The sequence below is a fragment of the Pleurodeles waltl genome, chromosome 2_1 (genome assembly GCF_031143425.1).
Source record: "Pleurodeles waltl isolate 20211129_DDA chromosome 2_1, aPleWal1.hap1.20221129, whole genome shotgun sequence".
Classification (NCBI taxonomy): Eukaryota; Metazoa; Chordata; class Amphibia; order Caudata; family Salamandridae; genus Pleurodeles; species Pleurodeles waltl.
In genome coordinates this window covers 551538631-552115346 of record NC_090438.1, presented here as the reverse complement: position 1 = coordinate 552115346, position 576716 = coordinate 551538631, and positions in this window count along the sequence as shown.

Genomic DNA, 576716 nt, shown 5'->3' with positions numbered 1-576716 from the left:
ACTGTTACGAGAGATGTTTATATTACTTCTGAGTGACACTGTTACTACTTGGAAAAAGTAGTTTAGGAAAAAAAAATATATATTTTGCGGCTGTTTTGACTACAGACACTGTTGTGTTGTTAATATCATATCTTTAAGTTTTCTCTAAGAATGTATTTATGCTTCTTTCAAAATTAGTCTAAATGTAGGTTCTAGGTTCATTTCACACAATGTAGTGTGTGTGTTATTTTTTACTTATATGCTCGCATGTTATTCAGTTTGTTTTACACTATTTTTTTTCACTGTATTTTAATATTTAAATATCATTAAGTATTGGTGTACTGCAGTATATCTTACATACTAAAAATGCAGAATGTTTCCTCCCCACCTTTCTTTCTTTCCACTCCTGGTGAACCCCCAATCAAATGGGCAAAGTGGAAAAAGGTTTTCGAGAGATACTCCAGAGTGTGTGGTACCTCGTTGAGCAATGAAGGAAGAACTGCTCTACTTCTTCATTGTTTGGGGACAGAAGGTCAAGAAGTTTTTGACCATGTTCCTGATCTTCCGGACAATGAAGCAATTAATTTAAGTGAATATGAGGTATGCATTAGGAAACTGGATTTACATTATCTTCCTAAAGTTAGCACAATTTTAGAGAGGTACTATTTTGGAAAACGTCAACAAGTGGAAGGGGAAACTGTTGAAAATTATGTCACAGAGTTAAGGCGTTTGTCCTCATCTTGTAAGTTTGGGTCAACGTTGGAAGAGAGAATCCGTGATCAATTCATGCTAGGGTGCAATATCGATAAAGTAAGAGATGAATTATGGCTTTTAGATGATCCTCATATTGATCAAGTTTTATCATTAGCCAAGAGAATTGAGCACTCTCTTAAGTGTGTAGAGGTGGTGAAACGCTGTGACCCAAAGGAAGTGAATGTGGTTGGGAGTAATAATAAGTTCAAAGTGTCTCAGCCTTCTAGTAAAGGAATGTTCTCCAATAATAATGGAAAGAAATGTTTTAGATGTGGGAGAGGAGGCCATCTTGCAAATAGTAAACTTTGTCCAGCTGTTAACAGCTTTTGTTTGTATTGCAAAAAGAAAGGTCACTTTTCGGTTGCGTGTAATCTTAAAAAGACAAAGCAGTCGGTGAGTGTGATTGATGATAATTCTCATGTCAACAATGATGAGTCTGACTTTGCTTGTGGTCAAATTGTACTTCAAGTTTCTAATGACAGCTTGTGTGGCCCTCTGGATTATATCACTGTAGAGGGAAAAAGAACCAAAGTGCTTTTTGATTCTGGCGCAAAGATTTCCATAGTTTCTAATATGTTTTATCAAGATGAGTTAAAGGGAAAGGTTAAGCTTTTAAAACCTGATATTAAGCCTTGTGGATATGGTGGTGAGCCCATTGACTTACATGGTTATTTTGTTGGGTTGATTGAATATGACAATCGTTTCACTTCAGGGAAAGTCTATGTTTCAAAGAGAGGTGATAGCATCATAAGTTGGTGGCATCAGAAAGATCTTGGGGTGATGCTTGACCCTAATAATTCACCTCCCATTATAGTAAAACCAATACAGGATTTAGATGGTGAGAGTTTATTAACCATCAGTGATCTCACTGAGAATTTACGTAAAGAATTTCCCAATGTTTTCTGTGGGAATATAGGATGCATGAAAGGATACTCACATAAAATTAAATTGCTTCCAGGTGCTGTACCGTTCTGTAGCAAAGTGCGGAATGTTCCCTTTGCGGTGAGGGATGAGTTACGATCGGAACTTAAAAAATTAGAAGATCAAGGTATAATTGAAGAAGTGGAGGGTACAGAATGGTTGTCTCCCATAGTCATAGCTAAGAAGGCTAATGGCAATATCAGACTTTGTGTTGATCTGCGCAAACTTAATCAATGTGTAATGGTAGACAGAACATATCTGAATTATTAACTATGGTGTCAGGTGCTAAAGTTTTCTCTACTGTAGATTTAACCTCGGCATATCATCAGATAATATTGGATGAATCGTCTAGGAATTTAACGGCCTTTGTTACACCTTTTGGCACCTTCAGGTTTATTCGTCTACCTTTTGGTCTAATCTCTGCTGCATCAGTGTTTCAGAGGGCTATGGAACGAATTTTGCGAGGGATTAATGGTGTGTGTGTCTATCAAGATGACATTCTGATCTATGGCAAAGACAATGTTGATCATAATGACACTCTTAGAAAAGTTTTATCGAAGATTCCGGAAAATGGTTTACCTATTAAAGCAGAGAAATGTAAGTTTACAGTTAAGCATATTGACTATCTAGGGCACACTATTACTGGAGGTGGTTTATTTCCTAAGAAAGATCTTGTTGACACAATTTCGAGCTTGGCTTCTCCAACTTCCAAAGAAGAGTTGATGAGATTTCTGGGTATGGCGGAATATTATAACAAATTCATTAAGGATTTTGCTAGTTCTTGTTATAATATGAGACTTCTGTTGAAAAAAGGGAAAGAGTTCATATGGAGTGAAGAGTGTGAGAAGGAGTTCTTGGAGTTAAAGAATTGCTTATGCAATGCCCCCAAACTAAAGAATTTTGATCCTGATTTACAATCGATTCTCACAACGGATGCCAGTGGGAAGGGGTTAGGTGCGGTTCTACATCAGGGTATTTGTAGTTCAGAGAACACAATTGCTTTCATCTCCAGGAGTTTGAAAGAAACTGAGAATAAGTACTCTGTAATAGAGAGAGAGGCTCTTGCGGTTTACTGGGCAGTTAAGAAACTTAAAAAGTTTTTGTGGGGGAGATCTTTTGTGGTTAAAACTGACCATAAACCTTTGTGTGAGGTTTTTAAATCTAAAGGTATTGATACTGTCTCGAGCAGGATTACTAAATGGATTGTAGCTTTGCAGGAATATGATTATGTTGTGGAGTATGTTCCTGGATCTGACAATTACTCAGCGGATGTATTATCCAGACTAGTATCACCGAACTTGTTAAATTTTGATGAAATAGAAGATTGTGAACAATTTGATAGAGTATGTGAGGTGAGTTTTGAAATTATATCTGAGGAAAAGTGGCGTGAGGATACTAAGGGGGTCATTCTGACCCTGGCGGCCGGTGGCCGCCAGGGCCACCGACCACGGGAGCACCGCCAACAGGCTGGCGGTGCTCCCACGAGCATTCTGACGGCGGCGGTTCAGCCGCGGTCAGAAGCGGCAAGTCGGCGGGCTCCCGCCGACTTACCGCTGCTCGGGGGAATCCTTCATGGCGGCGGAGCGTGCTCCGCCGCCATGAGGATTCTGACAGCCCCTACCGCCATCCTGTCCATGGCGGGAAACCTGCCATGAACAGGATGGCGGTAGGGGGTGCCGCGGGGCCCCTGGGGGCCCCTGCCGTGCCCATGCCAATGGCATGGGCATGGCAGGGGCCCCCGTAAGAGGGCCCCGCAAAGTATTTCAGTGTCTGCCTTGCAGACACTGAAATACGCGACGGGTGCAACTGCACCCATCGCACCCCTGCAACTACGCCGGCTCAATTCTGAGCCGGCGTCCTCGTTGCAGGGGCATTTCCTCTGGGCCGGCGGGCGCTCTTTCGGAGAGCGCCCGCCGGCCCAGAGGAAATGTTTAAATGGCCGCCGCGGTCTTTTGACCGCGGTGCGGTCATTTCACGGCGGTACCTTGGCGGACGGCCTCCGCCGTCCGCCAAGGTTAAAATCACCCCCTAAGTCTGACAGAGTGTTACAAGAATTGGTAAATTTGCTGCGGTCTGGATGGAATAGTAAAAGTCAATGTAGTACAGAGTACAGAGAGTTCTGGAGTGTGAGAGATCAACTAGCTGTTGATCGGGATTTGTTACTTAGAGGGATGAGGTTGATACCACCCTCTAGTGTGAGAGGGCTACTGATAGATCATGCACATAAAAGTCACATGGGGATATCCAAAACAAAGGAGAGATTACGTTCATCGTATTGGTGGCCTGGTATGGATACTCATGTTGAGAGGGTGGTTCGTGAGTGTGTTCAGTGCGCTCTTAGTGAAAAGGCTATGAAGCCTAAGGTTCAACCTATGATTATAAGGGACAAAGTGATAGGACCATGGGAAGATATAGCTTTGGATATTTTAGGTCCTATATACAGCGAAGGGTCAGCTGAATATGTCATAGTGATCATGGACATGTATTCTAGATGGCCTGAAGTTTGTTTTACCAGGGGAATAGAAACTCGGAAAGTGATAGAATTTCTCACAAACCTCATTAATAGAGAGGGTATTCCTTCCACTCTTCTTACTGATAATGGTGTACAATTGATTTCAAGAGAGATGGAGAGATTTCTTAAAGGGTGTGGAATAAGACATAAATTGTGTGCGCTATATCACCCTGAGTGTAATGGTTTAATTGAGAGATTCAATCGAGTTTTAAAGGAAACTATTACATTAGCCAAAGACAATCATCTAAATTGGAAACAGGAAGTAATGAAAAAGGTAGCTGTATATAGACATACTCCCCATTCAACCACAGGTCAAACTCCTTTTGTCTTATTTCGTGGGAGACGAGGGAACACTATTCTTGAACCGAATTGGGTTAATGAGTTGTTGGGGGTAAAAGGAAAGAAGTTTTTTGATGAAGGGTGGAAAGTCAGGGAACGGGAGAAATCTTTGATGAGTAAATGTAACTTTGATAAAAAGAACTCGGTGAAGAAAACTGTTGTAAATGTTGGTGATTGGGTTATGGTCAAGAATCCAGTTTTGAGAGGTTGTGGAAAGAAACTTTCCTCTCCAATGGAGGTTGTGAAACTTTTCACTAATGCTGTAAAACTTGGTGACGGTCGAATTTGGAATTTGAATAGAATTGTTAAGCTTCACAGTAACACTGCGAATTTGGAAACTCTGGAGGGACCGCAAGATGAAATCTCTCGTTCTGCTGATGAGATGAGACTAAGAAGATCTGAGAGGAACATCAAGATACCTCCACATTTAAAAGACTATGTTTTAAAAAGACCAAAAGAGTGGAATTCAAACACTATGGATGTGAGGAAGTGAATGAGACCGAGGAGAAATATCAGGACTCCTTCCCACTTAAGAAACTATGTGAGGATGTAAAAAAAAAAAAAATAATAATAATAATATATATGCTAGCTTTTTGTTTCTCTTATATTTTTTTGAAATGTTTCAGTATATATGTAGTGATAGTTATCTTAAAGTTTTTTGTATCTTTTCTTTACTCATACTGTTATTTGGTCATCAATGAAAGGGGAGAGATGTGTTATATCCTAATAGCCGTGAGTTAGAACCTGGAGAGGTTCTTAGAATGGTGGGGCAGAGCTGTGAGCGCGAGCTGTGAGCGCGAGCAGAGGATGTTGTGGAGATGAAAGGGGAGGCTGGGACGTTATCTGAAGAGGAATCTTTTTATGGAATAAAGCTCGTTAAATATCTTCCTGGTCTGTGGATTATCTTCGATTTAACAAATAGTCTCTTCAAAATCTTCAATCTACACAAAGACTACAGCCCCACCACCTCAGACCAATAAAGTCCTATGCTAGAGACTTAGCGACTTTTTTGATAATATGATCTCCAAAATCCAGGCAAACCTGATGGGTCTAAAAAATTTGGATCATGTTCCAGGACCTTGAGATATAGCAAGGCATGCAGAAGAAATAAATCTGATGATTGTCCTACCACCCATGACAGAGGAGCCGAATGAGCAGTTTCCACCTCGTATCCTGAGGGCCATTGCAGAAAATATTGCCCCATCTTACCATGATCTATTCCCTGTCTCTATCCACTGTGATATTGTACCAGACTCCTAGAAGATGACAAACATGATCCCCCTTCTGCAGAAGACAAATGCAGACCCTGAAGTCCTACCGAACTTCAGACCGGTTTCCCTGCTTTCAGTGGCTGTGAAGAATCTGGAAAAGATGGTAAGCCATCAGGTCACTACGTTTTTGGCAGAAACAAGCTAATAAACCTGTCACAATCCTGCTTCAGAACAGAACACAGCACTGAGACAGAGCTACTAGAGGTCTCTGAATCCATCAAGTTCAACCTTGATTTAGTACTCAATGTTGCTCTGGTGCTGTTGTAACTGTCAGCAGCATTTCACATGGTGAATCACAACATTTTGCTATACAGGCTGGAACACCTGGGGGTGACTGGATCAGCTTTAGGTTGGCTGAGTTCCTTTCAGGAGGAAGTAGAGCAGGTAGTCAGGATTAAGCTCTTTTCCCCCAGAGCTTAACCTTTGAAATGGGGGTCCATCGGGGCTCCTCCCTGAGCCCCACTATTTTGAATCAATTCCTTTGAGATTAAGGTCATATCGTACATGGCCGATGTGCAGCTCCTGCTCACTTACAATGGTGCCTCAGAGAACACAAAAGAAACATTTGCACTCTGAATGGAGGGCCTACTTGACTGGCTCGGGGTAATAAAGTTACAATGCAGTCCAGACAAAAGAGAGATCTTATTGTTTGGGTTGAACCCTCTCCCAGGATGGATAGGAGCCTGGCCTACAAGTGTCCCCACTTAACTCCCCTCAGCAGTGGTAGCAAGAAATCTGGGGGCTCTGTTTTACTCACAAATTTCCTTTAGAGCCCAAATATCGTCAGTAGTCAAATCATGCTTCTCGATTCTTTGCATGCTCAGGAAGCTCCTGAACTTCCTGCCTTATGAATCACAGGTCACGATGATCGGAGCACTGATTTTATCTAGTCTTGACTACGTCAATGTTCTCCACCTGGGTATTCCATATTACTTAGTTCAGCATATGCAAGTGGTCCAGGACATGGTGGTTCGCTTACTTTATATGTCACCCAAACACTGCTTAGTATCTCATTTTTTAGAGAAACTGCACTGGCTACGAGTTTGCAAGCGCATCATGTTTAAAACACTGACCCACTAAGCCCTCCACAACAGTTGCCCCTTCTTCTTAAATGAGAGGATCAAGGAGTACAAACCAGGAAACTGGCTGTTTTTAAGCAATGCTGGCTTGTTGTTAGCCCCCTGTTTTAAAAAAAAAACAAAAAAAATCAGAAAGGGGTTTCTCCTTCAAAGTCATGGCAGCAAGCATGTGAAATAAGATGCCTAGTCATCTGAGATCAGTTACTGACGATGTAACTTTCACAAAAACCACTGAAAACTTACCTATTTACACTTTGGAGACTGTCGGACACCTGTTGGAATCTGCCTCTCTTTCACCTCTTCTTGATTCGAAGCGCTGGAACACTCACCAAGTAGCCAAGCACTATACGAGAGCCATTCATTCATTCATTTATTCATTTAAAATCTTCAATTTACGAAAGCACATATTAGCAAATTTTGCGGGCCTGAGTCTCCAGAGATACCCTTTAACAACTTTTGAGAGATGATTTGTGAGATAGTTTTGTGTTAAAGTAAATGTCAACGTTTTATACAAAGGGGGCTAGTTACAGGTGCGGGAGGAAAAGGACTACTAATCTGTGGCCACCCACCATAATGATAAATGATTGTCAAGAATATAGATCCTGAGTTTCTTCAGCTAAATGGCATATTTCACCAAGCCAAAAATCAGCAGGGTTTTATTAATATAAATATAAAACTTGGCCCCTGCCAAATGGAGAATGTTGGCCAGTGCGTTCATGTATTGGGTGAAAGGAAACGTTACCCCTTCAAAAATACCAGAGCTATGTTTCTGGGGCAAAGAAGCAAAAAAAAACATTGTGACCATTTGAGAGGTTTTCCTCCAAAAGAAACTTCAGGTAGTCAAATACTGTCAATGTGATACCCAAGTTTGTTAACATATTGGACAGGATAGTGTGATCCATGTTCTAGAAAGCCACTGAAAGATTTAACAATGTTCTAAGAAAACTGTTGTCTGCCAATATACTTAAATTGTCCAGTAGTAACAGAGCCACTCACTTGGTGGCGCTTTGACCTGTTTTAAATCTTGCCTTGTGTGGTTTCCATGGGGCATCTCATTATTATTATAATTGAGCCCAGACCAACTTCTCCAGTAATATTCCGAAATATGTTAGCGGTGATTTTGGATGTAAGTTTCATTATTTTTTATTGTTTAGCAGGGACTTTATCATGGTGAATTTAAGAGGCTTAGATGTCATTCCTCTGTTCAAAGACCTGTTAATTAGCAAGAACATCTTGTTGCCTGGAAAGAGATTGGACAAATTCATAATGTTCCACAGTCAGACTTCTTTAAGGGGGTGTGGCTTTTGAGAATTATATCCCTGAGCTTGGTGGCTTGTAAGAGGTCTAGAATGTTACTTGGCAGATCTGGTATCAACACACGTTTAACATTGGAGAGTCAGGAAATTATATTACACATACGTTCCATACAAATGTTTAATATATTTTTAACAATGAAACAAGAAATGTTCTCACACAGCTGTATGGAAGGCACTGCAGCAGATTGACTTGCCTTGGTAGATTGCATTTCAGCTAAAATGTGAAGCGGATCTTTGACCAAACTGGGTCTTGGATTCCCTCATTTGATATTTGTAGTGAACATTTAAGTTGAACATGTTTTGCCTTTGGGACATACAGCTTTCTCTAATTTATTTCAGGTTGGTAAACCAGAAACATCTAAGTTCTATAGTTTTTGCCCATGAGACATACAGCCTCCTCTATTTTCTTTCTGTTTGATGGACCTCTGACCTATGATTAAAGACTTCGGCCCTTATTATGACATAGGCGGTGAGTTATAAAGTGGCAGTAATACCGCCAACAGGTTGGTGGTAATTATCATCAAATTCTGACCATGGAGATGAGAACTCCCATAGACAGCCAATGTACCACACCAACCACCAGGGTGTTAACACCACTGACCACAGTGGTAGCCAACAACAGCCAGGCGGAAAACAAAGTACCACCCACCATAATATGACCTTGCAATCCACCAGGATTTCTGGGGTGGTATCACCGCCATCAAAAGCCTGGCAGAAACAGAACACAGAAGAGCAAGGACTCACCATCGGAGACACAGGGAAGAACAACGCCGCCGTGGAACCGGAACTGCAAGTCTTCCCAATGATCCTCTGCGTCATGCTCCACCTGTAACACCAACAATGACGGTAGGTACAGCCACCTAGCACACAAGGGAGGAAGCGAGGAAAACGAGAGTGACACACACTCACAAAACACACACCCAACACATGCACACCATACACACAACCAGTTGCAGACGAAAAACAACGGCACATGATACACAGTAGAATAATACAAGGACTACAAGAATGCAGTAATGAGAATGTATTGATTGTAAGGACCTACCAAAAGAACCAATTGTACAAAAAACAGATATGTACAAATGTACACAAAGGGCCAATGCCCAGTTCAAAGTACTAAGGGCCCACATGGCCACAGGGCCCAGTCCAAGGCCCAACTCAAATCCTGACTTCATCTGGATAGAACTCGGCAGGTGCATCAGTTTGCAAGTAAGCAGGCACCTCAGGGGGATGGGGTTGGGGGTGGGGGGGCACCACAGCCAAATACGGGAACAAGCCCACTGGTTCTGGAGAGGGCTCCATGCCCATTTCTCTGTGCTTGGGAGTGTAAGGCCACAGTCTCAAAGGTGGGTGACTTTCCTACTAGTTCTGGAGGGGGCTCAATGCCCATTTCTCTCTGCTGGGGAGTGCAAGGCCACAGTCTCTAAGGTGGGTGAATTTCCCACTGGTTTCTAAAGGGGGCTCCGTGCCCATTTCTCTGTGCTGGGGAGTGAAAGGCCACAGTCTATCAGGTGGGTGACTTTCCCAGTGGTTCTGGAGGGGGCTCAATGTCCATTTCTCTGTGCTGGGGAGTGCAAGGTAACAGTCTCTCAGGTGGGGAACATTCCCACTGCTTCTGGAGGGAGACCCTTGTACAGCAGTCCCTGGAGGGTGGCCTACATGGCTTCCACTGGTGGTGATGGCTGCACTGTGTCATCTGGAGGTGAGGGCTGCACTGTGTCAGCAGGTGAAGGTGCCTCATGGGCAGACTCTGCTGGAGGTGAGGGCTCCACTGTCTCAGCGGGTGAAGGTGCTTCCTGGGTAGCCCCTGCAGGAGGAGTAGGCTGCACTTCCTCAGCTGGTGGTGAGGGCCCAGTGACCACTGGTGGTGGTGGTAGTGGTGTCACCCTGACAGCCTCTGCTGGAGTTGAGGGCTTCTTCCCCTTGATGGCAGGAGGTGTTGGATCCTTACCATTCCTGGCTGGGGTTCAGGGCATCTTCCCCTTCATGGCAGGATGTGGGGGCTCCTTAGTCTTCCTGGCAGGAGGCGAGGGCTTCTTCCCCTCTACGGCAGGAAGTGTGGCTCCTTCCCCTTTATGGGAGGAGGTGTGGGATCCTTACCCTTCCTGTCTGGTGAAGTGGGATCCTTCACTGACTTGCCACCACGACTAGGTGGTGCCACCACCGTCCATGTGGACTGTTTTGTTGAGGTGCTGGGCCGGGTCTTTGGGACCCTGCTCTTACAGGCAGGACGGGGGTGAGAGGGAGGGAAGAGGTCAAGTTAGGCAAGGAAAAGCTTCTTAGGGACGGTGGGGTGGGATGAGGGAGGAGGGGCGGGAGTGGAGGTTGAGGGAGTGGTTGTTGGAGGTGTATGTCTGCTGGGCTTGATTGCAGGTGCATGAGCAGTGTGATGATGTGAGGTGGATGGCTGTTGGGAGTGTGAGTGCTTGAGTTCATGTCCTTTGGGAAGACAGACAGGGTGGGAGAGGACACAGGCGACGTGTGCATAGATATTGTGGAGGTGTCTGCTAGTGAGGTGTGTGTGCTGCTTGGTGTGGTGATGCTGGTGGTGGATGTTGATGCAGTGCATGCAGGTGTGAGTGTGAACGTGACTGTGAGGGAGGTGGAGACAGTGGAGGCAGTGGATGTGGTTGTGTCTGCAACTGTCTGGTGTTTGCGTGAGTGCTTGTGGGATGAAGTATGGTGCCTGTATTTGACTGTGCCACTCTTGTGTGTTGTCTTGTGTGCATGCTTCTCTGTATGTGTGCATGGGATGGGTTGGGGTTGAGGAGAATGGGACTGGGAAGTGGTAGTTGGAGGGGGGAACGGTAGGAACAGGGACAATGGCTGCTATCAGAGAGGAGGCCAGAGTCTGAATCGATCTCTGTTGGGCCCCCAATCCACCATGGATGCCCTCCAGGAACGCATTGCATTGCTGCATCTGGGGTGCAAGCACCTGGATGGCATTCACAATGGTTGACTGCCCTACAGAGATGGATCTCAGAAGGTCAATAGCCTCCTCACTCAGGGCAGCAGGGCTGACTGGGGCAGGGCCTGAGGTGCCTGGGGTGAAGGAGATGCCCACCTTCCTGGGTGAGCGGGCATGAGACACTCGCTGAGGGGCTACTGGAAGGGCAGTGCTGGTACGGGGCGGCTGTACCTGCAGCTGGGGTGGTCACAGAGGTGTCTGCAACCACTAGGTAGCTTCCATCGGAAGAGGTATCTGAGTTTGTGTTGTCACCTCCTATCTCCACTGTGGTGCTCCCCTTCCCCTCCGTCCCACTGGTTCCCTTGGCATCAGTGGACTCTGCCTTTTGGGTCACACATATGGCCCACCAATCCAGTTTCCGTCTTCACTGGCACACCATGTACACCACCATATTAATTCCCCCCCGATGAGACCATGCTTGCACACACAACTCCATGCATCCTTCCCACATTCATCATGCCCAAGGTTTACTCACCTGATGGTCTGGAGGCCCATACAGCAGTCCGTACTGGGGTAGGACCCCATCCACCAAACGCTCCAACTTCTCCGAATTGAAGGCACGGGCCCTTTCCCCAGTCACACGGGCCATGGTAGGTTCCAGACACAGGTCACAGCAGCACACGCAGTGTAGGTGTTCTCCTGTTGAAGGTCAGGAATCAAGTGAGGAATCATAAAGAAAATGGCGGTCACGTCCGCGGTGGTGTACAGCGTCACCCCCGGCACTGATCACCATTGGCCACTGTACTCCATAGAGTCCCATATTATCCAATGAGGGATTGCACAATGGTGCAAGACCGCCTTCCGCCACAATGCACAATGTTGGCAGAGTTACCTCACTTCCAGCTGTCCCTACATACAGGACAGGCAGTCACCATTTCATGGCGGCGTGCAACGATCATATCAACCTTAACTGCGTCACAGCCTAGATTAGCACATACCTCGCCATTCCCACTGTCCAATCACATAAATGCACTATGTAGACTGTGGTTGGGGTTCCATTGTTCAAATTGTGACAGCCTACTTACTCTTGTATTCCTTAGATACCTACCGCTGCGGATAAATAGGGGGAGGAGACAAACCCCGTGTAGAGACCGCTTGTGGACTTGGCTACACTGGAGGACAGGCACATTATGCTCACCTATAGACTGGACAGGGCCACAATCACAGAGCTGTGTGCCCAATTGGAGCCTGACCTGATATCTGCTATCCGTCATCCGACTGGGATCCCCCTCTTGTGCAAGTGCTATCAGTGCTCCATTTGCTGGCAACTGGTTCTTTCCAAGTGACAGTGGGCTTGGCAGCAGGAATGTCACAGCTAATGTTCTCAATCGTGCTGTCTAGAGTTTTGTCTGTCCTGGTGAAACACATGTTCAGCTAAATAGCATTACCCCTGGTGGAAGATCTGGCCACTGTGAAGGCCAGTTTGTATGCAATGAGACATATATCAAATATTGTTGGGGCCATTGATGAGACACATATTGCGTTAGTTCCCCCTGCCAGAATGAACAGGTGTTCAGGAATCAGAAGAGTTTCCACTCACTGAATGTGCAAATGGTGTGCCTGGTGGACTATACATATCCCACATCAATGCTAAGTATCCTGGATCGGTGCATGTTACCTTTGTTCTGAGGAATAGCAGCATCCCAAATGTGATGGCCCAACTACAGAGGCACAGGATGTGGCTAATAGGTGAGCCATGATCCCCACCCACTGTATGCTAGTGTATGCCTTCAGGTGTCATCCCCATATCATTGTGTGAGGCTACATGTTGTCCCTCAATACTTGTAGGTGACTCTGGCTACCCAAAACTATTGTGGCTGCTCACCCCTGTGAGGAATGCCAGGACAGGGGCTGAGGAATGTTATCATGAGACACATGGGTGAACCAGAAGGATCATCGAGAGGATCTTCAGCCTCCTGAAGGCCACGTTCAGGTTCCTCCATTTGACAGGTGGATCCTGTGCTACTCACCCAGGAAGGTCTGCCAGATAGTATTGGCATGATGCATGTTGCACAACCTGGCCCTCAGACGGCATGAATTTTTTCTGCTGGAGGAGGAGACATGAGATGCCCCTTTGGCAGCAGTGGACCCTGAGGACAGTGAGGATGAGGAGGCAAAGGATGAGGACAACTGAACATCAGTTATACGTCAATACTTCCAATGACACACAGGGGAGAGTACAACTGACCATTCCTCTGACTATTGATTGATCTGTGACTGAAGCATGATGGCATTAATTTCTATTGCATCTAAACTTACGATTACCTATGGCTCGTCATTTTACAGATGTTGGTGAGATAACAACTGTGTACTGATGAGATGAGTACAGGCAGCTACAGGTCATTATTTCTATGCTCTCACAGTGTTCAGATCATTTGCACTAGATGTGACTGTTTACATATATGCAAATTTTCAACACATAAAATACTAGAAGTCAAGTTGTGTTCAAGGGTGTTTATTGTAGTACTATGACGTTGAGGGAAAGGTGCAATGGAACGGGGTGATGATGGAGGAAAGTCCAGGGTATTGTTCCAGTCTGTTTGTAGCACAGGTGGAGTGTCCAAGGTGCCATAGGAAGGAGAGCAAAGACAGTTCAAAGTGGACAAGGTGACAAATGGGACACAAGGGGGACAATCGGGTGAGTCTCATTTCCTGGCGGTTATCTTGGCAAGTGTCTGGCTTCTGCCTGGGTCGCGGAGAACGTTTGCGGAGTGGTTCACCTTCTGCAGGGGGAGGAGTGCTGGTGGCCTGTGGGTCCTGTGGTGGGTCGCTCTGCACACTAGCTGTAGTGGAAGTGGAGGGCTCGCCAATGGACTTGCTAGTGGTAGGGGCCCGCTGGTGTTCTGTTGCTTTCCTCATGATGTTGGCCATGTCTGCCAGCACCCCTGCTATGGAGATCAAGGTGATGTTGATGGCCTGCAAGTCCTCCCTGATCCCCTGATACTGTTCCTCCTGCAGCCGCCTGTTCCCATGCATGTTGTCAAGGATCTGGCCCATCGTGTCCTGGGAATGTTGGTAGGCTCCCAGGATCTCAGTGAGTGCCTCCTGGAGAGTCAGTTCCCTGTGCCTCTCCTCCCCGGCGCACAGCGGTCCTCCCAGTGTCCCTGTTGGCCTGTGAACCTGTCCCCTGAACTGTGTGCTTACTGCCACTGACCCCAGGTCTCTGATTGTCTTGGGGGTGGGATGTGGCCTGGGGTCCCTGTACAGGTGGGTACACTGCTGATTGACGTGTCCTGAGGACAGAGGTGTGGGTACGCTGGGTGAGTGCTGTGGTGTTGGATACTGATGGGGGAGGCTCTGTGGTCGACTGGGAGTGGGCTGGGGTGACCGACTGTCCAGTGGTCTCTGATGGGGCAGGTTGTTGGTCCAGATCCTGAAATCTACAGTTACTGTCATCACTGGGGGCATCTTCTGTTGGGGTACTGGATAGTCATGGCACCTCCTCTCCGCTGGGATTGGCTGGGGCACCTGTAGGGATGTAAGTGATGTATTACACTTCATGTCTGTGACATATTGTACATCCCTGGCTTCCCCTCTATCGTTGGTGTTTGTGTATGGTGATGTATTGTGTGATTGTTGGTTTACTTATGCTGTGCATGCTTTAGTGATTTGTGTCATGAAGGGCTGTCCATGGATTGGTATGGCATGCAGGACTTGGCATTGTGGTTAGTCATATGTGTAGGTGCAGGGTGTGAGATGGAGTGGAGTGATGGGAGTGAGCGTGAGGGTTGTGATGGCATGCAGGTATGGGGGTGATAAGTAGTAAATATTGACTCACCAGTGTCCAGTCCTCTGGCAACTCCAGTGAGTCCCTCAGGATGCAGTAATGCCAATACTTGCTCCTCCCATCCTGTGAGCTGTGGGGAAGGAGATAGGGGTCCACCGCCAGTCCTCTGCATGGCGAGCTAGAGTCTTGCTGCCATGGAACGTACCTTCCCCGTAGGTCATTCCACCTCTTCCTGATGTTGTCCTTTGTTCTTGGGTGCTGTCCCACGGCATTCACACTGTCAACGATTCTCCACCATAGCTCCATCTTCCTGGCAATGGATATTTGCTGTACCTGTGCTCCAAACTGCTGTGGCTCTACCCTGACATTTTCCTCCACCTTGACCCTTAACTCCTCATCAGTGAAACGGGGATGCCTTTGTGGGGACATGGGTGTCGTGTGGTGTGTGTTGGTGAGAGTGTGTTGAGTAATGTGATGGGGTGTGTGATATGGGGTGAGTGAGGGATGTATGGGTGTATGTGGTGTGTGTGTCTAGTTGTCTCTGTGCTGTTTGTATCAATCTCCTCACAGTAATTGTTGTTCTTAAAGGGTTGTGGGTAATGTGGGTGTGTGTTTTATAGTGCTGTGGGTGGGGGTGTGTGGTGTGTGTATGGGTGTCAGGTGTGTATTTTTAGTACTGGCCAATGTAGTGTTGTTTTGTATGTGGGTGTCCATTCTGAGCGCGGTGGTATGTACCGCCATTGAATGTCTGCCGTGGTGATTCGTGGGTCATAATGTGGTGGGCGTTGTTTTGTTGTCGTAACGGTGTGGTTGTTGGTTCTGCCACTTTAGCACTGACCTTTGGACTGGCGGATTTGTGTATGTAGCTGTATTCTGTCAGATTGTTGTGTGTGTGTCATAATATGGCAAACGTATATTCACCACCGTGGCGGTATGTTGGTGGCCGTCACCGTGGCCGTAAGCATGATTTACCAATAATCTCTTAATGAGGGCCTTTATTTCTCAGATCTGCATTAAGTGTACAAAATATTATCATGATTTACAAGATCATAACATCCTCTCAAATTACTATATTTAGCATCTTGTAAGAGTGCGATTTCCCCTAGAATTCACTGTTTTATTTTGCTCTAAACTTAGGGCCAGGGGCTATAAGACTGACTACCTTTCAGAATCTGCATGGTAAAGGTCCAGGAGAAAGGCTAATGGTGTTGCATGATGATCTGTATATTTGAAGACAATGTAACTTCTCAAAGATGAACTGCCCCATGTTTATGTTTGCTACTGAGCAATTTTAATTAAGCTATGCAAGTTCTGAGCTGCAGTGTGGACCAGTGAATGAGGAGGAGGTATAGCCTGTAACCTCACATGAAAAGACTAAAATGTCATCTTTTGCTGAAATCTGTGTCTGTTCCATTTCCACACTTAATAATAGAATGAATATGCTGTCCACTTCCATTTGCACATTGAATAACATTGTATCATCTGCAATTGGCATTATATAGAATGACATGTCTTTTTTTACAACATGAACAAAGTCAGCTTAGATTATTATACAGTTGGGTACTGGTCATTACAGGTTTTGAAATCAAAGGGTGTGCCCTGGAAGCACCTCAATGCAATGGAATTGTTTTTGCCATTTAATTTAACATGCAAACAACAATTAGTGGCAACGAAAGATGCTACTCATACATTGCTGAATATTGAAAGATTAGAAAAATTGCCTTTCACAGTAACTGAAACAGCATAAGCAATATGGATCATTCATGGTGTTATCTATCTGCCAATGTCAATGTTTCAGTTCACATCATGCTTGAAAAAATGTTCAGTAGGCAAATATGATGCTTTGGGGAGAGTTTCATTTCTTGGAATTGGAGAGGCAGTTGCTGATGGTGTAGATAGCCTCAGTCCTCCCGTCCTGAAGCTCTGCCGCCCAAATGCGCAGTCCTACCTTTTAGTGGGAACAGCATAACGATCTCAGGGGTGGACTGACTATGTTTCATGCGATATGTGAGATGCAATCTGTGGATCCCCAGATAACTTTCTTACCTCTCACTTCAATTCTATGATAGGCCATATTCACAAAAGTAAAATGTTCCTTCATTTGCAAGGGGCCACAACCCAGTGCAAATGAGAAAATGACCCCTGGCTATCACTCAGGCACACATTTTTCATTGGCGTGATCTGTTTTACAGAAGGAGCCACACAGGCATCACTGACATTTTTTGGAATACAGAGAGCTTTGAGGTACAAAAAGTGGGTGTAAACAATGGTTATGCCTAGTGGCACTTCATACAATATTTCCTGATGTGCCACTAATCCACTGCACAGCTGATGTGTTGTCGAAATGTACTCCTGTGAAGTTTGTCAACCCAAGTATGTTGTGCATTGTTCCAATTATGTCACTATGGGTTACCGTATCTAAAGGTGTTCGAGTTTGCACAGTACAATGGGATGTCTACGTTTACAACAATGATCTTGTGAGCTATAGCAGAGTTGTTTTGGCTTCTTTGAGCAATTAATCTTTATTGAATTAAATGCAGTTATGGCATTTTTTACTCTCTGTTTATGGCATGTCTGAGAGTGCTTTTACTAAATAAGATGAAGAATCGCTAACCTAACCATATATTTTGTAGGCCTAAATCAATGATTGCACATAAAAGTGGCTTTGAATTTAAAGATTGCGCAGAGGCATGAATTTACCTTAAAATGTTGACTGTGGCATCGTCCCCGGCCAGGGTACCCGCCATAGACTACGCCACCCAGAGAGCTGAAAATTGCACATCTTTATTCTTCGATTTGTTACTATGAACTCAACATTCTAAACAAAGCTTTCATTGCATTGTGCTCAATTAACTACATCACACTTCTGCGGAGTCTGTTCGGAGCCAAAGAATTCCGGCATAAAACTCAGAAGACACTATGGGGGTCATTCCAACCCTGGCGGTCAATGACCGCCGGGTTGGAGGACCGCGGGAGCACCGCCGACAGGCCGGCGGTGCTCCCAAGGGCATTCCGACCGCGGCGGTAAAGCCGCGGTCGGACCGGCAACACTGGCGGTCTCCCGCCAGTGTACCGCCGCCCTTTGGAATCCTCCAAGGCGGCGCAGCTAGCTGCGTCGCCGAGGGGATTCCGACCCCCCCTACCGCCATCCAGTTCCCGGCGGTCCGCCCGCCGGGAACCGGATGGTGGTAGGGGGGGTCACGGGGCCCCTGGGGGCCCCTGCAGTGCCCATGCCACTGGCATGGGCACTGCAGGGGCCCCCGTAAGAGGGCCCCTACAAGTATTTCACTGTCTGCTTGGCAGACAGTGAAATACGTGACAGGTGCAACAGCACCCGTCGCACCTTCCCACTCCGCCGGCTCGATTACGAGCCGGCATCCTCGTGGGAAGGGAGTTTTTCCCTGGGCTGGCGGGCGGTCTTTTGGCGACCGCCCGCCAGCCCAGGGAAAAACTTAGAATACCCTCTGCGGTCTTTCGACCGCGGAGCGGTATTTCGGAGGGGGGAACTCTGGCGGGCGGCCTCCGCCGCCCATCAGGGTCAGAATGACCCCCTATATCTCCCCCTCTACTAAATAAAAAATTTAATATTTTTTACAAAATCTGAATTCAGATATACATAAGCATGTACAATTAAATATCTTCAATCAACCTTCTTGGCTCTTGGATCAGTTGACCTGATCTGATTAATGGAATCTGGCATCTGTCTTCTCCAGTGTCACAGATTTTTGAAGTCAGTGAAGAAGTATCAGCAGTTACTGAGGTCTCAGGTTCAGTCTTTGCTTCATCATCTCAATTTGAAGACCAGTGAATCAAATACCTTAAGTGAGAAGATTCTGTGGTCATAGACTTCCCAGGATGCTGGACAGTCACCATATGTCCGTTGGTAGACACTACATAGAAAGGTTCAGCATCATATGAAGCATCAGCTTTCTTTCTTTGTATCTGCTGGGTGATCACCAAATCTCCTGTCCTATGCTTTGCTTGTCGCTTCTTGTCCACATAGGCTCTCATTTTCTGCTTGTTGACCAAGTACCTAGCATGAATCGGCGTCTCAATTTTTCCTGTCTTGTTGGCCCATTGAGTTAACTTGGGTGTCATTGCTCTCCCGACCATCAAAGTTGCAGGACTTTCACCTGTGGTCAAGTGAGGTGTTGAACGACAAGCTCAAAGGGAAGAATTTAATAGTTTTCAAACTGGGCGTCTCAAGACTTGCACACTGTACTGCTTTCTTTAGTTCCCTCATACAAAGCTCAATGAGGTTGTTGACCTGCAGCCACAAAGGTATATTCTTTTGATGCTTTATAGAGAGTAATTATCAGACTTCAAAATGACTTGAATGTTGCAAAGATGACATCTCATCTCTCAATGACTCCTTGGTGAGTTGTGGATGAAAGATCTTCGACTAAAGGAAAATGTGAGTCCTCCACAACTACCACCAGGTGAAGTCCATTATCGAGTGGAGTGAAAAAGTCGATGGCTATTCTCTCTCATGCATGCTTTGGGAGTTCTGACATATATGCAGAGTATGTTGAGTGTCTTCTGTAGAAAGCCAATTGCATAGATGACAGGCCTTGAGTTCGTTTTCAACCTGCTCATCTAAACACGGAAACCAAACTCAGCCTTGGAGACCTCTTTTTGTAGCAGTGATACCACAATGTCTTTTGTGAGCCACTTCAATTATTTTCTGTCACAGACTTTCCGAATTCAGGATTTTTACGATCACTGCAATGAAACATTTTTCTTTGTCAACTCTTGCAATGGAGCACTTACAATGACAAAGTCTTGTAGGTATCTTGAACAGTAGCTGGCCATGCCGAGAAATGAACATATCATGGCAACATCTTGTGGGGGATCAGCATTTGACAGTGCTTGTATTTTCTCAGGATCGGGTTTCATCTCCCCAATCTCCAGTTCAAGGAGGTTGATGCGATCATTCTCATGTGCCACCACGTCAGCCCATTACTGCTTTATCTGAACGCTAACCCAAACTGTTTTCTGGTTATGCCACGGCACACGCTCCCCCTGATCCTTTCTATCCTTAGCTGGGTAGTCGTGGCATCTACCTACCACCAGCATCCTGGCCAGGTCATAGATGACTAACCATATAAATCCACCCAACTCGGCCACTGAAAAATACTTACCCAACCCTGATATGTCCCCATGCCTCCCAAACACATACTAAACCCAAAATAATGCTCCTTAACAACTATAACTACCCCTAACAGACTAAACTGACAAACTCCCAACAATACAGTGACAAATATGTTGACAAAATAGTGAAACAGGACAAAAAGATATTACAAAGACACAAGACAGGGACAGAGCACACACTGCCAAGAACAAAAATTCACCAACTCCCTTTGGAGTCTGCCTGAATGTCTGAAGGTGAACCCACTCCTGCAGCACAAACACTCTCAGCATGTACACACTGTCCCACATTGCAACCTTTCATTTATGTATTTCTTGCACAGGCACATTTTCTGCACAGCAACAAACCTTTGGAATATTTGAGGGAGCCATTAGGCCTCAGTGCAGTGAAACCGGGTCACATGGTTGCAGGAGGCTGGCCTGGTGTGTTGTGGGTACCTATGGTACTTACACCTTATACCAGGTCCATTTATCCCTTATTAGTGTAGTGTAGGCAGTGTCTAGAAGCCAGGCTATCTAGAGGTAGCTGTGGATGAGCAGGCAAGGCTTATCTAGGAAACATGCAAAGCTCATGCACTACCACTGTAGTCACACACTACTCACACACATGAAAGAAAATACTGAGTGTTACAAAAATAAAGGTACTTTATTTTGGTGACACAAATACCAAAAATACCATAGAGACTATACTCCCTTAGGAGGTAAGTAATACACAAAGTATATACACTAGTATACAGAAATAGTCATGAAAACAGTTAGAAAACAGTCCAATTAGTGAAAATCACAGTAGTTAGAAATGGGCCTAGGTGGAGCACAAACCATACACAAAGAAAGTGGAATGCGAAAGTTGGTCCCCCACCTATGCAAGTGTAGTGTGTAGAGGGGAGCTGGGAGTACTAGGAAATCCCAAATGTAATTACCGCAAGCCACCGCAACAACCAGGAAAAGAGGAGTAAATCACACTAAGTTTACCAGATCACACACAGAAACGAGGGAAATTATGCAAAACCCAGAAGAGACTGTAAGACACCAACAGTGAATACCTGGACAAGAAGACCTGTGGAAGAAGGGGGCCAAGTCCAAGAAGCACAGAAGAGTCCATGAAGAACAGGAGCCCCTGCTAACCCGGATGAAGGTGCAAAAGAACCACTGGTGGAGAAGAAAAGTCAGTACTGCACCCAAGAAAACAAAGTCGGGTTCCTGGAGGGTGCAAGTGATGTCCCACACCAGATGGAGGAACTGCAGTCAGGTATGTGTTGTCAGAATCCGCCAACAAGCCTTGGTAAATGCAACGCTCAAGATTAATGGAAAATGGTGCTGCCGGGGACCAGGAAGGACCAGGTGGACTATACCCAGGAGGGGAAGTCAGAGGGGGCCCTCAGAAACACAGAGAGCCCACAGAATACCAGGCACCACACACAAGAGTACCACAGGACAGGGACAAGAAAGATGCAGAAGAGGCCCATGCAGCACTACTACAAAGGCTCCCACGCTGCTAGAGAACCACTCAGGAAGCTGTGCATCACAAGATAGAGTGCTAGGGGCTGGAGCTTTAAGATGCACGAAGATCTTGGAAGAAGGATTCCAACAAGCCTTGGCAGCTGCAAAAGACTCAGGGGGTCATTTTGACCTTGGCAGTCTTTTGACAAAACCGCCGAGGGACCACCGTGCTGAAGACCACCAGTGGGGGCGGTTTTCGGCTCGGCGTATTATGACTGCTGGCAGCCCTCTGTCCTTTTTCGGACGGAGAGCTGCCAGCAGCCATACTGGCGGGCGGCGAGGAAGTGGAGGTTGCTCCACTGCCACGTCAACAGAACACCGCCCACCGAATCACGTCCTGTGATTCGGCGTGGCGGTGTTCTGTTGACGGTGTGGTGGCGGAGGAGCAGCCCCCATGGATCCCGTCCCCTCCCAGAGGATCAACGGACCCATAATGTCCTTTATACTGAAGCAAGGGACCCTAAACCTGGTGCCACCAGGAGACTGGTCATCCCCCTTCAGTACAGGGAATTCCCCCTAACTGTGGCTCATGACAACCCTTTAGCTGGGCATTTAGGCCAGAGTAAAACATGGGACAGGCTGGTTCCACATTTTCACTGGCCTCATATGTCAGAAGACACAAAGGAGTTTTGTTTCTCCTGTGTCACCTGCCAAGCCAGTGGAATAACTGGTGTCACCCCACCCCCTTAATGCCACTAACAGTGGTTGGGTGCCCTTTGAAACTGTAGGGGTTGATATTGTTGGCCCCCTTTACCCTCCAATAGCTTCTGGCAATAGATTTATCCTTGAGGTGGTGGACCATGCCACAAAGTACCCAGAAGCTATCCCCTTAAGGACCCCTACAGCTCCTGCAGGGGCAAAGGCCCTTCTGGGAATCTTTTCCAGGGTGGGTTTCCCTAAGGAAGTTGTGTCAGACAGAGGTAGTAACTTTATGTCTGCATACCTAAAAGCAATGTGGAAGGAGTGTGGTGTTGTATATAAGTTTACCACCCCTTATCATCCACAGACTAATGGACTGGGTGAGAGGTTTAATAAAACTCTCAAAGGTATGATTATGGGACTCTCTGAAAAACTCAGAAGGAGATGGAATGTCCTGTTACCATGCCTCCTTTTCGTCTACAGGAAGGTACCCCAAAAAGGAGTGGGCTATAGCCCCTTTGAACTCCTCTTTGGTCACCCTGTTAGGGGTCCCCTTGCCCTTGTTGAGAAAGGTTGGGAACAATCTTTAAAAGCTCCAAAACAGGACATAGTGGACTATGTACTTGGCCTGAGAAGTAGAATGGCAGAGTACATGAAAAAGGCCAGCAAAAATCTTCCGGCCAGCCAAGAGCTCCAAAAGCAATTGTTTGACAAGAAGGCTGTCCTGACAGAGTATCACCCAGGACAGAAGGTGTGGGTATTGGAGCTTGTGGCCCCAAGAACACTCCAGGACCAATGGAGTGGACCCCATCTAATTGTAGAGAAAAAAGGTTAGGTCACCTATCTTGTAGACCTGGGCACTGCCAGAAGTGCCCTTAGGGTGCTTCATGTCAATCGCCTAAAACCTTACTATGACAGGGCTGACTTAACCCTACTCATGGCGACAGAAGAGGGACAGGAAGAAGAGAGTGACCCTCTCTCTGATCTCTTCTCCACCACTGAAACTGATAGTTTAGTGGAGGGAGTGGTTCTGGCAGACTGCCTTACTGCTGAGCAGAAGGAAGACAGTAAAAATCTCCTTGATCGGTTTTCTGAAGTCTTCTCACTCACACCTGGTACAACTACTTGGTGTGAACATACAATTGACACTGTAGCCAGTTTACCTGTCAAAAGGAAAATTTACAGGCAACCTGTCCATGTAAGAGATTGCATAAAAGCTGAAGTTCAGAAAATGTTAGACCTTGGTGTTATTGAGCCTTCTGATAGCAACTGGGCTAGCGTAGTGGTGCTTGTCCCCAAACCTCATAACAAAGAAGGAAAGAGAAAAATGCGGTTTTGTGTGGACTATAGGGGTCACGAAACAGTAACCAAAACAGATGCTCACCCTATACCCAGGGCAGATGAGCTAATAGATACACTGGCATCTGCCAAGTATTTAAGAACTTTTGACTTGACTGCGGGGTATTGGCAGATCAAAATGTCAGAAGATGCTAAAGCAAAAACTGCATGTTCTACCATAGGAGGGCATTGTCACTTTACAGTGATGCCCTTCGGTTTGAAAAATGTACCTATCACTTTTTAGAGACTGATGAATACAGTTCTCCAAGGCTTGGAAGCTTTTAGTGCAGCATATTTGGATGATATTGCTGTCTTTAGCCCCACCTGGGAGGATCACCTGGTCCATCTCTGAAAAGTTTTGGAGGCCCTGCAAAATGCAGGCCTAACTATCAAGGCTTCAAAGTGCCAGATAGGGCAGGGAAAGTGGTTTATCTGGGCCACCTAGTAGGTGGAGAACAGATTGCACCACTTCAGGGGAAGATTCAGACCATTATGGACTGGACTCCCCCTACTACACAGACCCAGGTCAGAGCCTTCTTAGGTCATTAAGGTTCATTAAGAACTATGGCTCCATTGCAGCACCTCTTAATGACCTCACCAGTATTGTGGACAGCTAGCTGTCAGAAAGCTTTTGAGGAGCTTAAGCAGGCAATGTGCTCTGCACCTGTCTTGAAGAGCCCAAACTCCTCCCAAAAAATCATTGTCCAAACAGATGCTTCTGAATTAGGGGGAGGGGCTGTACTATCACAACTTAACTCAGAGGGCCATATCAACCTGTTGCTTTTATTAGCAGGAGGGTGACCCCTAGAGAAAAGCGTTGGTCTGCCTTAGAGAGGACGGCCTTTGCTGTGGTCTGGGCACAGAAAAAGCTGAGACCCTATTTGTTTGAGACTCACTTCTGTTCAGACAGACCACAAACCTCTATTATGGCTTAAACAAATGAAAGGTGAAAACCCTAAATTGTTGAGGTGGTCTATTTCCCTGCAGGGGATGGACTATACAGTGGAACATAGACCTGGCAGTACCCACTCCAGTGCAGATGGACTCTCCAGATATTTTCACTTAGACAATAAAGACTCATTTGGACAAGGTTAGCCTTATTGTCCCTCGTTTGGGGGGTGTAGGAAAGTACCATCTTCCTTGGCATGTTACCCACCTGTTTCACTGGGATCCTGCTGGTCAGGACGCCAGTGCTCATAGTGTGTGGCCTACTGTGTATGCCTGTGTAGTGCCTAACTGCTAACCAGAACCTCAGTGCTTATGCTCTGTCTGCCTTTAAATTTGTCACTGTAGGCCAGTGACTTCATTTACCAATTTCAATTAGTATACTGGACCCCCCTTATAAGTCCCTAGTATATGGTACCTAGGCACCCAGGGCATTGGGGTTCCAAGAGAACCATATGGGCTGCAGCATTTCTTTCGCCACCCATAAGGAGCTCAGACAAAACCTTACACAGGACTGCCATTGCAGCCTGTGTGAAATAACGTGCATGTTATTTCACAGCCATTTTTCACTGCACTTAATTAACTTATAAGTCACCTATATGTCTAACCTTGACTTGCTGAAGGTTAGGTGCAAAGGTGCCCCCACATAGTTCAGGGCCATTTGCCAGGACTTTGTCAGTGTGGGACGCCACTACACCCGTGCACTGCATATAGGTCAATACCTATATGTAGCTTCACAATGGTAACTCTGAATATGGCCATGTAACATGTCTAAGATCATGGAATTATCCCCCCATTCCAAATCTGGTATTGGGGAGCCAATTCCATGCATCCTGGGGGCTCAACCATGGACCCTAGTACTGCCAAACCATCTCTCTAAGGCTTGCACTGCAGCTACAGTTGCTGCCACCTCACAGACAGGGTTCTGCCCCCCTGGCCCTACAGTTTTTCTAAACTTCCTGTTCACAGACAAGCCCTTTTATACAAATCAGTTCAATACTTTATTTCACATGATTAACAATAACTTGGAAGTTACAGAATAAAATGGAAAAGTCTCAAAAACATGTGACCCCATAACCCCGAATCCATAGGTTAAGACATTACACGCTCTTTATTATTCATTCAACAAAGATATATCGCCAAGCATTCTTTGACATATGAATGCGTCCATGCTCTTTTGTAAATCTGATTCGTTTCAAGTGTGTGCTGACAGCATTGTATGTCCTAGACTCCAGGATGCTCAGAACTTGGTTTCTTCCCTACACCCATTGTAAGTCATGTACCTGTGTGCATTAGGCTAAATCAATTATGTGCCCAGTGTCTAATCAGTCTGCAATCTGTTTGCGGGTTCAGAGAGTGTGCCGGGGACTCGTGTGCTAATGTCGTTAATACCTGCAGGTTGGTCAGACATGAGTTGGCCCTTAAAAGATAAACCTTTTGTGTTCCTTATTCCGCTACATCCTTGCATGAACCTTTCACCTTGCTCGTGCCATTGTTGGCGTTTAGCCTAAACTGGTTTTTGATTGTGAACAGAGGTGTGGCCTATGCTGGTGCTTCTTTTGATATTGCACGATGTTTTCACATTTTATATTCACAGTAGTGTGCTTATGATTTAAATTTCCTACCACATTCCCCCATCTAGTTGATATTTCAACTACATTATCTAAATCTTGCCCTGCTTTTGGTGCCAGGTAAAACATATTGCCTTGAGAATCCACTGCTTGTGTTGGTGTCTTAACTGAAAGCATCCCTCCCACCTTGGTGCCTATTGTCTGAACACATGCAAATATTGCTTGTATTACACAATAAATCAGTAGCAAGATCACAGTCATTGGTAAAAGAGCGCCCAACGGTCCAGACATCGAGACTGGCAGTGCTGAAAACCAAACACTAAACCAACTATCTGGGGCACCTCCATCATCTATCATTGTAGTTTGTAAATTATGCAGTGTCTGTATAGCTTCTGACAAAATTCTGTTCTCTGTGTAATAAACGTGGTACTTATCTTTTTTACAGACACCCCCTTGCATGGTCGTCATAAGGTCCACAGTAAGTACATAACGGTGTTGTAGCACCATTATCCTCAAGGTACGCAGTTCTTCCTTTATTGCATTGAAGCCCTCATTTGTGGTGTTAATGACCTTTAAGTGTTCCCACCTTGTTATCTGAAGATAAAGAGCAGTTGCCTTAGCTTGGACAAATGGCAAGATGCTTCCAAAGAAAAGCTCAGAATAATTGAACAAGAGGCATTCTTAAGGGATATTATTCCAGGTGCTTGTGCCATAGTATTCTCTTCTTCCGGTTGTGATGTAGCAAGGATGTTGGATGGCTCATGGGGTGCTTATGAAAAGCATATATATTTATTCTGGGTAGCACCAAAACTGGAGGGTGCCAAGTTACCATGGAACAAACTCCTCCCCAGTTAGGTGGTAACAGGGTAATCAGTACTTCTGCACACTACCAGAGGATGTCCATAAGGCTGAAGGCGCCCCCTGCATGTCATCGTGGAAGACTGTGACCTTGCAACCAATATTCTGACCTACGCTGACGGTCCTATTTCCCCTGAAACATAAGGAGTAGAGGTTAGTTTCACAACAGTCTGGGGATTTTCAATGCTGTTTACTCATGTATAGCGTGGACAGCTTTCATATTAGATGGGTGTACATTTCCGAATGGCATCCTAGCCAACGTCAGTGCCCCTGCATAAAGACATGGACCCACAGAAATTTTTTATGTTGGTATACCACTGATTATTAGCAAAGACTGACCATCTGACTCTTAGCCCTTGTCTGCGGACACAATCTGGTGGCAAGAGGTTTTCAAAACAGCTATTACATTTGGTTGGTGGGTGTGTTACCCCTAGGAAACCTAGATCTAGGACCACCCGTGTCCAATCTACAGTGGTAGGACATCCTGATTTTCTCATGCACGTTATTTCCTCTCTTATCTGTCTTTGAGAATGTATAATACTTCTGGTAATGTGTTGTATTCTGCGGCATTGACTAGGAAGCGTACTACTCTGACATGCTTCAATTACATTTGGCCCTTCATTTGCACAAGTACAGGTGTAATAGACAGCGAGCTATGCCTAGTGATACTTCGTTTGTGGAGTGTAGTTTATCTGAACTAGTAGCATAGGGAACTAAGGAGCACACAAAGCACAACTCATTTGTGCCTTCTGCACCTATTTCTGGCATGTGATGAACCCACATTTTATCTGACAATTTAGCATGAGTATCAGAGGTCATATTGTTACTAGAGAGCTCTCGTCGAACAAGATCGATATTAGATTTTGGGGGTACTTTGTTAGCAGAGAGGAAAATTATAAATTTAGGAGATAAAAGAAGCAAAAGTACATATCTTTGGTAATGTCCTTTCAGAAGATTGTTCAAATATAAAGTTGGAGGGGGTCCTTTTTAGGGTGATAATCTTTTTACCCCCTCTTGTTTCATTTGAACGGTCCATTATTTTTGGTGAGCAGCTGGGTCGAGACACACCTGGCTACGATGGCTCCAAGGTGTCCTGCGTCATTTTGAGAGCTGTTGGTGTAACTATGGTGACGGTGTATGGACCCTCGAAATGCTTCTCATTCCATCAGTGAACAAAATTCCTAATGAACACTTGATGTCCTACTTTTACTTCTGGGAGGTCAACCTCGCCATTGGCATCCTTCGCTTTTCCTTTGGTTATCTGTTTGGAAATGAACTTTGCACATTTTGTTAATATGGACAAATAAATATTCATTTCATCACTCAGTTTGATGGATCTCCCTGTCACTATTTGGTAAGGAGTTGAGTGATGGTATGAGCATGGGGTATTCCTCAGGGAAAATAGTGCTATTGGCAAGCAGTGTATCCACTTCTTATTCAGGGTGGTGCACAACTTGCTGATCTTATTTTTCAAGAGGCCATTCAGATGCTCTACAATTCCATTACTATGTGGGTGGTATGCGGAGGCAATTCATGCTTTATCCCTAATAGTACTGCCAGTTATTCAAAAATTAAATCAGAAAAACGAGTGCCATTGTTGGATGTTTTGGCTTTTGTAGGTAGCTGTCTATACACAAGTTCGCTCCCAGACTGTAAGCTCCCTCTATTTTCCTGTCTGCTTATTGTGTGATAACTCAGCTTCCTGTAGTTCTCTCAGGTGTAACCTTGCTGATTCAGTGTGGTGGGGTTTGCCCGTATCTAAAGTAGTCTTTGCTTTGGCCTCCGAGGTGAGGCAGTCTGAGTCACCAGGACAAGGGCAGGTTGGGGGTCTGATGATACCTTTGGGAGTATACGTATGGCAGCATCGATAGCTGCTTGATTCGCCAGCATGTTACCCTGGGACACAAAATCCTGTTGTTTGTGTGCACTGCACACTTCACAACTCATTGCCTGCTGTAGTGTCAGGGCCTCTAAAAGTTCTCCAGGCATCACAGGACTACCATCTGATTTAAGTTTAAGGAACCCTTGCCTAATTCATCTCATGATACTGGAGTGCAAGGTGGTTGTTACATATCCTGAATCTGAGTATATTGTAACTATTATCCCTGCTTCCGACTTAAGTGCCTCTATTAATGCTGTCAGCTCTGCTGTCTACGCCGAATAGTGTGCAGGCACGGGCAGTTGTTTTATGACCTGGAGTGTATCTAAGGAGCTGTATCGCTGAGTCCTGACTACCGCTGCCTCTGTGTGCCTAATTCCTGTTTCTTGGTAAGTCGTGGAGGAACTATCCTCAAAATAGACAATGCTATTTGGTATTGGGGCCTCTATGGCTTAACTACATTCTTCAAGACTATGGGGGTCATTATGAACCCCAGCGGTTCAGACCGCCATGCCAGCGGCGGGGGCAAAGACCACCACCGGCATGGCGGTCTGAACCGCCATATTATGGACACAGTGAGGGCCGCCTATAGCAGCCCTCCTCTACAGCCAGGCTGCTGCCGACAGGCAGCCTGGCGGTGGAGGGAATCATTTTCCGACAGGGCAGCGCTGCAAGCAGCGATGCCCCTCGGATAATGATCCCTTCTGCTACCAGCCTTTCCCTGGCGTGTTCCCCCTCCGTGGAAAGGCTGGCGGAAGGGGTGCTCCGGGGTCCCCCTGGAGACCCCTGCACTGCCCATGCACTTGGCATGGGCAGTACAGGGGCCCCGTGCAGTGTCCCATCGCGCAGATCACTGCCCAATTTACGGGCAGTGATCTGTGCGACGGGTTCAGCTGCACCCACCGCACACTAACATTGGCGGCGGCACCATTTGGAGCCGCTCTCAATGTTACGGCCCTTTTGCCCACTGGGCCGATGGGCGGAAACACAGCTTCTGCCCACTGGCCCAGCGGGGAAAACATTATACAGCCGGTGGGGGGGTAGTCGCGCTGGCGGTCTTCTATGGACCTCCAGCGCGGATCTCAGCAGTTTTAACCGCCAAGATCGTAATGAGGGCCTATACGTCACATAGTCGTGCTTGTCCTCCTCAGGGTTCAATACTGGGTGGGTGAAGAACACTGCAGGGTTAACCACATGACATTTCACAACCTTCAAGGATGGTAGTGACAGCATCACCTAATATCCTGACATTCTCTGAGTGGTCAGAGTGGTCTAGGTCTTTGGATGATAGCGAACACTGCTTTTTCTGCTTAGAGCATCAATGTTGTCCCCATAACTCTGGGGTGCTCTTTTGGTCTGCAAATGATGCAGTGACCAGGGCTTGTTCACAGGGACGGTGTCCTTCCATGACTGAGTCCTGCAGCCCAATGAAGTATTTGATTGGTTTGTAGCCTAGCTGATACTTCATTGTGAGTATGGCTGTCATCACCTGACCATTACAGTGGCAGAATAGGTAGAACTTCTTGGTGTAATCTGGAGTTCCCAGGACAGAAGCATTTTTTATCTCATCCTACAGTTTCTGGAAGGTTTCCCTCATTTCTGATGTCAAAATGATCTTATTCCCCCATCTCTTGCCTGCTTGATAACTGTTAACAATGGGGCTATTAGAGGGCTATGGTTAAATACCCATTGTCTCATGTAGTTAAAGAGGCCCAGAAACGTCTGCGTTCCTCTGACTGTTTCTGGCTCTGACACTTGCAGAATGGAGGCTGCCCTTTCAGGTGTTACATGTCTCCCAGATGCTGACTGTAATTGTCCTAAATATTGGACCTCTTCCTTGCAGAACTGAAGTTTCCTTTCTACACTGTGTATCCTCTCTGGGCAAGAATGGTTAGCAGCGATATAGTATCCCTTCTACACTGTTGCTCTGTAGGACTACAAAGCAATATGTCATCAACATATGTAACAGAGTGTTGTCACAATAAAAATTTTACAGATCATTTTTTATTGCTCTGTTGCTCTGCTGGGGGATTCTCAATATCCTTGGGGCAAACAAGAGCACAAATATTGGGTCCTGCGATATGAGAATGCTGTCAGAAGTGACTATCTGGATGAAGAGGAATGCTGAAAAAGGCATTCTTGAGATTGATATCTGAAAAGTACCTGGCATCCTGCTGGATGTTTGTCAGGATGATTGACGGGTCCTGAACAATTGGGAATTCGGATAATATAATATTGTTCCATGGACGCAGGCCTTGAACCATGCACCAAGTATTGCCCTTAGCTTTCTCAACCAGGTATACAGGGGTGTTACAGGGTGACACTCCAGGGTAAATCACTCCCTGTGGTATTAACACCTGCATAGTGGGGGTGATGCCCTGTTCTGTCTCCTTGGGCAAGGGGTATTGTTTTACTATGGATAAAATGGCGCCTTCCTTCAATGTGATCTGGAATGGTGTGGCAGCGCGGATGAAGCCAACATCATGAGGACCCTTAGTCCACAGGACAACTGAAAGGTCTGCTTCTTCTACTGAGTCCAAAGCTCTGCTGAGTGTCGATGTTCTGACTTCTAGCACATTCCTTACTGGTATGGCATCCTGGAAAAGTATAATCCTCTTCTTGGAGCAATCATCAAATACCTTGTCATCCAGTATCTCCCTAATCATCTTTCTTGGCTCAAGGAAGATGACACATGGCCAAAAAGCACCATTATGGTCGCTGACTGTCAAGGTACCATAGGTAGGTGTTGGTTCCAAAGCATCTCTCTGCAATATTACATCTGCTGCTGGAGTCTGGGGTCCTGTCTTTGGTGCCTAAAAAGGAATTCTTTGGGCAATTGAACCTCCCTCCCAATAGCTCTGGTGTCTCTGCTATGATGATGTATACTGCTGCAGTAAATGTCTCCACACAGTGGTTCATGCTCTAGTCTGGTCTCTGCTGGAGGAGTTCACCGTTAGTACCATGACTCTGGAGGGTGGAACTCCAGATGTAGAGCAAACCATGCTACCGTCTGGCTTAAAATGAATGGCCAAATTTAATTTTGCCATCAAGTCTCTGCCTAACAAATTCACTGGGCAGGTGGTGAGAAGAGTAAGCAGCCCTCAATTTGTCTCCCGCCTACTTCCTTTTTAAAAAAAAATATTTGTTATTGGATGCCTGAGACACAGTTCATTACACTTATTACATTAAAGGAGGAGAAGATCTCCAATACAATGATATAACAATTTTTCGAATTAATAATAAAAAAAGTGTTGCTTGCCTTAATATATACAATCTAGTGCACACATCAATATCTTAGAGCGAGAGTAGGGATTTTATCATACAAAAAAATGCAAAATACAAAGAGAAATACATAAAGTGCTGAGTGCTGTTATATCTCCAAATCATAAGCTACCCTGTGTTTGAGAATAAAGTGCATCTTGCTGTAGTACTCTCTACCTCAGTTTTATTCCGTACTTCCAACTGCTTGGATCTTACCCAGTCTCGAAACAGCCCCCATAGTACCTGTCCCTTCCATCTAGCTTCCTTCCCCTTCCGTTGATACAGTGCACACTCTAGCTTATATATAGAAAGGAGGCATTCCAAAACTGCATATTATCCCTTTTCAGTGTATCTGGTCTCATACATGTAGCGAACATGTCTATAAGGTCTCCCCTGAGTGTCTGATATCTCAGGCAGTGCGTCCCCTCCATGCTCCCACACTTGACCATTTTTCCTGGGTGAAATATAAATTATATTTTGTTTTATAATGTTGTGTCTGAAGTGCTACAACCTAGTTCAAGGGATTCATAGAATTTACCTTCTCCAATATTTAAGCAAGCTTCCCACTTCTTGCAATGTTTCTCTAGAACATCAGGCTGTTCTGCAGTCAGTATTGCATACAGTGTGCTTATGGTCACCCGTGCTCCAGTTGTCAGAATCTCCATAAGAGGACACTTTGCGAACCCAACCGGCCAGCCGGTTTTCCTATATAAAAAATATATTACTTGAAGGTATTTAAAAAATGTCTTTTGTTCCAGGCCATACCAGTCCTCAGGTACTCAAATGTTCTCATCCCAGATCTTTTAAGAAGATCTCATAGCTCTTAAACTCTCTGCAAGTTCCATTTTGCTATATACCTATCCCTGAATATCTCCGGGAAATATAGATTATTTTGTATCAATGTGTACTGGTTGAATCATCTAATCCCACTTTCTTCCGCCAGGGGTTCCAGCATTTAAAAGTGGCATCTACCACCTTAAACCACACTTTCTTATAGTAGCTGGGCTCTGTTAATGTCAGCAATCCCCCATTAGACATTGGACCTATTAGCAATTCATAGATATTTGGCAAATGTCCTACCCCTCCCATGCTTCCTCTGCCTGTCTTCAACGGGCGCATAAATTGATATGCGGCTGCCAACAGATATAGATTTAAATTTGGTAGAGACCATCCCCCCTTCTCTGTCCGTAGAGTCAGATATTTACTAGCTTGTCTGATCGTACCGCAAGACCAAATAAATCTCATCATTAGCTGATTCATTGCTTGGAACCATGATTTTTCAAACTGCAGTGGGATTGTCTGGAATAAATACAAAACCTTGGAAATGAATAGCATTTTAACCATATTGCATCGCCCCATTATAGACATATGCAGATTATTCCATCTACTGAAATCGTGTTTGGCTTTCATTAAAATAGTAGTCAAGTTTCAATGCACTATCTGTTCCACATTAGATCTAATATCTATCCCTATATTCACTGCGTGATCAACTCTTCGAGCATCACTTGTCTTTATATGCTTATTCATCACTATCTGGGTTTATATTTATTAAATAAATACCCGGATACCTCTTCAAAGTTGCATGCTACCTTTTCTATTTCTCGTAAAGCCTCAACTGGGTTGGCTGTTACAACAGCTACATCGTCCACATATGCTAACATTTTAGTATCCCAGCCATAGCAACTCACTGGCATAATAACTGGATTATTTTCTAATTGCCAAAGAAGAGGGTCAAAATAAAGTACGAACAATAAAGAGGAGCAAAAACACCTCTGTTTAGTGCCTCATTCAATTTGTACAAGGTTCGATTGGCTTCCCAACATTTTTATCCGGGGATTCGGGTATCTATATATAGCATTTGATTGCCATAATGAAACTACTTCCAAGACCATATACCCCCAATATTTCCCACAGATAATCTGAATTGACCCTCTCAAATGCCTTTTCTGCATCCAGCAGGACCATTGACATGGGTTCTCTAGTGAAGTCGGTTGCATCAAACAGTGTAATAATTCTTGTAATGTGGTCAGTAGTATCCCTCCCTGGAACGAACCTTTGATGATTGTGTGTGACTAAATTATGAATCACAGTGGATAAGTGAGATGCAAACATTTTAGAATAAATCTTAACATCACTATTTATTAGTGTAATGGTCCTATATTAACTAAGGCTGTGCAGATTTTTCCCCTTCTTCAGAAATACTATTATATTGGTGGATGCCCAGGAAGGAGGGGTTTTACTTGAGTAAAAAGTTCTAACATTACTGGCATTAATAGAGTCTTAAAGTACTTGTATAGTTCTAAAGGGATTGCATCAGGCCCTACAGCGTTTCCATTAGGTAGCCCTCAGGTCGCCTCCTCTAATTCCTCTATTATAGTCTTGTCTCCTAATCTCTTCTGTTCATCCTGAGTGATCCTGCCGGCCTCTACTGTACTTAAAAAAACTATTCATTCACTACAGGGGTTGCTTGATATAGTTTCGCATAATATGTGCGAAAGGCTTCTCTGATTATCTCAGGGCCTGAGATCAGCCTGCCCTGCCAATCTTTCATTTCCCAAATTGTACCAGCGTCTGCCTTCTGTCGAGCTTACTGCCAGTAGACCCTCCACTTTTTCACTATACTCATAACATTCCTTGGTCTCACTAGGTATTTTTCCACCAGCCTTTATGTTGATTTTTTTATTAACTGCTGTTTTAACAATCATGATCTTCTGTAGAGCATCAGTAACATCCATGCCTCTCTCAATAGCAATGGTGAGTTGGTTTTCTACCCCTCGAAGCTTTGCAAATGCTTCTTGGGTCTGTTCTGAGGCGTGTTTCTGTCTCCCTAGACTAAAACGTAAAGTTTACCCTCTTAGCCCTGCCTTTATAGTACCCAAGACAATTTCTACTGGGGCAGGCCCCCTCTTCATTTCAAGAAACTCTCTCAGCCATACATACTATGATGCAAATATCCTGGGTCATTAAAGAGTCCTCTCTCAAATGTCCAGCCCTTCCTGCTACCTTTAATACCCTCCCTTTTAATTTCTAATATTAATGGATTATGGTCTGAAATGATCTGTGGGTATAGTTCCATACTTGCCCCTACTAACAGTTCGGGAGAGACAAAAACATTGTCCAATTGGGCCAGTTTCTTGTGTGGAACTTAATAATACGTGTACCTGGGATCTGGTCCCCTCAGTTTTGGCCAAACATCCACCAATCATACTTCCTTTTGTAAGCTGTGAAGGGCTTTAAAGGCTCTGGGTTTGCACCCAAAGTAACTTTTTAGATCAATGTCTATTATTTATTTTAGCCCGTCCCAAGAGCCATTAAAATTCAGGTCACCACATATAATACAGGGGGCCAGCCACTCTGCTAATTCAATTAAGAGGAAATCTAACACTGCCGAGTCATCCAACACTGGGCCATACAAAGAGCATAAAGTAAAACACCCTTTACCCTGTTGGTACTCTACCACAACCCATCTTCCATATTGATCAGCCTTATGCTGGGCAAACTCACACCGCCTGCTACCAGCTAATATAGCCACCCCTTTAGTTTTAACATTTTGTTCAGTACATACCACTACCTTCCTTCCAAGGGTGTCTAGTATGGATTTATTACAATACTCAACATGTGTTTTTTGTAGGCAATATATGTCCACTCTTAGCGTTTTTAAATCCTCTGCTATTTTCCCTCTCTTCCGGGGGCTATTTAAAAAACATATATTTATAGATGCGATCCATTTATCTGGTAGTGCTCAAAGAACTTCCAGAGACACCCACAATCATACATGATCACTTTATATCTCCTGCAGCTATACTTTGCACATGTTTCAGCTGCCTTCTTGTTGTCTCAATCTTTTGTTATTCCCTCCATCTCTTTATTATTCATCATCATCTGTACTACCCAGTTCTCAAGCATCCTTTTTTCGGCCAACCCAGCATCCCCCATCTGCCTTCCCTCCTAGTCTACCCCCTTTCCTGCCCTTACCGTTCTACCACCCTCTCCCCCCTCCACAAGAGACAATCAGACCCCCTCCGGTCTGAATGATGGCTTTCTAGATATTGCCCTCAAGCCCCTCCCCCCGGACTACCATACTTGAACCACAGGGAGAGGGGGAGAGGTAGAGGGGAAATACTTCTGAAAAAACTTGTCCAAACCATCCAAGCTTACCTCCCAATCTATCCCCGACCTAAAAAATGTTCTTGTTATTTTATCTAGTCCTTCTTTCGCCTTTGCTCGGGGTCCTGCGAGTTCTGCAAGTTCTGTGAGCTCAGTTCATTTAGGTGCTCTTTTGCCTGAATCTCAGAGGTAAATACTTTGGTCCGTCCCTTGATTATAGTTTTCAACTGTGCTGGGGGTAGCACAAAGGCCTCCCTGCCAGCATCCTGGTAGGGCTTGATCAACTGTTGTAATCTCTGCGTTCTACACTAACATGACAGTAGTCTGGTTGAGTAAAAAAAGTTATGTTATCCACCTATTTTAGAACATGAGGGTGAGCTTTTTCAAAAACCACTTGCCTTAGCAGGAAATTACAAAAAAAAACAAAATAGCCCTCGGGTGCTTACATTCGGTGGTATACTTTCTTGTTTGCCTAACTAGAGGAAACCTTTTGCACTTCCATCTCCCAGTCCCACTTTGTTAAATCTGGAAAGGCTTTTTGTAGTAGATCAATCATAAAGTTCCTAACATTGTTGCCCTCAGCCCCTTCATCTATGTCTAGAAAATGCAAATTATTCCTCCTCTGTCAGTTCTCATAATCTTCCATCTTCCACATGATATCAGTTAACTGCTCTCCTTGTGTTCCTGCCTGATCTTTCGGTACCTCAGTGTCTGTCTCTATTGTGGAAGCTCTGTTCTCCCTTGCATTTGGTTCATCTTCAATTTCCCCACAAGTCTGAGCTACCTTCCGCATCGTGACCTGTAGTTGTTAGGTTGCCAACCTGGCTCTGCGGCTCTCTGTTCGAGTTTCAGTTTGCAGTTTCTTTATCGTACTGTATATCAGTTGCAACATCGTTTTCTCTGTGTCGCCTGTAGAATCATCCCCTCTTCACTCTTCTCCAATATCTTTGAGAGGCGTGAGAGTGTCATTGCCCTTCTCCTGACTACAGAGACCGATTCCTGAGTAATCCCATTTGAGGGTTGCTGCACTGTGTCCTACTGCTGATGCCCCAGATAATGATTCAGATCTCGCCTTTATGCGTCTGCACTGCCGCTGCTACTGTTTTACAGTGGGGCCAATGGGCGATGACAGGCTGGTCTCAAGATCAGATGAAAATGATCTTCTCCTCACTTTGTGTACAGCCACTGCTATTGGCTTCTGAGACTTCGGTAAGTGACTAAAACTTATCCCCTCCTTCCTTAGACCAGCCCATATTTTTACCATTCTCTTCAATCTTTCCTATTTCTTAATCTTGTTCCTGTACGGTTTGGCCTTTCTCTATAGCTGGCTCCCTACTCCTTCTAGCATTAGTTCCATTAGGCTCTGTCAGACTATCAGCAGATTTCTGAAAACCCTCTTTGTCACTTTCGCAACCCAATTGTGTTTTAACTGTACTGATGGCTAATCCAGCCAGATCTATTAAGCTTGAAGGTTCAACTGGCTGGCTTCCCAACTGTTAGTGTGCTTACACCCTATGCAGGGGGACAATTACCGGACATACTCCAGTCTCCTGGGCCATATTAGTTGAGTCTAAATTCTCCACTACGTCTGTTTTCCTACTTTCCTGCTGGGAGAGTGGCCCTGCGATTTCATTATCCTGCTCCACCCTGGTGAGAAAGTTAGTGATTGCTGGTTGTGGCTTGCATTTCAACCTGCTACTAGCAGTCTGAGCCACAGTCTGAGCCCCGCTGCCACAGCCAATTATATCCTTAAAATTCCCACCATCAGTTTTACTGCTCAGTTTACTCGGTCCTTTTAGAGACCGCCTACCTGCAGGGCCACTGCTGCCTATGTCCTTTGCTGCCCGCTTCTGTTGTGCTCCGCTCACTACACAGCTATTAACACTTACATCATCTCCTTTCTTTGATTTTCCTCCTGAAGTCTGCACATTTTTGGGTGCCATGTCCGGTTTGTTGAGGCCAAGCAAAACTTCTGGCCACCCCTTGATCCACCGTTCCCCCTCTGTTGTTATCCACTTGACCGTCAACAGCAGTATGATGAAACAGCTGCCTAGGGAGCCACCCCTGTGCCCCCCACAGCACGTCATTATAGCCGCTCGACTACAGCCGCATTTGCTCCTCATTGAGCGGGCTCCAGGAGGCTCGCACAGTATCATTAAGCCTCCTGGAGCCTAATTGCCTTCTCCTTTCCCGGACCGCTGATCGCAGGCCACGTCTCTCAGTGCTCCGCTATGCATTCATGTCCACTACGACAGATGTTGGCTCGTACGGCGTCGGGGGTGGGGCCCATAGCTGACAACATTACGCGATCACCATCTTGCCTCCGTCTCCTCCCTACTTCCATCGCTACTGGTTTGGTAAAAGGAACCCTTATAATTTCCCCAGAGAATCCCTGTGTCCTTGGATCTGTTGGATATCGGGAGTCCCCCCTCTTTAATACAGGATTTTGTTGCTCCTGTATTTAAGAGGAATGCATACCTCTTGTCATTGATGGACACCGTCACAGTGGGTTTCTTATCTGGCCTATGAGTCACTGAGAAGACTGAACACATAGAAATACTCTGCAGGTACCCTTATTGTGTGTATCCTCCTGCAGGGTTCACCTGGAATGGATTTCCCTACCTCACAGCCACTCGTCCTTGTCCATTTTGGGGTGGGATTTCTGTGGAGAATAGTTGGTAGTTCTGCTGTGGCAGTCGTTGCTGGGCTTGGGGCATTCCTGGTGACTGCACATTTGGTGAGGGTGTCAGGGATATATGTGTGATCTGTGGATTCTGCTGTGGCTACACTGCCATAGTTCAGGATGGACCATAAATTCTCATTCTGCCATTTTGCTCATTCCATCTCTTCATGCTACAGTCTCTGAAAAGGTGCCCAAACCTCTGACAATAATAACATGCTTGATCCCTTCTTGAAAGGCCCATCCTACCTCTTCTTATTCCTCCCCCTCTACTATTTCCTTATGTCGTTACATCATCCTATTGCTGCCGGTACTGTCATTGGGTGACCCGTGGGACCGTTCCAGCAGATATTGTAGTCACCTTCCATAGCTCCCTTCTTTCCTAACTTTTACTGCACCAACTTGGCTGCCACTTTCTCTGCTACTTCCTATTTACTTATCTTCTTTTCCTACTTCTTTGTGCAAAAATGGATGATGTATGCTTCAATTTCCGTCCAAAGTTTGGCTTCCACTGCCACTATGTTATCTAAGCTGGCCTGTAAGTCACAAAGAAATCTTTTCTCAACTACATTATAGAATAACACAGCATTACCTTCAGTCACTTCCCAGCCATGACCCACTTCCTTGGTCTACTTTTCTTTCATTTTATTGATGCACTGAGTCATGAGCGATCTAATTTCTGGTCCATTGGGGTGCATTTCCCTCAGCTGATCCCACACCACAGATCCGACCAGGTTAAAGAGTGATCCATCACACCTGGTCTCAGTGAGGATCATATTTCTGACTCTAGCCTTTTGAATTACTGCATCTGTTTCGTCCCCTATGAGAGAATTAGGCAGGCTTTTTACATCTCCTACTGCCAGGGTGATGCTCTGATCCATTTCCCTGCTCCCTCTGTAAACAGTGGCAACTGTTTTCTGAGGTTGTCCTTGTCCATTTGTGGCCAAGGAACATAATGTGGTGCCCCAGGGACCTACGCATCAGGGGCATCTGATGTAAATGGTCGGTAGCACGCTGGGGATGATGCTGGCTCATGTACTTCTGCAATGTACGCAGACATTTCTGCATCTAGGGGAAGTCCCAATCTGGATTACTCTCCCCATACAGAATGCAGTCTGAAGCATATGCCATGTTGTGTGGGTCAAATGACCCCTGTACTGGCCAGGGATTCTTTTGTGGAGCTAAAAGCGTAGTCCAGTCTGCTAGGTTTTCTACAAATGGTACAATGAAATGCCATTTATTCTCTCCTTCAGCGACGGTCTCACTGGGGATGAGGCCTGTGCTACATGACTGGCTTGCAAACAGAAATGATGGACAGAATGCAAAACCAATCAAACATTCACCCCAGTCACAGATTTGGGTTTAATTAATCAATTATTTCACTCACCACACCACCCCAGTTTGGACCCATTCATATGCGAATCAGTCTTGACCCTGCTCCCCATGGGAACAGTCCAGCCCGAACTGCCAGGCCAGGTCCTCCCTGGTCTAGAACCAACCATCATTCGGACCAATTTCAGGGTATCACCCTTCATCAACCAGGCTAGTTTGAATCTAGTGGCATAGGTGAAGAGAGAGATGCAGAGGAACTCGGATGAGCTCTTGCATTCGTTATCTAAGGAATCCCCAAAGACAGAGACCCTAAATAGCCAGAAAAGAGGGTTTGGCTACTTAGGAGAGAAGATAGGCTAGCAACACTTGAAAGAGCCTATCAGAAGGAGTCTCTGACGTCACCTGCTGGCACTGGCCACTCAGAGCAGTCCAGTGTGCCAGCAGCACCTCTGTTTCCAAGATGGCAGAGGTCTGGAGCACACTGGAGGAGCTCTGGGCACCTCCCAGGGGAGGTGCAGGTCAGGGGAGTGGTCACTCCCCTTTCCTTTGTCCAGTTTCGCGCCAGAGCAGGGCTGAGGGGTCCCTGAACCAGTGTAGACTGGCTTATGCAGAAATGGGCACCATGTGTGCCCATGAAAGCATTTCCAGGGGCTGGGGGAGGCTACTCCTACCCTGCCTTCACACCATTTTCCAAAGGGAGAGGGTGTAACACCCTCTCTCAGAGGAAGTCCTTTGTTCTGCCATCCTGGGCCAGGCCTGGCTGGACCCCAGGAGGGCAGAAGCCTGTCTGAGGGGTTGGCAGCAGCAGCAGCTGCAGTGAAACCCCGGGAAAGGCAGTTTGGCAGTACCAGGGTCTGTGATACAGACCACTGGGATCATGGGATTGTGCCAACTATGCCAGGATGGTATAGAGGGGGCAATTCTATGATCATAGACATGTTACATGGCCATATTCGGAGTTACCATTGTGAAGCTACATATAGGTAGTGACCTATATGTAGTGCACGCGTGTAATGGTGTCCCCGCACTCACAAAGTCCGGGGAATTGGCCCTGAACAATGTGGGGGCACCTTGGCTAGTGCCAGGGTGCCCTCACACTAAGTAACTTTGCACCTAACCTTTACCAGGTGAAAGGTTAGACATATAGGTGACTTATAAGTTACTTAAGTGCAGTGTAAAATGGCTGTGAAATAACGTGGACGTTATTTCACTCAGGCTGCAGTGGCAGGCCTGTGTAAGAATTGTCAGAGCTCCCTATGGGTGGCAAAAGAAATGCTGCAGCCCATAGGGATCTCCTGGAACCCCAATACACTGGGTACCTCAGTACCATATACTAGGGAATTATAAGGGTGTTCCAGTAAGCCAATGTAAATTGGTAAAATTGGTCACTAGCCTGTTAGTGACAATTTGAAAGAAATGAGAGAGCATAACCACTGAGGTTCTGATTAGCAGAGCCTCAGTGAGACAGTTAGGCATCACACAGGGAACACATACCTATAGGTCACAAACTTATGAGCACTGGGGTCCTGACTAGCAGGGTCCCAGTGACACATAACAAACATACTGAAAACATAGGGTTTTCACTATGAGCACTGGGCCCTGGCTAGCAGGATACAAGTGAGACAGTGAAAACACCCTGACATACACTCACAAACAGGCCAAAAGTGGGGGTAACAAGGCTAGAAAGAGGCTACCTTCTCACACCCATGACCCCAAATTAACAGGTTAAGACTTCACCCACTCTTTATTATACATTCAAAAAAGATTTATGACCAAGCATTCTTTGACCTATGAATGGATATGTGCTCTTTTGTAAATCTAATTAATTTGAAGTGTATGCTGACTGTATTGTGTGTCCAAGACTCCCAGGTGTTCGGAATTTGGTTTGTTCCCTGCACCTATTGTAAATCGAGCACCTGTGTGCTTTGGGATAATTCAATTATGTTCCCAGTGTATAATCAGTCTGCGACCTGTTTGTAGAAACGGACAGTGTGCTGGAGACTCATGCACTAATGTTGTACATACCTGTAGGTTGGTCAGACATGAGTTGGCCTTTAACAGATGTACCTTTTTCATGTTCCTTATTCTGCTACATCCTTGCATGAACCTATCACCTTCCTTGAGTTAGTGTGAGGGTTTGTCCTAAACTGGTTTTTGATTGTGAACAGTGGTGTGTCCTCTGTTGGTGCTTGACGTTGAGTGATGTTCTCTTATTTCATATTCACAGTAGTGCGCTTATTATTTGCATTTCCTACAACAAGATGATAAAAGATTTGGTATCCCCTTATATGTGCACTTGTACACTCAGGTCAAAGCTAAACTACTCTTGCCATGCACAGGTAAGTTCTTATCCAAATTCCTCCATAACACCATGTTCTGTGTGTTAGTGTGTGTACACACACTGTTTTGTCTGGTTTTTGACATGAATAAATCACACTCTTGACATCTTTGTATTCTTCAGGTGTTGTGATATTTGCAAAAACATCTCCATTGTTAGACTTGTCTGAGTAATTACTCATATTGCAAAGTCAACTGCTCATATTGTTGTGTTACACAACTTTGAGTCTCATCGCATTGCTGTGACCTGTGAAATGTGTATTTTGACAACTGTGGCCTGAAGTGGTATATATGACAATGTGGCCAGGAATTGACTTGTATGTGTAATAGTTTAAGGATTCCCAGAAATGCATGTACACATTCTGTACAAACAGAATATGATCTTGACCATTTCATACTTGGCCTTTATCCATTGCAGCTATCACGCATGATCTGTAAAAGTATGTGCTACAACCTTTGCTTCTGCAAGCTGCTGCCATTTCGCATGTCACCACATTGATGAGCCACTCAACACTGAGTGGTTTGTCTCAAGTGTGGACATATTGGGTGATTTGTGATGCAACACTCAATGAGTACCATAGGCAATACACTTTGCTACTGCAGAACACAGCAAGAGTGCTATCTGTGCAGCAATACTCTACTCAATAGAACAAGCACAGAAATTTACTATTTATATGTGGATATGTAACAATCCTGGCCAGTCCCTTACATGCAGTACACTTCATCACATTCGTTGGTTAACTAAATATTTGGATCCATGGCCCCATGTTGCTCAACGGGTCTGACAACATAACTGTTACCTGTTTAGGCATACTTCCAGCTGAGAAGACTTGACTGAAAATGTTTTCATTGACAGTGACATATACACAACTCAATGAATGTGTTCAACCATTGATTTTCATGTTGAGCATTGATTAATTTTTCTGGCGTTTTGTCTAATGTGGATGTTGGACCTGGCCCTTGTGGCAGGTTCCTCCCCTGACTTTTTGCCTCCTTCCTCCAATTTTTTCTGACCTCTTGCTGTTGGCTCTAGGACTCTGAGCACTTTATCACTGCTGATCAGTGCTAAAGTGCAGGTGCTCTCCCATCTAATGTTGGTATGATTGGCTTATACCTAAATTTGTAAAGGCTGTGCCCTGGCCTCACACAATAGGGTTGTTTACCCCCAACTGATGTTTGGAGCCTGTGCTGGAGTAGAGAGGGGGTACTCCCAGAACCAGTTGTAACTGGGTGGAACCTCCTCTCCCTTTCCTTTGTAACACAATGTGAAAACTGAGTACAGGGGAGTTTTCCCCACAATTGGAGACACTTTGGAACTTACCTTGAACTGGACACAGAATGCTGGAGGAACTCACCATGGCCTGCTGCTATTGTGCTGACCTGTGACCTGCTTGGTCAACTGGAGGAACTGACACTTACCTACATACCCCTTGTGCTGGCCTGCTGCTGGGCCCTGCCACCTGTGCTCCTTTTTTTTCTTTTGTTGTTGTCCCCCAGGGGCACGGTGCCATGTCCCTAGACCCCTACAACAATTCCATAGCGCCTGGAGACCACTTTGCCAGCTTTTCCTGAAGAACTGTGAAAGCGCCTTCCATGTGGTGCATTTTGTGAGCTGGAAAGCGCTTACTGTGTCGTTGCGCGCTTCGAGTAACGCAGTCTTTGTAGTCAAGGATTCACCGCCGCAACCCGGGATCTCTGCGAATGTCTCCCGTGCTCGTAAGTGCTGTGTCGATGTCCGGAATGACCGGCGTAGCCCGGGCGGGCTACTTCCAAAAGTGCGAGTGACATGCTGCTGCTCTGCCCCCGGGGCACAAAGAAAACCAGACTAAAGAAAACCAGAGCAAGTGTGCCCCTATCTGTGCCCCCCTGGGGCACCAGAAGGCCCTATCTTGGGGCCAATCACTATCGTAGTCCCGGGCGGGCTGTGCTGTGTGTCCCAGAGGACAGGCGGGGAAGGAAGCCTCATCGGAGGCTCCCCCTGCCCCAACGGAAGCCCCAAGCATCGACTAAGACCGCGGGTGGGGTGGAAGCCTCGCCAGAGGCCCCTCGGACGCTGGTCTCCCTTTGTGCCCCCCACCGTGTGGAAGGGTCAGTGGAGGCCTGGGGGCCCCTAGCGATCGTGGGCCCCAGAAGGGGCCTGTTGCAAACTGGAGGGAGTGCGTGGCGCTCCCTCATTAACCTGAGACTTTGCCCCCCTTGTGAGGTCTGGTTGAGGCCCGGGGGGCCCCACAGATTGCAGGCCCCAGAAGGGGCCTGTCATAAATCCAGAGGGGGTGCGTGTCACCCTCCTCTTACCCCAAATCACCAGAGGGCCCCCGTTTTGTGCAGTGGAGTGCTAGGGTCCCTGTTTGAGCTTTTCATGGCACTGGAGGTGCCTTCTTCATAAACAGGTACTTTTTAAAGACATACAGGCCCTCATTACAACCCTGGCGGTCGGTGGTAAAGCGACGGTAAGACCGCCAACAGGCTGTCGGGAAAAAAAATGGATTCACGACCGTGGCGGAAACCGCCAACATAGACAGCCACTTTAACACTCCGACCACCACAGCGGTACAAACAAACAGCATGGCGGTCACCGCCAACAGACAGGCAGAGGACAATGTACCGCCTGTAGGAAAGTACCATCTTGCCTGGCATGTTACCCCCATTTTTCACTGTATATATGTTGTTTTAGTTGTATGTGTCACTGGGACCCTGGTAACCCAGGGCCCCAGTGCTCATAAGTGTGCCTGAATGTGTTACCTGTGTAGTGACTAACTGTCTCACTGAGGCTCTGCTAATCAGAACCTCAGTGGTTATGCTCTCTCATTTCTTTCCAAATTGTCACTGACAGGCTAGTGACCATTTTTACCAATTTACATTGGCTTACTGGAACACCCTTATAATTCCCTAGTATATGGTACTGAGGTACCCAGGGTATTGGGGTTCCAGGAGATCCCTATGGGCTGCAGCATTTCTTTTGCCACCCATAGGGAGCTCTGACAATTCTTACACAGGCCTGCCACTGCAGCCTGAGTGAAATAACGTCCACGTTATTTCACAGCCATTTTACACTGCACTTAAGTAACTTATAAGTCACCTATATGTCTAACCTTTACCTGGTAAAGGTTAGGTGCAAAGTTACTTAGTGTGAGGGCACCCTGGCACTAGCCAAGGTGCCCCCACATTGTTCAGAGCCAATTCACTGAACTTTGTGAGTGCGGGGACACCATTACACGCGTGCACTACATATAGGTCACTACCTATATGTAGCTTCACCATGGTAACTCCGAATATGGCCATGTAACATGTCTATGATCATGGAATTGCCCCCTCTATGCCATCCTGGCATTGTTGGTACAATTCCATGATCCCAGTGGTCTGTAGCACAGACCCTGGTACTGCCAGACTGCCCTTCCTGGGGTTTCTCTGCAGCTGCTGCTGCTGCCAACCCCTCAGACAGGCAGCTGCCCTCCTGGGGTCCAGCCAGGCCTGGCCCAGGATGGCAGAACAAAGAACTTCCTCTGAGAGAGGGTGTGACACCCTCTCCCTTTGGAAAATGGTGTGAAGGCAGGGGAGGAGTAGCCTCCCCCAGCCTCTGGAAATGCTTTGTTGGGCACAGATGTGCCCAATTCTGCATAAGCCAGTCTACACCGGTTCAGGGACCCCTTAGCCCCTGCTCTGGCGCGAAACTGGACAAAGGAAAGGGGAGTGACCACTCCCCTGACCTGCACCTCCCCTGGGAGGTGTCCAGAGCTCCTCCAGTGTGCTCCAGACCTCTGCCATCTTGGAAACAGAGGTGCTGCTGGCACACTGGACTGCTCTGAGTGGCCAGTGCCACCAGGTGATGTCAGAGACTCCTTGTGATAGGCTCCTTCAGGTGTTAGTAGCCTTTCCTCTCTCCTAGGTAGCCAAACCCTCTTTTCTGGCTATTTAGGGTCTCTGTCTCTGGGGAAACTTTAGATAACGAATGCATGAGCTCAGCCGAGTTCCTCTGCATCTCCCTCTTCACCTTCTGATAAGGAAACGACCGCTGACCGCGCTGGAAGCCTGCAAACCTGCAACATAGTAGCAAAGACGACTACTGCAACTCTGTAACGCTGATCCTGCCGCCTTCTCGACTGTTTTCCTGCTTGTGCATGCTGTGGGGGTAGCCTGCCTCCTCTCTGCACCAGAAGCTCCGAAGAAATCTCCCGTGGGTCGACGGAATCTTCCCCCTGCAACCGCAGGCACCAAAAAGCTGCATTACCGGTCCCTTGGGTCTCCTCTCAGCACGACGAGCGAGGTCCCTCGAATCCAGCGACACCGTCCAAGTGACCCCCACAGTCCAGTGACTCTTCAGCCCAAGTTTGGTGGAGGTAAGTCCTTGCCTCACCTCGCTGGGCTGCATTGCTGGGAACCGCGACTTTGCAAGCTACTCCGGCCCCTGTGCACTTCCGGCGGAAATCCTTTGTGCACACCCAAGCCTGGGTCCACGGCACTCTAACCTGCATTGCACGACTTTCTAAGTTGGTCTCCGGCGACGTGGGACTCCTTTGTGCAACTTCGGCGAGCACCGTTTCACGCATCCTCGTAGTGCCTGTTTCTGGCACTTCTCCGGGTGCTACCTGCTTCAGCGAGGGCTCTTTGTCTTGCTCGACGTCCCCTCTCTCTGCAGGTCCAATTTGCGACCTCCTGGTCCCTCCTGGGCCCCAGCAGCGTCCAAAAACGCCAAACGCACGATTTGCGTGTAGCAAGGCTTGTTGGCGTCCATCCGGCGGGAAAACACTTCTGCACGACTCTCCAAGGCGTGGGGGATCCATCCTCCAAAGGGGAAGTCTCTAGCCCTTGTCGTTCCTGCAGTATTCACAGTTCTTCAGCCTAGTAAGAGCTTCTTTGCACCAACCGCTGGCATTTCTTGGGCATCTGCCCATCTCCGAGTTGCTTGTGACTTTTGGACTTGGTCCCCTTGTTCCACAGGTACCCTCAGTCAGGAATCCATCGTTGTTGCATTGCTGATTTGTGTTTTCCTTGCATTTTCCCTCTAACACGACTATTTTGTCCTTAGGGGAACTTTAGTGCACTTTGCACTCACTTTTCAGGGTCTTGGGGAGGGTTATTTTTCTAACTCTCACTATTTTCTAATAGTCCCAGCGACCCTCTACAAGGTCACATAGGTTTGGGGTCCATTCGTGGTTCGCATTCCACTTCTGGAGTATATGGTTTGTGTTGCCCCTATCCCTATGTTTCCCCATTGCATCCTATTGTAACTATACACTGTTTGCACTGTTTTCTAAGACTATACTGCATATTTTTGCTATTGTGTATATATATCTTGTGTATATTTCCTATCCTCTCACTGAGGGTACACTCTAAGATACTCTGGCATATTGTCATAAAAATAAAGTACCTTTATTTTTAGTATAACTGTGTATTGTGTTTTCTTATGATATTGTGCATATGACACTAAGTGGTACTGTAGTAGCTTCACACGTCTCCTAGTTCAGCCTGAGCTGCTTTGCTAAGCTACCATTATCTATCAGCCTAAGCTGCTAGACACCCTATACACTAATAAGGGATAACTGGGCCTGGTGCAAGGTGCAAGTACCCCTTGGTACTCACTACAAGCCAGTCCAGCCTCCTACATTGGTTGTGCAGCGGTGGGATAAGTGCTTGAGACTACTTACCACTCTTGTCATTGTACTTTTCATAAGAGAAAAATATACAAAACAAGGTCAGTGTATATACACATAGCCAAAAAGTTTTGCATTTCCTCTTTTCACTCTTTTCTAAGTGCTGAAAAGTACTTCTAAACTTTCAAAAAGTTCTTAAAAGTTTAAAAAGTTTTTTTTCTGTCTTTCCAAAAAGTTCTGAAAACTTTTTTCTCTTTGTCTATCACTTTAACTCTCTCTAAAAATGTCTGGCACAGGCCAAAAAGTTTAACTGTCCAAACTTGCATATGATCTCCTTAGCTGGAAAGGAGCAAGGAGTCTCTGCATAGAGAGAGGTTTGAGTGTAGGGAAGAATCCTTCCTTAGAACTGTTAATTAATATGCTTAGAGTACAGGATAAGGCCATAAGTGCCCAATCTGTAGAAAAAGTAGCTAATGGTTCTCAATCTGATCCAGGGACTCCCCCAGGAAAAGGTTCAGGAAAGAAACTTCTCAGCCTGCCCATTACTAGACAGTCTAGCATAGTTGGTACAGAGGTTGAATCACATCATACTGATGATGTGCTCTCACATTATGCTGGTAGCCAAGCTGTTAGGGTGCCCCTTGTAAGGGACAGGTCTCCTTCTGTTCATTCCCATCATACCTCTGTATCTAGAAATGTCCCTCCCACCCACCCTGATGACAGATTGTTAGAAAGGGAGCTCAATAGATTGAGAGTGGAGCAAACCAGACTGAAGCTCAAGAAGCAACAGCTGGATTTGGATAGACAGTCTTTAGAAATAGAGAGGGAAAGACAGAAAATGGGTTTAGATACCCATGGTGGCAGCAGCAGTATTCCCCATAGTCATCCTGCAAAAGAGCATGATTCCAGGAATCTGCATAAGATAGTTCCCCCTTACAAGGAGGGGGATGACATTAACAAGTGGTTTGCTGCACTTGAGAGGGCCTGTGCTGTACAGGATGTCCCTCAAAAGCAGTGGGCTGCTATCCTATGGCTATCATTTACTGGAAAAGGTAGGGATAGGCTCCTTACTGTAAAAGAAAATGATGCTAACAATTTCCAAGTTCTTAAGAATGCACTCCTGGATGGTTATGGCTTAACCACTGAACAGTACAGGATAAAGTTCAGAGATACCAAAAAGGAGTCTTCACAAGACTGGGTTGATTTCATTGACCAGGCAGTGAAGGCCTTGGAGGGGTGGTTACATGGCAGTAAAGTTACTGATTATGACAGCCTGTATAACTTAATCCTGAGAGAGCATATTCTTAATAATTGTGTGTCTGATTTGTTGCACCAGTACTTGGTGGACTCTGATCTGACCTCTCCCCAAGAATTGGGAAAGAAGGCAGACAAATGGGTCAGAACAAGAGTGAACAGAAAAGTTCATACAGGGGGTGACAAAGATGGCAACAAAAAGAAGGATGGTAAGTCTTCTGACAAGGGTGGGGACAAATCTAAAAATGAGTCTTCATCAGGCCCACAAAAACACTCTGGTGGGGGTGGTGGGCCCAAATCCTCCTTTAATCAGAACAAGGAAAAGAAACCATGGTGCTATTTATGTAAAATAAAAGGCCATTGGACAACAGATCGCAGTTGTCCAAAGAAAGGCAGCACAGCTCCTACCACTACAACCCCTACTGCTACACCTAGTGTCCCTACTAATAGCAGTGGTGGTGGGAGCAAACCTACTAATAGCCAATCCAAGGGAGTAGCTGGGCTCACTTTTGGTAATTTAGTTGGGGTTGGTCTGATTAGGGAGACCACAGAGGCTACTTTAGTCTCTGAAGGGGCTATTGACTTAGCCACTTTGGTTGCTTGCCCCCATAACTTGGAGAAGTACAAGCAACTAACCCTAATAAATGGTGTTGAGGTCCAGGCCTACAGGGACACAGGTGCCAGTGTCACAATGGTGATTGAGAAACTGGTGCACCCTGAACAACACATACTTGGACACCAGTACCAAGTAACCGATGCTCACAACATAACACAAAGCCACCCCATGGCTGTTGTAAATCTCAACTGGGGGGGGGTATCTGGTCCAAAGAAAGTTGTGGTAGCTTCAGATTTACCTGTAGACTGTCTATTAGGGAATGATTTGGAGACATCAGCTTGGTCAGATGTGGAGTTGGAGGCCCATGCAGCAATGCTGGGCATCCCAGGGCATATTTTTGCTTTGACAAGGGCTCAGGCCAAAAAGCAAAAAGGACAGGGAAGCTTGGATCCTGGAACAATGGACCAAGTGCTCCCTAAAGCTAGGGTTAGTAGAAGCAAACCACTTCCTACTATCCCTCCCTCTACAGTGGATTCAACTTCTGAGGAAGAAGAATTCCCTCCCTGTGCAGAACCTACACCAGAGGAGCTGGAAGCAGACACTGCTGAGCTTTTGGGTGAAGGGGGGCCTGCCAGAGAGGAGCTGAGTGTGGCACAGCAAACCTGTCCCACATTAGAGGGTCTCAGACAGCAAGCTGTCAAACAGGCTAATGGGGATGTCAGTGACTCTCACAGAGTTTACTGGGAGGACAACCTCTTGTACACTGAGCATAGGGATCCTAAACCTGGAGCTGCCAGGAGATTAGTGATTCCTCAGGAGTACAGAAAGTTCCTCCTAACACTGGCACATGACATTCCCCTAGCTGGGCACCTGGGTCAAATGAAAACTTGGGACAGATTGGTACCATTGTTTCATTGGCCTAGGATGTCTGAGGACACAAAAGAATTTTGTAAGTCCTGTGAAACCTGTCAAGCCAGTGGCAAGACAGGTGGCACTCCAAAGGCACCCCTTATCCCACTGCCTGTGGTTGGGGTTCCCTTTGAAAGGGTAGGGGTTGACATAGTTGGCCCCCTTGACCCTCCTACTGCTTCAGGCAATAGGTTTATCTTGGTGGTAGTGGACCATGCCACAAGATATCCTGAAGCTATTCCTTTAAGGACCACTACAGCTCCTGCAGTGGCAAAGGCCCTCCTGGGAATATTTTCCAGGGTGGGCTTCCCAAAGGAAGTAGTATCAGACAGAGGAAGCAATTTCATGTCTGCATACTTAAAGGCCATGTGGAAGGAGTGTGGTGTAACTTACAAGTTCACAACACCCTATCATCCACAAACAAATGGACTGGTGGAGAGATTTAATAAAACTCTCAAAGGCATGATTATGGGACTCCCTGAAAAACTCCGCAGGAGATGGGATATCCTTCTACCATGCCTCATTTTTGCCTACAGGGAGGTACCCCAGAAAGGAGTGGGCTTCAGCCCCTTTGAACTTCTTTTTGGACACCCTGTTAGGGGTCCACTCACACTTGTAAAGGAGGGTTGGGAACAACCTTTAAAAGCTCCTAAGCAGGATATTGTGGATTATGTACTTGGCCTCAGATCAAGGATGGCTGAGTACATGAAAAAGGCCAGTAAAAACCTTCAGGCCAGCCAAGAGCTCCAGAAGCAATGGCATGATCAGAAGGCTGTTTTGGTTCAGTACCAACCAGGGCAGAAAGTGTGGGTCTTGCAGCCTGTGGCCCCAAGAGCACTCCAAGATAAATGGAGTGGACCCCACACAATTGTTGAAAAGAAGGGTGAAGTCACCTACTTGGTTGACTTAGGCACTGCCAGGAGTCCCCTTAGGGTGCTCCATGTCAACCGCCTGAAACCCTACTATGACAGGGCTGATCTCACCCTGCTCATGGCAACAGATGAGGGACAGGAAGAAGACAGTGATCCTCTACCTGATCTCTTCTCTTCCACAGAACAAGATGCTCTTGTGGAAGGTGTAGTTTTGGCTGATTGTCTTACTGCTGAGCAGAAAGATAATTGCATAAATCTCCTAGGACAATTTTCAGAACTCTTCTCCATTGTGCCAGGCACCACTTCTTGGTGTGAGCACACTATAGATACTGGAGACAGTTTACCTGTCAAAAGTAAGATCTATAGGCAGCCTGACCATGTCAGGGACTGCATAAAGCAAGAAGTTCAGAAGATGTTGGAACTAGGAGTGGTTGAGCACTCTGACAGTCCATGGGCTTCTCCTGTGGTACTGGTACCAAAACCCAATTCTAAAGATGGAAAGAAGGAAATGAGGTTTTGTGTAGACTATAGAGGTCTCAACTTGGTAACCAAAACTGATGCTCACCCTATACCCAGGGCAGATGAGCTAATAGATACACTGGCATCAGCCAAGTATCTAAGCACTTTTGATTTGACTGCAGGGTATTGGCAGATCAAAATGTCAGAAGATGCTAAACCTAAGACTGCATTTTCTACCATTGGAGGACATTACCAGTTTACTGTAATGCCTTTTGGTTTGAAAAATGCACCTGCCACTTTTCAGAGGTTGGTGAACACAGTCCTGCAAGGGCTGGAAGCTTTCAGTGCAGCATATTTGGATGATATAGCTGTCTTTAGCTCCAGCTGGGATGATCACCTGGTCCACCTTTGGAAAGTTTTGGAGGCCCTGCAAAAGGCAGGCCTCACTATCAAGGCTTCAAAGTGCCAGATAGGGCAGGGTAAGGTGGTTTATCTGGGACACCTTGTTGGTGGGGAACAGATTGCACCACTTCAGGGGAAAATCCAAACTATTATTGATTGGGTTCCCCCTACCACTCAGACTCAGGTGAGAGCCTTCCTAGACCTCACTGGGTATTACAGGAGGTTCATTAAGAACTATGGCTCCATTGCAGCCCCTCTTAATGACCTCACATCCAAGAAAATGCCTAAAAAGGTATTATGGACAGCAAACTGTCAGAAAGCTTTTGAGGAGCTGAAGCAGGCCATGTGCTCTGCACCTGTCCTGAAAAGCCCTTGTTACTCTAAAAAATTCTATGTCCAAACTGATGCATCTGAATTAGGAGTAGGGGCAGTCCTATCACAACTTAATTCTGAGGGCCAGGATCAACCTGTTGCTTTTATTAGTAGAAGGTTGACCCCTAGAGAAAAGCGTTGGTCTGCCATTGAGAGGGAGGCCTTTGCTGTGGTCTGGGCTCTGAAGAAGTTGAGGCCATACCTGTTTGGCACTCACTTCATTGTTCAGACAGACCACAAACCTCTACTTTGGCTAAAACAAATGAAAGGTGAAAATCCTAAATTGTTGAGGTGGTCCATATCCCTACAGGGAATGGACTATACAGTGGAACATAGACCTGGGAGTAGCCACTCCAATGCAGATGGACTCTCCAGATATTTCCACTTAGACAATGAAGACTCATCAGGTAATGGCTAGTCTTATTGTCCTTCGTTTGGGGGGGGGTTGTGTAGGAAAGTACCATCTTGCCTGGCATGTTACCCCCATTTTTCACTGTATATATGTTGTTTTAGTTGTATGTGTCACTGGGACCCTGGTAACCCAGGGCCCCAGTGCTCATAAGTGTGCCTGAATGTGTTACCTGTGTAGTGACTAACTGTCTCACTGAGGCTCTGCTAATCAGAACCTCAGTGGTTATGCTCTCTCATTTCTTTCCAAATTGTCACTGACAGGCTAGTGACCATTTTTACCAATTTACATTGGCTTACTGGAACACCCTTATAATTCCCTAGTATATGGTACTGAGGTACCCAGGGTATTGGGGTTCCAGGAGATCCCTATGGGCTGCAGCATTTCTTTTGCCACCCATAGGGAGCTCTGACAATTCTTACACAGGCCTGCCACTGCAGCCTGAGTGAAATAACGTCCACGTTATTTCACAGCCATTTTACACTGCACTTAAGTAACTTATAAGTCACCTACATGTCTAACCTTTACCTGGTAAAGGTTAGGTGCAAAGTTACTTAGTGTGAGGGCACCCTGGCACTAGCCAAGGTGCCCCCACATTGTTCAGAGCCAATTCACTGAACTTTGTGAGTGCGGGGACACCATTACACGCGTGCACTACATATAGGTCACTACCTATATGTAGCTTCACCATGGTAACTCCGAATATGGCCATGTAACATGTCTATGATCATGGAATTGCCCCCTCTATGCCATCCTGGCATTGTTGGTACAATTCCATGATCCCAGTGGTCTGTAGCACAGACCCTGGTACTGCCAGACTGCCCTTCCTGGGGTTTCTCTGCAGCTGCTGCTGCTGCCAACCCCTCAGACAGGCAGCTGCCCTCCTGGGGTCCAGCCAGGCCTGGCCCAGGATGGCAGAACAAAGAACTTCCTCTGAGAGAGGGTGTGACACCCTCTCCCTTTGGAAAATGGTGTGAAGGCAGGGGAGGAGTAGCCTCCCCCAGCCTCTGGAAATGCTTTGTTGGGCACAGATGTGCCCAATTCTGCATAAGCCAGTCTACACCGGTTCAGGGACCCCTTAGCCCCTGCTCTGGCGCGAAACTGGACAAAGGAAAGGGGAGTGACCACTCCCCTGACCTGCACCTCCCCTGGGAGGTGTCCAGAGCTCCTCCAGTGTGCTCCAGACCTCTGCCATCTTGGAAACAGAGGTGCTGCTGGCACACTGGACTGCTCTGAGTGGCCAGTGCCACCAGGTGACGTCAGAGACTCCTTGTGATAGGCTCCTTCAGGTGTTAGTAGCCTTTCCTCTCTCCTAGGTAGCCAAACCCTCTTTTCTGGCTATTTAGGGTCTCTGTCTCTGGGGAAACTTTAGATAACGAATGCATGAGCTCAGCCGAGTTCCTCTGCATCTCCCTCTTCACCTTCTGATAAGGAAACGACCGCTGACCGCGCTGGAAGCCTGCAAACCTGCAACATAGTAGCAAAGACGACTACTGCAACTCTGTAACGCTGATCCTGCCGCCTTCTCGACTGTTTTCCTGCTTGTGCATGCTGTGGGGGTAGCCTGCCTCCTCTCTGCACCAGAAGCTCCGAAGAAATCTCCCGTGGGTCGACGGAATCTTCCCCCTGCAACCGCAGGCACCAAAAAGCTGCATTACCGGTCCCTTGGGTCTCCTCTCAGCACGACGAGCGAGGTCCCTCGAATCCAGCGACACCGTCCAAGTGACCCCCACAGTCCAGTGACTCTTCAGCCCAAGTTTGGTGGAGGTAAGTCCTTGCCTCACCTCGCTGGGCTGCATTGCTGGGAACCACGACTTTGCAAGCTACTCCGGCCCCTGTGCACTTCCGGTGGAAATCCTTCGTGCACAGCCAAGCCTGGGTCCACGGCACTCTAACTTGCATTGCACGACTTTCTAAGTTGGTCTCCGGCGACGTGGGACTCCTTTGTGCAACTTCGGCGAGCACCGTTTCACGCATCCTCGTAGTGCCTGTTTCTGGCACTTCTCCGGGTGCTACCTGCTTCAGCAAGGGCTCTTTGTCTTGCTCGACGTCCCCTCTCTCTGCAGGTCCAATTTGCGACCTCCTGGTCCCTCCTAGGCCCCAGCAGCGTCCAAAACGCCAAACGCACGATTTGCGTGTAGCAAGGCTTGTTGGTGTCCATCCGGCGAGAAAACACTTCTGCACGACTCTCCAAGGCGTGGGGGATCCATCCTCCAAAGGGGAACTCTCTAGCCCTTGTCGTTCCTGCAGTATTCACAGTTCTTCAGCCTAGTAAGAGCTTCTTTGCACCAACCGCTGGCATTTCTTGGGCATCTGCCCATCTCCGAGTTGCTTGTGACTTTTGGACTTGGTCCCCTTGTTCCACAGGTACCCTCAGTCAGGAATCCATCGTTGTTGCATTGCTGATTTGTGTTTTCCTTGCATTTTCCCTCTAACACGACTATTTTGTCCTTAGGGGAACTTTAGTGCACTTTGCACTCACTTTTCAGGGTCTTGGGGAGGGTTATTTTTCTAACTCTCACTATTTTCTAATAGTCCCAGCGACCCTCTACAAGGTCACATAGGTTTGGGGTCCATTCGTGGTTCGCATTCCACTTCTGGAGTATATGGTTTGTGTTGCCCCTATCCCTATGTTTCCCCATTGCATCCTATTGTAACTATACACTGTTTGCACTGTTTTCTAAGACTATACTGCATATTTTTGCTATTGTGTATATATATCTTGTGTATATTTCCTATCCTCTCACTGAGGGTACACTCTAAGATACTCTGGCATATTGTCATAAAAATAAAGTACCTTTATTTTTAGTATAACTGTGTATTGTGTTTTCTTATGATATTGTGCATATGACACTAAGTGGTACTGTAGTAGCTTCACACGTCTCCTAGTTCAGCCTGAGCTGCTTTGCTAAGCTACCATTATCTATCAGCCTAAGCTGCTAGACACCCTATACACTAATAAGGGATAACTGGGCCTGGTGCAAGGTGCAAGTACCCCTTGGTACTCACTACAAGCCAGTCCAGCCTCCTACACCGCCCACAGTATCACAACCTACCAATCCGCCACCTTTTCCGGGGCGGATTCACCGTGAACAAAAACACAGCGGAAACAGGACTTCAAAGGGAAAACGCTCACCTCTACACACCCCACGAGGAATCCGGACGCCATGGAACCCGAGCTCCAGATCCTGCCAGCCCTTATCTTCTTGCTCCTCTACCAGGAGCACGAACGCAGGCGGCGAAGACCACGGTGAGTACTGCACCTACGACACAGGGGAGGGGGGAGGGAAAAAACAGGGACACACGCATGCAACACCTCCACCCTCACCCACTACAACACACACACTAATACAGCATGATACATTACAGTTACATCCCCCAGAAGAATGCAAAGACAAAAGGAAATGAGTGTAACCATTGTACTATATTAAAATCCAGTATGCAAAAATATATATACACTATTAACAAATATATCCACCAAGAATAGTAGTCCACGTAGTGCTCCATTGAAGTCCGTGGAACACTGGGCCCACATGGCATGGGTGAGGCCCACACTCAATCCCCGAACATGACGGAGAGAACACTGCAGGGGCATCAGATAGCAATAAAACAGGCACCTCAGGGGGAAGGGAAAGTGGCGCACCTCAGCCGGTTGAGTGCATAACGCCAAATCCACGAGGGGGCCACATGCCCACTGTTCAATCCTGGGGAGTGCAAAGCCACAGTCTCTCAAGTCTCTACAGTGGGTGGGTTGCCCACTGTTCCATCCTAGGGAGTGCAAAGCCACAGTCTCTCAAGTCTCTACAGTGGGTGGGTTGCCCACTGTTCCATCCTGCGGAGTGCAAAGCCACAGTCTCTCAAGTCTCTACAGTGGGTGGGTTGCCCACTGTTCAATCCTGGGGAGTGCAACGCAACAGTCTCTCAAGTGGATAACAGTCTCCACTGGTTCTGGAGGGGGCCTTGTGCCCAGAGTGCTTCATCCTGCCAAGGACTGAGGTAGTGGATGTATCTCTCCACTGGTTCTCGGGCGGGCCTTGTGCCCAGAGTGCTTCATCCTGCTCGCGACGGACTCAGTAGCGTCAGTGCCCTTGGCGCTCATAGGCCAGCGGTGCTTGTTGTGGCGGTGTCCTTGGCAGCGGTGCTTGTCGCGGCAATGTCCTGTTCAGCGGTGCTTGAGGCGGCAGTGTCCTGTTCAGTGGTGCTTGTGGCTGCGGTGTCCTGTTCAGCGGTGCTTGTGGCTGCGGTGTCCTGTTCAGCGGTGCTTGTGGCGGCAGTGTCCTGTTCAGCTGTGCTTGTGGCGGCGGGGTCCTTGGCAGTGACTCAGCTGCTGGCGGTCCTGTCTGGCCCAGCGGGGCTGGTGCTGGCGGTCCTTTATGGCCCAGCGGGGCTGGTGCTGGCGGTCCTGTCCTGGGCAGCTGGACTGGTGCTGGCGGTCCTGTCTTGGGCAGCTGGGCTGGTGCTGGCGGTCCTGTCCTGGGCAACTGGGCTGGTGCTGGCGGTGGCCTCCTGGGCAGCTGGGCTAGTGCTGGCGGTGGCCTCCTGGGCAGCAGGGCTGGTGCTGGCGGTGGCCTCCTGGGCAGGGGGGATGATGGCGGTGGCCTCCTGGGCAGCGTGGATGATGGCGGTGGCCTCCTGGGCAGCTGGGAAGATGGTGGTGGCCTCCTGGGCAGCGGGGATGATGCGGTCTTCTCCGCTGTGCTGCTCTTCCCAGACTTGTTGAGTTTCTTGTGCCCCTTCCCCACCTTGGAAGGTTTCCCAGCTGACTCCACACTCCCACCTGTACCCCTGGGAACGGCTTTGGTGGCTGGAGTCTTCCCCCTCTCCCGCCGGGCACTGGCCAACTTTTGATGTTTGACAGGTGGGGGACTGTCCGTGCTGTGGCTCCGTGCCACACTGGCTGCCCTGCTGCCCGGTGCACTCCAGATTCCGGTGACTACAGGCACCACTGGTCCCAGAGATGTTGTGGCTGAGGTGCTAGGTTGGGACCTGGAGAGTCGGGCCCTAGGAGACTGACGGGGTGGGGGAGGTGAGGGAAAGAGGTCAAGGGTGGACAGGAAAAGTTTCTTGGGAACACTGGGATGGGTAGCTGGAGGGGGTTTGGGAGTGGAGGAAGAGGTTGTGGTTGTAGGAGGTGTTCGTTTCGTGACTTTGGGTGAAGGTGCATGCGCTGTAGGCTGTCATGAGGTGGATGGCTGTTGGGTTGGTGTGTGGCTGCGTTTGTGTATCTTGGGGGTGGCGTCACAGACACACTGGGAGAGGACACAGGGGACGTGTGAATGGTAGTGGGGGTGGTGAGTGCACATGAGCGGGGTGTGGTGGTGTGTGTGCTGGTGATGGAAGTAGTGGCTGTAGATGTAGTGCATGCAGGTGTGAGTGTAGACGACACTGGGAGGGAGGAGGGAGACGAGGAGGAGGGGGAAACAGTGGAGGCAGTGGATGTTGGTATGTCTGCATGTGTGTGATGCTTGCGTGAGTGCCTGTGGGATGTGTGGTGCTTATGTTTGCCTGAGCTTCCCTTGTGTGTTGAAGTGTGTGTATGCTGGGCTGAAGGTGTGCTTGGGATAGGCTGAGGTAGAGGGGATTGGGTCTGGGTGGAGGAAGTTGGAGGGGGAGGCTAGAGACAGGGACAATAGCTGCCATCAGTGCTGAGGCCAGAGTCTGAAAAGCTCGCTGAAGGGCTGCATGACCAGAATGAATGCCCTCAAGGAATGCATTTGTTTGTTGCAACTGCCTCTCTAAACCCTGGATGACATTCAAAATGGTAGACTGCCCAACAGTGAGGGACCTGAGGAGGTCAACGGCTTCCTCACTGAGGGCAGCAGGGGTGACTTGGGCAGGGCCTGAGGTGCCTGGGGCGAAGGTGATGCCCACCCTCCTGGGTGAGCGGGCACGGGGCAAAGGCTGAGGGGCTGCTGGGAGGGCGGTGCTGGTAGGGGGGGGTGGCGGCTGTACCTGTAGATGCAGGAGGCACAGATGTGGCCACCACCACAAGGGAGCTCCCATCAGAGGTGTCAGCTCCTGTCCCCGCCGTGGAGCTTCCCTCGCCCTCCGTCACACTGGTGAATTCCGAGTCTGTAGTGTCGCCCTCCAGGGCCATGTGGGATGCAGCTCCCTCCTGCTCTGGTGCCACTGCTCCTCCGCCTGATGATGCTAATGCACACAAGAACAGGGAGACCACAAAAAGGGGGGGAACGACATAAGAAAGACATGTTGAGTGCATGCATTACCGCTACCATTGGCGGACACGACAGACACAGAAGCCCCCTGCACTACGCCGCGCACTTGGGGTCCACTGTTCAATCCCTGGGACATGGCCTACAAGGCTATGGCTGACATCTGCACACAATGATGTCACAGGAGCCTGACTAAGGTGGGGAGACACAGAACTCTGGATGTGGGGTCCAGGGATGGGGAAGCTCGCCCCGGACCCTGGTGCAAATCAAGGGTATCGTCCCTAGGTTGGGTGGTCAGTCGCCAGTTAGTGATCCTGGTCTGGCGATAGAGTTGTGCAGGACTGCTGTACCCAGCACCCTGGCAGTTATGGATTCTGGTGACACACCTCCTAGGAAAGGAGGGAGGGATCCTAGAAGGAGGTTCGAGGGAGGAGAGCCTCACCTCTATCCCCTGTAGAACCTATGGGTGCGGACCCTAGGTTGGTGGATCAGTGGCAGGGTAGACTCCTGAACTGATGGGAAGTGGATGTGAGACAGGTTGCAATGCACCTGGGGCTAACGCCCCCCACTTGTTATGATTTCAGAGACCAGAGGCTCCAAGATGGCCTGGGGCCTGATTCTGGCCATTGACAGCTAGAGAGCCCACGTTGGTTAGTCTAGGTTGCCTGGGAAGCATTGACAGAGAGACTCAACTGAGATCAGGTTTGCGTAGAACTGGAGCGTGTCCCTGCAGTGGCGGGCCAGGCTCCATATTCTATCACCCCAATCAGGGAAGCCCATCAAGGTATGGATTGTTCTCCCCTGGCTTTAGGCTGGTGGGGGGTTGTGTTGGAACTGGCCATTGTGGCAGGTTCATCACCTGACTTTTTGCCTCCTTCCTCCTATTTTTCTGACCTCTCGCTGTTGGCTCTAGGACTCTGAGCACTTTATCACTGCTGATCAGTGCTAAAGTGCAGGTGCTCTCCCATCTAAAGTTGGTATGATTGGCTTTTACGTAATTGGAATATTTAATTTACCTATAAGTCCCTTGTACAGTGGTATCTCTATACCCAGGCATGTAAATTAAATGCTACTAGTGGGCCTGCAGTGCTGCTTGAGCCACCCACTGAAGTAGCCTTTCAAACCTGTCTCAGCCCTACTAGCGCAGGGCCTGTGTGCACAGTTTTCTGCCACAGGGACCTGGCATCTCAATTTACTTGCCAGACCCAGAACGCCCCTTTTACTACATGTAAGTCACCCCTAAGGTAGGCCCTAGCTAGCCCTAAGGGCATGGTGCTATGTATGTAGCAGGCAGGACATGTGCCAGGTTGCGTGACCTGTTCTGGTTGCGACAAACAGCCGAACTTGGTGTCTCACTGCTGTGAGTGCTGCCTTCTCATAGGATTGCATTAGAAATGCCCTGCTTTATATGTAGGGGGTATTGCCTGATTTATGAAGGGTAGAATAGGCATGTTTGGTATGGTTATAATGGTGGTAAGAAATGCTGCTTACTGGTGTAGGTGTATTTTTTATTACTATTACAGAAATGCCACTTCTAGAAAGTGAGCATTTCTCTGTGCTTATGACTTTGTTGTTTTGCAGCTTGACTCCAATCCACATCTGGGCAGAGTGACAGTTGGGTTTTGCGCATACTTTTCAGACAGCATGTACACAGGGAGGGTGGAGGTGTCACAGAGGTGCATCTGCATGCTGAATAGTCTTCCTGGGCTGAGAGAAGGGAGAGGCGGGGCCAACCTGCATTTTGTAAAGGCTATTCCCCGGCCTCACACAATAGGGTCATTTACCCGAAACAATGTTTGGAGCCTGTGCTGGAGGAGGGAGGGGGCACTCTCAGAACCAGTTATAACTGGCTGAAACCTTCTCTTTTTGGAACTTACCTTGAACTGGACACAGAATGCTGGAGGAACTCACCAGGAACCGCCATGGCCTGCTGCTGTTGTGCTGACCTGTGACTTGCTTGGTCACCTGGAGGAACTGCCACTTGCCTGCATCCCCCTTGCCTGCTGGGCCCTCCTGCCTGTGCTCCTTTTTTTCTTTTTATTGTTTTCCCCTCAGGGGGCTGGGTGCTGTGGCCTTACACACCTGCAACAGGTCCATAGCGCATGGTGAGCGCTTTTCTAGCTTTTCCTGCAGGCTTCACCGCTGCAACCCGGGCTCTCTGCGAATGTCCCCCGCGCTCATAAGCGCTGTGAAAATGTCTGGAATAACCGCCGCAGCCTGGGTGGGATGCTTCCAAAAGCGCGAGTGACGTGCTGCTGCTGTGCCCCCGGGGCACAAAGAAAACCTGAACAAAGAGAACCGGAGCAAGTGTGCTCCTAACGGTGCCCCCGGGTCGAGGATCGCTCCGTGGAGCGCCCCCGGGGCACGAGAAGGCCCTAACTTGGGGTCAATCACCGCCACAGGCCCGGGTGGGCTCTGCTGTGTGATGACGGGCAGGGAAGAAAGCTTAATCAGAGGCTCCCCGCCCCACCAGAGGCCCTACTTGTCTGGCGAACAGGCGGGGGAGAAGGAAGCCTCATGGGAGGCTCCCCCTGCCCCAACGGAGGACCCAAGCATCGACCAAGACCACCGGTGGGGTGGAAGCCTTGCCGGAGGCCCCCTGTGCCGCCGGTCTCCATTTGTGCCCCCGGTGTGGAAGGGCAAGTGGATGCCTGGGGGGACCCATTACAAACCGGAGGGGTGCGTGGCGCCCCCCTCCTTCCCTATTGTTTTGCTGGACTTTGAGGGCCGGTTGAGGCCCAGGAGGTCCCCCAGAGATCGTGGGTCCCAGGAGGGTCCCGTCATAAATCCAGAGGGGGTGTGTGTGGCCCACCTCTTTCCCCAAATTGACAGAGGTCCCCCGTTTTGCTCAGTGGAGCTCTGTGGGCCCCGTTTGAGCTTTTCAAGTCACTGGAGGTGCCTTTTTCATAAACAGGTACTTTTGAAAGACATACAGGCCCTCACTATGACATTGGCGGTAAATTCCATTTACCACCATGCCGACTGCCGCCAACAAACCACTGCCGCGACAGATATCCGTTCACCATATTATGACACACACACACTAATCCGACAGTATTCAGCCACAGACACAATTACGCCACACCAAAGGTCTGTGATAAATGGGCGGTACACAAATCCACACCGTTACACCAGCAGAACAACTTCCCACCACATTATGACCCATGAATCACCACGACGGATATTCAATGACGGTAAACCATTGACGGTACATACCGTCACGCTCAAAATGCATACACACTTACAAAACAACATTACATTGGTCAATTCAAATGACACACACCTGACACCCATACACATACCACACCCACCCACTCACACCACTATAAAACATACACGCACATTACCCACAACCCTTTACCATTACAAAAAATTGCCACCAGAGAGAGACAGCAAGACCACTGACACAACCAGAGCCACACACTACTCACACCTATTCACCACTCATGCACCCCACATCACACACCCCAACACATTACCCAACACACCCACACCTACACACCTCACACAACATCCACAGCACCACAAAGACACCCCCGCTTCACAGGAGGAGCTAAGGGTCATGGTGAAGGAAATCATCAGGGTAGAGCCACAGCTATTTGGAGCACAGGTGCAGCAGATATCGATAGCTAGGAAGATGGTGCTATGGTGGAGGATCGTGGACAGGGTCAACGCCGTGGGACAGCACCCAAGAACTAGGAATGACATCAGGAAGAGGTGGAACGACCTACGGGGAAAGGTTTGTTACATTGCAGCAAGACACAAACTCGCTGTACAGAGGACTGGTGGTGGACCCCCACCTTCTCCCCCACAACTAACAGCATGGGAGGAGCAAGTCTTGGCAATCATGCATTCTGAGGGCCTGGCCGGAGTAGCAGGAGGACTGGACTCTGGTAAGTCAACTCTTTACTACTATCACCCCCCTACCTGCATGCCATCACATACCCTCACCCTCAATCTCACTCCCATCACTGTACCACCTCCCACACACCCCACCATCATATCTCACTCATTCCAATGCCAAGCCCTGCATGCTCTACCAATGCTTGGACACCACTCACAGCCCTACATGGACACCTATCACCAAAGCATGAACACCACATACCAACTTACACAAGTTAAAGCTGCAAGGGCAAATACAACTAAAGAGGGCAATCCACTGATGCATAATATGTCACATATAGAAACAATAACACAGCATTTACATCCTCACAGGTATATTAGCCAATGTCACTGAAGAGGAGGTGCCAGCAATATCTAGTCCCCCAACTGAAGAGGCCCACAGTGATGACAGCAACTCTGGTCGCCTGGACCTGGATGACCAACCTGGCCCATCAGGGATCTCTGGACAGTCAGTTACCTAAGCCCAGTCACACACCACCACAGAGCCTCCCCCATCTGGAAACACCACCACAGCACCCATGCAGCGTACCCATACCTCTTTCCCCAGAACACATCAATCAGTGTGTCCACCTCTACAGGGACCCCAGGGCACACCTCATACCCAAGACAATCAGGGACCTGGGGTCAGTGGCAGTGGGCACACAGTTCAGTGGACAGAGGCACAGATGGCACACACAGATACAATGACAATGCATTTACACCCCAACAGGACCCCTACCCAACGTCACCGGACAGGAGGTGCCATCCATACCAAGTCCCCCCCACAGAAGAGGCCCACAGTGACGACAGCAGCTCTGCACACCTGGATCAAGATGACCAGCCCGGCCCATCAGGGACCTCTGGACAGTCGGTTTCCCTGCCACAGTCACAAACCACCAATGAACCTCCCCCCTCAGAAAACACCACCACCGCACCCACCCAGTGGGCCCGTGCCACTGTCCCCAGGACACGTCAACCAGCAGTGTGTACACCACTACAGGGACCCCAGGCAAACCCACTAACCCAAGACAATCAGGGACCTGGGGTCAGTGGCAGTGGGCACACGGTTCAGGGGACAGAGGCACAGGACAACAAGGAAACTGGGAGGACTGCTGTGTGACAAGGGGAGAACAGGCCCAGGGAACCCACTCTCCACGAGGCACTCTCCAACATCATGGGAGCATACCACCATTCCCAGAAGACCATGGGCACGGTACTGGCCAAGTTTCAGGAACCCAGCGGCTGCAGGAGGTACAGTACCTGGGGATCAGGGAGGACTTGAAGTCCATTAACACCACCCTGTTCACCATTGCAGGGGTGCTGGCAGACATGGCCAACACCATGAGGGAGACAGTGGCACACCAATGGGCCCCTGACACTAGCCTGAGTGATGAACAGCCCTCCACGTCTGCTGGTGCTAATGGACAGGAGGTCCCGTCACAGGACCAACAAGCCACCAGCACCCCACCCCCTGCTGATGGAGAACCACCCGCAAACGTTCCCTGTGATCCAGGCACAAAGAACATTGCCAAGACCCCCGCCAGGAAATAAGACTCTCCTGATTGTCACCCTTCTGTCCCACTATGTCACCCTGACCACCTTGAACTTCCAGTACTCCACTTCCTAAACCCCCTTGGACAATGCACCTGTGATAGAAAGAGACTGGACTCCACCATGGACATTCCTCCACCATCACCCCAGCCCATTGCACATGCCCCTCTACTGAATAGCACTTAAATAAACACCCTTGAATCACAAAACGATCTGGAGTCAGTCTGTACTTTCACAAGTGTGTTATTACAACCTCTCCGACAAATATCAATGTCAATGTTCATTTTCACATACCAATGTTTGACAGTTGTTGGCCAGCAGTAAACATAGCAGAAGGCAGAATGTGGTACCCAGATCTCTGAAAAGTAAAGGCAAAGTGAACTGTCAGGGTCTATACACAGAGGTAAAAAGGCAGAATCATGCAATGTCCTACAGTAGTCTGATATGAGTGTCAGCCTCTTACCTGTGTCTCACTGGAAGTATTGCATGATGATGTTTTTTCGGTTGCTTATATCTTCTTCTTCTGCCTCCTCTTCTTCACTGTCTACAGGCTCCACAGCTGCCACAAGACCAACATCAGGCCCATCCTTCTGCAGAAAAGGCACCTGGCGTCGCAAAGCCAGGTTGTGCAACATACATCATGCCACGATAATATGGCACACCTTCTTCGGTGAGTAGTATAGGGAGCCACCTGTCAGATGGAGGAACCGGAACTTGGCCTTCAGGAGGCCGAAAGTCCGCTCTATTATCCTCCTAGTTCGCCCATGTTCCTCATTGTAGCGTTCCTCTGCCCTTGTCCTGGGATTCTTCACTGGGGTCAGTAGCAATGACAGGTTGGGTTAACCAGAGTCACCTACAAATAGCGAGGGGTATCTGTTAGACACACACCAACCCTTAGGGACTCTCCCATACCCAAACACCTATTCAAACTGTGTGGGGATCTTGGACTCACCCATTAGCCGCACACAGTACCTCTGGAGTTGGCCCATCACATAAGGGATGCTGCTATTCCTCAAAATTTAAGCGTCATGCACTGAGCCAGGATACTTGGCATTCACATTGGAGATGTATTGGTCTGCCAAATACACTATCTGCACATTCATGGAATGGTAGCTTTTGCGGTTTCTGTACACCTGTTCATCCCTGTGGAGTGGGACAAATGCCACATGTGTTCTATCAATGGCACCAATGATGTTGGGGATATGTCCTAGGGCATAGAAGTCATCTTTCACTGTGGGCAAATCCTCCACCTGGGGGAAAATGATGTAGCTGTGCATGTGTTTCAGCAGGCCAGATAACATTCTGGACAACACGTTAGAGAACATTGGCTGTGACATTCCTGATGCCATGGCCACTGTTGTTTGAAAGGAACCACTGGCCAGGAAATGGAGTACTGACAGGACCTGCACTAGAGGGGGGATTCCTGTGGGATGGCGGATAGCTGACATCAGGACCGGCTCCAACTGGGCACACAGTTCATGCATTGTGGCACGATCAAGTCTGTAGGTGATAATGATGTGTCTGTCTTCCATTGTTGACAGGTCCACCAGGGGTCTGTATACTGGAGGATGACGCCATCTCATCATCTGCCCCAGCGGATGTGCCCTACGGAGGAGAAGGGTGAGCAGAGGGTCATACACCACATAGCTTGCACAAGGGTGTTTTGCACTATTGTGATGTAATCGGTGTGTGGTGCTGTCTGTCCGTATTCCTGCCCAAAAGTGCTGTGAAGCAGTTAGTTGCCCTGCCATGTGGCCCCCTGAAATGGTGGCTGCCTGACCTGTAAGGAGGGACAAGGGGAAATGAAGTATCTGAGCTGGCGTTGTGCAGCGTCGCGGTAGGCGGATGAAGACTGCTGCGCAATTCAGCGTTGGTTATCATTGGGCCCTATGGGTTCCAGGAGCCAATGACGATGTACGCCGGTGGTGACGGTACGCACCACCGTGGACGTAACTGCCATTTTCTATATGTTCACTCACTTGATACCTGACTTTCAACAGGAGAGGACCTACACTGCAAGTGCTGATGTGACCTGAGTCTGGAAGCAACAATGTCACCCTGTCCTTGTGTGCATTAGCATCATCTGGCGGAGGAGCATTGGCACCGGAGTAGGAGGGAGCTGCAACCCACATGGCCCAGGAGGGTGAATGTACGGAGTCTGAAGGCACCAGTGGGACAGAGGGCGAGGGAAGCTCCATGACGGGGACAGGAGACACCAGCGATAGTGACTCCTCCTCTAATGGGAGCTCCCTTGTGGTGGCTCGGCACCTCTGTGCCCACCGCAACAACAGGTACAGCCGCCACCCCCCCAAGCACCGCCCTCCCAGCAGCCCCTCAGCATGTTTCCCGTGCCCGCTCACCCAGGAGGGTGGGCATCTCCTTCGCCCCAGGCACCTCAGGCCCTGCCCCAGTCAGCCCTGCTGCTCTCAGTGAGGAGGCTATTGACCTCCTGAGATCCATCACTGTTGGGCAGTCAACCATCCTGAATGCCATCCAGGGTGTGGAAGGCATTTGCAACAAACAAATGCATACCTGGAGGGCATTCATACTGGCATGGCGGCCCAACAGAGAGTATTTCAGGCTCTGGCCTCAGCACTGATGGTAGCCATTGTCCCTGTATCCAGCCTCCCCCCTCCAACTTCCACTACCCAGACCCAATCCCCTCTACCTCAGCCTATCCCAAACACACCATCAGACCAGCATGCATACTCATCAACTCACAAAAGTGGCTCAGGCAAACATAAGCACCACACATCCCACAGGCACTCACACAAGCACCATACCCATGCAGACACACCAACATCCACTGCCTCCACTGTGTCCCCCTCCTCCACATCCTCCACCTCCCTCCCAGTCTCGTCTCCACTCACACCTGCATGCACTACATCCTCAGCCACTACCTCCATCACCAGCACGCCCATCACTACACACGGCTCACGTGCAATCACCACCCTCACCACCATGCACACGTCCCCTGTGTCCTCTCCCAGTGTGTCTGTGAGGCCCCCTCCCAAAGTTCACAAATGCAGGCACACACCCACTCAACAGCCATCCACCTCACAACAGCCTCCAGCCCATGCACCTTCACCCAAACTCAGCAGACGTACACCTCCTACAACCACTACCTCTTCCTCCACTCCCAAACCCCCTCCATCTTCCCGTCCCAGTGTGTCTAAAAAACCTTTCCTAGCTAACATTGACCTCTTCCCTACACCTCCCCCCGTCCTTCCCCTAGGGCCAGGATGTCCAGATCCCAGCCCAGCACCTCAGCCACAAAATGCTCGAGCACTGTTGTCCCTGCAAGTCCAGGAACATCGAAGGTGGCACCCATAAGGGCTGCCAGTGTGCCACCTAGTGAGGCCAAGGATCACCCTATTCCGCCACCTGCCAAGGGGAAGAAGGGACCCACATGCCGAAGGGAAAAGCCGCACCAACCACCCAGCAAGGCCTCTTCCAGAACCAAAGAGGACAGTGCCAAGGTCCCAGCAGCGACTTCCAAGGTGGGGAAGGGACACAAGGTCAAAAGGAAGTCAGCTCAGGCACGGAGCCTCCGGGTGAGGGACTGGTGTCACCCGTTCTGCAAGAGAGAACAACAACCTGTACCAGGCCACTGCCGCAACCACCGCCACCTGCACAGCCACCTGCACAGCCACCTGCACGTCTGCTGCCTCTGATATAGTCCCCAGCATCATCCCCAGTCGGCAGCCATTCGAGACTGCAGGAAATGTCCTGGTGTCTCCCTTCACAGGTGCTGACACCTTCACCACTGGCAGCATCTCCACCGCAGAGACCCCCGCAGCTACCGCTACCTGTCCTGCAACATGCCCAGCCAGTGCCACCACAGCAGACATCAGCAGCATCCCCAGTGGGCAGCCGCCTGAGGCTGCAGGAGACGTCCTGGACCCTGCACACACTACATGAGGCAACACAACCAGCACTGGCAGTACCAGCAGTTGGCAGGCTAAGTTGCCACAGGGTGGAGTGTGTCTCTGTCTCCATGGAGTGTCATGCTACCTGTTCCCTGAAAATCTTGTGGCTCAGAGACCCAGGTGAGGGAATGGGAAATGCCATACCCCAGGTGCAGCACTCTGGGCACAAAGCCCCCTCCAGAACCAGTGGAGAACTGCATCCACTCACCCTATCCTTGGCAGGATGAAACACTCTGGGCACAAGGCCCCCTCCAGAACCAGTGAAGAACTGCACCCACTACCCCAGTCCTTGGCAGGATGAAGCACCCTGGGCACAAAGCCCCCTCCAGAACCAGTGGAGAACTGCATCCACTCACCCTATCCTTGGTAGGATGAAGCACTCTGGGCACAAAGCCCCGTCCAGAACCAGTGAAGAACAGCATCCGCTAGAGAGACTGTGGCTTTGCACTCCCCAGGAGCAAGCAGTGGGCAAACCACCCACTTGAGAGACTGTGGCTTTGTACTCCCCAGGACCATGCAGTGGGCAAACCACCCACTTGAGAGACTATGGCTTTGTACTCCCCAGGACCAAGCATTGGCAAACCACCCACTTGAGATACTTGAGAGACTGTGGCTTTGCACTCCCCAGGAGCAAGCAGTGGGCATGGAGACCCCTCGTGGAGCAGTGGTGTCGTCCTGTCATTCGGCTAAGGTGCCCCCCTCCCCTTCCCCCTGAGTTGCCTGTGTTTTTTTCGACCTGATGACCCTGCAGTGTTCTCTCCATTTTGAGGCAGGTGTCATGTGTGGGCTTTGCCCATGCTTTTTGGGACCAGTGGTCCACAGTCATGTAAAGGAACACTATACAGACTTGTGTACTTGCTGTAAATATTTGTATATACTGATCTTTTAAAGTTATGTTGGCCTATCTGGATTTGCGATGATTACACTTGTTACAATCATTTCATTTGGTCCTTGCGTTCTTCCAGAAGGTAACAGGTGTATCTGTGATGTATTTGGATGTGTTTGTGTGTCTGTTGTTGTGGGTCAGGGGTGGGGGTGTTGCGTGTTGCAGTGTGTGTCACTCTCTTTTTCTTCCCCCCCTCCCCTGTGTGCTAGGTGAAGTACTCACTGTGGTCGGCGTCCCCGTCTTTGATGTTCCTGGTAGAAGAGAAGGTAAACCAACATTGGTAACACCTGTAACTCGGGCTCCATGGAGTCCTGGTTCCTCGTTGGGTGTCGAGAGGTGAGTGGTTTCCATTCCAAGTACTGTTTCCGCAGTGCTCTTGATGGCGTTGGTACCGCCCCGGAAAAGCTGGCGGATTGGTGACTTGTAATAGTGGGGCAGTACCTTGTCTTCCGCCTGTCTGTTGGCGGTGACCACCGCGGTGTTTGTTGCTACCGCCGTGGTGGTCAGACTGTTAAAGTGGCTGTCTGTGCTGGTGGTTTCTGCCATGGTCGTGATTCAATTTTTTTTACCTCCGGCCTGTTGGCAGAATTACCGCCGCTTTATCACCGACCGCCAGGGTTGTAATGAGGGCGATAATATATTCTTATGTTAACCTGTGTGTTTATGATGTTTCATATATATATGCTAATGTTCCTTTTATGGGCATTGTTGGACCTGGCCCTTTTTGCAGGGTCATCCCCAAACTTTTTGCCTTCTTCCTCCTATTTTTCCTGACCTGTTTTTGTTGGCTTTTGAACTCTGAGCACTTTACCACTGCTAACCAGTGCTAAAGTGCACATGCTCTCTGTGTAAATTGTAATGTTAATTGGTTTATCCATGATTGGCATATTTAATTTACTAGTACGTCCCTGGTAAAGTGCATTAGAGGTGCCCAGGGCCTGTAACTCAAATGCTACTAGTGGGCCTGCAGCACTGATTGTGTCACCCACATAAATAACACTGTAATCGTGTCTCAGACCTGCCACTGCAGTGTCTGTGTGTGCAGTTTTAAACTGTAAATTTGACTTGGCAAGTGTACCCACTTGCCAGGCCTAACCCTTACCTTTTCCTACCCCTAAGGTAGGACCTAGGTAGCCCCATGGGCAGGGTGCAGTGTATGGTTAAGGTACGACATATACTAATATGTTTTATACGTCCTGACAGTGAAATACTGCCAAATCTGCTTTTCACTGTTGCAAAGCCTATCTCTCTCATAGGTTAACCTGGGGGCTGCCTTTAAGCACGATTAAAGCGTAGCTTTCCTTTGGGAGCAGATAGAGATGAGGAGTTTGGGACCTCTGAACTCACAATTTAAAAATACATCTTTTAGTAAAGTTGGTTTTGAGATTGTGTGTTTGAAAATGCCACTTTTAGAAAGTGTGCATTTTCTTGCTTGAACCATTCTGTGACTCTGCCTGTTTGTAGATTCCCTGCCTGGTTTAGTTTGACAGTTGGGCTGTTTGCACCTCTGTCCAGACAGTGACACAAAGGGGGCTGGGGTGTAGCCTTCATATTCCAATGAGCCATCTGTGCTAGAAGGGAAGGGAGGAGTGGTCACTCGCACCTGAAAGGGCTGTGCCTGCCCTCACACAATGCAGAATTCAACCTCCTGGTGTGTGTCTGAGGCCTTGCCTGGGCAAGGCAGTATTTCACAAACAAGTGAGACTTTTTCTTTGAAGTAAGCCTACTTTAAAGGCCAAAATGGGTATAAGAAGAGGACCCAAAACCACAGACTTTAGACACTTCTTGGGGTAGACACTCTACCTCACAGACACTCCTGGACAACAAACCGGCTGGTAAAGAATCCCTGAACCAGACCTGCCAAGACGAACTGCCTGGCTGCCCAAAGGACTCACTGGGACTGCTTTTTTGACAAGGACTGCTGCCTTACTGTTGCCCTGCTGCCTTGCTGCTCTCTGGCTGTGCTGAGAAGTGGTCTCCGAGGGCTTGGATAGAGCTTGCATCCTGTTCCCTGACATCTTAGGACCAAAAAGACTTCACTCCAGCAAGTGGACTCCTTGTGCAGCAAAAATTTGATGCAAACTCTGCTAAAAAACAACGCACAGCCTGCCCTGCGATGAGAATTTCACAGCACGCCGAACCGGAATGACGCAGCACGACTTCGCAAGGAGAAGATCGATGCGGTACCTGCATTGCCACCAGAACCTCGACGCACAGCCAACCTGATCGACGCACAGCCGACCTGGGACGACACAGGCCAACTTCCAGAGAGGAATTGACGCAGCGCCTGCCATGCGGGAGAAATTTCCACGCAACACCCAATGGATTGACGCAGCGCTTGTGACTTCGCTCAGCAAGCCCAGGATTCCACGCACAGTCCCCGGGCACCAGAAACCCCGGCAACCCGGGAGAAACCAAGTCAGTGCGCCGGAAACCAATGCAAAGCCTTCCCCTGCGTGGAAAATAATGATGCAGGTCAGTGTGCGAGGGGGCCAAACCGATGCACACATCCCTGCTTTCCACGCATCGCCTCCTCTGCGGTCCCTTGCGGAGATTTTGCACTCGAACCAGGTACATTGTGCTTGCAAGAGAGCTTTATTGTTTTTTAAAGACATTTGCTTGTTTCTCAAAGACTTAAGACACTTGATATCACTTTTCAGTGATATCTCTACATGTATCTATTGCATCTTTGATCGTTTTGACCTGCATTTATCCAGATAAATATGATATATTTTTTTTAACACTGTATGGTGTATTTTTGTGGTGCTATATGGTGGTATTGTATGATTTATTGCACAAATACCTTACACTCTGCCTTCTAAGTTAAGCATGACTGCTCAGTGCCAAGCTACCAGAGGGTGGGCACAGGATAATTTGGATTGTGTGTAACTTACCCTGACTAGAGTGAGGGTCTTTGGTTGGACAGGGGGTGATCCCATTTCTAACAGGCATGACATGCTAATATGTTTTCCTGACTTGCCATAAGTTTTATAACGTTCTTGATATGGGCATTTATGATATTTCTATGACAAGTGCTTTTATTTAGTAATGTGATTCCTGAATACTGCTTATATTGCGGAATACTAGGTAACCTGTGTGTTATATGTGACTACTGCTAGTTTTGCAAAGTAACTAATGTATAACGTTCTGACAACTGCTAAGGTAGAGGGATATTACTGAAATGTGTGTTTGGTCCATTAATCGTGTTGTGTACAATAGAGTATATTTTCATATAATTTGTTGTGTTTTCTTTGTGGTGGGGATAGTGTGTCACGTGTGTTGTGTTTGTAGTGCAAACACTTAACACATTGCCTCAGGGATAGGCCTGACTGCTCGTGCCAAACTACTAAGGGGGTGAACAGGAGTTATCTTAAATATGTAACTCAATTGCCCTGACTAGAGTGGGTGGGTTCTGCCTGGCTTAGGTGCATACCCTAGCCAACCAGAAACCCAATTTCTAACAGTGGAAAATAATTATGAAAAGTAATTAGCCACAATGGTATTGCGGCACCAACGTCCTGCAATCGTGTGTTGGAATTCTCCAACATTGCCCTCCTCTTCCAATTGCTCTCTCTCCTCTGGCTCTAAGCCCAGTGCCACATTTGTCCAGACAAAAATGTTGTATAAAATGGTACATACCAAGATGATCTTGCACACCATTTGGGGTGAGTGAAGCGATCTTCCCCCATAAATTTCTAGGAACCAAAACCTGGACTTTAAAACGTCAAACATCCATTCTACAACATTCCAAGTCCTGATCAGCGCTAGCTTTATCTTTTTTTGCCCTCCATCTGGGAATGGGGGAATGGGGTCATGACCCACGAATGCAGACCATAATCTTAGTCAGCTGAAAGTAGAAAGAAAATATATATTAGCTATCATGCACACTGTCCATGTGAGTTTTGCATGCTGACTAACACATATAAATGTCTCACAGTATCTACCTTTATGGGTTAATAATAGAGTTGACCATGGTTTGGCACATATTTCTTCAAGTTATTTGTGTCAATGCTAATTTTGTCCGTGTTCTGATACTTTGGAAACTTCACATGCTGACCTTCATGTTCAGGCAGTAGATTACAGTGATAGGTATTTCTGAATGTTGTGGAAAACTCAATATTCTGTGAACGTATTACATGTGCACAGAGGCAAAGTAGTGATTCTATTTTGTATCATATATTCAGCACCACGTGGGTTTGGACAGTGGCAACCTGTATGACATGCACACATACATATGACCTCTTCTTAATGTTGTTGCTTGACTACATGGCTTTTACCTAGCCTCTGATTTGTTCACTTACTTTAATATTAACAATTGCTGCCTACATGTATTAAATTTGCTAACTGTGACATGGTTAGTTATACATTTTGTTGTCATTCTTTAGCTAATGCTCGTTGTTAGATAAGCAATGCTGAACTTAGATGGACACATAGGTCTGTCAATGTGGGACATTAGTATGTGGGACACACTGCTGTATATACAAGTAGATTTCGAATATAGACGGGGACAGAATACTTTATTGTATACCATGTATTTTTATGATTCTACCTTGTAGGAGATTCTGTACTTTTCTGCCTTGATTCTGTGATCATTGATGTGGCTTGAGACTGTTGAGATTGGAATGCCGGTTATATTGGGATACCTTGCTCGTATTGCATTCCTTTCTATGTTAGTTACTTGTGTATGACATGTTTGTCATCATTGTGTTTGAGTTTGCAAGTTGAACATAGAAGGTTTCACATGCTGGGAATTTGGCCTAGTTACAGAAAACACTGTTGATGTATCACACTGGTTACATATGTAATTGGGGCTTGAGACATATATCTGTGTGTGTTCCTATGGCTGAGACAAATGTGTGTATTGTAATATTGACTCTCACATTGGTACACAAAATTTAATTTTACACATGACTGTGGACTACACTTTCCTTGCATGACACAAATGGAATTTACAACTATTTCTTTCAGAGTTGCTTCAGGAACAATGGTCAACATACAAGTCTTCAGCCATGTGTGACACATTTACTTATGAACACAGGATTAGTTCACACATCATTAATGTTTTTGAAGTTGAACGGATTCCATGACAATGTACACCAATGAAGAAGCACTCAGCCCACACTTAGACATCATGTGTAGTTAGTACTTATATTACGTTATCTTCTGTACCACATGATTATTTCCTTGATGTCTTAACCAGTGCAGCTGGTGTGGTTCAGTCCATCCAGACAGTGTGAGATGAGACAATACTACCTGCAGATGTTTTGTTGCTACTGCCACTAGAGGATTAGTGGGTGGGTATGACAGAATGAGAAATCATTGCCTGTAAAGTGTTCACACTATGTGGACATGACACTAAGGGCCAGATATTTCACAAAGTGACACAGTGTAGCACAGTAAGAGACCTTGGTGTTCTGCACTGCATCACTGTGAAGAGGCTGGAATGCACAACATTTAAGCCGTAAAGTACATTACTGTACTTTCACCATGCAGTGGCACAGCATGGACTGCCTAGCATAAACACAGACACCTTTATACCAAGGTGCAAGTGTGCTTGTGTTGTTTTGCATAATTTTGTTAGTGTAGGAAGGGCCACTTTTGGCACATAAACAATCCTTAGAGGCATATTCTTCGATCAATGTGTGCAATAGGATGCAGCACACATAGGAAGCTAAAGTGACCTGGACAACTTAGGTCATTTATCCTTGTTACACATCACCTGGGAAGGCATATTTATTTTACACATTCCCAGGTTTACCATGTTTGGTATACATGACATGCATTTTCACTATATTGCATGACTCCATATTTTGTACAACATTTCCAACCACACAAAATGGCTTGGAACGTCCTCAAATATCTGACTTAGAAGTTTGCATCAGACATATACCACAATGCACGGTGCACGTATGAGGCACACAACTCTTGCATATGCCCCGATTTCCATCAACAGGCACTGAGATGGCCATTATGTCATATGTTTCTGCAAATTTGTTGGTATGTTGCATACTTCAGATTTACTTACCAATGAGTAGGCCATTCCCATATCGACCATTCTGGAAGTACTCATTGATATTACTGAGCTGAAGGTTGTAGGTATTGTGAGCCCTTCCAGTGTATTTGACTAGGACATTGGTGAACATCCCCAGATGGTCCACAATGTCCTGGACATTGATTGAGTAGGTATGTTTGCGATTCCAGAATAGATGTGTTATTTCTGCATAGGAAACCAATTGCACATATTTGCAATCCACAGCACCTAAGACATGGGGAATGGCATTAAATCCTAGCTTGGTCTCCAGCTGTTGTCGGTGGGTCTTGGGTTAAAGGAGGTGTTGGGGTGTGAGGCGGATGATGGCATCCAGGACAGTGGGGAAGAAGGCATAAAATGATGCCTGGATTATTTCTGCCACCCTTGTGAAATGGAAGGAGCCAGAGGCCAGCATGTGGAGCTCGGCCATCTATTTCACCTGGGGAGGAATGTTGGTGGGCCTGACAGTTGATGGCAGCAGACTTGGTCCAATCTTCTGGAGGAGTTTTACTATGGACTCCCTAAGGAGCATTATAACATTTTATAACTTTCTCCTCCCTGAGGTTGTGAGGAAGATGTGCTGCCAGAACACACATTCCTTCCTCCTTTGCTGCCTATGTAGTAGTAGTGGTAGGCTCCTTGCAATACCAAGCTGCATGATCACAACCTCCATAGCCACTGCATCATTTCCTATGCCTGGGTTACCAATGCTCAGATTTTTTGGTGCATTTCAGGCTTTGCGTGACGTATCCAAATGATGCGTCACACATTGCCAAAGCCATGAATATCACTGTGTTAGTTTTGCATGATGTTTTATGAGGGAATGCCTACCTTACATATTTTAATTTGTGTGTGGTGCAGCTGATTTAGGCACAGCTCTTGCCCTACTCAAGCTAAGATGCACTTGGGCAAATGCAATGTTTTATAGATCTGGAGTAGTGCTTGAACCACCATTGCGAAAACATTTTGGTGCAACGGAAGCACAGCCTCTCATAAATATGCCCCTGTGTTTTTAAATAAAGTTATCAATGAAACTAGAAGTTCCCATTAGTCCCAGGCATATGTTGACACACATTCCTATGTCATATTCTCCTACAAAATGTGCCTTTCGCCTTTACTCATTTAAGTGACACTCTCCCAAAGTTGATATATATTGTTGGGAATTGTTCCTGGATGATAACTGCTTACAATGATGCTTCTTACTGGCAAAGGTTCTTGCTTTACAAGCACTCTGGATTGAGGTGAGTTGATTGCACTGACCTCTTCATATTTCCACTTTCAACATTTGTCTCCTCATATCACTAAAAGACAGCTGCACCAGGAACCTTTTACAGGGTGCTGCTGCAGCAATGTGCCGGAAGAATTAGAGGTGTTTCACACTTTCTAATTTCCAGAGCACTCTGACACTGCTACATCCATCTTCGTCCCTCTGGTGGCATTCCTCATTGAAAGACCTTTAGAGCTAAATCTAGGTATGTGATTACTTCTGTGTCCTTTATGAACAACCATCTCTTCCCTCTGCCTTCTAGCAATGGAAAATCATTACTGCCTGTTTGTCATTAATATTATCTATGAATATTTATAAGTTACAAGGTGACCCAGTGCCCCATGAGGAACCAGGTATACAGGTAACATCCTGTTTTGTTATAGACATCAATGTCCTTTAGGTTAGTCTTTATCATGTTTAGGACACTGAGGGGGTGATTCTGATATTGGCGGGCAGCGGGAGCCGCCAGAAGACCGTACCGGGGTCGAAAGACCGCGGCGGTCATTCTGGGTTTCCCACTGGGCTGGCGGGCGACCGCCACAAGGCCGCCCGCCAGCCCAGTGGGAAACAGCCTTCCCACGAGGACACCGGCTCAGAATTGAGCCGGCGGAGTGGGAAGGTACGACGGGTGCAGTGGCACCCGTCGCGTATTTCAGTGTCTGCATAGCAGACACTGAAATACTTTGTGGGGCCCTCTTACGGGGGCCCCTGCAGTGCCCATGCCATTGGCATGGGCACTGCAGGAGCCCCCAGGGGCCCCGCAGCACCCCCTACCGCCATCCTGTTCCTGGCGGGAGACCCACCAGGAACAGGATGGCGGTAGGGGGTGTCAGCCATGGAGGATTCTCAAGGGCAGCGGAAAGTCGGCGGTACACCGCCGACTTTCCGTTTCTGGCCGCGGCTGAACCGCCGCGGTCAGAATGCCCAGCGGTGCACCGCCAGCCTGTTGGCGGTGCTACCGCCAACCTCTGCCATGGCGGTAATTACCGCCAGGGTCAGAATGACCCCCTGAATCTACTTGGGCAAGTGTGTGATATTTATATATTTAAAAACAACAATGATGCCAAACACAATTTTCCTAAAAATGTGTGTAGGTGTTGCATTAAACCCTACATACAAAAGAGGGATAGGGGGATTAACCAGTCCAGTGTACAGCATCCCAATTCAAATAGCCAATACATCAAAGTACACTGTTTCGTTTTAGAGGGACTCGGTCACTCCCTTCTTTTGATCACAGATCAACGGGGAACTTCTATCTTAGGAAGATAGAGCCCTCACACACCCAGATGGGTGTCATGCTTCACCATAGGGCCTGCTCCACATTGGTCTGGTGCTGCAATGCCCAATGGGCCCCTTCAGGGGACTCTTCACCGGAGATATTTTAATCAGTACCATTGAAAAATGCAGGAAAAACCTTATCCCACAGAAAAAGGAAGTGGCAGACTGAAACAAATGTATTAAAATTGACTTTAGGTCCTACACTTATGTGTTTAATAATTAAAAAATGGTCTATGATCAAGGTTAAAACAAAGGCAAGGAGTGATGCAGTAATAAATGTTCCAACACTCACTAAAGAAAAAGAAAGATGGGGAAAATAAAAGGATATTATCCCTTAATCCAGTGTGCTGGTTGATATGTTTCATTCATGTCGTTGTCTCTATCCGATCAGTGGTGTTTCTTCCGGACCAAAATATGAAAGCCTAGTCCTCATTACAGAATCCTAAATATATCTGTAATGTAAAATAGGAAAAAAACTTACAAGCGTGTAGAGATGCCCTATATTTTAGTTGAACTTCTTATATTATGGAAAGGGCCCCTTAGGAAAGTGCCCTGGACTGCTGCAAAATATTGATGATCAAGTCTGTGCTGGAAGTTCCGGGTTGGCGGCCACCGGGTAGGTAGAGCAGGCCCTATGATGAAGCATGACACCCACCTGGGTGTGTGAGGACTCCTGCTTCTTAACATAGAAGTGTCCCGTTGATCTGTGATCAAAATAAGGGACTGGCTGATTCCCTCTAAAACGGAACAGTGTACAATGTTGTATTGACTAGTTTCAGTGAATCACTCAGAAAGTTGTCAGTGGAATATTAAAATATGTAAAGAATTGGCATATTAGTTTTAACAGACAATTATTTAAAAATATATATGGCCTAATATAAGAAATTTCCATTTGCAAAAAAGTGGCTGCAAATAGTGCATCAACTTTTTGTAAATGGAAATGTTTTTCAAAATAGGTCGTTTTACTACATTTTGAGATGTAGTGGGCATAAATCTGTTTGCCTCATCAATATGCGTTTTTAAATTGCTGCTTATCATGATTGAAATCATCAAGGTGATAGTGGCCTGGCTGGGTCAGCAGAGCACTATGTCTGTGATCACGTATAAATAAAGTTTTTTTTTTTCAAATGCAGCTTGTTTTCTTTAAAGCAAACACAACTGCTTTTAAGAACAAAATTTAATTGGAAAACAATCTTTGAGAGCAAAATATTTGTATCTATTCATAAAGAGGACCCCTAGGGCTCTTTTCCATGTTGCTAATGTTTTGCCATCCCATCTCACTAGTTGGAAATCTTTTAATTCTTTGGGATCAGATCTGCGTTGTAAAATATTGATACGTACATGATGAATTGCTATTTAGAAGGATGCCCAAACATGCCACTTCCAAATAGGGATTTATTATCCTTTTCTAAATGCATTTTGCAATTCAGTAATCTGTAATCAAATCACAAAACAGGTCTAGCACACTAAAAATAGCTCTTTTGCAGTTGTACACTGGGTGATTTTAGGAATCATAGACTTTGAGATGACAAAATGGCTTTCAAGAGCTGGCCCATTATTTTAATTGAGTTCCCAATGCTGAACACAGTTTTTAAGGTTGTCAATGACTGCAAGAAGGGTTGAACGTGCTGATACACATTATTTATGAGCCACAAGGCCTAATCAAAGCAGCAGCATAGGGAAAAGAACATAAAGGGGGTCATTATGAAGTTGGTGGTCCTGCCACGTCACGCTGGTGGCCAGACCACCGACAGCGTGGCGGTGCAGGACTGTCAAATTATGACAACGAAAGTGAACTAGCTGCACTGCAGCCAGTTCACCACCTGTACCGCCAGGGGTGTAGGACTGCCTGGCCGAAGGTTGACCACCTTCGGCCCGGCGGTCCACATAAAACCGCCCACGGTTTTTCGAGCAGTCTTACTGCCAGGGATTCCATGGCAGCAGCCCTGCTACAGAATCCCTGGCGGTAACGATACTTGTGACAAGAATACTCATTCCTGTTGCCACTGCAGGACTCCCTAACCCCCCTCCATGTAGGACCCACCCCATCAGAAGCCCCCCACCCCCTAAGTTGTGACACTCCCCTCCCCCGATCCCCACTCCGTACCCACCACCCCTGATCCTCATTTCAAACCCCCCAACCCCTGTACATCCATGCAGGCACACATACATACATACATGCACACATACACACACACTCATTCACACACACATACACACACAGCCACGACTCCACCCCACCCCCGCATACACTCATTCACACAAGCACACATACACTTGCATACACAAGCACACAAACACACACAACACCCTCCACCTCCTCCATTCACACAAACACCCCCCATTCACTCACACAACACTCAACACCCCCCCTTCCCTGTCGGTCGATCACCTTACCTGGTGGTCGCGGTGGTTGTCTGGGAGGGAAAGGGGTCCATGATGCTTGTTCCGCCGTCAGTGCCCCGTCACCACAACACAGCCACGCCATTTACAGTGATGTAATACGGAAGGCGGTGTTGTGGTGCTGTGGCGGTGGAGTAACCTACACTAGACCACCAACCGCCAGTATGGCTGCTGGCTGCTTCCCCACCTAATAGTGGCAGAGAGCAGCCAGCCGCCATAATATGGCGGTCTGAAGACCACCAGCACGCAGTCATTTGGCAGGCGCAACATTGGCGGTCTGTGTAAAAGACCGCCAAAGTCAAGATAACCACCAAAGGGTGCCCTAAGAGCAATGATTACTTTCTGCATTTTCAGGGCCTTTCTTTTCACCGAGGAATCTGATCTGATGGGACAGCAGTGTGAAAATCCTTTTTCCAATAACTGTTACATAAGCTTCTAATTAAACAGATGAGTTTTTCCTCTTTTCTTCTGAACTTTTTTCCCATTAAGGTAAAGGAGATATTTGTGGCCCTCTATTTTATTAGGGCCTTGGTTATGTGGCACTCTTAACCCTGCTTGCATTGGTTTCAAATCATCAGTGCATCAGAGTTTCTGACCTTTTGGCGATTTCCACAGGTAAATATCAGCAGGTTAAACATGCTGATACTTAAAGCACTTAGCGGAATATTTGTGAGCCCCTTGTGCCTCCATCTGCCAGATTAGCATCATTTGTCTACACTAATGTAGCATTAAGTTGCCAAAAATGCTGTGCCATATTTACAAAGCAGCACAGTGCACGCATTGTGCCAGTTTGTAAACCATTGTCCCACATTATTCCTGCGCCAGGCATAATGTATGCAAGAGGGTATTCCGGTGGTGGAGACCCAGAAAAATGGCGTAGTCGAATCTATGAGATTCCACTGGGCCATTTTTAGTGTCAATTTTAATGCTTGCCTAATGCAGGCATTGAAATTACGCTCCCATTGTTTTCAATGGGCCCTCTTTCACTATGCAGGATTAGCATCAGTATTTGTGGCGCTAATCCTGCAAAGCACCTAACTAACTCTAACATTCTTGACACTAGTTCTCTAATGTGCATCTTGTCGCTCTATATCTTTAATACGGCGCACGCATGGTGGCATTAGGGGGCAAAAGAAAAGTGGTGCATCATGACATGATGCACCACTTTTCATAAATATGCACATTAAATTGTAAAGGAGTAGGTGCTGGTGCCCAAAGTTTTGTTCAGAAGGTGAAGGACATTGCTATTGAACATTGGGTGTGCCGAATACCACAGTTATTCAGTCTTGATTCCACTTGATGCTTTTTTATCCAATCCATACTAGGCACTTCATGTCCCTTTGTCACTCTTTAGCATGTTCCTGCTTTCTCCCTTAGTGTGGTTTTCTTGTCTTTCTCTTCTTCCTTCTTTCTGCCTTGTGTGTTTTAAATGATAATGTCTCTGTGCCAAAGCTGTGATGAAGGAATTTACTGGTCCACAAAAATGAGTGCCGGTGGCCCGCACTGGCATCCACCGCCTCAAATGAAGCACTGAATATTTTGCAGTGAAAAAAGGGCTGGAAAATACTGGGCATCCGGATTTTGGTGGTGTGACCATTAAAATCCACACTTTCTATTGCCTATTATCATGGGAAAATCCATAACAGTTGCAAGTTATTGCAAGGTATTGCACCCTATAGGTAACTATCCCAAGTGGACCATTACTGCTTCAAATGTTTGCTTACAACAAGGTGCATGCTGATAGTGGTCTGCACAGACTGAACGTGTGGACCAGGCACTTTCAGTCTATTATCTCATGCATTGAAGGAAAAAGGGGCATACTGCTGAAGTAGATCAGGGAGTGGCAATCTGTGATCAGGTATTTTAAGGAATTAAGAACAGGACTCGTAGACTTGTAGAGCTAATAAATGTGAAATTCACCAAGATTTAATGAAAACCACAATGTATACATGTGGGCAAATTAAATATATTGCATTTCAGTACAGAGTACAGGCCTGATTATGATCTTGGTGGATGGGATACTCCGTCACAAACATGACGGATATTCCGTCCACCGTTTTACAAGTTCCATTATATCCTCTGGAACCTGTAAAACAACAGGTGGGATATCCGTCACGTTTGTGATGGAGTATCCCACCGGCAAAGGTTGTAATCAGGCCCAACATGTCCATCATTCTGAAAAGCAGAATGTTAAAAAAATTCTAGGGCTGGATGGACTAGGTTGCAAAAGGAATATTGCAAATTACAGTGTCCTTATAACCAGTTTGACTTTAATGTATTGTTTCTCTAGTAGATCACATAAAATCACAGCGATTTCCAGTTTTACAGCAAAGCAAAGCTGTATATACTTTGGGGCGGATTTAAGAGCCCCTTGTGCCATATATCACCACGTTAGCATCATTTTGTTGATGTTTATGTGGTGATCTTATGGCAAAAAGCTTGTGACATATTTACAAAGTGGCTCAACGCATGCATTTCACCACTTTTTAACCATTCGTGCCACATTATGCATGCACCATGCATAATGTATGCAAAGGGGGCATTCCCTTGTTAGGGGGACCGCAAAAATGGCATAGTGCAATCTAAGAGATTCCAATGCATCATTTTTGCAACTACTTTTAATGCCTGCTCAGAGCAGGCATTAAAAGGGGTCCTGCCATTGGTTACAATGGGCCCCTTTGTACTGTTCAGGGTTGGCGCCAACCCAGAACAGTACATCAATAGCATAAAAAATGTTGACACTATTGCCCCCTACCCTGCGCCATGGTGCTCCGGATTTTAAATACAGCACACACATGGTGGAGGTAGTGGGCGATAAGGGGTGCCAGAAAAGTGGTGCTGCACTGGGTGCAGCGTCGCTTTTCTTGACTCTGCTCATGAAAAATAACTGCGGTATTGGGTAAGATTTAAACTAATCCTGCGATCGCGCCAGCCAAGGCAATCACTAATAGTCCTTTCCATTCAGGTTTTTGTGATAATCCTAACAAATAACTAGGATGTCATATTACAAATAATGCCCTTCAGTAGACATTATTTGCTTATTGTTTTATCATTCTGCAGACTTGACAAGCTTTTACTATTAAGTGCGTTGACATCCTCAACTTTACCCTCTACTTACTACTGCAGGTTTCGTTGACTTTATCCTCGGGTTCAGCCTTTCATCCTTCTTTTTCCTCTTGAGATGCCAGAACTCGTCAGTGACTTCCAATATTAGGTAATGTGTGATAGAATATTGGCTGACCCATTAATAAGGTGCTAATTAATGGGTCATTTGTGGACGAACATCTTTCTACAATCCAGTTAAATACCCTACGCCTAATTTTCAACATCTGAAACAAAATAAGGTAATCCGATAATGAATACGTGAACTTTGAGGTGAAAATGGAGTTAAAAATACAAATTAATACTGCAAAATAAAGACCCTTACACGGAAAATAGCCCATTATGGGAACTGAGCCTAGAACTGAAACAAATCATGTCTTGTGCATATTTTTATGAACAAACTACAATTATCACTATTAGGGCATTCTACATTAAACATCATCTAAATTGCAAACTAGTGGAAAAATCAGTTTATGCTCTGTGAAAATGTATGCTGCACCTGAGGCAATTCATAGGCATCAGGAAACTATGTAACCCAAGAAAGGTACAGTGAAGAAGCACCTGATGCCAATTAGAAGACCACGATCGTGAATTAATTCTTACCTGTACATAGTACTGACATTTCCATTCACGGACAGCTGAGTAAGTTTAAGATCCTCAGTGTTACCGCCACAACATCACAGGTGGTATCACATGTGACTCCATCAATGACATCACTGACGACCTCTCTTATGACTCCCTCCAAAGTCAGAATTTAGTAAAGACCAGTTATAGAAAGAAGAACATTTGCTGACTAATGAATGTTTGTGATTTGCTAGCCAGGAAAAGCAATGTCCGAGATACAAAAAGAAACACGAACAGTGTAGTGGATCAAAAAGCTACAAGGCACAAGAGTGGGGACTCTCTATTAGTAAATAGCAAACATTTACTGTCTGCCTGCTTGCATGCTTCTAAAACAGGCATTTGTAAATAGATATGATCGAGTCCACGTGTTAGCATAGAGTCATTAACTCAAAAGACATTGTAAAGGCAAAAAAACACATTGCTTGAAACATTAATTTACAAGGGCCATCACACATATGACAGTATCGGTATCAACGGCGTGAAAAAGGGACAGGATGCATTTTCTCTAAATTGTCCAAACAGTAAAGTTATTGCAGAAAAATGTAAGTGAGCATTTATTAACATTGCAAATTGCTCACATTTTAAGAATAAAATCCAAATTCTGAGGATCTTTAGATGTCGGGGCTTTGAGCATCCCAAATATGTTTTTTTCCATTAAACGTATGTATGGCCCTCCTGTAGGATTCTCATACTAACTGTACATCTGCCCCGTGTTGTCCTCATAAAGACCATGGGCCTGATTGAATGTTATTTATTATACCTGATCAATAGCAATACCACTGGTTATGTTATTTATCGGCTGGGATAAATAACACCTATTACGACTTTGTAGGAAAAAACATGCTGATTTTGGTGTTTAACGCACCAAAATCACATGGTATGGTAAATACTGTATGATTTTCCCCATTAAATTTGAGCTGGCTTGACCTGTCGAAATTTAACAGCAGTTAAGGTATTTAACACATCCAATTATTATCGGATGCATTAAATACCTTCAAACTTATAATTCTGACTCAGGCGTTTATGGGTTTACACATGGGTCGGAATGTAACTAGCCACTCATAAACAGGCCCTCTTAGGTTATATATTCATTGAACTAACACACTCATAAATATTATGGAAATTCTAGCTTGCTGTCCCTCTGTGATCCGCCAAATGTCTATATTGAGATCTGATATTTAAGATTGATATTCTTCAGTAACAGATATTCTCCCAGACATTAAGGGCCAGATTTATCATTCTTTCATGCAGTGCAATGCAACAAGACTTGCTGCCTTGTGCCATGTGAAAGGGAAAAGGCAGGAAGTCTGCAAAATGTAGCACACTTGGAAAGGTGAAACAATGAGAAACAATAAAGATATTTCTCCCCGTTCGGCCTCCCTTGGGAAAGCATTGGATTTCATGCATTTCCGGGTTTACGAGTATTAGTAAATCTGTGAATGTGCAGAAATTCATGGGTGGATGAGTTGAAACACCTACGCTCCACCCATGGAATGCAACTTGCGTTTCCTTGCGTTACTCCCGATTTACCAAGCAACCAAGGACTACGTAAGATGGCCTTGTATTACTAACGTAGATATTTTGTTGCAACACCATGCGTGATGCAAGGGTAACGCAATACCATGATAAATCTGCCTCTAAATGTAAATATGAGTCTACAGTACCACTGACTGAAATGCAATGTCTCAACAGAGATCATATCAGAGAAGGAAGGCTAGTGCTGCCATATTCTTAAATATTCCACATCCTAACATGTATTAAATGAAGATGTAGGTCTTTAGTACCAGTGACAGAAACTAGGGGTCAAATGTATGAAAAAAGTGGTTTGCAATTTTCTAATTGCAAATGTTTGTGATTTGCTATTAGGAAATCACAAACTGCAAAGTCCTAGAGATTTTCAGACATTGTTTGTGAATCTCAAATGGGTTGCTGGGGACCTGCCTCATTAATATTCATGAGGCAGGTTGCAATTTGAGACTCATTTGGGAATGGCCACAATCACAGGGATGGTGGCCTGCTGTGGTCAGCAGACCGCAATGTCAGTGATTACTTTTTTAAATAAAGCATTTTTTTCGGTAATGCAGCCAGTTTATGGAAAACTGGATGCCTTACAAAAATAAAAATAAAAAGTTTTCTTTTCATTTTTTTAACAGTAGGCAGTGGCCCGTGGGACCACTGTTTGCTCTTAAAAAATGTTTGCACCCACATTCACAAACGGGAAGGAATCCTTTGAGGACCCTTTCCCATTTGCGAATGGGTTAACACCTCCTCTACGGAGTCAGCAAAATATGAATGTTTGGCTACCGATTTTGGTTGCTAAACATTCATACATACTAGTACTATTCCGTATTAGGAAGGGATGCCCTAAACGAGCTCTTTCCTAACACCAAATCATCACAAGCAAATGAGATTTGGTAGCAAGTTACTAAGACACATTTTGCATTTTGAGCATGAAAAAATGCATTTTACTGGTCGTGATGGGCTAAATGCTTTGTACACCTGGCCCTAGATTTCTTGACAGAAAGTGCACACAAAAGAAAGGCTGCTGCAGTAATGCTCATTTATAGTATAATTTTTACAGCTATTAAATGCAGGTGAGAGGTTGTAATATCACGACCATCTAGATGATAGAGTAGTGTCAATTGCAGAAAACATAAAAAAAAAAGGAAGAAGTGTGTACCACTTCCTTGTTATCATTTGCAATGTCACTGGAAATGCTGAACGCGATGTCAACGATAAAATAATTGTCCATTACAAATGCAATGTCATGCTTGAGATCATGAAGAATATTATGATTGCACAGATATACCTGCTGAAATTGCACTCACTCCCAATACATACTCCTATAGACATTAACTGCAGTGGAAAGGCTTCGGTATCACGTAAAGGGCACATATAGAAAAAAGCAAACTTTTGCACAGTCATCAAGAAGATGTGGGGAATCAAGTATTAGTGGTGGCAATTTGGTATTTCTTTAACCACTGATGCAATTGTGGATGTAATTGGAATATGTACACAACATAAAGACTGCTGCAATTAAACTCACCAGTGATTCATAGGCCCAGATTTAAGAAGCTCTAGCGCCACATTAGCAACATTTGTTTGACGCTAATGTGGGGTTAGGCTTCAAAAATCACAGCACCAGATTTACAAAGTGGTGCAATGCATGCATTGCACCACTTTGTAACCCCTAGCGCCACATTATGCCTTCACAGGCATAATGTATGCAAGGGGGGTGTTCCCCCCCTTAGGGGGACTGAAAAAATGGCGCAAAGAAATCTGTTAGATTTCTTTGCACCAGTTTTTTTGCCATTTTTAATGCATGCACAGAGCAGGTGTTAGAAGTGGGCACTCCATTATCTATAATGGGCCTCAATGTGCTTCACAGGATTAGCGTCAAAATCTTTGACACTGATCCTGCAAAGCGCTATACTAGCATCATAAATTTTGACATTAGTTCCTAACTACCTCCATTTTGCGCCATATCGTTACATATACATGGTGGCATTAGGGGGGTGATGGGGCGCTATGAAGGTGGCGCTGCATTGGATGCAGCCTCAATTTTCTTAAATCTTTCTCATAGTCCCCAAACTTGACTTTTGCTGTTAAGCTCTGTTATGGCTTCAAGCTACGCCCGTCACTGAATGAGTGTTTATTTTCCTGGTAACTTTGGAGGGCCTTTTCCATTTTGCCATGTATTTATTTCGGTAATTGTTTTCATCATGTGGTTTACGTTGCACAACTTTTATAATGCTTGCTAGATTTTGGTATCAGTGACTTGAGTTTCATATCATTCTGTAAGCTCTCCTTTCCCAGCAGTTTCCTGGAAGGGAAGCCCCAGTGCAACACAAGCATCTGGGAACCTGTAGCAGTCTATCCATCTCCCTTTCCCATCATATTTCTTTTTTCTTTTCAACCTCTGACTTCATCAGGAACTGCGACTGCTGGGCAACTATTCGAGCTTGATGGGGGAGCAGCCGCGCTATAAGTGCAACAAAGGCGAACCGAAGACAAGCCTGTCTGTATCCGTCCACACCTCACATTAAGCTGCAGTTTTGCCCTCTGTTTAGCCTCAGCACCAACAAACCTCTTTTGACACTTATACACCTGAAAACTTCTTAGGTTAGCACTGGATGCGTTAGTTGGCAAATTGGTATGCCAAAAACTGAAAGCTGTTGTTAGTGTTTCTTCTTCTTTACGATTCACATCTAGGCTGCCCCTTCTTCTTTGAAGGCAGTACTAATCAAATGAAGATTCTTTCCCAAACATTGCGATTATGAGCTATCTATGATTAAAGATCGCCACAAAGATTGTAAGGTAAAGGTAAATCATGGGACAGTTCCACAGTTCTCGACTGCAACTGTTATAGCATCACAGAAGTCCCCATGATGGAACTCGAGGAAGCTGAGTGCCTCATCTTTTAGTCCAAACACTAATACTGCCTATATGTTAAGGATCACTCACCTATCGCCTTCCTGGCCCAGCTACTTTGGTATGAACAAGGTGCTGCAAAAGTATTTAACCCATTTTCTCTAAAAAATCTAAATTGTTTATACTCTGTGACTTTATCTTGTGGGATGGGGGGCCCTAATCATCTGGCTGTAAAAAAACTGGTAGGGGCCCATTATTGTTTAACTTAGGCAAAATACGCTTAACTTCCTTTACAGATATTACACAAAACATTATGCGAAATTACATATTATAAGGTGAAATGCTGATCTGTATTGGGTGCTTATAATGTTAGCATGAAATGGACCTTGCATCCCTTTTAGAAGGAAGGGCACATTTTGCTCTAAAAACTAGTACTAAACTTTATGTGACGCAAAAACCATCTGCTTGCATTCTGTTTGTAATGCACTTTGCTCTCCAAGATTTAAGGGATGATAATCGCCCCAAGGCACCACTAACTCAGTTGATTCCACAGGGACATCTAGCCATGACCAGTGGTATTGCACCTTCTGCTAATGCACAAACACCACTATCTAACGCCATCCGGGCACCATATTTAAGAAATGAAGCACGATGGTGCTAAGGAGTGGCTATCATCTCAGAAAAAGACACAAGCTGGTGAGGGTTGGCGTTAGGGGAAATGGTGCTATTGGGTCAAAAATGACATTATGGTGATTAGTGGCAAGAATTCTGCCACTAGTCAGCCTAACATCTGTGTTTGATGCACAAGCAGCAAAAAAATGACTCCTATCTAAGTATAGACAGGAGTCATTACCACTATCCCAATGCCCACCACTGGAGAGCAGTGTCCCTAGAGCAAGCCCAACATACCCAGTGCCAGGCTGGGGACCCATGTAAGGGGCCCTCAGTGGCACACCACACACATAGTCATAAACTTACCTGCAACTTACCTGGGATGGGCTCCTGCCTCCTGTAGTGTCCCTGTAGTGTGGTTGGTGATGATGCTGGGGGTTGAGGTGGGCATTCCATGGTGTTTTCCCATGGAAATGGGCCTATCCTGCACTTAATGCCTGGTCTGACCTGGCGTTAAATAATGACGCTAACCATTAATTAGGCCCGCTTCTTAGTTGAGCATTGTTTCTGTGTTGTGTGTTAAATATGGCGCTGGGTGGGTGCGTCATTTTTATGAAGGGAACGCCTACCTTGCATCTCATTGATGCAAGATGGGTTGGAACTTCCTAGAAATGGTGCTAACTCTAATATGTTGATGATAGACGGTCTAGAGTAAAAAATATAAATATAGAGTTAAGTTAGCGCCCCTTTAGCATCAAAATAAATGACGCTAAGGTGATGCTAACTTTCCATAAATATGGGCCACATTTAAAGTATGCACCAGCACAGTTTGTTCTGATAAAAGGTTTAATGTACAGCCGGGCTAACTATTTTAGCCATTTCACTGAGGACCTGGTACTTCTTCAACCGTTTCCAGGTTTGGGGAACATTCTGAGCTTCTTACGTCAGAAGAAGTTCTGGCAGTGTTCTGTGACACTGTACTCTGAGTGCCTCTGGCTCCACAGGGACATCTAGCCTCAACCAGTGGTATTGAACCTTCTAGTGTTGCCTCTACAGGTACATCTACCACAGCCAGTGGTACTTCACCTTCTGCTGTTGACTCTACAAGGGCATCTAGCCATGACCATTGGTACTGCATGATCTGTTATTGATTCTACAGGAACATCCAGTAGCGACCTGCAGCACTGCACCCTTGTGTCGCTGACTCCACAGTTAAATAATTAAAAGGCCTGCTAGGCCTGAAAATGTGCAATTCACTATGCCCTCGAGGGGCTGATTATATCGCTACTCAGCAATGTTTTTTGTCATTCTTTTTCATGTGATTATGCCCTCTAGGAGCTGACTATATGGTTACATGACCATGTTTCTTCCAAATGCTATTTTTAACGTGGTGCTCTGTAGGGGCTTTTCTGATCATGACAGTCTAATGATAAGTGTATGAAGGAATGCACAAACACAGTTTATTTCTGATAAAGGTTTAATCTGCGGTAGGCTAAATATTTCAGCTATTTCACTGAGAACCTGGTACATCTCCAGATGCTTCTGGGTTTGGGGGACATTATGAGCTTCTAACATCAGATGAAGACCTGACAGCGTTCTGTGACATGGTTCTCTGAGTGCTTTTGGCTCCACATGGACATTTAGCCACAGGCAGTGGTACTGCATCTGCTGTTGACTCTCTGGGGACATCTAACCATAACCAGTGGTACTGCACCTTCTGCTGTTGCCTCTACAGGGACATCTAGCCATGACCAGTGATAGTGCATCTTCTTCTGTTGACTCTACAGCGACAGCTAGTAACGAACTGTGACACTGCACGCTTGTGCAGCTGACTCCACAGTTGAATGATTTTTAAAAGACCTGCTAGGCCTGATGATGTGTAATACATTATGCCCTCAAGGGGGCGATTATATTGTTACACTGCAATGTTCTTTACCATTCTTTTTTATGTGACTATGCCCTCTAGGGGCTGAATATATAGTTACATGACCATATTTCTTTCAAATGCTATTTTTAATGTGGTGCTTTGTAGGGGCTGTTCAGACCATTACAATCTAATGCCTAGTGTGTGTAGGAATGCACAAACACAGTTTATTTCTGATAAAGATTTAGGGGGTTATTACAACTTTGGAGGAGGTGTTAATCCGTCCCAAATGTGACGGATATACCACCAGCCGTATTACGAGTTCCATAGGATATAATGGACTCGTAATATGGCTGGTGGTATATCCGTCACTTTACCGTCACTTTTGGGACGGATTAACACCTCCTCCAAAGTTGTAATAACCCCCTTAATGTGCTGCATGGCTAAATATTTAGAAGGTCCCAAATGCGAAGTTGTCATTATCATTTACAATGCCAACAGATCTAACTCTCGCTAATGCAAGACCTATTGCATTGCAAATGCTTGTTGAACCATGCATGGGATGTACATTTCTCAGGGAGGCATTGCTGTTTTTTTCTTGTTAGGACTTTTCTCAGCATTTAACACAATGTCCCATAGTGATCTCATTTCTAGACTGCTTGGGGCAGGTATCTGAAGTAAAGATCTGGATTAGATGTCTTCCTTTACGAACAATTGTTTCAGATGGTCATCCTGCCATCCATTCATTCATCTTCTAAAGTGAAGTACCTCAGAGGTCATCTGTTTGCTCCTCACTATTTAATATTTATGTGACCCCCCACTACCTATGCTGAGCATATCTTTGGGCTCACCTTCATGAACTATGCTGATGATATAAATGAGAATATATGCTTTGCTTCTTCTAAATCAGAGGATGCCAAGTCCTCTTTTCGATACTGCCTTGGGGCAGTATCATAAAGAATGTACTCAGAAAAACACCAACATGTTACTTATTAATGTTTATTCTGGAATTTGAACCAAATAATGGTAGACTACATATTTTGGTGCTTATCCCAAGCCTGAAACTACATTGTACAATTGGTGTGTGACTTTTTTAATAGATATTTCTGGTAATCCCCATATTTCATTTGATTGTTTTCATAACTTAATCATTGTGAAAAAAAAATCATTTTCTTCCAGATTATAATAATTACCATGTCACCCAAGCCACTATTTTTCTTTCCTAGATTATTTTAAATCTGTCCTTATTGGACTTTTACACTATTTAATGCATCAACTGCAACTAGTACCTAACAGGTCTCCTTCTCTTTCCATTTCTCAGATCTGCACTGGCTACTGATTAACAAATTAGCTTTTTTTTTAAAACAAATATCTGTGTATCTGTCATAAATCTTTTCACAACATAAACCCTCCTTGATGCAATAACTATACTCATTCAACAGACCTTCCAAAGTTCTTCATTCCACAATTGCTTACCTAAAATATATCCAAAAAGGGTGCTCTTCGTCTTAACAGACAGTTAAGGTCTTTGAACCCTATGCCCCACACTCTTCATTCTACTGCAAATGCTACATTCACAAACCTTTTAAAGACCTGGATTTCCAACTTAAGATTTTCTCCTTCATATATGGTATTCAATACTTGTATCCACTGCCAGGACATGCTTACTTATAATCAAGTTCTTAATAATGTTTAAAAAATAAGAAAGCAGGGGTAGCACTTTTAATAGCCAGATATTCTGAACCTGGTAACAAGATTATATTTTCAAGATCAGTGTTGGTGTGGGAATAACTCTGCATACCTTTTAAAGCATGCATCACTACCATACACTACCCAACTTTGAGTTTTCATGTTAGTCCTATGATTTTGTCACCCACAACAATCATGGGAGAATTTTGAGTCTGGGAATGAGTGAAGGTACCAAGACCCAGAGAGGGACTCTGTGGTCTAGAGTGGTGAACAAAGCAGGCCCTTGTTATTATATGTAGGGGTGGGCCGAATTTCACTCTTTGGAAATCTGCGGACTTACATGAAAACTCTACAAGATTCCACAGAATTCTGCCAACGTGTGGAAATATGCATGTTGGCCTGAGGTTTGGTGCCATAAGCGCATTCTGTGCTGTGCAAAATCAGTGCAAATGGCACCATACTTTGTGCATGAGCTTGCAGTTATTCAAGATGGATTTGCTGCCGCTTGCATAGAAAATCTACTTGAGAAACATCCATCTGACCATAACTGGGCCTTGGACCACTCCCAACTGCCACTTTGGTCCAGACATTACCATAAGTGTTCACTCACCATCCTCGTAAAAATAGGTTTCATAAATTGACTACTGTGCTTTAATGGTTTTTATCATACTGCCCTAGATCGCTCAAATGAGCACTGGTCTTAATGGCTGCATTGCACTTTGCATTCTACTTAATTTTGACCTAATTTAAGTATTCACAATTTTACATGGATTTAACTAGTTGTACTTTTATAAAACAGGATGTTGGTTTAATTGTCTGTGCTTTGCATGGGTTTTTTAATATGTACTATATTGCAAATTATTTTATTAGTCAAGCAATAAAGAAGGAAAACACTGGTTGAAGGAGCCAGTGTGACCAGTTTTTGTCAAGCACATTACATTTCTCTTGTGTGACAACCAACTGCATGCTCATTGTGTATGGTGCCCACTTCATAGATTGCAACCCTCAGAGGTGGGAATGCATCTACAGCAGTGTAGCAGTCTATCAATTCAATTCAATTCAATTTTATTATCATGATTTGGAACTCCAAAGAGGACCACATGTGTAATGATACAAAACAATACAATATAATAGGTTAATGCAATTCCTAAAAGAAAAAAAGGTAAAACTTTAAACCACCAATTCTTTTCAATATACTTCACACATTGCAAGAACTATCTATAAATGGCGATATTCAGTCCTGGGATGACATAAATTTACCCTCATAAAACAAACTGAAATACTAAAAATCCCCAATCAGCAAAACTAATAATCGCAGCCCTCCCTCCTGTCTTCCGGTGAATCTCCCTTTGTAAACAGGACAACATAGAGGCCCTCATTACACCGCCAGGGCTGTTTTGACGATTGCACCGGCAACAGGCTGGCGGTGCAATCTTGCTAATTATGACCACAGTGGAAGCGCCGCGGTCGCACCGCCGGGACCGGCAGTTTAACGCCACGTTGGTCCTCCAGCAGGGGATTACGAGTCCCCCTCCTGCCATCCTTTTTATGGCGGTAGGAACCACCATGAAAAGGCTGGGGGAAAGGGGAGTCGTGGGGCCCCTGGTGGCCCCTGCACTGCCCATGCCTTTGGCCCACTGCCACAGCCCCATGAAGCTTTTCACTGTCTGCATAGCAGACAGTGAAAAGTGCGATGGGTGCAACAGCACCCATCGCACTGCTGCAACACCGCCGGCTCCATCTGGAGCCGGCTCCCGTGTTGCGGCCGACATCCCTGCTGGGCCGGCAGTCGGAAACTCGGTTTCCGCCCGCCGGCCAAGCGGGGATCTCGTAATGGCTACAGCGCGGTTACATGTTGTAATGAGGGCCAAAGTCTCTTAGGCAGTCGAGAGGCCCCTCCTCCCTCAAAGCCCCAGAAGATACTTTCAAAAGCCCCTGCAATCCCTACAGTATTTGATTTCCACACCGAGGCCCAAAGGGCAATATAATCACAAGAAAACAATATAGCTGTAGGAAAGTTTGAAAAAATGTAAAAGTCCTAAAGCAAAATCTTTCATTGGGGGGGTTATAAAATGAGTCTAAGGCTTCCCTAAAGGATCTAATATTTAACCGCAAGTAGAGGGGTTTCAACAATAATTTTCTCTGAGCGGCTAAAACTGGGCAAACAAATAAAATATGATTAAGATGCTGTACCCCACCTTGGCACAAGTCACAAGAGTTAGTAGCACCATCCCATTTGGAGGTTAAATCCCTAAGAGGCACCAGATCAAGTCTGATCAGTATGAAAAGACACCTCACTCCGTGTGGGAGATTCCAAGACAGGTACGTTGAGCCACTTTAGGAGACACTGACTTGATTAAATTATCAAGGCCTCTTTTAGGGAGGCACAACTTGAGATCCGTTGTGAAGTCTTTGGACCAAGACACTTCCTTCAAGATGTGTTTTAGAATCATAAGAGGAGTCGAAGTAATGAAGTCCGGGTCTAGCTCAAGGAGCTGGACAGCAAGGGTATAATTTCTAAAGAACCTGGATTTTCCTCTCAGACTATTCAAGATTTCTTTAAAAGCCAGGTTTCTCAATGTAGATTCCTTACTGTGAATAAGGCAATGTACCCTCCGGATTTCCGCCGCAAGGCTCTGCACAAATATACTCTTAATGCCAAATTCAAGCCTTAGAGCTGCCCCAAAGGCTACATTATTACAAGAGGCCAAGCGTCTTAGAATCCAGCCTTCTGTTTTATCAAGAAAGTCCCAATTATATATATCTGTGCATTCTATCGCATACAGAAGGGTAGCTGCGATCTTAACTTGATAGGCAGTCACTAAATGTGAGAAATGGTGTTTACCATTTGCATTAAAAAAGCCACTAAGCCTTGTGCATGTGAAAGAGGCTTACTGATATTATTGCGAATGTGTTCTTGATCACTTAGCGTAGCTGAATTCTTTTTACCTAAAAACCGATATGCGTCTACCCACCCAGAATTTGCTATGATTTCTTGTTGCAGTTGCTTCCCTCGATGCGATCCACCTATAATCCACCTCTTCCCTTCATATTGCCAATTTCACCCGCGCTCTTCTTCTCTTAAGGAGTGATATTTTCCTACTCCTTTCCATAGACTTACAATCAAGCTGTCGCCTTACCAATTTATTAATTTCTCTATTCAGATTCACAAAGGAGAACTGAACTTTTTTTTGGAAAGGATTACTACACTCAGGCTGGTTACTCGCAATAATGTGACTCATTAATTTAGGAAAAAATTGTAAGGAGTCCTTCCCCCAAACCTCCATATTTTCCACTATGTTTTCCAGAAGTGGTTTCAACAATGTTATTTTAGCTGTAGACCAATATTTTCTTCTATTTTTTTCCCATTGTGCTAAGGGTTTCGCCTTTTATGGAGCCGAGGATCTACCGTGGCTAGCTGAATTTTTAAGGTGAGTTTAAGAATCATATGGTCACTGAGCAAGGTATCAATAATTACCATATCCTCCACTATTTAAGCGTTAATATACGAAGTGCAAATAGAGACTAAAATAGAACTACTCATAGGGGACTTATGAGTATAGGATGTGGGTGAATCTGAGCAGAAACGCCCATTTAGTACAATACCACTAAGGGCCCTCAGGCCCTTCAATAAAATGTGTCCCCTTTCATCTGTCCTGATTTTAGGAGGGAATAAAATGGGTGGGATATTCAATGCCTTGTCCCTTTCTGGGTCACAATAGATATGGAGCGAGGGATTCGGAATTTTACAATTTAAATCCCCGTTATAATTAACTCAGAGATATTTCCTAGGGCATACATTTGGTTAAACATCTGTTGAAGAAAAATGTTGAATTCCTTTTCGGGTGGAATATATGCATTTACGATAACCAAGGGAGATTTCCTACCCTTCTCCCCGCTTAAGTGAACTCGCACTAATTGAAAGAAGTTTGTTGTAGCGGGAAGACTAACAAATTCCCAGTTGTGTCTATCACTTAAAAGTATAGCTATGCCCCCTTTTGTATGCCATTTTTTTGAGGGCTGTGCTTTTTTTACTAAGGACCGTGTAACCAGGGCAGGAAAAATCATTTGAACACTAGGCCTCTTGAATGCATATCAAATCAGCCTTCAATAAACAAATTGCATTTCATTTTCCTAAGTGTTTCCCAAATCCTGCGGCATTCCAAGAGACCAAAGAGAGGTCAGGGTTAGTGATTCGATTGAATCAACTTGCCCTTCACCTGAGAACTGTTCAAAGCCCCTGCCAACCAATCCCAATTTTCGTGTTTGGGACTGGTAACCTATTGGCCGGAACCTTCCATAACCTTTAACACCCTTGCACCCTGGAATAGAAAAACGTGCACAATTGCCCCACCAATTCGAATTGCCGCTTGAGGGATTTAGGGAGAATTCCCTTTTCTGAGTCTTGGCCCACTGAGAGAATATTACTCACTGAACTTGGGCTGGGAAAACGTTTGTCTAGAGAATACACCCTCCTCTCTTGGAAAGCAGGATTCAATTGCGTTGGAACTGCTTTATCCAGCTGTGATTTTCCCACCTGTGTTCCTTTAATGGAATGGGTGGGCATGTCACCTATGTTAATCGAATCCCCAACAATCGAGGAATGCAGACTAGTATCATTTATGTTTAGTCCCAATATTTGACATTCACCATTTACAGAGTCGTCTTAGCCAACTTGTCAGAAGAATGGCTCATGTTTTGTTTTACTAGTAAAACCTTCAATATAGATACTACGATGTCTTGGGTGTGATCAGAGTTTTTTATTGATTTTTCGAGGAGTTCCAATATCGATGAAAGGATTCTTTCAAGGCACTTGACGGATTCAGAAAGGACTATATGTTGGTCCGGCGGACAATTAGTGAAGTTCCTGTGCAAACAAGATCTGGAGTTTCTGAAGTCCTTAAATCTGTAAGGAAGTGGTCAGATGGAGTGCTACTTAAATATTTTAACATGGGTGAGCAAGAATTAGATTGAACTTCTGCGGGCGTCGATGGAAATGGGGAAGGAAAAATTCTTGAGCCGGGCACCTCATCTGGGTCAATGTCGGGTAGGGCAAATTCCCGAATTTCAACTTGGTTGGCCTCACTGACGAGAAGGGAGGTGGAGGTGTCCACTAATCCCACCCCGTCAGCAGCATCCTGATCCATCAAGGGAATTAGTCCCTTACCCTCATCAGAACCTTGGGAGATATTATTATTGGTGCCGAGGTGATTTCCTCCCTCATCAACCAATGTCTCACGTGGTTTCTTTTGGACAAATGGGAGGATAGAATTCAAACTTTTTACATTCAAGTGATGAATACCCTGATTTCTTAAGGGATTCGATTTGCTGATCCTTTTCTCCCTTTTATACTGCTTTGCTCCTCACTCCACACTCCAAGCAGACCAATAAATGTTTAAAAAAATAAACATTTGGAGTTCCACGACTTCTAATGCAGAGCTCAATGCAGCTTTTTCCTGCTGTGCCCTGCTGATGCACACTAGAGTACGATGGTCTCCTGGACCTCCAAGAGTCATGGTCCTCAGGCCTTGAGTCTTCAGCTCTACAGCAATGCAAACAGACTGAGGCACAGAGCAAAGCAAGGCCAGGAGGAGAGGAGTGGAGAGAAATAGGTAATAAGCCAGGGAACAGGACCAAAAACAGCTGCAAACCACAGTGGCTCAGTAGCTTTGATGCAGTCTCCCCTCCACACACAGCTCACCCGGCTCTCTGCGGCCCACTGCATGTCACGTCCTGCTGACCTTTAACCTCTGCACGAGCGGGCTCTTTACTCCATCCGGAGTGCTGCTCGAATGCTTGTCCCGTAGATGCTCAATGGGTATCTCTGCCGCTTTCCCCCGCTGCCTCTGACTGTCTATCTGCCTCAGGTATAGACGGCAGACTTGTCCGTGGGGAGAGGAGCGCGAGATTCTGCCTCCCGTTTATCGCGGTCCGGCCCGGCTTCTTTCTCTATCCAGAGCGCCGCTGCACCACTGGCCCCGCCTCCCCTGCTGCTGCTAGCTTCCACAGGCTGGCTGCCTCGAGCTACCTGATTCGTCCCCGCGGGCCCAAGCTGTTGGGAGATTAGCGTACTCAGCCGCACTGCCTCGCTCGATTGCCAGACTCCGCCTCTGCCTCTCCACGTCTTCCATCACACGTCCACTACCAATGACTCGTCCACCTGCATCTGAGCGCCACCGCTGAACTTGCATGTGTGTGTGTGACACGATTATCTGGTGCTACTCAAGTCATTCTGCTTCAGGTGTTGCGCCTCATTCCAGGGAGATTCGGAACTGGAGTTCTTTGTGTGATTGTTTGGAATTGTCAGATGTGACTCAAGTCATCCTGCACCCAACTAGTGCCTCATTTTGGGGAGGTACTGCATTGGAACCCTTGTTGTGTGTGTTTGAACTGTCTAGGCCAACTCCAGTCATTGTGCACCAGACATTGTGCCTCTTTCCAGGGAGGTACGGCACTGAGCACTTTGCTTGTGGGATCAGAACTGTCTGGGGCAACTCAAGTCACCATGCACTAGATGGTGTGCCTCCTTCCCCAGAAGTACGGACCTGGTATCTCTTTGTGAACTACCAGAGTTGCTGCGGCACCCCAAGTCATCATGCCCCAGAGCTGTGCCTCCTTCCTGGTAGGAGCAGATGCTGTAATTATTTAGGTATTGGAGTGCCTGTCTGGGCTGGGCACTGCTGTCACTAACATGTGGACCCAGTGACCCAGGGGGAGCCCTGTGCTTTACAGAACTCTGAGTGAGCCTCCTGATTGGTGCCCAAATCTCTATCTGTTATCTGTTGCCTCATCAGCTATTATCTCTGTCTTCTCTCCCCCTTGTCCCTGGGACCCTGAGAAGTGTGACTTCGGCCACAAGCAGCCTAGTATCCAGGGAAAGGTTGCTTAATCTCCAGCATGTGGGGCGGGGGCAAGTTAGCAGGAACTGGTTGGCAGGAGGAGGGCAGTTTGGGGCCCTGGGTTTCTGCGAACACAATGACATTAACCGACCGGATATCAGTGCAACACTTTAGAGAGCTTGAAGCGAGTACATGCCGGTGTGTGTGAACAAGTCACCTGATATCCATGGCACTGTCTAGGCATGTGGAGTGAATGTAAAGGAGTGAGTGTGGGTGATTGATAGAACAACACAGTGGTGTTGCTGTATACATTATTTCTTGCAAGAGGCTTCTCACGGTTGACATTGAGTTTTACTTGTGCAGCCCAGACCGCCAAGCTAATTAAAAGTGCTACAAGTCTTAGGGGGTCATTCTCACCCTGGCGGTCCGAGACCGCCAGGGCAAAAATGACCAAAGCACCGCCAACAGGCTGGCGGTGCTTTTTTCCCTATTCTGACCGCGGCAGTACCACCGCGGTCACACCGCCGGGGCCGGCGGTTTCCCGCCGTTTATGCCCCGGCGGGGATAATCCGCCAGGACAGCGCTGTAAGCAGCGCTGCCCTGGGGATTATGACCCCCTTACCGCTAGCCTGTTTCTGGCGGTTTGCACCGCCAGGAAGAGGCTGGCGGTAAGGGGTGTCCTGGGGCCCCTGGGGGCCCCTGCACTGCCCATGCCACTGGCATGGGCAGTGCAGGGGCCCCCTAACAGGGCCCCGGCCAGCTTTTCACTGTCTGCATAGCAGACAGTGAAAAGCGCGACGGGTGCAACTGCACCCGTCGCACGGCCGCAACACCGCCGGCTCCATTAGGAGCCGGCTCCTGGGTTGCGGCCTCATTCCCCAAACTTGGTTTGCGCCCGCCGGCCCAGCGGGAGTGTCGGAATGGGGGCCGCGTGAGTGCGGCCGCATGGCGGTTTCCGCCTGGCGGGCGGCGGTAGGGGGGAATGACCCCCTTAGTATCTACACACTGCTGCTAATGTTATAAACTGGGGTGCACCCTGCAAATGTGTGTTATTGAATTAGGGGACTCTCTAGGGTTGGTCTCATGCTGACAGCTTTTGGCACCACATGAGGGGGCTGGGAGGAAAATCATTCTTTTTCTCATGGGTGGATGCTGTTTATGGTGTTTAACACAGTTGGGCCTACTACTGCAATTAATAATTCTAAATGTGATTTATGTCCAGATTTACATATTAGTCATGCTGTGTTAATAATGTGTGTATTAAAAACAAATCTTATTTTCATATACCTTGTGTGAAGACTCTTTTGTGATGCTCAGTGTAATTTTTGTCGTGTGTGGAATTGCTGTGTCATTACACATTGCCCCTATGATAAGCCTGACTGCTCTGTGACAATCTACCCAAGGTTGAGCACAAGTTATTCAGTGAGTGTAATCACCGATCCCTGATGAGAGTGGTAGCTTCTGCCCGGCTAGGGCCTCACCTCAGCCAACCAGAATGTGCCACTGCCATCATTTGGCACTCAAGCAGTGGGGTAGGACTTTCAATTGAACAGCATCACACAGTAGCCAACTGTGCACCATGACTTCACATAGGCAAAAGCATTCCTTTGTTCCTAAGGTGTCCCTAAAAAGGACAGTGAGGTAGCCAGGGAGGGGGGACCTACTTTTCCTCAGAGATTTTGATTTTTGTTTATTTCCCTAGTCTGATAACATGTTTGAGGGACTACTTGAAGTAGAATTTGAGCTGGCAGACCTGCATACCTACACAGTGATGCAGCTCAAGGATGTCTTCCAAGCAAACGGGGTTGCCTGCAAGGGACGAGCCAGGAAGGCTGAGCTGCAGAAAGCCTTGACGGCCAGGGCAGAGGCCCACCCCAAGGGAGAAGTGGTTAATCAGGAAAAACTGGAGCGTGGGGAAGAGTCATAACAGGGCCAGGGGAGCCCCGACAGACAACCCATAGAGGGGAAAGCTCCTCTTTTCCCAGACCTGAAGGGCCCCTCTAGAACTGGCAACAGGGAATCCTCCAGGAGCCTGACTCCAGAAGAGCTGGAGGGCAGGAGAGAAGAAAGGAAGATAAAGTTGAAGCTTGCCAGGACTGCCCAAGAGCAGGCCCTAGCCCCAGCTAAATTAGAAAGAGAGCATGTCCTGGCAACATTGGGGAGACAGCTCTAGCTGAAAAGAGGCCAGCCATGGGGGAGAAAAAGATGCCCCATGAGCTTAGCCTCAGAGAGTTAGACATGAGATCCTTACAAATAGGGACCAACAACGGGAATGGTGGCAGTGCCTCTGCAGTGTCTAACAGCAAGACTAGAGTTTGAATTCCAAAGAATATGGTAAAGGATTACCAGGTGGGGGATGACATCGACAAATGGTTGGCTGCCTACGAGTTGGACTTGAAGGTGCACCGGATCCCTGAAGAAAGGGAGTTTATGGCGGTACATGCCCCCTGTAGGGAGGGACACCCTCCATATCCTGGACATGGGGGACCAGACTAACTATCCTGACATGAAAATTGTGTTGGTCAGTAAGTTTGGACTGACCCTCGAAAAGTACCATTAGAGGTTCAGGGCCAGCCACAAACTGGCTGCACAATATTGTGTTGACTTCATAGACAACACAAGTAAGGCAAATAAGTGTTGGGTGGTAGGCAGTTAGGTAAATGATTATGAAGGATTGTACAACTTAATCCCAAGGGAGTACTTCCTCTACACCTGTTTTACCGATCTGTGCCAACACCTGGTACACAGCATGCTGATCGATTGCCAGAAGCTTGCTGAGGAAGCAAAACTCTGGGCCAGCACCGAGTGTCCAAAATGATTACTGGGCGACTCCCAAAAGGGGGGACAGAGCCCCAGAAGAAGAAAAGGTGGTGACAAAAAAGGAGCCTTCTAGCAGTTCCCAGAAGCCCCCCACACCCCTCCCGGGGAAAGGGCCAGGCCTGAAACCCCAGGCCGGGTCCCCAAAGAAAACATCCCCAGACAAAAGTCTGACCTCAAGGACCCCTAGGTGCTCCGAGCAATACGGGTACGGACACTACAAAGGTGATCCTAGGTGTCTAAAGCAAGTGTCCTCAACCACTGGAGGATAAGCTCCCAGAGTGGCTAGCATAGTCGGAGGGGAGGAGGGAGTTCCCGGTAATGGGGGGAAGGTTAGTGGCATTACCCTAGTGTTCCTGGGTAACAGTGAGATAAGGGCCTGCTACCACAGTGAAATATAGGCATCGGGTCACCATCAATGGGCAGAGGTAGAGGCTCTGAGGGATGCAGGGGTCAGCATGACTATGGTAAGGAGTCAGCTAGTTTCCCAAGGGCAGGTCATGAACCAAGCCACCCACCAAGTGGATGTGGCAGACATCAGAGATGGTTGTTTCCTAGGGGCACAGGTGCCTTTTCATTGTGGGGGGCTCAGGCTTGTTGAGGTTTGCTGTGAGCCCCACTATACCTTGGCTTGTCTGTTTGGAAATGACTTGGAGCACACTATCTGGAAAGAAGTGGAACTCCAGGATCATGTGGAGATATTAGGATTACCTGACTAGATCTATGCCACCACACAGGCCATGGCTGCCCAAGGAGGGACCCAGAAGTTGCTGGAGCATAGAATAATGGACAAGCCCCCTGCTAAGAGGAGGCAAGGAGGAGGACAGGGGGAAACCTGCCGTGGATCAAACCTACGTTGAGGTGAATGGGGAACTGGCCAAGGCCACCCTGGCATCTATTGAAATGGGCATTACTCCTCCTGGTGGCTGGCCTGAGAATACAGAGTGGAAAGTAAGAGGGGGTCCCACCAGGAAGGAGTTTTATAGGGCACAGAGAGTGTGCCCCACCTTCTGGGACCTGAGGTGACAAGCTGAAGCCCAAGAATCCGGTGATGATTCCTGGACTCATTACCTTTACTGTGAGGACAATATTCTGTACAGCAAGCCTAAGATTCTTGGCCAGGGGGCCTGAAGGGCAGACCCAGGACCTGCTGACCTTGATGAAACACGACAAGACCTGGCTGTTCGAGCAGTAGCTCCTCCCCAACCTCCTCAGTGCCTTGAGACCCTAGCGGGTGAGTAGCACGCTCTACAAATGACTGATTGATTGATTGATTGGTGGTCCCCCAGTGTTATCAGGACTTGTTAAGAGATTCAGCAAGACCCTGAAAGGCATGACCAGAGGCCTACCAGAGGCCCTGTTTTATGTAATGAAAATGTGCAATTATGTGCACAGTTACATCTTGTGCAAATGACCTGAACTTTGTGATAGCATACAAATAATCACCTGTTGCCGTTTGTAGTCATCACATCAGAACACAATTGTAATAACATCTGTTGCATCTTTATCCGGCTTAGCAGGGGTTCCTGTTTTCCCTGGACTCTTCTGTGCTTCTTGGACTTGGTCTCCTTCTTCCTCAGGTCTTCAGGTCCAGGAATCCACTGTTGGTGTCTTGCAGTCTCTTCTGGTTCTTGCACAATCTTCTTTCTCGTGTTCCTGTGTGGTCTAGAAAAGTTACTTTGTTTTACTCCTGCTTTCCTAGGCTCTGGGGTAGGTTCTATTACTTACATTTGGTGTTTTCAAATACTCCCAGTGCCCCTCTACACACTCTACGCATTCCACTTTCTTAGTATATGGTTTGTGTTCCCCCTAAGCCCATTTCTAACTATTGTGATTTCTACTAATTGCACTTTTTTCGAACTATTTTTATGCACATTTCTGCATACTAGTGTATATAATTCTGGTATTACTTACCTCCTAAGGGAGTATAGTCTGTATCACCTAAGAGAAAGTACCTTTATTCTTATAAAACTCAGTATTTTCTTTCATGGTTGTGAGTACTGTGTGACTACAGTGGTATTGCATGAGCTTTGAAAGTATCCTACGTAATCCTTGGCTGCTCAGCTACAGCTACCCCTAGAGAGCCTGGCTTCTAGAAACTGACTACATTTCAGTAATAAGGGATAACTGGATCTGGTATAAGGTGTAAGTACCTTAGGTACCCACTACAAACCAGACCAGCCCCCTACACCCCCATCACTTCAATCATTGCCATACAATGCACTGAGTGGCTAGGGCCAGGAGGCTCTCCCTCAAGTGGCCAAATGAGTTGTATGACTGTAGATGCAGTGCACAGGACTCTACCCTAGTCAGGAGAATCACAGTGTGACTAAGGCATTACTGCACCACGCCTTGGAGCTACTGCATGAGCCCTTGCAGAGGGAGAAACCTGGGGCCTGTGATAGTTTCCTCTTGGGAACTATGCTGAGTCTCTGATAGGGATCTGTAGCACTTCACTGCATGGCTTCGCTAGGGAGTTTGTGAACCTATGTGCAACCCCTGGCTCCAAACACTGTTTGCATTTCCTACTGAAGGAATTCTCAGAAAGAGTGCTTTACTTTGCCGTAATGAGAGGCATTAACTCTGACTAAGTGGGACGATAAGCCTGTTGATGTTGCCTTTGTAGCTCCCTTGTAAAGCCCCCCTTTTTGGCACTTCGGGGAGGCCCCTGCTTCTGGGAAGGCCAAAATACCCAGAAGCAGTCTGGACTTCTTTTGCCGCTCTTGGGTGGAGGATTCTGACACTCAAGGGGTGAGGTAGGTCCGGCCTTACTCCCGCAGTGAATCTACAGCCTGGCTATGACTCCGGTGTTGCCATGATTTGTGCCCTGGCTTGGACCATTCTACACACAACAGATCATCTACAGAGGGCCACAAAATATCTTGGAATTCTTACAACTAATACAGCATGTGCCACTCTATTCCTGGTGAGGAAACTGGGGGACAGACGAGTCTGAGTGAAACTGTTGCCAGACATTTCTTGATCAAACCTCCTTCCTGGGTCCAGTGTCACTGCCGCTAGTAAGACCTTACCCACATCATAAGTACTCTTCCATGGGGGGAGCAGGCCTCCAGCCTGTGGACTGCCGGACCCAGGAGCCCACAGGTTGTACGAAACAGGACCAGACTGTTACTGCCATGGTTTCTGCCCTCACAGACACAAAGCTTGATAAAATACTGGAGGACATTGCGAACACCAAACAGGATTTGCACAATTTAGAGTTGATGCAGTAGCACTCTCACTTGGCCTACTTCAAGATGATCAGAGGAAACTATCAGCCTGAGTCACACACATGGAAAATGCAATCAACAAAAGTTACACTTCACTAACAGACCGAGAGGGAAAGGTCTGCTCTCTCAATGCACAGGTTCAGAAATTGGAACACAGGGCAGAGAATTCTGAAGGCCATTCCAGCAGTAACAACCTCCACATAGTGGTATTCCCGGAGGAAGTACTGAAACTTATAGTCCTTCTGGGCTGGGGAGAGGAAAGGCCAATCACACCTTACATGTGAATAGGCTGTGTCCTGCCCTCACCCAATTGGCTGATAACCCCCTACTGATTTCTGGAGACAGAGCTGAGTCGAAAGGGAGCTGTGCTTCACTCAAAAGGGCTCTTTTGAATTTGCCCCCAAACAAAGGCACTTTTTGAGTATAAGTACAAGAGCTCTGGTCTCATGATTTTTAGAGCACTTTTGGGACAAGGACACACTCTCAGGGAGGAGGACCGCTGTGCTGCCAGGAGGGACTGCCACTCTGCTCTGCATTGCTGTGTTGGCCTAATTCTGCGGTGTGCTGGACTGTACGAGGGGCTGCGGCTCTCTTGTGTTGGCCTGCTGCGCCCTGATTCTTACTACCTCGGTAATTCAAGGACTGCCAGGAGGAAATGGCATTCTAACCCCTTGCTTGGGGTGTGCTGACTTGCCTGCCCCTGTTGTGCCCTTTCAAAGTGCCTTCCAAGGAGCCCAGCACAGTGGGAGCGCCATTTCCTGCTCCTTGGTTTGTTCCACCTAATGCGTGAAGAGTGCTTTCGTTTTAGTTTCTGAGTGCATGTGGAGTGTTTTATTCTTTTGCCCTTAAAACCTGAATTTTTTTGGGGGTCACCGTCACATGATGAGCGCCTTGTTTTTTCCCTGCCTGGGCTGAGGGGAAGCCTCTCGCTCTCAGCCCACACTTCTGCCAGGAGCTTGATGGTCACCTAAGGGCGTGAGGGGCACTCCTCAACTGTCCTCTTCGGCCCGTGTGGCGTGCTGGGAATAGCTCCTGAGATACTGCAGAGTACGTGACTGCCATGCTACGAGGAACCCCCTCAGAGAGGCCCTGCCAGTAAACTAGCATACCTGGACAAGTGTGACATTGCGAGGATGCCCCCAGCGTGGTACCCTTCCCCCAACTACAAGGGAGATCAACATTGGGGGCACCTAAGACTGGCTTCAGTACAAGAGGCCTGACCTCACCGCTGATGGCCCAGGAGCACCATTGTCCACATTTCCCCAGCAATGCTCTGAAACAGTGTAGGAGGATGGCCTGGCTTATAGTGGGTACCTGATGGTGCTTACACCTTGTGCCAGGTCCAGTTGTCCCATATTAGTAGATTAGTAGTGTTCTAGCAGCTTAGGCTGATAGAGGTAGCTATAGCAGAGCAGTTTAGGCTGAACTAGGAGACATGCAAAGCTCCTACCACACCACTTATATCATATAGGTACTATATCATAAGAAACACAATATTCAGAGTTACTAAAAATAAAGGTACTTTATTTTAGTGACAATATGCCAAAAATATCTCAAAGGATATATTCCCTTAGGAGGTAAGTAAAATACACAAAATGTACACACAAACCAAAATCATGTAAGTAAAACAGTAAGAAAGTAGTGCAAACACTGAAGAATACAATAGGATGCAATAGGCCTAGGGACAACACAAACCATATACTAAGAAAGTGGAATGAGAAACACGAATGGACCCCTAGGCTAGGGTGGTGTGTAGAGGGTCACTGGGAGTGTAAGAAAACACTAAGGGTGTCCAAGATACCCCACCCCAAGACCCTGAAAAGTAGGAGTAAAGTGCTACTACTTCCCCAGAAACACACTAAACTTGTGATAGAGGATTCTGCAAAGACCACAACAGACTGCAAAGCACTGAAGACAGATTCCTGGACCTGAGGACCTACAGAGGAAGGGGACCAAGTCCAAGAGTCACGAAAGTGTCCGGGGGGCAGGAGCCCATGAAACCCCAGATGAAGGTGCAAAATGGCTGCCTCTGGGTGGAAGAAGCTGAAGATTCTGCAACAATGAAAGGTGCTAGGAACTTCTCCTTCAAGCAGAAGATGTCCCACGGAGTGCTGGAGGATGCAGAGTTGTTTCCTTGGAAAAAGACCACAAACAAGCCTTGCTAGCTGCAAAGGTTGTGGTTGAAGAAAAATGGTGCTGCCTGGGCCCAGGAAGGATCAGGATGTCGCCACTTGGGAGAGGGGACAGAGGGAGCCCTCAGCAATACAGGGAACCCATGCACAAGAAGGCAGCACCCGCAGAAATCCTTGAACACGAGTTCAAGAAGACTGAGCATGACGGTCATCTCAACACTACAAAAGATGGTCCCACGAAGTCGGAGGTCAACTCAGCCAGTTGAGCAATGCAGGACAGAGTGCTGGGGACCTGGGCTAGGCTGTGCACAGAGGATTCCTTGCAAAAGTGCACAGAAGTGCAGTTCACGTGGTGCACAGGATTACTGTCTGGAGAGGGGAGGCAAGGACTTACCTCCTCCAAATTTGGACAGTTGGACCACTGGACAGTCTGGGTCACTTGGGTCCACCACCTGTGTTCCAGGGGCCACGCTCGTCAGGATGAGAGGGGTCTCAGAGTACCGGTGATGCTGAAGTTTGGTGCCTGCTGGAGCAGGGGGAAGATTCCGTCAACCCACAGGAGATTTCTTTGTGGCTTCCAGTGCAGGGTGAAGGCAGACAGCCATCAGAGCTTGCATCACCCGGAAACAGTCGAGAAAGCTGGCAGGATTAGACACTACAAGGTCGCTGGTAGTCTTCTTGCTACTTTGTTGCAGTTTAGCAGGGGTCCGGCAGCAGTCGGCGGTCGATCGTTGGCAGAAGTCAAAGTAAGAGGTGCAGAGGAACTCTGGTGAATTCTTGCAACTCGTTATCAGAGGAAAAGCCCATAGGAGAGACTGTAAATAGCCCTCAGAGGAGGATTGGCCACCTAGTGAGGTAAGCACCTATCAGGAGAGGTCTCTGACATCACCTGCTGGCTCTAGCCGCTCAGAGGCCTCCATTGTGCCCTCACACCTCTGGATTCAAGATGGCAGAGGTCTGGGACACACTGGAGGAGCTCTGGGCACCACCCCTGGGGTGGTGATGGACAGGGGAGTTGTCACTCCCCTTTTTTTTGTCCAGTTTCGTGCCAGAGTAGGGACTGGGGATTCCCTGAACCGGTGTAGACTGGCTTATGCAAGGAGGGCACCATCTGTGCCCTTCAAAGCATTTCCAGAGGCTGGGAAAGGCTACTCCTCCCCAGCCCTTAACACCTATTTCCAAAGGGAGAGGGTGTAACACCTTCTCTCAGAGGAAATCCTTTGTTCTGCCTTTCTGGGACTGGGCTGCCCAATCCCCAGGAGGGCAGAACCCTGTCTTTGGGGTGTCAGCAGCGGTAGCTGCAGAGAAAACCCCAGAGAGCTCGTTTGGCAGTGCCCAGGGTTCATAGTGGAGCCCTGGGAATGCATGGGATTGGCTCCCCAATACCAGAATTGGCATGGGGGACAATTCCATGATCTTAGACATGTTACATGGCCATATTCAGAGTTACCATTGTGAAGCTACATATAGGTATTGGCCAGTATGTAGTGCACGCGTGTAATGGTGTCCCCGCACTCACAAAGTCCGGGGAAATTGCCCTGAACTATGTTGTAAGGGTGCCTTTGCTAGTGTTAGGGTGCCCTCACGCTTAGTAACTTTGCACCTAACCTTCCCTAACCTTCCCTAAGTGAGTGACTTATAAGTTACTGAGGTGCAGAGTAAAATGGCTGTGAAATAACATGTGCGTTATTTCACTCAGGCTGCAGTTGCAGTCCTGTGAAAGATTTGTCTGAGCTCGCTATGGGTGGCAAAAAAAATGCTGCAGCCCATAGGAATCTCCTGGAACCCCAATATCCTGGGTACCTAGGTACCACATACTTGGGTATTATAAGGGTGTTCCAGTGTGCCAATTAGAATTGGTGAAAATGGTCACTAGCCTATAGTAACAATTTTAAAGGCAGAGAGAGCATAAGCACTGAGTTTCTGGTTAGCAGAGCCTTAGTCACTTCACAGGTACCCACATTCAGGCAACAAACTATGAGCACTGGGGTCCTGGCTAGCAGGATCCCAGTGACACAGGCAAAAACAAACTAACATACAGGTAAAAATGGGGGTAATATGCCAGGCAAGATGGTACTTTCCTGCCAACAGTGAGTGACCCGGGGCAGCCTTACAACTGTCCGCGCTCCTGCCAGGTACTGTACACCAAAGCCAGTGTGGCCCCGGAGGGAAACCTTGGAATTTGCCCACTGTTGTAAATCCCTACCATTCATGGTGGCATGGGCCTGGGGGTCGTTTTGATTCCTGGTAAGGAATACTCATTCAGAATCTGCATAGTATGCACATGGTTTACAAATATTGATGTTTGCTCTATGTTGTTTGCACAATATATACTACATATTTTTATATAACCCAGTGTGGAGTTTCTTTTGTAGTGTATTTATTGTGTCGCTGATGTGATTGTGTTATGCAAACGCTTTACACATGACCTCTGGGGATAAGCCTGACTGCTCTGTGCCAAGCTACCAGGGATGAGCACAGGTTATATTTGGTGTGTAACTTACTTGTCCTAACTAGAGTGGTGGGTTCTGCCGGCTTAGGTGCATGCCCTAGCCAACCAGAACCCCCATTTCTAACGACGCACACTCAGAACCTGATTTAAGTGACTCAGCAAGTAGTGCTTTGTTGGTACTCCTGCCGCACATGACCCCACAGATGGCAGAAACACTTGTATGACAGGCTTCTGGAGCAGACACCATCACTTAATGCCCCTGGCACCATTAACAACTGATGACAGTGAGACTTCAGTAACATGTATCCTACTGTTCCATATCTGGTAGGCCACATTTGCAGAACTTAGAAATGGGCTGTCCGACCTTAATTAGTTGGGTTACGGTTATGTCTCCCCCACCTCTACTGCTTTGACCACTCCCCAGCTCTTTCCTGGATGACCTCGGCGCCTGTGGAGGTGCGATCTGAAGAAGCCCATCAATGGGATTTCTTGCTATCTGTTTGGGTGTTCATGAGTTCTGAGAATGCCCGTGGTTGGGAGTTCGAGTTCTGTTGTTTTTGTTTACAAAGGCACACAGAACACTTCAGTCTTCCAACACGGCACAATACCTGCCCAAACAGTTCCACGTAGGGCTTGCAGTGGAGTCTGCCCCCATCTCCTCCTTTGCCAAAACACCTGTCATGATTAAGGTGAACATCTTGACATGGATTGCCTGCGGCATGGGCCCAGCACACAAGAGACATGCAGTGCAGCAATATATTGGAAGTAGAGGTACACAGATTGCATGCTTACAAAAAACATACATAGCGAGGCGCAAAGATACCAGGTTATAGAGATGTTCTTGTGGCCACTGCTACAGCACCACCTACCCCGGCTTTGCCAGAGGGGCTCTTGCTTGGGTCTGACTGGGAGTTCTGTTTGACTGTATGGCCACAGATATAAGGGGTGATATGTTTTATAGATGGGCAATTGGATGGCAGGCAGGTTGCTTGGGTAGTGTCTATGCACCTACGTGGCACAATCTGCATTTTATACCTGCCTTTCCCTTCTGACGTGATGGGCACAACTCCAATTGATCATTGGGGCAACTTTCATTGCATACTAGGCCCACAATTAGATAGATCACATCCCTCCTTCCTTTCTGACACTCACTTTTCCCAGTGGTTTGAGCACTGGACTCTTTTAGATAGCTGGTGCATACTTCCTCCAGGCATCCGATAATATTCTTATACTCACCCCCACATGACCTCCATATCAGGCTTGTCCACATCCTATGCATCCTGCTACCCAACAACAGACTATCATGGTCAAATACTAAGGCAAAACCTTTTCTGACCATAATCCATTACAGTTGCATTTGGAATGTGGTGCACTGCGGCCCCCGTTTCCCATGTGGGTCTTACATTCTGCCATGTTGGAGTAACAGGTCTTCAGAGATGCCACGCAGAAGATATTATCCCACTATTTCAGTGAAAATTGGGGCACAGCATCTTCATGACCTTCTGAGTGGGAGACATTAAAAATTGTACTTAGAGACCACTGCATTTGTGCCCTGTTAGGGGTAGAGGTAGAGCAGACTTACACAGAGACCTGATGAGCACAGAGGCTTCACTGGGAGCACTGAAGGTTGCAGCTCACCCTGACCCAGGAAGGAAGCCAGCACTGACAATCACTACAGAGTGACACACAGATAGCGGAATACCTGCGCTGTCTTTACTTCAGGTTCAACCAGACAAAAATGCATGCAGAAGGGAACAAGTCAGGTCACCCCTTGGCATGGCTTGTGTGTATCCATGTGCCACCTTCCCCAATCATGATGATTGTCTCCTACACACCTAGTCACTAATCAAACAGATACTCATAACACATTCACCGCCCACTACACTGCTCTTTAGGTCCTTGTTCCATAGCCCATCAACCCAATGTCTGTGATTTTCTTTGACCAGTAATGCTACCCGTTCTTGAGAGCCCACATCAGAGATGAACGTAATATTCCTCTCATGATACAGGAGGTCCGTGGAGCCATTAGAGGGGCCACCACCAGTAAGACCCTGGGGCTTAACGGCCTCCCCACAGAATTCTATAAAGCATTTGAACATCTCCTTGCCCCTAAGCTCCTGCAAATTTATCAGGCTGCTCTTACGGAAGGCTTACTTTCAGAGACACTCTGGGAGCTCCTCCTGATTTCCTTCCCAAACCTGATAAGGGCACTCTGGAGCTAACCTTGAGTCACCCATTATCCATGTTAGGTTCAGACTATAAGATATTGAGCAAGATCACAGACACCCGACTCCTTGAACACATGCTCACATCAGTTCAACTGGACCAGAACAGCTTTATCTCAAACAGATGACCCAGTCCACTCAACATCCACAGGTTACATAGGATTATGAGGCTTTCTTCCACACACTGGCCTTATGCTGCTTGTATGGTGCTGGATTTAAAAAAGGGATTGAACATGATCACCTCTTCTACACAAAGGCCACAGCACGAGTAAAGATTGGGCAATGCACCTCCCCATTTCAGGTGAGCAGAGGGACGTGAGAGGGCTGTCCCCTTCCTCTGCTCCTATTTCCATTAGCTATGGAGCCATTGGCACAGAGACTCTGACAGGAAGGTCAGGTTGAACGTTACTACCTGGCAGCTCAGCTCCAGTGGCTGGCTCACTGACTAGCAGGCTGTCTGCTGAAGAAGCTAGGTTTGCCTTCCATTAACCGTGCACATCGTGTGGTGCGAGAGACTTTCCTACCACAGGCACAGCACCCTTAACAACTTACTGTGTATAGCTCATAAGTGCTATTGCTGCAGCCTGTGATTAATACCATCTATTCCACCCTGTTCTCCTGAAATCCGATTGTGCTCTATTGCATCCTTCTGTAATATGACTGGGAGAGAGGGCTTGTAGGTATGGGAGATCACTGGAGTGGGCACCCTGGGAGCTCTATTTCGAAATGACATTCTTACACCCTTCAAACAACTACAAGTAGATTGCGAGTTACCAGCTGGCCATTTCTTGGCATGTGGTTGCTTAACAGTTGAGCTTACTCGGTTGTGGTGCATTGCAGATACAGAGCCAGAGCAGCATTCATTAGTGTATACTCTCCACACAATAGGCAGTGCCTATCGTCTAATCACCTGGTTCACCCAGGCCTTGGCATTTACCTTCCATGATCCTTTGCCTCCTATCCATAGATGCAGTGAGCAGGACATTGGCCGGGAATTCATGGATAAAGAATGGGAGAAAGTGGTTATATGTTCAAGGAAACTATCTCAAAATACGAAGTTTCAATACATATAATACAACATCCTACACATAGCATTTCTCACACTGCAAAGCCTCTTTTAGATGTTTGGTACTGCCTCAAACTGCCCCCGCTGCCAGCAACCCTCCCCTGACATGTCGCATATGATATCGATTTGCCCATTGGTGCAGGTGTTGTGGGGGACATCGCAAACACCCTGACCGAGGTCATAGGACACAGTGATGTCTGTACAATGGAAGGGTCACTGCTGGGACTGTTTAAACATACAAAATCTGCAAAGGATTGGAATTGTTTTCACAATCTGGCTTTATTGATGGTCCACGGACTAATAGCAATGTATTGAAAGGCCCAAACACTTCCCAGGATGGGACAATGGTGTGCAGAAACACTCAAGTAGGGCATGGCAGAGACTGTAGCACTCAAGAAAGAGAAAGCATGTTGGCTGCAAAAGGTCCCTATAGCAGCAAAGTGGGAGACAATCATTTCAGATTTGCAAATATACAGAGGAACTTCCAGACTAGAAACTGTGCGCACTCCCTCTTGCACAAATGTTACACCAAGAGCCATAGTTGCATTCCCTCCCTCCTCTTGCCATGCCAGTCTATCAACTTCCTCCCTTTTCTTCCTCCATTTCTTCCATGTGCATTGCCATAGTATCCCTTACTTATCATTTGTGTGTACAATACTCCAGATATTTGAACCACTTCACACAATGGTACTCATTATACATTTCTATGGTCCCAAACCAAGGTAAACACATTTACACTGGGAAGACCACCTATCAGAGTTAGCATGTTTCACTGTCATTATATAGCAATGAGTTTTTTGTGACTTACTGTTTGGTGTTTTCAAAAGTAGCAAACTGGACCAATGACTCCTGACAAATATGTTACTTTCAAATATGCCCCCAATGTCAGGTAGCTGCCACAGGAGTGGCATGTGATGTAAGGTGAAGCTCCATGACAGATACTAAGAAGCTTTGTCTCCAAACAGAATGCACACGCACTCTATGTAAGTAAAGGTGAAATCTTTAATTCATTAAATCCAGACTCTGCAATTCTTTTCAGCACACATGCATGAACAAGGCTGTGTGCTGAAATGTATCACAGTGGCTGGATTTAATTAAATAAAGATTTCATCTTTCCTTAATTTGAGTGTGTGTCCATTCACTTTGGAGACATAGCTACTTTTATATATGTACAATTACCACAAAGGGTTTGATGATAGCATAATTGTCACGTGGCATTGACTTATTCTGCCGAAATTTCTATGTTTCTGTAAAATGGAAATTCAATAAAAATTGGTTAAAAAAAAGTTATAGGGGATAAACCTAGAATAAGGAGAGTACCAACACTGAAACAAATACACTGAAAATGCACCAAATGTTAATCAAAAACATGCTATGGCCATCTTAGGAAATGCAAGAGAACATAAATAATTAACTGACAGAGCAGGTAGAGGTGCTGGGGGAATCTCAGTAACATCCAGACAATATGAGGGCATAGACATATCTCAAAATCAACAAACTACACAGACCAGCAACACATTCATATTATATGACAAACACAGAACTGACAGGAGAATTGTAATCTATGCTGCTGACAACAATTTAATAACTTTGATAAAATGCAACACACGAATGATGGGTGGCATATTCCAATCTTACCCACTACAAATGAAACAACTATACAAAAAACATACCCAATGCCATCATACAAACGTCCCATTGTGGTAGGTACTACAATCTAACAAACATGTGCAACAGAAATATTCCTCCAAAAGTGATATTAGGTTTTGAACAAGAAATTAATTCCACAATACTCAAAGCATACTCACACACAGCATTTCTGGACTAATGTTACCACTTTAACCAAAGTATATGGAGACACCTACAAAAATCCACTCAGTGTAGAATATGCAACTAACTCCGAATTTGCACACGAGGTTAAAAAAACCTATAGCTTTAGTGTGCATTCTTGTAACAAAGGAGGTCACCAAACATTATAATATATTAATTGAAACCCCCTACTATAAAAGACATGAAACAACCTTGCCTGATAATGGATTACTTTAAAGATACTTGGGTTGGTTGCCTGCACCGATCAGGGCAGGGACCCCAATCCAAGTACATTTCCATGATGGAATATCTATGACAGCACCATGTCACAAGAAGCAAAGGCAATTAATGCAGTGCATGGGTGGCATAATTCCTCTAATTAAACACTTGCAAGTAGCCACCATACAGTATGCCAGTTTTTAGAAATCCTCAAAAAAGAATACAGCTCTTAAGAACTAAGAAGTGACGTAATGCAAATCAAGTCAAAACTATCAAAACAAACAAAACAAATGCATGCAATGGTAGCAAACAAAGTATTATTTCTTGCCAACAGCCAAGGCCTACCACACCTAGGTTCAATAGCAGAAAACCTACATTAAACAGCCTGCAATAAATAGAAAAAGAATGTAAACCCCCCGAAACAACATGAAATACATTTTATATGTATTTATTTATAAATATTAAAAATTCAAATATCAGTCTTAAAGTGTTGATATACCTTAGAAAATTATTAATAATGTTATTTAAGAATTGCAATATTGATAAATAAATAAACATGAACACAACCCAACATACTTTAACAATCATCTGAAATTTTTTGTTACTTATGCACATTTTGTAGCACAATAGGCCAATATAGACACACATAATGACATGTTATAAAAAAATATATTTATTATTTTTCCATCTTTAAGTGGAAAGTTTTTTTTTTGCAAAACTATTATACCTGGCCCACTCCAAAATTAGAAGTTTTGGGAAAGTTACACTCTTTGGGAAATTCAAATTTACTATTACCACTCCAAATCTAGCCACATTAGTGGCTGAGTTGGACATTGGGTAGGCCAGATTTACTATTTCCAGGTCAGATATAAAGATATTGGGGAAAGTGTTAGTGTTTGCATATGTAAGATTTACTATTATCACTCCAAACGCCACCATGCAGTATGCCAGTTTTTTTAAATCCTCAAAAAAGAATACACCTCTTAAGAACTAAGAAGTGATGTAATGCAAATCAAGTCAAAACTATCAAAACAAACAAAATAAATGCATGCAATGGTAGCAAACAAAGTATTATCGCTTGCCAACAGCCAAGGCCTACCACACCTAGATTCAATAGCAGGAAACCTACATTAAACAGCCTGCAATAAATAAAAACAGATTTTAAATTAATAAATTAAAAATGATCAAGAATGTTATTGAAGAATTGCAATGATAATTATTGATAAATAAATACACATGAACACAACCCAACATACTTTAAAAATCATCTGACATTTTTCTGTTACTTATGCACATTTTGTAGCACAATAGACCAATATAGACACACATAATGACATGTTATTAAAAAATATATATATATTATTTTTCCATCTTTAAGTGGAAAGTTTTTTTTTTGCAAAACTATTATACCTGGCCCACTCCAAAATTAGAAGTTTTGGGAAAGTTATACTCTTTGGGAAATTCAAATTTACTATTACCACTCCAAATCTAGCCACATCAGTGGACGAGTTGGACATTGGGTAGGCCAGATTTACTATTTCCAGTTCAGATATAAAGATATTGGGGAAAGTGTTAGTGTTTGCATATGTAAGATTTACTATTATCACTCCAAAGTTAGCCACTCTAGAATTTTTTTTGTACCTTTAGGACCTGATATATACTACTTCCCCTCCAAATCTAGACACATCAGGGAAAGAGACATTGAGGAGATTCAATTTACTATTCTATCTCCACATTTAGCCTCACTGAAGAAAGTGTTGGACTTTTGGGAGCTCAGACTTAGTATTACCAATCGAAACATAGTAAAATTGAGAAAAGTGATGGACTTGGGAAAGTTTAGATTGGTTATTCCCACACCACCTGAAACACAGTGCGAAAACTGTTGGACTTTACGTTGGTGAGAATTACTAACCTCAATCTAAACTTAACCACATTTGAAAAATGCTATACTTTGGGGGAGGGGGGCTGAGATTTACTATTCCTACTCCAAATGTAGCCACATTGGAGAAAATATTAAACTTTGAGGAAGTCAGATTTACTATTTCTACTTCAAACTTAGCCATGTTGGTGAAACTGTTGAGTTTGAGGAATCAATGAAGCATTCAAACCCCAAAGCTACCAACATTTCCCAGAATTTTACATTTAGATCAAACAAATTTTAATACTGTAAATCAAAATTTCTAATGTAGGCATTCCTAATGTAGTAAATCTTTATAATAAGATGCACACAAAAATAAAACCAAATTCAACTAAACTAAAACATACTCTAAATTATCTTAAACACTTGTTTAAAGAACATTGTGAAAGCATGCATTTATGAACAACGTAAAAACTTAAGACAATATTATTTTTTATAATTATTCATAATGTACTTAACAACATTAGATTTAAAAAAGCAGTGCTATTTCTATTATTTTTTCAATACAATGCTTTTTATGAATTTAAATATTACATAGTAATTTAAAAACTAATCAAAATAACATATACATTAAATTGTTAAATAAAATATAAAAACAGTACTCAATACAGGAATATATTTACAGTATTATTGTAATAAATAGAAAATACAGCAATGTTTTATACATAATTGACCTTAAAATAAAACATATATTTAAGCAATAACACAATAATTAAAATAAGTACAATAGTTAACATTATTTCCCTTCAAATATATCACAAAATTCTAATTATAAATTTTAAAACTCAACACACTAAAAAAATGCAAAACTTGGAAGTGTCACAATATTTTACTTAAAAAACATTCTATAAAACTTCCAACCTTATTTCCATAGAAACTCTAAAACTTGCCCCAAAACTATATTATGTAATATATAATATTACACACAAAAAGTAACTAAAAGAATACTAAATATGCGTACAATTATATTTATTATATATCAATATTATCACCATCTATATTATTAACAAAAGAAATTAGAAATACATAACAAAATAAAATTCTTACTTATGATAATCAACAATATTTTTGACATCACAATATAACACAAATTATATAAAGGAGCCACAATATTTTCTAGATGATTTCAAGATAAAGCACCTGACACATATCTGGCTTAGTGTGCTGTACAGAACTTCTTGAGGCATCAGGTGTTGAGAGTCATGTGATCGCATCATTGATATATTGATGATAAAGTGAAGAGGAAGAGACATTTCAGAGTATGAGTTTGAAATCGGAGACGTTAGGGCATAGCACATGAAGAGATAGGATCTCAGGTGTACGGCAGAGTTAAAGGCTGGATGACAAACAATATCTCAGATAACATGGATAGAGACCATTATACGCTAAGTCAATGAGGCAAAATATATATCTTTAGTTACCTGGGGCATATCTTGGGCCTACTTGAGAAAGGCTACAGGTTCATTCTGCTAAGAGTAAGTTTCAGTAAACCAAACTCCGATCTTCATTAATAGGAGTTTTTGGTGAGAGGGTGCCCTCATGTGCAGTAGTGAGATGTAATATTTTTGTGTTAGATATTTTTTAGGAGTTCCCTTATATAATTTATTTGCATTTGCTTAGCAGCTTATTGAGGTCTCAGGCCACATAAGTTGCTCACTTGCTTAGTTGATGCATTTAGTTTCAATACTGTGCAACAACATGTATTACACTTATTGTGTAGTTTGTTAGAATGTGCCTAGTATATGGATTGTGCTGCTTATGAAATGTCATATTGGTTTCGGGTTTAGCCTGAATGTACAAGTTAATACTCACATTGTTTCTCCCACCTGAGATTGTGATAAAAAAAAGTTTACTTTTTTTTAACTAAACAGTTTGAATGGTACAAATTGGCTGTCCGAAGCTCTCTCTATGAGAAAGAGGCAATTAAGTTGATATTCAATTGCAACACAGAGCATAGAAGCCACTCTCAAAGCGGTGCTAAAGTCGTGAAGGTGATTAGTCCCATAGCAATATAGTTTGGGTACATATATGCATTGACTTTATCAAAATATTGAACCCTTTTGACTACAAACTTTTAATGCTAAGGCTTAGGAATGTAGGGATGCTTAAAAATGTGCCACATAATGTGTTGTGTTTTAATAATTTTTACATTGGGGGCCTGATTCACAAAAGTAAACTTACACTTTTGTGTAAGCTGATGGTTTTTGGCAATTCACAAAGCAATTTTATGAGTGGAATCTTTATGACTACTTATCTCTTTATGTGCAGAGTCTCCGCCGCGAGTGCAGAGAGAGACTCCATAGTCTTAAAGATACTACTTGTAAAAATTCTTTGTGAATTGGAGAAAAGCATAAACTTACACAAAAGTGTAAGCTCACCTTTGTGAATCAGACCCCTGGTGCTTTTGGGTTTACTAAAATAATATTGTTTTTTGCAATTATCTTGTTACATTCATTCTGCAGAGAATTCAATTTACACAAAAACCCTTTAAAAATGAGAGTGTGGATTTTTCTGTGGGCACTTGTGGAAAAATGTTGCAAGGACACACATCAATCAATCAAAATGCCTGACAGTCTCAGAAAGGCTTTTATTTGCCCAATAAAGTTCCTAAAGTAAATTTGTGAGAAATGTGTAGATCATAAATTGCCAGTTTCTTCCACTTAAACTAGTAAGTTAGCTTGTGTTCATAGAACATGATGGAAATGTAATATGTTGTACATGTAAAATGAGGAACATGTCTCTGACATGTCCCCCATACCAGTGGTCATGGCACTGCATCTCCTGATGCTTATGTGGCAGCATTTCAATTGGTCTTTTCATCCGCTCCTAATACATCTGATGCCTTACTCATTTGCTACATATATGGTTACAAGCTTAAGCCTTCTATTTCCAATATCAATGCTGAATGCACAATGCATGGAATCTCCACATTTTTCAAAGATTTCTGTCCCCTGCTTTTCAGCATTGCCTCCCAACATTGAATCAATATTTTATGGTTGAGATTTGAATGTTTCACTCCCTTCTATGACACAAAAATGTAAAAAGAGAGGGGAGTTAAGTGATTGGTGCGGTTCTCTCTATAGCTATCATTTGTTGTTGGCTTTTAAAAGTGAATTTTCACTGACTTAGTGTAGGAAAGTCCTCTTTTTTTGCCTGATCACCCCCACTCTTTTTGGATAGGTACTGGTGGTTACTGACTCTTGGCTGTGCCCTGGGTACTGCTAACCAGTCCCAGGGCCTGTGCTCTGTGTAAAATGGATATGCAAATTAGGCTAATTATAATTGGCTAAGTTAACCTACCTATAAGTCCCTAGTATATGGTAGGGCATGTAGGTTTAGGGACCACAGCATAGGTGGTGCACACCTAGGTGCACTGCAGAGGTGCCCAGTGTCATTTTAAAAGCAAGCTTGCCTTGCTGGCTGCTTTTAAATTAAAGTTATATGCAAATTCGACTTTGGAATTAAAGGTACTTCCAAAGTCTTAAACTACCTTATTTTTACATATAAGTCACCCCTAAGGTGTGCCCTATGTGCCCCTAGGGCTTGGTGCCATGTAACTATAAGCAGGGACTTTATAAAAATAGATTTATAAGCCCTGGTGAGGTAAAAACAGCCAAATTCGTTTTTCCCTCATTGAAGTAAATGGCCTTCATAGGCTAGAATGGGCAGACTTTATTTTAAATTTTAAAGTCTCCTTAAATGTTACATACCAAGAATTTGGTATCAAATTAATTGTTGTAATAAATCCCACAACTTCCAGTTGTTGGATTTAATATAACTTGTTCAGGTAAAAAGTTTAGACTTTACCTAAAAAGTTGCCAATTTCAGCTCTGCATTGTTTTTGCTGCTGTGCTCTGATTGGCCAGCCTGCAGCAGCTTCTGCCAGGCTACTTTGATGAGGTGTGAAGTGGCCTGGCTTCACACAAAGGAATGTGCTTGGGGGAGAGAATCTCCCCTCAGCAGATGGTGAGGCAGGAAGGGGGAGGGCTGCCAAACTGGTCTTCAAAGGCAGAGAAGGACATCTGGAGCACCCAGCAACACCCCCACATCCTGCAACCCCAGACAGCTAGGTGCCCCCTTGATTAGATTAGGAGAGGGCAGGAGAGGGGTGTGTTTATGATTTTTAGCCACACCAGTGGGTGGGCTCAGCCAGATGTAACCTCCAAAAATCAGATTCAGCCATGTTGGATTTTTAGAGACTGTTGCCTTTTGGGATGGATTTTTGCCACACTTCCCAGGAAGTTGTCATCACAGGGGGACAACCCTGCACCTGATTGGAGGACCAGGACCCCCTTGCTTTTCACCCAGGAGCAAGGATAAAACTGGCAGACCTGCCCCCACACCTCAGATCCCCGCCAACTTTCAAGAAGAAGGAACTTAAGGAGAAGAAGGACTGCCCTGCTGGACCCCTGGCCTGCACCTGGACCCTGCACTCAGAAGGACTGCACCAGCTGCACACTTGGGCTTCACCACAAGAAGGACTTTGCCTGGCTTCAACTGGTTCAAGGAGGGACTCCCTGTTTGCTACAGGTGAAAAATTGCTATCCAGAGTCCCCTGCACCAACTCCTAAAAAAGAGACCAGTTGACCACTGCCCAGTGGCCAAAAAGGAGTTTGCGCCAGGTGCATTCTGGGAGTTGAAGTCCGCACCCCCCAAGGACCATCACAGAACTTCTGGACCCTTGGGGTGAGCTGTGGACCCCAAAAGAACCTTAAAAGAACATCTGGGTGAAGCCCCAGAAGTTTGGAGAAGATTTGACAAATTTTGTAAAAAAGCTCCAGAGAGGGACCGACCCGCCGCGGAAATTCTAGCCGGCTTGCCTCAACCGCGACCCGGCCTGACTTCGTGGTTCGTCCCGGTAAAGAAAAACATCCGAAAAAGAGACTAAGTCCGTACGTAAAAAGTTGACCGGGACCTCCCAGCCATCGTATCCGAGAAGGGCTCCACGGACGTCGGATCAAGATCCAGGTTTACCCCGGTCGAAGGATTTTCATCTCGAAAAAACGACTAAGTCCGAAGGTAGAAATCACCACCGAGGAAACCCACATCGCGTATCCGGACAAGGGCTCCAGTGGGTCGGATTCAACTGGCAGGTTCGTCCCGGTGAAGAAAAACTTCAAAATAAAGACTATGTCAGAAGGTAACTTTTCAACCGAGGCCTCCCGCGACTTGTAGCCGAGCAGGGCTCCATCGCGGTCGGCCTGAAACTTTGACTTTGTCTCCGTCCTGGTGCAACCAGATGACCCGATTGGCGCTTTTTGTTTCTAAGCGCTAGAAAAATAATAATACTTTAAAAATTCATATCTCCGGTTCCCCTGAACCGATTTTAATCGTTTTTGTGTCATTTTAAAGATAAAAATATAAACTATTTTTATAAATTGGTTTTGGATTTTTAAACTGTTTCCTGTGTTTTATTTAATTACTGTTTTGTGATATTTGAATGCTTTACACACTGTCTCCTAAGTTAAGCCTTGACGCTCGTTGCCAAGCTACCAAGGGTTGAGCTGGGATTAATTTACTGAGACCTAACTGTACCTAGGTGGAGGTTAGTGGCTTGTTGCTAGGTGTAGGTACCTACCTGCCCTTACCAATAACCCATTTTCCAACATTTTTGGTGGCAGCGGTGGGATCCTGTACTTGTGTTCAGTATCACGTTACAGTTTAAGTAAAACAAATTAAAAATCCTTTAAATTGTCTTAGTGCAAAAAATTCTTTTTTTTTATTTTTTTTTATTAATTATTAATTTGGATTAATTTCAATTATTGAATTTTTGTAATTTTTCTAAATTCTTGTTTCCAATTTTTGCAAAAAGTTTTTGTTGATACAAAACTAGGAAACGTTGGAGCTTGATCTGGCTAGCCTACCCACACTGACAGTAGTCCAGCTTAGGGGGTTGTGTATTGAGAGAGGGTTGCCTGCAACCACTGATCTCAGGAAGCAAATCCTGATTAAATCCCTGACAGCATGGGCTGAGGCCCAAGAGGTAGAGACAGAGGAAGCTCCAGAGGAGGAAGAAAAAGGGGAAGATGCTAACTCTAACCACTCAGGGGAGGGAAGGCATCCGAGCCTAAGTGAGGAAGAGGAAGAACGGTCCTCAGTAGATACAGTCACTAGGGGCAGGCCCAAAGCTAGTGGTAGGAAGGGGGTCCCCTCAGGAGGTGAGAACCCATCCATCAGAGAAAGAGAGCTGGAGGCCCAGCTAGCATACATAGCTTTGGAAGCAGAGAAGCTGGCCCTAGAAAAGAAAAAGTGGGCAAGCAAAGAGAAAAGAGATGGTGGCAGCGATAAAGAGGCTGAGGTGTCCCTGGGTGGGGGTTTTACCCCCAGATTACCCAAAGGGGTGGTTCCTGCCTATGTAGAGGGGGATGACATAGATAAGTGGCTGGGGGCCTTTGAGAGGGCCCTCCAGATGAGGAAAGTCAAGCCTCAGTACTGGGGTTCACTTCTTTGGGAGTTAGTTCCCAACTCTGGGAGGGATAGGCTCCTAACCATGAGTGGGGAGGATGCAGACTCATACCCCAGTATGAAGAGTTGCTTGACTAAAAAGTTTGGTCTGACCCCAGAGCAGTATAGGCTCAAGTTTAGGGACACCCAAAAGACAAGCACCCAGTCCTGGGTGGACTTTGTGGACATTTCAGTAAAGGCACTGGAGGGCTGGATACAGGGCAACAGGGTAAGTACCTTTGAGGGGCTGTACAATTTAATTATGAGGGAGCACCTTCTAACTAATTGTGTCCAAGAGAGGCTCCGCCAGTATCTAGTAGACTCTAGGTTGACCAACCCCAGAGAGCTGGGGGAGGCAGCAGATGACTGGTTAAGAACAAGGGTTAACCAGAAACCCCCAGGGGGTGATCAGAAAAAGGGAGGACATGGTTCTTCTCAGGGGAAGAACCAGGGGAAAGATGATAAAAAGCCCAAAGAGTCCTCACAAGAGTCCCCAAAAACTTATCAGGGAGGGGGAGCCCCGAGCCAATTCACTTTTAAAGGGAAAGGGTATCAGGGAAAGAATTTTGATCCTGCTAAAGCAGGAAGGTTTCAGGAGCTTGCTAAGGCCGGCAAGTGTTTTGATTGTCATCAACCTGGTCATAAAAGAGGAGATGCTATCTGCTCCAAGAAGCCCCCCACTGGTGGGCAAACCCAGGGGATTGCTAGTGTAGGGTTGGGGGTGGAAGTTGGCCCAGGGGTGGAATCAGGGTACACTGAAGTCACCTTAGTATCCGTGGGTGGGGTGGACATTGCAACTATGGCCACCTTACCTCCCATCATGGAGAGGTATAGGCAGAGGCCTAAAGTCAATGGGACTGAAGTGGAAGCTCTGAGAGATACAGGAGCCAGTGTGACAATGGTCACAGAAAAGCTGGTTTCTCCAGAGCAGGTCTTACCTGGTGTCTACCACCAGGTGACTTATGCAGATACCAGAACCAAACTCCATCCCATGGCTATGGTGAGTCTGGAATGGGGAGGTGTGACTGGCCCTAAAAAGGTAGCTGTAGCTCCTGCCCTCCCAGTAGAGTGTCTGCTGGGAAATGATCTTGAAGCATCTGAATCGTCAGAAGTGGAGAGAAGGGTCCATGCACAAATGCTGGACCTCCCTGAATGGGTGTGTGCTGTGACCAGGTCACAGGCAGCACAACAGGGAAATGCTGGACACTTGGACCCTGGAACAATGGGCCAAGCCTCCAAGAAAAAGAGAAAGTGCACTGGGTCTGTATTGCCAGCCCCAACAAGTACAGAGGGTCAGGAAGAATCCAACCCTGAGGGGGAGGATCTGAACTCTGAGGGAGGGACACTTTCCCTGCAAACTATGCCTGACTTGGCAGAACTGCAAGGGGCAGGTGGGCCCACGAGAGAAGATTTGTGCAGGGGACAAAGAGAGTGTCCCACTCTTGAGGGCCTGAGGCAGACGGCTGCCAGGCAAGAACAAGGGGATACCAGTGGGTCCCACAAGGCTTACTGGGAGGATGGAGTTCTCTACACTGAGGCAAGGGCCCTCAAACCAGGGGCTACTAGGAGAGTAGTGGTCCCCCAGAACTATAGAGAATTCCTCCTTACCTTAAGCCATGATATCCCCTTAGCTGGTCATTTGGGACAGACCAAGACCTGGAACAGGCTGGTCAACCATTTTTATTGGCCCCAAATGTCAGAAAAAGTCAGGGAGTTTTGCAGCTCCTGTGTCACCTGTCAAGCCAGTGGCAAGACAGGAGGCAAACCAAAGGCTCCCCTGATACCACTGCCAGTGGTTGGGACTCCCTTTGAGCGGGTGGGGATTGACATTGTTGGTCCCCTAGACCCACCAACTGCTTCAGGTAACAGGTACATTGTGGTGGTAGTGGACCATGCCACCAGGTACCCTGAGGCAATACCCCTCCAGACAGTCATTGCTCCCACAGTGGCTAGGGCCCTACTTGGTGTGTTCACCAGAGTGGGATTCCCAAAGGAGGTGGTCTCAGATAGGGGCACAAACTTTATGTCAGCCTATCTGAAAGCCATGTGGGATGAGTGTGGTGTTACTTATAAGTTCACCACCCCCTACCACCCACAGACCAATGGTCTTGTGGAAAGATTTAATAAGACCCTGAAGGGCATGATCATGGGTTTGTCTGACAAACTCAGGAGGAGATGGGATGTCCTCCTCCCATGCCTGCTGTTTGCCTACAGAGAGGTGCCACAGAAGGGGGTTGGATTCAGCCCCTTTGAGTTACTGTTTGGGCACCCTGTAAGAGGCCCATTGTGCTTGGTGAGAGAGTTTTGGGAAAAGCCTCTCAAAGAATCCAAGGAGAATGTGCTAGATTATGTACTGGGCCTGCGGTCACGCATGGCTGAGTATATGAAGAAGGCAAGCAGAAACCTGGAGGCCAGCCAGGAGCTCATGAAGCTGTGGCATGATCAAAAGGCTACGCTGCCTGAGTATCACCCAGGACAGCTGGTGTGGGTTTTGGAGCCCATGGCTCCTAGGGCACTACAGGCCAAGTGGACTGGGCCCTATCCAATTCTGGAGAAAAAAGGTGAGGTCACATACTTGGTGGACCTTGGCACCCCCAGGAATCCTCACAGGATCCTGCATGTTAACAGGATGAAACCCCACCAGGACAGGGCAGACATGACCATGCTAATGGTCACTGATGAAGGGAAGGAGGAGGAGGGTGAACCTCTGCCAGACCTCCTGTCCTCAAAGGCAAAAGATGGGTCAGTGGAGGGAGTGGTACTCTCTCCCAAATTGACAGACCAGCAACAAAAAGACTGTAAGCAAGTTTTGGGAAAGTTTGCTAGTCTGTTCTCCCTGACCCACCCCAGGACTCACCAATTGGTGTGTTCATGATGTTGACACTGGAGACAGCTTGCCTGTCAAGAACAAGCTGTACAGGCTGTCTGACCAGGTCAAGGCCAACATCAAAGCTGAAGTGGCTAAGATGTTGGACCTCAAGGTAATTGAGCCCTCTGAGAGTCCTTGGTCCAGTCCAGTGGTACTGGTGCCCAAAGCTAATCCCCAAGGTGGGAAGAAAGAATTGAGATTCTGTGTGGACTACAGAGGTCTAAACGCAGTCACTAGGACTGATGCTCACCCCATACCTAGAGCTGATGAGCTCATTGACAGGCTGGGGGCTGCCAAATTCCTGAGCACATTTGATCTGACCTCAGGATATTGGCAGATTGCCTTAAGTCCAAGAGCTAAGGAGAGGTCAGCATTTTCCACACCAGAGGGCCACTTTCAGTTCAAGGGGATGCCCTTTGGCATGAAAAATGCTCCTGCCACCTTCCAACGGTTGGTGAACAGAGTCCTATCTGGGTTGGAATCTTTCAGTGCAGCTTATCTGGATGATATAGCTGTATTTAGTTCCACCTGGAAGGACCACCTGGTCCACCTGAAGGAAGTGCTTCAGGCCCTGCTTCAAGCAGGCCTGACTATCAAGGCAAGCAAGTGCCAGATAGGGCAAAGCTCTGTTGTGTACCTGGGCCACCTTGTTGGTGGAGGCCATGTACAACCTCTCCAGCCCAAGATCCAGACTATCCTGGATTGGGAGGCTCCAAAAACCCAGACTCAGGTCAGGGCCTTTCTTGGCCTGACTGGGTACTACAGGAGGTTTGTTCAGAACTTTGGGACCATAGTGGCCCCTCTGACTGAGCTTACCTCCAAGAAACAGCCCAAGAAGGTCATTTGGACCCCAGAGTGTCAGAAAGCTTTTGACACCCTAAAGCAGGCTATGTGTTCAGCACCAGTGTTACTGGCCCCAGACTATAGCAAGGAGTTTGTAGTACAAACAGATGCTTCAGAGGAAGGGATTGGGGCAGTGTTAGCACAAGTTAATGAAGAGGGCCATGATCACCCAGTTGCCTTCATCAGCAGGCGACTACTCCCCAGAGAGAAAAAATGGAGTGCCATTGAGAGGGAAGCCTTTGCTGTGGTCTGGTCCCTGAAGAAGTTGAGGATTTACTTGTTTGGCACTCACTTCCGTGTACAAACTGACCACAGACCTCTAAGATGGTTGATGCAGATGAGGGGGGAAAACCCAAAACTGTTAAGGTGGTCCATTTCCCTACAGGGGATGGACTTTACAGTGGAGCACAGACCTGGGACTGCCCATGCCAATGCAGATGGCCTTTCCAGGTTTTTCCACTTAGCTGATGAGGACTACCAGGGTGTAGGTTAGTACCCATCACCTTTCATCTGGGGGGGGCAGTGTAGGAAAGTCCTCTTTTTTTGCCTGATCACCCCCACTCTTTTTGGATAGGTACTGGTGGTTACTGACTCTTGGCTGTGCCCTGGGTACTGCTAACCAGTCCCAGGGCCTGTGCTCTGTGTAAAATGGATATGAAAATTAGGCTAATTATAATTGGCTAAGTTAACCTACCTATAAGTCCCTAGTATATGGTAGGGCATGTAGGTTTAGGGACCACAGCATAGGTGGTGCACACCTAGGTGCACTGCTGAGGTGCCCAGTGTCATTTTAAAAGCAAGCCTGCCTTGCTGGCTGCTTTTAAATTAAAGTTATATGCAAATTCGACTTTGGAATTAAAGGTACTTCCAAAGTCTTAAACTACCTTATTTTTACATATAAGTCACCCCTAAGGTGTGCCCTATGTGCCCCTATGGCTGGGTGCCATGTAACTATAAGCAGGGACTTTATAAAAATAGATTTATAAGCCCTGGTGAGGTAAAAACAGCCAAATTTGTTTTTCCCTCATTGAAGTAAATGGCCTTCATAGGCTAGAATGGGCAGACTTTATTTTAAATTTTAAAGTCTCCTTAAATGTTACATACCAAGAATTTGGTATCAAATTAATTGTTGTAATAAATCCCACAACTTCCAGTTGTTGGATTTAATATAACTTGTTCAGGTAAAAAGTTTAGACTTTACCTAAAAAGTTGCCAATTTCAGCTCTGCATTGTTTTTGCTGCTGTGCTCTGATTGGCCAGCCTGCAGCAGCTTCTGCCAGGCTACTTTGATGAGGTGTGAAGTGGCCTGGCTTCACACAAAGGAATGTGCTTGGGGGAGAGAATCTCCCCTCAGCAGATGGTGAGGCAGGAAGGGGGAGGGCTGCCAAACTGGTCTTCAAAGGCAGAGAAGGACATCTGGAGCACCCAGCAACACCCCCACATCCTGCAACCCCAGACAGCTAGGTGCCCCCTTGATTAGATTAGGAGAGGGCAGGAGAGGGGTGTGTTTATGATTTTTAGCCACACCAGTGGGTGGGCTCAGCCAGATGTAACCTCCAAAAAATCAGATTCAGCCATGTTGGATTTTTAGAGACTGTTGCCTTTTGGGATGGATTTTTGCCACACTTCCCAGGAAGTTGTCATCACAGGGGGACAACCCTGCACCTGATTGGAGGACCAGGACCCCCCTGCTTTTCACCCAGGAGCAAGGATAAAACTGGCAGACCTGCCCCCACACCTCAGATCCCCGCCAACTTTCAAGAAGAAGGAACTTAAGGAGAAGAAGGACTGCCCTGCTGGACCCCTGGCCTGCACCTGGACCCTGCACTCAGAAGGACTGCACCAGCTGCACACTTGGGCTTCACCACAAGAAGGACTTTGCCTGGCTTCAACTGGTTCAAGGAGGGAGTCCCTGTTTGCTACAGGTGAAAAATTGCTATCCAGAGTCCCCTGCACCAACTCCTAAAAAAGAGACCAGTTGACCACTGCCCAGTGGCCAAAAAGGAGTTTGCGCCAGGTGCATTCTGGGAGTTGAAGTCCGCACCCCCCAAGGACCATCACAGAACTTCTGGACCCTTGGGGTGAGCTGTGGACCCCAATAGAACCTTAAAAGAACATCTGGGTGAAGCCCCAGAAGTTTGGAGAAGATTTGACAAATTTTGTAAAAAAGCTCCAGAGAGGGACCGACCCGCCGCGGAAATTCTAGCCGGCTTGCCTCAACCGCGACCCGGCCTGACTTCATGGTTCGTCCCGGTAAAGAAAAACATCCGAAAAAGAGACTAAGTCCGAACGTAAAAAGTTGACCGGGACCTCCCAGCCATCGTATCCGAGAAGGGCTCCACGGACGTCGGATCAAGATCCAGGTTTACCCCGGTCGAAGGATTTTCATCTCGAAAAAATGACTAAGTCCGAAGGTAGAAATCACCACCGAGGAAACCCACATCGCGTATCCGGACAAGGGCTCCAGGAGGTCGGATTCAACTGCCAGGTTCGTCCCGGTGAAGAAAAACTTCAAAATAAAGACTAAGTCAGAAGGTAACTTTTCAACCGAGGCCTCCCGCGACTTGTAGCCGAGCAGGGCTCCATCGCGGTCGGCCTGAAACTTTGACTTTGTCCCGGTCCTGGTGCAACCAGATGACCCGATTGGCGCTTTTTGTTTCTAAGCGCTAGAAAAATAATAATACTTTAAAAATTTATATCTCCGGTTCCCCTGGACCGATTTTAATCGTTTTTGTGTCATTTTAAAGATAAAAATATAAACTATTTTTATAAATTGGTTTTGGATTTTTAAACTGTTTCCTGTGTTTTATTTAATTACTGTTTTGTGATATTTGAATGCTTTACACACTGTCTCCTAAGTTAAGCCTTGACGCTCGTTGCCAAGCTACCAAGGGTTGAGCTGGGATTAATTTACTGAGACCTAACTGTACCTAGGTGGAGGTTAGTGGCTTGTTGCTAGGTGTAGGTACCTACCTGCCCTTACCAATAACCCATTTTCCAACACTTAGATATATGGTTAATAACTTGTTTAGTAATGTTTCAATTGGTAGATTAGTACATTACCCCATAATCAGCTAAAGTGTGCTTACATATTATTTATATATTCTTCTAAAAGCTTAGTATCATTCTTGGATGCAATATATTTTTAATTGCTTGTTTTGAGGAGTCTTTCTACATCAGGCATCCACCCTTGCTTAGCTGCTAGTTAATGCATTAAGCCTTATTCATTTGCAATAGCTCGTGCATTTACTTTCATTATTTTGCAAAACCGAGTATTACATTTGTCATATATTCCTGTACTATATTTCTAGTTCATAGTTGAACTTATTCATTTGAATAGCTGGTGCATCAGCATAATGGTTTTAGGCTTCAACATAGATGGACAAGTAATTCTCATGTTTTTCTCACACTTACAATAAAAAGGAGGCTTACATTTCTCAGAATATGCAATTTGAATCTCATAAGTTGGTTGCTCATGCCCCTCTACTTGAGATAAAACAGAGTATAACACTCCAGGACAACAGCAAGTGGAGTGGCTCTTTACAGAGCTGTGCCAGGGCCTTCAATGCATTTGTTCTATGACATTTCTTTTGCAGAAAGGCATCAAATGTCCTGATGAAGGCACATTGATAGGCTAGGTGATATTGCTGTGATGCCATTCATTGTCTGGAATAATCCAGTAATCGGTATATTCACTGCAGTGACTTCCTTGACATGGGAAGACATGAATAAGTGTGGGCTGCAGGTGAAGTTACTTTAACTTCTCATTCCCCATGCATCTCCATGTTCACATGTGAAGAGAAACAATAACTCTCAACAAGTCTTGCCTGATTATGAGTTTGGCAGTCAGACTGTCAGACAGCCATGTTGGTGGTCCTAAAAAGACCACCACACTGACGGTCCCCAGAGCACCATACTGCCAGTTATATAGGCAGGACTGGCGACCACCAAGCAAAAACGGCAGACCTCAAGCAGCACAGCGGCTTTGATCTAGGTGGTCTCATCTCCAGTGCTGTCAGCACTGTGGCTAACCACCGAGCATATTGCAAACAAACAGTTGTCGTTGTGGCTCCCTCGTGACCACACATCTTGACATCCATTTTTTTGTCATCAGGCAGCCCTTTTTTTCCCATCCCATTTTACAACCTTGACACACTTCACCTATTTTTTTTTTTTACAATACTCACTTGCCTTGTTTAGTTAGTCACTGTCACCCCCTTTATCTCCCAGTCATGTCATGGGTCAAAAACCCACAATTCTCAGAGGACGAGTTGAGAGTCATGGTGGATAAAATCATTAGAGTAGAGACACAATTATTTGGAGGCCAGGTCCAGCACATTCCTCTCAGTAGGAAAAAGGAAATGTGGAACAAGATTGTCAACAGAGTGAATGCCTTAGGCAACACTGTGCACACAAAGGAGGATTTAGGAAGAGGTGGAACAACATCATGGACAAGGCCCATTCCCTCATCTCCACACACCAGCTGGAGGCCAAGAAGACTGGAGGTGGTCCTCCCAGTGCCCGGTAGGAGAAGGTCTTGGCCATCCTGCATCCTGAGGGCTTGAGTAGAATACCTGGGGAAGTGTAGTCTGATAAGTTAAAGCAGAAAAACTGTCACAAAAATTCAGACTCATGCATGTCCACAGCTCAGCTTTTGCCACTGTTTTGTTCATGTACCTCACCAACATTCAATACCCAGAGTATCTGAGATATAACACTGTCTATGTGTACTATTTGACCCAAAACCACAGTTACCGAAGCTCATTACATGCCATATGTCTAAATGGTGCCTGGAAATCTCACAGTAACAAAACCACATTCCAGGATTCATGATATGTGCCAAAATGTAAATATATGCTCAAACCTAAATGCAGTGTACATACAGACAAGTAATAACCAACATTTGCCAAGTGTCTGTAGTAGCGGCAGTGATCTGATTGCAACTCCCAGCAGGCCTTGTCTCTGTAACTCCAGCCACCAGCTCAGTGGTCACTTGTCCAAATACCCCGTTTGAAAACTCCCAAACAAAGTTTACTCACTTGGTGGGATAACATTTGTATAGTGTTTGCAGTAGAGAGAGTGACCTGACTGCAATTTCCAGCAGGCCAGGTTTCTGTAACTCCAACCACCAGCCCAGTGGCCAGTTGTCCAAATACCCCTGATTGTGAACTCCCAAATGAAGTTTACTCACCTAAGGGGGATAACAATTGTCAAGTGTCTGTAGTAGAGACAGTGATCTGACTGTAACTCCCAGCAGGCCCTGTTTCGGTAACTCCAACTACCAGCTCAGTGGTCACTCGTCCAAATACCCCTGTTTGTGAACTCCCAAATGAAGTTTATTCACCTGAGGGGGTAAAACTTGTATAGTGTGTGTAGTAGAGAGAATGACCTGACTGCAACTACCAGCAGGCAATATTTCTATAACTCCAACCACTATCCCAGTGGTCACTTATCCAACTACCCCTGTTTGTGATCTTGCAAATGATGTTTACCCACCTGGGGGGATAACATTTGTCAAGAGCTGGGGAGTGGAGAGAGTAACCTGATTGCAGTTCCAAGCAGGCTCCGTTTCTGTAACTCCAACTAAAAGCCCAGTGGTCACTTGTCTAAATACAACTGTGTGTGAACACTCAATTGAAGTGTATTCACCTGGGAGTGATCAAGAACAGATCATGCTCAAATCAGATACGTGTCTGTCTACCTACCTCCATCTTGACTTGCTATGCCAAGATGAAACTATTGAGGACTGGAATTACACATTACCTGGTGTGTACAACAAGAATTCCTAAGGCCTCAAGCTGCATCACCAGATTGGTAGCAGCAGCACATTGACATTAGACCTGGACAGAGTTTGTGGAGTTCTGCTATGTGAAACTCCGCAAAGAGCCAAAAAAACTCTGCTTTGCTACACGGAATTCCTCGAGCGGAGGAGTTTAGGTAAGTCACACTGTTTGCACTGATTTTCAGTGCAGGAGTTTCTCTTGTGCTATAAAATCGGTATCATCATCACGCGGAGCACCAGAGAGCTCTAATTTCTTTCTGCTGCTCGAGTAAATTTTCTACTTGAAGTGCAGCTTCCTCAGCGCGAGCAAAAGCTTTCTCATCGTGACCTATCACTCACGTTCAGAAATCTCACTCTCACTCGCCAACTGAGCGATTTCTCTCGCTCGCGCTCACCAACTTAACATTGGCGAGCATGAGCGAGAGAACAAACTCCATTCTGCGTCATTGGAGGAGTTTTTCCGCGCGGAGTGGTGAAAACTCAGCAAACTCCGCCTGCACAGCGGAATTCTTCACCTACCCCTAATTGACATAGCACCGTTCACATGATGATTCCCATCCCATATACAACAAAGTCCTGGTTCTGCCTGCATCCCCTCAATTAGGCCTTCAAATGGTCAAACCCATATCTTGTCTATCCACTGTGTTGGCTGCACTGGTGGTAAAATGTCATTTTCATGCCATCCTCCAAAGTACAACTGATCTGCACATCTCACCAGCTGCTTGAGTCAAATGGAGTTGGCAAGCTTTATACATGTCATGGGAAAGCACCCAATACCATGGTTACTTGGCACACTTGAATTACCTACAACTTAATTTTGTCCAAGGTCTCTGCTTACTGTAACACAAAACCTTTGGCAGTAGATGTCATTATACAACCAGTAACAACATGTGTTTTACATCATTAGGGGGATCTGTGCTGGGCACCTGGAAACCACGGAACAGACTGCCACTCTTCCTCTGGATGATGCCCTCAGTGATGACAACACTTCTGGACATCAGAATGTGGAAGACGGTTCTGGTCCATATGGGTAACTTAGTCAGATGGCACGGTGATTCTCACTGTCGCCACAACATCATCTACCAGCCTTGTTCAATCAACATCACAGTAAAACATTTGGCCCCCAACCTCTGTTCATAGCATAGTGTCCACCATATTGCACCACAGTCCTGGATCCTGATTTGCAGTGCAACACTTCAGACAATGAGGGTCCAGGAAGAAGTTGGAGAGGGCACTCTGTGGAAAGGGTTGTGGGCCAGCAGGGTGAGGCCCCTGGGGCTACTCTTGGCTAGGACACCATCAGCCATGTCTTGAGGGTCTATCAGGAGTCCCAAGGCGTGATGGGCCAAGTGTTCACCGATTTCTGGGAAATCAAGCAGCTACAAAGGGACATATATAGGGACATGTGTGAGCAGATGGAGGCCCACAATTTCAACATGGCCTCCCTCACCAGGATATGGAGGGACATACACACCACCCGTCTACCCCTTCCTTTGACTCATCAACAGCAGGCCCATCAATATAGGCATGAGCCATGGGAAAGGAAGCCCTGCCAGAGGAACAGCAAACCACAGACACCACTGACTCTATAGCAGCTGAACACCCCCCCACTTGCAAGCGGAGACATCCAGGAGGTGTGGATGGCAAGACACCTGCCACTGCCAGCAATAACCCTCTGGAAATTGGACTTACAATGGTGTGGCATCTACTCCAATGATTTCATTCACCATTACCAACCCCTTCACATTTTGTTTTTGTGTTGATCCATGTCACGTATATTTTCTGTTCACCCATCACTGACTCATTGTCTGCTGATATTGATTTCATATTTAGCAATGTAGATTTCTCAGACCATGTCAGACCATGTGAACCATAAGATGATGATACAAGGTAGTTGTTCAAGATGGGATGTGTTGCATGTGCACAGTGTTGAGCTGAAGATTACAACCGTCACACACAAACACATAGAAGTGTCTGGTCAAACTAAAAATTGTATTACCTTGTTCAGCACATAGGCTGTCAATATGTCTGAACTATTGGAAATCATAAATGGTTGACTCATACTGAGTAAATGAACATATTTATATTTACACACCACCAGACCACGGAAGGAAGGGATTTGTAAGACATTGTCATATACAATAAGCAAACATTGAAGTAGTTGATGTCATCAGCTTGAGCCTTATCACATGCCACACCAAAGTATTTCAACATCACATAATCCAAGATGCAGACAGATGGCAGTACAATAGTCCCTGATCACAGGGCCATCATAATCCAATGCTTAAGCATCTTTTGGTATGACACAAACATATGTCAGTGTTGTGGCACAGCCACTGTGGCCTACAATGATTAAACACATCTACAGCTATATGCAGGCCATGCAAACATTGTGTTTAGCCAATGTGAAGGGAAAATGAATTGGTCGTAAGCTAGGACTATATACTTTATGACCACATGATGACACCCCTGATGCATCAGGCCCACCACAGCACACAAAACAAGTCCAATGGGCACTTATGACCTTCCATCCAAAAGCATGTGAAAGCTGTCTTGGCACAGGTACCATATACCAAATCTCAGTGATCTACATTACCTGGACCAATCCATGTCCACTTCGTATGTCATTACAGCATCACATACCTGCCAATGTCACAACACTGAAATTCCCACATGAAGCTGTTATGGTGAAGGTACCTGTACAACGAACAAAACAAGGAGCATATGATTTAAATCATACATATGACACTAGTCACATAGCAAGCATCTGGAAAACAAAGTGCATTGCAAGGAAACTGGCACAAACAAAGCAACATCAAGGTGGGGGTGGGTCAAAAGCTATCCTATCAATCAGTCTTTGGCTGATTATTGTAGAGTATCAGCTCCCTGGCTGTTTCCAAAACACTAAACTCCACACATTCTCACAACTACTGTGCATTGTACAGTAAAAACATCCCATGACGTACTTACACTCCTGTCATCTTCAGTTGGCATTTCATGATTCTCACCCAGTGGCACTGCAGGCTCCCCCTCCTCTGTGATGTATGGGATATTCCTCCACAGGGTGATGTTGAGGTGCATGCACGCTTTCCCAGGTAAGTAGAGAAGGGCTCCACTAGTACTGACCAAACAGCAAAATCTGGGCTTCAGGAGCCCAAAAGCCCGCTCCACTGCCTACCGTGTTCTTCAATGGGCCTCAGTTAAGCAGACTTTCTCTGGAATAGCTGGATTGCTCAGTGGCATCAATAGCAAAGGACGGTTTGGATATTTTGACTCTCCTGTTAAGGAATGGGGCACAAGTACAACAATGAGTCACTCACTTCATGATTGTAGCACCTGCCATTGCCCACACACAATCAGGTCAGACATGACTTACCAACCAGCCAGGGCCTCTCTGGTTGCAGTTGTGACATCAGGTGGGTATGGTGCTGTTTTGCATTATGAAGGAATCATGTATTAATCCTGGATAATGGGCACACACGATTGAGAGGTGGGGACCTGCCAAACACACAACTTGTACTTTGATGGAATCAAAGTTCTTTCTGTTGCAATAGACTTGTTCAATGGCCTGTGGTGGCACCAAGCCAACATGTATGTCATCAATGGCCCCCCACCACACGGTAGAAGTGGGCAAAACCATCGAAGTCAGCCTTCAGATTAGCTAAATCCTCATGTCAGAGGAATCTGGTATAGCTGTCAATGTGTTTCAACATTGCTGATAGGAAACTCTTCAACACCAGACTAATCATAGAGTGGGACATATCTGCAGATAGGAGCACTGTATGTTGGAAGGAACCTCTGGCTAGAAAGTGCGAAACTGACATGACTTGTATGATGGGTGGTATGTAGTATGATTTACTGTTAGCAGTCATTACATCTGTCTCCAACTGATGGCATAAGTCCGCTATTGTTTGCCTATTCAAATGGTACAGCTGGATGATGTGGCATTCCCCCATGGTCTGAAGGTCTGGCAATGGACGGTAGACAGGAGGATGTTGCATCCTCCCTCTCCCAGGGTACCTATGTGTGAAAAGAAATGATTTGTAACATTAGTCACTGTGTCCACACCAACATGCATGATGCATGTCAACAATATCGTGTGACAAAGCATTTCTGACCCGAGAGATGACACTCAATACAGATCACAGCTGGCACCTACACTAGGGTTAAATGTGACCCCCATGTTTGTCAACACATGTGTCCACCACATGGATTTAGCCAACACCCAACTATCTGCTACACAATTGCCCCTTGAAATGTGACTGTATTTTCTGACCGCCATAAATACCGTCAAAGGTGGTGAACAGTGAACTGCCATCATATGCCATCTGTGCCTTGCAACAAACTACACTGGTGGTTGTGTAGTCAGAGCTACACAACAAGACAGACTAAGGATGTTTGTGATGATATGCAACTTATACTGTTGTTGTGAGGTATTTTCAGGCCCAGATACAGCATTTCAAGCTGCAAAAATGGCAAATGTCTGACCTACTGCACTGGACATCAGGAACCGCAATGTTGGCCGGCGGAAGTTGTCTGCGTGGCAGGAGGTTCCAACCATGGCAGACACAGCCATAAGCTAACGTTGTTTCTTGTGGTGGTCAAGGGCCAATGGTTGTGTTCGTCAGCGGTGATGACTGGTGAGTGGCATACGTGTTGTGCAAAATCAGTCATTTGTCTCCTGACACTACTGCGAGAAACACCTTCACCACTTCAGCTGCTGTGTTCCACCTCTGGGAGCAATTATGTCCAGCAGGTGAAAATTCCCCTGCCTGTCTCCCGAGGAGCTTGGGAGGCTTATGAGTGAGGTCCTTCCACTGAATGGATGGCTCTAAGGCTCACCAGAGAAGCAGGAAAGTACCTCATTGTCACTACTGACCATGTTCAACACCATCCTTTCCCCCCTCACAGGCTACAATGTGCCCCTGTGGGCCAGTTAGACTTCTTGTGTGCCTGGTGCTGCAGTCTGTGTGATATCAATAAGATGTACATGGTGCAGGTATTGGTGACCAGTACTTGTTTTTTGGGGTCATAGATCCACCTTGTGTTGGATGCACAAAACTAGGCAAGGAGACTTAATTGCCATCCAATTATATTTCTTTGTTTATGATGGTTACACATGTTAGCTAACATGTATGTGCATGACAGCATGAGCTGTGTATACATCTTGTATGAATCATTTGAGGATCTCGTTAGCAATATGTATTGTGCCACAGATCTTTCACGCCACATATGGTCTTACCAAACTGTTGTCTGTAAAGCATATCATGAATCACTGTGCCCTTCACGTTGCCACACAAGCCACATTGCTTATGGTCACATGATGCAGTGTCATGCATGAAAGTGATGGAAATGTAAGTGTCATGTAGGTTCTGTCTGCTCAGTGTGCAGAGACTAGGGTCTGTCAAATGAACCTCCCAGTATGGGATAGAGTCCAGGCTGTGGGAGAGTCACTGCGGCTAAGCAACTGTGGCACTGTTTCCGCACCTGTAGACTTGCAGACCCTGTCATGTGGAGAATATGAGGCTCTAGCTACAAAACTGGCCCTGAATGCCTCAGTCCATTGACTAGATTAGGAGTGGGTATTGAAGTAAATCCCAGAACTAGTCCATATATGCATTTTGTACATTGTCAATGTGTGTCTTTGACTCATGACAGCACTCTGACTCCCACAGCTCTGTTATAGCTGAAGGAAAAATAGAGAGCTACTCTAGAATTACACTTTATACATAGATATACTACAAAGAATCACAATATAATAATATTCATCTTATAATATATGTCATCAGTTATTTAGTGGCTATATGTCCAATCCAGGGCTACATCAATATCATAGCCTTCACTTCAACAAATCTCATATCATAGAGGCATAAAATGAACGGCTTCATGTAACACTGGGGCCATGCCATCTCCAAACCACGGTTCTGTTATGAATAGTGAGTCAGGTTGTGTGTCAGTGAGCAGGTTGTAGATGTGGTGCATTTTTTTTAGAGTGATCGAGCACTTATGAGCTGTCAGTTTTGAAAAAGTGTGTTTTGTTTAGGAGAAGGGTGAGCAGTATATTTTGAGCTTGTAGCAGGTGTGTTCTTAGGTGTGATAACTGTGTGAGGGTCACAATACTCCTATTTTTCAATATAGTGTTCCTCCTCCATTAGGCTAAGGAGGCATTTTGTTGGGTCTCTGTGTGTTGGTGGTGGACTTGGTGGCTGAGAGAGACATGAAGAGTGTACATTTTTTTGTAGGTTAGCCTTATTATGTAAAGGACACGGGGATGGAGTATGGGTTGGGGTGGTGGAGGAGCATGTGGATCATAATGTAAGGATGAGAGGCGGGTGAATGACTGTTGCTGTGTTGTGGTCCTTGTGGTCGATGTTTGTAAAGAGTCAGAATGTAGGGGTAAAGATTGGTCAGGATTTGTATTCCTTGTGTAGTCATGAGGGTTGGAGTGGGTGTGACAGAAAGTATAATGAAAGTTTGTGTTATTTTGATGTGCTATTGTGTGTGGTCTGTGTTGTTTTTGTGGAATAGTGACAGGGTATGTAGACATAGTAGTTTTCTGTGAAAGATTTGTATGTGAGTTAGTGCTGGTGAGTGGTATTAGAGTATTACAGGGGGTGTTGATATGTTTTGGATTTGAGCGTATGATGTGTATAAGAGGGGATGAATGTGTGTCAGTGGTGTTTTTGTTAGTAGTGATGACTGGAAGAGGTAATATGTGTCGTGGAGGTGAGTGTGAGGATTGTATGATTGTGTGTAATTGGTGAAGAGACAGAAAGGTGTTTGGAGATGGTGTGTTGGAAGGCTGGGTTTAGGTATTGTCATGATAAAATGGGATCTGTGTGGCGCAAGTAGAGGATAGTGCTGTAGGATTGTAGTGAACAGGGAGTGTATATCTGGATCATTGAAAGTAATGTATAATGTGGTTTTGTATTGTGTGGGCGATGGCAGGTTGTGTTAGTGGGAATGGAAAACGAGTTGCAAAATAAAAAAAATAACCAAACCTTTTGGTTTCGGTTTTTCAGAGTAGGCAGTGGTCCATTGGACCACTGCCTGCTCTGAAAAACCCTTTTTGGCAACATTCACAAAGGGGAAGGGGTCTCATGGGGACCCCTTCCCTTTTGCGAATGGGTTACCACCAGTGTGACACTGGTGGTAACTGCGAATTGCTTTACGACCGCATTCGCGGTCACAAAGCAATTTAGCATAGCGATGCGAGTCACAAATAGGAAGGGAACACCCCTTCCTATTTGCGAGTCGCATTCACAATTTGCGAGTCGGTACCGACTCGCAAATTGTGAATGAGCATCGCAAACGGCATTTTGCATGGCGCAAACTGCGATTTTCGCAGTTTGCACCATGCAAAATGCTTGCTACATCTGGCCCTTAGGTCCTTTCTTGTAAATGGAAAATTGGGCAGAATTTCTGGCCCTAGGTGCAACCAGTCCTGAACAGGCAAATGCCCTTGTCCTCTCCGCCCTTAGCCTCAATGCCTGGGCTGAGACATTCTGAGCCCTAGGCTTAAATAGCCCTATTGGCCAATAGAAACCTAGTCCTCACCCCAATCAATCAGATTTGTAACCCTAAATCCCACAACCAATGGGAGACCCAACCCTATTCACCAATCATACCCCTAATCCTGACAGCCAATCACAACCCGAACCCTGAAACGAGGAACCAATAGGGATCTCAACCCAAGTACCAATCACAACCCCAACCCTAAAAACCAGGAGCCAATAGGAATATCAATCCTAGAACCTATCACAACCCCACCCTAAAAACCAGGAGTCAACAGGAAACTCAACCATAGTAACAATCACAACCCCAACCCTAAAAACCGTGAGCCAATAGAAATCTCAACCCTGGTACCAATTACAACCCCAACCCTAAAAACCAGGAGCCAATAGGAATCTCAACCCTAGTACCAATCACAACCTTAAAACCAGGAGCCAACAGGAATCTCAACCCTAGTACCAATCATATCCCCAACCCTAAATACCAAGAGCCAATAGGAATCTCAACCCTAGTATCAATCACAACCTCAAACCTAATTCCTAAGCCAATAGAAAGACCAACCGCAACAGCCTATCACAACACCATCTGCAACAGCATACAGAAACCTATATAAGGGCCAAGTTAAATGAAGCCCCATGTGGGAAGAGAGGACGAAGCTGCTACTCGATTCAGAATCTCCTTGGTTACTGATAGGCTGAATCCACACTTCCAGGCTAGCACAGTCCACTTTCCAGGTAAGGGAGAGTTTGTAAAAATCACTGACATTCTGCTTTTTGCGCACTCAGAAATTAGATATTTAAGGGCAAAACAAGTGAAGCAGACAGTTTCAAAATACACATTTAAATCACAAAAACAGACCAAGCAGTCTCCTGAACACACTCTGGTTAGCCACTGAGGTGTATGTAGCCTATATACTTACAAAATAAGGGGGGGCTTTATGCAGTCTTCTGCAACAGAAGAGGAGGGTAATTTCAAACAGTCACGGCTAAAAGAACAACACTTTAAAAGGGCAAGCTGCATGAAACACAGAGAGTCTACAAGAAACAGGCACAGGTAGCAGTAGAAAACAGTTTTAACAAATAATTAGATTTCCCAGAAAAGTATGGGGCTTCTTACCTAGGTCTCCTAGGAATCCTTGATCACTGGGCTGTATTAGGGCACATGGAAAAAGCTGGGCTCACAAAATGGAGGTGGCTGTCTTGGGTTCCCTCTTCAAACTGAAGGAGCCAGGGCAGGTGTGGAAGAAGACTTAGGTTGCCTGAGACTCAGAGAGCCAATCAGCAAGGCCCAGCCCCTGTGGGAAGGGAAGACGCTGCTGCTGCTCTATACTGAATCTCCTTTGATACAGGCAGGCTGAATCCAAACTTCCAAGCTAGCAGAGTCTACTTCCCAGGCAAGGGAGAGATTGTAAAAAACATTGAAATACTGCTTGTCACGCATTCAGAAATTTGGCTTTTTCAAGGCAAAACAGGTGATGCAAACAGTTTCTAAATACAAGTTTAAATCACAGAAACAGATTAAGCAGTCTCCTCAAAACACTCTGGTTGGTGACTGAGGTGTATGTAGCCTTTTTATTTAAAAAAAGTGGGGGGGCTTTATGTAGTAGTTTGCCACAAATTAAGAGGGACATTTAAAACAGTCACAGCTAAAATAAACAGCACGTTAAAGGCCCAAGTTGTCTGAAATAAAGAGAGTCGACAGTAAACATGTAGCGGTAGCAGTTGACAACACTTTTAACATATAATAACATTTCACAGAACAGTCTGGGGGTCCTTAGTGAGGTCTCCTAGAGATCCTTAATCACAGGGCTGTGTTAGGTTGCATGGGAAAAGCTGGGCACACAAAATGGAGTTGGCTGTCTTGAGGTTCCCTCCACAAATTAAAAGAGCCAGGGCGGGTGTGCGAGGAGGGCTCAGGTTGCCTGGGATTCAGAAAGCCAATCAGCAAGGCCCAGTCACTGTGGGAAGGGAGGAGGCAACTGCTGCTTTATTCAGAATCTCCTTGGATACAGACAGGCAGAATCCACACTTCCAAGCTAGCAGAGTCTACTTTCCAGGTGAGGGAGAGATGTTAAAAATCACTGAAATACTGCTTGTCGCACACTCAGAAATGTGGATTTTTCAAGGCATAACAGGTGATGCAGACAGTTTCTAAGTACCAGTATAAATCACAGAAACAGATTAAGCAGTCTCCTAAGCACACTCTGGTTAGCCACTGAGGTGTATGTATCCTTTTTACTTAAAAATGTGGGGGGCTTTATGCAGTCTTTGGCCACAAAAGAGGAGGGACATTTCAAACAGTCACTGCTATAAAAACAGCACTTTAAACGGCCAAGCTGCCTAAACAATGAATCTACAGTATATAGGCACAGACAGCAGCAGAAAACACCTTTAACAAATAATAAGATTTCTCACAAACGTCTGGAGCTCCTTACCTAGGTCTCCTAGGAATCATTGACCACTGGGCTGTATTTGGGCAGAGGGAAAATTATGGGCTCACAAAATGGATGTGGATGTCTTGGGGTTCCCTTCACAAATTTAAGGGGTCTGGACAGGTGTGGAAGGAGGGCTCAGGTTGCCTGGGACTCAGAGAGCCAATCAGCAAGTTCCAGCCCCTGTGGGAAAGGAGGAGGCAACTGCTGCTTTATTCAGAATATCCTTGGATACAGACAGGTAGAATCCACACTTTCAAGCTAGCAGAGTCTACTTTCCAGGTGAGGGAGAGATGTTAAAATACACTGAAATACTGCTTGTCGCACACTCAGAAATGTGGATTTTTCAAGGCATAAGAGGTGATGCAGACAGTTTCTAAGTACCAGTATAACTCACAGAAACAGATTAAGAAGTCTCCTAAGCACACTCTGGTTAGCCACTGAGGTGTATGTATCCTTTTTACTTAAAAATGAAGGGGGTCTTTATGCAGTCTTTTGCCACAAAAGAGGAGGGACATTTCAAACAGTCAATGCCATAAAAACAGCACTTTAAAAGGCCAAGATGCCTAAACACAGAGTCTACAGTAAACAGGCAGATACAGCAGTAGAAAACACTTTGAACAAATAATATGATTTCCCACAAAAGTCTGTAGCTCCTTACCTAGGTCTCCTAGGAATCTTTGATCACTGGGCTGTATTAGGGTGCAGGGAAAAAGATGGGCTCACAAAATGGAGGTGGCTGTCTTCACAAATATATGGGGCCAGGGCAGGTGTGGGTGGAGGGCCCAGGTTGTCTGGGACTCAGACAGCCAATCAGCAAGGCCCAGCCCCTGTGGGAAGGGAGGAGGCAACTGCTGCTCTATTCAGAATCACCTTGGATACAGACAGGCAGAATCCATACTTCCAAGCTAGCAGAGTCTACTTTCGGGGTGAGGGAAAGATTGTAAAAAACACTGAAATACTGCTTGTCGCACACTCAGAACGTTGGCTTTTTCAAGGCAAAACAGGTGATGCAGACAGTTTCTAAGTACAAGTTTAAATCACAGAAACAGATTAAGCAGTCTCTTAAACACACTCTGGTCAGCCACTGATGTGTGTGTATCCTTTTTACTTAAAAATTAAGGGGGGCTTAATGCAGTCTTTTGCCACAAAAAAGGATGGAAATTTCAAACAGTCACTTCTATAAAACAGCACTTTAAACGGCCAAGCTGCCAAGCTGCCTAAACACAGCGTCTACAGTAAACAAGCACAGACAGCAGTAAAAAATACTTTTAGCAAATAAGATTTCCCACAAAAGTCTGGGGCTCCTTACCTAGGTCTCCTAGGAATCCTTGATCACTGGGCTTATTAGTGCGCAGGGAATAAGCTGGGCTCACAAAATGGAGGTAGTTGTCTTCCGGTTCCCTTCACAAATTTAAAGGGCCAGGGCAGGTGTGGGAGGAGGGCTCAGGTTGCCTCGGACTCAGACAGCCAATCAGCAAGGCCCAGACCCTGTGGGAAGGTAGGAGGCAGCTGCTGCTCTATTCAGAATCTCCTTGGATACGGACAGGCAGAATCCACACTTCCAAGCTAGCAGAGTCTACTTTCCAGGTGAGGGAGTGATTTAAAAAAACACTGAAGTACTGCTTGTCGCACACTCAGACATTTGGATTTTTCAAGGCAAAACAAGTGATGCAGACAGTTTCTATATACAAGTTTAAATCACAGAAACAGATTAAGCAGTCTCCTAAACACACTCTGGTTAGCCAATGAGGTGTATTTATATTTTCTTCTTAAAAAAGAAGGGGGGCTTTATGTAGTCTTTTGCCACAAAAGAGGTGGGAAATTTCAAACAGTCACAGCAATAAAAACAACACTTTAAACAGCCAAGCTGCCTAAACACGGAGTCTACAGTAAACAGGCACAGACAGCAGTAGAAACCACTTTGACCAAATAATAAGATTTCCCACAAAAGTCTGGAGCTTCGTACCTAGGTATCCTAGGATTCCTTGATCACTTGGCTGTATTAGGGCACAGGGAAATGGATGTGGCTGTCTTGGGGTTCCCTTCACAAATTTAAGGGTCCAGGGCAGGTGTGGGAGGAGGTCTCAGGTTGCCTGAGACTCAGACAGCCAATCAGCAAAGCTCAGCCCCTGTGGGAAGGGAGGAGGCAGCTGCTGCTCTATTCAGAATCTCCTTGGATACAGACAGGCTGAATCCACACTTCCAAGTTAGCAGATTCTACTTTCCAGTTAAGTGAGAGATTTAAAAAACATTGAAATACTGCTTGTCGCGCACTCAGAAATATCCCTTTTTCATGGCAAAACAGGTGATGCAGTTTCTAATTACAATTTACATCTCAGAACGAAATTAAGCAACCTCCTAAACACACTATGGTTAGCCACTCAGGTGTATGTAGCCTTTTTATTGAAAAAAGGGGTTGGCTTTATGCAGTCATTTGCCACAAAGGAAGAGGGAAATTTAAAACAGTCACAGCTAAAAAAACATCACTTTCAAAGGCCAAGCTGCCTGAAACATACAGAGTCTACAGTAAACAGGTAGAGGTAGCAGTAGACAACACTTCTAACAAATAATAGGATTTCCTGGAAAAGTCCGGGGCTCCTTACAAGGTCTCCTATGCATCCTTGATCACAGGGCTGTGTTAGGGTGCAGGGGAAACGCTCGGCTCACAAAATGGAGGTGGATGTCTTGGGGATCCCTCCAGAAAATTAAGGGGCCAGGGTAGGTATGGGAGGAGGGCACAAGTTGCCTGAGAGTCAGAGAGCCGATCAGCAAGGCCCAGACCAGGTGTGAAGGGAGGAGGCTGCTGTTGCTCTATTCAGAATCTCCTTTGATACAGACATGCTGAATCCACACTTCCAAGATAGTAGAGTCTACTTTCCAGGTAAGGGAGAGATTGTAAAGAACACTGAAATACTGCTTGTCGTGCTCTCAGAAATTTGGCTTTTTCAAGTCAAAACAGGTGATGCGGACAGTTTCTAAATACAAGCTTAAATCACAGAAACTGATTAAGCAGTCTCCTAACAACACTCTGGTTAGTCACTGAGGTGGATGTAGCCTTTTTACTTAAAAAAGAAGGGCGGCTTTATGCAGTCTTTTGCCATAAAAGAGGAGGGAAAATTCAAACAGTCACGGCTAAAAAAACAACACTTTGAAAGACCAAAACAGCTAAACACAGAGTCTGCAGTAAATAGGCACAGTAGCATTAAAAAACACGTTTAACAAATAATAAGATTTCCCACAAAAGTCTGGAGCTTCTTACCTAGGTCTCCTAGGAATCCTTGATCACTGGGCTGAATTAGGGTGCAGGGAAAAAGCTGGGATCACAAAATGGAGGTGGCTGTCTTGGGGTTTCCTCCAAAAATTTAAAGGGCTAGGGCAGGTGTGGGTGGAGGGCTCGGGTTGCCTGGGACTCATAGAGACAATCAGCAAGTCCCAGCCCCTGTGGGAAGGTGGGGAGGCAGCTGTTCCTCCATTCAGAATCTCCTTGGGTACAGACAGGCAGAATCCACACTTCCGAGCTAGCAGAGTCTAATTTCCAGGTGAGGGAGAGTTTTAAATAACACTGAAATACTGCTTGTCACACACTCAGAAATTTAGATTTTTCAAGGCAAAACAGGTGATACAGACAATTTCTAAGTACAAGATTAAATCACAGAAACAGATTTAGCAGTCTCCAAAACACACTCTGGTTAGTCACAAAGGTGTATGTATTCTTTTTACTTAAAAAAGAAGGGAGGCTTTATGCAGTCTTTTGTCACAAAAGAGGAGGGAAATTTCAAACAGTCACGGCTATAAAAATAGCACTTTAAAAGGCCAAACTGACTGAAACACAGAGAGTCTACAGCAAACAAGCACAGGTAGCAGTAGAAAACACTTTTAACAAATAATAAGATTTCTCAGAAAAGTCTGGGGGTCCTTACCTGGGACTCCAAGGAATCCTTGATCACTGGGCTGTATTAGATTGCAGGTAAAAAGCTGGGCTCACAAAATGGATGTGGCTGTCTTGGGCTTCCCTTCACAAACTTAAGGGGCCAGGGCAGGTATGGGAGGAGGGCTCAAGTTGCCTGTGATTCAAAGAGCCAATCAGAATGGCCCAGACCAGGTGTGAAGGGAGGAGGCTGCTGTTGCTCTATTCAGAATCTAATTGGATACATGCTGAATCCGCAGTTCCAAGATAGTAGAGTCTACTTTCCAGGTAAGGGAGAGATTGTAAAAAACACTGAACTACTGCTTGTCGTGCTCTCAGACATTTGGCTTTTTCAAGTCAAAACAGGTGATGCAGACAGTTTCTAAATACAAGTTTAAATCACAGAAACAAATTAAGCAGTCTCCTAAAAGCACTCTGGTTGCTCCTCACCTAGGTCTCCTAGGAATCCTTGATCACTGGGCTGTATTAGGGCACAGGAAAAAAGATGGGCTCACAAAATGTAGGTGGATGTCTTTGGGTTCCCTCCACAAACTTAAGGGGCCAGGGCAGGTATGGAGGGGGGCTCAGGTTGCCTCAGACTCAGATAGCCAATCAGAAAGGCCCAGGCCCTGTTGGAAGGGAAGAGGCTGCTGCTACTCAGATGATCCTTCGATGCAGACAGGCTGAATACAAACTTCTAAGCTAGCAGAGTCTACTTTCCAGGCAAGGGAGAGATTATAAAAAACACCGAAATACTGCTTGTTACGCTCTCAGAAATGTGGCTTTTTCAAGGCAAAGCAGTAGATGCAGACAGCTTCTAAATAAGAGTTTAAATCACAGAAAATTATTAAGCAGTTTCCTAAACACACTCTAGTTAGCCACTGATGTCTCTGTAGACTTTGTACTTAAAAAAGAAGGGGAGGAGCTTTATGCAGTCTTTTGCCACAAAAGAGGAGGGAAATTTCAAACAGTCGCGGCAAAAAAAACAGTACTTTAAAAGTCCAAGCTGCCTGAAATGCAAAGAGTCTACAATAAACAGGCACTGGTAGTAGTAGTAGAAAACACTTTTAACAAATAATACGATTTCCCAGATAAGTCTGGGGCTCCTTACCTAGGTCTTTTAGGAATCCTTGATCAATGGGCTCTATTAGGGGGCAGGGAAAAAGCTTGGCTCACAAAATACAAGTAAGTAGCAATTTTCTATTTCAAAAGTTGACACTGGAATTTTCAACACAGACCTAGGGGGAGAAACATGTTAGTGCAGTTTTGCAGTAAGTACTCAACTTACAGTTCCAGTCTCTGGGGGTTAGGATGTCCACAGGTCAAAGTTCAGATTGACCCCAAACATACACCACCACCAACCTGGGACTGACTGGGTGCAGCGGTCAAGTGTGTTCATACAGTCAGGCCCAAGGAGTTTATCCTTCAGGAACCACACTGGTGTTTATTGTTTCATTGCGGCACTCATCACAGTACATAGTGCTGGAACATGAGCTGCCTGATGCAATAGGCTTGCTTAGTCATTGTAGGCCATGAGCAGGGTAGTGGTTTAGCCTGCAAATGAATAAAAAAAAGTGTGTATTTATGTCCCTGTACTTATTGGCATGCGCGCTTTGCATTTATGGTATGTTGACAAATTAACTATATTTGGGTGGTGTTTCTGACATTTGTGACACACCATTTGCACAAAAAATGTGTGTTTGAATTCACTTGATTTGTCTCTTGCATCCATACAGGTAAATGGCCATCAAAAGAAAGAAATTTGGAGAGCCATCACTTGGAAGGTGCGGACCCTGGGGGTCCACAGCTGGTGGAGCACCCACTGTCAGAACAGTTGGTAGGACCTGAGACACTGGGCTCGGAAGAACACAGAGGTCTAGCTAGGGCTGTCCTCCCAATGTGGGCAGGGCACCCATCAGACAATGCTCCCCCCTAATGACCCAGAATTCTGACGGTGGAGTACCCAGACCTTGATGGGCATTTGAAGGGAGCACTGCATCCACAAGGGGGTGTGTGACAGGGCATATTCCTGCCTGTCCCATTCCATGTGTGACACACTAGATGAGTACCTGTTTGTGTACATTATGTAATATGGTGCATACTGATGTGCCTTGCCTATTAGCCCAGGGACCTAGGACACAACTGGGTACACTCCACAAAAACGTTGCTCCCCAGGGACAACACACAGCTGTGTACATTGATCAATCAAGTAATGTTTGTTGTTATAGTGGGGGTAAATTCTGCACTACAGACCACTACTCCTCAGTGTTACAGGCCAAAGAAAAAGAAGTGATGGATTACTGTCCCACGGCCATGTGTCTGCTCAAGTTAGTAATTTGACATCTACCCTCAGAGACCACTTGTCTTCAGTGTGTGACAAGTTCTGGTTCCTTACTACTGTCTGTCACGTGAAGGTGGCCATCATGCATGTGACAGAGCTTACATTGTTCTTTGGGTGCAGCTACAGATCAAAATGTTCCCTTGGTAAGTGGGGAATGCCCATAGACTTGATTTATGTGCCATGACTGTTGCTAACATTCCTTTTGCCTACATGTTAACATGTGTCCCTTTCTCTTTTGACAAAATGTGTACACTTCTGTTTTATGTATGGTCTCCCTGTGTTCACGGGATGATTTCCCATATGTGCATGCCAACATGTGTTCAGAATTGGACGTATGCAATGTAACTACATTTCATGTGGTGCCACAGACAGACTGTGTCACCGTTGATTGTTGGCTTACCCTGACTGTTGTCATTCATCATGGAGTGACTTGCAGTTATGTTGGACTCACATGTGGTTGAGTACAACCATTCATCCACGGATATCTGGGCTTGCAGGTCCAAAATGGAGACAGTGATTTAGCTTCCCATTGGGAACACGTTGAGGGCCTTCTACAAGTACTTTGAAATTTCTGGGCCTATCCAAAATGCAAAGGACTAATGGCTTCTTCTTATGTAATCAGAGTATGTCATTATAGTGGGTGTCACACAGTAGTGGGTCTTCCTCCGGGCTTGCTGATTCATTATGTTGTCGATTTTACAGACATATCTCCCTGAAAATTTGCACATTTTGTCGACAGTGTACATCTCCATGCCAAATGTGTAGTATATCTGAGCAACACTAGTGCTACCTCCATGACTCTATTAGGACAAATTACATATGGTGAAGTATGTTCACAGAAACATGGATGATCCCCACCTCAGCCCCAGACATTGACACTGCCATTCCAGACATCTACAAAATCAACCACAAGGACCACATCAACCAAGCAGGAGACGATATCACCATCGTTCATAAAAACACCCTTTGCCTCACCACTAGCTGTGACAACAACTCACCCGGCATGAAGCACCTCAACTTCCAGATCCAGACCAACCCAAGAGCCACCCTCCACGGCACCCTTATCAACAGACCCTTTGGACCACATCCCCCATTCAGGAAATCCACAGCCGATTGCTCAACGGACTACATCCTCCTCGGCAACCTCAATTTCCACCTGGACAAACTCAAAGACCACAACACATCATCCCTACTGGAGAACCTTGCCACCCTGGGACTCAAACAACTGGTCACATCCCCAACCCACTAAGCAGGACACACACTCATCCCCGTCTTCTCCACTAGCAGCAACATCTCTGTCACCCTCACCTCCAAACTACACTGGACCGACCACTACTGCATCCAAGTCACCCTTCCTCTTCACCACACCCACCGAACACCACCGCATCTGAGGACCAACTCACCACCTCCCTCAGTCAAATACTGCAGATAGCTTGAGATGGAGGAGCAGCAAGTCCCTGGCTGACCACGCAGCCTTCAAAACCATTATCATCACACACCACCAACTACGCAGAACCACAAAGAAAATGGCCATACAGGAAAGCATCATCGGACACAACAGCAAAGAACTCTTCACTGTGAACAAAGGATTCACCAAACCCAACATGAACAGCACAGACATCCCCCCCCCCAAGACCTCTGCTACAACCTCGCCATCTTCTTCCACTACAAGATCTCACACATCTATGACAGCTTAGGAACACAAGACCCACCCACAATTACCACACCCAAAGGCTCAAGTTCCCAGCCTGCTCAACTGGAGCACCCTTTCCACAGATGACACCCTAAAGATAATGAAAACCAACCACCCCAGAGCCCACTCTGACACATGCCCGCGCCAGATCTTCAACAAAACCATCGTCACCATTGCCCCTGAACTCTGCGATACCATTAACGGCTCCATCGAAACCACCATCCTCCAGGAAAACTGTAAAGATGTAGAAATCAACCTCCTGCTCAAAAAACCCTCTGCCAACCCCAACGGACCTCAAAAACTACAGACTGATCTTGCTGCTCCACGTCCCAGCCGAAGTCATTGAGAAGGCCATCAACGCCCAACTCACCGAATTCATTGAAACCAACCACAACCTGGACAATTCCCATTCAGGCTTCAGAATCAACCACACCAACAAAACCACACTCCTTGCTGCAACGGATGACATCTGCACTCTCCTCGACGAAGGCGAAACAGCAGCCCTCATCCTCCTGAACCTCTCCACCACCTTCTACACTGTGTCCCACCACACCTTCTGAACTATGGCCCATATTTATACTTTTCGACGCTAAACTGCGCTAACGCAGTTTAGCGTCAAAAAGTTTTGCGCCGTCTAACGCCATTCTGAAGCGCCAAGCGGGCGCCGTATTTATGGAATGGCGTTAGACGGCGCAATCAGACCGGCGCTGCCTGGTTTGCGTGGGAAAAAACCACGTAGACCAGACAGCGCCGGCGTAGGGGGAAAATGGCGCATGGGCGTCTTAAAATGGGGCAAGTCAGGTTACGTCGAAAAAATCGTCTTAACCCGACTTGCGCCATTTTTTAACGACGCCCATCCCCCATCAACATGACTCCTATCATTGTAAAGATAGGAGTCATGCCCCCTTGCCCAATGGCCATGCCCAGGGGACTTCTGTCCCCTGGGCATGGTCATTGGGCATAGTGGCATGTAGGGGGGCACAAATAAGGCCCCCCTATGCCACCAAAAAAAAATAAAAAAAATAAAAAATTATACTTACCTGAACTTACCTGAATGTCCCTGGGGTGGGTCCCTCCATCCTTGGGGGTCCTCCTGGGGTGGGCAAGGGTGGCAGGGGGGGTCCCTGGGGGCATGGAAGGGCACCTGTGGGCTCATTTTGAGCCCACAGGCCCCTTAACGCCTGCCCTGAGCAGGCGTTAAAAAGTGGCGCAAATGCGCCGTTTTTAGCCACGCCAACTCCCGGGCGTCTCTTTTGCCCGGGAGTATAAATACCACGTAAAGTCCTGGGAGTCATTTTTTAGACGGGAACGCCTCCCTTGCATATCATTAACGCAAGGAAGGGGTTCACGCTAAAAAATGACGCACATTCCGGGAACTTTGGCGCTATTCGCCTCTAACGCCATAGTATAAATATGGCGTTAGTTGGCGTTAGTTTTGCGTCGAAATTGCGTAAAAAAAAACGACGCAATTTCGGCGCTAACGGAGTATAAATATGGCCCTATATTCCACGATGCTGGCATCCACAGCAAAGCCTTAGACTGGGTCTGCTCCTTCCTTACTGGCCAAACTCAGAGAGACACATGCTCCCACTCATCTCCTCAAAACTGACAGAGATCAGCTGCGGAGTTCCTCAGGGCTCCTCTCTGAGCCCCACCCTCTTCATCATCTACATGGCTCCGCTTGCAAACATCGTCAGAAACCATGAACTCAACATCATCTCCTACGCCCAGCTGATTCTCTCCCTCACCAATGGGCCTACAGCCGCTGTAAGCAACTTCCACAACAGTGTGAAGACAGTCGCCATCTGGATGAAGGACAGCTGCCTCAAATTCAACTCTGACAAAACCAAGGACTTCATCCTGGGTTCCACCCCCTTCGCCTGGGATGACTCCTGGTGGCCCTCATCGCTCTGAATGCCCCCACACCTACTCACCACGCATGCAACCTCGGCATAATCCTCAACTCCTCACGTTCAATGAATCACCAAATCAACTCCATCTCATCCTCCTGTTACTACATGCTCCACCTCCTCTGAAAGATTTTGAAATGGAACCCCATCAAGTACAGAAGAACAATCACCCTAGTGCTCATCAGCAGCAAGTTAGACTACAGCAATGCACTTTATGACAGCACCACCCAAAAACTCCAAAAGAAACTACAGAAAATCCAGAAAGCCTCAGCCAGACTCATCCTGGACATACCCCACTGCAGCCACATCACTGCTCACCTGAGAGACCCTCACTGTCCCCTGATCAACACAAGGATCACCTTCACACTCCTCACGCATGCTTACAAGGTCTTCCACAACATCAGACCTGCATACCTCAACCACCACCTATCCTTAAACACACCCTCCAGACACCAACACTCCACCAAACTGGAAGCCCGAGGAAGATCCTTCTCTTACCTTGCTGCACAGACCTGGAACGCTCTTCCACTACATCTCAGGCAATCACCCTCACTTTCTCAGTGCAAGAAGGACCTCAAGAACTGGATCTTCGACCGAACTGCAACTGCCCTCCCCTACCACCTTGAGACCCTAACGGATGATTAGCCGCACTATACAAGAACACTGATTGATTGATTGGTTGATTGATTAAGTAATTGGAGTTAAGTGTGGGCACAGTAATGTGCATGAACTGATGTAGACTGGCCCATGGCCTTTGCTCTTAAGCATTGAAATTCAAGAAACACAAGTTGTTGTTTTGTTGGGTACACATTTATCCTGCAATTACATTTCTAACCTTATGTTGTTCCTGAGTAACTTGCTTTGTATGCCTACAGTTGTGTGTGTTTCACCCTGATTGTTGATCCATGTGCTGTTGTTTGCAATGTCTGACTTTGTGAACAGTGCTGGTGTCACCCAAGACAAAGGTAGATGTACACTGAATGGATATGTGTTTGTTATTTCAATTGGGGTGTTATTGCATTGTGTTCTAATTGCTATTGTAAGTATTTCATCTTGTTTTGGCCAATGTCAACACTTATTGTGTTAGACGTGTCCCCCTGATATGGATTATACATTTGTCTCATGTGGGAAAGCTAGAGTTTTGTTTGTCCACACATGAAGGGTGTCCAATTGTGCTAGATTCCTTTGCATTTGACTGAGCATGTGTCCATTTTGATGTGTGTACCTTGCAACTACTTCATCTAGATGTATGGCCATGCTGTTGCTGTTGTATGTGCTTTCTTGACTTGTACTTAAACATTATGCAGGTAGGCATGTCTCTTGGCTCTACTATTGTTTGTCCGTGAGATACATGAAGAGCCAGTTCCTGTGCAAGTTATGTTTTAGGACATGCACAAAGTGTATTGTGTCCCAGGCCAGTGTCCATCCACGAGAGCTCCTGGTGCCCCCACCCCTATTGTGCAAGTATTGTTTGAATTGTGATCTTTAGATATTTGTCTCTCAAAATATTGTGCTTCCCATTGATTTCCATTGTGTTGCAATATGGGTGATGTTTGGGTACATTGCAGGGCTGTTTCATAAGAGCAGTATGTGTGTTCCATGACACATCCAAACATATGTGTCTTAAATCTGATGACAGTCCATGACATGTGTGCAATATGAGGGTGTCATTTGAATTATGTGTGATTTTACTGTGGTGTTGCTGTTGTATGATATGTACACTTCACTATCCCTGTGCCTAAGATGAGCTGATGTGTGTTTTTGTGGAGTGTGGCTGTGCAGTGTCAGTGACCTACCCAAAGGGAGTGTTTAATGGCCGTGAATGAGTCATTCTTTGTGAATGACTTCAACTTGAAACACAATAACATGTGCACTTAGTGCCCGTAGCGTTACCCCCACATCATGTGGATGACAACGTGACAATCTGCTTTTAAGCTTAATGGCACAGGTAGGTATGTGCTCTTACCGTTGGTTGTGTCCATTGCAGCATGGATTGTGGGCTCCTTGGATGAGCAGCAGCAGTGGCTGGACGTGTGTGATAGGCTCCATGGCAGCCCAGGATGTGTTACGGTGCCTGCAGGTGACCTGCTTCCTTTATATTCTCCATTTCTAAGTACGGGAATGTGGTAGTTGAACCACCACAGTAACATTGGTAGTTTACAACAACATAATGGGGGTCATTACAACCCTGGCGGTCGGTGTTAAAGCGGCGGTAAGACCGCCAACAGGCCGGCGGAAAATAAATTGAATTACGACCGTGGCGGAAATCGCCAACAAAGACAGCCACTTTAACACTCCGACGGCCACGGCTGTACAAACAAACAGCACAGCGGTCACCGCCAACAGACAGGCGGAAGACAACGTACCGCCCACAGTATCACAACCTACCAATCTGCCACCTTTTCCGGGGCAGATTCACCGCAAACAAAAACACGGCGGAAACAGGACTCCAAAGGGAAAACACTCACCTCTGCACACCCCACGAGGAACCAGGACGCCATGGAACCAGAGCTCCACATTTTACCAGCCTTTATCTTCTTGCTTCTCTACTAGGAGCACGAACGCCGGCGGGAAAGACCACTGTGAGTATTGCACCTACGACACAGGGGAGGGGGGAGGGAAAAAACAGTGACACACACACGCAACACCCCCACCACCACCCTCACCCACTACAACACACACACCAATACAGCATGATACATTACAGTTACACCCCCCCAGCCCCCCGGAAGAATGTAAAGACAAAAGGAAATGAGCTGAACGATTGTAATATATTAAAATTCAGTAGTCAAATAATATACATACACTATTTACAAATATATACACCAAGAATATTAGTCCAGGGTATTCCACCCTTAAAGTCTGTGGACCACTGGGCCCTCACTGCATGGGCGAGGCCCACACAAGATACCCGAACGTGCCGGAGAGAACACTGCAGGGGCATAAGATAGAAATAAAACAGGTACCTCAGGGGGAAGGGAAAGGGGGGGGCACCTCAGCCGGTTGAGTGCACGACGCCAAATCCACGAGGGGGCCCCAGGCCCACTGTTCAATCCTGGAGAGTGCAAAGCCACAGTCTCTCAAGTCTCTACAGTGGGTGGGTTGCCCACTGTTCAATCCTGGGGAGTGCAAAGCCACAGTCTCTCAAGTCTCTACAGTGAGTGGGTTTCCCACTGTTCAATCCTGGGGAGTGCAAAGCCACAGTCTCTCAAGTCTCTACAGTGGGTGGGCTGCCCACTGTTCAATCCTGGGGAGTGCAAAGCCACAGTCTCTCAAGTCTCTACAGTGGGTGTGTTGCCCACTGTTCAATCCTGGGGAGTGCAAAGCCACAGTCTCTCAAGTGGATAACAGTCTCCACTGGTTCTGGAGGAGGCTTGGTGCCCAGAGTGCTACATCCTACCAAGGACAGAGGTAGTGGATGTGATAGTCCACTGGTTCTGGAGGGGGCTTGGTGCCCAGAGTGCTTCATCCTGCCAAGGACAGAGGTAGTGGATGTAAGTCTCCACTGGTTCTGGAGGGGTCTTGGTGCCCAGAGTGCTTCATCCTGCTCGTGGCGGCCTCAGTAGCGTCAGTGCATTTTGCGCTCATTGGCCTGCGGTGCTTGTGGCGGTCCTGTCTTGGGCAGCGGTGCTTTTGGCGGTCCTGTCTTTGGCAGCGGTGCTTGTGGCGGTCCTGTCTTGGGCAGCGGTGCTTGTGGCGGTCCTGTCTTAGGCAGCGATGCTTGTGGCGGTCCTGTCTTTGGCAGCGGTGCTTGTGGCGGTCCTGTCTTGGGCAGCGGTGCTTGTGGCGGTCCTGTCTTGGGCAGTGCTTCAGCTGCTGGCGGTCCTCTCTGGGCCAGCGAGGCTCCTGGCGGTTGCCTCCTGCGCAGCGGGGCTGCTGCTGGCGGTCCTCTCTGGTCAAGCGGGGCTGATGCTGGCAGTCCTGTCTGGGCCAGTGGGGCTGCTGGCGGTTGCCTCCTGGGCAGCGGGGCTGCTGCTGGCGATCCTCTCTGGGCCAGTGGGGCTGCTGGCGGTTGCCTTCTGGGCAGCGGGGCTGCTGCTGGCGGTCCTCTCTGGGCCAGCGGGGCTGCTGCTGGCGGTCCTCTCTGGGCCAGCGGGGCTGCTGCTGGCAGTCCTCTCTGAGCCAGCGGGGCTGCTGGCAGTTGCCTCCTGGGCAGCGGGGCTGCTGCTGCCGGTCCTCTCTGGACCAGAGGAGCTGCTGCTGGTGGTCCTGTCTGGACCAGAGGGGCTGCTGCTGATGGTCCTGTCTGGGCCAGCATGGCTGCTGGTGGTCTCCTCCGCCGTGGTGATCTTCCCAGACTTGCCTGGTTTCTTGTGCCCCTTCCCCACCTTGGGAGGTGTCGCTGCTGACTCCCACCTGTGCCCCTGGGAGCGGCTTTGCTGGCTGTTGTCTTCTCCCTCTCCTGCCGGGCACTGGCCAACCTTTGATGCTTGACAGGTGGGGGACTGTCCGTGCTGTGGCTCCTTGCCACACTGGCTGCCCTGCTGCCTGGTGCACTCCAGAATCCGGTGACTACTGGCACCACTGGTCCCGGAGATGTTGTGGCTGAGGTGCTAGGTTGGGACCTGGAGAGTCGGGCCCTAGGAGACTGATGGGGTGGGGGAGGTGAGGGAAAGAGGTCAAGGTTGGACAAGAAACGTTTCTTAGGAACACTGGGATGGGTAGCTGGAGGGGGTTTGGGAGTGGAGGAAGAGGTTGTGGTTGTAGGAGGTGTACGTTTGGTGACTTTGGGTGAAGGTGCATGCACTGGAGGCTGTCGTGAGGTGGATGGCTGTTGGGTGGGTGTGTGCCTGCGTTTGTGTACCTTGGGAGGTGGCGTCACAGACACACTGGGAGAGGACACACGGGATGTGTGAATGGTAGTGGGGGTGGTGACTGCACGTGAGCGGTGTGTGGTGGTGGGTGTGCTGGTGATGGACTTAGTGGCTGTAGATGTAGTGCATGCAGGTATGAGTGGAGACGAGACTGGGAGGGAGGAGGGAGACGAGGAGGAGGGGGACACAGTGGAGGCAGTGGATGTTGCTATGTATGCATGTGTGTGATGCTTGTGTGAGTGCCTGTGGGATGTGTGGTGCTTATGTTTGCCTGAGCTTCCCTTGTGTGTTGAGGTGTGTGCATGCTGGTCTGATGCTGTGCTTGGGGTAGGCTGAGGTACAGGGGATTGGGTCTGGGTGGAAGAAGTTCGAGGGGGGAGGCAAGAGACAGGGACAATGGCTGCCATCAGTGCTGAGGCCAGAGTCTGAAAAGCTCGCTGAAAGGCTTCCTGACCAGAATGAATGCCCTCGAGGAATGCATTGGTTTGTTGCAACTGTCTCTCTACACCCTGGATGGCATTCAAAATGGTAGACTGCCCAACAGTGAGGGACCTGAGGAGGTCAATGGCCTCCTCACTGAGGGCAGCAGGGGTGACTGGGGCAGGGGCTGAGGGGCCTGGGGCGAAGGAGATGCCCACCCTCCTGGGTGAGCGGGCACGGGGCAAAGGCTGAGTGGCTGCTGGGAGGGCGGTGCTGGAGGGGGAGGTGACAGCTGTACCTGTAGATGCGGGGGGCACAGATGGGGCCGCCACCACAAGGGAGCTCCCATCAGAGGACGAGTCCGTATCGCTGGTGTCAGCTCCCGTCCCCGCTGTGGATCTCCCCTCGCTCTCCGTCCCACTGGTGAAATCAGACTCCGTAGTGTCGCCCTCCAGGGCCATGTGGGATGCAGCTCCCTCCTGCTCCGATGCCACTGCTCCTCCGCCTGATGATGCTAATGCACACATGTACAGGGAGACCACAAAAAGGGGGCGGGAGACAGAAGAAAGACATGTTGAGTACATGCATTACTGCTACCGCTGGTGGACACAAAAGACACAGAAGCCCCCTGCACTACGCCTACAAGGCTATGGCAGACATCTGCACACATGGATGTCACAGGAGCCGGACTAGGTGTAGTTGGCACTGTACCCAGGTGGGGAAGGTGCCACAGGGTCTGCCTGAAAAAGGGGACTTAACTAGCACACTCGCCCTGGCCTAGGGAAACCCACAGCCCACCTCCCCCACCCAGACATCTCCACTGCGCGCTGAATCATCCGAATGAGAGTGTATTCACCACCTTGTTGCTGCTGTGATGCCCTCAAGCGCCCATCCAACTACGGGTACTCCACCGCCGGGATCCTGAACATCAGGGGGGTCATGGTGCGACGGGCACCCCTCCCACGTTGGGAGGCCATCCCCAGCTGGGCCTCCGCCGTCTTCTTGCTCCAGCGGCGAATGTCCTCCCATCTTTTCTGGCAGTGGGTGCTCCGTCTGTGATAGACCCCCAGGGTACGGACGTCCTTGGCGATGGCACGCCAAATATCCTTCCTTTGGTGGGCGTTGACCTACAGGAATTTTACAGGGGAAAAAGAGAAGTTATTACCAACTGCACCGTCACAGTCATTGGCCCGCATCCCTATCCTTGCCATGTGGCACATGCACTCACCGTCGTTTCATGCACGCATCATTCTACCCCCGCTATCTTTCATCCACCCCACTCCACACAGGCATTGCCCATACAGCATGCTCACAGTGTACTTACCTGTTTGTCTGGAGGACCGTAGAGTAGCGTGTTCTGGGGGAGGACCCCATCCACGAGTTTCTCCAACTCCTCCGTGGTGAAGGCAGGGGCCCTTTCCCCAGACGCACGAGCCATTGTCTCTTCCAGACTGAGGTCACAGCAGCACTTGCAGTGTAGGTCTTCTCCTGTCGAAGATCAGGTATCGAGTGATTGAACAGATAGAAAATGGCGGTCACATCCGCGGCGGTGCGTACCGTCACCGCCGGCGTACATCGTCATTGGCTCCTGGGACCCATAGGGTCCAATGTTAACCTATGCAGAATTGCGCCGCGGTCTTCGACCACCTACCGCGACAGTGTACAATGCCAGCACAGTTACCTCACATCCCATTGTCCCACTTTACAGGTCAGGCAGCTGCCATTTCAGGGGCCCACATGGCTTGATTTATAACTGCGTCACACATACCTAGGCCTTGGCTCAACACTCATACAGGCAAAATTCGGGTTATGAATGGTTTTCTGAGTAAGCTGTGTTTACGTACCTCTAAGTTGGTTGACGATGTGCTCGCTGTTGTCCTTCATAGGCACCGTCCGCTGGGACATGTGAGGAGATGGAGGCATCCTCCGGTGTACAGACCGCTGGTGGACCTGTCGACAATGGAGGAAAGACATGTAATCATCACCTAAAGGCTTGATAGTGCCACAATCCTGGAAATGTGTGCCCAGTTGGAGCCAGACCTGATGTCAGCTATCCGCCATCCCACAGGAATCCCCCTCAAGTGCAGGTGCTGTCAGTACTCCGTTTCCTTGCAAGTGGGTCTTTTCAAACAACAGTGGCCATAGCATCAGGAATGTTCCAGCCTATGATTTCCAACGTGTTGTCCAGAGTGTTGTCTGCCCTGCTGAAACACATGCGGAGCTACATCGTGTTCCCTCAGGTGGAGGATTTGCCTACAGTGAAAGGTGACTTCTATGCCCTTGGACATATCCCCAACATCATAGGTGCCATTGATGGGACACATGTGGCCTTGGTCCCCCCGCAGGAGTGAACAGGTGTACAGAAACCGGAAGAGTTACCATTCGATGAATGCACAAATGGTGTGTTTGGCAGACCAGTACATCACCCATGTTAATGCCAAATTCCCTGGCTCAGTGCATGACGCTTACATCCTGCGGAAGAGCAGCATACCTTATGTGATGGGGCAACTCCAGAGGCACCGGGTGTGGCTATTAGGTGAGCACCTGGAACCAAATTGTTGGGAATAGTTGTCTGGGTCTGGGGATATCCCTACAGGTTAGTGTATGTCTAACAGTTGTCCCTCGCCATATACAGGTGACTCAGGTTACCCCAACCTGTCATGGCTACTGACCCCAGTGAGGAATCCCAGGATAAGGGCAGAGGAATGCTACAATGAGGCCCATGGGCGAACTAGGAGGATTATAGAAAGCACCTTCGGCCTCCTGAAGGCCAGGTTCAGGTCCCTCCTTATGACAGGTGGTTCCATATTCTACTCACCAAAGAAGGTGTGCCAGATCATCGTGGCCTGCTGTATGCTTCACAACTTAGCTTTGCGACGACAGGTGCCTTTTCTGCAGGAGGATGGTCCAGATGGAGGTGTTGTGGCAGCTGTGGAGCCTGTGGACAGTGAAGACGAGGAAGCAGAAGAAGAGGACGTTGACAACAGGGACTCTGTGATCCTGCAATACTTCCAGTGAGACACAGGTAAGAATACAAACCTTCCTACTACATGTACTTTAACACTACTACCTCTCTTCTGTCTGTCCTTTTCACCCAGTGTATGGTCACTAAGTTGTCACTTTCCCTTACGGTTTCACAGATGTGGGTCCCACTGTGTGACATCTGATTTGTTTCCTCATGGACTAGAGCTGTGTGACATAGGTATGTTGACATTACACTATTTCGAAATCACAGACAGACTCCAGATTGTTTTGTGCTTTAAGGGTGTTTATTTAAGTGCTCAATATTGGAGGGGGTTGTAAAATGGTGAGGGGTGATGGTGGAGGAAAGTCCATGGCAGAGTCTATTAGTCTCACAGGTGCATTGTTCAAAGGGGCATAGGAAGTGAAGCTCGGGCAGTTTGAGGATGGACAGGGTGACAAGGTGAGACAAAAGGATGACATTCAGTGTGGTCTCATTTCTTGGCGGGGTCTCGGCATCGTTCTCTGTCTTTGTCCTGGATCTCAGGGACCATTTGTGGGGTGGTTCTCCCTCTGCAGGGGATGGGGTGCTGGTGTGGTGGTCCCGTGGCGGTGCCTCCTGTCCACTAGCACCGTCGGAGGTGGTGGGCAGTACATCGTCTAGGCTAGTGTCAAGGGCCCCTTGTTGTGCCAGAGTGTCCTTCCTGGGGTTGAGGACTTCCTTCAGCACCCCTACGATGGTGCCCAGGGTGGAATTGATGGATCTGAGTTCCTCCCTGAAACCCAAATACTGTTCCTCCTGCAGCCGCTTGGTCTCCTGAAACTTGGCCAGTACCGTTGCCATTGTCTCCTGGGAATTATGGTACGCTCCCATGATGTTGGAGAGGGCCTCGTGGAGAGTGGGTTCCCTGGGCCTGTCCTCCCCCTGTCGCACAGCAGCCCTCCCAGTTCCCCTGTTTCCCTGGGCCTCTGTCCCCTGGACCGTGTGCCCACTGCCACTGCCCCAAGGTCCCTGTTGTTTTTGGGGTGGTGGGTTAGCCTGGGTTCCCTGTAGTGGTGGACACACTGCTGATTGAAGTGTCCTGGGGACAGAGGTATAGGCCCGCTGGGTGGGTGCTGTGCTGCAGAGGGGGGAAGCTCTGTGGTGGCCTGTGACTGTGTCAGGGGAACCGACTGTCCTGAGGTCCCAGATGGGCCGGGCTGGTCACTTAGATCCAGTTGGACAGAGCTGCTGTCATCACTGTGGGCCTCTTCTGTTGGTGGTGTGGACAGGTCTGGACCCTCCTGTGCGGTGACGTTGGGTAGGGGTCCTGCAGGGGTATAAAAGCATGATTTGTTCATCTGTGTGTGCCATGGTGTGGAATGGGTGGGTGACCGTGTACCCCAGTGCTTGCATTCCTGTGTGGGACCTTGTGTGATGATGGTTTAGGGGGGTGTATGGGTATGTGCAGTGGCCATGCTTTGGTGATGGGTGTCCATGCTTTGTTGTTGCATGCAGGGCTTGGTGTTGGGATGTGTGGTTTGTGATATTGGGTCATTTGTGAGGAGTTGGAGTTATGGGGGTGAGGGCGAAGTTGGGGATATGTGATGGCATGCAGGTAGGGTGGGGGATATAGTAGTAAAGAATTGCCTTACCAGAGTCCATTTCTCCATCTACTCCTGCGAGGCCCTCAGGATGCAGAATAGCCAAGACTTGCTCTTCCCATGTTGTTAGTTGTGGAGGAGGGGGTGGGGGTCCGCCGCCAGTCCTCTGAACCGCAATGTGGTGTCTTGATACCACGGAACGCACCTTCCCCCGTAGGTCGTTCCACCTCTTCCTGATGTCATCCCTATTTCTTGGGTGCTGTCCCACTGCGTTGACCCTGTCCACTATTCTACGTCATAGCTCCATCTTCCTAGCTATGGAGGTGTGCTGCACCTGTGATCCGAATAGCTGTGGCTCTACCCGGTCGATTTCCTCCACCATGACCCTGAACTCCTCCTCAGAGAACCTGGGGTGTCTTTGCCGTGCCATGGGGTGGTGCGGGTGATGTGTGGGGTGGTGTGTGTTCTGATAAGTGGGGTGATATTTAGTGATGTGTTGTGTGAGGTGCATGGAAGTTATGTGGGTGATGGTATTGTGCGCCTGTGGATGCTTGGTTGTAGTTTGTAGTGTCTCTCTCTGCCCTTCTTTCGGGATTTTTGTCGTAGGGGTTTGTGGGTGATGTGGGTGTGTGTTTTATATTGTATTGGATGTGTGGGAGTGGTGTGTGTATGTGTATCAGGTGTGTGATTTGGAATTGTCCAATGTGGTAGTGTTTTGTAAATGTGTGTGTATTTTGAGCGCGGCGGTGTGTACCGCCAATGGAATACCGCGGTTGAAAGACCGCCGCGTGGATTCGTGGGTAGTGATAGTGTGGCCGTATTTCTGTTGGCGTGACGGTGGAGGTTTTGTTTTCGCCAGTTTATCACTGACCTTTGGTGTGGCGGACTTGTGTGGGTGTCTCAATTTTGGCGGACTCCGAGCTGTGGGTCATAATGACCGTGGCGGAATTCCGCTTCCGCGGCGGTGTGTTGGCGGTCTTCTGCACGGCGGTAAGTGGCTTTTACCGCCAATGTTGTAATGAGGGCCAATGTGTCTAGCGGAAACACTGGCTCCATTGGCCTGTTTGGCCTCCCTTGCCACCATAGCAGTCGGCTTTGCCTGGCAGTGCCGGGAGGACTGCAGCAGTCTTTGCTCTAAGGCCCTGCAAGCATCATAATGCAGTGGTCCAACTGCCAAGCCGATGCTGGTCAGTCTACAGCCATGATGGTACAAAGACCACTAAACTCATAATCAGGCCCTTAGTCAGGCATACCAAGGCATGTGAGGCTTCATTTGTATGCCCTCTCTTGCTTCAAATAGTTGGTTGTCTTGGTATAGGCAGTGCAAAAAAAAAGCAGAAGGACACTTGGCTCCAAGAGGGAATAGCTACCCACAGAGGACTGTGCTCTGAAGGATCCCTGGCTGAAGAGGTATCCCGTAACTAAGAGATGGGGGTTGCAGAAGTGAGTAGAAATAAAGTTTACAGCAGTTGCAGAAAAGTGAATTTTATTAATTTGTGTGCACCTTTGGAGAACCAAGGTAGGGTGTGGGGGGTTTTCCCCATATGTTTGCACCCTAAGATGGTAAGAAAGTCACATAGTGTATAGTGCATACCTTTCTACGTTGCTAAAAACTGGTTCAGCGGGACCTCACAGCAAATATACCAAACCTTGTGTAGCACTGCACAGATACATTATCCAGCCTTGCCCTGCAGGAGGATATTTATTTGAAAAGGTGATTAAGAAAGGTAAAACCTTGAACTGGGTAAGGAAACAAATCTATCTGACCTGCAAAACAGCCACTGTGGCTACAAAATCCAGGTTTGTCCGACCAACGCTTTTGGCATTAAAAATAATGACTTTAAAGCAAACTAGATGATGAGGTCTTTGACTTCAAGGGACTATCACTGGTCACTATCTTGGTCCTTGCCTCAGTGGAAGATGTTGACATCCATTTCAGAGGGTTTGTGGTCAACCTAAAATCACACTTAGGTCAACTGCATTGGCTTTTGATTTGCCCTTTACATTTTCTTGCCATTTTTTACCTTAACACTGTAAATGTTCATATCTCCAGTTCCCTTTATCTCCTTTTCATAATTATGGTTTCATTGTACTCACTCATTGTGCTTTTTCTGAGTTTTAAAATTGTTAGAACTGCTAGAACTTAATTTGTATTTCTCTGTGTTACCACCTGCTGCTTCTATAACTGCTACCAGGGATGAAGCAAAGATTCTTTAGGAACTCTGAGCCTGATTTATATCTTAGCAGACTGCCTATAAAATTTGGCAGTCTGCGTACAAAATTTATATTTGGGTACTATAGGATCAATCACAGTTGAGACTACTCTGTCTTTGCAATGATTAACCCCCTCCAAGGGCCCTGTGGAGTGTGGACCAGCAGCTGCTGACCTGTCATTCCACCCACCTTTTTTTCTAGGGGAAAATTATAGGTCAGTTTTCATTGCCTTTTATTGCCAGGGCAATCCTGGCAGTAAGGGGCAGTGAAAACTGCTAAATGCTCCCATCGCCATGGTGTGGACTCCCATGATGAGGAGTGCTGATGGAGCCATGCACCAAACAGGAAAATAGATTTACATAAACCGGTGTGATGGAAGTTCCCTAGAATGCATATAAATAACAGGGAGCAGCCCCTCCGCTATGGCAGAGGAGCGTTGCCCCACTGCTGAAAGCAGAAAAATAAAGTGATGACAAAAGTATTTTATTATTACTTTATTTTTCCACTTTCTTAAGGTGGGGAGGTGTCAGCATCCTCTGTGTCAGCTCAAGGAGGAATGGTATGTGCACTTCTAAGTGTGCATGTCAGTTTGGCCGGCCGTCTGAGGCAAGCCAAACTGACAAGCACACTTAGAACTCTCTATCTGGCTGTGTTGCACAGCGAGGAGGAAACTAAGTGCAGTCTACCACTCCCTTCCTGAGCTGCATTTCAGTCCACTTAGGCCAATTCCGGTGCTTCTTTTTAATGCTGGGTAACAGCGTGAGAGAAGGGTCTGGATTGGGTGAGGAGGGATGGAAGAAGAGAAGATTTTACCTAGGCGGCACGAGCGACAGAACACTGAGGTGGCATATATATATATATTTTTAATTGCCCCCATGCGCTGCCCCCCCACTCCTTCCTGGCAGCAGCTGCTACTGATAAATGACCGCCAGCTTGGTTTTCATTTATAAATTTGTCAGGCAGAACAGTCTCATCCAGGTGGACTTGAAGTCCTCCACCAGGCCAACAGAGACTACTCTGTCCGCCAACATCAAAACTGAACCCTTAGGTTTAGCCTAACCACATCAATATTCTCCATTCCTTAAAGAGGTATCTTATGACACCCAACAGGAAGGCAATCAGGAACAAGGCACATCAGCTCACCGTGGGGGCAGGGAGTTACCGACTTCAAAATTGTCCCAAAGTGGGAGTATACTGCGAGTAATTTCCTGCAATCGCAGCATTTTCAATGGCTGATCATATCCGAATGTTCTGTCCATGAGCAAATATAGTGTTTGCAATTAGAACTATGTTTTTAAAGCATTTAGCTTCCATGTAACCTTTGTTGATTGTATTGACGCTTTCATATGTTAGTATTTAAGCTTAATGACTTCTTGCCTGATTACACCGGTTGATTGATAGCAATATGTAAAGTAAAATGTCCAAGCGAAAAGTTGACTTTTAAAACGATAATCTTGTTGAAAAGTCTGTGATTATTTGCCTAAACGTACAATGCAAAACAGTAAATAAAAAACAGTTGATAAAATATGATGTGTGCAAAGAAGAATAACAATGTGGCATCCGTTTGTGTAGAGGTTATCACTTCTTCCAGTAAATACAGGCTTCTCTGCATTTAGTAAGTATCTAAGTTAGTGCTGAAGAGATTATAGAGCAATAATAAAGGAGGACTGCAGGCAAAGCTATTGCAATGAAACCCATGTCGGGAATTGATTTCCAAGTAATGATCTTTTTTTTTAATCCTGCTCTTTTCAATGTCTTTTGGATCAATAGGCAACAGGACTTTAATTAAAAAAGCAAGATGAATTTAATAAAGGGAAATACACATAACCCACTAGAATTAGGCAAAGAATCAAATGTATTTTGCTGTTCTCTTCGACATGCTGACATGATGGCTAACAAGTCGAATAATCTTTCTCAACTGAGTTTGGAAAAATAAAAATTAATTCACTGTTCCTGTAAAAATAATACTTTGCAAAAACGAAGTGCCTTGTAGACTGAGAGTGTTGGAAAGCTTACTTAGCAATACTGCCTTCTGCACTTGGCAGGTTATCATCAAAATGGTAAAAAAAAAAACTTCTTGGGGCATTAGTACGCACAGTGTGAGCTCGTACGATGCCAGTTGTATAGTGGTGAACTGATGCGACGAGTTGATTGTGGTAAAATAAAAATCTAGCTATCTTCTGAGAAGGTAACTGAACTTAGGGAGTATTTAGAGTAGGGCAGATGGCCTGAACGCCTGCCCACTCAATCACTGGAGGCTATGGCCTCCCCTCTTCTGGCAAAAGACATTTAGAGATCCAGGCTAGGCATACTGGGAGCTTGCCGCCTTTAGGGGAGCTGCCACTACTGCCTTCCTTTAGGGGAGCTGCAAACGCACACTGAAGGATGGGAAGCTTTGCCCATCAGGCTCTATTTTTGAAGCACCTGTCCTGCAATATTTTTGTTTTCAAAGAATAAACTGCCAAACCATGAGTGTTGCTTGAAAAATAAACAAAATGCCGAGTGGCTCTGATGCACAGTGTGTTTTCTTAATTAGCATGAGGACATTCAGCAATTTTCTTCAGAGAACCACACAGCGGTCCCAAGTACGGAAGACTAGTTTTGGTCTTGTATTAGTTGAGAAATCAGGTCAAGGCTCTCCATTTACAGTGTAAGCTGAAGTTCTGCTAACAGAAACGTAGTGCGTCCCATGCCTAAAGTGATCAAGGAAACAGGATTTCGGCCGTGGTCTAAATGAAACCCCAGTATTTTCACAATAGACCATTTGTGATTTTTATGAGTGAGAAATGTGTTCAGCACAAGTCTTTTGGCTACTCTTTCTCTATATTATTTTGTTAACAAGACCGCTATATTCATGGCGGTTTTTGTGCACTAACCCCACATGCCCTGCTGAGATATCACTCCTGAAGTATCTGAATACCATTGAAGCCACAAAGGTGTCAAAAAAGTACATCACAAACAGGACCAAAATACCACGAGAGAGCCGTAGTGTGCTATTATGGAGGCAACCCTGTGCTAGTTTGCATTCCACTTCTGTTCTATGTGCCTTTGAAAAATAACTAAGTGCAAGTAAAGATTTATGTTCACCTATAAACTCGTGCTATGTCAGGAAACATTGCCTCAACAAAAGCAGGCACCATTTCTCAATTAGACTGGAATTTGCAGAGCCACTGGGCTTATATTAAGCTGCAGGATCCTGTAGAAGAAATGACGAACGAGGTAAGGCAGCTTTGCCATAGTGCAGGGTGCATGGGCGGGACAGGCTTGATCCCCGTGGTGGGCTTGAAGACTCAGGAGAAAAGGACTTTATCTTGGAAGTAGAGGGGCTCAAGGATAATGGACAGCAATGAAGGCAGAGAGTGAGGCTTAAGCTTGCGCTCTTGCTGGTGGATGTGTCAGCAATGCGGGTTCTCTTTTGAAAGAACTAGGGAGAACAGCATTATTCGAACTGATGCTCCTTCTCGCCCTTTGCTACAATGCCAGACTTTGCACTTCCTTAGCAATAACTATGTTTCTGGCTTCCTAAAACTGCATGTGTTGCTACTGTGTTTCCCAGCACCTCTGCTTGTTATTGCCCGAGTATGGCTTTAATCAATAGGTATTAGTTAGATTTATGTTATTCCATGAGGATCTTCTCCTAACCCCACCCCGCTTATTTTCCTTTAGTTTTCATCCTGGTTCTTCATTGAGAAAGTTTCCCTGATCAGCTATAGCTTAATTTAGTCTCTCAATTTAATGTTTTCATCTTGTTGCTTGTTTCTGTGCTATCTTTGTCTACCATATATTCTACTACAGCACTCACACCTTTGGGAGTTGCCTCAACAGTTACTGTTGAAGCTCTGGTGCCTAGCGCTAGTTGAGGTGGTACCATCTTTTTATTTCGTTTATTTTTTTCTTTATATGGTATAATTGTGTCATAGACACATTGGTTAGAATTGTACATTCCATCTCCCATAGAGTCATGGACCTATCAGTGCACACTAAATGTCAGTAAAATTCTTGTCTGCTATTCACTTTATGACACTGGGTAATGCCTATGGAGCAAACCCTTTTTTCTGGCAGTGCTCTGTTCAGTGCCAAAGCAGTCTGAATTGTAAGCTTGATTGCAAAACAGAAGAAGAAACAAATAGGCAAAGAACTGGAGTTATTTTGTTTTCGATTTCTTCAGTTGATTGAACTTCCACATCAAATAAAGCAGGGGCAAGAGCTGTGATAGCGCATCTCCAATCCCTTCTTCAGAGGAGGAGACAGCAGGAGGATTGAAGGAAATTTAGCAGTTTCATTCAACCTTTGTGTGCGATCCAGCTCCTGTTCTGACCATGCTCTCTATTCTCCCCAGTGCTTGCCCTTAGGCTAGGGAGGGTATGGAGACCTAGCGCACCAGAGGACAGTGAGCTGACAGCACAGAATGTTCTCTTTGGCGACCTTTACTGATAACTATAGCCCTACATATGTAGCATTCTGATTGACCAGCCAACTCCTGACATTCCGGTTATGGTGCTCATGAAAATCACTGCTACATCATTTGCCTAACTTTGAAGCAAACCTCTTGATGAGATCTGCACCTAAACAGATAAAACACTAATCAGTGAATATTAAACCACTCATCATTGAATAGAACCTTAAAAAACAGCTATACTCAACATTATAGACTAAGCCTGCTGAATGCTGAATACAAATATGTTTCAGTTGTAACGTAGCATCTTTAGTGACTGTGGGGCATATTTACGAGCTCCTTGCACTGCCATTGAATCACTTTTTGGGACACAACAGCAGCGCAAACCTTTACATCATATCAATGGGGCCACACAAGCCACTTTGGGGGTCATTACTACCGCGGTGCTCAATGCAATAGTGGCGGTAGTACCGCCAACAGGCTGGCGGTACATACCACCATATTATGACACTGGCGGTTTGGCTAAAGCCAAACTGCCAATGTAACACATCGACTGCCACGGCGGTAACGACCACCGGGCTGGAGACTGTAGTCTCCAGCCCGGCGGCCGTCACTAGGCCTCCCATGGCAATATGACCCCACCCACTGCCATAGTTTCCGTGGCTTCTGTACCACCACGAAAACAATGGTGGTAGGCACTATCAGTGCCAGGGAATTCGTTCCCTGGCACTGATAGGGGTCTCCCCCACCCCTATTCCCCCTCCCCAGACTTCTCCCCCACTCTCCCCCTCCTGACTCCCCACATACACACACCTACACGCACATACATGCACAAGCATACCCACATTCACCCACGCATGCATACATTCATAGACACACAACAACACTCACTAACATACATTCTAGCACACACTCAATAACACAACATACACGTACACGCACACCCATTCATGCACTCATGCATTACACACGCTTCACACCCGCATGCACACATACAAACACAGTCACACACACACACACACACACACACACAACACCCCTCACCCCCTCCCCTGTTGGAGAACCCGACTTATCTGCTTGCAGGGGGTCCTCCGGCAGGAGACTGGAAGCGGCACTGCTGCCAGAACCAGTGTCCGCCACCGAACACCGCCAGGTCGTATCATGGCTCATGATATGGCCGTCAGCGGTCTACTGGTGTGGCGCTGCTGCTTGCAGCAGCGCCACCTTACCGCTACCCTCCGCCATGACTGCAGCGGGAATTCAGCCAGCCTTCTGGCGGAATTCCGACTACGGTCACATTTTAGTGGATGGTTGGTAGCCATGACGATGGCATGTTGGCAGCCGTCGCCGTGGAGGTAGGCGGCATTTGCCGCCAATGTCATAATGAGGGCCCTTGAGTGGTTTTGACTGGCCTCACAGATATGGAGTAAAGCAAGGCAGGGAAAATTGCTGTGTTGTCTTACTCTGCATTATGGAGTCATTTCATGGGCATTGCAATGGGTGTTCCCACTTAACACGATTTTGATGCAGCACCAGATTTACAAGACCTTGTAAACCTGGGATGAACTAAAACCTTATGCTTCGAGGAGAAACATCTTTATTTCTAATAGTTTTTTCCTCTTTGGAGGAAAAAACCTCCCAGGATTGATTTGTACAGGAAGATGCCCCTTCCTGTGGTTCTAAAAATTCTGGACCCATGTAATTTACTTTGCCACAGCAGTACGATTTTAGTATCAAAAGACCGATAATGACTAGTACACTAAGCATGAGCATTTTCGCTCAATTCCAGCAGCGTTTTCACCTCGAAATCGCCATTTTCGTCCTGCACTCGTGGCTCCCATTTTATACACGGCAGCCATTTTAAAAGTTGCCCTCACATAGGCTTATAATACAGTCAGATTTGATTCCAAGGACACGTACATCTTGATTGACTTTTCTCTGACCTGGGCAAGCTGGAACCATTGCCTCAGGCCAAACCTGTTTGGTCAGTCCCTCTCCCAGTGGCCGAATCAGATAGCATCAAGGCACACCATGCCATAAAACCCTTATTATCGCTCACACACCCTGCCTAATCTTGCTCACACCTGCACCTGCTCTTTTCTTCTTCTTACTTTACGAGGGGGAGGTGCCCGTTTTTATTGGGGGTCCACACTTATTTGATGTAAAATATTAGGCCTTGCCGGGTAATTTATTATGGGTTGGATGACATGAAATATGAGGTTTCATCATGACACTGTTTTTTCCTTTGTAGTGAAAACATGTGAATGACCAACCAAAATGTCAAGAATGTTTGCTTGAAGCTTAAAAAACTGTATATAAGGAAACCTGACTTTGCATTGAAACACAGTCTCCTGAGAACATACAAATCGTGCTGTTGTACTTCTAGGACACTTGTCAATTGGTTGCAGCCAATAAATTCGATCTTTGACTTCACCTAGAAGACTCTGAGTTTCTGTAGTCTGAATCAGGAAAGTACCCGAGGTCTTTGGGTGTACCCTGGCACCGCTGGGTTACCGGATCAGTACCGGTTCTGAAAAACCCAGTACCTCAGTTGGCGCCCAACGTGGGGCGATACCAGCGGTACCGGTCCAAGCCTGAGGTCCGTGGGGAGCTTCGTGTGAAAATTCTGGAGGAAGGCCGCCACTTCATCGACCCCTGCATGTCGACGTGGTCCGAAAGTCTTTGTTGCGAGGTTCCCCGCTTCCCGACGGCTATGAAGGACTGCTGCCCTGGCTATCGCCCTGATTTGGACCCTTGATTTTTGGTAGAGCGAAACGATAAGACGAGTCTTCTGGTGACGTCATTGATATTTTCAGTTAAGTATAAGTGGAGCGTCTCCCAGTCCTTAGTTGGACACTTGGTTTGGTCCTTAGTTGGACACTTGGTTTGGTCCTTAATTGGACATTTGGTTTGGTATCCCTTTGGGATCACTTTGATTTGGAACTTGCAAGTACCAAAGCCGAAGGACTCGTGTATTCACGAGACTATCGTAAACGATAATCCTTCGAAGTTTGAAGCTAGACTAGTGAGCGAAGATGCCTGGTCTTAGCAGACTTGGAAATTTGTTTTGTCTTGGTTGTAAAAGGGACTCCCGGTTGGAGGACTCATGTCCGGTTCCTCCGATTGAAACTCCAACCTATGAACTATATGTGAAGCACGGAGTGGGCCCCATCACGTTTAATAAAGTATGGGTCCGCTATTCTTGGAAATAATTGAGAAAAGTTTTTTTTTTTTTTTTCTTGTAAATATGACTTACAACTAGGATCTGCAAACGGTTCTGTAAGTAAATTGCGACGGCGCTATTTATGAAAAATGGCTAAAGCGCGCTGTATTGTGTGTACTGAGTGTTTTCTGTTTATATCTGAAATGAGCTCAATGTGTGTTTGTGGGTCTTCTTGATGTTTACAGTTTGTTAAGTAAAATGTTGGTTAATTAATATTAAGTAGAAACTTAGAAAAAATCCAGAAATGAACCATGTGATGTGCTAACATAGCTATATGTTGCTCTTTAATTTATAGAATGAGCAATTGTGCACATATACAAAACTGCCGTTAAATGCTTAATAAATTAGAAAACACATTCAATAGATATAAATAGGGCCCCCCCAAAAAAAACGAAATTATCTATTTTCAATTCAGCCAGCACTTTCCCAGTTAAACATGGGTGGAATTTTGCATAACCTTCCTTTTAAATGAAAGTGGCGCAAAAATGTGACGCATTTCAAGTTAGGGTTATGCGCTTAGGCTTGTGAGTTAATGTATCCCAAATAATAGGCAAGGGATGCAGCTTGCTTTTATATGTGGAATTATCACAAAAAAAAGAATAATTGGGTTAAAAAAAAAAAAAAAATGCCTAAAATATCAAAGTCGATTTTGGGCAAAAGCACTGTTTAAACTGCATTTTCTTTCATTCAGAGTACTTTGTAAAGTGTCTCAGGCTTCAGTAAATGCATACATTTAGGTTTGATATATATTTGCAGGTTGTGCCTTCTTATGATTCAATGAGTCAATGTGCCAGTACAAAGGCTTGTTTTAATATCAAGGTTGAAGGTTCTAACTTCAGCTGGGCCTACTGAGACGTTCATTCATTCGAGGTTGATGAAATATGTACCATTGCATGGGATTGCAACAAGCATTTATTCTAACAACTGGTATATGTGTTATTAAGGTTTGTGAATTATTCACAGTAAATGTAGTTTAATAATCTGGAAATAGAGATACATTTTTTTAGCGCCTAAAAAGGAATTTTTTTAAATAGAGTGAATTATTGCAGGTTAGAAGGAAAATAGAAAGGCCTACTGTCTTTGACAGATTCAGAGTGGCAGAAGCTAGGAGAGCTACAGAGGCTGGCTCAAGTCATGCTGCTGAGATGCTATCTTTAGTTTTCCCATAAACAATGGAGGAGGCTGTCATGTTGACACTTGTGACCTTTTAAATTAGGGCCTTGTCTCTGTGAAATGCAGAATGACCCTACCGGGCCTCTAAAAGTGGGATTTCTGGTTTCTCCAGAAGAACATCAATACAATTAAAGAACTTAATTCCAAAGGGAAAATATAAAAAAAGGGGTTTCTTCGAAAGTCCCAACATCATGTTAAATGCTCTGCAGAACTGATACATTTGCGTCTCCGCTCTAAAAAAATAAAATTATGCCTGCTAGTTGCTTTTATTTGACAGAAAACGAAGTGTTGCATTAAGTCTTAGACAGAAAATAAGATGCAGCCCTTTTCTAAAATTTTGAAGGCTACATGCCTTAATGAGAATGATTTGCCAATTAAGACTTATTTTTCACAGTGGAAATTGTAGGTGCCAAATTAATATGGAGTGTCAGTGTAACAATTTTTACTTTTAGAAAGGTAAAACTAAGGTGGCTTGATGTTGCGAAGTAACTGACAAGAGGGTAACAGTTAAGTAATGGAAATTTATTTTCATGTATTTGGTCCTATCATGAATTGTTCTTGCTGGTCCTGTATGTTAGAAGAGAAACAGTAAAGTTATATTTGACAGCAGATTTCCATTGCCTGGTGATCTACTGTCAAAAGGAGGGTAAGGATTTTAAACCTGACAAATTAAACAGGCCCAAATATTGGGTTTTGGGCTGCAGGTTTACAGTGCATAAAGTACATGACATGGTGTTGTGTGTCACCGCTTATTCACACATGCTATTGTTTTGTCTATGCTTTTTGTGCTTGATACACAGCAAGTATATCTGATGGCTTGACGTTTTGTGCGTTTTTATTATTTTTTTTATTTGTTTTTTGCATGTTTGTTGCTGCTTTTGATACTATTACAAGCTCCCCTGTGTTGTGAGGGGATGGTCATGACGATGCCCATCGCTATGCAACAGTTGGTTGAACTTGTTCTGGTTACTAAATTCCACAGATAATGATATTTCATGCTGTGAACATAAAAGACAACACTTCACCAGTGAATGTCTATTTGGCTATAATGGTATTGAAGGAAAATAAAAAGAGATATACAGGATCAAAGTGTGTCACCTGCAGTTAGTCACGTTACTGCCCCTTCCCTTAAAGGAACAGGCAGCCCTACATTTATGTATCCTTGATTGGACCTAAGGATGAAATTATAGATCTGTGACTCAAGGTGGCCTAATTTCTATATTACATTAGTTAATGATGTTCTGTTTCCTAAGTAGCATATGGCTTTCGTTCCTTAAAAGAAAACCAGGTTTTCATTTTTTCCTGAAGAAGGAACTGAAACATTAGCAGGAGTACCGTATATGGTGTAGTCGCCAACGGTAGAGTTAAAATTTGTGTAACTTTGGCCTTTGTGTATCACCCGTACTCTTGGTGTTGTGTCACATGCCTGACTATCACCCAAATAATTTTTTTTGTTCTTTCTATAGATTTTTTCTTTGGTTACTTCCCCTGAACAATGTTGCACCATGTTTAGTTATTGAGATTTTAGCTATGTCCTAGTCCCATTTCTCTTTTTCGAATTCCTTTCACCAGTCAGCCCTTTTATTATTATTGATGTATTGTTCAGGTTCACATTTCCAGACTGCAGTGATGTACCAGGGACCCCCATGTTATGTATAATTCCCTTTGGTATGACCAGACTGGTTTTCAAGAATTTGCCTGCTTCAATGTTTTCCAGCCTGACTGTCAGGGTAGCGATAGACTGGTTAACTGACTCAATATTATAGTAAGACAAGTTTTCCATCTCAATAGGAGATATCTTATGTTTACCTTTTTGAACATGACGAATTTTCAATGTCTATTTTAATTTGGTTTTCGGTTCCCTTCTGTTCCTGCTACTTTAACTTTTTGTGGGATCAGATGTGTCCTAGTCATGCAAATATCAGGACCCTCTAGTTCTTGTCTTTTTGTTTGCACATTTGACTATTAGCCTGTGTATTGCATAGTGCACCTGATGCACAGTTTTTAAAGGAAGGTTTCTACATGTCCCTGATAATCGGTATCATGTGATTTCTCTATTGAGATGTTCTAAGGTAAGGAGGAACACCTAGACTTAATCATTGAGGCAAATATGTGTTTACCCCATTAGACAATGCCACTGTGTGAGGAAATCCATTCAGATAGAATTCTCATGTAGCTATAGATGGCAGAGAATAATGGAGAGAACTGAATTAAAGATGCTACAGACCCTGTTTTGCCCTTCTGCCTTTGTCTTTGTATTTTATGCCCATGGTGTATGGCTACTCCTTTGAAGATTGCAGACCACCTGCTTGCAGTCCCCTTGTTAAAAACCATGAACTGTTTTTGTACTAAATTGAAGGAAACTAACAGCTGTGGCACACTTCCTACGTCACTAGATTCTGCGGGTATCAAGTCATAATAACCTGCAGGACATTGATTTAAGCCTAATTCCCATCAGTGACAGCTACAGATGAAAGACGGACGTCTTGGCCCTACAGTCTCAGCACCCAGGAAGTAGCAAAGCTGGACAGCGATTGCCAGCGCATGGTATCGTACTTGCTCCATCAGACGGCGTTGGACATCACAAAACCAAAGTTTCAGTGTAAAAGAGCTAAAGAGAAGGATTCCTGTTGTTGATGGCAGAGCTGTTTTGAGGTTTCATTTCTCTACCTGTCATGTGCTGGTAACCTCTGACAGTGTGCAATCCCTTGAGCCCCTTGGCCTGAGTTTTGGCCACACACCCCCTTTTCTTTGCTCCAACGGAAGAAGGGCAGTGCACCGGAGATTTCAAGTTTGGAAAAAGGCACTATATTTTGGTGCCCATGAAAGAGCAGCTTGAGCGTCCTCTGACACTAAATAATGAGTGTTGGAGTCTGAAAGTGCTGCTGAGCTTGAGCTATTTCCCAATTAATGGTGCTTGGGTCTGCACGAGATGATTTGTGCCCTTGATCAATGAAGAGCACATTGTTTGTAGTATCTGCCACAGAGGAGAGACACTGGTGCATTGCTTTAAGACATTGAGACTTTCGAGTGAGCTGTGGGTGTTTGCCAGGAGGGCACTTCAACTAAGCAGTACTTTTCTCACGAAGAGGCCTATATTGAGAGGCCCATGCGAAAGAAAACAACAAAAGAAAATTTGATGGACAATAGAAGCCTGCCAGAGAGGCTTTTTGAACGGACTCTGGGCATAGTTGGTTTCACAGAGGTTTCCGTGTGATTGTATAGACTAGGTGTTAGGAGACTGATTGTTTTGCTGGCATTGTTTTAAAGTACTATTATGTTTAGTAAAAGCAGAATAAAGTCCATTTTCTGTGGAAAGAGTACCCCCTTTTCACCTTAGAGCATTGATGAGTCACCACTGTTCCACCTGAACATACAAAAATTACTGAAATGCAGAGGAGCCCTAAAAATGTTACTAGATAATTTTAGGATTTGCTTTTTGGTTAGGGTTGTGAAAAATTATTATTTCATTTGTAAATAGTGGTCACTACTTTCTCCCGTTGTCTATATGTTCTTAATAACGTGTTTTCTAGTGTCTTTTAAACATGACGTTGTCATTTATGGGTGGGATTGTTTTTCTCTACTCAATTGACTTCTGCACCCACTTCCCAACCTATGTCTTTTCCTACTATTGTTTCTTTGCACTCTTTTCACCCTTTTCCTGAACATGAGCAGGTTAGAAGATCAGAATTTGTAAGCAATTCTTTTGTACAGCTTCTGCATCAACACTAGTTAGTAGTGAACATCACTAATTGTTGGGTGTGTGATCTTATGCCACCTACTGCAGATAGAGGTATTCCTTATTTTGTCCTGCCATATGTGGCCTTTTGTGCTACTTCATGTTCGAGGAGACCTGTCCAGAGAGAGTTACCAAGTACTAGAATTTTGCTCCAGCAACATCTCCATGGCCTTATAAACATAGACCTGGACTCAGATTAGCATGAGAATAGGTTTATTGCCTATGTAAGGGCAAAAGGAGGGTTTGTGGTTCTAAAAATTCTGGACCCATGTAATTTACTTTGCCACAGCAGTACGATTTTAGTATCAAAAGACCGATAATGACTAGTACACTAAGCATGAGCATTTTCGCTCAATTCCAGCAGCGTTTTCACATCGAAATCGCCATTTTCGTCCTGCACTTGTGGCTCCCATTTTATACACGGCAGCCATTTTAAAAGTTGCCCTCACATAGGCTTATAATACAGTCAGATTTGATTCCAAGGACACGTACACCTTGATTGACTTTTCTCTGACCTGGGCAAGCTGGAACCATTGCCTCAGGCCAAACGTGTTTGTTCAGTCCCTCTCCCAGTGGCCGAATCAGATAGCATCAAGGCACACCATGGTGTATGGCTACTCCTTTGAAGATTGCAGACCACCTGCTTGCAGTCCCCTTGTTAAAAACCATGAACTGTTTTTGTACTAAATTGAAGGAAACTAACAGCTGTGGCACACTTCCTACGTCACTAGATTCTGCGGGTATCAAGTCATAATAACCTGCAGGACATTGATTTAAGCCTAATTCCCATCAGTGACAGCTACAGATGAAAGACGGACGTCTTGGCCCTACACCTTGATTGACTTTTCTCTGACCTGGGCAAGCTGGAACCATTGCCTCAGGCCAAACGTGTTTGTTCAGTCCCTCTCCCAGTGGCCGAATCAGATAGCATCAAGGCACACCATGCCATAAAACCCTTATTATCGCTCACACACCCTGCCTAATCTTGCTCACACCTGCACCTGCTCTTTTCTTCTTCTTACTTTACGAGGGGGAGGTGCCCGTTTTTATTGGGGGTCCACACTTATCTGATGTAAAATACTAGGCCTTGCCGGGTAATTTATTATGGGTTGGATGACATGAAATATGAGGTTTCATCATGACACTGTTTTTTCCTTTGTAGTGAAAACATGTGAATGACCAACCAAAATGTCAAGAATGTTTGCTTGAAGCTTAAAAAACTGTATATAAGGAAACCTGACTTTGCATTGAAACACAGTCTCCTGAGATCATACAAATCTTGCTGTTGTACTTCTAGGACACTTGTCAATTGGTTGCAGCCAATAAATTCGATCTTTGACTTCACCTAGAAGACTCTGAGTTTCTGTAGTCTGAATCAGGAAAGTACCCGAGGTCTTTGGGTGTACCCTGGCACCGCTGGGTTACCGGATCAGTACCGGTTCTGAAAAACCCAGTACCTCATTCCTGCACTGAAACAATCCTGCATGTAAGACAGGAACCCTTGCTCCATGGTGCATGGGTGCCTGCATTGTCACTAACTAGGCTGCCAAAACGGCACCAGTGTGGGGGAAAGGACAGGAATGCCCCGTATGCCATAGACTGAGTGCATTCCTGCCCTTTCCCTTTGACGCAGGGCAGTGCAGCAAGGTGACTTGCTGCGCTGCCCTGTGTCAAAAGCCCATAAATATGGGCCTAAGTATTTCATGTCATGCTTCAGCATCTAATTGCAATTTAGTCCGGCAGTTACTGTGCATTACAAGCAAAATAAACATAAACATAAACATAATAATCACACTTTCCTTGTAATCCTGCTTCATTTAGTATCAATGTTTAATACAATCACAACACACTGTCGCTTCACCACTCCTCAGTATGTCTACGTGGTCACTGTCGTACGGTGAAAGTAAATGACTTTCTTGCACACTGTAAAATTGTTTGCAAAACTGCAAGAATTATTGCTGACCATCACCTTTTAGCTTATATCTTGAACCTCATCAGAACTTCAGAGACATATTGAGCCTCACTTTCCACCAATATGTTGGGCAGGACATGTATTATTTATCAATTCATAATAACATCTTAAGGAAGGTTGTCCCATAAAACGCTAAGTATCAGAGATTAGGTTTTGAGGAATGGGCCTAGCACAACATCTTACATTGTTCCCCAGTGTGTCTGCTGACAAGACACCAGCATGACCTTCTTCCTGGCTGTTGCCAATGTTCTTGCTGCAGTGCCATAACACAGTTGGCTTCGTGACCAGGGTGCTACAACACATCACTCCTTTTGAAAGTTCTCTGGAGAATTTAGATCTTGCACCCTCAGTGGGTATTTTGGGTGAGAGGAGTTACAAAACTTTCTCTTTGACAAAGGATCAGGAAAGCTTGTTTTAAAGGTCCAGCTCCATAATTAATATATGTGAAGAACATATTTCAAATAACATCTACTCTGTTGAACATGGCATTGTTGCTGTCTGGGAGCATATGGACGGATGCATGGTCCATTTCAGACAAGAGATGCACCTCTTTACAGCATTAACCATCCTCCCACCCACCAAACAACCAGTCAATCATGTCACAGACTTGGTGGGATAATTAGATAAATAAAGGTTTTGGACCACAAACTGCCTTGTGCATCAAGCCTCTTCTTCCTGCCAAGAGCCATCACGGCAGGGACTTTTTGAAAGGCATGAAGAACATCTAGTGACATATTATCACTGCAAGACATAGTTACAGAAGTTATTTTGATTCTCTGCTAGTCCAAAACAGCTACTAAAGTGAGTCATCCAAGTGCCAGACCACAGAGAATAAGTTAGTCTTTCTAATACGAAGTCTGAATCACTCTACCATCACTTGAATCATATAATTTGTTCGAACAGTGCCTTAAGTCTCCTGCTGTCTTTTTTTCCATGCACTGATATTGCTGACTGACAGTCCTACAATAGCAATGCACAACATATGAAATGTGTCATTAAGTATGATATCAAACTAAAGAAATCAACCCAAAGACATTTTATGACGTCACCTCATCTCATAGCTTCAATTACCATTCTTCTCAGCAGCATTATACAACAGAGGGAGAGTAGAAAGTCTAGTTGCAAGAGTACTCCAAATGAGTCACACTAATACCCCCCAAGCAAGAATTTTCTCCAGGATTGTTAGGTAAATATTTAAAAGGGATAGCACACCAGTTAACGAGGAAGTTGCACTTAAACAGGCCTCATTTTCTTCTCTGTGAATCCAGACATGGAATCAAATCTACAAGCTATACATGGCCAGGAATTCAGAAATCCAACATAGGCACATGCTCAACTACGAATTTGTCAGCATTTATAATGATTCAGACTACTTATCGGCATCACAGGGTTTGTATGGATACCTTTTCCAAATTGGTGATGTCCAGATAAACCTTTGTACTGACAAAAACACATACTAACTTTACATAGCACCTTGTATAAACGAGTAGGGCATAGAAGTAGAACTAGCCAACATCCCATTGATCTCTCATCCACCTAACGTCACTATGCAAGAGCATCCACCAAACTTTCACAGAAATGTCAACAAATAAAGTAGAGTGCTCTGGTTGGCCACTCAGTAGTAACGCCATTGCATACAAAACCACAAGACTAAGGCGGTCATTCTGACCCTGGCGGTCAAAGACCGCCAGGGCGGAGGACCGCGGGAGCACCGCCGACAGGCCGGCGGTGCTCCAATGGGGATTCCGACCGCGGCGGAAAAGCCGCGGTCGGACCGGCACCACTGGCGGGCTCCCGCCAGTGTACCGCCGCCCCATTGAATCCTCCAAGGCGGCGCAGCTTGCTGCGCCGCCGAGGGGATTCCGACCCCCCCTACCGCCATCCAGATCCCGGCGGTCCGACCGCCGGGATCCGGGTTACGGTAGGGGGGGTCGCGGGGCCCCTGGGGGCCCCTGCAGTGCCCATGCCACTGGCATGGGCATTGCAGGGGCCCCCGTAAGAGGGCCCCTACATGTATTTCACTGTCTGCTGCGCAGACAGTGAAATACGCGACGGGTGCAACTGCACCCGTCGCACAGCTTCCACTCCGCCGGCTCGATTCCGAGCCGGCTTCATCGTGGAAGCCTCTTTCCCGCTGGGCTGGCGGGCGGTCTGAAGGCGACCGCCCGCCAGCCCAGCGGGAAAGTCAGAATTACCGCCGCGGTCTTTCGACAGCGGAACGGTAACCTGACGGCGGGACTTTGGCGGGCGGCCTCCGCCGCCCGCCAAGGTCAGAATGAGGGCCTAACTCTTCACTAGCTAAGCCCCTAGATTGTGAAAATCAACCTCATTAAACAAACATCAACTTCCCACTGCACCCCCTCCACAAGTCTGCTACTCTCTTATATCATTAGGCAGATTAATTTGAACTTGATCTCTAGACAAATGTTTTAGACAAATTGCTGTCCAGAAATACAAAAATACTAGATAGAAACAGGGAAAAAGATGGTGGCACTCATAATCCTCATCCAAACGTCCTAACTAACCAGTACTGAAATGCATATACACTTCATTCCTCATTTGAATGTTTAGTTGCCTAGTGTAACTTCAATTTGATGGTCTTGAGGAAACTGCATGAACACATAATCATAGTGAAATATGTTGACTTCACATAACAAGTTTACACATATGACACTTTTACTGAAAGTACTGACACTATTCAATGAAGAGTTTCAAATGTGTCTAAATACATGTTTTTAAGTGAATACAACACTTTTTTCTCAAACAGTGTCACTGTTCTACCTCCTGTATTGCCTCACTGCCTTGTTCTGTAGCTTAGGAAAAATGGTAGCTTGACGAACAGTAGAGAGATAGACCCTGTACTTCCCCTGTATTTCTACTGTTTTCTCTTTTTTTCTGGACACACTCGCGGTGAGACATCTGGAAGGTGTACAGGAGGTATCTAGGAAATAGGAAATGGCCTTTACTACACAGCCATAACCACGCAGGCTGTTACCACCCAAGCATTGCCACGCTTGCCTGAACCACTCATGAGAATGAACCATGCAAATGTGTGGTTTAGGCATCGTGCATATGCGTGGTTCAGGCACACAGCGGGAACAGCCAGGAGAGGAATGCAACAGGTGGGTAAGTGGGGTTTGAAGGGGTGGAGGGGTTTAGGACAGGACAGTTTAGGTTTTAGGGTTGAGGGCGGGGGCGGGGTAGTTTTTAGGACAGGGTAGGGTAGGTTTTTGGGTTCAGGGTGGGGGTTAGGGTAATTTTCTACACAGGGTGGGGTAGATTTTAGGGTTCAGGGCAGTGGTTCGGGGTAGTTTTTAGGACAGGGTGGGTTAGGTTTTACGGTTCAGTGAGGAGGTGTGGGTTTTGTGGTACTTTTTAGGACACTGTGAGGTGTGTGTTTGGGTTCGGGGCAGGGGTAGGGGGGTCGGGGTAGTTTTTAGAATAGGGCAGGGTAGGTTTTAGGGTTCGGAGTGGGTCAGGTAGTTTTTTAGGACAGGGTGGGGTAGGTTTTAGGGTTCAGGGCGAGGTTGGGTGGTTAGGGTAGTTTTTAGGACAGGGTGGGGTAGGTTTTAAGGTTCAGGGTGGGGCAGGTGGTCAGGGTGGGTTTTAGGACAGGACAGGGTATCTTTTAGGGTTCAGGGCAGGGTTGGGGGGGTCAGTGTAGTTTTTAGGACAGGCAGGGTAGGTTTTAAGGTTCAGGGCAGGCGGGATGTTGGGGTAGTTTTTAGGGCAAGATCAGGTTACATTTAGGACTCAGGGCAAGGGGTGTAGGTCTCAGGGCAGGGGATGGAAGTGACAGTTTTAATGGCTGGGGTGGGGTAGATTGCAGAGTATGGTATTAGGTGTAAGAGGGCAGGGTGGGGGATAATTTACCACGCATGTTCCTTTGCCAAACATGCTTTTACAACGACATGTTTTGTATAGGTATGCATGGTAAAGGCATGCGTGGTAAAGATGCAGTCATTGTTGTGACACCGTTCTAAAGGCATGCATGAATTCATCATATAACCCTTGGAAACCCTCCCATTTGGAGCCCCATGAGGAGCCCCCCTCTTTTGTCACTCTGTGATTGAGTGAGTCTGCTGGTCTGTTGACAACAATAGAGTTTCCATTTCATTTGATTCTTTGAAATCTTACATAATAGAAAGAAATCACTCACAACACCTAAGCAATTGTGTAGTTTTCACCCTTTGGTATTTTTGTGACGAACGTGATGGAACCTCAACGCAAACAGATTTCAAGTAACTGTACTCGTACACAGTTCGACAGGAAGCAAATTAATTCTCTGGATTTCCCCTATTTCTGCAACCCTCATCTCTGATGAAGGAGACATTAATCTGTAAATTGAGTAAACCTTTATCAGACTTGCTTCAGACTTTCTTTCAAATGTGACAGGTTTAGTTTGCAGTCAAATTGTAACAAGCTCACCTAACAAATGTGGCCAAACCCACGGATTTAATGTCCTCACAGAACTGTAAAATAACTGACAAAGGGTTACAGCTTCAGAGTTGGCTGACCACTTTTTAGCATCCCCATGGCTTACTACAATGAGATATCAATCACCCCTCCAAAGCACTCCACTAAATTTAAGTTGAGAAGATTTTCTTTTTCAGATGCACTGCTGAAGAACTCAGAGCTATGACCTTTTTAGAGCAGATGTGCCTTTTAGATTGAATTGATCGCACCATCATGTTTCCAATTTATTTGAAGGTTTTCCTATATGTCTTTGGTTTCTACACATGTTCTAAAGAAACCCCTAACAATTCATGCCTCCGGGTCGAAACATTGACTATAATGCCTTGACCACTTATTCAGTTATGGAAGTATTATCTTACAGAGAATACCTTGATTATTCTCCTTATAAAGGAAGAATCCTGTTGCTTGACACCATTTTGTATTCATAAGCACACTGTATATATTGCTTCACTTTCATTCACCTATTTTTCATTTGCACTGCGTGAAGGATGCTGGCCCTGTATGTAGTGTGCACAGCAAGGCACACTGGGCAGGGGTCCGGGCAGCCTTAATTTTTAAGCTAGCTTGGTCGAACAGTTAGGCCAGTCGTGGAGAAGTGCAAAGCATTTGTTCTACTCACAGCATCAATCTTGCAAATAAGACACTCAAAGGAATAATGTGAGACCAATTTATAAAACTACTTCAAGTTTTTATATAACTTTTAAGACCAAGATCATCAAAATTGGGTAAGTGCTTTTTGAGATATGAATTTTTGAACTTTAATAAAAATAGTCTTTGATGCGTAATTTCGAACCATAGGAATCAATGAAGGATCACCTTTAAAAATACATATAAAATGACACAGTTGGTTTACCAAGTTCTTCTTTTGCAGGTTGGTCGATCTCATTGGTGGGCACGATGCATCAACTGGAGAATTTCGGGCAGCTTCTCGTTCCGGCGCGAGCAGCAGGAGAAGGTCTCTGGAGCTGGTGCAGGACCACTGCGGGGACCACTTGGAAAAGCACTGCACAGATAAGTTTAAAGATGGATTCTTTTGGTCCCTTTGGGGTTTAGAGTGTGCAAAGGGTGGGGGACCCTTAGGACACAGCAGTTTCTTCGGTGCAGGGCATAGGGCTGCCCGGTGCAGAGCAAATCAATGAGCCAGGAGCTGTGCGCAAGAATGCCCTCAGGAGCAGGAGGTAAGTTGGATATCAAGGGTCATTTACAGGACAACGGGGGCACTCTTGTGGAAGGTCCAGGGTGTTCCTGAAATCCCTTGCCTGGGGCTTCCTCCTGATTATGTTGCGGCCCAAGGCGAGCTGTTTTTCTGGATGTCTGACATCAGCTGACCAATACCCAGGGTATTGACACAGTTTGGCCCCTGAAGGGTGCAGTGTCACCAATTTTGGTGCACTTTGATTTCTCCTTGCGGTCGTCAGTGTACAGTTTCGTTTAGCTGCGCCATGTGATTCATGAGTTAGTGGCTGATCAGTGAAGTGACCCTCACTGGCTTGTTGATTACTTGTAGTTTTAGAGTGGTACATCCACTCTGGAGGGAGTTCTCTGTTGATTTGTGAAGCATGGAAGTCCTCTGAGGTTTTTGTAGAGTTTTTCAGTTGTCCAGCAGCTCTTCAGCTGCGATTGTCGGGTCTTGGGTGCTGCAGGGAGGGTTTGGCACATTTTCCTGGGTGCAGCAGGTCCACAGTTCTCGTGCATTGGATCTTCTTGTTGCTGGTCTTCTTTTGTCTGTCGAATCTGATTTCTTGGTCTAGGGATGCTCACTAAATACTGTATTTAGTGGGCATTTTAGGGGGAAACTGGTAGTGACCAATGGGTCATCTACCTTAGGGTGGCTACACCCACTAAGTGACCATTTCCTGTGTGGAGAGGCCACTTCCCTATACCTCAATTTGCCAGGGGGGCCACTCCCCCAACTCTTTGTTTGTATTTCCCACCATTGCTCCCGCCAAAAGTCAGGGTTTGCAATAGGGGAGACCATCTGCTACAAGCAGCAGGCCTGGGGCTCGAGTTTCAAGAGTGGTAAGCCCTTTGAAGCTCACCAGCAGGGCACTGCACATTCCTGAGGGAGGGAGTGCTGGCACTTCTACCCAGGAAGGGCTTTGTTCTGAATCCCCGAGAGCAGGAGCTCTCACCCCAGGGGTTCAGACTTCTGTCTGGAAGTGGCAGGCTGGTTGGGTCCGGCAAGCAACCATGCTGGGGTAGTTAGCTTTTGCAGGGGACACCTCTAAGGTGACCCCTGGGTACATTTTATAATAAATCCAACACTGGTAACAGTTTAGATTTATCATTCTAAGTTGTTTGTTACCAAACAAGCCATAGTTCAGAGTGGCCATCATGTAGCTGTGAAACTCGTACTGACTAGTGTCCAGCACATGCATTTAAAAATGGCTGCTCTGTTCACTCACTATGTCCTAAGGACACATTGGGGCATATTGCTCATGCAGCTATGCTCTTGCATACAGTATGGTGCACCCTGCTTTACAGCTGGAAGGTCTACCAGAGGGGTGACTTAACTATATTGCATGCAATGTGTCGTGGACAGAGCACTCAAGCAGTGTGCCATGTCAAGTTTGCAATTTAGGATTGCGCCAGGACACTCAGCCTGTAATGGCAGGGTTGGGTGCAATTGGATGCATGCTCCTAGATGGTGGCACAACCAGTGCTGCTGCCCTCAGGGGCCTACCCTTAGTTCCCCATGTCCTGGGTACCTAAGTACCATTTACTAGGGACTTATAGTGGCAGCTAACTGTGTTGCCAATTACTTTTGGATCAAGAGGAACCTTTGCCAAGGAGAAGAGCTGAAGAGCTGGAGGAGTACTGCCCCTTTGCCTGTGAATTTGCTTGGCTGGGTTGGCTCGAAGTTGCTGCTTCTACCTTTGAGACAAAGAATGTACCTTGCTGTGTTTGCCTGCTTTGCTTGTGAAGTGTCACCAAAGGCTTGGACTGAGCTTACTTCCTGTTCTGAAGTCTCAGGGCCATCAAAGCTGTCATCTGCCAGCACCTGGACCCTCCTGCTGAGATTCCTACCTTGCCAAGTCCCTGGGCCCGTGAAAGGAGAGGAGAAGCTGATGGAACCAAGACTAAAATCCACGCACAGGAGCCGAGCGGGAGAAAAATTGGTGCAGTACCTGCTTTGCGGCTGAAAAATCGACATACCACCTGGGCTGCACAGCTCTTCACCACTGTGTGCTAGAATTTTGCATGCATCGTCACTGGGCGCCAAAACCACAGTGAACCTACACGGACCCACGGTTGCCCATCCTGGAAATTGACGCATCATTCTACTGCGGGATAGAAAAACAATGCCTTGCATACCCGATCAGAGAAGAAACGACCCACTGCCTCAATTGCAAGTCAGGAATCAACACATCGCTTACCTTTCCAATGCACACTTGCATGTGCGGCTTTGTTTTTGGCATAAACCAGGTACTATATGCAAAAACAACACATCTGTTGATTTCTATGGACTAAGAATCTTTTTTAAAAAATCATAACTTTTCTTGTGTATGTTGGTATTTTGTCATTTTGGTCTTGTTTGATTTAGATACATATCAGCTATTCTTCTCAACTGGTGTTGTGTCCCTTTTGTGGTGTTTTCACTGTATTACTGTGTATGTTGGTACAAATACTTTACACATTGCCTCTGAGATAAGTCTGACTACTTGTGTCAAGCTGCCGAGGGGGTGAGCAGGAGTTATCCTAGGTGTGTATCTCCCTTACCCTGACTAGTGTGACGGTATCTGCTTGGACAGAGTACAAACTGACTGTCAGCCAGAGACCCCATTTCTAACAACACTCAATTTATTTTGACAACTATAAATATGTATATTCATGCATATTGTGCTCTAGCAGGAGTTGTGGTATTGTGTCCCCAACCAATTTATTCTCATTTCAGAATAATATGTTATTCTCATTTGGAAAATACGTTTTACTAATGACTTTATACCCTAGCGTTCCTTTGGATACACAGTTCCTCACCTCACCCTTTTTTCCTGACCTTCTCATCATGCCACATGTTTTTTTTACGCAGAGTAATGTGACTCTATCCTCCATGGCTGTTCCAATGCTGGCTTCTTCGCTCTGCTCATTGCTCTCGCTCACAAGAGGTGTGGCTTGTTTCTTGGACCTGCCTCACACTGTCATTATTTAATACATGCCTTCTCTTCCTGGTGTCTCAATACTGAACCCTTAAAGGGTAATGGCTCTTCTAAGGCAAAGGTCTTCTGGTCTATGTATATTTATACAATAATGTTTTAGCTCTTTCACTTTTTATTAGAATTTATAAAACATGCTGTATAAACTATCAAAAGATATGATTTTATTATTATTGTTTTTTCTTTATGTTCTACCACCATGGAATGTGATGTTTCCTCACTTTTTTATTGTGATGAGAAAGGAGTTCAGGATTTTAGAAATAATTTAAATTATTTTATTTAGTTGTCTGTGCTAGGAATTTATCCAAGAAACATATTAAGAAAATATTGGGGCAATAAGGCAAAATCTTCTTAACAAAAGTACGTTGGCTCATTCTGATGGTGATGGCAGAAAGCTCAAAGCACACGATATGTTGGTTAATTTTAACAGATCAAAAGTAAATGCTTCTATCAGGGTTACCAGAATGGTGATAATTCTACCAATCAGTAATCATCATATGATAGCTCGCAAATGATATGTGAGTCCTCCTCACGCATAACAGAGCGCTCCTGTCCCTGCAAGGCCTCCTGTTGAAGAGGGTGATTTTTCTTCCACTCCTGCTACAAAGAAAAAGTATTTGTTTACAAGGGCCATATGTATGAAGTCATTTTCCCATAGACACAGAATGGATAAAACCCTTTGACACATCTGGCCCCAAATTTGTAGTTCAAGACCTACATAAGGCAGGCAATGATAATTATTATCTCAGTACTGATGATGATGCCCTGCTAATCAGGATGATGATTCTGTTTCTGGTTTGGTCCCTCAAGCAAAAAAAAAGTTTGAATTAAATCTTTCCATAAATTGAGGGATTATGTCCCTAAATGGTATTGGATTCGGAGGGTCAAGTTATGTTTGACCCAAAGCCAATTCATCAGCCCAGTTCTATGGAATGGCTTCTTATAGATTATATAAGTGAGCTACAATCTAACAGATTATGTTTTTCTGTAGATAAACATGCTAGATAAAATTTGAAACCAGAATGTGCTTGGACAAATTAACCGAACAACATTGCATAAATTCCTGTCACAGATCCAAACATGCTTATTTTCATTTCCAAGTTTGGACCAAGAAAAGGAGAAGGCAGGGGCTGGTTGAATAACCAGGATACAATGTTTGACTTGATTGAGTCACTGTTGGACTTGGCCCTCCCTGCAAGGCCACTCCAAACTTTCATGCCTTCATCCTCCTATTTGCTTCTGAATTTGTATATGTTGACCCTAGGACTTTGAACTTTCCCACTGCTAACCAGTGCTACAGTGCTTGTGCCCACTCCCTAAAACAATGTAAAATTGACTTATACCTCATTGGCATAATTAATTTACATATAGGTCCTTTGTCAAGTGGTATACCATGTAACCAGGACCTGTAGATTAAATGCTACTAGTGGTTCTGCAGCACTGTTCTGTGACCTACTTAAGTAGTTTCTCAAAACATTCCCCAGGTCAGCCTTTGAAAGTAGTCTGAATGCAGTTTGAAATTGCCTATTTGACCTGGGGAAATAACCCCTTAGCAAGCTTTCTACTTCCCTTTTATTACATATAGGATGTCCCTAAAGTAGGCCCTAGGCAGTCCATATTGCAAGGTACACTATAATTAAAAGATTGGACATGTACCTTTAGGCTTTACATGTCCTGGTAGTCACAAATTTGTTTTTTCACTACTGTGAGACCTGCATCTTCAACAGGATGACATGAATAACAGTGCATTGCCTTATTATATAGTAAGTGCTAAAATTTGATTGGGAACACATAGCAATTTCATGGCCGGTATTTAATTGGAACTTAGCATCATTTTATTGGTGAAGTCAGATTTCAAGTTACAATTTTGAGAAGACCACTTTTAGAAAGTGCCATTTTCCTGCCCTAGCAATTCAGTGCCTGCAGCCTGTTCCTGTGCCACATGACTTGGGTGTAGTTGGCAGCTGGACTTTGTACATACCTCTCAGACAGCCAAACAATAGTGCGATTAGGGAAGCCTGGATGGGCCATCCTTAGAAGGATGGTGGGTAGAGCTGGGCATAGCCCTATGTTCAAATCAATAGGCTGAACCCCGCCATCTCACAAAGGACTTCAAACTAGTATATTTTCCCTGCATCCAGGCTGGAGCCAGGGTAGGACAGGCAGGAACTTCAAAGAACTTTAAAGATAAACTTTAGAAACTTCTCTCTACTTCAAAGAAGGCGCCATGTATAAATATAATAAATATAGGACCCCTAGACCCTCTGATCAGTTAACTTTCTGGACCTGTAGAAAGACTTCCAGAGGGCTGCCTGCTGCTCTGGCCTGCTATATACTTCAGAAGACTGCTTTCTGCACCTGGAAGGACTGGTCTATTACCAGAAGCGTGCCTTGAACTCTCAGAAGCCTGCCCTCTTTCTTGAGTGCTGTCTGACTGCTTGAAACCAGGAGTACTAGAAAGACTCTAAGGCCTAGTTGGCTGGCCTCCTCATCAGACCCTCAAGGACAGAAAAGGCACTAACCATCTTGAGCCCGCACCTGGGCCCAGCCTGATGAGTCCTGACTATCTAAGTGAGTTTTTGCTAACATTTCTTCTAAGTGTTAACATAAGCACAAGCCAGGCCTAATCCACTTCTTGTATGCTACTTAACTTATTTTTTTAGGCACTAGTTTTTTACTTTAAACTTTAATAATTTATAACTCTTGTTCTGTTACTTGGATTTTTGTCATTTTGGTGTCAATTAGTTTGTTACAATATGCTCTATTATTCTAAATTGTGTTGTGTTATTTCCTTATTACCGTTTGTGTGCTGCATAGATATGTTTTATAATACCACTAAGTTAAGCCTTACTGCTTTTGTGCAAAGCTATCAAAGGGTTATGGACAAGTTAATTTACCGACTTTAGTGGTTCACGCTGACAGGGTTTGTGGCTGTTGCTTGAGCAGGGTTAAACACTCCCACTCAAACAGCAATCTAATTTCCTACAGAACCCTAACTCATATTTTGGACTTGGTGGAAGCTACCAGATTGTAGAATGCTATTATTAATGGGGGAAAGCTATTCATGTGGACTCAAAGAACAATTTGTCTTTTGGAAAATGTCTATGCTGCTTTGACCCACGTGAGAAGGTAAGGCCTAGTGCTGTAGAGTGATTCCAAATAAATGAATATAGCTAATGTAGGTGCTAGTGAAAGAAGTGATAGCATGCTCTTCAGAGACTCTTTCATTTAAGAGCTAAGCAAATACATCACTATAGTAAAATCATTATACAATATTCAACAATCTCTCAAACAAGCTTTTGGCCAATAGCTTTTTGTCACAGCCAACAGAGGTAGGAATTGCCTTGGTGGCTCTGCTCAAGATTTCATGACTGTGAAAACAACTCCAACCATAATTTTGGATCCAAATCTTACCACTGAGGGACAATTTCAGAACCTGAGTGGCATGAGCACAGAGACCAAACCAACCCAATTGCTAAGTCAAATTTCAGATCAACATGATGTAGAGGATTTGTTTAAAAGCACGCCTATTGAAATGGCAAACCCTTGCTGCAGACCCTCGGGTTCTGGCCACAGTTGTTAGTTATTCCTTCAAACTTTATGCAATGCATTTTGAGGATTCTGTTTCTCAACCTCTAAAATCTTCAAAAGACCTAGCCTCATTAGTTTACCAAAAAGTAAAATCTGATTTACAGAGGTAAGCAATGCAAGAAAATATTGTTCATAATTTTTGTTTCGTAAATACTATTTTTTTTATTTCAAAAGAAGGACACACATATGCATTTAAATATAAAAGACATTTCAATCAGTTTGTAGTCTGCCATCATTTCCAAATGGAGCCCATAATTCAGGGAACCATGCAGTCCCCTTTAAAAAGGGACTGGATGGTCCGATTAGATCTTCAAGATCCATATCTAACACTGCCAGGTCACCCACACTTAAGATAATAGAGCTCACAGTATTCATTTGGCTTTTTACCTGGATGACATTTATTAGAAATGGGGTTCCTAGGTGGCAGTGGTTTGTACCCTTTTCAAGTGGGGACCTTCACTCTAGTGAGGGCAAGGGAGTCACACACTTAAGATAACCCCTGCTCACCCCCTTGGTAGCTTGACTCAAGTAGTCAAGCTTATCTCAGAGGCAACGTGTAAAGTATTTGTACACACACACACACACACACAGTAACTCAGTGAAAACACAACAAAGGTATGCCACACCAGTTTAGATAAGTAGCCAATATTTATCTGAGTACAAAAAGACCAAAACAACTAAAATCCAACATACACAAGCAAAGATATCACTTTTAAAAGATTAAATGCAATTACAGTTCAGTGAAATCAATGAAGCACTTGACTGAGGCAAACTACTTGAGATGTGTCAAAAGCAAAGACGATGTGGGCTACAGGGGAGTTGATGCATCAAAAGAGCAAGGGATGCATCAATTCCTTTCTGTTGCAGGCGAGGTGATGCACTGGTTCTTTACCGCTAGGCGGGGAAGGTGAGGCATCCGTTTTTTACTGCCATAGGGGAGGTGATGCATCATGTGCAAAAAAAAGCACTGGTTCCTCACTGTGGTGGTGTATCAATGAAGAAAATTCTGTCCAGGGGCAATGCGTTGATGATGCATCAGAAGCCGTTGTGTGGATCTCAAAGTGATGAAGCAGGCGCTGCGTTGGAGTCAGGGCAGTGTGTCACAGGCTTCAGTGATGCAGTGCTCGAAAAGCACACAGCAGTAGTTCTTCTGATGTGCTGCGATGGAAAGCTGGGGCTTGCATTGAAAACTGTGTTTGTTGCGTCAAGCTGGGACCACGCTCCAATGGAGGCAGTGGTGATGTGTCAAACCCTTCCAGTGATGCGTCAGTTCAAAATGACGCAGTAAGTTGATGCATGAATTTCCTTCTTGTAGCACCAAAAAACCTCCTTCAAGGGCCCAGACCTGGATTTGGCACCACTTGACAGGACATGGCTGTCATTAGAGGAGCCCAGGTGATGGCAGATAAAGGGGGTCATTCTGACCCTGGCGGTCATTGACCGCCAGGGCCAACGACTGCGGGAGCACCGCCAACAGGCTGGCGGTGCTCCCAAGGGCATTCTGACCGCTGCGGTACAGCCGCGGTCAGAAACGGTTTTCCGCTGCCCTGGGGAATCCTCCATGGCGGCGCAGCTTGCTGCGCCACCATGGGGATTCCGACCCACATACCGCCATCCTGTTCCTGGCGGTTTTGGCCTCCAGGAACAGGATGCCGGTATGGGGTGTCGTGGAGCCCCTGGGAGCCCCTGCAGTGCCCATGCCAATGGCATGGGCACTGCAGGGGCCCCCGTAACAGGGCCCCACCATGATTTTCAGTGTCTGCCATGCAGACACTGAAAATCGCGACGGGTGCAACTGCACCCGTCGCACCCCTTCCACTCCGCCGGCTCCATTCGGAGCCGGCATCCTCATGGAAGGGTGTTTCCCGCTGGGCTGGCGGGCGGCCTTCTGGAGGTCGCCCGCCAGCCCAGCGGGAAACCCAGAATACCCGCGGTGGTCTTTTGACCGCGCAGCGGTATTCTGGCGGCTCCCGCCGGCCCTGCGGTTACCGTGGCCGGCGGGAGTCAGAATGACCCCCAAAGTATCTGATGTCCCTGAGACTTCTTAACAGGAAGCAAACTCAATTCAAGCCCTTGGGGAACCTTGGAAAGCAGGTTGTAGAAAGCAAAGTCCAGTTATTTCATTTCCATGACAGAAGCAGCAAGCATCAGGTTGGCAAAGCAAAGCAACAGGCAGAGTGGCAGTCCCTCCTACAGCATCAAGCTCTTCTTCCTTGCATAATGTCCTCAGTCCACAAGTGTTCTAGCTTTGTAGGGTCAGAGGTCCAGTACTCATACCCCTTTCTGTCTTTGATTTAGGAAAAGTTCACAGAGAAGTCTTTGGAGTGCACAAGACACTGCCTTTCCTGCCTTGGCCCCAGCCACTCTCCAGAGGGTTGGAGAGTGCTATGTGTAAGGACAGGCACAGCCCTATTCAGGTGCAAGTGTCTGCTCCTCCCATCGCTCTAGCTCAGTAAGATCCATCAGGATATGCAGGGCACACCACAGCTCCCTTTTTGTGACTGTTTAGAGTGAATTCACAAACAGCCCAAATGTCATCCTGACCCAGATGTGTATTCCACATCCAGGCAGAGGCCCAGAATGGTTAAGCAAGAAAGTGCCCACTTTCTAAAATTGGCATTTTCAAACTCACAATTCAAAAACCACCTTCGCCAAATGAAGTGTTTTTAAATTGTGAGTTTCATGACCCCAAACTGCACATCTCTATCTTCTCCCAATGGGAAATTGCAGATATTTCAAGACAAACCCCTTTTTACCCTATGGAGATATAGTCCAATAATACTTTATTTCGGTATTCAGTGCCATAAAAGTCACATAACACCACAATAAATATTAAATTCATAAAATATTGCATTAAAATAAATAAAAACACAACATAGAAGACAATACCATGCAAAATACAGTTCCAAATTACAGTATATAAGCTGGAAAGTGCAAGTGCAACTATGTGAAAAAATTAAAAACGAAGAAATCTTAGCCAACTTCCTTCTAATGCGCCAAATACCTCTGAGGAATTTGGCAACTGCAATAGCAATAGGAAGGCTGAGGTCTGATTTCAGAATCCTCATAGCTACAGCATGATTTCGAGTCCGCAACCGTTTGCAGGTTCAAACAAGCCATTTCCTACATGGGGAAATGTAGAAGGGACGATCAAAGAAAACATGGGCAATAGACTCCTGAAACAAATTACAACAGGGACGGAGCGACTTAACAGAGGCTCTATTCTGTCATCTCTTGATAAAAGTTTTGGGGGGAAGGGAGCCAAATCTAAATTGCATGTAGAGCTTCCTGTCGTTTGGATATAGAATGCTATCCAGGTAGGGCTCCAACAGCCAGGTAGATGTGAAATTAAAAAAACTCACTAGTTAATCTCCCTACAATAAATGAGGGAGACATGGACTGAGCTACCCACTACCAATAACAGGACTTCACTTTTTCTTTGCTGGGTAGAGGCCCTGTGGACGGGAAGTTCCATGAATCTCCCATCCCAATGGCGATCAAAAATGATTTGACTGAATTGATCCACATAATCTTTTTGGAGGTGTCCAACAAGCAAACTTCACTGAAAGCAGTGGCATAGGAGGACAGTTCAGGAGTAGCCATGATTCTCCTCCAAAACAGCAGCAGTGTAAGCCTAATTTTAGCAGCTAATGGTTTGCGAGCCATGTCCAGATGCTGAGGAAGGAGTGGAGAACTTGGGGGCAGGGTAGTAAGCTTTCTTAGGAACATATTTTCTATACGGGTAAGCTCCTTTACGTTCTTAAAGCCCCAGAGTTCCACTCTATAAAATGCTGCGCTAACCGGCTTCATGTTATAAATCTGGAGAGCTGCAGCTATTGGTCGAGTAGTGGATGTGTGGTGCTCTCTTAAAAGAGCTCCCACCAGCTGGCTGAATTTTAGAGAATGTAGAATTAATATGACTTTTCCAGGACATTGAGTCTGATAGGTTAATCCCAAGATATTCAAAGGTGTTAACTCATTCTAGTTTTGACCCACCTAAGGAAAGGTTTCCCTTGTAGGTTCTTTGTGGGTTGATCACCATAAACTTGGTTCTGAGAACAAAAGTCATTGAATCGATTCAGCAGAAGTTGGAGACCCATCAAGGTTTTAGACACTATCAGGGTGTCATCAGCAAATAGGAGTGTCATGATTTTTTCCCTGGCTAGGGCTGGTGAAAGGGCTGGGAGGTAAGGTGCTGGACGGCCTGGTTCAGATATAAAGAGAAAAGGGTTGGAGCTAGTACACAACCCTGCCTTATACCCCTGGCTACCTTAATTGGATCAGTAAGGTCATCTTGCTTCTCCAACGTACTCTGGTAAAATTAGCTTCATTAAGTCAAACAATTATGGCCAAGAAATCAGAAGGCATTCCCATCTCACCGAGGACTTCCCTGAGTTTACCTCTGGGGACAAGGTCAAAAGCAGATTTAAGGTCTATGAAGGCTACATAAAGACTCCCCCTCCCTATCACTACAATCTTCCAATGCAAAAGCAAAAAACAAAACACCTGATCTAAGTTGCTCATTTTGGACCTAAAGCCAGCCTAGAATGGTGACAAGATGTTGTTATCGGTGATCCAGTCATGAATTTGAGATAATAGAGCATGACAGAATACCTTTTGAACTATGTCTATAAGGCTTATGGGCCTATAATTGCTGGGTAGAGACCTGTCCCCTTTCTTGTAAATGAGTATTACCTCAGCACCCCTCCATGACTCGGGAATAGAAGCTCCCCTAGCAATTGCATTGGATAGAAGGAGAATATACTCAGCCCACTTGTCAATGTTGTGTTAAAAAAGACCACTAGGGATACCATTGGGCCAGCAGCATTAAAACATACTATGTTGTTAATTGTATTGTGTATATATCCTAGGTTAAACAGACCATCATGGTGGTAAGTACCCAACTGTAGAGGTAGTGAGGGGGCGGGGTGGTCGAAAGTTGGCTTTCAGAATTATATAGGGAATTGAAATGTTGAAACCAGTCTGAGGGCTGGATGTTATTACCAGATGCAGGAACTCCCCTATGGTTGCTTTTGCTTACCATAAACCAGAAGGATTTGGAGTCCTTGCGTTCCAAGCCTCCTTCATAAGCCTCCCTCTCTCCTCCTCCCAGTCCTTTCTGGCCTTAGTCTGCATCTGCTTGTACTGTTTCTGCAGAATCCTAACACGGGCAACATCTTTTTGCTTGATTGCACTAATTAAGTTTTCCCGGGCCAGCCGACAATCGCGATTGAGGCAATCGTCTCCCTCACAGGGTAAGGAACTACGAGTGGTATGGGGAGCAGGCATAGTAAATAACTGTTCCAATCTTTTGAAAAACCCAGTATGAATGTCTAGAAGGGAGGAGCAATTTCCCACTTCCTCATCCATCATAGATAGCAATGCTACACAATGTGTCAGATCTTGGTTGGTGGTGCTAAGGATATCAGAATTAAACGAGAAGGGACCGGGGAGATTAGTGGTCCAGTGTACAGCCTCCCGATAGAACCATTAAGAAAAAATAGTACACTGTTCCAAAAGAAAATCAGAAACGATCCAAATTGTTCAGGAGCAAGAACCCTCAAGCATCACACTGGATGACTGGTTTCATCATTGGGAAAGCTCCTCGCCAGGCTGGCACTGCAATGCCCGATGGGCTCCCCAAAAGGGGTGCTCTTAGCCAAAATGCTCAGATAATAGCAAAATGGAAGGTTTTCAAAAAGGTACCCAATCCTTCGTACCCAAGCAATAATGGAGAGAAAAAACTGGTTAAAATTGGTTCACCATCACAAAATGTGAATCATATTTTTAATCAACAATTGACATGATGGGGACCAAGATTAAAAACACAAAAGGGGAGTAACGCGTGAAGATAATGTTCACCTACTCACACTACAAAAAGGAGGATAAACCCACTTTGGTACCTCACTCTAGCAGGTCTACATGTTTCGCGTCTAGGTGGTCCAGCCGGATCCAATGACGCTTCATCAGGACAAAGGAACTTCTTCAAAAATGAACTCAAGTAGTCAATAATAGTTAAAAATTGGTCACTTACTTAGTTCATATCGTTAAATAAAGATGCCCTAAATCAATGCAAAACAGAAAACCATGATCAATCAACGTCAGTGAAATTGCAGTCAAAAAAAAAAAAAAGAGGTTGTGCACGTGTGAAATTGAGCTGATCAAAGTGAAACACTCATGTGGTAAATAAAAAGAGCTTAGGCTTACCATCCCCAATTTCAGAATAGGGCTCAATAAGGATCGCTAGTCAGAACAAGGAACTAAAATTCTGTGAATTCATAATCATACAGAAAAAAACATGATAATGAGAGTTGCCATAAGACTAATCATATCCAACAAAAAAGCAACATTTTTGTTACAGAGTAGGTCCAGCCACAGGGACAAACAACCCCAAAAGACTACCAGGATTATTATATGAAAATTCTAAACGACACCTTCATCTTGTGCACCCATACGTAAATCGTTATGGGACTATCGTATCACAATTAGATTAATGACAGCAAATCATAATACGGAACCAACAGAATGTCTATTGATTAAGCAAATGCAGGGATTGCAACTTAATGTATTTGTGTATAAATCAAACGGTCAACGCCTGCACCCACATCTACTTACTGATGAAGGTACCTCAACGAGTCTGTAAGATGCTATCCAACTCGTAATCAAAAACAATTATGGAGACTTACTTTTAGTTTCCTTAGCGTAGGTTGATTCACCTACCCGGCCGACACGCGTCCTCAAGAAACATGGGCGCGGCGTACGGTCGGGTCTTTATAGACCAAAACAATAGGACCCGGAAGACAACGTCGGTTAACGTAGTCCTAAACAGTAAAGAAGGACTACCGTGTAGTCCAAAGGTGTTCATTATTCCAGCACGTAGCTTTGCTCGTAACTAATAAGCAAAGGTTGTCCATTAATACATGGACAGAATTAATGGCATTGTGTGTTTAGAAAAATTATTAAAAAAGGACAGTAATGGGCTTTTGAGTTTTAGAACCCAGTTAGAATAAAGAGACCAAAAAGAATTAACAGGTAACTGTGAATCATTTTTTTACATCACCACAATAATATCGTTAATAATAAATAAGGAACGGGGGGAGGAGGGGGGGAATTACTGTGAATGCCACCCACAAAAGCTATTCTATACAAGACATTGCAAAAATTCCATATGTAAAGCCCAGGTCAATACAAAAAATTACATCTGGGAGGACTTAGTTCAAAAAGAGAGAAGAAAAAAGAAAAATGAGTCAGCAAAGCTTCTAAGATGAAAGAGTGGTCCAAGGTATATCATCATTCAGACCACTGGATGCTGTACCCAGTTTAAAAATCCATCTTTGTTCAATTCTGAAAAGAGAATTAGAACCATTGGGGAGGGTTCGCCGAACTTCTAGGACCACCCATTTTAAGTCATCTGGTGTATGTGTTGACTCCAGAAAATTAGCACAAAGTTTTGTCGTTACTCTCTGGCATCTGATGTTACTTCTATGTTCATTTATATGTATCTTAACTGGTCGCGTTGTCATCCCCACATAGCGTAGCCCACAAGGGCAGGTGATCATATAGATACAGTTTTTAGACTTGCAGTTCGTGTGTTTGTTTAAGAACCACCTTCCAATTGGGTCAAGGTCTAACGACACAGTTTTACTAGTCAAGGGACATACGTTACAATTACCGCAGGGAAAGTGACCTTTTACAGGTGGAAGATCCCACAATGTCTTTTGTGACGCGGTATCTCGACTACGCGGTCGTGTATGTACCACCATATCTTTGATATTGGAAGTGCGTTTGAAGGCAAACATGGGTTTTGGTATTTTATTACCCCCACTCTCCAGAATCGGCCACCGTTTATTAATCACCTTTTTGATGGTGTTGGATAGTGGGGTAAATGTAGTCACACAGGTTATACGTGTCTGTGGAGTCTTTTCATTTTTGGCCAGAAGGCAATCCCTGGGATTATTTTTTGCTCTCTTACGGGCAGTATTTATGATTTTCGTTGGGTAGTGTCGTTCCTGAAGTTTTGTTTGTAGGATGTCAGCTTGTCTGTCAAATTCACTTGTAGAACTGCAATTACGTCTCAGCCGTAGGAATTGGCTGACCGGTAAGTTCTCTCTCAGGGCCTTTGGATGAAAACTTTCATATAGAAGAAGGCTATTGCGATCAGTTGGTTTATGGTAAGTAGTGGTGCTCAATGACCCATTGTCAATAGTGATCATTAGATCCAAAAATGGCAGCTCTGTGGAAGAAACTGAGGCTGTAAATTTTAAGTATGGGTCGAGAGAGTTGATCCAGATGATGAATTCATTCGTAAGTGACAGAGGTCCTTGCCAAATAATCAGAATGTCATCTATATACCGCTTCCATAGATGGATATCTTGTTGAAAAGGATTAGTTGATGTTAAGATATTTTTCTTTTCGAAGTCATACATATATAAGCAAGCTAGGCTAGGAGCAAAAGTACTACCCATAGATGTACCTCTAATTTGATGGAAGAACTGTTCTTCAAACTGAAAGTAGTTTTCCGTCAAGGCTAAACTAGCACATTGCATGATAAAGGTTATAGGTGTGGATGTAATAGAAGGGTCATTCCGTAATGCCGATTCCACTACCTTCAAAGTGGCTGCTTGAGGAATATTGGTATAAAGTGCTTCCACATCAAGGGTAATAATCCCTTGTACTCTGGTGGTCAGATTGACAGATTCAATTAGATTGAGGACATCCTTGGTATCCTGAAGGTAAGTGGAAGAATGTCTTACAAGGGGTTGCAAAAACTGATCACAAAAGACTGACAATGGTTCAAGGATGGAACCAATCCCTGATACAATTGGTCGTCCAGGCGGAGGTTGAATGCCCTTATGAATTTTGGGTAAACAGTAAAAATAAGGTATCCTGGGGTGTACTGTATCAAGGAATTCAGCTTCCTTGGGAGAGATCCATAGATTGCCTTTTGCTTCTTCCAGTAGACTTCTAATTTGCATTTGGAGTCTCTCAGTTGGATCTCTAGTGATCTTTGTATAATACGTAGTATCACTTAAAAGACGTAGACATTCACGTCTGTACTCTGCAGTATCCATGATCACAATAGCTCCACCTTTATCAGCTTGTTTGATCACAATATTAGGGTCAATTGCTAGTTGATGTAATGCCTGATTCTCTCGTTTAGGAATGTTGATGAAAGGGTGTTTTGGACATAGATGCGAAATGTCGTTTAATACTGCTTTTTCAAATGTCAGTACTTCACTTGGCATTAGCATTGTTGGTGGTAAAAACGTGGAGGGTTATTTAAGGCCGGTGTCAACAGCTGGTTCGATTGGTTTATCTTTGAAAAACACATGAAGACGAATCTTTCGAAAGAGTTGAGCTAGTTCAATGTGGAGGCGAAAGAAATCTTCGTTTGGAGTAGGGACAAAGCCTAAACCCCTATTGAGGACGTTAATCTCGTCAACTGTAAGATTTCTCTGGGACAAATTAACCACTAGGTTCTTGGTGTTGAGTTCTTTGTGTGGCTCCTGGTCACCATTTGTGGTTCTTCCTTGGACCACTGGACATTTCTGCCTCTTCCTCTTCTTCTGCCTCTGCCCCTGCTCCGGCCGTGGCCTAAAAAAGGTGTAAATGGCAAGAAGGGGCGGGGCTGGAAGAATGGATAAGGTGGTTGCCACGGTATAGACTGGTTTGTGGGATACGGAGAATAGTTGTAAAAAGGTTGTGAATTCTCATCAGAACTCCATCCCTCGGAAGATGATCCTCTACTATATTGGCGTAGTTTTTTGAACGAACCAGTAGATTCATCTGAAGAACGTGACTGAGTATCAATGTCATAATCTTCTTTAATATAAGGGTACACCTTCTCCCTACTGAACTTGATTATATCTCTTTGCAGTTTAGTGATCTTTTGCTGAGTTAAAAACTCTTTTGTCTCATTTAGTTCTGCATTAATTTCCGTAAGGCGGCTTTTAAAGGCTGTCAATGTAACTGTCGTTTTTAAGTTACATTGACAGCCTTTAAAAGCCGCCGAGCTGACATATGAATTAGTCGGGCCATAGATATGGCAGTATCCTTTGATTCCCCTTTAGGGGTTATCACGGTTGACGCTGCGAAGGCCTTCGATCAGGTAAATTGGGCTTATTTGAAACTCTTGTTAAAAAAAGCTAAGTTGGGAAACAATCTCTGTGGGGTAATAAATCAGATATATACGGCCCATACAGCCAGAATATTAGTGAATGGGAATCTTACTGGCCCTATAGCTATAGCAAGGGGCACCAGACAGGGCTGTCCGTTATCTCCTGTACTGTTTAACTTATATATGGAGCCATTTGCGAGGAAGATCCGGCAGAACAGGATGATTTCTCCCTTCTGTTGTCAGGGCTGGGAGAGGAAACTTGCTTTGTATGCAGATGATCTTTTGGTGTACACAGATAATCTAGTAACTGCATTCTCTGAGATTCTCAAGCTGGCTGAGGAGTTTGGTAAGGTGTCTGGTTATCAAGTGAATGTGGAAAAAACAGAAGTTATGGCTTGGAATATGGAGTATGAATCTGTTTACTGTAAAAAGGAAATTAGATATTTGGGAATTCTGATACCTCAAAATATTAATCAACTAGCTGAGAGGAACCAGTTAAAACTGTTGTTGGAATGTAAGAGTCTACTACAAAGCTGGATTCACCTTCCCTTAACGATTATCGGAAGAGTTAACTTGGTAAAAATGTCTATTCTTCCAAAGTGGAATTTTTTGTTCTCTACTTCCCCACTCCCAATGCAGAAAATATATATAGAAAAAATGCAGCGCCTCATAAGTGACTTCATTTGGAGTTCTAAAGGTGTTAGAATTTCTCGGAAAAAGTTACGTCGGTGTAAGAATAAGGGCGGGTTGGCTTTACCAGAGCTGCAATATTATGCGTGGGCCTTCCTTTTGAAAAACTTTAGAACATTGTCTCTTGCCTCAGACTCAACGACTACGGGTTTAATGTTTCAGATAATGGCTTCTAATATCAAAAGCGCTTCAACCAATTTTCTGTTTAAATTCGGGGACCCCAAATTTTTCAAAAAGATAAAACTAAAAATTATGCGGGGGCTGGCAGAAAGTTGGTACCACATCAGACAATCTGCGAAACTTACCTATTATAATGCCGATGCACCTATTTGGGACTCCCCGGGAACCCCGGAATGCTTTCAAGATATTTTAGCACTACCGATAAAACAAGCAGGATTAGAGCACTGGGGAGATCTGTTTTCGGAGGGGGTTCCTCCTCTTTGGGAAGTATTGCAGTTAAAGACGGGTGGTTCCTTGTCTAGGTGGAAATTTTTACAGATAAAAAAATGGGCTCAGGGGGTTAAGGAAGGTGTTGGTATGTCCAATCCATTGAGTGAGATCACCCCGAGCCCACTGGGAGGCTCCCACGAAGTGTCTGCGTGGTACTGGGGGATCCTAGAAGGAGTGGATGGTGAATTTGTACTTCCCAGTGATTTGTGGAGGAAGTTTTTTTCAGAAGAGGAAGTTAAGAGTTGGTGGGAAGAGTCACTAAAAATGCTTTTTTGTATTGTGAAACCGGCTACTCTTAGGAAAAATCATTATTTCACGATACATAGAGTTTATATTTCCCCGGAGAAATTATCTAAAATGAGAGGAGGGCAGGAGGCAAGATGTCCAAAGTGTGGGTTAATCCAAGCAACTGACATTCATATGTTTTGGGAATGTTCTGATATTCAACATTTTTGGGAAGGAGTGTGTGAAACAATTTCGAGTATACTAGATCGGGAAATTGAAGCTTCTCTCCAGTTAATAATCTTTGGTCAGTATCAAGATCAGCAGGGACGGTCTGATCGAGACATAGTGGTAGATAAGAAGCTTATATTTTACGCAATACTGTTAGGGAGGTGGGAAATATGCAGAAAATGGGTTTCAAAGACCCCTCCAGGCCACTCAGATTGGCTGAAGGACCTTTTTTGCACTGCAGAACTGGATCAAATGATGGGGGGCGGGACAGGGCGTGGGGGAACTTTTGGGCACCCTTATTGAATTGGAAATCAAGACATTGAGATAAAGAATTCTTTTTTTTGTTTAAGTATTACTGAATGAAAGTGTATTTCTGTTATTGGTCCAATGATTTTATATTTTGCTCTGAAATCCTCCTGGAACTGGGACAGTCTGAGGATTGTTTGAGAGGAAAGAGCAACCCTGGCCAAGGAAAACTCTTCTCGTCTTGGTTGAAAAGAAAAGGAGGTTTATATAAGGCCTAGGGTGAATGAGGACAAAAAAAAATAAAAAAATGTAACATTGAAGTCCCCCGGTACAATAAGGGCATGATTGGAAGGTCTCTCATTAAATAAGTCAATGACAGTGGTCCCGGGCCCCTTGAGGCTGATACCAAGAATATCAGGGCTGTTTGTAGACAGCCATTTCACTACGCACTGTAGTGTGTTTTTTACCCATATTGAGAGGCCCCCGATTGGCGGCCTGCCTTACTAAGAATAGGGGGAAGATGGTAGGTTGCATAGCCAGATTTATAGGTTGGTTCGATAAGCCAAGTTTCCTGGAAGATGCATATGTCGTAAGAGTCCATGAAGGTATTTCAGTGAAGCAATAAGAGTTTGCATTTAAGACCTGCCACATTCCAGGAAACAATGTTTACTTTCCGACAAGTAGTCATGGTATTAAGTGGAGAGGAAGAATTTGTCAGGAAATCTAAGGAGCCTGCCGATAGTCTACAATCATCCTTAGTTGCTAGTGCAACAACCTTCGGTGGTGCAATAGGGACCTTCTTCCCTCTCGGGTAGCTCAGACCCACTGGGTGGTTAGTAATGTAAAAGCAGCTATCAGGACTTGCACAGCTATTAGGGCTATCATAAAGGCCTGTACCTTGGCCTGTAAGGGTCAATCTAGCTTCGAACAGACAGATCCATTGTCAAGAACATTACGAGGGGGTGGCACACATGAAGCGAGGGGTAAATCAAAATTGAACTGTATTGTAGACCCATCCAAAGGATTAGTTCTTTGATCAAGGGCCGCTAGATCGTCAGCTATCTGCCCGTTCTCTAAAAGAAGTTCGATGCCATCAGACAGAGAGCTCGGGAACATATGCCATCTGGCCCTGAGAATGTCTTTTCTAATTACTGAAAGACATCCTCTACTGTGACGAATCCAGTGGGTGACCTTGTTAATCAAGGAGTCTTCTCCTTCCACCCCTTCCACTCCCCGGAGTTAAGTTTGGGTACATTAATCATGAAAAATTTTCAAGGAGAAAAGGTGGTAGTTTTGGCAATGTGTGTTCTACAGGGGTGCTGGTCATCCCCTGGTGTGGGAAGTAAGAAGCTGTGACCTTTGCTCAGTGAATGGTTAGGTGCAGATTCACTTAACACACTAGCGGTTGCTCGGCAACCCATGGTACAAGCTCTGACAGATGTCCTGAGAATAGTATCTTCATGTAGCAAACCTGAGTAACCCACAAGATGTTTTACAGGGGAGTAGGATAATAGGAACAGTGGGTGCCGGAGCTGGACTGTTGGTCAAGGCTGGGATAACTACGCCTTTCCTGCATATTCTCTTCCTCTCTTGAATAAGACTCCCCACAGTAACCACAAGATCACCAATCATTCACTTGAGGGCTGCTATTTCACACCTGAGTGTTTGGATACAACCAATCAAGTTGTTATTTAAGGAAAAGGGGAATGCCTGATTATTTGGTGAGCAGCCTACCCCAGCTTGTGCGAAGAAGCTGCAGAATACTGAGTTGTAGATATGACTGTAGGACTTATTAGTGGTGAAAAGTGATTAGTACAGGGGATGGGAGAGGGAGGAAGCGCTGTCAGTGTGTCATGGATGGAGCCAGAACTGGGAAACGAATCTAAGGAATTTTGGGACACTATATTAATCTTGCTCCTCATCCGTTCTCTAGCTTTACTAAACATGTTAGATAGGCTTTCATGTTTGTTAGTCAGCGGATGAGATACTAGGCACTGTTTGGGACTCTTTGGTTGAGCTGTACTAGATGTTGGAACTAATATTTCTTTGCAATCCGCCAAGGGGTTATCAATGCGATCGAGCACACCATTACAGCCCGGCTTTTTAAATGTTTTCTTGTGCTTCTTCCCCCCCGCCCCAAGCCACCTTCAGTTGCTTTTCTTTTACTCATCACTAGAAAAGGGTGCTAGTCAGTTTGTAGGGGTCTAAGGTAGAAAGTAAAAAAAGGAAATAGGAGAGAAACAAAGCTACTCAACAGTGGCCCTAAAAACAGACTCAGGGGGTGGCCCAGCCCACCCTCGACCAGCCGTAGACAGGCACAGACGGGCCCACCGTTGGCCCGGGCTTTGCCCCAGCACGTCTCCCGTTGCGGTAAGCTCCCTAGCGCTTTATAGCACTCATTGGTGTGGCAAGTGGGAGCAGCTGCGGCAGGAAATGGCCACCTCCAGGGGCCAAAGAGCAGTCTGGGATATGTAGTCCCTCTCCTGGCTTTAGTGCGTCCTGCGCTGTGGTAAGCTCTCTAGTGCTTTACACAGCTCATTGGTGTGGCACGTGGCAGCAGCTGTGGCAGAAAATGTCCACCTCCTCGGTCCAAAGAGCAGTCTGGGATATGTAGTCTCCCTCCTGGCTTTAGCATGTCATGGGCTGTGGTAAGCTCCCTAGCACTTCATATCGCTCGTTGGTGTGGCGAGTGGAGTGGCTATGTGGCCGAAAATGGCCGCCTTCTAAGGCCAAAGAATAGTCTCGGATATGTAGTTCCCCTCCTGGCTTTAGCGTGTCCCTTGCTGCGGTAAGCTCCCTAGTGCTTTAAAGCACTCGTTGATGTGGCGAGTAGGAACATCTGTGGCAGAAATGGCAGCCTCTGGAGGCCAAAGAATAGTCTGGGATATGTAGTCCCCCTCCTAGCTGAAGCACAACCTGTGCTGAGGTAAACTCCTTAGCGCTTTATAGCGCTCATTGAGGTGGCGAGTCGGAGCTGCTGTGGCAGAAAATGGCCGCCTCCTGGGTCCAAAGAGCGGTCTGGGATATGGAGTCCTTCTCCTGGGTTTAGCGCGTTCCCAGAATATAGTCCTTGCAATAGCGAAAAATTAATTTTAGCAGTATTTCACCAGCAGGACATGTTTTTAAATACACTGCACCCTGCTCATGAGGCTGCCTTGGTCTACCATAAGGGAGTCTTACAGGTAATAAAAGGGAAGGTTTCGGGCCTGGCAAGTGAGCACACTTGCCAGGTAGAGATGGCAGTGTAAAACTGCACACAAAGGCACTGCTGTGGCAGGCCTGAGACATGTTTGCAGGGCTACTCATGTAAGTACACAATCAGTGCAGCATTTGATTTACAGGCCCTGGGCATACCTGGTGCACTATACTATGGACTTACTAGTGAATCAAATATGCCAATCATGGATAAACCAATCACCAATACATATGCACTTTAGCACTGGTTAGCTCTGGTAAAGTGCCCAGAGTCCCAGAGCCAACCTAAACAAGTCAGAAATAATAGGAGGAAGAAGGCAAAAGGTTCAGGGATAACCCTGCAAAAATGGTGAGGTCTAACATCTTTTTATTAATAGCCCAGGGCATACAAACTATAAACAAATACGTTTGATTCGCATTCTCACTCTTTTAAGATCTGGGTCTAGGCTTTATTCTTAAGCAGGAGAAGTTCATTCTTACTCCAACCAGACAAATAGAGCTTTTATGTTTTGTAGTAAATTCTCAAACCTCTGCATTATATATTCACCAAACCAAAGTAATACAACTGGAAAATTCACCAGCTCTTCAGTCTCTTCTCCTTGATAGAAGTTAAATTTTCAAGACCTCTACATTGTTGAGCACTTCATTGGATGAAAATGTGTCATCTCTGGAGAGATTGAATATGTTCGGACTCCATAGCCCTAGATCAAGATTCTTAATCAAAACTTCAGGAGTGCTGAAACTGAGAGGAAGCCTGGAACTGCAAAACATTGCTTCTGTCCCATATCTTGTATTTGAATCAGATGCAGCTCTGACAGATTAGGGCGCTCAATGTGGTAATTTCCTGACTGGAGGCACATAGTCACAAGAAGAGTTCAGCCTTCAACATAATTCTCTGTCAAAGTAGACTACCTTCCTGGAAGTCTCAACACAGTAGCAGATTGGTTCGCAAAAACTCTGTAAGATTCAAATGATTGGAGATTTCATCCTTCCATATTCAAAAGTCTTTTTAACATATAGGGTCCATTCTCCTTAGGTCGCTTTGCCCCCTGCTTCAATACTGATCTCTAATTCTTCTTAGTTGGAGGCCAGATCTATTAGAATTTAGCAACCGAACTGCTTGAAAAGTGTCAGTCTGCGTGTTCCACATTAGTCATATCTTGAGAAAAACTGCAGATCATATCTGAAAATCATGCCCTGTCTGACAATACTAAATCATGTAACCCAGCATGGGCTGTTTGGTCAAGCTGTGTGTTGGCAAGGTCTTTCCATCCCTTTTCAACAGATACCACTTTACTTAGGAGGCCTTCGGGTAGCAATGCGCTTTACAAATCTTTTAAACTAAACTAAACTACTTGTGAATATATTAGCTTCTCAGCCTACTGAAGTTAAAAAATATCAAACAATTAATACTTATCAATATGCAGTATCACTAAATCATTCTCTTGTCATTGGAAATCAAATTGGAAAGTGTCTTATAGTATGCGTGTTTTTAAAGGGAGTAGAATTTTGTATTACTCCTCTTCTAAAACACAGTCAATTGTGGGATGTTACTTGGTGCTTACCATGTTTATCAGTTTGTCAGAAGATATTTCTTTATTGCTTAACATGACTGCTACCAAACTAAAAATGTTATTGTGTTTGTTATCTGCAAAGCAACTTTTAGATGTAAGAACATTAGATATTTCTGCTTGACCGTTTACACTTACAGGAGTGTTTCTTAATGTGAGAAGAAAAACAAAGACAACTTTGATTTTTGTTTTTGAATCCCTCATTTCCATATCAACCCATATTGTGTGAAGGTAATGGTTTAAAGGTTTCTGAACAGAAAAAACAGTCACCTCAGGATATCCTCTGATACACAGATCCTCATTACCTTCAGGGAATCTGACCAACCGGTTTATTCTCCCATTTTATCTAGATGGGTCAAATGGAGGATTTTATGAGCTATTACTGATCCCTCCATTTTTGAAGGCCATTCCTCTTTGGGTGCAATGGCTTCCAAGGTCACATTTAGAGGGTATACTCAGATCAGCAGTCTGGTTCATTGACAACACTTTTTGTACTTTTTTTGCAAACCCGTTGCTACTACTACTTCTTTGGTAATAAGCATGCTTTAAAGAAGCACAGTATAGGCCTGTGGGTTTGCCATAAAATAATACGTTTATAAAAGAGATTAAGGCAAGTGTTATCCCACCGCTTTGTTCTAAATAATAGTTCTCTCACCCACAATTCTTTTACTGCTATCCAACCAGGTGACTAGGGCTTCATAATAAAATGTCAGATTACTTTAATGGCACTTGGATGGATTCTTCAAAGAGTACTTGTTCTGGAAATATTCAGCATGCACCAATATTAAGCGGATATCTTCATCCATAGAAACGTTTGCAGGCTTGCCCCAACAACTTTTCACTTTGTTCTAGCTATTTCAATAGTTTTTCTGATTCTAACATTAATGCACAATTTCAAAAATTGTCTTCCCACTCAAGAGGAGAGATTGCAGTCAGATGGGTTTTATAGGAATTCTTCAATGTTGATTGGTGTTCTTTCTACCACATACTTCCATTGGCTAATCCTGGTTAATCCTTCAGGGATACAGATTTTTTCATTTGTTCTTGGCTACTGCAATGAAAATAATGTAAGTTAGGAGAAACCTCTGATCGAGCCATACAATCACACTCTTCCATTCATTTTTTTGGGGGACTGTAGGAGGCTGGCCTGGCTTGTAGTGGGTACCAAGGGGTACTTACACTCTGTACCAGGTCCAGTTATCCCTTATTAGTGAGAAGAGGTGTCTAGCAGCTTAGGCTGATAGAAGAGGTAGCTAGCAGAGCAGCTTAGGCTGATCTAGGAGACATGCAAAGCTCCTACTATACCACTGGTGTCATATGCACAATATCATAAGAAAACACAATACACAGATATACTAAAAATAAAGGTACTTTATTTTTATGACAATATGCCAAAAGTATCTCAGTGAGTACCCTCAGTATGAGGATAGCAAATATACACAAGATATATGTACACAATACCAAAAATATGCAGTAATAGCAAAAGGAAGTGATGCAAACAGTGTAAAATTACAATGTATTGCAATAGGAGCACATAGGTACAGGGGCAACACAAACCATATACTCAAAAAGTGGAATGCGAATAACATATGGGCCCCAAACCTATGTGAGCTTGTAGAGGGTCGCCGGGACTGTAAGAAAACAGTGAGGGTTAGAAAAATAGCCCACCCCAAGACCCTGAAAAGTAGGTGTAAAGTACACCTATATTCCCCAGAGAGCACAGAAGTCGTGAGAGGGGATTTCTGCAAGAAAGAACAACACCAGCAATGCAACCAAATTGGATTTCCGGACGAGGGTACCTGTGGAACAAGGGGACCAAGTCCAAGAGTCGCGACAAAGTCGAGATTGGGCAGATGCCCAGGAAATGCCAGCTGAGGGTGCAAAGAAGCTGCCACCGGATGGTAGAAGCTGTGGATTCTGCAAGAACGAAGAGGGCTAGGAACTTCCCCTTTGGAGGATGGATTTCCCATGTCGTGAAGAAGCTTGCAGAGGTGTTCCCACGCAGAAAGACCGCAAACAAGCCTTGCTAACTGCAAGGGTCACGGTTAGGGTTTTTGGATGCTGGTGTGGCCCAGGAGGGACCAGGATGTCGCCAATTGCATGAGGAGACAGAGGGGGCGCCCAGCAAGATAGGGAGCAGGCACTACGAAGAAGAGTGAACCGGAGCTCACCCAAAGTCACAAAAGGAGATCCCACGACGCCGGAGGACAACTCAGGAGGTTGTGCACTGCAGGTTAGAGTGTCGGGGACCCAGGCTTGGCTGTGCACAAAGGAAATCCTGGAAGGGTGCACAGGAGCCAGAGCAGCTGCAAATCACGCGGTACCCAGCAATGCAGTCTAGCGTGGGGAGGCAAGGACTTACCTCCACCAAACTTGGACTGAAGAGTCACTGGACTGTGGGAGTCACTTGGACAGAGTTGCTGAGTTCCAGGGACCACGCTCGTCGTGCTGAGAGGAGACCCAGAGGACCGGTGATGCAGTCTTTTGTTGCCTGCGGTTGCAGGGGGAAGATTCCGTCGACCCACAGGAGATTTCTTCGGAGCTTCTAGTGCAGAGAGAGGGCAGACTACCCCCACAGCATGCACCACCAGGAAAACTGTCGAGAAGGCAGCAGGATCAGCAATACAAGGTTGCAGTAGTCGTTTTTGCTACTTTGTTGCGGTTTTGCAGGAGCCCTGAGCAGTCAGCGTTCGATTCCGTGGCAGAAGGTGAAGAGAGAGATGCAGAGCAACTCTGATGAGCTCTTGCATTCGTTATCTAAAGAATTCCCCAAAGCAGAGACCCTAAATAGCCAGAAAAGGAGGTTTGGCTACCTAGGTAGGAGGATAGGCTAGCAACACAGGTAAGAGCCTATCAGGAGGAGTCTCTGGCATCACCTGCTGGCACTGGCCACTCAGAGCAGTCCAGTGTGCCAGCAGCACCTCTGTTTCCAAGATGGCAGAGGTCTGGAGCACACTGGAGGAGCTCTGGGCACCTCCCAGGGGAGGTGCAGGTCAGGGGAGTGGTCACTCCCCTTTCCTTTGTCCAGTTTCGCGCCAGAGCAGGGCTGGGGGATCCCTGAACCGGTGTAGACTGGCTTATGCAGAGATGGGCACCATCTGTGCCCATCAAAGCATTTCCAGAGGCTGGGAGAGGCTACTCCTCCCCAGCCCTGACACCTTTTTCCAAAGGGAGAGGGTGTAACACCCTCTCTCTGAGGAAGTCCTTTGTTCTGCCTTCCTGTGCCAAGCCTGGCTGGACCCCAGGAGGGCAGAAACCTGTCTGAGGGGTTGGCGGCAGCAGCAGCAGCTGCAGTGAAACCCCGGGAAAGGCAGTTTGTCAGTACTCGGGTCTGTGCTAGAGACTCGTGGGATCATGGAATTGTCTCCCCAATGCCATGATCTTAGACATGTTACATGGCCATGTTCAGAGTTACCATTGTGACGCTATACATAGGTAGTGACCTATGTATAGTGCACGCGTGTAATGGTGTCCCCCAATCAATCAATCAATCACAGAAATTTATAGAGCGCGCTACTTACCCGTTAGGGTTCCAAGGCACTGGGGGGAGGGGGGGGGACTGCTACTGCTCGAAGAGCCAGGTCTTGAGGAGTCTTCTGAAGGCGAGTAGGTCTTGAGTCTGTCGGACGTAGGTAGGGAGCGTGTTCCAGGTCTTTGCGGCGAGGTAGGTGAAGGATCTTCCGCCGGAGGAGGCTCGTTGGATGCGGGGGACGGTGGCGAGGGTGAGGCTTGTGGATGGCGGGTCAGGGTGTAGAAGTTGAGTCTGTCGTTGAGGTAGGAGGGGCCGGTGTTGTGGAGTGCTTTGTGTGCGTGGGTGAGGAGCTTGAAGGTGACCCTTTTGTTGACGGGGAGCCAGTGGAGTCCTTTGAGGTGAGGGGTGATGTGGCTGTGGCGGGGTGCGTTAGTGATGAGTCGGGCTGAGGCGTTTTGGATGCGTTGGAGTCGCTGTAGGTCTTTCACTGGGATTCCTGCATAGAGTGCGTTGCCGTAGTCCAGTCTGCTGCTGACGAGGGTGGGGTCGCTGTCTTCCTGGTGTCGGTCGGGATCCACTTGTAGATCCTGCGGAGGGTGTTGTAGCAGGAGGAGGTGACGGCGCTGACTTGTCTGTTCATGGATAGTGCGGAGTCGAGGATGAATCCCAAGTTGCGGGCGTGGTCGGTGGGCGTCGGGGGGGTTCCGAGGGTGGTGGACCACCACGAGTCGTTCCAGGCGGAGGGGGATGTCCCGAGGATGAGGATTTCTGTCTTGTCGGTGTTGAGCTTCAGGCGGCTATTTCTCATCCAGTCGGTGACTGCTTTCATTCCCTCGTGGAGGTTGGCTTTGGCAGTGGCAGGGTTGTTGGTGAGGGAGAGGATGAGCTGGGTGTCGTCGGCGTAGGTGATGATGTTGAGGTCGAAACGGCGGGCCACTTGTGTGAGGGGGGCCATGTAAATGTTGAACAGTGTAGGGCTCAGGGAGGAGCCCTGGGGGACGCCGCAGATGATGTTGTTGGCTTCTGATCGGAAGGGTGGGAGGCGTACGGTCTGTGTTCTGCTGGAGAGGAAGGATGAGGTCCAGGCTAGGGCTTTTTTCTGGATTCTGGCTTCTTGGAGGCGTGACAGTAGGGTGTGGTGGCAGACTGTGTCGAAGGCCGCGGAGAGGTCTAGGAGAATGAGGGCGGAGGTCTCGCCGCGGTCGAGTTGGCGTCTGATGTCGTCTGTTGCGGCGGTGAGGGCGGTCTCGGTGCTGTGGTTGCTTCTAAATCCGGTTTGTGAGGAGTCGAGGACATTGTTGTCTTCGATGTGGCGTGTCAGCTGAAGGTTGACGATCTTTTCTGCGACTTTAGCTGGGTAGGGAAGGAGGAAGATGGGGCGGTAATTCTTGAGGTCCTTGGGGTCGGCTTTTGGTTTCTTGAGAAGAGCGTTGATGTCTGCGTGTTTCCAGCTTTCTGGGAAGGTGCCTGTTTCGAAGGAGGCGTTGATGATCTTGCAGAGTTGGGGCGCGATGATAGAGTCAGCTTTGTTGAAGATGTGGTGGGGGCAGGGGTCAGTCGGCGATCCGGAGTGGATGGAGTTCATGGTTTTGCGTGTTGCGTCGTCGTCGATGTTGGACCAGGCGGTGATGGGGTTGGTGATGCTAGGGTACGAGGTGGTGATGGAGGTGGGTGAGGTAGGGGTGTTGAAGCTGCTGTGGATGTCGGCGATCTTGCTGTGGAAAAAGGCGGCGAGGGAGTCGCAAAGTTCCTGAGATGGAGGGATGTCGTTGACGTTGGTGCTGGGGGTGGATAGTTACTTCACAATGCGGAAAAGCTCTTTGCTGTCATGTGCGTTGTTGTCTAGGTGGTCTTTGAAGGAGGACCTCTTGGTAGTCCTGATGAGGTGGTGGTGTCGGCGGGTTGCGTCTTTGAGGACAGCGTGATTGTCTGGTGTGCATTCTTGGAGCCATTTCTTTTCCAGTTTCCTGCAAGCGTGTTTGGAGGCCAGGAGTTCGTCAGTGAACCAGGAGGCTTTCTTGCTGGTGGGGTTGTTGGGGGGTTTCTTCAGTGGGGCGAGGATGTTGGCGCAGTTGTTGATCCATTGACTGAAGTTGCAGGCCGCGGTGTCTGAGTCGGTGGGCTCGTTTGGTGGGTTCTGGGAGAGGGTGCTGAGAAGTTTTTCTTTGGTGACTTTGCCCCAGTTGCGGCAGGGGAGTTGGCGTCTGTGGTGGTGTGCGGTGGTTTTGTTGTAGGTGAAGTGGACGCAGTGGTGATCGGTCCAGTAGGGTTCGGTGGTGTCGTTGAAGGTAACGTGGTCGCTGGTGGAGAAGATGGCGTCCAGTGTGTGTCCGGCGGCGTGGGTTGTTGACGTCACAAGTTGTCTGAGTCCGAGGTTTGCGAGGTTGTTGATCAACATGGTGGAGTTGTGGTCGTTGTTGTTCTTGAGGTGAAAGTTGAGGTCCCCGAGGAGTATGTAGTCCGTGGAGGTGAGTGCATGGGTGCTTGCGAGGTCGGCGATGGAGTCGCAGAACTGGGCCCGTGGTCCGGGGGGCCTGTAGACGAGCGTTCCTCTGAGGGTGGTGTTGGGGTCGGTGTGGATCCGGAAGTGTAGAAGCTCTGCGGTGTTGAAATGGTCGTCGGTGTGGGTGGTGATCTTGAGGGAGGATTTGTGGACGATGGCGAGTCCTCCTCCGTAGCCGTTGGTGCGGTCCCGGGTGAGATCTTGCATCGGTCTGGGATGGCGATGGCGATGTCTGGCACGGATGATTCGTTCCACCATGTCTCTGTCAGGAAGGCTACGTCCGGGGCGGTGCTGTCGAGCAGGTCCCAGAGTTCTACGGTGTGTTTGCGTGCGGAGCGGGTGTTGAGGAGTATGCAGCGGAGGAGGTTCGGTCTAGGGGTCGTTGGTTTAGAGGTTCGGTCGCAGGACAAGTGGCATGTGCGGCAGGCGAACGGTCCGTGTGTGTGCTTCGGTGCGGCTAGGTAGCAGTGTTGGTTTTGGTTTCGGCCATTGTTGAGTGCGTGGAGTGCGGTAGCATCGTAGCTGAGCCTGGGCGGGGTGTGGAGAGGGGGTCGAGGGCCAGGGGTTCTGGCGCTGGACGCGGTCCGGGCGCGGAAGGGCGCAGACGGGCTTGCCTCTGGCGCGCCATCGGCGCGCCCGCTACGCGATCGCGCAGCGACCTGCATTAAGAGGGGGTGGAGGGAGGGAGGAGGAGCTGGGGGCGGGAGGGGGGCGGGGCCGAAGCGGCGAGAAAAACGGGCGAGGGAGCGGCGAGTGTGGAGGGGGGTTGGAAATAGCACTGGGTAGCTAGAGGGGAGGGGGAAGTGGGAGGGCAGGGGGTGTAGAGAAGGGGGAAAAAACAGGGAAGCGGGCGGATGGCGATGGATTGGGGGTGGGGGGGTCAGAGGAGGAGGGAGACGCGCAGGGGAAAGAGCGGGATCGAGCGCACAGAAAAGGCAATAGCAAAAGAGTCACTACTGGGCAATACAGCTACAGATACTAATGAACACAGTGGGCACAATAGGGACAACAACAACAGCAACACAACAGAGACAGAAACGAAAGAGACAAACGAGGAGAATACAGAGACACGACAGAAGCAAACCTTACTGCCCACCACTGGGCCACCAGGGATGAGGCACAGGCGGGGGCCTGCGGGTGGAGGAGGGCCTCGAACTCGGGCAGCAGCGGCAGTCAGAGAACAGGGCACCTGCAGGGTGCGCTGCGCGGCGGGGGGAGCGTCCTGTCCTGACAACGAGGTCAGAGAACGCACCCTCGGAGCGCAGCGACCTGCATTAAGAGGGGGTGGAGGGAGGGAGGAGGAGCTGGGGGCGGGAGGGGGGCGGGGCCGAAGCGGCGAGAAAAACGGGCGAGGGAGCAGCGAGTGTGGAGGGGGGTTGGAAATACCACTGGGCAGCTAGAGGGGAGGGGGAGGTGGGAGGGCAGGGGGTGTAGAGAAGGGGAAAAAAACAGGGATGTCGATGGATTGGGGTGGGGGGTCAGAGGAGGAGGGAGACGCGCAGGGGAAAGAGCGGGATCGAGCGCACAGAAAAGGCAATAGCAAAAGAGTCACTACTGGGCAATACAGCTACAGAGTACAGATACTAATCAACACAGTGGGCACAATAGGGACAACAACAACAGCAACACAACAGAGACAGAAACGAAAGAGACAAACGAGGAGAATACAGAGACACAACAGAAGCAAACCTTACTGCCCACCACTGGGCCACCAGGGATGAGGCGCAGGCGGGGGCCTGCGGGTGGAGGAGGGCCTCGAGCACGGGCAGCAGCAGCAGTCAGGGAAGAGGGCACCTGCAGGGTGCGCTGCATGGCGGGGGAGCGTCCTGTCCTGACAACGAGGTCAGAGAACGCCCGCATTCACAAAGTCCGGGGAATTTGCCCTGAACGATGTGGGGACACCTTGACTAGTGCCAGGGTGCCCACACACTAAGTAACTTAGCACCCAACCTTTACCAGGTAAAGGTTAGACATATAGGTGACTTATAAGTTACTTAAGTGCAGTGGTAAATGGCTGTGAAATAACGTGGACGTTATTTCACTCAGGCTGCAGCGGCAGGCCTGTGTAAGAATTGTCAGAGCTCCCTATGGGTGGCAAAAGAAATGCTGCAGCCCATAGGGATCTCCTGGAACCCCAATACCCTGGGTACCTCAGTCCCATGTACTAGGGAATTATAAGGGTGTTCCAGTATGCCAATATGAATTGGTAAAATTGGTCACTAGCCTGTTAGTGACAATTTGTAAAGAGAGAGCATAACCACTGAGGTTCTGGTTAGCAGAGCCTAAGTGAGACAGTTAGGCATCACACAGGGAACACATACATATAGGCCACAAACCTATGAGCACTGGGGTCCTGGCTAGCAGGATCCCAGTGACACATAACAACCACACTTACAACATAGGGTTTTCACTATGAACACTGGGCCCTGGCTAGCAGGATCCCAGTGAGACAGTGAAAACACCCTGACATATACTCACAAACAGGCCAAAAGTGGGGGTAACAAGGCTAGAAAGAGGCTACTTTCTCACACAACCCCCCCCCCCAAACGAAGGACAATAAGGCTAACCTTGGCCAGTTGAGACTTTATTTTCTAAGTGGTGATAAGTAGAGAGTAGCTCTGCAATAGACTGGTTACTCCCTTTATCATCCACTATATGGTTACTTCCCTGTGGGGATGTAAACCACCCTGTTTGAAGTTTTTTAGCTAAGCAACAATGTGAAGATATAGTTTCAGAGTTTCTATCAGTAAGTTTTAGTTTAGAACATTGGGAATTGTCCACTGGACCTATTTCTAGTGGTGAGAATGCCAGACAGGGATGCTGTCTCAGTAAAGCCATAGCTGGGCAAAAACTTTGTCCATATGGCTGGAAGAGAGAACAGGGATACTGTTTCTCTTTAGTTGGAGCAGGGCAGGGATGCTGTCCTATGAGCACCACACTAGGGCAGGGCTGCTGTCCTAAGTGTTGTGAGGCAGTACAGGTTTTCTGCACTAAGGTTTCTCTGGGAGGGTTGGAGGGATGCTCCATGTTAACTACAATGGTGGGTTTATCACCAATATTAGTTATCCCACAGAGAGGTAGTTCCACCTCAGGGAGTACAGCTATGCCAGCTGTTGATTCCCTTGGTACAGGTGCCACCCCAGGAGAGGTTTCTCCCACCACAGGAATGGTATCTTGTATGGCAGGGTGGTTAGCGGATACTGTGATACCCTTTTTACCTGTTGTTGGAGAGGGGTCCTGAGTTTTCAGGCCTTCTTCTCTCCTTTGCTTTTTCATTTCAGTAGAAATGAGAGGGAACAATTCCTCAGGGATACCCAGCATGGCTGCATCGGTATAAAACTCTACATCAGCCCAACCTGAGGCCTCTAGGTCATTACCTAAGAGACAGTCTACAGGTAAGCTAGGTGATACCACCACTTGCTTAGGGCCAGTAACTCCACCCCAACTAAACTGAATTATAGCTAAGGGAAGAAACTTAGTGGAGTTATGGACATCAATAATCTTATACTGTTGTCCAATGATGTGTTGTTCAGGAGGCACTAGGTTTTCAGTCACCAAAGTGATACTGGCACCTGTGTCCCTGTAGGCCAAGGCCTCAACATCATTTATTGAAACTGTCTGCCTGTACTTATCCATTGTAAGGGGAGAAGCAGCCAGTGTGGCAAGGCCAATGCCACTAGGTGTGACAGAAACTGTCTTGGGACTGACTACCCCAGTTTCTATGATGGACCCATAAGTGAACCCAACGACACCCTTAGTTTGACTGTTGCCAGCAGTCCCACCACTATTACCACTACTGCTAGGGGCACTAGAGCTTGATGTATTAGTGGTGGTAGGCTCAGGGGGTTTACCTGGACAGGACTTATCCCCTGGCCTATGGCCTCTGTTTTTACATACAAAGCACCAAGGCTTTTTAATGTGTGCAGGTTGTGAAGAAGAGGAAGAATTTGTTTTATCCCCACCCGCTGAAGAGTGTTTAGGATTTGAAGAAGGATCTTTGGTTTTACCCTTATCCGGATGCTTATCCTGAGATTTCTCACCATCTTTCTTCTTGCCATCCTTGTCACCACCTGTATGAACTTTTCTGTTCACTCTTGTTCTGACCCATTTGTCTGCCTTCTTTCCCAATTCTTGGGGAGACTTCAGATTTGAGTCCACTAGATATTGGTGTAACAAATCAGACACACAGTTATTCAGAATATGCTCTCTCAAGATTAGATTGTACAGGCTTTCATAGTCAGACACTTTGCTGCCATGTAACCACCCCTCCAAGGCCTTCACTGAATAGTCAACAAAGTCTACCCAGTCTTGTGAGGACTCTTTTCTGGTTTCTCTGAACTTAATCCTGTATTGTTCAGTGGTTAAGCCAAATCCATCCAAGAGTGCATTCTTCAAAACTGTAAAATTATTGGCATCACTTTCCTTCACAGTAAGGAGCCTATCCCTACCCTTTCCATTGAAAGATAGCCATAGGATAGCAGCCCACTGCCTTTGAGGGACCCCCTGTACAACACAGGCCCTCTCAAGTGCAGCAAACCACTTGTTAATATCATCCCCCTCCTTGTAAGGGGGAACTATCTTATGCAGATTCCTAGAATCATGCTCTTTCACAGGATTACTATCTGTAATACTGCTACTGCCACCATAGGGTCCTAACCCCAACCTCTGTCTTTCTTTTCTAAGTCTAAAGATTCCCTGTCTAGAGCCAGCTGTTGCTGTTTAAGCTTCAGCCTGGACTCTTCCACTCTCAATCTATTGAGTTCCCTTTCTAACACTCTGTCATCAGGGTGGGTGGGTTGGGCATGCTTTGACACGGAAGAATGGTGAAAATGAACAGAGGGAGACCTGTCTCTTACAGTTGACATTCTAACAACCTGGCCTGCAGGAATGAATTCCCTATTGTGATGAGAGCTCACATTAGTACCAGTTATGCTAGGTGGCCTGCTAAGGGGCAGGTTGGAAAGAATACCATCTAACATTCTTACTGGGGCTACCCCAGAATCAGAGTGTGAACCATCTGCTAACTTCTCACCTGATGTGCCACCTAAGGCCTTATCATTTTCAATGAGCATGTTAATTAACAAGTCTCTAGAGGGATTCTTCCCTACCCCTAAACCTCTATCAAGGCAGAGACTCCTTGCACCTTTCCAGCTAAGGTGGTCATAAGCAGTGCTGGCCAGATCAAGAGTAGGACCTGTACCAGACATGATAGAAAAAGGTTTAAGGGACAGAAAAAGAAAGAAAACGTTTCAGAACTTTTTAAGGAAACAGAAAAAAACTTTTTTCAACTTTTTAGAACTTTTTAGAAAGTTTAGAGGTACTTTTCAGCACTTAGCAATAGAGTAAGAGAAGAAAAGCAAAACGTTTTGGTTAGGTGTACATACACTGAACTTGTTTTGTATATTTTTCTCTTATGAAAAGTACAAAATTACAAAGTGGTAAGTAGTTGCAAGTACTTATCCCACCGCTGCACAACCAATGTAGGAGGCTGGCCTGGCTTGTAGTGGGTACCAAGGGGTACTTACACTCTGTACCAGGTCCAGTTATCCCTTATTACTGTAGAAGAGGTGTCTAGCAGCTTAGGCTGATAGAAGAGGTAGCTAGCAGAGCAGCTTAGGCTGATCTAGGAGACATGCAAAGCTCCTACTATACCACTGGTGTCATATGCACAATATCATAAGACAACACAATACAAAGATATACTAAAAATAAAGGTACTTTATTTTTATGACAATATGCCAAAAGTATCTCAGTGAGTACCCTCAGTATGAGGATAGCAAATATACACAAGATATATGTACACAATACCAAAAATATGCAGTAATAGCAAAAGGAAGTAATGCAAGCAGTGTAAAATTACAGTGTATTGCAATAGGAGCACATAGGTACAGGGGCAACACAAACCATATACTCCAAAAGTGGAATGCGAATAACGTATGGGCCCCAAACCTATGTGAGCTTGTAGAGGGTCGCCGGGACTGTAAGAAAACAGTGAGGGTTAGAAAAATAGCCCACCCCAAGACCCTGAAAAGTAGGTGTAAAGTACACCTATATTCCCCAGAGAGCACAGAAGTCGTGAGAGGCGATTTCTGCAAGAAAGAACAACACCAGCAATGCAACCAAAGTGGATTTCCGGACGAGGGTACCTGTGGAACAAGGGGATCAAGTCCAAGAGTCGCGACAAAGTCATGATTGGACAGATGCCCAGGAAATGCCAGATGAGGGTGCAAAGAAGCTGCCACCGGATGGTAGAAGCTGTGGATTCTGCAAGAACGAAGAGGGCTAGGAACTTCCCCTTTGGAGGATGGATGTCCCACGTCGTGAAGAAGCTTGCAGATGTGTTCCCACGCAGAAAGACCGCAAACAAGCCTTGCTAACTGCAAGGGTTGAGGTTAGGGTTTTTGGATGCTGCTGTGACCCAGGAGGGACCAGGATGTCGCCAATTGCGTAGGAGACAGAGGGGGCACCCAGCAAGATAGGGAGCCCTCACAGAAGCAAGCAGCACCCGCAGAAGTGCCGGAACAGGCACTACGAAGAAGAGCGAACTGGAGCTCACCCAATGTCACAAAAGGAGATCCCACGACGCCGGAGGACAACTCAGGAGGTTGTGCACTGCAGGTTAGAGTGTCGGGGACCCAGGCTTGGCTGTGCACAAAGGAAATCCTGGAAGAGTGCACAGGAGCCGGAGCAGCTGCAAATCACGCTGTACCCAGCAATGCAGTCTAGCGTGGGGAGGCAAGGACTTACCTCCACCAAACCTGGACTGAAGAGTCACTGGACTGTGGGAGTCACTTGGACAGAGTTGCTGAGTTCCAGGGACCACGCTCGTCGTGCTGAGAGGGGACCCAGAGGACTGGTGATGCAGTCTTTTGTTGTCTGCGGTTGCAGGGGGAAGATTCCGTCAACCCACAGGAGATTTCTTCAGAGCTTCTATTGCAGAGAGGAGGCAGACTACCCCCACAGCATGCACCACCAGGAACACTGTCGAGAAGGCGTCAGGATCAGCGATACAAAGTTGCAGTAGTCGTCTTTGCTACTTTGTTGCGGTTTTGCAGGAGTCCTGAGCAGTCAGCGGTCGATTCAGTGGAAGAAGGTGAAGAGAGAGATGCAGAGGAACTCTGATGAGCTCTTGCATTCATTATCTAAAGAATTCCCCAAAGCAGAGACCCTAAATAGCCAGAAAACGAGGTTTGGCTACCTAGGAAGGAGGATAGGCTAGCAACACAGGTAAGAGCCTATCAGGAGGAGTCTTTGACGTCACCTGCTGGCACTGGCCACTCAGAGCGGTCCAGTGTGCCAGCAGCACCTCTGTTTCCAAGATGGCAGAGGTCTGGAGCACACTGGAGGAGCTCTGGGCACCTCCCAGGGGAGGTGCAGGTCAAGGGAGTGGTCACTCCCCTTTCCTTTGTCCAGTTTCGCGCCAGAGCAGGGCTGGGGGATCCCTGAACCGGTGTAGACTGGCTTATGCAGAGATGGGCACCATCTGTGCCCATCAAAGCATTTCCAGAGGCTGGGGGAGGCTACTCCTCCCCAGCCCTGACACCTTTTTCCAAAGGGAGAGGGTGTAACACCCTCTCTCTGAGAAAGTCCTTTGTTCTGCCTTCCTGGGCCAAGCCTGGCTGGACCCCAGGAGTGCAGAAACCTGTCAGAGGGGATGGCAGCAGCTGCAGTGAAACCCCGGGAAAGGCAGTTTGGCAGTACCCGGGTCTGTGCTAGAGACTCAGGGGATCCTGGCATTGGGGTGACAATTCCATGATCTTAGACATGTTACTTGGCCATGTTCGGAGTTACCATTGTGACGCTATACATAGGTAGTGACCTATGTATAGTGCACGCGTGTAATGGTGTCCCCTCACTCACAAAGTCCGGGGAATTTGTCCTGAACGATGTGGGGGCACCTTGGCTAGTAACTTAGCACCCAACCTTTACCAGGTAAAGGTTAGACATATAGGTGACTTATAAGTTACTTAAGTGCAGTGGTAAATGGCTGTGAAATAACGTGGACGTTATTTCACTCAGGCTGCAGTGTCAGGCCTGTGTAAGAATTGTCAGAGCTCCCTATGGGTGGCAAAAGAAATGGTGCAGCCCATAGGGATCTCCTGGAACCCCAATACCCTGGGTACCTCAGTACCATATACTAGGGAATTATAAGCGTGTTCCAGTATGCCAATATGAATTGGTAAAATTGGTCACTAGCCTGTTAGTGACAATTTGTAAAGAGAGAGCATAACCACTGAGGTTCTGGTTAGCAGAGCCTCAGTGAGACAGTTAGGCATCACACAGGGAACACATACATATAGGCCACAAACTTATGAGCACTGGGGTCCTGCCTAGCAGGATCCCAGTGACACATAACAACCACACTTACAAACATAGGGTTTTCACTATGAACACTGGGCCCTGGCTAGCAGGATCCCAGTGAGACAGTGAAAACACCCTGACATATACTCACAAACAGGCCAAAAGTGGGGGTAACAAGGCTAGAAAGAGGCTACTTTCTCACAGGGACCCAGTGGCATATAGGCAAGACCTGTGGTGGAGTGTCACTTCTTTTGATGCCCCAGGGGCGCAGACTGCAAACCCATATCTATGAGGCCACACAAAGTCACCTTGTGTGGCTTTTCATGGCCTCATAGATATGGAATAAGGCAAAGCAATGCAAGTCGCTGGTTGTTTTACTCTGAATCCAGGGGGCATTCCATGAGTGCTGCGGTGGGTTTTCCCATGCAACACCCATGGATTTTGACACTGCATAAAGATTCCTAAGTGACGGAAACCTGGAACAGCACCAAAACCAAGGGGTGCTGTAATAAGGAGAAATATTTCTATTACTCTTTGTTTTTTCCTCTCCCTACACATGGAAAGAGAAAAATGCCTCTCCGGATTGTTTTTGTGCAAGAAATGTCCCTTTCTGGACAAAAACAATTCTGCATGCAGCACAGACATCCGTGCAACGTGTTGTAAAGGTACTGTGTTGGTGCTAGGCACCGACTTGTGCACTGGCACTGGGTGAAAGAACAGGAATGCACCATATTTCATAAATACGGGGCATTACTGCCCTTCCACATTGGCGTAGGGCAGCGCAGCAAAACGTCTTGCAGCACTGCCCTTTGCCAATCTGTTGTACTTATGCTCCCCAGTGTATGCCACATCACGTCAGTCTAAATATTATGAACATGACTAAAAATCCCCACATGAAGACACAGTTGATAAAAAGCAGGTCTGGTTTGAGGTGTCACACCTAACATGGGGCCACTTTGAAGCTGTGCATACACACTGACAATGCTGATTGCTTACTATGGGACTCTTATAGCTGCAGCTATATGAAGATCAATCCCTTTGTCATATACAGTCCTTCACAACATGCATAGTGTTAAGTGACATCCTGTGGACTTAGGCAACATTTTAAAGAGCATCACTTTGCATTTTGGGGTTTGTAGTTACGTTTTTGTGTCATTAGCCCTGCATCCTAAAATCCTAACATGCATAGTACTGTTAGTTTAATAACAGGACTTCCTGATTGCGTGCGCATTAAAAAGGGATGTACTGCCTCTTAGTAAAGAAGACAGAGGACTTGTCCTAGCATTGGCAGTGCCCTTCTAGAGCAGATATTTCAGTTACAATATTCATGCAAGTAACTGGTGCAGTGGGCAGTAATGGTAATACTTCGTTTTAGATAATGCATCATACTGCCATTTCAGTATTTAAGTAGTTACAATTAATAAACAGTTCATAAGTACAGTTAAGTAATTGATTATTTTGTCAGAGCATTTGCTAATGTTTGATATTATTACTCATTATATCTCATTCCTCAGTTTAAGTATGGCATTGTGTCTTTGTAATTGTCACATTTCTGTTTTATTATGAATCATATAATGCTGATTAAAAAAATATCAAAGTAAAACATATTCATTCATTTACATTTTTTTATTAAGTTATGAAACTGATCTTTTCAGCCAACACATATTTGAAAACTATACAATGCGGCCCTAGTTCTGAAAAGTTTGGAAACCCGAGCCATAAATCCATGTTCACAATGGGATAAGGTTGATGCAAAGTGGCTTCAACAACTTTCTTAAACAGTGCGTATTTACCCGTGTACCAGTCTTTCACTCTGAGACCAATAAATTAATTACATGAGTCATAACAAATGCACTACTTTATTGTCTCGGCCAGAAAAGGTTATCTGTGTTATGGACCTCTCTCCTTCACATAGGATAAACTGTATGAGACAAGGGCCAAGTCACTTAATGAATCCCTTTGAGAAGAGGTTTATCAGGGGAACTTCACATATACAGTACATGTATTCGCTTTAGATAAGAGATGTAAACAATAACAATATTTGGCTGGAGACAACATTTAACAGATGGTGATAATAGGAAATGCAAAGGATTTAAGATTCAATTTAAATCAAATTCAATGTGCGTCTCCCGATTCCAGCTGGAAATTTGCAGAAGGGTTTACAGACATGTGAGAAATTAAGGCAAGTTGGCAATAAAATCATTAACGTACCAGAAGGATGCAATCATTAAGCATCTTATAAAGGCAATCACGATTTAATTATGAATAAATTGAAATATAAAAATGATATACTACAGCAAATTAAACATGCACATGTCGGCACGGAATTAACATCTGATTCAACAATGCCATTTACAATGAACTTGACAATTTGCTGGACCTGTCTTCGGTGAAAGCTTCAATTAATTTAAATTGTAGGAAATATGAAGTGGTAGATCATAATAATTCTCTCTTATTTATTCAGGGATTCCTGCTAGACTCATCATAAAAGAAATACTAAATAATAAAAGGTACGATACTAAGACATAGTAAGGCATACTTTTCTTGGGTGAAATAGATTCTCTACTGGAGGAATTAACAATAACTGCATCCGAAAGAAAGACATTTAAGAGTTAAAATAGCAAGGGAATGCAGGCCAAATTCACCGTATATTTTTTGTTGTTGGTTTGCAATAATGGATCTGCCATTCACTGGTTGCAAATAAGTGTTGGCAAGGGATATAGCCCTTGTATGAACTAGACTGAGCCTAATCCCACATGGAATTCTGCTCCGCCCCATCAACAATCAGCCTTTGGTTTTCGTTCTCATTTTTCCAGGTGTGGGGACACCAGACGTGATATTACTAGCTGGAAAAACTCTCAATTTAAATACTTTAGGATTCCACTGAAACAGCAGCTTTGTCTCTTTCTCCGCTCTACCTAACTTTCCTCAGTGGCATGGAGGAGCATGCAAAGTCCCCGCCCCCCATCAGACAGCTATTTCTCATCCTCCCCCTGTCCATCTCACCCTCTTCCTTACACTTCCCTTCCTTCACTGAAGACCCTGTTTCCATTTATGATTTGTTCAGAGAAAGTGGGAAATGGGTACGTTCATTCTACATGATTTTGCGAATTCCAAGTGTTTTTATGCCTCGTAAAACGTATTTTTTAATTCCGTGGGTTTTAACTCGTACTCGCTCGGTACTGGCAAGGTGTTACCACGTGGTACAGGCAATCTCTGGCGTAGTGTCTGCTCCTTGTCAGTACTGTGCAATTCGTAATCAGGTGACTAGGAGCCCTGGTTACTTCCTGTACTTTCCACTCAAATATTCTGCCTTAAGCCTCTCAGCAGAAAAGATGAAGCTTTTGAGGGTATAAGAGTGAGACAAGGGCTCAAATTTTATAAAGATGCATGATGTTACATCTGCTATCACAGGCATGTTGGTCAATTGACTCCTATGACGTCATCTTATGACAACAAGCAGAGTTTTGATTGTGTACGTATTTTAATGCAGACAGTGTCTGATTATTTTAGTCTTTTATTTCTACCATAAGAAATCACACATGAAATGTACCGCATATGTATATTGGGATGAATTTGTGCAGGTACTATTGTTTTTGCAAGGTATGGAAGACTGCATGAATTTAAGCCTGCTGCAGGAATTATTTGTTTTAATAACACGAAAACCAACTGTTAAAACCAGCCCACCTGAATTTAAAACAGTCATGCAAACGGTGAAAAAAATAGCCCACACACTGACGTGTCAGACCAGCTCATTGGGGACTGTCTGATTGCCCTGGAGGCCAGTAGGACCCTGTTAGTCAACAGCAATTTGCATTCTGGACCTGTAGTTTTGCTGCAAATGTTGTATGTGCAGGAACATTTGCATCCTTCGCGGGAATCAATGCTCATCGAGGCTGACAGATCTTTGAACCCTGAAACAGGGTTGTAGAATTTCAATAAAAATCAATTGAATTAAACAGTATGACCCCCACAAGGAAAACTCTAGTCAGGAATAAAGTTAGGGGGTTTGTTACAAACTCAAGCTCAAAGTCATGTAGACCACCCTGAAGACAAAATTAATAAAGATACAGAATCAACAAGGGTTGCCCAAGGTGACTAAATAGATTCAGGCAAACTGACATTAATAAAACTGAGCATTCTATTAGGAAAGCACAAAACATTAACAAACTCAGTTGTGATATAGAAAAGCAAACATTGCTCAGGCTTAGAATGCATCAGTCAGTTTCAAATCATTAGATTTATAGGTTTCAGCTGAGCAAAGGGAAAACCCTACCATAGCCAAAAGAAGGATTTACATGTGTGGGGTGGAACACTTGCAGGCAAAAGACAAAAAGGACAACAATGGCAAAAATAATTTGGAAAAGGGAAGTCTTGGATAACAAGGTACTCACTAAGGGGGGCAAAAGATAGGTAAAAAGGGAAAGTGTCAGCATGTCAGAGAATCAATCAAGAGTTAGGGACAAAATCTCTAGGTGTAAGCAGAGTATCTCAAAGGGGCAAAACAGAGAGGAAGATATCTGCACGCAAGATTCTTCATCAGCAAGGGTTCAGGAACACAGGAGATCTGGAAAACTCTGACCAAAGTCCATCTGGTCAACAGTATAGTAAAATGTGTTAAGCAATTTGAATCACTCTGAAGGGGCAGCATCCAATAATAATCAATCACATGACTTCAGGTTACAACACCAACCTCCATTCCTAGGTCTGTCGTGGGAACCTTGCCCATTCATGCAGCTCCACACAGGATTGAAACATTTGTATTATTTGTTAGTCCATTTACAGAGGGTATTCCAAACTCAAGGACACAGTTACACGTTCTCTCTTTGTCTAAACAGCAGGGTCTATTACCAAAGCTAGTCTTCTTATGAAAACAAAGTCTGAAAGAAAGCTCATGTTCTGAAAATAAATCAGTAATTCCTGTGCAGTAAAAAAATACAAAACTAACAGGCCTCACTTAGGCTAATGCAAGTAAATTAAAGCAATATTTATAATTAATATGTTTTAATGAACATACTTTTAATTTGCAGACTTATAAATTCAACATTAATAATGCTTTAATAATTTGCATATTGCATTTATTTTGAACCAAAATACTTTTGTCAATGCATTTCATTTGATATAAAGTAGAACTGCATTTCTCTAATTTTGCACACATATTTAAATCATTAATGATTTGAAATTCAATATTGTTTCAATACATTCTATTATTCTAAGGCCTAAATTATAACATCATAGCAATTACATCTTGCTAACATTTGATTTATAAGTAATAACATCAGGGTTTTTAACAGTAATTTAAACAAATGCACATTTAGAATAAATTCACATGGTATCTTTCTACATTCAAACTATTAGTACATTGATTAACATAATGCATATATTATCATGTATTAATGACTTCTGTGACATGAGGGACATCACTAAATTATCCACTACCCCATATATCACCAGTACAAAAGTCCCAAGACACAAAGCATTATTAATTAAAAACCAGAACTCGATCATGACGTCACACCTGACATGGGCATTTTGGCAGCTATTCAGGTCTTTATCAGCAGCTATTCAGGCCTGATCATCTTAATCCCATTCACGTATTGAGAGGGCAGAAGAAGTCTAGGAACCAGCTGAAAAATAAAACCTGCTGTAGAAATGATCCAGAAATGGCCCACAGACCAGACGTATAGGGTTGGGCCTGGAAAAAACAAATGTGAGCTATTATTATAGGATGTGAGTTTACAATTGGAACCTCCTCCTAAAATCAGGACTACAACCCTCAGAAGTCTAAGAAAAAAAGGGGTCTGGACTAACCAGCTATGCATGAACCATTGGAAACATGACAGCTATGTAAGGACTCTAACTGCAACCTGTGATATATAGACATATTTCATACCATTGTGAGTACCTGCGTGTTTCAGAAGATAACACAGGTGATTTAGGTATTCTCTTGTGATGAGATTCATCAGCAGAGGAGCCTCACATAAGTAGTTCTGGATGAGGTTGTCCAGAGTCTCTGCCACTATTTCTGCTGTGTTGCTCACATGAGGCTTTCACGTGGGGTTGAAAACATCACTTGGAATGTGAGTCATGATTTTGATGGAGATGGTAGCTAGAGCTCATTATTTGAATGTAAATCCTGTAAAAAAATTAAATCCCTCTACCATAAATGTATTTTAACATTTATTTCACTGGAATTGTCTGGTTTTGACAACTCCTCATTTATCCTAATTCACGTTTATATGGGATTCATATTGTATTCTTGCACTCACAAAATGTTTAACCCTCAGTCTGTAAACTAGTTCGGGCTCATGATTGGTTGACTTGCTACTGGACATTATACATTGGGTTTAAGTAGCAATTAAATTTGGTCTTTGCCTGGAGCAGAGGCTGGAAACTGGACTCCTCCTGTAGAAACAAAATCCACACCTCCACCAGAATAGATTACCCCAAGGCAATATGTCTCCACAAAAATACATCTGACATGAAAAGACAAAAGAATATGAGTAACAAGCAGTGTTCTGAAGAGGGCCATTTCAAGGTGTTCAAACCCTAATAAGGATGTGAGATTAGGCCAGGTAAATATGTACTGGTGTCAGCAAATATCTGTGGAAAGAAGCCTTTGATCTCTAAGTGAGACTTGAAACCACAAACCCTGGTATATACTAGTGTTTAACATGTAGGCCTCTACAGCAGAGTAGAGCAAATATGTTTATCCAATTATTTAAGAAAATGGCATGTATTTCCAGGAGAAAATATTGCTTTATTGAAAAGCAATCACAAACAAGGTAGTCTGCTAACCCCAGCAGGCTACCATCTCTGTCATGGCTATCATTCTAAGTAGGTTTAAAACAGCAACCTACCTCATTAATAATCATAAGGTAGGTTAATTTGTGACCCACTAGGGTTTACTATTTTAAATTGTAATACATTAATATTAGTGATTACCAAATAGCAATTACATTTTTTTTTTGCTAATTTAGTTAATGAATGCCTCAAGCAGCACCTACTGTTCCAGCTGCAGATTTCAGTGCAGAGTGTAGTTGTTGCTTGGGACCCAGAAAGCTGTTGGCCAGGAGCAGTATGATGGTGCTATGAGCATGGACTGTTAGACGCTGCTGTCAGGCCCTGACAACTGGCTGAATGATTGCAATGGGCAGCTGGATGGCATCATAATCCTCAACTGATGGTGGCTATGGGGAGAAACACACTACTAGAGTGGCCATGAGATGTAGTATACGGACTCTCCAACAACATTGGATCTTCCTCCACTCTTCGTGCCTGTTCTTCTCCCTCAACATGTGTACAGTCTTCCTCTGTTTGAAAAAATCGGCATGCTGTTAATGTAATCATATAGAAAATACATTTCTTTTTAGTTGTTATTAATTCTTCAAGAAATGTCTGATAGTGACTACAGTTTGTTTCTTATAAACTACCAGTCCCATAATGCACCATAATGGTTTATTTTGCTGTATTAGGTCAATTTATACAAGTCTGTAGAAGACAGCTTTAAGTTTCAAAATATTGCAAATGTAAACAATGTACACTTACTTTGCAATGGTGCAGGAGTGGACGTGTCATTGTTGCCAACACCAACAACAGCCTCTGGTTCCAGAAGACTGTCCACCTCCTCTTGCCCGGGCCTCACTCAGGCACACTGCAACCATTTCCCTAGTGCAGGACAGGAGGTTGTACCACAGGTTTCGTATCTCTCCACTGGAGCGCTGTGCAACACCTACAGCATTTATTTTTCCATGCATCTCAAGCCATATTGGATGCCTCTGGCACAGTCATAGATGACCACCGAAACAGGAGGTCATGGTTATTGCAGCACTCCCCTTGCCAGTATTTTCAGTTCTTTTTATGAGAACTTTAGTTTTGGCTTCCTTCCCCTGCCTCCTAATCCTGGTCTTGGCTGGGCATTCCTGTTGTAGTCCAGCAATGGGGGCAACAGTGACCGCAAGTGTTGTCCAGTGGTGTCCAGTTGAAAACAGAAGTAGAATCGGGAAAAAAGGTGAGTTTTCACCCCTTTTTCCCCTCAGTCCCCCAACCCAGAAGGGGAGGTTGGACTGCCAGTTTTTGCTTACTGGTAAGGCACATCTAAATCTGCATGCAGGAAGGGCAGCTGGGGTCCCGCAGGCATCCACTTTTCTCTATCCAACCATCAACTTGGGCATTGTTTCTGGGTGGAGGTAGCAGTTCAAATGTGGGCTTTCGGCTATGGGACCACCAACATTTAAATATAACAGGCAGACCATCACGGTGGGGGAAGGGTTTTCAGTAAAAAAATTGACAGTGGAACCATTACCAACCACATCTGAATGAGGCTCTTAGTCTCTTTTTGGAAGTAAAAAATGTCAAAGCTTGTAGCCAACAAGGACACCAGGAGCCTCAATACCCTCACAAAGAGTAGCTGATAAACAAGATTTACAGCAGAAGAGGAGGGCATAGTGGGAGCTACCGCAAAGTCAGGCTTACCAGTGGTGCATTTTGGGTGGATTTTTGAGCAGGTAGGTCCTGGTCTTTCATTTGTTCTTAGTGTAGGTTTTGGTCCAAGTTTTGGATTTTGGCTGTTTGGACTTTTGCACCACTTCCAAGGGTCCAAGTTGGAGTGGGCACCACTTTGAGGGTAGGACTCACTTCAGGGAGGTTTAAGTGCAGGGTGCAAGATGTTGGAACATTTGATATCCGTGTAGCTCAGAATAGGAGGCCAGTCATCTAGCCCTTGGAGTCACTTTGATAGTCCTGGGATCAATCAGCAAGGCAGGCTTCAAGCAACAGGGCAGTACTCCGAGGGCACAATGCAGGCTTCAAATAGCAGGGCAGGCCATTGGTAACAGCAGGACAGTCCTCTAAAGTACTAGGAATTCCTTCTGGGGTTCTCCACAGGTCCAGGAGTGAACTGAAGAGTGGGTCTAAGGGTACTATCTTTATACTTGGTGCCAGCTTTGAAGTAGAAGAAACTTCTAGAGCCCCCCCCCCCAGAGATGGTTCTGGAATTTCCTTCATCTCTGACTGGTCTCCAATGGTATGATGTGACACTATGCTAGGGTGAACTTCTTTGTGAGTGTGCTGAGGCAGCTCCTCTGAAATGAAAGTAGGTCAGGTTACAGCACCACCCCACACATCCTGGCAGGATGGTCCTGTCGCGCCGTGGCGGACCAAAGCGTGAGGCGAGCATTCAGCTCGGGACGCGGCAGCGGTTCCTGGCGGCCAGGCAAGCTGAACACCCTTCTGTTCTCTATTTCCTCACACGAGGCCCCAAAGTGGGCTTGGGGCCATGGCAAGTCTTGGGCGCGGCGCGCCCTCAATATTGGATGTAGGCGCCTTCCCCCAAACCCTCACTTACCTGATGCAGCTTGTTTCTTTCTTCTTTTCTTCTTTTTCTCCTTTTCCTCTTGTTTTTATTTTCACACTTAGCAGCCATGTTCTTCTTTCTCCCAGCATGCTTTTCTTTTTCCCTACATGTCTTAGTACCCTTTTTCAAAATGGCCTCTTTTCTCTATATTCTCCTATGATTCTTTCCCAATCCAATTTGGTGTCTTTCTTCTTCTTATTGGTCATTTCCTGTTTTAGGGTATAAAATGTGTGTGATTATTGTTCTCCTTGCGCTGCAACACTTACTTTGGTGTTGATCTTCTCTCCTGTTATTTTTTCTCCAGTTTTTTCCCTCGCTTGTTCCAGCTTCTTCCAGTATTGTTTTCTTGTTGGAAAACATACCTTTTTGCTTCTTTTTTGTTCCAGGGAGTTCCTGCTATAGAGGTTTTGACCTTTGGGGTTTTTTCCTCTGGGACTCTTTCTGGAGGGCATGGACTGCCTTTTGGCGTTTCTTTGTCAGCAGCACCGTGGCTCCCAGAAAGGGCAGCCCTTACCTTGGTCAAGGCAGAACTAACAAGAATCAAGACCACTCTGCAGTTCCAGTGGGCCAGAGACATAAACGACGAGTAGCCCGTGACAGGTCCATCTTGCCAACAACCAGCCCCCCATTTTGTCTCACCGTCCAGGAGGAATACACAAAGGCCAACAGCGACGCTAATCACAGTCATGTGACCCAGGACACACGCTGCATGCACCAAATGGTTAGACAAGAAAATTCCAACTTGCTAAATGTGGCATTTTTAGAACTGTAATTTAAAATCCAACTTTATCATTAAAGATGATTTTAACTTACAATTCCTTTGAGTCCAAACATGGCATTCTACTTGTTCCCTATCAAACGTTGGCACAATTTAAGAAGGTAACCCAAAGTAATCATATGGAGATGTAGGCCTCACAACAGTAAAAAAATGCATTTAGTGGTTTTTCACTACCAGAACATGTAAAACTTCAAAATACATGTCCAACTTTTTAAATAAAATGCACTCTACCTTGTGGGCTGTTTAGGGTCTATCTCAAGGGTGATATCTGCATTAAAAAGGGAGGTTTAGGCCTTGCAAAAGGTTGTTTGCCGTGTCGGATTGACAGTTTAAACTACATACAGGATGCAATATCAGTCTTGCGACAGGTTTAAAGGGCTACTTAAGTTGGTGGCACAATATGTGCTGCAGGCCCACCAGTAGCATTTAATTTACAGGCCCTGGGGACATGTTGTACCACTCTACTAGGGAGTTATAAGTAAATTAAATGCGCCAGTTTTTGTCTACGCCAATTTTGCAATGCTTAGACCACATACACTTTAGCACTGATTAATAGTAAGGCCAAATAAAAGTCGGAAAAGAGGACGGGAGAAAGCAAAAGGCTTAATTAGTCTACACTGAGCTGTAGGTGATATTATGGTATGGGACGAATCATTTTTTAAAATCATATATTGAGTCTGTTCATTTGAATGATAAAGTGTAATTTGTATGTATGCTTTTAGTATAAATACAGGAAAAATGCAAATATCTGCATATAAAAAATAAACCAGGGTCCTGCTTTGTAGTACAGAGTGATGCTTTTGTTAATAATGTCAGACTAAAGAAGGTGATAAAGTATATTCACAGAATGGTTTTGGGAGGATTGGATACACAGTGATAATCACTGCATTTCCTGCTTGGTTTGTCTCTAATTAAAATCCTTTGGCACACCTGTTACTTTACACCTTTCGGTGTTGTTTGAAACTCTGTTTCCGGAACACAGTAGAATGTGATAGGGCAACCTTACTACGTCCATGTGATTCTGAATTTGGCACTGCTGGAAAACCATGAAGAGGTTCATACACAAATATCTACGAAAAATTCAGGTTCATATCTCCTGTTTAAACCATGTAAAAGAGATCCCTGCACATACCTTCATTTCTCTGAGTTGTACCCTTTGTACTAATGGAGTTTAGTGGGATTGCACCTGTGTTTCACCTTCTGGAGAAAGTATTAGAGACTGGGACATTACAAACACTGCCACAATATATTCTCGATTTGGCCAGCTCAGGGTCTTGATTGATCTGACAATACATGCTCTTGGCTGCTTACTGATAATTTGCAGGTAAACGTTCTCTTGGTGACAGCATGAGCTGTGTTGTGTATTTTATGTTTAAGGTAAGGGTAGTAAACATTCCCGTTTCCTTCACCACAGGAAGAACCGATCAGAATGAACAGGCCCCAACGATGTATAGCACTTTTAGCAAGACAGTGTTAGTCTCTGCTCAGCTTGTCATTGTGCCTTCCATGTGAAAGAAAGACAATGAAGCCTCTATTCTAAAAAGTGCAATAAAGGCTCTGGTGTGCTAAATAACATATTGTGAAATATTGTGTTACAAGACCTTAAGAGAACCCAGTCTCCCACATTAAAACTCCTTTCATTGGCATGCATAAAAGCATCAGAAAATTGTTTTAGTTTTTCCTGCTTCTTTTCTACTGTTTCCCATAAAGAGGGTGTGGAATTGTCCTGCTTGAATTTAAGAATACCTAAGGAGTCGAACCACTCAGGCTTTACTCTTGATTTACATTTTCTTTCTCTCAAAGTCGAATGAGGAGAGTGGTATGCTGTGATTTTAACTTTCAGGAACTTTCCACCTCAAAACTGAAGGAAAGAGAAGTTTGCATTCCCTCTTTAATAAAGTGATTTGCACTTTCTATCAACCCATTGGTGGAGGGACTATTTAAAGCTACTTGAATATGTGCAACATATTTGTTAATGAAGACATGTTTCATCAGATTAGCAACAAAATGGGTGTCATTGTCTGTTACAATTTCTTTGGGAGCACCTTCTAGTGAATAAATCATCTTCAAGAAAAAATAAAACTGATTGTGTGGAAGCCAATTCTACAAAAGAGTGATGGATCCATTTAGAATAATAATCAATTAAGACTATTATAAATATTTTGCCTGCGGTAGCAAATTAAATGTGCCAGCTACTTTAGATTATGGCAACGGTACATTTTGGAGAGGTTTTTGCACATTTTTCTAATGTTTGTCGAGGTCTAAACATTGAGGGCATAAGTTGATAGAAGCTTCAACCTGATTATTTATGAGTGGCCGCCAATAATGATTTGCCTCATTTTTTTACATGTGGCAGTGATACTTAAATGGCCCTCGTGTGCTAACCTTACAAGCTTTTCTCTCAAACCTTTATGAGGAACAAAACATCCATTTCTGATACATATTCTATTTTCACAGGATAGTTACAAAGAAATTTGAGCAAATGGCTTCAAATAATCTGGAAGATTATGAATGGGTAGCCAGCCTTTTGTAAATAAATCCAAAACCTTCATCAAAATTTCATCCTGTGTAGTGGTATCTATACAATCTGTTTCAGAAATAGATCCATTAAGGTCAGACACAGCCTCAATAGCAGCAACAACACATTCATATTTTTCCTTCATATCTACAGAAGCAGGTAAAGGCATGCGTGAAAGATAATCAGCTTGAAAATTCTTTCCTACTTCAATGTATTTGATAGTAAAGTCATATTCTTGCAACTTTGAAAGTAAGTGTACAAGGCAAGCTGAAGCCTTACCTAGCCCATTACCATTCAACAAAAATATTAGAGACTTGTGATCTGTGTATATTTCAAAAGAATTACCACATTTGTAGGTTTTATATTTTTGAACAGCCGAAACGCAGGCTAATGCCTCCCTTTCTATGGTACTGTAGTTTTTCTCTGCTTCTAGTAGGGCTCTAGAAGCAAAAGCTATATTGATCTGTTTCCCTTTCACACATTGATTAAATACAGCTGATCTGCCTTTTATGCTACCATCAACAGTAATGAGACATTTTTCTCCAAGAATGAAAGGACTTAGAGCAGGAGCACCAAAAACAATATCTTTGACTTTTGTGAATGCTGCATCAACTTCTGAGGTCCAATTAAATGTGATCCCGTTATCCCTTTTTTTAATACATTTCTTAAAGGTTGCACCACCATAGTATAATCAGGTACAAATCAACCATAATATTTGCGAAAACCCAAAATGGATCTGAGAACATCTTTATCTGTAGGTGCTGGTGCTTTAAGTATCGCTTCCGTATTGCAAAAGTTTGGTTTAGTACCTTCAGCAGAGATGATATGTCGTAAGTAATCCAATTGTTAAACCAAAAATTTACATTTTTCTGGTTTAACAGTGACACCTATATCTTCTAAAGTTCTTAATACAGTTTTTAAAGTCTTAAAGTGCTGTTCTTTGGTGTCAGTAAAAATAAGAATACAATCTTGAAATACCTATACATTGGTCATGTTTGTGAACAAAACATTCACTGCCTTCTGAAAAACACTCATTGCAGAAACGGGGCCAAAAGGTAATCTTAAATACTTGTATCCCCCAAAAGGTGTTATGAATGTGGTGATTTCTTGAGACTCAGTACTTAAGGCTATTTGATGGTAGGTAGAGTACAAATCGATAGCTGAAAAATATTTAGAATTTCCATGTTAGCTAACATCTCTTGAATACGAGGTAAAGGATGACAATCCACTATAATGTTGTTGTTCAAGGATCTTAAATCAACACATAGGCGTACACTTCCTGTTTTTTTTTTTTTAGCTAAGATAATGGGAGAAACCAATTCAGATGAGTCAGTGGGAGTAATAACTCCTTCCTTAGGCAAAACATCCAAAGGTTTTTTTTAAATCATGACATACATTAATAAGTACAGGTCTAACGTTATGTTTGACTGGAATGGCATTTTCCTTTGATCTTATTATATAGTCAAATCCATTTATGGTACCTATGTCATTTTTAAAAAGGTTTGGTGAATTTAGAAATTAAAATGGGTAATATATCACCATCAGAATTAATGGACAAAGTGGTAATTTCGCCCAGCACAATGGGCTTCTTATGCCCTGGTTTTAAATGTATACCTAATTTAGCTAAATCCATCCATCCAACTAAATCTGTACCATTGATGGCAACATACACTTTGGTCCAGATAAATCTACCAACAATGTTAAGTTGTGAATGGAAGTAACCAAGGAAATCAATTTCTGTATCCCCAAATGCTTTAGGATTAGTATCAGAAGCTTCTAGTTTAATTGAGGTAGATCATAAGGAAAACAATGTTTTATCTGCTAAAACAGTAAAAGGTGTTCCAGAATCTGCCATGATATTGATACTCTTGCCATTTATCTGAGCCTGGCAGATGGGACCCTTTACTTTAATTTATTTTTTGACATCTTCCATAGTAAGAAGAATACTAGATAATCTATTGGTGCAGTCCTGAATCTCATCAGCAACAGCTTGTTCTTGAACATCAACATTATGTATTCTAACAGTTTATCGAGCAGTTTGAGATCTACATACCACTTGGAAGTGTCCATTTTTGTTACACCTTGTGCACTATTTGCCAATGGCAGGACGCCTTAAATTGTTGCCTAAATGACTTCTAGATCCACAACAATAACATGCAAATTTCCTTTTATGACCTTTTGTAATCTTCACATTCATAGTAGAAACTGTCCTTCTCAGAAATATAAGAAACAGCTGAATGTCCTTCCAGACTGTTCAAAGCTTGAGTAGAAATTATTGATCTTGCTATACTTTTTGTGATATCTATAACTTTAGATAGAGTTTCCCACTAAGCTGGTGGGAGGAAACCGAGGTTTCCACCTGCCAGTCTAGCAGGAAACAGGCTACAGCATTGTCACCAGCTCAGAATCGACCTGGCGGCAATGCTGTAGCCTTCAGGGTACACCAGCACACTAGCAATGTTCACTGTTGGCAAAGCAGACAGTGAACATTGCGATGGTGCTGGTCAGGGGGGCCCCTGCACTGCTGATGCCAATTTCATGGGCAGTGTAGGGGCCCCCCTACGGCCCCCTGCACCTGTTCTCCACCAGCCTTTTCATGCCTGTGTTACACCCATGAAAAGGCTAGCAGAGAATGAGGTTGTAATCCCCGGGGCAGTGCTGCCCTGGTGGATTAGGATCTCCACCGCCTCCAGACTTCCAGGATCCAAGACCCAAGATAATGGCAGAGGCAGCGGTTCCCTGGTGGACCGTCCGCCAACGTTTTAATGTGGTGGTCGGACTGCTGCATTGGTGGCGGTTCAGACCGTCACCACGAGTGTGCGGTCTATACACAGCCACACGCGTAATGACTCCCAATGTCTTTCTAAAATAACCCTGGCTTCTTCAGAATATTGTTTCTTTAATCTCTCTTTGGCTTCAAAAAGCACATTCCAATCATCATCCCATCCAGTCCTGGATTAAGTATTAATGGAAGATTATCATAGACCTTTTGTCCTTCAATACCTAAATGGCTAAATAATAAGGCCAATTTTCTGGAGAGACTGTATTGAAGAACATCAATAGCCAGCAAATAATTATCAAAAATGCATAGCCATTGTTTCCATTTGATCTTTGGTTTACCAGATTCTTGTAAAAATGGAGGTGGTTGTATGAAATTATCATTGGTAGCCAAGTCAGTAGTCCAATTACTTGCTGTAGGGAGTATATTCTCATTGCTATCTAAGAAAAAGCATGAAAACAAACATGAATATATCAAAATTAGCTACAGGGTGGTATTTCCTATAATAGATGTGCACATCACCATGCTGTAACGAGAATGACAGTGTCCCTTCAAGTTTGAATGGTGTGCCCATCACCGCGCTGTAACGTGAATGTTAATATCCTTTTTTAATAAATCATGAATGGTGTGTGCATCACTGCAATTTAACGAGGATGTTAATGTCATTTTTAATGGATTATGAATGGTGTGCGCGTCACTGTGCTTCTAAGAAATAGGAAGGTAAATTGCTTTTAATCATTCAGGTGCAGAGGTAAGAAATACGCCTTTAAGAAATTTGAGATCGTGTGTGTGTGTCACTGTGCTCTCAGGATGATAGAAAATGGGAGATACATAAAATGCCTTTATTTTTTTAGGTGCGGAGATATGAAATACGCCTTTAAGAAATTTGAGATGGTATGCGCGTCACCGCGTTCTCCGGACAACTGAATGCGTGAGATACAGAGTCAACTGTTCAAATAACCACGAGGAATAGACGCCGACAATTAGACTTGATCCAAATTAAGCAAGAAGAGCGTGTAGAAAGCAACAGCCATGAGCAATGAGGTCATATGACAAATGCGGCCAGTTATTTCAAGCGTGACAGAGTAACCCAGCACATGGAAGAAGAAACTGATGGTTAGTCCAAGCAGAGGCATAGAGCATGGGACAAGAATAGCAGCCAGGCAGCATGCTGTAGAAAAACTGAGATATTCTTCCCATTTTACTTGTTTTTCTTTTAAAAAAACATAGCAACAGTACCTCCAAGGAGAATTCATAAATCCTCTGAAATTATAGTTACTCAACCTGTGGGTCCTAAAGAGTGAAAACTGAAGATAGTGGTAGAATAGAGCGTACCCCACTTCTCATACCAAATTGTAGTGATGAAGTTCAGAAAAATTCCACAGATATACAGCAGGAGGAAGTAAAAAATAAGGTTTATTCCATAAGGAGATAAGGACCCACGGCGAGCCCCTGCCTGCAAGGTGAAAGGCAGAAGTAAACTGCTCTCACCTAGCAACCAGGGTACTAAACAGGAATCTGAGCATATCACAAATACATACACCATACATTCTAAAGATAAAGGAAACAGTGAACTTACTATATAGGATACTACAAAGATGTCAAAATAAAAAAGACTGTCAGGTATCTAACGGTGTGCAGCCACCTATTATTGCCAGTTAGAATCCACTCATAAATATACACTGCACAGTATGTAAGGAAGCCTCACTCATTCGGGTCAATTTCTATAGTGTAATCCGTGTCATAAAGGATCCCTTATGACATGGATTACACTACAGAAATTGACCCGAATGAGTGATATATTCTAATCCCCAACTCATTTTCAGAAATATTGGGAGGGGAAATGAAAAGGGAAATAAAGAGGATATCAACTTCTGTTTGTAATATCCCTTAATCATGAATACAGTAAATGACCTCTAAAATATAGAACACCAAACTGAGGGCCAGATTTACAAGAAACTTGCACAGTGTAGCGCTGCGCCAAAATTGTCAGCGCTGAGCTGCACCAGTTCTGAAATGCAGGGATGCACCATTTTAACAAAATATGGCGCACCCCTGTGTTTCCTCTAGAGCTGGTGCTAAATGTAGCTGCCATTCCCAACGTAGGCATCCTTGCACTAAAGTGCAAGGGTTTCTGCATTGAAGGGAATGGTTGTTTATGTGCAGGAAGGTGTGCCTTCCTGCACATAAACAGTCTACAAAGGCAATGTGGCACGTCTATGTGTGCTGCAGGACGCAGCACACATAAAATAAGCAAACCGTCATTATTTAATGATTGCTTATGCTTAAGAAGGGACACCTCCCTGTTCAAAAACAATCATTCATGGCAATTTCCTCTTTCTATGTGTGCTGCAGGATGCATCACACAAGGAAAAAGCAAAAACGAGGAGAAATAAAAGTATTTCTCCTCGTAACTTCATGCTAACACCACCCCAGGTGGGGCGTTAGCTGTTGGCGCTGCCTCAGATTTACGATTAGGTGTAAATCTGGGACAGCAACAAAGGCAATGGGTGTTGTGGTGGAACGCCCATTGCATGCCCCTCTGCTGCAGATAACTGCGTTGAAGGGACCCATATTTAGAAGGTGGCTTTAAGCCAAAAAAAGTGGCTTAGCGTGCCTTGTAAATATGGTGCAGTGCAAGTGACGCTCCGCTGGCACTAGGGGCTTATAAATATGCCTGTTTGTGTACATTGCAGATCATCCATGAATTCCTTTCTCTGCCCTAACAAACACCGTCATTGGTTTAAGGTTTGAAAGTAAATGTAACCATTTCTTCCTACCAGCTTTATAATCGTGTCCCCCACTGCAATATAAAACCACAGAATGTGTTCTCCAAATGGTCTACAAAGGAGAAAATTATTTCTCTGTTTATTTTCCACCGAACCGAATTCAAGCACTGTTGCATTATGAATTACATCTAAAAAATGTTTCTCCTGGTGATTTAGTCCCTAAGGAGTGTCCTCCAGCTCAGGGGATCGGAGGAGGCTGCACTCCTCTTGTAGAGGGTCTTTAGCCAAATTTAGAGACACTAGCCAGTGCATTGACCCCGCTAAAGGCATTGCACTTTTCAGAACGGGTGAAAAATGTTTTTTCAAGAAACACACTTCTAAACTAGTTGTCTGTTTCTTCAACACACAAAACACAATGGTTCTGACACATAGGGGTCATTAGTTTGAGTTTCCGGTCCCGGATTGCCATGCCTTGCATTGTGGCCCGGGGAAAAACACCTAATGATGGTTGGCACACCATAAATATTACAGACAATGGCCACTTTGACCTGACATCAGGTCAGAGGTTTCTGATAGAAGAGCCAGCTGATGCTCTGTCATCGAAAGCCCCTAATTTCCCCCACACCAAAATGAGGCAAGATAACTGCAATTTTCTTGGGGCAAAGTCATCATTGAGATACAGCAGCACCAAACTCCAAGTGGTTGTCTCAGTTTGTATAACGCAGCCCCATTTGAATGGGTTCAGATGCTCAAATTATCCGGATGCAAATTCGGACAACAATTCCTGCATCAACCTGAACACAGCCCACAGTAAGGGCCAAACATCAAGCGTGCGCAATTTAGCATCGACAAACACATTGGATCCCTCCTACCCACGAAACATGTAATATCACCGCGAAACATCAGCCACAATAGATATTTATTTTTTTCAAACAAGTAATCGATTTTTTATGTTGACTAGAATCTTGGCAAAAAAAAAAATACACATAAAATTATGCAATACGTAATAAAAGCATTTATTATTTATGGGAAGACATCCAACAGCAGTTGCCCTGTTTAAAACTTGAGCACATTTGCCAGAGCTTGCAAAACCAATATAAGCAGGGATTGTGGCAATTTATCTTTTTAGGTCAAGTGCAAAAGAATCCAATTTAGTTCATCTGGGTTCAGAATGACTGTTTTGAGACAGTGTTCTAAAAGCCGATATAGAATTGTCAAGTTGTGCCGGAACAGAAACCACACATTGTCTCACACAACCACTTAAATCCACATGCGTATATCAGATACAGCAGTCTGCGATAGAATTGTCTTTCTCGTTCATATAAAAATGACTTCACAATGCAATAGACACATATGTCTGCCATCACTCAGCCTGGCTCTGTGACACTTAGCACTTGGGTTTTGCCTTTTATCCCGTCATATCATTTTCTCCTCCACAGGTTTTTTTGCTCTGCTCTATTTTTATCTCAGAAGTTGAGGCTTTCATTAACAAGGCAATTTCTTTATGGGGAAAAAAAGGCTTTTATCTGTCATTACATGAAGGGAAGAGAAAAGGTCAATAAGTACAATAACAAAAGAATATTACAGAGAGGTAAGTGAATCATTCTTTAAATTTCTCTGCTGTAATTTTTCTTCTTTCTTTACATTGTAGAATGATAGACTTGAAATAGTACAGTCCATTAAACTGAATTAGCTCTCCAGAGGGATGTAAAGACATTTCAAAGGGGAAACCATCTTCACAAAATGACATTAAAAGAACAATTTAAAATAGCACTGCGCTTCTAAAGGGTGTTTATAATGTCAGAGGTAACATATTGATTAATGCCCCAGCTGGTTCCGCCGCCCTGCCTCTCAGATGTCTTACGCTGTAACTAATGGAATTGATTTACATTGAGGATATACCACACGCGTTATTCACCAGAAGAAAAATTGAACCACACACCAGTTTGTTGCAAGCACCACTGATTAGTCTCCTCTGAGGTGGAGTTAACACTCTTTGTGAGGATATGGTACACGCTGAGCAGTACACGGAAGGCAGGAACTGGCGATAAACATTCTTTGTGTGGAAAAAAAAACCCAACAAAAAGGTAGATGGCAGCTGTATTGTCTTTTGTTTCTTATTGCTGTGTGAAAAACGTTTCAAACACTAGTGTATGCGAAAGCTGGTGAAAGAGCGTAATGCTCTGGAGCGTAGGATTGACAGTTACAATTCCAACGCAATATTTCGGAAGAGGTGACGACTTCTCAATGTCCGTCATGGCCTGGTGCATTCTTGGACACCATCGTTCTCCATGGCTAAAGGTTAATGACCAATATTTGGGGGACATCGGCCATTCCGCAGGGTGATGTTAGTTTTTTGAAGTGGGCTGAATTAGTTTGGCTCACAAATACACGACTGTCCTTGGCATACCACACCATGACTTTGGCATCCTCGTAGTACTTCAGTCTTGATTCAACCCAAATTGTAAAGAACTGTATATAATCTTATTTTCACAAGGAACGGCAACTCTCGTTAAACTGATGTTTATCGAGAAGAAACTGGAATAATGCCTACACAATATGCTAAAACGACGACAAAGAAGCCCCCCCTCTTCCCGCATGAGCATGTACAAATGAGCAGCGTCTCTTATACAAACATGCCCAATCATAGCAGCGTAAACTGCAAGCAGCCCGAACTCTCATCAGGAAGTTCGCTGGAATAATATTTATATGGTAAACCTATTCAGGGAGTCTGAGTATTTTCTTCTCTGTGGTGGTTACTACAGTTTGTCCCGTGGTTACCTCTTGCGCCATATTTGTGCTACTGAAAATCAAAATGGAAATCGGGAACAGTATATCTCATCAGGATTTTAACGAGGTTAGTAACGATTTGTGACTGACAATGCTAGGTGTTTGCATGGGGGCAAGTGATGATTATTCCATGACATCATAATATTTTTTTATGAATCGTTGATAGGGGGAAGTCATATAAATGAGATGCAGGTGTTTGCTAATTATCAGTTTCGCGTCCTTGGCATTCGTGCTACGTTTTCTACTTTACAGTCTCTGACGGTCTAATTTGCTGCTTGTTCGTTGAGATAGGGGTCTTTTTAATCACCTGTTAAGAATATATTTGTACACAAAAAGTTAAGATGTAACATTTTTTTGTTGCGTAAGATTTCTCAAATGTAATCGTAACACAAATGAGGTTGCCCAGACAATTAAAGACATGTACTCACTTCCCTAAGGTCTTCTGCAGTGAACACCCAGTAGATGGAGGCCTGATCCCGATGGGTTGGGATAAAGCTGACGCAGCCTGGAGGTTTTAAATAAGACAATTTGAAGCCAGGTTGAAATGAGTATCTTATTTTGCTGTTTTTGTCCAGAGCAAGCTCTTTCCATTTTCCATCTGGCCACTGTCTCTAAAATTTGAAACTATTTTATTCGTTTACTGTAGCAGTGAGTATCTCGTACACAGTGTTTTAGCGATAATGTTTTCGTTGTTGCAGGATCATCACAAACACGAGGCGCTATAAAATTAAGATTACAGGCACACACACTTGAATGTGGCTGAATGCTTCTCGACAACCATACCGTGCCACTGCTATTTTCAGTAGGTTAGACTAAGGCACTAATGTATGACCGTATGTTGGAGTCTGCTGAGGAGGTTGGACGGTTGCTAAGCAGTCAATACGTGATAGCCTTTTTTGATTTCCAGCAAAGGACGAAGTAAGCATTTAAGGAGTCTATAGAGAGTTCTTGTGGTCATTCCAGAAAGGGGAATCACGCTGCCCTACTTTGTCTCATGGATACTGGCAAGGCACCCGATGTCAAACAAGACAACAATGACCTGATTCAGATCAAGAACTGGAGTGGTCTCCATTGGGTATTGTGAGGAGAAGGAGAAGAAAAAAACCGTAGGTACTCAAGATATTAAATACATCATATTCCTATGCTCTAATTGATATGCACTGTTGTTGCTATGCTCTCACTTAATGTATCTGTAGGAAAATGCCACTGTTGGCATGGCTACCCCCCAACTTTTTGCCTTTTGTTGATGCTAGTTATGATTGAAAGTGTGCTGGGACCCTGCTAACCAGGCCCCAGCACCAGTGTTCTTTCCCTAAAACTGTACCTTTGTGTCCACCATTGGCACAACACTGGCACACAGACACAGATAAGTCCCTTGTAAGTGGTACCCCTGGTACCAAGGGCCCTGTGACAAGGGAAGGTCTCTTCGGGCTGGAGCATGTATTATATGCCACCCTGGGGACCCCTCACTCAACACATGCACACTGCCTCACAGCTTGTGTGTGCCATACCCACAACCCACTGCCAGTGGCATAGGTAAGTCACCCCTCTAGCAGGCCTTACAGCCCTAGGGCAGGGTGCACTATACCACAGGTGAGGGCATAGCTGCATGAGCCCTATGCCCCTGCAGTGTCTAAGCCAATTGTTAGATATTGTAAGTGAAGGGTAGCCATAAAGAGTATATGATCTGGGAGTTTGTCAAACATGAACTCCACAGTTCCATAATGGCTACACTGAATACTGGGGAGTTTGGAATCAAACTTCTCAGCACAATAAATCCACAGTGATGCCAGTGTGGGATTTATTGAGAAATGCACACAGAGGGCATCTTAGAGATGCCCCTGCTTGCCAGCCCAACTGCTAGTGCTAGACTGACCCGTCTGTGCCAGCCTGCCACTTCCAGACTAGTTTCTGGCCACATGGGGTGAGTGCCTTTGAACACTCTCTGACCAGGAACAAAGCCTGTCCTGGGTGGAGGTGCCTCACACCTCCCCCTGCAGGAACTGTAACACCTGGCGGGGAGCCTCAAAGGCTCAGGCCTGTTGTTATAACGCCCCAGGGCACTCCAGCTAGCGAAGATGCCCACCACCTGGACACAGCCCCCTCTTATGGCGGCAAGTCCGGGGAGATAATGAGAAAAACGGGGAGGAGTCACCCCCTCAGCCAGGTCCACCCCTAAGGTGACCAGAGCTGATGTGACCCCCTCCATAGAAAATCCTCCATCTTGCTTTGGAGGATTTAGCCCAATAGGAATAGGGATGTGCCCCCCTCCCAAAGGGAGTAGGCACAAGGAGGGTGTAGCAACTCTCAGGGGCAAAATTTAGTATTTAGGGGCAACCCTGAACCCAGGAAATCAGATTCCTGACGACCTGAACAAGAAGCAGGACTGCTTACCTGAAACCTCCACAGAGAAGAAGGAGACTGTTTTGGCCCCAGCCGTACCGGCTTGTCTCCAGATACAAAGAACCTGCAACAGCAACGCATCCAGCAGGCCCAGTGACCTCTGCTGACTCAGAGACCTGCCCTGGAACCCAAAGGACCAAGAAACTCCAGTGGACAGCGGCTCTGTCCAAAACAACCAAGAAGAAACCATCTTTAGAGGAACTCCCCCACACTGTGCACCTGACGCCCCCGGCCCGTGTCCAGATAAACCAATACTGCAGCTTGGACCCCCGGGCGACTCCCAGGGCATGTCCACCCTGAGACGACCTCCCTGCACCCCCACGGCGACACCTGCAGAGAGAATCCAGAGGATCCCGCCTGACCGCGACTGCCCGGTAACAAGAACCCGACGCCTGGAAGAAGCACTGCACCCACAGTCCCCAGGCCCGAGAGGAACAAACTACCGGTGCAGGAATAACCAGCAGACGGCTCTCATCTTTGCCCAATCGGTGGCTGGCCCAAGAAGCCCCCCTGTGCCCTGCCTGCATCGCCAGAGTGACCCTGGGTGCCTCCATTGATTTCAATGCAAAACCAGACACCTTCTTTGCACACTGCACCCGACCGCCCCTGTGCTGCTGAGGGTGTATTTTGTGTACCTGTTTGGGACTCCCCCCAGTGCTCTACAAAACCCCCCTGGTCTGCTCCCCGAGGACTCAGATACGTACCTGCTAGCAGACTGGAACCAGAGCCCCCCTAGTCTCCATAGGTGCCAATGATATTTGGGCCCCTCTTTGACCTCTGCACCTGACCGGCCCTGTGTTGCTGGTGCTTGGTGTTTGGGGTTGACTTGAACCCCCAGCGGTGAGCTGCCTATGCCCTGGAGACTGAACTTGTAAGTGCTTTACTTACCTGACAAACTAACCTTTACTTACCTTCCCCAGGAACTGTTGAATGTTGCGCTGTGTCCACTTTTAAAATAGCTTATTGCCATTTTATGCCAAACTGTGTACATTACTGTTTTCATTCAAAGTTCTCTATTTTACCCATGCCAAGTACGTAACAATTTATGTACTTACTTGATATCTGACTTTTATTTGCTGTGTTTTGCTCTGGATCATTTTATGTTATTTATTTTTTAATAAAAGCACTGCTAACCATCCAGAGTGCTTATAATAATTATACAGTCAGGTTAATTGCCAGTACAGTAACTTATCTTGTAAAAATATATATATATTTTTACACCAGATTGAATAAAGTAAAATTTGGTTGGAAAGTTTAAAAAAGTTGAGTGGGTTTTGTATAGTTGATAAAATACTGAAATATCTGCAGATCGCGAGATCCAGCAGACTTGGAAAAAAGACTGTTGGATTCTTAAGACCTTGAATATGCTTTTTACAGACATAGGTACTGGACATGGAGGAAAGACTAATAGGCACAATATGCTGCAAACCCACCGGGTGAGGACAAAAATAAAATGTGAACAGTCTGTGGCGCAGACATGTTTCGGCTACACAACAATACAGAGATTGCCTTAAAACCTCAAGTCATTGGCGTGATGGAGCAAACACTGCAAATAAAGAATTTAGGGCCAGATGTACAAACGTTTTAGGGGGTTCCAAACAGAATTTGGGCCGTTTGCGAGCGTTAAAAAGCATTTCCCCATGTACAAAACCTAGTTTGCAATTCAGTAACTTGTTACTGAAATGCAAAATATGTTTGCGAGTCGGTATTAGGAAGGGGCGTGTTAAGGGCATCCCTTCCTAATAGTGAGTCGCAGGGGGATGTATGAATGTTTCACGACCGCAATGCGATCACAAAACATTTGCAGTTTACCATCATCTTCAAGTGGGTGGTACCAATCCACAAACATTTTTTTAAGGAAAACGGGCTGCATTAAAAAAAAAAAAATTTGCTTTATTAGAAAAGTATCAAACCCACAACGGGGCACCCTTTTATCTCTATAACAAGAGTAATCAAACAATTAAACCAAAATGTTCAACTGGGAAGTAAACAATAAATTATACAAAACAAAACATGAATATAACATTGATCAATCATATAACTCAATATTACCCTTTCAGGGCAAAAGTTATATCACACCCTGCATTGCAAAAACTGGTATATTCAAAATGATATATTCAGAAAGTACACAAATAGGTGTTCCAAGTAACAGCACAGTGAAAAAGTGATATAAAGTGAACAATTACACAAAATAAGTTTATATAGAGAAATGTACAATATCATGCAATGTACCATATGTCCATTCCTCCATGGATTACTGGATTGAAAGCTTGAAACCAACTAATTCATATGATGTAAGAGTCCAGTATTCTGGACGGGTGAAAGATTAAGTCGATGTTTCAACCCCCTTCTCAGAATAAATCCACCGGGGTCAACATCAGGACAAACAAAGGTAGACAGCAATCCAGACAAGGTCACGGACAAACTCCTGAAAGGACTTCCATTCATATTTCTTTCTAGCCAGAAGAAATTGCGTTGGAACCGGACTATGCAGGGTCCAGGAAATGTCCTCCCTCTTATATAAAGGCTCAGGGGGTGGAGTGAAGGGAGTGCGACTAGGTGCCATGCCAGGGCACCCCATATAGCAGCGAGGGCTGAGGGAGAAAGAGGAGGAAGGCTGTTGGACTGACCTCTCACTCACACCAAATTGGATGTCACATACTGTGAAGACAGTGGAGTAGCAACAGTCATGGTTCAATCCAGGAAAATGTGCCTGTGACTGCTGATTGGCTAGAACTAATGAGCGAGAATGAGGGCTCAGTCGGCCCTTCAGGCCTCTGAGCCAAAGTGCCACTTCTCCTGATGCCCAATTGATAACTTTGTTTTATAGTTTTTGGATGCTGTTTCTTTTTTCGTTTGAAGTATGATCATTTATCAAAGATTGCTGTGTGTGAAGTGTGATATTTTCTTAGAGTGAATGGGATCATGTTTGTGAAAATCCTCTTGAATACAGGTTCATATTTGTACTTCCCATCGCCTTGCCTTTCCTTCCTTTCCCTGCCACACACCAGGCTACTACCTCTCCACAAAATCTTCCTCACCATTTCATTGGCCCGTCTAGCTTCAGTAGCTCGGATGTTCCAAGGGTGGCCTCTCTGAGTCTAAGTTCACCCATGGGCCTCTCTCCCCCCGAAGCCTCTATCCCATACCTACCAGTCATCAACAAAGCAAATGTGAAAACATCTCCCTACGATTGTGATACTGTGTTTGCTTATACTCCTGTGAGATTGTTTTGTTTCCTTTTAAGTCTGCCATTAGAGATGACATTTTGATTTTACTAACATTGTATATAAAACATACTAATTTATAAGGGCTGTCAGTCAGCCCTCTTTATCCATTGGTCAGTTATCATTCACAATTTTCATCAGTCACTGCAGCAGACAGCAAGGGGTAAATGGTCAGTTCACTCAGCCATTGGATAATTTCACTGTCAACAATGGCTTTCTTCTTTCTCAAAAGAAGCAGATCTAGTTCCCTTTAATAGCAGGGGCTGCTTTGGCAGTGTATGTTTCAGTCAAAAAGGTTTTGACTGTCTGGAATGCTGTCAGCGATGCCAGACCTATTGCCAATGCATATTTGCGTTTTTTGCAGCCATCGATTTAAATATTGGTAGAGTCATGTTTGTTACACTATTTTTTGATTAGCTAATAAATGACAAAATTGGGCAATGCTGTAGTCTCTCTAAAAAGGGTGGTTGAATGGAAAGTAAATGGTCTTGTTTACGCTCTGTAATTTTCAAGTATGCCATTCCCTTCGACCCTCATTAGCAAATAAGAGAACATTGCGGGACTAAATGTAGGACAAATGGTTAACCGTGTGATATGATCTACGGGAGTACGCCATCACTTTCCATTATCCCTAGCGTTTTGTTGAATAGGCACCCATGTTCATTAAACTTCATAAACAAGCAATACAAACAGATTGAAACAATTTTTTTTTTTTTTACTAATTACAATGCTGAATTACAATTCAGATTTACAGATTCCGAGGTGAATGATTTAGCCATTAACCCTAAAGTTTGAAATTACAAATAGGTTTAGACGTTTGTATATGTTTTCACAACATAGTGCTATCCTAAAACAAAATTCTACTGAGCTGAGTGGAATGTAGTAGGTTTTATTTGGACACACGGTATAAAAGTTTTACTCGGAGAAGTCTTCCTAACTACAGGACATAATTCATAAAATTACTCGATATGAAATAAGAAAGTAGCAACACTAATGTGTGATTGTTTTGAATTTGCCCTTTAAAGTGAAATTAGAACAAATTCAAACATACACAAGTAGCACCAATGTTCTGCCCCAGGCAGAAGAGATGGAGCCCAGTTCTTAATGTTTAAAGAATGCTCTGCATGCATTGCCTGCTCCCTGGGGTCTGCTGTTGGTCACTGTCTGTTCTGAGCTGCTACCAGTTGAAGTAATAAGAACATTCAAAGGGAATTTCAGTCACAGGTGTGAACATATATCAGGCTGTGACATGCTGGGTGGAGCTTCATGTAAATGATGTGGATATATACTCCAGGACTCCAAAGGCAGTGGTCAAGAGAGAAGTCTGCTGCAGAGACTCCTTTTATTAAGCCCAGTACCTGCACTGGGACCAAAAAAAGGAGAGTGTCTCATTAAGGAAATTTTGTGGGAGCTTTCGTATCAAGCCTTTGAAATGCAATAGGTCTTGCATTTGTGTAAGTTAGAGCTATTAGACTTGTAAATGACAACGTCTTTTACCTGTGTGTTTTGGTTTGGAGTCGAGTGGATGTAGGATAGGATAGTAGTACGCTTTGTTGCATAATTACTTAAAATCATTAGACAAGATAAAACGAAGAACAAATATACATTGCAATAAAATAACGAAATACAATAACATGATATCCCTTTGTGTGCCATGAGTGAATAAAACGGTGAGAAATACACTTAACAGGACCCACGCATAAAAACACGGTCAACTTCAATACGAGTTAAATACCACTATGCAGCTTGCTGCAGTGGGCTGGTCACTCAATGAATTTGCTAGGTAACGGAAGCGCCAACCTGCACTAAAAACAAAAGTGACTTGCAAATATCAGGCAATCTATGCAAGTATTGGCCTTAGGGGTGTAGGCCTGCTGCAGAAAACTGATCACTCTTTATTTTTGCTAAGCATTCGAAATACAAGTCGCACTAAACTCTACAATGACATGCACAAACACTTCAGGCAAGCTGTGCAAGTGTTCGCTGTGAACGTACATGGAGATATACTGGCCTGGGTGACCAGATTGTCCTGATGCCCTTCTCCTTCCAACTCTAACACATTCAGGCTTCACAGGTCACGGCCATCCTGTCGTGCATGCTGATGGGCCTCTGGCACCCCTTGCATTTACTATTTGAATGCTGAGTTATGGACTCAAGACCTCCGGAAGCTATCTCTTATGGTCCCTTGCTGTCACGTAGGCATCTGCCTGCTTCCAAAATAAACTTACCAAACTGTACTAGTTCCATTGGGGCTTTTCTGTGTGCATATATGTCAGCACCTCTTTGCATGCTCTTGGCCCGTGCTGGAGAAATATGGGCCTTAGATACATAAAGTCTATGTTGTAAAAGACCAGGGCAGGACATACAATATGGGCTACTGTCTCCGTGTTATATTGGCAAAACCTGGATTGTCTCTGAACACTAGCCGTGGTCTTCCAAAGAGATATATATTCTCATACGGTAAGAGTTAGAAGCCGAATCAGTAACATCCTCCTGAACACATGGTTGCCAATGGCAGCTTTTAAGTACGGTTGACAATGAATGGCCTCATGTGAAGCCGCAAGGCCTTCTGCTCCTATGAATTTCCTTGTGGTCTCAATGTCTGAATTCTCTTGAGACCCTGCTCCCTTGTTCTTCCTATGTTTTCTTTAGATGAACCATTGTAATGAGAGGATCTTGTGAGTATATTGGGGCCAACTTTCAAGTGGCCTGGGCGCTCACAGGTACTTCAACCAGTTGCTGTTGTTGTCCAAAAAAATTGCTTTCAGTGCCCCACAAAGAAACTCTGAATCAGCCTTGATTACCTGGTGATGGAATTTGATTATGTATTTTTTACATTCTATGTCCATCTTCATCACGTTAAACTCGAAGTGAATCCCTATGCCTATGGATCTGAAATATTTTCTTGTACTTGTAGGAGGCTAGGTGACAGCTCTCAAGTAAAGCAGTATGCCTGCCAGGATTGCAAGATGGCCATAGCTTATTGTTGGTAGTAATTTTGCTTTAATAGCTCTCTGGCTCGCACCGCCGAAGGAGATTGTAGCTTATGGTATAATTTTGGAGAAGGCACAAGAGTGGTCTTGGCTGCTTTCTTTGCCACTGTGAAGGCCCTGGGCTAGGGTTTGCCAGTTTCTGAGACCCAAACTCCAAGATAGTTCTATTTACTTGATGTCCCTATCTTTAATGGACCCAGATTCCATTCCAATTGATGTTTTTCTGTTTCAACGTACAGTATGATAGGGGGAGTCTTGTCTGGCCCAATTTTGGAGGGAATATGTTCCCTTTTAACAAAACCCTGTCAAGAGACTCTCACCAAAATAACAAGACTGCTGAGTTTTGGGTGGCAGCACCACCAAGTATGGGGGACTGGGCCTGATCTCAAACTGTGTGGCAGCTGTCGGCCTAACTCTTTCTACTAGCTGGCAGCACCTCACAGATATCGTAGATAAGAGATTTGTGGCAGCCCATTGCATGACACTCTTAGACTCCTCTGGGAAGTTGTGGTGGAAACAGATTATACCCCGTTCTACCAGTTACATAAGTCTCACACATGTAATAACAGGCAAACGCACATCTTGGTCTAATAGCATTTATTGAAGCAAATGCATTCTATGTAAAAAGGCATGAAATGCGATTATAAGGATGATGAAACCAGACACTATTGCAGTGGTGACCAAGAATGTGAAGTATAGAAACAGTCCCATCATATTTGTCACAAAAGCATCACCAATATTCCTACACACATTAAGATTTCTACATGAGAGCAAGTAGCAGGGATAGTCCTAATCAGCCCCACATATATCCGGGAACCTATCATATTTAACCTTGGTGCGAGCACAGAATGAAATGTTGGCAGAGCAATGAATAACAAAACCCTGCAGAGAAAGACAATAGATAAGAATAATAAAACATCACCACTAAAATGATGCCTCGCTAAAATAATAAAAGGAATAAAATGCCAAGTGACTCAGTGATGGGTCACAGGCCTCAGACCGAAGCTAAATTAGGCAAAAATGAGTGCATATGCCTACTAACAACTAACCCTTCAACACCCTCCCCATTGTTGGTTCAAGAGTGCTATGTGACTAACAATAAAACCCTACAACTAATGTACCTGTATATTAATTAAGACATGCTAAAACATATACATGAATAGAGTTAAAAATGTCTACTCTGACAAGCTTGGCCTACCAAGAGCGAGACAAATTATGTAAAAGGACAATTTAGAATTTTAGAATTGATGCAAAAAAGCCATAAGAAACAAGCATTTACAATGCAATAGGTCTAGCATTTCCGAGAGTTAGAGCTATTGGCGTTGTAAATACATAATTGGACTTATATTGCCACATAATTTGGTCCTCTCCTGCCACATAGTTCCAGAGGCCCTGCATATAAGTAAAGCACTTTCATTTGCCTTCTTCCTCTATCTGCAGAAAAAAAACATAACATTTTGTAATTTAGCATCCTAGTTTAAATATACCATGCTAATTCCAATAGAATACCACTTTCACCCCCTCATCACCAGAGTTGCTGGCTAACACAATTCCCCCCAAAAAACCTAGAAAACACCTACACCGTGATGGACGCTGGTGAACACAACGAGACATGAGGTACGTGGATAACGAGTGGTGTCAGTGGGGTTACACAGCCATGTAGGTAGCAAGGAGAGGCACAGATATCCAAGCCAAGTGCCATGAAGCCTGCTTGTTACATAACAGAGAAGTAGTGTGTGAGTAGCAGAAAAGTTGCAGAAAAGCAAAAGGGCCAGAATGTATTCTGGTAAGAAATGATGATGCACTTTGTAAGCTTTTGTCCTCAGAAACATAAGTAATAGTTTGTTGTCCTTAAAAAGGGACAAATGCACCCTTCCAAGATGGGTTCTCTCACTTTAAATTCCCTTTTAGAAAGTAAAGCCAAATAAAACAAACGGAGCGAGCAAGTTTCCAAACACCAAATGCCATTGTTTTGCAGTTATATGTACATGGGACCGATTGCTATTAAGTTCAAAACAGTTTATTTTTGCATAAGCGCCAGAGACACCACAGTTACAGCAAATGTGGCTCGAAATGTACATCAAATAATTTGGGAGGTTGCCATCTCTGTTCCAGTCTCTGTGTGAAGTTTTAGAGCCAGTGATTCAGGGCAATTCATGCCATGTTTACACAGCAACAAAGCACACATTTGCAAGTATGGGGAGCGATAAAGATCTTTACAGCCAGGCTCATTTTCTCTTTCATCTAGGGTAGATATCGGCTTTCCAAACAGATGTGAGTGCATGGCAATTGGTTTTCATTGTAAAGATAGCCTAAAGGCATAAGAAAGAACACATCTGACCTTTCGAGCCATCTGCTAAAAGTTTTTTTTTTATTTTTTTGTTTTTTTACCCTGAACAACAGTAAATTAGCGAAGAGTAGTCTGGCAGGGCGGGAGAGGGTTAAATAGTTTGTAGATTACAGAAAAAGAGAATGTATTCAAAAGAAAATACCTCTACACTATTTAATGCACCATACAACTCCACAAATCAACACACCCCACAACCACCTACATACATACACCTATCGACCATGGAGAAAACTCAATTTGGATCACTTAGAAACACAACTAACAGCAAAGACAGATCTAGATACAATCAATTCTGTACCTAAACTTTATGAGTGGCTACAGGAAGCTTTTGATGTCCTAATACCACTCAGAAAAACTAAACATGACAAAAGAAAACCAACACCTTGGAGAAACACAGAACTTAAAAAGATTAAAAAACAAATCAGAAAGTTGCAGCGGACCTGGCTCAAAACAAACAACAGTCAAGACAAACTGCAGCTACACAAACTTAACAGGATATACAAATCATCAATCAAAAAAGCTAAAAAAAGATACTACTCAGACAGAATTCTAAATGCTCAATCTACAACCAAGGAATTTTACAAAATTCTCAATGAATTTCGAAAACCCACATGCATGGAAGGAAGTCATCCCACCACTCAAGACTTCACAAACAAATTGGCAACTCACTACACAACCAAGGCAGACACACTGGACTCCTATTTAAAACAGAAGAAAACCATCAGCACCAACCCCTTTACTAAAATATCCTTTAAGAATAAACCATCCCAACCTCTACAGTCCTTCAAACAAATATCCCAGGATGAATTTATGGATTTAGTCAAAGCAAGCAGACCTTCTGGTTGCCCTTCTGACCCTTGCCCACCACAGATCTTCAAGAACATCCTGCTATCTACTTCCGCTGCCACACCTGTAAGAAGAATCATCAACAACTCTTTAACTTCAGGAACTTTTCCTACAGACCTGAAAAAGGCATACATACGACCATTATTAAAGAAAACAAATCTAGATCCGCAAGACCCAAACAACTACAGACCTATCACAAATGGACCTTTCCTGGGCAAATTGATAGAAAGAGCAGCATTCGCCCAGATGTCACAATTCATTGAAGACAACTCTATACTTTCAGACTTCCAAACTGGATTCCGCCCAGGAAGAAGCACTGAATCGGCACTCATGGCAATCTGGGACGATCTTAAAAACACAGTTGACCGAAATGGAGTTGCTGCACTACTTCTCTTGGACCTCTCAGCTGCCTTTGATACAGTTGACCATGACACCCTAACTCAAAGACTCCACGAAGCCGGCATACAAGGGATTGCGCTCGACTGGATTACTTCCTATCTCCAAAAAAGAACAAATATCATCCACTCACCCCCCTTCTCATCCGAACCCTACCTCACAAAAACAGGGGTCCCCCAAGGGTCAATCATCTCACCTTTGCTTTTTAACATCTACATGATATCTTTACCAGAACTGATCAATGATTTCCCTCTCACATGCTACAACTATGCAGATGACACACAAATACTACTTCAATTAGAAGACCCCAAAAACATTGAAAACTCTCAAATCTTCAGTTGCCTCAGAGCCGTTGATCAGTGGATGACCTGGAGCCATCTCAAACTAAATACCTCCAAAACTGAAATACTCACATGTGGTGACTGGAAACATTATGACCCTCTGTGCGGCTGGCCTGACGATCTCGGACCACCTCCTCAATTATCCAAGGAAGTGAAAAACCTAGGAATCACCATGGATTCCAAACTAACTTTGAATGCCCAAGTAGACAAATTAGCACGCACAAGCTTCATCACCTTAAAGACTTTACGACGCATTTTCCCTCACCTCGGATTTCCACACAAGGTGCAAGCTACTATCTCACTTGTATTATCCAAACTGGATTATGCCAATAGCCTCTACCATGGATCATCTCTATCTGTTATGAAAAAACTACAACGTATCCAGAATTCCGCAGCCAGGCTACTACTACATATAAAGCCGCAAGCCCACATCTCCCCTGCCTTGAGAGCACTACACTGGCTACCCGTTGCCAGAAGATGCACTTTCAAGCTGCTTTGTATCACCCACAAAGCTATACATGGAACAGGACCGCTTTTCATCAGAAAGAAAATTACCAAATACATCCAACAAAGAACCCTCCGCTCAAGACTGGCACCCCGCCTTAGAACACCACCATACAAGAAAAAGACTGTAGGTGGTACATCCTTCTCCGTCCAAGCAGCCAAACTATGGAATTCATTACCCCCAACTATAAGAGCCACAGATAACTTTCTTGTTTTCAGGAAACTACTCAAGAGTTGGCTCTTTCCTTCATAACCACCTTTTTCAAACAACTATGAACTGCATATGCCTATGGGGATAAATATTTTTTCAGATTATATGTATATTTCTATTGATTTATAGTTTCTTTGGAAACTAAAGCAAGGCTGTGCGCCCAGAGATCCCATAGCAGAAAAAGATCTAGAATCCTTCCTGGAGGTGAACTGATGATGTACTAGAGCATAATCTGTATCTGACTGTGACGCGCAAGTTCTATCTCCCTCTCCTGGAGACACAGAGTAGAAGGTTCTCCCTTTATGAAGCACCTGTAAGCTCCGCCCGCTGAGCCACGCCCCGTCCACCCTCGATGTAGGTAAAGGAATTCCCGCCTTTTACCAGGATGACGGACAGCCTTCCAAAACGACCCCACTGCGTTTACCGCCGATTCCGGTGGTGCGTTGCTGATGCACAGAAGCACGAGGACATCTCCACAGAGACACACTAGTAACAATAACATTGCCAAAGGCACACAAGGTTGCTGGAGACGTTTTTACCCCGTGGCCCATCAGGTACCCCTAGTGTACAATATAAACGGGGCGTATAAAACATGCTAGGTAACGCTTACTGACATACTCGTAGAAAATACTCCGGTTGTTTCGGTCACGATGCTCATTTTTACAGAAACTAAACCTCAACAGGAAACACTTACCAATATAAACGTAGCAGGTGCCCCAGTTGAAGCTCAGCTTCTAGAAAGGACAAGCCACCCTAACTCTCGGGCTTGGCAAAGATAAAGCAAGGCTGTGCGCTCAGAGATCCCATAGCAAAAAAAGATCCAGAATCCTTCCTGGAGGTGAACTGATGATGTACTGGAGCGTAATCTGTATCTAACTGTGACGCGCGGGTTCTATCTTCCTCTCCTGGAGGAACAGAGTAGAAGGTTCTCCCTTTATGAAGCACCTGTAAGCTCCGCCCGCTGAGCCACGCCCCGTCCACCCTCGAAGTCGGTAAAGGAATTCCCGCCTTTTACCAGGATGACGGACAGCTTTCCAAAACGACCCCACTGCGTTTACCGCCGATTCCGGTGGTGCGTTGCTGATGCACAGAAGCACGAGGACATCTCCACAGAGACACACTAGTAACAATAACATTGCCAAAGGCACACAAGGTTGCTGGAGACGTTTACCCCGTGGCCCATCAGGTACCCCTAGTGTACAATATAAACGGGGCGTATAAAACATGCTAGGTAACGCTTACTGACATACTCGTAGAAAATACTCCGGTTGTTTCGGTCACGATGCTCATTTTTACAAAAACTAAACCTCAACAGGAAACACTTACCAATATAAACGTAGCAGGTGCCCCAGTTGAAGCTCAGCTTCTGGAAAGGACAAGCCACCCTAACTCTCGGGCTTGGCAAAGATAAAGCAAGGCTGTGCGCTCAGAGATCCCATAGCAAAAAAAAAAAGATCCAAAATCCTTCCTGGAGGTGAACTGATGATGTACTAGAGCGTAATCTGTATCTGACTGTGACGCGCGGGTTCTATCTTCCTCTCCTGGAGGCACAGAGTAGAAGGTTCTCCCTTTATGAAGCACCTGTAAGCTCCGCCCGCTGAGCCACGCCCCGTCCACCCTCGAAGTATGTATAGGAATTCCCGCCTTTTACCAGGATGATGAACAGCTTTCCAAAACGACCCCACTGCGTTTACCGCCGATGCCGGTGGTGCGTTGTTGATGCGCAGAAGCACGAGGACATCTCCACAAAGACGCACTAGTAACAATCACATTGCCAATGGCACACAAGGTTGCTGGAGACGTTTACCCCGTGGCCCATCAGGTACCCCTAGTGCACAATATAAACGGGGCGTATAAAACATGCTAGGTAACGCTTACTGACATACTCGTAGAAAATACTCCGGTTGGTTCGGTCACGATGCTCATTTTTACAGAAACTAAACCTCAACAGGAAACACTTACCAATATAAACGTAGCAGGTGCCCCAGTTGAAGCTCAGCTTCTGAAAAGGACAAGCCACCCTAACTCTCGGGCTTGGCAAAGATAAAGCAAGGCTGTGCGCTCAGAGATCCCATAGCAGAAAAAGATCCAGAATCCTTTCTGGAGGTGAACTGATGATGTACTAGAGCGTAATCTGTATCTGACTGTGACGCGCGGGTTCTATCTTCCTCTCCTGGAGACACAGAGTAGAAGGTTCTCCCTTTATGAAGCACCTGTAAGCTCCGCCCGCTGAGCCACGCCCCGTCCACCCTCGAATGTAGGTAAAGGAATTCCCGCTTTTTACCAGGATGACGGACAGCTTTCCAAAACGACCCCACTGCGTTTACCGCCGATTCCGGTGGTGCGTTGTTGATGCACAGAAGCACGAGGACATCCCCACAGAGACACACTAGTAACAATAACATTGCCAAAGGCACACAAGGTTGCTGGAGACGTTTACCCCGTGGCCCATCAGGTACCCCTAGTGTACAATATAAACGGGGCGTATAAAACATGCTAGGTAACGCTTACTGACATACTCGTAGAAAATACTCCGGTTGGTTCGGTCACGATGCTCATTTTTACAGAAACTAAACCTCAACAGGAAACACTTACCAATATAAACGTAGCAGGTGCCCCAGTTGAAGCTCAGCTTCTGGAAAGGACAAGCCACCCTAACTCTCGGGCTTGGCAAAGATAAAGCAAGGCTGTGCGCTCAGAGATCCCATAGCAAAAAAAGATCCAGAATCCTTCCTGGAGGTGAACTGATGATGTACTAGAGCGTAATCTGTATCTGACTGTGACGCACGGGTTCTATCTTCCTCTCCTGGAGACACAGAGTAGAAGGTCTCCCTTTATGAAGCACCTGTAAGCTCCGCCCGCTGAGCCACGCCCCGTCCACCCTCGAATGTAGGTAAAGGAATTCCCGCTTTTTACCAGGATGACGGACAGCTTTCCAAAACGACCCCACTGCGTTTACCGCCGATTCCGGTGGTGCGTTGTTGATGCACAGAAGCACGAGGACATCTCCACAGAGACACACTAGTAACAATAACATTGCCAAAGGCACACAAGGTTGCTGGAGACGTTTACCCCGTGGCCCGTCAGGTACCCCTAGTGTACAATATAAACGGGGCGTATAAAACATGCTAGGTAACGCTTACTGACATACTCGTAGAAAATACTCCGGTTGGTTCGGTCACGATGCTCATTTTTACAGAAACTAAACCTCAACAGGAAACACTTACCAATATAAACGTAGCAGGTGCCCCAGTTGAAGCTCAGCTTCTGGAAAGGACAAGCCACCCTAACTCTCGGGCTTGGCAAAGATAAAGCAAGGCTGTGCGCTCAGAGATCCCATAGCAAAAAAAAGATCCAGAATCCTTCCTGGAGGTGAACTGATGATGTACTAGAGCGTAATCTGTATCTGACTGTGACGCGCGGGTTCTATCTTCCTCTCCTGGAGGCACAGAGTAGAAGGTTCTCCCTTTATGAAGCACCTGTAAGCTCCGCCCGCTGAGCCACGCCCCGTCCACCCTCGAAGTAGGTAAAGGAACTCCCGCCTTTTACCAGGATGACGGACAGCTTTCCAAAACGACCCCACTGCGTTTACCGCCAATTCCGGTGGTGCGTTGTTGATGCACAGAAGCACGAGGACATCTCCACAGAGACACACTAGTAACAATAACATTGCCAATGGCACACAAGGTTGCTGGAGACGTTTACCCCGTGGCCCATCAGGTACCCCTAGTGTACAATATAAACGGGGCGTATAAAACATGCTAGGTAACGCTTACTTACATACTCGTAGAAAATACTCCGGTTGGTTCGGTCACGATGCTCATTTTTACAGAAACTAAACCTCAACAGGAAACACTTACCAATATAAACGTAGCAGGTGCCCCAGTTGAAGCTCAGCTTCTGGAAAGGACAAGCCACCCTAACTCTCGGGCTTGGCAAAGATAAAGCAAGGCTGTGCGCTCAGAGATCCCATAGCAAAAAAAGATCCAGAATCCTTCCTGGAGGTGAACTGATGATGTACTAGAGCGTAATCTGTATCTGACTGTGACGCGCGGGTTCTATCTTCCTCTCCTGGAGACACAGAGTAGAAGGTTCTCCCTTTATGAAGCACCTGTAAGCTCCGCCCGCTGAGCCACGCCCCATCCACCCTCGAATGTAGGTAAAGGAATTCCCGCTTTTTACCAGGATGACGGACAGCTTTCCAAAACGACCCCACTGCGTTTACCGCTGATTCCGGTGGTGCGTTGTTGATGCACAGAAGCACGAGGACATCCCCACAGAGACACACTAGTAACAATAACATTGCCAAAGGCACACAAGGTTGCTGGAGACGTTTACCCCGTGGCCCATCAGGTACCCCTAGTGTACAATATAAACAGGGCGTATAAAACATGCTAGGTAACGCTTACTGACATACTCGTAGAAAATACTCCGGTTGGTTCGGTCACGATGCTCATTTTTTACAGAAACTAAACCTCAACAGGAAACACTTACCAATATAAACGTAGCAGGTGCCCCAGTTGAAGCTCAGCTTCTGGAAAGGACAAGCCACCCTAACTCTCGGGCTTGGCAAAGATAAAGCAAGGCTGTGCGCTCAGAGATCCCATAGCAAAAAAGATCCAGAATCCTTCCTGGAGGTGAACTGATGATGTACTAGAACGTAATCTGTATCTGACTGTGACGCGCGGGTTCTATCTTCCTCTCCTGGAGACACAGAGTAGAAGGTCTCCCTTTATGAAGCACCTGTAAGCTCCGCCCGCTGAGCCACGCCCCGTCCACCCTCGAATGTAGGTAAAGGAATTCCCGCTTTTTACCAGGATGACGGACAGCTTTCCAAAACGACCCCACTGCGTTTTACCGCCGATTCCGGTGGTGCGTTGTTGATGCACAGAAGCACGAGGACATCTCCACAGAGACACACTAGTAACAATAACATTGCCAAAGGCACACAAGGTTGCTGGAGACGTTTACCCCGTGGCCCGTCAGGTACCCCTAGTGTACAATATAAACGGGGCGTATAAAACATGCTAGGTAACGCTTACTGACATACTCGTAGAAAATACTCCGGTTGGTTCGGTCACGATGCTCATTTTTACAGAAACTAAACCTCAACAGGAAACACTTACCAATATAAACGTAGCAGGTGCCCCAGTTGAAGCTCAGCTTCTGGAAAGGACAAGCCACCCTAACTCTCGGGCTTGGCAAAGATAAAGCAAGGCTGTGCGCTCAGAGATCCCATAGCAAAAAAAATCCAGAATCCTTCCTGGAGGTGAACTGATGATGTACTAGAGCGTAATCTGTATCTAACTGTGACGCGCGGGTTCTATCTTCCTCTCCTGGAGGCACAGAGTAGAAGGTTCTCCCTTTATGAAGCACCTGCAAGCTCCGCCCGCTGAGCCACGCCCCATCCACCCTCGAAGTAGGTAAGAAATTCCCGCCTCTTGCCAGGATGACGGACAGCTTTCCAAAACGACCCCACTGCGTTTTACCGCCGATTCCGGTGGTGTGTTGTTGATGCGCAGAAGCACGAGGACATCTCCACAAAGACGCACTAGTAACAATAACATTGCCAAAGGCACACAAGGTTGCTGGAGACGTTTACCCCGTGGCCCATCACGTACCCCTATTGTACAATATAAACAGGGTATATAAAACATGCTAGGTAACGCTTACTGACATACTCGTAGAAAATACTCCGGTTGTGTAGGCCACGATGCTCATTTTACAGAAACTAAACCTCAAAGGAAGCACTTACCAATATAAACGTAGCAGGTGCTGCAGTCGAAGCTCAGCTTCTGGAAAGGACAAGCCACCCTAACTCTCGGGCTTGGCAAAGATAAAGCAAGGCTGTGCGATCAGAGATCCCATAGCAGAGGAAGATCCAGAATCCTTCCTGGAGGTGAACTGATGATGTGCTGGAGCGTAATCTGTATCTGACTGTGACGCGCGGTTTCTATCTTCCTCTCCTGGAGACACAGAGTAGAAGGTTCCCCCTTTATGAAGCACCTGTAAGCTCCGCCCGCTGAGCCACGCCCCGTCAACCCTCGAAATAGGTAGGGGAATTTCCCACCTCTTGCCAGAATGAAGGACAGCTTTCCAAGGCGACCCCACTGCGTTTGCCGCCGACTCGCGTGGTGCGTCGTTGATGCGCAGGGGCGCGAGGACATCTCCGCGGGGACGCACTAGTGGCAATGACATTGCCGGGGGCACACAAGGTTGCTGAAGACGTTTTGCCCCCGTGGCCCATCACGTACCCTAGTGTACAATGTGGACGCGGCAGATGCCGCGGTTTGAAGCTCACCTTCTGGAAAGGACGGCCCACCCTGGCTCTTGGGCTTAGCAGGGATGGGGCGGGGCGGGGCTGTGCGCTCAGAGATCCCATGGCGGAGGGGATCTGGAATCCTTCCTGGAGGTGAGCTGATGATGTGCTGGAGCGTGGTCTGTGTCTGACTGGGACGCGCGGTTTCTGTCTTCCTCTGCTGGAGACACAGAGTGGAGGGTTTCTCCCTTTGTGGAGCACCTGTGGGCTCCGCCCGCTGGGCCACGCCCCGTCCACCCTCGAGGTAGGTGGGGGAGTTCCCGCCTTTTTACCAGGATGATGGATGGACGACTAAGTATTTTTTACCCATGTTTCTAATTATGTATTGTATGTGCAGATGTGTGTGTATAGTCATGTGTGTGTGTGTGTATAAATATATATATATATGTGTATATGTTGTTTCTGTGCCTGGCATGTTTCTATGAATTTCTGCTCTCTTTTTATCACACTTATCTACTCATCGCTCTTATGTCATGTCTCTATCAAACTATCCTCCATTCTCACTCGGACTCATCCCAAATCCCTTCGACCACTTCCATCTCCTAAATATCTCTGCCTAAGCTCATCCCTCGACCCCCACATCTAACTCACCAAACCTCACTCTACCTCTGTGACCTCCCACACAACCCTACTAAATTCTCCTGCATTCATCTCACCCTGCTACTATGCTCTCCCTAACCCTTCCACATCCTCTTTCCCCTCCGCCCCCCTTTTATTCATCTCAAGCCTTTGGATTGAGCAAATGAAGGATAAACTCCCAATTAACACTTCTGGATTTCTTTCCTCCTCCACCCCTCCATTACTCCAGTCAATCTAACTAACAAACTCTCATATCCGCAACTCAAATTAACTCATAATAATACTAAAACTGTACTCCTTATTAAATTATACTAATCCATCACTAATTCTTTGGGTACCGGAGTAGCGTGCTACTCATCGAAAAGCGCTTCGACGCCTCGTCAGGGGTAGTAAGCGCTATATAAATACGATTACAATACAATACAATCTTCATCGATCCCCGAGACTGAGTTCCACATAGTGCCAAGTCTGTTTGACCCTTAGCATTTGGTCCAGTCTCACCCATCTAAAGACTGTCCAATGCTGCACGGATGTTTTTATTTCAATTCTTTGTTTAATCCCATACCAATATTCTGGAATTCATTCTTCTTTTTCACCAGCTCACCCAAAAGTTGCCTTTAGTTCTAATATATCATGTAAATAAATGGACGCACTGGAGTTCTTCCTCCTATCGGTGACAGCCAGTCCTGCCATAGAGTGTTAGTCTGCAACATTCCTGCAGCTTTTGTAATTCAGAAACTGGTTCCGCGCTTGTCATAGCCAATTGTCTCAAATATTTAACTGAGTATATTGAGCCAAAACCAGGACTCATGTAGGTGAGCCTATCCACATTCAGTGTGTGTTGAGTGGAGTAGCAACATGCATGGTGTCTTTGATATTCAGCAAATCCCAACTAACTACCTACTTCTAATTCTCTCACTTGAAGGGCAAACAGTCATTACTTTGCCTGAGTTTAGTACTATTCAAGAGTGCTTGAAGACAAGGCAACTCATCTTGATATAGCCACACTTCATTTCAAGAACCAGCAGCTAATCGAGGGAAATAAACATACAGTCTGCATGACATGTCCCTAGTTGGATCAGTGAGAAATGAAAGCACTGGCAGCTCTTGAGACCTGTATCTTTGTATGCATGCAGTAACACTGAAAACATTGTCAACTGTTTATTAAGCATACAATACAAACTTAACAGCTTTTGGGTCTTAATAATTGATACTAAAGAATATGTAACTCAAATGGTACCCATTTTATCAACCACTGAAGAGTGAAACATTGAGCTAAACGCTGCAAGAATATATTTGATTTCTTTTAGGTCACATTAAGGATTTAAGAGAAGACACGTACACGTATACATATAGAATATCTAGAGACAATTTGCAAGACTGGTGGCACTTCACTGGCATATGTCCAAGAGGTAGGGTCCGCACATCCCCCTAATTTTATTAGTTACTTGAAGTTTAATTTGTCCAACTGTAACGAAGCATGTTTGACAAAAAGTCGGACATAAATGGCATTGCAGAAGGTGAGTAGCTAAATTGAATGCTACCCTACTGAAGGTTTAGTTATCACTTTAGATAATTAGGTAGGTGGGCCGCAGCCCTCGCTAACCACAAAGGTCAACGAAAATAGACAAAGTTTATTTTGTCACCGGTTTCAGTTTAAGGTGTTTTACCTGCATCATCCTATTAAGGCTTAGGGCTAACTTCATCTCTCACAATATCCGCACAAAGTATCCTCCATGTAGAGTATTATCTGTATACACTTACAATACCCTGATCATATTCTGAATAGAAAACATGTTAGGTAGGCAATCAAATCACAGTGTCTCAATGTCATCTACTGCTGGATGAAAGATATTTGCATTGAACTAAACTGTACAGAAACCAATATTCTAATGCTTGGTGTTGTGACTCCAAAGTCCATCCACTTCGACTCAATGAGCTTTCTGCTATACCCATTTCCCCCCATTTATTTGTGTACTTTTTAAAATACATTTCCAGCACTAGTGTATGGGAACTTGAACATGCAACTTTTTATAGATATCTTACAGGTTGCTAAAACAGTTACAACCATGCTGACCTTTCCCAGTCTTCCAGTGTAGGCTATTATGACTTGGCATGGCTCAGATTTCAATACTGATCATGTTATGGTATGGTATGGTATGTTATATGTCTTTGTAATGCACACTATCATCCATGAGGGTATGCTGGCAATGATCAGGTGTATAAGGCTAGCCTTTGGTAGGGAGAAGAAGAGCTACATCTTCAGTTTCTTTTGGAATTTAAGACGAAAGAAAGAGGCTAGGTTGTTATCTGAGGTTGGCCCTGCTTGGGGGAGACATGAGAGAAGGCTCGTTCTCCGGTTCCACTTCTGTGAATGTGTGAGATGTGTGCTAGTAGTAGTCCTGTTGAGTGGAGGTGCTTGGATAGTTGGTGGAAGTATATGAGGCTCTTCAGCTAACCTGGGCTAGTTTTGGGTAGTGCTTTGTATGTGTAGGTGAGGAGCTTGAACTGTGTGCTTTTGTGTATCGGGAGCCAGTGCAGCTCACTGATGTGTGGCGTGATGTGAGTTCTGCCTGTAAGGATAAGGATGTGTCTGGCTGCTGCATTCTGGGAAGGTTGCAGTCTTCTTGTGAAATATCTGGTGATTCCTGCATAAAAAGACTTTCCATGGTGCAGTCTACTAGTGACAGTCTTTCTGTTATTGCTCTGCAGACCTTTCTCAGCATCCTTAGCACTTAGAAGCAGGTGATGGTATTGACCATGGCAGGCATGTTAAGCTTGTTATAAATGAGGATTCTCTGATTTCTAGCACATGATTGGTGGAAGGCAGCTGTTCATATGGCAGCAGGCTACCAAGTCAAGTCCCAAGTTGAGGCATTCTTCCTGAAGATCACCATTTCTGTTTTGTCAGTGTTTAGCATCAGATGATTTGACTTCATCCAGGTGGCCACTTCAGACATACAAGTGAAAATTGGTTCCTTTTGTTGGAAGACTTGTTGAAGAAGTACAGTATGACTTTCATGTCAGTGTTTGAGGAGAGGATATTGATTTTCTAGGTGTGGATGACATTGCCCAGTGGTGTCATGTAGATGTTGAAGACGATGGAGCTGAGTGAAAAGTCTTGAGGTACTCAGCAGATGTGTTTTTGGTCTCTGAAAAGTAAGACACTAGTTTGACTGCTTGAGATCATCCAGTCGGAAATGAGGAGATCCAGTGGAGTCCAGGTCCCTGAATGCCAGCATCATGTAGTTTTCTGATAGAGATGGGATGGTAGACTATGTCAAACACTGCCAAGATGCCAAGTATGATAGAGGCTGCAGTTCCTCCTTTGTCCAGAGTTATACAGATGTTTTTTGTTGGTGCAATTCTGTGTTTGGGTCTGAATCCTGACTGCGGTGGTTGGGTCTAACTCCTTGTGGTGTCAAGGAGATGGTGATTGATGAGGTGATCTGTGATGCATCTGTTAATGACCTATTCTAAGATCTTATCTGGGTACCATAGGAGGGAGATTAGCTGATAGCTAGTAAGCTTGGGTGGGATTGCTCAAGGCTTCTTCAGTAGGGTGATGACAGCTGCATGCTTCCAGGCTGTTGGGAACGTGGCTGTTGATGGAGGTATTGAGGATGGACATGAAGACTTTATTGATGGGGGTAAATCATTTGTTGAAGGCCTTATGGGGTTATTGGTCCGATGGGGCCCCATAGTGAATGGACTGCATGTTTGGGACTTTCTCATCTTTGGTGATTGTGTTTCATGTCAAGATGTGTTTGCTGCCAATGAGGTTCATATCATTCAGCTAACAGTCAAAGTTGTCACATATTGCTCTAATTTTGTTACAAGAGGTTCCAACTTTTGTGACCCTTTGAACCTTGAGCAATCTAACTGCTGAGGTTTTGTTTTCCATTTCTTTTTCAATGATATTTCTTGAGACATTTTTATTGGCAAGACACTACTACAAAGCTTACATTATTAATTACCAAGTTGTGTACAGCACTGCTATCTCCCTTCAGTTACTTTAGAATGCTAAGTGTTTGGTCAGAAGAATTTACTCCCAACAATCCAGTGAAACATTAGCATCTGATCAGTGAGGTAGGAACCTTGTTGAATGTAATTTAGTTTTAATCCCTTCTATGCAGAGTTCAATAGATAAGCAATTTTGAAAGAAATGTTTTTTAATTACACAAGGAAGTTTAGACATAAGGCAGGTGCTAGAAGTACTAGTATTACCCTGCAAATACATAAACAAAAGGCAGTGGTGGCAGCGCTCTATGGGGCAGAGCTCTGGGGGCTTGGAGTGTACGTCCAGTTCAAGTGGCCAAGAATAACTTCTTAAGAGCTTTGCTGAGGTTGGGGCTGCCCTTTTTGGCACTCTATACTGAGGTTGGTTTTACTCCAATATGGGAAACAGCAGCCCTTAGGCCAGTGCTCCTTAGGGTCAGGCTGGTAGGAAACCCAAAGGTGGGAGATACTTGAGAACCCTGAAAGAAGCTACCTCCAGTGATGGCTGCAGGGGAGCACATGGTCATTCCATTGACAGAATGTTCTAAATGAGCTACAGATGAAGTCCTTGTAGAGTGGGGCAGGATATTGCAGATCTGATTAAAGAATGATACCTCAGATGTGTACACACGAGGAAGCGTCTTGCGTTGAGGCCAGAATCTATCTTATGTAATTACTTTAACAACACTTATGGTCCGCTCTCTACTGGTTAGCTGGATTTGAAATACCTTGAGCGTAAATGAACGCTGTATGTAAAATAAAGACTGGGTATTCTGCCTACCAGGGACTGGTTAGTCTGTATTCCCAGGCTCGCTATTAGGTCTGATCACTGTGACTGTAGCCTTGAAGGGACAGACAACCTAAGTCATTTTATTCTGTTTTAAAAAAAATATGACTCCGCAATGCGGCAGCAGCTCCTTCCCCTTTTTAAATTGTATGGGGTTAAATGTGTTAATCGGCACTGGTGTTTTGTGCTAGGCCAGATGATGTGTAGGTTCTTAACTCTGTAGAGCCATATTTATGGGCTGTGTGGCCTCGCCTGAGACAGCTGCCCACCACACTAGGTATCAATCCAACCATTAATCCATGCAGAGCCCTTTCTTTCTTTTTTATGTGGTTTCATTTATATCTAAATATGCATTGAGTTACAAATTGTTGTCCAAATTGTACATTCTCCTAATGTTCCTCTGCACATGCACTTTAACATAATCTAGTTTTGTACTGATGAATTAGTTGATTGTTTTTATTGAAATTGAATACAGTGCTCAACGTATAGTGTCACTATGTCACCGAGTTGATTGTATTGCACGTGCTTTTAAGAAGTAAGCCCTTTTTGTTTGCCAGTTGTGTAAATTACTTTGTTAACTATTGTAAGGCTGTCACCTGAAACAATAAATAATAAATAATTCAAGGACACAAGGTTTTTCTCCTAGTTTAAATTTGGAAACTCACTGGTCCTCACAATTGTGAAAACCTGAGTCTCCAGCAAGGCAAAAACAGAAGATCAATCGCTCTTTATAGACATGGGCCTCTTTTGTGGATGAGAAGAATGAGAAAGAGCTGTGAGGTTCAAAGCAAGTGACAAATAAATCAGACCTTGATGTTCAGGCTATAAGCACTGGCTCTGGCTAATGCAGAAGGCAGGCAAGAGGTGTCCCACTGCACAGACTAGCGGGGCTGGAGGGAATCCCAAGCGTGGCTCTCTGGCAACCAGTTAAGGAGCCTGGTGATGGGCCAATTCTACACTACAGAAACAGAAGGCTAGTGGATGTCAGCAATGGAGGTAAGGATGGATGCTCGCAAATATAAAACAGCATTGATGCACTGGAGTGTGCTCACCAGACAAAGCCTTTGCTCCTGGTTTATCTCAACTACAATTAATGCCTTCTTTGCCAAACTTTCCTGGTCTCTTGTGAGTGGGTTGGTGAGTTTCTGGGCAGTGTGCTCTCTTGGCACCTCCGGGCAGGCTAAAGCAAAAATAGGAAGGCAACAGGGCTTAAGACATAAAGGTTCAGGATCCACAGTACAGGCGGGCAGCAGGTAGCTTGAAACAACTGGGAGACTTCAGACACGGTCCACAGATAGGTTGGATCAGGATCACAGTCTTTATGCTGGGGTGTTCCTCTGGTAGTTGGGCAGCTGTTCACAGACTCTAGCACTGTTCAAGAATTGTACACAAGTTAATTAGGATGGGTGTGCCTCCCTTCTATGATGAAGGAGATGTTGCTTAGGTGAACAGGACTGCCCTGTTCCCTGTGTGCTCTGGGACTTATTATGCGTCAGTGCCACCATACAATTCATTTGATTATATGAGAACCTTTGTGTTTTCTACTAAAGCAGGCTCTCCTTTAAGAAATATGTCACATAAAGAAGTGTTCACAATCATCAAATGGGGAAACTATGAAAGGGCCAGTCAACTAGATACTCAAGAAGGTAGTGACAAAGGGCCAGATGTAGCAAAGGGTTTTACCCATTTTGTGTCTATAGGAAAATGTGTTCGTACATATGGCCCAAAATGTCAATGTCCCTTAGCTGTTCAATTCCAGTTGATCAGGGTATTGACACCCACATGAGGAACGAAACAACACTGGAAGAAAATATTGATTGTTTGCATGGTGCATCAGATATACACAGTTAAAAAAAAAAATGGGATGATTTTTCTCTTAATTTTTGATTGCATATTGTAGGAGGCTGGCCAGGCCAGCTTAGGCTGATAGAGGTAGCTATAGCAGAGCAGCTTAGGCTGAACTAGGAGACATGCAAAGCTCCTACCATACCACTTATATCATATAGTACTATATCATAAGAATCACAATACTCAGAGTTACTAAAAATAAAGGTACTTTATTCTAGTGACAATGTGCCAAAATATCTCAGAGGATATACTCCCTTAGGAGGTAAGTAAAATACACAAAATATACACACAAACCAAAATCAGGTAAGTAAACAATTAGAAAAGTAGTGCAAACACTGTAGAATACAATAGAATGCAATAGGCCTAGTGGTTCACATTCCACTAAGAAAGTGGAATGCAAAACCCTTAGGGACCCCAGGCCTAGTGTAGTGTGTAGAGGGTCGCTGGGAGTGTAAGAAAACACTAAGGGTGTCTAAGATACTCCACCCCAAGACCCTGAAAAGTAGGAGTAAAGTTACCCTACTTCCCCAGAAACACACTAAAGTCGTGATAGGAGATTCTGAAAAGACCACAACAGACTGCAAAGCACTGAAGACGGATTCCTGGACCTGAGGACCTGCTAAGGAAGGGGACCAAGTCCAAGAGTCACAAATGTGTTCAGGGGGCCAGGAGCCCACTAAACCCCGGATAAAGATGCAAAATGGCTGCCTTTGGGTGGAAGAAGATGAAGATTCTGCAACAACGGAAAATGCCCGGAACTTCTCCTTTGCTCAGAAGATGTACCTCAGTGTGCTGGAGGGGACCACAAACAAGGCTTGCTAGCTGCAAAGATTGCAGTTGAAGAAAATAGGTGCTGCCCGGGCCCAGGAAGGACCAGGTTGTCGCCCCTTGGAGGAGGAGACAGAGGGGGCGCTCAGCAACACAGAGAGCCCACACAGAAGCAGGCAGAAGCAGGCAGAACCCGCAGAAGTACTTGTGCACGGGTTCAAGAAAACTGAGTACGGCGGTCATCTCAATACTACAAAGGAGGGTCCCATGAATCCGGTGGTCAACTCAGCAAGTTGAGCAATGTAGGATGGAGTGCTGGGGACCTGGGCTGTGCTGTGCGCAAAGGATTCCTTGCAAAAGTGCACAGAAGCCCTAGTAGCTGCAGTTCACTCAGTACACAGGATTACTGTCTGGGGTGGGGAGGCAAGGACTTACCTCCACTGGACTGTCGGGGTCACTTGGATCCAGCTCCTGTGTTCCAGGGACCACGCTCGTCAAGACGAGAGGGGACCCAGAGGACCAGTGAATCAGAAGTTTGGTGGCTGCGTTAGCAGGGGGAATATTCCGTCGACCCACTGGAGGTTTCTTCTTGGCTTCCAGTGCAGGGTGAAGGCAGACAGCCCTCAGAGCATGCACCACCAGGAAACAGTCGAGAAAGCCGGCAGGATTCTGCACTACAATGTTGCTAGTAGTCTTCTTGCTACTTTGTTGCAGTTTTGCAGGCATCCTGGAGCAGTCAGCAGTCGATCCTTGACAGAAGTCAAAGAGGGAGATGCAGAGGAACTCTGGTGAGCTCTTGCATCCGTTATCTCAAGAGAAGCCATCAGGAGAGACCCTAAAGAGGAGGATTGGCCACCAGTCAGGTAAGCACCGATCAGGAGGGGGCTCTGACGTCACCTGCTGGCACTGGCCACTCAGAGGCCTCCATTGTGCCCTCACACCTCTGCATTCAAGATGGCAGAGGTCTGGGACACACTGGAAGAGCTCTAGGCACGACCCCTGGGGGGAACTTTGCGCCTAATCTTCACTAAGTGAGGGTTGGACATATAGATGACTTATAAGTTACTTAAGTGCAGTTTAAAATGGCTGTGAAATAACGCGGACGTTATTTCACTCAGGCTGCAGTGGCAGTCTTGTGTAAGAATTGTCAGAGCTCTCTATGGGTGGCAAAAGAAATGCTGCAGCCCATAGGGATCTCCTGGAACCCCAATACCCTGGGTACCTAGGTCCCATATACTAGGAAATTATAAGGGTGTTCCAGTGTGCCAATCAGAATTGGTAAAAATGGTCACGAGCCTGCTGTGACAATTTTAAAAGCAGAGAGAGCATAAGCACTGAGGTTCTGGTTAGCAGAGCCTCAGTGACACAGTTAGGCAACACATAGGGAACACATTCAGGCCACAAACTATGAGCACTGGGGTCCTGGCTAGCAGGATCCCAGTGAGACATGCAAAAACAAACTGACACACAAGTAAAATTGGGGGTAACAAGCCAGGCAAGATGGTACTTTCCTACACATATATAAGCCCCCTTTCATGTATGGCGTTCAATATGTATGTGTCTTAATATTCCCTATATTAAGACATTTCATGAGGTCAGCGAATAGATTTATTTGATTCAACTGCCCTCAATTAGTTCTATCTTGTGTAAAAATACACCATGCCTATCAAATGTGTTGCCACAATAGATGTTACAGTAAAGGCCTAAACCCATTTTTCAAAATTCTGTTCAGCCAGCAAAATCACCAAAGATCTATTGTTCAATAAGGTGTGTCATCACACAATGTTATAAAAAATTGCCGAAGCAAGCAGAACATTTCTTCAGAGTAAACTATTTTTGCTAAAACATTCAATTGCCATTACAGAAAAATTGGATTCAAACAATAAATAAATACAAAATGTAAAGGGATACTTAAAGATTGAAAAAAATGCTTCTAAAATGCCAAAAAGAAGATATGCCCAAGAAGGTGACTGGAGCAGGCTAGGCTCTGACCCCCAACCTCTGTCCAGGAGCATCCTTAAAATGGACGGACTGAGCAGGAACAGGGATGGAAGATATCAAGTCATGATATCTGCCTGATTTGGAGAGGGGCAGAGCCAGGAGAGCATAATCAGCATGAAGGATGCATCGGCACCCCAGTGGGACACTTTAAACCCACAAAGCATGATTGTGACCACAGGATGCATGGCTTGGACCTCGAGCAGCTGACTTGGACATAACACATGGTACTAAAGGAGATAACCAGGAACTGAAGTGGAAGGGAGGCACGGGCCCAACTAAGCTGGCTGGCAGTGACCAGCTTGCAATCAGACAGGGGAGTAGCAATGGTAATGAAAAATAGGGGTAAAAGTCCTTGGTGTTTTCCACCCTTCTAAACTGGTAGATCAAATATTCAGATTTCCTAGAAATGAGAAACCCATTTATGTAAAATGCATTTTCAGATTGTAGGACAGAGCTGAAAATAAGTAGTTACAGAATCCTTGGTAAATCCCAATATTCATAAGTAGTCCACAGTTCAAATTAGTGTGAAATTATTTTTATTTCAAGCTGTAAAATCCTCCACAAGGATTCCCAGAATGTGCTACATTATTCAGAAAAAACAGCAGCTGGGGGCACGTAACTGATTGGGGACCTTCATCTGTTGGGAGGCCTTGGAGGCTCATTTGGTGCTGAGTAAAAGGTGTGCAAGAGCCGAGGAACGTTAAAGTGGACTAAAGTTATGTGGGGCAAGTGAGAGGCCCATACGTGTCCACTGTTATCCTGCAGGCACTGGAGGTGATGCCAGGCTCACAAATTAAATGGCTAACCTCTAAATCTAAGGACCTGGAAAACAGATCCCAAAGGGACAACATCTGCATTACAGATTTGAAGTAGTGCATTGAAGAAACAAATGTTATAGCCTGAGTCACCAACATATTTTAAGTTATTTTAGAGCCTTAGGAACAGAAGGCTTCAACAACCGTGAACCCAAAACCATGACTCTGCCATCTGTGAGTTTTACCCTCTCAAATTATGCTTTCCCAGGCCTGGATTCTTGGAAGTGTCCCTGAAGATTCTCTGCGAACCCCGAACAGAATTGATACATCACCTCTGCTGCATGGGCCTGCCTGATGCAAGGACTTTGTGATGCAGCCCCCAGCCCCATCCGAACCAATGTTGTGCAACACACTCCGATGCAGGCCCTCGAAGCAGAAGTTTCTCAGCTACGGGATCCATGCTAATGATGCAGGACCTCAGACTCACAACTCCTCAGAACAAATACATCGCCTCAGCTGTGCAATGCATCCTCAATGTTGGACTTTGGATCACAAGCCCTCATTGATGAAATCCTCAACAATGACACAGGATTTTGCACCACAGCCTAGCTGCTTCTTGGAACAGATGCATCATCTTATCTTCACAACGCTTCTTCGATGTGGGACTCCGCAATGCTCTGCAACTAAGATTTAAGGTTCTCTTGTTCAGTGAGCCTAACTAGGTCCCTGTAGGCAACCCATGCTCCATCACGGTCAGCCTGAACCTGTGACTTTGTCCGGGTCTAGGTAAACTAGATATCCACAGTTGGTACTTTGTGCTTTTTGCCTCTATTTTCACTTAAATCATTGAACTTGTATATCTCCGGTTCAACTGACTGGAATTTTGTCATTTTGGTCTTGATTTATTTATTAAATGTACTGTCTAATTTGGTGTGGGATTTTTCTTGTGATGTGTTCTCACTTTATTTCAGTTTGAAGTGTTGCATAAATACTTTACACATTGCCTCTAAGTTCAGCCTGACTACTCTGTGCCAAGCTACTAGAGGATTGTGCACAGTTTAATTTGGGGTTTGCTTGTACCTCACCCTGACAAGACTGCGGCTGCTGCTTGAGTAAGGATTTCACCCCCTTCAACATGTAACTCAATTTCTTAGAGTGACTGTAACAGGAACCCCGTTACAGGGCTACTCCCGACCGCTAGACAAAATTGGAGTACTTCCGGGGTCACAAGGTCAAAAAGGGAGGAGAAGACGCAGAGGTGAATGAGGAGGAGGAGGAGAGATAGGGAGCAGACTCTGGCCAGAACAATTAGGAGCAGGGCAGAGAAACAGAAAACAGGTTCAAGCTGGAACAGAACAGGAACAAGACTGGAACACCATCCGATAAGGAGTCTGTAACACTAAGGAATCGAACTCCTATCTCTTATCCTTGTACCTGTTTGTTTCTTCCAGAGCCTGCTCCCTGTTTCTCTGTCCTGTTCCTGCCTTGTTTCAGCCTGAACCTGCTCTCTGTTTCCCAGTCCTGTTTACCGCTTATTCCTACTCCCTGTCTTCCAGCCCTGTCATTGCTTGTTCCAGACAGAGCCTGCTCTCTGTTTCCCAGTCCTGTTTTCTGCTTATTCCTACTCCCTGTATTCCAGCCCTGCCCTTGTTTGTTCCAGCCAGAGCCTGCTCTCTGTTTCCCATTCCTGTCTCTGTTTATTCCAGCCAGAAGTTTGCACCCTGTTTTCCAGTCCTAGTCCTGCCTTTGCTTCAGCCAGAGCCTGTTCCCAGTTCCTGCCTCTGCCTCTTAGTTTGTTCCTTCTGTTTCTGTTTCCTCTCAGTATTTGTGTCTGGTAAGTGTTCTATCAGTCTTCATCAGTGTATAGGTGTCCTCCTTTATACTGGGGTTGGCTCCCGGTCCTTGTCTAGTGTTACACGTTGTCTTTCGTGCCTATCAGTGACAGTGTGCTATTGCTGTTTTTCCAGGAATTGCCACTGTGTTTCCAGCTGGACACACAAGAGCTTGTCTTGTGTCTGTAAGTACTATCCTTGTTTGTGCTCTAGAGTCCAGAGACAGAATCACTTCTGCTGCCTCCTTTCTATGGGGCTGGCAGGGTGACTATCTGTAAGCACAAACTGCACAGAGGCATTGACAGGGGTGTGTCCTAGCCCCCACCCTGTTCTTCATTAATGGGATTGTCACTGTGGGAGGTTCTGCGCCCTACTCTGTGTACAACCCCAGCGTTTTTTTTGCTACAATTGTTATTAATTGGAAGGAAGTGATACTAAATAGGGGCAAACTGTTTGTAGCGTTCGTGGATCTGCAAACAGCTTTCGACCTGGTGCCTCGGGGCAAACTCTGGAAAGTGCTGGTTGAAATGGGAACCCCTGCTAAGCTTCTGCATATTTTAAGGAGCATTCACATAAACAACGTCGCCCAGGTAATGTGGGGGAGGTTGGGTACCTCACTGTGCCCTTTATGATCTCACGTGGAGGCAGGCAGGGGTGTGTCCTAGCCCCGACCCTGTTCTCGTTATTCATTAATGGGATTGACACTGTGGGAGGTTCTGCGCCCTACTCTGTGTACAACCCCAGCGTGTTTGTCCATTAGTAATCAGTTTCCTGTTTGTTCACACAAGGGTTGCTCTGCTTTTACTTTCCTGTTCCCTGTGCCTGTCCATAGCTGTCCTTTCCGTGTATGCCTTTAGCTGCTCTTCTGCCCCAGTACACTACCTCTTTAGGATATTCAGTGACCTCAAGGGGTGTCCCAACCAGAGTCCTGATCAGACCCGCCCAAAATCCTGACAGAGCAACACAAAGAGGAGCCCACCTCGAAAAGACCATGCCACGTTCCTGGAGGAATGTGGCTCCATAAGGTACGTTCTTATTTAAGTAAAAGAGCTCCTATTGGACTTAGGGGACACAAGGGGAGGGTAGGAGAACACCAAGGGGGGATAACTTTCTAGATATGGTCGGACAGCTGTTGTAGGAGGACCCCCACAAACCACTGATGAGTTCAACTCATGTGTGACACACTTGGAGTGATCCCTACCTTAAGTCCTCCACTCATACCTTCCCTGGTGAACCCCACACCATACCTTAATATAAAATCAGTTACCTGATACTCGGTTTCTTCCTCCCGAGGCACATCGGTCAGGAGATTGACCTGGGGCCACCAGTTCCAATCCTGGGCAATCCGGAGGACCTAAGAAACAACCTAAAGGAAAGAATAAAGAAAGACCTTTATTAGATTAAAATATTTATATCTCCACAACACTCTAAAAGTAAAATAAAACAAGTACGCTTTCAAACCTCAAATACAGACCGTGATACCAACAATTATTCACAATATCGGCCCCCTACAGTGACCATACGCGGAATAGCTAAAATGATCATCCACAGGCTTTTCAAAGACGTTATCCTCTGCATGCCACCATGGACCTGGCAATAGGACTATCTGTCAAAGACTGCTTTGCCACAAGAGGAGGGGCTATCTATCACTGACACTCGCTGCCTGCGCTATAAAGCACCTACACTCTTCCCACAGCACAGGATGTATGTGGGCCGCATTTGGGGAGAGCCTGGGCCGGACTGTCCTGGACCCATCTGCTACAGGAGGTAGCAGGGGAGGGTCACCCCTCTTGGTCTTGCATCACAACGCCTCTGCAATATGGTGGGAAAGCACAACATTAATGCTCTGTTGTCAAAGGTACATTTATTATCTGTTTTTTTTAAGCTGCATCCTTTCTTCCTCGGAGAGGCTTGTTTGTTGTCTGTCTTGTTGTATGCCCTTGCGCCTTTCCTGGCCTTGTGGTGACCCTTGGACTTTACATTTGGACTGAGCCCTGCTCTATTGATATTGTTGTGAACGTGGGGTTTGCACCCTTTTCTGTACTGGCCCTCTTCTGGCCCTTTATATTAGTATAATATTGTGGGCACCAAAAAGGTATTTGAGTAGCAATGGGCAAAAGGAAGATGCAGAATGGGGCAGCAGGAACTCACACACCAAGAAGTTGTTTTCTGTGTGAACCAGTAAGAGTGTGATGGACAGGATAGATTATTTTTTATCTGAATGTCATGACATTGTTAATCCTCAACCTCCCTCTACCTATAATACCCGAAATGTGGCTATTTCAAACCCACCTGAGGCCGTATTCACCCACTGTTTCAAAGGGAAAACTGCCAAGCGTATGCCCAAAATGTTCAACAACTCCAGTCGGAGTACTTGCACAGATGCAAGTAGGGGCAGCTCAGGTGACAGCAAAGAGTTGTGCACATGTGCTATTGAGGAGGCCCTAGATGCTTAAGTGTAAGAGCAGTTTAAGTGTCACAATAGATATGCTGCTTTATCTGTAGATGACAATTGTATAGAGGGGCTTAGAGTGGTTCAGTTGGACATTCTCATTGAGGACATGTGATCTTTGTTCCAAAGTTTGAGGGGCCTAATTGAAGGTCTTAGGCAAGAAGTAACATCCTTGAAGAAATGGAGGTGGGTCTTGAGAACAGATAAGAAGGGATTGGGTGGAAAATAACCCTATGGCCATTGAAACAGTCAAGCTCATAGTTACAAAGAAGGTGGAACTGCTGTCATTCCTTCCCTAAGAAGCACAATTAGCAAGAATAAAAACCATGCATGATTCACTATATTCACAGATCAGGGACATCCTGGGTCTTGTCAAAGAGGCCTGGAGGAAATCGCGCAAGGCAGCGGTATGGTACAATCAAGAATGTAGAAAGGTGAAGGGTGAGCTTTTAGCTGCAGCAAAATCTAACTTGCTACATGACCTAGTGAGCTCTCGGGCTAGATGTAGATTGACACTGGACTGTGCCAAGAAGGAATGGGAAAACTCTTTATGGTCCTCTCTTCACAAAGCCTTGGCAGGTAAAGACAAGTCTGTTTTGAAGAACGCAGGAATATGCTTAAATGGTCCACAGGCTGCTCTTGAATTTTTTGTTCTGCCACTTGAGTGGGTGAAACATTTCGATGGACTGTATTCTTGTGTAAGTGGTGAGGGAAAGGAAGATTTTAATCCAGTGGTAACGGCTAGAATTAATAAGCAACATGCTCTTGTATTTTTCTCCAAAGAAACTCAGGTAGAGATTAGTTCTTGTATCCCAGATAGAATTCTAGGCCCAGATAGGATTCTTGATAACCTATGTATGGAAAACCTAAAAGTGTGGGGATGCTACATTAATCATTTGTCCAATGCTGTTCTTCTGGGTATGGACATCACTGCCTCCTGGAAGTTGGTGAAAATCATACCAATTTTTAAGAAGGGGACAGGGCCCTCCCTGGGAGCTACAGGCCCATCAGTTTGTGCTAGCAAATATTGGCAAAACATTAGGAGTGGATTTCAGAAGGAAATATTGTATCTGATTTTCAGACTGGGTTTCGTGCCAATATCAGTTTTTTTGCTACAATTGTTATTAATTGGAAGGAAGTGATACTAAATAGGGGCAAACTGTTTGTAGCGTTCGTTGATCTGCATTTTTTAGATCTGGCTTACAGGAATATTACACATAAAATTTAGGCCCTCATCATGACCCTGGCGGTCGGTGGAGAAGTGGCAGTAATACCACAAACAGGCCGGCGGTAAAAAAAATGAAATTACAAGCATGGCGGTGACCGCCATGCCAAACCACCACTTCTCCACTCTGACCACTAGGGTGGTAACGACCGCTTGGCTGGAGACTTCGGTCTCCAGCCCGGCGGCCATCACTACACCCCCGGTGGTATCATGACCCCGCATACCGCCATGGACTTCGTGGGGTTCTGTACCGCCACTGATAGGGGTCTCCCCTACCCCCCTCCCTAGAGTCCTCCCCCCAAACCCACGAACCCCCCAAACATTGATGCACACACACACACCCTCACACGCACACTCACACAACTACTACACATACACGCACACATACACACAGACATACACACAGACATAAACACACCCATTTCCCATACACACAACACACCCCCTGCATGCATACACGCACTCACACACCCCTCTACACACTCACACGCACACCCCCATGCACTCACACAACACACAACACCCCCCCACCCCCCTCTCCTACAGACGATCACCTTACCTGGTCCAGTGATCCTCCGGGAGGGAACGGGATCCATGAGGGCTGCTCCGCCTCCAGCTCCCCATCACCAGAACACTGCCACACCGAATCCTGGGACGTGATTCGGTGGACGGTGTTCTGATGACGTGGCGGTGGAGCAGCCTCCACTTCACTGCCGACCGCCAGTATGGCTGCTGGCGGCTCTCTGTCCGGAAAGGGCAGAGGGCTGCCAGCAGTCATAATACGCTGTGCTCAAAACAGCCTGCACTGGTGGACTTCAGCACAGCGGTACCTCGGTGGTCTTGTGAAAAGACCGCCAAGGTCCAAATGAGGCCCTTCATGTAGAGTCATAATGTTTTTTTCATCAGCTGTGGTCCACAGGTGCACTGGCCCCGTATTTGGTAGGGCTAAATGACCTTATCCTATCCCTGTGCCCTAGTAACATCCCTTGGTTGCGCTTCCTCAGGATGCTTTTGAGGAGACTGTCGTTGGAAACATACTGGAAGGATCCGGTGAAGCTGTCCCAGATAGCTAGGGTATGTTTTAAAGAAATTTACTGGGAATCAACCATGGTGGATAGTGTAATCAAATCCCTGGAATTGCTTACCTCAGCATTTATGGATTTTAAACCCCACTCCCAAAACAATCTCACAATTGATGAGATTGTTCCACCCATTGCGATGAAATTGCTCCTCCAATTTAGATATAGGACACTTCCTACTAAATTATTTTGTAGCAAATGGCGTAGTCAAGTTCCCTATGATGATCAGTGTACAGCTTGTGAAGGAGGACCCGAATCCTTGGTGCACTTACCTTTTTTCTGTCCATATTACAAACACCTGAGGTCTAAGTGGATAGGTCCTTTATGTAGGGCCACTGGCTCCAGACACCATCTTGAGGTGTTCAGAATTTTGAGCACTGGCAGCAAAGTGTGTTGTGGTGTTTGGAATAGCAACATTTCTGATGGCCCTCTAGATCAGACATTTGAAGTGTATTGAGTGACATAAATTATCCAACATCATGTCATGGTTTTATTATTATATTTAGTGCTTTTATGGTCTTTATGCTACAGGCATTAGGCCTATTGCTGCTAAAATATTTATGGCAGAGTGAGGTTGACTACTGTGTTTTTGTTTCCAGTTGGTGCTGTACTATTTTGTTGATTGGGTCCCTTTTTCCTCAGTCCAGAAAGCAGCTATGTGTGTTCTTTTTAATTCTATTTTCTTTATCTATAATTGTTATTTTGTTATTTATACTATGCACTTGTGTGAAATACACTTTTTAAAATCTTTGTGATTGAAATAAAGTTGTATGATGATGGTGATAATGATATCCTGACAGAAAATAAATTGATCAAACAATTAAATGAAGTGGAAAAGAAACACAAGGCATGCCCTGAGTGCAGACTAGCTAGAGATATCACCATGAATAAAGAGCATCTCCAAATTTTGCAATATACTAAAAACCATAGCTCATGCTTCTTAGACTTGAGCAATCCTTATGTGAGAAAAGCTGAAAAACTGACAGATAGTTGGCTATGAGAATGTGAGTGTAATGGGCAAAATCCTACATAGCAGCGCTTAGGACAACAGATGATAATCTTCAAAAAATTACAAAATAAGGAAAAGGGAAGTCTTTGTAAAATTCTTCCACTCCCTATTCTCTGCAAAACCAGTAGATGGAAACAAAAAATGTACTCTCCTAGATGGTGCACTAGATGTAAAAGTCTCTCAAAGTGTAGCTGGATAAGCCCATGGAAGCTCATACAGTACTTCTCACAATTAATGCAATCAAACCAAATATTGCACCAGGGCCAGGCAGCATCCCTGCGGCCTTCTATATGGGAAATTGCTGCATTACTTCTTTACCCACTGACAACTTTGTTTAATTACTTAATGACAAAGGTGAGGATTGATCTTCTCCCTAAACCAGGGAAGGAGTTGAAGGATTGTAAATCCAGTCAACCTATAGACCTGCTAAATGTGTGTCAGTAGAATAGATAATTTAGTATCACCCATTGCTGGTGTAGGCCACATGAGGTTTGTGTAGGTAAGGCAGGGAACAGATGTTGTCCACAGAGTGGTGCACTAAATCATATCACCGGCACTCTGCATACGCTAAATGATAAAAGGGCATTTCACATTGTGAGCTGGGAAATTTTGAAAGAATTCCTGAAGAGATTGGGGACAATACCAGGGTGAAGGTGAATGAGGGAAATACACTTGCAAAGGGGTTTGGGACATGTCAGTCCTCTGTCACCCATACTTGTTGCCCTTGAGATCAAGCCATTGGTCTTCCACATGTGAAAACACTACAGTGATTAAAGGGGTTCAGAAACACAGAATGCAAAAGTAGTCTTTTTGAAAGTGCCATACTCTTCACAGAACCAGATATCACTCTACCAAAGGAGTTGGTAGCTTTAGACCAGTTTGAGAGGATACTGGTGTTTACAATCACTAAAGACAAGTTTGAGATTCTAAACTTTAATTTCTCACGGAGCAGGTCATATGGCTAAAAGCCAGCACACAAGTTAAGTAGATCACTTCCAATTTCAAATAGCTAGTTCTTAATATCTCAAACAGAGTTTTGCAATGGCCTACACTCAACCGACTCAAACTTGAAAGGACAAATTGTGACAGAGAAGGCCAGATGGCGGTGGCTTCACATATAATGGCTGGGGGAAATTCATGTTATAACATTTAACATACTCACCAATCTTGTTTACCTGTTTGGGACATTGCCTACAGCCATACCAGTATCTGAAATACAATCCATACATAAGACACTACTGTATTTTTATGTGGAGTAAAGAAGAAAAAAAAAGAGTACCTAAAAAGAGATTCGTAGCCCGTGGCATAAGAGGAGATTAGGATGCTCAGACTTAGGCCCTGATTTAGATTTCAACAGACGGGTTACTCCATCACAACAGTGATTGATATCCCATCCACTGAAATATAAATCCTATTATTTCCTATGGAATTTATATTTTGATGAATGGAAAATCTGTCACCTTTGTGACGGAGTAGCTCATCCGACTAAAAATCTAAATCAGACCTTTAGTGAAATGTGAATGAGGCCCTTAGTGAAGAATTAATATGCAGCACACTTGGGAGTCATTGTTGAGTGGCCCCTCCGTGAAACAGATGGCGCATTGGATGCACATGAAGCAAGTATTGGCTAGGAGACCCTGTGGGATACCTCATGGTTACTCAAACAACACAAGCCTCATAATCTATATATCTCCTATAAGGAAAACAGCCCTGTGAATGTTACAATCAGAGAGGGTTTCACTACTTTCCCATCGCCATTCAATCAACTGCAATCAATGTCTGATTTCACTCATCCTGTGAAGCAAAAACATTTGAGGGATGGAATATATGTGACCATCTTATATTGAAAGACCTCTTTTTGAAGGGTAAAATCAGGTCTTTTTCAAAGTGTAATCACACCTTCAAAGTGTCAGAGCATGGCAGGCTCCCAGATGCTCAGCTGCAAAACTGGGCTGTCCATGCTTGTAATAAGGTGGGTGATAAAGATCATCCTGCGACCTCTGAGACTTTTCTGTTGAATTTTGAATCCACTAAAGGTTTGGTCTCAAACAAGGATGTCAAATCACCAAAATGCCAGGGGTAGCAAAAGCAACATCATATGCCATTTGACCTTTACTTTCGCTCACACACTTACACATACATACACACACACTCTGGGCCTGATTCCGACCTTGGCGGATGGGATACTCCATCACAAACGTGACGGATATCCCGCATACCATATTACAAGTTTTATTATGTCCTATGGAACTTGTAAAATGGAGGGCGGGTTATTCATCACATTTGTGGAGGGTTATCCCATCTGCCAAGGTCTGCTATATAAATACACACTGTAAACTGTACAGTGTGAGCTGCCACTTGGCTAGTGGTGTAAATAGTGACTTGCTGCTGGTCACTACAACACACTGCTAGCCAAACACCAGTCCACCCACCTCGTCAAGTGGTGTGATTGCTTAGTCAGGCATGTGGCCTTATGAAAGTGATGGGCCCTTCAATGACGCTGTCTGTTGATGTGAGTGCTGTAATGTGCTGCAGACTGTAAAGCGGTTGGTGGCTTGACATGCCTTTACAGCTCACGAACTGTGAGTCATTGGTTACATTTTTTGTCATTTCAGTTACTAACAGAGCATTTCATTTTTGTGGAATCTATTGTTATTAAGATTTGATCTATTGAACCATCACTCTTGCCAAATCTAACCAGTATGTGTTTGGTAAAATAAAAAAATAAAAAACCCGCTCCACTGTAATCAGGCGTCGAAGCACACCCGTGACATGCTAAGTATCTCAGGTGGGACCCTAATGATGAAGCATGCTACCAACAAGGTTGGTGGGTGAGGGGTCTTTTTAACAAAACCTAAGGGTGTTTTATTACAATTTGAGTGGATCGCAATAAGTTTTCTTACCCACAGTGCCCTGCAAACCTCAAAATGTGACTATAATTGCACATTTTCCTTGCATTTCTATGCTATATTTTTCTAGAAACTGAAATAAACCAGAAATGTCCACCACCTAGAGTTCCCCCCTGTCTCCTGATAAAAAGGGCACCTCATTTGTGTGGGTGGGCCAGGTTTTCGGGACAGGGAAAGGCCCAAAACACAACGTGGACACATCCAAATTATCTATTACAAAACAACCTGTTTTTGCAAGGAAACACCTGGGTTTTTAGTCCTGGGCTCAGCTGTCATCTAGGGAAACCTACCAAACCCAGACATTTTTTAAAACTAGACAACCGGGGGAGTCTAGGGAGGTGTGGCTTGCATGGATCCCCAAATGTTTTCTTACCCATAATCCCCTGCAAATCTAAATTTAGCTAAAAAATCAAGTTTTCCTCACATTTCTCGGTGGGATTAGTACACTGACACAAATTTCTTACCGCCCAGTGGTCACCTGATAAAAATTATATCTCACTTGTTTGGGTGGGCCAAGTGCCTGCAACAGGGAAGCGCCAAAAACATTTAGAGATTGAGGGCATATCACATTGAGTTGATAAGCGTACTTTATCTATACATTTTTAAGCTGACTCTGCTTTGTGCAACCACATAAGGTACACAAGGAGACCAAGGGGAACACTGGGCGGTAGAACATTTGTGCCAGTGTTCTGACCCCAACAGGAATGTGAGGAAGATGTGTTTTTCTTAGCCAAATTGTGAGGTTTGAATAGGATTCCGGGTAACAGAACCTGGTGAGAGCCCCTCAAGTCATCCCATTCTTGATTTCCCCAAGTTGTCCTAGTTTTAAAAAGTGTACACGTTTTCTAGGTTTCCGTAAGAGCCGGCTGAGCTAGACCCCAAAATCCATAACTAGACACTTTGCAAAAAACGCACCTTTTTTCATTGGAAAAATGTCATGAGTCCACGTTGTGTTTTGGGGCGTTTCCTGTCGTGGGGAGTAGGCCTACCCACACAAGTGAGGTACCATTTTTATCGGGTGACTGGGGGGAATTCTATGCAAAAGCAAGTGAGATCATGTGGAAGCATAAAGCAATGTACAACAGAATCATTCTTTGAATGGGCACCTTTCACACCATTTGAAATGCCATGTCAATTCTTGGAAAATGCCTCCAAGATGCTGGCCTTCATGACCTTTGCATTGAAGCAGATATGATAGCAGCAGGATCAATATCATCAGTACTAGAAAGTTGCATGTACAATCATGCAGTTTGAATACACCAGTGCGTATATGAAGCCATGTTGAGACATGTTGGCTTGAGTGGAATTCATCCCATGGGTGGAGAAGAATTAGAAAGAGAACATTCAGGTAGTCTTCTCCTTCATTGAGGATGGTAATGACTTGGCAAAATACCTATGCCAAAAGAGGTTAGAAGACCTCTTGCAGAATGCTGCCTTTGCTGTAATAAAACAGCCTTGGCATGTATTCCTGGAACATCTTTGTCATGACAATGGAGCTCTCTCTACATTTTGGATGTCGTATGTGGATATTGTTGAAAATGTCTTGCTGGCTCTGCTGCGTGCTGTACAAGATAGAAATTGGGATTTACATCTTACTGTGATATGCTCTATGATCCTATCGTGTTTTGCGTATGACAGGATGAGCTACGCTAGATATCTTCCTGTATACTATTCCAAAATTACATTACTTGCAGTGAAACATCCAGAGATACACCACAACTTCATCAATGGATGCTTTTCTTTTTAACTGTCAGATGTTAATCCATTTGGACAAATTCCTGTTGATCAAGCATTAGAGGAAAGAGTCAACAAAGGCAAACAGACTCTAGGTGCTACGACAAGGTTCAATCTCAAGGCGGGTGCTGTGAAAAGATATTATATGATGGTTGAACACAGAAGCGCCAGTTTGGGTTGGGAAATAGCCTGAATCAAGACTCTGCAACAACAACTGCATTGTTCACGAAAGTGGAACTACTCTTACGTGAACAGCGACTCTCTTTTTCTCTGCCTTAACCATGCGTGTGCTGAACAACGCACATGAGTGATAAAGGCAGACAATAAGGGAGTCAGGATCGGGAGAGGATGCAGTCAGGCAAGTGGGCTGGGGCAGGGGGCAAGGGATAGTTTTAGGGGCCGGGGTAGTTTTAGGGGCCAGGGTAGTTTTTATTTTTTTAGGGGTGGGGTGGGGGGGTAGTTTTAGCTTTTTAAGGACAGGATGGGGGTCAGGGTAGTTTTAGTTTTTAGGGGTGGGGTGACTTCAGATGTCGCCTATTCTGCCCAAAGAAGGGTGGGATAGAAAGTCATCAACTTCCAACTTGCAGGGACTGTTTGAAGAAATATGCAGAGCGTGCAAATTATCAAGCCACTATAAGCAAGTGATATCTTCTGAATAATCCACAGACACCTAGTCCAATTGGGATAGGGTGGAAGTTGGAAAAACACGAGGGAGAAGAGCAACTGGTAGTGGACTGGATGGAAGAGCAGCCTGCACCTCAGGCTGTGTTAGATCTACAAGCTTGCAACTGCATTAGGAACTGCAAACGTCCAACATGTGCCTGCTGTCCAAATGATCTCAAGTGCACTGACGTGCAGATTTCCTGCCTGTGAAAATCAGATTTAAAGAATGATGACACCTATTCAGAAGAAGAAGATAGTGATGGCAAATATAAATGATAAAATTGTGTTTATGTTCACTCATGACATACCTATGTAAGTTATGACACCTATTATTATTTGAAATTGTAAGTGAAAATTATGCATATAATCTATGTCAATATATGAGGAATACAATTACGTTTTATTGTAATTATTTTAATGATTTTATTGTTATTATTACAATGAATAGTCATACTTATTTTACAAGTATATTGAATTTAACCAATCTGGTGAAATCAGATTTATTTTTCCACATATTATGATGAATTTGTATGCTATCTAATGAAAATATGAAAACCAATATTATTTTCGGCTACGGTTGCTAACCCAATAATATCAGACAAAAGGCCAAGAGTAATGACTTGCTATCACATATTAGCTGTCTCTAGACATCCATACCTTGCAAAAAAAGCATGTTAGAACCCATACCCCCAAGTGGTAAATTTAGGGTCTTGGCTCATGGCCTTATTCAGAAAGGTAACCTTACTCTTTTATACATCTTTACTATTGCTGATAGACAGAAACTATAAATTGATTTTTTTAATAAACATAAAATGATAGGACAAGCCTATCTTTTTAAGTGTGTGGTTCTCTGTCCCAACTGCAGATTCTCCACAATCATAAAATTACAATTAGTAAAATTAATTTTGTAGCTTGTGCATGCCAAATAATGGTCAACTTACATACAATTGTATGTTTACATTAGTGAATCAGTCCCACAGTTTGTGAATACCGAAAGTAGTAAAGTTACTACAGCAAATAAATATACACTTGCTGCATTAACATTACCCCTTTTTGGTACTCACAAAACTACAAGTCTGATTCACAAAGTTAAAGTTATGCTTTGTAGTAAGTTTACTGCTATTTTGATATTCACAAACTACACGCCTGAGTCACAAAGTTAACTTACACTTTTGTGTAAGTTTGCACTTGCTGTAGTAACTTTACTACATTTTGGGATTCACAAACTACAGGCCTGATTCACAAAGGTGAGCTTTTAAAAAATTTTTATGTGTGAAGTTCTCTGCTCTGACAGTACAGTCTCTGCAGTTATAAAGTTACTATTTAATCATAGTTTGTGAACACTGAAAAAGAGTAAACCTACACACGGGTGAGCTTACCTTTGTGAATCAGGCCCTATATAAAAAAATAGTAAAGTTACTACAGCAAGAATAACCTTTTTTTGCTGTAGTATTTACTTTTTGTATTCATAAAGTAAGAGTGTAACTTTACTACTTGTATAAAAGCACACAAAAGAATGTTTATTTTTGTGAATCAGGCCCCAGGTATCCAAATGTGTCAGATTACTTTGGAGATGTAACATTGAGGAGGAAACAATTTTACACATATGGTGGGAGAATGTGAAAATCCAAATATTTTGAAAAGAAGTGTTGAGCCATATAGATAATTTATTGAGGACATGGATGAACTGACTCTGGGAAAATATCCTCATTCATATAGGAACTGCAGTCACTGTGAGGTGATAAGCTTAGAAAAGCCTGTATTTCCAACATTTTGAGGATGGCCAAAAGATTAAGGGCCTGATCTGGATTTTGGCGGAGAGGTTATTCCCTATGGGATTTACATGTCGTCACCGTGGAGTAACCAATCCAGCAAAATCCAAACAAGGACCTAAGTTTGATATTCAAGAAAAAAGTGATCCTCACAAGTAGCACTGTATTTAGCAGATCTATGTTGAATGGTGGCTCAGGAAAATCTCATACCTGATGTACAACAAACCAACAAAACCTTCAAGAAAGTGTTTATTTTTCTGATATGAATAGCAGACTTCACAATATAGGGCTTTCTCCTGCATTACCCATAGTAACTAAGAAGTGCTGACTCTAAAAAGAATTGTAATAAAACACATGGCATTATATTGTCTGATATTCATACATTCCTATATATGTGTGTGTGTGTGTGTGTGTGTATGTGCATGTATATATATATATATATATAATTTATGTGATAGTTAGGTTCTGAATTTACTTGTAGAAGAGCATAGGAATTCTGCAGTAATAGTTAGGGTTATCTAAAGTAACTATAACTTGTGCCCTAAGGTAAGTATAACTCGCGCCCCAGTCATGCACAGTTTTCTCATCAATACTGTTACAGCAAATGTTACAGTGAAATTTTAAATATTGTTATAAAAGATGTCATGAGTGCTAATACCTGGCATAATTAGCAATGCATGATAACCATAACTATAACTGCTAAATTGCTATGGTATGGTAAAATGTGAACGAAAATATATTTTCCCTGTAACCTTTGTTTTTTAACGTTAAATAATATGAAATTACTTTTTATTAATCCAGCCACCGCTGCATTCGGCCAGACTCTGTGCAAACCCTCCATAAGCACCCAACCCTGTGCCATGCATGGCCTCTGGCCTCGTGCTGTGGGGGTTTGGCTGCTAGGTCTGGCTTGTAAATCCCCCACAGAGCCTCCCCCGCCCAATTTAAGCCCTGGGCCCCCATCTCCCAGGGCCCTACCAATTACTGAAAAAGGGAGGGGGCTGCGTGGCCCCTCTCCCTGGGCCAATTTGGACCCAAGGTCCCCCTTCCTATGGGGGCTGCTGAATTACTTTAAGGGAGAAAGAAGCCATGCAGCCCTCCTTGCAGCAATTTTGCCCATGGGCACCCCATACCCCACGGCCCATCCAATAATTAAAAGGGGGAGAGGGACCACATGGCTCCTCTCCCTGGGCCGATTTTGGCCCCTGGTACCTCATCCATCAGGGCCCAATCAATTATTAGAAGGAGAGGAGGGACAAGTTGCCCCACTCGCTGGCCCATTTTTGGACTGGGACCCCTGTCCCCGGGGCCTGGCCAATTACTAAAAGGGGGAGAGGGCCCATGCATTCCCCCTCCCTAGGCCGATTTTGGCCCTGGGGACCCCATCTACCAGGCCTGGCCAATTATTACAAGCGGTGGGGGCCATTTGGCCACCACCCTGGGCCTATTTAGGACCCATAGACTGCATCTGTGGGGGCCTGCGCAATTAGTGGAAGGGTAGGAGGGCTACGTGGCCAATTTCCCCGGGCTGATTTTAGCCCCGAGACCCATCCCCCGGGACCTGGCCACTTGTACCTGAGTGCCGTGGCTGCAACCAGGACACCCAATCTGCATTGATGGGGACCGCTGGGGGAGCCTGAATACCCCTGCAGATGCAGCCAGCTCCCCTCCTGAAGGAGTAGGCATTGCTCCTGCATGGAGGGAGCTGTAAGAAATGCAGTTCCCTGTGTGTGGGGGAAATCCTTTCATCTGTTTCCCTGCCCGCATGACAGTGGGCAGGAAAAAAAAAAAACTTTGCTCCCAGCTAGTGGGAGCAGTTTTCCTGCTCCCACTTGTTGGGAGCAGAATTAGTGTTGATCTTGTGTCAAAGCTCCCACCAACCAATAGCAAACTGCTATCTCTTGAGGGTGGGTACCTCAGGAGATAGCATGAGCTGGCCCTGGGAGGGTGGTGATTCCCGTGGCCATGAATTACTCCTGAAAGGGGGCCCACACTGCCCCCTCCTTTGATATCACAGGACTTCCCCCTGTGAGGTGGTGGTCACCGGGGCTGTATATGGTCCTGGAGAAGGGCAGTGCACTACCCTCCAACTGTTATTTTAATTTTAGACCCCAAGGTGGAGGCGGTCCCTGGGCACTGGGATGGTCCACATAGCCTTTCTCAACATATTCTTATTAAGCTACAGAGTGGTGGTGGTCTAAAGAACCAGAGGAGGGGGGGTTCCCCAAAATAGCCTTAGGAAAAGGGCCCCATGCACTGCCCCTTTTTTGTTAAACCCTGCATGCCCCTGGACCTGGCCCACTTGGGGGCTAAAGTCTAAACAAGCATTGTTTTTTTGTTTTTTTTATTAGTTTTCCCTGGATCCTCCGTGATTTTCAGCAAAAAATAAGAAATGCTTTTTAAACCCAGCGGGGAACTTGAGGGACCCCAGCACAAGGGCTAGGGGGTCAGGATATTCCTACCCTGCCCCTTTATTTTTAACCTTTTTTTTGGGACTTGGCTGAGTCTGAGTCACAAAGTTACTGTCAGCACTTTGTGGTTGAAATGTTGGCAGCCAATCCGATCTCAGGGTTCCACGGAACCTCCACATCCCTAGATATCCAAATTAGCTTTCCCTTTAATAGCTCTAAAACTACTGAATGGATTTAAGATATAAATATGAGAAACGGTGTTGGACTCCTAATCTTCTTCCACCAAATGGAGTTGGTGCTGGCAGAGGGTGCGAGTCCTGCTAAATCTGTTCACAATAAATTGTGCCCCAATTCTGTCAACACAAAATACACCCCACTCCATGACTTACTCAGCTCCAAAATTGTTTTTTTTATTGGTGACTGTAGGAGGCTAGCCTGGCTAGTAGTGGGTACCAGAGGTACTTACACCTTTTGCCAGGTCCAGTTATCCCTTATTAGTGTAGAAGAGGTGTTTCTAGCAGCTGAGGCTGATAGAAGGTAGCTATGGCAAAGCAGCTTAGGCTGAACTAGGAGACATGTAAAGCTCCTACTATACCACTGGTATCATATGCACAATATCATAAGAAAACACAATACACAGAAGTACTAAAAATAAAGGTACTTTATTTTTATGACAATATGCCAAAAGTATCTCAGTGAGTACCCTCAGTATGAGGATAAGATATATACACAAGATATATGTACACAAACCAAAATTATGCAGGTAATAGTAAGAAAAGTAATGCAAGCAGTGTAAAGTTACAGTAGATTACAATAGGAGCACATAGGTATAGGGGCAACACAAACCATATACTCCAAAAGTGGAATGCGAACCACGAATGGACCCCAAACCTATGTGAACTTGTGGAGGGTCGCTGGGACTGTAAGAAAACAGTGAGGGTTAGAAAAATAGCCCACCCCAAGACCCTGAAAGGTACGTGTAGAGTGCACCTACTACCCCCAGAGAGCACAGAAGTCGTGATAGGGGGATTCTGCAGGAAGAACAAACACCAGCAATGCAACAACAGTAGATTTCCGGACCTGAGTACCTGTAAGACAAGGGGACCAAGTCCAATAGTCGCGACAGTGTCGAGAGTGGGCAGGAGCCCAGGAAATGCCAGCTGAGCGTGCAAGGAAGCAGCCACCTGTTGGAAGAAGCTTGGAGTTCTGCAAGAGAGAAGAGGACTAGGAACTTCCCCTTTGGAGGATGGATGTCCCATGTTGCGATGAAGCTTGCAGAAAGACCACAAACAAGCCTTGCTAGCTGCAAGGGTCACGGTAGAGGTTTTTTGGTGCTGCTGTGGCCCAGGAGAGACCAGGATGTCGCCACTTGGAGGAGGAGACAGAGGGGGCACCCAGCAACATAGGGAGCCCTCACAGAAGCAGGCAGTGCCCGCAGAAGTACCTGAACAGGCACTTAGAAGAAAAGTGAACCGGGGTCCACCCGAAGTCACAAAAGGGAGTCCCAAGGACGCCGGAGGACAACTCAGAAGGTTGTGCACTGCAGGTGAGAGTGTCGGGGACCCAGGCTTAGCTGTGCACGAAGGAAATCCTGGAAGAGTGCACAGGAGCCGTAGCAGCTGCAAATCACGCGGTACCCAGCAATGCAGTCTAGCGTGGGGAGGCAAGGACTTACCTCCACCAAACTTGGACTGAAGAGTCACTGGACTGTGGGAGTCACTTGGAAAGAGTTGCTGAGTTCCAGGGACCATGCTCGTCGTGCTGAGAGTGGACCCAGAGGACCAGTGATGCAGTCTTTTGGTGCCTGCAGTTGCAGGGGGAAGATTCCGTCGACCCACAGGAGATTTCTTCAGAGCTCCTGGTGCAGAGAGGAGGCAGGCTACCCCCAGAGCATGCACCACCTGGAAACAGTCGAGAAAGCCGGCAGGATGAAGCAATACAAGGTTGCTAGTAGTCGTCTTGCTACTTTGTTGCGGTTTTGCAGGTGTCCTGAGCAGTCAGCGGTCAATCCTTTGGCAGAAGGTGAAGAGGGAGATGCAGAGGAACTCTGATGAGCTTTGCATTCGTTAATTTGTGAGATCCCCAAGGCAGAGACCCTAAATAGCCAGAAAAGGAGGTTTGGCAACCTAGGAAGGAGGATTGGCTACCAAGAGAGGTAAGAGCCTATCAGAAGGAGCCTCTGACGTCACCTGCTGGCACTGGCCACTCAGAGCAGTCCAGTGTGCCACAGACACCTCAGTTTCCAAGATGGCAGAGGTCTGGGACACACTGGAGGAGTTCTGGGCACCTCCCCTGAGAGGTGCAGGTCAGGGGAGTGGTCACTCCCCTTTCCTTTGTCCAGTTTCGCGCCAGAGCTGGGCTGGGGGATCCCTGAACTGGTGTAGACTGGCTTATGCAGAGATGGGCACCATCTGTGCCCATCAAAGCATTTCCAGAGGCTGGGGGAGGCTACTCCTCCCCAGCCTTCACACCTATTTCCAAAGGGAGAGGGTGTTACACCCTCTCTCAGAGGAAGTCCTTTGTTCTGCCTTCCTGGGCCAGGGCTGCCTGGACCCCAGGAGGGCAGAAACCTGTCTGAGGGGTTGGCAGCAGCTGCAGTGGAGACCCCGGAAAGGCAGTTTGGCAGTACCCGGGTTCAGTGCTAGAGACCCGGGGATCATGGAATTGTCACCCCAATGCCAGAACGGCATTGGGGTGACAATTCCATGATCTTAGACATGTTACATGGCCATGTTTGGAGTTACCATTGTGACGCTGTACATAGGTAGTGACCTATGTACAGTGCACACGTGTAATGCTGTCCCCGCACTCACAAAGTCCGGGGAATTTGCCCTGAACGATGTGGGGGCACCTTGGCTAGTGCCAGGGTGCCCACACACTAAGTAACTTTGCACCCAACCTTCACCAGGTGAAGGTTAGACATATAGGAGACTTATAAGTTACTTAAGTGCAGTGGTAAATGGCAGTGAAATAACGTGGACGTTATTTCACGCAGGCTGCAGTGGCAGGCCTGTGTAAGAATTGTCAGAGCTCCCTATGGGTGGCAAAAGAAATGCTGCAGCCCATAGGGATCTCCTGGAACCCCAATACCCTGAGTACCTCAGTACCATATACTAGGGAATTATATGGGTGTACCAGTATGCCAATGTGAATTGGTAAATTTAGTCACTAGCCAGTTAGTGACAAATTTGGAAGTAAAGAGAGAGCATAACCACTGAGGTTCTGATTAGCAGAGCCTCAGTGAGACAGTTAGGCATCACACACGGAACACACATAGGCCACAAACTTATGAGCACTGGGGTCCTGGCTAGCAGGGTCCCAGTGACACATAACAAACATACTGAAAAACATAGGGTTTTTCACTATGAGCACTGTGCCCTGGCTAGCAGGATCCCAGTGAGACAGTGAAAACACCCTGACATATACTCACAAACAGGCCAAAAGTGGGGGTAACAAGGCTAGAAAGAGGCTACTTTCTCACAGTGACGCATTTTTATCTATCCGATTTTCGTTACGGCCATATTGCAAACATAGGCCCTCATTTTAATGTTGGTGGTAAAATCCACCTACGCCTACGGCGACGGCCGCCAAAAGGTCATCGCAGCGGCTACCAGCCGTCCGCCATATTATGACCACAGCTGTATTTCCGCCACAATAAGGGCGGAAATCTGGATATGACCATGCTGGCAGATGGCGGTAAGATGGTGCTGCTACCACCAGCAGCGCCACGCCAGTAGACCGACGCCAACCGCATTATGACCAATAATACATCCTGGCGGTGTTCTGCTGGTGGGCGCTGCTGGCGGTAGCAGCACCCCGTACCGTCTCCTGCCAGAGGACCTCCTGGATCCAGGTAAGTCGGGTCTCCGACAGGGGAGGTGGGTGGGGGGGTGTTGTGTGTGTGTGGGCAGGGTGAATGTATGTGTGTGCGTGTATGCGGGTGTCTGTTGAGTGTTGAATGCGTGTGTGCATGTATGGAAGTGTGAGTGCATGTATGTTGTGAATGTGAATGCATGTCTGCGTGTGTGTGGATGTATATGTGATTGGATGTATGCATGCGTGTATGTATTTGTGAATGAGTATGTGCATGCATGTGTGTGATGGGGCGTGAATGCAGTGGGGGTGGGCCCCCCTCCTTGGGCCTCAATAAGCCCCGGGGTTCACCACCTCCCTGTGGTGAAGTGCAAATAAGAGCAGGGGTCCCGGGCCCCCGCACCCTAGGGACCACCTCCCCGGGGGCAAATATGTTTTAAAGTAAGTGGGGGAGGCCCAATTGCCTCCCCCACAGCCCTGGGGACCACCACCTCCCCGGGCATAAACTTTATTTGGAGGAGGGGCCACACATCACCCCCCTCTGCCCCGGGACCACCAGCCCCTGGTGCTATTTTCATTGGTGGGGGGCACCATGATCCTCCTCGTGGAGCCACTGATGGTCCTGGGGACCGCATTTCCCCCAGGGCCGGCTCCTACTTTGTCCCAGGTGTGTTCACCCCCAGGACATAGCTGTTTGATAGCTGGACCTTTAAAGCAGATCCTACTGTCACAGCAGAGCTTTCATCTCTGTCTGCTGCACGACTGCAGGGGACAGAGGTGAAATGCTTCATCAAGTACAGAGCTGCTATCAAAGGCACCACAGGGGAAGCCCATAAAGGGCATTTTATCTAATTCTTTTAAAAATAAATAAATATTTAGGGAGGGATGATGAGGGGGGCCCTCAAGGACTCCCCTGTGGTCCCAGATAACCTGTAAAGGGCATTTTATTTTTAAAAGAAAAAATAAATAAATATATAGGGACCATGGGGAGCCCTTGAAAGAGGTAGTCCACACTTTCTTTCTCACTTTCTTTCTCTCTTTCTTTCTCTCTTTCAGTCAATCTCTCCTATTCACACACCCACTCAGACACTTGCACACCACTCACAGACCTACTCATACACTCCTGCACCCACTCACAGACCCACTCAGACACTTACGCACTCACTCACAGACGCACTCAGACTCTCATGCTCTTACTCTCAGCCCCAGTCAGACAGTTATGCACCCACTCTCACACCCGCTCAGATTCACATACACCCACTCATAGACCCACCGACAGCCTCCTGCACCCACTGTGTGTGTGTGTGCATGTTAGGTTCATGTATTACCAATACAAAAAAATAGAAATTCAGCAGTTATAGTTATACTTAGGTTAAGAAACTATGACTCATTGCCCAACATTACTTTCCGGCAAAAGTTATTGTTTCTTCAGATAAGTATAACTATAAGTATAACTATAACTGCTGAACTGCTGAATTTCTATGTTTTTTCATGGGCAAAACATGAACCTGACTATAATGTCCCTGTAACCTTTGTTTTTTTTCATTGAATCTCTATGGATTTTTTTTTAACACATGTTATTATTTCTGTCAGGTTGCTGCCAGCCAACCAGGGCCTTGCTTTTCCCCAGGATCCAAGGAGGATCCTCAAATCCGCGGATCAGACGTAAGGAAAAAAAAAGAACATTTTTTGATAATGAGGGGTCCTTAAGGGATCCCTCCATGTGTTCTATAGGGTCAAATTTCCTGAATTCTGACCCCTTACATGGTTAGACTGTTTTTCCCACCTTCCCAGGCAATCAGAGAAACAAAATGTCAGCCACAACTTTTCTGTCAGGTTGCAGCCAGCCAATCAGGGCCTTGCTTTTGCCCAGGATCCAAGGAGGATCCAAGGAGGATCCGTGTCCACATATATACAAATTTGTTTTTCATTTAATAACTACAAAACTACTGAATGAATTTACACCAAACAATAAAAAGGCCTCTTTCTGGACCAAGTGCTACCTTTCTGCCAAATTTGGTGTAAATCCGTTCAGTGGTTTCAGCGCTGTTGCTGTTCAAAATCCCTATGGAAAAATGAATGGGAAAAACACATTTTGGCATCCCCTCTTTTTCTCGGTGCCCACTTGACAGATCACCCTGAAACATTCCAGACAGCAACTGAAGGGATGTCCATTGCTTTTTGGAATTTTTCATGAAGATTTATCACACAGCGCCAAAGTTATTAGCAATTCAAAAAACGCTTCCCTATAGAAACTAACTATGACTAGGTAATTTATATATATATATATATATATATATATATATATATATATATATATATATAAAAATACCCATAGGTGATACTTATAGTTAGGATTGTGTTCCCATATGAAATGCATCTTTTATGTTGCTTACCTTTGGCGACGATTGACGAATCTCCACGATACTTTCCAAAAAAGTGATATTTTTTGCCTAGTTTTCACCAGGGTGAACCCTCAGGCAGGGGCAGAGAAAAAAGGGGGCTCTAAAAACAACATGCTTTCCTCATTCACTTTCCCATAGGGACTTTAGTCACAGCTACAGCCTAAACCCCTAAACGGATTTACACCAAATTTGGCAGAAAGCTAGATCTATGTCTAGAAAGAGTGCTTTTTGTGTTTTGGTAAAAATCTGTTATGTAGTTTTAGAGTAATTGGTGAAAAATAAATAAACTTTGTATAGCTAGGGACCGGCAGCTCCATGGATCCTGACAGATTTCAAACTGAGATCTGATTGCCTCCCACCACTTCAACCAGGAATTGGTGGGACCCATCTTTGGAAAAAAAAACACAAGGGGGCATGGTAGAAATATTCTGACCCCTTGGGCCTTGTTGTGGGTCCCAGAGTTACCCCTCCTGGTACCAAAAATGTTTTATTTTTTTAATGTTGCCGCAAATTCATGGAGGATCTGCGAATCCATTGCAAAATTTTTAAAAAGTGAGGTCTCTGTGTTTTTTTCCATGCCCCTGAGAGAGGCAGGACCCTGGGGGTTGGGAAACATTTATAATTTGGGGGAGGGGGTCACACGTGGTACCCTACTCAGGCAGAATTTTGCCCTAGGGAAACCATTCTTTGGGACCCAACTGCATAATAAAGGGGGAGGGGGCATGACCCCCTCCCTGGGTCAATTTCAACACTGGGGACTTCAAATGGGGCTCGGACAAAATTCAAATGGGGAAGGGTCCACATGGCTCCCCCTTCAAGGGCTGATTGTGGCCACCATCCCATGTAGCCCAGCTGAATATGAAAAAGGGGGGCTGTGCTGCCCCCACTCCATGAGCCAATTTTGGCCCTAACCCTCCACTCTGCGCCTTTAATGGCCTTGGGGACATAGCGGTTGCCCTGCCCCCTCTGTCATAGGCAAGGAAACTTTTGTTTACTCTCTCTTGGTAGGAGAATTTTAAATCTCCCACCAAGCGGGAGCAAACATGAAATCTGCTCCCAGTGGGCAGGAGCGTGAAAAATGGAACCATCTGATGGGAGCATACTTCAGATCTATTTCCCTGATACAGGCAAGGAAACCGTTCTAAAGATGTTTCCTGCCAGCAGGGAGCAGCATGTTTTAGCTGTTTCCTGCGGGCAGGAACAATGTTGGCTCCTGCTGCATGTGGGACACTGGCTGGGGCCGTGGGAACCATGCAGCTCCACCCACAGTCCCAACGATATTGTTGTGAGTACCCTGAATGGGCACCAGGGCACTCACCCTTTGTTGACCTGGCCCTGGGGGATGGGCTCCTTGGGGCCAAAATGGGCCCAGGGAGAGGGGCTGTGTTGTCCCCTCCCCTTTGCACATTTTGCTGTGCCTCAGGGGATGGGGTCCTTAGGGACAAAACCAGCCTGGGGAGGAAGGCAGCGTGTCCCTTTCCCCATAAATATAGTGTTGGCTCCTGTGGATGGAGTTCTTGGGGCCAAAATTGGCCTAAAAAATGCACTAGACTCTAGGGGATGGGGTTCCTGGAGCTTAAATCAACCTAGGAAGGGGGTCACATGCCCCTCTCTCCCCAGAGAAAGTGGTGGGCCCTGGGCGATGGGGTTCCCCAGGTCAATAAGTGGGCTAGGTGAGGGGGGGCCACATTTTCCCTCCCCCAAAAAATTGTTCTGGGCCCTGGGGTATGTGGATCCTGGGCTGAAATTGGCCCAGGGAGGGAGGCTACATTCCCCTTCCCCCTATTTTTCATTAGTGGCCCTGGGGGATGCGGTCCCCAGGGCCTACCAAGGCTTGGGAAGGGGGCAATTAAGGCTCAAAAACGTTGTATATTTCTTTCTACGTTGAATCCGCTGAGCTGGCAGATCTCAAGATAAAATCTTATGGGCCGCCTCCACATCCAAAACATGTGGCAGCAGCCATCATAGCACTTGGTAACTCAATCCCCAGTTCTAGATACTGAGTTGCAGGTTAAAAATACCCTGCCCCTAGGACTGGTAGGAGGATTCCTGAACGACCCCTCTGGGCAAAAACTACATTTTTTTTTATCAGCACCATGACTCTATAGAGGATCTGTGATTCTACTAAAAAAAATGCAGGCCCCCGCCAAGATGGTGCATTTGTATTTTTTAAGGAAGGGGCACACAGCCCCTCCCTAAGCCTCTGAGAGGCCCAGAGGATGCCACCCCAGGGCCAAATGGATTGTAAAAGCAGAGCAGAATGAGCCCCCACCTCCTTCCTTGAGCCACTCTATCACCCTTGGAACTCTATCTCCTGGGGCCAAATGTGAAATAAAAGGGAGGGGCATGCAGCCCCCAACCACCGAATGGCCCCAGGGATACCATCCCTGGTACTGTTTCTAAAGGGGAGGGAGGCATGTGGCCCTCCTCCCTGAGCTATCGTTGGACTCTGAAAACCACATACCTGGCATCGCTTGATTGTTGGGAAAGGGGGCATCCGACTGTCCCCTCTGAGCAGTACACCTGTACTGGGGATTCCAATCTCAAAGCCTGGTCCAGCAAAGTCCTGGGGACCCCAGCCTTTGGAATACTGCAGTTCCCTGCCTGTGAGAATGTGGACATTTGTTGCTTGCACTCTGCTGAACAGAGAACACAGCTTTGCTCTCACCTGGATGCAAGCTGAGAAATATGCTGCACCTGCCTGGTCGAGAGAAAGTAATGGAGCAGACAGCCACTATGGGGGCCACAGAGACTTTGGGGTGCCACCATAACCCCCAACAAAATCGGCATTGTGAGTGTCCTGGAGGGGCATCAGTGCACCCACTTTACTTTAATTTAAAAAACGAAAAGGACTGCCTCTCCCAGAAAAAGGTGACTTGGGAGCCAGCAAGGGCTGTGGCATCCTTGGGGCTTCCCCCATCACACCCAAGTTTAAACAAATAGGTGTAGGTGCCTGGGCCACCCAAAAATGTAATAAAAAAAAAGTGATTAGGAAATGAGTGTTTTACTCTCTCGAACACCTGTTGGATTACAACGACTAATGGATAGTTTTTCCTCCTTTATTAAAGATAGAAAACTAGTAATTAATAAGGGAAAAACGCATACCATGACCTGCGGAGCTAAAGCCAAAACGTTAAATGCCTTTTTTATAGACGGCAAAAAGGTGCAACAGGTGGATACATTTTGTTACCTAGGTATTACCTTCTCTAACGACAGGAAATGGAACAATGAATTTAATAACATCCGGAATAAAATGGCAAAAAATGCTTATGGTATTTATAGATTTGCTGCAAAAGTTGGGGATCGTCGAACCAGGGATATGCTCAAGATTTACCAAGCTAGATGTGTGACTATTGCTCTGTATGGGGCAGGAGTATGGGGTTATAGCTGTACCTACAACTTACAGTTGGAGGAAAATATGTTTTTAAAAAAGCTCCTGTTTTTGCCCATCTCTGCCTCAACTGAATTAAGTCACCGCGAATTAGCCATTAATTATTTAACTGATCTGATATCACTTAGACCATTGATGATCTGGCGGTCTTTCTGGCTTGGCGATGAGAAGCTACTTAACAGAACTATTGTTGAGGATTGCTTACGTTTGGATAAATATCGAGATATTCCCTGGGTTAAATATGTTGTTGCCTGTTTTTCAGACATTTTTAATCTGAATATTTTAAATAATCCTAGTGCAGCAACCACGATCTCCAAATCAGAAATGAAAAGTATATTTCTAACTTATGCAGAAAGGAAACGAGCAACCATAGCCGGATCATTGTCCTCCGTCATTTTTTATAATAGATACAATCTAATGGAGGGTTTTCCATCTTACCTAACTATGGTGACTAGGAATTCACATAAATTTGTGCTAACTAGACTAAGATTTGGGATGGCACATTGTTTAGTAGCCCATCCAAACATTAAGAAACACCCGAATGGGCCATGTAGGTGCGATAATGTATCTACACAGAGCACTGTGCACCTTCTGCTGTTCTGTAAACTGTATACATGTTTTCGTATAGTATTTTTGAAACCTCTGTTTGTTAAATACGGAACACGTACAGTTAAACATGCCATGGCTTTAATTTTTAATCTGCAATCGGCAGATATTTGTTTTTATACTGCCACCTTTTTAAATCAGTGCATCAATTCCAGGAAAAGTATGAGTTTTTAATGTATTCTATTATTCATTTTATATATTTATGAATGACCGTATGTATTACTCAATGAGCCATTAACTATAATTAATAACTGTAAGTTTTAATTGCAATGTCTTTGTAAATATGTACTGTTGTCTTTTTCTTTTCTTCTTTGTTCATGCTTTCATGGTCATTTATATGTGCCGAATAAAGCTTTATGAATTGAATTGAGTGGCCACCCATTTATTATTCATTGCTCCAGAAAAGGAGCCCTCCAAAATGTCCTGTGAGGACTATTTGATTACATATTTTGGATACTGGTTGTGCATCCTGAAGGAGCAGGGGCAACACCAACCATTAGTTTTGATGTTTATTGTTATATGGAGTTGCAGAGAGTACATCAGTCTCCCAGCAACATTGAAAAAAAGGGCCTGATTTAGATCCTTGCAGACGGGAATACTCCACCACAAACATGAAAGATATCCCATCTGCCTTATTACAGTCCCATGATATCCTACGAGGATCGTAATAAGGCGGATGGGATAACCCCTCAGCCAAGATCTAAATCAGGCCCTAAGTCTCTTGGGTCATTAAATCCATTACTCCAAGACAGCCTAGCATAGTTTTGGAAGCCATTCGAGCTGAAGCTTTATGTTCTTCAGCTGGTAGTTTAGGCTTGCCTGTGGTTGTTTTCATGGCTGCATTTCGTGGTCTGAAAAATGTTGAAAGAAAGACTCTAAGTCATTGTTTTTTCTCCTTTTATAAAATTTGATTAAACAATTTTAGCCAATCACTGTTGTTAATATTTCAATGTGTGGATTTATGAAATGTGCAATTAATAACAATTATTGGAGATTTTTTTTTACAACAGATCTGCTGTATATATGTTGAAATGCTTATCTCTTGATGAAGCCAATAGGCACACTTTTTTCAATTTTGAAATTCTGACCATTCGACAAAGTCACTAGGTATGCCTTACTTAAAATTACAGCCTTAACATTGTAACACCAGAAAGTCAGCCGTGGGTGCCCGTCGGGTGTTTGGTGCATTGCGCCCAAACCCAAGCCTTGAATGGACGAAGACTGGGGTAGTTGAGGCTAGCAGGGGTTGAGCCCAGAGCCTGGCTGGCATCTTACTTTACATTAAAAAAACACATAGAAATTCACTGAAATAAATGGTGGTTAGGGTTAAAAAGAAGACATAGTAAATGATGGTAATATATTCTTACTTGCATGAAAATAATCCTTAGAAATTCACTTAAAAAACAAAGGTTAAAGGGATGTTATTTTTAGGTGAAAGTGTCAGTGAAAATATACACTTTTAAACAAACACAACCCCTGAAATTATCCATTTATAGTTATCTCATGTAACTATAACTTGTGCCCCAAAGAAACTATAATTTACGCCTTCGCCATGTACTCCTTATGACCCCACACATTACATCACTCATAAGGTGTTCAATGACATCATTTATAATATGACTGCAACATCTGAGATTAAATCATTGATGACAACACTGAGCATGGCGGGGTACAAGTTATAGTTACTTTTGGGCAGGGAAAGATATAGCATGCATTATGCAATATACTGGTCTGCTAAGTTCGAATTCACTGCCCATCTTGGTATTGCTGTATGTCAATCCTGGTTTAAGAAGAATAAAATAATTGTAGAAAAAAGACATCCTTCATATTTCAGACTATGACTTCCACTGTTCATAAACTAGGTATAATCATTTTGAAATATACCCTGTTGTTGTCTGTGTCAAAACACATAGGCGAAATTGAATAGGAAAAGAGCACAAACATCCAGTTTGGAAATTTTTGGAATGAAAGTCTTAACGGAAGAAGAATTGCACCTATTCTTACAGAGAGGGGCAAGAAAGGAATGTACGAAACAAGATTTCCCCCCTCTCCCACTAACCCCACACCAGGACTCTCTTAATGACATTCATGCTATCTGCAGTTACTGGGTGAGTTCGCGTGCACCATGGAGAAAACCCTGCACTGTGGGTCGGAATGCCCCCACTGCCAATTTATCGGGTCAAATAGTGCATGCATTACTTTCCATAGCACTACGAGCAAAGGGCGATACCCGGGATTCACATTTTTGCTTATTGGCTAAAATTGTGTAGACCCGTGGGACTGAGGGAGGCATGCTGGAATCAAATATTTGGGTTCTTTCAAAGGAAATAGGAAGTATTTGATTTGAGCTGTTACATCTATCACATATACAACCAACAGTACCCTTTATCATCTTACTTAATAGCTAACACACATCTGCAGAAAAATAACTGACATGATGTAACAAATAATCATATGGAAGTCAAATGAGGGCTGGGATGTTTATTTCACGAATTATTTGGAACACATTCCCTGCTGATTTAAACATCTGTTGTTATTCTCAATCCCTATAGAACACAACTGAAATCATTTTTATCTGCATGGTGTACTTGTTAAAGGATGTCACTGCTGAGGCTGTTATTTTAAGAAAATTTGATGATGTTATTTGGGGCTGAAAACTTACTAATGATATGTATGTTGTAAAGGTTCCATCTATCACACTGCATTTCACATCACATCATAAATCAGCTTTTTCTGATGAGGTTGCAGTATGCATTTTATAACTGGAATTATACATGTGGGAAATGATAATGTAACTTTTATATGATCTCTTAATCTTGCTGTAGTGCAGTAAACTGACGAGCTCTTCCAAAATGCTTCAGCTTGACATTATGGCATTCTGCTAATTCCGATGAACAGGGACTAAACACTTGATTATGTTTGAAATACGATGGAGCGAGCCTGTTGTGAAACGTTTGCTTTCTTTTTAAATCAAGTTTGCTTTCTTTTGAAATCAAGTTTAGAAATAATTGTTGGAGTGTCCGCAACTATTTCATGAACATTCATGGCCAACAATGAACAGCAGAGTAATCACACCACTTCTCCTTCCACTTCCTCATTCAATCTGAGACATTGCGAGATATGTCAGTCTCATTAAGTCAGGACCTACCTTGATGCTAAACCCCAATCCAATCAAATAATTAGTCTACCTTGTTCCTTCTGGCACATAACAGGGCCACTTACTCCCGGCACATTCTGTTTCATGCCTGTCTTGCACCTGGTCAGAATCCTGCAGGCCCATAACAGGGCCACCTACCCCAAGCTCATTCTGTTTCATGTCTGCCTTGCAAACTTGTCATAATCCTGTGCCCAAAATGTTTTTTATCTTGTTGAATTTCAACCATGTCCTGAGTCCTGCCTGCCATGTACCTTTATTTCTTCCTTGACCTCTGCATCACTTGAATGACAGGCAGGGTGTCCTGAAGTAAAGACCTGCTGTGCCTGGGTAGGAAGGGCCCAGGGAAGACAGCGTAGTGTGGCAGACCAAGCAGTCTATCCTATCCTTGGGTAAAGATCCAGGGCTCCTGGAACATGAGGAAACGAATGGGCACTCTTACTCATCAGCAGCCAAGCAACATAGGCATAGAATTGGGCGAAGAGCAGCAAACAATGTGCAGTAAGTAGGATGGCAAATTTGCCTAATCAAATTATTTTAATGGCCTTTTTTATGACTTTCTTTATTAGTTTATGTAAAGAGAGAAAGAGGAGATTTGTCTTTGCTAAATGTGGGCTTGATTGGTGGAATTACACATTTTAGCCTAACTTTTTAAGCCGACTCTCTTCAGGTAGGGTTTATTTCTATTATCAATTTTGAGGATAATAAGAATAACAATGAGAAGGCATGTTTCTCCAGCACTTTCCTTTTATGTGAAGGAGTAAAAAGTGAGCAGGAATACTTCTAGGCACACTTCTTCAAAAGTTTAGTTTTCTGCAGGGACTCGAAATGGAACTCTAATAAGCAATATTCTTATTGTTGAGGATCTGCTCACAGGAAGCATGCATTTCCAGCTGAAGAAATATAAAGGCAGACTCAGTCGCCCTTGATGTCAACACAAAAGGGGAAGGAGTTCTGTATGTCAAGAAGAAGAGGTCCTGAACTAGGAGCAGATCCTATCCAAGAATTTCTATCTGTAGAAGAATATGATGCTTCATATAAAGTTTGACACAGCTTAGTCTGTGATTCCCAATAAAAAGTCTGATGGAAGTGGGTAGGAAAGTAGCCTCTTTCTAGCATGGTTACCCCCACTTCTGGCCTGTTTGTGAGTGTGTGTCAGTGTGTTTGCTAGCCAGGACCCTAGTGGTCATAGATAAAAACTTATATGTCAGTGTGTTTTGCCTGTCTCACTAGGATCCTGCTAGCCAGGACCCCAGTGCTCATAGTTTGTGGCCTAATGTGTATGCCTGCGTAGTGTCTAACTGTGTCACTGAGGCTCTGCTAACCAGAACCTCAGTGCTTATGATCTCTCTGCTTTTAAATGTTTCACTCTAGGCCAGTGACTTCATTTACCAATTTCAATTGGCATACTGGACCCCCCTTATAAGTCCCTAGTATATGGTACCTAGATACCCAGGGCTTTGGGGTTCCAGGAGATACATAAGGGCTGCAGCATTTCTTTTGCCACCCATAGGGAGCTCAGACAAACTCTTACACAGGACTGCCACTGCAGCCTGCGTGAAATAGAGCACACACTATTTCACAGCCATTTTCACTGCACTTAAGTAACTTATAAGTCACCTATATGTCTAACCTTCACTTTCTGAAGGTTAGGTGCAAAGTTACTAAGTGTGAGGGCACCCTTGCACTCTCAAAGGTGCCCCCATATAGTTCAGGGCCATTTCCCCTGACTTCGTGAGTGTGGGGATGCCATTACACGCGTGCACTACATATAGGTCAATACCTATATGTAGCTTCACAATGGTAACTCTGAATATGGCCATGTAACATGTCTAAGATCATGGAATTGCCCCCCCCCCATTCCAAATCTGGTATTGGGGAGCCAATTCCATGCATCCTGGGGGCTCCACCATGGAACTCCAGTACTGCCAAACCAGCTCTCTGAGGCTTGCACTGCAGCTACAGCTGCTGCCACCTCACAGACAGGGTTCTGCCCTCTTGGGGTCTGGGCAGCCCAGTCCCAGGAAGGCAGAACAAAGCATTTCCTCTGACAGCAGGGTGTCACACCTCTCCCTTTGAAAATAGGTGTTACAGGCTGGGGAGGGGTAGCCTCCCCCAGCCTCTGGAAATGCTTTGAAGGGCACAGATGGTGCCCTGCTTGCATAAACCAGTCTACACCGGTTCAGGGACCCCTTCTCCCCTGCTCTGGAAGGAAACTGGACAAAGGAAAGGGGACTGACCACTCCCCTGTCCATCACCACCCCAGTGGTGGTGTCCAGAGCTCCTCCAATGTGTCCCAGACTTCAGCCATCTTGATTTGCAAGGTGGGGGGGGCACTCTGGAGGGCTCTGAGTGGCCAGTGCCAGCAGGTGACATCAGAGACCCCTCCTGATAGGTCCTTACCTGATAAGGTAGCCAATTCCCCCCTCAGGGGTATTTAGGGTCTCTCCTGTGGGTTCTCTTCAGATTCTGCTTGCAAGTTTCCTTCAGGAATCCTCTGCAAGAACTTCAGACTCTTCTGACCTCGGATCAACCGCAGCCTGCTCCAAGAAACGCTGTAACTGCATCAAAATGTCTACAAGAGACACTTTTCTTAAGCAACCTCAGCTCCAAGGCAGCAACTGCAGCAGTTTCCATGGAGTGCACGCTCTGGGGACTCCCTGACTTCATTCTGCACCAAAAGAACCAAAGAAATCTCCTGTTAAGTCACAGAATCACTCCCATGCTTGAAGCAGGCACCTTCCAAGGCGACGACCTTCACCCCGGGACTCCTCTCACGGCAATGAGCATGCTCCGGCGGCCTGCGACCTTCTTTTGTTGTGCTGCATCAACCGTGTTTTTCACCTCTTTTGAACCCGGATCCTGCAGCTTCTTGGGGTGCTGGCTGGCATCCTGAGGGCTCTTTAAAGTGCTGAGAGCCCCCTCTTCCTCCTCATACAGAGTTGAGGCCCCCAGGTCCCTCCTGGGTCCATCCAGTGCCATTTTGATGAAAAATCCACTTTTGCCATAGCCAAGGCTTGTTGGCACCTTGTAACACAAAATCTTATCTGCAACAATCTTCACGCCGTGGGACATCTTTTACATCATGGCATCTTCCTAGAGTGCATTTCTGCAGTCTTCAACTAACCAAGGACTCTTCTTTTGCACCCTCTTCTGGGTTGGCAGGGGCTCCTGTCCTTCCTGGAACTTCTTTAGACTTCTGGACTTGGTCTTCTTCCTTTGCAGATCTTCAGGTCCAATAATCCAGCAGTTGTTCTTTGCAGACTTGGTTGGCTGCTGCAAAATCCCAAAAACGAGCTGTAGTGTGGCCATTAAGAAACTTGCAGTACTTTTCTCTTGCTTTTCTGGTCTCTGGGGTGGGGTCATTTACTTACCTTTACTGTTTTCTTACTCTCCCAGCAATTCTGCACAGACTACACTTGTCTAGGGGGAAATTCGTGATTCACATTCCACATTTTTTAGTATATGGTTTGTCTTGCTCCTAGATCTATTTTCTCCCTTTGCATTCTATAGGATCTCCTTCTGTTTGCATTGTTCTATGACTATTTACTTGTCTAAGTGCATATATTGTATATAATACTTACCTCCAGAAGGAGTATTGTCTCTAAGATATTTTTGGTACTGTGTCACCCAAATAAATACCTTTATTTTTGATAACACTGAGTATTTTCTTTACTTGTGCATAAGTACTGTGTAACTATACGTGGTATTGCATGAGCTTTGCATGTCTCCTAGTTCAACCTAAGCTGCTCTGCTATAGCTACCTCTATCAGCCTAAGCTGCCATACCACTACTACATTTCACTAATAAGGGACAAATGGACCTAGTATAAGGTGTAAGTACCCAAGGTACCCACTACAAACCAGGACAGCCTCCTACAAAGTACCTTTATTAACTCAATCTTTGCCTTGCTAAGAAACATGGCTATCTTTTTGCATACCCTGAAGGAACAGAGATCAGGGAGTCTTAATCAATTATTTTTCTGATAGAAAAGGCTTCATGAATATTCCTACTAGTAATGAACTTGAAAGGCATCAATTCTTGGGGCAGAAATATCCATTCTAACATGGACTGTTTACAAAGGGTGACCCTGATGCTTCTTTCAAGTGACTTTCTGATCACTACAGACATTCAAGGCCATTAACTTTCCAGACCCATTTTTCTCAGTAATTCTTAAGGTTTGTGCTAACAGACCAGCTGTTCTCCCTTTTGATGTTAAGTCAACTTCCAGAGCTTTCACCAATCTGATAGCTTCTTTGTTTGGTGTTCTGAACAAGGAAGGCATCTTGTGGCAATCTTATCTATACAACAGGCTAACCCATTCTCCTGCCAGAGTGATGTTCATCCAAGACAGGTTTGAAGTCCTTAAAGTTCTTCAGAATCCTGAATTCTTTATAGATTGAGGCAAATCTCATATAGACCCAAAAGAGGACGTAAAAGCTATAGGAGCCCAATCCTGCATGAATTCAGCATTTGTAAGTGTTCTTAAATGCTGAATTCAGAAGATTAGAAATCATCTTATCTACCTGGTTCAAAGTGCTGCAACAAAATTATCACGGTTACCGATCCAGGAGCAGATCCTATGCTGCTGTTATTTGGACCAAAATGATCTGGTTATTCTAGTCACTCTCATGTTAGCCTTTTCAAACCTAGAGTCTCAAGACTATGGTCAGAGAATGACAATGCATCAAAGCACCAGATGGAAGCTAGAATTATGATTTGAGTCTTCTTATCTTTTTAATGATGTTTTTCTCCCTCCTCCAGCTTTGACCGTTGTAACAGTGGACATCACTGGGACCTGTTGTGTGGTCACGGTGGAAGAATAGACTGAGCTGGGACACGGTCTCTTCAGGAAAGGAGACATTCCTTACAATTGGAGGGATTTGAGGCCACTTTTATTTGCTCTCTCATAATTCATCGCTGTTAGACCAGGCATCCTTGGCGTAGTCTCCCCTAAGTTTGTGCCTCTACTTCCCAGGTTGTTGCTGCGTGCTGGACTCTGTTTTTGCTATTTTTGTTACATCTGGGCACTTTACCACTGCTGACCATTGCTAAAGTGCAAGTGCTCCCCATGTGAAATTGTATGTGTAATTGGCTTTTCCATAACTGGCATATTTGATTTACTAGAAAGTCCCTAGTAAAGTGCACTACAGGTGCCTAGGGCCTGTAAATCAAATGCTACCAGTGGGCCTGATACACTGATTGTGCCACCCACATAAGTAGCCCTGTAAACATGGCTCAGGCCCGCCACTGCAGTGTCTATGTGTGCAGGTTTACACTGCCAATTCGACTTGCCAGGTGTACCACTTGCCAGGCCCAAACCTTCCCTTTTTATACATGTAAGGCACCCAAAAGTTGGGCCTCAGGTAGCCCCATGAGCAGGGTGCAGTGTATGTTAAAGGTAGGACATGTACCTGTGTGGTTTTACATGTCCTAACAATGAAATACTGCCAAATTCGGTTTTCACTGCTACAAGGCCTATCTCTCTCATAGGTTAACATGGGGGCTGCATTTAAATATCCTTAAATTGCAGTTTTCTTTGAGAGCAGATAGAAAAATGCAGTTTGGATTCTCTGAACTCACAATTGAAAAACACATCTGTTAGTGAAGTTGGTTTTTAGATTGTTAGTTTGAAAATACCACTTTTAGAAAGTAGGCATTTTCTAGCTTAAGCCATTCTGTGACTCTGCCTGTTTGTGAATTCACTGCCTGGGTCAAAATGACAATTGGGCTGTTCGTGAATCTCCTCTAGACAGTAAAACAAAGAGAGCCAGGGTGTAGCCTACATATCCTGATGAACCATCTGGGCTAGAGTGAAGGGAGGAGTGGTCACTTACAATTGGGCTGTTCGTGAATCTCCTCTAGACAGTAAAACAAAGAGAGCCGGGGTGTAGACTACATATCCTCATGAGCCATCTGGGCTAGAGTGAAGGGAGGAGTGGTCACTTACACCTGAATGGGCTGTGCCTGCCCTCACACAATGCAGTCTTCAATACCCTGGTGTGAATCTGGGACCCGGCCTGGGCAAGGCAGGATCCTGTAAACAACGGGGGCTTTTCTTTAAAGTTGGGCAACTTCAAAAGCAGAAAGGGGTATAAGTATTAGACCCAAAACCCCGACTTCAGATCACTTCTGGATTCAAGAGGAACCTCTACCAGGGAGAAGAACTGAAGAGCTGAAGAGCTGAGGAGAAGTGCTGCCCCTGCCTATGACTGTGCTTTGTTGGGCTATCTTGCATTTGCTGCTTCTGCCTGTGAAAGGGGACAAATATTGGACTTTGTGGTATATTCCTGTTTGAGAAGAATCTCCAAGGGCTTGGACTGAGCTTGTCCCCCTGTTCTGAAGTCTCAGGACCATCAAGGACTTCCTCTGCAAGCACCTGGACTCTCTGTTGAGACTCCTGCCCTACCAAGTGAACCCTAATCTAGTGCCTGGGCCCTTGAAAGGATAAGCTGGATGGAAAATCAAGAAAAACCAAGTGTACCAACTTCAGATGACCCCAGACTGATGCTGCTGCCAGATTCAGTGACGCCACCTGCACCTGAAGCCACAGCAGCCTGCCGAAGTCCGCGACTCAATGAGTCTTGAGATGCCGTGTCACCGACATCAGTGACACCTGACTTCGCCACACCACGCCGCCTCACCTCCACTGCTCCGGAGCAAGGATCCGACGCCTCTTTGTGACACCTCCCCTCCTCCGCTTCACAGCACCGGAACTGACGCTGCATCATTTCCAGTGATGCCACTATCCCCGATTCCATGCACTGGCTGTTTTCCACAATTTTTCCTAATGTACTGTACCTGGTGTCGCATTGTGGGAACGAATCCGTTGCAACGCCGCTTGGAATCAAATTGCATTATTTGTACTTCTAAGCACCATTTCTGTGTTTTCAATTGCTAAAATCATGTTTTTAATTGTGTACTCTGGATTTGTATCATATTTGGTCTTGTTTACTTATATAAATATTTGCTAGTTTTCTAAACCTGTGTGGTGTCTATTTTGTAGTGTTTCACTCTATTACTGTATGTGTTGGTACAAATACTTTACACATTGCTTCTGGGTTAAGCCTTTTTGCTCGATCCAAGCAACCAAGGGGATGAACAGGGGATAACCAGGTGTGTTTCTCCTTTGCCCTGACTATAGTGAGGGTCCTTTGTTGGACAGGGGGCAACGTGCCTGCCAACCCAAAACCCTATTTCTAACAATCGCTATATAGCAAGGAAAGTTGTTCTTATCTGACCAGACAATATGATAGCCAAGTGGTTCATAAATTGACAGGGGGAAACCTGAAGCTTTTCTGTTTTCAAGTTTGCAACCACCATTTTTTCATGGGAGAGTACTTACTTGTTTTTCTGTCTGTGATTCATTTTCAGGGACAACAGAATGAAGTAGCAGACAAACTCAGCAGGTGCTTTCCTCCATCACAGGAATATTGCCCCAGTCCTCTTTTGATCCTTTGTCAAGGAAAGAGTATGCTGGTGATGAATAGGGTGACAATCTAAAAGGATGCCCGGCTTCCAATATTTTGCTCAAGATGTCATGAGGAAGAATCCTGGAGAATTAATGTTCTTTCTTGCCAATAGTTGCAGAGACTGTAGTGTGTCTTTCTCCCATTACCTTTAATCTTGAAAGTGCTGACTCAGGTAAGGAGGGAGGGAGCCTCATTCATTCTTATTGCTCCAGTTTAGCCCTAGTGCTCCTTATTTCCTATTGTGACTAATGAAAATGCTTCCATAATGGGTGTTACAGTCATCTCCCACCATTTCCTGGGTTTCAGGACTTATCTCAAGAGGCTCTGTGATCATTCTGCCTAGCAGCTGAAAGGCTGAATATATTGACTTCTAGGAAAGAGGATTGTCTAGAGAGGTAGCAATCATTTTTTAATTTAGAATCACATCACTGTAGATCATTTAGGTCATAGGGCAAAACAAATAGTCTTGAGTCTTTGAGGGGTGACGGTGTAAATATTATTTCTTTTCTTCAGGAGTATTTTTAGCTGTGGATACCGCTCCCTTTGGGGTTCAAAGTGATGCTATTTAAGCTTCCAGAAAATCTCGGGGTGAAGTCAGGTGAATCATTTACTCTACATTTGCTCAAGGGGGTATTCAATGCACTGCCTTCCTATATACCTTTAATCCTTCTTGAGAATTATTGTTAATTTCATTAGTTTTGAAAAAGCCTCTGTTTGAGTCCTTACAGTTGGTTTTATCTAAAACATCTAACACATAAAGTATTTTTTGAGTGGCAATTACCACTGCCAAGAGATGAGGGGAGTTGAGTTCTCTTTCTTGTAAGCTTTCCTACCTCAAGATGTTTCTTGATAGAATAGTGTGAGATATTAGGTTGTTTATTGAAAGGGGGTGACTCCTGTTGAAGCAATAGCCACAATCTCTGTCGGGGTGAACCACAAATTCACTAAATTAACCTGACTTAGAGATAGTGGAAAGTATGTATGCAGCCCACAAAGAGTAATGAAGTGAAATCACAAGAAAAATCCCATGCCAATTTAGAAAACTAGAGCATATTTTATTAAGTTGTTTCACAGAAAAATGACAATCAGTAGAAAGAGAATTCAGATTTTTTTAAATGTTAGAAAAAACCTAGCACCTGAAAGATCAAAGCGCCAACAATGGATATCTAGTCGTGAAAGACGGGGTCAGAGTCGAAAACTATGGCCAACCGCGATGGAGATCAGGTTGGAGACAAGAAGTGGATTGGGCCTGGTCAGCACTAACTTTCAGGCTTCGAAGAAATTTTGAAGAAAAAGTTCAGAGAAGGTAAAGTTTAGCGGGGAAAGTCTGTAGGTAGTATCATAGAAAGTAATGTTGTCATCAGTGAGCCACTGGATGAAGTTGTGATGAAGATTTCTATGTTCAGACTTAGGGCTTAATTTAGAGTTTGGTGGATGATTTACTCTACTGCAAACATGTCGGATATCTAGTTCACCATATTACAATTTCCAGAGGATATAATGGAATTGTAATACGGTGGGCATTATATCCGTCACACTTATGATGGAGTAACCCCACCCACCAAACTCTAAGTCAGGCCCTTAGTCACTTTTTTGAAAGTCAAACATTTACAGGGAGATGAGGCAGAAGGCTGTAGCCGGCGAGAGTTCTAGAAGGTCGGATACCCTTTTGGGGAAGGAATGCTGAGTAGGATTTGCTGCTGTGGAGAAGAGTATAGCTGGAGCGGCTGCAAAGTCAGGTCAACTGGCGATGCACTTTGGGTAGATAGAGGAGCAGGATGGTCCCATTCTTCTCTCAGTGCTCATAGCAGTTTTTAACCACAAAATTTTAAGTCCCAGATTTTGGATTTTGGATGTCTGGGAACCTGTAGCACTACCAGCAAGGGTCAAGGGCAGGAGGAGCACAACTCAGGGGTTAGAAGGTGGATGAAGGAGGTGAAGGGTCTGTACTCACTCAGGCTCAGGATGGTAGGAGCCTGTTAGGTCCCTGAGCCTCTGAACGGGATGTCAGCAAACAGCCCCTTGGAGTCACATACAATGGTAGCCATGGATTCATGTAAAGAAGCAGGACTGAAGCAGCAGGGCAGGCCTGTGAGGGTTCAAGGCAGGCTCCAGGAAGCAAAGCAGGCCTTTCAGGTTCTGTAAATCAGTCTTGTGGTGTATACAGCAGACCACTTGGGCTGATTAATTTATTTAAAGAGTCATGCAGACTCCTCTGTCTTGTCACTAAGATAGTAGTAATATACCAGTGACTGCATTTTCTTCGTTGTGCCTTCCTTTATGAAGCTCATACAGTCCCAATTTCCCAGTGATGTGTAGTATGTATCTATGCATTGAAAAGGGAGACTGAGTTGGCCCACCAAAAGGGATTAAGAAGCAAACATAATTTGTTGCTGTAATGCATTAGTAACTCCAATTGTAGGTTAGGTGTAGGAAATTAGGAATAGGGTTTAGCTTTAGAAAATCAGGAATAGGTCAACTCAATACTAGTACTATAGGCAATCAGATTTAGAAAAGTACAATACTACTGCGTTTGTCGGTCAAAACACTTTTTGGGAGATTAGCTGTACCACTAATCTTTTTTTTTTTTTTCTTTTTTTTTTTTTTTACATCAGTACCCAAGAGCAAGTGGGCTTCAAAGGTGGATGAAGGAGGTGAAGGGTCTTTCACCACCTACACCGCAGCGGGTGGAAATACCACCACCAGTGCTTCAGCCGATGGTTCTGCTGGCCCCAGTTCAGTCCTGTTATTAATATTTCGCTAGTGTTTACCTCTCCCCACTATTAAAATCATTTTGCATTGTTTGTTTTCTTATATTGTCAACTTTTTTCAACTCCTCTATCTAACGTTTGTGAATTTTTTTTTATTCCTGCATTATCCTTTTTTTTATATATTTCATGAATCTGTATCTGACTTCCTCATGTCTATACTAGTCTGTAGCTTTCTTTTGCTTTGTAACTAAACTTTCCCTCTCCCTTTTTATATCTTGTGGTACTGGAAGACTATAAGAACAGATACTATACGTTGAAGATTTCTGGCCCAAGTAAGCTATTATTCACTAAGCATATTTGTTGAGAATACTTTATTTTTCTTTCTCATGCTCAAACAGTTAAAATGAGAGAGTGGCCATGGTTATGGTGGGCCCCCTATTGTTGTGTTATCGATCATTTATACAGTATAACAGCAGTTTTCAAGACAATCCAGCATGGCAGAAAAGTATGAGGCCACATTGTATTTGGCCAGGGGCCAGATTTTCAAGGCCCTAGCGCCTCCTTGCGCCACACTAGTGTAATTTCTTTAACGCTAATGTGGCTCAAGGAGGCAATTTTCGCAAAACCTTGTTTACGAAGTGACATAATACATGCATTGTGCCACTTTGTGACCCTTTGAGCCACATTATGCCTGCGTCAGGCATAATGTATGCAAGGGGGACGTGCGGGCGTTAGGAGGCCTGCAACAATGGCACAGTGAAGTCTATAAGATTTCTTTGCACCAATTTTTGCATCATTTTTAACGGCTGCTCAGAGCAGGTGTTAAAATTACGCATCCATATTAACCTATGGGCCTACTTGGACTTTGCTCCACTAGCGTCAATATTTTAGACCTAGAGGAGCAAAGCGCCACAATGTGTAAAAAGGTTCTGACGTTATTGACCTAACAACCACCATGGTGTGCTGAATTATAAATACAGCATGCACATGGTGTCCTTAGCTGGGGTAGGGGTGATGCAAGCAAACTGGAACGTCAGTACTTATATGTTGGTTTCTTGTAAATCTGGCTCCTTCTGTCCTTCATTTACCATTATCCCACCCTTCATTGTGCTTCAATGACTCAGAGTCATCATATCTCTGGCCCTTCAAATCCAAAAAGTTTTTGGTTAGCTTGATTACCTGGCTTTTCTAACATTTTCATCCAACAAACCACTCAAGGTGTTACTTTTGATAGAATGTACTGCTAACCAAACTGTAATGAAATATTGCGGTTGTATTTTTTTAAAAACAAAAATAAGGGGAGATGTATCTGACATGTAAAATGTGTAATGTTTTTTCTAGCTGCACAGACCAACAGTTCCAGAGACAGCAACAGCACCAGTGTGCCAGAGATTGTGGTTTGGGGGCAAGTCCTTGCAGTGCAGGGACAAGTGGTGGTAAGTCACATTGCTTGCCTATTGACAAATTAAGGGCATATTTATAGACCCCTAGCACCACAGGAGTGTCACTTTTTGTAATGCTCTCATGGTGCTAAGCACTGCACCATATTTACAAGGTGGCGTTAAGACACTTTTTGTGGCTTAACATCACCTTGTAAATACGGCCCCTTCCCACGTAGCACTGTGCGTGGGAGGGGCGTGGAATGGGTGTTGCTGTGGGTGTGCCACAGCAACACTCGTTGCATTTTGACACTGCCTCAGATTTATGACATTTCGTTAACCTGAGGCAGCACAAAAATCTAATGCCACCGTCAAGGCTGGCATTAGCAGGGCACAACAAGGAGGAATGCTTTTATTGCTCCTAGTTTTTTACTTTTTCTATGCATGCTGCATTCTGTAGCACACATCGAAAGAGCAAAATGCCAGAAATTATTGTTTATATGCAGGAAGGTGTCCCTTCCTGCACATAAACAATCATTTGAAAATAACTCTTTGTCATTTCCGTGTGTGCTGCTTTGTGCAGCACACACAGAAGTGTCAAAGTGGCAATCACACCCCTCAATGCAGACATCCTTGCACGATGGTGCAAGGATGCGTGCGTTGGCGCTGGCAGCTAAATTTAGTGCCTGCGCAGGGGACAACACAGGGGTGCGCCGTATTCACTTAAATACGGCACATGCCCGCGTTTCTGAAGTGATGCAGTGCAGCACTGCCTATTTTGGCGCAGCACTGCTCTGCGCCACTTTTCCATAGATCTGGCCCTAAGTATACTGTATTTGTTAAGTGAGGCAGGTATCCAGTCCATCGTCATCACCACCCAGCCCATTGCATTTTGCCACCCGTGACCTAACTGCAGCAGGGTTCAATTTGGCACTACAGTTTTGGCTGTGCAATGTATGTGTGCTTCAGTTAATGCAGCATTTATGAAGTTTTCAATGAACTACAATTACAAACCGAAAATAAGGCATGTACCCCAGTGCCCATTTAGTCACCTCCTAGCACTTGACTCCTTTAGGTTTTTAAAAAGTTCTCTCCCAGCCTACCAAAAAAAATTGAAAAATCTATTCTTGACAAGTGTCACACTTTTCTGGCCAGGTGATTTATGTATGTATATATTTCATGGCTTCCATAACGGATTTATGCCTGTACAAATTTTTCCCTTTTGTCATTTGTCAACTAGAGTGACTGACACCCCACCACTATTCTATAGCAAAACCTCTACATACCCTAATCCCGCTAACTTATCCTGCAGTAGAGCAAGTTTCCCTTCTGGCAAGCAAAAGCACTTTTGAAAAATTATTTGTGGGTGGAAGGCTAGGTCAGAGAAAAAAGTTGAACTAAGTGCTTGGTTTAGAGTTTGGTGGAGGGAATACTCTATGATGAATATGCCAAAAATCTATATCCTGTTTTTTTTCCTGTACTGCAGTGCATTGTTTTTCCCATTGTCTAATTCCGCAGATAGGATATCCATGTTTTATACAAAACATGTGTGACATAGTATTCTCACTATTTGTTGGAAAGTGGATTATCAGGGAGGGCAGGTAAGTACCTACACTTAGAATCAGGCCAGAATCCCACACTAGGTCCAGTCAAGGACTCCAAAAATTAATCCTTGAACAACCCTTGGCAGCTTGACTCATGAGCAGTAAGGCTTAACTTAGGCGACAGACGTGTAAAGCATTTAGGCGGTCATTCTGACCGCGGCGGTCGCCGCCCGCCAAGCGGTTCCCGCCGAAAGACCGCACCGTGGTCAAAAGACCGCAGCGGTCATTCTGGCTTTCACGCTGGGCCGGCGGGGGACCGCCAGAAGACCGCCGGCCGGGCCAGCGGGACAGCCCCTTCAACAATGAAGCCGGCTCGGAATGGAGCCGGCGGAGTTGAAGGGGTGCGAGGGGTGCAGTGGCACCCGTCGCGATTTTCACTGTCTGCTAAGCAGACAGTGAAAATCTTTGTGGGGCCCTGTTAGGGGGCCCCTGCACTGCCCATGCCAGTGGCATGGGCAGTGCAGGGGCCCCCAGGGGCCCCACAGCACCCGTTCCCGCCATCCTGTTTCTGGCGGTGGACACCGCCAGAAACAGGCTGGCGGTAAGGGGGTCGGAATCCCCATGGCGGTGCTGCAAGCAGCGCCACCATGGCGGGTTCCCTGGGCCAGCGTGAAACCGGCGGGAAACCGCCGGCTCCCCTTTTCCGACCGCGGCTTTACCGCCGCGGTCAGAATCACCCAGGAAGCACCGCCAGCCTGTTGGCGGTGCTTCCGCCGCACTCCGCCATGGCGGTCATGGACCGCCAAGGTCAGAATGACCCCCTTAATGTCAGCAGTAAATAAGTAAAACACAATAAAAATCCTACACAAACGTATAAAAAAAGAAAATATTTTTTTCTTTAGAATGACACAAATCCAATGTAGGAACTAGAGATATGAAGATTAAGGTGGTCATTCTGACCCTGGCGGTCTTTGACCGCCAGGGCGGAGGACCGCGGGAGCACCGCCGACAGGCCGGCGGTGCTCCAATGGGGATTCCGACCGCGGCGGTAAAGCCGCGGTCGGACCGGCACCACTGGCGGGGTCCCGCCAGTGTACCGCGGCCACATTGAATCCTCCGCGGCGGCGCAGCTTGCTGCACCGCCGCGGGGATTCCGACCCCCCCTACCGCCATCCAGATCCCGGCGGTCGGACCGCCGAGATCCGGATGGCGGTAGGGGGGGGTCGCGGGTCCCCTGGGGGCCCCTGCAGTGCCCATGCCACTGGCATGGGCATTGCAGGGGCCCCCGTAAGAGGGCCCCTACATGTATTTCACTGTCTGCTGCGCAGACAGTGAAATACGCGACGGGTGCAACTGCACCCGTCGCACAGCTTCCACTCCGCCGGCTCGATTCCGAGCCGGCTTCATCGTGGAAGCCTCTTTCCCGCTGGGCTGGCTGGCGGTCTGAAGGCGACCGCCCGCCAGCCCAGCGGGAAAGTCAGAATTACCGCCGCGGTCTTTCGACCGCGGAACGGTAACCTGACGGCGGGACTTTGGCGGGCGGCCTCCGCCGCCCGCCAAGGTCAGAATGAGGGCCTAAATGTTAAAAAATGCTTTCTAGTGCCTAAAAACAAAAAGCACCAACCGGGGACATCTGGTCGGTCTTGATCAGGGTAAAGTAAAAAATCTTACCTTCTGAGTCCGATTATGAGTCTGGTGGTCAGACCACCACCGCTGTGGCAGTTCGACTGCCACATTACAAGATTGCCACCAAAAGACTGCCATCTCCACCAAGATCTCTGATCCTGACGGATGATGGAAGTCCTGGTTGTAATTGCAGTTCAACCACCATGAAAAGGCTGGTGAAGAACAAGTGCATGGGGCTCCCATCCCCAGCACTGTCAGAATGTGCACTGTGTGCTGTGCACATTCTGTGGGCCCTAGAGGCCCCCCTGTGTGATGATAATAGACTCGGCTCCATGTGGAGCCGAGTCCAATGCTGCTGCATGTTTTCCACTGGGCTGACTGGCGGAAAACTTGGTTTCCGCTGATCAGCTCCGTGGAAAACTTATAAGAGGGCTGATGGGGAGACCGCCAGCTCTGCTGCAGTATTCTCACCACAGGTATGGTAGTCGGGTTTTCCGCCACCAAACTCATAATCAGACACTTTGGGGGTCATTATGAGTTTGGCAGTTCCATGACTACTATGTTGGTGGTGGCGGTCATACCGCCAATAGGCTGGCAGAGAAGACCGCCAAATTATTACCATGGCGGTCTTCACAACAGAATACAGCCAATCCACCGCCAGCACCGCCAGTGCGGTGAGGCCACCATGGACTGCGGGAGGCACCTTCAGGCAGGCGGAGAACATGTTTCCTCAGGACAGATTGCGAAGTTGCACCTCACCAAGGTTTCCACCACGGTCGCATCACCATGGAAATCCGGCAGAAACCAACAGCATAAAAGGAGATACTCACATTCAGGAAGCCATACCCATCTGGAACCCCATGGAACCTGAGCTAGGTGTCTTCCCGCTGCTCTTGGTCACTCAATGAAGCTGGAACCAGTGACGATGAAGATGGCAGCAACCGTGAGTTCGCACACTTACCTGTCACTGTTGCATTATGCCAAGGTTACAATGCACACACAACATAGACATCCGGTACGGGTGGCGATGGGAATACATACATGTACTCATACGCTGACACACACATTCACACACAGCTGCATAGTACACACACCACAACCAATACACACTACCAAAACACACACCGAGCCGTAGACACACAGCACTGGCACTGTCAAACACAACAGCACACAACACCAGCAAAGTACACAACTACACTGCAACAGCAACATCTCGTACGCACGTCAACACTCCACAACGCACACACCCAGCTGACAATACAGACAAACAACACAATGTAACAACATCATTGTACCAATGCGCACAATCACACAGCCATACAATGAGGAATACGTCACACCATGCAAACACACCATACAGCGGTTCTTGCACACCAATCACCACACACACACACACAGACACACAGCACAACTACACAAGGGCACACCACACTCCAAATAACAAATGCCAACACTATCAATACACACAATATTAGCATAAATGAATGCCCAACACACCATACCCAGCCATCATGCGGGACAAATGCAAAGCACACACCCAGACAAGCAGCCCGACATAACTAGTAGCACAACCACCACATGCACAAAACACACTCATACACAAAAGAAAACAGACAAGACTTTAACAGCCACGAGTAATAAAAGGCAGGACAAATACGTTATGTTGGAAGCAACAACTGGTTGACCCAGATCTATGGTAATAAATAAATAAATAAGTAAACAGATGAATAAATAACTAAGTACAATAAATAAAAGCCATTAGACCAGTCCAAAGAAGAAAGTTCAACATACACAGATGGCATGTCTGACTGTACCTACTTGACTCCTGAGTGCTTAATTACCTCCACGGGTAGGGGCATAAATGGGCCAGGCAGACACCTCACGGATTGGGAGGGGGTGTCTAGGGGGTTTGGGATCTTTGGGTTTAGGAGGGGGCAGTTTTGAACGTGACTTAGTGGAGGGTTGGGAATACTTTGAAGGGGTCAACTTCTTGGCAGGGGAGAGGCATGGGTAGTAGCGGGGGTGCAGGGGTGGACTTGGAGCTAGTAGGGCTGGACTTAGGGACTGATCTCTTTGGGTCACTCAGGGTTGGAGAGGAGAAGGGAAGAGGTTCAACTCCGAGAGGGAAAACCTATTTGACACACGGGGATGGTCATGGCAAAAGTGTTTGGGAGTGGAGGGAGAGGGAGTGCTTGCAGGAGATGTCTTGGTGGATGTTTTGGATGCAAATATGTGTGTGGAATGCATGTGTGTGCTGGGTGTCTGTTGGGTGGGTGAGTGTGACTGTTTATTTGTCTTGGGAGGAGGGGGTGGAGGAGCTGGGAGATGCTTTGCTGGATGGGTGACCGTGAGGGTGGTGACTGCATGTATGGTTGATGTGCTACATGTGGGTTTGTCTGTGGTTGTGGTGTCTGCATATATGCTGACTGGGATGGATGTCTGCTAGCCTGCTATTGTGCTGACTGTGGGTAGGATAGGAGTCATGGCTGTATCGGTAAATGTAGGTGTGGTGTCTGCAGGTGTATCCGGTGCAGTGTCTGTGAAGATGGGGGTGGTGGGATAGTCTGTGCAGGTAGTGTGTGTTGGTGTGTCTACAGGTGGGTGTTGTTTGTGTGCATGCCAGAGGTGGGTCTTGTGGTGCTTGTGTTTGCATGTGGAACCCTCGGTTATTGAGGTGGATGCATGCTTGTCTGTCTGTGTGCTTTGGCTGGGATGGGGAGAGGTTTGTAGGATTGGGAAGAGGCAGATGGAGGAGGGACGGAAGACAAAGGGTGACTGGTTGCCATCTGTAGGCCAGCCAGTGTACCGTGAATGCCATCCAGGAATGCATTGCTTTGTTGGACTTGAGTTGCTAGTCCCTGGATGGCATTCACAATGGTCAACTGACCCACAGAGATGTACCTCAGGAGGTCAATAGCCTCCTCGCTGAGGGCAGCAGGGCTAACTGGGTCAAGGGCAGAGGTGCCTGCTGCAAAGGAGATGCCCACACACCTCGGTAAACAGGCACGGACAACTGGGTGCGGAGCTACAGGGAGGGCGGTGGTAGTAAGGGGGTGTGGACAAAGATGGGTCTGCCAGCACCAGGGAGTGTCCACTAGAGAAGGATTTTGAAGTGGATGATGTGGAAGATCTGATTTTTCCCCATGGCACTCCCCTTGCCCTCTGGGCCACTGGGTCCCTTGCTGTCTGTAATTGCAGCACTCTGAATCCCGTGGTCAGCAGCATCCCCACTTACCTGTGTCCCATCCCCTTCACTTGCCGATGCTGATGCACACAACTAGAGAGAGAGGGAGAGACATAGAGGAAAAGAAAGGGTTATCAGATTTCTTACATACACACATGTAAACATGCATACCTGTAGGCAAACATCTCCAGGCTAGGCTATCTCTGTTGGCATGACACATATCCTACATAATGTCACATGTTACAACTATCCACCCCTTTACGTCATCTCTCACACCCACATCTGATTCCAGGTAAGTTAGCACAACTGGAGTAATCCAATTGAAGACCTGTAAAGTCATGCCAGCATATTACTCAAGCCAAGGCAGAAGTAGGTAAATCATGCATATTCCAGATCATATCTCTCCATATTTCTATCCCCTATTGGAAGAGCCGGTGATCACAACACATCATGCATGTCCTGAAACAACATCTGACCAGTCCATCTCAATTAGTAATGCCCCTTGTTGGTGCAGCCTACCCTATTCACAGACCACAGAGCACCTGCCATACATATCACATGGCTGGCTGACCCCCTATACATATATGACAACATGGATACATGAATAGATGAAGCCAGAACAAGTGAGACTCCCATACAGGTGACAACTGATGTGCAGAATACATGTCTGGAGTACAGGCATGGAATGACATTCACATATTCACAGAGGAATAGCTGCATACACTAAACACAGATACACCACATCACTGCATAAATGCATGTGCAGCTACAATGGCCTACATAGCAAACATGATACATCCATAGGCAATCACTGAGTGTCGTGTCACAATAACTACACTTCAGACAGCCACAATTGACATCCTAGGCCACCTACAATTCCACGTGACATAGGTTACAGTTCCATGACTTGACAACATGAGTAAACAAGCATCACTCACACCATAGCTAGCATGTGATTACCTGTGCCTAACTCCAGACTACACAAATTGCACACGGAAATGACATGTACATATGATATACACTTTGACCTACACGACTGCCAGTGCATATACAATATTTCCCATTACAACAAGTACCTGCATCAGAATTAGTGGTACAACAAAAATATTACTTCTTGATCACATAAGGGATGCAATACCTAATCTTCACCAGACTGGACACATCAGCTAGGCCAAGGTAGCAAAGATTGTCCCACTTCATATGTTGTGCCCCCAAGTAACCATTGAGACGTGATGTAGGCCGCATATTACCAAGGTTGCGAAGGAACTGGTAGGGCATTGCAGCACAAAGCATTGACATAGCATATTGTGAAAGGCTTGCTCTGCCAAGGCACTTACCTCCTCTAGAACCAACCCATTGGGACAGATATGAACTGTCCACATGTCAATGACATGAAAAAATATGACCAGTCTAAATACACAAATTAGGCACCCAAAGTAGAATGTCCTTTCTTTCCAATCTTCACGTACCCCATGGAATGGAGCTGAACGGACAATGGGGATACAACAACTAACACTGATATGTACTGTCCTACACAGGCCATATCTGTGGTGTAAATGAGATATCAGCCTCACATGGAGTCCATACCTGTAATAGTACTAGTTATATTTGGACACTGTACCAAATAAGTGAGCCACCCAGTTGGAACAACAGATGATCAGCACAGATGGGAGGGGTCAGATTCTTGGGTGCCACTAACGCTCATATGCAGATGGATGGCCAGGTTTGAGTCAATGGGTATGGTCAAACACCAGCTCACAACCATAGGAATGGCAGGATGGGGCAATACATGTGGCATTGACGTTTGTGCATCTCCACATGCAGTGAGAATGATGTCTTGTTACAGGAGCCTAAAACTTACAAATAGCTAAACATGATGCTAGATCCACATCTCATACATTGGCAAGGCGGTACCAACTGATTCCCACTAGTCTACAAACATTTGTCATCTACTACATTGTCACAGAAGCTACAGTGAGAAAGCAAACACCATACAACCAGAACCAAGTACCAGGAAACAGTCAGTACCTACCCCCTTGTGGCTTCTGTGCTGCCCTCAAACAATCATCCATCTCAGGGTAGACCACCACCAAAATGAGGGACATTAGGAGGGTCAGGGTCTGACGGGTAACCCTCCCTCATTGGCAGGAAATCCCCAGCTGGGCCTCGGCGGTCTTCTGGGCCCAGCATCTCAGGCCCTTCCACCACTTACAACAATGGGTGCTCCACCGGCTGTGGACCCCCAGGGTCCACACTTCCATGGCGATGGCACACCAGATCCCATTCTTTTGATGGGCATTCACCTGCATGGATGACACAGAAAAAGGGGGAAAGTCATGTACACATGCCCCATACCAACAGGGGTTGACACTACACAACTGCAACAACAAGTGAGCACACATAACCATCCTCTCAGCACACATGCCTGTACGGTATGCCTCATGCATGCATCAACTCCAACTACAGTTCACATGGCCGACTCACCGTCACACTCAACACCAGTCACACATGGCTGGGGCACTGTTCTCACCTGTTCCTCTGGTGCCCCATATAACTGTCCATACAGTGGTAGGACCTCCACCACCAGCTTCTCCAGCTATTCCTGTGTGAAGGCAGGGGCCCTATCATCTGCAGAATGTGGCATGATGGCTCCCACAGGCAGTACACAGCAGCTCACGTAGTGGAGTTCTTGCTAGCAACAGTGTCAGGAGTGAAGTGAGCAAGACTGCAGAAAATGGCAGTCACGGCCAGCAGTCATCGCATTGGCCCCAGTCTGCCATAGGCAGCAATGTTAACCTATGACAAGTTGCATGGCCATTGTGACTGCCTACCACGATGACGACTTCCGCTGGTGGACTTGTGTCACTTCTAAGTGTCCAGAACAGAAGGTCAGGCGCCTGCCATTTTGGACACATGAACGTGATGCATGTGATTAAATAAGTGAGTCAGGCACCTATTCGTCCAGATATCTGTGTCACCTAATGTTGTGACTTCATGGTTGTGCTACATAATGGGCCGATCATGACAAAATGACGTGTTGAGCCTGTGTATATATGGTTAGATCTGTGTAGCTTCTCTGAGGTACATAGGCGTCAGATAACTACAGGTTGATTTTATACATATGTGTCATGTGTCCTATCCGACTTACATTTCAGCCAATGTGCTGCAATTATGGTATATGATGTCATTTCTATGGTCTGTAATGTTTGTGTCAGCACTGCTATGCATCCCCTGCACATGTTAGGTGTCTGCTACTATACCATATGCTGCTGACGTGTGCCTACTACATGAGTTATTGTACATTCTCTCCTCTTAACATAGATATCCTGTCATAAGGTAAATGAGATAACCACCAGTGTACCATCCACTGGTAGACCTGGCAACCACGAAAGACATGCACGTCATCCAGACCTATAGTATGAAACGCAAGAGCATCATGGATCTATGTTGACAGTGGGAGCCAGATCGGATGTCAAGCAATCACAATCCCTATTGTTTACCTTTCATCGTTCAAGTATTGTCAGTGCTACACTTCCTTATCACAGGATTATTCAACAGTACTGTTGCCTTAACTGCAGGAATATCTCAGACCATGTTCGGTCTGGTGTCATAGGATGTACTGTGTGCTTTCTTCAAACACCTGGACAGCTACATCAGGTTTCCCCAAAGAGTGTATACTGCCTGTGTGAAGGCTGACTTTTATCAGATGGGACAGATTCCCATGATGGCACCCATGTATCCCCGGTCCCTCCCAGTGTCAATTAACAGGTGTATAGAAACAGGAAGAGCTACCACTCTATTAATGTCCAGGTGGTGTGTCTGGAAGACCAGTGCATCTCCCAAGTGACAGCCAAGTTTCCTGGTTCATGCATGACTCCTACAGTATGTGGAACAGCAATGTCCCACACAAGATGGCACGACTACATAGAGAGAGAGTCTGGCTGGTTGGTAAGTATGCATTTTAATGTCTTTGTATGTAATGTTACCTGTCATCACAACCTGCCCACTCACTGAACATTCTATTTAAATTGTTCTACCATTGTGTTCACAGGTGACTCTGGCTAGCCAAACTTTCCTTCGCTGCTGACACCTGTGAGGTACCCAGTCATGCCAGGGGAACTCCATTTCAATGAGGACCATGGGAGGATAAGGCATGTAATCGAACAAACGTTCGGCCTCCTGAAGGCAAGATTCAGATGCCATGACCTATTTGGAGGTGCCCTCCTCTACTCCCCCCACAAGGTTTGCCAAATCATTGTTGCCTGCTGCATACTCCACAATCTAGCCCTGAGGCATCAGATATCATTGGGAGCTGATGACGGTGAGGCTGCTGTACCTGTGGCTGCACATGGTGATATGGAAAGTGATGAAGAGCCAGAGAAAGAAGGAGCAGCTGACTGTAGGACTGAGCTCATCAATCAGTGACATACAGGTATGTGAGGTGGGCCATTTCAAGTCTAGTCTGTGCACAATCAGAAGTGGATACCTGACATTACACCTCCTCACTTTTAGCATATGTGATGGTGTAACGATGTCCAATGCCTATGTGTGAGTTGTGGAAGCAGACAGATAGAATGTAAGCTGTACAGTATTAGTGGTTTACCTCTATCACGTGATGTAGCAACTGATTCCAAAATTCACTTCTGTCATGGACTGACCAGTAATGAGCTGGATTTCCTGCATCCTCCTATTCCCCTCTTCTCCCACCCACTGGATGTGGATTGCATCTGTGGGTCTGCTACCTAAGGCTTGAGGTATACATTGTCAGTAGTCAATGGTGATTAAGTACAGTTCTGAGAGGTGTGCATTACAGCCTGTTAAATAGATCTTGTGAAGGGCCTGATCCTGTTGCTGTTTAGGTCCAATCTGGGTGCCCATGAATTGCAGTTGTACTACAGTAGTCATGCAGTCGATTACCTTTATGTGTGCTTACTGTGTCATCATTCCTTCCATCCTGATGGTACTCTCTGTCTTGCTCTAATTGCAGATGGCTCAACATACTATATGTAGGAGGCTGGCCCTCTATGTGGTGTGAAAACTAGGCACACTGTGCAGGGGGTATTTACACACCATAGAACTCAATAGGCAGTCACTTTAAAAATGCATATAAAATCACACTGTGGTTTTACCAAGTTCTGCTTTTACAGGTTGGTCGAGGTTGTTGGTGGGCACGCTGTGTCAACTGGAGAACTTTGGGCAACTCCCGATTCAGGTGGGATTAGCGGTAAAAAGTCTCTTGGAGCTGGTACAATGTAACTGAGGGTGACCGCTTGTCGAAAGTGCAGATTTAAATGTGGTGCTTTGGAGTCACCTTGGAGTGTCAAGGTTGCAAGGGGTGAGTGTAGGAAAGTACCATCTTGCCTGGCATGTTACCCCCATTTTTCACTGTATATATGTTGTTTTAGTTGTATGTGTCACTGGGACCCTGGTAACCCAGGGCCCCAGTGCTCATAAGTGTGCCTGAATGTGTTACCTGTGTAGTGACTAACTGTCTCACTGAGGCTCTGCTAATCAGAACTTCAGTGGTTATGCTCTCTCATTTCTTTCCAAATTGTCACTAACAGGCTAGTGACCATTTTTACCAATTTACATTGGCTTACTGGAACACCCTTATAATTCCCTAGTATATGGTACTGAGGTACCCAGGGTTTGGGGTTCCAGGAGATCCCTATGGGCTGCAGCATTTCTTTTGCCACCCATAGGGAGCTCTGACAATTCTTACACAGGCCTGCCACTGCAGCCTGAGTGAAATAACGTCCACGTTATTTCACAGCCATTTTACACTGCACTTAAGTAACTTATAAGTCACCTATATGTCTAACCTTTACCTGGTAAAGGTTAGGTGCAAAGTTACTTAGTGTGAGGGCACCCTGGCACTAGCCAAGGTGCCCCCACATTGTTCAGAGCCAATTCCCTGAACTTTGTGAGTGCGGGGACACCATTACACGCGTGCACTACATATAGGTCACTACCTGTATGTAGCTTCACCATGGTAACTCCGAATATGGCCATGTAACATGTCTATGATCATGGAATTGCCCCCTCTATACCATCCTGGCATAGTTGGCACAATCCCATGATCCCAGTGGTCTGTAGCACAGACCCTGGTACTGCCAAACTGCCCTTCCTGGGGTTTCACTGCAGCTGCTGCTGCTGCCAACCCCTCAGACAGGCAGCTGCCCTCCTGGGGTCCAGCCAGGCCTGGCCCAGGATGGCAGAACAAAGAACTTCCTCTGAGAGAGGGTGTGACACCCTCTCCCTTTGGAAAATGGTGTGAAGGCAGGGGAGGAGTAGCCTCCCCCAGCCTCTGGAAATGCTTTGTTGGGCACAGATGTGCCCAATTCTGCATAAGCCAGTCTACACCGGTTCAGGGGACCCCTTAGCCCTGCTCTGGCGCGAAACTGGACAAAGGAAAGGGGAGTGACCACTCCCCTGACCTGCACCTCCCCTGGGAGGTGTCCAGAGCTCCTCCAGTGTGCTCCAGACCTCTGCCATCTTGGAAACAGAGGTGCTGCTGGCACACTGGACTGCTCTGAGTGGCCAGTGCCACCAGGTGACGTCAGAGACTCCTGCTGATAGGCTCCTTCAGGTGTTAGTAGCCTATCCTCTCTCCTAGGTAGCCAAACCCTCTTTTCTGGCTATTTAGGGTCTCTGTCTCTGGGGAAACTTCAGATAACGAATGCAAGAGCTCATCCGAGTTCCTCTGCATCTCTCTCTTCACCTTCTGATAAGGAATCGACTGCTGACCGCGCTGGAAGCCTGCAAACCTGCAACATAGTAGCAAAGACGACTACTGCAACTCTGTAACGCTGATCCTGCCGCCTTCTCAACTGTTTTCCTGCTTGTGCATGCTGTGGGGGTAGCCTGCCTCCTCTCTGCACCAGAAGCTCCGAAGAAATCTCCCGTGGGTCGACGGAATCTTCCCCCTGCAACCGCAGGCACCAAAAAGCTGCATTACCGGTCCCTTGGGTCTCCTCTCAGCACGACGAGCGAGGTCCCTCGAATCCAGCGACTCTGTCCAAGTGACCCCCACAGTCCAGTGACTCTTCAGTCCAAGTTTGGTGGAGATAAGTCCTTGCCTCACCTCGCTGGGCTCAATTGCTGGGAACCGCGACTTTGCAGCTACTCCGGCCCCTGTGCACTTCCGGCGGAAATGCTTTGTGCACAGCCAAGCCTTGGTCCACGGCACTCTAACCTGCATTGCACGACTTTCTAAGTTGGTCTCCGGCGACGTGGGACTCCTTTGTGCAACTTCGGTGAGCACCGTTTCACGCATCCTCGTAGTGCCTGTTTCTGGCACTTCTCCGGGTGCTACCTGCTTCAGTGAGGGCTCTTTGTCTTGCTCGACGTCCCCTCTCTCTTCAGGTCCAATTTGCGACCTCCTGGTCCCTCCTGGGCCTCAGCAGCGTCCAAAAACGCTAACCGCACGATTTGCAGCTAGCAAGGCTTGTTGGCATTCTTTCGGCGGGAAAACACTTTTGCATGACTTTGTAAGGCGAGAGGGATCCGTCCACCAAAGGGAAAGTCTCTAGCCCTTTTCGTTCCTGCAGAAACCTCAGCTTCTTCTGTCCATTAGAAGCTTCTTTGCACCCACAGCTGGCATTTCCTGGGCATCTGCCCATCTCCGACTTGCTTGTGACTTTTGGACTTGGTCCCCTTGTTCCACAGGTACCCTAGATTGGAAATCCACAGTTGTTGCATTGCTGGTTTGTGTCTTTCCTGCATTATTCCTCTAACACGACTTCTTTGTCCTTAGGGGAACTTTAGTGCACTTTGCACTCACTTTTCAGGGTCTTGGGGAGGGTTATTTTTCTAACTCTCACTATTTTCTAATAGTCCCAGCGACCCTCTACAAGGTCACATAGGTTTGGGGTCCATTCGTGGTTCACATTCCACTTTTGGAGTATATGGTTTGTGTTGCCCCTATCCCTATGTTTCCCCATTGCATCCTATTGTAACTATACATTGTTTGCACTGTTTTCTAAGACTATACTGCATATTTTTGCTATTGTGTATATATATCTTGTGTATATTTCCTATCCTCTCACTGAGGGTACACTCTAAGATACTTTGGCATATTGTCATAAAAATAAAGTACCTTTATTTTTAGTATAACTGTGTATTGTGTTTTCTTATGATATTGTGCATATGACACTAAGTGGTACTGTAGTAGCTTCACACGTCTCCTAGTTCAGCCTAAGCTGCTCTGCTAAGCTACCATTATCTATCAGCCTAAGCTGCTAGACACCCTATACACTAATAAGGGATAACTGGGCCTGGTGCAAGGTGCAAGTACCCCTTGGTACTCACTACAAGCCAGTCCAGCCTCCTACATTGGTTGTGCAGTGGTGGGATAAGTGCTTTGAGACTACTTACCACTCTTGTCATTGTACTTTTCATAAGAGAAAAATATACAAAACAAGGTCAGTGTATATACACATAGCCAAAAAGTTTTGCATTTCCTCTTTTCACTCTTTTGTAAGTGCTGAAAAGTACTTCTAACTTTCTAAAAAGTTCAAAAAAGTTTAAAAAGTTTTTTTTCTCTGTCTTTCTAAAAGCTCTGACAAACTTTTTATCTTTTACTATCACTTTAACTCTCTCTAAAAATGTCTGGCACAGGCCAAAATGTTGATCTGTCCAAACTTGCATATGACAACCTTAGCTGGAAAAGAGCAAGGAGTCTCTGTATAGAGAGAGGTTTGAGTGTAGGGAAGAATCCTTCCTTGGAACTGTTACTTAACATGCTTAGAGAACAGGATAAGGCCATAGGTGCCTCATCTGTTGAAAAAGTACCTAATAGTTCCCAATCTGATTCAGGGACTCCCCCAGGAAAAGATTCAGGAAAGAAAATTCCTAGCCTGCCCATTACTAGACAGTCTAGCATAGTTGGTAATGATGATGAGCCACACCATACAAATAGTGTTGTCTCACATCATAGCAAAAGCATTTATTCTCACCATACTGGTAGTAATGTTTCTGTTAGCCAAGCTGTTAAGGTGGCTTCTGTAAGGGACAGGTCTCCTTCTGTTCATTCCCATCATACCTCTGTTTCTAGGAATGTCCCTCCCACCAACCCTGATGACAGAATGTTAGAGAGGGAACTCAACAAGTTGAGGGTGGAACAAACCAGACTGAAGATTAAAAAGCAACAGCTGGATTTGGATAGACAGTCTTTTGAATTAGAGAAGGAAAGACAGAAGTTGGGTTTAGATACCCATGGTGGCAGCAGCAGTATTCCCCATAGTCATCCTGTTAAAGAGCATGATTCCAGGAATCTGCACAACATAGTTCCCCCTTATAAGGAGGGGGATGACATTAACAAGTGGTTTGCTGCACTTGAGAGGGCCTGTGTTGTACAGGATGTCCCTCAAAGGCAGTGGGCTGCTATCCTATGGCTATCATTTAGTGGAAAAGGTAGGGATAGGCTCCTTACTGTGAAAGAAAATGATGCTAATAATTTCCAAGTTCTTAAGAATGCACTCCTGGATGGTTATGGCTTAACCACTGAACAGTACAGGATAAAGTTCAGAGAGACCAAAAAGGAGTCTTCACAAGACTGGGTTGATTTCATTGACCATTCAGTGAAGGCCTTGGAGGGGTGGTTACATGGCAGTAAAGTTACTGATTATGACAGCCTGTATAACTTAATCCTGAGAGAGCATATTCTTAATAATTGTGTGTCTGATTTGTTGCACCAGTACTTGGTGGACTCTGATCTGACCTCTCCCCAAGAATTGGGAAAGAAGGCAGACAAATGGGTCAGAACAAGAGTGAACAGAAAAGTTCATACAGGGGGTGACAAAGATGGCAACAAAAAGAAGGATGGTAAGTCTTCAGACAAGGGTGGGGACAAATCTAAAAATGAGTCTTCATCAGGCCCACAAAAACACTCTGGTGGGGGTGGTGGGTCCAAATCCTCTTTTAATCAGAACAAGGAAAAGAAACCATGGTGCTATTTATGTAAAATAAAAGGCCATTGGACAACAGATTCCAGTTGTCCAAAGAAAGGCACCACTGCTCCTACCACTACAACCCCTACTGCTACACCTAGTGTCACTACTAATAGCAGTGGTGGGGGGAGCAAACCTACTAATAGCCAATCCAAGGGAGTAGCTGGTCTCACTTTTGGTAATTTAGTTGGGGTTGGCCTTGTTAGGGAGGCCACAGAGGCTGTGTTAGTCTCTGAGGGGGCTATTGATTTAGCCACCTTAGTTGCTTGTCCCCTTAATATGGATAAGTACAAGCAGCTACCCCTAATAAATGGTGTTGAGGTTCAGGCCTACAGGGACACTGGTGCCAGTGTGACTATGGTCATAGAGAAACTGGTCCACCCTGAACAACACCTACTTGGTCACCAGTACCAAGTAACCGATGCTCACAACAACACACTTAGCCACCCCATGGCTGTTGTAAATCTCAACTGGGGGGGGGTTACTGGTCCAAAGAAAGTTGTGGTAGCTTCAGATTTACCTGTAGACTGTCTATTAGGGAATGATTTGGAGACATCAGCTTGGTCAGATGTGGAGTTGGAGGCCCATGCAGCAATGCTGGGCATCCCAGGGCATATTTTTGCTTTGACAAGGGCTCAGGCCAAAAAGCAAAAAGGACAGGGAAGCTTGGATCCTGGAACAATGGACCAAGTGCTCCCTAAAGCTAGGGCTAGTAGAAGCAAACCACTTCCTACTATCCCTCCCTCTACAGTGGATTCTACTTCTGAGGAAGAAGAATTCCCTCCCTGTGCAGAACCTACACCAGAGGAGCTGGAAGCAGACACTGCTGAGCTTTTGGGTGAAGGGGGGCCTGCCAGAGAGGAGCTGAGTGTGGCACAGCAAACCTGTCCCACATTAGAGGGTCTCAGACAGCAAGCTGTCAAACAGGCTAATGGGGATGTCAGTGACTCTCACAGAGTTTACTGGGAGGACAACCTCTTGTACACTGAGCATAGGGATCCTAAACCTGGAGCTGCCAGGAGATTAGTGATTCCTCAGGAGTACAGAAAGTTCCTCCTAACACTGGCACATGACATTCCCTTAGCTGGGCATCTAGGACAAATGAAAACTTGGGACAGGCTTGTTCCCCTGTTTCATTGGCCTAGAATGTCTGAGGACACAAAGGAATTTTGTAAGTCCTGTGAAACCTGTCAAGCCAGTGGCAAGACAGGTGGCACCCCAAAGGCACCCCTTATCCCACTGCCTGTGGTTGGGGTTCCCTTTGAAAGGGTAGGGGTTGACATAGTTGGCCCCCTTGACCCTCCTACTGCTTAAGGCAATAGGTTTATCTTGGTGGTAGTGGACCATGCCACAAGATATCCTGAAGCTATTCCTTTAAGGACCACTACAGCACCTGCAGTGGCAAAGGCCCTCCTGGGAATATTTTCCAGGGTGGGCTTCCCAAAGGAAGTGGTATCAGACAGAGGAAGCAATTTCATGTCTGCATACTTAAAGGCCATGTGGAAGGAGTGTGGTGTAACGTACAAGTTCACAACACCCTATCATCCACAAACAAATGGACTGGTGGAGAGATTTAATAAAACTCTCAAAGGCATGATCATGGGTCTCCCTGAAAAACTCCGCAAGAGATGGGATATCCTTCTACCATGCCTCCTTTTTGCCTACAGGGAGGTACCCCAGAAAGGAGTGGGCTTCAGCCCCTTTGAACTTCTTTTTGGACACCCTGTTAGGGGTCCACTCACACTTGTAAAGGAGGGTTGGGAACAACCTTTAAAAGCTCCTAAGCAGGATATTGTGGATTATGTACTTGGCCTCAGATCAAGGATGGCTGAGTACATGAAAAAGGCCAGTAAAAACCTTCAGGCCAGCCAAGAGCTCCAGAAGCAATGGCATGATCAGAAGGCTGTTTTGGTTCAGTACCAACCAGGGCAGAAAGTGTGGGTCTTGGAGCCTGTGGCCCCAAGAGCACTCCAAGATAAATGGAGTGGTCCCCACACAATTGTTGAAAAGAAGGGAGAAGTCACCTATTTAGTTGACTTAGGCACTGCCAGGAGTCCCCTTAGGGTGCTCCATGTCAACCGCCTGAAACCCTACTATGACAGGGCTGATCTCACCCTGCTCATGGCAACAGATGAGGGACAGGAAGAAGACAGTGATCCTCTACCTGATCTCTTCTCTTCCACAGATCAAGATGCTCTTGTGGAAGGTGTAGTTTTGGCTGATTGTCTTACTGCTGAGCAGAAAGATAATTGCATAAATCTCCTAGATCAATTCTCTGAACTCTTCTCTACTGTGCCAGGTACCACTTCTTGGTGTGAGCACACTATAGATACTGGAGACAGTTTACCTGTCAAAAGTAAGATCTATAGGCAGCCTGACCATGTCAGGGACTGCATAAAGCAAGAGGTCCAGAAAATGTTAGAACTAGGAGTGGTTGAGCACTCTGACAGTCCATGGGCTTCTCCTGTGGTACTGGTACCAAAACCCCATTCCAAAGATAGAAAGAAGGAAATGCGGTTTTGTGTATACTATAGAGGTCTCAACTTGGTAACCAAAACTGATGCTCACCCTATACCCAGGGCAGATGAGCTCATAGATACACTGGCATCTGCCAAGTATCTAAGCACTTTTGACTTGACTGCAGGGTATTGGCAGATCAAATTGTCAGAAGATGCTAAACCTAAGACTGCATTTTCTACCATTGGAGGACATTACCAATTTACTGTAATGCCTTTTGGTTTGAAAAATGCACCTGCCGCTTTTCAGAGGTTGGTGAACACAGTCCTGCAAGGGCTGGAAGCTTTCAGTGCAGCATATTTGGACGATATAGCTGTCTTTAGCTCCAGCTGGGATGATCACCTGGTCCACCTATGGAAAGTTTTGGAGGCCCTGCAAAAGGCAGGCCTCACTATCAAGGCTTCAAAGTGCCAGATAGGGCAGGGTAAGGTGGTTTATCTGGGACACCTTGGTGGTGGGGAACAGATTGCACCACTGCAGGGGAAAATCCAAACAATTATTGATTGGGTTCCCCCTACCACTCAGACTCAGGTGAGAGCCTTCATAGGCCTCACTGGGTATTACAGGAGGTTCATTAAGAACTATGGCTCCATTGCAGCCCCTCTTAATGACCTCACATCCAAGAAAATGCCTAAAAAGGTATTATGGACAGCAAACTGTCAGAAAGCTTTTGAGGAGCTGAAGCAGGCCATGTGCTCTGCACCTGTCCTGAAAAGCCTTTGTTACTCTAAAAAATTCTATGTCCAAACTGATGCATCTGAATTAGGAGTAGGGGCAGTCCTATCACAACTTAATTCTGAGGGCCAGGATCAACCTGTTGCTTTTATTAGTAGGAGGTTGACCCCTAGAGAAAAGCGTTGGTCTGCCATTGAGAGGGAGGCCTTTGCTGTGGTCTGGGCTCTGAAGAAGTTGAGGCCATACCTGTTTGGCACTCACTTCATTGTTCAGACAGACCACAAACCTCTACTTTGGCTAAAACAAATGAAAGGTGAAAATCCTAAATTGTTGAGGTGGTCCATATCCCTACAGGGAATGGACTATACAGTGGAACATAGACCTGGGAGTAGCCACTCCAATGCAGATGGACTCTCCAGATATTTCCACTTAGACAATGAAGACTCATCAGGTCATGGCTAGTCTTATTGTCCTTCGTTTGGGGGGGGGTTGTGTAGGAAAGTACCATCTTGCCTGGCATGTTACCCCCATTTTTCACTGTATATATGTTGTTTTAGTTGTATGTGTCACTGGGACCCTGGTAACCCAGGGCCCCAGTGCTCATAAGTGTGCCTGAATGTGTTACCTGTGTAGTGACTAACTGTCTCACTGAGGCTCTGCTAATCAGAACCTCAGTGGTTATGCTCTCTCATTTCTTTCCAAATTGTCACTAACAGGCTAGTGACCATTTTTACCAATTTACATTGGCTTACTGGAACACCCTTATAATTCCCTAGTATATGGTACTGAGGTACCCAGGGTATTGGGGTTCCAGGAGATCCCTATGGGCTGCAGCATTTCTTTTGCCACCCATAGGGAGCTCTGACAATTCTTACACAGGCCTGCCACTGCAGCCTGAGTGAAATAACGTCCACGTTATTTCACAGCCATTTTACACTGCACTTAAGTAACTTATAAGTCACCTATATGTCTAACCTTTACCTGGTAAAGGTTAGGTGCAAAGTTACTTAGTGTGAGGGCACCCTGGCACTAGCCAAGGTGCCCCACATTGTTCAGAGCCAATTCCCTGAACTTTGTGAGTGCGGGGACACCATTACACGCGTGCACTACATATAGGTCACTACCTATATGTAGCTTCACCATGGTAACTCCGAATATGGCCATGTAACATGTCTATGATCATGGAATTGCCCCCTCTATACCATCCTGGCATAGTTGGCACAATCCCATGATCCCAGTGGTCTGTAGCACAGACCCTGGTACTGCCAAACTGCCTTTCCTGGGGTTTCACTGCAGCTGCTGCTGCTGCCAACCCCTCAGACAGGCAGCTGCCCTCCTGGGGTCCAGCCAGGCCTGGCCCAGGATGGCAGAACAAAGAACTTCCTCTGAGAGAGGGTGTGACACCCTCTCCCTTTGGAAAATGGTGTGAAGGCAGGGGAGGAGTAGCCTCCCCCAGCCTCTGGAAATGCTTTGTTGGGCACAGATGTGCCCAATTCTGCATAAGCCAGTCTACACCGGTTCAGGGGACCCCTTAGCCCTGCTCTGGCGCGAAACTGGACAAAGGAAAGGGGAGTGACCACTCCCCTGACCTGCACCTCCCCTGGGAGGTGTCCAGAGCTCCTCCAGTGTGCTCCAGACCTCTGCCATCTTGGAAACAGAGGTGCTGCTGGCACACTGGACTGCTCTGAGTGGCCAGTGCCACCAGGTGACGTCAGAGACTCCTGCTGATAGGCTCCTTCAGGTGTTAGTAGCCTATCCTCTCTCCTAGGTAGCCAAACCCTCTTTTCTGGCTATTTAGGGTCTCTGTCTCTGGGGAAACTTCAGATAACGAATGCAAGAGCTCATCCGAGTTCCTCTGCATCTCTCTCTTCACCTTCTGATAAGGAATCGACTGCTGACCGCGCTGGAAGCCTGCAAACCTGCAACATAGTAGCAAAGACGACTACTGCAACTCTGTAACGCTGATCCTGCCGCCTTCTCGACTGTTTTCCTGCTTGTGCATGCTGTGGGGGTAGCCTGCCTCCTCTCTGCACCAGAAGCTCCGAAGAAATCTCCCGTGGGTCGACGGAATCTTCCCCCTGCAACCGCAGGCACCAAAAAGCTGCATTACCGGTCCCTTGGGTCTCCTCTCAGCACGACGAGCGAGGTCCCTCGAATCCATCGACTCTGTCTAAGTGACCCCCACAGTCCAGTGACTCTTCAGTCCAAGTTTGGTGGAGGTAAGTCCTTGCCTCACCTCGCTGGGCTGCATTGCTGGGAACCGCGACTTTGCAGCTACTCCGGCCCCTGTGCACTTCCGGTGGAAATCCTTTGTGCACAGCCAAGCCTGGGTCCACGGCACTCCAACCTGCATTGCACGACTTTCTAAGTTGGTCTCCGGCGACGTGGGACTCCTTTGTGCAACTTCGGTGAGCACCGTTTCACGCATCCTCGTAGTGCCTGTTTCTGGCACTTCTCCGGGTGCTACCTGCTTCAGTGAGGGCTCTTTGTCTTGCTCGACGTCCCCTCTCTCTTCAGGTCCAATTTGCGACCTCCTGGTCCCTTCTGGGCCTCAGCAGCGTCCAAAAACACTAACTGCACGATTTGCAGCTAGCAAGGTTTGTTGGCGTCCTTTCGGCGGAAAAATACTTCTGCACAACTCTCCAAGGCAAGCGGGATCCGTCCACCAAAGGGGAAGTCTCTAGCCTATTTCGTTCCTGCAGAAACCTCAGCTTCTTCTGTCCAGTAGAAGCTTCTTTGCACCCACAGCTGGCATTTCCTGGGCATCTGCCCATCTCTGACTTGCTTGTGACTTTTGGACTTGGTCCCCTTGTTCCACAGGTACCCTAGATTGGAAATCCACAGTTGTTGCATTGCTGGTTTGTGTCTTTCCTGCATTATTCCTCTAACACGACTTCTTTGTCCTTAGGGGAACTTTAGTGCACTTTGCACTCACTTTTCAGGGTCTTGGGGAGGGTTATTTTTCTAACTCTCACTATTTTCTAATAGTCCCAGCGACCCTCTACAAGGTCACATAGGTTTGGGGTCCATTCGTGGTTCGCATTCCACTTTTGGAGTATATGGTTTGTGTTGCCCCTATCCCTATGTTTCCCCATTGCATCCTATTGTAACTATACATTGTTTGCACTGTTTTCTAAGACTATACTGCATATTTTTGCTATTGTGTATATATATCTTGTGTATATTTCCTATCCTCTCACTGAGGGTACACTCTAAGATACTTTGGCATATTGTCATAAAAATAAAGTACCTTTATTTTTAGTATAACTGTGTATTGTGTTTTCTTATGATATTGTGCATATGACACTAAGTGGTACTGTAGTAGCTTCACACGTCTCCTAGTTCAGCCTAAGCTGCTCTGCTAAGCTACCATTATCTATCAGCCTAAGCTGCTAGACACCCTATACACTAATAAGGGATAACTGGGCCTGGTGCAAGGTGCAAGTACCCCTTGGTACTCACTACAAGCCAGTCCAGCCTCCTACAGTGAGGGACCCTTGGGGCACAGCTGGTTCTTTGTTGCAGGGTACAGGGCAGCCGGGTGCAGAGTAAATCAGTGAGCCAGAGGCAGTGAGCAAAGAAGCATTTGGATCTGGAGGTAAGTCTCTTTGGAGGTTGCTGACAGGACAATGGAGGTACTCTGTCTGGAGGTCCAGGGTGTTCCTGAAGTCCCTTGACTAGGGATTCCTCCTTGTCCTTTTTCAGATCTAGGAGAGCTGGATTTCCTGGTGTCTGACATCAGCTGACCAGTACCCAGGGTATTGGCACTGTCCGGCCACTAGAGTATGCAGTGCCACCAATCTTGGTACACTTACAGAGTTTGTCCTGGTGATCATTGCTGTGTCATCGGGTCTGTCTGTGACTCAGGAGATATTGGCAAGTCAGTGAAGTGAACCTCACTGGGTTGTTGTTTCTTGGTTTGTTGCAGAGTAGTTCCTCCACTCTAGAGAGAGTTCTTGGGTGATTGTTTGGGCCTTGAGGTCCTCTGGGTTTCTTGAGGTCAGTTCAGTGTCCAGCTTCTCTGCAGCAGATCGATTGTCACATCCTGGGTGCAGCAGGCAGGGTTAGGAGCCTTTTCTTGTGCAGCATGTCCACGTTTCTCGTGCTTTGGTTCTTCTTTGTGCTGGTCTTATTTTTGTCCTTTGAATCTTATTTGTTGGTCTAGGGATGCCCACTAAATACTGATTTCAGTGGGCGTTTTATGAGGAAACTGGTAGTGTCCAATGTGACACTTACCATTGGGTGGTAACACCCACTATTGGGTGGTAACAACCACTATAGTGACCACTCCCTGTGGGAAGGGTCACTTCCCTAACCATGATTGGCTATTTTCCTTCCATCTAAGATGGAGGAAAATTAAATGGAGCGTCCACCGCTCAGGCAACACCTTAGAGGTGGTGCATGCCAGGTGGGGACACTCCCCCTAGCCTTTGTGTGGTTTCCTGCCTTTGCTCCCCTAAAAGTGGGCGTTTGCAAAGGAAGAGGCCATCTGCTGCAAGCAGCAGCCTGGGGGTCAAGTTTCAAGGGTGGTAAGCCCTTTGAATCTCACTAGCAGGTCATTGCACATTCCTGGGGAAAGGGTGTTAGCACCTTCACCGAGGAAGGGCATTGTTTTACAAACCAAAGAGACAGGGCTCTCCCCTAGGATTGTAGATTGAGTGTCTGGAGGTGGCAGGCTGGATATAATCAGTCAGCAACCATGCCAGGGTAGTTAGCTTGTGCAGGGGCACCTCTAAGATGACCCCTGGGTACATTTTATAAGACATCCAGTACTGGCACCAGTTTGGATTTACCATTCTGAGTTGTTTGATGCCAAACAACCCAGTGTTTGGAGTAGCCATCATGTAGCTGGGAAACACGTGTTGACCAGTGTCCAGTACATATATTGTAATGGCTGCTCTGTTCACTCACTATGTCCCAGGTTTGGCAAGGACACAGTGGGGGCATATTGCTCATCCAGCTGTGCCCTCACATATAATATGGTGTACCCTGTCATAGGGCTGGAAGGCCTGCCAGAGTGGTGTCTTATCCATAGTGTATACAGTGTATCGTGAACAGGGCACACAGGTAGTATGCCATGTTGAGTTTCTGTTTTAGGATTGCACCAGGAACTCAGCCTGCTATGGCAATGCTGGGTACAATTGGATGCATGGCCTTATAGGGTGGCACAATCAGTGTGGTTGCCCTCAGGGGCCTACCCTTAGTACCCCATGCCCTGGGTACCTACGTACCATTTACTAGGGACTTTTAGTAGCAGTTAAAGGTGTTTCCAATTACCTTAGGAATTTTAGGGAAAGAACACTGGGAACCTGCTTAGCAGGATCCCAGTGCACTTCAGTACAAGTTGCATCCAGAAACCAGACAAAAAGTGTGGGGGGGTACTGCAACAATGTGCCAGTTTCCCACACTATACCTTGGTATTACTGTGTCTCTGACATCTGTCCAGTGACATTACTGTTGCCATGTGTGCCCTGCTGCAGGATCTTCTGTCTGATGGCCATTACACAGCCAGTTCAAATCAGGGGGTATTACCAGACTACAGTTGGGTAGAAGGACAATTGTTGTTGTATCATTAAACACACATATGCAGTAGCAATGTGCATAAGTGATTTATTGTGCATTTAAGTTTTATGACAAATGAAATAAATGTGAACAACATAACAAACAGGTGATGCATGGAGTCATGGTAAATGGATTGATCAGAGTAGCTGCCACAACATTTAATCACACAGGTCCTGTGTCCTTGTACCATGGGAACATGGAGTTCTGTCTCAGAACAGTCATCAGGGCATATCTGAGGCACACAAGGGTGACAAAGCAGGAGAGGGTCACTTCCTGGCAGTGGGTATGGTCTTGGCATCTGCTCCAGCTAGATATCTGGATTGACATCCACATTTGCGGGGGATCTTCAGCTACAGAGGGAGGGGTGTCTGAGGCTTGGGGTTACCCTGGCAGGGCCTTCATTCCACTAGCTGCCACTGAGGAATAGGGGGCAGATGTGATGTTGCTAGCAGAAGGGGCCCAATGGTGGGTTGCTAAACCACGCAGGGTGTTGGTCATGTCCCTCAGTACCCCTGCTATGGAGACCATGGTGGCATTGTGTGCCTGCCACTGCTGCATGACCTCCTAGTGGTATTCCCTCTGCAACATTTGATTTTCCCCCAACATATTAATGATCTGGCCCATCCTGTCAAGGGAAGTTTGGTATGCTTCCAGGACTTGGGAGATGGTATCCTGGTCAGTGTAAACCCTTGGGTGCCCCATCCTCTGGCCCACAGCATCCCTCCCATGCCCCTTGCCCCAGGTTCCAGGACCCCTGGCACGGTGTCCCCACTCCCAGTGTCAGCAGGATCATCATTGTCTGGAATGTGAAAGGCCGACTCAGGTCCCTATATTGTTGGGCACACAATGAAATTAACAGTTCTTGGAACATAGGTTTGGGGGCCCTTGCTTGGCTGTGATGTTGGAGCAACAGGGGTTGAGGGGAATGAGGTGGGCAGAGTGAGGCTGGGAGTCGTCAACTGACCAGGTGTCCTGGATGGGCCAGGTAGGTAGTCACTCTCCAGACATCCCTGCATGTTGTCCTCACTGGGGCCTTCATCCTAAGGAGGGCTGGCAGTGTCTGGCATCCTCTCAGTGGTGAAAATGGCAGGGTTACCTGTAGAGGGAGTGAGACAGAGTACAGTTAAGTAAGTGTGTTTGGTTCACTCTTTGTGAGATACAGACAGCTGGTTACCATGATTCCCTCCAATGACAATGACAGATGCTGCATATCATAGCTTGGTACTACATACAAGTCTGAGACAGAAGTACCCTACTCTAAGTTAGTTGCTGTCATCAATGAGTTCTGCATATGGCACTGCTGATGGGTTCTGTTTGATACTTGACATGACTAATCGACCCTGCTACCTAGTGAGAAGTCAGGCTTGGTAGTTGTCACACAATATGGCTGCTCATTTCACCATGATGTCCCATTGGGAACACAGTATGTGGGTACGCAAGGGTAATATTCCTGTCTCTGATCTTGTGGGTGTGCATAGAGTCTGGCTACTTACTTTCCAATCCATGCGCAGTGAGTGGTGATTTGGGTGGTGAGGAAGCATGCAGGACAAGACAATTGTGTGACATTGATGTTGTGGGTACATACCAGCCTCCAGTCCCCCAAGTATTCCAGTAAGGCCTTCAGGTGCAAAATACCCAAGATCTTCTCCTCCCAAGATGTGAACTGTGGGGAAGGATGTGGGGACCCACTGCCAGTCTTCTGCATGGCTATCAGGCATCTCGATGCCATGGAATGCACCTTCCTCCACAGGTCATTCCACCTCTTCCTGATGTAGTCTCTTGTGTGTGGATGGCTGTCCACTGAGTTGTCCCTGTCAACTATTCTTTGCCATAACTCCATTTCCTAGGCAGTTGCTTTTTGCTGGACCTGTGCTCCAAACAGTTGTGATTCTACCCTGACAATTTCATCCACCATGAAAGCATAATTCATTGTTGGTGAATCGTGGGTGGTTTTCGGGGCACATGTTTGTGATTGTGTTGATGGTGTGGGGGGGTGTTGGGTATGAAAGGGTGCAGTTTTCGGTGATTGATGGGGTGTAGATAGTTCGTTATGTGGGATGGATGGCTGTTGTGGAATTAGTGTGCTCGTTATATGTGTATTGTGTTTGTTTAACAGGTGTTTGATGCATGCGATGTGGGTGTGCCCATAGTGTTAAGGTGCTCTCTCTGTGTATGTGCCTGTTCTGTGTTTCTTAGTTCTGCAGTTTTGTTGCAAAGGATTATGGGTTGTGTTTGGGTGTGTTATATAGTTGTGTGTGTATGTGTGTTGGGTATGTGGCTGTGTGTGGTATTCAAACTGTCCAATGTAGTGTTGTGTTCTGACAGTGGTAGTTTCTGACCACGGCAGCTAGCACTGACAATGTTTTTCTGCCAAGGAGAAACAGCTGTGCTGATTTGTTGGTTTTAATCTGGTGGGCAAACTCGTAGTGAGGACCTTAGTTTCTTTTTGGATCTCTTTCTCTGGTCGTCGGACAAGGCCTCCTCTTCAGGCCGGCTTGTGATGCAACGTCATCGGCTGGCTCAGCGCAAGGTCCCGTTCAAAACTCCAGAGCTGCAGCGGGATGAACCTCAACTTAAGGCTGGATCGCTGTTAAACATCACCGGCTTGTCTCTCATCAACAGGTCGGTCACCTTATGGAGCTTTTTTACAAAGTTGATTCAAGCGTCTCCCTTTTTGGGACTTTGAAGTGTCCAACAACTTGATCCAAGGTTCCAGAAGCTTTGAGTTGCTCAATTTGGGACTACAGTTCCCAGAATGTACATGGTCAGAATCCTCAAATGGCCACAGGTCGTTGGTCAGCTAGGCTAGTCTTGCAGGACTTGATGCAGGGGACGTGGTCAGCTTCTTTGTACTTGTAGCTTACAGGGAGTCCACTCCTGAAATTGCAGAAGCAAGGAACATTCCTTCTCTTTTTGAAGCTGGGCAAATCTGCCATATTTATCCTAGCTCCAGGGTTGGAAAGCAGGGGGCACCCCTGAACAATGGGGTAGAAGGTGCCACCATCTGGTGTGAATACTTCCTTAAAAGTGTGTTCCACCTCCACGGGTGTGGCTTCATTTCCCTAACACACCTTTTCCAGCCCCTCTTCCAATCTAATTATTGGGGCTCCCATCTGGCTGGGGGAGCAGGAAATAGGGGAAATCTAGCTTCTGCCCCAGGTGGCTTCCCCTCCTTTGAAAACCAGTTTGGACACTCTACCCTCCTTCCTGCTCCGCCATGTGCTGCAGCGGTTCTCCTCCTACCAGATGCTTCTTTTGTTTTAGCCCAGGCCTCACCTCATTAAGGTGGCTTAGCTCAGGCTGCCAGAGGCTGGCCAATCAGGAAAGGGCACTACTGGGCTGATTTTGGTAACTTTCAGAAAGAGTTCTAAAACTCTTTCTCTTTACCAGTTATAATAAAACCAACATTTGCAAGTTGTTGGATTTATTCTAACTTTTAATTTGGTATCAAACATGACATATTTAGCTCTTTTCTAGTGGAAATGAGACTTTAGTATTTTTAAATAAAGCCTAACAATGTTAACCTATGGAGCCAATACACTACAATGGGTAAAACTGATTTGGCTGTTTCTCCCTCACAGGGCTTATAAAACATCTTTTATACTGTCCCTTCATATTTTTACAATGCACCCAAACAGTGGGATACCTAGAGCAGACCTTGAGGGTAACGTATATAAAAATAAGGTTATTTAAGACTTTGGAAGTACTTTTGAACCCAAAGTAGAATTTCGGTTTAACTTGAATTTAAAATCAGTCAGCAAGGCAGGCCTTCTTTTACAATGATACCAGAGACCACAGCAGTGCACCCATGGGTGCCCTAACTACACTGGGGTCCCTAACCCTGCATGCCCTACCATATGCTAGGGACTTATAGATAGGTTGTCAGAACCAAGTATAAGTATGCCTGATTGGCATATACCATTTTACACAGAGCACTGACCCTGGGACTGGTTAGCAGTGCCCAGGGCACAGTCAGTCATTAACCACCAGTATCCATCAAAACGTTTGTGGGTTATCAGGGCCTAGAGGGTGACTGTCTCACACTGCCGCCACCCCAGATGAAAGGTGATGGGTACTAACCTACACCCTGGTAGTCCTCATCAGCTAAGTATTCAAACCTGGAAAATCCATCTGCATTGACACGCCCACATCTAAGTTTCACTGTGAAGTCCATCCACTGCAGGGAAATGGGCCACCTCAACAGTTTTGGGTCCCCCCTCATCTGCATGAGCCAAATGAGAGGTTTGTGGTCAGTGTGAACATGGACCTTTAGTCCGGGGATGATATGCTCTAGTGAACCTGCAATTAACACCACATTCATTTCACATCACCTTCAGATAGGCAGACATGTTTGTGGCCTTATCTGAGACCACATCCTTGGGGAAACCCACTCTGATGAACACGCCAAGTAGGGGCGTAGCAACTGTGGGAGCAGTGCCAGTTCAGAGGGGCATTGCCGCCAGATACCTGGATACCTGGTGGCATGGTTCACTTTTCTAGTGGAAATGAGACTTTATTATTTTTAAATAAAGCATCCCAATGTTAGCCTATGGTGCCAATGCACTACAATGGGGAAAACAACTTTGGGGGTCATTCTGACCTCGGCGGTAAAAGGCCCTTACCGCCGGTCAGAAGTCTGCCATTCTACCACCGCGGCCGCGGTAAACCGCCACGGTCATTCTGACCACCAACTGTGAAACCGCCAACAATCCGACATCCAAGGAAGGCCGCCTCATCAGCGGGCCGCGGAAAACTGGAGATGACCAAACCTCCACCGTCACGCCAACACAAACACGCCCATGCCATTCTGACCCACGAATCCACGCGGCGGTCTTTCAACCGCGGTATTCCATTGGCGGTACACACCACTGCGCTCAAAATACACACACAGCTCCAAAACACAGCCACATTGGACAATTTGAAATACACACACCTGACACACATACAAACAACACTCCCACACATCCAATCAACTATAAAACACACACCCACATCACCCACAAACCCCCACTAGTTGGAAATCAGAGAGAAGGCGAGAGAGATAGAGATAGAGAGAGCGAGCACAGCAATAGAAAACCCCAACACACACAGGAACCCAACTTCATCACCCACACCACATCTACGCACACATCACCACATATCACCACGCACATCACCACAAACACCACCCCACACCTCATCCACACCACCCCATGGCACCCCAAAGACACCCCAGGTTCTCGGACCAAGAACTCAGGGTCATGGTGGAGGAAATTATAAGGGTTGAGCCCCAGCTCTTCGGCACACAGGTGCAGCACACCACTATAGCAAGGAAGGTTGAGCTATTGCAAAGGATCGTAGACAGGGTCAACGCTGTGGGACAGCATCCCAGAAATCGGGAAGATATCAGAAAGCGGTGGAACGACCTACGGGGGAAGGTGCGCTCGATGATGTCGCGACACAACATCGCTGTGCAGAAGACTGGCGGCGGACCCCCACCCACTCCACCCCAATTCACAGCATGGGAGCAAGAGGTGGTAAACATCCTGCATCCTGATGGCCTCGCTGGAGTACACGGAGGAATAGACTCTGGTAAGTCGAATCTCAACTACTTCACCCCCCCAACCACCAGCATGCCAATCCCCCCCTCACCCCCAATCTCAACCCCCCAGCACACAACCTCCCTGCCAATGACTCACCAGCACAACCCACCCTAAACAACACCAACCCCTGAATGCCAACACAAACCATAGACAGCCACCACCAAAGCATGACCATTGCACATACCCATAGACCCCCCCACCACCCTCACAACACCTCGCACAAGGGAATGCCAGCACTGGGGGCCAAGGGCACTCAAAATGCACGCCATGGCACACACCGAAACAATAACCATACTCCTTTACCCCTGCAGGGCCCGAACGCCAACACACTGCCACGGAGGGTCCAGATTTGTCCATCCCACCCCCAGAACAGGCCCCCAGCGAGGACAGCAGCTCTGTCGACCTAGAACCTGATGACCAGCCCGGACCATCGGGGACCTCTGGACAGTCGGTTCCCCACACACAGACACAGGCCACAGCAGACCCAACCCCCTCTGGGAACACAAGCACAGCTCCCACCCAGCGGGCCCATGCCTCTGTCTGGCGGACGCGTCAATCAGAGGTGTGTCCGCCACTACAGGGCACCCAGGCTGACCCAACACCCCAACAACAACAGGGACCTGGGGGCAGTGGTAGTGGGCACACCGTCCAGGGGACAGAGGCCCGGGGAAACAGGGCAACTGGGAGGGCTGCTGTGCGACAGGGGGGGAGGACAGGCCCAGGGAACCGACTCTCCAAGAGGCCCTCACCACCATCATGGGAGCATACCATCACTCCCAGGAGACGATGGCGACGGTACTGGCCAGGTTCACCGAGATCCATGCACAGCAGGAGGAACGGTACATGGGGTTCAGCAATGAACTCAGGAACATCGCTACCGCTATGGGGATCATAGTCCAGGCCCTCAACCGTATAGAAACCACATTGCGGGACCATGTGGCACCACAAAGGGCCCCTGTCACTAGCCAGGAACAGCCTACCACCTCCGCCGGCGCTAGTGGTCATGAGGCCCCCACAGAACGACGGCCCACCAGAACCCCACCTCCTGCTGAAGAACAACCACCCCGCAAGAGGAACCTGAGATCTCAAAGGAAGACAGAGTAGGATGCCAAGACCCCCGCCAGCCTAATATCCCCCCGGATGTCATTCCACTGTCCCACAGTGTCACCCTGTCCAACCTTGAACTGCCCCTGCTCCATCCTTCCACAGGCATATGGACAATGCACCTGTGCGACCGAGAACTGGACTCTGCCATGGACATAACTCCACCCTCACCCATCACCGTTTTAATATCATGTACCAATATCTAGCACTAAGAATAAATCACTCATTGCACTGAAATCATTCTGGAGTCAGCCTGTATTATTTACAAATGTATAACACATTACTGATCAATAATGTTCTGTTATTTATGTGATGACAACATACCGATCTCAATAAGCATTAGTCCATGGGCTAACCAAGCAGAAGTCACGCAGTGGGTCATACAGCACTGAAAAGGGAAGGGAAAATCAAACATCAGTTTAAAAGAACTGGGGGGAAATACACAAAGTAAAGATGCAGGGGGCTTTCAGTAAATGTTAAATGGCGTGGGTGATTTCTACCTGTGTGCTACTGAAAATACTGTTGGATAACTCTGTCCCTGTTGTCTGGGTCGTCCTCTTCGTCTTCCTCCTCTTCACTCTCCGCAGGCTCCACAGCTGCTTCAACACCACCATCTGGACCATCCTCCTGCAGGAAAGGCACCTGACGTCGCATTGCCAGATTGTGAAGCATACAGCAGGCCACGATGATCTGGCACACCTTCTTTGGTGAGTACATCAGGATCCCCCTGTCATATGCAGGCACCTAAACCTGGCCTTCAGGAGGCCAAAGGTTCTTTCTATGATCCCGCTAGTTCGCCCATGGGCCTCATTGTACCGTTCCTCTGCCCTGGTCCGGGGATTCCTCACTGGGGTCAATAGCCAAGGCAGGTTGGGGTAACCAGAGTCACCAATTAGCCACACACATTGTCTCTGTAGCTGTTCCATCACATAAGGGATGCTGCTATTTCGCATCACATACGCGTCATGCACTGACCCAGGGAACTTGGCATTCACATGGGAGATGTACTGGTCAGCCAAACAGACCACCTGGACGTTCATAGAATGGTAACTTTTCCTGTTTCTGTACACCTGCTCATCGTCTTTTGGGGGTACTAAAGCCACATGGGTCCCATCAATGGCATCAATTATGTTGGGGATATGTCCAAGGGCATAAAAATCACCCTTCACAGTGGCCATATCAACCTCCTCAGGGAATACAATGTAGCGCCGCATGTGTTTCGTCAGGGCAGACAACACTCTAGACAAGATTTTTGAAAACATAGGCTGAGACATTCCAGATGACATGGCCACTGTTGTCTGGAATGAGCCACTTGCCAAAAAATGGAGGACTGACAGAACCTGCACTAGAGGGGGAATTCCTGTGGCTTGGCGGATGGGGGACATCAGGGCTGGCTCCACCTGGGCACACAGTTCATGTATATTGGCTCGGTCAAGTCGGTATCGTAGTATGATATGGCGTTCTTCCATTGTCGACAGGTCCACCAGCGGTCGGTACACGCGAGGATTCATCCTTCTCCTCGCAAGTCCCAGCGGACGGTGCCTAGGAAGGACAGCATGGAGCACAGAGTCAAGCAAATCACAGGAACGTTCACCACTGCATGCATAGCACACGATTATCTATGTATTGAAAGACGTGTATGTGTGGCAATGCAAGGCCTAGGCCTGTGTGACGCAGTACAAATTATGCCATGTGGGCCCTTGAAATGGCAGCTGCCTGACCTGTGAAGTGGGACAATGGGATGTGAGGTCAATGCGCTGGCGTGGCACACCGTGGCGGTAGGCGGTCGAAGACCGCTATACGAAGGCGCAATGGCTAACATTGAAGCCTATGGGTTTCTGGAGCCAATGACGATGTGCGCCGGCGGTCGTGGAACGCACCGCCGCGGGCGTGACCGCCATTTTCTATCTGCTTAATCACTCGAGACCGGATCATCCACAGGAGAGGACCTATACTGCAAGTGCTGCTGTGACCTCGGTCTGGAAGTGACAATGGCTGCTGCGACTGGGGAAAGGGCCCCTGCCTTCACTACAGAAGAGTTGGAGATACTTGTGGATGGGGTCCTCCCCCAGTATGCGTTACTCTACGGTCCTCCAGACCAACAGGTAAGTACACTGGGTGCACATTGAATGGGCTATGCCTGTGTGGAGTGGGGTGGATGTAAGTTGGTGGGGTGGGGGGGCGAATGAGGAGTGCAACGCACGACAGATGAGAGCATGTGCCATATGGCAAGGTTGGGGAGGGGGGGCCAATCGCATCTAACATGCAGAAAATTTATGACTTTTCCTTCCCACCCTGTACATGTCAAATAGGTCAGCGCCCATCAGAAAGTGGACATTTGGCGTGCCATCGCCAAGGAAGTCCGGGCCCTGGGGGTCCACGTCAGACGGGGCACCCACTGCCGCAAGAGGTGGGAGGACATCCGCCGCGGGACCAGGAAGACCGCCGAGTCACTGCTGGGGATGGCCTCCCAACCTAGGAGGGGTGCCAGTCGTACCCTGACCCCCCTGATGTCCCGGATCCTGGCGGCGGCCTACCCTGATTTGGATGGGCGCTTGAGGACATCACAGCAGACACAAGGGGGTGAGTATCAGCACATTCTGCTATCTCTCTGCGCAGTGGAGGCGTCTGGGTGGGGGAGGAGGGTTGTGGGTGACATTAGGCCAGGGCGCTTTCTGTAGTGTAGTCCTCTCCTTTAGGCATGGCCCTGTGCTCCCGGCCCCCACCTCTGTAGGGTGACAAGTACAGCTATCGATGGTCCATCATCACACATGTGCGCCTTTGTCGTCTCTAGACCTGTTGTCCTAGTCAGAAGTACTGAGTAGTGTACCCCGAATGCGCGGCTTAGTGCATGAGGCTCCTGTGTCTGTCCTCTCCGCCAACGGTGTTGACATTGCATGCACTCAACCTGGTCTTCGTTTTTCTCCCCCCACCCTTCTTCTTCATCTTCTTGTGCATGTGTGCATTAGCATCATCAGGCAGAGGAGAATTGGCATCGGAGAACGAGGGAGCTGCAAGTCACAAGGCCCCGGTGGGACCAGGAACAGACACCGAGGGCACCAGTGATCCGGAGGGCGAGGGGAGCACCACAACGGGGACCGGTGGTGACACCAGCGACAGCAACACGTCCTCGGATGGGAGCTCCCTAGCGGTGGCGGCAACATCCGGGCCCCCCGCCTCTACAGGTACAGCCGCCACCCAGCGCACCAGCCCAGCCCTCCCAGCAGCCCCTCAGCCTACGCTCCGTGCCCGCTCGCCCAGGAAGGCGGGCGTCACCTCAGCCCCTGCCCCTGTTACCCCTGCTGCCCTCAGTGAGGAGGTCATTGACCTCCTTCAGACCATCATTGTTGGGCAGACTACCCTTTTGAATGCCATCCAGGGGATAGAAAGGGAGGTGCATCGGAGCAATGCCTACCTGGAGGGCATTCATTCGGGTCAGGCTGCCCATCAACGATCGTTCAATGCTCGGGCCTCAGCACTGACGGCAGCCATTGTCCCTGTTTCCAGCCTCCCTCTTCTGACTGCCTCCAGCCTGTCTCTGTCTCCTGTTCCTCAGCCTATCCCATCCACACCATCAGACCAGCCTGCACACACCTCAACACCCAAGGGCAGCTCATCCAGACACAAGCACCACAGAACCCACAAGCATTCACGCAAGCAACACCCAGATGCAGACATTCCAACAGTCACTACCACCTCTGTGTCCCCCTCCTCCTCGTCTCCCTCCTCCCTCCCCGTGACGTCTACACTCACACCTGCATGCACACCACCATCAGCCAGTGCTTCCATCACCAGCACACCCTCCAGTCCAGTCCGCACACGTGCAGTCACCACCCCCACTACCATTTACACGTCCCCTGTGTCCTCTCCCACTGTGTCTGTCACCCCCTCTTCCAAGACACACAAACGCAGGCAGACACCCACCCAACAGCCATCCACCTCACGACAGCCTCCAGCACAAGCACCTGCACCCAAAGACAGCACACCTGACTCTCCTACAACCACATCCTCTTCCTCCACTCCCATCACCACTTCTCCTACCTTTTACCTTGGTCCTAAGAAAGTTTTCCTCGCTAATCTTGACCTCTTTCCCTCCACTGACCCGCCCCCTCCATCTGCAAAGAGTCCCAAGAGCACCTCAGCCACCACCAGCCCAGCTTCGAGTGTCACTGTGGTGCATGGGTTCTGGAGTCCACCCTTTGCCAGCAGTGACACTTCAATCAGCAGCAAGGGGACAGCCAGCCCCCCCCCAGGCAAGAGGACCCGGAAACTAAAGGGCCGCCGTGAGAGGACTGACACGGCTGCCCCCAAGGAGCCAAGTTCGCCCACTTCACCAGCCACAACAGCTAGGGGAGGCAAGGGCCCGAGAGCCCCATCTAAGGAGCGAAAGGGCAGCAGGGCGGAGAAGTCAGCCAGCAGGAGCGCGGAACAGGAGGGGCCCACAAGCCCCATCCCGGGTGTTAGGGAGAACACCAAAGGGCCCAGGACTCCGTCACCGAAGGGTCCAGCAACAGCACGGTTGGAGGGCGACTGAGCAGGGAGTCCAGGCCAGGTCTGGCTCCCTTGACTTACTGGACGAGCACCGCTGAAGAGGGCCCCGCCGTGCAGAAGAGCACCGCTGAAGAGGGCCCCGCCGTGCAGAAGAGCACCGCTGAACAGGGCCCGCCATGCAGAAGAGCACCGGTGAACAGGGCCCTGCCGTGCAGAAGAGCACCGCTGAACAGGGCCCCGCCGTGCAGAAGAGCACCGCAGAACAGGGCCCCGCCGTGCAGAAGAGCACCGCTGAAGAGGGCCCCGCCGTCTCAAGCACCGCTCCGCTGGGCCCTTCCTTTCAAGCACTGCTCCGCTGGGCCCCGCCGTCTCAAGCACCGCTCCGCTGGGCCCTTCCTGTCAAGCACCGTTCCGCTGGGCCCTTCCTCTCAAGCACCGCTCCGCTGGGCCCTTCCTGTCAAACACCGCTCCGCTGGGCCCCGCCTTCTCAAGCACCGCTCCGCTGGGCCCCGCCGTCTCAAGCACCGCTCCGCTGGGCCCTTCCTGTCAAGCACCGCTCCGCTGGGCCCCGCCGTCTCAAGCACCGCTCTGCTGGGCCCCGCCGTCTCAAGCATCGCTCCGCTAGGCCCTTCCTGTCAAGCACCGCTCCGCTGGGCCCCGCCGTCTCAAGCACCGCTCCGCTGGGCCCCGCCGTCTCAAGCACCGCTCCGCTGGGCCCTTCCTGTCAAGCACCGCTCCGCTGGGCCCCGCCGTCTCAAGCACCGCTCCGCTCGGCCCCGCCGTCTCAAGCACCGCTCCGCTGGGCCCTTCCTGTCAAGCACCGCTCCGCTGGGCCCTTCCTGTCAAGCACCGCTCCGCTGGGCCCCGCCGTCTCAAGCAACGCTCCGCTGGGCCCCGCCGTCTCAAGCACCGCTCCGCTGGGCCCTTCCAGTCAAGCACCGCTCCGCTCGGCCCCGCCGTCTCAAGCACTGCTCCGCTGGGCCCTTCCTGTCAAGCACCGCTCCGCTGGGCCCTGCCGTCTCAAGCACCGCTCCACTGGGCCCTTCCTGTCAAGCACCGCTCCGCTGGGCCCCGCCGTCTCAAGCACCGCTCCGCTGGGCCCCGCCGTCTCAAGCACCACTCCGCTGGGCCCCGCCGTCTCAAGCACCGCTCTGCTGGGCCCTTCCTGTCAAGCACCACTCTGCTGGGCCCTTCCTGTCAAGCATCGCTCCGCTGGGCCCCGCCGTCTCAAGCACCGCTCCACTGGGCCCTTCCTGTCAAGCACTGCTCCGCTGGGCCCCGCCGTCTCAAGCACCGCTCCGCTGGGCTCCGCCGTCTCAAGCACCGCTCCGCTGGGCCCTTCCTGTCAAGCACCGCTCCGCTGGGCCCCGCCGTCTCAAGCACCGCTCCGCTGGGCCCTTCCTGTCAAGCACCGCTCCGCTGGGCCCTTCCTGTCAAGCACCGCTCCGCTGGGCCCCGCCGTCTCAAGCACCGCTCCGCTGGGCCCTTCCTGTCAAGCACCGCTCCGCTGGGCCCCGCCGTCTCAAGCACCGCTCCGCTGGGCCCTTCCTGTCAAGCACCGCTCCGCTGGGCCCCGCCGTCTCAAGCACCGCTCCGCTGGGCCCCGCCGTCTCAAGCACCGCTCCGCTGGGCCCTTCCTGTCAAGCACCGCTCCGCTGGGCCCCGCCGTCTCAAGCACCGCTCCGCTGGGCCCTTCCTGTCAAGCACGCTCCGCTGGGCCCCGCCGTCTCAAGCACCGCTCCGCTGGGCCCCGCCGTCTCAAGCACCGCTCCGCTGGGCCCTTCCTGTCAAGCACCGCTCCGCTGGGCCCTTCCTGCATGCACTGTTAACGGTTCACTGTGCCCACCATGCCTCCTCCTTGACCAGTGGAGACTGTAATCCACTTGAGAGACTGTGGCTTTGCACTCCCCAGGATGGCACAGTGGGCAACCCACCCACTTGTGAGACTTGAGAGACTGTGGCTTTGCACTCCCCAGGATGGCACAGTGGGCAACCCACCCACTTGTGAGACTTGAGAGACTGTGGCTTTGCACTCCCCAGGATGGCACAGTGGGCAACCCACCCACTTGTGAGACTTGAGAGACTGCGGCTTTGCACTCCCCAGGATGGAACAGTGGGCAACCCACCCATTTGTGAGACTTGAGAGACTGTGGCTTTGCACTCCCCAGGATGGAACAGTGGGCAACCCACCTACTGTAGAGACTTGAGAGACTGTGGCTTTGCACTCCCCAGGATGGCACAGTAGGCATGGTGGCCCCTTCGTGGTTCTGGCGTCGTGGACTCATGTGGCTGTGGTGCCCCCCCCTTCCCTTCCCCCTGAGGTGCCTGTAGTTTTTTCATCAGATGCCCCTGCAGTGTTCTCTACAGAGGACTCAGGTCTCCTGTGTGGGCTTTGCCCTTGTGTTGTTACACTTTGGCCCACGGACACTTCGATTTTCTTTTGATGTGCAGGACTAATTGCCTCGGTTATCCATTGCACTGTATATAGGCTTATTTTGATATTGATTTTTTGGCTAGTTGACCATAACTTTTCAGAGCCTATTTTGTACATAAATTTTTATTCAAAATTTATTTCTGTCTTTGCATTTATCAGGGGGGTTTGGGTGGTGTCACTGTGACTTGTTGCTCTGCATTGGTGTGTACATAGTTTGGGGGGGTGGGGGTCGCATATGTGTGTGCCCGTAAGCTTTCCTCCTCCCCCCTCCCGTGTGTCGTAGGTGCAGTACTCACCGTTGTCGTCTGCGCCGGCGTTCGTACTCGTGGTAGATGAGCAGGTAGACGAGAGCAGGTAGTATGTTTAATTTGGGTTCCATGCTGTCCTCCTTCCTCGTGGAGTGCGTAGAGGTGAGCGTTTTCCCGTTCGTAGTCTGTTTCCGCCGTGTTTTTATCGGCGGGGCTCCCGCCCCGGAAAAGGTGCCGGATTGGTGAGTTATGATACTGTGGGCGGTACATTGTCTGCCGCCTGCCTGTTGGCGGTGACCGCCGCGCTGTTTGTCTGTACCGCCGCGGCGGGCGGAGTGTTAATATGGCGGGCTGTGTTGGCGGTTCCCGCCAGGGTCAGAATTCCATTTTTTGGACCGCCAGCCTGTTGGCGGGTTGGCCGCCGCTTTATCACCGACCGCCAGGGTTAGAATCACCCCCTTTGTCTTTTTTCCCTCACTGAGGCTTGTAAAACATTTTTTATAAAGTCCATGCTTATATTTAGACTGTACCTGACCCTTGGGGCATCTAGGGCAGACCTTGGGGGTGAGATATGTAAAAATAAGATAGTTTGTGACTTTGGAAGTACTTTTACTTCCAAAGTGGAATTTGGATTTAACTTTAACCAGCATGGCAGGCTTGCTTTTACAATGACACTAGGGACCACAGCAGTGCACCAAAGGGTGCCCTAACTACACTAGGGTCCCCAGGTCTGTCAGAACCAATTATAATTGTGCCTAATTTGCATATAACATTTTATACAGAGCACTGGCCCTGGGACTGGTTAGCAGAAAACACCAGTATCAGTCATAAAATGGGGGTAAAAAGTGAGGGGACTTCTGCAATCAGCCCAGTTTTTTCACACACACATACACCCCCCCCACACACACACATATATATATATATATATATCTCATTAGCGCTTGTTACGATCATGCACCTGGTTTGGGGTGCGAGGACAGGCGAGCATTCCGGTCAAAATGTCCACAGACCAAGCAAAATATTAATGGCACTCACTGTACAAATGGTGATTATGTGAGCAACGCCGTTGGTTCAGCTGAAAAGTGCGACCTGAGCTAACTATAACTGGTGCTTCCATAATGAACTGCTTATGACATCACATATTACATCACTCATGACATGGTCAGTGACATCACTGATGATCACTGATGACAGTTTAAATGTCATCAGTGACAAAGTTATTGGCAAAACAAAAAATGCTCCGTCTATGGAAAAAATGGTCCTAGCTATTGTATATATATGAGATGGCAAGGGTAATTTTATGGTTTAGGTTGGGTATGGGGTTTTGGGTGGCACAGATAATTTTAGGTTTTAGTGTGGGCCTAGGTGTCTGCATAGCAAGGGTATTTTTACAGTTTAAAGTTGGTATGGGTTTTTGCGTGATTGTTAGTTGTATATGTATGTGTATATATATATGTATATGTGTGTGTAGTTAATTATAGATAGAACCTAGCGTTTTTTTGACTTGCCTATCTCTTTGTCACTGTTTGACAAATCTTCACTAAATTTCCCCCCAAAAAAGTGCACCAGTGATTCTTGCTGTATACAGAAAATTTTGGGTGATCAGTCAAGCGGGGGCCGAGAAAAAGGGAGGTTCAAAAAGTTGCATTTCCCAATGTTAGCTCCCAAGCGACCTTTTGACGTGTCTACAGCCTGAACCACTGGACAGAATTGCACCAAATTTAGCAGAAAGCTAACCTTGGATATGCTGATTACTCTGTAAACAAAATCAAAATTTGCATATCTGGGATCTCGAATATATCAAAAATATTTGCAACTTTTTGTAAATTTTCGCAAATGCGTGTGCAAATATAAGTGCGGTAATTGGCCGGCCACAACCTGAACAGAAAGTTGTGCTGCCATTTACATGTTGGAGAGGGTCCCTGAGGCTGAAAAACAAAATGAAAAGTAGCACAAGGGATAGAGTGGAGGTACCCTGACTTAATAAGTGTGATATAGGGGTGTTTGAGGGTCAAATTATGGTTTTAAAATGATGTTTCTTCACAATTCACAATTAATTGAGACTAATAGAGAATAATCATGAATAATCATGAATAAGTGAATTATTTTTTTGAATAACACTCATTCATACACTAATTCATTTACTCATACATATATTCAGAGACTCACCCACTCAGACACTCATACACCAACTCAGACCCACTAATATACTCCCACACCTACTTTCAGACTCAGACACTCATGCACCCACTCACAGACCCACCAGAGACTGACACACCCACTCACAGACCCACTCAGACTCTGACACACACCACTCACATACCCACTTAGACCATCAAGCACCCATGCACAGACCCACTCAGACACTCATGCACCCATTCACAAACACACTCAGAGCCTCATGTACCCAGTCACAGACCTATTCAGATGCTGGCACACACACTCACAGACCCACTCAGACACCAACGCACCCACTCATTTACATACTCAGACCCTCTCGCACCTAGTCACAGACCCACTCAGACACTCATATACCCACTTCTAAACCCACTCAGACCTCATGCACCCACTCACAGATGCACTCAGACACTGATGCATCCAGCCGCAGACCCACTCAGACACTGACACACCTACTCACAGACCCATTCAGACCCTCAAGCACCCACTCTGAGACTGACTCACTCACACATCCACTAACAGACCCACTCACACCCTCATATACCCACTCATAGACCCACTCAGATACTGACTCGCCTACTCACAGATCCACTCAGACACTGGTGCACCGACTCACAGACCCGCTTAGACCCTCATACACCCACTCACAAACAATCAGACCCTCAAGCGTCCACTCTCACACCCAGACAAACACTTTCATACCCAAAGGCAACCTCTCACACCTATTCTCACACAAAGAGAGGAAGACTGTTTGGCTGTGCATGGTGCAGGGTTGGGTGGTTATGGGGTTTGGCTGCAAACTAAACGTACCTTTAGAGTGCGAATTATAGTTACTTGAAAGAACTCTAACTATAACTGTTGATTTTTTAAAGGTTTTGTACCAGTAAATTCAGAACCTAACTATAATGTCTCTGTATCCTTTTTTTAAATTGAATTTCTAAAGTTTTTTAATTCTATTTCCTAACTATAACGTCTTTGTAACATTTGCTTTTTTCACTGAATATGTATCTATCTCTCTTTATACATATATATATTTTTTTACTGAAAAACCAAAGGGCTACAGGGACATTATAATTAGGAAAAAATAAATAAAAAAAACATAGAAAATCACTTAAAGAACAAAAGGTTACAGGGACTTTATAGTTAGGCATCCATTTTAAGTGTACAAAACCACAGAAATTTACCTGTTATAGCTAGAGTTATCTCAAGTAACTATAACACGTGCCTTAATGTAACTGTAACTCATGCCCAGTCTTAGACCGATATTGGCCCCGGGGCCTGGGATCCAGAGTAATTTTTTTTTGGAGGGGGGAGGTGGGGCTGCGTGGACTACCTCAGGCTATTTCAGTCCTCAGGATCCCATCCCCTGGCACCCGGCCTAAACATTTCATTTTTGGGGGGAAAAAGGACAGCGCAGTTCCCCTCCTCAGCCCAATCTCGGCTCCAGGGACTTCATCCCCTGAAGCGTGGCCTCATTATTATTTTGTTTATTTGGGGGAGGTGCCAAGTTCCCCCCAGGGTGTATCTTGGTCCCGGGGAACCTATCCCACAGGCCCCGGCCATGTGACCTAGGTGCCCCCCCATGGCACCCAGTCACAATGCTGGGGACCATGAGGGGAGCCTGAAGGACCCCATGTTCCCTGCTGGCTGCCTGCTTCCTGCGGGTGCCAGCATTGTTGTTACAGAGAGGGAGCCACTAAAGCCGCTCCCTCTCTGTGAAAGCAGTTTCCTCTGTGTGCCTGCCTGCATCTCTAAGGGCAGGCAGACAGAGGAAACTTCTGCTCTGATGAAGGGAGAGCTGTTTAACAGCTCTCTCTTCATTGGAGCAGAGTGTTTGCTGTGGCTTGGTGGCGGTTGTAAAGCTGCAGCCAAACCACAGCAAACAGCTATGTCCAGGGGTTGGGCACTTATTGTAAAAAAAAAATTGTGGTTGAATCTTTTGTTGTAAAGTCTCTGTCGTGGTTCAACAGTCATTGTAAAGGCATTCTTTGTACATGTTGTTGTCTTTCTGTCAGACATCCGTTTTGATGGTGCTCATGAGATCACTACTAATCTATTTCCTAGCTACCTTTACATTTTTTGGGTAAAAAATGTAGTCACTGTTTGGTGAATGAATGTGTGTATATCCAAAATGTTATGTCACAGCAATACTGCGAAACAAAAACCGTTAAATTACTTTTCTTGTTCTATTTTATCATCCATACAGGTCAACACCCATCAGAAGTGGGAGATATGGAAGTCCATCGCAAAGAAGGTGCAGACCATGGAGTTCCACAAACAGCTCAGCCTGTACTGTAGGAAGAGGTGGGAGGACCTGCCTTGTGCTACAAGGAAATCTACGGAGAGCCAAGGGGGCAGTTCTCCCAGTGATCCAGACGAGTGCACCACACCCTGCCCCCCCCATGGCTTTCATCCTTGTGATAGTTTACCTAGACCTTGATGTGCAGTTGAGATCCCAACAGCAACAACAAGGGGGCAAGTTTCATTGTCTATAGATTTTGTTGTGTTTTAACCTCTTTACCTTCTAGCTATGCTCCCTCTTGATCCCCCCATGGTTGTCCTTAGCTGCCCCCTAAAAGGGCTGTGTCACCTACATCATCTTTGTTGCAGGTACCTCTGCCCTTGCCCTGGTGTGCCAAGTTGCAATTAGCAAAGAGATTGCACTTCTAAATGCCATCAAGGGCCTGGCTGGCCTGAACACCCAGATGCTGGCTTACCTGGATCATATTCACAGTGCCCTGTCTGGCCTGCAGTGGTCATTCCAGGCTGTGGCTTCCTTGTGAGCCGCAACCTCCCACCCACCCACACTCCCACCTCTTCTCCATTCCAAATCCCATAACCCAGCTCGATCCAAAGCACATTCAAACATATGCACACACCCACTACAATAGCCACAAGCAGCACATCCTGACAACGACACAGCAAAAACACACACACATATACAAACATGCAGGCACTACACACACACCTATTACCATCCCTAGCATACACACAGACACAACACCCATCACTACAGCCACACCACCACACACCACCAACACCCCCCAGTCAGCGCCCGTACCACTACAGCAACACCTACAGACATCACCGGCATACCCACAATCAGTGCACCCACTCACCACACACACACATGCACCAGCACACACACAGACACCATAGCAACACACACCACATCACACACATCCACACGTACATACTGAACTCAAACATACTCACCCACACAACAAACAAACAGTAAGTGAGACAAATCAAAGCATACAGCACATGCACCATAGCCTCAGGCACCCACAGCTTTAGTCCACACATCCACAAAAGGCACAGCCACAACAACTCCCTCTATCTCCCAAATTGAATCCCATCCTGCTCAACCTGCCTTTTCCCTAAGGAGGATATGATGTTTGCCCTGTCCCTGATCCCTTCCACCTCCCTGTCCACCGCTCCCAATTGTCCAACTACCCCATCCTAATGTCCTTGTTCCCCTTCCAAATCCTAAGCTACTCTTTCCACGTCCCACACCACCCCTCCCACATCCCACACCACCCCTTCCAAATTCAAAGCAACCTATACAGGGCAAAACCCACCCTTCCCAAACCCAAATCCACACCTCCCAAATCCCAAATTTACCCATCCCAAACCCAAGAACCAACCCCCTCCAAGTGACATCATTGAAGTACCTGCTCTCTCTGCCCCATAGGTCCCCTTTTTAGAGTAGGTTCTATTCTGGGAGTGACATCAGGAGGTGAGTGTGGATTGACAACCATTATGGCCCACGTGGGCAGTCAAATATGTTGTCTACATGGACTATTTATATATTTGTTTGAGAGAGTTTTCTCCAATTTATATAACGTATTTTTATTTTGAGAATATCTTTCTCCTGGCATTCTTTTTGATTGCTGCTAATTGTTTGGTGATTATTTTATTTCTGCTGTTTGACCCATGCACTTTCTCTCATTTGTGCGAGTGACAAAGACATGTATATTTGACTTTTTTTCTAAATGCATACATAAGTGTGGTACTTTAGTGATGGACATGATAATTTTGGTGCAATCAATCATCATGTTACTGGACACTTACATCAAACGTATGTGCTTATTTTGACGTGCTGTGTCAATAATATGCACATATGCATTACTTAGGGCACATGACACTTTGGGGGGTTCAATATCATGTACAGTTTGACATCAATTGCAGGCACCAAGCGGACATGTGAGCTTCCAAGATCACTGACATGTTTGCAGTTTAGAGGTAAAATTCTTTATTCATTCTGTGTACACTCCCTTGTAGCTTTTTGCATTGCAATTGCTACAGTGTCATGGTGTAGAATGATTCCTATAGGGGGTACTAATTATATTTGGATGTATTGTTTGGGAGAATATTGCACACTCCTGTATGGTCACAATTTTTTGGGGGATTGCTGTGACTTATAGTATAGGTGCCCAGTGCCATGAAGGCAATTAGTGCCAGATTGGTGGGTACTACAGACATCTCAAGGTGGGTTTTCAAAACATTTTCTCAGTGCAACACTGCAGGCACATATATTGGGAGTCAATATGCTATTGGCTGCCGCTCTTGGGTGAAGTAAGCGAGTCTTGTGCTGTTTTACTGTGCCAAGTCCATGGATGACAGGTAATACGGTGAATTACCTCTGGTTCTGGTGACAAGGTGGTCGGTTTTTGTCTTGGTCCAGCAGCAGGGATATCATCACCACAGATAGGTTCATGTCGGCAGGAGAGACTAAAAGTGTTAAAACTATGAGTTTCATATTTATACTGCTCCCAATACGTCAACTCAGGTGTGAAAGTTGCGCCAGTGGGACTGCATCTCGTGATTGGCTCGGCTGCAAAAGGGACTGGGTCCTTCAGACATACGCTTTTGTCTGTAGTGCCATCGACGTGGGCAGTGATGGTGACTGAAGGCCATTGCTGGTCTTTGGCCTATAAACCTGCTGACATCTAAATACAGCAGACGGACTGTCATGGCGGCGGATGGGTTTACAGTTCAAAAACCAACGGCGGGATCGTTACCACCAACATCTAAATCAGGGCCCAAGGCTCAGTTTCTTTTCATCTTCTTCAGCAGGTCGATCTCTTTTAGAATTAAATCTTAAAGTGCCCTTGACAAAAGCTAGAAAAAGAACCAAAGTATATATCCTATATGAAACAGAAAGACTCAAATAGGCCTATGAAATTGCCACTTACTTAATGGCACACTACTGCACTAGTCTGTGTTCTGCCCCTGACTCCTCATGGTCATACTTTAGTTGACTCTCCAATACTTTCATTTTCTTTAGCATTCCACAGGCATTCTCATCATCATGGAACCTTCATGGTGTTCCTGCTCTGTGGTTCATCCCTGCACCCAACTTAGACAATGGCAGAACAATGCAGTTGCACTATTCATTTGTAGACAGTAACATTTTCATTTTATTATAAATGTTTTTGAAGTGTTTGGTCAACCTAGACAATGATCACATAACTTTGGAACATCAGTGCTGCTAAAGAGATAGCCCATTGAATTTTGTAACTGAGCTGTCATCTTTCCTCCATGAAAGATGTGAACTACTCTTGGACTTGATGAGTGTTGTGTTTGTCTGCCTTTCATCTTTCCCTGATTCCCTTACCCATCCATTCATGAAATTCCTAACCCTATTCCCCTACATTAAACAATCTGTTGTGCTGTTAATCTCACGTTCAACAGATCTCCCACTTGGTGGAGTAGATGTGGTTAAAGCTACACCATTTAGTACATGAGGAGGTTACCAAAATTGCAATTTTGCCCATGCCACCTGCCCATCTCAGGTAAGAAAAGAAACATCATAGTTCAGAGAATAAATTACAGCAATGATTGTCAAAGCATAGGTAGTGTGCACTTTCTTCCACAATCTATGCCAGATGGATTCTACTGAAGTCTTCTAAGTCCTGAAACTGGAGGGCTTCATTATTTTCATTTGTCTTACTTTAGTGACTAACTCTGCACTACGTTATTGTATCATGATAGTCTTTTTCTTGGATTTTCCAATAACTCTATACTTTCTTTAAGTCTAGGTGCCTGTGGTGTGAAATGAAAATACTTTGGATGGTCCACAAGCATTATTTGGAATTAGAATAGAACCTAGTTTTACATGTGATGTCTTCCCTGTTACAACCGGAACACCACAAGCATTAAGCATTGGAACAATTCTTTGCATTAGGATATTAGGACAATTTAGAATAATTTTTCTACTCATGTAAAAATGTTCTAGGAAGAGGAAAGAGAAACTGTTTGGGTCTGGTTTGGGAGGTATTATGAGTGGTCAATAGTTACAGAGGGTAAGGTCAGGGGAGTACACAAAGATTACCGACCTGAACATGGGTGCTGTTCTGATAAGCTAAGATAAAGCTGTGAAACAGGAGGAGGGTTGGTGATGATTATTGTCAATTTTCAACACTGATGGCAGGGAAAGTGAATTAGAGGAAATAAGGTTAGGTAACTTAACAAGTGAGTTCAGTTAAAGAAAAAACTAAAGAGAGGACAATGTGGATGGACAGTTGGACAATTTCTTTGTGATGGGCCAGGAATGTGGCTCAACCTTTGTCATTACTACATTGTTGGAGCTTCCTGTTTAATTATTTGGGATGTTACACTAACCTTTATTGCCTAGTAGTAGCCTAATAAAAATATAAAGAGAAGAATCGAACCTCCTACCTTCATCTCCTGCAACAGGCTGACTCAGTATTCATAGAACCTCAGAAAGTAAAGCCCTTAACCCAACTATACTTACCACCCTCATCACCAGCAACAACCAACCCCTTTCCCAAAAGATCACCCATACTCCTGTAAATGTTATGCTAACCCTCCTTAAGACCCACTAGGCATTATACAATCAACTAGAGATCTGACTCTATGGTTAGTGATGGGAGTGGCTCTTAGCTGGGACCTTGAATGCTTGTGGTGGTGATGACGTTGCCACCATGCCATCGGATTGTGAGTGTCTCTGGCTTGGGTCCTGAGGAAGCCTCCAGTGTGTCTCTCCCTTGAGGTTCACCAGCAGCACCACTTCATTGCAATAGTCTCAACCGTCTAAACATGTAGCTAAGTGCCTGTCATTTGCTATGACTCTAGGGCCTGACCTCTGTCTGGAGCAGCTGAAGGATCCATGGAAAGAAGAAAAGAACATCAATTGTGGTACTCACCACAAAAATCTATTTATCTAGTCAGAGATTCACACAATATTGCTGGTCCTCTAGGGACATTGTAAGTAAAAAACTAAAAGTGCCAAACTGGACATTTTGTTGCACTCGTCCGCGATGGAGCCCTGCTTGGCTACAGTGAGTTGAAGGCCTCGGTCAAAGTTTTACCTTCAGACTTAGGGCCTGATCACGACCTTTATATCATATAGAATTTGTAAAATTGATGGGCAGCGGGCGGGATATCCATCACTTTTCAGATGGAGTAGCCCATACGCTTAGGTTGTAATCAGGCCCTTAGTTTTTTTCTTGAATATTTTCTTCACCGGGATGAAGTCACAAGTCGGGCCTGACCTCCCTGGATCCCTCTTCGGATACGCGTCACAGGAGACCTCGGTGAAGGATTCTACGTTTGGACTTAGACGATTTTTCGTGATGGAAATCTTTGTACGGTATGAACTTGAAATTGAAGCTGACTTCCCTGGAGCCCTCTTTGGATATGCTGTGTGGGAAGCCTTGGTCAACTTTTTACATTCGGACATAGAAAAGTTTTTGGAGATTTTTCTCCCTGTCATCAGATGACCCTCCATAGCAAGCTGATTTTAGATAGGCATCATCGGATTGCCTTTCCATAAGCCCCAGGTGAAATCTGAGCTTTTCGGCACGATGCACCTGCAAGTCAGGCCGGGTCGCGGTTGATGTAAACCAGCTCGACTCACGACTTCAGGTTGGTCCACTTATGGAGCTTTTTTCCAAAGCTGCTCCAAACTTCTCCAAACGTCTGGATCTTCTTCCAGAAGGTCTTTGAAGGTCCTTTAGGAGTCCACAACTCACCCCAAGTTTCCAAAAGCTCTGAGTTGCTCCTTCAGGGTTAGGACTCCAACTCCAGAATGCGCCTAGTTCAAATCCAAAAATGACCTCTGGTCAGCTGGTCATTTTCTTCAGGGCTTCCTGTGTTTCACTTTCCTGGTCACTGCTGTAATAGTATTGTGTTTCATTACCCTCATAATCGTAATTCATATCTTTTTACATAGAACGCTGTTGCTTCAATAAAATCTATGGAACCAAGATCCTGCCTCTGTTTGTCTTCGCATGTATGAGACTTTCATATCTGAGAGAAAGGGGTAGGATCTATTCTACCATGACTTCCCTTAGGAGTCTGAGGGCGTGATTTAAGTAAAGTGGTGCTGGACCTTAAGCAGCGCCACTTTTCTTGAGCCCCTATTACCCCTCTAACATCACCCTGCATGTGCCATATCTCAGATACGGCCAACCATGACAGTAGTTAGGGAACTAGCATCAGAATTTCTGATGCTAGTTTGGAGTTTTGCAGGATTAGCGTAAAAAATGTTGATGCTAATCCTGCAAGGCCCATTGAGGCCCTTTGTAAACAATGGTGTGCCTTGTTTTAATGCCTGTTCCAAGCAGGCGTTAAAACTGCTGAAAAAAGTGATGCAAAGAAATCTCTTGGATTTCTTTGCACCATTTTTTCAGGCCCCCCTAATGGGGGAACGCCCTCTTTGCATACCTTATGCCTGGCTCAGGCATAATGTAGCGCAAAGGGTTACAGAGTGGCAGGATGCATGCATTGTTCCACTTTGTAAATTTGGTGCAGCGATCTTGGCCTCGTTCAGCCACTTTAGCGTAAGAAAATTACACTAATGTGGCGCAAGGAGGCACTAGTTTCTCTTAAATCTTCCCCTGAGTGTCATGTGATAGGCTGCCAGAAATCACATCTACCTTTGGAATTGGAAAGTGCTGTAAATAGCCAGAAGATTTCACAGGGTTTAGGAACAGACTCAGTTCCCTATACTCTGTGGTGCTGCCATCCAAAATCAGTCTACGAGTTTACGACTATTATACTCAGACTACAACTAGCCTTCAGCACAAATGTATTAAATGTAGAATAGGTATTGTTTTATGGACTATGGCACAAGTTGATATTGAATAAGTTCTACTCTAAAATATCAGGGCTTGGGCTAGAGTTAGGAGTGGGTATGGATAGGTTGCTTCACATCTGTAGCAGGCTTTGTCACATGGTTAATGAAAGATGGAACACAAAACAGCATGAGTTAAGCTGTAAGGAAATATCACTTTTTACATGATACCCCATTTGTACGAACTGATGCTACTAGTTTTGTTCTCTATGCACTGGGACTGCCAACTAGGCCCCGGTGCATGAGCTATGATTGTTAATTCCCTAGTATGCGATACAAAGTGTACCCCGGACCTGTGAATTAAAGATTATAAATGGGTTGCAGAATTCATTCTGGGGCTCATTACAGCAGAACACCTATGGTAGGGACCATGACTCACTCCATAAGAGGCTACCAGCAAAATATACTCTGGTAACTTCGTAGAAAAGGCCTATGCAGCCAACTGACCCTTAGAGTCTACTCCTTTGTCCTGGGTTCAAGAGCAGGTCCAGTCTGTCAAGGCTCCTTTCAGGTCACAGACAACAGGTCCAATTCTCCAGGTCTAGAAAGTGTTCTAAGAAAGGTTGCTTGTGATGCCACACTTATGGTTTGTACTAGTCAGTGGGTGGGAGTGACTCCTGGACAATTCCTATGCAATGTGGAAAAACTTTCAGAGGGCAACCCTGCCCAATTTTGTAGCACGTCCTGCCTGCCTTACTGAATTCTATCCTGCAGTGCACAAATGTAAGGTAAATCTGAGATGGCACAGGCCTTCTGCCCTTCAAAGGAGCTTGTGTGCCACTAAGTGGTGTGTTGATGTAAAGGAGAAATCCCCTCATCGATATCCCCTCAAACTTAGTTCTGATGGTATCTCCCCTGCCACTGGGTTCAGAACCAGCCAAGTTAGTGTGGGGCTTGGGGACATAGGATTCCCCTTCTACAGGTCTACCCACGCACTGAATTATGATTGGGCAGGGTTCACCTCTGTGCCTTTCAATTAAAGGAAGTTACTGGGCCCACCCTGTCTTGAGGTTATTTAGCATTTATAGAGGCAGATTTATTTTAGCTCTGTCTGGGGCCTGTGCCCACTCACCTAGTTACTTGTCATTTTATTCTTATTATTTAGCAAAGCTTCATTTTAGTTGTGATGTTTTATTATTTTTATCAGTTGCCCATCCAGGCAGTATTTTAATTCATTTCTCTGCGTGACATTTTCATTCTGTGCTCAACCCAAGGCTGCACACAATAAATTATCGGGAATTGCCAGTCCAAAGAGTACAATGTCTACCCTACAGAGAAAAATATGTGTTGTCACATCAGGGCAATTCTTAGAACAACATATGTTTTATTGTATAATACCACACATTCCCCTCACAACATCATTCCAGCCATCCATTCATCTCATGCTGCATGTTGTCATCTCAGTTTCTGATGAAACTTTGTATCTTCTCTTCATCCATGTGGAAAGACTCCCAGAAGACCAACAGACCTATTTTCTACGTGTAGCACAGGTCTGGGGATTCGGTTTTCTTCCAGGGACTAGATGGGCACATTAGGGCTAATACAATACTGCTATTGCTCTCATGTAGAAGCTTAGAAATGCAGGTAGGGATTTTTAGATTCACTATTGTGCCAATATGGTCAGCCTTTTTCTCTGTTTCACTTTTCTAGTCACCCTAATAAGAGTGTTGTGTTTCATTATCCTAATACTCACAATTCATGCATTTTTACAAAGAATGAAGCTGCTTCATTAAAATGTATTGAAGTAAATCCTGCTTCTGTTTGTCTTTGCATGGACACGAAATGCATAGCTGAGATTTGTTCCACCATAACTTCTCTCAGGAATGATTGGCATGCAATGGGTTGCCACAAATCACCTTTATTCTTGGGTACTGGTGAGATGCTGCTAACTAGCTGAAAGGGTTAAGCAGACAGCTATCATTTGGTACGGGATCAGACTCAGTCCCCCATGCATGGTGGTGCTGCCACCTAAAATCCAGCAGTCTCATTCCTACAACAAGAGTCCTACAACAACCCAAACTGTCCTCCCTAAGCTAACAGGGATCACATGTTCTATATCTAGTCTATCTTGACACCAGGCCTAAGCCACTGTTCTTTTCTGGAAGCAATTTGTACAGCTCATCAATGTCAAGCACTTGCTGAGCAGCTGCTGCGAGGCTCATGCAAATGAACTTCCAGGGCATTCAAGCAGTCCAAGTTATTTATCCTAAATAATTATTAAAAATCTGACAACAATGAACTTGACGTTTAATAAGTTTGACAAATAGAATTGAATGCCTATTTTAGACGTAGCCTATCAAAAAGTACAGATTAAACGTTTTAATATTTATTTTGGCATTTTCTAGGATCCAGCTACACCACTAGCAGTGAAAATAGCTTTTGGGGCCTAATCATTAGAAGGAGCCTGCTAACTTTAATTTTGCACATGTTCCACTTTAAATATCAGAAGCCTCCCTTTTGGGTAACAAGGTGTACATATGAGTGACTTATTATTATGAAACAGTTGTTTTTCCTTCCTGTCCAAAAGAGTTGTTTTGATAGGTTTGACAGTAGGTATTTAGGCTGCTGCAAACAGGCTGCACATAGTTTATAGACCAACCCTGTTGATGGCATAATAGTCTCTGTAGTACACTGCTGATATTAAACTTTCACGCCATGGTTGCAATTTCTGTGTCATACAGTAGGGACTTAGACATCACTTTAATATGCCAATCATGGATAAGTCAATTTAACCATCTTTATCTCTTTTGCTAGTGCTAAGCCTTTTTTCGGCTCTTTGGGATGGTCGCGTTTAAGCCTCCATAACTTTTTTCCTTGCCAAATTTGTGCACTTTTTCCCAAAATCCTGGGGTTTTTAAGGTGTCAGAGTTTGTGGATTTCCCTGGAAGGCACTGATAAATTAGCCAAAATATAACTACATTTTGTTTTTTTGGAGGAAAAATGGGAAAAAAGTGCTGTAAAAGAAAGTGAAAACAGCATCAACAAAAGGTTTGCTGTGCTGAAATGACCATCCTCACCACTTTCAGAAACAGGCACATTTGATTCAGAAAATCAATTTTCTCACCACAGGTTTGGCATTTTATGGGAGAAACCCCATTTATCCAACTTTTTGTGCTGAAACTTTCTTCCAATTTGTTTGTGGAAACAGGTGTGAAACCCAGGGTGGATCCTGTAAAGCTATGCATTTCGGAGGACTAGACACAATTCTGAATTCAGCAAGGGGTCATTTGTGTAGATTATTCAAGGGTTTCCCAAAGAAATGAAGAGACATGTTTATGAAAAAGACACACAGTGCAACAAGACTCCTAAATGTGTAAAATGTCAATTCTAAAAGTAATGCCAAGTAAAACGTGTAAACGTAAACTATAAAACTGCACTAAAGTGGAGTACCAACATGGGCCCAAGAATGTTTCACAACACCCTCCTCTTGGCTGTGAAAAGGCATTCTTCCTAAAAACCTATGCTAAAAAAAGGATAAAATGTTCACTTCAGTAAACATAGCAAACAAGTCATCAAAATATGGCAATTTAAAACATAAAGCCAATTAAAACAGTTTTAATAAAAATAAGGGTCTAATTGTAAAAATCAAAGGAGGCTTCTAAAGTGTTATCCAAATAGTCAGTGTCAGTGGAATCCAAAGTGGATTCCACTTCCACAGATAACAGTACCTCAACTGCCTCAGAAAGCAAATCAAAGAAACAAACATGGTCAATGTCATCAGCAGGCGCAGCAGTTGTTGCTTTCTATATAGTACCCATAGTAGGACTGCATATAAGTTTGTTGACAGTGCCATTGGCTATCCCTCATAACTCCATATACAGCTGAGCAAGCCGCAGAGTTTTGGTGTTTGGTGCCTACAGCAGGCTGGGCTGAACTGTCAGTATCTATTATATATTTATACTGGTCTAGAGGCATTATATTACAGGACTTTGGGAACTCTTATTCATGTCAGAGAAATTCTTGAGTTTCTAAGGATAGGTCAAAGACATAGGGCCCAAGTTTCGGGGGATATTTCAGTGGGCAGGATATCCGTCACCATTGTGACAGAGTAGCCCATCCAACGAAATCTAAATCAGGCCCATAGTCTACATCAGTAGCCATTGTTGGAGTGGACCATTGTATCCATCTAGGATGCAGTGCTTTCACATTTGGAATGCTGGCCTGTGTGACAGCCTTTAAGGCTGGAAAGAGAATAACTGCAATTATGCATTTCTCTTGAGCGAGTGGTCTTTCCTTTATAACAGCCATCTGCACTGCAGTTCGTATTTTTTCAGTGGATGCAAAACCCGTTTCTGCATTGGAATATAGATGTGATTTATATTAAATCAGCACTGTGTCTCCCTGATTTAATGTGTTATAGGTGAAAGCAATGGCACCAGGTATTATACGGATAACCAAATTTGTTTTGTTGACATGTGTGTGTAAGTGTTGTACTGCAAGCATGTCAGTCTGTAATAATCTTAGTATTTATATATATTCTGGTGTCCGATGTGTATTTGAGCAATTTGGATGCGTTAAATCATACAAAGGTTTTATGTGTTCTGCATCATCTGCCACGTATGTTCTGCTAAAATTAAAAACTCCCACCAAGGATTGTGACTTTCTAACAGTGTTTGGTGTTTGTAATAGGGCACAGCTGTTTAGGAAGTGTGGTGCCAGGTTATATCCCTCGTTTAACAACTCACATCCTAAACATAGGATACTGAGGAAAAGCTATTTTTGACACGTTGGTTTGGGTTTCAACTTCTATAAAGTCGTTAGTTGCGTTTGCATCCAGAAACTCTTGAAGAATCTGGTGAACTACTGTGACTTCTGCAGCACTGTCTAACAGAGTCACAGCCCTTGTTCTGAAGGAGAGTTTTCAATGTATGTGGCATATTTAGCTTAAATTCATGCAATTTTCTTCTCCTTGAAGTTTTGAAGTGGGGTTTTTGTTCTGGAAGTTCCTCTTCCTTTTTATGATGATTGTGGGAAAACTGGGCTGATTGTAGAATCTCCATAACTTTTGCCCCCATTTTCCACTCATATTGGTGTTTTCCTGACTGTGGTGGTGCTCTGGCAACTTCTAAACAGTCCCAGGGCCTATGCTCTGACTAAAATGGTATATGCAAATTAGGCCAGTTATAAATGACTGTACCATCATACCTATAAGTCCCTAGTATATAGTAGGGCATGTAGGTTTAGGGGCCCCAGCATATGTAGTATACCCATAGGTGCACTGCTGTGGTACCCAGTGTCATTTTAAAAGCAGGTCTGCCTTGTTGGGTGCTTTTAAGTTAAAATTAATCCCAAATGTGAATTTGGAATTAAAAGTACTTCCAAATGACCTAAGCTTCCTTCAATTTACATATAAGTCACCCCTAAGGTCTGCCCTAAGTGACACTAGGGCTGAGAACAGTGTATCTTTAACAGGGACTTTATAAAATATGTTGGATATATAGAGAGAAAAATAGCCAAATTAGTATTCCCCATTGTAGTGAATAGGCTCCATAGGCTAGCATAGAAAGACTATGGGGGTCATTCCGACCCCGGCGGGCGGCGGGCACCGCCCGCCGGGCGGAAGCCGCCAGAAGACCGCACCGCGGTCAAATGACCGCGGCGGTCATTCTAACTTTCCCGCTGGGCCGGCGGGTGATCTCTAAAAGATCGCCCGCCGGCCCAGCGGGAAAGCCCCTGCAAGAGGAAGCCGGCTCCGAATGTAGCCGGCGGATTTGCAGGGGTGCGACGGGTGCAGTGGCACCCTTCGCGATTTTCAGTGTCTGCAAAGCAGACACTGAAAATCTTTGTGAGGCCCTGTTAGGGGGCCCCACAACACCCGTTCCCGCCAGCCAAACAGGCTGGCGGTAAGGGGGTCGGAATCCCCATGGCGGCGCTGCAAGCAGCGCCGCCATGGAGGATTCCCTGGGCCAGGGGTAAACCGGCGGGAAACCGCCGGTTCTCCTTTTCTGACCGCGGCTTTACCGCCACGGTCAGAATGGCCCAGGAAGCACCGCCAGCCTGTTGGCGGTGCTTCCTCTGCCCTCCACCCTGGCGGTTTCAAACCACAAGGGTCGGAATGAGGGCCTATATTTTAAAATAATAAAGTCTAATTTTCCATAGGAAACAGCTAAATGTAGCAAATTTAGTATCACATTAAAAGTTATAATAAATGCAACAACTTGCCACTTTTGAATGTAATATAACTTGAACAGGGAAAGTGTTTTAGAACTCCTGCCAAAAGTTAACAACTTCAGCCCTTCTTTGATCGGTCAGCCTCTTATGAGGTGTGAAGTGGCCTCGGCTGAAAGAAAGGAAGCATAAGGAGGGAGTAGGTTTGCCTCAGCAGATGATAGAACAGGATGGGAGGAGAGCAGCCAAACTGGACTTCAAAGGAGGGAAGGACATTTGTGATAACAGCTATACCTCCACCATTTCCTGCAGCCCCAGGCAACCATGCACCCCCTGATTAGATTAGGAGAGAGCTGGAAAGGAGTGTTTTAAGGGAAACTTAGCCACACCAGTGGGCGGACTCTGACAGATCTAAACTTTAAGATTTAGTTTTTGCCATCTTGGATTTTGAAGCAATGTTGCTCCCTGGGATTTATTTTTGCCACACTTCCCCGGAAGTGGTCACTTAAGAGGGTGGTGGCCTGCGCGTGATTGGACAGGAGCACCCCCTGCTTTCCACCCCAGGAGCAATAATAAAACTGACAGAGCTGCCCTACACTTCAGATCCCTACTGGAACCAGACAAAAAGAAGAAGGACTACCCAGCTAGACCCCCGACCTGCACCTGGACACTGCACTCAGAAGGACTGCACCAGGTGCACATTTGGGCATCACCAAGAAAAGGACTGTGCCTGACTTCTACAACCCTGAGAAGGAACTCCCTGTAAGCTACAGGTAGAAAGGCACTGACCAGAGTCCCCAGTATCAAGTCCTGCAAAAATAGCCCAGCTTACCAGTGGTCATTTTAGGTTTTGGGCCAGGTGCACTCTGGGAGTTGTAGATTTAACACCCCTCCCCCCCCCTAAGGAGCAACTCAGATCTTCTGGAACCCTTTGAGTGAGTTCTGGACACCTGAAGGACCTAACAAATTCTTTTGAAAGAAGAACCAGAAGCTTTGGGAAGTTTAGAGCAACTTTGGAAAAAAGCTCCCAAAGTGGACCAACCTGACGCTGTGAGTCAAGCCGGTCAAAGTTAGCCAAAGTTGACTGCAACCGGACCTGACTTGCAGGTTCATCTTGTTGAAAAGGTCTGGAGCCACAGACTTCCAGGATATGACTGGGGGCTCATAGGAAGGGAATCCAATGACGTTGCATCGAAATCAGCTCCTGGTCGGCTACCACAACCTGAGCAAGTCTCTGGCATATTGCCAGTGCTGTTGTTTCCCATTAATATTTCCTAAAGTAATAGAGGATACTGTAATAAAGGTGGCAATTGATTTCATTCCAAGTCCAGGACAGGTTCAGCCCCATGTTCATTTTGAATCTGTTTTAGCACATCTGGCAAAACAGCAAGTGAAGTTATGGTATAGTTGATAGCACAGACTGTACCCCATGTGGCACAGTCGTTAATGGAGGGAATTATCCCAAGTGCCAAGAACATGGCGACAATTGTACGTTTATCCTAGGGTCCCATATGAGGAAAATATGATTTGTTTTTTAGCCAATCCAGAGTGCAATTTCTTCCCATCTGGTGAGTATATTACCCATAATAGCATTGATAGTTATTGGTCTAATCCCTGGTGTAGCTAATTGTGGTTCGACAGCTTGAACGGCGCATGCTGGGGCAATTGATATGGAGATTGACATGCAAAACAAACTTAGTTAAACATCTGTATAGTCTAACTAGATTATTATATAGTTCATTATCTAAGGGGCATAAATCACCTACAGCCACTTACTGCATGTTAGGATATAGTGTGTAGCCAGCTAGGAATGGTCATACAGCCCCATCATTGCTAAGGGAAACCAGTCTAATGTTTTCTAAAATGTATAACAAGGTGCTTTGGAACCAATTTTGATATTTCTGAGATTGTAATGGTATTTTTGAGTCATGGTTTGTATTAGCTTTGACTGCAGGAAAAGTGACCTATGAGTAGAATACTTTAGTTTTGTATGGAACTTGAACCTCAACCACAAAGGTAACATCTCTACCCCCATTATGTAGCCCATGTGAATTTAAATGTGCTGTAACAGCAGGCATCCAGTTATCAGGAATATTAATTGCATTCTCCATTTTAATATATGGAATTCAGAGAGGGAATTAGTAAGGCTACTGGAGTATCCTTTGCAAAGTTCAAGTTTGAATAACCTACAGGCAAACATAGGTGCTTCCAATAATGCTTAGGGGCATTTAGTCCTAACACCAAAGATGTCTCCATTTAAGGTGAAAAAGGGACCTTGGGCACACACAAGAGAACTACTCAGGTGATCTGTTAAGTAAGTTCCTGACCTACGAACATTGGTGGAGCCATGTTATATGGTTCCTACTAAAATAATAGGATATCGCATTAGGGCAACAGAACTTCAGAAATCAGGGACTAAGAAGATGTAGTTCTGATTCCTGGCTAGCTCACAGTGCCTCACTCAAACCCCTAACCTCACTGGGTGGAGGTGATTATGGCAACCTGAACATGACTCTCTTATCCCCCAGGGAATCATGAAAACAGATCTTACCCTTTTGTTGTCTTACTCATGCATGCCCAGATGAAACACAAGAGAGATACTAGATACATTTTTAATAATTCATTGAGAGAATTATAGTCGTTCCTAGAGAGAATAAGCTACAATAATTAGGCAGATTAAACAAAGCACTGTAACCAGCGTTACTAACTTGGTGAAAGGAATGAACAGTCCAACCGTGGCTACTGAGTTCTAGATATTCTGACCTATCACTGACTATACTTAGACCATAGTTAATAAACTCTCTGCCTTTGCCTTATCTAAGAGGATAGACTTAGTTCCTGATACCTGGAGAACTGAACCAGGCAATTGGTCTGTAGTGCATATGGCAATCCTGCTCTGCAAACTGGATGATCAGTGCCAGCAAAGCTGCATGGTGAAACACAGCCTTTGTCCGAAGAGGGTTGTGGCTGGAGTGCTCCTCTGACCACACTTGGGTCAGTGCATCATTTACATAATTAAAGCCACACTATGCTAGTGGAACATCTGTGATGTAATGATATGCGTAGATATTAGAAGCTGTCTCCAAACAGACAACACAACCACTAGAATAACTTGTACTGTGTTCATGGCCTTGCCCTGAACAGAGTGTACAGATTACATGTCAAGAAAGTCTAACAAAAAACAATCCAGGCAGTATGTTTCTTGTGACATCCACTCTACTTTTAAACCTCCAGTACTACACCCTTCTGTCAACAATGCCCAATTATGCTCTACCAGCCACAAGCACACCCCACTTATAATTTGCATACAAAAGCCCTAGCATATTGCATATAATCTATGAGAGCTATTTTTTAATAATGTATTTATCTTCCTGATCCTTCTCTTGCAACAAAGATTGTGGAGTTACTCACTTGGATGTAAAAGGTCCATTTAATTTTGTAACTGGCAACGATATGTTAATATCACAGCTCGGAGATCAGCCACTTTATATAAAAACTGCACAACACAACCAACACTCTAAAACTGCTCACCTCTGACGTCTGTTTTTCTAGAAGAGTTTTTAAGCATAGGATTTGTAAATTGCCATCCACGGCGAGCTAGAAAAGTGACAGAGCCATTTGCCATTTTTGCAGCAAAGACTTTAAGTATAGGATTAGCTGGTGCCATCCATGCCAAGCTGAAAAATGACAAAAGCTTTTTACCACTCTAGGCACAGAATTACATCTTTGTATTACCATGCAAGCCAACTTAGAATGACGAAACGCTATTCCAGATCTGTGTTTCATTCTTATTAGAGCTCATCTGAGAGACATAACTTCATCCGCACACACAGAACACCCAGTCAAAGCAATACCCTTTCAGGTTTAGAGTGCTGCACAAACTATTCAGACAAGGAAGTAGGGCACTCTGGGTAGATTTCAAGTTTTAGCCGGGAAGCAGCTCCTTTATAAGGAGCAATCTAAAACACAACCAACACTTTAAAAATGCTCACAACAAATGTCTGTGTTTCTTGGAGACTTTATAAGCATTGTGCTATAAATGGAGAGCTGAAGTCCTTTATCATTTTTGCAGCAAAGTCTTTATGCACAGGATTAGGTAGGGCCATCCACGCTGAGCTGAAACATGACAAAAATCTTTTTTTCACTACAGGAACAGTATTGCCACTTTGGATTGGTATGCTGCTCCTCCTCCACATTCTTACTTTCAGTGTCAGAAATTGACAACCAAAATAACTGGTAGGAAAGCATTCCGGCACATGATCTCAAAATGTTGGTGCTCATTAACTTTCTCTATCCACTTCACATCAGACCACTCATTTTACTGTAAATCCATCAAAGCCTGGCTTTTTCACAAGATCTTCATACTTGTTTCCTATAGTCCAGCTATCACCACCAAAAGGTAAATCACAAAGTACCAAGACTCCCCTCCAGACAGCCATTAGCAACCTATAGAAAGCATTAGATTGGAATAAATTAGTGCAAAAGATAACAAATCTACATTAATCAAGGATTAAAGAATCATGATAATTTGTCAGTCAGACAGATACAGATGGTCTGGCAGATCGTGGGCACCAAGTGAAGAATTAGGGACTTGATGTACAGGGCATCTAGAATTTGCACATTGGATGGAATTTGCCAGGTGGCCCATATGAAAGTTGTTCACATTAAAAATCGTTCATTTCCGGGGGATTGTAAAACAACCAGATTAATGTATTTTGCTCAAGCAGGCTGAAATATTTCACCCCTGCTTCAGTCTGTGAATAAGGGGATAGTGGCCTGCAAGTGTGAGTAATTATTCATTGCTGCATCTGCATGACCAAATAGGAATCCTTTTTGTTTAAAACAGGTCACGTGCATTAAAGGGACCGGTGGTGCTTTAAAACAACATTTGAAATGATGTCAGGAGAGCAGGCAGCTCCCTCTTTGCAAATCATTTGTCACCAAAACTAAGTAGTTGGTTTACACATTTCATTGCAATTCTTAAAGGGGTGTGTCTTTCATGCCCCTCCGCTTTGTGATTTGGAATGAGTTGCATGTGTCATTAAGTGGAAGAATGCTGGTCTGTGAAGTTCAGATGTGGTCATGTGGTAAGTAACGTTGGATGTTTGGAGAGAATGTGGTTGCTTAGAGGACAATGGAAGTTTGAGAGTAGCAACTTGGGATGCCATCTGGTTGCACCAGAGTAAATGAACCAACCTGCATTTGAGGATCTAAATAAACTGTAGAATTCGACCTACAGACACTAGAAGCAAGTGGGAACACTTTGGAGCAACCAGTGGGTTGCTCAGACTGACACTCATGTTTCTGTTGACACAGAGAAGACTCGAGGTAGGATCAGCCTCGAATTTTGTGCTGTGGGAAAAGCTGGCAATAACTGGCACTGTGGCCCACAGCTACTTATATTTTGCTGATGCAATTGTGAGACACAAAATGGCGCGACCAGTACACACCAATATAAACTTCTACACAGCTCCGAATGTAAATGCGTTGTACGACATAAAGCATATGAACTTCATTCAGTGACATTCTTGCATGGCTTTATTTGCATTTGTGTGACCTATGGCTGTATGTCACTATAGCAACATACAAAAATATTGGTGGTCATTACAACCCTGGCGGACGGTGGAAAAGGTGCGGTAATACCGCAAACAGGCCGGCAGACAAAAAAATGGAATCATGACCCTGGCGGAAACCGCCAACAAAGACAGCCACTTTAACACACCGCCGCCCAACGGCGGTACAGACAAGCAACGTGGCGGTTACTGCCAACGGACAGGCGGGAGACAATGTACCGCCCACACTATTACAACAGGCCAATCCGCCACCTTTTCCGGGGCGGATTCACCATGGATAAAAACACGGCGGAAACAGCTTTTGCTATGGGAAAACGCTCACCTCAACACATCCCACGAGGAACGACGACTCCATGGACCCGGAACTCCAAATACTACCTGCCCTTGTCTTTCTGCTCGTGTACGACCAACAGCGACGTAGGCGCAGAAGATACCAGTGAGTACTGCATCTACGACACAGGGGAGGGGGAGGCAAAAGTTAGGGGGACACCCAACAAACACCCCCACCCCCACCCTCGCATATTACAACATACACACCAATGCATCCACAAAAAACCACAGTAACAACCCACAATCCCCCCGGAAGAATGCAAAGACCATGCGAATTTCGGTCAAACATTGTAATGTGCCAATATACATGTCATAAAAAAAAATACAGATATATATCTCTAAATCACTCAGAATTATATATACAATACAAGAAGTAGTGTAGATATGTACACAACAATGTCAGTGCACCAACAGTCTAAAAATGCATAGGCGAGGCACACAATAGATACCTGACCAAAATCCGAGAGAACACTGCCGGGGCATCAGATAGAAAAACTACAGGCACCTCAGGGGGAAGGGAAGGGGGGGGCACCTCAGCCGGGTGACTGCAAAGCCACATCCACGACGGGGCTCCATGCCCATTGATGTATCCTCTGGAGTGCAAAGCCACAGTCTCTCAAGTCTCTACAGAGGGTGACTTGCCCACTGTGCCATCCTGGGGAGTGCAAAGCCACAGTCTCTCAAGTCTATACAGTGGGTGGGTTGCCCACTGCATGATCCTGGGGAGTGCAAAGCCACAGTCTCTCAAGTCTCTACAGTGGTTGGGTTGCCCACTGTGCCATCCTGGGGAGTGCAAAGCCACAGTCTCTCAAGTCTCTACAGTGGGTGAGTTGCCCACTGCATGATCCTGGGGAGTGCAAAGCCACAGTCTCTCAAGTCTCTACAGTGGGTGGTTTGCCCACTGTTCAATCCTGGGGAGTGCAAAGCCACAGTCTCTCAAGTCTCTACAGTGGGTGGTTTGCCCACTGTGCCATCCTGGGGAGTGCAAAGCCACAGTCTTTCAAGTCTCTACAGTGGGTGGGTTGCCCACTGTGCCATCCTGGGGAGTGCAAAGCCACAGTCTCTCAAGTGGATAACATTCTCCACTGGTTCTGGAGGGGGACTGGTGCCCAGACTGGATGAGTCTCCCCGTGAAAGTTCCTGTCCTGTCACTGTCCCAGCTGCACATGGGATAAGGATACCTGATGTGGCGGTACATTCATTCCTACACAGTGCATGCCCTGTTCAGCGGTGCTTTGCCATGGCAGTCTTTGCCCTGTTCAGCTGTGCTTTGACATGGCGGTTCAGGACTGTTCAGCGGTGCTTTGACATGGCGGTCTTTGCCCTGTTCAGCGGTGCTTTGACATGGCGGTCTTTGCCCTGTTCAGCAGTGCTTTGCCATGGTGGTCTTTGCCCTGTTCAGCGGTGCTTTGACATGGCGGTTCAGGACTGTTCAGCGGTGCTTTGACATGGCGGTCTTTGCCCTGTTCAGCGGTGCTTTGACATGGCGGTCTTTGCCCTGTTCAGCAGTGCTTTGCCATGGTGGTCTTTGCCCTGTTCAGCGGTGCTTTGCCATGGCGGTCTTTGCCCTGTTCAGCGGTGCTTTGCCATGGCGGTCTTTGCCCTGTTCAGCGGTGCTTTGACATGGCGGTCTTCGCCCTGTTCAGCGGTGCTTTGACATGGCGGTTCTGGACTGTTCAGCGGTGCTTTGCCATGGCGGTCTTTGCCCTGTTCAGCGGTGCTTTGCCCTGGCGGTCTTTGCCCTGTTCAGCGGTGCTTTGCCATGGCGGTCTTTGCCCTGTTCAGCGGTGCTTTGACATGGCGGTCTTTGCCCTGTTCAACGGTGCTTTGACATGGCGGTTCATGACTGTTCAGCGGTGCTTTGACATGGCGGTCTTTGCTCTGTTCAGCGGTGCTTTGACATGGCGGTCTTTGCCCTGTTCAGCGGTGCTTTGAAATGGCGGTTCTGGACTGTTCAGCGGTGCTTTGCCATGGCGGTCTTTGCCCTGTTCAGCAGTGCTTTGCCATGGCGGTGTTTGCCCTGTTCAGCGGTGCTTTGCCATGGCGGTCTTTGCCCTGTTCAGCGGTGCTTTGCCATGGCGGTCTTTGCCCTGTTCAGCGGTGCTTTGCCATGGCGGTCTTTGCCCTGTTTAGCGGTGCTTTGACATGGCGGTCTTTGCCCTGTTCAGCGGTGCTTTGACATGGCGGTCTTTGCCCTGTTCAGAGGTGCTTTGCCATTGTGGTTCAGGACTGTTCAGCGGTGCTTTGCCATGGCGGTTCTGATACTGGACATTGGTGTGTGGCATGACGATCTCCATACTGGACATTGGTGTGTGGCATGACGATCTCCACACTGGACATTGGTGTGTGGCATGACGATCTCTACACTGGACATTGGTGTGTGGCATGACGATCTCTACCTGACATTGATGTGTGGCACTCTTCTGAGGTGGGTTAGAGTGCCACATGGCACACATTACGGAGGGGCCTTGCCTACCTAACTCGCCCTGGCCTAGGGACACCAACAGCCCACCTCCCCCACCCAGACCCCTCCACTGCACGCAAAGTCCGCAGAATGAGGTTGTACTCACCCCCTTGTGTCTGCTGTGATGTCCTTAAGCGCCCATCCAACTCCGGGTAGGCCACCGCCAGGATCCGGAACATCAGGGGGGTCATGGTGCGACGGGCACCCCTCCCACGTTGGGAGGCCATCCCCAGCTGAGCCTCCGGCGTCTTCTTGCTGCAGCGGCGAATGTCCTCCCATCTCTTACGGCAGTGGGTGCCCCGTCTCTGGTGGGCCCCCAGGGTCCGGACCTCCTTGGCGATGGCACGCCAAATGTCCCTCTTCTGGTAAGCGCTGACATACATGACATGCACAAGGAAAGAGGAACAGTCATTACCAACTGCACCGTCGTTGTGAGTGACCCCCTCCCTACTCTGGCCATGTGGGCCTTTTATTCCCATGCTTTACTGTAGTATCAACTCTGCCCCCTTCCCTCTTCCACCCAGCCCTGTCCACCCCGGCCTAGCCCATACAACGTGCTCCCTGTGTACTAACCTGTTGGTCTGGAGGACCGTAGAGTAGCATGTACTTGGGGAGGACCCCATCCACAAGTTTCTCCAACTCCTGTGCAGTGAAGGCAGGGGCCCTTTCCCCAGACGCAGCAGCCATCGTCGCTCCCAGACCGAGGTCACAGCAGCACTAGCAGTGTAGGTCCTCTCCTGTCGAAGGTCAGGTATCTAGTGATTGAACTGATAGAAAATGGCGGTGACGTGCGCGGCGGTGCGCATCATCACCGCTGGCACACCTGTTCATTGGCTCCTGGGACCCATAGGGTCCAATGTTAACCAATGCAGCATTGCGCCGCAGTCTACGACCGCCTACCGCGACAGTGTGCAACGCCAGCGCAGTTACCCCACAATCCCATTGTCCCAGTTTAGAGGTCAGGCAGCCGCCATTTCAGGGGCCCACATGGATTATTTTCCAACTGCGTCACACATACCGAGGCCTACACTCAACACACATCCAGGAAGGGTTTATTGTCTGGTGTAGTCTTGTGTGTGACTGTGGGTACATACCTGGAGGAATTGTGACTGTTTATTCGCTGTTGTCCTTCTTGGGCACCGTCAGCTGGGACATATGAGAAGATGGCGGAATCCTCCAGTGTACCGACCACTGGTGGACCTGTTGACAATGGAAGAGAGACATTTAATCGTCACCTACAGGTTTGACCATGCCACTATCCATGAACTATGTATCCAGTTGGAGCCAGACCTGATGCCACCAATCCGCCATCCGACTGGAAACCCCCTGACGCGCAGGTGCTGTCAGTGCTCCATTTCCTTGCAAGTGGGTCATTTCAGACAACAGTGGCCATGGCATCAGGGATGTCCCAGCCTATGTTTTCCAACGTCTTATCCAGAGTGTTGGCTGCCCTGCTGAAACACGTAAGGAGATACATCATTTTCCCTGAGGTGGAGGATTTGCCTACAGTGAAAGGTGACTTCTATGCCCTTGGACATATCCCCAACGTCATAGGTGCCATTGATGGGACCCATGTAGCTCTGGCCCCCCGCAGGAGTGAACAGGTGTACAGGAACAGGAAGAGTTATCATTCGATGAATGTACAGATGGTATGTTTGGCAGACCAGTACATCTCGCAGGTAAATGCAATGTTCCCTGGCTCTGTGCATGACGCCTACATCCTGCGGAATAGCAGCATCCCTGATATGATGGGTCAACTCCAGAGGCACCATGCATGGCTATTGGGGGACTCTGGTTACCCCAACCTTTCCTGGCTATTGACCCCAGTGAGGAATCTCAGGACCAGGGCAGAGGAACGCTACAATGAGGCCCATGGGCGGACTAGGAGGGTGATCTAACGCACCTTCGGCCTCCTGAAGGCCAGGTTCAGGTGCCTCCATATGACAGGTGGATCCCTATTCTACTCACCGAAGAAGGTGTGCGACATCATCATCGCCTGCTCCATGCTCCATAATTTGGCATTGCGACTCCAGGTGCCTTTTCTGCAGGAGGATGATCCAGATGACGGTGTTGTAGCAGCTATGAAGCCTGTGGAGCCTGTGGACAGTGATGAGGATGACGCTGAGGAAGAAGAAAACGACAACAGGGAGTCAGTCATACAGCAATATTTCCAGTGAAACACAGGTGAGTACGTTTTCAGGTTTAACATTATATTAACTTTCACACGTCTACCTCTATCCTGTACCTACATTTCACTCACTATTTGTTAACTGAATTGTCCCCTTCCATTTCAGTTTCACAAATGTGGTAACCTACGTGTCAACTGCTTGCATCCTTGAAGGGCTTGTGATGTGTGACATTGGTATGTTAGCCTTCCAATGGGTAACCCATTATGACACTGTCATTGATAATACAAAATTACAAATCATAGACTGACTCCATTTTATTTAGTGTTTCAAGGGTGTTTATTTAAGTGCTAAAAAATGAAGGGGGATTGTGAAATGGGGATGGGTGATGGTGGAGGAATGTCCATGGCAGAGTCCAGTCTATTAGTCTCACGGGTACATTGCACATCTGGCCATTGGAAGTGGAGCTGGGGCAGTTCCGAATTGGACAGGGTAACAAATTGGGACAGTGGGGGGACAATCAGGGTGGTCTTATTTCCTGGCGGAGGTCTTGCCATCTTGCTCTGTCCTGTTCCTGGATCTCATGGCCCGCTTGCGTGGTGGTTGTCCGTCTGCAGGGGATGGGGTGCTGGTGTGTTGGTCCTGTGGCGGGGCGTCCTGTCCACTAGCGCCGGCGGAGGTGGTGGGCAGTTCGTCGTCCTGACTAGTGTCAGGGGCCCCTTGGAGTGCCACGGTGTTCCTCAAGGTCTTTTGAATGTCCGCCAGCACCCCTACGATGGTGCCCAGGGTGGAGGTGATGGTCCGGAGCTCCTCCCTGAACCCCAAATACTGCTCCTCCTGCAGACTCAGGGTCTCCTGCAACTTTTCCAGGACCGTGGCCATCGTCTCCTGGGAGTGGTGGTATGCTCCCATGATGGAGGAGAGGGCCTCGTGGAGAGTTAGTTCCCTTGGCCTGTCCTCCCTCTGTCGCACAGCAGCCCTCCCAGTTCCCCTGTGTTCCTGTGCCTCCGTCCCCTGGACCGTGTGCCCACTACCACTGCCCCCAGGTCCCTGTTGTTGTTGGGGTGGTGGGTTATCCTGGCTGCCTGTAGTGGTGGACACACCACTGATTGACCTGTCCTGGGTAGGGAGGTTTGGGCCCGCTGGGTGGGTGCTGTGCTGGTGTTACCAGAGGGTGGAAGCTCGGTGTTGGGCTGTGGCTGGGCAAGGGGAACCGACTGTCTTGAGGTCCACGATGGTCCAGGCTGGTCATCAAGATCCAGTAGGGCAGAGCTGCTGTCGTCACTGTGGGCCTTTTCTGGGGGTGGAGTGGTGTTGCCTGGACCCTCTGGTGTGGTGACGTTCCTTCGGGTTCCTGCGGGGGTATAAGTACATGATTATTGCATGTGTGTGTGTAATGGTGTGCAATGGTTGGGTGTGCATGAACCCCAGTGCAGGCATTCCTGTGTGTGGGGTTGTGTACTGATGGTTGGGGGGTGTTCTGGGTATGTGCAGTGGGCATGCTTTAGTGATGGGTGTCCATGCTTAGTTGTGTCATGCTGGTCTTGGGGTTGGGATGTGTAGTTGGTGTTATGGGTACAATAGTGAGGAGTTTGGGTGATAGGGGAGGGGGTGAGGGTGGGGGTGTGTGATAGCATGGAGCTAGGGTGGGGGATATGATGGTGAAGATTTCACTTACCAGTGTCCGTTCCTCCAACGACTCCTCCGAGGCCCTCAGGATGCAAGATGGAAAGGCTTGCTCCTCCCATGTTGTTAGTTGAGGGGGAGGAGGTGGGGGTCCAGCGCCAGTCCGCTGTACCGCAATGTGGTGCCTGGATACCGTGGAACGCACCTTCCCCCATAGGTCGTTCCACCTCTTCCTGATGTCCTCCCTATTTCTTGGGTGCTGTCCCACTGCGTTGACCCTGCCCACGATTCTTTGCCATAGCTCCATCTTCCTGGCTATGGATGTGTGCTGTACCTGTGAGCCAAATAGCTGTGGCTCTACCCGTAGGATTTCCTCCACCATGACCCTGAGCTCCTCCTCGGAGAAGCGGGGGTGTCTTTGGCGTGACATGGGGTGTTGTGTGTGATGTGTGGGGTGGTGTATGTGTTGATGAGTGTGGTGAGTGTAGTGGTATGTGGTGTTTTGTGCTTGGATGTTGCGTGGGTGATGGTGTTGTGTGCCTCTGTGTGATGGGGTTGTCTATTCTGTGCTGTCTCTCTGGCCTTCTCTCATAAATTCTGGTTGTAGGTGTTTGTGGGTGATGTGGGTGTGTGTTTTATATTGTGTTGGCTGTGTGGGAGTGGTGTTTGTATGTGTATCAGGTGTGTGTATTTTGAATTGTCCAATGTGGCGGTGTTTTGGAGATGTGTGTGTATTATGAGTGCGGCGGTGTGTACCGCCAATGGAATACCGCGGTTGAAAGACCGCCGCGTGGATTCGTGGGTCGTAATGGCATGGGCGTGTTTCTGATGGCGTGGAGGTAGAGGATTTGTTTCCGCCAGCTTATCGCTGACCTTTGGTGTGGCGGAATTGTGTTGGTGTCTAAATTTCGGTGGATTCCGAGATGTGTGTCATAATAGCTGTGGCGGTCTACCGCCGCGGCGGCGGTGTATTGGCGGTCTTCTGCACGGCGGTAAGCACCTTATACCGCCAATGTTGTAATGACCCCCATTGTGTCTACTACATTCATGTATTGTAAGGTAAGTATATTCACTATTCTTAACTCCAACCATACCTTCTTTGCGAGGAGGGTATATGTAGAATTACAAACAGTGAATATATGTTTGTGTGAACTGAAAAAGAGGCAACCCTAAACATGGAATGGACTTCACTGGCTGAAGGTTGTGCAATTTAGGGATAGCATTGCAGAGGAAATCCAGCTAGTGTGGATTATTCTCCTTAGGAAGCGGTTCTTTCATAAACTGGAGGAACTTCAGTTTCCTTCAAACTCTAAATGAGGACGTTTATATACATCTACAGCTACTGGAGCCTCTTGATCGACAAATGATTGTCTGGGTTTGTGTTTATTCGGAGGGTTGTGAATGAAGTCAATGAATTATAAAAAAAACAATAATAATTCACCTGGATAATTGTAAGTATTTACTCAATCAACACATACTTTTTTGCATGCTTCACTAGTTGTGTGGACATCAACGCGAAACAAATACTGGATAATGACGATTAGGAAGAAACATATACGAAGCATTCCGTGCTTCTGAAGCAGGAAAACTTTAAACTTTGCAATAATTTATTTTGAATTATGGAGGGTGCCCTGGAAAATGGATGATACTTGCATGACTATTTGTTCTTGCTCAAAATAGCATAATCAGTCTAATTACGGTGAAACACTTAAACCTATTTAAGAACAATTGGAAGTAATTACTTGCGTAAGTGCTAACAAACGTTAGAATATGTTTTCTCTTGTAGTTTGTGTCAAGCAAAAGAATGGTACAATAAGTAAGAAAATCGTTCACAATCTCTCATCGATCCAGCTGTGCAGCGAGCTTTTTAGAGGACAGGTAATACTCCCATGCTGGCAATTTGATGTAGATTTAGAAGAGACAAGATAACTTTTCTTTTACAGGAATAAAGCCCTAGTTCCATTAATTCACTTGAGCGAGCATCTTGTACAGTATATAGAGTGAGACTCTAGCTACCCGCTTCACTGAAAATAGCCTGGGAAGATGCAATTAACAGATTACATAGTAACTTTACTGCACCTTTAAATCCATTGATTACTGAAAAATGTGCTTTGTGCAGAAATAATTTTTATGGGCATATTGTAAGATGAGAAAATACGTTTTTTTAACTCTAGCAAGACCTAAATTTCTGCCTGAGGCTAAACGCTTTATTGCCAAATATTGGGATCTTGAATCTTGGCACATGTTATGAAAACAAGCATATGGTCGCTGCATAGGATGGACCTAGGAGTACCCCCCTTTACAAAATAAACATGTTTTCTCTTCAATGTTGTTGTGAAAGCTAGCACCTTCACTATGGAGAGTGCAGCACTACTTGTAGTAGCAATCATGGGTCTCCCATCCCCCACAGGTGCGTCTCACTGAGGGGTGTGTGCCTGGATCATCACTAGGACCCCATATGTCCCCATAAAAATCTTCATAAGGGAATACACTAAGGGGTAAATTTATGAACCCCTTGCGCTGCAGTAACCTTGAACTCATATTTATGAGGCCACACAAAGCCACTTTATGGAGTAAGGCAAGGCAGAGCAAATCACTGTGTTGCCTTACTCTGCACAAGGGAGGCATTCCATGGGTGTTGGGGAGGGTGTTCTCACACAACACACATGGATTTTGATGCATCCTCATCTTTACAAAAGCTTGTAAACTTGGTGATGCCCCAAACCCTTACCCCTCCCCAGGGGAGGTGTAACAAGGAGAAAAATGCTTATTTCTCATCATTTTTTACTCTTTCTATATGTGCTGCATTCTGCAACACACATAGAAAGAGGAAAAAGCCTCCCAGGATTGTTTTTGTGCAGGGGTGATATCCTGAAACCAGTCTCAGGATGCTTGTTTTTGGACCAGGGAGGACCTGGCATGGCAGTTCAAACTGGACTGTTACCATTGGGAGCAAGGTCAAGACTGATTTGCATAAGGCTGGGTCAAAACTGAGGTGACTTGGCAAGCAAAATAACAATTAGTTAAGCCACAATCTGTGACTGGGAGTGAGTGTTTGGGAAGTTTCAACACTCAGTCCATCATTTTATTTTGTGATGTTGCCAATTCCTGCTCTTAGCCATCCTCCATCTCTACATTACCTCACAGTCTCGATTTTACCATAGAAAATACTCTACATTCTCAACCGGACGTGACTGTGCTAAATTCTGCATCTACTACGTTAGTGTCCTCGAAACCTAGGTCAAATAGCAGAGTGGCATAGCCAGCTTCTACACATAAAAGACCCACCTTCTCCAGTGAAGCCCTCTTCTAGGATTTCTGTGGAACTTATTCTGGATGATATTCAGGCACTTGAGCCTTAAAAGAATGGACTTATTTTCATAGTTACTTATGTCTACTACCCCTCCTGAGGTATAGGCTATCAACCAAGACTCACCAGACATCTCTCTCCTGGACTGTTCTTTCAATCTGACTCCAGGTGAAGCACATCTCCATGCATTCAACCTCAAGACCTCCATGTCAAGTGATTCCTGGCCTTCCTCTTTTCTTTTTCCCTAGAGGGTTCCAGGTTAGGGTTTGACTGGTGATTTTTGATGTCGGCTTGTGGAAAAAACAAAACAAAAACTTCAAAGTTTGCATGACAAACAGTATTTAATGAACAACAGAATTACAGAGGTAGAGTGGAAAGTGGGAGACTTACACAGCGTTAATCAACACATTCAAACTCTCCAAATTGAAATTGCACAACTTAAACAACAGGTTGACAATCTTGAAAACAACAATCAACCAAACACCCTTGGCATTTATGGTTTAGCTGAGGGTGTTGAGGGCAATGATTCTATCACTTTTTTCAGTAATTTTCCCAAACTTTGTAATATGCCTGAAACTACTACTCTCAACATACACCATGCTCATTGACCCGGGCATAGCCTTAGAAGCACATCCTCTTCTCAAAGACCTAGATGGTAACCATTCTTTTTCTGGTTTATACTGATCACCTAAAGGTCACGAGGGCAGCTAAGTGGTTTATACTGATCACATAAAGGTCACAAGGGCAACTGAAGGGTTGTGTTTTCTGTCCCAGAATAATATTTATTTCTCTCAAGATCTCACTAAAACTACTTCAGACAGACATTACAGATTCCCAGCGATGCACCCTGCTCTCCGTGCTTTGGATTCCAGATGTGGGCTTTTTCACACATGCTTCTTTAAGGTAACTTATAACAACAAAACTATGGCCTATGAACATTCAGATCTACTGCAGAAATTGCCAAAAGAGGACTTGGTGCTGTTGCTGCATGCTGAGAACACCTTTGACAGGTTCGAATGGGACAACCTGCTTGCTGCACTCCAGAAATTTGGCCTTGGTGAAGAATTTATCTCCAGAGTGCACTGGCTCTATGACTCCCCTTTAGTGAATGTTAACCATGGGGGCTTCCTTGCTGACCTCTTTCTGGTTCCCCGGAATACTTACCAGGGATGTCTTCTTCTCCCCTGCTATATCTCCTCACTAGAAAGCCTTTGGTGGCACCTTTGCGCCAACCAGACCAGATCGTGGGCATACTCACCTTTAGTGGTCCTTCAACTCTGTATCTGTAGGCAGATGATATCCTGCTCACCCTGTAAGCCCTGCTCTCCTCCATACATGTGTGATGGAGGTAATTGGCACATTTATGGAGATATCTGGCCATATCAAGTCAATTAGGGAAGAGAAGGGCCATCCCGTTATCGAGGATTATCACTTGCACCGACATTGTCAGATATCCATTCAAGTGTAAAAATGCCTGTCTTAAATATCTGGGCATCTTGGTTAACTGAGGCCTGGAGCGCATGGTGACAGAAAGTCTAGATCCACTCATAGGGCGTATCTGGTGGACTTTGCAAAGTGGTCCCAACTGAACGTATCTCATTCTGACCAGACTCAGATGATGAAAATGGTAACTCTCCTGTGGTTTACATACGTGTTGGGCATGCTTCCCCAACTGAGACCCCTCTCAATACTCTGTAGGTTGGACAAGGCCTTCAAAGTCTTCATCTGGGAACCAGTGAGGCTTTGTCTAGCTATCTGGGTATCCAGAAGCGAATTGCCCATAGATCCACAGGAGGCTTAAGCATGGTCCAACACATTGTGAAAATGGCTTACATGCACACCTGATTCTGTGACCCCCTGTTATGGGTCATGATTGAGATCAGGCTCATGAAGGGCTGACCAGGGCTGTTGTCCCTCTGTCTTACTGGTCCTTCCAACCCAGGGACTCTGAGCCCGATGTTGTAGGCAATATACAAAACCTAGACGTCAGCTCACAAGCTCTTGGGAGTAGATGCACACCTGCATGATAAAGCATCCATCTGGAACAACAATGGTATCTGCATTTGCAGAGCCATGCTTGATTTGCCCCTGGTGCCCAGTGGGATCAACACCCTTACATATCTGCTCTCCCGCCGTGAGCTCACACCCTTCACAGTTCTGCACGAAGAATTTGACCTACCACTTTACCAACAGTGGCGTTACACACAATTACATCACTGCCTGATGAGCAAACGTGGTCCATAACCCTGGACCGTCCCCTGCTCCCAGATTCTCACATACCTTAAACCTTGGAGCCAATTTAAGGGCTTGATTTCTCAATTTTACAATCTCCACATCCACCACCTCTATTCTCATCCACAAACAGCAAGCCTTAGGGCAACTTGGCAGGCTTGACTACAGGTGGAATATGAGGAGGAGTATTGGGTTGAGCTTCTAGTGAGCCTGGGTCGAGGAGTCCAGGAAGCACAGATGAAGATTAGCCTTTTGAAGATTCGCCAGGACTGGCACTGAACATCAGTGCCACACCAGGACCCGGGACTGTTGCCTCATTCTTCTTGCTGGTGGTGCGATCACACACACTGTGACATCATCCATATCTTACTGGAATGCCCTGCCATACACCACTTTTGGAATGTGTGGTAGAATCCACACTACGAGAACCCATGGATGTACCCACACCACTTCTAGGCCCATTGGTCCATCTCCATGAACTGATAGGCCTCCCCTAGCTGACACACCTTGCCTGCTGATTACTCACCACTGCCCTCACAGCAGACAAAGGGGGTTATTACAACTTTGGAGGAGGTGTTAATCCGTCCCAAAGGTGACGGTAAAGTGACGGATATACCACCAGCCGTATTACGAGTCCATTATATCCTATGGAACTCGTAATACGGCTGGTGGTATATCCGTCACATTTTGGTACGGATTATCACCTCCTCCAAAGTTGTAATAACCCCCAAAATCTTTAACATGTAACATTGCCATGCCACAAACGAGGAATGTCTCACAGCCATGTACAAAACTGCATCCCATGAGAAGGTCATCTACAAAATGCTAGACAAAACTGACCTGTTTCTTCTTACATGGTCTTTCCTATGAGAGGACCCACCCTGATCATTCTCCTTGGATGTCCTCTCCCTTCTTCCTGCCCTCAAACCCTCTTCCTAATTCACTTCCCTCCGCCATTGCCAGCTCTTCTTCCTCCCTCCACTGTCTCATTCCTATTCCTCTTTTTCTTGCATTTTCCCTCTTTGTCTCATTTCTTCTGGAGGGTGCCCCCAACCAGTGTCTGCCAACTTATTGTTAGATCTGTTGCCCCCGTTAGTTATGATAGATAGATGTGCATGTACCCCCTCTATGGTTGTATTTCTATCTTGTGTCCGTGATGGATGTATATGTAATTACCACAGCTGGTTCCCCTTGGAATTTTTGACATCAATAAAAGTAATTGCAATTAAAAAAAAGAGGTTGGGCTTGTTAGACACATTCCTTTAAGTTTAAAATATTGTAGACATCATCAAACATAATTGTAAGTCCTATTTCCGTGCATTGATTGCACACCCATTATGGCCAACTATGATTAGACACCAATTATGACAGATGGCCAATCATTTTTCTTCAAGGTTGACACAATGCAATGGAAGCATCGGAGCTGGTAGATTTAGCATCTGTTGCTACCTCGTTGTTTAATGCAAAGCTTTTCATGTATCATAGTAAAACAGAACTAAAATAAATAAAGCACTACGTAATACATAACTGTAGGAGGCTGGACTGGCTTGTAGTGAGTACTAAGGGGTACTTACACCTTGCACCAGGCCCAGGTATCCCTTATTAGTGTATAGGGTGTCTAGCAGCTTAGGCTGATAGATAATGGTATCTTAGCAGAGCAGCTTAGGCTGAACTAGGAGACGAGTGAAGCTCCTACAGTACCACTAGTGTCATATGCACAATATCATAAGAAAACACAATACACAGATATACTAAAAATAAAGGTACTTTATTTTGATGACAATATGCCAAAAGTATCTCAGTGAGTACCCTCAGTATGAGGATAGCAAATATACACAAGATATATGTACACAATACCAAAAATATGCAGTATAGTATTAGAAAACAGTGCAAACAATGTATAGTTACAATAGGATGCAATGGGGACACATAGGGATAGGGGCAACACAAACCATATACTCCAAAAGTGGAATGCGAACCACGAATGGACCCCAAACATATGTGACCTTGTAGAGGGTCGCTGGGACTGTAACAAAACAGTGAGGGTTAGAAAAATAGCCCACCCCAAGACCCTGAAAAGTGAGTGCAAAGTGCACTAAAGTTCCACAAAGAGCACAGAAGTCGTGATAGGGGAATTCTGCAGGAAAGACCAAAACCAGCAATGCAACAACGATGGATTTCCAGACGAGGGTACCTGTGGAACAAGGGGACCAAGTCCAAAAGTCACGACCAAGTCGAGAGTGGGCAGATGCCCAGGAAATGCCAGCTATGGGTGCAAAGAAGCTGCTACTAGGCAGTAGAAGCTGAGGATTCTGCAGGAACGACAAGGGCTAGAAACCTCCTCTTTGGAGGATAGATGTCCCACACCGTGGAGAGTCGTGCAGAAGTGTTTTCCTGAAGAAAGACCACAAACAAGCTTTGCTAGCTGCAAGTCATGCGGTTAGGGTTTTTGGATGCTGCTGTGGCCCAGGAGGGACCAGGATGTCGCCAATTGCGTCAGGGGACAGAGGGGGCACCCAGCAGGACAAGGAGCCCTCTCAGAAGCAGGCAGCACCCGCAGAAGTGCCAGAACAGGCACTACAAAGAGGAGTGAAATGGTGCTCACCCGAAGTTGCACAAAGGAGTCCCACACCGCCGGAGGACAACTCAGGAGGTCATGCAATGCAGGTTAGAGTGCCGTGGACCCAGGCTTGGCTGTGCACAAAGGATTTCCGCCAGAAGTGCACAGAGGCCGGAGTAGCTGTAAAAGACGCGGTTCCCAGCAATGCAGTCTGGCGTGGGGAGGCAAGGACTTACCTCCACCAAACTTGGACTGAAGAGTCACTGGACTGTGGGAGTCACCTGGACAGAGTTTCTGGATTCAAGGGACCTCGCTCGCCGTGCTGAGAGGAGACCCAGGGGACCGGTGATGCAGTTCTTTGGTGCCTGCGGTAGCAGGGGGAAGATTCCGTCGACCCATGGGAGATTTCTTCGGAGCTTCTAGTGCAGAGAGGAGGCAGACTACCCCCACAGCATGCACCACCAGGAAAGCAGTCGAGAAGGCGGCAGGATCAGCGTTACAGAGTTGCAGTAGTCGTCTTCGCTACTTTGTTGCAGTTTTGCAGGCTTCCAGCGCGGTCAGCAGTCGATTCCTTGGCAGAAGGTGAAGAGAGTGATGCAGAGGAACTCTGATGAGCTCTTGCATTCGTTATCTAAGGAATTCCCCAAAGCAGAGACCCTAAATAGCCAGAAAAGAGGGTTTGGCTACTTAGGAGAGAGGATAGGCTAGCAACACCTGAAGGAGCCTATCAGAAGGAGCCTCTGACGTCACCTGCTGGCCCTGGCCACTCAGAGCAGTCCAGTGTGCCAGCAGCACCTCTGTTTCCAAGATGGCAGAGGTCTGGAGCACATTGGAGGAGCTCTGGGCACCTGCCAGGGGAGGTGCAGGTCAGGGGAGTGGTCACTCCCCTTTCCTTTGTCCTGTTTCGCGCCAGAGCAGGGCTGAGGGGTCTCCGAACCGGTGTAGACTGGCTTATGCAGAAATGGGCACCATCTGTGCCCATGAAAGCATTTCCAGAGGCTGGGGGAGGCTACTCCTCCCTTGCCTGAACACCTTTTTCCAAATGGAGAGGGTGTAACACCCTCTCTCTGAGGAAGTCCTTTGTTCTGCCTTCCTGGGCCAAGCCTGGCTGGACCCCAGGAGGGCAAAAACCTGTCTGAGGGGTTGGTAGCAGCAGCAGCTGCAGTGAAACCCTTGAAAAGGCAGTTTGGCAGTACCAGGGTCTGTGCTACAGACCCGTGGGATCATGGGATTGTACCAACAATGCCAGGATGGCGTAGAGGGGGCAATTCCATGATCTTAGACATGTGACATGGCCATATTCGGAGTTACCATTGTGAAGCTACACATAGGTAGTGACCTATATGTAGTGCACGCGTGTAATGGTGTCCCCGCACTCACAAAGTCCGGGGAATTGGCCCTGAACAATGTGGGGGCACCTTGGCTAGTGCCAGGGTGCCCACACACTAAGTAACTTAGCACCCAACCTTTACCAGGTAAAGGTTAGACATATAGGTGACTTATAAGTTACTTAAGTGCAGTGTAAAATGACTGTGAAATAACGTGGACGTTATTTCACTCAGGCTGCATTGGCAGGCCTGTGTAAGAATTGTCAGAGCTCCCTATGGGTGGCAAAAGAAATGCTGCAGCCCATAGGGATCTCCTGGAACCCCAATACCCTGGGTACCTCAGTACCATATACTAGGGAATTATAAGGGTGTTCCAGTATGCCAATGTAAATTGGTAAAATTGGTCACTAGCCTGTTAGTGACAATTTGAAAGAAATGAGAGAGCATAACCACTGAGGTTCTGATTAGCGGAGCCTCAGTGAGACAGTTAGTCATAACACAGGTAACACATACAGGGCACACTTTTGAGCACTGGGGCCCTTGCTGGCAGGGTCCCAGTGACACATACAACTAAAACAACATATATACAGTGAAATATGGGGGTAACATGCCAGGCAAGATGGTACTTTCCTACAATAACCTAAAGTGGCTTGATCCCCATTTTCAAATTCCACCATCTCTGCAATATATTTCTGATACTTACCCTGTTGTGGGGGTACCCTGTAACTTCAGTGTGGAGGTTTGGACCTCCTACAAGGCTAGATGTAGTCAAGGATAACACTTAGCATCATAAGGGTCCTGTGGTCTCCTCACACAGACACAGTATAAAATGCTGTTGATTTTGATCATTTTCTGAGTATACAATTTCCTGTGCTATGCAAGCTTGCCCTTATAAGGTGTACTGTTGTCCATTAGATTGGCATTCTGGGTATATAATTGGCACCTAGTACTAATGTGTGTCTTCTGTGTTGCATCAGCTGCATATTAGCACTTGGGCAGAAAGCCAGAAACTAAAGAAAACCTGAAAGCCTTTGAATGCCACATTCTTCTTCACATTATGATCTAATGCTAAATATAGAATAGTAGATTGATAACTAGGGTAGGTAGAGGTCTCAACTTTGCCAAGTGTTGAGTTTATTCTATACAAGTTAAAAAATCTGGTGCTTAAAAAGTAAAAATATATTTGCATTGGGAAATCTGCATTTACACATAGTGCCTTGTAACACGGGAGAACATTCCCTTGTATCAGAAAACATGTATTATATGTACAGTACCAAAATAATAATAAAAGAAAATAGTCAGATAAAACTCTTGTGGCAATTTAGTTAAAGGAATAAAAAGATGATGATTTATATAAAACGTAGAAAACAATGGGAAAAATATTTCAAAGTTATGCTAAGGTGAACTGTAGGGGGAGGATCAAGTATGGAGAATAGTTCAAACTTAGCAGTGTCAAATTATTCAGCAGGATATCTAGAGATTCAACAGGATATGTTTAAATAGACAGGATGCTTTGTTCTGAGAAGACAGACAAGTTAAATATAGTAAATATTAGAGTCACATCAGCACAAGTGAATATTACAAATGGGCACAAATAGAAAATACTAAGGGGCATATTTAAGAGCCCCTAACGCTTCCTTGCGCTACATTTGCATGATTTTTTTTATGCAAATGTGGCCCAACAAGGTCAAAAACGCTGCGCATATTTACAAAGTGGCGCAAAGCTTGCACTGCGCCATTTTGTAACCCCTTGCGTGACATTATGCCTGCGCCAGGCATAATGTATGCAAGGGGTGCATTCCGGCGCTGGGGGGGCCGTAAAAATGGTGCAAAGGAATCTACGAGATTCTTTTGTGCCATTTTCATCAGCATTGTTTAACGCCTGCTAAGTGCAGGTGTTAAACATAGGCTCTCGTGAATACAGTGGGCCTCTGGGTGCTTTGCAGGATTAGCGTAATAATTTTTTATGCTAATCCTGCAAAACACAGGACTAGAGTAGAAAATCATGACGCTAGTCACCCTAACTACCGCCATGGTGCACCGTATTTTAAATAGGGTCCTACCATGGTGGTGTTGGGGGAGCGCTAAAGGGCACAAGAAAAGTGACGCTGCACTATGTGCACTATGTGCAACACCACTTTTCATAAATCTGCCCCTTATTTTATTGGGGCTTACAAATTCTGGCAGAAATGTACACTCTCTCTTCACTTCATACATTTCTCCATGTCAGTGATTCTAAGGCCATCTGATGTTGATGAGCATAGTGTCCCCTGGAACACAGAAAATCCACCTTTAGTGACTAAAATGACTAATGATAATTAAGATAAAAACCCTCATGAATAACAATAGTAGGCTTTCACATAACATTCCTGGATGTGACAAATGGTAAAACATTAAAAGGTTTACCTAATGCTATTATATTGTGTGCAATCAAGTCAAAAACATCAAGGACCACAGAAAACCTTCACAGTATGACCTAATTAGTATGTAATTGCAGGAGCGGCTAGCGGGGCTTTGTTGGGGCAGGGCGGCACAAGGGTGTGGGGGTGAGCCAACCGGTTAAACATACATGCGCAGTGAAGGGAGTGCACAGTTCACTCCCCTCACTCGTCATCCTAAATGCCCCACCCCTTGAACAAACAAAAAGATAATAAACATGGTTGGTTGTTATAGGTGGTTTATAGCGGCTGCTGCTGTCAGGGGATGTTCTATATTCTTTAAATGTTTTGCCATGAGTGGTGTGATTCCACAGTGAGTTAGTTAAATGCTAATAGGATTCTGTAATTAACTTCCAGGCTGTTGGGGGTGTAAATGACAGACAATCTCTCTGAACAGTCAAAGGAATGAACCTTAGAAACAACCAGAAACTATAAAAGCTCTGCCATTGAAACATGGAAGGATTATTTACTAATCAAATTCAAGGCTATTTTACAGAATACATTCCTTGACAAATATGTCTCAGTAAAAAAGTAAATAAACAGAGGGGGGGTTAAATAGTATAATTAATATATTGATTGTCAGGAACATATTTCGGACCTTGAGCCTAACACGAAAATATCTGCAATAATTCCACAACCTGCATTTCTGGCCCAACTATGCAACGCATCAATAGATTACAAAGAGTGTGTGTACAAATTAAAAAATTACGAGAGTTTTTATTTGAGGGTCCCTTAAGCTTAAGCCATTACAGTCTTGATGATGATCTCACCAGTAAGATAAGAGGTCAAAATGGTGTCAGCAGAGCTACAAACAGACTCTTTTTCTGAATACAAAAATACTGCTATTAAAAAGATTGAATTACGTATGCAGCCCGTATAATTTAGTGCAGTTATGGGTTCTTTCTTTTTCACATTTATATACCTTAGACAATCACTACAATAACACCTATTTAATATAGTTATAAACACTGAGACTGTAGAAGACCGAACATTTTGATAATATGTAAGTACATCCTACTATAACTTAGTCCTACCTTTAGGAGTATTTACGAAATGAGGCCCAGGAGAACCATTGTTTTTCTAAAACTACAATTAATAGTGCAGCACAAATGCTCAAAATGCAGGACAGGTTATTGGCAGCAACAAATCCTTCATTGAGAGATGCTTCAGAAATAGAGAAGATGGTTGAAGAAATTGAATATTTCATAAAGTAGATGGAAAAATGTGGTGTGGGGGGTAGGGTTGAAATGGCATGCGTATATTGTAGGAGGCTGGCTCTCATATAGTGTACAAAATGGTGTGCTCTGTGCAGAGAGTTCAAGCAACCCCACCTTGGTATCCAGAGCTAAAAAGCAGATCACCTAATGCTCTTTTTTTGTGGTAGTATGGGTGAGAAGTTAGGCTTATCTTGAAGATGTGCTAAGCATTTGTTGTACTCACAGTATCAAAAACTGTGGACACACACATTCTGAAGAATAACTTGAGATCAATTCACAAAAATACTTCTGATTTTTATAAAAAAATTACGACCACAATCATCAAGTACTTTTTTAATTATGATTTTTCAAATTTTGAAAATATTCTGTTTCTGTGTGCAACTACGCACCATAGGAATCAATGGGAAAACAACATAACAATGCATATAAAATTATGCAATGTTTTCACAAGTGTCACCTTCTTTTTTCAGGTTGAGGTTGTTGAGATGTCCTGTGGGCTAGCCGGAGAAGTTCGGGTCACTCCCAGTTCAGTCTCAACTGAGAAGGGGACCACTTGGAGACACACTGAATGGAATCACTAAAAGGTAAGTCCGGTGGGTCCCTTTGCAGGGTAGAGGTTGCAAGGGGTAGGGGACCCCTAGATCACAACTGGCTTGTCGATGCAAGGGCCAGGGAGTATAGGTGCAGTGCAGATAGGTCAGCCAAGGGTTGTGCTTTTTAGGGTTCTTGGAACCTGGAGCAGGTCATTTGGAGGGTGGTTTGCAGGTCAGCAGGGCCACTCTGTGGGTTGATTCTTGGGTGTCCTTAAGTCCCTCAACTGGTTCTTGCTTTTGGTGTTTTTGGAGTCCGGAGTGGACTTTGCTTGTGGGAGTCCGGTGTTGGGGGTCCAGTACCCTGGGTATTGAAACATCTGAAGCCCTGAAAGAACTAGTGTGACTAAACATGGCATACTGGTGGGGTTTGTCATTTGGGTCCATCATGTGGATTTTAGTCATGCTGAACAGTCCAGATTATTGGTCAGTCACTGGTCAGTGAACTAGACTTCACTGGTTCCTTGTCTGCAGGGTGTAGGAGTGTGATACATTCACTCTGATGGTGGTTCTTGGCAATTTTCAGAATGCTTGTGGTCCCCTGGGGGTTTATAGAGTCCACCGGATTTCCAGGTGACACCTCAGTGGCGATTGCCTAGTCCTAAGAACAACAGGCAGTGTTTGGCCCTTTTTTCTTGTTGCAGCAGGACTTCTGTTCTTATGCTTCAAGTCTTCTTTGATCCTGGTCTTCTTGTGTCCATCGAATCTGATCTGTTGGTCCATGGATGCCCATTAAATACACCATTTAGTGAGTGTTAGAGGGAGTATCTGGTAGTGGTCAATGGGTCACCTACCTTAGGGTGACTATACCAAATAAGTGACCACTTCCTGTGGGAAAGGGTCACATTCCTAACCCTGATTGACTATTTTCCTACAATCCAATAAAATAGAATAATCACCTCGTCTGCCACATCTGAGGGGTGGTACAGACTGAGGAGGGTCAGTCCTCCCACTCTGGCTCAGTTTTCCTTCCGGTTTTCATGCTCAAAGTTGGGGAAAAGCTGTTGGGCAGCCATCCCCAGCTAGCAGGAAAGGCAAGGGTCAGATTTCAAAGGCGTTAAAGCCCTTAAAGCTGACCACTGGTGCAATGTACCTGCTTGGGGAGGAGCCCAAGAAAGGTATCAGTGTGAGTTTATTGATACCAAACAACCCAGTATACAGAGAGGTCATCATGTAGTTGGGGAAGTTATAGTGAACAGTGTCCAGCACGTGTATTGGCTATGGCTTCCTTGTACACTAACTATGTCTTAATATTTTGCAAATACACATTAGGGGCATATGTGCTCATACACACATATATACTCACATGCATTATAGTGCACCCTGCCTGGCAGACAGTGAACATTGCAAGGGTACTGGTGTACCCCACGGGCTACAGCTACATCATAGCTCTGAAAGAAAATTTAGATAGACTCGCTGAAGCTAGGGTGAAACTAAGAAATGAAAAATTCTAATTTTTACTCAAAGAAATTGAATATTTGGGTTGTACATTATGTGCTGAAAGATTGAGACCGGAGATGGACCTTGTAAAATTTGTTAAACTGGCTTCCACTCCTCCAGATAAAGATGAACTTCCATCATTCTCAGGTTTTATAGTGTCAGGTGCAAACCTTGGGCAAAACGTTGGTGATAAAAAAGGAAATGTATGAAAGTATTGATGAGAAATGTGTGCAGTTTATATTTGGAAGAATGCCGAAATCAATGTTTTTAAAGCATAAATGAAGTAGTAAATTTTGACACCAAATGCAAAATCATATTGATGGTAGACCCCAGTACAATCATGATAGGAGCAATCCTATTTACAGATTACTAGGAGATCAGAGAAAATGTTGCCTTTAACTCACAATCTCTGGCAGAAACAAACTGAAATTATTCTGTAACCAAAAGGGTGTTCGGACAAAATATTGCATAAAATATTGTGATACCAAAATATTGGGATATCAAAAATATTGTGGAGAGGAATATTCAAAAGTAATAATATCGCTTTAAGTGCTATTTTAAATAATGTCATAAATAATGTTGTCATGTTGTAAAAATATCGACAGATAAAATATCCTATCATAGAATATCATTTTTACATGTTTTTTTGTTCATGCTCTGTTGATAGTTGATTGGTAATCTTTTTATTAGTGTATTAAATAAAATAATTTATATAAATTTAGAATGCTCTTTATGTGTACAATAATTTTTCATGTCTTTCTGTTATAGCAGTGATATGATGGGTTTTTAGAGGATAATTGTGGGGAGATTTTTAAAATGTGTATATTTAAATTTTCTTTTATGCGTAATTTTAATTTATTTGAAAATCAATTTGTTAACATTTAAAAAAATTCTGTTTTATTGAAACATTAATTTAACTGTATTTGTTAATATAAAAATTGAAACAATGTCTATTTAATGTGCATTTTATAATAAATTGTACCTAAGTAAAAAAATCGAAATATAAAACATTGATATTTCAAATTTAATATGTAAATATGAGTGTAAAATATATTTAACTATTTATTTTGACACATAAAACTGATAATTATATCATTGTAAAATTAACTGTATTATATTTATTTTTCTTCATGTTTTGACATCTGAAATATTTTATTTTCCTTTTTACTAAGTTGGTTTAAAGAATTGTTTTCTATAAATAATTGAATTAATTAATATGCAAACTGTGAGTAATTATTTTTTACTACATATCTATTACTTAATATTTATATATACATATATATTACCTACTGGCAGTTGCCAGAAGGTAGTGATAGTTAGGAATATGTTTCCATAGAAAAAGTATTTTTTGGCTTGCCTATATCTTTGGCACCATTTGACGAACTTTGACAACATTTTCCAAAAAAAGTGTGCCTTTCTTGTTGAAAGCAAAATGGAAAGATGATGGACAGAATGCTGAACAATGCAAACATTCACCTCCAGTCACCAAGATCTGGGTTTCATCCAATGTTTTTTGTCCACCATGCCACCCCAGTTTGGACCCAGCCATCTACAATATACATCTTGACCCTGTTCCTCATGGGATTGTTCCAGCCCAAACTGTCAAGTGAGGTTCTTGATGGACTGGTAACAAGCATCCTGAGATGGGTTTCAAAACTATGGACTCCAGGGGAGGGGGGTTAAGTGCCCCCCCACCTGGGCTGATTTGGGCCCTAGAGACCCCATAGCCCAGAGCCTACCACAATGCAATAAGGGTGGCCATGCGGCCCCCCTACACCTGCTGATTTTGAACTCGGGGACCCAATCCCCCAGAGCACTGCCATATCTCCTGGGTGCCCACCAGGGTACCCGGTGTACAATGGGACCACGGGGGGCCTCAAGGCCCCTGACATCTCAGCCAGCTTCCTGCCTCCTGCTGGAGCCGACATTGCTATTGCACACAGCGATACACTAAACATGCAAACTTTGTGTGCAGGAGCAATCATTTCATCTCTGCAGGAAGGGAAAGAGATGAAGCCTCCGCTTCCAGAGGGCGAGAGCACCTTGATAGTTTTTGCCCACTGGAACAAGAGGTTTTGCTCTGACTTGGCGGGAGTTGTCAGAGCTCTTGCAAATCAGAGCAAACAGATATGTCCCAGAGGGACTGAGACATAGCAGGAGCTGGCGGTGGAGGGTGTCAATTCACAGGGTCATGAACGGCCCAATAAGGGGGGCAGTCCCCGTGCCCAGAGTGGTTCACAGAACACCCCTACCATTAAAAATGTATCTTGCCCCATGGAAGTGGTGGTCCCCGGGTGATGCAGGGAGGTGGTGGTACCTGGGGATAATAATAGCCCGAGGTCGGGGACCCTGTGCACTCCCTCCTTTTTTAAGCCCATAATTCTCCCAGGACCTGGCTCAACTGGGGGCAAAGAAAAGGAAAAGGGTTGGAAACCACATTTAACAAAAAAAGTCTCAAAAAAATTTGCATATTCACAAAAGAATTTTCCAGAGTTTTTTTTTTTTTTTTAAATGCTTTTAGCCTTGGTGGGGTCTCTTGAGGACCCTTGCATTAAGTCTAGGGCCTCAGGGCATCCCTACCCTACCCTTTTCTTTTTTTTAAATCTATTTTGTGGGAGTCGGCTGAAGCTGAGTTCCAAACTGGCCGCCAACACTTCCTTTTTGAAGTGTTGGCAGCCATCAGATATCAGTATGAGGACAGTTGGATCTGTGAAGGATCCACATCCCTAGATATATATATTTTTTAACCTTTATGAAAAGATTTACACGTTCACAAAAAGCACAATCTGCAGAACAGGATCTAGCTTCCTGCCAAATTTGGTGCAAATTCTTTCTGTTGTTTGGGCTTTTGGCATGTCTAAAGACCCTATGGAAAAATGTATGGGAAAAATGTGCTTTGGGACCCCCCTTTTTTCAGCCCCTGCTTGACAGATCACTCTAGAACTTTAGAGACAGCGGTTGAACACACTAAAGCATGGGCACCCACAAAGACTTTCCCCGGGGCCATGATTTTGGTCTATGATGTGACCGAGGCCATATTGGTACCAACAGGGTGACGGATGATGGTCGTGGTTGGGAGGAGGTAGTTTGGGTTGGTTGGAGGTAAGGTGGGTTTAGTGAAGAAGATACATCTAGTGGCTGAATTGCAGAATATGAAACCAAAAAACCTGGGAATAATCTTTGCTTCCCCACTTTACTCAATTGTGTGATCCTAGGCATTTGTTATATTGCACTTTTCCTCCAATATCACATATAAGAAGACTTGAAATACAGGACTTCAAGATGCACGCTTTACAAGATTTTCTTCTATGTTTGAAACAATAGCTTGTTTAGTTAACATTTCTCTAATGTTAGTGTTAAGTCAAGTAAAAAGCAGCCTATTGCTCCTGTTGACCAGGAGGCCGCATGAAAAGGCCAGGAGGGCTGCATGCAACTCCTGGTCTGTACTTTGAGTATCACTGGATAAAAGAATATGTTTTTAAAAATTTTGTAAAGAATTGTCAAGCAGCACCAAAGGTATTGGCACCCTTACTGGCGACCGCCAATAGGATATGCAATACAGTAGGTCTGAACAGAGTCTCGGCGGTGCAATCTGCTGCCGGTGTTGGTGACGGAAGAAACCACCCTCAAAGTAATTTTTACATTCAATAGATTCACAGCACTCCAAAAGATCCCAATTTAGCGTCTTTGCTCAGAACTTCAGCAACCACCAACGCGTAGTCCTACTATTTTCTTTAAATAACAAAACTCCGTCCCGCCTTTAATGAGGCAAACTTGATAAAGTAGATTTTAAAAAATGAATGAAAATATAAAGTTTTCAAATATTAAAAAACTCACAATGGTTATGTTAAACAATACATATATAAATGTCACTAAAACAGCTACCAAAATGAGTTGACTCAATGTTGTACTTTAGGATATAACCAATTGTTCCAGGTACTGCATAAAAAATGTCCGTTAGTTACTCCACTCGCCCTTTCTAAAGAATAGATTATCAGAGAGGGATAAATTATTTAAAAAAATGACAATTATTACTATTCAACTAGAAACAGTACCGTCTGAGTGCCTGTTGGCATATGATATAAAATAATTGCCACAATAAAAGGAGAACATATGCTTCATTCCACCTGATTGCAGCCCAAATCTAGGCTAAGTGCTAATAACTCAATAAAATGTAATAGTCTAACCATAGTGCCAAAACGTAACATATCAGTTTTGACCACTTCCTTGTAGAATGCACATTGCCTTGATTAGCACAGGCCTACAAAAGTACATATGCAAAACGTAATTGCTTGTGCCATTAACTTAATCATGCAGACACAAATTATATGTTTGTACTATATCCCTAATGATACAAACCCTACTTGGAGCTGGCTGATAATTCACTTCTCTTGAAACCTGAATGTGTTGCTCATTATAAATAATCCATATTCAACCCATGAGGTGTCTAAGTTTGGAGTCGGATAATGTATCGGCTGTCAAGTTGTCGCAATTGTAAGGTCCTGTCTCCACTATATTCATTTTATTTACTTGAACCAGGCCAAAAAACTTGATGTTTTGCTAATCAGTAGTGTGATGTCTATTATGATGTTGAGCAACAGAGTAACATTGATCATGGTGCTGTATTACTCTAATATGTTCCACTGCCTACCTATTGTAAACCTCATTCACAATCAATTAAATAAACAACATATTGACTGTTACATGTTATTCTTTGTGAAATATAACGTTTTTCATATTCCTGGCTACTTGACAGGCCTTGCAATTCTAACACCTACTGAAACCCATTGATTCCTTATTGAGACAATTTTTTGTTCGAGGTGTGGTATAATGGCTTTTAACCAACATGTCTTTATTGAATCTAATTTTCTGTATGTTACTTGGGGTCTCTGACCCACTATTTGTGTGATATCTTGATCACTTCTTAGTATTTTCCAGTGTTTTTTGAAGAAATTGACAATCACTTTGCTCTCCTTGCTATAGGTAAGTATTATATGAGGACTTTTGGGGTAATTGGTGTTCTATCAATTAAGGTTTGTTTATGAGTTCTAGATCTAGCTTCTGTGGCTCCCAATTCAATATGGAAATGGAATACTTTTGAGTAGTGGTTTGAGACGAAAGCTTGTCCCATGCAAGATGCTATTTTTAGTGGTTTCTTTTCTATACATGGTCATGTGTAACTTGTTATTTTCCACATGGAACCGAATGTCCAAAATGTTTATCTGTGTGGCATTGATATTAGAAGTGAACTGTAGTCCACAATCGTTCTGATTCAACTTTTGAAAATATGTGACAAATTCTTCATCTGAGCCATACCATATTACAAGCAAATGTGTAGCGCAGTCTTAGGACAGTCTTGTTAAGATGGTCATGATAATTATCCTGCCAGGCCACCTCTCTCTCCCACCAACCCATGGTAAAGTTCGCATAGCTCAGAGATAGAGAAATGTCCATGGCCGTTCCGCACACTTGTTTGTAAACTTGGTGGTTTAAGTAGGAAGATATTATTTTGGAGACACATTTTGACCATTTCCAAGAGCATAATTTAATGTTTTGTCTCCTTTGTGTTTCTTTGTCTGAGAAAATATCCTAGGGCTTGAAGGCCTATCTCATGTTGAATTGATGTGCAGAGTGACACCACATCTACAGTGACTAGAAGATAACTGGGTTGCCATGTTATGTCTGAAATGGCCCTCAAGAAATCCCTAGTATCTTTGATTTAGGAATTTAGTGAAGCTACCATTGGGGCAAATTTGAAAATTTTCAAACACAGATCCACACCCTGAAACAATTGGTCTTTCCGGGGGGGGGGGGGGAGGGTTCTTGAGTGTTTTATAAATTTTGGGGAGGAAGTATATATTTGGCATAAGGGGATAATCCTGTCTCAGTAAATTAAGTTCCTCTTCAATGATTAACAGTTCTTGGTGCCAACCTTTCAATTTACTGTTGACTTTATGTAGTATCTCATTTATGGGATTATTGTCCAATGGCTGATAACTATGGCCCTCATTATGTAATTGGGGGTAAAAACCTACCGCTGCGGCGACGGCTGCCAAAAGAACGTCTCCATGGCTACCAGGCATATTATGACCACAGCTAGATTTCCACTAGAAGGATGGCAGATATCCATCTGTGGCCATGCCGGCGGATGGCAGTAAGGTTGCGCTGCTGCAGCCAGCAGTGCCACGCCCGTAGCCCGCTGTCAGCTGTATTATGACCCATAATACATCCTGGCGATGTTCTGCTGGCGGATGCTGCTGCTGGCAGCACTGCACCGTCCCGTCTCCTGCCAGAGGACCTCCTAAACACAGGGAAGTGGGTGCTCCGATAGGGGAGGAGGGTGTTGTGTGTGTGTGTGTGTGGGGCAGTGTGCGTTAATGTTTGTGCGTGCATGTATGTAGGTGTGAGTGCGTGTATGTTGTGTTCTGTGAATACGCATCTGCGTGTATGTATGAAAGTGTGTGCAGAAGTGTGTGTGAATGGATATATGCATGCATGGATGGATATGGGAATGGGTGTGTGTATGCGTGTGTGCGTGTGTGAAGGGGGTGTGAATGTGGGAGGGGTGGGTGTGGGAAATACCTTTATCAATGACAGAGAAGGGATTCCCTGTCACTGATAGTGCCTACCGCCATGGTTTTCGTGGTGGTAAGGGAGCCACGAAAACCATGGCTGTAGGCGGGGCCATAATCCTGCAAGCGGTAGAGTGACGGCTGCCGGTTTGGAGATTGATATCTCCAGCTTGGCGGCCGTTACTGATGTGGCGGTCGGTGTGGTACATTGGCGATTTGGTTTCAGCCAAACCGCCAATGTCATAATATGGGTGTAAGTACCGCCAGCCTGTTGGCAGTACTTTCCACCATACTACCGCCGACCGCCAGGGTCATAATGAGGGCCTGTGTGTGTTACTTAGTTGTCTCATTGCATCTTTAACATAATCCTTGTGGTTTTGAATTACCACATTGCCACCTTTGTCCACTGATTTTATAGTGATCTTGTCATTTACAATTAACTGATTCAGTGCTTACTCTCCTCCAAAGTTAGATTTTCTTTAACCTATAGCTGCTTTTAATACTTCAGGGATTCTAAGTCAGCTGTGACAACATCCTGAAACAAATCAATTATAATGCCTGGATTTAAATTAAGGCAAAACTTCAATTTTGGTTTAAAATGGCATGGTCGTTGGTTGAGATGCTCAATTGGTCCATTACTTGCGTTAAAGTGACTTCCTCATCATCTAGATTAACCATCAAATCACAGCATACTTTCATGTCTTGTATCTGTATAATCCAAAGTCCAGTGTCTACATGTGAAGCAGGACATTCATTTTTTTTTAAAGGATGTTTGGCCATATGTTTGGCTAGTTTGATCTTTCTTATATACTTGTACATATCGATTTTGGTCTCAACTTTGTGAAAATGATGATCTGGGCAAAAAGATAAGGCTTTATTCAAAACTATGTTCTCTTCCTCTGTTAGAATGTAATCAGATAGATTAGTAGAAGGACTCACTGACCACTGACTCACTGAGCAAGACTCTTAAGGAGTTGAAAGGCATTGGTGGTTGCTGAAGTTCTGAATAAAGACGCTATATTGCAACCTTTTGGAGTGAGTGAATATTTTTAATGTAAAAAATAAGGGAAAACACATTTGTATATACAGCTACGCTAAGGATTCACAACCCATCCTGATCCGGTGCTGAGATCTGATTGGCTGTCAACACTTTAACAATGAGTATTAGCAGCTAACTTGGGACTCGCAGCCAAGTCCCAAATGAAAATATAAAAAAATAGAAAAGGGCCCAGGTTACAGACACCCTGACCCTTTAACTCTGGTGCTGAGGACCCAGAGGGACCCCTCAGGGCAAAAAAGCATTTTTTCAAAAAATGTTTGCTGCAACTCATGGCAGATCAATGGATCCAGTTAAATTTTTTTTTTTAACTGATGCTCGTTTCATCTTTTGAAGCCCCTGGCTGGGCCAACTCTCAAGGCATTTTTATCATAATGCAGTGGGGCCTGTCTGGCCCCTCCTGCTTTCCCCGGGACTGCTACCTCTCTGGGGCTTATAAGTAATATGTGGGGTGGTGCACACCTCCCGATGCCCTGGGGACCACCATCTCTCCGGAGCGTTACACAAATATTATGCGGGCCAGTGTGGCCTCTCTCTGCCCAGCAGACCTCCACCTCCCTCCTTCAATACAGGGTATTGAAGACAAACAGTATGGGGAGCAGCGTGGTCCATCCACAGCCCCCGAGACTGCCACTTCCCCGGGGCAATAATCTGATTGTGTGTGAGGGGACCACACGCGCCCCCCACACCCACTGAAACCACCACCTCCCGGGGGACACCTGAAAAAATAGAAAGGGGGTCCATTGTGGACCCCCCTGATGCCCCGGGAACCACCACTTCCCTGGGGCTATCTCCACATTTGAAATGGGCCAAGCAGCCCCCCTCTAGGAGCCACTGATGGCCCTGTGGACCACCACTCCCCAGGGCCGGCTCTTGCTATGTCTCAGGATGCCCACCCCGAGACATAGCTTTGACAGCTGCAGCCAAATCACAGTAAATATAACTCCGATTTGTGACAGCAGGACCTGTCAAACAGGTCCCACTGTCAAAAAAAGGAGTTTTCATTGCTGTTCTCTGCACGCAAACATGTGTGCAGGGAACAGAGATGAAAGCTTTGCTCCGGCAACCCCAGAGCTGCTATTTAAAGCAGCCCCTTGTTTACTGGAGCGAATGCTTGTGCATGCAAGAGGTGGAAGCCGGCTGTGACCATGCGGGGAGCCTTGAGGTCCCAGATAGCCCTCAAAGGTCTACAAGTACAAGAAAAAAGGACAAAATCAAGAGGGATCACGGGGAGGCCTTGAGGCTCCCCCCGTGGTCCCAGATAGCCCATAAAAGGCTACAAATAAAAAACAAAATCAAGAGGGACCACAGGGAGGCCTTTGGCCTTTACCCCTCCCCCCCCCACGGTCCCCAATTGCCCAAAGGGCAAAGAAAATAATTATTTAATTAAAAATTCTGAGTATCCTAATGGTGAAGGTAACACTGACAATTCAGGGTTCGACTCCAGGTATATCTGGAGTCATTTCTCTCCTTTAATAATTTTTAAGGCTTATACTGAAAGGTGATCTTACTATTTTTAATTGAAAAATACATACTGCTTTTCAAATTGTGCAGAAACATCTCATTCTATGTATATCATACATCAAAGCCTGAAAAACTCTCTATCTCTTTCCCTTTCACTCTTTCTTTCTCTCCTTTTCAATCTCTTTCTCCCACTCACACACACAATTAGACCCCTATGCAGCCAATCACAGACCCACACAGACAATCTTGCACTCACTCACAGACCCACTCAAAGCCTTGTGCACCCAGTCACAGCCCCACTCATGCCATCACCTACCCACTCACACACTCATGCATCTACTCACACACCCACTCAGACTCTCACACACCCACTCACAGGCCCATTGACACCCTCATGCAGCCACTCACAGACCTGCACAGACACTGATGCTCCCACTAGGACACTGATGCATGCACTCTCTCACCCAGACTCTCACAGCCATTCTAATCTCAAGATACACCCTGTTATACCTATTCTCACACCCAGAGAGACAGGCTGTGGTCAACTCCCACCACTTACAGCCAAAGGACAGTATGCAGTGTGGGGTTGGGTGATTATAGGGGTTGGCATGTCCCGTTACCTAAAATGGTGGCTGCAATATTCTGGTCATGTTGCGGCCAGCCTATAACAGCATTTTAAATATATATATATATATATATATACACACACACACACACACAAACTGGTCAAAACCGGCACGCTCTCCCTGCTGGTGCAAATGTTTGAGGCTTGACCATGTGCCTCACTTAATAGTCCGAACAAGGAAATTACATTGCAGTCCCAAGAGATTAATATCACCAAATTATTTAATCGTAATCATTTGCATTTTGCCAAACATTACCACCTACGCGTTTCAGCTCTAATAGCCTTGTTCACGGTGAATGAGTTTATGCTTTTAAACTCTCTAGTGAGGGGCACTCTGGGATTTGTGGTCTGGTTGAATAGCGTTCATAACACTCACTTTTCTGGAGAATATAATATCCATTGCATTCAATAATCAATTAGCTTCATAACTCTTGGGCCCTTGATTACTAAGGCAATTCTCAGTTCATGGTCCGCATTGATTCCAAGAAGTAAATGTCCCAGGGCATCTGCTCACCTTCTTCTTAAGTGAGCCTGCCTTTGCCACACAGTTGCTGAGTCTTGAATTAAGCATTAACTGGAGTATAAACCAATCCAGGATAGATTTGTCTCCAATTATTAAGTGCACCTAAAATGGTGGCCGCAATTTTCCTGCCATGACCAGACAGTTCTGGCTACCATTTTAGGAAACAGGTCACATTCCCAGGGACAGAAAAATAAAATGAAAAGTGGCATAAGGGGTCAGGGTGGAGGTACCCAGGCCCCAGGGCTATGATATAGGGGTCTTTGAGGGTGAAATTATGACCCTAAAATTGTTGTTTTTTTTACTCTTGCACCCACTCACAGACCCAGTCAGACAGACACACACATTCACAAACCCAATCACACACTTACGCAACCACTCACAGACTGACTCAGACACTCATGCACTCACTCACACCCTCATTGTAGGAAAGTCCTCCTTTTTGCCCTGGTCATCCCCACACTTTTTGGACAGATACTGGTGGTTACTGACTCTTGGCTGTGCCCTGGGTACTGCTCACCAGCCCCAGGGCCAGTGCTCTGAGTAAAATGGATATGCAAATTAGCCTAATTATAATTGGCTAAGTTAACCTACCTATAAGTCCCTAGTATATGGTAGGGCATGTAGGTTTAGGGACCACAGCATAGGTAGTGCACCCGTAGTTGCACTGCTGAGGTGCCCAGTGTCATTTTAAAGGCAGGCCTGCCTTGCTGGCTGCTTTTAAATTAAAATTATATGCCAATTCGACTTTGGAATTAAAAGTAGTTCCAAAGTCTTAAACTACCTTATCTTTACATATAAGTCACCCCTAAGGTGTGCCCTATGTGCCCCTAGGGCTGGGTGCCATTTAACTATAAGCAGGGACCTTATAAAAATTGTTTTATAAGCCCTGGTGAGGTAAAAACAGCCAAATTCGTTTTTCCCTCATAGTAGTAAATGGCCTTCATAGGCTAGAATGGGGAGACTTTATTTTAATTTGTAAAGTCCCCTCAAATGATGAATACCAAGAGTTTGGTATCAAATTAATTGTTATAATAAATCCCACAACTTCCAGTTGTTGGATTTAATATATCTTGTTCAGGTAAAGAGTTTTAAACTTTACCTGAAAAGTTGCCAATTTCAGCCCTGCATTGTTTTTGCTGCTGTGCTCTGATTGGCCATCCTCTAATAGTCTGGCCAGGCTGCCTTGATGAGGTGTGAAGTGGCCTGGCTTCACACAAAGGAATGTGCCTGTGGGAGGGAATCTCCCCTCAGCAGATGGTGAGGCACGAAGGGGGAGGGCTGCCAAACTGGTGTTCAAAGGCAGAGAAGGACATTTGGAGCAACCAGCAACACCCCCACATCCTGCAACCCCAGACAACTAGGTGCCCCCTTGATTAGATTTGGAGAGGGCAGGAGAGGGGTGTGTTTATGATTTTTAGCCACACCAGTGGGTGGGCTCAGCCAGATGTAAACTCCAAAAACCAGATTCAGCCATGATGGATTTTTGGAGAAAGTTGCCTCCTGGGATTGATTTTTGCCACACTTCCCAGGAAGTGGTCATCAAAGAGGGAAACACCCTGCACCTGATTGGAGAACCAGGACCCCCCTGCTTTTTACCCAGGAGCAAGGATAAAACTGGCAGTCCTCCACCCACACCTCAGATCCACATCAGATTCCAACAAGGAAGAACCAAAGGAGAAGAAGGACTACCCTGCTGGACCCCTGCCCTGCACCTGGGACCTGCACTCAGAAGGACTGCACCAGCTGCACACTTGGGCTTCATCACAAGAAGGACTTTGTCTGGCTTCAACTGGTTCAAGGAGGGACTCCCTGTTTGCTACAGGTGAAAAATTGCTAACCAGAGTCCCCTGCACCAACTCCTGAAGAAATCACCCAGCTGGCCACTGCCCAGTGGCCAAAAAGGAGTTTGCACCAGGTGAATTCTGGGAGTTGTAGTCCGCACACCCAAGGACCATCTCAGAACTTCTGGACCCTTAGGGTGAGATGTGGACCTCAAAATAACCTTAAAAGGACATCTGGGAGAAGCCCCAGAAATTTGGAGAAGTTTTGAAAACTTTTGAAAAAAAGCTCCATAGATGGACCGACCCGCCGAGGCAACTCTAACCGGCTTGCCTCAACCACAACCCGGTCTGATTTGCAGGTTCATCCCAGTAAAGAACATCTCCAAAAAAGAGACTCAGGCCTATATTTATACTTTTTGACGCAAAACTGCGCCGCCGCAGTTTTGTGTCAAAAGATTTACCGCCGGCTAACGCCATTTCGTAGCGCCGTGCGGGCGTCAAATTTATACTTTGACGCACAGCGGCGCAATCAACAGGTGGGAGTCATTATTTTTGACGCACATCGCAGCGTCAAGTCGTAAAGGAAAACAACGTTAACGCGGCGGAAATGATTGTGGGTCGATTTACGACACTGCAACCCGGATATGAGCCGTTTTTTTTGACGCAATAGCGTAAAAAATACCCGCGAACACTGCCATTTCAGCAGAGGAGAGCCAAAATGGATCCCAGATGCCACTACAGACCCCAGGAAGATGACAGCAGACCAGGAACCAGCCAGGACGATCCATACAAGAACCAGGACATATATAGAAAGAAAAGAAAGTGTCGCTTCTGTGCAGAGGAGCAGGAAATCCTGGTTAAAGAGGTGACGTAACACCAGCACCAACTGTTTATCACCTCTAAGTTGCCAATCAGTAGGAGAGAGGCCACATGGCAACAAATTGTTGACAAGATTAACAGTGTGGCTGAAGTACGCAGGACAGTCACCCAGTGTAAGAAACGCTGGCATGACTGCAAACGTAGGACAAAGGAAAAAATGGCCAGGAACAGGAAGGCAGCACTGCAGACTGGAGGTGGGAGTCCAGGACACCAGGAGGCCCTGGACCACATGGAGGAGATGGTCGCAGCCGTCATCCCTGAGGAGATCGTCACAGGGATTCAAGGACAGGACAGCACAGACTACCACGAGACAACGCACATGCAAGGTAAGTCGCATGGGGAATTATAATACAATAATGTTGACTGTAAGCAGGGGGGGAAATACCTACTACACATTTCATGTAAGTCATCATATACATGGAGTGGCATGGGTAAAGGGGCACGGCAGGGGGGCATGGCCTGCACAGACAGAAGCTGGGGCACAACGTTACACTACACCAACAACAGTCCTTTGGGGGCATGCTGTCATGCCAACAATGGAACAAAGGGAAAGCCTCGATAGGAGGGAAGGCCACTACTTCAAACTTACATCCTGGCACTCGTCAGCCAACATATCTCCTACATTAACTAGGGCCCTATTAGCAATCCTCTAGCCAAAACGATAACTGCAATGTAACTGCCACAACAGTTGACACTACCACCTCTGATCTGTGTGCAGCTATAGTAGCCAATGGCAGTAACTCCCCATGGAACATACGTACCTAAATTAGGGGGTGAGGATGACATCTGCAACAATCTCCTGAAACAAGACAAAGGCCCCAGTACACGCAAATGTCAATGCCCATAGGTGTCACAAACATCAGCCAATGTAAATAACAATAGGAGTGACACAGCACTAAGGACACACCCATGCTGCATATGTCAGGGTCCTTCCCATGCCTGGCAAACAAGGCAACATCCCAAAAGTCATACTGCTCAGACAACAGCATTGAGGAGGGGACACATGGAACTGGTCACAGAAATACACCTGCACAGTCAGAGGACGAAATAGGACACTGATACCATAATCAGGGCAATCCAATGTAACACAAATTACCCAACATCAGCAGGACACATTAACAATATCAACATCCACATCACATCATAACATTGCCATGCATAGGAGATGCTACATGTCAATTACATTTAAGTCAATGTGAACGATCAGGGATTGGGGCAGGTCCAGAGAGTCAATTGTGATGCCAGGACCATCAGAACACCCACAGCCAGTGAAAGGTCTCACCATGAGAATGGATATACACGGAGGGTCGAGTAGGACAAAAAGGTGGCTATTCTCTATTTGGTATAAAGCAACACCTAGAGGCGATTAGGCAGACAAGTCTGATAACTCAATATCATACATGTGACACACAGGTGGGCCATAGGCCTATAACAATGCCCATCTGAAGGACAGCAGATACCAATACCAAACAAGATCACAAAGTGAATTCATCAAAAGGCAGGCACGTCACGCCAAAATTGTCACAACACAGACACAGTAATTGTACCCTGATTCATTGCAGAGGAAGATGGATCACCTGCCGATATGCCTGTCCCAGATTTCCCTGATGACATGGATGACGAGCCCATAAACATTCCCCAGGAGACCATCCAAAAGGTCCTAGAAACCCTCCAGACCCCACCTTCAGTCACAAGGAGGAGTACAGAACAAGCAGCCATCACAGAAGAACCACCCACCACCCCAATTGCAAGACCTGCCAGCTCCTATACAGCTGAGGACTCTGACGACACTGGCACCTGCTTTGAAAGAACTGTAGTTGGAGAACAGCGGGAGCTGGCCAAGGAGGTGCGGGTGGGGATGCAAACTATGGCAGCCAGCCTTGAGGGGGTGCGCTCGTGCATGATGTCATCTGCAGATCAGGCAGCAACTATGCAAGCCCTAACATCCATACTGCAAGGACTACAAGAAACTGTCAAGGAATTCACCACTGCAGTAAGGGAGTTGCCACAACACCTCTCACCCCAAACATTCCACTGCATGCACGAATGCAATCATGACTCCCTCAGGGCCGACCTGGCTGCCTACCATTGTGATGTGGCTGCTATTCTCAAAAACCAGCAGACCCTCCTTGCTGCAGTACTGCCCTTAAGACCTTCACAGGGAGCAGCGACCGGGATGTCTGACTCCACGTCTTCTAACACTGAGGTGTGTGTTGCCCCTTCACAACCAACAACAACAAGGACGAAGCAGGCAACACACACATCAGAAGAAGAAGATATGGAACAGATCACATTCATAAGGAAGAATACCCGGAAGCACTAGTCCCTGCACCATGGCCTACTTTGACCAAGGTCCTACGTTTTGTCAAATGCCAGTCTCACTACAACTATACTCAATGACTGTTCTGCTAACCACTGTATAACTTGTCAGCATTGCCAGTGAATGTCTCTCTCCTACTAATCGGCAAATCCTGTCCTTCTACACTCTCTGTAACATCACCCCAGCATGTCAGGAGCATTATCCACACCCCTTCTGTAGGATCACCATGTAAGATTGAACTAGAACGGACTCAGCAAACATGGACAATGTACATATTGCACTACAGCACCTATCAATAAATTGCACTTGTACACCAAATATGTCTCTGTGTGATTTGACACATTAACTGTGCAGTAGATAACACAAATGTGCCTGTGTGACAACCATGTAGCTTGTCAATACAACTGTCCTGACATCATGTAGTCAGATACATCTGTGCAGTGGCCAGGATTGCATCATAGCCTGCCCATCCTGATGAGAATAACTGATGAAGTGAGAAACCACACACAATCATGCTGTGTTGGACAGAATAATGCTTCATCAAGAGATATCAAAGTAAACTAATAGTGGCTGATAAATGTTGTCACCATGCAATACTAACAAATTGAATTATGCAATCTAATCTAAGCAAACACTACAAAACACAGCATCAATCAACCTTTCTGAGTAAACATCCAAATAGGTAATCATGCTGAATTTTAGAACAAATGATCAATGTCAGTTATGAAGACAAGAAGACAAGAGTGTTAACAAGACCTCATCTTCAAAGATGTCCCTGAACATCACACTGCAGTCCGACCAAATTTTTTTCCCACAATACCAAGTCTGGAAGCACACTTTGTGACTTAGAAAACATACTCATCGACACAAATCCTTTGTGATCCATGTAAACTCCAATTGGTGGTTCTAACAAATGGTGGATACTTACCAAGGTAGCACAGGGGTAGCTGCCATTTTAAACCTCAGTTTTTTTTGGTTTGTAGCATAGGACACAAATGTCATAGAACAACAATCACCTACACTGATGGCAAGGCCATGATCAAGTAGCAGTTAACACATAATGCAAAGGGTTATCTATATATTTATTCATAACTAATCACACCAGAGGCAACTAAGAGAAAAGTCATACCTACACTAATCTAACCTGACTACTCAATACCCACAACTGTCCCTAACTAACCTAAGCTAAACTTACTCTACACATATAACGAATCGATCTAAACATCAACCCCCCACCCACCATTATGAGACAGGACACATGCAGGACAACACATACTAACCTACACACATACTATACTATCCTAAACAATCATATATATATATTTTTTTTCTTTATTTTTTAAACACACAGGAACCCCAACATTGACCCCCACCCACCCACCCACACACTTAATAATGGAAAGTAGAAAGAATCAGGACCCCCCACCCTCCTCCCTAACACTAACTAAGCTAACAACCTATACTAACCTAACACTAATCCCCCAAGCCCACTAATCATGATAACAAGGAAAGAGGAGGGAGGGGAGGGAATTATGTACATTGACCATATCAGTCCTAGAGGTTAGCCCTCCGGAGGGTTCGCCTGATAGACCTGACCCGCTTCTTGATGTAGGCCACATCCTGGCTCAGCTTGTCCACCTTCCTCATAAATGTGTCCATTTTGCGTTCCAAAGCCTGGAATGCCGCAGGGTCAATTGGAGGTGCTGCTGCTGTTTGGGTCCCGGCAGAGGTGCTCTGTGTGGGTGTTGAGCCTAGCCCACTGGACTGTCCTGCAGCTGTCATAATGCTGGGTCCTGGTTGTGCTGCAGAGGCAGGGACAACTGTCCCCGCTGTGGCTGGGGCCACTTGGGGAGAACCGGTTGTTGTGGTGGTGGTGGCTGTAGTGGGCAACGTTGGCCCCCCTGTGGTGAAGCCCACCATGCTCCGGAGGCCCGATCTGACTGGTATTTACGGGCCATCCGTCGGAACCCCGACTGCACCTGCAGGATGTGTCGGTACCTCATGGCCCGCCTCTCAAATTCATGCCTCTGTGCGGCACTCATGTTTGCAGCTGTGAAGACAAAGGGCAACTATTTACCATAGGAACTGCATTGTGTGGAATAGCACAAGTGGTCAATCTGACAAGACATTTACTGTACTTGTAACAGCTCATATCACCATACAGATCATTGAAAGTCTCAGAGGAAGTACATGGGAAGCCTGCATACAAAGGTCATCTCACACATAGCATATACAATAATCTACATGATGGGTAACAACTGGCAATAACTTGTCATCAAAGTACTTACAGTTGCAGCTAACAATCATGCTGCACCTCCTCTGCCTATTGCCTGGACTACATATGTCAGTGTATGTGATAACAATCACAAACCTCAAGATCTGCAATTTGCAATGGGATTTGCTAGTATAGAACTCATGTGCCATAACTGAGTGTGTACACTAGGTTCAAAAACATATTTCATATAATCACAAGTATGTGTAACATACTGGTTGCTTCAGTCCTAGGTACCCTATTCACAAACCCATGCCTGTCTTTGAGGGGGGGTGGGAAGAACAACAAACAATCCCAAAATAGATGCACACCCAGGAGCGTATAGAAAGCTCAACATGTTTTTGCCTCCACACACACACCACCAGTGAAGGGCTATCAACAAATTGGAGTCAGCTAAACCTTGTCCTATCCAAGGTCCACACATGTCAAACATGTCAAAATGTACTGACCTAGGCCAACATCCCATACTTCCAGTGAGGCATATTTTTCTACAGACACAGAGGAGCAAGAACACCCATGATCATGAATAGCATGCACACCTAGGCCGTTGCACTCTAGTCCCACACACTTCTAGTACAACTTGTGGAAGTACATGCTCCCGGAAGATCCAACCTACAGTGTACTCAGTACATCGGTTACTATGGAAGCAGCAGATTTCAGACAAGCCATTTGCAGAAGCTATCTGGGAGAATGTCAGTCTGACATGCAGACTCAGTCCGAGACGAGTCCCAGTGCAACTCTTAAATTAACTAGTGTATTCCACATGACTCACCCCATTTCCCATTGCGGGCCCTACAGGAATGGCCTACAGACCCAAGATCAGACAAATGGATAAGCATAGGTCAACTCAAAATGAAGTGATAACTGAAATCCCACTAATGGAACAAGACTAATGATTGGGCAGCGCATCAAACCTTGCAATCTGTTCAACACACAAGAGTCCATCACACATCACCAGCAAACACAAAACATACTACACATGCAACACTCACTGTAGGTGCCGGGGTCCTCAAAACGAGCCACCTCTCCCACTGTGTACGGTGCAGGTCCACCTGTATAGCATGGAAGGAAGAATATACTCAGAATCCGTGCACTGACAAACAATTTCAAATACAAACACAATGTAATAATATGACATGAGTAATGAAACACTTTCACACATGCTCATACTGCATGGAATAATTCATGTGCAACATTTCCATAGGATCGGTCTCCTGTTACAGTTACACACACTTCTACACACATGCAGTGGCCCGGACTGTTATGTGGTGGCAAACATGCACCTCCATTAGTATGTAGCAACAATATAGTTGTGTATTCATCTCATCATGTGCATCCAAGAGAGACATCCAAAAGCTGGTTACTTGAGGACTGCATGACCTGTCAAACAGCCTATGTGGTCATGACACATTTGTGACAGATAGGTACATGGTACAGAGGGCCAGGTACTTTGGCAATACCTCATGTTGTTACAGTTTCATAAATTGATGTGTCCAAACAATGGTGATTGGCACCAAACATAGATGTTTGTACCCTAGTCCATACCTTTGGACTGCCACCCCTATTCTGATTTTGGCACAAGTGACAATAAATACCTGTCTAATATGTTAGCTGAGGGCACCTGAGTCCTTTACAAATATGGTTCATGCTCAGATCTGGCATGTATCACGAACAGGCATGGCACTTCCGTGAACACTTTCCCTACACACTAACCAGACACACATGTGACATATGTGTGGGCCACATTGCTAACTTCAATTGACGTGAAGGCAGCACTCATTTTCGGCATCATGTAGGGTTTCAAATTTCAGTCTAGCTATAGCGTCAACATATGTAGGTATGATGTTACTACATCCATACTTCACTGGCAATCATTAATGTGTCACTTGTCTGACACAAAGGTGGCACTACATTACATTCTGCTACAAGCAACCTGTATGTGTGGAAAACCTGAGCTGCCTGACTGCTAGCATTTGTCATCCTTCACATAGTGCATCAATTACTCTGTATGTTTTCCTAGCATTACACACAGTCAGCTACTTATCTGGCAGATTGTATAACAATCATCACATGTCACTACACAGCTTTAAATTGTGCACATTTACATGATCTGTACTCACCAACATGGCCACCAATCCTGATTCCCAGGTGGTCCAGCAGATCTGGAGATTAGGTCAGCCCAGCGGTGCTTCAATTGATGGTCATTCCGTTGGCTCCCATACAGACGCACCAAGTGATGGCGCACCTTCCCCCACCTGACTTTTCGGGCCTCCGTATGATACCCCTGTATCACCTTACCCCCAGCCTCCAGCATAAGTGGGAGGAAATGGCAAACAAGCCATATAAACCCCCCCAATTCCTCTTCACCCATCCTGGAAGGCCGTGGCCTACCAGACATTTTAGCCCTGAAAATGGTGAAAAAGTAGTAGAAAAAAGAAAAGGGGGAAATGGGGAAAGTTAGAGTGAGGAAATACAAAGAAAACTTAACAAATAGAAGAGCCCAACTATCCCCTATATCACAGTACCCACAACAGACTCCCACAGACAATATATACAACACTGGACTGGACAAATTTATACAACACAGACTCAGGCAGTATTCTACAACAATATATTGATGACAAAACAACAAGTAAGATGGCACACTGGACACAAAAGCACTAATACACAGGACAACACTTTGCACACAGCCACACAGTCTAGAATAATCAGAGACTACAAAGTGAAAGTGAAAGTACACCCACTGTACAGAATCTGTAAACAGGATATCCTATTACATCACATCCTGCATAAAATGGCTGCTGTTTTTTTACATTATGCGTCATATTTTCACGCATACAGGTTGTGCGTCATATTTTTTGACGCACAGGAGTGCAGATAATGCAGAGTCAAAATATTTTTCATATTTGGTAATTACTATTTTATAGCGGCACAATTTACAGTTCTAGAGGTAAAAATTAAGCCGCAGCCAAATATGATATCTATTTATGAAAAACAAAATTGACTCTGCATTATTTGCACGCCTGTGCATCAAAAATTATGACGCACAAGCTGTATGCGTGAAAATATGACGCATTATGACAAATATGTATTTCCTTTGTCCAAATGAGTAATGGAATTTTGCATGACCAAATGGTGCTAAGTGATAAACTTTGGGGTTAGCTATAGCAAATGTCCCTTATAGGATGTATAGAAGGTATTCACAGTGCAATAATAATGATTGGCCAGAATGGATATTACTCATAATTGTGCACATATGTATGTAATTGCTGATTGTAAATTTCTAAATATGAAAGAGATACCAGGATGTATTCCTTAGCAAAATTGTGAGCACATGTATCAAGCTATTCCAAATTGCATAAAGGCCAATTAGGTAATGCAATTGTCTCCTAAACCTTTTTTGGGGGTAACCATGTCCTAATGACGAGTTAATGTATCTAAAATGTGTTTCACTATTGACATGTAGGGCACACAAGCGCCTTATGCATGTGTGTGCTTCACATGTGCATAAACAATTTATATTTGTGGTGCAGCAGAGGGGGACTTAGGCCCCCAGCACCCTGGGGTTTGCTGTTCCTGGATTGCAACTTTATCCAAGGTTTTCCCAAATTCAGTAATGCTAAACCATTGGCAGCAGGCCCATGGAAGCAAATTGAGTATGATTCTCTGTTTGCTAATCTGTAATCCCATTTGCCCATTTGAGGTTTGCCCTATTGATTCTTTGGAGAATTCTGACATACCATTTAGCATTGATTTAATAGCAAAATCTCAACGTTCCTTATGTCATGATAGCAAATTGGTTGTTGATGTATGTGGCCCTTTATCCATTACCTGGTTTTGTGGCATGTTTCATTCTTCCTGCTAGGTTACAACTGGGACACCACTGTGATAGGCTGCTTGCAACCATTTTGTTGATTGGATGGTACATGTACATGTGTGTGGTCCAATGTTGATCCAGTATCAACTGTTAAGGTGTATGTTGTCACTGTAACGTCCATGTCTCATCATGAGTTATTGGCAGCTAATCGTGTATCTAATGAGTATCGTTTGTAGCTAAATGTGACAAAAGTCATTGAGGACATGGTAACCTACACGTGGATGGTCCCACCCTGTCACTGAAGACGTGTAATGAGACTTTCAACTGGGCAACCGTGGTGTGCTGAGTGAGAGAATGTCTCAGGTGTCTGGATCCGGCATGTGTCATTGCAACATTTGTACTGAAGTTGGCCTCTGTGGATGGAAATGCCTCAGGAAACATCATAGCCTCTGTGCAGAAGTAAATGGCTGGTATTCAGCACACACGACTCATCTCTATTATTTGAACAATGTTACTCAGCGTGTGAACTGTCAGGGTCCTCATATGTGTTGAATTTTCATGGACATTATCTGAGGTTGCTGGTTCTGCTGGAGGCCACGTACACCATCAAACGCTATGGGCCAGGTACACTGTCACACTTTGTAGTTTAGGCATTAATGAGGCACAGACAACGGAAGGGCCATGATTTAGCTATTCAAGGGCACTGTCAAAAATATGATACAAAGAAAAGTCAGATGATGCAATACATGTATTTGAGTATACATTGATGAGGCAAATCACAAATTAGCCTCGAGGTATTAGAGGTTTTGGACAGCAAATGTGGTCCATAGGTGGACACCGGGTATCTTTAGGGTGACCCACGGACAGGTGCCAGTCAGGCTGATAGGATGCTGGGTCAATCAGGAGCCAGCTCTTTCACTAATTACATGATCAGTGGTCTGACTAGGACTGGTCAGAGGGAGGAGTAGACAGTTGATATGTCACACTGTGTATGTCCTGTGTTGTCTTGAAGGTGACACATGAACCCTGATAAAGTGTTACACAGCAACATTAGTAGCAATGCTTAATGGTGTGATTGCCCAAATGTCTACATCTATGCTGTAGGAGGCATCAGCAGGGACGGGGCATGTAAATTTGGGTGGTGTGCATGGAGGGGATCACTGGTGTGGCCTCCATCAGTGTCTCACAAGTCCTGTCAGATGAGATTTGCTTTAAAATGGCCTACAGTACCTTTCACACGAGAATCAAGCTACAGGTGATACCAGGCCTTCAAAACTCTAAGCCAGTGTATTAAATGAGCTGAGTTCCATGCAGTGAGATGGTACTATGATAATGGTAGGCATAGGAAAGGGTGTGGCACACTGGATGACTCTTGTGAGTGTGTGTATGTAGATGAGGGAATCTCAGGGTACACATATCAGCATTCCAGGGACCTCTTCAGACAGGTGGGGTGTGACCAGGCGCATGGGTGTGTAAGGTTTTTAGAAAAGGGCTGACATGTAGATGGGATGTGATGTGCTGGATGCTTGTCATATGTGTGGCACTTGTGCTGTGTATGTTCTGCTTATGTGTAACTCTAGTGACATTTAGTCATTGCAAAGATTGTAAGTAGTTGGAATTACTGCTGTCAAGGGTCTGGTCATACATTCCTGTTCCTGAAGCGAAAGCATGTCAACTGCCTGATGTATGAGGCCTGTTTTCCCCTAGTTGAGTGATGGTGTTTTAGTTGTGTGCCATCTGCTGCGATGAACCATGTTTCCAACATGTATGTGTGTAATAGGTGTTGTCCTCAGCTATTGCCCTTCAAAGGTGAACTGTACAGGATGTCAGTCATTTACATTGTGTGTGTATGTGACTGTTGTATGATAGGCATTACATTTGTAGTGTATTTTTCTGTGTCCTGATTGTTATATCATTATTGCTCCATGAGACGACATTCTTCTTCTGATATTTAGAGCTAAAGGTGTGCAGAAACAAATAGGCCAGACCATGATGTGGTGTTTGTTATCAGTGTTTATTTACAATAGTTCATTAAGTGGTGATGGTGATAATTATGAAAAGAAATTGTTCACAATGTGTTGGCGCCTACGCACTCCAGCACTCCATTGACAGGGTTGTTCCCCCTCCTGTTGCAGGGCAGCATCCTCCTCTTCCTCGTCTTCAGGCATGCATGGGTCTGGTTCGAGGAGGGGAATGTTCCTTTTGACACAAATGTTGTGCAATATTGAACATGTGAGGATGATCCTACAGACCATCTCGGGGGAATATAGTAGGCTACCACAAGTGATGTCGAGGCAGCGGAACCTTGACTTGAGGATGCCGAAGGTCCGCTCGACAATGCTGCGTGTCCTCTTATGGGCGTTGTTGTATGCCCGCTCTGCAGCAGTACTCGGGTTGCCAAATGGTGTCATTAGCCATGGCTGAATGCCATATCCCTGATCAGCTGAACGAGAAAAAGAATGGGATCATGTTGATGTAGCTTGCACTATTGAAAAGACCTTCAAGAGCAGTAGTTGTCTTGTGTTGTCTGTGACTATTTAGTGTACTAATGTGACATCCTATACTTGTAGGCTATACCATCTGCATTGAGTTGTTTCCTTGGCTGAGCACGTGTTTGTCTGCTAACAGTTAGTCATCAGTATGTTTTGTGATTTTCAGTGCAGTGTGCCCTCCCTAGCATTGTGACTTGTGATACAGGTGCCCTTCTGTCTTCACTTGGGGTGAGTAGATAGTTCAATGTAGAGTTTAATTTATAAGTGTTGTTAGCACGTTCATATGAAAGTACCCTGGACATCCCATACCTTTAGACTTAGGCTGTGTATTAATGTCAAGGTCATTGTGACACTTACAATTTGCAAGGTGACATTTCGGCTACCACACTCATTAATGTCTTCACATTAGGCTGTACAGTAAATTCCGATGTGTGACAGGTTCAATGGTGACTTAAGAAACATGGCCAGTGATGTCAGGACCTCAGTGTGTTCCTGTCTAGATGTTGCTGTTGTGGTGTATGGGTTGTGTGTCCTAGAGGGTTGCTGTGCAGTGTGTATATAAGTAGGTTTTTGTACTTACCAACAAGTAGTCCATTGCCATACCGTCCAAGCGTTGGTTGATGGTGCAGTGACGGAAGATGAATGAGTCATGGACACTCCCAAGATATTTAGCCACGATGTTGGTGATCAATCCCTGATGATCGACTATGGCCTGCACGTTGATTGAATGTGTGTGCTTCCTGTTGCGGTAAAGGTGTTCAGTTGCAGCAGGTGGCACAAGGCGTACATGTGTGCAGTCGATTGCACCAAGGACGTGTGGGAAGCCACTGATTGCGTAGAACCCCTGTTTAGTTTCCTGCTGCTTCTGCAGTGTGTTAGGGAAGCAGATGTGGCGGGTGTCAGGCGAATGATGGCATCCAGTACTTTGGGCAGAAATGCGGAGAATGATGGTTGTGATATTCCGCCAACCAGGGCACCAGTTGTTTGAAATGAGCCACTTGCCAGCATGTGAAGTACAGCAAGCAGCTTTGTTTCTGTTGGTATGGTGTGGGGTGTCACCAAAGTGGGGGCCAACTGCTGTTCAATGTTTCTCAGCAGCTGCTGAATGTCCTGCCAGTTCAACCGGTATCTCTGTATGATGTTGTGTTCCCTGCGGCCCTGAAGGGTTGTTCTTGGGCGGAATATCCTCTCCTGCCTTCTGCGCTGCCTTTGGAGTCCCTGCTGGTGTTGTTGTAGCTGCTGTTGTTGCTGCTGGGCTCTGCGTCTGCGTGCACGCTGGATAAGAATCACCTCAATGTATCCCTTTTGCTGCTCTGCTGTTTGTTCTGTGTGTTCTGATGAAATACAGGTGTGTTTGCCCCATTTTAACGCCTGCCCTGACCCAGGCGTTAAATTTTGATGCACACCGGGCTGTTCGTCATTTTCTGGCTCCGCCACCCGGCCGTGCGTCATTTTTGCCCAAAAGCATAAATACGACGCACAGCCGTTTGCGTAATTTTTTGGGCGGGAACGCCTACCCTGCATATCATTAACGCAGGGCGGGTTGCCGCTTCAAGTTTAAATACGGGGCAACGTTTGCGCTGATTGTGCGTCAAAATGTTTGACGCACAATCGGCGCAAATGGAGTATAAATATGCCCCTAAGTCCGAAGGTAAAAAGTTGACCGGGACCTCCCAGCCAGCGTATCCGAGGAGGGCTCCAGGGACGTCGGATCAAGATCCAGGTTTACCCCGGTTGAAGGATTTTCACCTCGAAAAAACTACGAAGTCTGAAGGTAAAAATCTCCACTGAGGATTCCTGCGACGCTTATCCGGAGACGGGCTTCAGGAGGTTGGATTGGACTGGCAGGTTTGTCGCGCTGAAGAAAATCTTCGAAAAAGAGACTAAGGGGGTGATTCTAACCCCGGGGGTCGGCGGAGAGGCGGCGGTCGGACCGCGAACAGACCGGCGGTCCAAAAAATGGCATTCTGACCGCGGCGGTCACCGCCGCGATCGACCACCACTTTCCCACTCCGACCGCCACGGCGGTCATGACCGACGGGCTGGAGTTTGCGCACTCCAGCCCGGCGGTCAACCCAAGACCGCCAACCGCATCATGACCCTGCTTACCGCCGCGGTTTTTGGCGGTCGGGAACCGCCATGCGAACCATGGTGGTAGGCACTATCGGGGCCAAGGAATTCCATCCCTGGCACTGATAGGGGTCTCCCCCACCCCCCACTACCCCCCACGAGTCCCCCCCCCCACACCCTCCACCCCCTGCCACCCCCCAGAGATGTTACAAACCCCCTGCCCCCCCACCCCGACATGCACATACACGCACCCCGACATGCACGCACCCCCAACATGCACATATGCACACCCCCTACACACACACATACACAACGGGGGCACATACCCGCACACATACATGCCAACATGCGCACCCGCCGAACTACACACATTGCCCATAGGCACAGCAGCACCCCCCGCCCGCATGCACGCACTCACACACCCCCTCTACACACCCCCATGCACGCACACATCACACAACACCCCCCCCACCCCCTCCCCTCACGGACGATCAACTTACCTTGCGTTGGTCCTCCGGGAGGCGACGGGAGCCATAGGGACGTGACCGCCAACAGAAGACCGCCAACAGAAGACCGCCACACAGAAATGTGGGTCGTAAATCTGTGGGCGGTGTTCTGATGGCGTGGCGGTGGAGGTTGACCAGTCTCCACTTTCCCGCCGACCGCCAGTGTGGCTGCTGGCGGTTTTCCGGCGGAACGCTCCCAGCGGTCGGAATACGCGCCGCGGCATACCGCCGCGGTCGGCGGTCTTTACCGCGGCGGTAACTCGGCGGTCTTGCGAAAAGACCGCCAAGGTCAGAATCACCCCCTAAGTGTGAAGGTAAACTTTTGACCGAGGCCTCCCGCGGCCTGTAGTTGAGCAGGGCTCCATTGCGGTTGCCTTAAACTTTGACTTTGCCCCGGTCGAGGTGCAACCAGATGACCCGATTGGCGCTTTTTCTTTCTAGGCGCTAAAAAAGAAAATTCTTTAAAAATTCATATCTCCGTTTCCCCTTATCCGATTTTATTCGTTTTTGTGTCATTTTAAAGATAAAAATATAATCTATTTTTATAAATTGGTTTTGGATTTTTAAATTGTTCCCTTTGTTTTATTTAAATCCTGTTTTGTGATATTTGAATGCTTTACACTCTGTCTACTAAGTTAAGTCTTGACGCTCGTTGCCAAACTACCAAGGGTTGAGCTGGGTTTAATTTACTGAGACCTAACTGGACCTAAGTGAAGGTTAGTGGCCTATTGCTAAGTGTAGGTACCTACCTGCCCTTACCAATGACCCATTTTCCAACACTCATGCACTCACTCACACACCGACTAACATACTCACGCACTCACTCACAAACCCATTAAAACTCTGACACACTCACAGACAGAGACGCTCAGACACTCACACCCACTAACGGACCCACAGAGACACTCATGCCGCCACTCACACACCCACTCAGACTCTCACATACCCACTCAAAGACCCACTTAAACCTTGACACCGCCACTCACAGACCTGCTTAGTCCATGATGCACCCATTCAAAGGCTCATTCAGATCCTCAGGAATTCACTCACAGACACACTCAGAAATTCCTGCACAGACTCACTCAGACACTGATGTACCCACGCACAGACCCACTCAAATCCTCATGCACCCCCTCTCACACCCATTCAGACACTCAAGCACCCACTCACAGACCCACTAAGACACTGGTGCACCAACTCACATATGCACTCAGACACTTATGGACCCACTCACAGACTTACTCAGACAATCATACACCCACTCAAGCACTCCCATACCCATTCACAGACCCACTGAGACACTAATACACACATTCAAAGACCTACTCAGACAATTGTATAACCATTCACTCACCCATTCAAACACCCACTCAGACTGTTGAAGCCTCCTTTTCTATCTGCCCTCAGGAACAAACCAGTCAACCTTAAGGTACAAGGAGAAATATTTAATAACCTTTTGCATATGTTTTTCAGGCCTGTACATCATTGAGTATCACAGGATGAGGTTAGACCTGGGGGAATAATAAAATGGATTCCTTAGCCAGTTTCCACAAGACAATCATGCAAACATTTCCAGACACACTCAGAAATGTATGCACCTATTCACAGACCCATTCAGACGCAGCTATTCTACAGACCCACTCAAATACTTATACACATTCTCACAGACCCACTTATGCTCCCACTCACAGACCCACTCATACACTAATGCGGCTACTCATAGACACCCCAGATGCTGATGTGCCCAGTCATAGACCCATTCCGACCCTCAGACACCAACTCACCAACCGACTCGGACACTGGCACACCTACTCACAGACCCACTCAGAGACTCATGTACCCATGCACAGGCCTACTTAGACAATCATACACCTACTCACACACCTACTCAGACACTCATACACCCATTCACAGACTCACTGAATCACTCATGCACCCACTCACAGACCTACTCAGACACTCACATACCCATCCACAGATCTACTCAGGCAATCATACACCCACTCACACACCCACTCAGACACTCATGCACCCCCTCACAGGCCCACACCTATTCACAGACCCACTCACACATTCACTCTACATACCTACTTAGACACTCATGCACCCACTCACAGTCCCACTCAGACACTTATGCACCATCTCACAGATCCACTTATACACTCATGCATCCACTCACAGACCCCCACAAGCACTCATGCACCAACACACAGACCCACTCAGACACTGACACACTCACTCACAACTCTTCCAGACACTTATGCACCCACTCACACACTGCTGCATCTATTTACAGAGCCATTTCAGACCCTAACCACCCACTCAGACACGCACACACTCACTTACAGTCCCACCCTGACACTCATGCACACACTAACATACCAACTCAGACACGGATGCACCCTTTCACAGACCCACACAGGTACTTATGCACCTACTCCCAGATCTACTCACTCACATAGCCACTGTCAGACCCACTCAGACACTCATGCACCCACTCTCAGACCCATTCCGACACTCATGCACCCACTTCCAGACCTATTCAGACCCTCATACATCCACTCATAGACCTATTCAGACACTCACACAGCCACTCACAGATGCACTTAGGCACACACACATCCACTCACAGACCCACTCAGACACTGATGCACCCACTCACAGACCCACTCAAACACTCATGCACCTACTCACAGACCCAGTCAGACACTGATGCACCCACTCACAGACCCACTCAGATCCTCATGCACCTACTCACAGACAAAGTCAGACTCTCATGCACCCACTCACAGACCACTCAGGCACTGATCCACCCACTCACACACCCACTCACAGACACACTCAGACATTGATGCACCCACTCACAGACCTACTCAGACCCTCATGTACCCACTCACATCCTCATGCATCTGCTCACAGACCCACAAAGACACAGACACATACATTCACAGACACTGACACACCCACTCACAGATGCACTCAGATACTCATGCACCCACTCACAGACCCACTCAGACTCTGATGTGCCCACTCATGTACCTACTCAGACAATCATACACCCACTCAGACAGTCATCACCCATTCATAAATCCACTTAGTCACCCATGCACCCATTTACAGACTCACTCAGACACTCACACACCCACTTACAGACCTACTCAGCCAATCATGCACCCACCCACACACCCACTCAGACACTCATTAACCCACTCACAGACCCACTCAGAGACATATGCGTCTACTCACAGACCACCTCAGACACTCACACAGCACTCACAGACCCACACAGACACTAACACACTTACTCACAGACCCACTCACACCCTAATGCACCCACTCACAGACCCACTAAGATACTGAGGCACTTACTGACAGACCCACTCACAGACCCTAATGTATACACTCACAGACCCTCTCAGACCCTGGCACACCCACTCACAGACCTGCACAGACACTGATGCACCCACTCACAGACCTACTTAGACAATGAAACATTCACTCACAGACCCACTCTGACATCACATCATCACACATCCACTCACTGACCCACTTAGCACCTTACGCACCCACTCTCACACATTATCACTCTCACATCTAGAGAGTCTATCTCACATCTTTTCTCACACCCAGAGAGACGGACTCTTTTGCCACCCCCACCCTCATACAGTTGAAGGTTTGGGTGGTGAAGGTAACTATATCTCGTTCCCTCATCATGCACTGCTAATTACCTTAGATATTACAGCAATTATGACAACTTTTATAACATCAATAAAAATATCAATGAAACATTAGCAGTCAAATTATTGTAGAAAAAACTGCATGGCGGGGCGTGAGTTATAGTTACCTCAAGGCATGCGTTATAGTTACTTGAAATAACTGTAACTATAACTTCTGAGTTTCTATGGCTTTGTACAATTAAAGTCAGATCCTAACTATAACGTCTCTGTAACCTCTGCTGTATTAAGTGAATCAATCTATCTATCTATCTATCTATCTATCTATCTATACAAATTATTATATATATATATATATATATATTTCTTTTTTTTACTGACAAAAACAAAGGTTACAGTTAAGAAACTATAATCCATTGTCTAAAGTTGCTTTCCAGCCCTAATTATTGTTTCTACAATAAGTATAACTATAAATATAACTATAACATTTGCATTTCAGTGCTTATGTGTGGGTAAATCTGAAAACTAACTGTAATGTCCCTGTAACCTGTAGTGGATCCTATCTAGTTTTATTGAGAATCAGGAGTTTGCTTAGCCTTTTGTCTTGCAGACATGTGCCCCGTCACCTTGTGCCTTTGAACCTACTTAGCCTGCTCTGTTTTACTGTATTTATTTAATTATTTCTTCCAAGATGGCTGCTATGTTTATAGTTAGGAAGATGTTTTGATTTCACGTTATCAGTGGCACTCTGTGAAGGTGTCGCTATCAGCGTCAAAGACAAGTGATATAATAAGATTCCTACCAGATGCTATCAGCTCTATCTATGCTACAAGTCACCTTGATGATGACCCCACAGAGTCTCATCTAGAGACCTCATTCCAAGGTAATGAGGGTTAGGGGGATCTTCTAATGGACCTGGTACTGGCAGATTAGGTTTATCACACCTAGCGCTTTAGGTTAGAGATTAGGTTCATCATGCTAGGGTTTCAGGGATATTTCACCTCTCATGTTTATTGGAAGATGGTGGGGGTCTTTGTATTCACAGCTCTCATCTTTACCATTCTGCTTCTTGCATTGTTCATTATCATAATCATTGCTGCTCATGCACTTTACAGTAGATTTCAGTCTTGTTAATAAAACCTATTGAAAACTTTACTGCATCTCCTTTATTGCCTGTGTGTGACTGAGACTTATTGCTCATGTGAGAAAAGGGTAATCTTCGTTTAACCACAACCCCCCTGAGATGTTGCACTCTAGAGTTCATGCCTAAAGGCTGCCAGAAATCATCTTTTACTGTGTGGGTTTTTGGTGAGGAGCTGCTTGTGAGCCGGGATGGTTGGCCCAGCAGTTGCGACTTGTTGTAGGATTGGCCTAGTCACCTACAAACAAAAATACTATCATCCTTAAACTAGCAGTCTTGTCTACAGCAAGAGTCCAACAACAACAACCTTTACCTTCATACTCTTTAGTGAATTTCTGTTTTTTTTAACATGCACATTAATATGACCACTGCCGCCCATGTCCTTTAGCCTATGGCCAGACCCTGCGGCCAACCTTCCAGCATGCACCAAAACCCAAGCTGCGCGTGCCCGATGCATGGTGTTGGATGCATTGGGTGTAATTTTTCCATTTTTCCCATCACTGTGCCCGTTGGTAGTTCTGCAAATCAGAGAAAAAATAAATTGGGTAATTTTTTGTCCATGAATGATCCCTGAGGGACCACTACATCTGACAAATGGGGTCAGGATACCTGTATCCTGACTCCATATATGTTTTAACATAAAATCTTTACCTCCCCCTGACTGATGTGAGAAACAAAGGCCCTGATTTAAGAAATGTTTTTAAACGTAAAAGCGGCCCTAACCCAGCACCATATTTAGAGCACTCTAGCAACACTTTTCAAGAGTTAACATCTTTTTTCAGGAGTGCCTCCTTACCTTGCGTCATTTTACGTCAATGATATGCAAGGTAGGCTTTCCCTCCTATAAAATGATGCTAGCCCGCTTGCGCCAAATCTAAAAGCCAATGATAAAACAACACATGCCTAGGATCAGGCCGAAAAAATGAAACTAATTATGATTAGCATCAAAAATGTAATCCATGAGCAGATCAGGCGTTAAAATGAGGCCCAGCTACAACTACATAAGGAAAACACACAGCAGGAATCATGGCAAACAAAAGGACAAAATGGACCTGTTACTGCTGCAGCTTGGCACCTGGAGAAGATGACAGTGATGACACATGTGCATCCATCCTTGGCCTCAGGGACAAAGAGTTCATCAGACTGTATCGTCTCAAGTGGGAGTCGATCGTACGGCTTCACCACATTGCTCCTGACATCACAGCAAGAGTGGAAAGTGCTGTAGCCATACCACTCATGACCAAACTCCTGCCTGTCCTCCACATGCTGGCCTCTGGATCATTTGAGACCATTGCAACACAAGTGGGTGGTATCTCACAACCATCCTTGTCTGCCTTCCTCCCTATGGTCCTGGACGCCATCATCCACCTCACACCCCACCTCATCTGGCTCCCCAACACCTAGCGACTGTAGCAGGAGATCAAACAAGGATTCTATCAAATTGCGGGCTACCTGCATGTGCTGGGTGCAATGGACTGCACACATGTCCAACTTGTCCCTCCTGCTGCCACAGAACACCTATTCAGGAACAGGAAACACACACACTCAATTAATGTGCAGGCCATTGTGTACCATCCCGGGATATTCACTAACATTGTTGCCAAATATCCGGGCAGCGTTCATGATGCCTGCATCATCCGACAAATAATAATTAACCAATGTTTTCAAGAAGGACAATATGGCAATTACCTACTCGTAGGTAAGACAGCATGCACTTCATAACACAGACAACTCACTAAACATGTGGGACAAATAATACATACACCACACCACACTACACACACTTGGACAGGCAAGCACAGATGTTTGGACAACAACACATATGCTACATACTTCCCTACACAGCATTCAATGCCCATCACTCTCACATATGCATGTAAAAGTTCTTAGTACCACCTGACTGACTCTTTTAATGATTCACTGGTGGAGCAATGTCCTCTCTGCATTCAAAAGCTGGAGTCAAGCCACTACACGTGTCCACATGTTTATTACAGAATACGGATCCTTCACACATAACACAAAGCATGGAATAGCTCATCAATGTGTATTCCATTGGCCATGCCACCGTCAAAGAACTCACTATTGCCAGTGCCCCACATTTACCATGCTGTAGAAACCTGAGGCAGCACTGACGATTAGTGCCACCCGGTGGTGGCATCATCTATATTGCCTCAAAAATACCTGATATTCTTATAGTGGTCACCTTTCCCAGCATAGTGCAGTACACATTGAAATAGGACATCTCCTTCATTGATGGATCATGCATAGAAATGGACACCTCACAGCACACCAACAATCATACCTGTAAATCCCACATCTCTCTACCATGATACAAGGATGCCTACAGTGGACTGTGACAGCTGAAGTACTGCTATTGCACTGGTAGAGGCCATATACACATAATATTCAGGAGACATGGGTCTTTGCAGGGCTGCTCTGGTGATGCAGGGCAGTGCAGAAAAGCACCTTATGCCCTGTCCTGTCCCACAAGTGTCTGCAAACTTGTTCCATACATCACAATACATCCCATACAACTGTGCCACACTGTGCACATGAACCACATACACATGCTAGCCAGCAAATGGCAACGACAATACTTTGTGCAAGGGAGGTATTCCAAGGACAAGGGGGTGGGATTGGCATGCAATACACAGGGTGCAACATATGTTTCATAGCACACAACACACAAAATACATACAAATTTATCAAACATTACTCTTCTACAGGTCTAAGGTAATGGAACTAAACTACAAATATAGACAACACTATACATATTCTGCATGGGTGAACTATCGGACCAGAAAATAATCAACAATCACCCGGTGCCTGAGGCACAACCCATGACTGGAAAGTGCATCACCTCACACCAATACAACCATGCATTCAATCAGAAACATACACAATACCAGTTGCAAGTGTGAATCATCACTCTACTGAAAATAAAAATGTGCCATTGCATATAGCAAAAAACAAATATGCACATCTGACACTTTTTTCTCACATACTATTGCAGCGGATAAAGGTCACGGCATCCAGCCATTGGTCATGACCCCATATGGAAACCCACTGACTGATGGTGAGCGGGCTTACAATGAAGCGCACAGAAAGACCAGGAATGTGGTAGAGAGGACATTTGGTATGCTGAAATCCAGGTTCAGGTACCTAGGTCCAACAGGAGGAAGCCTGTTATATGCACCACCCCTTGTGTTCAAAATAATACTTGTCTGTGCAATTCTGCACAACATCTGTGTTCATACTTAGGTCCCCTAGGATGAATAGGTAGATGTCCTCAGTGAGGAGGCTGAGGAAACTGATGCACAACAAGAGGATGACGAACAACCAAACTCTGCTGCTGGAGCATGCAGAAGAGACTATATTGTCCACAACTTTTTCCCTTAGAGACTGTACTCCAAGGTTCATAAAATAAAAATGTGTAAATAAATCACTTTAACTCTGATTTCTCTTGAGTACTTGTTTTCACCTTCACATACCTATGCTATGCTAAAAGTGAGATCTGGCAAAAAATGGAGAGTCTCAAGTGTATGTGCTAATCATATAATCCTTACATTTTACCACACATATCTCACCTAGATGGACCAAGCTTAGTGTGTTCTATTTGCATATGGACAAAAGTGAACAATTTACATATCCAAAGTGTGTGTTTAAAATATTTACATGAAAACTTACAGGAACAGTACGTACATATCTACATATGGAAACATAGTTAACACAGATATGAGTGCACAGCTTTGCTATAGTGATCTACATATATCCATGCTGGAATAGAGAATTGGTAGTTGTCATATTCCTAAGCACACCACCGTAGTATGCATTACTTATCACACATGATAAATATCTTTTCACACATAAAAAGGTCACATAGATAACAACCATGACACATGTCAGCACACCATCTTCAAGAATTAGCAGGCAGGGTGAACTATGCATTACACATGTTGCATTTCATCATGAAGTCTGGCCCTTGGAACACACCAGAGTGTGACATACACTTGCACTTACATTGTTATGGGTTCCCAGATCAGGACCCAGCCGTAGTCAACAGCATCCTTAGCTAAACATTTGTCAAGGGCATCATATGCATGAACATATTTTGCGCATGGACCACCTATCTTATGCTGTGTTGTGAAACAAACAGTGGGAATAATAATGTGTTAGACCTACAAAATGAGTTCTATCACTAATGTACACTCACAGCACATGCACATTTGCAAACAGTATCAGTCCTCCCATACATAGCACACACCTACAAACATATGGAAACACATTTTGTGTTACTGGTACACAGTGAAATACACATGCATACATATGTTGCCCTAGTATACAAACAATAAACATGCATAGCACCTGTAATTTATAATGTGATTCTGGGTGCCCTGTCGGCCTTCCCTCTAAAATCCATGCGTGTCCGCCATGCATCAAAAAAATGTATCCATATGGTAGTGTTTCAAACATTGCAAATACTAAAATTGATGCCTCACATCTGCGCATTTAAACTAAAACGTTATGTCTTGACAGCCTTCATACAAAATTTCACGCATTGCCGTTATGCGTAAAAAAAAATTATGCACCTCAGAAAGCGCGGACGCATACTCCCTGGAAGTCATATAATAGGAATACCTTGCTGCATACATTGAAAAGTGAACTTACTTTCTCTTTTATTTTACAGTCTCGTAGTCTGTGCTTGGGAGAGTTTGTGTGGTGCTTTTGCTGGTGTGAGGAGTGGTAGATTTGGAGTCCTTTGTGCTGTGTGCTGTCTGAGTCTTGTTCAGTTAGTAATTGTTGTCATTGTACTAGTAATATTTGTGCTGTTACTGTGTCATTATTGTTGGGTGTTTGCCTTAAGTGTAGATACTTTAGTTGGGGTAGTTGGGGTTTGTTGGGGAATACCATATTCATTTTTTATGGAGGGAGTAGTTAGTTTCAAGTGGAGGAATACTGCAACATATCAGGGCATGGAAGGGCAAGGTGGATGACTGGGGATGAACTTGGAGGCTTCATCTGGTTGGTCTGCCACTACCTCCTTAACTTGGTGGCCCTGGGTGGCATGAGATAATGGGCTACCTGATGGAGGCACAGAAGCTGCACTGGGCCAATGTGCTGTACCAGCTGACAAGCATCTTCTCTGTGCAGTGCACTGACCATCAGTTGAAGCACCTGTGGGCATACTTTATTTCCCGTGAATGGGATCTCCTGGACCACCTGGTGATTTGGATCGTCGGAGCTGTTGGTAAGTACCACTTAAACGTAGATACATCTTTATGTGCATCAGTATAACAGTAGGACAGAAGGATTTCTTCAGCATGTCATGGCAAAGGTGAGGACAGCAAATTCTGTGTCCCAACCAACCTGCATTCATGAGAGATCAGCAATGCACCAGGTGCTAACAATTAGCACATTCCTCTTCTTGTACACATGTGTAATGGTGCAAGGGTTCATGTTTTCCAGGCACAACTGCCCATGTCCATCATCGGCTTGACAACTGGAAATTTGCAATGTAATTTTTAAGTGATGACACACATGACTCTGTGGTATAGGTAGTCATGGATGTGTGTGTTCCTTGAGTCATGTATTTGCAGAGTGACATAGCAAGGGTGCAAATGTACGAAAGTCTTAGCAGATCCTACTGCAACATTAGCATCATATTTTTGAAGGTAATGTTGCTGTTGGAGGCAAGTATTGCTACATCAAATGTCAAAAGTTGCACAATGAAAGTATTGTGGCACGTTTAAACCCTGCACCACATAATGCCTGCGCCAGCTATGATGTATGCAAAATCTAGCAGTAAAATCTATTAAATTCCACTGTGCCTTTTTTGGAGTTAAATTGAATGCGTGCCTAAGGCAGGTTGGTAAAATGACACTCCCATTGTTTTCAATATGCCGAAATTCACTTATCAGGTTTGCACCTTCATGTATGGTGCAAAGCATGCAAAGTGGCACAATAATGTCATAGTTTACAATGCTAGTGTCCTAACATGTGCCATAGTGCACTGTGTGTCACATACGACACACACATGGAGGATTAGGTGGTGGTAGGGGGCTGCAGAACAAGTGGAGCATCTGGATTGATGCTCCAATTTCACATATATTTTGAGCAAAGTCCTAAGCTTCAGACAATTGACAGCCCTGTCACAAAGAAATTGTTAAGTATGTATTTGAGACATGTACATATGGGTAAATCCCATATCTGTACATGGGCTAACAATGTCTGTTTAATTGACATGCGATAGATGCCAGTTGGTCATTCCTAAACCTAAGTTAACTAAATCAATCAGCTAAACAAGTGGAATGTGTAACAGTTATCCATGATTTTCTTTGTTTAACATTCACAAAACTGTGTTTTTCTGTCATGTCTTGTAGGTGGACCTGCACCCTACACCAATGGAGAGGTTTCACAATTTGAAGACCCCGATGTAATCTGTAAGTGTTAGCTTGTATGCCAAATGTGTAGAGCAAGGGTTGTGTGTGAGGTAGTATGATGTGTGCAATGCCATATTAAAATGGCATGTGTGTCAATTAAGACCCCATAATCTATCATTGGGTATTGACAGTATGTCTGATGTTCTGTTGAGGATGTGGAAAACAACAAAATGATGCAACTGGTGCCAACGTGTGCCACAATGGATTTGTGAGTCTTTGGTAAATGTAAATATGCGCTCAAACACAATGATGTCTGTCAGAGGTGCTGGGTTTCAGAAATGTATACATGTTGGCAACATATCTGTCACAGCACATTTTATTGCACTGTGTGCCACACGTAGGACAAAGTAATTCTGGACATGATACAATTAATGACCATGTGCAGAGGTCTCCAAGGGGCTTATCTATGGGACACTTGCACGACCAATGCTTCTCTTCTCTTCAGAAATGAAGTGTGGCAGCAGCCTTGCAAGGAGCATTTCGAGAAGGCCATCAGTTAGTTGAGTTCACTTTGAGATTTCAGCTCTTGTTCTGATGAGTGTGGTACATGTCTACGGATTAAATCAAACATATGTGTGCAGAGAGACCTACATGATCTACCCATCATGATGAGTGTGAGCGAGTATGGTCACATCACATGTGTATGAGATGTGGATGGTGAGTATTTACCTGGTACTAAGGAGATGTTACAAGCTTGTGCACTGACAGTGTGCAACCTTGGTTTGCCTTTATCCCAGTAACATGTACAATATATCATAGATGATTGGGAGGCAGATTGCTATAGACTTTGGGCTTGACGTTGTTTAATGAGGTCTGATGGACAACCTACGTGATCTGAGGATGCATACCTATTCTTCTTCTGCCATACACAGTTTTGTTGATATGTGACATGTGACACCTCATGTTTAAGTGGCCTCAAGGACTCCAGCACCAAAGCGTGCATTTGACAAAAGGGTGGACAGATACCGGCACATTTGTGAGGTTCAGCAAGGGTACTGCAGGATGGCCAAGCGAAACAAATGTGTAAAAACATCGACGTTGTGGCAGGCATTTCCTCATAGAGGATAGGGCAAACAGCCTGCAACAAGAACACCAACAAGTAGAACCTCAACACAGAAGGTCAGGGGTGGGTCTGCTGGTTCCACTCCCTCAATATCAACAGCCCCTGTTTCAACACCATCCCATCCACAACCCAGACCATCTTCTACTGCCACAAATTTCCAAGAAGAAATGCTGAAGGGCATGGCCGACATTAAGTTGAGTTTGGCCAAATTGAAGGAGGATAACAAAAAGAATTACAGACTCTTAAAGTACATTAAAAAGAAGATGAAGAGGCACTGACTTTGGACCACTACCTCTTCACTGTACCTTCCCTTCCCCTTGTTTGAATTGTAAATCATTTTAGAGGGTTTTAGCTGGGCAGGCATGGGTAAGGTAGCATAGGATTTCTTGTTGTTTTTGGAGGGTGTTTGGGGGTTATGTATTGGGGTATATGTTAATGAAAAATATATATATATTTGCATATATTTATATATATGTGTATATGTGTATATAAATATATATATATATATATGTTAATAAATATATATATATATATACTTTTTATCAACATACACCCCATATTTAATTTTTTATTAACATATACTCCATATACCCCAATACATAACCCCCCAAACACCCTCCAAAAACAACAAAAAATCCTAAATCCCAAACTATAACAACTATGTCCCAAAACGTACCTACTCTATGCTACCTTACATATGCCTGCCCATCTCAATATATATATATATGTGTTTAGGCAATAGGTTTAGTTAGTCTATGTTTAGCTTTAGTAAATGTTGTACTTCTTGTCTATTGTCTCTTAAAGGGGGTGGGGGGTCATTGTTTATCGTGTGGCATTACATGCGTAAGATAAGTTAGGATAAGATTAGTTAGCTGTAGGGATAAATTGAGATTAGTTAGGATAGGTTAGATTAATGAAGGTTAGTGTGTAGGCTAGAATTTTGACAGGTTGAAATTTTTAGTATTAATAAATCATGTTAGTTTTCTACAATATGTTGTCCATGATTATTAACTGTCTGGGTGTTATCATGTCGGCACTGGTCACGTTAGACAAATGCCTTTTGGTGTGCATTCAGGGTCGATTTACATGTGTGACTATGTGTATCCCCTGTCTGACTGGCTGCGGTATGACATCAGCTACTCAAAACAGTATTCAGTTCTGTACCAGATATTCTGATTGTACATGGATACAAGTTCTAAGACAGGTGATCAGACACCCTCTATTGTCTTTATTAAGTAATGTAACATTCATTGTTCAAAAGTTTAGAACATTGCAGTCCACCTCATTTGGGAACTAGATGCTGGCACATTAATGACTGCCCCTCACAGTCTTACCTATCCCTATTTTATTTGTCACAGAAATGTTATACTGGCTCAATCATCAGAGATATTTCCAGACACTTGGGTTCTTAAACAAACGTGCTATATGTAAACTTGCATTATACCTGTTTAATACATGCTTGGAAGACTCAGACAATTTGTGGAAGTCCACAATGCTATCAGGCACAATAATCTTGTTTGAGTCTATAAGTGTGCCTTTGGGTTTGACAGACAGCCACATGTGTCCTTTTGTTCAGTAGTCATTGCCATAGCTTCACACAATGCATACATTTGAAACAGTTAATGGATCACTGAAAAATAAGCAGAACATATGTGAATATGGTAATTTATTTATATGTGTAAGTTTTGTTTCAGATGATGTACAATGTACAGTACATTGATCCTATGAGAGATCCCATGTTATTGAATGTCCAGTCAGAGTCAAAGAGGGAAGGACATATCATGAGGCATGTGTAGGGGAGGTGTGCATTAGTAAGGAGGTGTCAAAAATGACAATTGGTAGGAATTGAGATTATGACAGTCCATGGATGAGAAGTCAACAGTGGTAGAGTGAAGAGGGGACATTGCCCACTGTTTCTACACTGGCATGATCTTAATCACAAAATTAAATAGATACTGTCCATGCGGCACAGACTGTAGTTACTGGGTGTTTTTTTCTGGTGAATGATGTCCCTTCCACAACTTGTGTGTGGTGCTTCCTGTGCCATGGATGGTGTTGGTGTTGAAATTGAGGGAGGCACACACACATCAGGGAATATAGATGTGGAATCAAAGGTCCCGCCAGCTGCTATTTGTGGGAGAACAAAAGGCATCAGTGCAGCAAGGAGGAAATGCTGGTTTTACAACACAGCAATTATATCACGGTGGCAGGCAGCCACGTTTTCAAGGAGAGAGGCCAGATTCCACTGCATCACTCCAGGACATTTTCAATAGCCTCCAGCCTGATTTCAATCATGCTGATGCCACTTTGGGAGGTCCATTGTTCCAGCTTCTGCATCAGGATAGGAGCTATGTCGCCAAGGGACTGCTGGAGTCCATGTAACGGAGATGGGGGTGCCTCTGTCGGCAGACAAGTTGTTCTTATTCAGACTGAGGCATCTCTGCACTCCCTCTAGGCTGCCTGCCATGGTCTCCATCCCCAGTCACACCTGCTGTGCCAGCTCCTGCTGGATTCCTACCGCTGTCTTCTGAAAGGTAATGTCTCGATCCTAAAGACCAGAGCTATGGCTATACTGGTCCATGCAGTAAGTTGGTTGTTAGGTTGTTCATGTTGAGACCCCGCAACACTGTGTGTCCTCCGGATGACTGGGGATGGTGTCTGGAAGGAACCTGGGACATCCTGGAGAGTGTCAGCATTGATGCTCGACAGCTGGTCATTCAAATCATCAGAGAAATCCAGGACAGCCAGCTCCGCAGGAGGTAAGGCATCATCCTCTACTATCCTAGGATAGTAAATCTTGGTCTGCAATATCGGTTGACATGAGTCATCATTTACTTGCTAATGGTGGTTTAGTGATATGGTACTGACCCACACATCAAGGCATACATTTATGGAGCCATGGTGGCACACTGTGGCACCTGTGCATAATTTCTAATGAGTCACCATTGGCACAATATGCCAGTCCACATTTCCAAGTGTGTTCCACCCACCTTGAATGACTTATCATTGTCTTCTCTATATGCACCCCTTTCATTAATTTGGCTGTGTTACATAGGCATGCCATGGGTGTTGTAAGAGATTTGTGTACACACCAGAAATGGAGATGCACAGAATATTTTGCATTTTATTTGATAGATATTTAAGTAAGTAACTGACTCCTTTGCCACCCGATGTGTGTTGTTAGAGTGATGGAAGGGTGTGTGCTGTCCACAAGTAACCTCCTAGCCACTTTGAGTCATGTGTTCAGCACTAGTACCGAAACGCATAGGGAGGTCACTTGCTTACAACGCATGTGTCACTTTAACATCTGTCTGTGCAGGCTTCACAAATAAAGTTAACAGATGGCACAGTGCAAACCTTATGGATTGTCTGTCCCATTTGGTCTTCCCTCCCTGTGTAAGAATTTTCCCTTGCATACATCATATCTGGCAAAAACATATTGTGGTGCAAGATGTACAAAGTGGATTTATGCATGCATTGTGTGACTTTGTTAATGTAGCACAAGGTTGAATGGGCAGCTTTAGTCCACATTGACATCAATTGATATGATGATAAGGGAAGTAAGGGCTTGTAAATAAGGGCCCGTAGTGAGACAGTGAGGCCACTTGTAGATGATGTTATGCATGAAGGTGTCCCTTTGTGTGCACTTGTACAGCAGCACAGATGATAATCACAGACATGCCCTATATGTTGTGTATAGTCACTTTTGTGCCCATTCACAATGGTGCATTGATGCGTATCACAGTTCTTGCTGGCCCATCCTGTGCAATATGTGTAGTACAAGTTGCCCAATGGGTGCTACACCTGTGTGGGTGGTTCAGTTGCAACAGTGAAGGGTTTAGAAATGGTCTGTGCATATATGGGTGAAGGTGTGAGAACATTGGAAGTATATCGCCATTATTGTGTCCCCATGCTACCCTTTTGAATGCATTCAGTGTGTCCTATGTGCCTCCACCTTATGCCATTTGTTAGTCTCCAGATTGCCCCCCACTGCAACTTACTCTGCATTTGTGGTAGGTCTTGGAATTCTGCACTGTCCTGTCCTGGGACTCTGGTGACCAGCTTCTCCGGCATGACCGCTGTCACCATGCCTGCCAGCTCATCAAGGTCCTCCTGTGGTGTGGGGCTTACACCTCCAGTCTGAAGTGCTGCCTTTCTGCTTCAGTCCAATTTCTCTTTAGTTCTGTGCTTGCAATTGTGCTAGGGCTTCTAACAATCGGTGACTTTCCTTTTCACCTCTGCTACACTGTTGACTTTATTGATTATGGTCTGCCATATGGCCTCCTTCCGACCTACTGGAAATTTAGAGGTGACAAAGAGCTAGTGTTGGTGCTCTGTGACCTCTCTGGCCAAGATGGTATTCTCCTCCTCACCGAAGTGTCACTTCCTCTTACTTTTCACCTTCTCCTGTGATGTTGTTTGTCCATCATGGCTTGTAGTGGGCTGAATGGGGTCTCGCTAATCATGTTAAAGCCACTTTTAAAGCATTTTCTTTATGATCTGTTTCAATGGTTCATTTTTTATGCTGACCTTTCCTTAACCCGATGGTGTGCTGTTTTTTTAAATACGGTGCATGGATGATGCTAAGGAATGTTGTTATGCGGCGTTAAGTTTTTCTTAAACTTGGGCCTAAATGGCATTCACAACTTTCCTTTAAGGTTGCATTCAGCCAATGAGGGCCTTGCTTTTCCCTCAGATCAGAAAATCTTCCACAGGTGGACCTGCTTGGCTCCCAGCTACGCCAACATTTTGATGGGCTGATAGGAGCAGCAGGTGTCCGAGGCCAACAATGAACCTGGCAGACATATAGTGCTATGGCTGTTCTATATCGACAACCTGTTCTTAATATGGAAGGGAGATGAAGAACAGGCCTCAGAGTTAATTGCAAAGCTGAATGAGAACAGTTATAATGTATACCTGGGGAGACATATCAGTACTCAAAGTGTAGACTTTCTGGAAATATGAGTGACAGTCATAAACAACAAAATAACATCTACACTGCATTACAAAGCAACAAGAGGCAACACTTTGTTGCATGCACAAAGCAGTCATCCCAGGAGCCTAATAAACATTATTCTATATAAAGATGCTTTAACTAATGCCCAAAGGATTAGCAGAGATACACTTGTGACTCCGAAACCATCCCCAAAGTCTGAGACCCAGGTCAAGGCTAGATATGTCACTACTTTTAATAACAGGGCCAGGGATTTAAGACACATACTTAACAAACACTGGTGCATTTTGAAAACTTAGGATACATTGATAGACTTGTTAGATGATCATCCCAGTATCACCTTTAGAAAAGGAAGCTCCCACAAAGACAGACTATATTAATATGAGATTACAAGTAAAGCTAAAATATCTGACATGAACATGTGGGGTTTCTACAAATGCGATGGCTATAAAACTTTTAATTTCAGCCACAATGTAAAGGAATATCAACGCCCTCTGAGTAATACAAGCAAACGGATTGAGAATCATAACATGTCACTCTGACTTTTGTATATATATATGTTGATTTACCCTTGTGAACTATGTTGGAAGCACCCAGTAAAAAATTTAGTGCTGAAAAACATGCAGGCTATGCATAAAAGAGATAAACAAAACCCTATGGCACACCATTTTGAGGCTACTCACCAAGTAATCTGTTACCTTTTATTCTATGGACAAAATACCAGCCTCTGTCAGAGGGGCAAACTAGGACAACTTGAGTCTAGATTCCTTTGGAACTCAATAGTAAGATTCCTAGAGGCCTGAATACCTATTAAGAAATGTAATGCTTTATCGTGCCTGTTATATCTGACATCCTTGGCGTGGACTCCCCTAAATTTTTGCCTCTACTTCCCAGGTTGTTGTTGTTTGCTGGACTCTGTATTTGCTGTTTTTGTTACTCCAGGCACTTCACCACTGCTGACCAGTGCTAAAGTGCAAGTGCTCCCCCATGTGAAATTGTTGAGTAATTGGCTTTTCTGTAGTTGGCATATTTGATTTACAAATATGTCCCTAGTAAAGAGCGCTAGAGGTGCCCAGGGCCTGTAAATCAAATGCTACTAGTGGGCCTGAAGCACTGATTTTGCCACCCACATAAGTAGCCCTGTAAACATGGCTCAGACCTGCCACTGCAGTGTTTGTTTGTGCAGATTTAAACTGCCAATTCGACCTGGCAAGTGTACCCACTTACCAGGCCCAAACCTTCACTTGTTTACATGTAAGGCATGTTACCTGTCGTAACACTGCCATATTCATTTTTCACTGTTGCAGGCCCTATCTCTTTCAAAGGTTACCATGGGGGCTGCCTTTAAATGTCCTTAAAGTGCAGTTTCCCTTAGACAGCAGGAGAAATATGGCATTTAATGTCACGCACAGTTTAAATATACATCTGTGAGTGAAGTTGGTTTTTAGATTGTTAGTTTGAAAATGCCGCTTTTAGAAAGTAGGCATTTTCTCGCTTAAACCATTCTGTGTCTCTGCCTGTTTGTGGATTCCCTGTCTGAGACAAACTGACTGTTGAGCAGTTTGTGAATCTCCAGTGACAGTGACACAAATGGAGCTGGGGTGTAGCCTGCCTATCCTGATGAGCCATCTGGACTAGAGCGAAGGAAGGAGTGGTCACTTTCACCTGAATGGGCTGTGCCTGCCCTCACACAATGTAGTCTCCAACCCCCTGGTGTGTGTTTAGGGACTGGTCTGGGCAAGGTAGGATCCTGTAAACAACAGATACTTCCCTTTGAAATATGCCTACTTCAAAGGTAGAAGTGGGTATAAATAGTGGACCCAAAACCCCAGATTTTTAGATCACATCTGGAACCAAGAGGAACCTCTGCCAAGAAGAGTGGAAAAGCTGAAGGAGGAATACTGCCCCTTTGCCTGTGACTGTTCTTTGCTGGGATGGCCTGCAGTTGCTGCTTCTGCCTGAAAGAGGACAAAGACTAGACTTTGTGGTATATTCCTTCTTGTTAAGAATCTCCAAGGGCTTGGATTGAGCTTGCCTCCTGTTTTGAAGTCTCAGGACCATCAAAGACCTCTGCCAGCACGTGGACTCTCTACTGAGACTCCTGCCGTGCCAAGTGGTGCCCTATCCAGTCCCAGGGCCCTTGAGAGATGAGGTTGGCAGAACAAGGACTGAAATCTACACACAGAACACCGTGCGGAGAACATTTTGACACACCACCTGCAACGCAGCTGAAAAACGACGTGTCACCCGCTTTGTGGCTAGAACCGATGCCCCACCTGCATCGCAGCCGAGAGATTGACTCATTCGAAGCTGGGGAAATGACGCAACACCTGCTTGCGGCTGCTTATAATGACACAAACCCCACGCAGCGTGGTTTTCCAACATCGTGCAACCGGATTTCTCATGCATCATCACGGGGTGTCAAAGTCATTGTGAATCTGGGCAGATCCGAGGTGCCCTGTTTGGAAATCAACGCATTGCTCTCTTGCAGGAGAGAAAAACAATGCATCGCCTACCCGACCAGAGAAGAAACAGCGCACAGTCTCTTGGTCTCATTTGTGAGTAAGGAATCGACGCATAACTGACTTTTCAGACGCATGTTCGTATGTGCGGTTTTATTATTGATGCAAACCAGGTACTTTGTGTAACAGCAACGTTTTCATTGTTTTCTATGGAGTAAGATTCTTTTTACTTATATCTTGATTAGTATATGTTGGATTTTTGTTGTTTTGGTCCTGTTTGATTTAGATAAATATTACCTATTTTTCTAAACTGGTGATTGTCCCTTTTGTTGTATTTTCACTGTATTACTGTGTGTGTTGGTACAAATACTTTACACATTGCCTTTGAGATAAGCCCTACTGCTTGTGCTAAGCTACCAAGTGGGTGAGGAAGGGTTGTCTTAGGAGTGTAACTCCCTTACCCTCACTAGAGTGAGGGTCGCTGCTTGGATAGAGTGCAAATTGACTGCCAACCAGAGACTCCATTTCTAACAGTGCCCAACAATCCTAATTTGCACGTACAATGTAGACTCAGGGATTGTGTGGCATGTCTGATATATTCAGTTTCTTCCATGCTAGGATGTTGGTTTTATGGTTAAACTTTTCCATTTTCACATGATATTCCTGGATTTTAACAGTTGTGTTTTATGTTTTCAAATGGGGGAACACTAATGTGGCTGATTGGACTTGTTATATCTTGCGACTAGTTACATCTTGCTATTCGGGTGCCCACAACATTGGAATTGGATTGTCTACTCTGTTGTGGGAGCCAAATACAGCTAAAATATCTCATTTAATTTATTATGTTTATTAATGGGTGTGCACATAGCATAGAGCTAGGATAGTGCATCCACTCACAGACCACTTATTCTTTTATTTTGTTGAATAACTGCTGTGCATTAGGATATATTTTAACGCTGTCTGCAGATTGAGAACAGTATTAATGTAAATGGCAATTATGAATTCAATAAATGTGCCCCTTTTTGAATGGTGTCATGATTTATATATGGTCTAAGAATAATTCTTTGAAGGTATTCAATATGTGTTAACTCACTAGCAATCAAGGTGGTGTTCTCCTGAAACACATTGGGTTGTAAGGAGACACTGCAATAAACATCAGATTATTCACTGCATATAGTGAGGTACTTAATTTTTCTGAATGGAGTGTGTGCTGTCTTCACATTTGTAGTGAGGAGTGTGGTGTTGATCGGACATGAGATGGTGTTACCAGGGTCTGACCCAGTGTATTTATGACCACCCCTACCCCGGGCTTCAATAACAAACTTGACTGGGGTCCATTGCAGATCCCTAATCCCCGGGCACTACCACCTTCCTGAGGCAAAGGAGCCATGCAGCCCCCCTCAAGGAGCCAATACTGGCCCTGAGAACTGCCGCCCCCCAGGGCCGGCTCCTGCTATGTCACTGGGTGCCCATCCTGGGGCATAGCTGTTTGCTTTTGCTTGCTGGGATCTGAAAGCTACCCCAAGCCAAAAAAAGCAAACAAAGTCCTGTTTCTGACAGCAAGAGCAGGTGAGCACAAAGGCAAATTAAAGGATTTCCTTTGAAAGAGGAGTGTTACACCCTACCCCTTTGGAAATGGGTGTTACAGGCTTGGGAGTGGTAGACTCCCCATGCCACTGGTAATGCTTTGAAGGGCACAGATGGTGTCCTCCTTGCATAAAACAGTCTATACTGGTCAGGGACCCCCAGTCTCTGTTCTGGCGCAAAACTGGACAAAGGAAAGGGGAGTGACTACTCCCCTGTTCATTACCACCCCATGGGTGGTGCTAAGAGCTCCTCCAGAGGGTCCCTGGGTTTTACTATCTTGGATTCAATGTTGGCAGGGATTTCTGGGAGCATCTGAGTGGCCAGTGCATGCATGTGACATCAGAGCCAACTCCTGATAGATGGTCACCCAGCTTGGTGACCAATCTCCCTTTCAGGGCTATTTAGGGTCTCTCTCTTGGGTGGTTCCTCATACTTGGTTTGCAAGACTCCAGCAGGATTCCTCTGCAAACTCCACTTCAACTTCTGACCGATGAAACTGCATCTGGATACTCCAGGACCAGACAAGCATCAACAAAGAAGCAAGATGCCTCCTGCAACATTGTATCCACGGCTCAATCCAGCAACTGCACCATTTTCCCAGTTGTGCATCCTCTGAGGACAGCCTGTCTTCAGCTTGCACCAGAAAGAAAAAGGAATCTCCTTTGGGGTGAAGGAGTCACTCCCCTGCATCTGCAGGCACCAACTGCAACAACGACCGGCTGTGGGGATCCACTCTCCTGCTGAAATGCGTGGATCCTGCATCACTGGTGGTGGACTGAAGTGGACCTGATGTTCCTCCCTTCAAGCTGTCCAAATTGGGTGGAGGTAGGCCTTTGCCTGCCCATGCAGGACGGTACCCCAATCACCATGTCATTTGCAGCTGCCACAACTTTTTGGCATCTTTTACAAGGGATCTTGTGGCATCTTGAAGCTCCAGCCCCCATCACTCCATCCTGTGACAAATAGCTCCCTGAGTGGTTCTCCAGCGGCTTAGGATCCCTTTTTGTAGTGCTGCATGGGCTCCTTCTTCAACTTTGTGTCCCCCTACTGTGGGACTCCTGTAGGTGGTGCCTGTGTTTCTGTGAGCTTTCTGTGTTGCTGAGGGCCCCCTCTGACTCCTCCTCCTGGGTAGAGTCCACCGGGTCCATCCTCGTCCCAGGCAGTTGGTGAAATCCGAAGATGCAAACCCAACTGCAACTCTCCTTCTGGCGTGGGACATCAGCTGCATCCTCAGGAACTCGACTTCATCTTCTTGGGTACAGTGCTGACTTTCCTTCATCATCATTAATTCATCTCTTGCACCTTCAGTCTGGTGGGTAGGGGCTCCTGCCCTTCCTGGACTCTGCTGTGTTTGTTGGACTTAGTCCCCTTCTTACACATGTCTTCTTGTCCAGGAATCCACTGCTGGTGTCCTGCAGTCTCTCCTGGGCTTTGCATAATTCTTCTGTTCTTCCTAGTGGGTGTTCTGGGGAATCTACAGTTATTTACTCCTGCTTTACTGGTTGCTGGGGTGTTGTTGTACTTACCTTTGGGCTTTCTTAGTACTCCCAGCTCCCCTGTACACACTCCACTTACCTAAGTGGAGGACCGATTCTCACTATCTACTTTTTTAGTATATGGTTTGTGCTCCCCCTAGAGATATTTCTCTCGGTTGCGATTTTCACTAATTTCACTGTTTTCTAACTATGTTATGCCTATTTCTACATAGTAGTGTATATAATTTGTGTGTTACTTACCTACTAAGGGAGTATAGCCTCTATGGTATTTTTAGTATTTGTGTCACCAAAATAAAGTACCTTTATTTTTGTAACATTTAGTGTTTTCTTTGATGTATGTAAGTACTGTGTGTGACTACAGTGGTATTGCATGAGCTTTGCATGTCTCCTCGATAAGCCTTGGCTGCTCATCCACAGCTAACTCTAGAAAGCCTGGCTTCTAGAAACTGACTACACTACACTAATAAGGGATACCTGGACCTCGTATAAGGTGTAAATACAATAGGTACCCACCACACACCAGGCCAGCCTCCTACACGCACCTACTCACAGATCGACTCAGACTCTTGTGCACTCACTCACAGCCACACTCAGACCATCATGCGCCCACTCACAGACCCACTCAGTCACTCATGCACCCACTCACTGGCCCACTCAGACTCTCACACACCTACTCCCATACCCACTGAAACCCTCACACACCCATTCACACACCCACATGGACACTGACACCCCCACTCTCACACCCAGACACTCTCACAACTGTTCTCACACCCACATACACCCTGTCACCCCAATTCTCACACCAAAACAGGCAAGCCGTGGCCAACTCCTCCTGCGTACATCAAAAGGGATGTGCGCAGTGTGGAGTTGGGTGGTTAGGGGGGGTTGGCTACATGGTCTGGGCACTGCCCAGGCACTGCGGCCTTCAGCCATGTGCAGCAGTGGATGGATTAAGGCATAGTAAAGAAAATTGCTTTACTTTGAAAAAACATATATCCCCAATCTGTTAGGTTCTATTAAAGGTTTCAATTATTTAAACCTGAGCTCAACCCCTGGTCGCTTTGGCAGACAGTATACAGTTTAACTTAAACCTTGCTTATTGCATTTTTCTCTTTTTTTCATCCATTTGCATGAAATATTTATTGTGCTGCATCTTTGACTTTTTAATTGCTTTGGTACATCTAAATACTTTAAACATTTTTCTAAGCTAAACCCTTCATCTCTGTGCCATAGCTACCAGGAAATAAGCTAAGGTCTAAATTACTGAAACCTTTACTGGAACTAACAAGAGTAGTTATTACCCCAGATAATAATCCCCTTTCTCACACTGCCAAGTAGAGTTTGTCTTGGAAAAAAACAAAAATAAATGCCCCTAACTTGTAAGAGTTTCTCTCTGCATGTCAATGTTTGGTATCCCTGCCTTAGTATGCTATGTCCTCCATTGCTCATCTTGGCAATGAAAGTCAGTGGCAGCAGATATGCTCTTAATAGGTAGTGGACACTGGCATTGCATTGATTGCAATTGCAGCAGGTAAAGCTGGCTTGAATCTCTTGTCTGAGGTTTCAAATGCCAAAGTATTAAGTTCCAATTTAAACTTTTTTTTAGAATAGGTAGTGTGAAGACCTCACATCCAATATGATGAACAATAAACCCTGATTCCACCAACTGCTGATTTACTGGCAAGAGTTAATTTTTACAACAGGCAGACCAGACTTTCAATCACAAATCCTGCTCTGAAACTAGGACAGACACCTAGGGGCATATTTCCAAAGAGTTCACACGATGCAGTGAAGAAAATGAAGTTGCTCTGCTGCATTGGGTGAGCAGAAGTGTGCTATAGCTTCAAACAAATGGCACCGTTCTGCTTGCTTTATGGGCTGGTGCACGTGGCTGCCTATCATCAATGCAGGCATTTTTGCAGCATAGGGCAACGGTGTAATGCAAGGGTTTCTAGTTTAAGATCAGGATAGTTTTTGCACAGAAAAGGGCACCTTACTGCACAACAACTATTCCTTGAGGTCAGTTTCTGTTTGTAAGTGTGCTGCAGAATGCAAAGAGAAAAATAACAAGGAAAAAATTACAATATTTCTCCTTGTTACACCAGTCTCAGACAGGTGCACCATTTTTGTAAAAACCCATGTCTGCAAGTCTTTGTCGATATGGATTTAAATCAAAATCTATAATTGGATGGATAGGATTGCCCATGCATGGCTCATGGATCACCTACCCGATGGAAAGTAACACAAGGCTGCACAATGAGCTTCATAATTAGCCATTTGCATTGCTTTCTCTATGCCGCTTAGGAGATTGTGTTGGGTCGGTGTAAAAAACGTGACACAAACTCCATGCAACATCTTTGAAAATATGTCCCCCATTACTGATATTAGTTTAGGAAAGGCTAAGAAATAATGCTTAAAGAGGTCTTTCAGAAGATCTATTCCAAAATACTTTGCAAGCCTGAACCAACATTGATGCATATAGAGAAATGAAACACTCATGAGTATTGTATCATCTATCAACAAGAAAAATGCCATTCCTGAAAAAAGATTTAAAATTATTGTCCATATATAAAAGTGAGACAAATAAATACAGTTTTGAAGACTTACATTACTACTATGCCCCTTTACTTGCATACTGTAGAGAGAATGGATTTGTCTTAGAATCTAAAAGATATTCAAAGCGAAAGAGCAAGACAAGTCGGTAAAACTATTTGAAGAAATGCTCCAGTGCTGTAGGTGTCCCAGACCACTTCCGATCATAGAATCTGGCTGTGGAATTGAAAATAATTTTATTAAGAGCCCAAAGAATCTAGCAAGTTCAACTAAGTGCAGGTTTTGGTGTTCAATGTTGCTTTACTGAGTATCCCAGTGGCATTTTAGAATCTTTAGTACTAATTAGCATAAACGTATCTTACGGTAAACTGTCTTATAGGTCTGAGGTATTCAATTGTAACTAATCTGAATACTAGAAAATAACTAAATCCCTGAACCAGAGAGCCTGAGATTGCTTACCTGTTATATAGGTATCAACATCTAATTGCTGTGCAGACAATAGGAGTAGGATGTATCTCTGCAAGATGTTACATGTTAATTTGCATCAAAATGATAAGGTCCAAAACAGGTGGTATAATTTATTAAGGCTGTGTGGAAATTTGTGCACTTTCCGGGACTACAAAACTTTGTAATTACTGTTCTCTGACAAAAGACATAGGACTTATCAAGGCCTCTAGTAAATACTTGGGAGTCTCGATAAGAATGGATGCAAAGGAAGTTAACAGGCTTGACTATGGCTGGACTATTAGCCACTCAAGGACCGAATAGATTGATATTTGAAATGGCCACTCGCAATTGTTGTAGAATGGGCCTAGTAAAAATGATCATACTTCCCAAATTCCTGCATTAGTTTGTTTTTAAGTGTAAAAATGCTGAATTAAAACATACCATAAAGGAATACAGCAAACTACAGAGGAATACATAAGGTGTTGCAATAAATAAAAATAAGAAACAATTATGCTTCAAAGAGAATAATACTGAAAAGAAAAAACCCTATGAATACATGGTATACACAAAATAAGAAGTTTCTCTAAAATATTTGAAAAAACAAAAAATCGCATCATAGCTCCAACAGAATTGTGTATGTTTTTTTAACAGTGATATATAGAGATTAAAGAAAGCAAATAAAATGGCATGTGAGGTATTCATGGAGATTTTGAAAACTTCAGCATTTCTAATATTAGTGGAATGAGGCTGTGATAAGTAAGTGATTAAAGGCAACCATAAATTGCCTCTTTTAATGTCTACTTGCTTGTATTGTGGATGAATGCTAAGTATCCAATCTGTGACTGTGACAGATCAAGTTCCACCCTGTGAGAAAATAAATGTGATTAGAGTATTTTTCCAATTAGAGGTAATAACCTGAAAGGGCACCATCAAAAGAAGCTCCACAAAGTTCTTTCTCTGGACCAGATATCAGAACAGCCACCTAAGAAGGGATGAGTGGTGTTAAAAGGAGCGGAAACATTTTGGAGAGTTTCCAAAAAACCTTTTTCCAAATTGAAATGTCCTTTGGACAGAGGAAACACATTTGAAGAAAATTCCCATTAGGGGCATTGCACGCCCATCAGTTATTGTTATTCTTTATTTTATTTTGAATAGTGAGCTGGGAGTTAGAAATTACCTATTATAGAAGAAAAGCATGGTCTGAGTGGTGCTAGCAGAACATGAAGTATGATGTGTCTTGAGACATGTTTTGTTCCATAGTGAGGTGGGAAATGTGGACTGTATGTCCTGTTCCCAAGATTCTTCAGTTTTAGTCTTAGCTCTATCTGGATTTTAATTAATAAGCCCTTTGTACAAAATGGAAGCTTTGACATCATTGGAAAAGCCTTGGGACGATATGGGATTGCTATGAGGCTGTGAAGGAGGAAGATCAATGATTTATAACCTTTTGCCTAACAATATCCAGGAGGACCTTTTGTTTGGGTTGATTTAAAGAGTGTATGTGGAAGCTCTATAGAATGCCATAGTGCAGAGAAAGAAGGGATAAAAGTACCTAATGAAGACCAGATCTTTTTGAGGGTGATCTCAGAGTGATATTGACAGAAGTTAGGAAAGTTGTAGCCACCATTTATTTTGGAGTTTTTAATTTGGATAGAGAGATGCGTGCTGGCCACTTGTTCCATAGGAATTTAGATAATAGGTTATCAATGAGTGTAAAGAAAGTGTGAGGCAATCTGAGCAAAAGCATCAATAAAAATAAATTAATAGTTGTCAGGACCACCATCTTAATTGTGTGCAATCTGCCCCATCATGAGCAATATAAAGATGACCATATAGTAGATGGGATAGAAATGTTTTGTATCTTGACATCTATATTTAGTTTAATGGTGTCCTTGATGGAGGGAGATCACAAAATCCCCAAACATTTGATCCTAACAAGACCTGTGTCTTTGAACAGTTCTCTGAGACAGAATTTATTGAGAGGCATTGCTTCAGGTTTGTCTATATTTAACAGATATTTGGAGACATAAGAATAGAAAGACAGCAGTCTGAGAACCTCAGGGAAAGAAATATGATGGTTGGGGACAAACAATAAAATATCATTCATGTAAGCGGTAAATTGAATATTCAATTTACCATGAAGAAAGGCAGTGAAGGTCTATGATGTACGTAAAGCTTTAAGGAAAGGTTCCAATGGCAAAACAAAAAGTAAAGGTGATAGAGGACAGCCCTGCCAGCACCTCTTGTAAGTGGGAAATAGTGGGATCAAAGGCCCTTGATAAAGACTGAGGTGCAAAAAGAGGTATAGAGAATCCTAAGATATTGCAGGAACCTGGAATCAAAACCTTGCCATTTAAGAGCTCTGAACATGAATTCAGTATTTACATGATCAAATGTTTTTCCACATCCAAAGTGACATCAGCAATTGAGTTTTTACTTTTGGCTGCTCAATGAATACTATTTAGAAAGGTGTGAGAATTATCAGAAATGTTTCAACCTTTTACAAAGTCAGATTGTTCAATACCAACCAGGGAGAGAATAAAATCATTAGTACGAAGGGCCAAAATATTTGAGAAGAATTTACAATCTGTCTTGATGAGAAAAATTGATCTATAGTTTTTATACTCTGACAAGTCCATGATTTTTAAGAATTAAACTTACTATAGCATCTGAGAAGGAACATACTTTAGCCTCTGAAACAAGATGTTGGATGAGTAATGAAAGTTTAGGTACTAGAAAATCAGAACATTTAGAGTACAATTCTACCACAAAGCTATCTGAACAAGATGCCTTGTCTTTTGGAATTTTAGAGATAGCTGTATGGATCTCTGCAAAGGAGAGTTCTGCCTCCAAGGTGTATTACTTTGTTAAGATGCCCAACACATTGTATAAGAGCTTTTTTTAGACACTCAAGATGCTCTATAATAGACCAGCACTCTTTACCCCACTGCAGCTCATCATAGACATCCACTCCCCCAAAACAATCCATTACTAAGCTGTACAGGGACATGCAGGAGGCTCTCACCAGGAAAGAGGATGAGGACCTTAGTGTTTCCCATATCAGATGCAGATCAGGAGCGCTGCTGTGCCTAGATGGGTGAGCTACTACCCAGTAGCCCCCTAAAACCGATACATTTTTGATTCACACATCAAAAATATTACACTCCAATATTACTGTGTAAATGAGGTCTAAGGGGGAAACATAAAAGTGACAGATGTGAAGTGCTTGAGGTGGAATGTTTGCATCTAGCTTGGAATGTAGAGGTATAAGTGGGTATTGGAACTCAGAAGTGCTTGCCTTGCGGATATTGGAAACTCAATGGGAGAAAGACCCAGTGTTCCACATAGAAAAGCGTCTTCACTGAGATACTTATTGGTGAGAAATTATTTTCCTATTGAAAAAAGCTTTAAACTGGTTGAGTAATCAAGGGAAAGGTTTTGTTTGTTGTGGAAAATTTAAAGTGTGCTACATAGGTGTCAACATGAGGGAGTTCCAGGACTGTAAAGTCAAAAAAAAAAAATCAATTAAAGTATTACATGTGACACTACATATATGATGTATGTGATTGAATGTTATTGTAGGCTGGGATATGTAGGTAGCACCCTATGTCTGTTGAAGAAATGAATTTTGAAACATATAAGAGTGGTACAAAATAAGGATACAAGCTATGCAATGACAAAACATCCATTGACACACCCAGGTAAAGATTGGTTAAACATGAAATACTTTGGAATAGCAAGTATTGGCAAAAGTGAAAGAGGGGGAGATAGAGAGATGAAACTCAGATGTCTTGAATCACGACTAATTATAAAGCTAAGGCCCAAGATACCTAAGGGAATGAACACGGACGAGGAACTATATAGTCATTTATAAATCTGTAATATGATATATCTCTTAACTATAAGGTGATAGAGAAGAAGTACGAAATTATATAATCTAAGAACCCAGTGACAATATGAAAATAGAGATGAATGTGACATGTGAATAGCAATGATGTAGAAATGGTGTAATTTTGAAAAATGATTAAGAGGTGTTTTTCTCAAAAAAGAGGAAGGAGGAAGATAATATGCATAGTAGAATGTTTTATTGCAAGGAAAGAGCTACTCGGAACTGTTATTGAATAGGGCACTGATCCGAAAAATAAAAAGAATGGTATACTGCAAGAAAATAACCACTCAACCCTGTCATTGAATAAGGCACTGAGCCTGAAAATAAGGACATTTTAGGAAGGCTGTATCCCAGCTATACATGTTGTGGTCCTGCACATAGATGTGTTATGGGTCACTGAGACCCACTTTAAAGAATATGTCAGTTGAGGAAACATTGTTTGATGTCAACATTTTATATTCAAATACCCCATTTTATACCACATTTTCATCTTTGTACATATACTTAGGACATCATTTATTTAAACATCATGAATAGTGGACATCCTATATTATTTCTATTTGTGCGTTGTAAATATTTAATAGACAGAGATGACAGACTATATCCTTTCATGTGACTTTCTTGCACCCTTACGTCATCTTAAAATGGATTTCTTTTTGAAAATAAGTCATCAAGCATCATTCAATTTAAACCTTAATTGTCTGTTTAACAATCAGTACACTGTTTTATGCTGCATTTCCTTTTCACTTTTTTACCTATTTTTCCCAAGTGGGGTAGTATTATTATCTCCATTTACTCTTTCACATGAAATATCCTCTTATTCTATGCCAGCATATTTATCTCTCCAACCCAAAGCTAATCCAAGTGATAGCTCCTATTTTTTCAAACATTGTGTCCTAAAAATCAAAAATCAATATTTCTATCCTCCCTATTTCCTTATTGTTAAAGTAAAAACATACATCTAAAAAATCAATTTCTGACACCCTTCTTTATTCTACAGAGAGTTTTCAGGCATTACCCAACAAAGGTATATAACTCTTCATCTATGTTGAAACCATAAGGCTTTATACTATCAAGCTCCAATACGAACCTTGTTTCCAATTTTCAAAATTCTTTTTCTCTATTGCCCCTTCTTCTTCTTCTTTTAGGGATATGTGCCAGACAGCTATATTTTAAAAGCGTGGAATCACCACAGTTAATCTTTTCAGAATGCTGAACTACTGGGTTTCTCAGGTCCTTGTTTGTTCTGGTTCGTATGTGTTGTAGTATGCGTTTGTGTACTAGTAATCTTGTACTCCCAATATAGTTCTTCTCACACATCCATTTTAAAGCGTAGGCCACAAAACTGGTGTTACATATGAAGTTTCCTTTTACTTTATCTCTTTCTTGAAAGGAGTTTCAATTTCTTGAATATTATCCGCCTGTGTACATGTTTTACACTTCATGCATTTCGTAAACCCATTCTTGGGGGTGAACCATGTCCGCTGAGTATTCCCTGCCCCAATTTCCCTCTTCTCAAGATAATCCCTCAAAGATTTAGATTTTCTATAAGTAATTTGTGGGCAACTAGTCACTACTGGGCCTATTATGGGTTCCTTCTTTATTAAGTATCAGTGTTTTTGCAGGATACCCTGTACCCGTTGATGTTCTACATTGTATGTAGTTATAAACCTATGGGGCTGTTTTGTATATATTTCATTTTGGTTCCTGTGTCTCCAAAGAGAATCCTCTCCCTCTTCTGACTCTTGGCTCTATCATAGGCCACTTCCAAAACTTCATCTGAATATCCCCTATCTTTGAAACGTCCTTCATTTGTTTCTCAACTTCCTCATAGTCTTCCTCAGTGCTGAACACCTGTCTAGCCCTATTCAGCTCCCCAAATAGGACACTCCTAGTCAGGGGCCTTCGGTGGAAACTTTTAGCATGAAGAATAGTGTTGCTGCCATAGGTTTTCTACACATGGAAGCTTCTAGTCTTCCTCCTTCACCCACTTTTACCATTACATCTAATGGCGTCCCTACATGTTTTGTCTGTTCCAAATTGAACTCATTCTTGTTAATTTCCAACAGAAATTGCTGCACTATTCCTTCTCTTTCAATTTCCCCATACTTTACCAAACTTTCATCATACCCATTGAACTTTGGGCATTATGTTCAGCCCACTCCTCTAAGAGGTCAGGATGAGGATATATATATAGGTAGTTATAGTGAGGACCACGGAAAAAGCGTTTTTTGACGTGCCTATATCTTTGGCGCCTTTTGATGAATCTTCACAAATCTTTCCAAAAGAGGTGTTCCAGAGAATTTTATTGCATATGGGAAGTTTTGGGGTGATTCATCAAGTGGGGGCCGGGAAAAAGAGGGGTAAAAAACATTGCATTTCACACGTTAATTCCCATACGGATTTTGAACATGACTTCAGCCTGAACTACTGAATGGAATTATACCTTTTGGTCCAGAAAGAAGCCTTTTTCTTTTTTGATGTAAATCAGTTCAGTAGTTTTTGAGATATTGAAAGAAAAATAAATATAGATAGCTAGAGGTGCGAAAGACTCAAGAATAATACCAAGCTTGTGCAGGGAAATGCACAGCTCTCATTGGCTGCCAACACTTCAATCAGAAAGAGTTGGTAGCCATCTTGGGATTCAGCTTCAGCTGAGCCCCACAAAAAAAGTTAAAAAATAAGACAGGGGTGCCAGGGTAGAGACATCAGGACCCCTTAGCTCTGGTGTGGGTTCCCAGAGGAACCCCCACAAAGAATAAAACACTTTTGTAAAAAAGTTTTGCACTGCATTCAGGTGAGCCAAGTCCCGCGGCATTGCCAATTTTAATGGAGGAGGGGGGTGGCTGGCCTCTCCCTTAGTCCTGTGAAAGGCCACCTCCCCAGGGCTTTTCACAAATGTAACATGGGGAACCATCCACCCCTCTTGCAGCCCTGGGGAGCCATCACCTACCTGGGGCTTTAAGCAAATGTCACGTGGGGGGCTGCCCCGCCCCCCTGCAGACCCAGGGACTGCCACCTCTCTGGGGTTTAAACAAATGAATTGCGGCGGGTGCTCAGACCACAGCAGCCCAAGGGACCATATCCTCCCTGGAGCTTTAAAGAAAATGAAATGCAGGGGGCTGCTTGGCCTCCTCGCAGCCTTGGGGACCACCACCTTCCTGAGGCTAATTTAAAAACACAAAGGGAGTCCCTTGCTGATCACCGGCCCTGACAACCACCAACTCCCTGGGCTATTTAGATGTTGGAGGGGGTTGCATGCCCCCTTGAAGGAGCCATTAAGGGCCCTGGGGGCTGCCACGCCCCAGGACTGGCTCCTGTGCAGACGCCCCCTAATTTTTTGTTCCCATTTTTCACTTTTTGCTGGTATTTTGCTGACTCTGATGGTGTCCTGTGTACTACTAACCAGTCCTAGGGCCTGTGTGATTTCTAAAATGAGTATGCAAATTAGGCTAATTGTAATGGGCTATGTGCACATACCTATAAGTCCCTACTATATGGTGGAGCATGTTGGTTTAGTGACCCCAGCATAGGTAGTGCACCCATATGTGAACTGCTGAGGTGCCTAGGGTCATTTAAGAGGGAGGTCTACCTTGCTGGCTGCTTTTAAACTAAAGTTACATACAAATTTGACTTTGGAATTAAAAGTGCTTCTAAAGTGTTAAACAAACTTATTTTTATATATGTCACCCCTAAGGTGTGCCCTAAGTGCCCCAAGGGTCGGGTGCTATGTAACTGTAGGCAGGGACCTTACAAAATATATTTTATAAGCCCTGGTGAGGAAAAATAGCCAAACTCATTTTTCCCTCATTGTAGTGAATAGGCTCCATAGTCTAAAATGGGGAAACTTTATTTTTAATAATAAAGTCTCCAGAGGAGCCGGATATGTTAGGTTTGGTCTCCAACTGGTTGTTATAATAAATGCAACAACTTGCCATTGTTGGATTTAATATGACTAGTTTGGGGAAAGAGTTTTATAACTCTTCCCAAAAGTTACCAGTTTCAGCTCTGTAGTGCCCTTCTCTGACTGGCCAGCCTCTGGCAGTCTGGTCAGGCTGCCTTGATGAGGTTTGAAGTGGCCTGGGCTAAACACAAAGGAAGTGCCTGGGGAAGGAGATCTGCCTTAGCAGATGATGAAACAGGATGGGGCAGAGCAGTGAAACTGGTCTTCAAAGAAGGGAAGGACATTCGGAGCAGCTCAGGACCTCCCCCATTTCCTGAAAACCCAAACAATCAGGTGCCCTCCTGATTAGATTAGGAGAGGGGTGTGTTTAGAATTTGGATCCACACCAGTGGGTGAGCTCAGCTCGACAAAGGCTCTAAAATCCAGTTTCTGACATTTTGGATTTTCAAAGAATGTTGCTCCCAGGGATTGATTTTTGCCAGACTTCCCAGGAAGTGGTCATCCAAGAGGGTAATGGCCTGCCTGTAATTGGACAGTTGTCCCCCTGCTTTTCACCCCAGGCGCAAAGAAAAATTTGGCAGAACTGCACCCACATCTCAGATCCTTACAAGGAACAAGACAAAGAAGAAGGACTTCCCTGCTGGACCCCTGATCTGGACCTGGACACTGCACTCTCAAGGACCGCACCAGCTGCACACTTAGGCGTCATCACTAAAAGGACTTTGCCTGTCTTCAACTACTTCAAGAATAGACTCCCTCTAAGCTACAGGTACAAAGAGCTTACCAGAGTCCCCTGCGTCAAGTCCTGCAAGAAGAGCCCAGCTGACCTGCGTCTAGTGGACATTTGAGCATTCTGACCAGGTGCTTTCTGGGAAATGTAGTCCCAACTCCCCACGAACAACCAAGAGCTTCTGGAACCTTGGATCAAGTTGTAGACACTTCAAGGACCCAAAAATTACCTCTAGAAGAAGATCCAGAAGTTTGGAGACATTTGAAACAACTTGCATTGTGGGAGTTGTAGTCCCGGACGCCAAGAGGCAAACCAGAGTCTCTGAACCCCTGGCTGGTGCTGTGCACCACGTCCCTGTATCAAGAAACACTTCTGAAAGTAAGTGTAACCGTGTTACATCATGGAGGGCCTGAACTCTGGACTTTGTCCCTGTCCAATGTGATCTTTTTTTAACTCTTTGAGTGCTATTTGCTTCTAAGCGCTAGGATTACTTTTAATCTTTAAAAATGTATATCTCTGGTTTCCTACATTGGATTTTTGTCGTTTGGGTGTCATTTTAATGACAACAATATAATTTATTTTTATAAATTTATATTGGATTTTGTGTTTTACTTATTTACTGTTTTGTGATTTTTAAATGCTTTACACACGTCTCCTAAGTTAAGCCTTGTCGCTCGTTGCCAAGTTACCAAGGGTTGAGCTGATATTAATTTATTGAGACCTGACTGGACCAAGTGAGAGTTAGTGGCCTATTGCTAAGCGTAGGTACTCACCTGCCCTTACCAATAATCCACTTTCCAACTCCTGCTATGTCCTGGGGTGCCCAACCCCAGGACATAGCTAATTGCTCTGACTCAGTGGGATCTGACAGCTCCTACTAAATCAAAACAAACACTCCGCTCGGATGAAGTGAGAGCTGTCAAAAAGCTATCACTTCATTCAAGTAGAAGTTTTCTCTGGTCCCCTGGGGTCCCCAGGTGTGAGATTGGCTTGGGGAAGGTAGCTGCACAGCACAAGATTGGGTGGTTATAGCGGTTGGCTGCAGGGCCTGGCCTGCTGTGCACAGCCGAAGGCCTTGGAGCGAAGAGCTGGAACATCCTCCCCCTGCATCTCAGACAAAACCCATCACTCACCATCTTCAGGAAAAAACTCAAGATGTGCTTCTTCAGATGAGGGCCCTCCCCCCAGCACCTTGAGACCATCACGGGTGAGTAGCTACGCTTTACAAATACTGATTGATTTAGGGTGCAGTACTTGGTTAAGTGCTGGCCAGAGGTTGGGTGGCTACCGGGGTTGGCCACAAGCTTTGATGAATGCCAGGCCCTGTAGGCAACCCCCTATGCCTATGAAGGGGATGGGTGGTTTTAGGCATTGGCCGCAGGGCCAGGCCCTGTGACCAACCCCCACTGCACACAGCCAAAGGCCATGTGCGGTTCAGGGTTGGGTACTGGCCAGAAGCCAGGCCCTGTGGTCAACCCCCACTGCACACAACCATGTGGCTATAGAGGTTGGCCACTGGGCCTGGCGGCCATCCCCTGTTGTGCATGGCCAAAGGCCATGCACAGCATCAAACTGGATGGTTATAGAGGCTCGCCAACCACTGCCGCACTCGTGCCCTAAGGTAACTATAACTTGGAACCTTGCCATGCACTGCTAATTACCTCACAAATTACATCTCTCATGACATCTTTGATAACATCATTGATAATGTCACTGTAACATCTGCAGTACTGCAGTAAAATTATTATACATATATATATATATATATATATATATATATATATATATATATATATATATATTGCTACAACCAAAATTAAATGAGTTATAGTAATTTCCAAATGTTTTTATTCAAAATAAAAAACAACAGCTCTCACAAAAGTCCTGACGCATTTCAAGTAAAAATCCTTGATCACAGGTAAGTGGTTTCAGGTGTAAAGCCAGTGCTTTTAAATCATATGTCACGCAAGTAAATATTAGCAGCATCCATCTCCCATAATGCACTGTTAATGTCAACATTCAGTACTGCAGAGTTATTCCCATGATCCTGCTGAAATAGCGTTTAAAAACTCCACAGTTCACATTTCCATCAATAATCACAGTTCATCAAATATCTTCTTGGATTTTTTTTAACAGAAAGTAATTTTAATTACTATTCGTTATACCAACGTCCACCGCACATGGCCTTCAGCTGTGCATGGCAGGTGTTGGTCGTGGGGCATGGCCAGCGGTAAGGCCCTGCAACCAAGTCCTTATAACCATCCAACCCTGCGCCAAGCATCACCTTTGGTCATGCTCAGAGGAGTTTGACCACAGAGTCTGTCTCTATCAGTGGATTTGGGAGTTGGTGCATGAGTGTATGAGTGGGTCGTAAAGTGGGTCTGTGAGTCAATTAGTGGGTCTGAGTGGGTGCATGAGTGTATGAGTGAGTGTGAGAGTGGTCATTTCAGTCTTTGAGTGCAAGTATAAGTGAATGAATTAGTCTATGAATGAGTCAGTGATTATTTTTTTTTACATTTTATTTCGCATATTGACGAATGTTCGAGGATATTCAAGGATACTCGCGAATATCATGCATGGAAAAGAAAAATCACTTTAAGCCAATAATATGACACTAAAATACCTCTACATCACACCCCTGGGGTCAGGGTACCCCCACCCTGAACCCTTTTACCACTTACCGCTTCTATTTTCAGCCCTGGGGACCCTCTCTTATAACATAAAATGGTGGCCCCAGATTTCTAGTCAGGCTGTGGCCAGCCAATTACAGTGCTTCCATTTGTCCTTCATTTGCGAAAATTTGTGAATTTTTGCAGTATATTTGTGAAGGATGCACAGCCCTAGATAAATAATTGTATGTTCTCTTTACACGCTCCAAAAACACTGAACGAATTTCCACCAAATAAGTAAAAGCATGATCTGCGTACCAAAAGCTAGCTTTCTGCCAAATTTGGTGTAATTTTGTCCAGCTGTTTGGGCTGTAGTCATGTCTAAAGGTTCTAAGGGAATTAACATGGGAAACACAAAACCTCCCATTCTAGTCAGCCCCGCTTGGTGGATCACCCCAAAACTTTCCAGGTGCAACAAGAATCACGGGCCACTTTTTATTTGAAAATTTTGTGAAGATTCCTCAAACGGTGCCAAAAATATAGGCAAGCCTATATATATATATATATATATATATATATATATATAAATTTTGCCTCCGCTGTCAGCTCAATCACAGCGCACTGATTAGCTGCACGGATTCCAGAGCCCGACCATGCTCTCTTTGAATCACTGTATTCAAGTGTTCATGACATTGCACTGATGGAAGCAATTAATTTTCTATATCTTTTTTATTTACCACACAAGTACACACCAACGCGTTTCGACTACAAGAGACTTGATCACGGCATGTAAGTCCTTTTTTGTTTCTACCTTTTATATCCTACCTCCCACTCAGCCATAATGAAGCCTGATGGAATTTGAAGTTCCATTTTTACTTCAAAAACAAGCAATCTATGCATTTATTATTATTATTATATAGCATTAGTTTATTGCAACATCTTGGTTACGTTTGAATGTCCTTTCTTTAGCCTGTTTTAAAAAAATATATTTTGCATATTCCTTTTAGTATATTCATTACAATTCATTATTATGGCTATTTCTTGTCATTATTGTTCTCAGAGAGCATAAATTGGATGGTCATACATTATGTTACATTAAGCTCCTAGAGGCTGTATGGGAAATATTCCCCGATTTTTTGTGGCATAACATCTTATTATTATTTTTCACAGTGAAAAAAAATGTGCTCTCATTGGCTATTTGGGCACTATTCCCCCATTATTTGTGGCATAATATTGTAGTTCAGTTGGATATATTTCAGTTCTGAATCCTTCAATTTTTGCTTTTTCTTTTGTGTATTTGCCCTTCTTTTTCTTTGATCATTTCAGTCTAGACTTCGAATATGTATTTCTGTACATATTTGACCTTGTTGCCTTCTCGATTCTTTCCTTTATTCTTTCTTATGTTTCAATTACAGATGTACATGGAGTTCTTCGTCCACATTGAGCCCAAACGGTGTACTTATTCAGGGCCTTATAATGTACCTTGATTCCCATTTTCAGAGTATTTGTTCTCTGTTTCCCCCTTTTGCTTTTTTCCACATGTGCCATGCCATAGTACTTCATACTTGTCCAATGTTCATCTGGATGTTGTAAGTAATATTTCGCTAATGTGTAGCTAGTATCTTTGTTTTGCACCGCCCTTATCTGTTCTAGAATTTATTTTTTAGGAGGCATATTGTACTTCCAATGTACTTTTTCCACATGCGCGCTCTAGGGCATATATCACATATTCAGTTTTGCAAGTGATCCTTTGGTTTATTTGTACTTGTTATCCGGTGTACTCTTCAAAATGTACTTCATTAACTCCAATTTTACAAGCTTTACATTTTTTACACTTCAGAGAGCCATTGTTTTTATTTTTTCTAAGCCATGTTTCTTTTGAAGGTGTTGAGAAGTGGCTTTTCACAAACATGTCTTTCAGTGAGGGTGCTTTCTTGTAAGTTATTGAGGGATTCATTCAAACTTTATCTCTAATATCTTGGTCTCTGTATAACAAGTTCAAATACTTTTTCAATATTTTGAGAATAGTGAAGTTTTCCTTGCTGTATTCCAATAATATCCTTATTTGATCATTCCTTTCTTTGCTTTTCCTTTTATTCTGTAGTAAGAGTGTATCTTTCTCAATTTGACTGGCTCTTTCCATTCCTTGATTTATATCACTCTTTTTATGTCCTCTCTGTAAACATTTTTGTTTCAATTTTCCATACTGACATTTCTTCATCATTTGAACAGTTCCTCCTTAGCCTTAGAAATTCTCCATATGGTATGTTCTTTATTAGATGTTTTGGATGAAAGCTCTCACCATTTAATATGCTATTCGTTCCAGTTGGTTTTCGAAAAAGAGTTGTTTCCAATTTTGCTTCTCCCACATATATTTTTACAACCAAAAAATCTATCGCAGTTTTACTTAAACTGTATGTTAATTTCAATCCTTGTTCATTTTGATTTAAAATCTGAAATAGTTGCATAAATTCTTCTACAGTTCTTGACCATATTAGAAATAAGTAATTTATAAACCTGAGCCATAGAGCAACTTTCTCTCTATATATATGTGATTTTCTTCCCTCCAAGCTATTTCCCTCTCCCACAATCCCATGGTAAGATTGACATAACTTGGAGAGAAGGAAATTCCCATGGCTGTTCCGCGTTTTTGTCTGTACATTTGGTGATTAAAGAGAAATACATTATTCTTCAAATACAACTCATTCATTTGCAGCAGCATCTCTGAATTCTTCCATTCTTTTATGTTTTTTTGAAAGAGAAAATATTTTATTCTTTTATGCCCATTTCATGATCTATGGATGTGTACGATGATACTACATCTATTGTTACAATTATGTAGTTGTCTTGGCAATGCATTTCTGCTAGTATTCTTAAACAAAATCTGTGTCTTTTACAAATGAATTCAGGTTGGGTACTAGAGGGGCTAAGTAGTAATCCACATATGTCTATAAATTCTCATATAATGACCCACAGCTGTATATTATGGGTGTGCCTGGCGGTTTTATGTATTTTTGGGAGGAAGTATATGGTTGGAATTGTAGGTGTTTCATTTTTGAGAAATTGTATTTCATCATCGTCAAGTAGACGTTTCATAAACCATGTATTCAGATTTTCATTGAATTCTTGAATTAAATAATTTATGCAGTTCTTTTGAAGTTTTTTATAATTCATTACATCATTTAGTTGTGTATATGCCTCTTCCATGTAATCCTTTTGTTCAAGATCACCATGTTTCCCCCTTTAGCTGCTGGTTTTATTTCTACTTGATTGTTCTGCATTAAGTTCCTGAAGGCCTTTCTCTCTGATTCCTTTATATTCTCCTTTTTCTGGTAGGTTATTTCTCATTTCTCCAGATCTTGCATTACTAGGTCAAAAAATATATCTATTTTATTTCCTGGGGTAAGTAACAGACAGAATTTAGATGTAGGTTTTAACTTACTGTTTTTATGTATGTCATTCGTATTTCCAAATCTTGCAGGATTTGTGTTTTACTCATTTCTTCATCTTCTAAATTGAACATTAAATCAGACATTGTTTTCAGATCACTTTTTTGTGCTATTGTTAGATTTGTCTCTGTTTCTGTTTCATCACTCAGATTTCCTTCTTTATTGTTTATGTCTTTCTTCGAAAAGTATTTGCTTAATTTTACTTTGCGCACAAATTTGTATACGTCAATCCTTCTGCTAGATCAACAAAAAAAATGCTGGACAGAAACTATTTAATATGTTTTCTTTCTCCATACTTAGATTGTATTCTGATAGATGTACTAATAGATTTGTATTTGTGACTTTCATTTTCATGTCCTCATATGATACTATTTGAGACTCCTTAATTGGTATTTTTTCTGCAGTCGGCTTCTTGATTGTCCTATTCTCGGGCCCATCTAATAAAGAACATACAATATGGAGAATTTCTGAGGCTATGGAGGAACTGTTCAAATGCTGAACAAATGTTACATCAATATGTAGATTTTTGTTTTTGAGGCACTAGAAAGCATTTTTTAGCATCAAATCTTTAAAAATTCATATCCCTGTGTCCTTACATTGGATTTCTGTCATATTTGTGTCATTTTAAATAGAATATTTCCTATATATATTGGTATCAGGTTTTTATTGTGTGTTGGGCTTTACACACCTGTCTCCTAATTTAAGCCTAACTGCTTGTGGGCAAAGATTCCCGGGGGCTGAGCAAGGATTAATTTATTGAGAACTTGACTGGACCTAGTGGGGGGTTGTGGCCCATTGCCAAGTGTAGGTACCTACCTGCCCTTATCAAAAATCGAATTTACAAAGATATATATATGTACATAATATATATATATATATATATATATATATCCAAACAGGCGGTCCTAAGCAGTGGTGTGCCTAACTGCCGGTGCTGCGTGAGGGCAAAGGACCAAGCCCTAATATGTACGAAGAAAGCAAACCGCTGCACTCCCGGAAACTGAAGCCATTGAAACTTTTATTCTATTCATGAAAGAGGCAAAATCAGGTCCCACTGACGCGTTTCGACTTCCGTCTTCCTCAAAGTGGTTTCAACCATCACATGGTTCGCACAGCATGTTGGTATTTATAGTTCTTACACACCACTTGATTGGGAATCATTTCAAAGGCACCCTATGTTGCACACCTGTTTCCTCTTGTTGACTACCAATTAGGCAAGTGAAACTCACAATTTAACATCAAACATGCTCCTTAATGATTACTACCTTCCGATATAAACTCGGCTTCCATCAATTATTATGTGACACATATTTTCCAAAAATGAGATTATTCAAAAATCTACGAAGTTCTTCAAAACATTCGTCCTGGTGAAAGTTCGCCAAATCACTCAATCTTGAACATCACAATTTGAATTGCCATTTCGCTAAAATGTTACAAATGGTGTGTAAGAACTATAAATACCAACATGCTGTGCGAACCATGTGATGGTTGAAACCACTTTGAGGAAGACGGAAGTCGAAACGCGTCAGTGGGACCTGATTTTGCCTCTTTCATGAATAGAATAAAAGTTTCAATGGCTTCAGTTTCCGGGAGTGCAGCGGTTTGCTTTCTTCGTACATATTAGGGCTTGGTCCTTTGCCCTCACGCAGCACCGGCAGTTAGGCACACCACTGCTTAGGACCGCCTGTTTGGATTTCTGTTTTGTGCAGTGGTGGTGCCCGGCATTTGGAATTGGAATGGATGTCAGCAAGGAGATACTAATCTCCTGCGTGTGCACAGTGCACGGAAGCATCTTAAAGGCAATGACTGCTGTACTTCCTAAGCGCCAAAGTGCTGACTTTGGAAAAGGCACCGTTTCATCGTAGAATAAATGGTGAGTGGATGCCCCAATCCTATGAATGCTGATGTGGCCCTGAATCTGGGGCCCGGAGACTGTAATGATTTGGAACATTGTTTTTTACGTGCAGAGGCGCATGAACGGCATATATACTAATGAAAGATTCAACTGGGAATTTCGAGACTGATATCGTTTAACTAACTTGACGATGTATTTCACGATGTAGAACGAATATGCAAGGCTGACTATCTAATTGGAGGCAGTACGCTTATAACAACGCAGTTACTTTTACAACGTGAAGTTATATAAAGAACCTTGTACGATCGTATTTCAAAAGAGAACTGGTGTTGCACAACAAGGTGTATAAAGCTAAAATTCAATCTGAAGGCTGAAATTTGAAAACAGACGTTGATGAATAGTGAAACTCACTATGTTTATGGGGCAGATGAGCAACATTTTAGCGAAATGGCAATTCAAATTGTGATGTTCAAGATTGAGTGATTTGGCGAACTTTCACCAGGACGAATGTTTTGAAGAACTTCGTAGATTTTTGAATAATCTAATTTTTGGAAAATATGTGTCACATAATAATTGATGGAAGCCGAGTTTATATCGGAAGGTAGTAATCATTAAGGAGCATGTTTGATGTTAAATTGTGAGTTTCACTTGCCTAATTGGTAGTCAACAAGAGGAAACAGGTGTGCAACATAGGGTGCCTTTGAAATGATTCCCAATCAAGTGGTGTGTAAGAACTATAAATACCAACATGCTGTGCGAACCATGTGATGGTTGAAACCACTTTGAGGAAGACGGAAGTCGAAACGCGTCAGTGGGACCTGATTTTGCCTCTTTCATGAATAGAATAAAAGTTTCAATGGCTTCAGTTTCCGGGAGTGCAGCGGTTTGCTTTCTTCGTATATATATATATATATATATATATATATATATATATATATATACACGTATGTGTATATATATATATATATATATATATATGTATATCTACATATGTCTGTATATATATATATATATATGTATATATATATATATATATGTATTGCTACATATGTCTGTATATATATATATATATATATATAGTTAGACCTGGCAACCGTGGCATGGTTTCCCTAGTTTTTTGGCCTCTGATTCCTGTATTTTTGACTGTATGCTGATTTTTGTTTTGATATGAGTATACGTATTGGACTTCTGACCCCACTATTTTAGAACACTTCTGGATCAAGAGGAGCTTCTGCCAAGAAGAAGAGCTGGAGAGCTGTGAGAAGGAGTACTACCCCTTTGCTCTATGTGCTTTGCAGTGTTGGCCTGCAGTTGCTGCATCTGCCTTAGAGAGGACAAAAACTGGACTTCTGTTAAGAAGCCTCTCGGACATCAAATACATCACCTGCCAGCACCTGGGCTCTGTTGCTGAGACCCCAGACTTGCCAAGTGGTGCCACATCCAGTCCCTGGGCCTTTGGATAGGGAAGCTGGTAAAACCTGAGAGAAAATCTGTGCACAGGAGCCAAGCAGCAAAACAATCAAGGCAGAGCCAGCACCATGGCTGAAAATCAATGCAACACCGGTGAAATTGACACTTCGCCAGCTCAGCACAAAATCATCAAAGCTGTGCATTCAGATTTTCCATGCATCGTCCCTGAGTGTCAAACCTTCAACATGACCGCACGGACCTGAGGCTGCTAGTCTGGAAATTGATGCATCCTCTCCCTGCGAGGAAATAATCAACGTGTCACTTACTCCGCAGAGAAAGAATCGATGCACAGTCTCACTTGCAAGTAAGGAATCAACGCATTGCTTGCTTTTCTAATGCACCCTCGCCCCTGATGCTTTATTTTTGATGCATACCAGGTACTTTGTGCTAAAATTACACATCCATTGACTCTTATGTATTAAGACTCTTTTAATTTTAAAATGTGATATCTAAAATGGTGTGGAGTCCTTTTGTGGTGTTTTCTCTGTGTTGCTCTATTTGATTGTGCAAATGCTTTACACATTGCCTCTGAGATAAGCCTCAATGCTTGTGCCAAGCTATAAAGGGGTTAAGCAGGGGATATCTGAGTTGTGTATCTCCCTTACCCTCCCTTACCCTTACCCTGAGTAGAATGAAGGCCCTCATTTGGACAAACTGACTGCCAATTAGAGGTCCCATTTGAAAATCACTTTGAGTATTTTATATGAGTGTTCAAACCAACACAAATTACAACTGAGAGCTTGAATGCTGATTGATAGAGTGTGGCAGGCTAATGGTACCAGATGAATCAGTGCATGTGTTTAATAAACAGGAACCAGATAGTCAAGAACTCAACTGGTGAAAGGTAGAGGGCTGGAGAAATCGGCAATGGGCAAATAAGTGCATGTGGCAACAACGAATAGTACCACTGAGACAGCACTGTTAAAATAACTGAGCATATTTTTGAATACACAGTAATTTGACAGGTGATCTGAATTTCTGATAATCGTAGAGAGACGGAGGAAACATGACGAACCCGTCAGAGATGTTTGACACTGAAAACAGTGAAATTTTGCAGAAAGCATGTACGCCAGGGAATATAAGAAGAGATGATTTTAGAGCACTATTAAAAGATCTTGAAAAAGCAAGCACAATGGAAAACAAAAAATGGTGGGTGAGTGTAACTTAAAACAAATATATTGAATGTAATTGAATCCCAAGATGACTGAGAATATTTGTTCTACTAACACTTAATGGCATGAATCCTGACTTATAAAGACAATGGCAGACAAATGGAATGTTTGAATAAGTTAATGAAAACTCTTCATCCATGCTAGGAGAAAGCTTGCAATAGGGACAGAAAAAAATAAAGATTTAGAGAAATCACTGATAAAAAAGTACAAAGAGGTGGAGTTCCATACAGTGTAGAAAGCTCTGAAGTAAGTTCAGGGGATGAAGGAACATCAATGGTGCAAACCAAATTGAACTTCTCAGGGAAAATGAGATTATTACAAATGTCAGCTCGAAGGAGGAGCAGAGAGATCACAAAGTCATGGAACAAGACAAGCCAAAAAGAATAAGGCGGAGAAGGAAAAGGAAGAGGAGGCAGGGGCCCAAAGAAGTAAGATCTAGTTTGGAGGATAATCTTGTGATCAATTTATCCTCAAAGATTTTGCAAAATGAACACATGAATCTTTTAAATAAAGGGATGGCATTTTTTCCAAGTGTGGGAAGGGACCTTTCAACAGTGAGGGTTGATTTATACAAATATTGCAAGAAACTAAAATTGAAAATATATTTGACAAATAAAACAAATGTGAGTAAGAAATAGAGGGGCCTGATTATGACCTTGGCGGATGGGGTACTCCATCACAAATATGACAGATATCCCGTGCGCTGCATTACAAGTTACATTATATCCTATGGAACTTGTAAAATGGCGGGTGGGATATCCGTCACATTGTAACTGGGTATCTCATCCGCCAAAGTCGTAAATAGGCCCTCTATGTGCCCCACATGCTGTCTAACTAAACAATGGGATGATATTGGCCCATTGTGGGTTTACCCGAACCTGGAACAGGAATAAAATCCCTTACAGTAAACGAAAATGGCATATCGGACTGGCAATTCTGTATACGAGCAAAAGTGGAATCTGGTAAGTTGATGACAAGTGGCTGCAAATAAAAATCCACCTGGGAATAAGGTGGACCTGTTTCAGGAATTAATGACGGAAGATCCAAGAGATATAATTAAAAAAGAAAAACACAACCACCATTCCTAGCCCAAAAATATGACGAAAGATGATATGTAGACACTGAGGGATCTGAAGAAAATAGTAGTATTGTAATTAAGCCATCCAATAAAGGGGGCAATATAGTTGTGATGGACCGGAGTAAATATTGCCAAGAAATGGGGAAAGTAATGGATCCGGGAAATTGTGAGAGATTAAAGGAGGACCCTACAAGGAGAATCATGAAGGAATTTCATGAGTTATTGAACAGATGGCATGAAAGAGGACTGTTGGAGGATGAGGAATTGTTGTATTTGAAGAAGACCCATCCAATAATAGCAAACACTTGAGCAAACCACAGGACGTCCAATAGTCAGTTCCTGTGACTCCTTGTTAGAGAATGCCTCAAGGTTTGCTGGTATCTTTTTATTCCCATATGTAGGAGCACTGCCATTCTATATTAGAAACACCATGGATTACTTCAGCCCAATAAATGGCTTACCATGGAAGAGAGAATATATAATGGCAACAGTGAATTTTGTATACCTCTATAAAACATGAGGATGGATTGAAGGCATGTGAATATTTTTTACAAAGAAGGACATTGGGTTTAATGGACACATGCATATGCTGTTTGAAAGTATGACGTTTTGCCTCACTAATAATATTTTCATTTTTGAGGGAAAATGTTTTATCCAGAAGAAAGAAACAGCTATGGGTATGTCCTTTGCCCCAACATATGTCAACTTAACAATGGATCATTGAGAGGCTGAATGTATGTGCATGGAAGAAAACACAGACCCTGAAAAAGGTCATCTTGTGGATCTGCTTTATTTATGACCTGTTCCCAAATTGGGAGGTGGAACAGGATGAACTAGAGACATTCGTAAGCTCTTTAAATCACAATCCTCTAGGGCTATGTTCATGTATGAGATGAGCAAAGATGGTATAACTTACTTTTACACAGAGGCTTACATTGATAATGAAAATATTTGTACTAAGCTATATCATAAGCCCACGAGCTGCAATACCATTCTGTTTGCAAACAGTTACCATCCTAAGGGACTTAAATGGGGTTTCCCCTATAGAACATTTTTAAGGGTCAAGAGGAACTATTTGGGACCAAATTACTTTAAGTAGTGAGGTGATAAAATGTTTTTGAGATTCATGAAACAAGGCTATCCAGTTTCACTGTTGAAGGACGCTATGAAAAGAGCAAAACAGAAAAACAGAGAGGATCTACTAGTTCCAGAGGACTCAAGAGGGGAAGGAAGATCACGAAAATTTTATTGGATATATTTTGGACTATAATTACTCAAACAAGGAAATCAAAATGGCTCTGAGGAAAAACTGGAATGTGATTAGAAAGGTTGAGGAGTTGAAGAAATGGATTGCAGACTATCTGACTGTAACATACAGAAAAATATAATCACTAAGCTACTTACTGGTAAAAAGTTATCTGCCTGCACAAAAGATGAGCACAAATAATTGGCTGTAAAGAAATGTTTTTTTCAAGTGCTCAAAATGCAGGGCTTATTGATATGGTAAGAACATGACAGAGTTTGCGTTGATGTATCTGTGAGGAGAATCAGAGAAAAAATACTATGTGAGACCTCATTTGTAGTTTACGTTCTTAAATGCAGATGTGGTAAAAAATATATTGGAAGTACTGTGAACAAACTGAAATTATGCATACTTCAGCATTTGAGAGTGGTGACGAGTAGAGACTAATGTTAGTGATTGTAAGACATATCTGGGAAAATCATACTGAGGACCATGTTGATTTGAGTTATTATGGGATACATCATGTTAGAGCTAATGTGAGAGGAGGAGATCGAGAAATGGTCCTGAGATGACCAGAGTTGAAGTGGATCATTACAATTGGAACTGGAAAAATACTGTGAGGCTGAATACAGATGTTGAACTTTATGTGCATCTTTAAATTTAGATTTTCTGTGATGTTGAAGTTTGGTATATAGAAGTTTGGTATCTGGATTGTAAGAAGATGATCATTTTCACTCTCACCTCCCTAGTTTCTTCTTCTTCTTTTTCTTTTTCTCCCCCTTTTTTCTAGTTGAGGGCTGTGATTAATGAGTATTTCATAATGTAGGTAGTTTATATTCTATGGCATGGAGAGGATGCAGGTTGAGTGTTTACATATTATTGGCTCGTTTTGTTTTTTTAGATGAAGTAGGTAGTGTAACCATAGAAAGAATGCAATGTTAGATCTGTTTTATTAATCTATAAAAATGTTCCAGTACTTTACTGTGTGGACTATGGATATACAAGTGGGCATGAAGTGGTACTGAGGGACAGATGAATTTCAACCTCAGCTTTAATGTTTTATAGTGATTATGGTTATTAAGATGTATCAAGCACTTTAATGTCTATTGTTGGAAAGTGGATCATTGGTAAGGGCAGGTTAATCTCTACACTTAGCAATAGCCTACTAACTCCCACCAGGCTCAGTTAGGCCTCAATAAATTAACATCAGCTCAACCTTTGGTAACTTAGCAACAAGCAACAAGGCTTATCTTTGGAGAAAAACTGTGTAAAGCATTCAAGTATCACAAAATCAGTCATTTGCTTCATACCCCAGCTCTTAGGGGTTGGTCAACTTAGTGTCCAATAAGAAGGGCTTATCTTGGGCACAATTAGTTAGAAGGTGCTCCCTCATGACCAACTTGTAAAGCCCCTCAAAGGGTTTAACCTTGTTGCCCTGTACCCAGCCCTCTAGTGCCTTAACTGAGATGTCCACAAAATCAACCCAAAACTGGCTAGCTGTCTTCTGGGTGTCCCTAAACTTCAGCCTATATTGTTCTGGAGTCAGACCAAACTTTTTAGTTAAGCACCTCTTCATACTATGGTATGAATCTGCCTCCTCCCCACTTAATGTCAGAAGCCTATCCCTCCCAGAGTTGGGGACCTACTCCCATAGGAATGAACACCAGTATGGAAGCTTAACTCTCTTCATCTGGAGGGCCCTCACAAAGCTATATCATCCCCCTTTACATAGGCAGAAACCAACCCCTTCCCTTTGGTAGTCTGGGACAAAATCCTCCACACAGACATCTCAGCTTCTCTGCTGCTGCCACCATCTTATTTTTCTTCCCTTGCCCACTTTTTCTTTCCCAGGGCAGGTTTCTCTGCTTCCAAAGCTATATATGCCAGCTCAGACTCTAGCTGTCTTTCTCTAAGGGACAGGTTCTCTCCTTCTGAAAGGATCCCCCTTCTCCCATCTAGCTTTGGGTATGGCCCTGGTAACTGTGTGCAATGAGGACCGGTCTTCCTCATCCTCATCGAGGTTCAGATATTCTCCCTCCCCTAAGTGGTTGGAGGTGGAATCTTCCCCCTCCTGTCATTGTGGGTAGGCTAGCCAGATCAAGATCCATGGTTTCCTAGATTTGAGTGAACAAAAACATTTTGCAGAAACAATACTTGTACTAGGACAATTTAAAGGATTTTAATTTGCTTTACCTAAACCTGTATTATGATACTGAACACAAGTATTGGATCCCACCACTGCACTCCAAAAAGTTTGAAAAGTGGATTACTGGTAAGGGCAGGTAAGTACCCATACTTAGCAATAACCCCCACTAGGCTCAGTTAGGTCTCAATAAAATAACCCCAGCTCAACCCTTGGTAGCTTTGCAATGAGCAACAAGGTTTAACTTAGGAGACTCAGACCCTCATTATGACATTAGTGGTCTTTTTCCAAGAAACGCCACTAGAACGCCAGTGCTGCCAGTCTGCAGACTGCCATATTACCACTGCTGGCAGCTTTCTGACATTCTTTAGGTGGAAAGTCGCCAGCAGTCGTGCTGGAGGTCAGCGGTGTAGAGGCAGTTCCACCACTTGCCCCGCCCAGCCAAAAGGACTCCTCCAGCCGTATTACGATCTTTAATACGGCCTGGCGGTGTACTGATGGTGGGGCAGGGGGAAGGTGGGGGTGTGAATGGATGTGTTTGAGTGTGTGTATGCGTGTCATGAATGGGGGAGGGAGGGAGAGGGTTTGTGCATGTGTGTGTGTCTGTGTGTAAATGTGGTGATGGTGTTGCGTGTGTGGGTGTATGTCAATGCTAGGTCGGGGTGCGTGTGTGCATGCATGTAGATGGGGTGGGGTTGTTTGTATATGTATTTTGAGGAATGGAGGGGGTGGGATGGATTGTGTATGCGTGACAATGGGGTGAATGTAGTGAGTGTGTGTGTGAGTAGGGGTGTTGTGCATGTGTGAGTGAATGTGCGTATGGATTTGGGGGTGTTGTGAGCGTGACAGCATGAGTGTAAGGGTGCTGTGAGGGTCAGGGTGTGCATGTCTGTGGGTGGGTGTGGGTACGTGTGTGTATGCGGGGTGCAGGGGTTAGTACGGGGATCGGGGTGGGGGTAAGTATGTGTAAGTGGGGGTTACTACTGGGAGCTGGGTGGGGGGTTACTTGGTGGTTTGGGGGTAGGTGGTGGGAATGTTGTAAGGGAAGGGGGGTGAGTGGGCTCTTGGGTAGATGGGGGTTGGGAAGTCTTCAACCAGCAACAGGATTGCAAATTCCTGTCACGGGTAGCCTTTCCACCAGGGATTCCATGGCAGTGCTACCACCACAAAATCTCTGGCAGAAAGGGGACACGTAATACTTCCATCGGTCTTTGGTGGACCGCCGATCAGAGAAGGGCACTACAGAGCTGAAATTGGGAACTTTCAGGTAGAGTTTTAAAAATCCCTTCAGGAACTAGTTTTATTATACAACAATGGCAAGTTGTAGGATTTATTATAACAATTCAATACGAAACGCAAGGTATCTGACTCTTATGGGGACTTTCATAATTAAAATAAAGCCTCCCCATTTAAGCCTATGGAGGCCATTCGCTACAGTGATGGAAAAACAAATTTGGCTATTTTATCTCACCAGGGCTTATAAAACAATTTTTATAAGGCCCCTGCTTATAGTTACATGGCACCTGACCCTAAGGGCACATAAGGCACACCTCAGGGGTGCGTTATGTGTAAAAGTAAGGTAGTTTTAGACTTTGGAAGTATTTTTAAATCCAGATGCAGGCCTGCCTTTAAAATGACACTGGAAATCTCACCTATGGGTGAACTACCTATGCTGGGGTTGCTAAACCTACATGCCCTTGCATATATTATGGACTTATAGGTAGGTTGATACTGCTGATTATAATTAGCCTAATTTGTATATGGACTTTACACAGAGGACTGGCCCTGGGACTGGTATGTAGTACCCAGGGCACAGCCAGGAGTCATTAACCTGCAGTATCTGTCCAAGATGTTTAGGGGTGAGCAGGGCAAAAAGGAATACTTTTCCATACCTATAACGTCCTTTAACTAATATGCATCCAGTACTCTTCTACTTTGCGCAATTTCCACTTTACTGCCCATATCTCTCTGTTTTTTTGTTATTAATATGCACTCAGCACTTGTTCTCAAGATGCATCTGGTACTTCATTATTAGACATAGGGAGATTTGGTGAAATACATGAATGAAATGTAATAAATTCCTTACCTTTACTTTCATCCTTTATATTTATTAATAATGTATGCTTATAAATAATATAGGCCCTCATTCTGACCTTGGCGGTCGGCGGAGAGGCGGCGGTCGGACCGCGAACAGACCAGCGGTATTAAAAATGGCATTCTGACCCTGGCGGGAACCGCCAACACAGCCCGCCAACTTAACACTCCGACCGCCACAGCGGTACAAACAAACAGCGCGGCGGTTCCCGCCAACAGCCCGGCGGCAGACAAAGTACCGCCCACCCTATTACGACCCACCAATCTGCCACCTTTTCCGGGGCGGGAGCACCGCCGATAAGAACACGGCGGAAACAGACTACGAACGGGAAAACGCTCACCTCTACGCACTCCACGCGAGATTCCGGCAGTATGGAGCCAGAGTTACAGGTCATCCCCGCACTCCTATTCCTCCTCATATACCAGGAGCACGCCCGGCGGCGCGGAAGACATCGGTGAGTACTGCACCTACGACACAGGGGAGGGAAAAGATTACCGGCACACACCCACCCACCCACACCCACTACAACACACACATCAATGCATTCCCACAGATCACTGTCACAACCCACAAACCACCCCCCTCCGAAATAATGCAAAGACCAAAAGAAGAGATCATAAACGGGCAGATATATTGAAATATGTACGCCATTAATCCCAATAAATAAATAAACTATGTACAAAATATATACAGCTACTAAATGTAGTCCAACCACTGTCCGTGGATCACAGGGGTCCTGTGCAAAGGGGCAAGGCCCAGTCCCACGACAAGAACTCCACGGAGAGAACACTGCAGGGGCATCAGAAAGAAAATAGGACAGGCACCTCAGGGGGAAGGGAAGGGGGGGCACCTCAGCCACTTGAGTACACGACGCCAGATCCACGAGGGGACTCCATGACCACTGGGCCATCCTGGGGAGAGCAAAGCCACAGTCCATACAGTCCATACAGTGGGTGGCCTGCCCACTGGGCCATCCTGGGGAGAGCAAAGCCACAGTCCAAACAGTCCATACAGTGGGTGGCCTGCCCACTGGGCCATCCTGGGGAGAGCAAAGCCACAGTCCATACAGTCCATACAGTGGGTGGCCTGCCCACTGGGCCATCCTGGGGAGAGCAAAGCCACAGTCCAAACAGTCCATACAGTGGGTGGCCTGCCCACTGGGCCATCCTGGGGAGAGCAAAGCCACAGTCCATACAGTCCATACAGTGGGTGGCCTGCCCACTGGGCCATCCTGGGGAGAGCAAAGCCACAGTCCATACAGTCCATACAGTGGGTGGCCTGCCCACTGGGCCATCCTGGGGAGAGCAAAGCCACAGTCCAAACAGTCCATACAGTGGGTGGCCTGCCCACTGGGCCATCCTGGGGAGAGCAAAGCCACAGTCCATACAGTCCATACAGTGGGTGGGCTGCCCACTGGGCCATCCTGGGGAGAGCAAAGCCACAGTCCATACAGTCCATACAGTGGGTGGCCTGCCCACTGGGCCATCCTGGGGAGAGCAAAGCCACAGTCCAAACAGTCCATACAGTGGGTGGCCTGCCCACTGGGCCATCCTGGGGAGAGCAAAGCCACAGTCCATACAGTCCATACAGTGGGTGGCCTGCCCACTGGGCCATCCTGGGGAGAGCAAAGCCACAGTCCATACAGTCCATACAGTGGGTGGCCTGCCCACTGGGCCATCCTGGGGAGAGCAAAGCCACAGTCCAAACAGTCCATAACAGACCCCACTGCCACTGGAGGAGGCAAGTTGGCCAGAGGACATCCTGCAGCCCTGCCCGAGATAGATCCTGCCCTGCCACGTCTGCCAAAGGGCCAGCGGTTCTTGCCTTGAAGGGCCCAGTTCAGCGGTTCTTGAGACGGCGGGGCCCAGTTCAGCGGTTCTTGAGACGGCGGGGCCCAGTTCAGCGGTTCTTGCCTTGAAGGGCCCAGTTCAGCGGTTCTTGCCTTGAAGGGCCCAGTTCAGCGGTTCTTGAGACGGCGGGGCCCAGTTCAGCGGTTCTTGCCTTGAAGGGCCCAGTTCAGCGGTTCTTGAGACGGCGGGGCCCAGTTCAGCGGTTCTTGAGACGGCGGGGCCCAGTTCAGCGGTTCTTGCCTTGAAGGGCCCAGTTCAGCGGTTCTTGCCTTGAAGGGCCCAGTTCAGCGGTTCTTGAGACGGCGGGGCCCAGTTCAGCGGTTCTTGCCTTGAAGGGCCCAGTTCAGCGGTTCTTGAGACGGCGGGGCCCAGTTCAGCGGTTCTTGCCTTGAAGGGCCCAGTTCAGCGGTTCTTGCCTTGAAGGGCCCAGTTCAGCGGTTCTTGAGACGGCGGGGCCCAGTTCAGCGGTTCTTGAGACGGCGGGGCCCAGTTCAGCGGTTCTTGCCTTGAAGGGCCCAGTTCAGCGGTTCTTGCCTTGAAGGGCCCAGTTCAGCGGTTCTTGAGACGGCGGGGCCCAGTTCAGCGGTTCTTGCCTTGAAGGGCCCAGTTCAGCGGTTCTTGAGACGGCGGGGCCCAGTTCAGCGGTTCTTGAGACGGCGGGGCCCAGTTCAGCGGTTCTTGCCTTGAAGGGCCCAGTTCAGCGGTTCTTGCCTTGAAGGGCCCAGTTCAGCGGTTCTTGAGACGGCGGGGCCCAGTTCAGCGGTTCTTGCCTTGAAGGGCCCAGTTCAGCGGTTCTTGAGACGGCGGGGCCCAGTTCAGCGGTTCTTGCCTTGAAGGGCCCAGTTCAGCGGTTCTTGCCTTGAAGGGCCCAGTTCAGCGGTTCTTGCCTTGAAGGGCCCAGTTCAGCGGTTCTTGAGACGGCGGACGGTCTATGGCCAACTGCTAAATGCCTGGTGGTGCCCTCCTGGGCAGCGGGGATGGTGCTCCTTCACTGCCCACCTGGGCTGTGGGTGGTGGGGCCCTCCTGGCCAGCTGGGCTGGGTCCTCCCTGGGCAGCGGCTATGGGGCTGGTGGGCTCTCCCGGGGCAGCTGTGCCGGTTCCTCCCGGGGCAGCGGCTATGGGGGTTGTGGGCTCCTCCTGGGCAGCAGGCCTGCTGCCTGACCTCTCCAACTTGCTGCCCTTGCCCTCCTTAGTCGTCGGCCTGTGGCCCTTTCCTCCCTTTGGAGCTGTGGCAGGTGACTGTCTCTGGGTGGTGTCCGGGGGGGATGTAGAAGGCGGGCTCCTGCGGCGCCCCTTCCGCCTTCTGCTCCTCTTCCCAGGGGGTGGGCTGGCTGTCCCCTTGCTGCTGGGCGAAGATCCAGACATGCGGGCTGGCGGGCTCCAATACCCCTGCACCCTTGTCAAGGGGGCTGCAGGGCTGGTGGTGGCTGAGGTGCTCTTCTTACCCCGACGAGAAGGAGGGGGGGGCTCAGGGTCAGGAAAGAAGTTAGTAGTGGCAAGGAAGAGCTTCTTGGGACAATGGAGAGTGGTAGGTACAGTGGGAATGGGAGTGGAGGGAGAGGATGTGGTTGTAGGTGAGTCACGTTTGCTGTCTTTGGGTGCAGGTGCAGGAGGGATAGGCTGTCGTGAGGTGGATGGCTGTTGGGTGGGTGGGTGGCTGCGTTTGTGTGGTGTGGAAGAGGGGGTGACAGACACAGTGGGAGAGGACACAGGGGACGTGTAAATGGCAGTGGGGATGGTGACTGCACGTGTGCGGACTGGAGTGGAGGGTGTGCTGGTGATGGAAACACTGGCTGATGGTGAGGTGAATGGAGGTGTGAGTGTAGACGTCACAGGGAGGGAGGAGGGAGACGAGGAGGTGGGGGTCACAGAGGTGGTAGTGACTGTTGGCATGTCTGCATCGGAATGTTGCGTGTGTGAATGTCTGCGTGATCTGTGGTGCTTATGTTTGGATGAGCTTCTCTTGGGTGTTGAGGTGTGTGCAGGCTGGTCTGATGGTGTGGGTGGGACAGGCAGAGGAACAGGAGACTGGGAGGAGGGAGTTAGTAGAGGCAGGCAGGAGACAGGGACAATGGCTGCCGTCAGTGCTGAGGCCAGAGCCTGGAACGATCGCTGATGGGCAGCCTGACCCGAATGAATGCCCTCCAGGTACGCATTGCTGCGATGAACCTCCCTCTCCACCCCCTGGATGGCATTCAAAAGGGTAGTCTGCCCAACAATGAGCGTTCGGAGGAGGTCAATGACCTCCTCACTGAGGGCAGCGGGGGTAACAGGGGCAGGGCCTGAGGTGCCTGGGGCGAAGGAGATGCCCGGCTTCCTGGCAAAGCGGGCACGGGGCGAACGCGGAGGGGCTGCTGGGAGGGCGGAGATGGTGCGCTGGGTGGCGGCTGTACCTGTAATGGCGGGGGGCACGGATGGTGCCACCCCCGCAAGGGAGCCCCCTTCCGAGGACGTGTCCGTGTCGCTGCAGGCTCCAGTCGTCCCCGTCGTGGAGCTCCCCTCGCCCTCCGTCTCACTGGTCCAGTCTGACTCTGCGGCATGGCCCTCCTGGGCCATGTGAGATGCAGCTCCCTCCTGCCCCGATGCCACTTATCCTCCGCCTGATGATGCTGATGCACACAAGCACAGAAAGACAAACAAAAAGGGGGGGGGAGAGAGAAATAAAGGGATATTGAGTACATGGATCTCCGGTACAGTTAGCGGACATGACAGACACAGATGCCCCCTGCACTAAGTTGCGCACTTGGGGTCCGCTACGCATTCCGTGGAACATGCCCTACACGCCTAGAGTTGTCAACTGCACCCATGGATGACACGGCCCAGGGATGGCTGTACTGACACACTACTGAGGGTGGTGGCTGGGGACACAGGGGCTTACGGGGGTGCCCAGCCTACAGATATCGCCCTGGCCTAGGGGGACCCACAGCCCTCCTCCCCCACCCAGACACCTCCACTGCACGACAACAGAGTAGATGATGCTTGTACTCACCCCCTTGTGTCTGCTGTGCTGCCCTCACGCGCCCATCCAAATCAGGGTAGGCCACTGCCAGGATCCGGAACATCAGGGGGCTCAGTTGACGGCAGGCACCCCGCCTACGTTGGGAGGCCATCCCCAGCAGAGACTCGGCGGTCTTCTTGGTCCCGCGGCGGATGTCCTCCCACCTCTTGCGGCAGTGGGTGCCCCGTCGATGGTGGACCCCCAGGGCCCGGACTTCCTTGGCGATGGCACGCCAAATCCCGATCTTCTCATGGGCGCGGACCTATGTGACACGTACAGGGAGGGAGAAATACCACGTTCAAGTTACTCAGCATTTTCCTTTCCAGTGGCCCAACGCCCCCCATCCCCGCCAGGCCCCCCGCCAGGCCCAACATGCCCCCCATCCCCGCCAGGCCCCCCGCCAGGCCCCCCGCCATGCCCAACATGCCCCCCATCCCCGCCAGGCCCCCCGCCAGGCCCCCCGCCAGCCCCAACATGCACCCCATCCCCGCCAGGCCCCCCGCCAGGCCCCCCGCCATGCCCAACATGCCCCCCATCCCCGCCAGGCCCCCCGCCAGGCCCCCTGCCAGCCCCAACATGCACCCCATACCCGCCAGGCCCCCCGCCAGGCCCCCCGCCATGCCCAACATGCCCCCCATCCCCGCCAGGCCCCCCGCCAGGCCCCCCGCCAGGCCCAACATGCCCCATCCCCGCCAGGCCCCCCGCCAGCCCCAACATGCCCCCCATCCCCGCCAGGCCCCCCGCCAGGCCCCCTGCCAGGCCCAACATGCCCCCCATCCCCGCCAGGCCCCCCGCCAGCCCCAACATGCCCCCCATCCCCGCCAGGCCCCCCGCCAGGCCCCCCGCCAGGCCCAACATGCCCCCCATCCCCGCCAGGCCCCCCGCCAGGCCCCCCGCCAGGCCCAACATGACCCCCATCCCCGCCAGGCCCCCCGCCAGCCCCAACATGCACCCCATCCCCGCCAGGCCCCCCGCCAGGCCCCCCGCCAGGCCCAACATGCCCCCCATCCCCGCCAGGCCCCCAAGCCAGCCAGTGGCCCCAAATCCAGATAGAATTAAACTCACTTGTTGGTCTGGAGGACCGTAGAGTAGCGCATACTGGGGGAGGACCCCATCCACAAGTTTCTCCAACTCCTCTCCAGTGAAGGCAGGGGCCCTTTCCCCAGTCGCAGCAGCCATTGTCCCTTCCAGACCGAGGTCACAGCAACACTTGCAGTATAGGTCCTCTCCTGTGAAAGTTCAAGTCGCAAGTGGATAAGTAGATAGAAAATGGCGGTCACGTCCGCGGCGGTGCGTACCGCGGCGGTGCGTCCCGCCACCGCCCTTCGCCATTGGCTCCTGAAACCCATAGGCTTCAATGTTAACCAATGCGGCTTCGCGCCGCGGTCTTGGCCCGCCGCGGTGTGCCACGCCAGCGCATTGACCTCACATCCCATTGTCACACTTCACAGGTCAGGCAGCCGCCATTTCCAGGGCCCACATGGCTCAATTTCAACTGCGTCACACAGGCCTAGGCCTTGCATAGCCACTCATACACGCCATTCACTGCATAGAGAATCGTATACTGTGCTAGCTGTGAGTACGTACCTGTGGGTTGCCTGACTGTGTGCTCCATGTTGTCCTTCCTAGGCACCGTCCGCTGGGTTGGGCGAGGAGACGGATGAATCCTCCCGTGTACCGACCGCTGGTGGACCTGTCGACAATGGAAGAACGCCACATTATCCTGACCTACCGTCTTAACCGTGCCACTATCCATGAACTGTGTGCCCGGCTGGAGCCCGACCTGATGTCCCCCATCCGCCAACCCACAGGGATTCCCCCTCTGGTGCAGGTCATGTCAGTACTCCATTTCTTGGCAAGTGGGTCATTTCAGACAACCGTGGGAATTGCTTCTGGGATGTCTCAGCCCATGTTTTCAAAGGTGTTATCCAGAGTGTTGTCTGCCCTGATGAAATCCGTGAGGAACTACATCATTTTCCCTGAGGTGGGCGAACTGGCTACAGTGAAGGGTGATTTCTACGCCCTTGGACATATTCCCAACGTAATTGGTGCCATTGATGGGACCCATGTGGCTTTGGTTCCCCCAAGAGACAGGGAGCAGGTGTACAGGAACAGAAAAAGTTACCATTCAATGAACATCCAGGTGGTGTGTTTGGCTGACCAGTACATCTCGCATGTAAATGCCAAATTCCCAGGGTCAGTGCATGACGCCTACATCCTGAGGAATAGCAGCATCCCTTACGTGATGGAACAGCTACAGAGACACCGTGTATGGCTAGTGGGGGACTCTGGGTACCCCAACCTGTCGTGGCTACTGACCCCAGTAAGGAATCCCCGGACCAGGGCAGAGGAACGGTACAATGAGGCCCATGGGCGTACTAGGAGGGTGATCGAACGCACCTTTGGCCTCCTAAAGGCCAGGTTTCGCTGCCTGCATATGACCGGTGGATCCCTAATGTACTCACCTAAGAAGGTGTGTCACATCATCGTGGCCTGCTGCATGCTTCACAACCTGGCTTTGCGCCGCCAGGTGCCTTTCCTGCAGGAGGATGGTCGAGACGGTGGTGTTGTGGCAGCGGTGGAACCTGAGGAGAGTGACGAGGAGGAAGACGACGGGGCTGAAACAGACAACAGGGACAGAATCATTGAACAGTACTTCCAATAGGACACAGGTAACATTTCAAAGATAATTTAGTAAAAGTTAACTACTCTGCAGCATCTCTGCTGCCTGTCTATTTGCCCCAGTGTATGATGACTGAGTTTTGGCTTTTCCCTCCCTATTTCAGATCTGGGGTCCCCACTACGAGTCCTGTGCTTCGTTTCCCCATGGACTACAGCTTTGTGGCAGCTGTTTGTTGACTTCACCATGTACAAGGACATATTTGCACTGTCATGTCAATTACAATCTATTGAAATCACAGCCAGACTCCTGATATTTTGGTGCAAAATAGGTGTTTATTGAAGTGCTCAAAATGGGATGGGTGGTTTCAAGTGGGTGGGGGCTATGGTGAAGGAATGTCCATGGCAGAGTCCAGAGTAACAGTCACACAGGTGCATTGTCCAGAGGCCTGTGGAGAGATGGAGCATGGGCAGTTCGAGGATGGACAGGGTGACAATGTGGGACAGTGGGATGACATCAGGTGGTATCCATTGCTGGCGGGGGTCTTGACATCCTACTCTGTCTTGCGAGATCTCAGGGCCCTCTTGCGGGGTGGTTCTTCTCCTGCAGGAGGTGGGGGTCTGGTGGGCTGCTGCTGTGCGGGGGCCTCCTGTCCACTAGCGCCGGCGGAGGTGGATGGCTGTTCTTGGTCCCGGCTAGTGGCAGGGGCCCTTGGGTGTTGTTCAGTGTCCGCCCTGCTGTTTACGAGGTCCTGCAGCAGCCCTACCATGGTAACCAGGGTGGTGTTGATGGCTCGGATGTCCTCCCTGTACCCCCGATAGTGTTCCTCCTGCAGCACCTGGATCTCCTGGAACCGGGCCAGTACCGTCGCCATCGTCTCCTGGGAGCGGTTGTATGCTCCCATGATGGTGGTGAGGACCTCGTGGAGAGTGGGTTCCCTGGGCCTCTCCTCCCCCCCCTGTCGCACAGCTGCCCGCCGAGTTGCCCTGTTTCCCTGGGCCTCTGCCCCCTGGCCGGTGTGCCCACTACCACTGCCCCCAGGTCCCTGTTGTTGTTGGGGTGGTGGGTTATCCTGGGTGCCCTGTAGTGGTAGACACACCGCAGATTGACGCGCCCTGGAGACAGAGGCATGGGCCCGCTGGGTGGGAGCTGTGCTGGTGTTCCCAGAGGGGTTAGGGTCTATAGTGGCCTGTGCCTGTGTGAGGGGAACCGACTGTCCAGAGGTCCCCGATGGTCCGGGCTGGTCATCGGTGTCCAGATCGACAGAGCTGCTGTCATCGCTGACGGCCTCTTGGGTGGGGGGTGTGGATAATTCTGGCCCCTCCGCCGCGGTGTGTTGACGGTCGGGTCCTGCAGGGGTATAGAGGTATGGTTATAGTTTCAATGTGTCGCATATGGGTGTATCTGTGGGTTCTCGTGTCCCCAAGTGCTGGCATTCGTGTGTGGGGGCTTTGGTGAGGGTGGCTTGTGGGGGGGATGTGTATATGCATTGGGCATGCTTTGGTGATGGGTGTCCATGCTTAGTGGACGCATGCAGGCCTAGGTTTTGGGATGAGTGGGTTGTGATGGTGAGACATTGGCGGGGAATAGGTGTGGTGGGGGTGGGGGTGAGGATGGTGGTGGGGGTGAGGATGGTGGTGGGGGTGAGGGTGGGGGTGAGGGTGGGGGTGAGGGTGGGGTTCGAGGATGGGGGTGAGGGTTGGGGTCTGATTTGGCATGCAGGTGGGGGGGAAGCAGTATTGAAGCTTCAACTTACCAGTATCCATTCCTCCGCCGACTCCTGCGAGGCCGTCAGGATGCAGGATGTTCAAGACTTCCTCCTCCCATTATGTGAATTGTGGGGGTTGAGGTGGGGGTCCTCCGCCAGTCTTCTGCACGGCGATGTTGTGCCTGGATACCATGGAACGCACCTTCCCCCGTAGGTCGTTCCATCGCTTCCTGATGTCTTCCCGATTTCTGGGGTGCTGTCCCACTGCGTTCACCCTGTCGACAATCCTCTGCCATAGCTCCGTCCTCCGGGCAATGCTGGTGTATTGGACCTGTGTGCCGAACAGCTGGGGCTCTACACGAACGATTTCCTCCACCATAACCCTGAGTTCTTCGTCTGTGAAGCGGGGTTGTCTTTGGGGTGCCATGGGGTGGTGTGTATGATGTGTGGGGTGGAGTATGTGTATTTAAGTGAGTTGAGTGTGGTGGTGTGTGTTGTTTTGTGTGTGGATAGTGTGTGGGTGATGGTGTTGAGTGGCTGTGGCTGTTATGTTTTGGATGCTGGTGTCTCGCTCTTGCCTTCTTTACGATTTTGTAAGCGTAGGGGTTTGTGGGTGATGTGGGTGGGTGTTTTATATTGTATTGTGTGTGTGGGAGTGGTGTGTGTATGTGTATCAGGTGTGTGGGATTCAAATCGTCCAATGTGGGTGAGTTTTGTTCGTTGGTGTGTATTCTGACCGCGCCGGTGTGTCCCGCCAATGGAATACCGCGTTTGAATGACCGCCGCGTGGATTCGTGGGTCGTAATGGGATGGGCGTATTTCTGTTGGCGTGGCGGTGGAGGTTTGGTCACCTCCACCTTTCCGCTGACCGCTGGTCTGGCGGTCTGTTGTGGCGGTCGGATTTTCGGAGGTTTGCCTTCTGCGGGTCAGAATGACCGTGGCGGGTTTCCGCGACCGCGGCGGGATTATGGAGGATTTCTGACCGGCGGTAGGCGCCTTTTACCGCCGAGGTCAGAATGACCACCATAGTGTTGAATATATACCATTGGGGAAATTAATTGACATAATTGGATGAATTAAGTTGTCCACATCTTGTGGTACAGAACACGGTCCATATGTTTCTTTAAAAAATTGGGTGATAGGAGAAAGGCTTTCGTCCCTTTAAATAGTTATTTGAGAGTCCATCATGTGATGGCCCTGTCAAATGTTCTTTGCTGAAATGCGTAGGCTAGTTTGTCTGTAGCACCTTACACTTTGCACTTTTGTGATGAAAAGAAATAATGGAAATCTTTCTAAAAAAGCAGCTAGTTTATATTGGTTTAGGCAGTCTCCTGGTTCTGCCTGCGTGAAATTGATGGAAGACTGGGGCAGGTGATCTTTATTTATTGAGCCACGACCAACTCAAAGAAACAAACTTCAGCAAACAAACAAGCAAACAAAGAATCAAGTAAATATGGTTTGGCTATCGGCCTTCGTCAATGCCTTAGGACGCCAAAAGCTCACCGTCCTTTTAAATCATTGCATCGCGTTGATAGGGCTAAACCATTACAACATTAATGACAGGGTTCAAAACACAGAGGCCACATAATTTCCCTACCTGGTCAGAGCAGCCATTTATAAACTGATATTTGCCACCGCCACTGCATACCAACACCACTTAATCTCAATGCTGCATTTCATAATTATCCCCAACAACCTTGCATTATTCACAGTTATGATTATAAAAAAAATCAAATATGATGAAATATAATGAAATCACATTAGAACCATAAAAAGAAATATTGTTGATAACAGTGCACTGTGAGAAAAACGTGGAAAAGCGCACTGCATGTGTGTCGTATTACATTTGATGGCCCATTCATAATCTGTTACAGACATCATATCAGCCATATTCCATTATTTTAGAAAGGTTTATGCCAACCCCTTCAATTTAACAGTACTTCAAAATCGATAACCAAAATTAAAATATCTATCTTCACGAAGGAAATGTTTTACCAAACCTGGCATTCTTAATTCATCTGTTGCTTCCAATGTGTTCAGATACGCAATTCATCCTAATCCCTTTGTCATAGGAAGCAACTGCTTTTCGCCATTCACCATTGTATCAACCTATCAAACACTGAAAGCCTTAAAATCGACTCTCTTGGATGTTAATACATTTTTATACGTATTACTGGGTGTCTCAGTAGTGATCAATCCACGTGTCCATACTTTGTCACCTTTATTCAGCCCTAGGGGTACCTTTTTATGTAATTTGATGATATAAAATGCAATTCAAGTTGTCTCAATTTTCGGACTCTGTCTCCCCCTCTCTCTTCCTTGCTGACTTGGTCTATTCAAAAGAAATGTAAGTTCCACTTGAAAGTGTCTTGCCACAGAATAAGTGGCGTTCTGGTTTCCAATTGCCCTCATGTGCTTTAAGATCCCTTTCTTGGCTGTATGTATTGTACTGCTCACATACTTCTTTCCACAAGGACAGACCAGACAGTAAATGACATGATCTGAATTACAGTTAATGAATTTATTTACGGACTTCCTCCCCTTCTTCCCTGGAACGTTATAGTCCTTCACCTTGTAACTGTGCTTAAATGCTTCACATTGTGTTCAGGGATAGAATGCAGTTATTTGCTGTTTCATAACTCTCTTTTCTGTGAAGTGACTATGTACTAATAGGTCCCTCAAAGAAGTACTTCATCTATATGTTATCTGAAGAGCCTGGGGAAGTTACGAACCTATCACACTGTCAGCTTGCAGGATGCACCATCTCTTTTTCATAATCTTATACAAATCTCCAGAATCATCTGAAAAATTGGTTATCATCCTGGAAATCCTCTGTTGTTGTTTTTGAAAAATTGTGTTTTTCTCACTGGTGACTCGCGCCTTCGCCATTCACAGCTAATTACTCCTCATATTATAACATTGATGAGATCTTGTATGGCATATTTGATACTATCACTGCAACATTTGCAATAAAATTATTGATAAGAAAACTGTGCATGGCAAGAACGCAAGTTATAGTTACTAGGGTGCGAGTTATAGTTACTTAAAAGAACTCTAACTGCTGACTTTCTATGGTTTTGTACGAGTAAATTCAGAGCTTAACCATAACGTCCCTTTAACCTTTGTTTTTTTTAAGTGAATATATTTACATTGTAGGAGCACTTCTGAAAGCATCCCAAAATATCCGTAATTAGGTTCTCCCACAGTTTATTAGATTGGAGACTAGGGGAGGGGGAGGGTTAATCAATGAGGCAATGTGTTATGTAGTCTAAGACAGAGATGAGCCTATCTGATTGCATCTCTGATAATCTCCTTAACAGTTCATTATGTACTTAATGATTAATATTGTCCTTGTGTGCAGCTGAGTTTGGGCCTGATTCTAACTTTGGAGGACGGTGTTAAACCGTCCCAAAAGTGGCGGATATACCACCTACCGTATTACGAGTTCCATAGGATATAATGGACTCGTAATACGGTAGGTGGTATATCCGCCACTTTTGGGACGGTTTAACACCGTCCTCCAAAGTTAGAATCAGGCCCTATGTGTCTTCTATATATAGCTGCATATAATGTTGCGTGAACAGAGCAGCATTATCCTCCATTCTATTCATAGTTTGCACCACAGGATTTCATATAGCTATGGCTAAGTTTGGACTAGCTTGTTCCTTTTAGACCTGGGCAGAACTCACAGAGTTTTACTCCATGGAATACTGCAGAGTTAGAAATTAACTCCTTGAGGTTCTATTGAATTCCGTGAATGGGTGGAAATAGGGGCATTACGCTGCTTCTGCAGTGATTTAGTGCCGGGGTTTTGTTCCACAATGAAAAATCGTGTGGGCAGTTCCAGAAGGCACAGGCTCTTGTGTTAATCTTGCTGCTGCTCAAGTAGATTTTCTACTAGAGCAACATCTTTCTTACTGTGAATGATCATGACTGCCCACAGCCACTCAAGTTGGAGAAATCTTACTGAGTGCCTCCTTAGCAATTAAAAATCATGCTAGGGGATGCCAAATCTCGCCTACATGTATCAATTTACTGTTTTTGAGCCATGTACAAGAAAAAAGTCTGCCATGTGGTGGGTGGCAGAATTAGGCTGGAACTTTGTATTGCCGTGTGGCCAAAATGTCACCATTTCAACAGGTAGAGTGGAATTTATCACCCACCACTAGTTCCTTTATGTTAATACTCAACCAGACCACTTGCCTATCTCAAACATGTATGGCTTTTGTTGTATGACTTAACAGATCTGTTGTATTATAATGGTCATTTGTTCAGTGACCCTGCATGTTTCCTCACTAAGATGCCTATTTGCACTCTGGGTGTTGTTCTTCTGCTTTTGGTTCCTTGTGTAGTCCACTGGAAAATACGTTTTCAGAGAGTTCCACAGTAGAATAGAGGATGTGAAGCCATCATCATCTTCAATGTATAGTTTAAATGAGGACAGGCCTTGAAATATGTTACCAAGCCCTCTATGAAGAGACGATCTCTCTGGAATCTCCACCTCCCTGCAGAGACCCTGCTTCTTCCACAAAACCCTGCACAAATCACACATTCTGAGTGTGTTGTGGGAATACTTCTAACTGATGCCTTATTTATTAATGAATGTGATGAGAATATCATGTTGAAACCCACCTCAATGTGTTCTTAACAGTGTTTACAACCACTCTAGCTTTCTTCATTCTGCTCATGTGGGCAATTTTAAAGGTATATAAAATGTATCCCAAATACAATTGAATAGCTCCAAAACTACATATGACTTGTTCTAATTTGGTAGTTTGATTGTGAGCTAATGATAAAATCAGGAATTGCATCTCCTATTGGCACATAAGGAGCAATCAGAACATTTCATGCCTCTAACATGTATTTGAGGTACTGTCATCTGCCACCATTAGCAGTTTGAGGCCATTCTATCTTACAACAGGAAAGGCCTCAAAACACAACATCAAGACTTCAAAATGTTTAACTTGCAAATCGACACAGTCTGGCAATTTGGGTAGCTATGATACCTCACCAAGGACCCCGCCAGCGCAAAGACCAACCTACAAGAGGGTATGAAGGACGTCGCAGATTGGATGAGGCTCAGCCGCCTAAAGCTGAACTCTGAAAAAACGGAAGTCCTCATCCTCGGCAACACCCCGTCCGCCTGGGACGACTCCTGGTGGCCCACGGCCCTCGGCACCGCACCGACCCCCGCAGACCACGCCGGCAACCTCGGCTTCATCTTGGACCCTCTTCTCACCATGACCAAGCAAGTCAACGCCGTGTCCTCCGCCTGCTTCCTCACTCTCCGCATGCTCCGTAAGATCTTCCGCTGGATCCCCGCCGACACCAGAAAAACCGTGACCCACGCCCTCGTCACGAGCCGCCTGGACTACGGCAACACCCTCTATGCCGGGACCACAGCCAAACTCCAAAACCGCCTGCAACGCATCCAAAACGCCTCGGCCCGCCTCATCCTCGACGTACCCCGCAACAGCCACATCTCCGCACACCTGAGACACCTGCATTGGCTCCCAGTCAGCAAAAGGATCACCTTCCGTCTTCTCACCCACGCACACAAAGCCCTCCACAACAAGGGACCGGAATACCTCAACAGACGCCTCAGCTTCTACGTCCCCACCCGCCCCCACCGCTCCGCTGGCCTCGCACTTGCTGCCGTCCCTCGCACCCGCCGCTCCACGGCGGGTGGGAGATCTTTCTCCTTCCTGGCGGCCAAGACCTGGAACTCCCTCCCCACCAGCCTCAGGACCACCCAGGACCACTCCGCTTTCCGGAGACTCCTAAAGACTTGGCTGTTCGAGCAGCGATAACCCCCCCCTTCCCCCCCTAGCGCCTTGAGACCCGCACGGGTGAGTAGCGCGCTTTATAAATGTTAATGATTTGATTTGATTTGATTTGATTTGATATTAGGGCCCTCACTCAGCCAGCACACCTGGGGACCGAAGAAATGCAGACAACTAGATTTATCTAGAGTGGTGTGTCATGTGTGGATCCTCCTACTTTTCATTACCCAGAAAACCCTGCTAGCTTCACACTTTGGTTTAAATCACATATTTTCTCACATTTTTGTGAGAAATGTACTGGAACCCATGGGATCCTCAAAATGCCTACCACCCAGTAATTCCAATCTTCTCTCAATAAAAACGGTACTCCACTTGTGAGAATATCTCATGAGGGTATCTCGTGCAACAGGAAAAGGTGGCGATATCAAGCTTGCGCCTTCTGAATTGACCCATTATGACAATGTGAGCAGCTGAGGTTTTTTGGGCCTGGCATTGGTTGTCATTGAGGGAAATATACCAAACCCAGACAGTTCTTAAAACTAGACACCTAAGAGAGTCCAAGGTGGTGTGACTTGCAAGGATCGCACTACATTCCTTAGTAATTAATAATTTCTGGGAGTGGATTTTCTAGAATCTGCGGTAGTCTATACAATTCTTGCCACCCAGTTTTTGAACACTTCTCCCAATTAAAATGGTGCCTAATTTGGGTGGATGGCCCTATCACCCACAACACAAATTTCAACATTGTGATTTTGTCTTGCAAAGTGACCCATTTGGCGATGTGCATAGCTGAGGTATTTGGGCTTAGTCTCTTGGAGGGCAACACCCCTGGCCATCTCACACCATACAAAGCCAACTGTTATACCCTTGGCCTCATTACACTCATGTCAGACTGAGCCACTGGTTCCTTTTGCAAGCAATATATTCAGTCACTAACGATCAACAGTTGGGTCATCCAATAACATATTTTCAGGTCTGGAAGAGCGATCCCACCCTCATGTGGGCTTCTAGTCAAGGTGAATAGCAGGATCCTGGCCCCCGTTCCACAACCTGATCTAGTCACAATGTCTACACTGTGAAAAAAGAGGTTAGAACCACATAGGATGTGTTTTGGAGTATGTACAGGAATTTGGGTAGAGTAATGCTCTTCTACAGTCCAGCTCTGCTGAGAAGGAAGATCAGAAGTTTCTTCTAGTGTCCCACATCAATTTTGTATTCCTCCAGAAATCTTTGAAAATTGTACCTCACAAGGTCATATTTATCTTTAGTTACATATATTAATATATATCTCCAAGCATTTAAAACTATCATGTTTGCATTTTAGTAGACAGTTTCAGTTTACTGTAGGTTGGCAGATCATCAAGAAATATACTACTGATTTTTGCATGTGCATGAATACCCCTAAATATTCTCCAAATCTGTCCAGTATTTCAAGCATTCTGGGTACTGCTCTTTCATTGTCTGCGAGGTAGAGGAGCAAGTCATTGGCATAGAGGGAGATCTGTCTCCCCAATCCGGATTACACCTGATTCCCCAAATCAGGGTGTTCACCCTGCACTCAAACTGTGAGTGGTTCCAGCACCAATGCAAACAGGGTGGGAGAGATGTAAAAACCCTTTATCATGTCCTGGCTGAAGTTAAAGATTACCCTTACCTCTGATCATTGCAATTGGTGTAGTGTCTGACAACCTAGCCCACAATAGGACTTTGTGGCTAAAGCCCCCATTCATCAGCACCCTTTGTATTAGATTTAATCAACTGCTTTCTCTGATTTCAGTGTTAATAGCAGCACTGTTTCTTATACTGTGTCCACTCTCACAAGGTGGAGCAGATTGTGCATGTAGATCTAAGGGGCATGAAGCCTGACTGATCCATGACTATTGGTTTATCGATTTTTTCAGAAAAGATGATTTCCAAGAATGTTTGCCTATGACTTGTTCTTCACATTAAGGACTGAAATAGGCCTATAAGATGTCAATTCTTTGGCCAGCTTGTATTGCTTGTGGATGTAGACTATGGTGACTTTTCTAAGATCTTTCAACAGACACCCTTCTCTCTGAGCATTACATAGCATACATACAATGGGCTCCTCAGTTTACTACTCAGACATTGAAATAATTCCTGTGGTAGGCTATTATACCCCCTGGATATAACCTCTATGATGTCTTCCACCTTCATTTTTGGTCTAAACGTTCTCTATGTTCTCAGAAAAGGGAAACAGGCAAGATGTCATTTCCCTATGGCTGTGAGGGAATATCTCACTCTATGTTGGTACAGTTATTTAAGATAATCTGCAAATTCCTGTGCGATCACATCAGCCAACTTTACCTTCTTCCCTGATACTAATTTGACTCATTTCCCACTTCTATTCTTCCTCCCACTTTTCTAAACAAGACATCAGGTCTCTTGCTTTATTATCAACCTCACATAACCTATGCTGCTTTGTACAGAATTTCTGCTTGCCTCTCCCTCCACCATCTGTCAATTTATGTCCTTAGCCCCTGCTATGTGGTAAGATAAATGTTTCTAGTTCCTGCATTTCTAGCAAAGACATTCTTTGTTACAGTTAGCAGGTTTCCTTTCTCCCTTCCTACATGTGCCCACTAGAGTAGATATGAGTTGTCCTCTAATGGGAGTTTGTTTTGAAGGCCTCCCACACTACTACTCCTGGATCCAGCAAATCCTAATTTTCCTGTAGATAGACGTCTCTCTGTTGAATCGGATACTTTTTCTTCCCCCTGCCTTTTGAATTCCAAGCATCTAGTCTCCATCCCATTGGTCTTCTACATCTATCAGTCTCCAACCTAGTGTATACTGGGGAATGATCTGATATCCCTCTGATTAGGAATTCTGTGACCCTATATCTCCTTCCTTGTGCCAATGGCATAGGGAAAGACAAGCAAGTAATTTCATGAAATTAAACATAAGACTATTGTTGTGTAGTGAGGGGAACCTCCTTCCATATGCTCATTAGTCGCATTGCTCTTGTAAACTTGCATAAATGTCTATCTTCTCTATTCTTCTGCTTGGTTGTGATTACTCTGTCAAGCACACTCAGCATTGTAAGCATTATAAGTGTCTGATCTCGCCTGACAAACGGGAGAGTACCAGGGTCCTGGACTATCTATTTTTGAGTTTTTCTAGGAAGAATGTTTGAAGAGATCAGCATAATCGTCTTTCCATTCCATTCCCCATTTACTGCTGCATGGCGTCCACCGAAATCTATTTGAATTTGACATATATACATTTGAAAGAGAGTTTTTTCTTGGCAATGATCCCCACCCGAGAGCCAAATGTTAAACCTTTGTAGGCCAGGATTGTGTATTTTCCCATCCAAGGAACCTGCAGTTTTTGCCTTTTATGTGGGTCACCTGCAAAAACACAAGATTATAGCTGCATTTGTTCATGAATTTAGTTACTGCTCACCCACTTCAGCTTATGGCATAGCAAATTCACATTCCATGTAATTATTTTAAGGCTTTACAGTGTGGTTATTATTTGTAGTATGTGTGTGTTTATCCAGTGTCCAGCTTATCCCTCACCTCCCAAGAGTATCTAGATCTGGTCTGGTGTCTGCGCAGCCCTAACCCTCCACAATCCACCCTACAGCATCCTTCTCCAGGTTTAAAACTACCCACATCTCTAATGCCTGAGATGGCTCTTGCCCCTCTCATGAATAACTTAAGACAATATGGCCCTCATTCTGACCTTGGCGGGCGGCGGAGGCCGACCGCCAAAGTCCCGCCGTCAGGTTACCGTTCCGCGGTCGAAAGACCGCGGCGGTAATTCTGACTTTCCCGCTGGGCTGGCGGGCGGTCGCCTTCAGACCGCCAGCCAGCCCAGCGGGAAAGAGGCTTCCACGATGAAGCCGGCTCGGAATCGAGCCGGCGGAGTGGAAGCTGTGCGACGGGTGCAGTTGCACCCGTCGCGTATTTCACTGTCTGCGCAGCAGACAGTGAAATACATGTAGGGGCCCTCTTACGGGGGCCCCTGCAATGCCCATGCCAGTGGCATGGGCACTGCAGGGGCCCCCAGGGGCCCCGCGACCCCCCCCTACCGCCATCCGGATCTCGGCGGTCCGACCGCGGGGATCTGGATGGCGGTAGGGGGGGTCGGAATCCCCGCGGCGGTGCAGCAAGCTGCGCCGCCGCGGAGGATTCAATGGGGCCGCGGTACACTGGCGGGACCCCGCCAGTGGTGCCGGTCCGACCGCGGCTTTACCGCCGCGGTCGGAATCCCCATTGGAGCACCGCCGGCCTGTCGGCGGTGCTCCCGCGGTCCTCCGCCCTGGCGGTCAAAGACCGCCAGGGTCAGAATGACCACCTATATATCTACAACAAAAATGTTCACAGCCTTAACATCACCTCCTACGTGTAAAGGAGAACCCCCAAGTGTGTGTAACATTGTTTTACAGCCCCAAACCCTCTGGCATAACTTTTGTGACATGCCTGAGTTGTTCTTCTGATGATGTCTCCAAGTCTTTTAGCTCCGGAATGGCTTTGCTCCTGTAGCTGTCTCTGCACCCAGTGCAGTACACAGCTGCACCTGTCTCCATTTCATTTTAGGCCTCTTCTCGTCATGACTCTTATGCATGTTGCTTCCTATTGCTTGCAGTCCTCTATCCATTCCAAGTTCTCCATTGATGTTGTGAGGAACAAGGATTTTTCCCCTGCTAAAACTTAGTTTAGTAACAAAATAACACCATTTATTTTCTTTCGCACAGGGATAGCTATGCTTTGACTTTATCAAAGGAAGACAGATTTGCTTATACTTCTCGGGTGTAGTCATGGAATATCATAATAATTTAGGGCCTGATTACGAGGCTGGTGTTCATGAGACCGCCAGCCTTGCAGTGACAGTCGGACCACCTCACTCCATGCGGTCTGACTGCCACGTTACAACCCAGGTGGACACGACCACCTGAATACTTCTGTACCCACCAGGAACATGGTTCCAGACAGGCTGACAGTGGTTGATGTCATAGTCAGTCAGGGTGGCGCTAAGTTCCGCACCTCCGCGCGGATCACAAGTCCAGTTTCCACCAGCCTTTCCATGGCAGAGACTCAGCCATGAAAAGGCTGGCGGAAACACAATGAGGAGCCAGCAGCCCAGCATCCTCGGAATGCACATTGTCTGCTTTGCAGATAGTACAGTTTCTGAGGCTGATATTATGCTATGGTATCGGCCTCTGCTCAGTTAAGGGAGCCAAGACCAATACCCTAGCACTGTTCCTAAGGGTCGGCCCGGCGGGAATGCCTGGTGGTAACATTGTTACACGATGGGGGGACGCTGCCAGCATGATGGCAGTGACCTCCCCGTGGCTTTGGCCATTCCGCAGTGGGAACGCCAAAGTCATAATGACCCCCTTCTTTGTAAAACTGAAAGGGTCTTCTCTGTGAAACCTTTACGATCATGTTGCCGTCCCCAAAGTTCAGAATTCAGGCTCTAGGCTTGGATTTCACTTCTGACAATAGCTGTAGTCCGTCACTTGGTGAGTTCATTCAAATATAAGGCAAGAGGAGAGGTCTTCTAACTTCAATGGATTTCTCACAAGAGTCTTCAGGCTCTCTTCAGCATCTTCAGCCTTTGCATGTAGATGGTGGGTGGCTTCTTTAAGGTAGTTATCTTCAGCCTTCAACTCCTTGATTGATTTGATGTGCTCTTCCATTGTGTGATCAACCATTGTAAAATAATTTTATGAGTTTATATTTTTGTGCATCATTATTAATATTCAATGTACATTTACACACACAATTCCATTTTTATAGACTGAGATTATATAATAGAACTTCTTTTGAAACAAAATTCCTATAATGTTTAGAAGTGTATTCATGTGTTTTAGTTAGGCCACATTTCTGTGCAATCGTCATTTTAAGTAATATGGAAGTCATCTCTGTCACTTACTCATGCTTCCCCTCCTGCGCACATTCCTCCCCTCACAGGCTCCGAGGCACAGAGTCAAGCTGATGTCATAATAGTGTATTTTCACTGTTGTAATTGTTCTGATCATGGTGAACTTTACTAGCTGGAAGGTTATTTGCAACTTGTTACGACGTATTCCATTTCTTCACTGGGATCTATTCTTTCACAGAAAGTCTTGTTATCAATGTTTCTTGTTTGTTCAAATATCTTTGGATGATATTAGCATAGAGTGTGTTGAATATTTATTCAAGAAAATGAGATAGCGCTTAGGTATTAGAGTAATGTGATATTCAATTGCCTTGTGCTCTGATTTGCTGAAGAAATGATGCATTTTCTCACATCACAATGATACTGCAAACATTCTTATTTTCTATGGAAGGATTGTGTATGTAAACCATCAGTTTGTGAGGGGTGAGCAAGAAGGCTTTCCAGTTCTACCAGGGATGCAGTCCAATTTATTTCTGATTTTCTGCCCATTAGGACTTAGACAATTTTCTGACTTTTGAATACTCTGCACAATTCTGCATTTGAGAGTCTTCATGGTATTGACTCTGTATTGCTTATTTTTTTTAATAAAACCCCCTTGCTTTTCCTTGATCTAGAACTGTTATTGGCCAAGCTCGTTCAATTCAATCATTTTTATAAATTGAATTTACATTGATTTTGATACTTCTGGATGTGACATCACATGGGTTACATTGCATCACAAAATTGAGGTTTAACACTGTCTTTGATTAAATAAATGTAGGGGGTTTGTTTGATGTACATTTTGAGGTACCATTTTGTTCATTGCACCAAGAGTTTCTGAAAGACATTTCATAGGACTTGACTTCCAGTGTTATTGTATCAGTCTTGTGTTCTGGAGCATTAATGCACTTGTTAGTCATTTGCAGCACTTCCTCTTATGGATAGCTTGTGGCATCTCAGTGGTTCTGTTCAGCGTCTGAACTTGCGCTACCTTTTGTTAGCCCTCGCCTTGAAGGAACACTTTTCCAGATCATCCAATTGCACCATTTTGCATCCTTTCTTTCTGAATATTTTGGGGGACCTGGCCACCGGTATTCTTGCTGTTTTGTCACAGACTGTCTGTTAGTTGTGTTCTGGTATCAGTCTGTCACTCCTGTTGCCCCTCTTCTATGATCACTTTATTGGGACCAAAGGCAGGGCATGTCCATGAGGGGCCATCCGCGTCTCAGCCAGTCCCCACAATTCACACACCTTTAGGTCTGTGCCACCAGTTTATTTCAGTGACTCTCCTAGCCCCAGGAGTGGCTGGCTACTGCTTCTAATTTGGGGGGTTGGAGGGGCACTCAGGGGTTCACCTCCTGGTTTTAGTCTTTTGCCACCTCAAAACTGCTCCTAGCTTCCAAGGGCCTCCCTTTCACACCTGTTGCTGCTCTTAATTCTTACCAGCTTTGTGGGCACCCACTACAGCATCTGGGACTCTTTTTCTATCCCGCATCCTCTGTCCAGAGGGTCAGGGCCAGTATACCACTGCTCGCTGCTTTAAGTCCCAGACATGCTGGGACCATCAAGTGTTTGCCCCATGGCTCCTATTTTCTTTAGAGAAGTCAGCCAAGCCTCACGGACCCTTCTAATCGCTTTATTACCTGCAGCAAAGTCACACTAGCATACCCGGTCAGCAACTTCTACCCATGCACACCTTCATCAAGGATAATTTCTTAGTTATCCTAGAATTGTTTCCAGAGTCGGGAGTCTTCGCCCATAGCTCTCTGTTGGGGTATTGTCTTTCCCCGTTTTTTTTGCCTTGCTCCTTCCTCATGGCCCTCATGACCATCTTAGTCGCATGTATTATTTGGGCAGTAGCAAAGGAGGTCCCATATCAACGTGAAGGCAGGTTCAATAGCACCTTCACCAGCTGAGTCATTATTGGTCTCCCTCTGCAATTCACCTTCTTCCTCAATCTCTGTCTCATCATCAGTCTCTCAGCTTCTTACTCTCACTGAAAAAGAATAGACTACATCTTTTGAAAGCTCTGCATGATAGTGTGTTGATTTTTCTGTCTTTTTTCTGCCTTTTTTTACCTCTTGTCTACACATAGTTTTACACAATTTGAGCTTTGCTGTAGCTTACTCTGTAATAGGCTTCTATGAGTTTGAGGATCTGATGGCTTTTATGATCCAGGCTTGTCTTTCTTGTGCCATTTTACAAGAGTGGGTACTTTTTTCCTATCTAATGACCTCTTGTCTGCTCTTAGTTTAACATAAATCGAGCTTTGCTGTAGCTTACCCTGTTATTGGATTCCATGAGTTTGAGGATCTGATGGCTTTTATGATCCAGGTTTGTCTTTCTTGTGCCATTTGACCAGTATGGGTACTTTTTTTTCCTATCTATTTCTTGACTGAGAGTTAGCGCTATGCCTCTCTGCACCTCTGCTAATGAATAATATATTATTGAGTAATGAGAGATAGAGGGTAGTGTTTTTTTGTTTTAATGTGTTGTTGCTTCTTCCTCCTTGGTCCCACATTGCTTGTTTTGATGTTCATTTCTGGTTTTACATTTTTCCCAGGAACAACAATGATTTATGTGTCCTAGAGCATGTGCATGTACCAAGGCATATTCAACATACACATGATGGCCCTATTAAACAGATTGAGCTTGCTTCTCATCTTTCGCTCGCTCCTCAGAGTTACATATGGTGGAAATCCATTCCTCACCTTGTTCCCGGCCTTCAATATTGCCACTTTGCTAAATTTTGTGCTTTTCATTTATGATGCTCCTCTCCTCTCCCATATAGCTGTAACATGTTTTAATATTAAATTACATGTTTAATACTATCTAGATGTTCTCTCTTGTAATATGATAGTACCCTTTTTATATGACACAGTATTAGAAATTGGGTCTCTAGTTGGCAGAGGTACACACCCTTGTCCAAGTAGGGACCACAATCCTAGGCATGGTAAGTCACAACACAAATTATCCTGTGTTCATCCTCTGGTAGCTTGTCACAAAGCAGGCAGACTTAACTTAGAAGGCAATGTGTAAAGTATTTGTGCAATAACTCATACAGTAACACAGTAAAACACCACAAAAATACACCAAACAGGTTTTTTAAAGATTAAATCCCACTAAAGTGCTTATAACACAATAGCTCCAACTGGGGCTATCACAGCATAGTTGACAGAGTTGGTCCCAATAATCCAACACCACAAGCGCCAGTCATGGAGTCACACAGACCCCCAAGCACAGTCCGTCTGAAAATGAAGAAACAAAGACATTGCATGGAGTCGTGGAGGTGAAGCATCGCTGGGGCCAGGGCGACATCAGTCCCTTACAGTGTGCGAGTAGGTGAGGCATCGGTTCCATACTGCATGGCAGGGGAGACAAGGAGTCGGTTCCGTCCAGTTGCAGGGGGAGCTGGCACAGCGTTGGTGGCGAGACGTCTGTTCCTTGTCACCCGGCGGGTTGATTGAATCCAGTCAGTCAAGACCTGATGAGTCAACTTTGCAGTGTTTTGATTATAGTGTGTGACATCAACAGCATCACAGAAACATCGGACTAGCGTTGCTGGTGAAGTCTTTGTTGGCCCTGAGACTTTAGAACAGGAGGCAAGCTCAATCCAAGCCCTTGGGTAGCACTTCTGGGGAAGGCAGAGCCCTTTCAGCAAAGTCAGAGGCCAGCAGGCAACAGGGCAACAGCAGGGCAGCAGTCCTTCTCAACAAAGCAGTCCAGATGAGTCCTTTGGGCAGCCAGGTAGTTCTTCTGACAGAGTTCAGGTGTATATCCAGAAGTGTCTGATTTGATGCGGTCAGAGACCCAGTACATATATTCCCAAATGTGCCTTTGAAGTGAGGGAAACTTCAAAGAGTGGTTTTAAAGTACAAAAGTTCCCCTGTCAGCCAAGTCCTGTCTTGCAAGATCCCTGTGGGGAGTTATCTGTCCTTTGTGTGAGGGCAGGCCTTTGGCCTTTGAAGTGTAAGAGAGAGTCCCTCCCCCTTCCTTCCCAGGGAGACTGACTCAGTATGCAGATAAATGCAGATTTGACTGAGCGTCCTATATTTATGGCTATCTGGGTAGAATGCACAAGGGGAGCTATCAACCAGCACAGACCAGACATGGATTGGAGATAGGCTGTAAGACACAGATTGCAGTAAGTGCATAAAATAGCCTACTTTCTAAAAGTGGCATTTCTAAAATAGTAATACTAAATCCAAATTCACCAGTAAGCAGGATTTTGTATTACCATTCTGGTAACTAATACTGAACATGACGGGGCTACTCCTTCCAGATCAGAATCTATCACTTAAAAGTATATGAGGACAGTTCTAATGGTAGTCTATGAGGGGAACAGGCCTCATAGTAGTGGAAAATGGATTTGTGAGTTTCCCCTAGCAGGACATGTAAAACACACAGGTACATGTCCTGTCTTTTACTTACATTGCACCCTGCCCTATGGGTTACCTAGGGATTACCCTAGGGCTTATATGTAGAAAAAGGGGAGTGTAAGGCTTGGCGAGTATTTTTAAATGCCAAGTCGAAGTGGCAGTAAAACTGCACACACAGGCCTTGCAATGGCAGGCCTGGGGCATGGTTAAGGGGATACCTATGTGGGTGCACAACCAGCACTGCAGACCCACTAGTGGCATTTAATTTTCAGGCCCTGGGCACCTCTAGTACAATTTTGCTAGGGACTTACAAGTACATTAAATATGTGAACTGCGAAGAAACCAATGTTACCATGTTTTTAGGGAGAGAGCACATGCACTTTAGCACTGGTTAGCAGTGGTAAAGTGTCCAGAGTCCTAAACCCAGCAGAAATTAGGTCAGAAAAAGAGGAGGAGGAAGGCAAAAAGTTTGGAGCGATCCTTCAGAGATGGCCATGTTCCAGCACACAAACGGAGTCATCACAACCCTTCGACGGAAGCACGGCCAACAGGCTGGCGGTGCTTCCTGGAGAATTACGACCGTGGCAAAAGCGCTGCAGTCGCACCGCCAGGACCGGCGTTTTCCCGCCACATTGGTCCTGGCGGTTTAAATTCCCCAGGGCAGCGCTGGCCAGGGGATTACGAGTTCAACTCCCGCCAGCCTTTTCATGGCGGTAAGAACCGCCATGAAAAGACTGGCGGAAAGGGGAGTCGCGGGGCCCCGTACCACAGCCCCATGGAGCTTTTCACTGTCTGCTATGCAGACAGTGAAAAGCGCGGCAGGTGCAACTGCAGCCGTCGCACAACTGCAAAATCACCGGCTCCATTTTGAGCAGGCTCCCGTGTTGTGGCCCAGATCCCTGCCGGGCCAGTGGGGATCTCAAAATAGACCCCGCGGGAGTGCAGCTACATTAGGGGCCGCCCGGCGGTTCAACCTTGGCGGGCGGCCTCTGCCGCCCGCCAAGGTTGTAATGAGGGCCATTGTCTTTAATATCTGTATGAGCACAAAACCTCTACACTCTTTCTTTCTCAGACTTGGTGTGAAAACAATCAATCTAACACTGTAGGAGTGACTGAAAGGTGTATTCTAGACTGCCAATTAATTTGCAGTCAGAGAGGTAGATAAAAGGGAAAGTTGTTGTCACTCAGTGAAATGTCATGGGAACATTAATTTGGGGTGGTTAACAAACAAAGATATGCTTTAAAATGCCCTTTGTGGATAACTAGTTGACATTTTTGCATTGACAACTGACAGTTGGTTTTGTGTTCTGTGTTTCATACTAGAAGTAATTAAAGTGACTAGTGGCTTTAGAGAAACGAGTATCGACAACACATAGGCCCTCATTCTGACTTTGGCGGGCGGCGGTTGCCGCCCGGCAAAATCAGGCCGCCGAAAGACCGCTCTGCGGTCAAAAGACCACGGCGACCATTCTGGCTTTCCCGCTGGGCCGGCGGGCGCCCGCCAAAGGAGCACCCGCCAGCCCAGCGGGAAAGGCCCTGCAACAATGAAGCCGGCTCCGAATGGAGCCGGCGGAGTTGCAGGGGTGCGACGGGTGCAGTTGCACCCGTCGCGATTTTCACTGTCTGCAATGCAGACAGTGAAAATCTTTATGGGGCCCTGTTAGGGGGGCCCTGCACTGCCCATGCCAGTGGCATGGGCAGTGCAGGGGCCCCCAGGGGCCCCACGACACCCGTTCCCGCCATCCTGTTCCTGGCGGTAAAAACCGCCAGAAACAGGGTGGCGGGAAGGGGGTCGGAATCTCCATGGCAGCACCGCCATGGAGATTCAGCCCATGCAGGGGAAATCCGGCAGGAAACCGCCGGATTCCCTTTTCTGACCGCGGCTTTACCGCCGCGGTCAGAATGGGCTGGGAAGCACCGCCAGCCTGTTGGCGGTGCTTCCGTGGTCCCCGGCCCTGGCGGTTTTGGACCGCCAGGGTCGGAATGACCCCCATAGACTCCTTATATTCAGGACCAGGCCTGAAGTTTGGTTATAATAGAAATTATACATTTCAAGATGTATATAAATAATTATGAGTTTATTAACAACCTGCCTGTTAATAAACGCTTGACCACTTTATTACCTTATCCATTAGGACATTTAATATCAGATTGTTTTAGTAAGTATTCTCAATCAATTTCCTGGAGTTACAGTGAGTTTTAATTAGTTGATTTTTTAGACTAATCTTTTTAATACTTGTACAGCAATATCAGGAAGGGGTAATCTCATCTGACGAAGAGGGGATTGGTTATGAGGTGTAGAACAACCATCACTGTGCTATGGTGTGATCTGAAAATGGACCGGCACTCATGCAGACGATGTGACCTTGGAGTTGAACATAGCATGTTTTTTCCCTTTTCCTTTTTAGGCCTGTCATCCTGAGGTCTACCCCCAACTGTTTGCCTTCCTCCTCAGTTTTTTCCTGATTTCATTTTTGCTGGCATTAAGACTCTTATGACCCTGCACACTTTACCACTACTAACCATTTCCAAAGTGGATGTGCTCACTCCTTGAAACATGGTAGTATTGCTTATCCCCAATTCTTATATTTACTTTACCTATAAGTTTCTTGTAAAGGGGTACTATATGTGTCCAGGGCCTGTAAACTAAATGTTGCTAGTGGGCCTGCAGCACTGACAGTGCCACCCACTTAAGTAGCCCTTGAAAGATGTCTCAGGCCTGCCGCTGCAATGCCTTTGTGTGCAGACTTAAACTACCAGTAATAGCTTTATTCTGCAAAATAAAATACCATCAAAGCACATAAAAACACATAAATACATCACAATAATAAAGTGAACAATGTTAAAATAGATAGATAAAAATAACAACAATAAAAAAACAATTCAATCAGCTCGCAACCCTTAAATAAAAATATACATGATATGTTAAAAGGATAATATTCAAATGCAATAACAGAGAAAGATAAATAACTACAATCCTCAGCACATAAAGACCCATTCTTATCTCTTCATACTCATGTCTTCAATAATTTGTATCTGATCAGCCAAATAGCCTCCAGAAACTTTGCCAGTGGATATGCCACTTTATCATGGGCGTTTGATTTAAGATTCCTAAAGGGTACTGACCCACTCCCAAAGCCCATGGATCTACAGAGTGGTATAAGCCAACGTGCTCCTTGCTTATGATACGCAGGACAGCAGAATAAAACATGGGCTATGTGCTCAATGACTCCACAACCCATTGGACATAAATCACTATCAACACCAATATTAGACCATTTACAAGTAAACAAATGAAGTGGTAATGTTCTCAACCTGAATCTAATATAAAGTGCACGTGCCGAAGGAGTTAAAATCAAGTCCATAAAGTGCTCCAATTCATAGTGGCATTTCGAAAAAACTATTGGTTAAACTAGGCGAGGAAACCTCTGCTAATTTTTCCACTTGTACTCTCAACCAATATGCATCATTCACAAGCTGTACAGCGTTTTTTGGAAGGTGTACAGGATCCAGCCAGAGACTACTAATTCCAAGATCAGAAAAAGTTTCTTTCACATAACTGCACCACCTATCCCTCTTTAGGGCTTGCGCACTCATCAAAGTACTAAGTCCAACTCTGTATGGGCCAAGGATGTCAGAGGACCATAACCTGATCCAGTACATCAGTGGCCATAGGGCAGCAATGTGTGAACTAGGAAAAAGGTTTAAATCCAACCGAATGGGCAAAGTTGGAGAGATTACCGGAATTTTTAATAGCATTTTCAAAAAATAATTTTTGACTTTCTCCAGGTCGTTTAAATTACAATAACCCCATAGCTCGGCACCATATAACACTCCTCCCCTAGCTTGAGTTTTGTATATTTCTATTGGAGGAGTAATTGCAAAGCTGGGAGATTTAGCAACATATCTCAGAATACATCCCGATTTCTGTTTTAAACTCATGGCGGACTTGGATAAATGTGCCTTCCATGTATAAAAGTCCTCCAACCTTATACCCAAATAATCAAAGTCGAAAACTCTTTCTAAAGCCTGTCTTTCCAGATAAATCTTCTTTCTGGATTTTTGTTTGAGATCACCAAATACCATGTATTTGGTTTTGGTGCTGTTTATTTCCAAACGATGGTCTTTGCAAAAGCATGAGAACTTTTCAAGCAATTTATTTAAACCAGAAGCAGTTTGGATAATAGCAAGGTATAATCAGCAAAGAGCAGGCAGAGCACCCTTTCTCCCTCTACCTTAGGTGCATCTCTGTCACTATCCATTAAGTAGGGGATACAGACGTTAATAAACAGTAAAAATAAAGTAGGTGCCAACACACATCCCTGCCTGACTCCTCTACATACTGCAATCTCATCTGTTAGTTCTCCTTGCATCCCCCATCTAATTCTGCCATAGCTCCCTGATTGCAACTCCTTAATTAGGTTTTACAAAGGGCCCAGGACTCCAACTTTATTCAGAACTTCCCAAAGTTTCCTACGTGGGACCAAATCGAAGGCAGACCTGAGGTCAACAAAGGCAACAAACAGTTTTCTGGCCTCCATGTCCACTACCTTCCATTTGATCGTAAGGAAACGGAAAGCCTGGTCAACCGTACTGATCTGCCTAAAACCAGCCTGTAAATGGCTTAACACTTGATTATCTTCCAACCACTCTTTTAATCTACACAATACCTGATAACAAAAACATTTCTGTAAATTTTCCAACAAACTGATGGGTCTATAATTACCCGGAACCCCCCTTACACCTTTTTGTGGATAGGGACAATAAATGCTCCCTTCCAAGTTTTGGGATAATTGCCGCTTGCTAAAATGGCATTGGACACCCTATTAACATAGGGACGCCAAAAAGTAGGATCAGATTTAAACAAGTCCACCGGTATGCTATCCAATCCGGGAGCTTTACCTGATTTTTGGGCCCTATGAGCCATCTCAGTTTCCTTAAGGGAAAAGGGGGTGAGGCTAGATATAGGTGGCAATTCCTCAGTGGGGTCATTCTCAAGGACGCAAGAAATGGCAGATTCACAGCTGTATAGTTCTGTAAAGTGGCCAGCCCAGACCTCAGAAGAAATGTGACAGTCAGGCCTTGAGTTGTCACCACGCCTATTTCTGGCAACCAGGGTCCAGAAACGAAAATAATCTTTATCCCTAGCCGCCAGCAATAATTCCTGCCACGATGTGTCCTCCCATAGGTGTTTACTGGTTTTAATGGCAGATGCGTACTCACGCCTGGCGTGCATTATCTCAGTTCTATCTTTCAATTTAATTGCTCGTAAGAGATTACTCTTGGCATCTTTACATGGCTTACCATACCACCTTAGGTGCAATTCTTTGCCCAAACATTTGTTCCCACCGCTAGATCTAATAAATAGCATTCTTACAGCCGCAAATAAGTCGTCATGAAAATCCAATGCTTCATTTGGAGAGCATGGAAAAGAAGTAATAGACAATTGATAACTAGAAACTAGTTTACAGAGCTTCCCCCACAAGTTAGGCGAATTTGTAAATGAATCCCATTTCAGGGTACCTTTGTTGGAAGAAGAAACTTCATAAGTTAATCGTACAGTGTTTCCTAAAGGAGGTTGCCTTTCATAAATTACAATAAGAGGGACATGGTTGCTATTATATTGATCACCCACATTGAGGTCTTTAACAATGTGCCATAGCCTCACATCAATAAGTGCGAGATCAAGAATGCTACTATAGGACCCTCTAAAATACGTAGATTTTGTGGGAGTATCAGATGGAAAACGACCATTCCCTGGGGCGAAGACCATAGGTTAACATAAGATCAATAATTTGCAAAGCCCTCACATTAGATTTTAACTATTTTCACTGTGATGTGTATGGGGGAATGTTCCATACTCTATCCTCTATCTGAGTAGCTTCTGAGAACGCAGAATTCGGCTCCAACAATACATTAAAATCGCCAGCTATAATAATACAATGAGTTGTGCTATATTCTAACAAAAAAGCGTTCAGAATCTGGATAGTTTTAGACAGTTGGTTTTGATGTCCAGGTCTATTATTTACATTAACACAAAGTAAGGGTGAGTCTTGCTTTGTCTGAATGGACAGAGCTAGTATATCTGGCGACTCCACATGGAGTTTTCTAACTTTACCCACCTCTGATATTCTTAACCATTTAATAAGCCCTCCTGCTGTTCTACCCGCAGGGGACTGCCTGGCTTCCTAGCAAAAGGAACTAAACCCCTGTCTATGTATATTTGTGGTAGACCAAGTTTCTTGAAACAAACACACAATAAATTTGTCTCTATACAATCCCCAATCAACGTCATCGATTTTATTTTTAATTCCTGCCACATTCCATGTTTAGAAATTTGAGGTTAAAGTCATGTGGGCCCTGGGGTTCTCATGAGGGGTCTCAAAGAGACTTGTCCCAACTTGGGTCTGGGTAGGTTATGGTTTAGATATAATATCTTTATCTGACAGCGCTGAGATCCTATGCAGAAGAGGGTCTGTAAGCCGACCTTTAGCAACGTTTGCAGTGGACTTAGGAAGGAATAAACTTCTATCCTTTGGAGTTGTCCCAGATGGCAGTCAGTCAATATCTGATAATACCTCTTGAGAATCAAATGCAGGTAAGCCGGTGCTCTGAAGAGTCACATTTCCTAAATTGGGAATTAACTGATGAACAACCTCCCGTAATTTCTTGGCTTTGAATTTTGGGTTTATCTAATAGGTCAGATCCCACCTTATGAGACCTATTACTTGCACATGAAGGCAATATAGTCTGCATAGGCATAGGCTCAGGGAGGGTGTTTTGGAGACAGATACTTGAACCATTTTGGATAGAATGATGGACTTCCATGGATAACAAACCCTTTACCAAACTTGGGCTGGCTAGATTTAACCTAATAAAGTCCCATTGACCTGGCTGATTGGTAAAACGTTTAACATAAATTATATCAGAATAGATGATGGAACAGCATTGTCTAGTGTTTTTCAGCCAATGTGCGACCTTGTTTTTCAGGGATGCCTCGTCTTCACCCAAGTTCGGAGATAATGGAGGAACCCTACACATGTATAGAAATTTGGTCTTATTGGGGCGCGTACAAGATGATTATATTACCATAGAGTCCCACTTCATTTTAGCATGCGATCCTGACCTGGATAAAGCTCTAGGAAGTCCCTAGAACACAATGGCCTATAATGCTTGATTGGAGCTTCTCTTGGGTTATAAGGTGGCCGGACACATACCTAGGACCAGCTGCATTCACAATAGAGTCTAAATGTAAAAGTGGAGAAATAGTAGTGCTTGAAAAAAAGTTTTTATGTACAGAAGCTGTAGCCCCCAGCGGACTGACAACACACAAAATAGATAGTACTTCTGATAATGCTTGCTTTAGTTCCATGACCTCTTCTTGCAAACCCAAAATAAGAGGAATCAACTCCTTTTAAGAAGGAGCCACAGGGGATAAGAGGTCTAAGGAGCAGAATTTAAAAGCAAGCCCCCAGGGTCTCTTGTTTGGGGTTGTGAGACCAATGGGAGAAAACAATTGGAACATGGGATGTTGTGAACCATCGCAGTATCTGACATATGGTCAACTGGATCTAATTGTACTACAGTCTGTTCTGTTGATTTTGCGACTGGTCCATCAGGCTGAGATCCAGACATGAGCGAAGAATCATCATTTGGGGTAAGATTTCCCTTGGCCGGGTGACTTGCAGAAAAAAAGGAGACAAGGGAACTAGATTTAGGCCTTTTCAGTGGGACCTTTTTTTCCTTTTGTTTGATTATGGATTCAACCTCTTCAATCAAGTTGTCAATCTCATTGGATACACAATTATTGAGAACCCACAATGGTTTGTGGAGCCTCGGCAATTTAGATTGTGCTGGGCCCATGTTTAGGCTTCCTTTCGCCTTGCGCTTCGCCATTATGGGTGCTGGGACTAGCAGGGATATAGAAGCCAAACAAAGGTCTCAATAAGTTTTTACCTCAAATACAAGGGGGGTTGCCCAGCCCGGCATCACACGGTCTAGGACGAGCAGAATGCCGCACTCCTTGACTCCCGTGCAGCGGGACTCTGGAAAGCGCTTTGAGAGCTGGTCTTAGATTCCCGCCCCTCCTCTTCTGACATGGTGCACCTGGGACAGCGAGTCCCCAGCAGAATGCCGCAATCCTTGACTCCCGTGCAGCAGGACGCTGGAAAGTGCTTTGAATGCTGGTTTCAGGCTCCGTCCCCTCCTATCCTGACACAGGGCACCTGGGACAGCGAGCTCCCAGCAGAATGCCGCACTACTTGACTCCTGTGCAGCGGGATGCTGGAAAGCTCTTTGAGCGCTGGTTTCAGGCTCCAGACCCTCCTCTTCTGACATGGGGCACCTGGGACAGCGAGTCCCCAGCAGAATGCCACACTCCTTGACTCCCTTCCGTATGTGGAAACTACCATCTTGACCTGGTAAAATAATCCTTTTGTTGCACCCAAACTTTCCTTTTTAATATTTATGTCACCTCCTGGGTAGGCTCTGGCCAGCACACAGGGCAGGGTTGCAATGTGTTTAGGAATTTGGACCAGTGTTTTTAAGTTCCACATGTCCTGGTAGTGAAAATTCATAAATTCATTTTTCACTACTGCAAGTCCTAACTGCCCATTGAAATAATATTGGAGTTGCCTTATTACATTTTTATTAGTGTCATTTCTAATTGGGAAGAGATAATCAGTTCACTTTTAGTGTCTCTGGATTCATAATTTAAATTCCTAACTTATGGTGAAGTTGCATTTTAAATTGCAATTCTTAAAATGCCACTTTTGGCCATTTGGTGCCTGCAGCCTGTCTCTGATGACATGACTGGGTGTAGTTGGCAGTTGGGATTTGTATGTTTCTCCTAGACAGCTACACACAATGGGTCATCACTTCAAGGATGGGAGTGAGGAGCTGGATCCAGCCTCACTTACACTTGAATAGACTATGCCCTGTCTCGACACAAGGGTCCTAATGACCTTGCATTGTCACTTCAGCCAACTTGGGGCCAGGGCAGCTGAGGTAGGGAATTCCATGAACTTCAAAGACACTGTCTAAAAGCTTCTCCCACCTTCCAAAATCAGGGCACCAGTGTATAAAGGAAGTACCACAGACACCATTACTTCAGTGCACGTCTGGACCTGTGGATAATCTGCCAGGGAGAAGGACTGCTATACTTGGTATAAGGACTACCAGCCTGCTGGACTGCTACTCTGAATGAACTGCAGCCCCGCTGTGCTGACCTGCTGCCTGATACCCTCTTGCCTGGGAGGAAGAACTGGACCTGAAACCCTGCTTGAACTGAGGACCCCAAAGTGACTCAAAAGGCTAGCCAGTTGACCTCCTGATCTGAGCCTGAGGGACATAACAGGTGCCCCAACAGCTCCTAGACTTATTGGCAGCGAGTTCCTGACCCCCAATTTGTGCCTCTTTGATCCAGGACCCTCAAAATGACTTGAGCTCTTAAATACATGCTATTGGGCTCTTCATATGGACTGGAGTATGATAGGGGGTTGGATGCAGTGGAGAGGTCTAGAATTGTGAGGGCTGTGGTTTCTCATTGGTCAGAACGGTGTAGATCTCCATCCTGTGGTTGCTGTGAAATTCAGATTGGGTGTGGTTGAGAAGATTATGGATTTCTAGGTGGTTTGAGAGATAATCCTGATTTCCTTCTCTGTCTCTTTTGCTGAGTACAGTAGAAGGGATATGGCATGGAACTGGCTCAGCACATTGGAGTCTGCCAAGGGTTTCTTGAGGAGGGTTATCATTGAAGCATGTTTCCAGTCTTAAGGTAAGGCTGCAGAAATGATGGAGGAGTTGATGGTGTGCGTTAGGAATCTGCTGGTGAACTGTCCTCTTAAGTTGCAGATGTGATGTGGACAAGGGTCACTGGGGGCCCCATAGTGGACAGTTTTCATGATTGAAAAGTTAACTTGCTCAACGTTCTCCAGTTGTTAAGGTCTATGTCCGAGGGGACAGTGAGGAGGTTGTTGGTGATCTTCTAGGGGTGAGGTTGTTTTTCAAGGATATTGTAGATCTTTTCAATTTTGCTGTGGAAGAAGTTGGAGAGGTTGTCCTGATGGAGTTGGATGAGTTTTCTACAGTAGTGAGCTCCTTGATGATAGCAAAACTGGCCACATGTCCACCCATTTAAATTCTGTCAAGCCACTGGAGGTGTGTGTTGGTGTTGTAGATGGAGTTGTCTCTGCCCTCTCTACACTGAGTCCCTCATTATGAGCCTGGTGGTCCAATGATCGACAGGGTCGCGGTGGCGGTCGGATTGCCAGCAAAGTGGCTGTCGGTCCGCCACATTACAACTGCATCAGTAGCGCTGGGGTTGGACCACCAGCACCGTTAGATCACGACCTAACATCAGTCTGGCAGTGCTGGTGGTCCTAATCCACCAGGGCAGCACTGCTTACAACTCCCTTCTCTGCCAGCGGTTTCATGGTGGTAACACCGCCATGAAATGGCTGGTAGACACACGGTGCATAGTACCCCCAGGAGGCCTCTGCACTGCCTATGAACTTGGCATGGGCAGTGCAGGGGACCCCTTGCCTTGCCCCGGTGCAGTGTTCACTGTCTGCTTTACAGACACTGAACATTGCGACTCGTTCTGCTGCACCCTATGCGCTGCAGCATTGCCGCCGGCTCCATTATGATCTGGAGACAATGCGGTAGCCGTTTCCCTCTGGGCCAGCAGGCAGAAACTCTGTTTTAGCCCGCTGACCCAGAGGGAAACACATAATGGGCCCAGCGGGAAAGGCACCCACACTGTTGATTACCTACCCATCGGAACTTCGGCAGATTGGCTTTTCTGTCCACAAAGTCATAATTAGGCCCTGAATGTCTGCTCAACTCTAAATGAGGCAAGTTGGTGGAAAGAGCATTCCATTTTGCCATTGCCATGGATGACCCTTTCAGCCAACATTAAAATCAGACCCTGACTCTGAACCTTTGAGGCTGAATTGTATCAACAGTTTTTAATTGGTCAGAGAGCTCCCCAGGTTTCTGTGGGGAGGATAGCTGGTGAAGTACATTGCCTGTCTCATTTCCATCAACAACGTATTGCAGTTAGGTTCAGGGCTATACAGTTCACCAGTTTTAAATTTTAATGTTCACCTGCTTCCTGTTTGTTGCAGGTGAACCCTATTCAGATTTTTAAGCTTGAAAAATGATGGAGAGATTTCAAAACTAAGAAAATTTCTATAATATAAATATTTATAACAACTGTGAAAAAACTTAATTGAAAGGCCATGTGCCATTTTTACAAGTACTTATTCTATATAAGGGAACATATATGGTGTCAACTATGAAAATAACTGCATTTAAGAATGGATTGAAAATTTTTCAGACAGGGTGGGACATATTTACAAGAAAGTGGTGCATCATAAATGATGCACCACTTTTCTTGCGGCCCCCTACCGGCACCAAATGACACCATGGTTGCGCCATATTTACAATACAGTGAACCATGGCACTAGCTAGCACAATAGCATCAACATTTTTGACGCTATTGTGGCGCTTTGATACACTAGCATCAGTGAAATGTTGTAGATTTCACTGCACCATTTTTTGGTCCTTCCTGTGCCGGAACGCCCCCAACGCACGCATAATGTGGCGCGAGGGGTCGCAAAGTGGTGCATTGCAATCATTGCACCACTTTGTAAATATGGTGTGGCAGAAAAAACACCTTAGCACCGCCTTAGCGTAAAAAAATGATGCTAAGGTGGAAGAAGGGGCTTGTAAATTTGCCCCTCAGTCTCATTTCTTACGTACTGAATGGGAAACATTGAAAAACTGAGGGGCATATTTGAGAGTGCCTCCTTGAGCCAAATTAGTGTCATTTGTTTACGCTTATGTGGCCCAACAAGGCAAAGATCGCCAAGCCAGATTTAGAAAAAGGCGCAATGCGTGCATTGCGCTACATTATGCTTGCACCAGCCATAATGAATGCAAAGGGGCATTCCCCCATTGGGGGGGGGGGGGAATGTCTCAAGGAAATCTAAGAGATTTCTTTGCACCATTTCTTCAGCACTTTTAACGCCTGCTCAGAGCAGGCATTAAAATGAGGCTCCCATTGTTTTCAATAGGCCTTTGGGTGCTTTGCAGGATTAGCGTCTACATTTTGGACGCTAATCCTTGAAATAACCTAACTAACATCAAAAATTCTGATGCTAGTTCCTTAACCACCACCTTGGTGTGCCCTAGATTAATTATGGCGCACACATGGTGTCGTTAGGGGGCTCTAAGGGACGCAAGAAAGGTAGCACCGCACTAGGTGCGGCGCCACTTTTCATAAATCAGGCCCGGAATGTTGTTCAATTTCGGAAAGAAAGACAGACATAAAATTGTCTGATACGCTGATTGGTCAATTGTATAACTAGCTCAATATTAATTTTTAAATAGGTGCAATTTCTAGATTCAATACATTACTTCAGGATAGGTTAATAGGGTTTAGTTAAATTCTTGCTTTTCACAATGAAATAATTTAAATTAATTGAAGCAATATCACAGAGGAAAATTCATCGACCTGTCTACTTTATTAAGTTACGTTATGTCAGTATTAGTGCATTCACCTTATTATCAGACACTGCAGACTAAATCACTAATATGTAATTCACCTTCGATGATTGCAAGAGGGGGGAAATAAAAGAGAAACAATATCAACCAGTGAATTGGATGGATATACTCCTGTGGTTGAAAAACGTAATTTTGATGTGATGCACAAGTCTAAGAAATCTATAGGCATTGGTTACATTTTGTGACAAGTTATTTCTCAGATACATGCCATTGAGGAACCAGTTTTGCTGATCACATCAAACTAAGCGTAGTATACTGAGGCCCCAAGGAGAGGCTACATAAAAACATTTGTTAAAGAGAACCAAGGTAAGTTTGTTTTTTAAAATTACGTGCTATGTGTGCAAGGACCATTGCACATAAATTCCTTTGCAGATTCAAAACTTCGGGACTGGTTATATGTACAATCGTACTATGCATAATAATTCCTCAATCACACACCAAAATGAATGAGCCATGTGAATAATTAGTCACATCATAGTATTATATCAACATATGTAACAGCAGTCAGGAAGGTGCTATTCACTTTGCAGTATACAAGTAACACTTATTTTCTGGCTCATCTCGGTGGAATGTCTTCTACTGTGCCATGTCTTTCATCTACCACCCAAGAAAGTAGGAAGGGTCGTGCCTGGTCACATGCTTACTCCTGTGAATAATGTTCCCCATGTTTCTAACCCTATCCATTTTATTGTAATAACGTGCATTTGTTGCTAGAGCATGTTCTGAGCAAGGAACACATGGCCAAGACCAAAGCAAAAGCGTTCTTAATTGTTCTTACTAATGAGTGGAGCTTTTTTGGAGTGTGAGGAAGGCAGGACTTCCACCAAAAAGTGGAGAATATCCCATCTGCCATATTTACAGAGTATGGAGCCTCCGTGCACTCTAAATAGTGAAAAACCGACAGACTCCATCTATTGGAAGATGTCTTGTATTTGTCAAACTATAAATGAGGACCTATGGGTTTGGTGGAGTCAGTGGCATAATGAAACTTGAGGGGCACCCCCTACAAAGTACATGGAGGGGCCCACCTCCAAACTCACTCAGGAGCTCTCATGCCAGGGTACTAAACTGAAAGGGCCCCCTGGAGCTTGGAGGTCCCCCCGCACTGCGGGGGCTGCAGGGGCTGTAGGGGCCTTAGTTACACCACTGGGCGGATTGGGTTACTCAGTCACAAATGTGACAGATATCTCGCCCGCCGTATTACAATTCCATTATAGCATATGGAACTTGTAATATGGCGGACAGGCTATCCGTCACTTTGAGAGGAGCAACCCTGCCGCCAACCTCTAAATCAGGCCCTTTGTCTTTCTTGGGAGATGATGCTTCCTGCTTTTGCTTCTCAGGACTTCCGTGTTGGATTGCTTTGTTTGTTAGCTCTCCTGAAAAGGAGTTCAGAAAGTTTTTCCCTTAAAAGTATTCTTTAGGAGCACATGATAGGGTTGTGCTCTACATCTCCACATTCCTATGGGTTGTCTAGTCGAGAAGAATCTGTGCTTCTTTGTTTTTCTTGAAAAATGAGGTGTTCCTTCTCATGAGCTGGAAGATGTGTAAGTGACTCTACTTAATTAGTCTCTGGCGTGAGAGGGTTGCCTTATATATTAATCTGAAAAAACAGGTACCTTTAAAATTTACAATTAGGCCATCTAGGGACTAATTACAAGTAGCGTAGTGCAGAGGAGCCGAAATTACAGGGACCTCAATCATCAATTTAAGGAGGATCTTCCTCCCCAGCTTTGTGCTATTCTGAGATTTCTTAGTCTGAATAGATAGTAACATGCGGGGACAGATTTACCTTGTCTAAACACACATGGTTTTGTCGATTTTAGCAATATTTGGGTGCACACGCTCCTGGTAACTTCAGCAGGAGGACTCTGTAGTTTGGTTAGGGAAATGGATTGCGCAGGATCAAGGACAATATTTGTTTTATAGTTACATATGGGTGACGTCTTTGATTTTGTATTTGATGCTTATATGGTGAATGGGAGCATAATTTCTAGTGTATATATTTAATTGTGGGACGTGCCTCTGCAGTATCACTTTAAATCCAACAGTGGATTGAAGGTATGCAGCATTTTTCCTTTAAAATTAGCATAGAGTAGCTAGCAATCGCTCTTCGTGCAGGAACACATTCTACAACTACCTCTAAAGGTCCAACATTCCTCTTCTCCTATTTGAAGTACTCACAACAGCATCCCATGGCATAGGGTAACAGAAACCATCATAAAAAGGAACTGTGAAGTGTAATAATCTTTTGCTACAGATACATTCAGCCTACATTGAAAACGACTGTCTAGTTATCCATTGCACATATAGTAAAAAATTGTAGGTTCTGGACAGACAATCATCAGCTTATTAACACTTTTTCTTTAGTTGGTGCTGCTGCAAGCTTCTTCAAGTTTTCTGATATTTGAAGTACCCTAAATTCCGAGTCCAATACTGTTACAGCAACGAAGGGGGAAGAACAGCATCATGACTCACAGCCATTGCAGCAAATTCTAATCTGGCAAAGTGATAGTCATCGTGGAAGTATACATGGGCTGCTCCTCTACTATGGCAGAGGAGCATTGCCCCCCCACCAGCAGCACATGCAAAACAGTTTTCTTGTGGGGCCCACGGGCTGTGACAAGCACAGCACTCGCCCTCAGTGTGAATGTATGTTTGGTCGGCTTTCTCAGGCCCGCCAAGCACACATGCGCACTGGGCTCTCTCCAACCTAGCAACGCATGTAATTCTTTGCTGAGTTGGAGACAGCAGGCAGAGACTTTCATTCTGCCTGTGAGTGCCCTGGCTTTGTGCTCCATTCAATCCTAACGTATTGCTTTCATGCTGCTAGAATCAAGAAAGCAACGTTAAAATTGGATGCAGGCCAGGCTGGGAGCGGAACGGTGCAGTGCAACGCAGCAATCAAGGTAGTTTTTTTTTTTTATTGTTATATTTTTGTTTTTTTCTGCCCCCCGCCATGTGCCGCCCCACCACCTTTCCCTCCTGTGAGCAACCACTGGAAGTATACAAAATTACATCGCACAATTGGCACTCTCTGCTATTAGTGCTGTCAGTGTGTGAAGTGCAGTGTTTCAAGCATTGTCGAAGCAAAAAGAGGTAGGGGATGTGGAGGGCCACAGAGGAGGGGGAGGTATGAGAGAAAGACATCAAGCAGCAGCAGCAATGTTGGAAGTTAGCAGAGGTGGGGTGAAGGGATGAGGAGAGAAAGCAATACAGAGAAAATGTTTGTGGTTTGGGGAGAGAGAAACAAAGAGGGAATGTGAGAGACTGAGGAAGGTTTTGGCAAAATGGTTGCTTTCTATAAAATTGTTGTAAAGTTGGTTCTGATCTAAACAGCTTGATGTTACTCCTATTAACACATTTTCCATCATTCGCAGGAATAAACATCAAGGTTGATGAATCTTTTGACCTAGTAAGATGTGTGATGAACCAGAAACAAGTACTTCAACACCACTCCAGTAATTGAGACACCATGACCAATGTGGGCACGGAAGGAAAACTCCAATCAGGAATATATTTTAAAGTTTTATTACACACACAAGACAAGCTCAAAGTCATGTTAACTATAAATAAAACCACATTGTAAAGGTACATAATCATCAAAGATTGCCCAAGATGATTAAATAAATTCAAGTGTATTATCATTAACAAAAGTAAGCATTCAAAAAGAATAATACAGAAAGTCAATTAAAATATCACAGAAATCATGTGGTGCTCAGATTTGACAATCATTTAGTCAATTCAAATCCAATTAAGTCAGTAATAATTAGCTAGGCATATGACAATCCTACAGCTAACCAAATTAGGGAAATACACATCTGGTGAGTAACACATGTGGACAAAATATAAAAATACAAAAGAGGGCAAAAGATAATTTGGAAAATAGAATAACTAGGGCTACTGGACACTAAGAAAAAGTCAAAAGAATTGTAGAGAGACTAACCTTAAAAAGGGCATGTCAAGGGGCAAGGACAAATGTCAGAGAGGAAGATTCCTCTCCAAGGGACACAGCATTCAGGGTATCTTCATCAGCAAAGCATCTGGCCAACATCAGGGAAGTGTCGGTCTCCGACCAAGACACGACATCCGCATATGAGCAAAGTTTGATCCACAAATGCTATACCAATCCACATGAAACGTTCCAAATAGCTTCCAGGATAAGTTCATGTTACAAAAAAGGGGCATCATCCAATCAAATCATTAGCCAACTTCAAGGGCAACAGTCTGACATTTTCCCAGGTTTGTCATGAAAACATCTCCTTTTCGGTGTGACTACAATGGGTTGTAGCAAATGTGGAGAATGAGGCCCAATTCATAAAGGTAAACTTGAACCAAAAGTATAAGTGTACAGAAAAAGTATAAGTTTAGGCCTAAAGTCTAACTTTAGTTGTAGTAAAGTTAGACTTTTGGTCTAAGTTTAGACGAAAAGTCTAAACTTGCACCAAAAGTCTAACTTTACTAAGTCTAACTTTACACTTAGTAATGTTAGACTCTTGGTGTAAGTTTAGACCAAAATTTCAAACTTAGACCAAAAGTTTAACTCTACTATAAGTAAAGTTAGACTTTAGGTCTAAACTTAGACTTTTGGTCTAAACTTAGATTTTTGGTCTAAGTATACCTTTGTAAATCTGGCCCCATACGTTTTACTAATGGGACTTTGCTTCTCCTGGGAATGAAATATTAAAGAAGGTTGCACATTATGAAAAAGACAATTCAGCATGTTTACATGGCTACAGAATACAAGCTCTGTAGGCCTTACTTATGCTAACACAAGAAAATATAAAAATGCGTTTGAAAAGTGCTTGTTAATAAAACACGTATGATATGCAAACTTATAAATTCAGCATTATTAATATTTCATTAGTGCAAGTAAAACATTTAATTTAAATTCGAAAACGTTTTGTTATTTCAATACATTTGATATAACAGTGCTGCATTTTTCTCATTAGCACATTATTTCAGCCTTTAAACACAGGAAGAAATCTAAATTCATTTCAATAGTGTCTTTTAGTTTAGAATCTAAATTACATTCTAAGATCAACTTTAACAATCTAGCATGTGATTTAATTAAAAAAGCATGTATGTTGAATTGTAAAATACAAGCAAATAGCAAATTTAAAGTGTGTGTTGGTGCAGCTTGGTACGTTAGTTTTTCTCTCTTATATGTTTGTGACTGAAACTTGTCACAATCTGCTGTCTTTAGTAGCAGAAGGAGCAGAGCAAAAATTTACACCATCACAAAATGCCAAATTCTCATTTTAATGAGAGGATTCAGAACTTTGTTGTCTTATTTCTTGAGATTACAATAATAAATGCTTCTTCTGTTCTCCAACTCTATCCCCTCTTTCATCTGCCTATTAATTTTTCTTTTCTCTTTCAGTATTGTGTACAGTTTGTTAAACCCAAAAGTATCTATAATACACAAAATCTCAATCAACAGGGGTCTCAAGGTCATTTCTACTATCCCCTTTCCCAGGTCCCCAAATCATTTTCCAATGGTTGAAACACCATTTCCAATCACTTTCCATGCAGCTTCCTCTGTCAGACTTTTCAGATCTCTTTTCAAGTCAGTCATGTTTGCAATGTACTTTCCTATCTCCTTACTATTATCAGGTATGTATGTATGTACAACAATGTTGTGGATGTAATCTCTAACTCAAGATGATTTTGCAAAACCCATGATCTCACAGCGACCATATCCGTGTCCATTAATAACATAGCTCCTGCATAGTCAGCAGATAGCTTGTCTGCTATGGTTGACAATTTCCTGATCTTGAGATCATTCAAAATAACTCCCACTGATGGAATTATGGCACCAAATATATCTCCTACTATCTTTGAGGCACTTGCTCCTCTTTTAACTCTAGAGGTTGAATTCTCTTCCCAGACTTGTTCATTAATGTTGTCCACAAGATATATTTTCAGAAAAACTACTCCCAGTTAACAAGTTCCACACAAGCCTTTCAGCAGCTTCTAGTAAGCTTTCATCCCAAAAATTTAAAAAAAACTGGCATTGCTGGTTCCTGTCTAATTCACATAAAGGTCCAATCCATTTGAACACAAAAGCATGTCTACATTCACTAGCTCCTACAAAATGTGAATCTGTCTTTCACTTTGGTCTACATACAGATAATTTCCCTACATGTTGCCAATCTAAAGCTGAAAATCTTTGACTTTCAGACACTAAGGCCCTCATTCTGAGTTTGGTGGGTGGCCAAACTCATGCTGCCAGTAGACCGCCATTGCGGTCAGAACACCGCCAGTCCTAGTCGGAGTTCACTGCAGGGCCGGTGAGCAGAAACAGAGTTTCCGCCCGCCGGCCCTGTGGTGAACAGACTCTTTTCCACCAGCCTGTGTATAGCAGGGCTACCGCCATGCAAAGGCTGGTGGAAAGGGGACTTGTAATCCCCAGGGCAGTGCTGTGAGCAGCACTGCCCTTGTGGATTGAGACTGCCGAGACCACCAGGCTGGCGGCAACCTGGTGGTGTCGGCGGTCCGATCGTGGCGGCTTCTTTACGGTCATAATATGGAGGTCGGACCGCCACTATGGTAGCGGTCGGACTGCCCCTGTGGTAGCGGTCAACTGCCACCACGGCCCTGGTGGTTCTTGTACCGCCAGGGTCAGATTGAGGCCCTGAATGTGTTGCATCTTTTCACCAGTTCTTTAACGCTGCTCCCTTTTCTATTTCGGCTTTCATTGCCATCCTTCAGTCATCAACGTGTCCAATAAAGTCTTTTACTACTAGGCTAAGTATGCAGGTCAAATTATTCTTGTGTCCATATGCTGTTCCATATGTCAGGGTAGGCTCAAAGAATCCTCCCACAATGTCAATATTTTTTGCTTTAGCAAAACTACTCAGGTGCTTCATGACAGGCATGAAAAAAACACTAGATCATAGTTTGAATAGAAGTATTGACTCCTGATCATATAGCCGTGTTAGTAACAGACTACAAGACATTCCATGTGTTAGTGGCAAGCTGTGATAAGTATTACCTTCCTGTGCGGATGAAGGAATTTACCTATGTGTGTAAATGAGTCTCATCCTCATATAGGGGACCTTGACTCTTGAGTGAACCATCTACTGCTAAACCTACACATGCATACCTCCATTTACTCTTTTTACATGGATCTGAATTCATGGCTTCTCTAGACTCAGACCAAAATATTTTTAATTCAAAAATAAAAACAAGAAAGGCAAAAATGCAAAAACGTCTTTCAATTATTTCACTCTTTTTCACTCTTTTGTTAGCTTGAGCAAAGCAAATTCAAAAACAAAACTTAAAATTCAAAAGTTCCAACTAAGAGTTCAAATTTCTCTAATATTAAATCATCTGATAATCACTTATTATCTTAAAGTTAATTTCCAAAATGTTCAGCTGGTTTGTCAACACAAAAGTCAAAAAAACTCTTTCTCACAGTAATCAGTTGTGTTATAAATCCATTTGGGAGCAGAGTATCTGTGACTCAGCACTTTTTTTCTTTGTGGTCTACTCATCACATGAACTACGGTTTCACTGTCACTTTGATCTGATTCTTCAGTTACTTCAGCGATAGTAGGAGGGAATTTATCACTGGCTATAGACTTTTGTCTTGCACTACTGGTATTTCCATGTTATCTGAGCTAGCAGGTATTGTCTGACTCTGTCCGTCTGTCCCTTCTGTACCTTCAACTGTTTTTCATACACTCAGATTTTCACCAAACTGTGCATGCTCTGTGTCAGCCACTTGTCCAGTCCCCACTGCTTGGCTAAACTGGACTCTTTCTTTCATTGTATCTGACCCTTCAGGAACAGGCACTGTTTCATCAAGAGGATTTAGAACTTTCTGAGTGTGGCTCACATGGACCTAGTGTGGAAGACCAGCACACTTAACAGCTGTTGTTGTATCCAGAACAATCTGGTGTGGGTGTTTCCAATGCAGCTCCAAGCATGTCTTTCTTACATGCTTCTTCACCAGCACCTAAGTGCCAGGAGTCAGGTTGTGACAACGTTCTTGTTGCAGTTGCACAGTTGCTTCTCCAACCTAGCAAGACAAAGAATGAACCACATCAGCTAGTCCTTTGCAATAATCCAGAACCAAGTAATCTGTAACGTTCACAAAAGCATTTGCAAGCACTGCTGGCACTCTCATAGCTCGCCCCATAATGATCTTGTGAGGTGAAAAGCCTGTCTTTTTGTCGAGTATGCTGCATATACTCATCAGGACAAGAGGCAATACATCAGACCATTTCAGTGTTATAGATGCACATACTTTTACCAGTCAAGATTTCAGCATTCCATTCTTATGCTTTACCAGGCCTGAGACTTCAGGTCCATAACTGCATTGCAATCTTTGCTCAACTTGTAATGCCGTACATAATAATTTAAGGATCTCCTTATTGAAATGAGTTCCTTGGTCTGAATCCAGGGAAGTCCAAAAACTGAATCGAGGTATCAACTCCCTCAATAGCAGTTTTACAACTGTGAGGCTATCATTTATTCCGGTTGCGTAAGCAACCCAGTGGGAGAAAACACACACCACCACCAACACATATCCCAGCCTATTTCACACTGGCAATTCAGTGAAATCAAGTTGCATTTGGTTGACAGGTCCTCCTGATCTACCTATGTTACTTAGTGTAACAACTGTGCATTTCCCTAAATTCATCTGCTGACATATTGCACATCTATGACACACTGCTTCTACAACCAATCTGAATCTAGGGTTGTACCATGTTTGTCTGACTCTTCTAATAATTGCATCCCTACCAATGTGAGCCTGTCCCTGTAGCAGCTTGACATTGGGTGCAATAAGCTACTTGGCAACACTGCTTTATCTCCCTTCAAAACCCAAATATCATCCTCATTCCTCTGGACACCTTCTGTTCTAATCCAACCTTGCTTCTCTTCTTCTATCACCTCATTCTGCAAATGTTTGAATTCCCAACGGTCAATAGCTGTCATAAAAGAACTGGTTTGTCTCATTGTCACTTCCGCAGTTCAAATCTTCATTAAAGGAAGTGCAATGTAAAGCAGAAAACCTCACAACTTCATCTGCATACATATTTAGTAAGGAAATGTAATCATTTGCTTTCTAGTGAGCTATACATTTTACAGCTGTAACTTTCACTGGTAACTGTAATGCTTTCAGCAACTCATATACTTTGTCACCATTTAGGATTAGTGATCCAGAAGAGGTCTTTAAGCCTCTCTGGGACCACAGCTGTCTGAATTCATGAACAACACTAAGGCTATATTGACTATCAGTGAATATGGTCACTTTGAGCTGTTGAGAAATGCAGTATGCTCTAGTAAGAGCAATCAATTTGGCTTCTTGGGCAGAAAAGACTCTTTGAAGCCAAGAAGTTTTTATTGTACCTGAGACTGTGCAAACTGCATTACCAGCTCTCAGGGCACCTTAAGAATTTCTTAGACAGGAGCCATCAGCGAAAAGGACATAGGCCCACATTTTAACATTGGCAGGAGAGTGCTGCATACCGCCGCGGCGATGGCCGTCAAAAAGACAGTCGCCGCAGCTAACATCCGTCTGCCATAAGATGACCACACCCGGATTTTTGCCACAAGAAGGGCAGAATTCCAGCTGTGGCCATGCTGGCAGACGGTATTAAGTAGACGGCTGCCAGCCATATTATGATGAATAATACGGCCTGGCGGTGTTCAGCTGGCAGTAGCTTCGCCCATCCCATCCCTTGCCGGAAGACCCCTGCATGCAGGTAAGTCGGATTTCTGACAGGGGAGGTGGGTGGTGGTGTTTTGTGTGTGTTGGGGTGTGTACATGAATGTGTGAGTGTGTGCGTGAATGTGAATGAGTGTGTACTGTTGTTTGCATGTGTGTGCATGTGTGAGAATGAGTGAATGAATTGAAATGTGAGTGCGTGTCTGCCTGTTTGTATGAATGTGTGTACAGATGTGTGCGTGAATGAATGGATGCATGCGTATATGAATGCATATGTGCTAGTCTGAGTGAGTGTGTGAATGTGTGGTGTGTGCCTGTGAGTGTGCATGTATGAGTGGTGTGGGTGGTCCTCCTACGAGTGACAGGGAAGGTATTCCCTGTCACTGGTAGGGCCTACCACCATGGTTTTCGTGGCATTACGAACGCCACGAAAACCATGGCGGCAGGCAGGGTCATAATGCCGCAGGTGGGACAGTAACGGCCGCCAGGTTGGAGATTGTTATCTCCAGCCCAGCGGCTGCTACCACAGTCATTGTGGTACAATGGCGGGTTGGCTTCAGCCAACCCGCCAATGATGTAATGTGGCTGTATGTACTACCAGCCTGTTGGCGGTACTACCGCCACATTTACACAGACTGCCGGGGTCATAATGAACCCCATAGTCTTTTTTGTCCAAGGGGATATCTTGAGCGTAGGGTCGCGGTTTGTTGCACAGTTCAATAACATCCAGCCAATCATGCTCAACCTTATCCTCATGGTTGCATGCATTTTCAACAGGATCTGGCACAGGAGTTGCAAAATTTAGAATATTACATTACTTTAGGGTTATGTTCCAAGAACCAAAGAACACTTGCTCACACAGGGTCACACAAGCACTTGTGAGGAACTGTGTTTTAGTACAGTTAAGCAAAATCTCTACAGAGTGGGGAATAAACTGTTCAGTAGATGCCCCAGAATAATGCCTTTGTACTGCACAATACTGATGCTTAGCACAGCCACGGCTCTTAAACAGCTGGGCAATGCAGCAGCTACAGGATCAAGTAAGGCTGAAAAATAAGCCACAGGCTTGTTAGCACTTTCATGTAACTGTGCCGAAACAGAGAGCACATCCATTCCTATCACAGCAAAACAAACAAAAACATTTGTTATAATCTCAGAGCAGGGGCTTTGCAAAAGCTTCCTTTCAGCTCAGGGAAGGCTTTTATGCATTTGACATCAAATTAAACTAGATCAGACACATCCTTGTGTGTCAATCTCTGTGAGGGCTTAGCCAAAAGTGAAAAATTCACAATGCATTGCAGGAAGTAGCCTACAATTCCCCTGAACATTCTGACTTCCCTCTGAGTAACTAGGGGATTCATCTGCATGATTGCTGAAATTCTCTCTTGGGACACCTTTCTTGCACATTTCTCAGTGTGGTGACCTGAGTATCAGACTTCCTTTTTGAAGTACTGCAACTTTTCTGGGGAAATGTTGCATCCATTTTCTACTAGATGATTCAAGAGAGCTATGGAATCTGTTTTGCATGCATCTTGTGTACACAACCAAAAGGTCATCAATATGCTGCACTAAGACTGAATGGGTGGGCATTTTAATGGGTTCTTTTTCAAGATCTCATTGATGATTGATGGCAATTCCGTATACCCATGAGGAGTATGACACCATGTTAAAATATGACTGGCTATTGTAAACGGAAAATGGAACTGACTTTCCTCATGGAGGAGAATGGAGAAAAATACTTGGGACAAATCAATGACTGTAAACAATTCGGCTTCACAAGGAATCCGAAATAAAATCACTACTGGATTCTGTATCACAGGACAACATGGAACGACAATCTGGTTCACTTTTCTCAAATCGTAAACTATGCAGTATTTTCCATTGGGCTTCCACTATCCTAAAATAGGAAGATTACATGAGCTTCCCCAAATTTTCTTTTGAAACACCTTGCTCAATCAGCATCTCTCAATCAAGGAAGTATTGGGCTTGCAAACCTAGATGTGCTCCATTAAGGAACTCCTAAGCCAATCATCTGCCTTTGCAGGAACGAATGCTTGTTGTAACCCCATAAGAATGTTTTACAGATACCAATGCTTGTTTACAAAAGACCAATGCTTGTTAAAACCAATGCTTGTTTAGCCTCCAGCATCCCTATGACTCAGACTGGGTGTGGCTCCCTATGACTCAACTGGGTGTGGCTGGATGGAGCAGGTATTTGAACCACACCCGGCGTGAGTGAATTGCTTGCTGTAAAGGTCACCGGCTGCAGAGAAGGAGTCTCTGCTTCTTCATGTTTGATCTTCATGTTCAATCCTGTATCCTGGATGCCGCTTTGGGGAGATGAAGAGATTGAGAGAACTGACTACTAAAAAGGAGCTAATGTGCTGCTCGCGCTCAAAAGGCATTTATTTGTGAAAACCTGAGGTTTGCTAACTTGATTTTCGATCAATTGATGTTTTGGAACACAGAAAAGGCACGTCATCGTCTTTCAAGGTTGCTGGGATGCTCTCCTCTTGTCGCTTAGTAATGCTTATTGTTAATACTTGCTATATATTGCAGAAAGGAAATTCTTTCATGCAATTATTACAAAAATGATGTACTGTAAAAATGTCATTTATCTCTATGTTTGGCTCTGCTATGCTCACCTTACACTGTAATGTAATAGTGATAAAATTGATTGCTTGTGTTCTTGACATTAACCCTATGAAGCTGGAATGATGCAAACATTGCACTGTGATCTTTTGATATTAACCCTAAGTTTCCAGAGTGATACAAACCTTACACTGTGATCTTTTGCTATTAACCCTGTGTTCCCAGAATGATGCAACCATTGCACTGTGATCTTTTGATATTAATCCTGAGTTCCCAGACTGATGCAAACCGTGCACTGTGATCTTTTGATATTAACTCTTTGTTTTCAGTGTGATCAAAAACACCGAACTGCGTTCCTTGGAATTCTAAGTATGGTGCGATAATTAACCTATGAATGTCTTCAAACTTTGTTGTCATTATTTAGTATCTATTTAAATGTCTATAAAGTTGAGTCAGTATCTTGGAAAACCTAAACAAGGTGAATCAAGCAGGGTATCCATGGAACCTCAAGTACATTTAGGTAGGTGTTAATGGAGGAGACTTGGGACCAATCTGGTGTTACAGTGGGAATAGTTCTAAATACTCTAGAAGGTTCAAGGTTCTTATTTAATGACAGGTAATCAACATCATTTCCCCAAAACTCGTAGAGCAAGGGAGAGCCATGTAAAGCATGAAATGGGACCTTAAGAGGTACACCTAGCTAGAACATAGTAGTTAGAGACTAATATATACATGGGTTATGAGTAATGAGTTCTTTGACTGATGTGTAATTTATCATAGGAGATTTCGGCTTTTTGGGAAACATCACTATTCGATTGGATCCGGACCTGCGGGTCCAGTGTGTCTCTCTCTCGCTCTTTTCATCCATACCCTTTACCCAGGGACATTCCAGTGCCAATCACATGCATTTAAGTGGAAGGCATGCAATGTCTAGGAGGAATTGGGAATAAGCAATTTGGTCAACAATGTGTCTTTGTGGGGCAAACAGGTTAGTGCTTGACAGGAGGTTATTCCTACAACTTTCACTGGTGTCATGTTATAAGGTGGTATTCTAGAATACACTACATTTGGCTTCACTGCGGTTTTGAGTGGCTTAGCTCCTTTTATGAGACCAATATCCTTTCCTGAAAAATCTAAACTTAAGGACTGACTGTTTCTTGCCTTTCTTCTGGCAAATCTTCACATGTCATCGTTGGGTACAGTGTGACAAGTGGGTATTGTTCTACAGTTTTACCAGGGACATCTTCTTCCTCATTTTTCTGTATTTCTAATCCTTTGGGTGTGCAGCTAATGGAAAAGTTTAGCTTAAACAGCAGTTTATATTCTAACAAATTTACTGGACTTGAATCGAAAACCACAAAATGGTGTTTGCCTTCAAATGAATCTATTTTTCCTGGGACATGTTCTGTCACAGGATTTGTCAATTGCTTATTTGCTACTCTTACAACCTGAATATTTCTTCCTGGTTGGGGTAAATCAGGCACTTCTGCTCTTCTGACAGTGGAACGTGTAGCTCCAGTGTCGACTACAAAGGACATGTTGTGTCCATTAAAACTGGCATTTACTTAGGGACCACATTAATCTACTTTTAAGGATGCAGCTAGCATGCAATCTTCTTCATCAGAACTATTACTGGTGAATGCTTCTAGGAATTCCTCATCACTTAAGTCAATTAAGGGAAATTGTGAAGCTATGTGATTTACATTTGTATTTGTCATTTGATATGTGTTTACTTTTCCTATCTGATAGGTGTTTTGCTGAGGAACAATCACCTGCTACCGTGCGATCGGGCTTGTGGAACCTACATCTGTTTTACTGGGGTAATTTTTTACATATTTGATTTGGTGTGTTGGACTCTGAATTTGAACTCAATTGTTACCTTGAGCCTGAGCAAATTCAGCATTCTGCACCAAATTATTCACATTATTTAAAGGACATGTCTTCTGACAATGTACATAATTTCAGCAAGCATGAGATGAACTTGTTTTCTTAAATGACTGAACATCGATCACATTTCCATTCTGGTCTACATGAACACCACGTCCTCTTCCTCTAGAATGAACCACATTGCTAACCTGTTATTGCACTCCTTGTGTTCCACTTGTTTTCACCATCATTGGTGGATTCTGATTTCCTCCATTCACAGCCTCCAATTTCACCACCATTAATTTCTCCCTCAACATTTTCTGCTTCCGTTCAGTTTCATCACTACAGTACCTTGCATACCACAGTATCTTATCAACTGGCTTATTCTGGCAACAAATAAAATGCTGCTGAATCATTGTACTAATTTTGGGCTTCAATCCTTGCACAAACCCAAATGCAAAATGGCCCATATCTTTCGGCTCAATGTTTTCAGTACCACTGTGCTGTTTAAATGCTTGCAACAATCTTTCATAATATGCATAAATCGAATCAGTGGTTACCTGTGCTGTCCTGTCAAGTTTCTCCCAATCAATATGTTTTGGGAAAACTTGGTTCTTTAAGAACTAAATTACCTTACAATACTTTTTTTAATCACCTCTTCAGATGGCACTCCTGTAACTGGATTACTCTGAGGTTCACGATCTACCCAATCAACACTTCTTTTGCACTCAGTCCACAAATCAACTGGAACCACAATTTCAAATGATGTGTTCAAATATTCCCACAGGCGTTTTGGAAGTTTCACAAATCTCTCTGTCTGCTTGTACCATTCCACTGGTTCCTCTCAATCTCTGGAAATCATTTGTGAAACAAAGTATACCACTCCTATTCTAAACTACATGTACATAACCTCAAGTTGGTATTTCTCTCATCTGCATCATTTTCACATTGTCTTCAGCCTGGTTTGCTCCAGCGGAGACAACTTTTGCTTTGCTTTCTTCTGATCTCTTTTCTTAGCCCATCTGCATTCCCATTTATCTAAAGCTCCCCTTGTTTGAATGTATGTAATTAATTCCTTATTGTGCATTCTCATCTCAGACAATCTCATGTTCTGAATATCTTTGGTACTGAACTCTAATCTGTAACGGTTTAGATTTCTTTAAATTCACGTCATATTTCTCGGGTAATTCTGCTACCTTCTCTTAAGTCATTCCTACACGTTGGGTAACATCTTTGCCCATGAATCGCAATTCATCTTCTGGGTAAATTTCTAATTGCTCCATCTCCAGTGTTCCCATAATTAATTGATTTAATTCCAATTTCAATCTGGGCACATTCACTGTACTGTCTCTCTCTGGTGTCTCTTCTGATCTAACGTTACCATGTGTCACACCTGTTGCTCCTTGTAGACTCAAATTGTTTAACCAATCAGTTAACTGCTGTGCTGAAAGAACTTGTAAACTAATATTACTTCTCTGAGGCCCATTGTTAGAAATGGGGTCTTTGGTTGGCAGTCAGGTTACCCCCTGTCCAAGCAAGGACCTTCATTCTAGTCAGGGTAAGTCACATACAATCTAAATTATCCTGTGCCCACCCTCTGGTAGCTTGGCACTGAGCAGTCAGGCTTAACTTAGAAGGCAATGTGTAAAGTTGTGTGCAATAAATCTTGCAATAACAAGGTAGGACACCACAAAAATACACCACACAGTATTTATACTATATATAATATTTATCTGAATAATTGCAGTTCAAAATTATTAATATGCAAAAAGTATATGTTGAAAATATCACTGTAGAAATGATATAAAGTGTATTAAGGGCCAGATGTAGGTAGAAACCAATTTGTGAGTTGCAAATTGCGAGTCCTTCCGACTCGCAATTTGCAACTCGCAAATTGGTATTCAGAAAGGTGTCTCAGACACCTTCTGCGACTCGCTATGGGGTCGCAAAGACCCACCTCATAAATATTTATGAGGTGGGTCGCAGTTTGCGACCCCATAGTGAGTCTAGGCACTCACGGGGATGGTGGCCTGCTGGAGACAGCAGACCACCATGTCTGTGACTGCTTTTAAATAAAGCAGTTTTTTTTTCTCTTTGCAGCCCATTTTCCTTAAAGAAAAATGAGCTGCAAATAGAAAAAAATACTGAAACCTTTTAGTTTATTTTTTTTTCAGAGTAGGCAGTGGTCCATGGGACCACTGCCTGCTCTGAAAAAATATTCTTGTGAGCATTCACAAAGGGGAAGGGTTCCCATGGTGACCCCTTCCCGTTTGCGAATGAGTTACCATCCACTTCAAGTGGATGGTAACTGCGAGTTGATTTGTGACCGCTTTTGCGATCACAAATCAACTTACATCGCGGTGCGACTCGCAAATAGGTAGGGAACACCCCTTCCTATTTGCGAGTCTGAAACACATTTTGCGAGTCGGTACCGACTCGCAAAATGTGTTTCAGCATCGCGTAGAGGCTTTTGCGCCTCGCAAATGGCATTTTTCGCCGTTTGCCAGGCGCAAAAGCCTTCTTACATCTAGCCCATAGTCTCTTAAAAGCAACAACTGCCTCTTGCAAGCACAAAGTACCTGGTTTGCGTTCAAAATCTCCGCAAGGAACCACAGAGGAGGAGATGCATGGAAAACAGGGAGGTGTACATAAATTTCTTGGTCCGCACACGACGATGCGTCATTTATTTTTCACGCAGAGAAGGCTTTGCGTCGATTTCCGACACTCGGTCTTGGATCCTTTTCGGGTTGGGGGTGTTCGGGCACCCCGGGGAAGATGCATTGAAATCCGGCGCTGACAGGAAGAAGTCACAGGGGCTGCGTCGATCCGGTGGTGTTTCATGAAAATCTCTACTGCACGGCAGGTGCTGCGTCAATTACTCTCAGGAAGTCGGGCTGCGTCATTTAGGCTCGGCTGTGTGTTGATCCAGTGGGTCATGCATCAAATTTCCGGTCGCTACACTGGTGCTGCATCGATCTTCTCCTTGCGAAGTCGGGCTGAGTTGTTCCAGCGTGCGGTGAATTCTTCACCGCAGTGCAGGCTGTGCGTTGTTTCCTTCCGGCTGTGCGTCCATTTCTGCCGCACAGGGAGTTCTTCTTGCAAAAATGAAGTCTTTTTGGTCCTGAGACTTCAGGGAACAGGAGGCAAGCTCTATCCAAGCCCTTGGAGAGCACTAGTCAGCACAGCCAGAGAGGAGCAAGGCAGCAGGGCAACAGCAAGGCAGCCGTCCTTCTCAGAAAGCAGACAGGTGAGTCCTTTGGGCAGCCAGGAAGTTCTTCTTGGCAGGTTGCAGGTTCTGGTTCAGGTTCTCTTCTCCAGGAGGTGTCTGAGTTGGTAGGGGACAGAGGCCCTGTTTAAATACCCAAATGTGCCTTTGAAGTGGGGAAACTTCAAAGAGTGGCTTGGAAGTGCACAAGGTCCCCTTTCAGTTTAATCCTGTCTGCCAGGGTCCCAGTAGGGGGTGTGGCAGTCCTTTATGTGAGGGCAGGCTACTGTCCTTTGACATGTAAGTGTCAGGCGCTCCACCCTTCCAGCCCAGGAAGACCCATTCAATATGCAGATGTATGCAAGTGAGACTGAGCATCCCGTGTTTGGGGTTTGTCTAAGTGAATGCACAAAGGAGCTGTCAACTGAACCTAGTCAGACGTGGATTGTAAGGCACAGAAGGATTTAAGTGCAGAGAAATGCTCACTTTCTAAAAGTGGCATTTCTAAAATAGTAATATTAAATCCAACTTCACCAGTCAGAAGGATTTTGTATTATTATTCTGGCCACACTAAATATGACCTTCCTACTCCTTTCAGAACAGCAGCTACCACTCAAACAGTATATGAGGGCAGCCCTAATGTTAGCCTATGAAAGGAGCAGGCCTCACAGCAGTGCAAAACAAATTTAGGAGTGTTACACTACCAGGACATGTAAACTACACAGGTACATGTCCTGCCTTTTGTCTATACAGCACCCTGCCCTAGGGGTTACCTAGGGCCTACCTTAGGTGTGACCTATATGTAGAAAAAAGGGAGTTTTAGGCTTGGCAACTACTTTTAAATGCCAGTGAAACTGCACACACAGGAATCGCAATGGCAGGATGCAACGTGGTCGAGGGGCTACTGAAGTGGGTGGCACAATCAGTGCTGCAGACCCACTAGTAGCATTTATTCTACAGGCCCTGGGCACATATAGTACACTTTATTATGGACTTACAAGTCGATTATATAATCCAATTAGGTATGATCCAATGTAATCATGTTTAAAGGGAGAGGGCATATGCACCTTAGCACTGGTTAGCACTGGTAAAGTGTGCAGAGTCCTAAAACAGTGTCCAAAAAGTAGAGGGAGGCAGGCAAAAAGTTAGTGGTGACCACCCCATGGCTGTCAGGTCTAACACACATTTTGTGGGACACTGCAATGTACACTCATAATCTGACCTGGTGTGGGCATGTAAGAAAGTGGGGTTCACTGAGGAATCCTTGCATTAAGAATTGGTCCTGCTTGATTTAACATTTGGTTAGGTTCTGCAATTCGTGTAGGAGTCAAAGTTGGGACAAAAGAAGCTAGTCTTTGCATCTCTGAATTGTTGGAATATAGTGATCTTTGCATACAAATTGACTATATGCCTGCCGATATTGCTGGGTTTCAGGACCTGCTGAAACATTCATTGACTGGGCAGTACTTCCAGGATTAACTCAAGCATACAATGAAACAACTGTACATATAGTCAAGGAAACTGTTAGTGCATCAGTACCCATAAAATGTGTCTGACTGTGGCATTGTCATTCCAGTACTTTGACCTGTTTAAACAGTACTGAAAGTCTGTCATGTTTGATTCAGGGTAACATTTGACATTGACTGCACTGGTGTATTCTTATGCATAGTCTGATTCTGATTACAGTTCTGCACAGGTGTAGCGACATTAGGTTTCTGCACCATATGATTTACATTAGGAACTGATTCATAACTGGGCTTACAATGAACTGTGCTTTATTGACAGTCAGAACTGGTGGATAAACCACGGGCACTTGTGTAACTGAATTTGCAGGTTACCTCAAACCCTCTGAATTGGGGTATGTGTAACTAGAGCAGTTGGCACTTTCTGGGCTATATTCTGTACTGTTTCTTCAACTAAATAATATGGCGGAGGACGATTCATCAGAAGCAGATTTATGAACTCAGCTACCGAATCACTTTCAAATTCAGTTGTATTTTACCCTCATTTTTTGCGGTCTGTTCTGTCTCTGCCGATGATTTCTTTATAGTCTTAGGCTTTGTACTACCATCACCTTCTTCTATAATAGGTGGAAACAATCTCACTCCATCTAGTATCTCTACTTTCCACATTTTTTGTTCTGCATCCTATCTACCTTGCACTGATGTCGTAATTACTTTCTGCATTCTGCTCTCAAATTTTGCTGTTTCTTTCTGTCTTGCCACAAGTTCCCAAATAGCAAGGGCTTCAAATTGTGCGGGTCTTGGAGAAAGCTTTAATTTGCACATTATTCTACTCAAATTATCTACAATTTTCAAATTAAATATTCCAGTACAAGGAAACGCTAATGGACCCTCACTCTCAGTTATTTTACACCATTGCTTAGCCCATATACATCCTGAAAATTATTTAATTTCCGACACTTTGTAAGCTGGTGTTTCCTCGGGTGCAACTTTTTCACCCTCTCTAACTGGAATGAACACATCTCCTCGTAGTGCACTTCTTAAAGCTTTGACATTTTTCATTTTTGCACAGATCTAATTTCCCACAATCAATTTTGTTCAAATCAGGAAGTAAATTCAACCCCACAATCATTTTCTGAAGCTGTTCTCAACCAATAGAAACACAGTACTGTCTACCAATACTAACCGACCGATACCTGCGCAGCACAGAAAGACGTCACACTCACTTCTCTCAGCAGCTGAAATTGCTTCACAATTATCTGTCACGCAATCGCTCACAAGATCCCCACAGAGCGCCTGAACTCCCAACTAACACAAACCCCCCCTAACACCACCGACCCTAACACCACCGACCCCAACACCGCTGCACACAACCTCAACAAATGGATCACTATCTGTGCAGACTCTCTCGTGCCCCTCAGAAAAAACATCACCACCCGCAACATCAAGAACGCCCATGGTTCACCACTGAACTCTACGAGTCCAAACGCAAATGCCGCAAAGCAGAGAAAACTTGGAGACAAGAACCCTCCACCACAAACTTCTCCGCCCTCAAAACCACCACACGCAACCACCACCAACTCATACGCACCACCAAAAGAGCACACTACAAGGAACATATTGACAACAACTCCCAAAACAGCAAAGAACTCTTTACCATCATCAAAGAGCTCTCCAAACCCAAAGCCAGCAACCTAGACCCCACGCACACACAATCCCTCTGCAACGCCCTCTCAAATCATTTTCACCGCAAAATCCAGGACATACACAACAGCTTCATACCACACACACCCTCCACACGCAACCTCCACCCGCCCAACACAAACCCACCACACACTTCCCCCAACCTACTCACCACCTGGGCCCCCCACCACCAACGAAGAAACTGAAAAGACTATGAACTCCATTCACTCTGGCTCCCCCTCCGACCCCTGCCCCCATTGTATATAAAACAAGGTGAGCCCCACCATCGCCCCCAAACTCCGAGCCATAATCAACAGCTCATTCAAAACCTCCACCTTCCAGACCCCTGGAAGCACGCGGAAGTCACCGCTCTCCTAAAAAAGCCCAAAGCCGACCCAGACGACCTCTCCAACTACCGCCCCATCTCCCTCATCCCTTTCCCAGCCAAGGTCACAGAGAAACTAGTCAACTCCCGCCTATCCCACTTCCTCAAACCACACACTCGACCCCTCCCAATCTGGGTTTCGCAAGAACCACAGCACGGAAACCGCTCTCATCGCATGCACCGACAAAATCAGATCCAGAGTCGAGATGGGTGAGAGCGTTGCACTCATACTCCTGGACCTCTCCGCAGCCTTTGACGCTGTCTGCCACCACACACTCTGCACACGCCTTCACAACGCTGGGATCCGCCACAAAGCCCTAGACTGGCTCACCTCCTTCCTCACCGACAGAACCCATTAAGTCAGTCTCCCACCCTTCCAATCCTCCGCCACCAAAATCACCTGCGAAGTCCCACAAGGCTCCTCCCTCAGCCCCACACTCTTCAACATTTACATGACCCCACTAGCCAACATCCTCAAACCTCACGGTATCACCATCCTCTCATACGCTGATGACACACAACTCATCTTCTCCCTCACCCGCAACCCCACCACCGCCAAAACCAACCTACACGCTGCACTCCTTGACACTGCTGCCTGGATGACAGCCAACCACCTCAAACTCAACTCCAACAAAACTGAGATAATCATTTTCGGCCCACACAAAAACACTTGGGACTCCTCCTGGTGGCCCACCATGTTAGGCCCCGCACCCACCCCCGCAAACCACGCACGCAACCTCGGCATCATCCTGGACCCCTCCCTCTCAATGGCCCAACAAATCAACGCCCTCACCTCCTCATGTTTTAACACACTCCGCACACTGAAAAAAACATTCAAATGGATCCCCACAGAGACCAGAAAGAAAATCACCCACGCACTCATCAGCAGCAGACTAGACTACGGCAACACCCTCTACGCCGGCACCACACTCAAACTCAAGCGCAAACTACAGCGCATCCAGAACTCAGCAGCACGCCTCATCCTCGACCTCCCCCGCCATGAACACATCTGACCACACGTCAAATCCCTCCACTGGCTCCCATTAGACAAAAGGATCACCTTTAAGATCCTCATCCACGCACACAAATCCCTCCACAACACCGGCCCATCCTACCTTAACGAAAGAGTGAACTTCCACACTCCCACACGCCACCTCCGCTCCGCCAACCTCTCTCTCGCCACAGTTCACCGCATCAAACACACCACCACTGGAGGCAGATCTTTCTCCTATCTGGCCCCCAAAGCCTGGAACTCCCTCCCCACCCACCTCCGCAAGACCCAGGACCTCCTACTCTTCAGGAAGAGCCTTAAAACCTGGCTTTTTGAACAGTGATCTCCCATACCCTCCCCCCACCCCCACCCCCCACTCCCAGCGCCTTAAGACCCTCACGGGTGAGTAGCGCGCTCTATAAGTCTCTTTGATTGATTGAATGATTGATTGACTCAAACATAAGGCAAAATATTGCAAGCAAAAACCAGCAATGTGTCTGCATACTACAGGTAGGAACTCAATTCCTTTGAAAGCTGTATGGGCTACACTTCTGACTGTGGCTTTCGCAATATGCAACAAGAGAAACCTGACCAACAATCCTCACTCCAGTTGATATAGATCCCCCATGTGCACGCAGGATTCACTAAATACCAACCACAACTCACACTCACTCAAGGAAGAACTACTGGCACTGTCAATGGCACTTTGTGATATTTACCTCACTGCATACAATAAATTAACCAAGTGTCTTCTACACTTGTACATTGTTCCAGACCTCGGGTCTCAGTGGACCTGTCAACAACAACTGTGGTCATTTTTTAGCACAAAGCCTCACAAACACTTCGATTACGACGACTCTGCAAAACATTACATGTTAGAAATTGGGTTTCTGGTTGGCTCGGGTATGCATCTAAGCCAGGCAGAACCCAAACACTCTAGTCAGGACCTGGGAGTTACACACCCAAGATAACCCCTTCTCACCCCTTTGTAGCTTGGCATGAGCAGTGGAGGCTATCCCAGAGGCAATGTGTAAAGCACTTACACAACACACACAACACAGTGATGCACTATCCCTACCACAAAGGAAACACAGCACCAAGTTATATGAAAAGAAACTGTATTGTACACAACATCATTAGACCAAACACAACATGTCAGTTATACCCTGCTACCCAAGCAGTTGTCAGAACATTACACAGTACTATTACTCTGTAGAAACCAGTAGAAGTCACATTAAACACACAGATTACTCATTATTCTGCAATATAAGCAGTAGTCAGGAAAAACATTACTACAATAATGCATATGTCACAAGGTCCTTATAAACGCCCATACCAGGAACATCATGAAACACATGGCAAGTCATAAAAACATATCCTCATAAAGTTCCCAGAATGCCCATAAAAGGAACTTCAGAAAATATATGGTGAAAAACACATCAGCATCATAAATGTAGGGGTCACAGCAACCACCTTACCATCATCAAGGCCAATATCATAAACTCAGTCTCCTTACCCATAAATGGAACCATAGAAAAAATATGGGGCCTCCGCAAAGAACCATCCACCACTAACACAGAGCGGAGTGAACATATGCTCATGACAGCCGAAACATGATCCTACCGGCACCTGCACATCTGTTGCATGTGGGCCGGTACTCTCAGAGTCATTTGAGGAACGCACGAGCTCCTGTGCTCCCCAAGGAGGAAAACAGGACAAGGACAGGCAATCACACTTCGACATACAGGGTCATCCTGCCCCAGACTTTCAACAGGAGAAGGGAGGGGAGGGGGGCCCTCCTTTTGGCTCCTCTCTGCTAGGGTTGTTATGGGACACTGGCGGCAAGGCAGCCCACGGGGGCACCACAGCACCTGCTGCACAGCTGTGTACTCTCCAGAGCCAGGTGCCTCCCTCCTTCGTCGTAGTGACTGCACCCAATCCTGGTGCACAAGCTCCTGTGGGTCCGTGGTGGTGATGCACTAGAAGCAGGTGCCTGCTCGTGCCACAGGGACTGTCCTTGTTTTACACTCTGCCCTGGGGGCACAGTCAAGGCACAGTTGCTCCAGACTTTACCTCCTCGTGCCCCAGGGGCACGATACACAGCGTAATTTCGACGCGCTTCAACAATCATGAACTCCCGGGCAGCAGTGTTGATCTCCTCGCTTTGGGGATTAAAGAAAGTGCTCTCAAGGTGCTTGCCACACAAAACAAAAAGCGTTCTTGAGGCACTGCTGCCACTAAAAAGAAAAGCATGCTCCAGGTGCCAGGAAGAATGCAAGAGCAGTGCTCTTCACACGCTGAAGGAAGGCAATACCAAGGGTCAGGGGCCACAACACCCAGCCTCTGGGGTCACAAAGGTGGAGCACAGGGCAGTAGGGCCCAGCAACAGGCCAGCACAAAGGGGATGCAGACAGTGGCAGTTCCTCCAAGTGACCAAGCAGGTTACAGGTCAGCACAGCAACAGCAATCCAAGGTGGTTCCTGGTGAGTCCCTCCAGCAGCATTTTGTGTCCAGTTACAAGCATGATAAAAGTTCCTTGTGTGTCTCCTCAGTGTGTCTTACATAGGGAAAACCCCCTGTATGTTTCCCTCAGTTTTGCACAGTGTTAACAAAGAGGGGGAGAGGAGGATTCAACCAGTTACAACTGGTCCTAGGAGTGTCCCCACTCTCCTCCAGCACAGCCTCCAGAAATCAGTTGGGGGTAAACAAACCCTTTGTGTGTGGCCAGGGCACAGTCTTTACAGATGCATGTGTGCCCCCCCTCCTCTTCTCTCAGCCCAGGAATACCATTCAAATTGTAGATGCACCTCTGTGACACCTCCACCCTCCCTGTGTACAGGGTGTCTGAAAAGTATGCACAAAGCCAAACTGTCACTCTGCCCAGATGTGGATTGGAGTCAAGCTGCAAAACACCAGAGTCATAAGCAGAGAGAAATGTTCACTTTCTAGAAGTGGAATTTCTGTAATGGTGATAAAAAGTCCACCTACATCAGCAAGCATCATTTCTTACCACCATTACAAGCATATTAAACATGTCCACGCTACCCCTCATAAATCAGACAATACCCCCTAGTCGTAAGGCAGGGCATTTCCAATCCAATCCTATGAAAAGGCAGCACTCACAGCAGTGAGAAACCAAATAGATTGTTTGTCACTATCAGGACGGGCCACGCACATGTCCTGCCTTCTACATACACAATAGCCTGTCCATAGGGCTAGCAAGGGCCTATCTTAGGGGTGACGTACATGTAGTAAAAGGGGAGTTCTGGGCCTGGAATGTCAATTTAGATGCCACGACCCTGTGGTAGAAAACTTCGCACAGAGGCCCTCTTCTAGCAGGCCTGAGGCAGGTAGGAAAGGCTACTTCACTGGGTGGTGCAAGCAGCGCTTCAGGCCCTATGGTAGCATTTAATATACATAGGGATACCACGGTACAAGGGATTTACAGGTAAATTAAATGTGCCAATTAGGAATAAGCTAATCATACCCACTTTAGAAGGGAGAGCACTTGCACTTTAGCACTGATCAGCAATGATAAAGTGATCAGAGTCCTAGAGCCAACAGCAAGACGTCAGAAAAATAGGAGGAGGAGGCAAAAATTCTGGGGATGACCCTGCTAAAAGGGCCAGGTCCAACACCACACAACATCACACTTTACCACAATCTTCAAGCAAAAAGCATAGCAAGTACAAATTCCCATTTATACCTATATAACACGTCACTATGCTGGAGCTTCATCAGTCTCTGTAAAGAACCAAGGGACGCATTACAGAGTGTGCTCATTTTTGACTGGGCAATGACATGAGCTCAATCCTAACTCTCTAACACTAAACAAAATATAGTACGTCCTTGTTAAAAATGGGGTCTTTGGTTGGCAGTCAGGTTACTCCCTGTCCAAGCAAGGACCCTTGCTCTAGTCAGGGTACTGAAGAAACACACTTAGATAACCCCTGCTAACCCCCTTGGTAGCTTGGCACAAGCAGTCAGGCTTATCTCAGAAGCAATGTGTAAAGTATTTGTACCAACACACACAGTAATACAGTGAAAACACTACAAAATGGACAGCACACCAGTTTAGAAAAATAGGTAATATTTATTTAAATCAAACAAGACCAAAACAACAGAACTCCAACATTCAGAAGTTAAAATATGAATTTTCAAAAGAATGAAAGTCTTAGGGCCATATGTCTGAAGACTTTTTCCCATAGACACAGAATGGGCAAAAACCTTTGCTGCATCTGGCCCTTACTCCATAGAAACAATGGAAACGATGATCTTGCACAAAGTGCCTAGTTAGCGTAAAAAATAAAGCCGCACAGGCAAGCGTGCGTCAGAAAAGGCAGCGATGCGTCACTTTTCTCCCTCAGAAGAGAGAGATGCATCGATTTCCGGATGGGGCACATTAGATCCACGCAGAGTCAGGAGGACTTTGACACCCAGGGACGATGCGTGGAAAATCCTGCTGCATGGAGTTAGAAAACAGTGCAGTATGTTTGTTTGTGTCATTGTCAGCAGCCGCAAGCGGGTGTTGCCGTTGTTTCTCCACCCACGATAACTCAATCTCCAAGCTGCGATGCAGGTAGAGCTTTGATTTTAGCCGCTAAGCTGGCGGCTCACCATTTCTCAGCCGTGTTGCAGATGGTGCATGGAAAATTTCCCAGCACAGCGTTCTGTGCATAGATTTTCAGCTCTTGTCTGCCAACTTCACCTTTCAAGGGCCCAGGGACTGGATATGACACCACTTGGCAGGACAGGAGTCTTGGCAGAGAGTCCAGATGGTAGCAGAGGAAGCCTTTGATGACCCTGAGACTTCAAAACAGGAGGCAAGCTCAGTTCAAGCCCTTAGAGATTCTTCACAAGCAGAAATATACCGCAAAGTTCAGTCTTTGTCCCCTTTCACAGACAGAAGCAGCAACTGCAGGATAGCCCAACAAAGCACAGTCACATGCAGGGGCAACACTTCAGCTCTTCTCCTTGGTAGAGGTTCCTCCTGGTTCCAGAAGTGATCTAATTCTCAGGGGGTTGGGCCCCAATACTTATATCCCTTTCTGCCTTTGAAGTAGGCCTACTTCAAAGGAAAGTCTCTGTTGTTCACAAGGTCCTGCCTTGCTCAGGCCAGGCCCCAGACACACATCAGGGGGTTGGATACTGCATTGTGAGATGGCAGGTCACAGCCCATTGAGGTCTAAGTGACCACTCCTCCCTCCACTCTAGCACAGATTGCAAGCTACACCCCAACTCCCTTTGTATCACTGTCTAGAGAGGATTCACAAACAGCCCAAGTGTGAAACTGACCCAGACAGCCAATCCACCAACAGGCAGAGTCACAGAATGGTTTAAGCAAGAAAATGACTACTTTCTAAAAGTGGCATTTCCAAACTAACAATCTAAAAACCAACTCCACTAAAAGATGTATTTTTTAATTGTGTGTTCAGAGATCTCAAACTTCATAATTCGACTTGCTCTCAAAGGGAATCTACACTTCAATTATATTTAGAGGCAGCCCCCATGTTAACCTATGAGAGAGATGGGTCTTGCAACAGTGGGGACTGAATTTAGCAGTACTTCACTGTTAGGACATGTAAGACACATCAGTACTTGTCCCACCTTTAACATACACTGCACCCTGCCCCTGGGGCTACGTAGGTCCTACCTTAGGGGTGCCTTACATGTATGAAAAGGGAAGGTTTAGGCCTGGCAAGTGGGTGCACTTGCCAAGTGGAATTGGCAGTTTAAAACTGCACACACAGACACTGCAGTGGCAGGTCTGGGCCATGTTTACAGAGCAACTCATGTGTATGGCACAACAAGTGCTGCAGGTCCACTAGTAGCATTTGATTTACAGGCCCTTGGCATCTCTATTGCACTTTACTAGGGACTTAGAAGTAAATCAAATATGCCAATCATGGATAAGCCGATTACATCTACATTTTACAAAGGAGCACTTGCACTTTAGCACTGGTTAGCAGTGTAAAAGTGCCCAGAGTATCAAAAACAGCAAAAACAGAGTCCAGCACACATCAACAACCTGGGAAGCAGAAGCAAAAAGTGAGGGGAGATAACACATGTGGTCAAAATACCTAAATACAACAGAGGACAAAATATCATTTGGAAAATAGAATAACTAGTCATTACTGGGCACTAACTAAGAAAAAATAAAACAAGCGTCAGCATTGTGGAAAGTCTAACCTAAAAAGATCATGCCAAGGGGAAAGGGCGAATGGCAGAGAAGAAGAGACGTTTCCCAGCGATACAGTGTTCAGGGAACCTTCATCAGCAAAGTATCTGGTCAGCATCAGGGAAGTTTCTGTCTTTGACCAAGACAAGATGAGGGCTGCTCTGCATCTGCATCTTAGCTTCTAAGCAAAGTTCAATCCACAAACAATATATAAATCCACATGAAATGTTACATTTGGCTTTCAGGATAATTTCATATTACTTTAAAGGGGCATCATTCAATCAAATCACTAGCATACTTCAGGTTCAAACAGTCTGACATTTTCCCAGGCCTGTCAAGAGAAGATCTCATTTTCCATGTGACTCCAATGAGTATTGACAAATGTGTACAAATCAAACCGTGTTCCTGCATTACAATACTTTGAAGGACAGTTGAACACAGTTCTTCTATGGTTAAACATTAGAAATTTTGCAATTTGGACTTTGCTGCTCCTAGGAATGAAATCTAAAAGAAAATAGAAAGAAATGAAAGAAGTTTCACATTATGAAAAAAACAATTCAGCATGTTTACATGACTACAAAATACAAGCTATTTAGGCCTTGGGTATGCTAACACAAGAAAATATAAAATGCATTTGAAAGGTAGTTCTTTGGAAAACACACATAATATGCAAACTTGTAAATTTAGCATTATTAATATTTCATCAGTATAAGAAAAACATTTCAATTATATTGGGAAAAGCTTTGTTATTGCAACACATTAGGTATAATAGAGAAGTCCATGTTTCTCATTAGCACATGATTTCAAAGTCATTAATCTTTCATAAAACGCAAGAAATCTAAATTAGTTTGGAAATTGGCTATAAGTTTTGAGTCTAAATTACATTTTAACATCCAGCTATAAACTTCTAGCATGTGCTTTAATTGGAAAGGCACATGTGAAATACAAGCAAATAGCACATTTAAAATGTGTGCCTGTGCAGCTTTTCTACATTTGTTTTTTCATTGGTGAATGAAACTTGTCACAGTCTGCTGACCTAAGTGACTGGAGGAACAGAGCTAAAATTTACGCTCTATCACTAGACTTTACTCATCTTTAACTTTGGGATTGCCCATCATCTTGTGGAGTGTATCTGTGCCCTGCAATTTTTATTTTTAGCAGTAAGTTAATTCCAGTTTGCTTTGTGCTGGGAAGCTGACACACAAATAAATCCGCCTGAACTGTAGCCACACCTGTCCATGCATGAACGCTGATAACAAGTCATGCTGCCCAGAGCACATCTGTGATGCTGTCCACTGTTGTTCCTCTGGTCCTATTTTCCTTTTGGCCCTGAACTGGTCATAAAGGAAGTTTAGATGCTAATATCTGTCAATTCATTGCATTTAGTGTCTTTGCAGAGTTTCCTTCTTTAGCACAATATTGTAAGTGAACCTCACACTCATTGATCAATGCAACTCACAACACAGTTTAGAAATATTCTCTCAAGATTCTTTGAAGAAAAGATAAATAAAATGTTGGATGACATTTTCAATGAAAACGTATTTTTTCCCGACACGACACTATGTCCATTGTTCTGCAATAAAGTTTATCACAGAGCCATATTTAATGGGTGTTGTTATGCACAGCCCTCCACCTGGTTCTCCAATATACTTGTGTCCAGCAGCAAGAAACAACTTTGTCCTTACCTGGAAATGTACATAGTGTAACTTTGACTCTACTGTCATAGCCAAAGCATTGTTCAGGATGCTTAAAAAATGGCAGTGGTTAAATAATTTTAAAGAAGCCATAACATAGCATGGACGGTCTAAATATTTTACATTTTACTCTATGTGGGCAAGTTGCCAAATATTTCAGAGGGCAGGTACTGCTGAACTAGTTTTAAGCAGGACTAAGTCAGGTCACAGGTCCAATCTTTGCAGACTGGTGTGAGCTCTGAATATTGAGTAGGAAATATTATGGAACCATAATATTGTAGACAAAATATCAAGCAGTAAGTATATATAAATGTGCTATACCTATCTTCACATATATGTACCTTGACAATAAATAGATATCTAGATATAAAGTTAAGAATGGTAAATATATATTTGGTGCACATGCACTTAACTGTGATATTTTGTCCCTCTGTATTGGGTCTGCAATATTAAGATATCACAGTATTCCTTTTCTTGATATTCTATAGTACAACCTGCAGACTGGTAAATGATGGTGGTTTCTGGGCTCTAATTTGATCAGATTTTCAAGTTTTTTATGTGCAGCCTCTGTGCTTGTTGGGAGGAGCACTATTCCCTGACCTAATTCCATAGGTCCATGTCCTAACCTTGAAACTTCTGTCAAAAACCTTGTTATCCGTATAGATCATCCCTGATATGCTAGTACTTGTTCTGAATAGCTTTAAATTTGTAACATATTTCTTCCCTATCTTGATCTTCATCTCTTTATCCCAGTGGTTAACACCTTGAACTTTTTAAGAGACTATGAGGTTAGACTCAAGGAGGCATACATTTTTGGTGCAAAACCTTGTTTACCTTCTTTAGTAGATAGAAATTTGTATGGAAATCCGTGGATAGTTGCATGGGAGCACTCATGCACCACATATAATAAACCCCTGTGACGTAAAGTAATTCATAGCACCACTTTGTGATATCATTGGGCTACTATCCATTGCAAAACATGAAAATAAATCAAAATTCTACCTTTAGCAGTGGTTGCTGAGTGTTAGTAAATCTAGCCCTTAGTGCCATGCACTTTGGTAATATTTTCCTTCTGTCAGTTTCCAAATCAAATTTGATAACCTACTGTAACAGATCCTTTTTCATACCCGTCTCAAAGCTAAGGAATTAGATGTTTGCTTTCACAAAAATGCTAAAAACATACATTTTTAATCAAGAATTTTCTAGTTCTATTCTTTTAATATAGGCTCTCATTGTCCTATAAGGTTGTTTTTGCTCAGTAGTAACAAGAACTGTCAGTTTAGGCGTGCTTTGTAACGTATTGTAACATAACAGAAAATAGTTCCATGTCATTAACCCCTTCTGTGCCCAGGACGTAATGGTTACGTCCTGAGGCACAGTGCTCTGTGGGGTTCCCCCCTGCCCCCCCAAGGCAGGGTGGAAGGGGAAGCCCTTCCACTCCCGACCCCTCCACCCCGCTGTGACGTCAGCGCGCGATCGTGCGCTTATTTGTCTCAGGGCCTCCTCCCATCGCGCTGGAAGCTCAGCTTCCAGGGCGGCGATCGGAAGAGAAATGCAAATTGCATTTCTCTTCCGATCACGTGGGGGAGGCCAAGAGAGGCTTCAAAGGGAAGGAAAGTTATTTCCTTCCCTTTGAAGTCTCTCTCTGCGTTTCAAAAGCCGGATTGCATAGCAATCCGGCTTTTGAAACGCCCACTAGACACCAGGGATTTATTTTAAAAAATGAAATTGGCATAAGGGAGCAACCCCTTGGGCAAGGGTCGCTCCCAGGGGGGGCATTTTTTTTAAGGCACCAGGGATAAAAAAAAGAATTTTTTGTTTTGTTTTTTCTTTTACAGGTGGGGAGCAACCCCTTAGGCAAGGGTCGCTCCCATAGGGGGCACATTATATTTAGGCCATTTCTGCCCCCCTTGGGGGCAGATTGGCCTAATTTTATTAGGCCAATGCGCCCCCAAGGGGGACAGAAACCACTAGACACCAGGGAGTTTTTTTTTTGTTCGTGAATTTCACGTAAGGGGAGCGACCCCTTAGGCAAGGGTCGTTCCCCTGGGGGTCAAATTTATTTTAGGCCAAACCACTAGGCACCGGGGATTTTTGTTGTTGTTGTTTTACAGATGGGGAGCGACCCCTTAGGCAAGGGTCGCTCCCCTGGAGGGGCAAATTGTATTTAGGCCATTTCTGCCTGCTTTGGGGGCAGATCGGCCGATTTTAGGTCAATATGCACCCAAGGGAGGCAGAAACCACTAGGCACCAGGGATCTTTTTTTTTGCGCCGTCACGCAAGGGGAGCGACCCGGTAGGCAACGGTTGCTCCCCAGGGGGGAGTGGGGGAAAATTTATTTAAGCCCATTTCTGCCCCCTCGGGGGCAGATCGGGCAATTGTTATTAGGCCGATCTGCCCCCAGGGGGGCAGAAACCTCTAGGCGCCAGGGCAAATTTTGTTTGTGTTTTTTTTTTTGTTTGTTCATTTTTTTAGAGATGGGGAGCCCCCCCTTAGACAAGGGTCGCTCACCTGGAGGGGCAAATTGTATTTAGACCATTTCTGCCCCCCTTGGGGGCAAATCGGCCGATTTTAGGTCAATCTGCCCACAAGGGGGGCAGAAACAACTAGGCACCGGGGATCTTATTTATTTTGCGCTAATGTCACACAGGGGCAACCCCGTAGGCAAGGGTCGCTCCCCGGGGGGATTGGGGGGCAAATTTATTTTAGGCCATTTCTGCCCCCCCTGGGGCCGGCTGAGCTAGAGGCCAAAATCCACAGGTAGGCACTGTTTTCTGTGAAAAAATGTGATGTGTCCACGTTGTGTTTTGGACCATTTCCTTTTGTGGGCGCTAGGCCTACCCACACAAGTGAGGCACCATTTTTATCGGGAGACTAGGGGGAACGCTGAGTGGAAGGAAATTTGTGGCTCCTCTCAGATTCCACAACTTTCTGTCACCGAAATTTGAGGAAAACATGTTTTTTTTAGCCAAATTTTGAGGTTTGCAAAGGATTCTGGGTAACAGACCCTGGTCATAGCTGAACAAGCCACCCCATCTTGGATTCCCCTAGGTCTCTAGTTTTAAAAAATGCACAGGTTTGGTAGGTTTCCTTAGGTGCCAGCTGAGCTACAGGCCAAAATCTACAGGTAGGCACTTTGCAAAACACACCTCTGTTTTCTGTCAAAAAATGGGATGTGTCCACGTTGTGTTTTGGGGCATTTCCTGTCGCGGGCGCTAGGCCTACCCACACAAGTGACGTACCATTTTTATCGGGAGACTTGGGGGAACATAGAATAGCAAAACAAGTGTTATTGCCCCTTGTCTTTCTCTACATTTTTTCCTTCCAAATATAAGAGAGTGTGTAAAAAAGACGTCTATTTGAGAAATGCCCTGTAATTCACATGCTAGTATGGGCACCCCGGAAGTCAGAGATGTGCAAATAACCACTGCTCCTCAACACCTTATCTTGTGCCCATTTTGGAAATACAAAGGTTTTCTTGATAGCTATTTTTTACTCTTTATATTTCAGCAAATTAATTGCTGTAAACCTGGTATAGAATGAAAACCCACTGCAGGGTGCAGGTCATTTATTGGCTCTGGGTACCTAGAGTTCTTGATGAACCCACAAGCCCTATATATCCCCGCAACCAGAAGAGTTCAGCAGACGTAACGGTATATTGCTTTCAAATATCTGACATTGCAGGAAAAAGTTACAGAGTAAAACGTAGAGAAAAATTGCAGTTTTTTTCACCTCAATTTCAATATTATTTTTTTTCAGTTGTTATTTTCTGTAGGAAACCCTTGTAGGATCTTCACAACACTTACCCCTTGCTGAATTCAGAATTTTGTCTACTTTTCAGAAATGTTTCGGTTTCTGGGATCCAGCATTGGTTTCATGCCCATTTCTGTCACTGACTGGAAGGAGGCTGGAAGCACAAAAAATCGTAAAAATTGGGGCCCGTATTTATACTCCGTTTGCGCCGAATTAGCGTCGTTTTTTTCGACGCAAATTCGGCGCAAAACTAACGCCATATTTATACTTTGGCGTTAGACGCGTCTAGCGCCAAAGTATGGGCAAATAGCGTCATTTTTTTGCGTGAACGCCTTCCTTGCGTTAATGAGATGCAAGGAAGGCGTTCCCGTCTAAAAAAAATGACGGCGACGCAAATGCGTCGTATTTATACTCCCGGGCAAAAATCACGCCCGGGAGGTGGCGGGTCAAAAAACCCCGCATTTGCGCCACTATTTAACGCCTGGGTCAGGGTAGGCGTTAAGGGGCCTGTGGGCTCAAAATGAGCCCACAGGTGCCTTCCCCTGCCCCCAGGGACCCCCCCTGCCACCCCTGCCCACCCCAGGAGGACACCCAAGGATGGAGGGACCCACCCCAGGGACATTCAGGTAAGTTCAGGTAAGTATAATTTTTTATATTTTTTTTTTTTTTTTGGGTGGCATAGGGGGGCCTTATTTGTGCCCCCCTACATGCCACTATGCCCAATGACCATGCCCAGGGGACACAAGTCCCCTGGGCATGGCCATTGGGCAAGGGGGCATGACTCCTGTCTTTACTAAGACAGGAGTCATTTAAATGGCGTCTGGGCGTCGAAAATAATGGCGCAAATCGGGTTGAGGCGATTTTTTTGCCTCAACCTGACTTGCCCCATTTTAAGACGCCCTAACGCCATTTTCCCCCTACGCCGGCGCTGCCTGGTCTACGTGGTTTTTTTCCACGCACACCAGGCAGCGCCGGTCTGCTAGCGCCGGCTAACGCCATTCCATAAATACGGCGCCCGCATGGCGCTTCAGAATGGCGTTAGACAGCGCTAAATTTTTGACGCTAAACTGCGTTAGCGCAGTTTAGCGTCAAAAAGTATAAATATGGGCCTGGGTATGTCCCAATAAAATGCTAAAATTGTGTTGAAAAATCTGCCTGTTCCTGAAAGCTGGGAAGCTGGTGATTTTAGCACCGCAAACCCTTTGTTGATGCCATTTTCAGGGGAAAACCCACAAGCCTTCTTCTGCAGCCCCTTTTTTGGAAAAAAACTAAATTTATACTGTATTTTGGCTAATTTCTTGGCCTCCTTCTGGGGAACCCACAAAGTCTGGGTACCTCTAGAATCCCTAGGATGTTGGAAATAAAGGACGCAAATTTGGCGTGGGTAGCTTATGTGAACAAAAAGTTATGAGGGCCTAAGGGCGAACTGCCCCAAATAGCCAAAAAAAGGCTTGACAAAGGAGGGGGAAAAGGCCTGGCAGCAAAGGCGTTATCAGTTGAAGGATACACACAGCCAATCCAAAAGCAGGGTGATACCTAAATGCTTCCGAGATGCGCCAATCATAGGCATGAGGAGAAATACTATCAGTTCAGGAGCATGGAGTTGAAGCAGACAAATAATTTAGCCATTCACGATTAAGGGATGGATCCAAGGTTATCCTAATTATATCTTAAAGTGCTAGTTACAAGGATGTCTGCGACACACAGCAAAAGCTGTCTATGAGACTGCATAAAGGAATACTTATGACTTGCTGCATATTTTTTCAATTATAAGCAACTAAAAAAGGTTATACATTTTCTGAATGACTACTTTAATTTGCTTTTCTAAATAGCATTGTCCTGGTTGAGGGGAAGGCTCAAACGCCGGGAGAGGCTGTTCTCTGGACATTTTCGCTTCATCACCTCAGAAGAATAAGCAGAGAGAAGGCAAACGGTGAGAAATAAGGCGAGAGTAGATCAGAAAGATGCAAAGTCTCCCTGTTTTTGCGAAAGTCTCAAGCAGTAAGAATTCACCGACGTAACAGGTAGGTAGATGTCATCTGCATTGTAAGAAAGTAATTTACCTTTTGATGTATTTAATGTACGTTGCATTTGCGCAAATGTCGATGTTTAGGAAATGTACATTATACGTTTCAAATGTAAATGTACAGCAAAAGCAATATTTCCTCATGGAAATGTTTATGCTATTTTTGAACCACGTCTCGGCACTCCACTCATCTTACCTCCGTGGATACGTACTCAATATTTGTATCAATCACTTCCTCCTGCTCTGCCATCTGATAAATGAAAGGACCATTGATCACAAACAAAAACAAAATTTGGTTCGCACATATGTGGACTTGTTACTGTGCAATAATTCACAAATTAATGGTCAAAATATTTCTAAATTTCAAGTTCTTCATGTCTAACCAAAGCACATTTTTAAATGCTAATTTATCAAACAAATACTACATGGTTACACCAAACCAAGCATAGGCAATTCCTTGATTAAAGTTCTACCTTTCTTCAAAACGTTACGTAATGCCATTCAGCATTATTTCTGTATCAAATACCAAATAATCCTATGGGAATTAAAATGGGAAATTTCACTTATTGGACTCCCGTTTTTTGACCCTGTTTCATAATCTGCACTACACCTGACAGGGAGAGCCCAGCATAGATTTATTCTTGTTTTGGAAATTCTTGTGCTGGTTCATCAAATTGTGCTGAAGTTATTAGGAACACATGTCAACCCAGACTCAACCATAACTATAAAACTGCCAGTGCAATATATGTGTTTATGTCTGTATAAAGACATATTATAGAATTTAGTTTTTTTTTTTCATTTCTATTTTCCTCTATCATCTTTCGATTTACTTTCATATGTAGTAATATGTTCATTCCAAACAGCCTTTCAGACTTCCTACTTCCTCTGCATGTCCTAACTGTTGAATGATGCTTTCTTTAAGGTAGTAAGATATTGTATCTTTCCTTTTTGTGAGCATTATACCAGCTGTCCATGATAAAATTAAACCCATGCTTGTGTGGTATGTTGGGATTACTAGCACCAGTAATATTGTTAGTGCATTATTACAGCTATTGAACCTCTTTCTGATATGCAGGGTTTTCTCCTAGCATTCCATGGCCACTTGAATTTACGCTTGGCAATATTAGTGCAGCCACAAATGATGGCAGACTGCTTACAGTTGAGTGGACAGCAGGTTCACCATCATTTGTGTTGGAGCGACATCAATCCATGACAGGCACATTGACAGAGCCAAAGGAAAATCTGCTAGTAGATGTCCTCCTTTCATCACTGACATAATAGGCATGTGGAATGGTAAGACATTTGAAATGAATCCTGCAGAATTTTAGCAAAAGTGTCATTACTACCCTCTTATGAAGACGTTTTATAGTTTAAAACTCACATTTACTTCACTTGGGTTAAAAGAGGAGAAAGAAGAGAAGTCAGAGTCACCACTACTTATTAGACCTTGCTTGGTCGATTCAGATATTGAACCAACTGATTCATTTTGCCCAAACCCCCCTTAGCCTACCATATGAAACCTTGCTATGGGCTAGTTATCCAAGGAAACATGTTAGGATAAGGAGAAATGCTAGAGAGGACACAGGCTGGCTTTATTGATCTCAGATCAAATCCTTTCAGGAAAATGCACTTTTTAGGAATTCCCATAGGCTTTGACAATCACCCACACCCACCACTGATTCACTTTTGCATATATTGGACATCTTAATGATGTCCAGCATAGTTTCAATCCTTAGGCCCTTATTTAGAGTGTGGCAGACCAGGAACATATCCACATATTGACTGTGCTCCCTATCCAACAAACTACCATCTCAGCCTACCTAGGATAAAGGACTTGTCACTAATTGCACTCTCCAGGTCAACTATGCAAGGGAAATATTCAGTGGTCCAGATGTGCAGGGAGTTATTTGGCGATGGTGAATGCACACATAGCTCTACAATCTCAAACAGGCAGGTGAGGATCTCTAAGAACAGAAGTATTGCCTGGAGGCGCGAGTAGGTAGGGGTTCCAGCAACTCAGCTGGCCTGGCAGGCTGCCCATCATACTTTAAAATGTAAAAAGTAGTGGTAAGTATGTCTGCAGCAGTAGGTTTTGACTTTCAAAGCAAACATTTCCAGCAATTTTCTCAGGTGAACTCCACAACAGAGTCTTTAACTCTATGAAGAATTTAGTCACTAATGATGGAATCGCTTAATCCTGCTGTTGTTTTTGTAGTCTGGGTCCTTGTTACTGTTGGTAAGTCATGAGTTATTTTCCTTTGTTTTATTATGTCCCTTCACCTACTAATGTACTCACTAATTTGCACACACCCTATTTTGCAGGATTAGATTCAGATAGAGGATTGTTGTTACTTGCTTAGTTATACAGTTTTGTCAATTACAGCTTGTCAGGTTCTCTGAATTGAGGGGCTCGGGAATGGAAGGCAGATGCACTAGGTTTACTCCCTGAATTTGTTTTATTGAAAAGTGAGAGCTATCATTGTCTGCGTGGTTTAAATATGGAATCTCCAATGTTAGACCTGGCACCCTTAGGGTGGTCACCCCTAACTTTTTTGCCTGCCTCCCTCCACTTTTTAGATACTGCTTTTGCTGTTGTTTAGACTCTGCACACTTTACCACTGCTAACCAGTGCTAAACTGCACATGCTCTCTCCCTTTAAACATGGTAACTTTGGATCTTACACAATTGGACTATTTTAATTACTAATAGGTCCCTAGTAGAGTGCACCATATGTGCCCAGGGCCTGTAGATTAAATGCTATTAGTGTGCCTGCAGCATTGATTGTGCCACCCACTTAAGTAGTCCCTTAACCTTGTCTCAGGCCTGCCATTGCAATGCCTGTGTGTGCGGTTTCACTGCCAATTTGACTTGGCATTTAAAAGTACTTGCCAAGCCTAAAACACCCCTTTTTCTACATTAAAGACACCCCTAAGGTATGCCCTAGGTAAGCCCTAGGGCAGGGTGCTGTGTAGGCAAAAGGCAGGACATGTACCTATGTAGTTTACATGTCCTGGTAGTGTAAAACTCACTCCTAAATGTGTTTTTTACACTGCTGTGAGGCCTGCTCCCTTCATAGGCTAACATCAGGGCTGCCCTCATACATCGTTTGAGTGGTAGCTGCTGATCTGAAAGGAGTAGGAAGGTCATATTTAGTGTGACCAGAATGGTGATACAATATCCTGCTGGCTGATAATGTTGGATTTAATATTACTATTTTAGAAATGCTACTTTTAGAAAGTGAGCATTTCTCTGCACTTACTGTGCCTTACAATTCACATCTGGCTGGGTTTAGTTGACAGCTCCGTGTGCATTCACTCAGACACACCCCAAACACATAATACTCAGCCTCACTTGCATACATCTGCATTTTGAATGAGTCTTCCTGGGCTGGGAGGGTGGAGGGCCAGCCCTCACACAAAGCGCTCACACACCCACTACTGGGACCCTGGCAGACAGGATTGAACTGAAAGGGGACCTGGTGCATTTCTAAGCCACTCTTTGAAGTCTCCCCCATGTCAAGGGCACATTTGGGTATGTAAACAGGGCCTCTGCCCCTACCAACTCAGACACTTCCTGGAGAAGTAACCTGAACCAGAACCTGCATCCTGCTAAGAAGAACTGCCTGGCTGCCCAAAGGACTCACCTGTCTGCTTTCTGTGAAGGACTGCTTCCTTGCTGTTGCCCTGCTGCCTTGCTGCTCTCTGCCTGTGGTGAAGAAGTGCTCTCCAAGGGCTTGGACAGAGCTTGCCTCCTGTTCCCTGAAGTCTCAGGACCAAAAAGACTTCATCTCTTCAAGAAGAACTCCTGGTTCGGCGCATTTTGATGCACAGCCTGCCAGAAACAATGCACAGCCTGCACTGCAGTGAAAATGTCACCACACGCCAAACTGGAACAACGCAGCCTGATTTTGCAACGAAAAGGTCGATGCAGCGCCAGCATAGCGATTGGAAATTCACACAAGGCCCACCGAATCAATGCCCAGCCGAGCCGGAATGACGCAGCCTGACTTCCAGAAATGAACTGACGCAGCGCCTGCCGTGCAGTAGTACATTTGACGCAATGCACACCAGATCGACACAGCTCCTGTCACTTCGTCCTGACAGTGCAGGAAATCCCCGGGGTGTCCGAAAACCCCACAACCCGAAGAGGATCCACGACCGAGCGCCGGAAATCGACGCACAGCCATCCCTGTGTGAAAACTAAATGATGCATCGCCGTGTGCGGCCCAAGAAATCGACGCACACCCCTTTGTTTCCACGCTTCTCCTCCTCTGCGGTTCTTTGCAGAAATTTTTCACACAAACCAGGTACTTTGTGCTTGCAAGAGACTTTGCTTTTAAAAGACTTAAGAAACTTTAGCTAACTTTTCAGTGATATCTCAACATTTACTTATTGCATCTTTGATAGTTTTGCCTTGCATTTATCCAGATAAATATTATATATTTTTCTAAACACTCTGTGGTGTATTTTTGTGGTGCTATATTGTGTTATTGCATGATTTATTGCACAAACACTTTACACATTGCCTTCTATGTTAAGCCTAACTGCTCAGTGCCAAGCTACCAGAGGGTGGGCACAGGATAATTTGGATTCTGTGTGACTTACCCTGACCAGAGTGAGGGTCCTTGCTTGGACAGGGGGTAACCTGACTGCCAACCAAAGACCCCATTTCTAACATCCAACAATACTCTCCTATATTAACTTTGTTGGGGAAAGTACCTCTTTTCGAATGGTCACCCCATTTTTTGTGGACTGTTGCAGCTGCTTTGTACTCTGCCCACTGGGGTATTGATGTTCCATTCCTAAGGCATGGTTCAAGCACTATTTTTAATACTTAAATAAAAGCTAATTCAATTGTGAAGTTGGATGTCTGATAAATGGACAGGAAAAGTAACTTTTAAAAAGTTAGAATGTATCTATCTCTAGTCCCTACACCATAATTAAAGATGGCCTGCCTAGAGCTGGCCAGACAGTATTCCTTTGCACTGCACTCAGAGGAAGGACAATGATTTAGGCCTGGCTGAATGGATCGGAGCAGGAATGTGACCCAGCTTAACCCAAGCAGGGCAGTTTAGAAGTGTCCAGATACTTCACAAACTTATAAAGGACCGGGGAGACCTGTACTTTTACAGTTTAGTGATAAGGGGAGACTGGAGAAGAGGGGTCTTTTGATCCCAAAACACAGTTTAGCATCCAGGCTTTAGTTTCAGTGGAGAAGGGAGCTGGCTCCAGACCCAGTTTAGGATGGCTGAGTGGGACGGGGAGACTCATTACCTTTCACACACCCCTTGAAATTCCAAAAGCTCTCAGCGTTTCACTCTGTGGAAATTCTGTGGAGTTACACTAAAACTCTGTGAGATCCGTAGAGTTCCATGAGTGGGAGGAAATTGTATTCTGTGCTGATTTTTAGCAGCAGGAGCTTGTTCCTCTGAGAAGTCAGTGTGAACGGTGTAGGAGGCTGGCCTGGTGTGTGGTGGGCACCAATGGTATTTACATCTTATACCAGGTGCAGGTATCCCTTATTGGTGTAGTGTAGTCAGTGTATAGAAGTCAGCCTCTCTAGACGTAGCTGTGGGTGAGCAGCCAATGCTTATCTAGGAGACATGCAAAGCTCATGCAATACCACTGTAGTCACTCTTATGAAAGAAAACACTCAGGCCCTCATTACAACCCTGGTGGTCGGTGTTAAAGCGGCGGTAATACTGCAAACAGGCCGGCGGAAAAAAATGAGATACTGACCGTGGCGGAAACCGCCAACATAGACAGCCACTTTAACACTCCGACCGCCACTGCGGTAGAAACAAACACCGTGGCGGTAACCGCCAACAGACAGCCGGAAGATAAAGTACCACCCACCGTATTTCAAGACACCTATCCGCCACCTTTTCCGGTGCGGAACCAACGCTATCAAAAGCACGGCGGAAACAGTACACAGAAGGGAAACCACTCACCTCTCGGCACCGAATGAGGAACCAGGACGCCATGGAGCCGGAACTTCAGGTGTTACCTATGTTGGTTTACCTCCGCTTCTACCAGGAGTACGAACGTCGGCGGCGACTACGGTGAGTACTGCACCTACAACACAGGGGAGGGGGAGGAAAGAGAGTGACACACACATGCAACACGCAACACCCCCACCCTCACCCTCACACCCAACAACATACACACAAATACATGAATCAACATTACATATACACCCCCCACCCCCTGGAAGAAAGCAAGGACAAAAGGAAATGATTGTAACAACTGTAATCATGAAACATCCATTAGTCAAAAGTAATAATTCAGTATATAGAAATATGTACACCAACTATACAAGTCCGGATAGTGTACCAATCATTGTCAATGGACCACTGGGCCCAAAATGCATGGGCGAAGCCCACACATGATACCTGACTCGAAACAGAGAAAACACTGCTGGGGCATCAGATCGAAAATACACAGGCACCTCAGGGGGAGGGAACGGGAGGGCACCTCAGCCTGATGAACGCACAACGCCACTGCTGCACGAGGGGGGTCCATGCCCATTGCTGTATCCTGGGGAGTGCAAAGCCACAGTCTCTCAAGTCTCTCCAGTGGGTGGTTTGCCCACTGCTCTACCCTGGTGAGTGCAAAGCCACAGTCTCTCAAGTCTCTCCAGTGGGAGGTTTTCCCACTGCTCTATCCTGGGGTGTGCAAAGCCACAGTCTCTCAAGTCTCTCCAGTGGGTGGTTTGCCCACTGCTTTATCCTGGGGAGTGCAAAACCACAGTCTCTCAAGTGGATAACAGTCTCCATTGGTTCTGGAGGGGGCCAGGTGCCCATAGTGCTTCATCCTGCTAAGGACTGAGGTAGTGGTTGTGATACTCCACTGATTCTGGAGGGGGCCTGGTGTCCAGAGTGCTTCATCCTGCCAAGGACTGAGGTAGTGGATGTGATACTCCACTGGTTCTGGAGGGGGCTTGGTGCCCAGAGTGCTTCATCCTGCCAATGACTGAGGTAGTGGATGTGATACTCCACTGGTTCTGGAGGGGACTTTGTGCCCAGAGTGCTTCATCCTGCTAAGGACTAGGTTAGTGGATGTGATACTCCACTGGTTCTGGAGGGGGCCTGGTGCCCAGAATGCTTCATCCTGCCAAGGACTGAGGTAGTGGATGTGATACTCCACTGGTTCTGGGGGGGGGCTTTGTGCCCAGAATGCTTCATCTTGCTAAGGACTGGGTTAGTGGATGTGATACTCCACTGGTTCTGGAGGGGGCCTGGTGCCCAGAGTGCTTCATCCTGCCAAGGACTGAGGTAGTGGATGTGATACTCCACTGGTTCTGGAGGGGGATTTGTGCCCAGAGTGTTTCATCCTGCTAAGGACTGGGTTAGTGGATGTGATACTCCACTGGTTCTGGAGGGGACATGGTGCCTAGAGTGCTCCGCGTGCAGTGTGGCCGGTACAATTCCCTCACCTGGGTGTGCGTGCCACAAGATTGGCGAGGTTCAGGTAGCATGATACGCCATGGAGGCAGCGACATACCCCACACTGCTGCGGCTTCGCATTCCACCTGCAGGTGCAAACAGTGATGGAAGTCATGCCTCATGGAAGCTGCTCAGGGTCCAGGAACTCTCCTCCAGCCTCAAACGACTGACCACTGGGTATGGTAGCCATGTCAGTGGTGGTGCCAGTGTCTGAGGATGCCGCGGGGCCGGTGGTGGTGCTTGCGGCGGTGTCTGTGGCGGCAGTGCTTGCGGCAGTGTCTGTGGCAGCGGTGCTGGCGGCGGTGCATGGGTCAGCACCTGCTGAGGGACAAAGCAGGACATCTCCTGCAGCCTCAGGCGGCTGCCCACTGGGGAAGAGGCTGGGGACTGTCGCTGAGGCTGTAGACGTGCCAGGGGCGGTGCAGGTGGCGGTGCAGGTGGCGGTGCAGGTGGCAGTGCAGGTGGCGGTTGTGGTGGCGGGGCAGCTAGCAGTGTTCGCCGCCGTACAGGTTGGCGTGGTCGTTGACAGAAGGTGTGACACTGGTCCCTCAGTCGGTGCCACCATGCCCTCTCCTGACCTGCTCTTCTGCTTTTGGCCCTTCCCCACCATTGATGGTTCCGCAGTTGTCTTGCCACTATCCCTTTTTGTTTTTGCTGAGCCCTTAGTGGCTTCTCCCTCTGGGATGTGGGCACCTTTTTCACCTTGGCAGGTGGCGGAATGTCCTTGCCCTCGCTACGTGGCACACTGGCAGCCCTGATGGGTGGTGCACTCAATGACCCCACAGTTGCTGGCACCATTTTGCCTGGGGATGTGGTGGCTGAGGTGCTGGGCTGGGACCTGGAAAGCTTGCCCTAGGTGAAGGACGGGGGGTGAGGTGTAGGGAAGAGGTCAATGTTAGCCAGGAAGAGTTTTTTAGACACACTGGGAGGGGAAGATGGAGGGGTTTTGGGAGTGGAGGTAGAGGTAGTGGTTGGAGGCGCTGTATGTCTGCTGAATTTGGGTGATGGTGCATTGGCCTGGAGGCTTCATCATTTTCCCTCAGGGGGATGACTTGCCCACAGTGAAAGGTGAATTCTATGCCCTGGGACATATCCCTAACATCATTGGTGCCATTGATGGGACACATGTGGCATTTATACACCCCTGCAGGAATGAACAGGTGTATAGAAACTGGAAGAGCTACCATTCAATGAATGTGCAGATGGTGTGTTTGACAGACCAGTACATCTACCATGTCAATGCCAAGTATCCTGGCTCTGTGCATGACGCTTACATTTTGAGAAATAGCAGCATCCCTTATGTGACGGGACAGCTCCAGAGGCAAAGTGTGTGGCTAATAGGTGAGGGCAAGGTCCCAATACAGTTGACATAGGTGTCTGGGTATGGGGCTGTCCCTAAGGGTTAGTGTGTGTCTAACAGATATTCATCGACATTTGCAGGTGACTCTGGTTACCCCAACCTGTCATGGCTACTAACCCCAGTGAGGAATCCCAGGACAAGGGCAGAGGAACGTTCCAATGAGGCACATGGGCGAACTAGGAGGGTGATCGAATGCACCTTCGGCCTCCTGAAGGCCAGATTCCGGTGCCTCCATCTGGCAGGTGGCTCCCTATACTACTCACCGAAGAAGGTGTGCCAGATAATCGTGGCCTGCTGTATGCTGCACAACCTGGCTTTGCGACGGCAGGTGCCTTTTCTGCAGGAGGATGGGCCAGATGGTGGTCTTGTGGCAGCTGTGGAGCCTGTGGACAGTGAAGAAGAGGAGGCAGAAGAATAGGATATCGACAACTGAAACAACATCATCATGCAATAGTTCCAGTGAGACACAGGTAAGAAGATGTAACTGCTTCCCACATCTCATACTATTGTTTGAGCTAGCATAACTCTGTCATTTTCACTCAGTGTGAGGACCCTGACTTGTCACTTTGACTCTCCATTTCACAGATCTGGGTCCCACTTTGCGCCCTCTCGTCTGTTTACTCCTGGCCTACAGCTGTGTTACATTGGTATGTGAACAAATAAATTGACATTGCTATATTCCATAGTTATTGCAATTACACATTTGTGAAAGCACAGACTGACTCCAGATTGTTTTGTGATTGAAGTGTGTTTATTCCTGTGCAAATAAGTGGAGGGGGTTGTAAAATGGGCTGGGGTGACAGTGGACAAATGTCCATGGCAGAGTCCAGTCTATTTGTTTCACAGGTTCATTGTCCAAAGGGGCATAGGAAGTGGAGCAATGGCAGTTTATGGATGGACAGGGTGACATAGTGGGACTGAAGGGTGACATTCAGGGGGGGTCTCATTTCCTGGTGGGGGTCTTGGCAATGTGCTCTGTCTTGTTCCTGGATCTCTGGGACCGTTTGCGGGGTGGTTCTCCATCTGCAGGGGGTGGGGTGCTGGTGTCCTGTTGTTCCTGCAGTGGTGCCTCCTGTCCACTAGCGCTGGCAGAGGTGGAGGGCTGTTCATCGTCCAGGCTAGTGTCAGGGGCCCTTTGTTGTGCCACTGTGTCCCACTGGTGTTGAGAAGGTCTGCCAGCACCCCTGCAATGGTGACCAGAGTGGTTCAAGTCCTCCCTGATCCCAAGGTAGTGTTCCTCCTGCAGCCGCTGGGTCTCCTGAAACTTGGCCAGTACCGTTGCCATGGTCTCCTGGGAATGATGGTAAGTTCCCAGGATGTTGGAGAGTGCCTCGTGGAGTGTCGGTTCCCTGGGCTTGTCCCCCCGATGCACAGCAGTCCTCCCAGTTTCCCTGTTATCCTGTGCCTCTGTCCCCTGAACCGTGTGCCCACTGCCACTGCCCCCAGGTCCCTGATCGTCCTGTGTTAGTGGGTTTGCCTGGGTTCCCTGTAGTGGTGGACACAGTGCTGATTGATGTGTCCTGGGGACAGAGGGATGGGCCCGCTGGGTGGGTGCTGTGCTGGAGTTTCGTGAGGGGGGAGGCTCTGTGGTGGCTTGTGACAGTGGCAGGGAAACCGACTGTCCCAAGGTCCCAGATGGGCCAGGCTGGTCATCTTGATCCAGGCGTGCAGAGCTGCTGTCATCACTGTGGGTCTCTTCTGTGGGGGGACTGGAGATATCTGGCACCTCCTGTCCGGTGACGTTGGGTAATGGTCCTGTTGGGGTGTAAATGCATAATTATTGTATCTGTGTGTCCAATTGTGTGCAATGGGTGAGTGACCCTCTACTCCAGTGCTTGCATTATTGGCTTGGTCCTTGTGTGATTGGTGATTTTGGGGCATGAGTGAGTCTCTGTACTGGACATGCTTGGGTGATGGGTGTCCATGCATTGGTATTACATGCAGGGCTTGGTTTTTGGATGTGTGGGTTGTGTTGGTGGGGTATCTGTGGGTTGTTGGGTAAGGGTGGGAGTATGTGTTGGCATGCAGGTGGGATGGGGGGATAAGGTAGTAAAGATTTGCCTTACCAGAGTCCAGTCCTCCTGCTACTACTGCAAGGCCCTCAGGATGCAGTATTGCCAAGACTTGCTCATCCCATGTTGTTAGTTGTGGGGGAGGAGGTGGGGGTCTACTGCCAGTCCTCTGTACAGCAATCTGGTGTCTGGATACCACGGAACGAACCTTCCCCCGTAGGTCGTTCCACCTCTTCCTGATGTCATCCCATGTTCTTGGATGCTGTCCCACTGCGATTACCCTGTCGACAATTCTTCGCCATAGCTCCATCTTCCTTGCAATGGATGTCTGCTGCACCTGTGATCCGAATAGATGTGGCTCTACCCAGATGATTTCCTTCAACATGACCCTGAGGTCCTCCTCAGAGAATCTGGGGTGTCTTTGAGGTGCCATGATGTGGTATGGGTGATGTGTGAGGTGGTGTCTGTTGTGATGTGTGAGGGGATGTGTTGGTGTGTGTTGTTTGAGGTGTGTGGATGTTGTGTAAGTGATGGTGTTGTGTGTCTGTGGATGCTGGTGTTTGTTTTGGTAATGTATCTCTCTGGCCTGCTTTCAAATTTCTGGTAGTAAGGGTTTGTGCGTAATGTGGGTGTGTGTTTTATAGTGGTGTGAGTGTGTGGCTCTGGTGTGTGTATCTGTATCAGGAGTGTGCATTTTGAATTGTCCAATGTGGTTGTGATTTGTAAATGTGTGTGTATTTTGAGCGCAGTGGTGTGTACCGCCAATGGTTTATCGCGTTGATTTGTGGGTCGTGATAGTGTAGGCGTATTCTTGTTGGCGTGACGGTGTCGGTTTTGGTATTGCCAGTTTATCACTGGCCTTTGGTGTGGCGGACTTGTGTGGGTGTCTGTATTGTGGCAGATTCTGAGCTGTGGGTCATAATAACTGTAGCGGAATTCCGCGGCCACAGCAGTATGTTGGTCGGTCTTCTGCACGGCGGTAAGCAGGATTTACCGCCAAGGCTGTAATGAGGGCTCAGTGTTACAAAAATAAAGGTTCTTTGGTGACACATATATCAAATTTACCATAGAAACTATACGTCCTTAATAGGTAAGTAACACACAAATTATATACACTAGCATGCAGAAATAGGCATAAAACAGTTAGAAAACAGTGCAATTAGTGAAAATCACAATAGTTAGAAATGGGCCTGGGGGAGCAAAATCCATATACTAAGAAAGTGGAATGCGAAAGTCGGTCCCCCACCTAGGCAAGCATAGTGTGTAGAGGGGAGCTGGTAGTACTTGAAAAGCCTAAAGGTAAGTACCACAACTCACCCCAGCGACCAGAAAAGCAGGAGTAAATCACAGTACCTTTCCCAGAACACACACAGAAACGAGAAGAAGAATTATGCAAAACCCAGACGAGACTGCAAGACCCAAACAGTGGATTACTGGACAAGAAGACCTGTGGAAGAAAGGGACCAAGTCCAAGAAGCACAGAAGAGTCCAAGAAGGGCATGAGCCCCTACCAACCAGGATGAAGGTGCAAAAGGTGAACCAACCGTGAAGAAGAAATGTCAGCACTGCACCCAAGATGACAAAGTTGGGTTCCTGTAGGGTGCAAGTGATGTCCCACGCCAGATGGAGGATTGCAGTTGGGTCTGCATCATCAGAGTCCAGCAACAAACCTTGTCACATGCAAAGCTCGCAGTTAGCAGAAAATGGTGCTGCCGGGGACCAGGAAGGACCAGGTGGACTCTACCCAGGGGGTGAGTCAGAGAGGACCCTCAGCAACTCAGAGAGCACATAGAAGACCAGGCAGTGCACACAGGAGTCCCATAGGAAAAGGACAGGAAAGTTGCAGAAGAGGCACATGCAGCACTACGACACAGTCTCCCAATGCCGCTGGAGAACCACTCAGGAAGCTGAACATCACAGGATAAAGTGCTGGGGGCTAGAGCTTCAAGATGCATGAAGATCTTGGAAGAAGGATGCCAACAAGCCTTGCTAGCTGCAAAAGATTCAGTGCACCGGGGTACTGTCTTGCGTGGGGAGTCATTACAACATTGGCGGTAAAAGCCGCTTACCGCCGTGCAGAAGACCGCCAATACACCGCCGCGGCCGTGGAATTCCGCCACAGCTATTATGACACACATCTAAAATTCTGCCGAAATTCAGACACCCACACAAGTCCGCCACACCAAAGGTCAGTGGAAAACTGGCGAAAACAAAACCTCCACCTCCACGCCAACAGAAACACACCCATGCTATCACGATCCACGAATCCACGCAGCGGTCTCTCAACCGCGGTATTCCATTGGCGGTACACACCGCCGTGCTCAAAATACACACACATCTCCAAAACACCACCACATTGGACAATTCCAAATACATACACCTGATACACATACACACATCACTCCCACATACCCAACACTATATAAAACACACACCCACATCACCCACAAACCCCTACGACCACAATTCACGACCGAAGGCCAGAGAGACAGAGAGCACAGCAACTGAGAACCCCACCACACAGAGGCACACAACACCATCACACATAAAACATTACACGCACAATACACCACACACCACTACACATTACCACACACATCAACACTGACACCACCCCACACATCACCCACACCACCCCATGTCACGCCAAAGACACCCCCGGTTTTCCGAGGAGGAGCTCAGGGTCATGGTGGAGGAAATCCTACGGGTAGAGCCACAGCTATTTGGCTCACAGGTGCAGCACACATCCATAGCCAGGAAGATGGAGCTATTGCGCAGAATAGTCGACAGGGTCAACGCTGTGGGACAGCATCCAAGAAATCGGGAGGACATCAGGAAGATGTGGAACGACCTACGGGGGAAGGTGCGTTCAGTGGGCTCCAGGCACAACATTGCGGTTCAGCGGACTGGCGGCGGACCCCCACCTCCTCCCCCACAACTAACAACATAGGAGGAGCAAGTCTTGACCATCATGCATCCAGAGGGCCTCAGAGGAGTCGGTGGAGGAATGGACACTGGTAAAGTCAAATCTTAACTATCATATCCCCCACCATACCTGCATGCTATCACACACCCCCACCCTCACCCCCTCCCCTATCACTACAACTCCTCACTAATGTACCAATAACACAAACCAACCATCCCAACACCAAGCCCTGCATGACACAACTAAGCATGGTCACCCCTCACCAAAGCATGCTCACTGCACATACCCAGAACAACCCCCTAACCATCATCACACAAACCCCCACACAGGAATTCTTGCACTGGGGTAAACACCCACCCACCCATTGCACACCATTACACACACACATGCAATAATCATGATCTTATGTCCAGGAGGGCACAAGTATCGTCACTGGTCAGGAGACCACCGCCACCGCCGGAGTCATTGCCCAGGAGGGCCCAAGTATCATCACTGGTCAGGAGACCACCGCCAGAGTCATTGCCCAGGAGGGCCCAAGTATCGTCACTGGACCACCGCCGGAGTCATTGCCCAGGAGGGCACAAGTATCGTCACTGGTCAGGAGACCACCGCCGGAGTCATTGCCCAGGAGGGCACAAGTACCGTCACTGGTCAGGAGACCACCGCCGGAGTCAGTGCCCAGGAGGGCCCCAGCTGTCACAGCCTCGCTGGGCAATGAGGGAACCGTCATGCCACACACCAATGCACAGTTCAGAGACCACCATGGCAAAGCACTGCTGAACAAGGGAATCGCCGCCATGGTGAAGACCGCTGAACAGGGAAAAGCACTGCTGAACAGGTCAGAGACTGCCATGGCAAAGCACCGCTGAACAAGGGAGTCACCGCCATGGTGAAGACCGCTGAACAGGGAAAAGCACTGCTGAACAGGTCAGAGACCGCCATGGCAAAGCACCGCTGAACAAGGGAATCACCGCCATGGTGAAGACCGCTGAACAGGGAAAAGCACCGCTGAACAGTTCATAGACTGCCATGGCAAAGCACAGCTGAACAAGGGAATCACCGACATGGTGAAGACCGCTGAACAGGGAAAAGCAGCGCAGAACAGGTCAGAGACCGCCATGGCAAAGCACCGCTGAACAGGGCAAAGACCGCCATGGCGAGCACCGCTAGCCCATGAGCGGCAGGGGCAGTGACGCAACTGGGACCGTCACGGGGAGAGTGATGCACTCTGGGCACCAGTCCCCCTCCAGAACCAGTGGAGACATGCATCCACTCTGTCTGTCCTGCACAGGATGAAGCACTCTGGGCACCAGTCCCCCTCCAGAACCAGTGGAGACATGCATCCACTTGAGAGACTGTGGCTTTGCACTCCCCAGGATGGAACAGTGGGCAACCCACCCACTGTCGAGACTTGAGAGACTGTGGCTTTTCACTCCCCAGGATAAGGCAGTGGGCAACCCACCCACTGTAGAAACTTGAGAGACTGTGGCTTTGCACTCCCCAGGATATGGCAGTGGGCAACCCACCCACTGTAGAGACTTGAGAGACTGTGGCTTTGCACTCCCCAGGATGGAACAGTGGGCAACCCACCCACTTGTGAGACTTGAGAGACTGTGGCTTTGCACTTCCCAGGATATGGCAGTGGGCAACCCACCCACTGTAGAGACTTGAGAGACTGTGGCTTTGCACTCCCCAGGATGGAACAGTTGGCAACTCACCCACTGTCGAGACTTGAGAGACTGTGGCTTTGCACTCCCCAGGATATGGCAGTGGGCATGGAGCCCCGTCGTGGATTTGGCGTGGTGCTGTAATCCGGCTGAGGTGCCCCCCCTTCCCTTCCCCCTGAGGTGCCTGTTGTATTTCTCTTTGATGCCCCGGCAGTGTTCTCTCCGTTTGTGGACAGGTATCTTGTGTGGGCCTCGCCCATGCATTTTTGGACCAGTGGTGCACGGACATTGATATGTGCATATCTGCACTACTTCTCGTAATGTATATACTTTTGAATGAGTTTATATTTATCTGTATATATTTGACACATGGATTTTGATACATTACAATGTTTGGACTGATTTCCTTTTGTGTTTGCATTCTTCCGGGGGGGTTGTGGGTTGGTACAGTGATGTTTGGAGATGCCTTGGTGTGTGTGTTGTAATGTGCGAGGGTGGGGGTGGGGGTGTTTCATGTGTGTCCCCCTGAGTTTTGCCTCCCCTATGTCGTAGGTACAGTACTGACTGTTGTCTTCGCCGCCGCAGACGCTTGTGTTCGCATATGAGTAGGAATACAAGGGCAGGTAGGATTTGTAATTCCCGCTCCATGGTGTCCTCCTTCCTCGTGGGATGTGTTAAGGTGAGCGTTTTCCCATTGCAAAAGCTGTTTCCGCCGTGTTTTTATCCGTGGTGAATCCGCCCCGGAAAAGGTGGCGGATTGGCAGATTGTGATACTATGGGCGGTACATTGTCTCCCGCTTGTCTGTTGGCGGTGACCGCCGCGCTGCTTGTCTGTACTGCCGGGGCGGTTGGAGTGTTAAAGTGGCTGTCTTTGTTGGCGGTTTCCGCCACGGTCATAATTCCCATTTTTTGTCCGCTGGCCTGTTTGCTGTATTACCGCAGCTTTAACACCGTCCGCCAGGGTTGTAATGACCACCCTAGTGTCCTTGATCACTGGTCAAGAAATGAATACACCTTACAAGTTTTAAATCCACCACAGTGCTCAACAAAACACAACAACAGTGAAAACAGACTATGAACAATATTCAGGTTACTACCTACAATCACAACACTTTTGAATGACAAATGCAGAAAGGAATAATTTGGGAGTAAGATGAGTACGTTGAACAACAGACTGGATAAAGCTGAAGAAGACCTAAAAGCAACGAAACATAAATATAATCAGGATTAGATTGAATATGAGAAGGGCCAATTTTAACTTTTGGGAGAAAATTTGACTTGAAGAATAAGCATCAAGAACCCATGGGCTCTGAAAGAGTAACAGGAGCAGCAACTGGCACAGGATTGGGTAAATTGATTGAACTGGTTATGACTCAGGAGACGAATCAATGAAAAAACACTGCTAGTGACACCAGTGAAAGTGATGCCTCAGCCCAATCGAACATGGTTGGAGTAAAAGCCAACATTTTAAAGGAGTTCAACCTTATGACCCAAAGAAGGTCAGCAGCACAAATGGGTAGGGGTTCACCTGGCTGGAGAGGTCGAGGAGGAAGAGGAGGAAACAGAAGAGGCACAAGAAAAGCTGACAACGCAGGTTCTCTGGGAATGTAGGCAAGGGTTCAAACAACTTCAAAATAATGGATCAAAAAACTGTGGTAAATCTTTCAGACATTATTTTATGTGATTCCCAAATAGAAGTAACATCATTAGGCCTTTTTTTCTACCCTACTTCATTTTATGATTACACACAGAGTCATGTTGACTTGTTACATTTTACTAGAAAATTGAAGCTCAAAAGACGGTGTGCCACAGAGCCTCTTCATGACCAACCTAAAATAGTTGGTAAGCCTATAAATGACATTGAGGTTTTGCATACACTAAGTGGATTGGATGACAGTGTGAATTCTATATCAGACCCTATTCTCAATCTGGCTAATGTTGATATTAATTTTGACAGGAGCTGTCCAAGAGGGTTCAGGCCTAGGTCTGTATTCTTACCACCTACAACCCATATCAAATGATGCAAATATGTGAGTGAAAGAGAACAATGCATGGCATTTAAAAATCTCAGATACAGAAGGGGCTTGAGGTGGAGTAATCATGAAATTAGATGTTGGGAAGCAATCAGGGAACTACAAGGGAATGGCCAAATCGTTATTTAAAAAATCTGACAAAGGAGGGAATATGGTGATCCTGCCCAAAGAGATGTACCTACCAGAGGGCTATAGACAATTTTAAGACAAAGCCAAATATGAACCCTCAGGTAGAGAGGTGAGATTAAAAGTCAAAAGGAGATACTATGATAAACTGATTGATTGGAGAGACCATAATTAGCTAGAGAGGAGGGAGTACCAAGTCCTGAGATGTGAGTTCCCCAAAATCCCAGCATTTTATTTCCTGACCAAACTACATAAAATGTGACTAATCCCTCAGGGAGACCCATTTTTTCTTCAAAGGGTAGTTTATTGAAGAACATCAAAAAACATGTGGATTTTTATCTACATAATTTTGTTGAAGCCCTTCCATCGTTTATTAGGGACACTGGTGACTTTTTACCCCTTATTTTTGACATCAAATGGGAGGATTGATTTTCTGCTCAAGTGATGAGACGTCAATAGTCTTTAAATGTGCATACCTCATGATCTTGGGATTCAGGTCACTATCCTATCTTCTACATACAGAGACACTGTTAGACATGATGTAGGTGTGTGCGTGTGTTTGACAATTGTTTTTTTTAATCTTTGCTGTCAGGCCCAGGGGACTGCTATGGGCACATGTTTCATTCCCAGCTATGCAGGTTTGTACCATGGCTGGTGGAAGATGCAGATGGTCAGTAGCATCTGTCAGTTTGGCGACCAAATTGTCCTCTGGGTCTGGCACATTGATTATATTTTTTCTATTTGGAAGGACATCAAGTAATTGGCCCAGGAGTTTTAGACATTCTCAATGACAACACATTACATCTCAGATTCACTAGCCATATGGATACTGACAGGATTGAGTTTGTAGATGTACAGCTGTGTATACATGGCAAGAGATGAGAAGCAGTCTGTTTAGAAAAAGGACACCAGGGAACAGCTGGCTGCATGGTAACAGTAATCATCCGCAGAATCTGATCCATATTACCCCATTTGGTGAGCTACTGAGAGCCAAGAGGAATTGCAGATCTGAAATGACTTTTCAGAAGGAAGTCGAAATTATGACTAACAGATTCCTGGTGCAAGGATATTTCAAACCTCTATTGTTAAAGCCCTGGTGAAGGTAGGCCAGGTCAAAAGGGAAGACTTATTAGTACCTCAGAAGAAATCTGAAAAAGACTCACACTCCCTCAGATTCACCACCACATATATTAGTATGCAGGAGGTCAAAAAGATATTTTCTAAATACTGGCATGTTTTCCAGACATATGATATCTTGACACTACATCTTGAGGAAATCCCCAAGTTTACATTTAGGAAAACCACCTCATTACAGGACTCACTCATCCATAGTTTGGTGACACAGCTGATTCCAATATTCAGCTGAATTCACTTGTGACAATTGTGAGGGTTGTAGGCATAGTGACAACAAAAGAGCAATTCATTTTCAGTCAGTTCCCAAACCTTTTCAGATTTGGAAACATCTCACATGCAATTTGCATTTCCGCATTTATGCACTGTGCTGCCCATATAATACATTTCACATAGATAGCACTATACATAAAGCCAAGAAAAAAGTCATGGAACATATACAGACCATAGACAATGAAGTCAAGCAATACCCTGTTGCCCTTCATTTCAAACATGAGCATGATAAAAATGTGAATCTCCTTAAATTTGATGTACTTGACAGAACACTGGGAGACAACAGGACTCTGAAATTCTGAATATTAGAATCCAGATTTATCATTGGCTGTGGCTCTTTACACCCAGTCGGTCTGAAACCTGGATGAGCAGTTATCAGCATTTTTGGGTTCATAGACTTGTCAGGGTGAGTGGGTGCTGGTTTGTGCCTGCAGATGCAATAGGAATAGGTTTTATAGGAACTGCTGTCAATGTTAATTTAGAATTATGAACCATCGAGTATCTGCAACTCATGAATTTGTGATAGGATGAAAACTGTCTCTGGATCCCGTAGCAAAGATAGAATAATGTCACCTTTGATTTTAAATGTGCTATTAACAGTGATTTGTGCTGTACATTTTCATAGATATTTATACACTGTGGATGAATTATTGGATAAGGGATGCAAAAGTTGATATAGTTATCGGATCTCAGGAGGATTGAAGTTCAAGCAGAATAGAGCAAACTGGCTCTTGTATCCTTTAAGTTTGTTTTGGTGGGTTTTTTGGTTTGTCACATATGTTTACATTGAATCGAAGTAAGGGCTTGCCCACTTGGGCTTGATAGACCCTGTTCATTATTGATTTATGTAATTTGTGCTTCAATAGTTATTGTTTTTGTTACTTGCAAAACACCTTCATTATTCAGGATTAGAGCAGTATTGTGGTTTTATTGTGGGGCAGATGTTTTAGCAGAACCGTAGCTCATACCTAGGGACTTGGGCCTGATTGTTTTTAATGCTATGATATTCTGAGACATTACATTTTCAATAAGCACATTAAACAGTGCCTTATTCAAGGATCATACACTTGTGATTTCAGATGTTGCCCCACAGTGCTTTATTCAGGAAAGATACATTTATTGTTAGGTTCCATTTAGCTACACTAGGAACTGTGTTTCTGCTTGTGAGGTACTTAAGATGCATTATAGATATGTGAGGATTGCATCAATTTAAGACTGGAATGTGAGAGTAGACCATTTGTGAATTATATTGCTAATGCCAAATGATTTAATGGTCACATTATTCCAGAAAATATTTGCATTAGAGTATTTCCTATATTTTACTGGCTGGCCCATGATTCTGTTACAATATGGTGGAATTTTTCCTTTACTCATGATATCGAATATTGTTCACAGTTATTTAAGCTGTTGTGTTTTGTTGAGCACTGTGGTGGATTTAAAACACATGGGGCCTATGCATTTCCTGAAACATGATCAAGGAGACTAGGGGCCTTATTTAGAAATTGGTGGAGGGGGATAATCCATCACAAACGTGACTGATATACCATCCACCGTATTATGATCCCTTTGCATCCTATGGAGTTCTTAATAAGGCGGATGGGATAGCCCTCATGTTTGTGAAGGAGTATCCCCTCCATCAAATTCTAAATCAGGCCATTGGTATCTGAAATGCATCCGGCTTGTGTTCTTGCTATATAATTTAAATAAATCACCACTGGCAAGAAAATCTGCTCTATGGCTGGTTTTTCATAATTCCTCGGACCCTGGGGGATTCTGCCGAAGAGCATGTGTTTTGATAATTGAGGGTTTGCTACCCTAACGCTTTCTGCTACTATCAAATGGCTGTGACATTCTTATGTAATGGTCATGATGTACTATGCATGTGTGTATACTCATGCATTTGTGTCTGTGCATCCCTCCGGCAATGCCTAAGTGTTTATATGTTTTTATGTACATGTATTTGTGTGTGTGTATGTGTGTACATCAGCACACACAATCTTTGGCAATGCGTTTATGTATTCATCCAGATACATGATGAGGGGAGTTTGCAGACAGCTCAATAGGTAGATTTAGTAATTCAGTATAGCTTACTTATGTTGTGTTATGATACAATAAAATTGTACATTAATTATTCATTCTTTATTGTTTACATACATGACAGGAAAGTGAGAATAGTTCCATAGTATAGCTTTTATATTTCTTAATATTCTTCTGTGATTTGATTTTTCATTTGTGTCACTCATATACTCTATAAGTTGTTTACAACTTTGAGCTTCTGAAACTTAGAAGACAGCCAACATGTGTTTTGAGCTGTGTGGCCTGATATCCGGAGGTCTTGTCAACACTTATCATTTTAGGTATGTCTTGTCTGATATCTTTTAGTTATGCTTACATAGACTACATTTCAGACAGTGAGGTGGATTTGAGTCCACGTGTGTTCTGCTGAGATGTCTGTTCATGAAAAACAGTTATGGTCATAGAAAGAGTTAACCCATATGGTCTACTGGCGTTACTCCTTTCAAATTTAACACTGCCTTTACTTGGTTTCGACACGTGTTCATGTCTGATTTTGTGTGTGTGAATGTGTGTACAAGTTTGTGAATCTGTGTGAGCTAATTGAAAATGAGCGCATGTATGTGTCTGTGTCAAAGATTCAGTGACTGTGTGTGTGTCTGTGTGTATGTGTTTTTGTGTGCACGCGCTTATATGCTGGTGTGGATCTGTCTCTAATCTAAGTGATTACATTGTTATATCTCCACAAACTCTTGTGATGCCTCGAATTAACAAAGCAGCAAGAGCAGGACTGTCAGCAGTTCTGAGACAAATGTGAATGACACTTCTTGCAAAGTAATGGCTCGAGGGGGAAGACCCAGAATGTTGATGGCATTTCCAGCAAGCCTTTGATGGAGCAGTTTGACACAAAGTGGTATTCTTTGTATTTCCTTTTTTATTATATCAGGTCTGGCAAGAACGCTAAACGTTGTAGGATTTGTATTGAAACTGTGACAAAAATGCATTATTTTTTAATAGTCTATGGCGCCATCAGCAAAGCATTTTTCCCCTCTTGTCTCAAGGCAAGAATTCAGAAATCCAAATCTCCGTTCCTTCAACTTCCTTCTTGTGGTTGCTCTCCCTAGAACATGCTGGATTTCGTAGTCACAATGAGGAAAGAATAGCGAGGCAATGGAGAGTCTTCCTGAGGCCCTCCTAATGCCCGAAGAGAGTGATATGCGCATGAACTACACAATGCTGGTGGATGACAGCAAGCTCATAGGATTCCCAGAGAACAACACGGATCTACTACAAAATGAAGGACCAACAGTACATAGTCCCATCCACACTAAAACCATAGATTGAAAAGCCAAAAGGAAAACTAATCTCGTAATGAAAATTCGGACCATTTAAGTGCTCTATTATTGAGCTTCGAAGGATAAAATGGAAAAGTAAGGGAAGGTTCTGAATACATTAAAAAATAAATGGATAACCTTAGGAATGGAATACAAAATATAAGATAAACGGGCAACCAAAAGGAAAAAAATTAAGTATGAAAAGTAGTAAAAGGCGATCAAAGGCACTGTGATGCGTATTTTATCGGGTGCAACAAAGGAAAAAGACGACGGTGTAGTGTCCTGCTGGACACGTTCTAGTGTTTTGGCCAGCCTCTCTGCTGAGGGCTGGCCTCCCACATACACCCCACACCCACCCAGCACAGGCGTCAACGGTCAGGTGACCCTGGCAATAAAAGGGGTCGGGCGCACGTGCCCAGGGCCAGTTTCACCCACTAAGAAAGCGAGTCCGTGTGTCTCATTTTTAGTAGCATGAGGGCCTAGGGCCCCAACACAACATTGGCGACGAGGATGTCTGCCCCACGCGTGAGCCGGCTGCAGCTGTTGCGCTGCGAGGAGGGAAATGCATGAAGTGTTCCCTTACTTTACATCTGTAAAGCACCTCACTGCAGCACCCACCTGCCACAAATCCCGAAAGGCAGAACGCAGCCGAGAACACCGCCGACACCCTGCCTGGCATGAGGTGAGCCCTGTGGATGCCAGTGTGGCACCACCACGGCGGGAGAAATCTGAAAAGGGGGTAAAGACTGCTGCGCGCTGTCCCCGCTCTCCCGCTGGGATAAGGGAGACCGAGCAGCAGTGTGAAAAGGAACGTAGCTCTTAGGCTACCGCCATAAAGTCACAGCACGGTGGACCGCAGCACTGCCAAGACGGCTGCTGCCGTGAAAAGAGGAGCGCGACGGTGCTGACATGCACCAGCCAAGTGAAGCACCTAGAGCTGCCCCCCAGCAACACGGATCGCAGCATCAGGGAAGGCTGCCGCGGCCGGGACCAAGTGCCGGGATGGTGCTGTTGGGCACCGAAAGCACACTGGAAAATGCCCAAGGCCCCCGCCTCATACTTTCCCAGTAACACGACCCGCAGCGTTAAGGGAGGCTGCTGAGGCCACGGAAGGCAAAGGTGCTGCTGCGCACCCAGAAAACCCATAAAACAATAGCCGGGACCGGCCGCCCCTGCCCCCACCCCCAAGAAGGTAATGCAGCCTGCTAAAAGTAAAAAGAAGTGCCCAGGGCCGCCTCCCCCTTCACAGAGCAGCGTGCAATTTTGCCTGCCTCTGCCCACGAGGCTAATGTTTGCTCAAAGAAAGAAGCAAAGTGCCCAGAGCCGCCCTCCTGCTGCCGCGTGGTCAAAGAGCACATCGGTGCACACACGCACCGAAAACAGATTGAAATACAAGGTGCAGACACGCACCAAGGGCAAGGAAAATTTCCCAGGGCCGCGCCCCCACCTCATAGAAAGGAACAAAGAATTGAGGTGCTGACACGCACCTAGAGAAAACAGTCCCCGGGGCCCCCAAACCACCCACAGAAACTTCGAGCTGCCTGCCTCTCTCAACGAGGCTGTGCAAGAAAAAAAAAAACTTTTACAAGGAAAAAAGAAGACAGAAAAGTGGTGGAAAAAGAAAAGACACTTACCTGCAGCTTCTGCAGCCCCCTCCAGAGCCCCCTCCAGCCTGGATCCTCTCCGGTGTCTGTCTCCAACAACCGAGGCACAAGAGGAAGAAAGAGTGTCTTTCAAACATGAAAGAAGTGCACTACTGACATCCAGTGGCCAAAGGTGGCACTGCACCCTATTTTCTATTTTAAAGGAAAACAAGATTGGATGAAGGCAAGTCTACAGCAGCACTTTCAGAGAGTGACTGCACAAGACCAAGATCGCGCCCCTTGACGGAAACGGCGCAGAAGAAGGAAACGGCGAGGAAGGACGCAACGCGAACGGCGCTGCAAAAGGGAAGGCGAAAACTGCAGCTGTCCCCACCCACCTGCAACAGTGAGGAATGGACGTAAGTGCCACGTGAGGTATCGAAGAGAGCGCGCATGGTCGGCGCAGCCACTGGCGGCCATCCACTCCCATCGGCGAAAGAACGCCACGTCTCAGCAGTGATGGAAATCACCGCAGGACAAGAAAAAGGACATGCCAGGCGCTAACAAAACGCCCAGAAAAAGAGACTATGTCACATGCGCAGAGAGCTGCGCCAGAGAACGTGACGACTAAGACAACGCCCGCGAAATTGGAGAGAGCACCCGAGATCGTGACGTAACGCGCGGGACAAGAGGCCGTGCCAGCCGGCTTTTCAGCAACACAAGACGGCCACCGTTGGCCCATCACACAGAAGGTCATCAGAAGCGGCCAACCCTGCAAAGCACACGCAGGTTCAAGCAAGACCCAGTGCCAAGAAAGCACTGCCTTGAGGCGCAAGCACTGCGCCCTCAAGTGAAGAGGAAGCGGAAAAGAAAGTGACCCTATGTCACTGCCCTGCAACGGGCCAGTGACTCAGCAAGGAGTGTCCTCCCACACACTGCCTCAAGACGGAGTCGGCAGAGACTCGCAACAGGCAAGAGGAGAGTCGCTCAAGGAGTGTCCTCCCCCACACTGCCTCAAGACTGAGTCGGCAGTGACTCACAACAGGCAAGAGGAGAGTTGCACACCCTGAGTGGCACGACGCCACCACTGCAACACGGGGATGAGCCCCTAGTCCTTCGGCAGGACAGGACCTTCGAAAGGTCCACACGAAAGGAAGACAAGTGGCCAGACTCCACAACAAAGGAGAAGAAAGCGTGGCGTAGCACCACGCTATGAAGGAGGAAGAAAGGAGACTGTGTGACATCACCTGTCACACTGCAACACCTGACGACCATAGAAGAACAAGAAGGGAAGATCAACAGGGTGGAGAGATGGAGGACTCCCACAACAAAGGAAGAGTGCACACACAGACAAGACAGCCACCGGGGTGCGATGACGTCACTGGAGACAGCTCGGCGGGAGTGCCAAATGTAAGACACCATGCGCGAACCGCGTACTTACCCCACAGGTCAAAGGTGACCATCCAAGCCACCTGTCATCGGCTGTTAGAAGCAGATGGCACCACTGCTAGCTAGCATCTGCACTTGAGCAAAAGAAAGACTGCACTCGCTGTGACGAAGTTACTCCAATCACCCTTACTCCAGCAACATCACTTGTCGTCCAGGTCTCCCAACGGCAAATGTCATCATTGCCATGTGCATCACGGTATCCATCAAAGGAGCAGTTAAACAACCAGAATGGAGTCCTACACCTCTGCTTTAATGCTCTGAAGAACTATTCAACCAATGACCAA